This window comes from Callithrix jacchus, chromosome 1 (genome assembly GCF_049354715.1).
Source record: "Callithrix jacchus isolate 240 chromosome 1, calJac240_pri, whole genome shotgun sequence".
NCBI lineage: Eukaryota > Metazoa > Chordata > Mammalia > Primates > Cebidae > Callithrix > Callithrix jacchus.
Genome location: NC_133502.1, coordinates 34,088,083 through 34,664,798, shown reverse-complemented (window position 1 = coordinate 34,664,798; position 576,716 = coordinate 34,088,083). Strand labels below are relative to the sequence as shown.

The 576,716-nt window shown below is 35.6% G+C and overlaps 1 long non-coding RNA gene, 1 other non-coding gene and 1 pseudogene across 3 annotated transcripts; 2 read left to right on the top strand and 1 right to left on the bottom strand.

The window, feature by feature from the left end:
- The first annotated feature begins 96,637 nt into the window (after positions 1–96,637).
- Positions 96,638–553,336, top strand: LOC108589297 (uncharacterized). Of its 2 annotated transcripts, XR_013525681.1 has the most exons (11): positions 96,638–96,832; positions 98,406–98,532; positions 105,534–105,643; positions 110,623–110,753; positions 146,226–146,380; positions 274,324–274,539; positions 512,391–512,591; positions 514,055–514,134; positions 536,696–536,876; positions 549,994–550,199; positions 551,108–553,336. It is a non-coding gene; the product is annotated as an uncharacterized LOC108589297 (long non-coding RNA). The 2 variants fall into 2 exon arrangements; XR_001908479.4 differs by lacking the exons at positions 96,638–96,832; positions 98,406–98,532; positions 105,534–105,643 and adding an exon at positions 108,163–108,678.
- On the top strand, positions 364,824–366,241 carry LOC100400323 (ADP-ribosylation factor 4 pseudogene; annotated as a pseudogene).
- LOC118148353 (5S ribosomal RNA) lies at positions 424,405–424,522 on the bottom strand. The gene has a single exon (XR_004735136.1). It is a non-coding gene; the product is annotated as a 5S ribosomal RNA (ribosomal RNA).
- Positions 553,337–576,716: the final 23,380 nt, after the last annotated feature.

Below are 576,716 nucleotides of genomic sequence, written 5' to 3'. Positions count from 1 at the left end.
CAGTAGGCAGTGTACAAGCTAGGGAGAGGACCCTCACCCAAAAATGAATTAGTCAGCACCTTAGCCTTGGACTTTGCAGCCTCTAGAACTGTGAGAAAATTAAATATTCTTAGTTCAAGCAGACTAAGACAATTATGATAATTTCTTAGCTCTTTCACTGCTAGTTTATTTTCACAATTTTATATCATCCTTCATATATCAGATGCAGACAAATCAATAAACAAAATGTTCAACATTGTTAGGTGTTGTGTGGGCTATTAACAGGGTAATGTGGTAGAGAAATAGAAGAGTGATCAGGGATAACTTCATTTTGAATATGTCAAGGATCATAACTTCATTTTGAATATGTCAAGGATCAGGTAATCTAGTTAATGCTGTGAAAGGCAAGTTGAGGGAGTGTTTCAGGAAGAGGGAACAACCATTGTGTGTATCACTGGCCCTGTGTGTATCCTAGAATTACTCTTTGTGTATTCTAAGTATTAAATAGAAACAATGGAAAAGGAGTAGACAAAGTTGATTTTTGCTTGGAATTTGGCTGAGAATGGAGAGAGACTTTGAAAATATAGAATTTCACTAGGCATGTATGGAAATTCTTTAAAGGAAAACAATGGTGACATATTTTAAATTGGAACAATGGTTAAAAATGGAGCTTCTTAGCAATACAGTCTATATTGTTAGTTTCTATTCTTACTGTTACTCTGTTTCCTACTTTCATATTGCAAATAATTTTATATGTGTCTCTGAGTTCTGTAGGATCCATGTTACTACAGTAAATGCCTCTACACAAGTAGACATTAGAATCTATGAATGGAATTGGGAAGTCAGTATAGATTTGCTAGAGTAGTGTTTTATTTCTATCGTGTAAGTTAAAGTTTAACCTTGAGTGCCAGATTTCTGCACTGATTTCCCGGTCGAGGCTCTGCAAATGTGGTTGGCACCATACTTGAGTGGCTCAGGTAGCCAGGAAGTGAGATTATGTTTACCATTTTCATAAATCCTCATGGAATAAATATAGGCTCCTGTCACCTTTTCTTTTGCCACCCACTATAGTCTTTAGCAGGAAGGAAGTATCATTTTCATCTCTCACTACAATGAAAGCTCTGAGAATCTGGTTACAGTTTCTCTTAGCAAATGGAATCCCAGAAGTGTCTGCATGTAGCTAAAATGCACATGTATTCCCCTCTCAGGGATTTTTTTTCAGACCATGGTTGAAAATATCTGCTCTTTAAATTATTCCATTGCTTTACAGAGGAAGTATTAATTACATGACTGCAAGCATAGATTAGGCTGGGATGTAATTACAGGGCTTACTTTGTCTCTGTTGTCCAACAGAATTAGGCAGGAAGCATTCATGATGCCAGCAATTTAAGGTGTTTTGGAGCCCATTATGTTTCTGGTTCTCTCAAGAACCTAAGCATGGATCAAGTGACATTTCTGTTGCCCAGTTGTCTGGAAATACAACAAAGCAAGTATGACCAAAAATACATTTTTACAACTTTCATGTTTGTAGCTTGCTAGAAAATGTTACACACAGCCTTAAAAATGTAGTCTTTTATAGCATTACTCTAGTTAACTAATTTTTCCCTAAGTTGTGGTAGTGTGAGTCCATTATTAGTTTTACATTTGGTTATCATTTTAAACGGTGTAGTTGAAGAGATAAATATGTGGTTGTGTTTTATGGTTTTATACCTTTTAAACAATATTTTTACATAAAATTGTTTTTAAATGCCCAATTTCAAATTAGAAAATTAGAATCACAACAAAACTTTCCAAAACCACCCTTTTAGCTCATTCACTTTTATATATTATTTCTTGGGTTGTGATTTTTCATTATTCTTATAAAAATGAAATCTATTTAAGTTTTTGCTTAGCAGTTCCCTTACTCTCAGGTTTTAAGCTCTCTTCTAATTAGTTAAAGATGCTTTTCTACTTTTCTACTATTTTCTGTCAGTTGGTGCTCTATGTCTTCTGAAAATTCTCCTCATAGTCACAGATGCTTCTCCCTCTCTTCTCTCATTCCAAATATATTTCTTTTATTTAAAAAAAAATTTTTTTTTTTGAGACAGTGTCTCACTCTGTTGCCAGGCTGGAGTGCAGTGGCATGATCTTGGCTCACTGCAACCTCCAACTCCATGGTTCAAGCGATTCTTCTGACTCAGCCTCCCGAGTAGCTGGGATTACAGGCGTGAGCTACCATGTCCAGTTAATTTTTGTAATAGAGACGAGATTTCACCATATTGGCCAGGATGGTCTCGATCTCCTGACCTTGTGATCCACCCACCTTGACCTCTCGAAGTCCTGGGATTACAGGTGTGAGCCATCGAGCCTGGCCCAAAGATATTTCTTAACATGTTTCATGTCTTTATTGGACAATCTGCACAACATCCCTACTTGTTCCTCAGACTATGGCATTATTTGGTCTTTCTGCAATCTATTCCAATCACACTTTGCATACATGTTTTTCTAGAAGTGCATATGCATGGAATCATTGTTAGCCCCAGTTGCCTAACCCTCAGCTTGTTAACTGTTTTTGCAGTCATTGTATCTGTTCAAAGTTTCATTTTTCATATTTTTTATTCCCTTTCTTTGAAAACAGAATGACAATTTTTTATCATAAATCAGAGTGGAGCAGTGAACTTCCATGGCTGTATGTACCTTTTTTCTCCCTTTCCCAGCTCCTATTTTCCCTCTCTACCTTTAAAAAAGCATATTAATAAAAGTCAACACTCTAAAGACACAAACTTGAATTTTGTCTAGCATCTTCATTGTTTGCTAGGAGAGTAATGCTAGATCTGATTGATTATCTCATTTCAGAAGGAAATGGAAAATTCATATTTAAGGTATTGCAATAGTTGAGACCTACTTAAATTTAGGTACTAAGAAACCAAACAAAAGTATGCAATGAGAAGACCTTGTGTTCCAAAAGGCTCCCATAGGGCAGCAGAAGGAACAGTGATATAAATTCAAGAGGCCTGGGTGTGAGTCTTGGCTCTGCCCTTCCTTGTGTGATATTACTGGACACTTTTATGTCTCAGTTGTCTCACATAAATAGGAAAATGTTATCCATCTCAAAGAGGTGTCATGGTAAAATCAAATGGGATTATTGGTATGAAGGTAGTTATTTTTATTATCTTTTATTATCTTCTGTCCTCTATTCTTATACTAGTCAGTCTGTGCTCATTTTCACTTTTTGCTCTTTGTTTTTAACCTGTGCTTATCAGAGAGCAGGATGCAGTGATGAACTTCAAGTGATGCAATTCTCCTTTGGTAAAGGTCATGCAGCATAGCTGTCAAAAGTGTAGAAACTACAGTCAGGTGGATCTGTGTTTGTATGTCAGCTCTCCTGCTCCCTAGTGGTAAGATGTCTAATTTCCTTAGGTCTCAGCTTCCTCATCTGTAAATTGGGAATAATAATGGTTTGAGATACTAAATAAAGCACTTGGCACAGCAACTGGAGCATAAGTTGTTATTTAGTATTAGTGGTCATGAAAGCAACCATCACCTGACTGCTACTAGTCAACATTCCTCAAGGCCTTAGAAATAGAAATTCCATTTGACCCAGCAATCCCATTACTGGGTATATATCCAAAGGACTATAAATCTTTCTACTATAAGGACACATGCACACGAATGTTCATTGCAGCACTGTTTACAATGGAACCAACCCAAATGCCCATCGATGATAGACTGGACTGGGAAAATGTGGCACATATACACCATGGAATATTATGCAGCAATCAGAAATGATGAGTTCGTGTCCTTTGTAGGGACATGGATGAATCTGGAGAACATCATTCTCAGCAAACTGACACAAGAACAGAAAATGAAATGCCACATGTTCTCACTCATAGGCAGGTGATGAACAATGAAAACACATGGACACAGACATGGGAACACTACACACTGGGGTCTGTTGGGGGGAATAGGTGAGGGACAGTGCGGGGTGGGAGTTGGGGAGGAATAGCATGGGGAGAAATGCAAGATGTGGGTGAAGGGGAGGAAGGCAGCAAATCACACTGTCACGTGTGTACCTATGCAACTATCTTGCATGTTCTGCACATGTACCCCAAAACCTAAAATGCAATTAAAAAAAGAAGTAAAAACAAGAACAAAAACAAAACAAAACAAAAAAATCTATTAAGTAGAAAAAAAAAAGAAAATTAATGTGATATAAATTAGATCAATAGCTTGTACAGGGAAATATATTCATATTTGTAAATAATTTTGTTAGCTCATTTCCTGGTTTCACATAGCTACAGTTAAATGTCTTCCCTGTGAAGACAATGTCTGTGTCTTGAAATAATTTTCATGAATTCTCTTATTTTCCCAAGTGTGAGAAGAATTAATTCTTCATGATGTCAGAATTAGAAAAGGGTTTCAATGGTTAGAATTACAAAACTCATCCATGCCATAATTAAGAACATTGTTCTCTTATGAGTGAATTAATTTCAGCATGAATGTGCCTTTCAGAATAATCTATTGGAGGGAATCTTAAGTTTCTAATAATTTAATAATATTTACATTTTACCCATAGAAAACTATTTAAAATAAAATCATTTGGAAAAATAGAAGTTGAGAAAATATTAACCTAAAGCATTCAATGTAGAATTTTCTCCTTTATCACTCCAAATTTGAATGGATTGCGTGAAATAAGTTGTTGGAAAAAAATTTGTTAAATAGTATCCCGTGAGTATAATAGATATACATGTTTTACTAGACAAGCTTGAATCAGAGCTCCTAGGAATGATAATGACTAGAGGATTGAATACATGGATTCCAACTGACACATTTGTAGGAGCTGGTTATATAAACCTGCTTTTTTCTACATTAGACACTGAGACTGAAGTTAGGTAGGCAGGCCATTGGGATGGAAATACGGTGAAGTGGGGAAGGAACAGGACAAATTAGAACACCTAAGAGTGAGCTGGAACACATGTAGGTCTTTTGTCAGCTCCAAGTCCCAACATCAGTGTTTTCTTTCTGACTAGATGTGGAACTGGTGGCCTTTCTTATGAAGCTAAACACAGCACTAGCCCAAGAGTCAGAGAAGATAAAGGAGGAGACTCAACAGGAGTTGGATGAGCCAGTCCTGTTGTTGATACAGACACTGCATTCACTGGCCAAGGATTTGGAGAAACTGAAGGAGGAGATACAGCTGTTGCTGGAGTGACCGTTGGCTGGCCCTGCTCCACTTAGACAGGATAAGCCAGCCCATCAGAAACAATGTGCCTGATTCGCAATGGCACCTGATGTCTTGCATTGCAATTACATTGACCTTCCCAATATAAAAGGATATGACTGCTGCTTGTCTTCCACTTTTCAAATGTCATCTAAAATATCTCTTGTACCCCACAGGAATTTGGAGTTATGCTGAAAAGTGGATTCTGAGAATCATGTTTGGGACTTAAATGAACTTACACAGTGTGTATCACCTTGCATATGTCAAAATAAAAAAATGAAATAAAAATCGATACGATCTCATCTTCTCCCTGGAATAAAGACAGTATCTTGTGAATACTATGTGTTCATCAGTCTTCTCATCACAGCTCAGTGCCTGCATCAGATAACATCTTAGGAAGTCTCATCCAGGTCACCCTTCCTCCAGACATACTGGATATGGTCTTAATTGCCAGAATATTAAGAGAAGATAATTAGATAAGAAGGGAAGCAGCAGCCATATGATGTGGTAATTGTGAGTCTGGGACCTGGAAGCTTTAAGAAAGATATTGGGTAATAAGGACTTGGAGACTTACATATTTAACTTCTTTATCCAGAGTGATCTGTATTTATTATTATGATGGTAAAGAGATTAAGTTCAAATTCAAACCCCATCTGAGACAACTGGAAGACTCTTTAAGATGTCCAGGTAGCCTGACAGTGAACCAGGGCTGCTCCAAACCATTAGTGAAAAGTGCAAAGATACACGTAACACAGAGGCCCCAAAACAGAGAGAACCTTGTATGGAGTGTAAAAGAAGCATACTGCCTGCAAACTGCTGGAGGCTTTGAAAGCAATTTACTGAGAAAGCTTTTACAGTGGCCCACTTCGGAGCTATTGATAATTAACTAAACAAATAATTCTGAGTACATCCAACTGGTGTCAGCAGATTTCTTTAGGGAGTTGAGATACTTTAAATTCCATGTAATGATACTGTTGTATCAGTGTCTTCAGCTGCAGTATGTAAACACACAGGACTTGATTCATGATCATATGGGTAATAATTTGAGATCAATATTTTAAATGATGTAATAGAAAATCAACGAGGAATCTCTCACAAGTAATAAATAGTGATTGAGGCCTAGTTGTGGGTATATGGAGTCATTACGAATTCTACCAAGTATATAGATTTATGCTTATACAAATTACTGAGTGATAAAAGACATTTCTCATAATAGCAATATAGTTTCATAACTTATTCAAGAGCATAGATTTCTTTATGTAGGACACCAAGAAACCAAAGTATCATTCTAACCACTTATTCATAACAGGGCTGACTTTAGCAGCTGATGTTTCTGTCTTGTAGGGACTCTCTGTTTTTCCCAGTTTTGAGATGAGATGTGAAGCTTGTCTTATTCACACTGCGTGGCATATGGAAAGAAGTGCGGACTTTAGAGGCAGAAATACATCTACCTGAGGGAAGTGCTTGGTGCTGGTTTCTGCTTCTATAAAATGGGGATGGGGCATGTGTCTTTATTTTTCTCTCACAGGGTTGCCCTGAGAAGAAGACGCGCTAAAGAGCAAAGTGTGTTGCAAACAGTGCAGTACTATGAAAACAAGTTTATTTCTGATTTGTTATCTCAGGATTTTAGTACCTGAAGGGCTGGTGACAAAAGGCAGCCATTCATGTAAAAGCACCTAAATGGACGTCTCTGCTTTATTTATGAAACTCTTTCACTTTCTGCTTTATATCTACTCTTCCTGATACTCATTGAAAATACACATAATTTCATCTTCCTATAGCCTGATATTCTTTTCCTTTTTAATGAACTGGAAAACAGGAGAACTAGCATTATATTCTCTCTTTCTCCATCCTCTTCATTATTTTAACTACTCATATATAGCAGAGCCTTCAATTGTGGGTCACACATCAGCCATTTCCAGAACTGATTTGAATAAGACTATATTTAGATATGAGACTGCCTTTTCGGTAGATACAACCATATTTTCCACTCCTTCTCTTCCACTTACCTCTTCCATAAGCTATCCAGTCTCCTATTGTCCAGTTTATCAGTGGACTTCTACCAATACTTACTTTTTCTACCTGTCTGAATCATTGTGTTAGTCGATTTTCCAACATGCTTTTCCAGCTGTTATCAAACCCTGTCTTATTCCATCTATCTGATTTCATTGTTCTTGCTCCAGGGCTGTTAGCTATTCTCTAGCTAATCTCCAGAGATTGCTAGAGAGAATCATTTATCCTATATCCATGCAGGCCCTTGTAAGTGTCCCGTCTGGACCTAGCTGGAACTCACCTAACCACATGCAAAATGAATGTAGCCACCAAATAGCTGGGTTTGCAAAAATGTGTTCGGAATCAAGCTACACTGCCCACAGACATTACTCTGTCCTGCATTGCTCAGGCTCTGACTTTTTACCTCCTCATTCTATTTGTGTTTGCCCCACTTCCAATTTTGGCATCTCAGCTTATTCTTACCTGCTTCATCTTCTGGCTTTCAGCTCATCTCCAAGGGCTGTCATGTTCAAACTCATTAGCCAATATTTTGAATACCCCGGCTTTGGCCCAAGACTAAATTTTATGAATGTGTTAGTTCATTCTCATGCTGCTTAAGGACATGGACTGGGTAATTTATAAAGAAAAGAGATTTAATTGGCTTATAGTTTCACAGGGCTAGTGAGGCCTCAGGAAACAAAATCACAGCAGAAGGGGAAGCAAACACATACTTCTTCATATGTCAGCAGCAAGGGGAAGTGAAAAGCAAAGGAGGGGAAAAGCCCCTCATAAAACCACCAGATCTCATGAAAACTCACTCACTATTTACTTACTGCTTTATCTTCAGAACACGGCAAAAGCCCTTTGTCTTAGGCTCCAAATAAAAGGAGCTGAATCAATGACTACACAAATGAGTGTTTCTGTGTGCAAAATAAACTGCTCCATCAGAATGTCACTTTCTCAAGAAATCTTTTAGAAAGTTTTACAATCCTGGGAGACTTGAAAGAGCAGAACTACTTTTTTCAAGCTAAACATGTAAGGAGTTTTGTAAAGTAGTAATATCTTGACAGGTTTCCTCATCCATTTGTTCATCATTTCTCTTTAAATCTGGCATTTTACAGCCCAGGGTCTCAGTTCTTTCATGGTGCTCTTTGATGTTGTAGATTCTTTATTGAGTGACTCCACTCAGATTTTTCCCATTCAGATGGCACCTCCCCAAATCTCTCTCCACTACCAAATCTGTTTGCTGTCCACTTCCTTTTAGTCTCTGTGTGAGGCTGTTTGGTTAATCTTATACAGGCTAACCTCATTGTTTGATAATGGCTTAATGCTCTATGCTTCAGAGAAAAAAATAGATATTATAATAAAGTTCTTAAAGTAATTTAATTCCTAAGAGTTACTGATGTGGACATGAAACATCCTGTGATAGACCAATGATAATCAAGGGAGATTTTTGGTTTGTAGGTTTGGTTTTTAAAAATGTCTTAATGATAATTGAGGGAGATTTTTGGTTTGTAGGTTAGGTTTTTAAAAATGTCTTTTCAAATCACACCATGGAGGCAGTTGCTTGTTTTGCCAATAGTTTAGCTATTTCCTGAGAAGAAATTTTAGGGAAAAGGATGAAATGGAAAAACAATGCAAAAAATTTACTAAAGAAAGAAATACAGAAAGAAGAGAAGGGTAGCAGAAAAAATTACCACTTTAATGAATTCCTTTCTTCACTTATTTCATTTTCTCCCTAATTTTCCTCATTTTTAAAAATTTTATAATATTTATTTTCTAAATAGTCTACCTTGATGACTACTTATAACTCATCTAAAGTGAGCCTGGCTTTTCAGTATTCTTCATTGCGTCTTTCATATTAGCCCTCCACTTCTCCTTACTATACTTTTGCATAATAGTTGCTGATGAGTGTTTGTGGAAATAAATTCATTTCAAACAAATGTAAGTGACTAAGAAATTATTTATAAAAAATTATAGTAAGCATCAGTCAATGGCTATTTTAGTTGTGATTTTTCTGAAATTTGAGGATCAAAAGAATATGTAGACTAAAATATATATTGACATCATCTGGGATTTCATTGTTGTCGGATGTGATCTCTCTAGACCAGATTATTTTCTCCTCATTTATGAGTGTGATTGCTACAATATGTATGTGAAATATATTGAGCAGATATAATTACTTCAATTTTCAAGGTGGAAACTGAGGCACTGAGAGGTTAATTAAAACTATATCAGATTTTAGTAACAAGTTGTAAGCATCTTCAGGTCAAAGGTGATATCTTAGTATAGCCTGCTTTTCCACACAAGTGTATCTTCATGTGGTCTTCACCCAGTAAATGCTGGTGGGCTTGAAATGCCAGGGGCTGGTCCTAGATTTTATTACTTCCTGGTTAGTGTTCTTTCCATGGCATTATTTTGCTTTCTAAAGAGGCCATTACCAATTGGAAGTGGGCACCTTATTAAATTTGACCTGCTACTTGTAGCTGTGGGCAATACAAGATTGAACAATTGGCTTTCTAAGTAGGTGTAGGGTTAGAATGGTAAGGGTACTTTGCATCAATCAAATCTCCCTGATTTTTGCTTATGAGACTAGTCACTCCAGTTGACTTTTGGCTCTTCTAATTCTTAACAGAATCCAAGTTATAACCGAGGTATGGGTTATACCCAACATTGCTGATCTCCAGCCAAATTTGTACCAGCTAATGACTTTTTGCTGCCACTACATGCTAGTTTTAGCAAGGAACCATGGCCAGGTTTCATATTGCCTCAGGCAAATATGCTAGATGTTGAAATGGAAATAGGTGAAGGGGGGGATATGAAGTACAGGGGGCACATTTCAGGGAGTGAAGCTCAAGGCCATATATATCATTTTTGCTATAAAGCAGAACAAATCATCAAGAACTGGTATAAGTTACATGGTTAGAGATGCCAACCATCTGGCCATGATGGTGCATTAATAGTGACTATCAAATAAAACACCCAAGTGCAGATGTTCATTATATTTCATTAACATGAATCCTAGAGGTTTCTTTTTAATTCTTGTAACTACCCTGATTGCTTGAATCATAGGTACAAAATTGGTTTAATACAATTTTGAGTGTTTGAGTGGAATAATTGGTCATTTGTATAGTTGATGTGGAAGCTTTTGAATTTTCTCTCTCCGTACTCTATATGTCACAACGAAACAAAGCAAAATAAAATCAACCCATACATTTTATGTAATAGCTTAGTACTTACACATTTATCTTTAGGTTACAGAATGGGAGACATAGATTTTGACAAAATGATTTTTTTTTTGGCAAAATGATTTTTAACCTTCTTGAATAGGAAAACTCTTGGATAAAACCACTGTCTATTTTCCAAGGTTCAAATTAAACTAAACATTGCCAGAAGTTTTCTAGATAAAGATTCTTATCAAGGCTCCAAAAAGTTAGATGAATCATTACGATCATCATTATTCTAAGTGCAGACTAGTTTATGAAACATTTGCAGTCAATTTGTAATTAGGCTCAGGATATGAGGATTTTAGTGAAATTGAGCCAAATTGATTAAATTGTTTTTCTCAAACCCCATGAGTCATACTATAGCATACAAGGATAAACACTTTGTTTCAGTCTTCCAACTGAGAAAAAATGTTTTTCACACAACATATCAGTTTTTTAATTTATATACTTAATATCTTTTTTTGTGGTACCATAGCCACTAAAGTTTAAGTGGTTTCAGATTCAGATTTCTCATAATTTATGCCAGTATTCTTTATTTACCTAGCTGACCTTCACAGTTACCAAACATTATCTTGCTAACAGAGCCACAATACCCTATAACTAGATCATTGAAATATCAGAAGAGGAAATATTTTCACACCAAGAAGTCACAATACATATCCATTGTAAACTTCATGTTTTGAAAACCAGAATCTTTGATAAACAATGCAAAAAATTTACTAAAGAGAGAAATACAGGAACAAACCAGCAGTCCTAAGAGGATCCAAAGACCCTTTGAAGGAAGTAGACTGCTACTGCAGGACCTGAGAGCCCCTTGAAATACTGTGAGTGCCCCAACTTTGGAAGTGGGAAGAGGAGAGCTTTCTCCCCAGAGCACACCTCCCACTGAAGAAACTGAAGGTTTGTTTGTGAGAGAAGTTTCCGACCTTACCTGGAACTAAGCCAATTTAGAGAGCCAAGTAGAATACAGGGGTAGACTAAGCAGGAGAAAGGCCCCGGGAGCTCGCTGGGTCCCCAAGCAGTCCATAACTGTCTGGCACCAGAGAGACAGATCGGGAGGGTGGCCACAGGAGCAGGGGGTAAAACTTCACAAGAAGGACATCTCTAGCTGAACTATGTAACACAGGGTGAGAAGCCTCCTGGCCGGAACTTGGGAAAGGCACAAATCCAGTGTGCAGACTCCACAATCTGGGGAAGAACTAAGCCCTTTTCTTTCACTGCTGGGATGTTGGTAGCCTGGGGCAAATTTTCAAGTCTGGCTTGCCCACTGCAGGGAAACAGATTCAGGGCTGTTGAGGAGGGGCGCAGTGGGAGTGAGACTGGCTCTTTGGTTTGCATGGAAACTGGGTGAGGCTTGTGACTGCTGGCTTTCCCCGACTTCCCTGGCAACCGGCATGACTCAGCAGAGGCAGCCATAGTCTTCCTAGGTACACAAGTCCAGTGACCTCGGAATCTCACCCCATCCCCACAGCAGCAGCAGTAAGATACGCCCAAGGAGAGTCTGAGCTCTGACATGCCTACTCCTACCCCCATGGGATGGTCCTTCCCTACCCACCCTGGTAGTGGAAGTCAAATGGCATATCATCTTGGGAGTTTTAGGGCCCTGCCTGCCACCAGTCCCTCTCCATACTACTACAGCTAATGCTTTCTGAAAGGCACACCTCCTGACAGGAGTCCAACCAGCACAAAAATAAAGCATTACATCACCAAAGCTAAGAACCTTCACAGTATCTGTTGCACCCCTCTCCCCTTGCCTACCTCCACTGGAACAGAAACTGGCATCCATGGCTGCAAGACCCATAGATGGTTCACATCACAGGATTCTGTGCAGGCAACCCTCTTTACCAGTCCAGAGCTGTGTAGGCTTGTTGCGGGGCTAGACCCAGAAGACAGACAGTAATCACTGCAGTTCAGCTCACAGGAAGACACATCCTTAGGAAAAGAGGGAAAGCACTACATCAAGGGAACGCCCAATGAGACAAAAGAATCTAAACAACAGCCTTCAATCCTAGACGTTCCCTCTGACAGAACCTACCCAAATGAGAAGGAACCAGAAAACCAATCCTGGTAATATGACAAAACAAGGCTGTTCAACATCCCCCACTAGTTCATCAGCAATAGATCCAAACCAAGAAGAAATCCCTGATTTACCTGAAAAAGAATTCAGGAGGTTAATTATTAAGCAAATCAGAGAGTCACCAAAGAAAGGCAAATCCCAATGCAAGGAAATCTAAAAAACAATATAAGAAGTGAAGGAAGGAATATTCAAGGAAATAGGTAGCTTAAAAAAAACACTAAAAATTCAGGAAACATTGGATACACTTATAGAAATTCAAAATGCTCTGGAAAGTCTCAGCAATAGAATTGGACAAGTAGAAAAAAGAAATTCAGAGCTCAAAGACAAGGTTTTTGAATTAACTCATAACAAAGATAAGGAAGAAAGAATCAGAACATATGAACAAAGCCTCCAAGAAGTCTGAGATTATGTTAAACAACCAACCCTAATAATTGGCATTCCTGAGGAGTAAAAGAAATCTGAAAGTTTGGCAAACATGTTCAGGGGAAAAATTGAGGAAAACTTCCTCAGCCTTGCTAGAGACCTAGATATCCAAATATAAGAAGCACAAAGTACACCTGGAAAATTCTTCACAGAAAGATCACAGCCTAGGCACATTGTAATTAGGTTATCCAAAGTTAAGACAAAGGAAAGACTCTTAAGAGCTATGAGACAGAAGCACCAGGTAACCAATAAAGGAAAACCTATCAGATTAACAGCAGATTTCTCAGCAGAAACCTTACAAACTAGAAGGGATTGGGGCCCTATCTGTAGCCTCCTCAAACAAAACAATCAGCCAAGAATTTTGTATCAAGTGAAACTAAGCATCACATATCAAGGAAAGATACAGCCATTTTCAGACAAACAAATACTGAGAGAAGTTGCCACTACCAAGCCAGCACTATAAGAACTGCTAAAAGGAGCTTTAAATCTTGAAACAAATTCTGGAAACACATCAAAACAGAACCTCTTTAATGCATAAATCACACAGAACCTATAAGAAAAAATACAAGTTAAAAAGCAAAAAAAAAAAAATAACAAAAAAATGAAGTACACAGGCAACAAAGAGTATGATGAATGAAATGGCACCTCACATTTCAATACTAACACAATACAAATGGCCTAAATGATCCATTTAAAAGATACAGAACTGAAGAATGGATAAGAACTCCCCATCAACTATCTGCTGCCTTCAGGAGACTCAACTAACACATAAGGACTCACATAAACCTAAATTAAAAGAGTGAAAAAAGGCATTTCATGAAAATGGACATCCAAAAATGAGCAGTGTTAGCTATTCTTATTTCAGACAAAACAAACTTTAAAGCAACAGCAGTTAAAAGAGACAAAGAGGAGCACTATATAATAGTAAAAGGCTTTGGCCTAAACATATATGCACCTAATACTGGAGCTCACAAATTTATAAAACAATTACTAATAGACCTAAGAAATGAGATATAGAGTAACACAATAATGGTGGGGGACTTCAAAACTCCATTTACTGCACTAGACAGGTCATCAAGACAGAAAGTCAGCAAAGAAACAATGGATTAAACTGTATCTTGGAACAAATGGACTTAACAGATATACACAAAACATTTCATTCAACAACCATAAAATATACATTCTATTCAACAGCACATGGAACTTTCTCCAACATGGATCTTATGACAGGCCATAATATGAGCTTCAAAAAATTGAAATTATATCAAGCACCCTCTCAGACCACAATGGAATAAAACTGGAAATTAACTCCAAAAGGAACCTTCAAAACCGTGCAAATACATGGAAATTTAATAACCTGCTCCTCAGTGAGCACTGGGTCAAAAATAAAATTAAGATGGAAGTTTAAAAATTCTTTGAACTGAATGACAATAACCTATACAACCTACCAAAACTTCCCAGATACCGCAAAGGTGGTGCCAAGAGGAAAGTTCATAGACCTAAACACCTGCATCAAAAAGACTGAAAGAGCACAAACTGACATTCTAAGGTCACACTTCAAGGAACTAGAGAAACAAGAACAAATCAAACCTAAACCAGCAGAAGAAAGGAAATAACCAAGATCAGAGTAGAATTAAGTGAAATGGAAACAATACAAAAGATAAATGAAACAAAAAGCTGGTTTTTTCAAAAGATAAATAAAATTTATAGACCACTGGCAAGATTAACCAAGAAAAAAAGAGAAAATCCAAATAACCTCACTAAGAAATGAAAAGGAGGTATTACAACTGATACCACTGAAATATGAAAGATCATTCAGGGATACTTTGAACACCTTCACACACATAAATCAGAAAACCTAGAAGAGATGGATAAATTCCTGGAAAAAGACAACCTCTTAGCTAAAATCAGAAAGAATGAGATACCCTGAACAGACCAATAATATGAAGCAAGATTGAAATGGTAATTTAAAAATTACCAACAAAAAAAAAGATCCAGGACCAGATGGAGTCACAGCAGAATTCTGCCAGACATTCAAAGAAGAATTGGTATCAATCCTTTTCACACTATTCCACAAGGTAGGGAGAGGGAACCCTCCTTAATTCATGCTATGAAGTCCACATGATCCTAATACCAAAACCAGGAAAGGACACAACCAAAAAATAAAACTACAGGTAGATATACTTGATGAACATAGATGCTAAAAATTCTTAACAACATGCTAGCCAACTGAATCCAACAACTTATCAAAAGGATAATCCACCATGATCAAGCAGGTTTCATATCAGCAATGCAGGGTTGGTTTAACATATGCAAGTCAATAAATGTGATACACCACATAAACAGAATTAAAAACAAAAATCACATAATCATCCCAATAGATGCAGAAAAAGCATTTGACAAAATCCAGCATCCTTTTATGATTAAAACTCTCAGCAAAAGCAGCATAAAAAGGACATAACTCAATGTAATAAAAGCTACCTATAACAAACCCATAGCCAACATAACACTGAATAAGGAAAAGTTGAAAGCATTCCCTGTTAGAACTGGAACAAGACAAGGATGCCTATGCTCATCACTCCTCTTGAAATAGTACTGAAAGACTTAGTCAGAGCAATCAGACAAGAGAAAGAAACAAAGGGCATTCAAACTGGTAAAGAGGAAGTCAAACTGTCATTGTTTGCTGACAATACTATAATTTACCTTGAAAACCCTATAGACTCCTTCAGAAAACTTCTAAAACTGATAAAAGAATTCAGCAAAGTTTCTGGATACAAGATTAATGTACACAAATTAGTAGCTCTTCTATACACTGATAGCAACTAAGCAGAGAATCAAATCAATACAATCATTGCAAATAAAATACTTAGGAATATACTTAACTAAGGAGTTGAAAGACCCCTACAAGGAAAAGTACAAAACACTGCTGAAAGAGATCATAGATGACACAAACAAATGGATATACATTCCATGCTCATATATAGGTAGACTCAATATTGTGAAAATGGCCATACTGCCAAAAGCAATCTACAAATTCAATGCAATCCCCATCAAAATACCACCATAATTCTTCACAAAATTAGAAAAAACAATTCTAAATTTCATGTGGAACAAAAAAAAAAGAGCCCATATAGCCAAAGCAAGACTTAAGCAAAAAGAACCAGTCTGAAGGAATTATACAACATGATTTCAAACTGTACTATAAGGCCATAGTCACCAAAACAGCATGGTACTGGTATAAAAATAGGCACATAGGCAAATGGAACAGAATAGAACATGCAGAAATAAACCCAAATATTTATAACCAACTGGTCTTTGACAAAGCAAACAAAAACATAAAGTGGAACAAAAGCACCCCTTTCAACAGATGGTGCTGGTATAACTGGCTAGTCACATTTAAGAGAATGAAACTGGATTCTCATCTTTCACCATATACAAAAATCAACTCAAGATGGATTAAGGATTTAAACCTAAAACCTATAAAAATTTTAGAAGAAAAAATAATAAAGCAGATATCACCACAGATTCCACAGATATACAAACCATGATCAGAGATTATTACAAACATCTCTAGGCATATAAACTAGTAAACATGGAAGAAATGGATAAACTCCTGGACACTTGCATCCTCCTAAGCCTAAACAAGGAAGAATCAAAACCCTGAATAGACAAATAACAAGGGCAGAAATTGAGGCAGCAATTAAGAGCCTACCACCCCAAAAAAGCCCAGGTCCAGATGGGTTCACAGCTGAATTCTACCAGACATACAAAGAGGAGCTGGTACCATTCCTTCTGAAACTATTCCAAACAATCCAAAAAGAGGGAATCCTTTACAAATCATTTTATGAGACCAACATCATCCTAATACCAAAACCCAGCAGAGACTCAGCAAGAAAAGAAAACTTCAGACCAATATCCATGATGAACCTTGATGCAAAAATCTTCAGTAAAATACTGGCAAATCAATTGCAACAGCACATCAAAAAGCTTATCCACTATGATCAAGTAGGCTTCATCCTGGGATGCAAGGCTGGTTCAACATACGCAAGTCTATAAACATAATTCACCACATAAACAGAACCAAAGACAAAAACCACATGATTATCTCAGCATATACAGAGAACTAAAACATATTTACAAGAGAAAAACAAACAAGTCCACTCAAAAGTGGGCAAAGGATATGAACAGACACTTTACAAAAGAAGACATACATGAGGCCAACAAACATATGAAAAAATGCCCATCATCACTGATCATCAGAGAAATGCAAATCAAAACTACATTGAGATACCATCTCACACCAGTTAGAATGGCGATCATTAAAAAATCTGGAGACAACAGATGCTGGAGAGGATGTGGAGAAATAAGACCACTTTTACACTGCTGGTGGTAGTGTAAATTAGTTCAACCATTGTGGAAGACATTGTGGTGATTCCTAAAGGACCTAGAAATAGAACTTCCATTTGACCCAGCAATTCCATTACTGGGTATATATCCAAAGGATTATAAATCATTCTATTATAAGGACACATGCACACGAATATTCATTGCAGCACTGTTTACAACAGCAAAGACCTGGAACCAACCCAAATGCCTATAGATGCCAGACTGGACAGGGAAAATGTGGTACATATACACCATGGAATACTATGTAGCCATAAAAAACAATGAGTTCGTGTCCTTTATAGGGACATAAATGAACCTGGAAACCATCATTCTCAGCAAACTGACACAAGAACAGAAAATCAAACACTGCATGTTCTCACTCGTAGGTGGGTGTTGAACAGTGAGAACACATGGACACAGGGAGGGGAGCATCACACACTTGGGTCTGTTGGGGGGAAATAGGGGAGGGATAGTGGTGGGTGGGGAGTTGGGGAGAGATAGCATGGGGAGAAATGCCAGATATAGGTGATGGGGAGGAAGGCAGTAAATCACACTGCCATTTATGTACCTAGGCAACAATCTTGCATGTTCTTCACATGTACCCCAAAACCAATAAAAAAAAATTCTAGGAGATAACATTTGAAAAACCCTTCTAGACACTGGCTTAAGAAAGGATTTTATGACCAAGAACCCAGAAGCAAATGCAATAAAAACAAGAATAAATAGCTGGTACCTAATTAAATTGAAGAACTTTTGCATAGCCAAAGAGTCAGTAAGCAGAGTCAACAGACAACGCACAGATGGGAGAAAAATCTACACAATCTATACATTTGACAAAGAACTAATATCCAGAATCTGCAACTAACTCAAACAAATCAGTAGGACAAAAAACAAACAATCCCATCAGAAAGTGGGCTAAGGACACGAATAGACAATTCTTAAATGAAGATATTCAAATGGCCAAGAAACAGGAAAAAATGCTCAACATCACTAATGATTAGGAAAATGCAAATCAAAACCACAATATGATACCATCTTACTCCTTCAATTATAGCTATAATCAAAACTTAAAAAACAGTAGATGTTAGCATGGATGTGGTGAATGGGAAACCCTTCTACACTACTTGTGGGAGTGTGAACTAACATAGTCACTATGGAAAATAGTGTGAGATTCCTTAAAGAACTAAAAGTAGAATTACCATTTGATCCAGCAATCCCATTACTGGATATCTACCCAGAGGAAAAGAAGTCATTGTACGAAAAAGATACTGGCACATACATGGTTATAGCAGCATAATTCACAATTACAAAATCATGGAACCAATCCAACTGCCCATCAATCAACAAGTGTATAAAGAAACTGTGGTATATATATGATGGAATACTACTCAGCCACAAAAAGGAATGAATTAACAGCATTTGCAATGACCTTTATGAGACTGGAGACTACTAATCTAAGTGAAGTTAACTCAGGAATGGAAAACCAAACATCATATGTTCTCAATGATATGTGGGAGGTAAATAAGCTATAAGGACACAAAGGCATAAGAATAATACAATGAACTTTGGGGACTTGGGGGGAAGAGTGGGAAGCAAGAGAGGAATAAAAGACCACAAATATGGGGCAGTGTGTACTGCTTGGGTGATGGGTGCACCAGAATCTCACAAAATCACCACTAAAGAACTCACTCATGTAACCAAATAATACCTATATTCCAATACTTATGAAAAAAAAAGAGAAAGAAACACGAACCATGTAAAAGTCATTTAGTAAACACATTTTCCCAGGAGAAAACTGGCATCTGCTATCTAACCATCAACATCAGTAGGTCACAGTTGTTTATGAAAGCTGCAAAATTGGTTCAAACAAATCTACGTTTCTGTAGAAAGAGACACTTTATAACAAAAAGACATTACTTTCTATATGTTCATCTTCATTTATTTTATCTTACATTTATAACAAATTATATTTGGAACTTAATTCCCAACACATAATATATGATGGCACATATATTTATCATTTTTCTAATCTCTCTCCATGTTTTCTTGTTACTCTCTCTTATGAATTTATTATAAAAATAAACTATCAGCTTTCCATATATCCCTTTTGATTCAATATTATCCTGTTGGAAATGTGCTGATAGCCAACCTGAACAACTAGATATACACTTAAGTCAAGATGGAAAGCTAGTAAGCAGTGATTTTTGTGATGCTGAGGAAAAGAACCAAAAGGAGTTAAGGTAACATGGCCTTGGGTTCCTCCTCTGGGATATTCATTTGTGAGGCGATCCCATGTATAGCTCAGAAGGCATCAGACTTTCAGGAGGTTACAGGGATGGTGATGGAGGATGGAGGGAGGCAACAGAACTGAGCAGATAAATTGCAATAGTGGTTTGGTGAACTTTAGAAAAATATAACTTGATAGAGCTTTGACTCAACTAAAGCAAAGGGAAACTTATTTCACTTACATATTGTAGGATATAAATAGGAGAAAGAAGGGCATACAAACATGCCTCTATCCTCTGTGGATCGGCTAATTTTTCCATCTGTGCTTTGGAGTTCTAGCTGTAAACACCTCAACTTGAATTTGTCGTCAATCGGCCGTTCTGCTTTGCTTGTATGGCATGGCCAGTTAATGATACTCATTAATGATATTCTACCCACCCTAATGCTTACTTTAATTCCAGAACAATGAAAAAATTCCTGCACTAGGTTTCTAGACACCAGGGCATTATTTAATGTGAGTTGTTATAACAGTGCCTGCAGTTCTATTCTTATACATACATACATAATTTACATTTAAATGGGCAAGATGGCCACCCAGGGACACCTGGCACAAGCACAATGCCACCTGCATAAAGCAAAACACAGTATTTTATGAGACAAAAACATCAGTACTTTCCAGGAATGTGCACAATGTGTAACACTAAGTAAAACAATATGATTCAAAAGACTTAAACTAACCAGGGGCCACTGAGGTAAACGTACAGGAAGTCTTAGAGCAAAGATAAATTCAAATTTGGAAAGTTTACATGTTTCTTCTCCAAGTTTCCAACATACTTTCCCAAAGTAACAAGTTAGAGTAGAAAGAAAGACTAAGCAATAAAAGAAAAATTAATTTAAGCACTTTAAAAAAGGTACTAGCTTGTCTTAGTATTGTGGATCTGCAAGTATACACTTGCTTGAAATAATATTCATTTTAATATAAAATTAGAAAAATATTAATTACAAAGAGTATACACACATACACAAAATAAGAAGTAGTCTCTTTATGATTTTGTAAATATATTTCTAGTCATTTTACTTTTCACTGTTAACAAATTTTCATGCATTTAAAAAATAAAATTTTGGGGCTGCATCCTCCCTGTTTCTCTGAGAAATCGTTTTCAGAATACTAGGGGTTTGCAATTTCTCATTAGCATGGGAAATTGGCTGGCATTCTTTATGCATGGGATTTAGTGTTTTGAAAGGACCTTCCATTCCATTCAACAATGAAGTATATGTAGACAGCCTTCCTTGGCCACTGTCTCCCCAGTCCCCAAGCGTACGCCATTCTGCTCCATGACTTGAGCCAATTTGCAGATAAACTTTGCTTTCTGTTTCTCCTGCAATTTTTAATACTACACTCATTTGTGAAATGGGGAAATATTCTTTTTCTTATACATTTTAGCAAATTTCTCTATTCATATTGCAGTGTTTTTTTTTGTCAGTTTCTCAAGTAAGTGTGGCATTCAAAATACAAAATTTGATTTAATTTTGAAACTATAAAAGGAGAAATGAACTGTTCAATACTCTAGTAACTTGATTTTTTAAAGAATTGTATACAACTTCAGAAAAATGATCATAAATTTAGTAGTAATACCTGAAAAACCAGCCGTTTCTTTTCTTTTTTTTTTTTGGAGATGGAGTCTCACTCTGTCATCCAGGCAGCAGTGCAGTGGCGTGATCTTGGCTCACCACAACCTCCACCTCCCAGGTTCAAGTGATTCTCTGGCCTCAGCCTCCTAAGTGGCTGGGACTACAGGTGTGTGCCATTGCACCCAACTAATTTTTGTATTTTTAGTAGAGACGGGTTTCACCATGTTGGCCAGGCTGGTCTTGAACTCCTGACCTCATGATCTGCCCCACCTTTGCCTCCCAAAGTGCTGGGATTACAGGGGTGATCTACCGGGCCAAGCCCAAAACCAACACTTTTAAGTGAATCGATTTTGCTATTGCTCTTAATGGTTTATTTTCTCAAATTGATTAGGTTTAAGCATGCCGATATACAATGATTAAAACCTCTGGAAACACTAGAAAATTTAAATGATAATTGATACTGCCTGCTTAATATCTCACATAATTTAACTAGCAGACTTCTACAAGATGTGTCTAAACTGGAAATACATTTGTTAATTTTTAGTACTAGTTCATGCTAGGTGAGTCATAAAGGGATCTTTTTTTAAAAAAATCATGGTTTTGAAATCATGCTTTCCTAGGAAAGTTGGGGTATATATTGGCAGGCTGCGGAAATTGTTTAGCAAATTTACAAGGCTGTGCCATACTGTGTTTAAATGTCTTCTACTTTATATTTTGAGTCCCAGTTTTATTCTTTTCTAAAATTAATACCAGAGTAAGAAACTCTAAAAAAGCAAATCTAAAAATATCTGTGTTGAACATATGCTAGGAAATTTTGTCCTAAATATATTATTTTGCAACCCTGTACATTACATATTCTTCATTGTTTGTAAATAACTTTTATGCCTTTATTTTCAACAAGGACTTTAAAAAGTCCATTTCAGAAGACTTCCTAGGAGATTTGCAGATGTTTGCTGTTGAATTTTAAGAAATGTATTATATTTGTACAGTCATCTCATCTTAAATGCCTAGGGTTTTAGATCTTAGTTACTGATTATGGCTCTGGAATTTTTCAGTATACCTTGCACAAAACTTAATCTCCAAGAAATCACTGTCCCCTGGGTTTGCAAGGCATATGTCTATTGCCCTAATAACATGTTATTCAGAAGATCACCCTCTCAGTGTTTCTAGAGTTCATATCAGATCTACACAGGAACTACTCTAGGTGCTAGTGAGTCCTTGGCAAATAATGTAAGCCAAGTCTCTCCCTTTATATTTCAGTGGGAGAGGAAGCAAAAACAAGCAATAGTAGTAAACAATATCAGCATGTGATAAGGGCCATGAAGAAAAATAAGCCTGGTAAGGGGATAGAGAGGAGAAGACCTACCACTAAAAGGGTAATCCAGGGGGTTCTCTCTGACGAGGTAACAGATGAGTATAGAATTTATTAAATGAGGAAGTGTATAGTGTATGCTTCCCAGTAGAGGAAACAGCAAGTGCAAAGGCCCTGAGGCCACGTGTTCATTGCCTGTTTGCTGAGAAGACGAGTGTAGCTAAAGCACAGGGAGAGGAAAAATAGGGTTAGAAATATGAGTATAAAAAGTAAATACAGGGCCAGAACATAGAGGTCTTACCAAGCCATGGTAAATTCAATCTACTTGTACTGGTACAACCAAACGCATTACTTAAGTAGTGAAACATGTCCACGCCACTGAGTAAACACAAGCTGTTTGGAGCCATTTATTATCTCCCTGCCTCAACAGATGCTCTGATGTCTTTCTCAGGATTGATTTATCCATAGCAGGTGAGGTGATAGATACCATCAAGTTACTTGATCTACATATTTTTAATTTCACCACTGGCAGTGAGGATTTAGGTCTCTATTTAAATAAACTGTGATGGAAAGTTACTGGAGGGTTTCAGATAACAGGCAGGGAGTGTATGTCCCACATCTGATTTACTAATTTATAATATCAGAAGATACTAAAGGCATGGAAGGAATCATAGAAGTTCAGGCAAGAGATGACAGCATATTAGGCCAGGGTGATAGATTTGGTGCTACAGTTAATACTAATCATCTATTTGATTGGATTGAAGGATGCAAAGTATTATTTCTGCTATGTCTGTGAGGGTGTTGCCAGAGGAGATTAACATTTGAGTCAGTGGACTGGGAGAGGAAAACCCACCCTCAATGTGGGTAGGCACCATCCATTCAGCTGCCAGTGTGGCTAGGAAAAGCAGGCAGAAGAAGGTGGAATAAGCTGGTTGGCTGAGTTTTCTGGCTTTCATCTTTTTCTTGTGCTGAATGCTTCCTGCCATTGAACATCAGACTCAGACTCCAGTTTCTTCAGTCTTTGAACTCTCGGACTTAACCTACTGAACTCCCTTTCATGTGTATATATATCCTATTAGTCCTGTCCCTCTGGAGAACCCTAACACAGATTAAGAAGGTGAGGCTTGGTCATAGTCAGAATTATTATTATATTTTGATGGCCGTATTATTATATTTTGAGTTGCCCACAGTCACAATTATTATTATATTTTGATGGTTATATTTCATATATAGGTTGGAGTGGGCTGTGGTGACAAGTAGCACCCAAAATATGTGCTGGCCTTGAACAAAGTAGAAATGTATTTCCCTATTTGTTAATGTTAACAGTTTTGGTTCTCAAATCCCTATAGATTAACAAGAGCAGAAAAGGCAAAAGGGGGGTAAATAAAATTATAATTGTGCTTTTAAAGTTCTTATATTGTGTGTAGTGTTCACTTGAGTGAGCTATAGGTAGAGTGTGAGTATATGTAAAAAGGCATAACTGAGAGATGCATATTGTAATTTCTAGAGCTAAATGTCAAAAGCTATTTTGAAATTTATCAAAAGAGAAAATGATAAATGTTTCAGATAATGAATATTCTAATTACTCTGATCTGATCACTATACCTTATAGGTGTCACAACATCACTATATACCCCAAAAATATGTACAATTATTGACAGAATTATGTATTAACTAAAAAATATATTTCTTCTACATATAGGAGTGTAGGTTAATTTATTTTTAATTTTAGTATTCTAGGATGTTATTTCATTGTCTCTGGCTTCTATTGTTGACAGTAAGAAGTTAGACATAATTTGTGTTTTCTTCTTCACTTATGGTGTGATGCTGGCTAAATATGCTTCTATTAGTTCATTCTCATACTGCTATGAAATACCCAAGCCTGGGTAATTTATAAAGAAAAGAGGTTTAATTAACTCAAAATTCCACATAACTAGGGAAACCTCAGGAAACTTACAATCATAGCAGAAGGTACTTCTTCACAGGGTGGCAGGAGAGAGAATGAATGCCCAGTGAAGGAGGAAGCCCCTTACAAAAAAAAAAAATTAGCTCTCATGAGAACTAACTTATCACCACCCCCAAGATTCAATTACCTCTACCTGGTCCTTCCCATGACACATGGGGACTATGGAAACTACAACTCAAGATGAGATTTGGGTGGGGACACAGCCAAGCTGTATTACTGCTTTTAATATATTTTTTAAAAAATTTTTATTTTCAGCAGTTTGATTTTGTTTGCTTTTGTTGTATTTATGCTTTTTAAAAATTGCATTTTAGGTTTTGGAGTACATGTGAAGAACATGCAAGATTGTTGCATAGGTACACACATGGCAGTGTGATGTGCTGCCTTCCTCCCCATCACCTATATCTGGCATTTATCCCCATGCTATCTCTCCCCAACTCCCCACCCCCTGCTTTCCCTCCCCTATTTCCCCTCAACAGACCCCAGTGTGTGATGCTCCCCTCCGTGTCCATGTGTTCTCATTGTTCAACACCCACCTACGAGTGAGAACATGCGGTGTTTGATTTTCTGTTCTTGTGTCAGTTTGCTGAGAAATGGTTTCCAGGTTCATCCATGTCCCTACAAAGGACATGAACTCATCATTTTTTATGGCTGCATAGTATTCCATGGTGTATATGTGCCACATTTTCCCTGTCCAGTCTATCTTCGATGGGCATTTGGGTTGGTTCTAGGTCTTTGCTACTGTAAACGGTGCTGCAATGAACATTCAGGTGCATGTGTCCTTATAGTAGAATGATTTATAATCCTTTGGATATATACCCAGTAATGGGATTGCTGGTTCAAATGGAATATTTATACTTTTTGTGTTTCACTGAGATTTGTGGACATTTAGGTTGATGACTTTCATTAATCTTCAAACTTTTTTCTGTTCTGTTATTTTCTGTTCTTCTTATTCTGCAATCATAATTATATGTATATTAGACTATTTGAAAATGTTTCACAGATCTTAGATGCCTTGTTCTAGTTTCTGTAGTCTAACAAAAAACAGACGTCTATAACACAAGTTTTGGTGAGCAATTAATCCTCCCTTGCAAAAGTAAGAGCTAAAGAGATCTGATGTGGATAGACAAGAAGAAAGCTGAAAGGCTGTCTACAAGACGTTTGCTTGAATAACTCGGTGAATGATGGTTTCCTTTATTGGGATTCACCTCGTGGAGAATAAAAGGAGAAACAGAAAAATAATGAACACTATGGTTATAGACATGTTAGGTTTCAGGTACCTAAAAGAAACAAGAGATTTCAAATATCTGAAGCTCCAGGTTTATTAGTTATCATGTTACAGATAATATTCTAATTTTTAGCAGTCCAGTGGGTCAGAAATATTCAAATTTATTGGCATTGATGAGAATGCCTAGGAAGAATGTATAGATAAATAGGATGTTTGAAGACTGAGCCCTGAGGCATACTCATGCTTAGACATTGGAAGAGGAAGAAGATCCTGCAGAGGAGATTGAGAAGCAGGAGGAGGGAAACCAGGAAAGCATCTAGTTCTGGAAGCCAGAGAAAGATGTTTCAAAAACAGTGTGATCAAATGTACAAGATGCTGAAGTGTTGAGAAGGTGAGCCATGAATATAGACTAACAGGTTTGGCAATGTTGAGGTGGTTGCTGACATTGATAGGGACATTTTCAGTGTAGTAGTGAGGATGAATGACTAGTTGAAGTGGAGGTTAAGGGAGAATAGGAGAAAAGAAAATGGAAATGTCAAGTATAGACCTACTGTTTCAGTGAGTGTGTTAGTTTCCTATTGATGCTGAAACATTTTTTTACAAATGCAATGGCTTAAAGAATGCACATTTATTACCTTGCTGTTTCTTTTAGAGTTCAAGAGTCTGACTGCCTTAAAATGTTGGCAGGATCTCGCTCCTTCAGCAGAACCTAGAGGACAATCTGTTCTTTGCTTTTTCCAACTTCTAGAGGCTGCCTAGATTCCTTACTTCACAGCCCTCTTCCATCTGCAAAGCCAGAAATTGCATTGCTCTGACCCCACCCTCCGTTTTCACATCTCCTTTTCTGATTCCAGTCTCATAAAAGACTTGTTATTATATCGGACCCACCTAAACAACCCAGGATAATCTTTCCATCTCAGAATCTTTAATTTAATTTAATCACATCTGAAAAATCCATTTCCCTATGTAACATATTCACAGCTTTGGGGGATTAGGATATGAACAGCATTAGGATGCCATTGTTTTGCCCAGCACAGAAGAGTTTTCATACTTGAGTATGCAAAAGTATGCCCGTTTCCATTGCTAAGTGGACTTTGGCAACATTTAGAGGTTATTTATGAAAAATCACAATAAGCTTAAATAAGTAGAAACTGGTTGAATATAGTTTTAAAGACACTATTTTAAAGTGCTTGTTACTATTGATTTGAGAAAACCCTGAACTATTTTTCTAATATAGACTTCCTAGACAGACACAATTTACATATAAATTGTATGTTAATAATACAGTCTTACCTGTTGTGAAGCATGATGTAATCTAAACAATTTAAAAAATCTAACAGGAATATAAAATGCACATGATAATTTCTTCACCTGCAACTCTTTTACACATTATGGCTACTCCATATAATTACAAACTGTAATTATAAACTAATACTTTGGACCTTGAAACAACAATTATTGATTTCACAAAGCAACAAAGATTGTGTGTGTGTGTGTATGCGTGTATGTGTGTGCATGCATGTTGGAGAAACAAAACAGTATGTTTTATTTTTTTGTATGGTGTTAAGTCCTTGTTGCTTATTTATTTAGAGTCCTCTTAGCTCCAAATTGAAGTGACTTACAAAAATACATGTAACATCATAAGATTAAAAAAACTAATAGAGAAAATAGAGTAGAATATTAAGACGATGACAGAGGAAAATGTATGTGGAAATCATATGTAATAAGGCCATACTAGATATTAACATATAATAATACATGTGTGTATTAAATATGTATGTATAGTTGAAGCTGATAAGGTGATAATCAAGTTTAGAAATGGTACATAAACTGATATGATTGTTGACATGAGGGTTCTATTTAACTTCCTTAAAAAGGAACCATGTTATAGAACTTCCTGCTGCTTTAGTGTAGTAATACCAATGGAAAAGTAGTGTCCAATTCGTTTTCAGTTTAATTTTAAATAACAAGCACTAAGACAAAAGAAGCATTCTAGCTGTTAGAAAATGATTTACCGGGAGAGTGGTGGGAAAGTACGATTTTAAATTGCCAATTGTATGTTTCTGTGTTTATCAAAGCTTGTACTTAACACAGATAAAGAAGTACTCTCTACTGAGAAAAGTGGCTTTAAAAAATAAATTTGATAAAAAATTTAAATGATCATACACACCATGTTCTCTTTCTTTTTGTTTCTACCTCAAAGTTCTAGCTTGTCTCTCTTCCCCAGCTTTGATGAGCTTTTATAATCTTTGGACTTTTATTACCTTCAAATAGGATTCCCTTTCTCCCACAGACTTTCAGAAACTCATTTATTATTAATCAGTTGAATGTATGACACTCATTGTACTTAAAAAGTCATATGTGCTCTTGTTTATTTCTACCTGATTTCAAAGCATTAAATTATTTTAGGTTATCTGTATTTTTTCACCACTCACTTGAATCATTTATTTGTGTCTAGAAAACAGTAAAATATATGATCACTTCACAGAATAAGAAAAAAGGAATATTCCTATAGTTCTTCCTTTGCTTACTGTTGTCCACTCGAGGTAAACATGTTACTCTCCCATGACTTTAGAAATAGAATAGAAAGAGTGAAATTGGCCTAATAGTCAAGTCTCTACTCTGGCTAAGCTCAAACTATTCCCATTTGGGAAAACATGGTTGAGATGTTCTCTATAAGATTGTTCCTCTTTGTAGAAGTAAATGCATATAGACATATTCAGGATGTTCCTGCACCCTCTAGACAGGCTGAGTCCTCTGATTCCACCAAAGTCCACGCCCTCACTCCTACACCAGTGCAAAATTTCACTGGTTATCCTCTTGACTAAATTTTGCTTCTAAGCCCTGCTCTTTATCATCTCAATAAGCACTAACAATAAAATAACTAGCATAGAGCTTAGTATATACCAAGTTTTATGCTTTTTATGAACTATTGTTGTGTAATTTTTGTGACAATACAATGACATGTCATTATATTTTACACATGAGAAAATAAAATCTAGAAGGCTGAGTAATCACATGTTTACATGGTCAGTAAATGGCAGTGCCAAGATTCAAACCCAAACCTAGGACTGGTTCATTTCAGAGACTTTGCTCTTAGGTAACCATACATAAACATTATTTTTAGCCTAAACCTTAACAATTTCTAATTATACTTTAAAGAAAGTTTAGACAGGTCTTCCTATTAAAAAATAATAATGACAGCTAGCATGGATTAAGCTCTTAATACAGAGCCAGGTGATTTTCTTAGTTCTTTATGTTATTATTCAGTTAAAATTATACAACTTTTAAATTTTTAATAAACTTAAAAATTCTAACTTTTAGGTTAGATCCTTTAAATTAAAAAAAGTTTTATAATTAAGGAAACCAAGCTTTAAAGATACTAAACCACTATGCAAAAGCCTACAACTAAATTATCACTTTGCAATTCAAACTCAGGCCTGCCTAATGTCAGCAAGTATTTTCATAATTTGTACATTTAGGGACTCCTACGCAAAGAAAACTCAAACCTGAGTTAAAGGGCAAGTCTAGGGAAAAGGAAGTAAAAGATGATTCAATAAATAATGAGCAACCTATGGAGAGAACTGAAGATTTATTTCTAAATATGTTCACTTTTCAAAGCAGGATAAAACCTGGAGTCATGAAACCATCTGTTCACATTCCAAAGGATTCTAAAACATTAGGGATCAAAAGTTTCTTTTTCTCTTTAGGAGGGAAGAGGGGGCGCCATGTAGCCTGTATGAGCTTCCGGAATCATATTTTTGGGCATCCTCAAGTGTGGTGTAAGAAATCCCCTTTGTACATAGGCAGAGTCTATCTGGTTCTCTCCCATCAGTCTGTATGGCATCGGAAACCAAGTGGGCATCGAAAACCAAGGTGGTTATTGTTATAAGTACTGATAGCGCCTTATCCTGACACCTTGGGTTTGCTTTCAGGATAATATAAATAACATAGATATTAAAAGCTTATTTCCTGACTTCATATAACATCCCAACTCTATGCTGTTTTTTCTCAAAACTCTCCATAATTCTACTCTATCCTATGAACACGCCACTACTTTTGACTGTTTCTGAAATGAAATCTAGTTTCTCCTCCTCACTATCACATGAGAATGGGTATTCCTATACCTGAAGCATTTTTATTCCTCTCTCCTTGTTTTCTTTTATCCTTTACACTTAATTTATTCATACATTAAATGTCTAATTTAAATCCCACATGCCATAAAAATCATTATTTGTCATTTTGCTTTTGAAGCTCATCATTGGGCTTCATGTAATTCTTGTCTCCACTATAATTTATTATTGTGCTAGGTTTGATTTTCCTTCCTTTCCTCAGTGGATTATTAGCTCCTAAAAATAAAATACAATATTAGTTCTGATAGCCAGGAAACAAACTCATAAATGGGTCAATGATGCTTACATAGAAGGCATCCAGAGATGTGTGCATGTGTGTGGGTATATGTATATGTGTGCTTGCATGTGTGTTCATGTGTGTGCTTGAGGAGTCAATATTCTGAATGTTAGAGAAAAAGCTGAATCAGAGTTAGTCAAGTATTGAATATAAGAACTAATAGAAGAGAGAGGGATAGACAAAATTTGGAAAGATGAGAATGCATTACATAATGGAGGAAAAAATAGGCTTTTTGGCAAGGGAAAATACAGAAATGGTTTGCAACTATTAGCTCTTTAGTACATTCTGAAAAGTTTTATTAAGGCAGCAGTCCTTCCTTTCACTAGAAAAAATATAAATTGCCTGAGTTTTGATAGATAGAAAAAATTCTGATGAAGATGTGACAGAGTGACACACAGAGAATGCAGACTTATAAACTCTGTTGTTGGAAAGCTACATAAAGAAGACAGTAGCTTTTTCAAAAATTTTATTTTTACATAAGTAATTGGGGTATAGGTGGTATTTGGTTCCATAGTAAGTTCTTTAGTGGAGATTTGTGAGATCCTCGTGCACCCATCACCCAAGCAGTATACACTGCCCCATATTCATTGTCTTTTATTCCTTGCTCCCTTCCCACTCTTCAACCCAAGTCCCCAAAGTCTGTTGTAACTTTGGAATGGGGTGGCAGTGAGAGATATCTCGAAAAACAGACAGACACCTTCTGGAAGATGGATGGTGGGAATCCATGTGTTAAATGAAGTTTAGAGGGGCTCAGATTCAAACCTTTGTGCTCTCATTTTGTTTAGAACCAACTCAGCCTTGAAGGGGACAACTAAATGTGTCCATGGCATGGTCACCTCTTATTTTCTTATAAATTACTCAGTGTTATCCTTTCTTGTCCCATTTACTATAAATACAGAAATTTGGTTCAGAAAAGACTCAGATGATTAATATAAAGGAGAGGTTAAGTTTAAAAATAAATAAAATATAAATTGTGTCTGTGTGTACTGTGTGGTATACATTGTGTAGTGAGGAGTTTGAATCCACCATCCCTGGGTTTGAACTCCAGCTCTGCATTCAAAGCTTATATGTGACTTTGAGCAGGATAAATAATCTTCCTAATGTTTATCTGTGAAATGCAAAAAAAAAATTCTTTGCATTAAAATGTTTTAAGGGTTATATGAATTCATATGTGTAAGGAAGACAGTCTTGGATCTAGCAAAAACTAGGTGCTCAATAAGTATTATTTATTATTATTACTATCACATGGTTATACATTATTATGTCATAACAAACGTTTAACAGTTCTTCATGTTGCCAGTTCTTTATGTTTTTAGAAGGTCGTTGCTCAGTAGTTGTAGAAACCCAGTACTGTTTTCTTTTAGCTACCTTACACATAACTCTTGGTAAAACTTTAGATTCTGTTGTGCATTTCTCAAGTTTCCTCAAGAATCATTTGGTGTCATACTTCAGATTCTGGTCAGTCACTGTAATATGCATTCAGTTAATTTAGGAGTTTAGAAGCTAATGGCCCCATTGCAACCCCCCTGACATTTTAAAACAAGCCAAATAAAGCAAGCAGGAGAGTATTTTACATGAACTCCCCAAACAGAGAGGGTTATCAAGTTCATTTACATGTTTACCAAGGCTGCCAGCCATCCTGACTTGTTTGGTTGAAGACTGTTTTCATATGAACTGAACTCCGTTTCTGATGGTCTGCTGGCAGTAAAACAGCATGAAATCTCACTCATCATTATTACTTACTCAGTGGACCTGTTTTCCATCAGTAAAGTTTGGTATTTAATCAGAGTTTGAGATGCGTCATTTCTAACCCTGTATACGATGCTAGAGGCAACAAAAATCATTAAAATTTGGCTCCTGGTATAATGACAAGGTGTATGAATGGGGTGGAAGTTGTAAAGGACTATAAAACTGTTAAATTTGGTGTGTGGGAGGAAGAAATTATTTGTAAAACCCATAAACCTCTTTAGCCAAAATATCTGTTACATGCTAAATGGCACTAATGAGCTGTTCTAAAAATCTAGGTCACTAAAATATATATTTGTATCTCTTGCTGTGTAAGTGAACATTACAAAGAGGAACTGTTGGTTTTCCTTACAATTTCTGAAAGAAAAAAACAAATGACCTTGTTACTACAAATTTAAGGCCTAGGCCACATTTGAAAAAAGAAAAGCCATTATTAGTTTTAGAAACTGTGACCTTGAAAGCAAGAATTGCACATGAGGTTTTGCAATGAGATTTTCTAAAGCATATTCTTATATTTTATCAATATGTTGAACCCAAAAATATGAATTCTCAAAGGAGAAATGTTTTTTAATTGTTGATAACTTTAAATAGAAACACTTGGAGTATACCAGTAAATATAAATAAAGCGTATCAGTAAACTATTAATAGTTTAGAGAAATTGATGAATTGAAAGTAAACCACCATTTTAACTGTGTTTATATCTATATCTGAATCCATATCCCTAAATCTGTATCAATATCTATATATCCATATTTGAGAAGAAATAAGCAATGCAAATCAGCTCATTATCAATAATAAACATTGTGTAAATGAACATGATATAATCTGATAGGAAAGTGGAATACAAATTCTCTATCAACATAGAACCATCACTTCAGTCATTCACTGTGATATGTTGCTTTGAACAGCATTTGTCCAAATTGTGATGTTAGCGAAAGGTAGGAGTTGATGAGATTTAAGATTATAGAGTGCTTAGCTCTTAGTCAGAATCACTATTTTCTTGTTAAAGTTAAATTTACCCATCAATTCCATTAGTAAATCAGCATTAGTGCAATTCTAAATCACACAGCTACTGCTACTTATGTCAAGGGGATAAGGATAAATCAGGCTCTGTTCTAGTAAACTGCCAGTAAACAGATTCCAGATCTTGAGAGGTGGAAGACTCAGTTAATCAATATTAGGTAAAAAGTCTGAGCAAGAATAACAGTGCCAAACAAATCTTTTAATTAACAGAAAAGAATTTAGGAAGGATTTAAAAATTAAATTTTAATTTAGTTTAATATTCCTACTAAAATGGGGGAATGATGACAAATAAAAAAGATAAAAGACACTTTTTATAGATAGGTTGGGTTTTACTAAATTCTAATGTGGAAGAACCGTTTACCAATTGGTATATGGTTTTTTTGAGTTATTCAGAGAGGACAACTGAAAGTCGTATTAACCCACTTTGAAATCTATTTCCTACAGCTTTAAAAACAGGCTTGGATTCTGATACTTGCATTATTTTACCCTTGACCTAATTAACCTAAAATTATAATAGGACTAAAATTCATAGTCTGGACTTTGTGTGCCCTGAAAATTGCATCTGTTTGACCCAAATATATTGAGTAACTACTGATAACCCCAGCCGCTGACAAGACAGACATATTCCTTGTCCTGAAACTTACAGGCCAAATTTGGATAAGGAAAACCAACTCTAATATAGCATTATTTGTATGATGATAGGAAAGTCCAAATTAGGAGCTCAGGCAAGATTTCTGGCAGGAAATCCTTCAAAATTGAAACCCAAAGTATGAGTTGGAATTAGTCACATGAACAATGGGGAAGAATATCTCATCCAGGGACAATGTGGAAGAACAGACTTAGAGAATGGTAATTCTAAAGAACTGGAAAAAGGTCTGTGTGGTTGGGGTTGAATTTGGTGGAGAACAAGTTAGGGATCAGATGAAATGGGGAAGCTGGGCTCTCTGATTGTAAACGCACTGCTAAACCAGGTCAAAGGGTTTGACATTTCTTAAAGCCTAGGGAGATGCTATTGAAGAATTGTAAACCATGAAAAGCATAATTGTGGATAAATTGTGTTGCAATGTAGCAAACAGATTGGCAGAAAACAGGGTACATAACTAGGAAACTAGGTGAAAACTTGGACTTAAGTGAAAGATAGTAGTCTGGATTAAGGAAGTGACAGCAGAGGTGAAGATAAGTGGGTATGTGCATGTCGCATGGGGTGAGGGGTTGGTCATGATTAATAATGTACATAGGGCAACAGGTCATAGTAGAATCTTGCCCTACTTCCTGGCTTAGGGATTACAGTAGGACAGTAGACTAATGAAGGAAGATGATGGATATTTAAATCAGTTTATTTTGAGATGTCTTTGGGATAGATGAGTTGTATGCACTTTAATATAGGAACCTGGAGCTCAGGAGAAAAGGTAGAGTTGTAAATGTAGATTTGTGCATTTATTTTCAGAGTATACATGTTATCAGAGCCATGGCAGTGTTGAGATAATCTGAAGGGCAGAGTATATGCAATGAGAAGAAGGGAGTCTTTAGGGCAGGGACATCAATTCCTCTTTCAGTGACTCACATCTCTCTTTTATCACACTCCTCTTTCATGAGGGTGATGGGAAGAGTCACAAACTCTTTAATGCGAAAACATGCAATGCTTTAAATTATTTGGAAGAAAAGAATACAGAAAAGGAAGTTAAAAGGACAGAGACCTGGATTATACACATAACAACGGAATGGTTTGGAAGATTTTCTAATCAGGTCTCTGTACAAACTGAGAGTCCTATCCCATCAAACAGTGGTATAAGCATGAAGGAGCAATTAATTCTATGCCTTTGCTAGAGATACACTAAAAATGTTCTGGAATTGCTGATTTTCCCCTGATCATCCATAAAAGTAGTGCAATAAGTCATCTGTAAAACTTTCTTAAAATGCTTATTCATCCATTCATTTCCCTTATTTTAAAGACAAATTTTGCATATTTTCTTATATGACTCAAACTAACACCACTACAAGTATTTCCAAAGAGCTGCATTGTCTTTCACTTCTAGAATACTTTGTCTCCAATTCTGCAACAGTCAAGCTCCTGCAATAGCTCTCCAGTTTATAGAAAACTTATCAAGTGCCCTGTGGTTTTTGAGAAGCCTCAAGGCCTTTTATTCTCAGGAAATAGATCTATAAACACTTAATAAATTAATGTTCACAAGGACAACAGAGCGTATGTCATACAAATGATCACCAAGAACTGCCTGGCACACTGAATGCATTCAGAATGTAATTTATATATTTTGCTTTTAAGAAGTTAAGATAAAAACAGCTCCTATATAGACATTACCAAATGTTACAAGAGAAAGATTTCTGCTACACTCACACTTTAGACAGTCAGTTCTGGGGGAATTAGTTTTACCAACAGGGAAGATTTACCCTGCCAATCAAGCTAGAGAAAGACAGTGAACAGCTTGGTCTACATTGAAGTGAAGATCCTTTGGAGACCTCCATTATTATCCCCTATTGTAATCTTTTTGTTCTTTTTGTTTTTATAATGTAACATTTCTTATCTCTAAATGGAGTAGTCCCTTCCTCTTTTTCTATTCTTCTTTTAGAAGAAAAAAGAAACTTTTTGTCAGTTCTGGGACATGAAAAGAAAAACCTGTCAGGGTAATAGTAAATGGGTAGTGGGTATAATGGGAAATGGTATTGTGTCTTTTTTTCATGGTTTAGAGACAACAAAAATTGCCTTGGACAAGTCACTTAACATGTCATTCACTGGCCTATGACTCAGCAGGGGTCTTTGACCTTTGCTAGACCCCCTCTAAAAGCGTACTCATGCTAACTTCTAGTCGGATTGTCCTTGGACAGCTGGTAACTCCCAAACTCCCACCTCAGAGATTCCAATGAATTGAAAGCAAAAATGGAAAATATCCTACTAATCCAAGTGAGCATTCAGGAATAAGTGAGGGAAACTTCTTAGAAAGGAATTCACATCTCTTAAAAATTCCTGAATTCATTTGGGTCCTTTTTACTTATAAAGAAGTATTTTTTTTTCTTTTGCTTTGGCATATGTTTTGTTAAGTTGCTTTGAAATATTTGTTTTTGTTTGGATTTGCTATGGAATAAATTTAAGCATTACAGAAGAAATTAAAATCTGTAAAGAACTGAATGAATACAGAAAGTTACCCACAGCTGACTTTATATTTGCACAGGTATGTGAATATTTTAGGTGAAAACTGAAGAGAAGATATTTCCTTATAGGCAGCAGACTTCTTCTTTTTTTTTTTTTTTGGCAGGTATTAGAACATTTCCGTAAGCAATATTCACTGTTTTTCTTAGTTGTGGTGACAAAAGCTTTCAAAGAAAAATCAAGTGAAAGCAAGAAAAATGATCTAATCAAATGGTTGTGCCAGAAGTGGTTTTATACTTATTTCACCCACATGTGTGAGAAAAGTATCTAGTGTTCAGGTAACTAGGTGAAATGAAGAAATAATTGAGTGTTATAAGGAACTATGTGGTAGAGGAAAGGGCAAACTGATGAAGACTTCTGAAGCCCAGGCAAAGCTAACAAACAAGAGGAGAAAGCAGTGGATCTGTGTTAGAATTTGAAGGCTAGGTAACATCATGACAATATGTGCTTTCCTTAGATGGTCAGGTGTGTTTTCGTGGAGCTGAGCTCCAGCTAGGAAGAAAGGAGTGGATTTTTGAGAAAAGGATCTAGATAGTCTAGTTAAGAAAAGTCATGGTACTTGTTGTTTAAGTGGCATAAAGAAACACATTTTACTGGAGTGACAAGTCCTCCCTGGAAAATTTTAGGGGATTTTTGTAGCTTTTTGAGACACGGTCTTGCTCTGTTGACTGGGCTGGAGTGCGATAGGGTGATCAATGCTCACTGTAGACTTAGCATCCCTAGCTCAAGCAATCCTCCCATCTCAGCTTCCCAAGTAGCTGGAACTACAGGTAAGCCCCACCATACCCAGCTAATTATTTTTATTTTTTGTAGAGATGAGTTCTAACTATGTTGTCCAGGCTGGTCTCAAACTCCTGACCTTAAGTGATCCTCTTGCCTTGGCCTCCCAAAGGGCTGGGATTGAGACATCATGCCTGGCAAGGGGATATTTTTAATGGTACATATTAAGTGGTTCTAGTGGAATGTTGTAATTCCAAGAGAATCTATTCATTTGCCTTGGTTTAAAAACATTAAGAAAGAGGTGTCTTTATTAACATCTCTCGGTTATACTATTAAATAAAAATCCAAGCCCTGTTTATTTTTTTTCTATATAAGACTCTTCAAATTATCATGATTCCAACTCCACTATCATACTTTTTGCTTGAAATATTTAAATATTTTATCCTTTATGATAAAATTCAAACTTCTTGCTTGATGTAAAGTTCATGATTTTTTAACTCTTAGTATTACTTTTCATCTCCCTCTAACTTGTGCTATTCTTTCTTATAACTATACAAATCCACATACTTTTCTTCAATTACATTCTCCCTCTGTCTGGAATGCTCTTCTACTTCCTGGGACATATTTTACTAATAATTAAATTATGCCTCCTTTTCATAAAGCTTTTTCTGTCCTTTAATCTGAATACTAGAGTTGTCTTCCATATACTTCTATTATGGGACTTATCATTGCACATTAAAATTTTCAGTTGAATTGTTTTTACTTTCCTTATTTTATTTTTAATATTATCATAGCAAGGTCCATGTCCTTTAGGTATTAAATTCTTACACCCACCAAATCAGGTAGACCATGAATAATTTGTATATAGAGTGAATGAAATCATGCAGTAACACTTATGTGGAAAACTAATATTTTTTCAATGGAAGTTTTAATATTGCTACTGTAAAATGCTTTTACATCTCAATAAGCAAAGATCATAGTGTTTGATCACAATTCCTTTGCTTTTGCAATCAAGAGGATACTTATTGTGCAAGTGTTCTGAAAAGCATAGTTTCAAAAACGTCAATTTAAAAAAAGAATGTGACTATGTAAGATATGTTAAATGTCATCAAACTCTTTTTTTAGCCTTATATTCTAGAGATTTTTACAGAATAACAAATTTTGCTTTGCAAAATATAGGCACCCACAGATTATAGAAAATCTAAGCCCCTGAAAATATTCAATCTTCTATAAGAGTATCAAAATTACATTTTATATAGAGGGATGAAAAATATAATAATTCCTACTAAAAATAGTGAAGTTATCATTTGCATTTTATTCATGTGCAATATAACTAGATTCTGAATTCTAACTTGATTTATTAAGTTATGATATTTTGAATTATAAATTCAAATGAGAAATTGTGGAACTTCTTACTTTATATATACTATATAAGCATGCTATTTATTTGTTCATAGAAATATGGAATAGATCACCCAATCAGCTTTTTTACTGTAACTCATGCAAGGTTTCGTTGAGCATAATTTAAAATCCCCTTATGAATTATACCTCCCTTTTCTCAAAAACCTCAAATTCATCGATGTCTCTCTAAAAGCACAGTGCTCAGCAACGATTGGAGCACAGCAGAGAGGGATTTGCATCTTCCTTGTTTCAAATGTCTATTTGTTAAGCCCAAGGTTACTTTAGATTTGTCAGAAACAACTATTTGACTCAGTTAAAACAAATACCCAAGTCTTCACCAAACTGACTTGCCTTACCTCAGGGACATGCAATACATTGGATTCCTCTTAAAATCAGTTTAGTTTAAAACACAAGGAAATCCTTTTGAATCTGTTGTAAATATGTGTTGTAATTATATCCAAATATGCATTTCCAGAATTTAGAATGATATACAAGGAAACAATCAAGGGGAAGGATAGGCTCACAAGCTATTTTCAGGATTAAAAAAATATATAAAGAACATTTGGTGTTTGTTGATAATAAGGGCTGAAGAAACTACAATGTTGAGTGGTTTTTTTTTTTCAGTTGGAAACATATCAACACGGTGTTGTAATAATGTTGCTCATTTTATGCTGTTCTGTGGTCACATGTGTATGTGTTTGTATGTAGTATATATTCACCTAATAAACATGGGAAAAATAAATGAATTATCTTTAAATAAATGCAACATACTAGCTGTAAAAATTCCAGTGAAAACATTCTGGAATTGGTATCTTTAAAAGGCAGATAATCTAAAAATATGAATAAGTTTTAATAAGATTTAATAAAGCTCCTGCTTGGAAGTTACAGTGCTAGTTGTTAAAATTTTAAAGGGTATTCCTCATCCACTGTGGCTGACAGAATATGGGTGACAAGAACCATCCATACAACTTACTGCCTTTGTGGCTATCTCCTTATGACTGTCATCAAGTTTATCCTTGAGACCCTCATATAGACAAAGCCTCTTCTGCATATGCCTCCTGTAACAGCCCCTTGAGAGCCCTCTTTTCAGCTTTTTTAGACATTCATGAAGACACATCATGGCCAATGTTATGATAGAAAAGCAACTTTCATTTGTCTCAAAAATTTATTTGCTACTTTTCCCTAATTTAGTTGGTAAGACTAAAAAAATTCTGTCTTACATAATTTAAATTTCAGATAGAGCAAATAGAGAAAAGTCTGGGTTTTCAATTTGGAAACTTGTTTAGCCTTTTCTGGTGTTTCAGAATTCTCATCAAGCTTTAGTGTCTTGGTTTCAGGAAGCGTGCTCAGCAATTCTGGTCCCCAGAGAGTTTCCTTGCTCAGGATCCTGCCTCCTCTAGTGGAAGCCACAACATCTGAAATTATGTTTTATTGTCATATTGGGATGCAGTTATCATCATTCTTTTTCTTAAAAAATGACTAAGTTATTTTTCACTTTGTGTACATGTCATTCATACAGAAACCATTCATTGCCATTGGGAATAGCATGGACATTTTGAATTTTTTTCTATTATTTTTTCATCAATTATTTGCATCCCTAGTTTTATTATGGCAATACAAAAGGTTTGGTATATGGGTTTCTTAGTATGTATTTCTGAATATCTTCATGGAGCATCAAGCAATGGTTATAATGTTAACTGTATTAAAGGGTAACTAAAAGAAATCTTAACAAATTGGGGTTTAACTGAAATAATTTTCTGACTATGTGTTGCTAGAGAACATAACAAATTTCATTCTATGAATTATGTATGACTTCAAGCATCGCCTTTGACAGCATCATTTGGCAAAACTTACTTTTGGTTGAGAAGGAAGCACAATATTCATAACCATTCCAAGTTGTGGCAGGTGAAGGGAAAAGCTAACAACAAGAAGTGAGGCTGAGGGTAAACACAAAGATAATTGCAAATGGAGTTCATAGGTTACCGCATTATTTTAACCAATATAATCAATATTTAATTCTCCCCCTTTCCCAAATGTAAAGAACTGAACTGAGTCAATTTATTTACACATAAAACTCATCTTTTGAGATGTTATACTAATGCAGGACAAAATAAAATAAATTCTTTAAACAAGTTTTGGGATTAGATTGCAACTTGTAAATCATCTTCAGATCTTAAATTCTATCTCAAATATTTTCAAGTTGTGAGGCATTTGGTATTCACTCCAAACTATGTAATAACATAAGTTTGCAAGCAGAGTGCAGACACTAGGCACGTGTTAAGAATTTTAGGCTGTCTTTTGCGAGAGCAAAGAGTTGCAAATTGAAACTAGCTGCGTCTCTCACGTATGATAATGAATTTTTTTCAGTCAAGAAAGAAAGTCAGTTTGTAGGTTTTGGATGGATTGGCTTGATTAAAGCAGATCCAGATTTCTGTTGCTAATTCTTCTGCATGCTTTTATTTCAATTTAATTGCTAAAAACTGGGATATATATTTTAAATTTATGTATGCTATTTGCCTATTGTACCACAAATGTTGTTTATTTGCTATCATAAGATATACTCAATGTCTCTGTATTCAAGGTAAATGTTGTCGTGTGGTTGGGTTTAGGGCTTAGCATCAGTGATCTCTGATGTAGCTTTGTTAGGCATATTGAAACTTTTATGGCAGTTTAAAAATCAGAAATGGTTAATATATTCAAGAACTACATTTTGTTTCTTCTTTTTTCCATGTTAGTTTTGGAGCGTTACTATGGAGAGTTACTTTGTAAACATTTCTCTTTCCTGTCCTTTGATGCTCAAATTATTTTATATAAATTCAGAAACAATCATATTGGCTGCCTTCATTTTATTTTTTGGAACTGATTTCCTCTTGATTGTAAATTTGTCATTGGGGAATTTTTTTTCTCTTTTTAGGCCAAACAGCTGTTTTTAATTTTATTTTTCTTTTCTTATTTCCCCCATTAAGGATGTCAAGTTCCTTTGGGGGAAAAAACTTCAGTTCATTATGTTCTTTTCTTTTATATCAACATGCACAACAACAAAATACAAATTGCTTTTGGGGTGAGATTTGCTGTAACAGACTTAGTAGCATTCATTTAAATACCTTGGCATTTCCAAATGGTAGTACCACTTCTAACCCTCAGACAAAGCAGAATTAGCAGCTTATCATTGCTAATTTATTTCCTTTTGAAAATATAGAAAATACATTCTTAGCCATGTCTTAGTCGGTTGTTGAAAATAATGACATTTGTTTAGCTTTTGTTCTTTCTTTGCAGTGCTTTCACATTCCCTTTATGTGTATATCCAGGTCTGATGAACAAAAACCATTAACCAAAGCCTGTTTTATATGCTGTAGATGTTTTGGCGCCTACTCTTTTTTATAGATGCCAAAACAGCTATAAAATGCTGATTCTTTTTATATAATATCTTGAATTAAATTTTTTTTATGTCTCTGGTTCTGAGAACCAGTGGGTTTTCTTGGAATGCATCTACGTAATCACAGTTGGTGACTGGCAACATAGATTTTGTTCTGTTGCAGATAATTATTAGTAAAATTAGTAAAAATATTGGCTTAAACTTAACTTGATGAAAAAATAAGTAAAACTTAAAATAGTGAAACTCATAGATGTTTATAATATCTTTCTGAACGTCAGGATATCATCCAGACGTAACCTTACCTCTGTTGGCATAATAAATGGAAGTAGGAAAAATATACTACTCACTGATAATCAAACAATCTATTTGTTCTTTTTTCCCTTCTTACAACAATTTGATATGTAATTTAGTCCACTGAGATACTATCATAGAAACCCAAAGAGAGTAAGTTATATCTTTCACGGGAAAACACATTTTAACTTCCTGTGGCTATATAATCACGCCCCTAATTTGAATATGAGCAGAGAAATCCAAGAGTGTTTGATATATGAAAGACCTTGCTTTTCTTCTATTTAATGTTTTCTCTTTCAAAGTTTCAAAGATCTAGAGAGTAACTAGAAAGTAGTGACTACTACTTTCAAAAGCACTGCGAGGAATGATGGAACCATGGGAACATGTGTATGGTTTACCACCTCTTTCTCTTCTCTAAAATATAGACCAAGAGATAATTTATATTTATGATTGAAACCATGTAAGTCATCGAATTGTTAGCAACTTGAGGAGTTTCGGGTAAAAGCAGAGTATGAAAGACCAGGTTAAGGAAAAGCACTTGAAGGCAACATGCTAATTTGATGCTGTATCACAGGTGACAATAACAAACAAAGCCACCTCAGCAGTAGTATTCAAGTCAGGAGGGATGGTTTTTCAAATTGGTAAGTGGTAGCCTCATACAACAGGTGTCAGGAACTATTGCAAGAGATGACACATGTAGTACAGAGAAACAGTGAAGAGAGTGGCTCCAGTGAACTCCTCTCACAGTAAGTTTGGTGTGAGAGTTGACAAGGCTATTCCGATATCAAGAAAGACAACTGTTGATATTAGGTCTGGAATTAGACATTGTTCTTCACAAATTGAACAACAAATGCACATAATAAAACTAAAGAGAAATGAGAGGATGAGGACATGCAATTTTCCATTTTGAATGACTCATATTTTCCTTCTCACTCTCCCTCTCTCTCTCTCTTTCTCTTTCTCTCAGCAAAAGAGAGTTCACTAGGGACCAGAAAAACAAAACTAATAAAAATAAAAATGTGTATTTATCTTTATGTGGGGTTCATATGAACTTATTCATCATATATTCACCTATTCTTAATTTCTTAGCTAATTGAAATAGATCGAAGAGCCAACTGGGCATTAAAATATAGCATGAAGTTATTTCTTGATTGGAGGAAGCAGCTTCTGCTCACACTGTTTTTCAACTTCTCAAAATGAATTCACCCGTTATAGCTGGACAACTGGAGATAAAAGACTTTCCCTTAAAAGGGCAGGACATGCCCTGGTGAGGTTACTGGGCAAAGTAGAAATAGAACAAATTTCATTTTTAAGAGCAGGTACCTTCAAGAGAGTTAATACGGAGACATAACAAGAAGTAGGCAATGACTTTTCATATATCATTCCTATCTAGTGGAAAAAAAAACAAAGGATGCCAGGCTCTCATTAAGTCTTTGTAGCTTCCTTTTCAATGAGGCAGAGTGAGAAGGGGCAGAGAATGGCAGAAATTATTTTCCAAAGTGCTTCACTGAGATGGCAGCAGTGTTGGCTGATGCTCCTATTTTATGGAACCATGAAGAAATACGGTGACTAAAGTAGATATATTTCCTTCTATTATCTTGGAGAAAGTCTTAAACTTCAAGTACACAAGTATACACACAAAAGCAGGTAATGTACAAAGAAAGCAAAAATAAGGCTGACTTCAGATTCTGCAGAACTAGATATAAAACAGCAATGAGCAATACAAAGTACAAAAGATTCAAGAATACTGTATTCATCTAAGTAATCCTTCATGCTTGAAATAAACAAAAAATGATTTTAGATAGGCAAAGTCTCAGAAAGTACATCATGCACTTCTGAGAGAAAAAACTTGTTTCAATATAAATTTCAGCATGAAGTTACAGAAATGATCAGAAACAATTAAAACTAAACTATAATAAACTATGGAATAACTACATTATCATACTGCACAGCGTCTTTTAGAAACAGTGAAAAACGGGACTTAACTGAAAGAGGACATTGAGAACTAATGCATGTCTCTCCAGAAACGATGCAGATCACAAATTTCATTAAAGCAAATAAGAAGATCCTAAGACCTCTAGTCAATTATTCTTTATTTGGGAAGATGACAACTGGGGAACAAGTTGGCTATAATATCCAGTTCCTTACTACAGAGCAGCAGGACAAAGAAGGCTTTAGAAGAGAAATGTCCATTTTACTTGCTTTGAGCTAGAAAAAAATGGTGAAGACCTAGAGATTTGTTAAAGGATACTAAATTACAGCTAGAGAGGATGAATAAGGTCAAGTGCTCTATACCAGTGTAGGATGACTTCTTGTTAATGATTGCAGAATTAAATGAAGCAGTGTCTCTAGATTATTGAGGACAAAGGGCTTGACCACACAATTTTTAATGAGGCACAAATCATACACACATAAAGAAAATAGAAATGCACTTATAATATTCATGCATTTCTCTGAAAAAAAATTACTTGAGGACAGAGTCCTCGATATTTTGGTTTAAAATATTAAACCAAAGAAACCTTGTGAAGGAAAATCTTTATGTAAAGACTGGTGTTAAGCATTGTATTCAACAGATAGTGCATCTTTTTCCAAGTGCTCTTGTAAGATTTGCAAAAATCATAAACTAGTAATGGGCCAAATACAAAAACATAAATGTATTTAGAAATTGAGAAAATAAAAAATAAGATGACTAAACTATAATAAAACAAGAAAACAAAGGCAAAATTAGAAACAAAAGTATCCAACCATTTGAACAATTAAAAAATATTTTTTCTCTTTGATTTCCTCTTGGCTCAAAACAAAAAGCCAAAGCAAATTTCAAAACAACATATCAAAAATATGTGACAAGATTCAGTTCTATAGAGAGAAAATTCATGGCAGTAAGCAATCATGAAATTGGAATTAAGTTAATTGCAAATAATAAAATAAAATTAATTAATCAATGAACTTAGGACTTTTTTTTTTTAAAGCAAGGAAAGCAAACCAAGGAAGACTAAAAGATATTGTCGTAGAAATTAGTTTTGGCTGGTGTGCCAAGGGAGAGCTCAGTAGATGAGAGAGTCTAGATATGAAAGATTTACAGGATAGAAAGTTATTGCTTCTGCATTCCAAATAGCAAAGAAAGACTGAAAACATCATTGAATGACAGGACCAATAGTTTCTTACTTGAAGAAAATGAATCAGTTCTACAGCAAAGAGAAGTTTGAGGATAGGATCTTCTGGGCCATGCTTATGTTTTTCAGGTGGTCTCAAGGTAGCCATGATTGAGAGAGAAGTGAGCCATTTAGAAAAGAACTTTGGATGTAGCAATTAGTATACAGAACTGACCAGAACACAAAATAATAGAAACCTACTACATACTTGATGGAAGGACATGAACACGGACAAATGCAAAAAGAATCTTTTACTGCCTAAGTGAGGTGAAATAATCTTTAGTTAAAATGATATTGAGTTACCCCCAATGTCCACTCAGTAATATTTAATAATTGCTATGGATAAGTAACTGGTCTTTTTTTCTCCTTAATTTTTTCAAATAGTGCTTTTTCTCCCCCATGAAGTTGTCATGTCTGTGGAGCAAGAAATAATTGGCTCTTTTAGTTCATAGGTCATTGAACCCACAGAAACCTCATCCAGATCTGATGGAAGAAACTCTCCTTTACTTACAGATCCTGGATTTTGAGATGAACATTCTACTTCTTTTTTCTTGGAGGGGTGGGTGGCTGTTTTCTTTGTTTGGAAAGATAGGTACAATTTAGAGATTCAAGAAGAGACTTTAGCAGCTATAGCTTAGTTATTCACCAAACATACTTTTCTTTCATCCAGTGCATTGAACTCAGACATCATGCTCAGTGTCCCCAGGAACAAACTGTGACAAGCTGAATGAGTTCCTACAGATGGAATGTGGGCAGAAGGCTTGAGACATAACACTTTATACATATGCAACTTCAAGGGCTTTTGGCTTTTGCCAAATGAGACTGGCTCCATTGGAAGCCATAGATTGGGAATGGGAGAGCCACAGTTAGAAGAAACATGGTCCTTGAATCACAAATTAGTGATGAGTGATCACTATTCAGAAACACCTTGTTTTATACCTTATATGCAAAATTATTTTATATTTGAAGCATTTGATCTGGAGGAGCTGCTTCTTATAGAAGCTACTGCTTATTTATCAATATATGGTATATCACTTAATTTCTCCTACTATTATTAGAATTAATAATTTTTTAATTTTCATATATAAAGAACCTATTCTGTGCTGCTCTTGGCCCAAATAACTTACTGTTTCTTTAGAGTTTCTACATAAGAACTGGCTGTGTGCAAATGTAGAATATTTTTAAAGATTTAATAAATAATACCAAATTTCTCTTTAGAAAAATTGTGCCAATTTCACAATCTCAAGAGAAATGAATGAGGGAAAAAATTTTTTTAGACAAATATTCTGTCTTTCTACTGCTCTGTGGTGAAAACTTTTAACGTTTTTGGTTTTAATACATTATTGGCTTCAGAACTATGGATTCTGATTTCTGTGTTGTCCAGACACAGATCCCCCTCTTAAAATTATTGCAGTTTGATCAAATGTTTTAATATTTTGTGGTATATCTAACTCATTTCTTTTTCTAAAATGCCTAGTTTATTTCTAGCCACATGTTCTTTCTCTGACCTTTAGCAACAATTTGTTATGCTCCCTTAAAATTCCATAGGGAATATCACATTAGAAGCATTTATTTAATAAATAGTTCTAAGAAACTGAGTGTATTTAAAATATTTAGCATTTCCAAGCAGTATATTTTCACATTTGTTGTGTTAATCTGCAGTAAATTTGTGTATTTTTCTCTGTGTGCTTTTGGGCAATTGTTATTCAAATTTAAATAAAAATATTTTGTAACTTGATTGCAAGGATGACTGGAAAGCATGAGATTTAAACTTACATAGTAAACATGTTTTAAAAATCAATTGTACCTGTAACATTTCTGTGCAAATAAAGTTTCTTTCTTATTTTTTCCTAAGTTAATACGAAACTAAAAACATAATACTGCAATCCATTTGCATTTAGTCTGGTTAATATTGCTATATACTTTAAGATATAGAACTTAATACATTCATTACATTTTTTACTGGTCCAACTACTTTTGACTACTCTGTCTAGCTATGGATGCTGCACAATAAGACAAGTTTGGAAAGATAAACTTGTCTCTCAAAGGAAGATATAAATTGTGAAGATTCTGGGAAATATTCCAAACATGGAATAATTTAAAAAATTCATACTGTTTACCTCAAAGAAGGGGAGGCTTAACAAATTAGATGTTACGAAATATGTTAAGAGTTGTCCTACTGAATGAGCCGATTCTTTAGACGTCTGTTATATGATAAATTAGTACCAACAGATAAACAGTCAATGATAGCAACTTTGATACAATGTTAAGCGAAACCTAGTAACTTCCAGAAAAGTAGAAAAGTGAAAGGTCTGTTTTCTAAGGTGCTGAACTCTGGCTGGAGCTGGTCGGGCCATCTGTAAGGAATGCAGGGCAAGACATTCTTTTTTTTTTTTTTTTTTTTTTTTTTGAGACGGAGTTTCGCTTTTGTTACCCAGGCTGGAGTGCAATGGTGCCATCTCGGCTCACCGCAACCTCCAACCTCATGGGTTCAGGCAATTCTCCTGCCTCAGCCTCCTGAGTAGCTGGGATTACAGGCACGCGCCACCATGCCCAGCTAATTTTTTGTATCTTTAGTAGAGACGGGGTTTCACCATGTTGACCAGTATGGTCTCGATCTGTTGACCTCGTGATCCACCCGCCTCGGCCTCCCAAAGTGCTGGGATTACAGGCTTGAGCCACCGCACCAGGCCTAAGACATTCTTAAAGTGAGTCGGAGCCTGATCTCAACGACCTAGGCTTTTGTCCAGCTGTGATTCTTTCATTAGAATGTCACGCAGTGAAGGTGGTCCCTACAGTTGTGGAGCTTCAATTTAGTCATGATAGCAGTCAGCGCTAGTGCCAACTATGATTTTATTATTCTATTAGTTCTGTGCTGTTAAAATCCTGTTTGTGCAGAACAACTCCCTATTCCCTGCGTGTGCAGTTGAAAGTTTTGAGTTTGCAAAATTGGGAGTTTCCTTGTTTTTTTTTTTTTTTTTTTTGAGACGGAGTTTCGCTCTTGTTACCCAGGCTGGAGTGCAATGGCGTGATCTCGGCTCACCACAACCTCCGCCTCCTGGGTTCAGGCAATTCTCCTGCCTCAGCCTCCTGAGTAGCTGGGATTACAGGCACGCGCCACCATGCCCAGCTAATTTTTTGTATTTTTAGTAGAGACGGGGTTTCACCATGTTGACCAGGATGGTGTCGATCTCTTGACCTCGTGATCCACCTGCCTTGGCCTCCCAAAGTGCTGGGATTACAGGCATGAGCCACTGTGCCTGGCCTTCCTTGTTATATTTAAATGGTTGTTCTAACAGTGACACAATTTCCTTTGCCACAGATTCTCATCCTTTAAAAAAATTCCTACCATATCATGCAGAAATCATTTTTAAATAATCTCAGGTTGTCAGCCCAAAATACAGAACCTTTTTTTCCCCCCAAAAATTGTGGAATCCAGAATTAAAGTCATCAGAATAATAACTCTTTGCAATTCAGGGTATTTATTGTGTCAAATCTCTTATACAATAATATCTTATTTGAGGAGAAATCTTATATTACCATTTCTATATCTAAGCTTATGAATTGGAATCAAAACTACATTGTATGTTGGTATCAAAATATCACATGTACCCCAAAAATATGTACGTTTATTATGTATCAAAAATTAATAATAAAAAAGAATCAAATCTAAGAAATAACATATCATGTAGGGATATTATAACTGTTATAACATTATATATTTGTCCTCAATTGGAGCACAGATTAAATGAAGACCTGAAGGAACTGGCTTTGAAGACTTGATCTAAGTCTTTTGTTGGAGGGAAGGTGGGTCGTACCATTTACCACAAACAAATTTTTTTGTCATGTGCTTGCTGTGCTCTGGCACTCAGGCAACACTATGCTGGTGTTGACTTTCTAAAATTTTCAAACAGGAAAAAAAAGCATTAATACTCTCTTTTGGGGCATTCTTGTTTTTATTTTAGGGATCTGGTTTTTTTTTTAACAGAAATATTCTGTTAGGGCTCTGAAAGGTCTGGAAACTCTGGGTAATGTTGCATTCCTTGTCTTATGCTGTCACACTGTCTTGGCTCATTCAAAAAGGCTGAGAGCCTGACAGTATCCTTACTGGTTCCTTGACAGCCAGTTTTGTATTGCCTTCCCTGTGATGTCTTCTTATCCCTTTTTCAATCCATCTTGATCTGGGACCTACATCCTGTGTCCTTGTCCACCGTCCACCCTCCCCTTTTTGAGTACATCATTTATTGCTGTCTTAGTTTTGGAGTATAATAAAGTGTACAGACTCATGCACAGACTATTTCTAATTATTGGTCCTTGTTCTCATAGTTTATTTTGGTAGTGATCTTCACTACTATAAACTGGCTTTTATTTCCTTTTCCCTCTCAAGTCAGACCCTCCACCCCAACTACTTTTTACATTGGTGCTTAGCATTCTAGAAGCTTATGCTCCATTCTATACTGGTTTTGTACCAGTTTAGTTCAGCCAGATGTGCAGTTCTACCCTGAGAAAGTTTGTTATATATCATTTATGGATACTTAAAAATAATCATGTTCATAATTTAATCCTATTTTTTTCTTTTGTAGTTTCAAAGGATGCATCTCTTTTTAAATTATAGTTATATTTTAATAAAGTAGCCTTTTTTATTATTTTCCTCTTTTTTAAATTGCACTTTAGTTTCTGGAGTACATGTGCAGATCATGCAGGATTGTTGCACAGGTACATACATGGCAATGTGGTTTGCTGCCTCCATCCCCCCGTCACCCACATCTGGCATTTCTCCCATGTTATCCCTCCCCAACCCACCCATCTCCCACTGTCCCTCCCCTACCCCTCACAACAGACCCTAGTGTGTGATGCTCCTCTCCCGTGTCCATGTGTTCTCATTGTTCAACACTCACCTATGAGTGAGAACATGCGGTGTTTGACTTTCTGTTCTTGTGTCAGTCTGCTGAGAATGATGGTTTCCATATCCATCCATGACCCTACAAAAGACACAAACTCATCATTTTTTATGGCTGCATAGTATTCATGGTGTATATGTGCCACAACAATTTCTTTGTCCAGTCTATCATCGATGGGCATTTGGGTTGATTCCAGGTCTTTGCTATTGTAGTATTTTTAATCTTAATTAATTTCTATTACCTCCAGAATTAGCCTTCCTCTATATGTCTCTTAATGCTCATGTGATATAGTTTCCTGATCCCATAGCATCCTCTGAAGGGTCTTCACACTAACTCTCCACCTCTACACTAGACATGTTTCATTTTATCATTTATATATGTAAGTTTTTTTTTTTAAATGAAACAGAGTCTTGCTCTGTTTCCCAGCCTGGAGTGGAGTGGCACAATCTCAGGTCACTGCAACCTGCACCTCCTGGATTCAAGCGATTCTCCTGCCTCAGCCTACTGAGTAGCTGGGACTACAGGTATATGCCACCACATCCAGCTAATTTTTATATTTTTGGTAGAGACAGGGTTTTGCCATGTTGGCCAGGCTGGCCTCAAATTCCTGACCTCAGGTGACCTGCCTACCTCGGCCTCCCACAGTGCTGAGATTACAAGTGTGAGAACTTTAAGACTTACTAAACTAAATCCAGTATTCCAGAGGGAGGCCCATTCTTACTCATGCACTAAGGAATTGTGGCAAGTTTGCCGTGGGAGGAATACTAAGTATAAGAATCAAGTACAGAGGACATGAGGCTTGAAAAGTAAGCTGGGGACAAATCATGAATCATTTTGAGCCCATGCAGAGAAATTTCGGATTTCTACTATATAGGCATAAGGATGATTATGGAAGGCAATAACAAGAAGGGCTTATTATTTGTTTTTTTTTTTTTTGAAGTTTAGTATGTTATTCCTATAATCAAGTGCAAAATCTTAAGTGTACAACAGGATAAATTTTTGCATATATTTTTACCCCTCTAACCAGCACATAAGTCAAGATACCAAACATTTCTGATACTCCAGAAGGCTCCCTCAGTCAATAGATAATTTCCTACATCCTGGGTTATCTCCATTCTGACCCCTAACATTACTGTCTGTTCTTATATCTATATTTGCAGAAACATGCAAAATGTTTCTTCTGGTGCTTTCCCATGTGTATTTGTTGAATGAATAAATGCATGAATGAGAGAAAAGGATGGGACAAAGAGCACAAGATTTCTATTCAGGATGCTAATTTCATTAATTCAATTTTTTTATTTGTTTAACTGATTATGAATTTATCTAGGCTACAAACTTTTGTCTTTTACATGAGGATATCATTAAGATACTTAGTAAAATGAAGCACTAAAATTGAGATAAAGTATAACTATGAAATGTCTCTAAATTGCCATTTTAGGAATTTTGTCAAAGTGTATAATTTTATTTTCATAATTTGTTCATAACAAATCATTTTGGGTGTTTAATTTACCCCTTCAATTACTCATAAATTGTGTATATAAAAATGAATGGAGGATTTTTTCACCATTTTTGTAATTTATATAATAATCTCTTACAGCTAGCCATAGTGTCTGGAACACATTAAAAATAAGTATGAAATATGTTTGTTGAAGTAAGCTGAATTGTTGCAGCTTAGTCTTTTTTTCTTTGTATTTTTAATTGATAAATATTATATATATTTATGGTGTACAACATGACGTTTTGAAATATATATACATTGAGCAATGGTTAAATTGAGCTGCTAATTAACATTGGCATTACCTCACATACTTATCTTTTTTTTTTGAGATGGAGTTTCGCTCTTGTTACCCAGGCTGGAGTACCCTGGCCTGATTTCAGCTCACTGCAACCTCCGCCTCCTGGGTTCAGGCAATTCTCCTATGTCAGCCTCCTGAGTAGCTGGGATTACAGGCATGTGCCACCATGCCCAGCTAATTTTTTGTATTTTTGGTAGAGATGGGGTTTCACCATGTTGATCAGGATGGTCTCGATCTCTTGACCTCATGATCCACCAGCCTTGGCCTCCCAAAGTGCTGGGATTACAGATGTTAGCCACCGCGTCCGGCCCATCTTTTTATCGTACTGAGAACACCATCTACTGTTGTGCAATATATTTCTGATTCCTCCGAACTATAATTTTGTGTCCTTTGACAAATATCTTCCTGACCTACTTGCTGCATCCCCTACTATAACCTGTGCCCCTGGTAACCACTATTCTAGTCTCTACTGTTTTCTTTTTTCCCCTTCCAACTTCTATTTTAGGTTCAGGGGAACATGTGCAGGTTTGTTACATGGGCAAATTGTGTGCTTAGTGTACAAATTATCTTATCACTCAGGTAGTGAAGACAGTACTCTCACCTTCTGCCTTGAGTGGAAACAGTCTGTAGCCCTTGTCAGGTGCAGATGCCCAATGTTGACCTTTTGCACTTGCAAAGGCCTGAATTGGGCTAATAAAAAAATGAGACAATGCATAGCAGTAATATTTAGAAGCAAATAACAGCCGAAATTGGTGGTGTTTTGGGTGCAAGGAGTAAATTGAGTGAGATAAATAAAGAAAAAGATAATAAGACATATCAAATTCCATGATACAGATAAGCACAGAATGTTATATAAGTTCAGGGTAAGAAATCTAATCTATTTCAGGAACACTGGGTAAGGACAAGGAGAAAGAGGCATCAGATTTACTCACTTGAAGGTTGTTAAGAAGTGGGCCAGATGCAGAATTCTAGTGAATTTTAGAAGCAACAAGAGAAAGCTGCTTTATTAGAACTTGGTTAGAAAAGGAGAGCAATTACTCTGAGACAATGGCTAAAAAGTCATGAAAAGCCATGAAAGGAATTTTCAATGTAATGTTAGCGACTAGAGACTATTTTCATCCTAAAGTGGAAGAGCATGAGAAAGTGAGATTAAATGCCCAAAAATGATGTGATCATCTGTGGATCACAGTTTTGGAGAAGACAAGTTCCAGGGTGCAGGGCATGAATAATTTGATTACTGCTTCCTCTGCACCAAGGTAAACAAGGTAAGTACAGGTGCAGCTATTAGTGAGTAAGCAAGAGTTCGTGAATGGGTTCATAATGGAGTCAGATGTTTTCTGTGATATCAGAAGAGAAATAATCTTCTATGAGGTGAGAGCATAATGAGACAGAGAACATGAGGGTAAGGACAAAATGTGAAATGACCATTAAACTAGGAGTGGGAGCTTATTCGAATATATAATTGGATGACTAAATATTTTTGAAAAAAAATGTATGAAAATATATAATATAAAGTCTTGTTGGGATAATCTAATAGTCCATATGGTTGTATGAATACATTTTTATTTTAGCTATGCTTGGCATTTAGAGCAATTATTTTGCCAGAATGCATTGAAAGAAAACAAAGGTAAAGGTGTGGAGGGTTATGAACCTTTGAAGAGAGGGAATCAGGTGGTATCAGAATTATCTGGCAAACAAAGAAAGATAGCAAAATTTTAATGACATAAAACTGTCATTTTCTGGAAAAAAAAAGGACATTGAGGTTTCGTTTGCTGAATTGGACCAGTAGTTGCAAGCTGACCATGGGAGTAGTCATGTGAAAATCAAGTCTTTTCAGTTGAGGCAAACTGTAGAGCCATTAGGTCTTAGAAGAGTCCTCTACACTATTTGGGGGTCTCTCCAAATTATGACTCCTACAGTTTGGATATTTTTTCCCTTAAACATCATGTTGAAATTTGATCTCTAATGTTAGAAGTGGTGACTAATGGGAGGTGTTTGGGTCATAAAGGCAGACCCTCACGAATAGATTAATCAATCCCCTTCCTGGGGTGGGGGTCACATGAGTGAGATCTCTCTCTGACTCTATGAGTTTCCAGAAGAGCCGGTTGATAAAAGGAGCCAGGCGCCTTCCCTTTTGCTCTTGTTTCTCTCTCCCCGTGTGATCTCTGCACATGCCATCTCCCCTTCACCTTCTGCCATGAGTGGAAGCAGTCTGTTGGCCCTTGCCAGGTGCAGATGCCCAGTGAAAATTTGCTTTTCAAACCTTTTTAAAAATAGATATTTATTCAGTGTCACAATTAGCCTATTACATTTAGCAATCAACAGCATGGGTGAAAAAAAAATCTACATTAAAAATTTTGTTGGAATGCTTTATGTTTTCCACAAAGCAGAAACTAAAATAACCTGTTATACAATTAGTTACAAATATAATCCTTTAGTCTTTTGCCCATACACATGAGTATTGTCTAAAGCATGTCTATAGCACCATGGGGCTTGGCTGAGTTCAGAAATCTGTTGTAAACTGTAGCTTCCCTGTCACTTCTTTGGCTCTTTTCTCATATTAACCTTTGTTTCCTGACAGAAATTAAAACCTTCTGCCACTGTAATAACTACTGCTACTATTGGAACCATGACTAGCCAGCAGGGTTTGGTGGTTGGGCAAAGTGTTGATTTCTACCATTAAAGAATCTAGAATTTCTGCCTCCAAAGTTTTCTCCCGTCATGGCTTTATAATTTAAGAATTGTTATTGTAATTGCCAATAGCTTAAACCACCATCCAAATTGCTCCCATAATTATCAAATCTATTATAGCCACACCCACTATCTCTGTATTCACCACCACCAAGATTGCCACCAAAACCACCTCGACTACTGTGGTTTTCTCCATGACTAAAGTTGTCATCCCCATCAAAATCACCTCCACAACTTCAACCAAAACTTTCAGAACTACTTTGACCTCTTGGGCTGGATGAAGCACCAGCCATCTCTTATTCAGACAGAACTTTCTTACTTCACAGTTGTGGCCATTCACAGGACAGTATTTCCAAATGATGGTCTTATCCATGGAGGAATGGTCATCAAAGGTTACAAAAACAGAGTCCCTCTTCTTGCCATTGCCTCAGACACTCATGATTTCAATCACTTTAATTTTTACATACTGTTCAAAATAATCACTTAGGTATTATTCTTCAGTGTCTTCTCTAACGACACCAATAAGTATCTTTTATTTTCCAGTTAAGCAGGGCACTGATTTTTGAGAAACTTCTCTTGAAACAACCTTCTTTGGTTCCACAACTCTTCCATCCACCTGTGTGACCTTGCATTCAAGGCTTCATCCACCTCCTCCACAGTGTCTATGTGACAAACCCAAAGCCTCCCAGGCATTTGGATCTCTTATTACTGCACACTTCAGTGAGAATGCTCCATTGCTCACAATGGCTTCTCAGACTCGTTGGCTGTTTTAAAGCCCCATCTTCAAACAGATGAAGAGATTCCTCAGCTGTTTAGGCTCTTTAAGAGACTCTGATTTAGACATGATGGCAGTGGGAGAAGAGATTTAGAGATGCTTTCTCTGTGGTATTCACTGGCAGAAAGCTTGAAAACTTTTATTTATCAAAAAATAAAATGTAATGCAACATTCCATAAAATAGTGTTGTGAATCCTGTATTATTTGACTTCCTGTGCCCAAGGATCTCTTAAGTAAAAGTAGAAAAAAATAGACTGACTCAAGATGGCATGGTGAGAACAACCCAGGATTGAAGCTCTCGGTGAACGCATGGAGGGTGAGTCAGGGCCACATTTCCAGACAGATCTTTGTTGCCCACAGAACGGGGGAATTCCCAGGTATATGAGAGATGCAAAACACCAGCGCAGCAGATTTGGCTGATGCAGCTGGCAGCTGGAGCTGCAGCTCAGTGGCACTCCACAGCGCTCCGCAAAAAGTGCACTGGTCCGGGTGCCCTGTTGAACCGGCAATCTGAGACTTGGGAGGGCAGATGGGCATATCCATCTGATAGAATGGGACTTGGACAGTGAGACAGGCCAGGAGATTCCAGGAAAACAGTGTTTGGACCAGCGCAGTGGGACAAACAAAACACAATTCCAAACGCCCCAGGTGGAGAGTTCACTGTGGGCACAGCTGAACCCAGGATGGTGCAGCTTGGTGGGGGAGGGACGTCCACCATTATGAGGCAATCTGCCCCTACTGAGGTACACTCCCATTGCTGATGCAGCCTGCCGTTGCCAAGGCAACCCGCCACAAAAGAGAGACTCTGCCACAGAGCATAGCCCATGGCATCAGGGCGGAGACCAAAGCAACAGGGTAGAGCCTGAAGCAACAGGGCGGACCTCACACCAGCAGGGTGGAGCCTCGGCAGGCAAATAGTGACTAGACTGCCCCTTGCTGGGCAGGACAGCGCAATGGACACTCACAAAAAAAAGCCCCAACCACCTGAGACAGAGCATCTGAGAAAAAAAGGTTTTTTTAAATGAGTTCTCCTGCAAAAGAATTAAATGTAGCAGCCTAACAGCCCTAAATGAACAACAGAGCTCACAGCTCAGCACTTGAGCTCCTATAAAGTACAGACTGTCTCCTCAAGCAGCTCCCTGACTACTGTATATCCAAAAGACTGACATTTAGCAGGCATCATTCTGGGACAAAGATAGCAGAAAAATAAACTGATAGTACCCCTCACTGTTCCACAGCTGCTATGGGTGCACCCAGAGAAGCAGGGCCTGGAGTGGACCTCAGCAGTCAAACAGTGGAGGGGCTAGACTGGTAGAAGGAAAACCAAGTAACAGAAATACTTCATCATCAACAATCTGTGTGTCCACTCAGAGACCCAATCGAAAAGTCAGCAACTACGCAGACGACAGGTGGATAAATCCACAAAGATGGGAAGAAACCAGTGCAAAAAGAAGGAAAACACCCGAAACCAGAACACCTCACCTCCTACAAAGGACCAAAACTCCTGACCAGCAAGGGAACAAAGATGGATGGATAATGACTGTGATGAATTGACGAAATTAGACTTCAGAAGGTGGGTAATGAAAAACTTTTGTGAGTTAAAAGAACATGTATTAAATCAATGAAAAGAAACTAAGATTTGAAAAATCTTGAAAAAAGATTTGAGGAAATGATAACAAGAATGGATAACTTAGAGAGGAATATGAATGAATTGAAGGAGCTGAAAAACACAACACGAGAACTTCACAAAGCATGTACAAGTTTCAACAGCTGAATTGACCAAGCAGAAGAAAAAATATCAGAAGTCGAACATCAACTCAATGAAATAAAATGAGAAACCAAGATTAGAGAAAAAAGTGCAAAAAGGAATAAACAAAGTCTCCAAAAAACGTGGGACTATGTGAAGAGACCTAACCTACGTTTGATAGGTATACCAGAATGTGATGAAAAGAATGAATTCAAGTTGAAAAATACTCTTCAGGATATTATCAAGAAAAATTTCCCCCACCTAGCAAGGCAGGCCAACACTCAAATCCAGGAAATACAGAGAACACCACAAAGATATTCCACAAGAAGAGCAACCCCAAGGCACATAATCATCAAATTCACTAGGGTTAAAATAAAGGAGAAAATACTAAGGGCAGCCAGAGAGGAAGGTCGGGTCACCCACAAAGGAAAGCCCATCACTCACAGCAGATCTCTCAGCAGAAACTCTACAAGCCAGAAGAGAGTGGGGGCCAATATTCAACATCCTTAAAGAAAAGAAATTTCAACCCAGAATTTTATATCCAGCCAAACTGAGCTTCATAAGTGAGGGAAAAATAAAATTCTTTTTAAACAAGCAAGTACTCAGAGATTTTGTCACCACCAGGCCTGCTTTACAAGAGCTCCTGAAAGAGGCACTACACATAGAAAATAAAAACCAGTACCAGCCATTCCAAATGCTAAAGAGCATCAACAAAATGAAGAATCTGCATCAACTAATGAGCAAAACAGCCAGCTCGAATCAAAATGGCAGTATCAAATTCACACATAACAATATTAACCCTAAATGTAAATGGGCTAAATGCAACAATCAAAAGACACAGACTGGCAAATTGGATAAAAAAACCAAAACCCATCAGTGTGCTGTATCCAGGAAACCCATCTCACATGCAAGGATACACAAAGGCTCAAAATAAAGGGATGGAGGAAGATTTACCAAGCAAATGGAGAGAAAAAAAAAAAAGCAGGAGTTGCAGTTCTCATCTCTGATAAAATAGACTTTAAAGCAACAAAGATCAAAAGAGACAAAGAACGTCATCACATAATGGTAAAAGGATTGATACAAAAGAGCTAATGATCCTAAACATATATGGACCCAATACAGGAGCACCAAGATATGTAAGACAAGTTCTTAATGACTTACAAAGAGACTTAGATTCCCACACAATAATAGTGGGAGAGTTTAACACTCCACTGTCAATATTACACATATCAACCAGACAAAAAATTAACAAGGATATCCAGGGCTTGAACTCAGACCTGGAACAAGCAAACCTGATAGACATTTACAAAAATCTCCACCCCAAATCCACAGAATATACATTCTTCTCAGCACCACATCACACCTACTCTAAAATTGACCACATAATTGGAAGTAAAGCACTCCTCAGCAAATGCAAAACAACTGAAATCATAACAAACAGTCTCTCAGACCATAGTGCAATCAAGTTAGAACTCAGAATTCAGAAACTAACTCAGAACTGCACAGCATCATGGAAACTGAACAACTGGCTCTTGAACGATGACTGGATAAACAATGAAATGAAGGCAGTAATAAAGAAATTCTTCGAAACCAGTGAGAACGAAGACACAACATACCAGAATCTCTGGGACACATTTAAAGCAGTCTCTAGAGGAAAATATATAGCAATAAGTGCCCATATGAGGAGAATGGAGAGATCCAAAATTGACACCCTATCGTCAAAATTGAAAGAGCTAGAGGAGCAAGATAAAAAAAAAACTCAAAACCCAGCAGAAGACAAGAAATAACTAAAATCAGAGCTGAACTGAAGGAGATAGAGACACGTAAAACCTTTCAAAAAATTAATAAATCCAAGAGCTGGTTTTTTGAAAAGATCAACAAAGAGACAGACCACTAGCCAGACTGATAAAAAAGAAAAGAGAGAACAACCAAATAGATGCAATAAAAAATGATAAAGAGGAAATCACCACAGATTTCACAGAAATACAAACCGTCATCAGAGAATATTACAAACAACTCTATGCACATAAACTAGTAAACCTGGAAGAAATGGATAAATTCCTGGACTACTATGTCCTTTCAAGCCTAAACCAGGAGGAAGCTGAAACTGTGAATAGACCAATAATAAGGTCAGAAGTTGAAGCAGCAATTAAGAGCCTACCACACAAAAAAAGCCCAGGTCCAGATGGGTTCACAGCCGAGTTCTACCAAACACAAAAAGAGGAGCTGGTACCATTTCTTCTGAAACTATTCCAAATAATCCAAAAAGAGAAAATTTTTCCCAAATCATATTATGAGACCAACATCATTCTGATACCAAAACCCGGCAGAGACGCAACAAGAAATAAGAACTTCAGGCCAATATCCATGATGAACATAGATGCAAAAATCTTCAATAAAATATTGGCAAGCCAATTGCAACAGCAAATCAAAAAACTTATCCTTCATGATCAAGTATGATTCATTCTGGGAATGCAAGACTGGTTCAACATACGCAAGTCTATAAACATCATTCACCACATAAACAGAACCAAAAATGAAAAACACATGATTATCTCAAATGACACAGAGAAGGCATTCGAAAAAATTTAACAGCCCTTTATGCTAAAAACCCTCAATAAACTCGGTTTTGATGGAACGTATCTCAAAATAATAAAAGCTATTTATGACAAACCAACAGCCAATATCATACTGAATGGGCAAAAACTGGAAGCATTCCCTTTGAAATGTGGCACTAGACAAGAATGCACTCTTTCACCACTCCTATTCAATATAGTACTGGAAGTTTTAGCCAGAGCAATCAGGCAGGAAAAGAAATAAAGCGTATTCAAATAGGAAAGATGAAAGCCAAATTGTCTATATTTGCAGACGACATGATATTATACCTAGAAGACCCCATCGCCTCAGCCCAAAAACTCCTGAAACTGATAAGCAACTTCAGCAAAGTCTCAGGATATAAAATCCATGTGCAAAAATTACAAGCATTCGTCTACACCAATAACAGACTTAAAGAAAGCCAAATCAAGAACAAACTGCCATTCACAATTGCTACAAAAAGAATAAAATACCTAGGAATACAACATATTCCTATACCAATACCTCACAAGGAACGTAAGGGACTTCGTCAAGGAAAACTACACACCACTGCTCAACGAAATAAGAGTGGATACAAACAGATGAAGAAACATTCCATTTTCATGGTTAGAAAGAATTAATATCATGAAAATGGCTATACTGCCCAAAGTAATTTACAGAATCAACACTATCCCCATCAAGCTACCATTGACTTTCTTCACAGAACTGAAAAAAACCACCATGAACTTCATATGGAACAAAAGAGAGCCTGCATAGCCAAGTCAATTCTAAGCAAAAAGAACACAGCGGGGGGCATCACACTACTGGATTTCAAACTACACTACAAGGCTACAGTAATCAAAACAGCATGGTACTTGTATCAAAACAGAGATATAGATTAATGGAACAGAACAGAGGCATCGGAGGCAACACAACATATCTACAAACATACAATCTTGGATAAACCTGACAAAAGCAAGCAATGGGGAAAGGACTCCCTGTCTAATAAATGGTGTTGGGAAAACTGGCTAGCCTTGTGCAGAAAGCAGAAACTGGACCCCTTCCTGACACCTTACACTAAAATTAACTCCATATGGATTAAAGACTTAAACATAAGACCTGGCACCATAAAAACCCTAGAAGAAAGTCTAGGCAAAGCATCCAGGACATAGGAGTAGGCAAGGACTTCATGACCAAAACACCAAAAGCATTGGCAACAAAAGCCAAAATAGACAAATGGGACATAATGAAACTGCACAGTTTCTGCACGGCAAAAGAAACAGTCACTGGAGTGAATCGGCAACCAACAGAATGGGAAAAAATTTTTGCAGTTTACCCATCTGACAAAGGGCTGATCTCCAGAATTTACAAAGAACTCAAACAGATTTACAGGAAAAAAAAACAAAAACAAAAACAAGCCCATTCAAAAATGGGCAAAGGATATGAACAGACACTTTACAAAAGAAGATATATATGAGGCCAACAAACATATAAGAAAATGCTCATTATCACTGGTCATTAGAGAGATGCAAATCAAAACCACATTGAGATACCATCTCATGCCAGTTAGAATGGCGATCATTAAAAAATCTGGAGACAACAGATGCTGGAGAGGATGTGGAGAAAAAGGAACACTTTTACACTGCTGGTGGGAGTGTAAATTAGTTCAACCATTGTGGAAGACAGTGTGGCGGTTCCTCAAGGCCTTAGAAATAGAAATTCCATTTTATCCAGCAATCCCATTACTGGGTATATATACAAAAGACTATAAAATTGTTCTATTATAAGGACACATGCACACAAATGTTCATTGCAGCACTGTTTACAATAGCAAAGACCTGGAACCAACCCAAATGCCCATCGATGACAGACTGGATTGGGAAAATGTGGCACATATACACCATGGAATATTATGCAGAAATCAGAATTGATAAGTTTGTGTTCTTTGTAGGGACACGGATGAATCTGGAGAACATCATTCTCAGCAAACTGACACAAGAACAGAAAATGAAATATCACCCACTCTTACTCATAGGCAAGTGATGAAAAATGAGAACACATGGACACAGGAAGGGGAGTACTAAACACTGGGGTCTATTGGGGGGAAAAGGGGAGGGCCAGCAGGGGGCGGGGAGCTGGAGAGGGATAGCCTGGGGAGAAATGCCAAATATGAGTGAAAGGGAGAAAGGAAGCAAAACACACCGCCATGTGTATACCTATGCAACTGTCTTGCATGTTCTGCACATGTACTCCAAAACCTAAAGTTCAATAAAAATTAAAGAAAAAGTAGGAAAAAATAGATTCTAACAAAGGATGAAAAGCAAAAATGAATGAACAAATAAATTAATGAATAATTGTGGGTCTATGAGGGTCGTGGAACAAAGAGAAAAAAATTTTTCAAGAGATACTCCAGGGTTTATCATGCTTGAATGTCCACTCCGGTTTTGCCAGTTTCTGACCAATGAAATTTGGCTATGTTAATGAATCAGATTGCTCATCTGTAAAACAGAGGTAATATTGCAACTATTGTGTATGGTAATAGTGACAATAATCACTTGTGGTATACTTAAAATAGTGTATGGCAGCAAGTGCTTAAGAAATGTTAGTATTTATTTTCACTGTTGCATTATTATTTATCTAACTCATCAAAATTAAGATGACAAACACTGCAAAAAGGAAAACAATTCATTATAAAGCCATATATATATATATACACACACACAAATATATATATATATATCAGTATTTATACAAATGTTCCCTTTAATCATGCAAATAATAGGGTCTTGTTAGTCTCTGCTTTCCACAAATTCACAGCACTGTGTTTGAATAGGCTCAACTTTGACTGTAGGGCCCCTTTTTGATATCTGCAAGAATTATCAGCAACAGAATCACCAGGACACAACCTAGCATTACAGAGTTACAATCCTTCTGCTAGAAAGTGGAAGAAAATAAAAGATGTCATTTACAATGTTGATTTTAGGGATAGCTTGTTCATCTCAAAGAGATCAGGCTCCCTGCCCTTAGAAAATCTTGGGATTAGGCTTTTTTTACCTCTTTCATATATGGTTAAAGACGTCTGAGTGTGTCTTTTTATTTTATTTTATTTTTTTTTATCGCATTTTAGGTTTTGGGGTACATGAGCAGAGCATGCAAGACAGTTGCATAGGTACACACATGGCAGTGTGTTTTGCTTCCTTTCTCCCCTTCACCCACATTTGGCATTTCTCCCCAGGCTACCCCTCTCCAGTTCCCCGCCCCCTGCTGGCCCTCCCCTTTTCCCCCCAATAGACCCCAGTGTTTAGTACTCCCCTTCCTGTGTCTATGTGTTCTCATTTTTCATCACCCGCCTATGGGTGAGAATATGCGGTGTTTCATTCTGTTCTTGTGTCAGTTTGCTGAGGATGATGTTCTCCAGATTCATCCATGTTCCTGCAAACGACACCAACTCAACATTTCTGATTGCTGCATAATATTCCATGGTGTATATGTGCCACATTTTCCCAATCCAGTCTATTATCAATGGGCATTTGGGTTGATTCCAGGTCTTTGCTATTGTAAACAGTGCTGCAATGAACATTCGTGTGCATGTGTCCTTATAGTAGAACGATTTATAGTCTTTTGGATATATACCCAGTAATGGGATTGCCGGGTCAAATGGAATTTCTATTTCTAAGGCCTTGAGGAATCGCCACACTGTCTTCCACAATGGTTGAACTAATTTACACTCCCACCAACAGTGTAAAAGTGTTCCTTTTTCTCCAGATCCTCTCCAGCATCTGTTGTCTCCAGATTTTTTAATGATTGCCATTCTAACTGGCGTGAGATGGTATCTCAATGTGGTTTTGATTTGCATCTCTCTGATGACCAGTGACGATGAGCATTTTTTCATATGATTGTTGGCCTCATATATGTCTTCTTTCGTAAAGTGTCTGTTCATATCCTTTGCCCACTTTTGAATGGGCTTATTTGTTTTTTTCCTGTAAATCTGTTTGAGTTCTTTGTAAATTCTGGATATCAGCCCTTTGTCAGATGGATAAACTGCAAAAATTTTTTCCCATTCTGTTGGTTGCCGATTCACTCTAGTGACTATTACTTTTGCCGTGCAGAAGCTGTGGAGTTTCATTAGGTCCCATTTGTCTATTTTGGCTTTTGTTGCCAATGCTTTTGGTGTTTTGTTCGAGTGTGTCTTTTTAATATGATGAATGAATGTATCTAGGAGAAATAATAATCATTATAAAAATAACTTAATTTATTATTATTAAAGAATATATTTCCTAGAAATAATTGCTGCAAATTTTTAAGAAAGTTGAGGCTCAGATTTAGATAAATAAAAAGAATAGACTATTCTTAACACTTTCAACAAAGTTATAGTTATGCATATTGCTGAAGAGCTAAGATTATTTTTAATTCAACAGAAAGAAAACAATGAAATATTTGTATTCTCTGTACATGTGAGCTTATACTGCATTCACTGTCATGACATGAAGTGAATCTAGAATTGGCCTGGATTAGCATGTCATCCCTAGGGCTGGATTCTTTTCCTAGGAACGTTGAGGAGGATTCTGCTTACTGCAGGAAGCAAATTTTCTTTTAATGATGGATTTATCTACCAGGTTTTTAAAAATGCATATATATTTTTGGAATCTGTTGAGTGGGTTCTGTTCTTATTATTCTTGGTGGTACACTGACTGTATCTCCCATATTTAGCCTACAATCTTACCTCTCAAAACAATGGTATCATGTGCCCAAATTGTGTTTCTCCCAGTAATTATCAGTTTCTAAAGGTCATCTGAGAAGTGATAAAAGGAAGTCTTTAACAACTTTTTCATTTAGAAAACAGTTTTTCATGAACATTGGTAATTTTTTTTTGTATTATGAAAGCAGATGGCCTTTTGGTGTTAGCACATAATCCCCACAACAGAATCCTCTTTCATCACTCTTTCCCTTAAAAAATGTAGTCGTGCTTATTAAGCAACACCAAATATCAGCATTGTGGTAAACATTGGGTTTAAAAAGATGAAAACATTATTGCTTTCGAGAAACTTAACATTTGGTTGGCTTCTAGGATTTGGAAGCAGAGAGGCACATTGGCAAATTATGTTATTTAAATAGATTAATATTCTTTCAGGATTTATGGCAGATCATCCACATACCTTTTACCCATAATATTATAAAAATTACATTATTTGCAATATTAAAGCTAAAAATATTTTTATACCATTGTTTTCTTAAACTACAAAAGTTATGCATGTATGCATGATTATAATTATTTCAAAATAATACAAAACATACTGGATAAAGGATAAAAAAAAAATCTTGCTTCTCATTTTTCTTTCCCTTTTCTCTTCAGCTTTCTTGGCCAAAGGCAAGAACTACTAATCATTTAGGTGTATCCTTTGCAATATTTATCTAAAAAGAATAAATGTCTTGATGTGTGTCTTCTCATTCAGGAACAAGAGATTTGCTGCATTTAGATATTTTTCTACCATGTTTTCTAACTTCTTGCTGCCAGTGATGAAGAAGTCATTTTTGATTTATATATTTCCACCTTTAGCAACATTACCATCTGCTCATATTTTTTCTAATATTTCTAAATTGAATCTCTATATGTTCTAGAAAAATATAAAGGCCATCTATACATAATTATATTATCTTTTACGTTTAGTGTTTATTCTTTTTTCTTATTACACTTTTTGGATCTGGAGAACAATTTTGAGAAGTAGTCATTGCATTTCAGTCAATATGTGAATTTCATAATAATTTCATTTCAACTGTGTGAATCTCATAACTTCCACTATTTAGCTGTTTAATATATGCTATTTGCATATATTAAATAGCATATATTAAACTTAGCTAAACAGTGGAAGTTATTATGAGATTCACACAGTTGCAGAAAGAAAAGTCACTGTAGCTTGGCCCGAATGACAATCTAAATTAGTAACTCAAATGGAGCCAGCACTTGTCTCAGTAGCTCAATTTTTATTTTTCTCTCTGTTTTGACCTCTGTTTCTACAGCTACTGACTTCCCCTCTACTGACAGGGACCATAGACATGGAAATCTTCGTGTTCAATACCTCAAAGTCTTGTTAACCACTTGGAATTGAATCTCTTTCTTCAGCTTCAGTTTGATAAAAAAAAAAACTGAAAAAGAATAATAATTTTCAAGGTTTACCTAACAGGTTTAGCTTTAAACAATGACCTAGGGGTTAGTGGCACCCTTCACTTCTACCATATACTCGTCTTGCTGTTGGGAGAAGTTCCCCACAGAAAAGAGTTATTTTCTAAATGAAATGAATAGTGCTAAGCAAACAAACAAAAGATGTTCACTATAGTGGATGTCCCAGTCTTCAATGTCTTTAAAGGTATTACAGAAAATATACATTTATCTATGGAGTGTGATATGTAATAATTGCTATAATTTTCTGGTTGATACACTTTATAAGATAAGGAATTGGTGCTAAATATTATGTATCTACATGCACTGGAAGATGGAAGCCCTCTTTTTTTGCCTAACCCAGCCATGGCTCCTTTTCCCAAGAAACATCTGAAGTGGGTAGCAGCTCCAAAGCATGGGATGCTGGATAAATTGACTAGTGTGTTTGTTCCTTATCCATCCACTGGTCCTCATAAGTTGAGAGAATGTCTCTCCCTCATCATTTTCCTAATGAACAGACTTAAGTATGATGAAGACACTTACAGGAAATAAAGTAAAGAAGATTTGCATACAGTGGTTCCTTAAGATCAATGGCAAGGTCCAAACTGATATAACCTACCCTTCTGGATTATAGATGTCATCAGCATTGACAAGACAGGAGAGAATTTCCATCTGATCTATGACACCAAGAGTCACTTTGCTGTATGTCATATTACACCTGATGAGGCCACGTACAAGTTGTGCAAAGTGAGAAAAATCTTTGTGAGCACAAAGGGAATCCCTTATCTGGTGACTCCTGATGCTTGCACCATCTGCTACCCTGATCCCCTCATCAAGGTGAATGATCCCATTCAGACTGATTTGAAGACCACCAAGGTTATGGATTTCATCAAATTTGACAATGGTAACCTGTGTATGGTGACTGCAGGTGTTAATCTGGGAAGAATTGGTGTAATCACCAACAGAGAGAGGCATCCTGGATCTTTTGACTTGGTTAATGTGAAAGATGCCAATGGCAACAGCTTTGCTACTCAACTTTCCAACATTTTTGTTATTGGCAAGTGCAACAAACCATGGATTTCTCTTCCCTGAGGAAAGGGTATCTGCCTCACCATTGCTGAAGAGAGAGACAAAACACTGGCGGCCAAACAGAGCAGTGGATGAAATGGTCCCTGGTGACATGTTAGATCATTATAAGTAATTAAAAATAATGTGGCATAAAAAAATATATGTATATATGATGCATATAATGTGTTTTCAGAATTTGTCTAGAATATATTGTACTTTAAAGTCTATTTTATTAGGCCTTCATTAACATACTTTTTAATGATGTTAATAATACTTCTATTTTATCTTATTGTGATGAAGACACTTAACTTGAGATCTACCCTCTTAACAATTTTTTTTTATTTTTATTGCATTTTAGGTTTTGGGGATCATGTGCAGAACATACAAGATAGTTGCATAGGTACACACGTGGCAGTGTGTTTTGCTGCCTTCCTCCCCTTCACCCACATTTGGCATTTCTCCCTGTGCTATCCCTTGCCAGCTCCCCCATCCTGCTGTCCCTCCCCTATTCCCCCAAATAGACCCAAATGTGTAGTGCTCCCTTCCCTATGTCCATGTGTTCTCATAGCTCATCGCCCACCTATGAGGGATAATATGCAGTATTTCATTTTTTGTTCTTGTGTCAGTATGCTGAGAATGATGTTCTCCAAATTCATCCATGTCCCTACAAAGGACACGAAGTTATCATTTTTGATTGCTGCATAATATTCCGTGGTGAATATGTGCCACATTTTCCCAGTCCAGTCTATCATCAATGGGCATGTGGGTTGATTCCAGGTCTTTTCTATTGTAAACAGTGCTACAATGAACATTCGTGTGCATATGTCCTTATGGTAGACTGATTTATAGTCCTTTGTATATATACCCAGTAATGGGATTGCTGGGTCAAATGTAATTTCTATTTCTAGGTCCTTGAGGAATTGCCACACTGTCTTCCATAATGGTTGAACTAGTTTACACTCCCACCAGCAGTGTAAAAGTGTTCCTATTTCTCCACATCCTCTCCGCATCTGTTGTCTCCAGATTTTTTAATGATCATCATTCTAACTGGCGTGAGATGGTATCTCAATGTGGTTTTGATTTGCATCTCTCTAATGACCAGTGATGATGAGTATTTTTATATGTTTGTTGGCCTCATGTATGTCTTCTTTTATAAAGTGTCTGTTCACATCCTTTGCCCATTTTTGAGTGGGCTTGTTTGTTTTTTTTCCTGTAAATCTGTTTGAGTTCTTTGTAAATTCTGAATATCAGCCCTTTGTCAGATGGGTAAACTGCAAAAATGTTTTCCCATTCTGTTGGTTGCTGACTCACTCTAGTGACTGTTTCTTTAGCCATGCAGAAGCTGTGCAGTTTGATTAGGTCCTATTTGTCTATTTTGGCTTTTGTTGCCAATGCTTTTGGTGTTTTGGACATGAAGTCCTTGCCTACTCCTATGTCCTGAATGGTTTTGCCTAGATTTCCTTCTAGGGTTTTTATGGTGCCAGGTCTTATGTTTAAGTCTTTAATCCATCTGGAGTTAATTTTAGTGTAAGGTTTCAGGAAGGGGTCCAGTTTCTGCTTTCTGCACATGGCTAGCCAGTTTTCCCAACACCATTTATTAGACAGGGAGTCCTTTCCCCATTGCTTGTTTTTGTCAGGTTTATCCAAGATTGTATGGTTGTAGATATGTTGTGTTGTCTCCGATGCCTCTGTTCTGTTCCATTGGTCTATATCTCTGTTTTGGTACCAGTACCATGGTGCTTTGATTACTGTATCCTTGTAGTATAGTTTGAAGTCCAGTAGTGTGATGCCTCCCACTGTGTTCTTTTTGCTTAGAATTGACTTGGCTATGTGGGCTCTCTTTTGGTTCCTTATGAAGTTCATGGTGGTTTTTTTCCAGTTCTATGAAGAAACTCAATCGTAGCTTGATGGGGATAGCATTGAGTCTGTAAATTACTTTGAGCAGTATGGCCATTTTCACGATATTGATTCTTCCTAACCATGAACGTGGAGTGTTTCTACATCTGTTTGTGTCCTCTATTATTTTGTTGAGCAGTTGTTTGTAGTTTTCCTTGAAGAGGTCCTTTACATTCCTTGTTAATTGTATTCCTAGATATTTTATTCTCTTTGTAGCAATTGTGAATTGCAGTTCGCTCTTAATTTGGCTTTCTTTAAGTCTCCTATTGGTGTATAGGAATGCCTGTGATTTTTGCACATTGATTTTATATCCTGAGACTTTGCTGAAGTTGCTTATCAGTTTCAGGACTTTTTGGGCTGAGGCGATGGGGTCTTATAGATATACTATCATGTTGTCTGCAAATAGAGACAATTTGGCTTCCTCCTTTTCTATTTGAATACCCTTTTTTTTCCTGCCTGATTGCTCTGGCTAGAACTTCCAGTACTATATTAAATAGGAGTGGTGAGAGAGGGCATCCTTGTCTAGTGCCACATTTCAAAAGGAATGCTTCCAGTCTTTGCCCATTCAGTATGATATTGGCTGTTGGTTTGTCATAACTAGCTTTTATTTTTTTGAGATACGTTTCATCAATTCCGAGTTTATTGAGGGTTTTTAGCATAAAGGGCTTTTGAATTTTGTCAAAGGCCTTCTCTGCGTCAATTGAGATAATCATGGGTTTTTTGTTTTTGGTTCTCTTTATGTGGTGAATTATGTTTATAGACTTGTGTATGTTGAACCAGCCTTACATCCCCGGGATGAATCCAACTTGATCATGATAGATTAGCTTTTTGATGTGCTGTTGCAATTGGCTTGCCAATATTTTATTGAAGATTTTTGCATCTATGTTCATCATGGATATTGGCCTGAAGTTTTCTTTTCTTGTTGAGTCTCTGCCAGGTTTTGGTATCAGGATGATGTTGGTCTCATAAAATGATTTGGGAAGGATTCCTCTTATTAAATTATTTGGAATAGTTTCAGGAGGAATGGTAACAGTTCCTCTTTGTGTGTCTGGTAGAATTCGAATGTGAACCCATCTGGACCTTGGCTTTTTTTGTGTGGTAGGCTCTTAATTGCTGCCTCAACCTCAGACCTTGTTATTGGTCTATTCATAGTTTCGACTTCCTCCTTATTTAGGCTTGGGAGGACACAGGTTTCCAGGAATTTATCCATTTCTTCCAGGGTTATTAGTTTATGTGCATAGAGTTGTTTGTAATATTCTCTGATGATGGTTTGAATTTCTGTGGGATCTGATGTGATTTCCCCTTTATCATTTTTTATTGCATCTATTTGGTTATTCTCTCTTTTCTTTTTTATCAATCTGGCTAGTGGTCTGTCTATTTTGTTGATCTTTTCATAAAAACATCTCTTGGATTTACTAATTTTTTGAAGGGATTTCCGTGTCTCTATCTCCTTCAGTTCTGCTCTGATCTTAGTTATTTTTTGTCTTCTGCTAGGTTTTGAGTTTTTTTCATCTTGCTCCTCTAGCTCCTTCAATTTTGATGATAAGGTGTCAATTTTGGATCTCTCTGCTCTTCTCATGTGGGCACTTATTGCTGTATGTTTTCCTCTAGAGACTGCTTTAAATGTGTCCTAGAGATTCTGGTATGTTGTGTCTTCATTCTCGTTGGTTTTGAAGATCTTTATTTCTGCCTTCATTTCATTGTTTTTCCAGTCAACATTCAAGAGCCAGTTGTTCAGTTTCCATGAAACTGTGCGGTTCTGAGTTAGTTTCTGAATTCTGAGTTCTAACTTGATTGCACTATGGTCTGAGAGACTGTTTGTTATGATTTCAGTTGTTTTGCATTTGCTGAGGAGTGCTTTACTTCCAATTATGTGGTCAATTTTAGAGTAGGTGTGATGTGGTGCTGAGAAGAATGTATATTCTGTGGATTTGGGGTGGAGATTTTTGTAAATGTCTATCAGGTTTGCTTGTTCCAGGTCTGAGTTTAAGCCCTGGATATCCTTGTTAATTTTTTGTCTGGTTGATATGTGTAATATTGACAGTGGAGTGTTAAAGTCTCCCACTATTATTCTGTGGGAGTCTAAGTCTCTTTGTAGGTTGTTAAGAACTTGCCTTATATATCTGGGTGCTCCTGTATTGGGTCCATATGTATTTAGGGTCATTAGCTTTTTTTGTTGTATTGATCCTTTTACCATTATGTAATGTCTTTCTTTGTCTCTTTTGATCTTTGTTACTTTAAAGTTTATTTTATCAGAGACGAGAATTGAAACTCCTGCTTTTTTTTTTTTTTCCTCTCCATTTGCTTGGTAAATCTTCCTCCTTCCCTTTATTTTGAGCCTTTGTGTATTTTTGCATGTGAGATGGGTTTCCTGGATACAGCACACTGATGGCTTTTGGCTTTTTATCTATTTTTCCAGTCTGTGTCTTTTGATTGGTGCATTTACCCCATTTACATTTAGGGTTAATATTCTTATGTGTGAAATTGATACTGCCATTTTGATGCTAGCTGGCTGTTTTGCCCATTAGTTGATGCAGATTCTTCATTTTGTTGATGCTCTTTAGCATTTGGTATGTTTTTGGAATGGCTGGTACTGGTTTTTATTTTCTATGTGTAGTGCCTCTTTCAGGAACTCTTGTAAAACAGGCCTGGTGGTGACAAAATCTCTGAGTACTTGCTTGTTTGCAAAGGATTTTATTTTTCCTTCACTTCTGAATCTCAGTTTGGCTGGATACAAAATTCTGGGTTGAAAGTTCTTTTCTTAAAGATGTTGAGTACTGGCCTCCACTTTTTTTTGGCTTGTAGGGTTTCTGCTGAGATATCTGCTCTGAGTCTGCTAGGCTTCCCTTTGTGGGTGACCCATCCTTTCTCTCTGGCTGCCCTTAGTATTTTCTCCTTCATTTCCACCCTGGTGAATCTGACGATTATGTGCCTTGGGGTTGCTCTTCTTGCAAAATATCTTTGTGGTGTTCTCTGTATTTCCTGGAGTTGAAACTGGGCTGCCTTACTAGTGTGGGGAAGTTTTCATGGATGATATCTTGAAGAGTATTTTCCAGCTTGGATTCATTCTCTTTGTCACATTCTGGTACACCTGTCAAAGGGAGATTAGGTCTCTTCACATAGTCCCACATTTCTTGGAGACTTTGTTTATTCCATTTTGTTTTTTTTTCCTCTAATCTTGGCTTCTCGTTTTATTTCATTGCATTGATCTTCGGCTTTTGATATTCTTTCTTCTGCTTGGTCAATTCTGCTGTTGAAACTTGTGCATGCTTCGTGAAGTTCTTGTGTTGTGTTTTTCAGCTTCTTGAATTCACTCATATTTTTCTCCCAGTTGTCCATTTTTGTTATCATTTCCTCAAATGTTTTTTCAAATGTTTTTTCAAGGTTCTTAGTTTGTTTGCATTGATTTAGAACATGTTCTTTTAGCTTTCGGGAGTTTCTCATTACCCACCTTCTGAAGTCTGATTCCGTCATTTAATCACACTCATTCTCCATCCTGCTTTTTTCCATTGCTGGTGAGGAGTTTTGATCCTTGGTAGAAGGCAAGGTGTTCTGGTTTTGGGTGTTTTCCTCCTTTTTGTGGTTGTTTCTTTCCATCTTTGTGGATTTATTTACCTTTTATCTGAGAGGTTGCTGATTTTCCCATTGGATTTCTGAGTGGATGTCCAGATTGTTGATGATGAAGTATTTCTGTTCCTTAGTTTTCCTTCTAACAGTCTGGTCCCACTGTGGTAGGACTGCTGAGGTCCACTCCAGGCCCTGCTTGCCTGGGGAACTCCTGTAGCAGCTGCGGTACCATGAGGGTTGCTACCAGATTCTTCTGCTCTCTTTGTTCCCCAAATGATGCCCACCAAATGTCAGTCTGATCAGTCCTTTTGAGGTGACTCTTTGGATATATGGGGGTCAGGGAGCTGTTTGAGGAGGCAGTCTGTACTTTATAGGAGCTCTAGTGCTGAGCTGTGAGCTCCGTTGTTCATTCACAGCTGCTAGGCAGGTACGTTTAAGTCTGATGCAGCAGAACTTGTAAAGCCCCTTTTTTTTCCTCAGGTGCTCTGTCCTGGGGAGTTAGGGCTTTTTTATGAGTATCTGTTGTACTTTCCTGCCCAGCAAGGAGGTAGTCTAGTCACTGCTTGCCTGTTGTGGCTATGATGAGCTGCTGTGGGCTCCACCCTTTTGCCATGGGCGCCGCCCTGCTGCCATTGGCTCTGCCCTGCTGCCGTGTGCAATTCCTTGTAGTCCTGTTACATGAGTGTGGTTAGAACTGCAGTGGCGATGGTGGCCTGCCTCTGTAGTGGCGGACTCTCTCTGTTATGGTGGGTTGCCTCGGCAACGGCATGCTGTATCAGCAATGGCTGAGTACTTCCGTAGAGGTTGCATGCCTCAGTAGTGGCAGACGCCCCTCCCCCACCGAGCTGCACTTTCCTGGGTTCAGCTGTGCTTGTCATGAAACTGTCAACCCCAAGTCTTTCCAATTGCTGTTTTGTTTGTTTTTGTGGGGGTGGGACCCACTGAGCATGATCAACTGGTTCCCTGCCTCAGAGCCCTTTTTTTTTTTAAGTTGAATGGTTGACTCTCTCCCAGGTGTTTCAGTCACCTGCTGCAAGGGTGCCAGGATCTGTGTGATTTCCCATGCAGCGACCCACTGCACTTCCTCAAACCACGTTGTTTCCTGGGTATCTCCTTGCCTGGCTTTCTGTTTAAGTTCCATTTAATCTGATGAATGTGCTAATCTGCCTTCTGAAATCTCCAGTTGCTAGTTTAACAGGGCAACCAGACCAGTGTGTTTTGTACTAAGTGTCACTGCGCTGTGGTCTCAGCCCTAACAGCCGCACTGGCCCAAACTGCTGTGCTGGCAGCCTGTGGGGCTCTTACACCTGGGAATCTCCTAGTCTGTGGATGATAAAGATCGATGTGGAAATGCAGCATCCACTCACCCTCTGGATTCACTGGGAGCTGCCAACAAATTTTTAATTGCACAATACAGTAGTGTTAACTGTACGCACAACGTTTTGCAGGGGATCTCTAGAACTTATTCACCTTGCATAACTGAAACATTATATCCATTGAACAGCAACTGTCTGTTTCTCTCCACCCCAGTCTCTGACAACCAGCATTCTACTTTATGTTTCTATGAGTTTGGCTATATTAGACATCTTATGTAAGTGGAATCATGTAGTATTTGTTAATCTCTGTCTGGCTTATTTTAGTTAGCATAATATCTTCCAGATCTATTCATGTTGATGCATATGGCAGAATTTCCTTCCTTCTTTTTGAAGTCAGAGTAATATTCCATTGCATATATATATATATAAATATATATACCATATGTGTGTGTGTCTATGACATATATATGTCTATGACATATATAGGAGGGGAAAAAAGCAGATGAAGCAAGAATTAAAACAAGAGAAACTTGGGTCTGTTTAGAACCCTTTACCTTTTAACTAAAATCATGTGACACATATACATGTCATAGACACACACACATATGGTATATATATATATGCAATGGAATATTACTCTGACTTCAAAAAGAAGAAAATTCTGCTATATGCAACAACATGAATATATGTTCATGTTTATAAATATAGACACATATATATGTCTATATATATAGACACACACATACATATATTCTTTATCCATATATATACATATATATATAGACACACACATATATGGATAAAGAATATACCATATATTCCTTATATATTGTTTATCCAATTATCCATTGTTGGACACAGATTGTATTTGTTATTGTGAATAGTGCTACAATAATCATGGGAGAGCAGATATCTCTTTCAGATCCTGATTCCATTTTTTTTTTTTTTTTGGCTATATTGCTGGATCATATGGTCACTCCACTTTTAATTTTTTGAGGAACCTCCAGTGGCTGGATCATTTCACACTCCCATGAGAAGTGCACATAATTATAATTTCTCCACATCCTTGCCAACACTTCTTATCTTTGTTTTTTAATAATAGTCATTCTAACAGGTGTGAGGTGATAGATGATTTTAGTTAAAAGGTAAAGGGTTCTAAACAGACCCAAGTTTCTCTTGTTTTAATTCTTGCTTCATCTGCTTTTTTCCCCTCATTTTTTCCCTCTTCCTCTTCCTCTTACTCCTCCCTGTCCTCCTTTTTGGCTATTTCCTCCCTCCCTGGACTTTGACAAACTGTAGGTTTGAAAAAATATCTCTTAAAAGATCTGTTCTGATAGCTGTTAGGGTAAAATTTAACCAATCATTTCAATCAAAAGGTGTGAATAACTGGAACAATTTCTGACCTTGTCACCTGTAAATTTAGTAGCAGTCAGAGATGAAGAAAGCTGCAACCAGGACCAGACCACATGGACCCATATTCCTCTTCTTCTCCTATGAGTCCTGTTGTGGCTCAAAGTCACCTGTAGAGTATCTATAGTGAGGGTGCTATAGAAGTATATCAGCTGAGTAAAGCCATTAGCCACTGTTTAAATCATTTCAACTACATTTTTCCCACTTGACAAGCACAAATAATATAGTTTATAGCATTCAGAGATTCATAGTGATGAAGATTTTGCATTCCTGAGAAAAACTCTCTTAGCCACAACATATTACTCTAATTCATAGTAGGACTGGATTTTTTTAGACTTTATTTATATTTTTGTATCTTTTTTATTTAACCAAAGGGATTGGACTACAATTTTTTAAATAACCGTTTACATTTTATAATATAAGATCTTGCCAACCTTGAGGAGTCTTCTATATTTTCTACCTTATGAAAGACTTTTCTGTATCATTGGAGTTAACTGCACTTTGATGACTTTAAAATACTTGGAAATAAAGCTGTTGGGGGTTGATGTTTTTAAAGAGATAGAGTTTTTAATCTTCTATAATTTTCTAGTCATATTGAGTACATGTTGTTATTTCATATTTTCTTCAAAACTTTTTGTTTTTGTGTTAATGGTTAAAAATTGCATATTGTAATCTCCCATTATTTATAAAATATTTTTCCATATCTGTAGTTATTCTGCTTGCTTCATTCTTAAAGTTGTTTATTTTTGTTTTCTTACTTTTTTGAGAGGCAAAAATGTGGTTTGCTACACTAAACTCTTCAAATAAGCAGGTATTGCTTTTGTCTTTTATTGTTCTTCTTACTGTTAGATTTTCTACTTAATTTGTTTCTGCTTTTATCTTTATTAATTCCTCTCGTGAGTTGCGCCTTATTTTTCCTTGATCCTTTAATTTTCCTTGATCTTCCAATTGAATGTCTAATTAATTTTCCAGTCTTTTTTGTTTTCCAAAGTATGTGTTTTGGATTATGCAAATTACTCTTAGTAGCACTTTAGCTCCATTCAGCAGGCTTTGATATGAGGTGCTTTTCTAAATAATTTGTAATGTGAAAATTGATATTCTCTGTAATCCTACTGCTATGCTGAAGTGTGTTTTATAAATTTAAGAGGATACATTTATTTTATATACTCTTTGTTTTTAATTTCCAACAACCAATATTTTGGCAAGATGTTTGAAGCAAGGATGAATCTAGTTCAAGTGAAATTTCTTCAGCTTTGTAACACTTTATTTGAACTGTTATTTTGTTTTCTTTTCTCCATTCTCTTTGTTCTTTTTTTCTGGAACTACTATTATCTGGTTGTCCAAATTGAGTCTAGCTTTCCATGAGAAACCTGCACATGTTATTTCACTTTTTATCCTTTTTGACTGCCTTCTGGGGGAACTCCTTGGCACTATTACTAGTTGGCTTCCTAATTCAATTTTAGCTAAGTGAATTCTGCTATTCACCTATGATTTTTTTAAATTAACAATAATTTTTGTCATTTTAATTACTTTGATTAGCCTTTTCTAAATGACAGTATTTCTCAGGATGCTAAGTTTTGTCAAATTTAATTGTTGATATTCATTATAATTACTTAAATTAAAAAAAAATTGGTTATGTGCTTATTGAATATGGTATTTGTTTAGTACATTTAGTTATAACTTTGATTTTTAAAAATACTAAAGATTTATGATATAATTCAATTTTGTATATGTGTCTATGTTATTAGTTTTGTTAGGTTGAATATTTGTTAGAAGCTCCAGTTAAAATTATGTTTATCCAGCAGAAAAAAAATTCTTTTCTAAATTTGTAGTTATGTTACCACTGTACTTAAAGTTGTTTATTTGTTTTCTAACTTTTTAAAAAAAAATGAGATTTGGCATAAAATCTTCTGTGATATTAGACTCTTCAAAGTACCAGTCTTTATTGAAAAGTACCAGTACTTTAAAAATTGTTATTCAATAAAAGAAGCCTGGATTCTCTCTCTCGTCTCTGTCTTTTATCTCTGTCTCTGTCTGTCTCTCTCTCTGTTTCTCTCTCTGTCTCTCTCTGTCTCTCTCTCTCTGTGTGTGTGTATGTTTGTGTGGTAATATGTCCTCTAGAATGAAGATTTCTAGACTCTTATTTTGTTTATAAACTACTTGTGGCACTACTCTGATGCCCCAGCTCATGCACTTTATTTATTATTTCCTAGTAAATCAGAAAACTCAGTTCTATTTGGAGAAATTGACATCAATATTTACCTGCAGAAATTCTGACATTAGTCACCATGAAGTGGTAGATATTATCTTAATTTATATCTTTAGATCATAGTCACAATTCATTCATTTTCCTAACCATCACTGCTTCTGGTTAGTAGTGATTCTGGAAACTGGATATACACTTCATGGTTTCTCTTTATTTTGTGTGCATATATATGCACACAATAAATAAATATTATATAAATAAATAATAAATAAAATATATCATCTTGAAAGATATGTAATTTATATGTATTAATATCTCTTTTGGGGTCTATCTGCTTTATGTGCCCCAGAAATCTTCCACTCTTCTGGTCAACTGAAGGCACCCTTCTAGAATTTTTAGTTCTGCTATTGCTAATGTCTATTTTTTATTTTTCTTTAATAATTTCAAAGAGATTTGTTGCTAGAAGTAGAAGAAATTCATGTGTTTGTCAATCCTGCTAAATGGAACTATACTTTATCTATATTTTTACCTCATAAATATTTTATTTAGTGGTAATAACAGTTTTAACAAGTTCTGATAATACAAATTTTTTCTTGACATTTCTTAAATGGCTTAAATTACTGCAAAGATATTTCACCTCATAAATCTCTAGCTAAAAAATGTATTATTCAGCTCTACCATGGAAATCCTTCTAAGATTGACCTTAATTTTATTAGACTTCTTTATAAAAGTGGTTGGAGAGATATTAGACTACAAATAAAATGTGGAGACTTTTTTTTACTTACAAATGATCCTGAGACTGTCTCTCTCCATCATTGTTGGCCTTTGTTATATTGGGCAAGTTATTACACTCTTTATGCTTCTATTTGGCCATTGAGTTAGAGCAAGTGATGCTCTTCAAAATTTAGCATGAATGTGAATCATCTATCTGGGTAAGTTGTTAAAATGCGGATTTTGATTTGTAGATCTGAGGTAGAGCCTGATCATCTGGATTTCTAGGAAGCAACCAGGTCTTGCTGTTGTTGTTCTTTGGGGGCACAATTTGAATAGTAAAGATCTAAGAAATAAGAAGTAACTGAAAATAAATGGATTCTATTTCTTTCAAGCTATAAAAATGCCAAATAAGTTGACCACCTAATAGTATACAAGGAATGCATTAAAATCAGTGACCCTAATTTCTCATCTGCCCATGCTCTCTCTTCTGTTCTCAATGTAAGATAATCTCATGCTGTAGATGATATGGTCTGACTCTGTGTCCCCACCCAAATCTCATCTTGAATTGTAATCCTCACATGGGAAGTAACTGGATCATGGGGTAGGTTCCCCTATGCTGTTCTTGTGATAGTAAGTTCTCATGAAACCTAATGGTTTTATAAGGGACTTTTTCCCCCTTGACTCTTCTCTTCTCCCTCATGTCACCTTATGAAGAGGATGCCTTGCTTCCCCTTCACCTTCCACCATGAATGTAAGTTTCCTGAAGCCTCCCCAATATGTGGAACTATGAGTCAATTAAACCTCTTTCCTTTACAAATACCCAGCCTCAGGCAGTTCTTTACAGCAGCATAAGAACAGATTAATACAGTAAATGTTACTGGTGATGAAGTAGCATTTATGATATATCTTGGACCATAGAAGTCTAGTTGATTTCAACTAGACTTCCATTATAATTATATTCCTCTTCATCCAAAGGAGATCAGCCTAGATCTTACAATGACTCTTAGTGTGTCATGGGAGAAAGCAGAAGGTGTGTCATTATTGTCTTATCCCATTATACTACTGTCAGAGGAGTGGCCTGAATTTCTATGGTTCTTTCCCCCCAAAAGGTTATATTAAAGTAGGAACTTTATTGCCTATGGAGTTCTTACCTCTAAGGCTTCCCAGAAGGACAAGTGTCTTACTTCCTGTTTGCCCAAAAGCTTTAACTTGCTAAATGGCAGATTTCCCTTTCTTTAAGATACTTGATGGCCAATTTGGAAGTACTATCTTTTTTGTAATAAAAGAAATTCTTGTTAGTAAACTGACAGTATACTTGTTCTCTTTTTTTAATCTCTTAATACCCAGGAACGACAAATAGAAAATTTGAGGCATTCCATATACAACCCCATAACACTAAAACCATAATTTTGATTTTATATATTTACTTATATACTGATGTATATTCTTAAGTAATTTTTAGGCTCGTATCTTTTTTATTTAGCCATGAATTGTTTGTTCTTTCTGCAGGGATTGTGTCATTGTCTCTTTGTTACTATTTATACATTCAGTATAATGTTATGTATAGAGTAGTACTCATTTTGTATTTTTGACTGTATAAGTTTTAAATTTTGAGTTTAGTAAATATTTTTTCAGTAACACTTCATTGCTTCCAAGGTATACAAAGAATGACTAATAGTACCAGACAAATTGGGCATGGTGATAATTAGATAATTAAATGATATTGACAGTTCCCTAAACCTACTAGAGTATATTATATGGTAATTAATTTCTTCTGCTAGATGAGTGTGTGTGTGTGTGTGTGTGTGTATTAGAGAGAGATAATTCAAAAGCAGATAAAGTCTAGTGAGCTACAAGTAGCAGAGCTCTTGGAATAACTCTCCCTATATGATACATCCTGCTTAAAATGGTGAAATACAATTTAGAATGGTGCCTCCAGATTGGTGGACAATTAAACTGTAGTAGTAAAAGCCAAAATGAGGTATGCATGGTCATGGCAGTGAAAGGAAGGAAAAATAGCAGATAGCACACATGAAAATTACTTCAAACAATAATATGAAATAAAAGAGAAAGTGACACATTTTTCATTGGTGAACATAAGAACCTACTAAATCCAGCAAAGTCCTTGAATCTTATCAAATTCAGTTTTTAAAAAACCTACTAAGAATATTTCCAGATCTCACCTCCTATGATGACTCTTTTGACAACACAAAAAAGTGGTTGTTAAAAAATGTCAATCATTGGATAATTTTTTCTTTCAAGTCCTCTTCTACATTTTATAGTCCCCAAATAATTGTTACAAGTGTCCCTTTTACTATCAAAATGTCACTAGAATGAATGATAAATAGGATAAAAACTTATCCTTGCAAAAAAGAAAGGTAAATAAAAAGAATAGAATAGAGACATATCTCTCATCATTAACACCATATCTGTTTTGTGCTGATTTGGAGCAAGACAGTTTTCTACTGAGCCAGAGTAATCTATACAAATCTAAAGAGCAAGGCAAACAAAAGGCAGTAGTGAGGGCGGCCGGGGGGAACCATAGTTTGCTGGAATATGTCCTTCAATGAAGAAGTCCTTGGTCCAAGTCTCAGTTCCTTACTCATCAGCCTATTCCGTTAATAGCTTAGAGCCAACTATTCTTTCTGGAGCATGCAAAATCTGTCTATGGAGGTCAGTGCAAACAGAATTATAATAGGAAATATACTCCCACGCCTTAATTTTTATTTTTTCTGGCTGAACATCTGTTCTTGTCTTAGAATCAGGAGAACTAATATCACAGGAAGTAAAAGCTATTTCCTAGACTGGTGTGTTGCCCAATACCACATCCTGAAGTGCTGAGAAGAGAAAGAACAGCTGGGAAGGTACTAGTGCCAGCTGCTAGAAACCTACTTCCATGATTTTTATGATCCAGAGAATGAAACTGGGGATGTAAGAGCTGCATGGAAACTTACTCAATACAGGGACCATATTTTAAAAATATCTCTATAATTTAATATTTGGTACATTGCCTGGCATGCATGAGAGGTGCTCAATAACTGTTACTGAATGTGAATTGATGATTTTATATTCATCCACCTGACATTTCACTTCCTGGAACAGCTAATGTAATGCTAAAAACATAGAATATTGTGTTGCATGTGCTTTATTTGTTGCATAAACTTTAGGGAATCTCACTATTTAGATATAAATAGTGATATAATAAGAAAAATCTACATCTTCTCTGACCTCAGTAAACTTCAAGGTCAATTTCAAATCTATAAAAGCATTTTCTTTCTACATTTTCTCATTTTAAAATAATCTTTAAAAAAATTTTTTTATTGCATTTTAGGTTTTGGGGTACATGTGAAGAACATGCAAGATTGTTGCATAGATACACACGTGTAGACTTATATTACAGGACCTTTGAAAACCTAAGATAGTCATCTTCACTGATTTCTTCCCACTTACATATTCGGTTAGTTCTGAAAGAATTGGCATCACTCAGAATGATTTTTTTTTATAGAAACACTTTTCCTTGTTCACACTTTATGCTTGTTTTATTGGCCCATCTATTGATATGATTTTCATATATTTGTCAAGTAAGAAATTGATACTCATTAATCTATGTTTTTCTATGCTTAACTTTTATGATTTTTTGAATTTGATTCATATTAGCAATTCCATAGTCCTTAGCATATAAGAAGCGGATAATAAATTTTACCTCACAGCCAAGAGCTTCATATTTATATTTTTCAACCTTCTTTCATGGATCTCATACTATTTTATAATATAGTGAGCTTTACATTCAGTCATATTTTTTCAACTTCTTTTTAGTTTTCAACGATTTTTTTTTTTTGTAATGATCGGGTCTTGCTATGTTAACCAAACAGGCCAGTCTCAAATTCCAGGCCTCAAGCTATCCTCCTGCCTTGGTGTCCTGAAGTGTTGGAATTACAGATGTGAGCCACTGCACTCAGTCTATCTATTTTTTAAATCCCTAACAAATATTTAGGAATAAATATCTGTCAAATGTTTTTCTCAATAAAGACTAAGGCATGAAGTTCAGTATCAGTCTCCACTGGCCTCCCATATTTTTCTTTATTTTTTTTTTATGGTACACATGAATGTCTGGCATAATAAATAGTTCACTTATTTTTGTTTGTTGTTAGTCCTTCTTCACTGGAATGTAAGGGCCATGTAGGCAGGGACATAAGATTACTTTTTTTCATTGATTGTTATATGTTGTATTCTAGACTCTAGAATAATGCTTGATGTAGAATAGTTACACAAGAAATATTTATTTATTAAACAAATAAAGTTTGTCTTTTTGTTACTTCTATTAATTTCTGAGCATGTCTTCTAAATATTGATATTGAATGTCCCTTGTGATCTTTTTTCTGTTAACTGATTTGTTTTAGATTAGTTTTTATATCTCTCTGTCCTTCCAGCTGGTTCTTTTTTCCCTTTGTTTTGAGTGTGTTATAGATTTGTCATAACTTATGTGATTAAAAGAAAGTTTAACAGAGACTTTGGACAAAGGAAATAAATCAGTATTTTATTTTATCTCATGTACAGACAGTGTCTCATAAGATTCAGTACATCTGTAAGCCAAAAATTATTGCTCATTTCAGAAAGGAGCTACTCTGATTCCTGGAGTAGAGTACAGCAGAAGAGTAGAGTGAAATAGCTAGAACACCAACCACTACACAAGCAGTAGAATCACCATTAGACTTAACATGACAGCCATGCTTTCTCCTTAGGAACTATCATCCTTATTATTATTGTTTTGCATTTTTATATCTGGTTTGTGACATGCTTTTCAATCACTGCTGATAGTTTTGGACTGGTTATTTTCAGTTCAAGTATGTCACATAAAGTAAAATTATAGTTCTTAAACATTAATTAACAGCTATAAAATGGAGTAGATATCTCAAAAAATAATTTACATAAATTCTCATGAATATTACAAAATTCTGACTTTTAATGCTTGCTCACTTTAAATGACAGAATTCAAAGTTGTGAAAAGAACTCCTTGACTTAATCCATTCAAACTCCTTTAAACTTAAATCACCAAGATCTAATCAAATTGGGTTCCTTGCAAATAACTTGAGTTAGCCACTTAAGATTCAGCAGGATTACACTAAACCCTTGATAAGGATTTATACTCCTAAGGCACAGCAAAGACAAATAGTTAGAGTTAGACAAATTTACATGCATGCCCAGAAGTAACTGATCTTCAGGAATATAAGCATGGGAAATAGATATTACTATTTGTTTCTTTGCCAATTTCTCACTATGTTTCTTCAATCAAGCCAGAACTGCATTGCTAAAGATTCCACTGTGAAAAGTGAAAAGATGAATGGAATTTAGTTCTTTTGTGAGTTCTAAGAGGAAAGAGAAAGGACACAGTAAAGCTTTTATTGATCCAACTCCAAATCCAGTGTGTCTAACTAGGAAATTGTTCATTCAGATGAAAGCCAAAAAGCATCTCAGCCTTAATATGGCTGAGACAGCAAAATCAATTCTGAACACAACAGCTCTGTTTAGTAATTGTTCAAAGGAGCGAAAAAACCCCCGTATAAATTAATAAATGATATTAAGAATAAGAGATATGTAGCTTATGATATCATATCCCTTTTATGATATACCAAAAGTGAAATAAGTGCTTTTTTGCTGGTAAAATACAAATGAATATTTTCTTAATCCATTAAAAAGAAAATATTATCTTACTAAAACAATGGTTCTTCTACAATGGTTATTTGGAAAATCACAATTAATTTATGTCTGTGACCTAACCTTTTTTTCCAAAGATAAAAAGTAATGGATTTACTCTCCATTAATCATGTTTTATCCCATTTCTATAAATTATTCTTGTGCACATTTAAGAGTAAGTCTTCACCAATGTTTGGGTTTTTATGGGGCTAATTTTGCCTACTGCTAACTTCCAAAAAGAACATAATGCAATATTTAAATGGTTTTCTATTACTCGTTCTATGAGTAAAGTATTTTAAAATGATTGATTGCATGATGTTATGAATAAAAAATACCAATAAACACATATTTCTTAATAGATTCCTTGAACAATGGATCAGAATTTGTTAGTAATTGTCTAACTTCCATTATTAAAAATATGCTGGCTCCACATACACGCACTATAGCTTGTTTCCATTGTATTTCTCATTGTTATTCATGTAGTGATAGATAAGATCTTGATTTATTTCTTGTCAATCAATATAAGCCTTTGAAAACATATTTTTCAAATAATCACTTTCTCACATTGAATATATCATGTTACCTAATTTACATTTTCATAGTAATGTACTATATTATTTGATATTCTTCATGTAATATCTATTAGGGAATGGGGTAATTATAGAAAATACTCTTCTTTATTAATAATGAAATATATACAGCTTGGTAAGTATTTCATATTTCAGCATAAGGTAACCAATATCACTTAACTATTTGTTAAATGATGAGTTTATCTGTACTAGATGGAACTTGTTTTGTAGATGCAGGTATCTTTTTTATTTCAGTGAATGAAGACTTACAGGCCAAATTCTGGAATACTGTATCAATAAAAAATCATAATAAATAATCAAAAGGAAACACAGGTTTATATTGTATGCCATATTTATTTTCTTACTTGCATACATTTTTTAAAAGAACAGATTATCTTGCCAGCTACTTAATCTAATGCTGTGTCTAAAATCATTGCTATAATTGGACTGCATCCAGACTATTCTGAAATGTATATCCTGTGATCATTATTATGGTTGAAATAATTGATTTGATTGATGTTACTCTGTTGAAGATTCTGTGGCCAGGTACAATTGTATTGTGAATCATTATAAAATGTAATTTTATATTAATCTGTTAGGAATTATGAAGTACACATATAAATTCATTTTTTTAAAAAAATTATCTTTAATTTTTGTGGGTAGACAGTAGGTGAATATATTTATGGGGTGCATGAGATATTTTGATACAGGCATACAATGCATGACAATTGCCTCAGGATAAATGCGGTATCTGTCACTTCAAGCATTTATCCTTTGTGTTACAAACAATCTGAATACATTCTTTTAGTTATTTAAAAATGTACAATTAAATTATTATTGACATCATCACCCTGTTGTGCTATCAAATACTAGCTCTTATTCATTCTTTCTAATTATTTTTATACCCATTAACCATCCTCACTTTCCCTCACTCCTTCACTACTTTTCCCAACCTCTGGTAACCACTGTTCTACTCTGCTTCTCCATGAGTTTAATTGTTTTAATTGAGTCCCCATAAATATAAGTGAGAACATGCAAAGTTTGTCTTTCTGTGCCTGGCTTATTTCACTTAACATAATGACCTCCACTTCCATCCATGTTGTTGCAAATGACAGGACCTCCTTCTTTTTATGTTTGAGTCATACTCCATTATGAACATCTACCACATTTTCATTATCCTTTATTCTGTTGGTAGACACTTAGATTGCTTCCAAATCTTTGTTATTGTGAATAATCATGAAATAAACTTAGGAATGTAGATATCTCTTCAAATATACAGATTTCTTTTCTTTTGAGTAGCCTAGCAGTGAGATTGCTAGATAATAGGAACCTCTATTTTTGTGTTTTTGGAAAGTCCAAACTGTTCTCCATAGTGATTATATTAATTTAGATTCCGCCCAACAGTATCCAAAGGTTCCCTTTCCTTCACATCCTTGGCAGCATTCATTATGGCCTGTCTTTTGGGAAAAAGCCACTTGAACTAGGGTGAGATCATATTTCATTGTAGTTTTTATTTGCATTCCTCTGATGATCAATGATGTTGAGCACATTTTAATATACCTGTTTTCCTTTAGAATGTCTTCTTTTGAGAAATGTCTATTCAAATATTTTGCCTATTTTTAAATTATATTATTAAATTTTTTTCCTGTTGAATTGTTTGAGCTTGTAATATATTCTGATTGTTAATCTCTTGTCAGATGGAGAGTTTGTAAATATTTTCTCTTATTCTGTGGGTTGTCACTTCACTTTGTTGATGGGTTAATATGAACCCATTTGTTCACTTTTGCTTTGGTTGTCTGTGCTTGTGGGTTAATACTTAAAAAGTCCAGAAGAACTCTGAATTACCAGATAGAGACTTGATCTCTCTCCTTACTTTCTCCCAAACGTACAGAGTCTCTCCCTCTGTACTGAGCTTCCTGGAGCTGGGGGAGGGATACAAAGTGCCCCTGTGACAACTGCCACTGAGACTGTGCTGGGACAGACCTGAACCCAGCACAGCACTGGCCCTCACTCAAGGCCTGCTATAACCACTACCTGGCTACTGTCTGGGTTCACTTAAGGTCTTAGGGTTCCACAATCAGCAGGTGGCAAACTAAGCCAGACTTGTGTGCTTCCCTTCAGGGACAAGTTCGCCACTGCCCTGGGTGGGTGCAGAGATGTCATCTGGAAGCCAGGGCCTGGAGTCAGAAACCTTAGGAACCTACCCTCCCGCTCTATTCTACTGTGGATGACAGAATCAAAGTCACAAGACAAAGTCTTTCATACTCTTCACTCTCATTTCCACAAGCAGAGGAGTCTTTTCCCAGGGCCACCCACCACAGGCCCATAGGGAATACTGCCAGGCTAATACTGATGTTCACTCAAGGCCCAAGGATGTGCAAGTTACTAGGTGTGGGACTCACCGTTCTGGCCCAGGGCATGTCCAGAAATGCCCTCCAAGGGCCAATACCTAGAATTGAGGACCACAAGTGCCTGCTTTGTGCTCTACCACACTTTGGTCGAGCAGGTACTTAAACTGATTTTTGTTTCTTATGAAGGTGCATTTTTTGTGTAGATGGTTGTTAAGTTTGGTGTTTCTGCAGGGAGGACAATCAGTGGAGGCTTCTGTTGGGCCATCTTGCTCTGCCTCATGCCCCCCAACATATAAATTCATTTTAAAGTTCATATTGGCATTTTTATTTCAAAATAAGTATTGTTTTGTTTTTTCAATTTCTACTTTATACTCCAGTTATGAGTTCCTGTATCACTTATTGCACTGTTATTTATTTATTAATTTTTAAACTTTTTGATTTTGCTCTTGCTTCTACTTGGAACATATCTTTATAGATTCTTTTGGGATGTTACTTGCCAGTTCAGATGCGGTCTTTTCCAGGAGATATTAAAGTTCTATGGTAGAGCCTGGACTCGGTACTCCATTAGCTGGAAATATTTCCATGTAGCAGATCATATTTAAATGATACCCCATTGTTCCTATTTCATCTATCCACTCCTCAAAGCCTGTGACTACTTTAATCAATGTCATATCTCAGTGCTTGTAACAAGGCCTGTCCATAAATGTTCTCAGGAACTTTTTAATTTTGTTTTTATTCCTTAGTTTTAACATCTTTATTATAAAATCAAACACAAATACAGAAAGCCATAATAAATAAATATATAGCTTAATGAGTTATATTATATTGAGCACAACTGTAATTACTACCTCAGTTACAAAATCAGAATGATACCAACTGACCAAGGACCTCTCTCACTTGCCCCATCTCAATCACAAAACCTCACTCTCTCCAACACTAACAATTACAGTGATTGCCTTTTTGTTTTTCTTTATATGTGGTTAAATAAGTATTCATTCTTAGACTTTATAGTTAACTATTGCTAATTTAAATTTGATAGGTCTCTTAATCTACAGGTTTTCCACTCATCTATTTATTTTTCTTACAAATTATTTCTACAAGAACCTGGGCTGTTTGACCTATAATGTTTCCCATATTCTGGTTCTGCTGATTTTAAAGGTTTAGTTCACATAGTTCAATACATTTTTCTGTTCTCTGGTTCCTGCAAATTGGCTTCTGGACCCAGAGGCTTGGTCAGACTCAGATTTGAATGCTTTGGGAGGTTTATAGTTGATGGGATTTTCACATTTTTTACTTTTCTATGTTCATAGTCATTGATGCTCAATGCCAAAATTTGTTGATATATTTTTACTTGCTTGATTCAAATATGTAAAACTGCCTTTCTTCGTTTATATTTACTTACTGATAAATTTAGTATATGAAAAATAAAACAAGTGCTCTATTTTCTTTTTCACAGTGATCTAGGTAGTGAATTTCTTCTTTATTCTCCAAAATTGGCCAAGGTGATACGAAAAATGGTATTAATGGTTCTACAAATATCTACATATTTAATATTAACCACTAGTTCTTATGTCAAAATACTTTTTGTATTATTGAAAGTTAATTTTCTAGTAGATACCTCAGAAAGACCCATGGATGCAGTATTTCCTGAAGTCTTGCATGTTATAACAGATTTTCTATACTTTTGTTCTTGATACTTAGTTTTAAGCACATAAATTCTTCACTTGATTTTTCTTTCCTTTGCTATACTGATAGTTTACTCTGTTCTTTTCTGCTTTAAAGCTTTTCTAATGACTATCTTATTTTCTTCCTCTTATAAGTCACTTGATGTTTTCCTATAGTTGATCACATAATTTTTACTATTTGCCTTAAGGGCCAGTGATTTTATTAGAAGGTATTTGAATCCTTGAAATCAGTTTAGTGAGAATCAACACTTTTGAGTTTTATTTCACATGAACATAGCATGTCACTTCATTTTTCCAGGTCTTCTTGGTAGTGTTCATCAAATGTTTTATAGCTTTTAGGATATATAACTTGCACATATTTTGTTAGATTTATATAAAATATTTCATCATATTTGTTGTAACTGTAAGTGGTACCATTTAAAAAATTCAATTTCCAATTGTTTACTGTAAGTAGGTTTTAACACAAGTAATTACTATATATTAACCTTTAATGCAGCAATGTTGCTAAATTCACTGATTTGTTCTCTAACCTTTTTGTAGATTCTTTGAGATTTTTAAATGTAAACTATCACATATGCAAAAACAGATTTTTTTTTTCCATTTGAATCTGGGTTATTGGGTTTCACTTTCTTGCACTATTGCATTACCTACAATCTCCAGTACAATGTAAAAAGGAGTAGTAAAATCATATATTCTTATCTTAATGGCAATCTTAGAGGAAAGCATTCAGCTATTGACTCATTAAAAATGTTGTTAGCTAGCAGAATAGACCAAGGAGAGGAAAGAATCTCAGAGATTAAAGACTAGTTCTTTGAATTAACTCAGTGGTAAAAAAATAAAGAAAAGAAGAATTTAAAAAATGAATGAAAACTCCAAAATATACAGAATTATGTAAAGAGATCAAACATATTACTCATTGGCATCTCTAAAAGAGAGAAAAAGAGAACAAGAAACTTGTAAAACATCTGAGGATATGGTCCATGAAAATTTTCTGACATTTCCAGAGAGGTAGATATTCAAACTCAGAAAATTCAGAAAACTCCTGTGAGAAATTATGCCAGAAAACTATCCCCAAGACACATAGTCATTAGATTCTTTAAGGTCAACATGAACGAAAATATATTAAAGGCAGTTAGAGGGAAAGGGCAAGCTACCTACAAAGTGAACCCAATCAGTCTAATTGTGAGCCTTTCAGCAGTAATGCTACCAGCCAGAAGAGACTGAGGGCCTATATTCAGTATCCCTAAATAAAAGAAATTCCAACCAATAATTTTATATCCAGCCAAACTATCCTTCATAAGCAAAGCAGAAAGGAAATATTTTTCAGAGAAGCAAAAGCTGTGTGACATTGTTACCATAAGATTTGCCTCACAAGTGGTCATAAAGGATGTGCTAAACATGGAAATGAAAGGCTTACTAGCCACCACAGAAACATCAAGTAATAGACCATTGACACTGTAAAGCAACTACACAGTGAAGTCTTCATAACAGCCAGCAAACAGCACAATAATAGGATAAAACTATTGTATATCATCATTAACCTTGAATGTAAATGGGATAAACACCCCACTCAAAAGGCACAGAGGAGAAATTGGATAAAGAAGTAAGACCGAACTGTAGCTATCTTTCAGAGATTGATTTCACATGTGAGGACATCCATAGGCTCAGAGTAAAGGGACAGAGAAAGACCCATCAAGCAAATGGAAAGCAAAAAGGAACAAGGGTTACTATTTTTGTTTCAGACCAAACAAACTGTAAACCAAAAAGGATCAGAAAGACAAAGAAGAACATTATATAATGATAAAGGGTTCAATTCAACAAGAATACTTAACTATCTTAAATATATACTCACCCAACACTGGAGCACCTAGATTCATAAAGCAAGAACTTAGGGGACTACAAAGATACTTAGATAACTACACAATAATAGTGGGAGACTTGAACATTCCATTGACAGTGTTAGACGATCATTAAGACAGAAAACTAACAAAGATATTTGGGACCTTAACTCAACACTTGATCAAATAGACCTAACAACATCTGCAAAACACTCCACCCAACCAAAACAGAATATACATTATTCTCAGCTGCACATGTCGCATACTCTAATATTGACCACATGCTCAGTCATAAAACAATTCTCAACAAATTCAATTTGAAAAAAACTGAAATTATACCATTCACTTTCTTGGACCACAGTGCAATAAAAATAGAACTCAATAGCAAGAAAATCTCTCACAAACATACAATTCATTGGAAATGAAACAATCTGCTTCTGAATGACTTTTTGGTAAATAAGAAATTAGGGCAGAAATCAAGATCTTCTTTTTAATCTTGATTTAAAGAAACAACATACCAGAATATCTGGGACATAGCTAAAGCTGTGTTAAGAGGCAAGTTTATAGCATGAAATGCCCACATAAAAAAGATAGAAAATTCTCAAGTTAAAAACCAAACATTACACCCAGAGGAACTAGAAAAGCAAAAGCAAACCACCCCAAAATTAGTAGAAAAAATGAAATAATCAAAACTAGGGATGTACTGAATAAAATGGAGATGAGAAAAACCATACTAAGGATCAATTAAACCAAAATCAGCATTTTTTTTGAGACAGAGTTGCCAAGCTCTGTCGCCAGGTGCCAGGCTGCAACCTCTGCCTCCTGGGTTCAAGCAATTCTCCTGCCTCATCCTCCCGAGTAGCTGGGACTACAGGTGCATGCCACCATGCCCAGCTAATTTTTGTATTTTTTAGTAGAGATGGGGTTTCACCATGTTGGCCAGGATGATTTCTCTCTCTTGACCTCATGGTCCACCTGCCTCGGCCTCCCTAAGTGCTGGGATTACAGGCATGAGCCAACACGCCTGACCAAAAGTTAATCTTAAGAAAGAATAAATAAGACTGATGGACCACTAGCTAGACTAAAACACACACACACACACACACACACACACACACACACACACACACACACAAAAGAAAATCCAAATAAACATAATCAGAAATAACAAAGGGAACTTTACTGCTAGCCCCTCAGAAATACAAAATCACTCAGAGGCTACTACAAACACCTCTATGCACACAACCTAGAAAGCCTAGAAGAAATGAATAAATTGCTGGAAACATACAATCTCCCAAGACTGACCCAAGAAGGATTGAAACCCTTAGCAAATCAGTAATTAGTTCCAAAATTGAGTCTGTAATAATTTTTTAAAACCCTAAAAACTAGAAAATGGCCTGGACTCGACATATTCACAGCCACATTCTACTAGATATATAAAAAAGATCTGGTACCAACCACTTTGAAACTATGTCAAGAAAGCTATGGAGAAGGGAGTCTTCTATAAGAAAGTTTATGAGTCCAGCCTTATTCTGATGCCAAAACCTGGAAGAGATGCACAGAAAGGAGAACTTCAGGTGTCTATTCCAGATGAATTTAGATGCAAAAATCCTCAACAAAACTGGCAAACCAAATCAAGCAGCACATCAAAAAGCGAATCCACCAGGATCAAGGAGGCTTTATTCCTTGGATGTAAGGTTGGTTCAGCACACACAATTCAATAAACAGTATTAAAAACTAAACCACATAATTATCTTCATAGACATAGAATAGACTTTTGATAAATTTTAATATCTCTTAATGTTAAAAAAAACCCCTCAGCAAACTAGGCATAGAAGGAACATAACTCCAAATAATAACTATCTATGACAAACCCATAGCTAACATCATACTAAATGGGAAAATGTGGGAAGCATTCCCCTTGTGAACCAGAATAAGGTAAGAATGCCCATTCTTACCATTACTATTTGACATAGTACGGAAGTCTTAGGGCAATGAGAGAAGAGAAAGAAATAAAATGCATCTAAACATGAAGAGAGGAAGCCAAGAGATCTTCATTCCCAGATTATGATTCTAAACCAGTTAAATCCTATAGCCTCTGCCCAAAGGCCCCTATTTCTGACAACTTCAGCAGTTTAAGGATACAAAATCAATGTACAAAAATCAGTTAAATTGCTATACAATAGTAACATCCAAGCTGAGAGCTAAATCAAGAACTCAGTCCATTCACAATAGCCACAGAAAGGAAAAAACTTAGAAATACAGCTAAGGATGTAAAAGATCTCTACAATAAGAATTATAAACCATCGCTGAAAGAAATTGGAGATATCAAGAACCAATGAAAAAAATTGCATTCTTATGAGTAGAAAGAATCAATATTGTTAAAATGGCCATACTCCCCAAAGCAATTTTCAGATTTAATACTTTTCCTTAGCAAACTACTAATGACATTCTTCACAGAATTAGAAAACAGTATTCTAAAATTATTTTAAACCAAAAAAAGAACCTGAATAGCCAAAGGTATACTAAGCAAAAAAGAACATAGTTGATAGTATCACACTACCCACCTTCATACCATATAACAAGTCTGCAGTAACGAAAAGAGCATGGTACTGGCACAAAAATGGACACATAGACCAATGGTATAGGTAGAAAAACAAGAAAAAAAGCCACACCTACAATTATCTGATCATTGACAAAGCCAGCAATAACAAACACTATTCAATACATGGTGCTCGGATAACTGGCTAGCCATATGCAGATGAATGAAACGGGACTCCTTCTTACACCATATAGAAAAGTCAACTCAATGTATATTAAAGACTTAAATGTAAAACCTACAAATATAAAACCCCTGGAAGAAAACCTGGGAAATGCCATTCTGGAAATCAGCCCTGGCAAATTAATGATGAAGACTCCAAAAACAATTGCAATAAAAATAAAAACTGACAAGTGGGACCTAATTTAACTGAAGAGTTTCTGCACAGGAAGTTACCAAGAGAGTAAGCAGACAACCTTCAGAATGGGAGAAAATATTTTTATGCTATGCATCTGACAGAAGTCTAATGTCCAGCATGTATAAGGAACTTAAACAAATCGACAAGATAAAAACAACCTAAAAATAGTCAAAGACATAAACAGAGACTTCTCAAAAGACATACACATGGCCAACAAGCCATATGAAAAAAAAGTTCAATATCATTAATCATTAGAGAAATGCAAATCAGTACCCCAATGAGAAACTATCTCACACCAGTCAGAATGGCTATTATTAAAAAGTCAATAACAGATGCTGGTTAGGTTGCTGAGAAAAAGGAATGCTTATACATGCTGGTGGGAATGTAAATTAGTTCAGCCACTTTGGAAAGCAGTCTGGATATTTCTCAAAGAACTTAAAATATAACTACCATTTGACCCAGAAATCCCATTACTGGGTATATACCCAGAGGAATAGCAAGTATTCTACCATGAAGACACATGAACCCATATGTTCATCACAGCACCATCCACAACAGCAAATACATGGAATCAACCTAGACACCTATCAATGGTGGACTGGATAAAGAAATTCTGTTACATATACAGCATGGAATACTATGCATCCATAAAAAAGAAATTATATTCTTTGCAGAAACATGGATGAAGATATAGGTCATTATCCTAAGTGAATTAATGCAGAAACAGAAAGTACCAAATATTCTCACTTATATATGAGAACCAGCCTTGCATATTTCAGAACAAATTCAACTTGGTCATGATGTAATACCATTTTTATATTGTTAAATTCAATTTACTACTTTTTTTTTTGAGACAGAGTTTCGCTTGTTACCCAGGCTGAAGTGCAATGGCTCGATCTCGGCTCACTGCAACCTCTGCCTCCTGGGTTCAAGCAATTCTCCTGCCTCAGCCTCCCAAGTAGCTGGGACTACAGGCAGGCACCACCATGCCCAGCTAATTTTTATATTTTTAGTAGAGTCGGGGTTTCGCCATGTTGACCAGGATGGTCTCGATCTCTTGACCTCAGGATCCACCCACCTCGGCCTCCCAAAGTGCTGGGATTACAGGCATGAGCCACCACACCCGGCCAATTTACTACTACTTTTTTTGATCTTTAGGATTTTGTACCTATGGTTTTGAGAAGTATTGGTCTATAGTTTTCTATCTGTTAGTATGTTTGGTTTTGGTATCAGGATAATTATGACTTCACAAAGAGTTGGAAAATGTTCTCTCCTCCAATTTTGTGAAAGTTTGAGTGCAACTTGTATTACCCCTTAAATATTTGATAACATTGCCCACTAAAGCATCTGAATTTGTTGGTGTTGCTATTGATAGGATTTAACCATAAATTCAATTTATTTAATAGATACAGGATTATTGAAATTTTCAATTACTTCTTGGTAGTTAGCATCTCTCAAAAACCTTTTCAATTTAAGTTATTGTATTTAGGTCATAATGTTATCTATAATCCCTTATTCATCTCCTATTACCTGTTGGATGTGTAGTGAATAACGATGTCCCCTCTTTTATTTCTGACATTACTATGTCTGCCCTCTATTTTTCTTGGTCGGTCAGTCTGGTATAAAGTTCATTGACTTACTAATGCTTTCAACAGAGCAGATTTTGGTTTCATTCACATTTTTCTTATTTCTTTCTATTTTAAATTTTACTGATTTCTACTTTTATCTTCATTACTTCCTTATTTTTGTTTTCTTAAGTGTAATTTACCTACTTTCTTACTTATTTAACAATTTTAGATAATTATTTGACTTTTGTTCTAATATAAATGTTTATGCTATACATTTTCCTCTTAGTAATTCTGTAGCTTCATCCCACAGATTTTGATTAGTTGTCCATTAATTATTTTCATTTTAAGTCAATTTTAAACATTTTCTAATTTTGGAGGGGACTATTTCTTTGACACATTATTTAGACTTTTTATTCAAAAATATTTGATGATTTCCTGTCTTTGACTTATAAATTAATTCTATTCTGATAAGAACAAACTTTAACATTAATTGCATTTTCCTTTTTTTGGTTTAAATTATTATCTATCTTGGTGAATTTTATATGTACTTGAAAACAATGCATAGTTTTCTGTTGGAAGGAGTAACCCAATGTCAAGTAGCTCATTTATTGTCTACTTATTCTATAAATTACTAAGAGGAGTGTTGACATTGTCTTCAACTATAAATATGCTTTCACTCCAATAATTATTTTTCCTATGTAATTTAAAGCTCTCTTTTTAGATGAGTACACATTACATTATATCTTCTTTTTGAATTGTACCCTTAATCATTACAGCTTTGCATTTTGCCATCTGGTTTCTCTATTAATTTTTATGTGGAGATTGAAGAACTCTGTCTTTTCAAAATACTTTGGAAAGGTTTTTACATGAATAAAATTAGCAAGGGTATTGCAAGCCTATGAGCTGCCTTTTTGTGAACTAGAGAAAAGGTATTTCCTTTCACTGTGCACACATTTTCAGATACGTATTTTCATGAGAACATAATTCCTTTGTGTGAATTATGAAAAAAAAGTGCCTCTTTTTCTAAAGAACCCATCTTTCATACACACAACTTGTTGTGAAGCATCAGACTAGATATTTGCTTCTGCTCAACCTGAATCTAAGTGCTCTTGTGCTTTAAAGAAACTATACAACCATACATATCTAAATGCAGTGGCCCTGGTGATTACTCCCTATTACAAATAGTTTATGCTCCAATGTTATGTTCTCTGTGACAGACTCATAATAATGATACATAAAGTATGAAAAGGAACACTAAAAAGTCTTAGGTAGGATCAAGCATAACATATACAATGTTGTGGCCACAAATGAAGTAGTAATTTATGAGAGTAAGAAAAATTCATGCATGTGCTGTACAACCAGCATCCTGCAGTAGTCAGGAAGTTACTCCTGCAGGGTCATATGAAGTAAGTGTTCTAAGTGAAATGGTAGATGTGAGCCAGGCTCACTGCATGAATACAACGATTTGGTTGGCAGTGTTCCCACCTCCCACCTGTGAAAGAAACTTGAAAAAATTCTCCCAGTTGCTTTTTGGCTCTGTGGGCTACAGTAAATGGTGAGCTTGGGGACATGAGAGGAAACAAGGCAGGATCACCAACAGAATCTGAAACTTATTTGCTGTTAGCTCAGAGTCTTGATATCTGCAATACCTATTTGTCATTATGTGGCAGAAAAGATCACACTTTTATTTTAAGATATAGTCCTGGTCTGTGGATCTGAGGATAAATTTCTGTGACCCTACAGGAGTGTACTCCTAGTTTTTTTCTGCTTGCCTCGAGATATAGAGTACTGCAAGCTCTTAGCTTATGCTTATTTATCATTTTACAGCTTTATTTTTGGAACTTTGGGAAATTGTTTATGTGAATAGTACATTAAAAATGATAATGGTATTACGTTTATGTAGGAAAATGTTCTATTTCTTAAGAGATGCATGCTGATGTATTTGGGGTCATGCAACAATGTCATGCAGCATGGTTCATTGCAGAGATTGTTGCAAAGATGCAACTTCCAGATGATTTAGTAGAAAAACGTATTATCTATTTATCTATAGTTAGTGGTCTTTCTATATCTATTTATCATCTTTATCACCAACATCATATATCTATTATCTATAGAGACAAAGGTAAATCCAGATGAAAGTACATAAATGTTTATTATAGTATTCTTGTGTACATTTTAACATTTTCAAAATAAAATGTATAAAATAGACAAAATTGGACCTGTGAGGTCTCTGAACATACTTTGTTTTTGTTCCCATTTTCTGGTCACAATCCTACTTTCCAGGATAACCACATTAAAACTTTACTTTGTAAATATAGTAACCTTCTTCTTTTTCTATTGTTTCAGTGCTATGAGAAGCCCAAAATGATCAAGTGACTGTTTCAGCCTCCAGTTCACCCAAATGGCCATTATGCCTCCCTGTGTAAGTATTCTCAATAGCATGTACTCCACCAACAGAAGACAAAGTTTAATGAGAGGAAGAAATGCTTTATGAATGGGTCATTTGTGATTATAGCTAGAGAAATCCTTGGAGCAGTGCAGCCTTATCATGAGAGGAACAATGTGCATCAAGAACTGATTTAAAGCCTACGTCATATCTTAAAGGATTTGTCAGTAACTTCCGTCTGACAAAATAGACTACAATAGTAACCAAAACTAAAAGAAACAAAGAAGGACATTACATAATGATAAAAAGATCAATGCAATAATAGGAGTCAATGATCATAAACATATATGTACCCAATATAGGGGCACCCAGATATATAAGACAAGTTTTCAATGACTTATTAAGAGACTTGGACTCCCACGCTAATGGCGGGAGACTTTGACAACACATTGTTAATATTCGACAGATCAACGAGATAGAAAATTAACATAGACATTTATGATTTGAACTCAGACCTGGAACAACTAAACTCAGTGAATATTTATAGAATTCTTCACCCCAGGTCCACAGAACATACTTTTTTTTTTTTTTTTTTTTTTTTTAGTATCACATTACACCTATTTTGAAAGTGACCACCTAAATGGAAGGAAATCACTCTTCAGCACTTGCACAGCATTTCACAGACTTAAATGAAATATTGGTTGGCTGTTAAAAAAAAAAAAAGAAAGGATCAAGCCCTCAAGGTCATGCCATCCAGACTAAAACATATCTAAATATTCAGTAGACCATTCAACATTTTCTAAGGCCAGCTATTGGGTGAAAAGCTCCACATCAGGATTTTGTGACCTCATTGCTTTTGAAAAAGAATGAATTTCTATATCAAAAATCATGTTGCATAGAACACTAAGACCATAAAATGGCAATTAGGAATTCATTGATGGTAGTGTTTGCAGAAGCATTGCAAGCATGAGCGTCAAATTCACAACCTAAGTGTTGGTTTAGTGAAGATAAAGTCCAACATTTTCCCAAAGGAAGATGTCTAACAGAATAACACTGCCATTGACTAATGCCCTTTGTGAAATTGTGACTTAGTGTTGATCTCTGTTATTTTGGTAGGTTGGATGATAAACAAGAGTTGTAGTCAGATATCCTTTTTGGGAGGAAATCAATATTTTTGTTTCCATGTATAATCTCCATCTGTGCCTCCACAGCTACTTTGTACATTAGCTCATTGAGCAAGTGACTGGGCTAGCTGGGCAAAAAGGCAAGTTGTTATTCATGGAATATATTTTTCCATCTGATTGATAGAAGTCTTTATTACAGTGGATGTCCATGGGTAAACATATCATTAGACACAAATATTCTTACACTCTGTGCTTATTCCAAGATTCCATCCACACACTATTTGCCAGAATTCTATGTCACCAATTCTCTAATCTTATTTCCATGTTCTTTGATATTTGAAATATTTGTTAGCCACTCCCAATAACTGATATAATTTATGTAGATCTATCTCTATACTTCATTTATTCAAGATGAAATGAACAATCAGTTATCTATCATTATTTTTGCTCATAAGATATGTTTGCCTTCACTACTGTCTTTCAAGTCCACCACTGAAAATCTGTAATGCTGCAGTTGTTTACCTCTGACTGGCACCAGCAAAGGATCACAAGGACAAGAGGACATGTTGAGAGGCCATAGGTAATGGTTGTGACCAAGACGTTGATGCAGAAGTGAGTATCTTGTGAAACTGTAATACCTATTTATGTGACATGCCTGTGCTTCAAGACCTGCTTGAATCCAGTCTTGTAAATGCCACTTTCTCTTGATAATGGAGTGCTGTTGTGCACATCCAAATTTACAAGTTGGTATTTCAGACAACATCCAGTTCATAATTGGCACTTTAGTTTACATGATTAATTAGTATGCCATTGCCCACCATTTATCCTCTGTCAGGCATGGCAGTTTTCAAGGAGGTGATGAAAAATGTGAAAACCATTGCTTTTGGAGGACCATAAAGACCTGAGTGAAGGTAACTTCCACTGAAAACTGAACCCACTGCAGAGGGATTTTTTTTTTTTTGGTACAAATTTATGGGATACATGAGAAATTCTGTTACATGTATATGAAGCATAGTGATCAAGTCAGAGTATTTAAGGTGTCCATCTCCTGAGTATGATACATTCTTGTTAAGTGTTGTTACCCTACTAAGCTATTAAACATTGTTTATTCCATCTATCTTACTGTATGTTTGTACTCCTTAGCACAGTTCTCTTTATCCTCCTTTCTCCCCTTAACCTTGTAAGTCTGTTATCTATGTTTCCACTCCACCTCCATGTGATGTAACTTTTAGTACCCACATATGAGTTAGAACATACAATACTTGTCTTTTTGTGCCTGTGTTATTTCACATAGGAGAATGACCTCCAGTTTTCATCCAAGTTGCTGCAAATGACATGATTTCATTCTTTTTGTGACCACGTATAATTCAATTGTGTACATAGCTATATTTTCTTCATCCATTCATCCATCAATGGACATTTAGATTGATTCCATATGCTTGCTATTGTGAATAGTGATGTATAAACATGCAACTGCAGCTATCCTTTTGATATATTGTTTTCTTTTCATTTGGGAATATACCAAGTAGTGAAGATGCTGGACCAAATTGTAACACCATTTTTAGTTTTCTGAAAAACCGATATTCTGTTTTCCACAGTAGCTGTACTAGTCTACATTCCCACCAACAGTGTACATAAGTTTCCTATCCTTCACATCCTCGCATTTCTTTTACTATCCTTCACATCCTATCCTTCACATTTCTTTTACTATGCAAAAACTTTTTAGTTTAATTAAGTCTCATTTATTTATTTATTTTTCTCCATGCTTTTGAGGTCTTAGTCATAAATTCTTTGCCGAGACCAATCCAGGGGAGTTTTCCCTAGGTTTTCGTCTAGTATTTTTTATAGTTTTTGGTCTTATGTTTAAGGATTTAATTCATTTTGATTTAATTTTTGTATATGGTGAGTTAGACGTCCAGTTACATTCTCCTGCATATGGTATCCTATTTTCTTAGCACTATTTATTTAAGAGCTTTCCTTTTCTCAATGTAAGTTCTTCTCAAATTTATGGAAGATCAGTGGACTGTAAATACGTGACTTATTTTTGGATTCTCTATTCTGTTTTGTCTGTTTTTATACCCCCATGCTTCTTTACCACAGGCTTGCAATATATTTTGAAATCAGGTGATGTGATGTCTTCAGCTTTGTTCTTTCTGTTCAGAGTTGTTTTGGCTATTCATGTTCCTTTTTGGTTCCATATGAATTTTAGAGTTTGTTTTCTAATTCTGTGAAGAATGACATTGGTATTTTGCTAAGATTTGCATTGAATCTGAATATTGCTTTGGGTAATATGATCATTTTGACAGTAATTCTTCTAATCCATGAACATGAAATAATTTTCCATTTGTCTGTGTCATCTGAATTTCTTTCATCAGTGTTTTGTAGTTTTCCTTGTAGAGATCTTTCACCTTCTTAAATAAATTTTTTTCTAAGGTGTTATTTTGTAGTGATTGTAAATGGAATTGCTTTCTTTCTCAGCTAGATTATTGGTATTTAGCAATTCTGCAGATTTTTGGATGTTGATATTTTATTATGTTTCTTTGCTGAATTCATTCAAATATAAGAGATTTTGGTGGAATCGTTAGGTTTTTCTTGGTTTAAGATTATATTTTCAGCAAAGAGAAGAAATTTGACTCACTCTTTTCCTGTTTTGATTCCTTTAAGTTGTTTCTCTTGCCTAAGTGCTCTGGTTAGAACTTCCAATACTGTGTTAAATAGGACTGGTGAAAGTGTACATCTTTGTTAAGAAACTGATTTTACTTTTTATTGGTTTTATTATTAAGGAACTTAAGATTGAATTAATAATTGAGTAAAAAAAAATCACAGTAAAATGTAATACATATTATCTACAGAATTCAAAGAGGTCTACCAAAGACTCCTAAAAGTTCAGTGCAAGATGTAACAGCTTCTCTTAAATTATTTTATTGTAATAAAGTACATATGACTTGTAATTCACCCTTTTAACCACATTAAAAGATATGATTTAGTGACACTTAGTACATTCACATGTTATGCAACCATCACCACTATCTAGTTTCATAACATTTTATCTATCTCAAAATATTTTCCAATTTTCTTTATGATTTAAAAATTTTGACACATAAGCTGTTTAAGAGCGTGTTGTTTCATCTTTATATATTTGTATATTTTGTTGTTTCTGTCTGATCTTATTTCTGGTTTCATTTGACTGTGACCCATAAAGATACTTTATATAATTTTAATCTTTTTAAATATCTTGAGACATGTTTTTTGACCTCATATATGGTATATTCTGAACAATACTGCATTTGCACTTGACAGGAATGAGTATTCTGCTGTTGTTGGATAAAATGTTTTATATATATATATATATATATATATATATATATATGCACACACACATGCATATTTCTGTTGAGTCTTATTAAGTTTTAGTGTTGTTCAAATTCTATATTTTCTTAATAAACTTGTCTAGTTATTTTATCATTTATTAAAGTGGATAATTGAAGTCATCAACTATTGTAGAATTGTCTTTTCTCTCCTCAATTCTGTCAGTGTTTCTCAAATACATATATCAAAATACATTTTTGTATATTCACAGTGGGGTCACTGGTTTAGTTATATATAAATATTATATTTGTTTATAACTGCTATTATCTTCATAATGGCTGACCTTTTTTATCAATATATAATGATTGTCTTTGTCTCTTGTTATGACTTTTAACTTAAAGTGGATTTTATCACAGAATAGTCATCCAAACTCTCTTTTGGCTACTATTTCCATCAAATGTTTTTTCTTTCACTCTAAAATCATTTGTGTCACTGAGTCCAAAGCAAGACTTTTGTAGATAGCATATAATTGGATTATTAAACAATTTCTTCCAATTTCTGCATTTTAATTATAATTTAATCTATATATATTTGAATTAGTTACATATAAGGACTTCTGTCATTTTGCTGTTTATTTTCTACATCTTATGTTGTTTTTATTCTTCATTTCCTCTATTACTGCCTTCTCTTATGTTTACTTGATTTTTTGTTGTTAATCTTTTTCCTTCCCTATTTATTTCTTTTTGCATATGTTTTTAGTTTTTTTCTTAGGATTTACCATGGATATTACAAATAACACTTTAAACATGACCATCAAGTTTGAATTGATATAAACTTAACTTCAATACTATATAAAAGTCTAAACTCCAATGGGATTGTAGGTACTACACAAAACCTTTGGAATTCCCTTAGTCTGGTGTGTCACTTATCACATTTGTATTCATTGTGTGCCCAATAATATATACATTTGTAGTTATTTTATACATTAAATATTACATTGAAAATTAAATGTAGAGTTAGAAATAAAAACTACAATAACATTACTCTTTATATTTGCCCAACTAGTTATCATTACTGGAGATCTTTATTTCTACATATGGTTTCAAGTTACTGTTTATTATCTTTTCATTTCAGTCTCTCTTTATTATTACCTGTAGTCTCCTGGCAACAAACTTCCTCGGTTTTTGTTTACCTACACATATCTTAATTTCTTACTTATTTTAAAGGAAACTTTATCAGATATAAAATTCTTGGTTGGTTGTTTATTTCAGCACTTTAAATATATCATCCCACTGGCTTCTGTTCTCCATAGTTTCCAATGATAAATTGGCTGTTAATTTTAATGAGGAATCCTTGCACATGATGAGTCATTTTTCTCTTGCTGCTTTCAAAATGTTCTCTTTATCTTAGGACAGTTCAATTACAATTTGTTTTGTTGTGAATCTCTTCAGGTTTATTATGTTGGAATTTGTTGAGGTTCATAAATGTGTAGATTGTTGTCTTTCATCTAATTTTGTATGCCTTCATTATTTTTTTCAAACATTCTTTCCACTCTTTTTGCCTCTCTTTTCTCTCTGAGACTCCTGTGATGCACATATTTGTATGCTTGATTGTGTCTTATTTGTCCCTTAAATCGATTCATTCTTCTTTCTTCTTTTTTATTTCTGCTCCTCATACTGGATTATTTTTATTGTCCTATATTTAACTGCTACCTTCTGTTATGTGCTCAAATCTGTCTTTAAACACCACCTCTTCTAGTGATTTTTTTTTTAATTCCAGTTTTTATAATTTTCTACTCCAGAGATAATGTTTGGCTTCTGTTTGTCATTTTCATCTCTTTATTGATATTTTATATTTTGTGACAAATTCTTTTTTTTCCTTATTCTTTGTCCATAGTTTCTCTTAGCCCGTTGAATTTAGATGTGGTTATGAAACATGCCTTAGACAACTCAGTGTGAATGGGAGTTATGTGTGACAGTTCCAGGTGAATGCCTCTAATATCCAATGTGCAATGGAAAGGGACATACCTCACAGAGTAATGAGTCGAAGTGTGTAGAGAACAATGAACACAGGAGCTATGTTCACAGAGAAGAAGTTGCCTGTTTATTGAACGTTCTCCTCCATTAGGGTATTTGAACTGTGAAATGTCTGCATAGTATATTTCAGAATTATACACACCCTAATCTGCTGTTTGTTTGATGCCTCTCCTTTTAAGGAATAAGATTAATTTTTAAGGTAATCTTGTTAATATTTCTCTATTTTATATCAGGAGTGTGCAGGCCATAAAACATGTCTTTTGAGTTCATTTTTTTGTTTGTTTTTACTCCAAGGCAGATGCCATGACGTTTAGTGGTAGGAACAGTTAACATTCTGATCAGGTAACAGTGCTCTGTGAAGTGGGGGACCAGTACTAAATGAACTCTGTATTTCCAGAATTCTCTAAATAAATTGGGTGGCTTTGCAGTTCACAATTTTCCAACGTCAGGAAAAGCCAGTTTTGAATGTAATGTAGAATGCTTTGTATTATCTCCTAGTGAAAGACTATCATGAATCATACAGAAGTCTTTCTCTGCAAACTTGATGCTATGAGTATGGATGGGACCTTTAGGCTGTCTCTTTTGAGTGTATTTTAAATGCAGGAAAGAGTGATCCAAATATTGGGGACTAGAAGCTTAGATTGGGGTTATCATTGGGGTTAATCACAATTATATTCCAGCTCTCTTTTGGTGTATGTGTTAAGATTGCCTTCCCTTTCTATGCATATGGATATAATGTACATCTTTTAGGAGTCATTTCATTATTTACTATCATCCTGTTTTCCTGGCACAATAATTGTGAAAACAAATGTTGAAGTAAGCCTCTATCAGACTGATTCTCTGTATGATATGCATTGAAGATTTGGTATAATCAAGATAAACTTTTGCAGCATTAAGACAATAAGCATTGATGTATTTTGTACAGCATCTTAAACAAGGCAATAGTGGCATTTATAATACTTAAGGGTGAAACTAGTAGCCAAAAAATGTATCCAAATAAAGCTTTCAGAAAGGTGTAGTAAAGGAGCTGGTGGTGAGAATTGAATCTATTTAAAAACAGAATCAAAAGTAAGTACTGGCCAAAATTATGGCTTAAAAAGAAAATAAACATTGGAAATCTCAATACTATGAAACTAAGAACATCACTAATATGAGATAAAAGAATAGCAAGAGAGTTACTATCTTAATATTTTAACAGGAAGGAAAGTGAAACAATGAACACATTAAGACATGTTGCTAAAAATAGTTAACTTTATAATATTTAAGATGTTATCTCTTGTGTTGATAAAACATTCATTTAGAGTTTGGAAATTATTTATTTTTAATTAAATTTCCCTTCTGTTAATTTCTAATAAAGTAAAACTTAAATGTAAGTTAATTTAATTTTTACTATAATGACGTGTACTATATTTTAGGTCTTATAAAACCATGTTTATCCAATCCTTAATCTTTCCACCTAACAACATATCTGCTTTCTGCCCATCCCATCTGTTCTTCTGTTTGTATACCCATCTAACTATACATAGTGATACAGAGATATGCCTGAAATGTTATTCATATTTGACTCTAATTACTTATAAGTGGTAGAATTTATAGTAATACTTTCTTAGATGTTTGTACTTTATGTATTAAATATCTTTTGTCTTTTTTGCAAGATTATAAAATTTGAAATCTGAAAATAAAAGACAAATTACTTGACCTCAAGTGCCTTACAGAAGTAACTTAATATCAAAAGTTCCTGTCATGTTTTAGTTTCTCTTCCATAATTTTAACTTACTGGAAATAGGGATTTTGCAGGGAAGTAATAAGATCTGTTAGACAGGAATCAGATCCAGTGTTTTAATGGTTTGATAGAATACATGTAAATAATATGAGAAGAGACTCTGGGAGAGGTAGAAGCACATGTTTCAAACCACATAGTAACTCAGCCCTTGAAAATAACTGTTCTCTAAGGCTTCAAGTTCTTTTCATTACACACCCAGTTTCTCAATAAATACATCCATATTTTGAATCATTTGATTCAGGAAATCAAATTATTACTAGTGTGGTGATTAAATTGCTCTATCCATCTGCTAGTATATTGTCATTATTCTTTGAGTTTTGCTTCATGATTATAAAAATTATAAATCACTTGTCTTATATCTAGGCAATGATTTATAAAATCTTGTAGAAAAACAATGGATGCTTGAACTTGATTTTTCTGTCTTAAAAGCAAAACAAAATACGAAATACAATATAATAAAGTTTAATATTGGAGTATATTTTCAGAAATGGTGGTGTTCAATGATGTCTCCCCATAGCTGGACTTTTTGTTGGATGCTCTTTTGATTGATATTGAATCCACAGAGATTTCTGGCTTCATGGATGGGCAAACACTGGTAAGGTCATGGTGTTCATTCAATTGGTATGACTCAGTCTACTCCCAGAATAATTTTACTGTTTTAGATGCACTTGTCAATCTTCTTTATTTACTATGAATCTTTGTTATTTTAGAATGGACTATTTCTGAAGTTACAGAACAACAATTGTGGTTATCATCTAAAAATCAGTTATTTCTAAGTTATTTGTATGATATACAAAAAACCGTTATGACTGAAATAAAAAAGATATGGTAAAGTTATGTTAGAATCTTATTCTCATTTGCTTCCTATATCAATGTTAAATAAAATGAAAAGCAGCCTCATTGTAAAACCAGCCTTTCCACTTTCTTATTAATATAAAGAGAACTAAGCTTTATTTTAAAAATCTTTAAAATATTAAATATTTAAATATTTAATTTAATATCTTTAAAATATTTAAATATTATTTGAGTGCTTTCTAGTTATACAAGGTAACATGTAGGTGGTCTTTCCCCTCGAAGCATTCGCTATCTAGCACTGTTTTGCAACATAAATAACACAAACATGCTTCTTTCAAGTTCTCATAATATTCTATTTCTTTTTTCAGAGTTTATTCAGTTTTAATGGTGTATTTTTAAAATAATTTGTTTAATGTCCACCTCTACTGCTAGACTCTAAACTCCATGTGAATAAAAACAGTGTACGTTTTGTTAGTGGTCATATTCCTAGTGCCTAACATAGTGATGAGAACATCACTGACATTCTGTATAGAATTCATGACTGACTCATGCAAGTTGTGTGAATTGTTACAAGAGAGGTACTATATAAAGAAAGATTATTAAGGAGGTATAAATTACTGTGTAGAATCTGTGCTAGTTTGCTAGTTTGGAAAAGTGGTTCAGATTTAGATGACTTGAAAATGGAAGAGAGAGAATGGATAGGCCTAAAGAGAATAGCATGTTCAATGTTTTGAGGCAACTCAGGAGGAATATATATTTATGAAAGAGTTACTCAGGGCCACTAGAACCCGTTAGTCAGGAAATGGGAGTGTGAGGTGGCAGTGAGACCTTGGAAACAACACCTGAGTCAGATTATTAGAAAACTTAAGGAATTTTAAGTTTTTATTTAATAAATGCTGAGAAAATTTGGGGGATTGCATAATTTTGGTTAAGTGGCTAAAATAAATTACAGTTTAGTCATACATTTTCCCAACTTAAAGAAAGAAAACGTTATTTAAAGGCAAAAGAAACTTTTTAAAGATCAGAAACTGTACGATTTACCCTTAGTAAGTAGAGTAACTTGCATAGTTCCTGGCATGTTTTAGGCATTAGGCATATATTCCTGATTATTTGGTCATTTAAATTTGTTAACTGAAATAATATTCTGAAAGTGATGAAGTGATTCTTGCTTTGTACAATAGTTAGATAAGATGTAGGTAACTAAGTAAATAGATAAGACAATAACAACAGTCATTAAGTGAATAATAAAAATTAACATATACCCATGAACAAAAAACACAACCAATGCACACACTTAACCACACACACATACACAGGCATACATACAGACATACCCATGCAAGTACACATTTGCACATATAAAAACGTGCACACATAAACACACACACAGACATCCATACACATATGTGAGAAAGATGATAGCTAAAGTATTAGGATCATGCTATAGAAAACACAGACAAGGCCAGGCGCGGTGGCTCATGCCTGTAATCCCAGCACTTTGGGAGGCCGAGGCAGGTGGATCACTAGGTCAGGAATTTGAGATCAGCCTGGCCAACATGGTGAAACCCTGTCTCTACTAAAAATACAAAAATCGGTAGTGGTCGCCTGCAATCCCAGCTACTCAAGAGGCTGAGGCAGTAGAATTGCTTGAACCAGGGAGGCAGAGGTTGCAGTGAGCCAAGATTGCACATTGCACTCCAGCCAGGGTGACAGAACCCTGTCTCAAAAAAAAAAAAAAAAAATCAAAAAAAAAAACCTCACAGAATATCAAGGGAGATAATATCAAAAGGGCAGGCAAAGAACAGATGGAAGAGGATTTGAAACAAGTTAAAAAGGTCAGTCTGTGTGATGAAGGGTTCACCCTAAGCCGATTATCACGTTGTAGACAGATTTCCCAAACTCATATTGTGCATTGGCAAATACCCGTCACATACTACCTACACTAGAATCTGAGCCTGGGGACGGTAGGCATATAATATTTACTAAATATTATAATGTTTAATTTATTTTTTCCCTTACAGAATTGAATGCCTCTTTTAAAGAAAAAAAAAATACATATAGAAAAACAAGAAACACAATCCATTGCCAGAACCCAACATTAAGTATACTAACAGTTGGGTTTTAAAGACATTTTCATTCTCATTTTAAAGTCTATAGAACAGGTGTTTCACACCCACTTGTTGGGGCAGCACTCTCTGAGGTGGGCGGCTTCATAGGTGAGTCCACTCCGGGTCTTAGAGTTTGCAATTAGTCTGCGGAGCCGCCGCCGCCGCCGCCGCAGCTGCCGCCACCTCAGCCCGAGGTGGAGGAGGGGAAGCCGGAAGGAAAACGGCGACCATAGCTGTAGCAGCGGCGGCGAGAGCAGCGTGCCCAGAGAGTAGGGCCCCGGCCAGGCCTGGCCGTGGGTGGCACCTGTCCGTAGCAACGAGGCTGGCACTGAACCTCTCCCGGTTGCGGCCACTGAAGCGTCTGTGCCCGACTGTGAGGCCGAAGCCCAGCAGTCCGCTCCTCAGGCTGTGCCGCCGCGGGGCGCTTGCCGGTAACCTGGAGGCGGCGGGACAGGAGCCGAGGCTGAGGGGAAACTGCCTGTGAGGGAGACGGATCTGGGGGAGCCGCGCCTCTCAAGAGTCTGACCTTTCACCCCTTTACCTGCACTGCCGCCAAGCAGCCACCCGCTCCTGATTAGAGCGAGGAGACGCCGCTGCCTGAATCCGCAGCACCTGTGCTCGTGCCGCCGACGGGCGGGGGTGACTCCTTGGTGTGGCAGCTGACCCCGGGCTCGGAGGTGCAGGTCACAGTGCATTGAGGACGCGGTCGTCATGTCGTCATGCCCGGGTGAGAAGCTCTTCTCCGGGGTTCTCCTGGATATGTTCAAAAGAGACCATGAAACGTTTGGTGCCACAGCCCAACTTTTGGTGGGCAACAAATACAGCCATTCTGGTGATGCCGTTTGGGCCCGCATCACTATGACAGTAATCCCCAAAAGGGACTCTAAAGATAACCCGGAAGCTATGCAGCTTCAACAGCATACATTCCAAGAAGGGACAGAAGTCAAGTGTGATGTGAATGGTGTTGTTCCCAGTGACTTTTCTCTTGCCCTGCCTCGTATGCTAAGCTTGGCTGAAAGCCTGTGGACTTCTAAACCACTGCCTCTTTCCCACAAAGGAGCACTTTATCCTCCCTTCTGTGTCGGAATCCACCTCGCCAATCAGTACCTCAGCCTCCTCCCCGGAAAATTAAGCTACCCAATGGAAAATATCTGGGGAAGAACCCAATTCAATAATAAATACCATTAAACTATGACCTAGGCAAGTCTTACGCGATAAATGTTTAAAAATGCTCTTGCGGCTGGGAGTGGTGGCTCACGCCTGCAATCCCAGCACTTTGGGAGGCCGAGGCGGGTGGATCACAAGGTCAAGAGATAAGAGACCATCCTGGCCAACATGGTGAAACCCCGTCTCTACTAAAATTACAAAAAATTAGCCGGGCGTTTGGCACGCGCCTGTAGTCCGAGCTACTTGGGAGTCTGAAGCGGAAGAATCGCTTGAACCCGGGAGGCGGAGGTTGCAGTGAGCAGAGACTGCGCCACTGTGCTCCAGCCTGGCCACAGAGCAAGACTCCGTCTCAAAAAAAAAAAAAAAAAAAAAAATACTGTTGCTGAAAACAAAATTAGAAAAGGTAGTAATGCAAGTAACTCTGCTAAATATGACGATAAAAAACGGACGTAGGAAAATGTACCTACTGTGAACAAAAAACTAAAAAATGGCCATAAAGTGGATGGAAAAACCCAAAATGAAAGCCAGAAACAAAGACTGTGACTATGGTTTCAAATATTGCTCACAGAAGAGATAGAGTAGTAAATGTTTCTGCTCAGACAGATACGTTAAATGATCAGTTAAGTACTAAAAATCTGCTCAGAGTAATAACATGGATCATACACAAGCTCAGGGAACTGTCAAAAATTGCCAAGGAAAAGGCATGAAAGAAGCAAACTGAAACTTCTACTCCAAAAATGCACATTCAAAAGTCCATTTCACCAGTCAATATCAGAATTCTAGTCAGGTGCCCTTCTGCCCGGGGTTCATTTAAAACCACAAAGGTACAGGGGTGAAAAAAAATGACTCTTCTCTGACGACAGGACTTGAGAAAGTGTGTAGTGGAGAGATGGTCCCCAACAGTCTTGCTGCACCTCTATCCACTCAGCAAGTGAGGGCCTTTTGAAAACTAGTATCTGAAAAGGCCCGAAAGAGTCCAGCAGTGAGGTTCAGGACTCAACTGAAATGCATGCTCCTGGTGAGCAGGGTGAACCATAGACACTGGGCAAAAAAGGCAGCAAAAGCATTATCTCTGGCCTTAAACCAAAAGAAAACTGACTCTTCCTGTGCTTCAGTGTGTAGCATTGATAGCACAGATGATTTGAAATCATCCAACTCTGAATGTAGCTCCTCGTAAAGCTTTCATTGTCCTCCAGGCAGTATGCCTGCACCTTCCAAATCCTTCACTTCCTGCTCATCAAAGGAAAAGAGAAAGTTCAGTAATTCCTTGAAAATACATATTTCAAAATTGTCTCCAAATGTATCACACCACATGGCAGGACCATATGTGTCAGGGACATTGTTTGGGCCTAGATACATGGCTTCCCTTGGTGCCAGCCCCTATTCTTACTAAAACTGTGAGCCAGAATGATAATGGCCTTTTACTCCTAAAGGAGAACTGTATTTTATGACTCAATTCTCCAGCATTTTTTTTTTAATCTTTTGTACCTTTCTCGCTTTTTAGAACACTTGTGGATACACTTGAATAAGAAGAGAAAGAGCCTGTATCCAAGGCTATCACAGAGGCAGCTAAGACTGCCAAGCAGCTGACCTCTGAAGTACAGGCTCTGCTGACAATTTGAAACATAAACACAGGTAGGTAGACAAGACCATTGGAAATTGTCATAGATTTTCAGTCTATTTAGGAATAATTTCCAGTAAATAGCTTGGCCAAATTGGAAAGAGAAATTGCATTTAGTTGGCTGTTTTTAAGAATACTAACCTTATAGCCATTTTTAGACTCAGAAGCTTAAACTGAACATGCAATCGATTTTGACTTATGGAAGTGAGATTTTTAGCAATATTTTTCAGTTTGGAAGTCTAAAACCATTCCAAGGCATAGGAATCATTGCCTCAACTGAAATTGAATTTTCATGACTGTTAATTGTTATTTATTTATTTTTTTTGAGACGAAGTTTCGCTCTTGTTACACAGGCTGGAGTGCAATGGCAAGATCTTGGCTCACTGCAACCTCCGCCTTCTGGGTTCAAGCAATTCTCTTGCCTCAGCCTCCCGAGTAGCTGGGACTGCAGGCGTGCACCACCATGCCCAGCTAATTTTTGTATTTTTAGTAGAGACGGGGTTTCACCTTGTTGATCAGGATGGTCTCGATATCTTGACCTCGTGATTCACCCACCTCGGCCTCCCAAAGTGCTGGGATTATAGGAGTGAGCCACGCCCCCGGCCTGTTATTTTTACCTAATACTGTGTGTGTGTGTGTGTGTGTGTGTGTGTGTGTGTGTGTGTGTATGTCTATGTAAAATATGTCCTGGATTATGGAATACGGACACCGGCTGCATATTGGGGAATGCTGGTGAGGTGGGGGAATAGTGTAGATATTTATTACTTATTTTAAATTTATTTTTATTTCACTAGCTTTAGGGGTACAATTTGTTTTTGGTTACATGGATGAAATGTGTAGTGGTGAAGTCTAGCATTTTAGTGTGCTTGTCACCTGAGTAGTGTACATCGAACCCAATACACAGTGTTTTAGTTCTTACTCCCTACCACCTTACCCTCTTCTGAGTCTCTAGTATCCATTATACCAGTCTGTATGTCCTTTCGTACCAATAGCTTAACTCTAACTTATGAGTGAGAACATGCTAAATCTGGTTTCTGATTTTTGAGTTACTTTATAATAATGGCCTCAAGTTCCATCCAAGTTGTACAAAAGACAGTATTTCATTATTTTTTACGGCTGAACATTATTTCATGTTGTGTATGAGTATATACATATATAAACATATACATACATATATAGACATACATATATACATGTGTATATGTATATAGACATACATATACACATGTATGTATGTATACATGCAAATTAAAGCAGTAAAATACCACCTTACCCTAACTAGAATGGCCATTACTAAAAAGTTAAAAAACAATATACATACATGTATATGTGCATACATACATACATGTATATTGTTTTTTAACTGGTTGTAGGTATTTGGCTTTATTTATGGGTTCTCTGTTATGTTCCATTGGTCTGTGTAGCTACTTTTATACCAGTACCATGCTGTCTTGGTTACTGTAGCTTTGAAGTATAATTTGAAGTTGGGTAATGTTATGTCTCTAGATTTCTTCTTTTTGCTTAGGATTTCTCTGGCTACTTAAGCTTGTTTTTGGCTTCAGATGAATTTTGGGATTGTTTTTTCTAATTCTGTGAAAAATACTGTTGTTATTTAATATTTTTATAAGAATTGCATTGAATCAGTAGATTGCTTTGGGAAGTATGGTGATTTTCACAATATTGATTTCTTCAATTTATGTGCATGGGATTATTTCCATTTGTTTGTGTCATCTATGATTTCTCTCAGCAGTGTTTTGAAGTTTTCCTTGTAGAGGTTGTTCATCTCTTTAGTTAAGTGTATTCTTAGATATTTTATTTTTTTTCTAGATATTGTAAAAGGGATTAAGTACATGATTTGAATCTCAGCTATGTCATTGTTGGTGTATAGCAGTGCTGCTGATTTGTGTACATTGATTATGTAACCAGAGACTTTGCTGAAATCATTGATCAGATCTAGGAGTCCTTTGGAGGAGTCTTTCTAGTTTCTAGTTATAAGATTGTATTATCAGCAAACAGAGGTATTTTGACTTTCTCTTTCCCAATTCGAAAGTTCTTTATTTATTTCTTTCACCTGATTGCTCTGGCCAGGACTCCAGTACTATGTTGAATAGAAGTGATAAAAGTGGGCATCCTTGTCTTTCTCCAGTTCTTAGGGGGATTTCTTTTAGCTCTTCTGTGTTCAGTATGATTTAGGCTCTGTTTTATTTATGTATGGATTTTATTATCGTGAGGTGTGTTTCTTCTGTGCCTAGTTTGTTGACGATTTTTATCATAGAGCAATGCTGGATTTTATTAAATGCTTTTTCTGCATCTACTGAAATGATCATATGGTTTTTATTTTTAATTCTGTTTGTATAATGAATTACATTTACTGATTTGTATATATTAAATCATCCATGCATCCCTGGAATGAAACGCACTTGATTATGAAGAACTGATTTTTTGATGTGCTGCTAGATTCAGTTAAGTAGTTTTTTGTTGAGGATTTTTGCTCCTATATTTATCAAGGGTATTGGTTTGTAGTTTTCTTTTTTTGTTATGTCCTTTCCTGGCTTGGTGTCAAGGGGATACTGGAATCATAGAATGAGTTAGGGAAGATTCCATCCTTCTCAATCTTTTCGAATAGTTTCAGTAGAATTGGTACCAGTTCTTCTTTGAATGTCTGGTAGAATTTGACTGTGAATCCATCTGGCCCTGGGCCTGTGTGTGTGTGTGTGTGTGTGTGTGTGTGTGTGTGTGTGTGTGTGTGTGTGTTGGCAGTTATTTTTATTTCTTAGTTACCGATTTGATCATGTTGTTTATTTTTATTTTATTTTTTTTTTTTGAGACGGAGTTTTGCTCTTGTTACCCAGGCTGGAGTGCAATGGCGCGATCTCGGCTCACTGCAACCTCTGCCCCCTGGGTTCAGGCAATTCTCCTGCCTCAGCCTCCTGAGTAGCTGGGATTACAGGCACACGCCACCGTGCCCAGCTAATTTTTTTGTAATTTTTAGTAGAGACGGGGTTTCACCATGTTGACCAGGATGCTCTCGATCTGCCGACCTCGTGATCCACCCACCTCGGCCTCCCAAAGTTCTGGGATTGCAGGCTTGAGCCACCGCGCCTGGCCGATCATGTTGTTTATTATTGCTGTGTTCAATTTTTCTGTTTCTTTCTGATCCCAGCTAAAGAGGTTGTAAATTTATCCATTTCTGCTAGATTTTTGGTTTTGCATAGAGGTGTTCATGTGTACTCAAATGACCTTTTGTATTTCTGTGGTGTCAGTTGTAATGTCTCCATTTTTATTTCTTACTGAGCTTATTTGAATGTCTCCTCTTTTCTTGGTTAACGTAGCTAGTGATCTATCAGTTTTGTTTATTCTTTCGAAGAACCAGCTTTTAGTTTCATTTGTCTTTTGTATTTTTTTGTTTCAATTTCATTGAAGTTTGCTGTTATCTTTGATACTTACTTTCTTTTTCTAGCTTTGAGTTTGGCTTGTTCTTGTTTTTCTAGTTCCTCAAAGTATAACACTGTCTTGTCAATTTGTGATCTTCCAGACTTTTTGATGTAGGCACTCAGTGCTACAAACTTTCCTCTTAGCACTGCTTTTATTGTATCTCACAGGTTTTGATAACTTGTGTCACCAATATCATTCATTTTGAGAAATTTCTGAATTTCTGTATTGATTTTATTTTTAATCTGGAAATAATTTAGGAGCAAATTGTTTAATTTCCATGTATATGTATAGTTTTGAGAGGGTTTTCTTGTAATTGATTTCTAGTTTTATTCTGCTCTGGCATGAGACGATATTGGCTGTGATTTCAATTTTTAAAAACTTATTAAAGCTTTTTTTGCAACCTGTCTTATGGTTTATCTTGGAAAATGTTCCATGTGCTGGTGAGAAGAATATATATTTCACAGTTCTTGGGTAAAATGTTCTGTAAATATCTGTTAGGTTCCATTTGTTCTACAGTGCAGTTTAAGTCCAGTATATGTTTGTTGACTTTCTGCTGTGATTTGTCTAGTGCTGAAAGTGGAGTGTTGCCATGCCCCACTATTATTGTGTTGCTGTCTATCTCTTTTCTTAGGATTAGTAGTAATAGTTTTGTGAATCTGGGAGCTCTAGAGTTAGGTGCATATATAGTTAGGATTATTATATCTTTGTGTTGGATTGATCATTTTATCATTATATGATGATTTTCTTTGTCTTTTTTTGCTAAAGGAAACTATTATTGCTTTAAAGTCTGTTTTAACTAAGAATAGCTATTTCTGTCTCTTTTGGTTTACATTTGCATGAAATATCCTTTTTCACCCCTTTAGCCTATAAAAATCATTTACATGTTAAGTGTATCTCCTGAAGATAGGAGATATTTTATTTGTGATTTTAAAAAATCTATTCTGCCCATTTGTGTCTTTTAAGTTGAACATTTAGACCATTAACCTTCAGTGTTAGTATTAGGTTGTGAGGTAATGTTCCTGTGATCATGTTGATTGTCACCTAGTGACTTTGTTTCCTTCATTGTTTTATTGTTTTATAAGCTGTGTGAATTTTGTGCTTCCAGTAATTCTATTCTGTTGTGTTCCAGCCTTTTGTTTCAAGATGTATAACTCTTTTAACATTTTTTCTAGGGCTAGTCTACTATTGACAAATTCTCTCAGTCTTCGCTTGTTTGAAAAAAGCTATTGCTTCGTTATTTATGTCACTTAATTTTGCTGGATATAAAATTCTTGGCTGACAATAATTTTGTTTAAGGAGACTAAAGATAGGAGCCCAGTTCCTTCTGGCTTGTAAAGTTTCTGCTGAGAAATCTGTTAGTAGTCTTATATGTTTTCTTTTATAGGTTACCTGATATTTTTGTCTCACTGGTCTTAAAATTATTTCCTTTCCATTGACTCTAGATAGCCTGATGACTATATGCCCTGGTGATTTCTCTCCTTTTTTTTTTTTTTTTTTTGCACTTAATCTCCCAGGAGTTTTTTGAGGTTCTTCTATTTGGATATCTAAATCACTGGCAAGACCCAGGACATTTTACACAATTATCATTTAATTCAAAACTTTTTGCATTTTATTCTCCCTTGGGAACATGTATAATTCTTAGGTTTGGCCAGTTTGCATAATTCCATATTTCTTGGAGACTTCATTCATTTATTTTCTTTCTTTTTGTCTGATTGGGTTAATTTAAAAGCCTCATGTTTGAGCTCTGAAATACTTTGGTCTACTTAGTTTAATCCATTGCTAAAACTTTCCACATCACTTTATAGTTTCCAAAATGTGTCTTTCATTTCCGAAAGTTCTGCATTTTTTTCTCTAAAATATCAATCTCTTTAGAAAATTTTTCATTCATATCTGAATTTGTTTATGTTGACTTTCACCTTTTTCTGTATCTCCCTACGTAACTTAATAACCTTTTGAATTCTTTACCTGGTATTTTAAACATTTCATCTTTATTTGGATCCACTGCTGGAGAGTTATTGTTATCTACCCAAATGAGAAGGAACCAGAATGATAATTGTGGTAATATGAAAAAACTGGGTTCTGTAACACTCCCAGAAGATCACAGTAACTCACCAGCAATGGATGCATTATACTTCATGAATATCCTACAGGTTTAACTGAGAGTGACAAAATCAATAATTATAGTATGGGCACAGTGGCTCATGCCTATAATCCTACCACTTTGGGAGGCTAAGGTGGGTGAATCAGGAGGTCAAGAGATTGAGACCATCTTGGCCAACATGGTGAAACTCTGTTTCTACTAAAAATGCAAAAATTAGCTGGGCATGGTGGTGCATGCCTGTAGTCCAGCTACTTGGGAGGCTGAGGCAGGAGAATTGCTTGAATGTGGGAGGCAGAGGTTGCAGTTAGCCAAGATTGCATCATTGCAGTTTAAGTCCAGTATATGTTTGTTGATTTTCTGCTGTGATGATTTGTCTAGTGCTGTCAGTGGAGTGTTGACATGCCCCACTATTATTGTGTTGCTGTCTATCTCTTTTCTTAGGATTAGTAGTAATAGTTTTGTGAATCTTGGAGCTCTAGAGTTAGGTGCATATATAGTTAGGATTATATCTTTGTGTTGGATTGATCCATCTCAAAAAAGTAAAGTAAAAAATACACTATTGTTTAAACATAAATAAATACAACCAATTCCACAATGACACATAAAATATTTAACCCCTATGTGTATTATTATAAGAAGGGTGAAAAACTGTCCTCTTTTTATATAGGCTCTAGCTTGAGGTAGGGAGGACAGTGGGATGCTAAAGAGAATACCTGAGTCAGAATATTGGAATCTGATATGCAGGGTAGGTCTGATTGTAACAGTTTCTCATAGTTTTTCTTTATCTGAGAATATCTTGATTTTTTCCTTCCAGTCCTGAAAAATATTTTGCAGCTATAGAATTCTGGGCTGGCAGTTTATTTATTTTTTTATTTCTTAGAAAATGTGTCACTTCCTTCTAACCTTTGTGGTTTCTGATAAGAAATCCACTGTAATTCAAATTATTTTTCCCTAGAGATAAAGTGTAGTTTCTCTCTCACTGCTTTCAAGATTTTTCTTTGTCTTTATTTTCAAAACTTTGAGCATTATGTGTTTTGCTATGGTTTCTTTGAGTTATTCTATTGTAGTTTTCCAGCTTCTTGAATATATAGATTTATTTCTTTTGCCAAACTTGAAAATATTTTTCACTTATTTCTTTAAGTTTTTAGCCTCTCACTTCTTATTCTCTTCTTCTGGACCTCTGATGATACAAATGTTAGCTCTTTTCTTTTTGTCCCACAAGTCCCTCTGACTCTGTTTATTTTATATTTTTAGTCTATTTTCTCTCTATCGCTCACATTTGACAATTTATATTTTCTATCTCCAAGTTCACTAATTATTTGATCTTCCCTCTCCATTTTGTTGTTGAACACATTCATTTATATTTTTTAAGAAATATCAGTCATATTTTTCAATTCTTAAATTTCTATCTGGTCTTCTTTATATCTTCTCTCTCTTTGCTGAGACATCCTATGTTTTTGCTGAGTTTTTATGGTTTTTTTTTTTTTTTGAGACGGAGTTTCATGCTTGTTACCCAGGCTGGAGTGCAATGGTGCGATCTTGGCTCACAGCAACCTCCGCCCCCTGGGTTCAGGCAATTCTCCTGCCTCAGCCTCCTGAGTAGCTGGGATTACAGGCACGCTGCCCAGCTAATTTTTTGTATATATTTTAGTAAAGATGGCGTTTCACCACGTTGACCAGGATGGTCTCGATCTCTTGACCTTGTGATCCACCCGCCTTGGCCTCCCAATGGAGTTTTTATGTTTTTAAATTGGCTCCAGCATGTTCCTAATTGCTTACTGAAGCCATTTTATGATGGTTGCTGTAAAGTCTTTGCCAGTTAATCCTAATATCTCTCTTGTCAGAGTTGACTTCTATTGATATTTTCTTCACTCACTTTGAGAATTTTCTAGTTCTTGAAGTAATCAGTGACATTTGTTTGAAACTTGGAAGCTTCTGTTATTATGTATGAGACTCTGGATCTTATTTAAATCTTTGTTTTAGTGGACTTCTTTGACACCACTCTCTAAGGGGACAGTTGAAGAGGGAGAATCAGTGCTGTTGCTTTATAAGTGCTGTTAGCTGAGCATGGAAATCTAGGCTCCCTACTCAGCCTAATAACACAACGGGAAAGGGTTTCTCATTACTGTTGGGCAGAGATGGGAATTCCAGCTCCCCAGGAGAAATCCACTCATATCTTTCTGGCTAAGATAGCTAGCACTGCCCCTTTCCTGCTTCCACATTTCTCTACTGACACCATGGAGGGAGTGACCCCTTCAGGCACCACCACACCAGATAGAGGAGGGAACACCTTGTTACTACTATCAACAGATGGGGGTAGATAGCCAGATTCTTCTCTCCAACTTCGTTGCTTAGGAAGGGGATAAGGCCACCATTTTTCTTCTGATGCTTGGCTTGAGTAAAGCAGTTATTGTCTGAAGGTGTCTTGCTAGGCTGCCCATTCAGTTTTTGTTGTTTTTGTGTTTTGTTGAGGAAGAGTAAGCTTTTTCTGTGGCTTTTATTTTATTTTATTTTTCCTGTGTTTGTTAGATTGCTGGCTTCTTCAGCTCCAAGTCTGGAATACATGTGGTGAAAAACAAAAACCCAAGGAACTCGCCATCATGATGTTCCTTAGGTCCTTATGTTCCCAGCTGCTAGCTGTTCTGTCTTTTTTTTTTTCTATTTATCAGGTTTGCTATGTTTGTTTTTATATAACAATGCCAGGGTTTTTAGTTGTACATTGTGGAGGAATAGGGAAATTTTTGCTTACTCGATTTTCCCAGATGACAGAATTGAGCAAATAGATTTTGAGAAAAATATTTGAGATTATTAATGGAAACACAGAAGGCCGAAAAGTTACTCAGAGTCTGCATGTCAACTCAAACTATGTGCAGAGATTGGTAATCTCTCATATTCATTTTCACTCAGAATAATCAAGAAGCAGACTGAGAGCCATATATTAGATCACAGTAACAATCATCTGACCAGTTTCTTTAAGAGGAATTTGTTAAATAGTCTTTGTCAGCAATTCCTATAAACAGAACAGGTTTTTACTGGATTCTGCTTGAATCATCCAAATCAAGTTGTAACTTGAAGAAGGCTTTCAAGATATCTTTCAATTCCTCATTGATATAGATAATAACAAACCTCTTAACATGTTATAAGTGTTAAATAGGCATTTAGTTGCTTTAGTGAAGATCTTCTGTGTAGGTAACATTGCCTTTAAAGTAATAGTTTTAAAGGCACCTTGAGTTTATTTTATTTCCTTATATTTGTTTCAAAGGATAAATAGTTCCAGCCTTAGAATAGAAATGCATAATCTTCTGGGACTGCTCAGATGAGTAACCAAAGGGAGAACTGCTTGGCTACGTAAAATTTAACATATTTTTTAGCAAAATCATACATATCCAAATGACGGTTCTGGCAGTTTGGGATGTCATGTCACTATGAGGACTTCCCAAAGGGACTCTGAAACTCATGGAATTACTGTGTTATAGCAGTAAACATAGTAGGCATAGTTTCTCTATAGTCATAACAAAGTATGATCTGTGTAACATATTTTGTGTATAAGTAATACAAGTGTAATATAAAACAGAAGACTAATTTTGCTTAATTTTTAAGTGTACCATATGTGATAGAATATAGCCAAATTGTAATTATTTTCATGAAAATACACATAAATTTCAAAATTTAAAAAGCATATAATCTGTTGGGAACTTTGAAGCTGTACATGTGATGTGTTCTAGTTTATAATCAATTATGAAAAGTTAAAAAATAACCAAACATTCTGGGAAATAATAATTGTCTTTTTTTTAAATGTGAAGAAACCAGTTATTCAAAAAAATATTTCCAAAAAATTTGTCTCACCTCATAAGCTAAGCAATTGCATTGTTTAATTCAGTAGTTGCGAACCTCAGGTTCATGGACCCAGATCCTATACTATCCTTTGGTTTACCTTAATCTGCTACTGTATTTCAAAGTTATTAATTACACCCTTATCTGAGACTGTCCCTTAGAAAATGCAGCTTGTGAACACCAGATGAGAAAACACATTTGAATAATTGGAAAATCGAAATCTACTGATACTGGACCAGTAACACTAATTTTATTTTTATGTTGAGAAAAATTGCATAATTAAATGGAATAGCTGAAGTTTTTATAAATGGAAATACAATGAGACACTTTCTTATTGCATTTTAGGTTTGGGGGTACATATGAAGAACATGCAAGATAGTTCCATAGGTACACACGTGGCAGTGTGATTTGCTGCCTTCCTCCCCTTCACCTATATCTGGCATTTCTCCCCATGCTATCTCTCCCCAACTCCACAACCCCCACTGTCCCTCCTCTATTCCCCACAACTGACCCCAGTGTGTAGTGCTCCCTCCCTGTGTTTATGTGTTCTCATTGTTCAACACCCACCTATGAGTGAGAATGTGCAGTATTTCATTTTCTGGTCTTGTGTCAGTTTGCTGAGAATGATGTTCTCCAGGTTCATCCATGTCCCCACAAAGGACTCATTGTTTTTGATTGCTGCATAGTATTCCATGGTGTATATGTGCCACATTTTCCCTGTCCAGTCTGTCATCGATGGGCATTTGGGTTGATTTCAGGTCTTTGCTCTCGTAAACAGTGCTGCAATAAACATTTGTGTGCATGTGTCCTTATAGTAGAACGATTTATAATCCTTTGGATATATACCCAGTAATGGGATTGCTGGGTCAAATGGAATTTCTATTTGTAGGTCCTTGAGGAATCGGCACACTGTCTTCCACAATGGTTGAACTAATTTACACTCCTACCAGCAGTGTAAAAGTGTTGCTATTTCTCCACATCCTCTCCAGCATCTGTTGACTCCAAATTTTTTAATGATCGACATTCTAACTGGCATGAGATGGTATCTCAATGTAGTTTTGATTTGCATTTCTCTACTGACCAGTAATGATAAACATTTTTTCATATGTTTGTTGGCCTCATGTATGTATTCTTCTTTTTTTAAAATTTTATTATTATTATTATTATTTTTCTTTTTTAATTGTGTTTTAGGTTTTGGGGTACATGTGCAAAGCATGCAAGATAGTTGCATAGGTACACACATGGCAGTGTGATTTCCTGCCTTCCTCCCCTTCACCCAAATCTGGCATTTCTCCCCATGCTATCCCTCCCCAGCTCCCTCCCCGCTGTCTCTTCCCTATTCCCCCGAATAGACCCCAGTGTGTAGTGCTCCCCGCCGTGTGTCCATGTGTTCTCATTGTTCATCACCCACCTATGAGTGAGAACATGCAGTATTTCATTTTCTGTTCTTGTGTCAGTTTGCTGAGAATGATGTTCTCCAGATTCATCCATGTCCCTACAAAGGACACGATCTCATCATTTTTGATTGCTGCATAATATTCCATGGTGTATATGTGCCACATTTTCCCAATCCAGACGATCACTGATGGACATTTGGGTTGGTTCCAGGTCTTTGTTATTGTAAACAGTGCTGCAGTGAACATTCGTGTGCATGTGTCCTTATAGCAGACCGAATATAGTCCATTGGATATATACCCAGTAATGGGATTGCTGGGTCAAATGCAATTTCTCTTTCTTGGTCCTTGAGGAATCGCCACACAGTCTTCCACAATGGTTGAACTAAATTACACTCCACCAGCAGTGTCAAAGTGTTTCTGTTTCTCCACAACCTCTCCAGCATCTGTTGTCTCCAGATTTTTTAATGATAGCCATTCTAACTAGTGTGAGATGGTATCTCAATGTAGTTTTGATTTGCATTTCTCTAATGACCAGTGATGATGAGCATTTTTTCATATGTCTGTTGGCCTCATGTATGTCTTCTTTTGTAAAGTGTCTGTTCATATCATTTGCCCTCTTTTGAATGGGCTTGTTTGTTTTTTTTCTTGTAAATCTGTTTGAGTTCTTTGTAAATTCTGGATATCAGCCCTTTGTCAGATGGGCAAACTACAAACATTTTTTCCCATTCTGTTGGTTGCCAATTCACTCTAGTGACTGTTTCTTTTGCCATGCAGAAGCTGTGGAGTTTCATTAGGTCCCATTTGTCTATTTTGGCTTTTGTTGCCAATGCTTTTGGTGTTTATGTCATGAAGTCCTTGCCTACTCCTATGTCCTGAATGGTTTTGCCTAGATTTTCTTCCAGGGTTTTTATGGTGCCAGGTCTTATGTTTAAGTCTTTAATCCATCTGGAGTTAATTTTAGTGTAAGGTGTCAGGAAGTGGTCCAGTTTCTGCTTTCTGCACATAGCTAGCCAGTTTTCCCAACACCATTTATTAAACAGGGAATCCTTTCCCCATTGCTTGTTTCTGTCAGGTTTATCAAAGATTGTATGATAGTAGATATGTTGTGTTGCCTGCAATGCCTCTGTTCTGTTCCATTGGTCTATATTTCTGTTTTGGACCAGTACCATGCTGTTTTGATTATGGTAGCCTTGTAGTATAGCTTGAATTACGGTAGTGTGATGTCTCCTGCTGTGTTCTTTGTACTTAGAATTGACTTGGCTATGCGGGCTCTCTTTTGGTTCCATATGAAGTTTAGGTGTTTTTTTCTGGTTCTCTGAAGAAGGTCATTGGTAGCTTGATGGGGATAGTGTTGAGTCTGTAAATTACCCTGGGCAGTATGGCCATTTTCATGATATCAATTCTTCCTAACCATGAACATGGAATGTTTCTCCATCTGATTGTGTCCTCTCTTATTTTGTTGAGCAGTGGTTTGTAGTTCTCCTTGAAGAGGTCCTTTACATTCCTTGTTAGTTGTATTCCTAGGTATTTTATTCTCTTTGTAGCAACTGTGAATGGCAGTTCATTCTTGAATTGGCTCTCTTTCAGTCTGTTATTGGTGTATAGAAATGCTTGTGATTTTTGATTTTTGCACATTGATTTTGTATCCTGAGACTTTGCTGAAGTTGCTTATCATTTTTAGGAGTTTTTGGGCTGAGATGATTGGGTCTTCTAGATATACTAGCTTGTCATCTGCAAATAGAGACAATTTGGCTTCCTCCTTTACTATTTGAATACCCTTTATTTCTTTTTCTTGACTGATTGCTGTGGCTAGATCTTTCAGTACTATATTGAATAGGAGTGCTGAGAGAGGGCATCCTTGTCTAGTGCTGGATTTCAAAGGGAATGCTTCCAGTTTTTGCCCATTCAGTATGATATTGGCTGTTGATTGGTCATAAATAGCTTTTATTATTTTTAGATACATTCCATCAACACCGAATTTATTGAGGGTTTTTCGCATAAAGAGCTGTTGAATTTTGTCAAATGCCTTCTTGCGTCAGTTGAGATAATCATGTGGTTTTTGTTTTTGGTTCTGTTTATGTGGTGAACTACGTTTATAGACTTGTGTATGTTGAACCAGCCTTGCATCCCCAGGATGAAACCTACTTGATCATGGTGGATAAGCTTTTTGATGTGCTGTTGCAATCAGCTTGCCAATATTTTATTGAAGATTTTTGCATCTATGTTCATCATGGATATTGGCCTGAAGTTTTCTTTTTTTGTTGAGTCTCTGCTGGGTTTTGTTATCAGGATGATGTTGGTCTCATAAAATGATTTGGGAAGGATTTCCTCTTTTTGGATTATTTGGAATAGTTCCAGAAGGAATGGTACCAACTCCTCTTTGTGTGTCTTGTAGAATTCAGCTGTGAACCCATCTGGACCCGGGCTTTGTTTGTAAGGTAGGCTCGTTATTGCTGCCTCAAATTCAGACCTTCTTATTGGTCTATTCATAGTTTCGACTTCTTCCTTGTTTAGGCTTGGGAGGACACAGGAGTCCAGGAATTTATCCATTTCTTACAGGTTTACTAGTTTATGTGCATAGAGTTGTTTGTAATATTCTCTGATGATGGTTTGAATTTCTGTGGAATCTGTGGTGATTTTTCCTTTATTGTTTTTTATTGCATCTATTTGGTTATTGTCTCTTTTCTTTTTTATCAGTCTGGCTAGTGGTCTGTCTATTTTGTTGATTTTTTCAAAAAACCACCTCTTGGATTTATTGACTGTTTGAAGGGTTTTTCATGTTTCTATCTCCTTCAGTTCTGCTCTGATCTTCGTTATTTCTTGTCTTCTGCTAGGTCTTGAGTTTTTTTTTATCTTGCTCCTTTAGCTCTTTCAATTTTGATGATACGGTGTCAGTTTTGGATCTCTCCATGCTTCTCATGTGGGCACTTATTGCTATATATGTTCCTCTAGAGACTGCTTTAAATGTGTCCCAGAGATTCTGGTATGTTGTGTCTTCATTCATTGTGTTTTGAAGAACTTTATTTCTGCCTTCAATTCATTGTTTATCCAGTCAACATTCAAGAGCCAGTTGTTCAGTTTCCATGAAGCTGTGTAGTTCTGAGTTAGTTTCTGAATTCTGAGTTCTAATTTGATTGCACTATGGTCTGAGAGACTGTTTGTTATGATTTCAGTTGTTTTGCATTTGCTGAGGAGTGATTTACTTCCAATTATGTGGTCAGTTTTAGAGTAGATGTGATGTGGTGCTTAGAAGAATGTATGTTCTTTGGATTTGGGTGGAGAGTTCTGTAAATGTCTATCAGGTTTGCTTGTTCCAGTTCTGAGTTCAAGTCCTGGATATCCTTGTTAATTTTCTGTCTGGATGTTCTGTCTAATATTGACAGTGGAGTGTGAAAGTCTCCCACTATGATTGTGTGGGAGTCTAAGTCTCTTTGTAAGTAATTAAGAACTTGCCTTATATATCTGGGTGCTACTATATTGGGTCCATATATATTTAGGATCATTAGAACTTCTTGTTGTATCAATCATTTTACCATCATGTAACGTCCTTCTTTGTCTCTTTTGATCTTTGTTGCTTTAAAGTCTATTTTATCAGAGACAAGAATTGCAACTCCTGCTTTTTTTTTTTTTTTTTGCTCTCCATTTGCTTGATAAATCTTCCTCCATCCCTTTATTTTGAGCCTTTGTGTATCCTTGCATGTGAGATGGGTTTCCTGGATACAGCACACTGATGGCTTTTGGCTTTTTATCCAATTGGCCAGTCTGTATCTTTTGATTGGTGCGTTTAGCTCATTTACATTTAGAGTTAATATTGTTATGTGTGTATTTGATACTGCCATTTTGATGCTAGCTGGCTGTTTTGCCCATTAGTTGATGCAGATTCTTCATTTTTGTTGATGCTCTTTAGCATTTGGTATGTTTTTGCAATGGCTGGTACTGGTTGTTCCTTTCTATGTGTAGTGCCTTTTTCAGGAGTTCTTGTAAAGCAGGCCTGGTGGTGACAAAATCTCTGAGTACTTGCTTGATTGCAAAGGATTTTATTTTCCTTTCACTTATGAAGCTTAGTTTGGCTGGATATGAAATTCTGGGTTGAAATTTCTTTTCTTTAAGGATGTTGAATATTGGCCCCCACTCTCTTCTGGCTTGTAGAGTTTCTGCCGAGAGATCTGCTGTGAGTCTGAGGTGCTTCTTTTTGTGGGTGACCCAGCCGTTCTCTCTGGCTGCCCTTAGCATTTTCTTCTTCATTTCAACCCTGGTGAATCTGATGATTATGTGCCTTGGGGTTGCTCTTCTTGGGGAATATCTTTGTGGAGTTCTTTGTATTTCCTGGAGTTGAATATTGGCCTGCCTTGCTAGGTTGGGAAAATTTTCCTGGATAATATCCTGAAGAGTATTTTCCAGCTTGGATTCATTCTCTTCATCACATTCAGGTACACCTATCAAATGTAGATTAGGTCTCTTCACATAGTCCCACATTTCTTGGCGACTTTGTTTATTCCTTTTTGTGCTTTTTTCTCTAATCTTGTCTTCTTGTTTTATTTTATTGAATTGATCTTCAAACTCTGATATCCTTTCTTCTGCTTGATCAATTAGGCTGTTGAGACTTGTGCATACTTCATGAAGTTCTCATGTTGTGTTTTTCAGCTCCATCAATTCACTCATATTCCTCTCTAAGTTGTCCATTCTTGTTATCATTTCCTCAAATCTTTTTTCAAAGTTCTTAGTTTCTTTGCATTGAGTTAGAACGTGTTCTTTTAGCTCACAGAAGTTTCTCATTACCCAGCTTCTGAAGTCTGATTCTGTCATTTCATCACACTGATTCTCCAACCAGCTTTGTTCCCTTGCTGGTGAGGGGTTGTGGTGCCTTGTAGGCGGTGAGGTGTTCCAGTTTTGGATGTTTTCCTCCTTTTTGTGCTGGTTTCTTCCCATCTTTGTGGATTTATCCACCTGTCATCTGAGTAGTTGCTGACTTTCTGACTGGGTCTCTGAGTGGTCATCCAGATTGTTGATGATGAAGCATTTCTGTTTCTTAGTTTTCCTTCTAACAGTCTAGCCCCTCTGCTGTTGGACTGCTGAGGTCCACTCTAGGTCCTGCTTGCCTGGGGAACTCCTGTAGTTGCTGCAGAACAGTGAGGGTCACTACCAGTTTCTTCTTCTGCTATCTTTGTCTCAGAATGATGCCTGCCAAATGTCAGTCTGATCAGTTTTTTGTGAGTTGACTCTTTGGATGTATGGGTGTCAGGGATATGCTTGAGGAGACAGTCTGTATTTTATAGGAGCTCAATTCCTGAGCTATGAGCTCCATTGTTTATTCAGGGCTGCTAGGCAGGTGTGTTTAAGTCTTCTGCAGCAGAACTCATAAAGCCCCTTTTTTCCTCAGGTGCTCCATCCTGGGAAGTTAGAGCTTTATTTATGAGTATGTGTTACATTGTCCTGCCCAGCAAGGAGGCAGTCTTGTCACTGACTGCTTGCAGAGGCTATGGTGAGCTGCTCTAGGCTCTGCCCTGCTGCCGTGGGCTCTTCCCTGTTGCTGTGGGCTCCACCCTGCTATTGTGGGCTCTGCCCTGCTGCCGTGTGTCATTCCCTGTAGTCCTGTTTATATGGGTGTTGTTAGAACTGCCGTGGTGATGGTGGCCCTCCTCTGTAATTAGCGAACTCTCTCTGTTATGGGGGGTTGCCTCAGCAATGGCAGGCAGCATCAGCAGTGGCAGAGTACCTCCATAGGGGTGGAGTGCCTCGATAATGGTGGACACCCCTGCCCCACTGAGCTGCACTATCCTGGGTTCAGTTGTGTTTGCCGTGAAACTCTCAACCCCAAGCGTTTCCAATTGCTGTTTTGTTTGCTTTTTGAGGGAGTGGGACATGCCAAGCCTGAACACCTGGCTCCCTGCCTCAGAGCCCACGTCAGCTGAAACATCGTCGCTGCCTGGGACTCTCCTGGCCTGGCTTACTGTTTAAGTTCTGTTTAATCAGATGAATGTGCTAATCTGCCTTCCTGAATCTGAAATTGCCGGTTTAACAGGGCAACCAGACCAGTGTATTTTGTATGGAACGTGGCTGCGCTGCAGTGCCGGCCAAAACAGCTGCACCGGCCCAAACAACTGCTCCTACACAAACAGTCATGCTGGCTGCCCATTGGGCTTCTGCACCTGGGAATCTCCTGGTCTGTGGGCAATAAAAATCCGTCTGGAAATTCAGCATCCACTCACCCTCTGCACTTTCACTGGGAGCTGCAATTTTGAGTTGCTTCTATAGCGCCATCTTCTCCTCTCCATATGTCTTCTTTTGTAAAGTATCTGTTCATATCCTTTGCCCACTTTTGAATAGGCTGGTTTGTTTTTTTCTTGTAAATCTGGTTTAGTTCTTCATAAATTCTGGATATCAGCCCTTTGTCAGATGGGTAAACTGCAAAAATTTTTTCCCATTCCCAATGTTGAATGACGTTGGTTGCCGATTCACTCTAGTGACTGTTTCTTTTGCCAGGCAGAAGCTGTGGAGTTTGATTAGGTTCCACTTGTCTATTTTGGCTTTTGTTGCCAATGCTTTTGGTGTTTATGTCATGAAGTCCTTGCCTACTCCTATGTTCTGAATGGTTTTGCCTAGATTTTCTTCTAGGAGTTTTTATGGTGCCAGGTATTATGTTTAAGTCTTTAATCCATCTGGAGTTAATTTCAGTGTAAGGTGTCAGGAAGGGTCCAGTTTCTGCTTTCTGCACATAGCCAGTTTTCTCAACATCGTTTATTAAACAGGGAATCCTTTCCCCATTGCTTGTTTCTGTCAGGTTTATCAAAGATTGTATGGTAGTAGATATGTTGTGTTGCCTCCAATGCCTCAGTTCTGTTCCATTGGTCTATATTTCTGTTTTGGACTAGTACCATGCTGTTTTGATTACTGTAGCCTTGTAGTATAGCTTGAAGTCTGGTAGTGTGATGCCTCTCACTGTGTTCTTTTTACTTAGAAGTAACTTGGCTATGTGGGCTCTCTTTTTGTTCCATATGAAGTTTAAGGTGTTTTTCTCCAGTTCTCTGAAGAAGGTCATTTGTAGCTTGATGGGGATAGCATTGAGTCTGTAAATTACTTTGGGCAGTATGGCCATTTTCACGATATCAATTCTTCCTAACCATGAACATGGAATGTTTCTCCATCTGTTTGTGTCCTCTCTTATTTTGTTGAGCAGTGGTTTGTAGTTCTCCCTGAAGAGGTCCTTTACGTTCCTTGTTAGTTGTATTCCTAGGTATTTTATTCTCTTTGTAGCAATTGTGAATGGCAGTTTGTTCTTGATTTGGCTCTCTTTTAGTTTGTTATTGGTGTAGAGGAATGCTTGTGATTTTTGCACATTGATTTTGTTTCCTGAGACTTTGCTGAAGTTACTTATCAGTTACAGGAGATTTTGGGCTGAGACGATGGGGTCTTCTAGATATACTATCATGTTGTGTGCAAATAGAAACAATTTAGCTTCCTTCTTTCCTATTTGAATATCATTTATTTCTTTTTCTTGCCTGATTGCTCTCACTAGAACTTCCAGTACTTAATGAATAGGAGTAATGAAAGAGGGCATCCTTGTCTAGTGCCAGATTTCAAAGGGAATGCTTCCAGTTTTTGCCCATTCAGTATGATATTGGCTGTAGGTTTGTCGTAAATAGTTTTATTATATTGAGATATGTTCCATCGATATCGAGTTTATAGAGGGTTTTTAGCATAAAGGGCTGTTGAATTTTGTCCAATGCCTTCTCTGCATCAATTGAGATAATCATGTGGTTTTTTTTTTTTTTTTGGTTCTGTTTATATGTTGAATGACGTTTATAGACTTGCGTATGTTGAACCAGCCTTGCATCCCCAGGGTGAATCTTACTTGGTCATGGTGGATAAGCTTTTTGATGTGCTGTTGCAATTGGCTTACAATGAGACACTTAACAAAGTCTCTGGTCCTAATCTATTATAAGCATATGCTCCCAGGACACATCTACATGTGTAAGATACATTTTGCTTAAGTTAGTATTCAAAAGTATGATACTATCCTTTTAAACATTTTCCAATACCATTATATATATTTTCACTTTGGCTAATCCACTTAGCCTTAACTCACAGTTTAAATTAATATTTATTGAGCATATATATTTGTGTAAGACAGTGAGCTATTTCTGCAAGACATATAGGGATGAAGAACACATAGAGCCTGATTTCAAGAATTCCAGTAAGCGAGCCTCCAAACCCCACACCACCTTAGTGTATATTGCTTTCTTATTCTAAACACAAAATGAAAGGAGTCAGGAAAAATGAAAATCTCTTAGCGCTAAGATAAGAGGCTACACAATAGCTGATTAGGTCTGGGTAAAGAAGCTATTATAGGATTGATGAGGATGAGCCCGACTGATTTCCTTACAAAAAAGTCTAAACCACAAATATTGTGTTAATCATTCTGATGGCCTCAGGGATTTCTAAGTAGGGACTCCTAAACCCCAGACGAAATACTTTCTTAGACTAAAATGATGTTGAGCTTTCATTGGGTAATGCCATTAGGCGTGAGAATCTATTTGTTGCCATAGCCTATTACCAAGTGAATAATCGTGCAGGGGAGAATCACAAACAGCATGCAAGGAAAAAGGAGAAAAAATATATAGACAAAGGACAAAAATTATGGTCTTAACTTGACTGGTAGAACCTCAGAGGAAATATTCTTGGTGGTGTGAAATTTTAGAAATATTAAGTTCTCCCCATGGCTTCTTCAACAAGCCCAACAAACATGTAACTTTCCTAGTTTCCTGTTCTATCTGTGACCACAGCACATTTTTCTATCAACTCTAGGTGTAAATTGCAGTCATATATCATTTATGTTTCCAATAAATGCTTTAAGTACCTATTGGCCTTGTTGACTGATACCTTCCAGAAATTTTTAAAAACCTTGGATTTGTTTCCCCCTATACAAACTAGTGTGTGCCTTGCTTTCACACAATAAAGCATAGTGAGAACTCTGATATGAGTAACCTGTCATTGCCATTGTTTTTGCCAGCAGAGTTTCATTGTGAAAGACTGGTTCTACACAGTTTGACAATTAATGCTTATGCCCTGCTTTTATGACCCTTGGCTGACCTGGGTCTGCGTGTGTGTAGCCAAAGGCCTGCAAGGGTTGCTGGATGTATCTTAAGTTATAGTTACTGAAGTGAGATCTTTCTTTGCACACATGTAGCCATTTCTGAGAAGAGCTCAGGACTGACTGAGCTGTCTGCTGCTTCTCAGGGCCAGGGCCACTATATCTTGTTCTTTATGGAGTTACCTATGGGTGTTACCCTTTTTTTTCTTTCTTTCTTTCTTTCTTCTTTCTTTCTTTCTTTCTTTCTTTCTTTCTTTCTTTCTTTCTTTCTTTCTTTTGTACTTTAGGTTCTGGAATGCATGTGCAGATCATGCAGGATTATTGCATAAGTACATACATGGCAAGATGTTTTGCTGCCCCCATCCCCGCATCACTTATACCTGGCATTTCTCCCCATGTTATCCTTCCCAACCCTCCCCACCCCCACTGTCCCTCCCCTGTCCCTGCTGACAGACCCCAGTGGTGTTGATTCCCTCCCTGAGTCAACAGGTTCTCATCATTCAATACCTGCTTATGATTGAGAACATCTGGTATTTGATTTTCTGTTCTTGTGTCACTTTGCTGAGAATGATAATTTCCAGATTCATCCATGTTTCTACAAAGGACATGAACTCATCATTTCTTATGGCTGCATAGTATTCCATGGTATATATGTGCCACATTTTCCTTGTCCAGTCTTCATTGATGGGCATTTGGCTTGATTCCAGGTCTTTGCTATTGCAAACAGTGATGTGATGAACATATATGTGCATGTGTCTTTATAATAGAACAATGTATCATTCTTTGTGAATATGCCCAGTAATGGGATTGCTGGGTCAAATGGAATTTCCATTTCTAGATCCTTGAGGTATGGCCACACAATGGTTGAACGAATTTACACTCCCACCAACAGTGTAAAAATGTTCCTATTACTCCACATCCTCTCCAGCATCTGTTGTCTCCAGATTTTTTAATGATCAACATTCTAACTGGCATGAGACAATATCTCAATGTGGTTTTGATTTGCATTTCTCTAATGACTAGTGATGATAAACGTTTTTTCATATGTTTGTTGGCTTCATATATTTCTTCTTTTGAAAACTGTTCATATCCTTCACCCACTTGTGAATGTGTTTTTTTTTTCCTTGTAAATATGTTTTAGTTCTTTGTAGATTCTGGATATTAGCCTTTTGTCATATGGATAGATTGCAAAAAAATTTTCCCACTCTGTTGGTTACTGGTTCACTCTAATGATTGTTTCTTTTGCTGTACAGAAACTCTGAAGTTTAATTAGAACCCATTTGTCTATTTTGGCTTTTGTTGCGATTGCTTTTGGTATTTTAGTCATGAAGTCCTTGTCTGTGCCTAAGTCCTGAATGGTTTTGCCTAGCTTTTCTTCTAGGGTTTTTATGGTGTTTGGTCTTCTGTTTAAATCCTTAATCCATCTGGAGATAATTTTAGTGTAAGGTGTCAGGAAGGGGTCCAGTTTCTGCTTTGTGCACACTGCTAGCCAATTCTCTCAATGCCATTTATTAAACAGGAGATCCCTTCCCCATTGCTTGTTTTTGTCAGGTTTGTCAAAGATCAGATGGTTGTAGATTTGTGGTGTTGCCTCTGTTGCCTCTGTTTTGTTCCATTGGTCTATATCTCTGTTTTGGTACCAGTACCATGCTGTTTTGATTACTGTTGCCTTGTAGTATAGTTTGAAGTTCATTAGCTTGATGCTTCCAGATTTGTTCTTTTTGCTTAGGATTGTCTTGGCTATGTGGGCTCTATTTGGTTCCATATGAAGTTTAAAGTGATTTTTTTCCAGTTATGTGAAGAAGATCATTGGTAGTTTAATGGGGTTAGCATTCATTCTATAAATTACTTTTAGCAGTATGGCCATTTTCACAATATTAATTCTTTCTAAGCATGAGCATGGAAAGTTTTTCTATCTGTTTATGTCCTCTCTTATTTCTTTCAGCAGTTGTTTGTAGTTCTCTTTGAAAAGGTCCTTTACATCCTTTGTTAATTGTATTTCTAGGTATTTTATTCTCTTTGTACCAACTGTGAATGGGAGTTTGCTCTTGATTTGGGTCTCTTTAAGCTTGTTATTGGTGTATAGGAATGCTTCTGATTTCTGCACATTGATTTTATATCCTGAGACATTGCTGAAGTTGCATATCAGCTTAAGGAGATTTTGGGCTGAGATGATGGGGTCTTCTAAATATACAATCATGTCATCTGCAAATAGAGACAATTTGACCTCCTTCTTTCTTAACTGATTACCCTTTATTTCTTTTTCTTGCCTGATTGTTCTGGATAGAACTCTCAATACTACATTGAATAGGAGTGGTAAGAGAGGGCATCCTTGTCTAGTGCCAGATTTCAAAGGAAATGCTTCCAGTTTTTTCCCGTTCAGTATGATATTGGCTGTGGGTTTCATAAATAGCTTTTATTACTTTGAGATATGTCATTACCTAGTTTATTAAGAATTTTTAGCATAAATGGCTGTTGAGTTTTGTCATAGGCCTTCTCTGCATCTATTGAGATAATCATGTGGTTTTTTTCTTTGGTTCTTTTTATGTGATGGATTGTGTTTATAGACTTGCATATGTTGAACCAGCCTTGCATCCCTGGGATGAAGCCTATTTGGTCATGAAGGGTAAGCTTTTTGATGTGCTGTTGCAATTGGTTTGCCAATATTTTATTGAAGATTTTTGCATCTATGTTCTTCATGGGGATTGGCCTGAAGTTTTCTTTTTTTTTTTGTTGAGTCTCTAATTTTGGTATCAGGATGTTTCTGGTCTCATAAAATGAGTTTGGGAGGATTCTTTTTGGATTGTTTGGAATATTTTCAGAAGGAATGGTACCTGCTCCTCTTTGTACATCTGGTAGAATTCAGCTGTGAACCTGTCTGGACCTGGACTTTTTTTGATTGGTAGGCTATTAATTGATGCCTGTACTTCAGCCTGTGTTACTGGTCTATTTATGGTTTCAACTTCTTCCTGGTTTAGTCTTAGGAGGGTGCAAGTGTCCAGGAATTCATCCATTTTTTCCAGGTTTACTGGTTTATATGCATAGAGTTGTTTGCAGCAATCTCTAATGGTAAGTTTTATTTCTGTGGGATTAGTCGTGATATATCCTTTATTTTTTTTTATTGCATCTATTTGATTCTTTTTTCTTTTTTATTAATCTGGCTAGTGGTCTTTCTATTTTGTTGATTTTTTTTTTTTTAAAAACAGCTCCTGGATTTATTGATTTTTTTGAAGGTTTTTTGTTTTTTTGTGTCTCTATTTCTTTCAGTTCTGCTCTGATCTTAGCTATTTCTTGTCTTCTGCTGGCTTTTGAGTTTTTTGAACTTGCTCCTTTAGCTCTTTCAATGGTGACAATAGGGTATTGATTTTAGATCTTTCCTTGCTTCTCATGTTGGTATTTGTTGCTATAAATTTTCCTCTAGACACTGCTTTTCATGTGTCCCGATATTCTGGTATATTGTGTCTTTGTTCTCATTGGTTTTGAAAAACATCTTTATTTCTGCCTTTATTTTAATGTTTATCCAGTCATCATTCAGGAGCCAGTTGTTCAGTTTCCATGAAGTTGTGCAGTTTTGAGTCATTTTCTTAATCCTGAGTTCTACTTTGATTGCACTGTGGTCTGAGAGACTGTTTGTTATGTTTTCCATTCTTTTGCATTTGCTGAGGAGTGATTTACTTCCAATTATGTGGTCAGTTTTAGGATAAGTGTGATGTGGTGCTGAGAAGAATGTATATTCCATAGATTTGTAGAGGAGAGTTCTGTAGATATCTATGAGGTACACTTGGTCCAGATCTGCCTTCATGTCCTGGATACCCTTGTTAATTTTCTGTCTCATTAAGCTGTCTAATATTGACAATGGAGCGTTAATGTCTCCCACTATTATTGTGTGGAAGTCTAAGTCTCTTTGTAGGTCATTAAGAACTTGCTTTATGTATCTGGGTGGTCCTGTATTGGGTGCAAATATATTTAGGATAGTTAGCTCTTCTTGTTGTATCGATATTTTTACCATTATGTAATGCCCTGCATTTCTCTTTTGGTCTTTGTTAGTTTAAAGTACATTTTATCAGAGACAGGATTGCAACTCCTGCATTTTTTGCTCTCCATTTGCTTGGTAGATCTTCTTCCATCCCTTTATTTTGAGTCTATGTGTATCTTTGCAAGTGAGATGGGTCTCCTGAATACAGCTCACCTGTGCGTCTTGACTGTTTATCAAGTTTGCCAGTCTGTGTCTTTGGATTGGGGCATGTAGGCCATTTGCATTTAATGTTAATTTTGTTATGTGTCAGTTTAATCCTGCCATTTTGTTACTGGTTGTTTGGCCCATTGGTTGATGCAGTTTCTTCATTGCATCATTGGTGTTTACCATTTGATTCAGTTTTGCAGTGACTGGTACTGGTTGTACCTTTTTGTGTTTAGTGCTACCTTCAGGAGCTCTTGTAAAGCAGGTCTGGTAGCAACAAAATCTCTCAGTAATTGCTTGTCTGTATAGGATTTTATTTCTCTTTCACTTATGAAGTTTAGTTTGGCTGGATATGAAATTGTGGGTTGAAAGTTCTTTTCTTTAAGGATGTTGAATATTGGCCCCCACTCTCTTCTGTCTTGTAGCATTTCTGCTGAGAAATCTGCTGTGAGTCTGATTGGCTTCCCTTTGTGGATGACCCGACCTTTCTCTCTGGCTGAACTTAGCATTTTCTCCTTCATTTCAACCCTGGTGAGTCTGACGATTATGTGCCTTGGGGTTGCTCTTCTTGTGGAATATCTTTGTGGTGTTCTCTGTATTTCCTGGACTTGAATATTGGCCTGCCTTGCTAGGTTTGGGATGCTTTCTTGAATAATATCCTGAAGAGCATTTTCCAGCTTGGATTCATTCTCTTTGTCACATTCATGTACAACTATCAAATGTCAATTAGGTCTTTTCACATAGTCCCATATTTCTTGGAGACATTGTTCATTTCTTTTTATTCTTTTTTCTCTAATCTTGCCTTCTCGTTTTATTTCATTGAATTGATCTTCGACCTCTGATATCCTTTCTTCTGCTTGGTCCATTTGAGACCATCCTGGTCAACATAGTGAAACCCTGTATCCACTAAAAACACAAAAAACTAGCTGGGCATGGTGGTGCGTACCCGCAATTTCAGCCACTCAGCCGGCTGAGGCAGGAGAACTGCCTGAACCCAGAAGGCAGAGGTTGCAGTGAGCTGAAATCATGCCATTGCACTCCAGCCTGGGTAGCAAGAGTGAAACTGTCTTAAAAACAAAAACAAAAAGTTTAGTGGGGAAGTGTTCAGTCTTTCAGTGTGTTACCACCTGTGGTGTTTTCTTTTCTTTCTTTTTTTTTTTCTGAGAGAGAAAAAAAGAAAAAAAAAAGAAAGAGAGAAAGAAAGAAAAAAAATAAAAGAGAGGAAGAAAGAGGAAGATAAAGAGGGAGACAGAACGGGAGTGTGCCTTTATTTCCCAGGCTAGAATGCAGTCTAAAAATGGGTATTGAAAACCTCTTTTATGCCAATAATTGTGCTTAACAATGGAGACAGGAAGGAATAAGGGAGGAAAATAACAAACAAGCTGCCAGCCAATATTTCATTTAAACCTGTGAAATGCTATGTAATTGCTGAGGAGTGATTTACTTCCAATTATATAATCATTTTTAGAGTAGGTGTGATATGGTACTGATAAGAATGTATGATTTGTGTATTTCGGGTGGAGAGTTCTATAAATGTTTATTAAGTTTCCGGGTCTGAGTTCAAGTCCTGGATATCTTTATTAATTTTCTGTCTCATTGATCTGTATAATATTGACAATGTGATATTAAAGTCTCTCACTATTATTGTGTGGGAGTTGAAGTCTTTTTTATAAGTCTTTAAGAACTTGTCTTATGTATCTGCGTGCTCCTGTATTGGGTGTGTATATATTTAGGGTCGTTAGCTCTTCTTGTTGCATTGATCTTTTTACCATTATGTAATGTCCTTCTTTGCCTCTTATGATCTTTGTTGCTTTAAACTCTATCTTATCAGAGGTGAGAATTGCAACTCCTGCTTTTTATTTATTTATTTATTTTTGCTCTCCATTTGGTTGGTAAATCTTCCTCCATCCCTTTGTTTTGAGTCTTTATGTATCCTTGCATGTGAGATGAGTCTGGATGCAGCATACTGATGTGTTTTGATATTTTTTTTTTAATTTTTTATTGGATTTTAGGTTTTGGGGTACATGAGCAGAGCATGCAAGACAGTTGCGTAGGAACACACATGGCAGTGTGCTTTTCTTTCCTTCTCCCCTTCACCCACATTTGGCATTCCTCCCCAGGCTATCCCTCCCCACCTCCCCTCCCACTGGCCCTCCCCTTTTCCCCCCAATAGACCCCAGTGTTTAGTACTCCCCTTTCTGTGTCCATGTGTTCTCATTTTTCATCACACGCCTATGAGTGAGAATATGCGGTGTTTCATTTTCTGTTCTTGTGTCAGTTTGCTGAGGATGACGTTCTCCAGATTCATCCATGTCCCTACAAACGACACAAACTCATCATTTCTGATTGCTGCATAATATTCCATGGTGTATATGTGCCACATTTTTCCAATCCAGTCTATTATCAATGGGCATTTTGGTTGACTCCAGGTCTTTGCTATTGTAAACAGTGCTGCAATGAACATTCGTGTACATGTGTCCTTATAGTAGAACGATTTATAGTCTTTTGGATATATACCCAGTAATGAGATTGCTGGGTCAAATGGAATTTGTATTTCTAAGGCCTTGAGGAATCGCCACACTGTCTTCCACAATGGTTGAACTAATTTACATTCCCACCAACAGTGTAAAAGTGTTCCTTTTTCTCCACATCCTCTCCAGCATCTGTTGTCTCCAGGTTTTTTAATGATCGCCATTCTAACTGGCGTGAGATGGTATCTCAGTGTTGTTTTGATTTGCATCTCTCTGATGACCAGTGACGATGAGCATTTTTTCATATGCTTGTTGGCCTCATATATGTCTTCTTTCGTAAAATGTCTGTTTATATCCTTTGCCCACTTTTGAATGGGCTTGTTTGTTTTTTTCCTGTAAATCTGTTTGAGTTCTTTGTAAATTCTGGATATCAGCCCTTTGTCAGATGGGTAAACTGCAAAAATTTTTTCCCATTCTGTTGGTTGCCGATCCACTCTAGTGACTGTTTCTTTTGCCGTGCAGAAGCTGTGGAGTTTCATTAGGTCCCATTTGTCTATTTTGGCTTTTGTTGCCAATGCTTTTGGTGTTTTGTTCATAAAGTCCTTGCCTACTCCTATGTCCTGGATGGTTTTGCCTAGATTTCCTTCTAGGGTTTTTATCATGCCAGGTCTTATGTTTAAGTCTTTAATCCATCTGGAGTTAATTTTAGTGTAAGGTGTCAGGAAGGGGTCCAGTTTCTGCTTTCTGCACATGGCTAGCCAGTTTTCCCAACACCATTTGTTAAACAGGGAATCCTTTCCCCCTTGCTTGTTTTTGTCAGGTTTATCAAAGATTGTATAGTTGTAGATATGTTGTGTTGCCTCCGGTGCCTCTGTTTTGTTCCATTGGTCTATATCTCTGTTTTGGTACCAGTACCATGCTATTTTGATTACTGTAGCCTTGTAGTATAGTTTGAAATCCGGTAATGTGATGCCCCCTGCTGTGTTCTTTTTGCTTAGAATTGACTTGGCTATGCGGGCTCTCTTTTGGTTCCATATGAAGTTCAAGGTGGCTTTTTCCAGTTCTGTGAAGAAAGTCAATGGTAGCTTGATGGGGATAGCATTGATTCTGTAAATTACTTTGGGCAGTATAGCCATTTTCACGATATTAATTCTTCCTAACCATGAACATGGAATGTTTCTCCATCTGTTTGTGTCCTCTCTGATTTCATTGAGCAGTGGTTTGTAGTTTTACTTGAAGAGGTCCCTTACATTCCTTGTGAGTTGTATTCCAAGGTATTTTATTCTTTTTGTAGCAATTATGAATGGCAGTTCATTCTTGATTTGGCTTTCTTTAAGTCTGTTATTGGTATAGACGAATGCTTGTGATTTTTGCACATTGATTTTATATCCTGAGACTTTGCTGAAGTTGCTTATCAGTTTCAGGACTTTTTGGGCTGATGTGATGGGGTCTTGTAGGTATACTATCATGTCGTCTGCAAATAGAGACCATTTGGCTTCCACCTTTCCTATTTGAATACCCTTTATTTCTTTTTCTTGCCTGATTGCTGTGGCTAGAACTTCCAGAACTATACTGAATAGGAGTGGTGAAAGAGGGCATCCTTCTCTAGTGCCAGATTTCAAAGGGAATGCTTCCAGTTTTTGCCCAATCAGTATGATATTGGCTGTTGGTTTGTCATAAATAGCTTTTATTACTTTGAGATACGTTCCATTGATACCGAGTTTATTGAGGGTTTTTAGCATAAAGGGCTGTTGAATTTTGTCAAATGCCTTCTCTGCGTCAATTGAGATAATCATGTGGTTTTTGTTTTTGGTTCTGTTTATGTGGAGAATTACGTTTATAGATTTGCATATGTTGAACCAGCCTGGCATCCCCGGGATGAATCCTACTTGATCATGATGAATAAGTTTTTTGATTTGCTGTTGCAATGGGCTTGCCAATATTTTATTGAAGATTTTTGCATCTATGTTCATCATGGATATTGGCCTGAAGTTTTCTTTTCTTGTTGGGTCTCTGCCGGGTTTTGATATCAGAATGATGTTGGTCTCATAAAATGATTTGGGAAGTATTCCCTCTTTTTGAATTGTTTGAAATAGTTTTAGAAGGAATGGTACCAGCTCCTCCTTGTGTGTCTGGTAGAATTCGGCTGTGAACCCGTCTGGACCTGGGCTTTTTTTGTGTGGTAGGCTCTTAATTGCTGCCTCAACTTCAGACCTTGTTATTGGTCTATTCATAGTTTCAGCTTCCTCCTGGTTTAGGCTTGGGAGGACACAGGAGTCCAGGAATTTATCCATTTCTTCCAGGTTTACTAGTTTATGCGCATAGAGTTGTTTGTAATATTCTCTGACGATGGTTTGAATTTCTGTGGAATCTGTGGTGATTTCCCCTTTATCATTTTTTATTGCATCTATTTGGTTGTTCTCTCTTTTCTTTTTAATCAATCTGGCTAGTGGTCTGTCTATTTTGTTGATCTTTTCAAAAAACCAGCTCTTGGATTTATTGATTTTTTGAAGGGTTTTTCGTGTCTCAATCTCCTTCAGTTCAGCTCTGATATTAGTTATTTCTTGTCTTCTGCTGGGTTTTGAATTTTTTTGATCTTGCTCCTCTAGCTCTTTCAATTTTGATGATAGGGTGTCATTTTTGGATCTCTCCATTCTTCTCATATGGGCACTTATTGCTATATACTTTCCTCTAGAGACTGCTTTAAATGTGTCCCAGAGGTTCTGGCATGTTGTGTCTTCATTCTCATTGGTTTCAAAGAACTCCTTTATTTCTGACTTCATTTCATTGTTTACCCAGTCAACATTCAAGAGCCAGTTGTTCAGTTTCCATGAAGCTGTGCGGTTCTGGGTTGGTTTCTGTATTCTGAGTTCTAACTTGATTGCACTATAGTCTGAGAGGCTGTTTGTTATGATTTCAGTTGTTTTGCATTTGTTGAGCAGTGCTTTACTTCCAATTATGTGGTCAATTTTAGAGTAGGTGTGATGTGGTGCTGAGAAGAATGTGTATTCTGTGGATTTGGGGTGGAGAGTTCTGTAAATGTCTATCAGGTTTGCTTGCTCCAGGTCTGAGTTCAAGCCCTGGATATCCTTGTTGATTTTCTGTCTGGTTGATCTGTCTAATATTGACAGTGGAGTGTTAAAGTCTCCCACTATGATTGTGTGGGAGTCTAAGTCTCTTTGTAAGTCATTAAAAACTTGCCTTATCTATCTGGGTGCTCCTGCATTGGTTCCGTATATGTTCAGGATCGTTAGCTCTTCTTGTTGTATCGATCCTTTTACCATTACGTAATGGCCTTCTTTGTCTCTTTTGATCTTTGTTGCTTTAAAGTCTATTTTATCAGAGATGAGAATTGCAACTCCTGCTTTGTTTTGCTCTCCATTTGCTTGGTAAATCTTCCTCCATTTCTTTTTTTTGAGCCTTTGTGTATCTTTGCATATGAGATGGGGTTCCTAGATACAGCACACTGATGGGTTTTGGATTTTTATCCAATTTGCCAGTCTGTGTCTTTTGATTGGTGCATTTAGTCCATTTACATTTAGGGTTAATATTGTTATGTGTGAATTTGATGCTGCCATTTTGATGCTATGTGGCTGTTTTGCCTGTTAGTTGTAGATTCTTCATTATGTTGATGCTCTTTAGCAATTAGTGTGATTTTGGAATGGCTGGTACTGGTTGTTCCTTTCTATGTGTAGTGCCTCTTTTAGGAGCTCTTGTAAAGTAGTACTGGTGGTGACAAAATCTCTGAGTACTTGCTTGTTTGCAAAGGATTTTATTTTTTCTTCACTTCTGATGCTCAGTTTGGCTGGATATAAAATTCTGGGTTGAAAGTTCTTTTCTTTAAGAATGTTCAATATAGGCCCCCACTCTCTTCTGGCTTGTAGTGTTTCTGCCGAGAGATCTGCTGTGAGTCTGATGGGCTTCCCTTTGTGGGTGACCCGACCTTTCTCTCTGGCTGCCCTTAGTATTCTCTCCTTTATTTCAACCCTATTGAATCTGACGATTATGTCCCTTGGGGTTGCTCTTCTTGCGGAATATCTTTGTGGTGTTCTCTGAATTTCCTGCAATTGAGTGTTGGCCTGTCTTGCTAGGTGGGGGAAATTTTCCTGGATGATGTCCTGAAGAGTATTTTCCAGCTTGGATTCATTCTCTTCGTCCCCTTCTGGTACACCTAGCAAACGTAGGTTAGGTCTTTTCTCATAGTCGTACATTTCTTGGAGACTTTGTTCATTCCTTTTTGTGCTTTTTTCTCTAATCTTGGTTTCTCGTCTTATTTCATTGTTGGTCTTCGACTTCAGATATTCTTTCTTCTGCTTGGTCAATTCAGCTATTGAAATTTGTGCATGCTTCGCGAAGTTCTCATATTGTGCTTTTCAGCTTCTTTAATTCATTCATATTCCTCTCTAAGTTATCCATTCTTGTTATCATTTCCTCAAATCTTTTTTCATATCTTTTTTCAGGTTCCTTAGTTTCTTTGCATTGATTTAATACATGTTCTTTTAGCTCACAAATGTTTCTCATTATCCACCTACTGAAGTCTAATTCCGTCATTTTATCACAGTCATTCTCCGTCCAGTTTTGTTCCCTTGCTGGTGAGGAGTTTTGGTTCTTTCTAGGAGGCGAGGTGTTCTGGTTTCGGTTGTTTTCTTCCTTTTTGTGCTGGTTTTTTCCCATCTTTGTGGATTTATCTGCTTGTTGTCTGCGTAGTTGCTGACTTTTTGATTGGGTCTCTGAGTGGACACCCAGATTGTTGATGATGAAATATTTTTGTTACTTGGTTTTCCTTCTACCAGTCTAGCCCCTTCTTGTCTGGGGTGCACCTATAGAAGCTGTGGCACAGTGAGGGATTCTACCAGTTTCTTTTTCTGCTATCTTTGTCCCAGGATGATGCCTGCCAAATATCAGTCTTTTGGATATAGAGGGGCCAGGGAGCTGCTTGAGGAGACAGTCTGTACTTTATAGGAGCTCAATTGCTGAGCTGTGAGCTCTGTTGTTCATTCAGGGCTGTTAGGCTGCTATGTTTGATTCTGCTGCAACAGAGCTCATTAAAAAAAACCTTTTTTTCTCAAATGCTCTGTGTTGGTGGGTTCGGGCTTTATTTTTGGATGTCCGTTGAGGTGTCCTGCCCAGCTAGGAGGCAGACTAGCCACTGTTTGCCTGCCGAGGCTCCTCCCTGCTGTTGTGTGGTTCGCCCTATTGCTGCAGGCTCTGCTATTCTGCTGCGGTCTTCACCACCAGCTCCGCCCTGCGGCAGAGTCTCTCTGTTGTAGCGGGTTGCCTCATGAATGGCAGGCTGCATCAGCAGTGGGCGTGTATCTCATTAGGAATGGGTTGCCTCGGCAATGGCTGGCTGCATCAGCCGTGGGCATGTATCTCAGTTGGGGTGGGTTCCCTCGGTAATGGTGGGCACCCCTCCCCCACAGAGCATCTCGGACCGTCTGCATGGGGAGCATTTGAAATTGTGGTTTTGTTCATCCCACTGGGCTACCCCAAACTCTCTGTCCCTGCTATCCCCTGGGCTGGTCCACTGTCCAAGTCTCATTCATTCTCAAGTCCAACCCTCTGAGGTCTCAGGTTGCCGGTTCAACAGGGCACCCGGACAAGCGTGCCCTGTGGGAAGCGCTGGGTAGGGCCGGCCGCCGCCACCCCTGCTGCTGGCTTCGCCAGGCAGGGGTACTGCCTGGCGTCCCGCATTTCCTTTATACTTGGGAATTTCCCCATTCTGTGGGCAACAAAGATCAGTCTGGAAATGCAGCTCCAACTCACCTCTCCGTGGATTCAATGAGAGCTCCAATCCTGGGTTGTTCTCACAGCGCCATCTTGAGTCCTTCTCAAGCACCTTTTCTTATTCCTGTTTTCCATTTGTATGCCTTCTTTTGAGAAATATCTATTCAATTGTTTGCCCATCTTTTCATCAGATTATTAGTTTTTTTCTGTAGGGTTGTTTGAGCTCCTTAAATATTCTGATTATTGATCTCTTGACCGAGGGGTAGTGTATTAGTCTGTTCTTGTGTTGCTATGAAGAACTACCTTAGACTGGGTAGTTCATTAAGAAGAGAGTTTTAATTGGCTCATAGTTCTGCAGGCTATATAGGCAGCATGGTTGGGGGAGGCCTCAGGAAACTTATAGTCATGGTAGAAGGCAAAGAATAAAGAGTCATATCTTCCATGGAAAGAGCAGGAGGAAGAGAACAATGTGGGAGATGTCACTCACTTTTGAACAACTAGATCTAGTAAGAACTCACTATTATGAGAAGAGCAAGGGGGAAATCCACTCCTGTAATTCAGTTACCTCCCACTAGGTGTACTTCCAATACTGGGATTAAAATTTGACATGAGATTTGGGCAGGGACACAAATTCAAACCATACCAGGTTCAGTTCCAATACTAGGGATTATAATTCAACATGAGATTTGGGCAGGGACACAAATTTAAACCATATCAGGTAATTCTACAAGATCTAAGATACTATTGTGCTGTTGTTTTCCCACAGATCTCCATTTCACTATCTTCAATATACCTCTCTAGTAAAAACAATTTTCTTGATAGATTTGCTCCTTCTCATTAACCAAGTACTTTTTTCCCCTTTTTCTTAGACTGGATTCTATTTCTTGCATTTTGTGTTTGTGATGTTTAATTTTAGTCTCAACTTTACTGGATCAAGGGTTGCTAAGATAATTGGCTAAACATTATTTCTGGGTGTGTCTGTGAGACTGTTTCTGGAAAATATGAGCATTTGAAGTGGTAGAGAGCAAAGCCAATTGCCCTTCACAATGCAGGTGGGCATAGGCACCATCCAATTCACTGAGGGCATGAATAGAACAAATTGGCAGAAGAAGGGAGAAGTTTTTCTATTTCTGCCTGACTGCTTTAGCTGGGACATCAGTCTTCTGTCTTTGGACAGGAACTTACATCATTGGCCCTCTTATTCTTAGAATTATACCACCAGCTTTCCTGGGTCTCCTGCTTGCAGAAAGCAGATCATGTGATAGCCTCCATAATGAAGAGAGTCAATTCCTTATTATAAATATCTTTATATCTATACATCTGTTCTATTTATTTCTATCTATCTATCTATATACTATTGGTTCTTTTTCTCTGGAGAACCCTGACTAATACAGTGGTTTTTTTTCTTTGTTTGTTTTATAAGAGTATATTTTCCAGTAGCTTCCTAAGGAAGTGTTTATGGAAAAAAATATTTTTATTGCATCAGTGTCTGAAAATATATTTATCCTATCCTTACATGAAATTACCAGTTTATCTGGATAATTTTTAGTTTCTTCTCTTTATATATATTTGACTTGTAGTATTGCTGTTTGGAATTCTGTTATTCATTTACCTGATATTTTGTGATCTCTCATTTTTTTCTCTTCACAAGATTTTAGAATATCTTCTAATAACTGGTGTTTTGAAACATGTACAATGTGCCTTGCTTGGGTTCGTTTATTGAAAAAACTTTCAATGAGAGCCCAGAATAATCTAATAGCATTTCTGGGGAAAAATGCGTTGTATTCCTTTTTTGATAATTTCTTCCCTTTTTGCTTCTCTATTTCTTTGTATATATAATTTCATCTAGTTCTATAACTTTTTATTTTCTATTATAACTTTTTTTGTTAACAACTTTTTAGGATTTTGTGAAGTCTATTTTGGTTTCCTTTTCAAATTTTGGCTAGCATATTTTTTAATTACCAAGAGTCTTAATTACCTTTGATGTTCCATCTTAGAACTCACAATTATTTTTACTATATTTTTTCCCTACAAGATAATTAACAATAGTTAATAGTAGTTTTACTTACTTTTTTATTCTTTGCACAGCAATGTCTTTATTTCATCTAAGTTCTTATTTATTCCTGCTCTTTTCTTTAGTCTTTGGGCTATGTGTAATGAAGTATGCAACAAGTTAATGTAGATCAGAAACTCTGTGCACATGAGAAGGGTTTATTAACTTGTGGGATTCTTATCTGGGTGGTTTGGTGGCAAGCTATTTCTTCTACTGGAATGATACTAAAATGTGTCTGTGTGTGTTGTTTTTGCTTTCAATTTCTTCAAATAAAAGTTGTTTAACTTTATACCTAAAAGGTTGAATCTTTCTAAGTGAGAATTCTAACAGCAGGATGGGAAAGAAAATTGTAGAGTCTAATATTTAATATGTAATTAATTTTTTTTTTACTTTGAGAACTGAGCTACCCCTTCATTTTCACTTCGTCTATCTGTTGTCTAAGTCTCCAGCATGAAATATGTCTTTCCTTTCCAACATACAGTAGATGAAAAGGGACTAAAGGCTATGACTTTTCTTGAAGCCCAATTTTCACTGACTCTCTTTATATTTTCTGTCTTAGCACTCTGCTTTCTCTGGACCTCACTCTTGAGTCTATCTGTAATTCTCTCTACACTTGTTCACTGTCCAGTATTTTTTCTCAAACATCTCAATTTTGTTAATTCACTTTCTATTTATTTCCCATATTCAAAAGTTTGTTGTAATCTCTTGTCTACTGTTGTCTCTTCTTGTATCCTTTTTGTTCTTGTTAAACACTCAAAAATTACCTTCATTTTAGTTAAGATTCAAGGGTTAAGAAATAAGCACATATAGGTCAACAACAATGTTAAAATAAAGGAGGCTTTCTGATCCTTTTTCTCAGTAGTCCTTTTGTGGTTCCCAGTTTTCTTTTCCTCTGGATACCACCACTCTTATTAAATAAACTTAACATCATCTTTTTCAATAAATTGACTAATAATACAAACTATTTAAATTGAATAATGCCATTTTTGTCAATGAATGAATTCAACTGAATGTTATCGTGAGTTAGCATTTGATGTAATTATTTAATTAATGAAAATGAAGTATGGCAGTTTTGAGGGACTTGAATACATGTTGATGGATACTGCGGATAAGAACTATGGCTCAAAGCCAGCTCAGGGCAATTCACATTTTCAAATAATTAAATGAAGCATTTTCATTGCTTTTTTTTCCCTTTAGATTTGCATCTTGATTGAAGCAAAGGCATCTGTCTTTTCCCAGATAGCAAGAAGTTTGGTTGCTGTGGCAACATATTGACTAAGGAATTTAAAAATAAGGGTGGCTCATTTCCAAATTGTTTTTCCACCTTTTCTTCATGAAAAAGGCACACACTGGTAAGAAACTTCCACTGGAGTTTTTATAACCAATAAGCCTATTGTTTGTTGAAAGATTAAATCCCCAAACTTGCATGTTAAGTAAGTGAGAATGAGTACATTTGGCTTTCATATACTTTTAAATCATAAAACATGAAACTACCTCATTTTAAACAAGTTTTTTCTCCCTCCCTCCCTTTTTCCTTCCTTTCTTTCTTCCTTCCTCTCTTTTTCCCTCCATCCCCTCCTCCCTCTCTCTATTCCTCCATTCCTCCCTCTCTCTGTCTCCCTCAGTCCCTCTCTCCCTTTCATCCTGTCTCCCTCCTTTACTCTTTCCCTCTCTCCCTCTCTTCTTCCCTCTCTATTTTTGAAATTGTGATGCTGAGGACCTGGGTGAGTACAGAAGGAGGAGGGGAAAAGTCAGTGAAAGAAACTCTTCAAAGGCCTTTACTGAGGCAGACCCTGGTTGCTAGGGCTTGAAAAGATTGTTATTTGTAGCTAAGACAAAGTTATTCTCAAATGCACTCAGCCTTAGAAGTAAACAGGTTCTAAATTTTTTAAGAGAAGTGTGGATTGAATCTTCTGACACATAAAAATAATCTTTTGACACTTTGGGATGCACATATATTTGTGCATTAAATTCCATAAAATGCTAGGGGAAAGAGAAGGGAGGTAATTTCTTTAAATTGAGGACATATACCTCCAATAACTCACATATTTAAAAACATCTGAATTTTTACAGTATTTATTTCAAAAATTTTGTTTTCTTGTGTCTTGTAGTAATATAGAATTCATCAAAAACAAATCAGCATGATAGCAAAATAAATGTGTGATTCTACTTTAGTTTTATTTATATTTCTAAATATGGAGCCTAGAAATTTGTTTACTTTTCATTTGTTTCACAAATTTTTATAAAATAAAGGATATTTGCTAGATGAATCAGACACTTAAACTTTTTGATACAGAAATTATTTAAACTAGTTATACAATTATTAAGAATTTTGCTAGAGGACTGAGCAGGGATAATTTACACAAAACAAGTAATTTTAACATCACAATAAATTCATTAAGCAAAGGAAACAAAAATGATGTTATCTTTACTAACTGTTAGCTATATGATTTCAGTTAAATATTTAATTTTCAAAGCTATTTGTTGGCCTAGAATAATATAATTAAATAATTATTTTTGGGAACCTTTTTATTTAAAAACCAGCATTTTGACGTAATGATTAAATGTTAACCCAGTGAAAACATAATTTGAATCTTTCTCTTTTTCACCTTTCTGGTAAGGATATAGGTTGTCATAGTGCAATAAAGAATTTGTGGGGCCAGGCTTGGTGGCTCATGTCTGTAATCCCAGCACTTTGGGAGGCCGAGGCGGGTGGGATCACAAGGTCAAGAGATCAAGACCATCCTGGTCAACATGGTGAAACCCCATCTCTACTAAAAATACAAAAAATTAGCTGGGCATGGGGGTGCGTGCCTGTAATCCCAGCTACTCAGGAGGCTGAGGCAGGAGAATTGCCTGAACCCAGGAGGTGGAAATTGCGGTGAGCCGAGATCACACCATTGCACTCCAGCCTGGGTAACAAGAATGAAACTCCGGCTCAAAAAAAAAAAATGAATGTGTGGTACCTGGTTAGGGGTTTTTAGGGTAGAGAAGATGGAAATATATTCTTCCCTAGTGCATGAGAGTTGTGGAACACTAAACTCACAAGCTTAATCTCCTCAGTCTCAAAACTATAATTTTTTCCAGGAAGCCCCTTGTGAGTACAAATGATAACAAAAAAGTTTTCTCCAGGCAAAACTTAATGGATATAACAAGAAGATGCTTGGATAAAACACTAATTCCTATCAAAGTTTCTACTATGAAGGAGTTAAGTACAAATTCTTTAGGAGCAGAAATCCCTGGTTATTGAAGGTACAGAGACTATTTATAATGATTTTCGGAAGGTAGAAACAGAATTGACCCATTTATCTCTGGTTTTGCTTTCCTGTCTCTCATTACCTATTGAGGCCTTTCCTCCTTATGTTCTACCTCATAGGCCCAGTGTCTCAGTTCCTTTCTAGAGATCAATGACACTCAGAGGATCTAGCTTTATTTCTTTCATATTCACCTCATGATATGAATTTCTTCTTAATGATTTTGTTTTTCTTGATTCTTTATGTTATTAGATCAGGGACCAAGCTGGTAAAGTGAAAGATACCAGGGAGATAAGTCAAGAAAACTCACCCACTGAAATATATAGGAGGAAATGTGTCTCTACTAACTAGAGGTTCAGAAGGTCAAAGCCATTTAAAAAGTGCTGAATTCATTCTGTTAGGAAAATTTTCAAAAATTATAATGGAGGAAAACAACAAAACAGTATCTCAAAGGACCTAAACTCTGGTAGCATTGGCATTGGCCATTTTACCAGCCAATCAGCCTCAGAGCATGATGGAAACATTGGTTGGAGGGATACATTGCTGTTTTGAAGACTTCAGGAGACACCAGAGAAGACATCATCATTTCCCCTCTCCATCCTTGAAGGATAGAAGGGAATGGTAATTGATCAGGACTTTATCTGAGTAATGTCAATTCCAAATAATTCTGGCATTTAAAAATTTCCAAGATGTTTTTAATATTTCAAGAAGCTTCATGTAGAAAGAAATTCTTACCTATTTTTAAGTAAAATAGACATACCTAGAGTAGAAAAAAGAAAGACATACACCTGACAACTGACAAAATAAAATCAGTGAATCTATGAGTAAATTATATCACAGTAAGATTACTTTCAAATCAAGTCACTTCCTCATTTTTAGTGCTCTATTATATTTATCTTTATTTGCAAAGCTTTTAAAATGGCACTATTTTTAATTGAATTTTTATGTACAAATCTTGTATTTTAAACAAAGGAGAGAATACCTTCACAAATAACTTCTTGCAGATGTCATTTGATGAAGGAGGATTGCTCACAACACTAAAAATATTGAAAATAAAGTTTCAAGTTTTGGGGAGATGCCAACACATATCTCCCATCTAGAGGTTATGTTGGTTAATACATATTTGTGATTTCATCCACATTTTAGATAATCATCTTTTTTTTTAATTACTGCTGTTTTTATATGTCTCTAATGTACATGAGCCTTTTGTTTTTTTATTATACCCCAAGTTCTGGGGTACATGTGCGGAGTGTGCAGGTTTGTTACATATGTATGCATGTGCTATGATGGTTTGCTGCATCCATCAACCCATCATCTACATTAGGTATTTCTCCTAATGTTATACCTCCCCTATTCCCCCACCCCTAAAAGGCCCTGGTGTGTGCTGTTCCCCTCCCTGTGTCCATGTGTTCTCATTGTTCAACTCCCACTTATGAGTGAGAACATGCGGTGTTTTTTTTTCTCTTCTTTTGTTAGTTCGGTGAGATGATGGTTTCCACTTTCATCCACGTTTCTGCAAAGGACATGAGCTTATTCTTTTTTGTGGCTGCATAGTATTCCATGGTGTATATGTGCCACATTTTCTTTATCCACTCTATCACTGAGGGACATTTGAGTTGGTTCCAAGTCTTTGCTATTGTGAGTAGTGCTGCAATAAACATACGTATGCATGTGTTCTTATAGTTGGATGAGTTATATTTCTTTGGATATATACCCAGTAATAAGATTGCTGGGTCAAATGATATGTCTGGTTCTAGATCCTTGAGGAATTACCACACTGTCTTCCACAATGGTTGAATAATTTACACTCCCACCAACAGTATAAAAGCATTCCTATTTCTTCACATCCTCTCCAGCATCTGTTGTTTCCTAACTTTTTAATGGTTGCCATTCTAACTTGTGTGACATGGTAATTGTGATGTTAGGGTGTTGATCTTAGATCCTTCCAGCTTTCTTGTGTGGGCCTTTAGTGCACAAATTTCCCTCTAGACACTGCTTTAATGTGTCCCAGAGATCCTGGTATGTTGTTTCTTTGTTCTCATTGTTTTCAAAGAATTTTTTATTTCCGCCTTAATTTTGTTATTTACCCAGTAGTCATTCAGAAGTAGATTGTTCAGTTTCCATGTGGTTGTATGGTTTTGAGTGACTTTCTTTATTTTTCTCTTTTTTTGAGACAGAGTTTCGCTCTTATTACCCAGGCTGGAGTGCAATGGCGAGACCTTGGCTCATCGCAACCTCCGCCCCCTGGGTTCAGGCAATTCTCCTGCCTCGGCCTCCTGAGTAGCTGGGATTACAGGCATGCGCCACCATGCCCAGCTAATTTTTTGTATTTTTAGTAGAGTTGGGGTATCACCATGTTGACCAGGATGGTCTTGATCTTCTGACCTCGTGATCCACCTGCCTCGGCCTCCCAAAGTGCTGGGATTACAGGCTTGAGCCACCACGCCCGGCACTTGAGTGACTTTCTTAATCCTGAGTTCTAATTTGATTTCACTGTGGTATGAAAGACTGTTTCTTATGATTTCCATTCTTTTGCATTTGCTAAGGAGTGTTTTGCTTACAATTATATAGTCAATTTTAGAATAAGTGCGATGTGGTGCTGAGAAGAATGTCTATTCTGTTGATTTGGGGTGAAGAGTTCTGTAGATGTCTGTTAGATCCTCTTTGTCCATAGGTGAGTTTAAGTCCTGAGTATGTGTGTTAATTTTCTGTCTTGTTGATATGTCTAATATTGAGAGTGGGGTGTTGAATTCTGCCACTATTATCATATGGGAGTCTAAGTCTCTTTGTAGGTGTCAAAGAACTTGCTTTATAAATCTGTTTGCCCCTCAGTACCACATCAAATTTATTCTAAAATTGACCACATAATTGGAAGTAAAACACCCCTGAGCAAATGCAAAAGAATGGAAATCATAACAGTTTCTCAGACCACAGTGCAATCAAATTAGAAGTCAGCATTAAGAAACTCACTCAGAACTGCAGAGCTACATGAAAACTGAACTACCTGCTCTTGATTGACTACTGGGTAAATAATGAAATTAAGGCAGAAATAAATACGTTATTTGAAACTAATGAGAACAAAGACACAAGGTACCAGAATTTCTGTGACACTGCGAAGGCAGTGTTTAGAGGGAAATTTATAGCACTAATTGCTCACATGAGAAAGTGGGAAAGATCTAAAATCAACACTCTTATATCACAATTAAAAGAACTACAGAAATAAGAGCACACAAATTCAAAAGATAGCAGAAGATAAGAAATAAGGAATATCAGGGCAGAACTGAAGGAGATAGAGATATAATAAAACCCTTCAAAAAAATCAATGAATCCAGGAGCTAGTTTTTTGAAAACAATAACAAAATATATAGACCACTTGCCAGACTAAAAAGGAAGAAAATGGAAAATAATCAAATAGATACAATAAAAAATGATAAAGGGGATATTTACCATTGACCCCAAAGAAATATAGACTACCATCAGAGAATACTATAAATGCCTTCATGCAAATAAACTAGAAAATCTAGAAAATGGATAAATTCCTGTATACATAAACCCCCTCCCAAAGACTAAACCACGAAGAAGTCAAATCCCTGAATAGACCAATAAGAAATTCTGAAATTGAGATAATTAATAGCCTACCTACCAAAAAAAAAACCAAAAGCAAAAACAAAAAAAAACCCAGGACGTGACAGATTCACAGGCAAGGTTTACCAGAGGTACAAACAGGAGCTGATCCCATTCTTTCTGAAGCTATTCCAAAGAACAGAAATAGAGGGAATCTTGCCTAAGTCATTTTATGAGACTAGCATCATCCTGATACCAAAACCTGGCAGAGACACAACAAAAAAAAAAAAAAAAGAAAATTTTAGGCCAATATCCCTGATTAATATAGATGAAAAAAAATCTCAATAAACAAACCAAATCCAGCGGCACATTAAAAAGCTTATCCACCACTATTAAGTTGGCTTCATTCCTGGGATGTAAGGCTGGGTCAACATATGCAAATCAATAAACATAATACATGACATAAACAGAAGCAAAGAGAAAAACCACACGATTATCTCAATAGATGCAGAATAGGCCTTCGATAAAATTCAACACTGCTTCATGGTAAAAACAATAAACTAGGTATTGATGGAACATATCTCAAAATAATAAGAACTATTTATGACAAACCCACAGCCAATATCATATGGAATGGACAAAAGCTGGAAGCATTCCCTTTGAAAACTAGCACAAGACAAGGATGCCCTTTCTCACCACTCCTATTCAACATAGCATTGAACGTTCTGGCCAGGGCAATCAGGCAAGCGAAAGAAAGAAAGCGAATTCAAATAGCAAGAGAGGAAGTCAGATTATCTCTGTTTGCAGATGACATGATTGTATACTTAGCAAATTCCATCCTCTCTGCCCCAAAACTCCTTAAGCTGATAAGCAACTTCAGCAAATTCTCAGGATACAAAATCAATGTGCAAAAATCACCAGCTTTCCTATACACCAATAATAGACAAACAGAGAGCCAAATCATGAGCTAACTCCCACTCACAATTGCTACCAAGAGAATAAAAAGATCTAGGAATACAACTTATAAGGGATGTGAAGGATATTTTCAGGGAGATCTACAAACCACTCCTCAAGGAAATAAGAGAGGACTCTAATAAAGAGAAAAACTTTCCATGCTCGTGTATAGGAAGAATCAATATCATGAAAATGGCCATACTGCCCAAAGTAATTTATAGATTCAATGCTATTTCCATCAAGCTACCATTGTCTTTCTTCATAGAATTAGAAAAAACTACCTTAAATTTTATATGGAACCAAAAAAGAGCCTGTATAGCCAAGATAATCCTAAGCAAAAGAACGAAGCTGGAGGCATCATGCTACCTGACTTCAAACTATACTGCAAGGCTACAGTAACAAAAACAGCATGAGATTGGTACCAAAACAGATATACAGAGCAATGGAACAGAACAGATGTCTCAGAAATAATACCCCACATCTACAGCCATCTGATCTTCAACAAACCTGACAAAAACAAGCAGTGGGGAAAGGATTCCCTATTTAATAAATGGTATTAGGAAAACTGGCTAACCATATGCAGAAAACTGAAACTGGATCCCTTCCTTAGACTTTATACAAAATTAACATGGATTAAAGATTTAAATGTAAGACCTAAAACCATAAAAAAACTAAAAGAAAACCTAGGCAATACCATTCAGGACATAGGCATGGGGAAAGATTTCATGATTAAAATACCAAAAGCAGTTGCAACAAAAGCCAAAATTGACAAGTGAGATTTAATTAAACTAAAGAGCTTACACATAGCAAAAGAAACTATCATCAGAGTGAACAGGCAACCAACAGAATGGGAGAAATCTTTGCAATCTCTCTATCTGACAAAGGGCTAATATCCAGAATCTACAAGGAACTTAAACAAATTTACAAGAAAAGAAACAAACATCTTCATCAAAAAGTAGGTAAAAGATATGCACACTTTAAAAAAAAAGACATTTATGTAACCAAAAAACATGAAGAAAAGCTCGTCATCACCAGTCATTAAAGAAATGCAAATCAAAACCATAAGGAGATACCATCTCATGCCAGTTAAAATATTGATCATTAAAAAGTCAGGAAACAACAGATGCTGGAGAGGATGTGAAGAAATAGGAACACTTTTGGTAAATTAGTTCAACCATTGTGGAAGACAGTGTGGTGATTCCTCAAGGATCTAGAACCAGAAATACCATTTGACCCAGCAATACCATTACTGGGTATATTCACAAAGGATTAGAAATCATTCTGCTGTAAAGACACATGCACATGTATGTTTATTCCAGCACTCTTCACATTAGCAAAGACTTGGAACTAACCTAAATAACCATCAGTGATAGACTGGATAAAGAAAATATGGCACATATACAACATGGAATACTATGCAGCCATAAAAAGAATTAGTTCATGTTCATTACAGGGACATGAATGGAGCTGGAAACCATCATTCTCAGCAAACTAACACAGGAACAGAAAACCAAACACTGCATGTTCTCACTCATAAGTCGAAGTTGAACAATGGGGACATATGGGCAGGGGAGTGGGTAGGAACATCACACACTGGGCCTGTTGAAGGGGCAACGAAAGGGATAGCATTGGGAGAAATACATAATGGAGATGACAGGTTGATGGGCATAGCAAACTACCATGGCACATGTGTATGTATATAACAAACCTGCATGTTCTGCAAATGTATTTCAGAACTTAAAAGTATAATAAAAGTAAAAAATAAAATAAGCCCGTCTACCACTTTTTCTCACAATAATGCTAATAATATACAGCAAATATCTTAGTTTTTGTGTTTAAGCAGCACAGCCTGAGGCAAGTATAGAGGTAAAGATTTGATGTATTTCGAAGATGCAATTCAAGAGCAATGAAGGGAAGCAAGGAAAGATGAAAAAGAATGGATTTCATGGCATTACTGTGCTGGCAACTGCTCCCCAGTCTTCTGCAGAGGCGTAGAAGGTCCCTCAACAGACCTGTGGTATGCAGGATTTCACTGAAGGTTAAAGAACAGTAGTTAACAGAAGAGAAAAATGAGGAGGGATTTATCTGCTTTACTGTCTCTCATATGAAGTTTCCTATTGTTCCATGCTCACCCCATAGGGACAAACTCCCCTTCACTTTGGAGGCTGCATAGTCCACTCACATAGAGGCTACTTGTGAAGCCAGATAACACACAGAGAAATGCTGAATTTCTTGGAGTCTGGAACCAAAGGAGGCATTTGCCAGTGCTGAGATGCTAATTTATGGGGAGAAAAGCGATAGTCAACAGCACCTGAGAAAGTAAGAAAACCCAAAAGAATTTTGTTTTATATGTTTGATTTCAGTACATACAGAGTTTAGCTTATAGACTTGTGAATGATTACCTAATATTAGCAAATCTCTCAGAGTAATCATTTCAGGAACAAATTAGAATAAATCAATGCATCTTCATCCCTTGAAACAAAAAAGAATTTGGAAAAACTTGATAGCCTTTCTGCATTTTAAACAAAAGTCCACATAAAGAAAAATAGAAAGTATATAAATATTATGTAAGACTCCTACAAACCAATAGTAATTGGCCTAATAAATACTAATGGTGTAAAGCAAGCTGTACAAATTGAATTGTTTTTGAAGTTATATATAACTTAATAATACAAGAAAATGAAGTAATATAAATCAGATATAAAGATTATTTTTAATTTTCTATATTGTTACATCCCTAGAAAAATCTCTTAGAAATATTTTTAAGTTTATCCCTATGTTTACAGGGAGAAAAACTACTAATTATATTTAAAATTTATAAGACATTTACATATTATAGCAGAATACATAAGAAATATGTACAGATCAATAACTTTCCTCTACGGTAGGAATAATCAGTTAGAAATAAAAAAGAAAACATAAAATTTAGACCACTACATTAAGGGCTAATAGTTTATATAGAGTGAGACGCCCTTCAGTATGTTCAAGGCATGGTGACAAAAGTAACTATAGTAAAAAAAAATAACATTTTTCACCAGTCCTGCTAAGGTAAAGAATTGTTGCATTTATTTAGATTTTGTTTACAGTGTTATGCCTAAACAACTTCTTCATGAGAACAAATGTATATATTGAACCTTTATGGATTCTTTTTTGTAGCATTAAGTGTATTAACATCATTTCAAACAGCCGATCACAGGTATAGTGCTTTTTGTTGACCTATACTAAAACATGAATACTGCAAAGCAATCCTAGGGTAGGATGGGGGAATGAAGTAGAGAATGCCTTCACTGCTCTCTGTGAAAAATGAGTCTTCAACGTGATATGTTTTGCTAATTTTTAAAATTTATAGGCCAGAAGAACAGCTTGGATATTTTCATTATATTTATTATTGACTAAGTAGGTATTGAAATAGGATAGTAGCCATAATTACCAATTAATTGATAAAGGCAATAAATTAATACTGATAAAAATAGACTTTTACTTCTTTTAGAGTTTGTTTAGGCATTTTTAATTTCCACTTATACCCTCTCAAATATCTGAATGTTTTAACATTCTTAAATAAGGATCCAGTAGAAAACCAGAATCCTGGATTATTGAGCATAGAAAAAAAGAGTATTAAGGAATGAAAAAAATTAAGAGCACATATTAAAAGGTTCACAGCATAATCCCTAGAAGTGTTTAATTTTGAGCACAACTATACTCCGAAGACCCCAGGAAATGATATGCTTTTTCCCACCAGCAATCCAGTCACTTGAGTATTTCTCTCACACCTCCATTGGAAAAAAGAAAGAGAAAAAGAAGACAGGGCATGCAACTTAATATTGTCTTTAGCTAAACCACACAAGGTAGTTTATATTTTGCATAGAAAACCCAAATAATAAGTTAATTTTATTTTTACAAAATTAATTTATTTGTACTACTAATAAAAATAATTATTGATCATTTATGCCAGTCACCATGCTAAACACTTAAACAAAATTGTTTTATTTTAACTCTCCCAGTGACCCAAGATGTTACTGTTTCATTTTACAGATGAGAATAGTGGGGCTTATTGAAGTTGGCTAAGTGTATACATAGTTAGGAAGTGGTGGAAATACGATTCAAGTTTAGATTTAACTCAAAAGTTTTAAGTTCTAAACTACAATGCAATGGGTGCCTTTTGCATGGAAGACTTTTGACTCTAGAGAATTTAAGTCAACACATTTGTTTACACAGTCAAAGATTAAAATTACTGATAAATTGAAATTTTTAATATTGATGGAAATTCACTGTATTGATAAACCTGCCAGAAATAATTTAACAAACTGAGTGACATGTATTAGCTTCTAAAATTGGAGAGAGGTCCATTCTTTATAAGATCTTATTTTTAAAAAAGAAAAAAATCACAATTTTAGGGCAATACTATTAGTGATGGTTAATTAATAATAAAACTAAATTCTCAATTACATAGAAATAGTCTGTCCAACTTAATAAAAAAATTACTGATATATTTTTCTACTGATAGTGTTTAAAAAAAAAGCAGCCCATTTCTTCAATGTCATTTAAATTGAATTTTTATGATAACTTTGAAGTGAAAGTGGAGCTCATGTATTAATATTTGACCCTATGTAAATTAAACTATAAATTAAGTAAATAAATTATTGAATTTTCACCATAGTTATATTTGTTATGAAAGAAAAATAATAATGGATAACTTTTTAAAAAACCAGTGTTCTTGATATTTTGTTACCTCTTGGACACTACCATTCTCAGGAGAGCATTTGTCTTCTTGCACACTAGAAAACTCATAGCCAAAGGAAGGAGAGAAAAGTCATTTACAGCCCTCAAGCTGCAATAGTTGTAGGCTGATATGACATCATTAATAGATCTCCAAATATCTGATTTTTAAAGTAATTCTAACATGCCTTGTATACTGTGAGTATATTTAAGAAATTGATTTGGACAGCTTCAAAATCAAACTTCATGATAAGATGTATAAATCAAGGATAACAGTTATTAATTCTTTGAAAAACCTACAATTAAAAAAAACTAATAATGTTTTTGGCACAAATTTAGCTAATGTGGCATCATAATTTATTTAGTCAACTGATACTTATGAGCTTTTTGCCCTTTTGTATATTGCACTGCATGATATTTAACTAGGGGTCAAATCTTGATTTTGTGCTTTTCATAAAATAAGTAGACTATATTAAATAGTTGTTTTTAGTGTAAATAACACATTAAGAAAAGATGATGTAATTATAGAGCTGTGTCATTTTCAAGCTACTTTTTCAATTGAATATATTTGTTTCTCTGTGAATCTATTACATTTGAAGCCATTTAAACATATCTATGCTGTTTTTCTTGTTTATTTCTTTATTGCAGTATCTGAAAAATGATAATAACCAAATTAAAATGACTTGTAATTCCAGGCATAAATTAAATGAATGTATAATTGTGAAATGAACTTATCCTTCAGTTTCAGATTCATTGAACTGAAGCGGCTTCTACATTTTTTTAAATGCATCTATTGTTTTAGGAATCTTACTGTTAACTAACTTTCCAGGCTAAGTTTTATTACTTAAGATTTTGTTGCCTTTCCTCTCTGCAGCTGCACTCTGAATTAATGTATTAGTTCAGGCTTATAAATCCCAAATGAAAAGAATGGAATTTTTTTTTTATCATTTGCTTTATGCCAGTTCTCAACCAGAGGCAGTTTCACTCAGGGGATGTTTAATAATGTCTGGAGACATCGTTAATTGTTATTAAAGTTGAGGAAGGAAGAGTTGGTACTGACATGATTGTAAGGTGCTAAACCTCCTACAATGCACATAAGAATTTTCTGCATCAAAAAATGATTTGATAGAAATATCAATAGTTTCCCTGTTGAGAAATCTTTTATATATAATATTCTTGAGTTTTCATTCTAAAATTTAGAAAATGATGTGTTAAATTTAATCATTTTGTCATGATTAGCATGATGAGGAATGACATGAGCCTCAAAAATCAAAGGACTTGCCTGGGAGTAGAAAATGAAAAGATGACAATAACACATGTGAAATAGAAGTTTCAATATGTTGAAATTAAAACTTTCAGGTGTTCTTTAGAGCAGACTATTGGTTGTCTCAACATAACTGAAAGCTAAGTGCACTTAATTCCAATAGTTTGAATCCCATGGTATGTGGAAAGATGAGAAGGAACAGTGTTCACTTCACAGGCATATATGTTAAACAAGATCTTAATATTTGTTAAAAAGAAAGAGGGGAGAATTTTATTAAGGCAAGGAGGGAATGTGAACATGATGAAAGGGGTTGAGCATACAGATTAAAGCTATTTGAAATGAAAGTAGGTTTGGGGAGAGATAGTGAGTATTGTTGAGAGAGAGGTCGTCATCTGTAGAAGGATAATCAGAAGAACATATAGCTTATTTGAGGATGGTCTTCCTGTGCTGCTCAAGGTGAGGACTCAAAGACTAAAGAAGAATCAGCTGATTTTTTCTAATTGATGATTTCAGCTCAGAGTGGTGAATGACAGCATTTGAAGGACATTTTGGCAAGTGGCTCAGCATGAAAGAGATAATGGGCATAGTTACATTGATCATGACTGGAAACATGAAAGATTCAATGCAAAAGCAGCTTCCATAACATATTTCTTGCACAGGTTGGCTTCATGATTTTTATACCCTGAGGCATTCAGAGTAGCTTAAGGTTGCTGGGAAGTTTACATATTTTAGCTATTGTTAAAAAATGTTGACAACTTTATGTGCTGGAAAATGTTTATTGGGTAAAATTCTCCCTGAGTAGTTGAAGAGAATTTTAGATACTTATCTCTTCTGGGCATCATTCAAGCTTTTGATAATGGGGAATGGGGGTACGGTGAAAAGTCCAATTTTAGGAATTAAATCAGAGACTAAAGAAGACAAAGAAACCGAGTGGGTTTATGCTTAGGAAAGTCAGATTTGCTAGCCCCACTCTCAGACAGGAAGAAGAGACCTTAAATTTAGGAAAAGCACAGGATTTGTGATCATACATATAGTACTCCATTCTGAACCAGATTATCCATTGAGGTAGGCCAGCCTTGGCACTTCCTCATACTGGTGGAATGTAACACTGAAATTAGCCTTCAGGTGGTACTCCAGGGGCAGACTGAACCTTGAGAGTGCATGAAATGGGATAGGGTGGTTGGAGAGGTACTGATGACTTTTGAATACCAATTAAGTGCTAGACACTGTCCTGGGCACTTTTTTCATGTTATTGGATTAATGAGATACTTTTTTTAAAGGGACATTTTAATGATGATAAAACTGAGAAGTAGTAAATGGCATTATTTACATGTCTAGCTTTTGGAAAAACTAAGAAACTCATCTCTGAGAAAATAACGCAAAGTCTGACAATGTGTACAGTGTTTGAAGGTCAGCTTTAAAATACTTCTGATAAGTCTGTTTGCCTTTTTTTTCCTTGTCAGGACTTCTACTCATATGGATTACTTCTTAGACTACTAATTATCCAGATACTTGGTTCCTCTTTTTCTCTTTGTAATTTATTATTGGTATTTCTCTAGGGCTCACTTGGTTTATGCTCTTTTATTTCTCTCATAGGCATCTCCAAGTTGTCAGGTGATGTCTGGTTTGTGCTATCTCCTTTAGAAAATAAATATTAGATCAACATTCTTCAAGCTTTCACGTGTTCTTCAGGACAAAAATCTTTATTGTTTCGACACAATTGAAAGTGAAGCACACTTAATTTTTCTGTTTATTTATTCCAAAGTGACTTAATCATATAATAAAAGTGTTTCTGCAGTCATTGAATAGTCATTTGACAAACAGGAACAGAAAAAAGACAGAAAGCATACATATTACAGAGTAAGACATATTAGAGCCATCAAGTATTTAAAGATGTGGTGTAAAATATTGCAGTTTCACAGTAAACATAATATTTGTATATAGGTAGCTCCTATTTAAGACAGCTCAAGCTAAGGGATAAATGAATGATCTTATTCCATTTAAGTATATTCTTTTGGTAAAACTCTAAATATGTGATATGTGTTTTATGTAAAAAAATATAACTATTTATTCATACCAGAAAGAAACATGCAATAATTTTAATAATGTAAACACAAAATCTACAAGAGGAGCTAACTATCTGGAGGAGTTTTAAAGAACGTTTATTATTTGTGCACCATATTTTGAAAACTTTTAACATAATTGTTGTTGCAGTAATACAATTGTATTACAAAGTTTACTGATTCACTTACTCTTGGGAAAAACTAATCTAGGCACAAAGTTCTAAATAGAATGGATTAACTTTATGTATTAGTCTCCTCAGGGTGCTATGACAAAAGTAACATAGACTTCATAGTTAATAAGCATTGTAAATTTGTTTCTCAAAGTTCTGGATGCTATAAATCTGAAATCAAGATGCTGGCAGATTCGAAGTCTGCTGAGGGGCAGCTTCATAGATAGTCATTTTTCATCATAATCTCACATGGCAGGGGAGGGATATCTCCAGAGTCTCTTTAATAAGGGCACTCGTCCCATTTATGAGGGCTCTGCCATCCACATCCCAGATGCCTCACCTCCTAGTACCATGACTTTGAGATCTGGATTTGAACCTAAGAATGTTGAGGAAACACAAATACCCAGTTTATGGCTCTTTATGATATTGTTTTTATCCAGTAAGGACAAGGTATATAATATCTGAGGCAGGCTGGGTTTTAGGGACTCTGCAGGTAGAGCTGGGGACTCTGGTGAAGTCAAAGCAGATGTCTGGCCAATGGTGGCAGTTACTCAATTCCTAATGACTTTTGCCATTTTGAATAGGGAAGCAATGTGACAGATCTCTGCTTTTTCAAGCAAGATCATAGCTTGATTTTTTTAAATGTGAAATCTTCTTATTTTTAAAAGTTGGTTCTAATGAAAACTATGTATGTATTTCCCATTTTCCTTTCTCCTTTATGTGAAAAATAAGTATAATATTTCTAAAATGTAAAATTTTATATCATCTTTCTTCTTGGCAGAGATTATATGTTGTTTTGCAACTTATGATGTCTACTTTCTTAATTTAAATTTATACTTTCCTGAAAACATAAGCAGTATACGTTTGTAGTGAAAAAGTACTTAAATGTTTCTGGGCCAAAAAATATAATGTGTGAATACTGAATATGGTATGAAACCTTAGTAATTAGTTCACTTTCAAACTGCTATAAACAACTACCCGAGACTGGGTAATTTACAAAGAAAAGATGATTGATTGACTCATAGTTCTGCATGGCTGGGGAGGCCTCTAAAAACTTCCAGTCATGGCAGAAGGCAAAGAGAAGGGAGTCACGTCTTACAAGGCTGGCTCATGAGGAAAAGAGTGAAAGCGGAGGTGCTACACACTTTTAAATAAACAGAGGTTCTCCATAGGGGCTCAGACTTCTGCCTGAACATCCAGGCATTTTCACAAATCCTCTGAAATCTAGGTGGAGTTTCTCAAAACTCAACTCTCATCTTCTGCATACTTGCCGGCCCAACACCACTTAGAAGCTTCCAAGGCTTGGGGCTTACACCCTCTGAAGCAATGGCTCAAGCTGTACCTTGGCCCCTTTTATCCATAGCTGGAGCTGCAGCCGCTGGAATGCAGAGTGCCATGTCCCTAGGCTGCACAGATCAGTGGGCCCTGAGCCCAGCCCATTAAACCATTGTTCCCTCCTAAGCCTCAAGGACTGTGATGGGGGTTGGGGGATGGCTGTGAAAATGTCTAAAGTGCCCTGCAGACATTTTCCCTATTGTCTTGGCTACTAACATTTTGCCTCTTTACTTGTGCAAATTTCTGCATCCAGCAGCTTGAATTTCTCCCCAGAAAATGGGTTTTTCTTTTCTACCACATGGTAATGCTGTAAATTTTCCAAACGTTTATGCTCTACTTCCTTTTTAACATAAGTTTCAATTTCATACCATCTCTTTGCAAACACGTATGACTGTATGCTTTCAGGAAAAGTCAGGTCACATTGTGAATGCTTGCTGCTTAGAAATTTCTTCTGCCAGATACCCTAAATCATTTATCTGAAGTTCATAGTTCCACAGATCTCTAGGTCAGGGGCAAAGTGCTGCCAGTCATTTTGCTAAAGCATAGCAAGTCTCACCTTTATTCCAGTTCCCAACAAATTCCTCATCTCTATCTGAGACCACCTCAGCCTGGACTTCATTGACCATATTACTGTCAGCATATTGGTCAAAATCACACAACAAAATTCTAAGAAGTTCTAAACTTTTCCACATCTTTCTGTCTTCTTCTAAGCCCTCCAAACTATTCCAATCTCTTCCCATTACCCAGTGCCAAAGTCACTTCCACATTTTCAGGTATTCTTACAGCAGTGTCCCACTTCTCTCAGTACCAGTTTTTCATATAAGTCTATTTTTATACTTCTATAAAGAATACCTGAAACTGGGTAATTTATAATGAAAAGTGGTTTAATTGACTCACATTTCTACATGGTTATGGAGGCCCCAGGAAACTTAAAATCATGATGGAAAGCATAGGGAAAGCAAGTCATAGGACAGAAAAAGAACAAGGGGGAACTGCCACACTTTTAAACCATCAGATCACATGAAAACTTACCATCACAAGAACAGCATGGGGGAAACTGCCCTCATAATCCTATTACCTCCCACTAGGCCCCTCTCCTGACACATGAGAATTACAATTCAAGATGAGATTTGGGTGGGGACATAGAGCCAAATCATAACAACCTCCATGATAGAAAAAAGTTGGAATTCACATAAAATTTTATCAATAATGATACACTAGAATTTCATTAATTTCTCAAAGTAGTTCACTTTATTGAATCAACTACACTGTTGATTAAAAGTATGCCAAAAAGAATTTTGAAAATTCAAAATGCATCTACCTGCTTCTTTTAAAAATTACTCTTGCAAAACAATGAACAAGAAACACAATAACAAATGACATATTTGTTATAATTTGTCAAGATCTTTAATCCTCCCAAGTTTAAAATAAAATGAGACAGAAATAGTAAATGATACTACAAAAGATGGTCAAAACTAAATACTTACAGAGAGGGATCAAACTAGTAGCCAATTTATTTCAAAATCATAGAAAATGGAATAGTAAGAATAACAAAGCCTGGAAGAAAAAGCTGGGGAGAAGAACTGGTAACAAGTAGATTATTTGAAATTTTTGTTAGAAGTTAGCCCTTTATGATGGTACCTTTACCATATCTGTTTAGATTGCTTGTATTTTTTCCTTCCCTAGGAGAGATTATATATTTTATCTAGAGAAATTTCATTTGGATTACCATAAAATCAGTTTCTCTCGACAGAGAGGAGGATAGACATAAAAGTCTAAGTAAAATATGAAGTTATATCAATGTCTATATCCTAAACCTTAAGACTGATAACTTCCTTTCCACACCTATGTCACATTTGCTGTAGCCCAGTAGTACTCCAGACTGAAAATTAAAAGGTCATTCTCTGAGGAAGTTTAATGTCCCAGAGAAAGCGCCTCTACATTCTGATGTTTGGAAATTTTTAAAACATTGGTTGGACAATAACTCATCAGTCTGTTGCCCATTGACAGCATATTCCATACTTTTAGAACTTGTACTCCGCTTTAATTCCTAATTTGTATATATAAGTTGGAAATAAATGGTCACCAGACATATGAGAAAAAAGGGGTCCTATTTCTTCTACTAAATCACATTAGAGTAGAATGCAGAGCATCCTGCTTCCAATGGAGGGCAGATAAATTTTTATTGTACCAATCTCTCATTGACTTAACTATGCACTTTGGACAAAATATTTTTAAAACTATCCAAGGATATTAGAGTGTAGACAAAAGCAAGAAGATACTACAGAAGACTTGGAAGAAAGAATGACACAAAGTAAGTTTCTCATTTTTAAATATCTTTGTGCTAATTTCAGGCTGAAGTCTGCAATACAGGGTAATTACTTAAGTCTATGTTTTAGCAAGTTTTTTTTTTTTTTTTTTGTCTATTTAAAGATTTTTATTTTTAAGGAAAGATTGAGTTGGATGCCCTTCAGTAGAGCCAAGAAGTCCTCTTGGATAAGAATTTGGAAGAAAAAATATATAATGCCCGGTAAAGAAATTGTTATGTTTGTATAGGTATATAAATGATAGAGAAAAGAAGTTAATTTTATGAAAAACTAACTTTATTATTTAATTAAATCAGGTAAACTACTATATATTTATGTGTGTCATACTATTCTCTAAATACTTTACAAATATTAACTCATCTAATTAACCCTCTGAGTTGGACAGTCTTAAATATGCATCTTACACATGAACATATGAAAGTACTGAGAGGTTTAGTAACATCCTCAAGGTCTCCAAACTAGCAAGTGGCAGAGCCCTCATGGGTTCCATTATGAATAGATGATCTAGCCAAATAATACTCCCTTCTCAATTTCTACCATAATGTTAATATATTGTGCATCATGGGGCCATGGCAATGTCTCAGTGCAAAGATTATGAGTAGATTCTCCTTTACTCAAAATTTTGATTTGTGTAGATAAGGCTCGTTTACTTTTTGGCTTCAAAACGACTCAAATTGGAGACATACGACATTGTTAAAGAAAAATGACCCAATAATACTTGCCAAACTATGGTTAGGGAGACTTCATTCAGGACCAAGACGATAGGTATAGGGGCCACTGCAACAGGGTCTTGTGGTTGGGGAGAGTGAGTTCACTTCTGAATATAGTGTGGGCAAGTGAGAATTTATAGACAGGTGCAGACTCAGGGGTTGGTGGACAGAAAATTACTAAGAGGAAACTTCAAGGATAAAGGGGATTCTGGTTAAACTGACCTAAACAGGATTTTTGCTGAAGACAGGCTAGAGTGATCTGGCATTACTTGGCGGATGGAAGATGATGAAGAACCTAATTAAACATTGAGGATGATCAGATATCAAGGATAGGGCTCTGGAGTTCTTACTAAACTAACTTAACAAGATTCTTTGTTAAAACTGTTTTGCGAGGAAGTATATAGATGGGCTTAGGAGAAATTTCAGAAACATGACTAAAGTATGGCCAAGCAAAGAATCTTTGTTTGCATTTAATTAAAATGCCATTTTCCATGATAGGTCTTATCACAAATATACTCTGCATTCCTTTTATTTATAATCATTTTACACTCAACTTGGATCAGTGACTGGCCTTGGCAGGAGCAAAGGGTTGGGTTCCTGGCAGAGGGCCACATGACCTCTGCTTCCCTGTGCAGACCCAGCAGGCGCTTTGCTAGTACATCTGCAAACAGAGCCCTCTTCTTCCTCTTTCATCTTAGAGCTTGCCAGCCTTTCACAGCTTTCCTTTTCTCAGGCCTTAAAAATATCCCAGATTTCTTTAATTGCTAGTCCCTTTCTGAGAGTCTCTTCCCCACCTCTTCCTGCCTTTTGTCTTTCCTTTTCTGCTTTTTTCTTTTCATCTCTTTCCTCAATACCCTTCACATGGAAACTCAAAGGTTACTCCACCACTTGGCCCATTGCCAACTTAGCAGTTCTCAGCAGTGTACTGTAGGTTTCTGGACTGTTTGGTTAAACTGCTTTATTTACATATATATATATTTCACCCCCGACCCCACCTCCCCTCTTGGGAGAGCCCTTTCTGGTGAGAAAAGTCAAGTTTATTTTTGTGAAGGGTTAATGTTTCACAACCTTCTTGGTAATACAAGATTTGTGTCAAACACTTTAACTCATACAAATTCTGTTTCCTTAGCAGGGAGAAAATGAATAAAATAACAAAGGTATCCTATCCCTCATAATAAACACAACATAAAAATCATGTAGTAAATCACAACAAAATTATACAGAGGAGAAAGAGAAAGAAAGAAACTTCAGACTAATTTGGCATTAAAATTATAGATTAACCTTAAGGAAAATTAACCTAAATTTCTGAATGCCTATAATCTAATAAGAAAAGGGTCTACCACCTTTTAAATTTTTCCATATAGTCTCAACTTTTATATATTTTTAACACTAAATTACGTCTGGATGAAAATACACATGCATTCTATTTATATAAATTATTTTTCTCTTTAATTAATTCTTGCAATCTACAATGATAGGCAAGTCAGGTATAATTTTTCTCTTTGTTATTGCACTTAAACTCGTGCAAAAATAGTACAATGTTTTCTTTTTCTTTTTTTTAACTTTACTGAAGTTGGTGGCTTACATCATACTAAGGGGCCCACATGAATATTTGTTTTTAAATTAGGACCATATTCTCAATTCGCTACACAATAAAGGGATTATACATTTAAAAGAACTGTATGCAATCAAGAAGAAATTTTAATTAATCACAAATAGAACTGGCCCAATGGAAATAATTTGACCCGACAGTTTGAGGTTTGATCAGCACAACACAGAGATTAAGAAGACTTTTGACCTGAACAGAGTCGGAGTTGGTTCAGTCTGGAACTTTAGAAAGGGAACACTAATGGGTTCAAATCACACAATATCATTGTTTCCCATAATGCTACCATCCCATTAGCAACCAGTGAGAAACTTGCTTAGTTTTCTGTAGAAACCATCCAGTAGAATATATAGCTCTGGTCCACAATGAAGCAACAGAGATTATGCCACAACAAACTATATTCTTTCTCTCATGTTTTCCATGTGCAGAAACTGAGCCAGCTCCTTTGAAGCACTAATTGACTGTCGGTATCAATTAGGGGCCTGACTGCTTTCTAACTTACATTTATATCTCCACAGTAACCACATTGGTATCTGGGGGAGAATGGGGGTACTTATTGAAAAGTTCTTAAATATGTACAACATAAAAGAATAACTGAGGTTTTAGAAAAGCTAGTTAGAACAGGGCCCAGCAACTCTTATTTTTTAACAGCATCTTTGTGTTGAAAGCTGAAAGTTTTACTAAAATTGAATTCTTTATTAGAGTAGCAATATCAATATATAAATTAATAGATTATACAGCAAAAATATCAGCCCAGGAGAAAGAAAAACTTAACAAATAGGAGCACTGAGAGTGAAGAACTTCAGTGATGACTTCTGTCATAAGAACAGTGAATAAAGAAATATGACACAGAGTAAAAGGCAAAGTATGTGGTGGGAAGAATTTGACTTTAATGCTAGAGAAACCTGAGTTTACTTCCTGCTTGCCACTTGCTAGCTGGTATAACTTTTAGAAACTGAGTCTTAGTTTTCTTATATGTTAAACTGGGGTATTGATGTCACCTTTGCAGGTCTGTTGGTGAAATTAAGTAAACTAAAGCATATAGAAAACAATGAATCGTTTCTGGTACATAAGAGATGGTCCGTAAATATTAGGTATTATTATCATCATCATGATTTCAGGACCTGGAAAAGAGAAAATACAAGTATAATATAAATAATACCTAACATTGAAAATAAACAAAAAATCCCATCACTCTGAAAAAAAAAAATTGGTAGGCTTATTCTAGTCTTAAATGGACCTAGAGTTTTTATAAGCCAAGATATTTTATAATTATAGTATTTCTTATGAATTAAAAAATCTATGGATTGGTGGACTTCCTGAAGTATTACAGGATAAATATTAATAATTAGAAGGGTCACAGATATGTTGCAATGACAGAAAACCTTACACTTACTAATCTATAAGACATGAAATTAGTATAGAATTACAATAAATAGGGATTAAAATATCTTGGATATTTACTATTATAGTATGATATTCTGAGATTGTACATGATATACATCAAAGAATAGTAGAAGATAAACATCATTCAGCCATGAAAATGATAAACAAGGGGCCGGGCATGGTGGTTTAAGCCTGTAATCCCAGCACTTTGGGAGGCCGAGGTGGGTGGATCACGAGGTCAAGAAATCGAGACCATCCTGGTCAACAAGGTGAAACCCCATCTCTACTAAAAATATTTTTTAAAAAAATTAGCTGGGCATGGTGGCACGTGCCTGTAATCCCAGCTACTCAGGAGGCTGAGGCAGGAGAATTGCCTGAACCCAGGAGGCGGAGGTTGCAGTGAGCTGAGATCGCGCCATTGCACTCCAGCCTGGGTAACAAGAACGAAACTCCGTCTCAAAAAAAAAAAAAAAAGATAAACAAATAGCAAACATAGAGATATATATAGTTTCTAGGTTACTAAAATGAAAGCAGTACTGAAATTTTACTGAAAGCAAATTGTGGCCTTTGAACATTGGTTAGTAACAATTTTCATGTTATATTATTAGAGTTTTAAAAAGATAGTTCTTTAGAAAATCTGTAAATGATGCAACAATATTTCATCGTAAAAAATACACAATCATTGCATTCACTCTATGACTAATTAAAAACTTGTGTGACAAGCCTGTTTAATAAAACTTTACATAATCCAAAACAAGATGTATTAGTCTGTTCTTGAACTGCTATAATGAAATACCTGAGACTGGGTAATTTATAAAGAAAAGAGGTTTAATTGGTGCACAGTGCCACAGGCTATACTGGAAGCATGTCTGGGGTGGCCCCTGGAAACTTACAATCATGGTGGAAGGCAAATGGGAAGCAGGCACATCTACACATGGCCACAGCAGCAGGAAAAGCGACATGAGATGGCAAATGTGGCACACACTTTTAAACAACCAGATCTTGTGAACACCTACACACTATCATGAGAGCAGCACCAATGGGGAAATCCACCCCTGTGATCCTATTACCTCCCACCAGGCACCACTTCTAACACTGCGGATTACAATTCAGACATGATATTTGGGTGGGGACACAGATCCAAAAACAAACCATATCACAAGATGTTTTTGATCCTGTTGATAGGAAACAACTGCAAGATCTCAGTGCAGATTATTTCTTCCCTTCATAATGTTAAACACTTTATTTCAGGGTTATGAAATTAAGCATGCCATTTTCATGTAACAAATTCACAAGTAAAAAGTTACCCTTAGGCCAGGTGCAGTGGCTCAAGCCTGTAATCCCAGCACTTTGGGAGGCCGAGGTGGGTGGATCACGAGGTCAAGAGATCGAGACCATCCTGGTCAACATGGTGAAACCTCGCCTCTACTAAAAATACAAAAAATTAGCTGGGCATGGTGGCGCGTGCCTGTAATCCCAACTACTCAGGAGGCTGAGGCAGGAAAATTGCCTGAACCCAGGAGGCGGAGGTTGCGGTGAGCCGAGATTGCACCATTGCACTCCAGCTTGGATAACAAGAGCAAAACTCCGTCTCAAAAAAAAAAAAAAAAAAAAAAAGAAAAGAAAAGAAAAGAAAAGAAAAAAGAAAAAAGTTACCCTTAGTCCTCAATGAGTCACTGGAGAGACTGATATTTTAGAAAGCAAGAGAGAGGTAGGATGTTTAGATATGTAAAGCATAAGACTAAGTGGTAAAAAACATGGATTCTAATCACGGTTCTGACACTCTTTAGGTATGACACTGGGAAAATCACTTAAACTCTTTGATCGCAATTTCTTCATTCATTAAATTACCGCATTGGACTGTATATTCCCTAAGGTCCTCTCAGATTAGAAATTTTTCTAAATCTGAAATGAATAAATCTTTGGTTACAATCCATTATCCTACCTAGGATGAATTTTTATTAATTATAATATACCTGTATAGAGATATGAAATTTATTAGAACTCCTACTGAAAATTAATTCCTAACTTCAAAAATGTTATATTGTTTTTCCCTGCTAAATCCATGCATAGGGTATCAAAGCTTGGAAAAGTGATTTCTCATTAGAAATGAAAGCTTTAGGTTTCTGTAATTCAGATATTTTAGTTAGAAAATTGGTGAAGCCATTCTCCATTCTGATTTCCTTGGCTTGGCCAAAAGAATAAAGAGATTCACGAGGAGGACTTAAGATGGCACTGTGAGAACAACCCAGGATCGGAGCTCGCGTTGAATCCGCAAACAGTGAGTCAGAGCTGCATTTCCAGACTGATCTTTGTTGCCCACAGAACGGGGAAACTCCCAAGTATAAAAAAGACACGGGACGCCAGGCAGTAGGTCTGCCTGGCGAAGCCGGCAGCTGGGGCAGCGGCGGCTGGCCCTACCCAGCAATCCCCACAGGGCACGCTTGTCCGGGTGCCCTGTTGAACCAGCAACCTGAGACTTGAGAGGGCTGGACTTGAGACTGAACGAGACTTGGACAGTAGGCCAGCCCAGGGGATTGCAGGAACAGATCGTTTGGGATACCCAGTGGGACGAACAAAACCGCGATTTCAAACTATCCCAAGCAGACGGTCTGAGACGCTCTGTGGGGGAGGGGCGTCCACCACTACTGAGGCAACCCACCCCAACTGAGATACACGCCCACTGCTGACGCAGCCTGCCGTGGGCGAGGCAACCTGCCCCAACTGAGATACACGCCCACTGCTGACGCAGCCTGCCGTTGCTGAGGCAACATGCTACAACGAAGAGACTCTGCCACAAGGCATGGCGGAGACCACAGCAGAGCCTGCAGGAACAGGGCGAATCACACAACAGCAGGGCGGAGCCTCGGCAGCCAAACAGTGGCTAGTCTGCCTTCTAGCTGGGCAGGACACGTCATCGGACATCCAAAAATAAAGCCCAAACCCCTCAACACAGAGCATTTGAGAAAAAAAAAAGGGTTTTTTAATGAGCTCTGTTGCAGCAGAATCAAACATAGCAGCCTAACAGTCCTGAATGAACAACAGAGCGCACAGCTCAGCAATTAAGCCCCTATAAAGTACAAACTGTCTCCTCAAGCAGCTCCCTGACCCCTCTACATCCAAAAGACTGACATTAGGCAGGCATCATCCTGGGACAAAGATAGCAGAAAAAGAAACTGGTAGCATCCCATGCTGTGCCACAGATGCTAGAGGTGCACCCCAGACAAGCAGGGTCTGGAGCGGACCTCAGCAGGCGTACAGTGAAGGGGCTAGACTGGTAGAAGGAAAACCAAGCAACATAAATACTTCATCATCAACACTCTGGGTGTCCACTCAGAGACCCAACTGAAAAGTCAGCAAATACGCAGATGACCAGCGGAAAAATCCACAAAGATGGGAGGAAACCAGCACAGAAAGGAGGAAAACACCCAAAACCAGAACACCTCGCCTCCTAGAAAGGACCAAAACTCCTTACCAGCAAGGGAACAAAGCTGGACGGAGAATGATTGTGACAAAATGACAGAATTAGACTTCAGAAGATGGATAATGAGAAACTTTTGTGAGCTAAAAGATCATGTATTAAATCAATGCAAAGAAACTAAGAACCTTGAAAAAAGATTTGAAAAAAGATTCGAGGAAATGATAACAAGAATGGATAACTTAGAGAGGAATATGAATGAATTGAAGGAGCTGAAAAACACAATACAAGAACTTCGCGAAGCATGTACAAGTTTCAACAGCCGAATTGACCAAGCAGAAGAAAGAATATCTGAAGTCGAAGACCAACTCAATGAAATAAAACGAGAAACCAAGATCAGAGAAAAAAGCGCAAAAAGGAATGAACAAAGTCTCCAAGAAATGTGGGACTATGTGAAAAGACCTAACCTACGTTTGATAGGTGTACCAGAAGGGGACGAAGAGAATGAATCCAAGCTGGAAAATACTCTTCAGGACATCATCCAGGAAAATTTCCCCCACCTAGCAAGACAGGCCAACACTCAATTGCAGGAAATACAGAGAACACCACAAAGATATTCCGCAAGAAGAGCAACCCCAAGGCACATAATCGTCAGATTCAACAGGGTTGAAATAAAGGAGAGAATACTAAGGGCAGCCAGAGAGAAAGGTCGGGTCACCCACAAAGGGAAGCCCATCAGACTCACAGCAGATCTCTCGGCAGAAACTCTACAAGCCAGAAGAGAGTGGGGGCCAATATTCAACATCCTTAAAAAAAAGAACTTTCAACCCAGAATTTCATATCCAGCCAAACTGAGCTTCAGAAGTGAAGAAAAAATAAAATCCTTTGCGAACAAGCAAGTACTCAGAGATTTTGTCACCACCAGGCCTACTTTACAAGAGCTCCTAAAAGAGGCACTACACATAGAAAGGATCAACCAGTACCAGCCATTCCAAAATCACACTGAATGCTAAAGAGCTTCAACATAATGAAGAATCTACAACAACTAACAGGCAAACAGCCACTTAGCATCAAAATGGCAGTATCAAATTCACACATAACAATATCAACCCTAAATGTAAATGGACTAAATGCACCAATCAAAAGACACAGACTGGCAAATTGGATAAAAATCCAAAACCCATCAGTGTGCTGTATCCAGGAAACCCATCTCACATGCAAGGATACACAAAGGCTCAAAATAAAGGGATGGAGGAAGATTTACCAAGCTAATGGAAAGCAAAAAAAAAGCAGGAGTTGCAATTCTCATCTCTGATAAAATAGACTTTAAAGCAACAAAGATCAAAAGAGACAAAGAAGACCATTACATAATGGTAAAAGGATCAATAAAACAAGAAGAGCTAACGATCCTAAACATATATGGACCCAACACAGGAGCACCCAGATACATAAGGCAAGTTCTTAATGACTTAAAAAAGGACATAGACTCCCACACAATAATAGTGGGAGACTTTAACACTCCACTGTCAATACTAGACAGAACAACCAGACAGAAAATCAACAAGGATATCCAGGGCTTGAACTCAGACCTGGAGCAAGCAAACCTGATAGACATTTACAGAACTCTCCACCCCAAATCCACAGAATACACATTCTTCTCAGCACCACATCACACCTACTCTAAAATTGACCACATAATTGGAAGTAAAGCACTCCTCAACAAATGCAAAACAACTGAAATTATAACAAACAGCCTCTCAGACCATAGTGCAATCAAGTTAGAACTCAGAATACAGAAACCCACCCAGAACCGCACAGCTTCATGGAAACTGAACAACTGGCTTTTGAATGTTGACTGGGTAAACAACAAAATGAAGGCAGAAATAAAGAAGTTCTTTGAAACCAATGAGAACGAAGACACAACATGCCAGAACCTCTGGGACACATTTAAAGCATTCTCTAGAGGAAAGTATATAGCAATAAGTGCCCATATGAGGAGAATGGAGAGATCCAAAATTGACACCCTATCGTCAAAATTGAAAGAGCTAGAGGAGCAACATCAAAAAAACTCAAAACCCAGCAGAAGACAAGAAATAACTAAAATCAGAGCTGAGCTGAAGGAGATTGAGACACGAAAAACCCTTCAAAAAATCAATAAATCCAAGAGCTGGTTTTTTGAAAAGATCAACAAAATAGACAGACCACCAGCCAGATTGATTAAAAAGAAAAGAGAGAACAACCAAATAGATGCAATAAAAAATGATAAAGGGGAAATCACCACAGATTCCACAGAAATTCAAACCATCGTCAGAGAATATTACAAACAACTCTATGCGCATAAACTAGTAAACCTGGAAGAAATGGATAAATTCCTGGACTCCTGTGTCCTCCCAAGCCTAAACCAGGAGGAAGCTGAAACTATGAATAGACCAATAACAAGGTCTGAAGTTGAGGCAGCAATTAAGAGCCTACCACACAAAAAAAGCCCAGGTCCAGACGGGTTCACAGCCGAATTCTACCAGACACACAAGGAGGAGCTGGTACCATTCCTTCTAAAACTATTTCAAACAATCCAAAAAGAGGGAATCCTTCCCAAATCATTTTATGAGACCAACATCATCCTGATACCAAAACCCGGCAGAGACTCAATGAGAAAAGAAAACTTTAGGCCAATATCGATGATGAACATAGATGCAAAAATCTTCAATAAAATATTGGCAAGCCGATTGCAACAGCAAATCAAAAAACTTATTCATCATGATCAAGTAGGATTCATCCAGGGATTCAAGGCTGGTTCAACATACGCAAGTCTATCAACGTAATTCACCACATAAACAGAACCAAAAACAAAAACCACATGATTATCTCAATTGACGCAGAGAAGGCATTTGACAAAATTCAACAGCCCTTTATGCTAAAAACCCTCAATAAACTCGGTATCGATGTAACGTATCTCAAAGTAATAAAAGCTATTTATGACAAACCAACAGCCAATATCATACTGAATGGGCAAAAACTGGAAGCATTCCCTTTGAAATCTGGCACTAGACAAGGATGCCCTCTTTCACCACTCCTATTCAATATAGTACTGGAAGTTCTAGCCAGAGCAATCAGGCAAGAAAAAGAAATAAAGGGTATTCAAATAGGAAAGGTGGAAGCCAAATGGTCTCTATTTGCAGACTACATGATAGTTTACCTAGAAGACCCCATTGCCTCAGCCCAAAAACTCCTGAAACTGATAAGCAACTTCAGCAAAGTCTCAGGATATAAAATCAATGTGCAAAAATCACAAGCATTTGTCTACACCAATAACAGACTTAAAGAAAGCCAAATCAAGAACGAACTGCCATTCACAATTGCTACAAAAAAAATAAAATACCTTGGAATACAACTCACAAGGAACGTAAGAGACCTCTTCAAGGAGAACTACTAACCACTGCTCAACGAAATCAGAGAGGACACAAACAGATGGAGAAACATTCCATGTTCATGGTTAGGAAGAATTAATATCGTGAAAATGGCTATACTGCCCAAAGTAATTTACAGAATCAACGCTATCCCCATCAAGCTACCATTGACTTTCTTCACAGAACTGGAAAAAACCACCATGAACTTCATATGGAACCAAAAGAGAGCCCGCATAGCCAAGTCAATTCTAAGCAAAAAGAACACAGCGGGGGGCATCACACTACCGGATTTCAAACTATACTACAAGGCTACAGTAATCAAAACAGCATGGTACTGGTACCAAAACAGAGATATAGACCAATGGAACAAAACAGAGGCACCGGAGGCAACACAACATACATACAACTATACAATCTTTGATAAACCCGACAAAAACAAGCAATGGGGAAAGGATTCCATGTTTAACAAATGGTGTTGGGAATACTGGCTAGCCATGTGCAGAAAGCAGAAATTGGACCCCTTCCTGACACCTTACACTAAAATTAACTCCAGATGGATTAAAGACTTAAACATAAGACCTGTCACCATAAAAACCCTAGAAGGAAATCTAGGCAAAACTATCCAGGACATAGGAGTGGGCAAGGACTTCATGAACAAAACACCAAAAGCATTGGCAACAAAAGCCAAAATAGACAAATGGGACCTAATCAAACTCCACAGCTTCTGCACGGCAAAAGAAACAGTCACTACAGCAGATCGGCAACCAACAGAATGGGAAAAAATTTTCGCAGTCTACCCATCTGACAAAGGGCTGATATCCAGAATTTACAAAGAACTCAAACAGATTTACAGGAAAAAAAAACAAACAAGCCCATTCAAAAGTGGGCAAAGGATATGAACAGATACTGTATGAAAGAAGACATATATGAGGCCAACAATCATATGAAAAAATGCTCATCATCACTGGTCATCAGAGAGATGCAAATCAAAACCACATTGAGGTACCATCTCACGCCAGTTAGAATGACGATCATTAAAAAATCTGGAGACAACAGATGCTGGAGAGGATGTGGAGAAAAAGGAACACTTTTACACTGTTGGTGGGAGTGTAAATTAGTTCAACCATTGTGGAAGACAGTGTGGCGATTCCTCAAGGCCTTAGAAATAGAAATTCCATTTGACCCAGCAATCCCATTACTGGGTATATATCCAAAAGACTATAAATCGTTCTACTATAAGGACACATGTACACGAATGTTCATTGCAGCACTGTTTACAATAGCAAAGACCTGGAATCAACCCAAATGCCCATTGATAATAGACTGGATTGGAAAAATGTGGCACATATACACCATGGAATATTATGCAGCAATCAGAAATGATGAGTTTGTGTCGTTTGTAGGGACATGGATGAATCTGGAGAACGTCATCCTCAGCAAACTGACACAAGAACAGAAAATGAAACACCGCATATTCTCACTCATAGGTGGGTGATGAAAAATGAGAACACATGGACACAGAAATGGGAGTACTAAACACTGGGGTCTATTGGGGGGAAAAGGGGAGGGCCAGTGGGAGGGGGAGGTGGGGAGGGATAGCCTGGGGAGAAATGCCAAATGTGGGTGAAGGGGAGAAGAAAAGCAAAGCACACTGCCATGTGTGTACCTACGCAACTGTCTTGCATGCTCTGCTCATGTACCCCAAAACCTATAATCCAATAAAAAATTAAAAAAAAAAAAAAAAAAAGAGATTCACTAGGCAAGTCGGTAGTGTCATTTTCCCTGGGCTGCTATAAAGCATTATTGTCTTTGCTATGTAACTTCTCCTGAGTTCTCCTTTAAAATACAGAACCTACTGATTTCCTTAAGTTTGAAGTCAGTATTACTCACTGAAGCAACTCTAGATCTGAAGAGAGTTTCCAAAATGCAAAAGTTAATCTGGGAGAAGAAGTTCAACATAATTTGAACATTATCTCTATGTTGTTCAAGATCGTGATATATTGATTTCCTCATTGTACTTTTTTGTTTATGGGTAATAGAGTCATTGAGAGAAAGTATTCTTAAATAAAGATAAAATAAATTGCAATGAATAATAGCACAGAAAAACATCAGGATTTTATAGTTGAAAGATATATTTTTTCCCCAAAGTTCTGGCTTAAACTTTTCTTGGTATTTGCTAATTTCTTCTGGTTTAGCATTACTTTGAACTATACTTCACTATAAATTCCTTCTACAAGGCTCAGACAATGCATATGATTAACAAAAATTTGCTTATTACATTTTCACATGTCCAAGCCCAAACCAGTTGCAGGTAACATGAAAGAAACAATGGTATTGACCTAAGAGTCATGGTTTACTCTCTGAGTCTGGGGATATTTTTGCTGTGTGTGAAGACCCTGGTTTTGCCAAAGAGGAAGGATAATTGAATTAAATTAGAAGGGAAGAAGGGGGGAATAGTTGTTAGGTAATTACCTGACATATTTGTTTCTCAGTTGTGCAAACCAGAGAAAGAAAACCTGTGGGATAATTGGTATAAGCAAAGAGCATTATTGGCATCCATCTTCCATTCTGAAAACAAGATATATTTTCAATAGAAAAAACCATCCTCTAGATCTGTCCTTCTTAAATTAGTTAGGCAATTATAAAAGAAAGCATAATTCACTGAAGTTTATATGAAATCTTCTGATTTCATAGGATATTGTGAGCCAATTATGCTATTGCTGTTTATATGCTATAATAGCATAGAATATGCTCTCAGGAACACAATGTATATTATATTTCTGTAGTCAATATAATTAGAACCCAGAGAACCATTTAATCCATATTCAATAGTTCTTGATGCCTAGAATGTGGTTGATTTTACTCCTACAGAAGAAAACATAAAAAACGTGGAGCTTCAAATTTGTTTAACAAAGGGAGGATGTGGTTAAGCTTAACAAAAATTCATATCTGTCACTATTATTTTCTGAATTTTATGAAGAGTATTAGGCAGCGATTAAATAAAAGATTAACTGATGCTATTTTATACAAATCTAATGCAATTATTAAAACCATTTGATAGCATTGGCAGTAAAATGTCCTGTTTAGAGAGCTTTATAAACTAAGCTCAGGCCACGTGTTTTAGCCAGTAATAATCAATTTTCAACCTCTGGTTATACACTTATACAATGCATAAGAATTAGTTGAAAGGAGTAATATTTTAGATATTCAATGTAGTTTTGTAAAATTGGTTTTGGTAAAGGACTGTATAACCTTTAATTGAATTTACTTGCATTTTGGTATTGTGAAAACACATAAACATCTCAACACATTTTGGTAAAAGAAACATAGAAACAGTGGTTTCATACCCAGCACATAGAAGCCATCACATATCTGAATAAGATATCCGAACCCCATTTTTTATGAAATTTCAGCATGTGCTTTTGACACCTCATGTATTATCCTTAGGCTCACCTCTAATGTGGGCTGCAGCTGAATTAGAAAACTTCCATGTTCGCTGGTAGCATCCCACATCACATATTCATCACATAGTTCTCTAATTTTCTGCCTCAGGTACTTTTCAGGATTCTGTTCAGCCCACATGGAAATGCAGCCTGAAAACTTGAAGGGACAATTTTCTGAAATATTCTATGTGTGTCTCTGCCTACGAGATGTAAAAAGCTCAACCTCGTATTGACTCTTCTCCTGAACTTGTCTCATTATTCCTGTTTCTTCACCATTTTTCCCTTAAATTGTTTTCATATAAACTATCTGCTTGTTTTAAGCTCCACGGTTTTTCTTCATGAATGCAAAGGAATATAAAAACTTTCTGAAAATTATATAATATTATTTATTCTTTAAACATTTATTGAACACCTACGATGTGCTATACCCTGTGGTAAGTCCTGGAAATACCAGGAGAAAATGGTCATTTTCTGTGAAATCAGATAAAATGCAGCCCAATAGTAAAACATGACGCTAAGTGGAAATCATAGTTCAGAGTTATGATAGACCGTCCAAGGAGGCACACAGGATGAGAATGCCTTTTTTATAAAGTAAGGAGGAGAATTTGGGTGTGGTGGAGATGACAGAAAAAGAATTGAGGCTTGAACTAATATAACTCTAGGGCATGGAACAGGAGAAGGCTAGAAAAAGAAGTCAGAGAAAAGTTAGAATATAAAATAGTCCTGCGTGCTTCTTCCAGGATATTTAAGAAATTTTCTAAGAGTATGGGAGAACCCAGAGGGGTTACCAAACCTAGAGGTTGGAAATAGATCATCAAATATCTTACTTCTGGGTTTGTTGGGTAAATGAGAGTAAGTAAATTTTTGATTCTGTGATCCTATGTTATTTTAACTAAAGATAGACATATATGTTGAATGTATGCATCAAAACCTATATACTAAGGTTTATTATCTAATACAATAAAATAAAGAGCTCAAACACAACTTATTTTGCATTCTGGATGGGTTAAGGTAGCTGATTAAAGGACTTTAGAGCAGGCATTTAATGACTTTGGTTTCTATATATTAATATGTCATGTGGACATTGCTGTTAATAGAAAAAGAAGCCAAACATATCCTTCATAACAATGTAAAATGCTCATCTACCTTTTTTAGGCAAGAACAATTTCCAAGGCTTAATTGCCTTCCAGCAAAAGACATTTTTACCTTAATTTGACTATTGGACAAAAGTTTCTTGAAGATGTATACCTATGTGATGGGCATGTTAGTATGTGTGTATATGTGTGTCTGTGTGTGTCCAGGAGAAGACTGCAAAAACTGTAGACCATGGGAAATATGAATGACATATCTTTACCACACAATGGAGGAGGGATCAGAAAGTAGAATACACTTGGCAATTCCAGCCTCACAAACCTCCATCACCATGTGTTCTCATTTCAGATTTCAGTACTCAAAACTGTGGAAGTTGTACTGCTGTGTGTTTCTAAGGCAATTTTATTTTTCTGAATGAGAAAAGGGTTGTCTAGCCTATGCTAACACCATCTCTGTGGGTAATACATGGAGTATCATGAAAAATTGAGGGAGAAAGATTAGAGCAGAATTCAAGACCAGGAGCACTAAGGAAGGGGCAGAGAATTGTGGAAGATGATGTGAGAATCCAGCAGAAGTGCTTACCACAGACATGGACCACTGTGGAAAGTAAGGAGTGACAGGGGCTGGTCATGGTGGTTCATGCATATAATCCCAACACTTTGGAAGGCCAAGGCAGGAGGATCCCTTGAAGCAATGAGTTGAAGACAAGCCTTGGCAACATAGTGAGACTTAGTCTCTACAAAAAATTTGAATATTGACCAGATGTGGTGGCATGTGCCTGTTGTCCTAGATACTCAGAAGGCTTATATGGGAGGATTGCTAGAGCCCACGAGTTTAAGGCTGCAGTGAGCCATGATTGCAACATCACATTCCAATCTGGGCCACAGAGCAAGGCCCTGTCTCTAAAAAACAAAATTAAATAAATAAGAAAAGAAATGACAGGAAACTGCCAATACATGTGAATCTCCTTTGATTTTAGTTACAATTATTGCTCTCACAATTATATATCTTTATTATTTGCCATGTCAGCTCCTTATTGGTCAGTTGCTAGATCTAATAGACAGGAAAGAGTAGAAGAGTCTTTACATAAGGCCTCACATATAGTTACTGCTCATTATATGTTAATGGCATCAATATCTAGCTTAGTTATTGATAAAAATAGGTTTGTGATGTCTGCCTGCAACAGATAACCTAAAATATTCTTACCATTTAGCAGCTGGCCCTCAACATTCCTTGTGTCACTCTTTGCCCCCACAGCCAGAGTGTCAAGGCCTATGGTTGCTTGTAGAGCACTGACAGACTCGCATCCAGCCAAGTCTTTGTCTTTGCATGCTTAACACGTAGTAAGATGGTATTAAATGGACAAATCATATGATGATTTATCCATTTAATACCATCTTACAAAATTTCAGATATAGACCATTCTTTATTGTAACACACATTTCTTTTTCTTATAGTCATTTTGGAATGGATGATTTTCTTTCATCTCTCTAAATGACTAGGCGATGAAATATTATACTCTATTTAGCATAACTAACTTAATTAAAGGGGTGGAATTGTTGGAATGACAAATAATTTCTACACATATTATTCATATGTGATATTCATTAAATTCTGCAAGCAAACCACTAAGGCACAGTTGAGTGAAAACACATTTTAATACTTGTTCAAATCCTTACTGTTGTGAAACTGTGACATTATACCTTCTCTATTATAGTCTAGTGTTTTTAACACCTAACTCAGAAGGATGATTTGATAATATAAGGAAACTAGCTTGAAATACTCATGGTTTAATAAATGATACTGTCTTCTAACTTCCATTTTTGTTTAATAATTTGATGTCTATTTTTTATTATATGATATTTGTCAATTTTATTTTACTATGGTAACTATAATTTGGATATCAAAATATAAAATTCCTAACATATTTAATAAGATCTATCTTTTGTTTTGTTAAAATAATTTTCAATTTATATATTAACTTAGCCAACAGACAACACTACAGCATCGAAATTTATGAATAGGTAAAGTAAAGCTAGAATAATAAAACAAAGGTGAATATTTTTAAATAAGCAATGAATTATATAGAATCCAAATTTATTGAATATAATCCCAGAAAACTTTCTTTTAAAACAAAAGATGGCAAATATTCATGATTTGGTTTGTGCTATACCTTAGACTAGCTAATGTAGAAAATTTGGATATAATTTGTCAAACATTGTTCATATTCCTTATTTTAGCATCTCATCAGTAGAAATTGATAAATTGAAATGGTAGTTGAATATGACTTTGATAATGGATTGATATTTTATATCAAGACTTAATTGACTCTAGTTAATAATTAAACACTTATATGCAAGATACTGCATTAAGCACTGTGGAAGATATTTTTATAAACCTAATCCAATACATTAAATAAAACTGAAATCAGCAAAAATCTAGGTTTGAAGAAATAAGAACAATTGTAATCATATATATATTTAGTATAAGTTTTGCTTTCACTGATCTTTTTTTTTAATGTTACTTTAAGTTCTGGGATACATGTGCAGAACATGCACATTTGTTACATAGTTAAATGTGTGTCGTGGTGGTTTGGTGCAGCTTTCAACCTGTCACCTAGGTATTAAGCCCCACAGGCATTAGCTATTTGTCATGATGCTCTCCCTTCCTTCCCTCTCCCTTGACAGGCCCCGGTGTGTGTTGTTTCAGTCCCTGTGTCCATTTGTTCAGCTTTCACTTTTGAGTAAGGACATGCAGTGTTTGGTTTTCTGTTCTTGTGTTAGTTTGTTGAGGATGATGGTTTCCAGCTTCATCCATGTCCCTATGAAGGACATGATCTCATTCCTTTTTATGGCTGCATAGTATCCTATGGCATATATGTGCCACATTTTCTTTATCCAGTCTATCATTGATAGGCATTTGGGTTGGTTCCATGTCTTTGCTATTGTGAGTAATGCTGCAGAAACATATATGTACATGTATCTTTATAATAGAATGATTTATATTCCTTTGGGTATATTCCCAGTAATAGGATTGCTAGGTCAAATGGCATTTCTAGTTCCCTGAGGAATCATCACACTGTCTTCTACAATGATTGAACTAATTTATGTTTTTATGGGTAGGATCTGTTAAAGCCAATATATAAACTCATTTCAGATAGGGAAATTTGAGGATCCCGTTTCTAAGCAGGAAACCCACACTTTTCAGATAAAAAATTGCTTTTTTAGAAAGCCCACAGGAGTTAGAGACAGTAATGCTATTTTGGAAGGTATAGCAATTACTGTCACAGAATGGCTTTAATTCCCAATAGATGTGGCATTAACACCTTCCACGAAACATGGCAACTGTTTATACCAGTGCACAGCAACAAAACACAACAAAAAGCAAGGAGCTTGATTCAAGGTCCAGATATTTTAAACTTCTATTCTAGGCAAGTTGGATTGATGACAGTCATTTGCTTGGAACAGTTCTGTAAACAGAAAATAAGACACTCAGTACACATTTGGGTTGCTTAATCTCAGTGTTTGTAGTCTTAACTGCAGATTCTTAAAAGTAGTTTGGTATTTCCCATCCCACCCAGATTAATTGTATATTTACAGTCAGCTATAAATTATTATTTTTTTAATTTTTGAAGTCATAATTTTAACTAGCTTCTAACTTTATATTTGAAAAGAAAATAAACATAAATGCTTAAGGAAAAAAACATGACTAACTCTACCTCTTGTTACCAAGTCGCATGCTGCATGGTCTGATGGAATTAATGGCTGTTCATGCTACAGACTCCAACCACATTTACATCTTATAGGAGGCCCCAAGGCTAAAGGTGTCCTGAGACTTGCTTAACAAGGAAAACCCAAGGTATCTAGGCTGAGACAGAAAGCTGCATAACTTTTGTTTGTTTATTCTTGGGCCATTTCTTTTCTTTCATCTCTGTTCTGTGTCTTGAATACATCCAAAATTAGGTCTTCAAATGGGTCCTGTGAAGACATTATTGCCACCACAAGTTGGACACAAATCCTGTGGTTTTCACTGTGAACCCACTGTCATTAAATGGACTGTGGGCATTGCTTCCAGAACCACTTGGCAGTTAGGTCAAAACCAGGACATGACTGTGACTGCTAACATTGCTTACCAGATGAAGGTCTGTAAACCCTCGGTTTCCTTTCCTCACTTGTTTCTATTTTAAAATCTGTGAAGGATGAATATCTGGCTGTTGATTTCATGCATTTTTGCCTTCGCTGCATAGAAGTTTACAAAATATCTTGCATTTTCAATTTCAATTGTGGGAGGTGTTCTTGGTCTCTTAAGGTTGGGGATTTCCTAGGCGCAGAAAAATGAAGCCCAAGATAATAAAAAATATCCACTCTACCTCTTTATGATAGAATGGAAAGAATACTGGACTGAAAGTCAAAGACAGACTTTACACCTAGCTTTGTCACTTCCTTAGTGGTTTACCTATGACTAGTTTTATTATTTGAGATCTTGTTTTTATTATTACAAAATGAGATTTAAGCACGTAACTTGCTAGCTCCTGTGTGATATCCTTCTATTATTGATTCTACCTTATCTTAATCTGATGTGCTTGTGTACTCCTCCTGTCGGTTTCTGTAATCTTTAAGAATGACCATACATTGAGAATTTATCACTAAGGACTTGGTAAGTGAAAGAGTGAAATTAATACTAAAATTAATATATTTACATAATTCCCATCCATTTTTACTATGGAAATAAATTTTCAGAGTACTCAATCGAGAAATATAATAAACTATTTCTTATTTTAAATATTTTCCTGAAGTGTTTGTTTCATAGATATGAACAATACCCAAGGAAAACATAACATCTGGAATGAGCCATCAAAATTTAGGAAAAAACAGAATGAATTATTTTGTACATAAATTTTCATACTTTTTTTCTGTAATTCATGTAACATTATGTGTCTATCAGTGTGATAGGGATGATGGGGCTTACACTTATATGTCTACCAGTGTGATGGGGAAGATCAGGCTGAATCTAAAAACATGACCTTACCTCTTTGGTTTATAATCTTGATAAACTCAAGGACAGAAAATGCATAGAATTTAAGGCAATAATAGTACAGGCCATTTTGTACTGCTCACATGTAGGTTTCAAAACTAATAATTGTAGTGTGATTTTCCTGGACTATCTACTCTGTTTTTCACACACGAGTCATTAGGGGATGTGGAGAACTTCCAGGATTTTTATCCTGCCCATCCATCTCTATCTTTCATTTGCTTTGACAAGATTTGTGAAAGGGACTTCAGAATTCTAAACTAATATGTTACTTATGCAAAGCTAATTCCTTACATTGGAAATAGATTCAACCCAGAATGTCCAATTAATGAGAAGCTAAACTTGGTAGTGATAGAAGATTTTTTCTTAGAATGAAGATGGTTTCTGATTAGAAGAGGCATACCTTTTTGGAATTTAGATTGACAGTGTCAGACAGATCTGAGTGTTACAGGACTGGTTGCCCAGATTCTATTTCTTTTCCTCTTCCTTCCTTTATTCCTTCCTTTCTTTTTCTCTTCATTATTATCTTCACCAACTAACAGGAGCAGAAAAGACAACTTTGGCAGGATAAACATTAAGAAGGGATTAATGTGTTACCAGTCTGAGAACCATTCTATAAATTACTCTCAAATAAACTGTTGTGTCTGTTAGTTTGGCAGGGAGTGGGGCAGAGATGTGGGGCAGTGAGGAGAGGATGAGAACGGGAATAAATGGAAAAGAATGAAAACTCTAACCATAGTAATCTGCTTGCCTTGTCTTCAGAGCATCCAGCGATGCTTCTGTGGTTGTCTACCCTGGCTAAAGGCTCTCAAATAATATTAGGTGAGTCTGAGTTCAGATTTTAACCACAGGGCATGAAGAAACCAACAGGAGGTAGAGTGGAGTTAGTTAACAGATAAAGATAAATGGAAACTCATGCTTGTATCACGTAAATAATTTTCTGTCTTAATAATATCAGGTACAGGAAAAACTCAACCAAGTTAACACAAACCCCAAAACTCATCTTTCATAGAACCATCCAAATCAGAGTCAAGTTTAATAAGGGACAGAGGGAAAACTATCAGAAATAAACATGGCAACTTGGTAAGTGAAGCAAAAACTATGGTTGAGATTTTTGGAAAGTGGAAAAAAAAAAACTTAGTAAGGCACAGGATCATTTTTTTACACAGTCAAACATTTGACTTAGCACTCAAATAACAATCCATGTGGAAGGGACAACAAAGAGAAGATGAATGGTAACATATTTATCCTTTAAGTAAAGGAGAAAGAGGAACAATTTTATGAGTATGTTGAAGTCTACAAATACTATCAAGACATCCTTTAAAGAGGTTAGCAGTAAAGCTTTCCTGATACAAGGATACTATTTGCACAGAATATTTGCCATTAAAGTTATAACAGTTAATTCACTATTCAAAATATTCAAATTTGAGAAAATGGAAGATTTTTACAGAGAAGCTCAGTTAAAGTTTATATTGATCCACAGAACAACTTGGGCAACAACTATAGGGAACACTTGAATTTGGACAGGACAAATTTCTACTTCAAATATCTCTTGTAGAGGGTTTACCATTTGAGCAGATGTGCAAAAAGGTGTTGAATTTAAAGACAAAAGTTTAAAAAAGAAGGCATTATGAAGATTCCAAGTATATAGTATTCTTGCTTATCAGATCAAAATCACTGGTACTGAGCATTGAAATTTACTGTGTTTTTATGAAATTTACCTTAGAAGGTCAAGTGTTTGTTTTAATTATTCAAGGTTAAATCTCTTACATAACTCGTTTGTCCTATATTGCTGGTTACCTTCCATCAGGAGGCAAAGAAAGTAACCAAAGATGAATGAAGCACCAGAGGAAATTGAAAGAAAGGGTCTCAAAAGCTCAAAGAAGAGCTGACATAATTCTCCTTCTTTCCAATTGTCATAATGCCAGGTTCACGTTAAGGGTGAAAAGAAGGGCAGAATAACACAAAAACTTGGTTTTAATTTACCTTGTCAGAAATACAAATAACTTATTAATAAGGTAATAGTGGGGCAGAGGTGAGGAGACAGCCATGCCATTTAGGTGTTGGTAAGAAGAAATAAGAAAATACAGTATTTCCTAATAATTCGTTATATAGGGTTAAAATTTTAATTAAGCAGAATTATTAGACACTTTTACTGGATTTATATTTTTATTAACTGTGGCTTGGGTAACATGTATGAATATTTTACGTATATTGGCATCAATTTTTTGGTAGAATTTCAAAATTACTGTATGTAGATTTTCATTAGGTAAAGGCTTTTAGTATTTCAATTTATAGTTGAAAACACAGTTAATATTTAAAGGAATTATTGCCTTTTAAAAATGATACTTTGATAAAATGGAATTCTATACACTAGAAAAATTATGTGAAATAAAGACAAGGTGAACATATCTAAGACTGAAAAATTTAAACAAGTGCAGTGGAATCTAATGACTTTTGAGGTAATGTTGAGAAAATCTATGATATTACCTTCAAATGCTACACCTTACCTTATTTCACTCACATTTATTCTTTTGACTTTTATTTTACGTTCAGGGATACAAATGCATGTTTGTTACATAGATAAACTTGTGTTATGGGGATTTGTTGTACAGACTATTTCATCATCCAGGTATTAGGCCTAGTAACTGTTAGTTATTTTTTCTGATCCTCTCCATCCTATCCCTCTCCACCCTCCAAAAGGCCCCAGTGTGTTGTGTTCCCCTCTATGTGTCTATTTGTTCTCATCATTTAGCTACCACTTTTAAGTGAAACATGTGGCATTTGGTTTTCTGTTCCTATGTTAGTTTGCTGAAGATAATGGCCTCCAGCTCCATCCATGTCCCTGAAAAGACATGACTTCATTATTTTTTATGGCAGCATAGTATTCCATGCTGCATATGTACCACATTGTGTTTACTCAGTCTATTATTGATGGGCATTTAGGTTGATTCCATGTCTTATTATGAACAGTGCTGCAACCAACATACACATGCATGTGTTTTTATAATAGAATGATTTATATTCTTTCAGGTATATACTCAGAGGATATACTCATAGGATTGCTGGGTTGAATGGTATTTCTGTCTTTAGGTCTTTGAGGAATTGTCACACTAACTTCCACAATGGCCAAACTAATTTACACTCCCACCAACAGTGTATATGTGTTCCTTTTTCTCTACAACCTTGCCAGCATCTGTTATTTTTTTACTTTTTTATCCATAGTCATTCTGACTGGTGTGAGACAGTATCTCATTGTGGTTTTGATTTCATTTCTCTAATGATATGATATTGAGCTGTTTTTTAATATAATTTTTGGCAGTATGTATGCCTTCTTTTGAGAAGTGTCTGTTCATGTCCTTTGCCCACTTTGTAACAGGGTTTTTTTCCCTGTAAATTTGTTTAAGTTCCTTATAGATGTTGGATATTAGACCTTTGTCAGATGCATAGATTACAAAAATATTTGCCCATTCTATTGGTGGTCTGCTTACTCTATTGATAGTTTCTTTTGCTGTGCAGAGGCTTTCTAGTTTAATTCTATCACATTTGTCAATTTTCGCTTTTGTTGTAATTGCTTTTGGCACCTTGGTCATAAATCTTTACCTATACCCATGTCCTGAATGATATTGCCTAGGTTGTTGTCTAGGGATTTTTTGTAGTTTTGGGTTTTACATTTAAGTATTAAACATTCCCATTTCTTAATCTTCTCATTATCATAAATAATAAATATTCTACCAGCATGAAGTCCAGACTTTGATAAAATAGATCTTTTATCTCCTCACTGTCCCCAGAGTCCCTTTCAGTCTTACTCCCCTACAAATCCTCTAACAAGTGGCTTTGTTTTATCCAACATACCAATATTTCGTGATTTCTTCAGGCCAGGCAATATCCCAGAGACTGAATAATTTGCTAGAGAAACTTGTGAAGCATAGAGATAGATTCTAATGAAACAAATGCTTGCTTTTTGAAACTGGTTAATTATTATTTTATCAACAAAATAAAACTGATATCTTACTGTGAGGTGGATGGTAGGATTAAACCCTGTTTTAAAAAGGAAATTAGATGCAGACAAGTTTGGGAATAAAGAATGTCATAGGATTGAATGGGTCCTATTTGCAGAGTCGATGGGCTCTTTTTCATTTCTCATCTTCCTCCACTATTTTATAGGATTCTATTTTTTTGCCCAGACCTTCTGTGACATACTCTTTTCCCTTGGTTTTCATGAAGGAACACTCTTCAAGTTCTTTGAAAAATTGCCATAATGATTTTTACTTATTTATGTTTTTATTTATTATATTTTAAGTTCTGGGGTACATGTGCAGATCATGCAGGTTTGTTACAATGGTATACACGTGCCATGGTAGTGCTTTGCTGCATCCATCGCCCTGTCATCTACATTAGGTGTTTCTCCTAATATTATCCCCCCCCAATCCCCCCAACCCCTGCTATTCCTTCCCTAGCCCCCCAACCCCCAGGCCCCATCCTTGTGTCCATGTGTTCTCATTGTTCAACACCCACTTATGAGTGAGAACATATGGTGTTTGGTATTCTGTTCTTGTGTCAGTTTCCTGAGAATGATGGTTTCCAGTTTCATTCATGTCCCTGCAAAGGATATTAACTCATCTTTTGTTATGGCTGCAAAGTATTCCATCATATATATGTGCCACATTTTCTTTATCCAGTCTATCAATAATAGGCATTTGGGTTGATTCAAGTCTTTGCTATTGTGAACAGTGCTGTAATAAATATATGTGTCCATGTGTCTTTATAATAGAATGATTTATAATCTTTGGGTATACCCAGTAATGGGATTGCTGGATCAAATGGAATTTCTAGTTCTAGATCTTTGAGGAATTGCCACACTGTCTTCCACAATGGTTGAATTAATTTACACTCCCAGCAACAGTGTAAAAGCATTCCTGTTTCTGCACATCCTCTCCAGCATCTGTTGTCTCCTGATTTTTTAAATTACATTTTAGGTTTTGGGATACATGTGAAGAACATGCAAGATTGTTGCATAGGTATACACATGGCAGTGTGATTTGCTGCCTTCCTCCCCATCACCTATATCTGGCATTTCTCCCCATGCTATCTCTCCCCAACTTCCCACCCCCTGCTGTCCCTCTCCTATTTCTCCCTGACAGACCCCAGTGTGTGATGCTCCCCTCCCTGTGTCCATGTGTTCTCATCGTTCAATACCCACCTATGAGTGAGAACATGCAGTGTTTGATTTTCTGTTCTTGTGTCATTTTGCTGAGAATGATGGGTTGTCTCCTGATTTTTTAATGATCGCCATTCTAACTGGTGTGAGGTGGTATCTCAATGTGGTTTTGATTTGCATGTCTCTAATGACGAGTGATGACGAGCTTTTTTCATATGTTTGTTGGCTGCATAAGTGTCTTCTTTTGAAAAGTGTCTGTTCATATTCTTTGCCCACTTTTTGATGTTTTTTTTTCCTTGTAAATTTGTTTAAGTTTTCCAGAGATTCTGGATATTAGCCCTTTGTCTGATGAGTAGATTGCAAAAATTTTTCCCTATTCTGTTGGTTGCCAGTTTACTCTATTGATAGTTCCTTTTGCTGTGTAGACGCTCTTAAGTTCAATTAGATCACATTTGTCTATTTAGGCTTTTGTTGCCATTGCTTTTGGTGTTCTAGTCATGAAGTCCTTGCCCATGCCTATGTCCTGGATGAAGGACCTTTCCAAGGATAACTGCGAAATACTGCTCAAAAAAATGGAAGAGGACACAAACAGATGGAAAAACATTCCATGCTCATGGTTAGGAAGAATCAATCTTATGAAAATGACCCTATTGCCCAAAGTAATTTATAAATTCAATGCTATCCCTATCAAACTACCAATGACTTCCTTCACAGAATTGGAAAAAGCCACCTTATACTTAATATGGAACCAAAAAGAGTCCACATAGCCAAGACAATTCTAAGGAAAAAAAAAAAAACAATAAAAAACCAAAGCTAGAGGCATCATGCTACCGGACTTCAAACTATATTACAAGGCTACTATAATCAAAACAGCATGGTACTGGTACCAAAACAGATATTGACCAATGGAACAAAACAGAGGCCTCAGAAGGAACACCACACAAATACAACCATCTCATCTTTGACAAACCTGACAAAAACAAGCAATGGGGAAAGGAGTCCCTGTTTAATAAATGGTGTTGGGAAAACTGGCTAGCCATATGCAGAAAGCTGAAACTGGATCCTTTCCTTACAACTTATACAAAAATTAACTCTAGATGGATTAAAGATATAAAACATGATGTCTAATACCATAAAAACTTTTTTTTTTACTTTTCATTTCCTAACTCCTTTAACACATACATTTCCCCAAGTCTTCTCCTTGCCCATAATCTAATTCAATATTGAGAATTTAACTAAAACTCTATGAACTTAATTTATTACAATCTTAAATTAAATACCTAATTTTCCCAGGCAAATCAACTCTTTTTGTTTCCATCCTTTTACTTATCCATGTTCAACTTGAAAGCCTTATCATGTATTATTCTCTTTGACTCTCCAACATGGTTTAGTGGAGTTTAGCATCAGAATTAGTCAAGTCTGCAAAAAGTTTCTTAAATATTTCTCCTTGTCTTCAAAATCCATTGCTGCACAGAGTCTTGTTTGGCCTTTATTATTTCAGTATTATTTTAGGACGTGTCTCTCAGCATTCATTTCACTCAATAAGCATTTCATTTTACTTGTGGCTTTAAAACACTTTTTCTAAAGTTTGAGTCATATATTGTCACTTAACTATCCCACAACTAACTCGGGGCAGACTGTGAAAAAGAGATTGGTAAAGGCCAATCTCTTTGGCCCAGCATGAAAGACCCACTATTGTTCTGCCAAAGTTCATGGCATGATAATTTGTGCACATGTATTTTATATTCCCAAACTATACTAGCTTCCTGAAAGACATGTTCCTTCCATATTTAGTTCATCATTGTTTTCCCCAGGTAACAGAATGCCTTCCTTGGGTTGTTATCAAAGGTGCTTGTATTTGTTTGTTGTGTTTGAAAGCCTGAGCCAAAAAGACCCCTCCATCTTCCATTTCTTCTCCCCTTCTTCATTTCAGTACAAGAGTACATGTCCTAAAGAAATGCCTTTTTTTAAAGGGTGTATTTAGTGATTGTCTTTAATTAAAGATATTTCTTTTGGGGGGAGGTGAATGATAGTTTTTTTGAGATAGAAAGTTCTAGCCTTCTAAATTAGAATTTTCAATTAATTTTTAAGTATGGCAAAATGTATGTGTTGGTTAGATATAGTTGAAATAAGGCAATTAACACAGTATTTCAGAAGGGAAAATAAAACATTGAATACTATTCTGAGAATCAGACTATAATTACTGCCATCTCTATAGAGAAATAAATGTTTCCCAAACTTAAAAAAATGATTAATAATAAGCTTTTTAATTCAACATATACATAACTTTGATTGCTAGTATGCGGCTGAAATAGATATAAGGAGATTTATTTTATTATAGTGAATTCTTGGTTTATAAACAAAAATAATAAAAACCTTCCTTTGGAGGAAAAAATTGCTTAAAAATGCTAAAGATTTTATGATTTCAAAACAATTTCTGTCAAATTTTCCAATATGTGTTATATTAAGTGCAATATCCTTACCTCACTTTCAATTTTTAAGGTTCTCATATCTAGCTTAAATATAATATTTTGAATTTCTATGACTTAGCTCATATTTAGAAATAGCTCTTTGCCTACACAAATAGACTAAAAAGTTAATTGTACCCTTTAAACTTTTAAACAACTTTAACCTGGCTTTTGTTTAAAATTGTGGAAAAAGTCAGAATTATTTCTTTTTTGGTACAAAGCTCACATCTCTTACCCATTTGCTAGTTTTAATTTTTGTTTTGCTTTGTTTTCTTTGAGAATATCAGAAATACCTGGCATCAGTTTTGTGAATAACTTTCCAGATGTTGCACCACTAGTTATCGGTATAAATGTGCTTGCAGTATTTAATTGGTGCTGTTAATTCAACTCAGGATCCTGTTTACTTTCCTAATTGCTGCCAGACATTGAACGGGTGGTTAATATATTAGAAACCTCCTGTTTTCCTGAACCTTTGCCTTACCCACTGGCAATTCTGTTAGGGAGAAAAATCTGCTTTTCATTTTCTTTTCCTACCTTGAAAACACTTGCATAAGCTCTGGCAATATCATTTCTGAAAACAGTGCTTGAAAAATGGTTTCTGCTTGCATCTTTCTGTATGACAGTACCACCTCATTTCATTTGTTGTAAATATGAGAGAAACTAATATTATCATATACATATTATATAATACTATTCTCATGACAAAAATGGTACTCTTAAGTTTGATAATTTAACATTGTCATATACTAACTATGAGCTATGCACAACAATAACAAATATTTGGAAAATAAGGATCCTATAAGTGGTAGTGCATGAAATATGTGAAGCGATCAATAAAACACAATAAGATAGGTACTGTAGTAGAGATGGTCATAGGATGCTATAAAGCACAAAAGTGATGAGGCGGAATGGCTATCAGAACCTTCTATCTTATAAAATTTAACACAATTTTTGTTTCATGTTTCACCATATAAATAACTGAGAAATTATGTAAGAAGGGATCATTTTGATATCTTTTTTGTGAGCACACTACTTATTTCTTTCTATTTTAGTGTATTCTTCCCCACGCCCCCTCCAAGACAGGATCTTACTTTGTTGCTCAGGCTGGAGTGCAGTGGCTCCATCATAGGCATTGTGACCTCAAGCTCCTGAGCTTAAGTGATACTTGTGCATCAGCCTCCCAAGTAGGCAGTAGTATAAGCATTCACTACCATGTCCTGCTAATTCTATTTATTTTTTAATTTTTGTAGAGACCGGGTTTTGCTATGTTGCAATATAAAATGTTTTCTAAAATAAAATGATTTCTATTAACTGATTCTAATAGAAATGATTTCTTCTAATTTTGAAGAAGTACTTCCAATTTTTTAAAAATTTCCTTCTTCTCTCTTTCACTCTCTCACATCTGCCAGATAAATATTTTCCCCAGATATTAAAAAAATAATAGACCAATAAGATTTTATTTTATATACTATATTTAATGTCTTTTATTTTGGTCCTTTTTCATTCAGGAAAAGGGATAAAATTGCAATTACCTACTTGGCTGTACACTTTGTGCACGTCCAATTTGTACCAATGGATTCAGTGCTTCTTTATGACTTTAGACAAACTTGTCTTTTATTAGAACAATTTTAATAAATTATTAACCAACTTACACATTTGCTTTCTTAATAAATTATTGTAATTATTTTCACTGGCTCGTTCTGACTTTATTAAATCACAGATCTGATTTTCTATGTTCTCTATTCTTTTATTGTAAGTAAAATGTTTTTGCCTCCCTCTAATCTTAAGCCTAATTCTTTACCTTGTTCCCTTCCTTTCCAAGACAGTGATACTATTGTACCCCTCCCCCATTACCACTTGCCTGTTCTTATTGCAACTCCAAAGACAGTCTCCATTTACTCTTCCTAGAAATCTCCCAAACCTATCTTTTCCCTGATTATTTAATTCTATTACCTAAGTACTGTCATCTTTCTGGAATTTTCACTTTTTATTTGTAAGTATGGAGTTGGAATTGGTTGACACCTGGAGTTTATTCTAGGTCTAAATTAATCTTCGGGAGAAAAAGGTCAGCAAGATGACAGAAAACGACTTCTGGTATACATCTGCCCACAGAAACATCAATTTAAACAAGTATCCATGCAAGAAAATACTTTCACAAAAGCCAGGGAAATGAGGTGAGAGATTACAGCACCTGGGTGTAGAACAGAAATAAGAAAAGACACATTGAAGAGGGTAGGAAGGACACTTTTACATTACCCATGCCTCTCCTCTCCCAAACCCAGGCAGAACATTGTGGAGCAACATACCTTCCTATTTAGGGAAAGAGAAACAAGTTTACACTGCTTTGCCTGTACCTTAATACTGGGCTATTCCAATAAAACCCGACACTAGATAGGCCCTTAGGACCCCAAACTCCAGGCTGACATCAACGGACTGAGCTTCCAGGTCAGCCCTGGCACCAGGCGCAGCCCCAGTCCCTAGGTCTGCCTAGCGGACTTGATGAATACTTCAAGGGTTTTTCTTGAAGATGTGGAACAAAACAAGGATGCCTACTCTTATCACTTCTTTTTAACATGTACTGGAAGTCCTAGCTGAAAGTGTTAGGCAAGAGGAAGACATTAAATGCATCCAAACTGGAGAGAAGTTAAATAGTCCCTGCTGGCAAACAACATGATTTTATATACAGAAAAGCCTGAAGACTCCATGAAACAAACAAACAAACAAACAAACAATTAGAACAAATAAATGGATTCAGCAAGTTGGAAAATACAAAATCAACATACAAAAATGAATAGCATTTCTATAAACTATTCATGAACTATCCAGAAAAGAAAACAATCCCATTTCCTATAGATAAAATAAAATATAATATAATAAAATAAAATGCTTAGGAATAAATTTAATTAAGAAAGTGAAAGACTTGTACAATAAACCTATAAAACATTGATAAAAGAAATTGAAGAAGGCACAAATAAATGGAAACAAATGCATGTTGATGGATTTGAAGAATTAATATTAAAATGTCTGGCTAAAACAAACTATAGACTCAACACAAGTTCAATCAAAATTCAAATGACATTTTTCACTGAAATAGAAATAGCAATTTTAACATTTGTAAGGAATCAAAAAACATCCCTGAATAGCCAAGGCAGCCTTTACAAACAATAGCAAAGCTGGAGACATCACATTGTCTGACTTCAAAATATACTACAAAGCTAGAGTAATAAAAACAACATGGTGCTGACATTAACACAGATACATAGACCAATAGAACAAATTAGAGAGCCCAGAAATAAATCAACACATTTACAGTGAATTGATTTTTGGCAAAGGTGCCAGGAACACACTATGGGGAAAGGACAATCTCTTCAATAAATGTTTTTGAAACAGCTGGATAGCCACATGCAGAAAAATGAAATTAGATCCTCATTTCACACCACACATAACAATAAACTCAAAATGTATTAAAGACTTAAAAATCACAAACTGTAAAACTGCTAGAAGAGAACCTAAGGAAAAAACTTCATGATATTGAGATAGGCAATGATTTTTTGGATATGCCCCAAAAGTACAAGCAACAAAAGCAAAAGTAAACAAATGGGATTGCATCAAACTAAAAAGCTCTGTGCAACATACATAAGAAGAAACTGAAATTTGTATGTCAAAGAGGTATCTGCACTCCTATGTTCACTGCAACTACTATTCATAATAACCAAGATATAAAATAAACCTATAGGTCCATCAACAGATGCATAAATAAAGTGTGATATATATACACAATGGAATACTATTAACCTTTAAAAAAGGAGGAAATCCTGTCATTTGTGTCAACCTGGATACACCTGGAGGACATTATGTTAAGTGAAATAAGCTTGGCACAGAAAGACATATACCATGTGATCTCACTTTTATGTGGAATCTAAAAAAGTTTAACTCACAGAAGTAGAGAGTAGAATGGTGGTTACCAGGGTTGGGCAGTGGGGTGTTTGGAGTGATGTTGGTAAAATGACACAAGCTTTTAGTAAGATAAGAGGAATAAGTTTAAAAGATCTATTGTACACATGATCACTTTAATTAAAAAAATGTGTTACATCCTTGAAAATTGCTCAAAGAGTGTATTTGAACTGTTCTCACCACAAAATATAGTATGTGATCTAATGTATGTTAAGTAGCTCAATTTGGCCATTCCACAATGTACACATATTTCAAAACATTATGTTGTGCACAAATATATAGTTTTTTGTCAATTTAAATAATAATTAAAGATTATTCTTTATTCTATGTTACCTTTCATTTTCTATTTTTCATAAACTCATTCTGTGGAGCTAATATAATTGATACTTCTGTCATAAAAGGTGTAATTTTCAGTAATCCCAATAGCTGAATATTATATTGCCTAATTTAATTACTAATAATTTATAATTAGCATTCTTTTTAATTTTTAATTATTTCTCAGTAAATATCAATCTTTTCACATAATATATTTCTACTTGATGAAAATTAATAATTTTATTTGTTTTTCTTAGGCTATCCTCCCTCCTGTCTTTATTTCTAAATTCTTGGTGGAATCCTCCCCTTATTTCAGAAAATAATTTTTTATGTAGGCCTTCTGTTTTTATTCATTGTGCTAATTAGATTTTCAGAGCCCCGTATTTTTGTGTTATGATTTAATAAAAATATACAATCTTTCTCTTAAGCACACACATATTATACAAGTCTTAAAGAGGCATATTCAGGTTGTGCTTTTATTTTTGCAACAGTAATAATCTTTAATATAAAATAAATCACTTCCTTTCCCCTGCATATGTCAGTGCTTACCACTTGTGTCATTTTCTTCACACCCTTTCACTGTAGAAACAGATGTTATGTGCCAACTGGAAGAAATAGTGCTAGCAGGCATATGCAGACCACCTGGCTACCTGGACAGAGTTTTGCATTCCCATGGCTGAATTTTTTTCCCCTTTGTGATTCACTTAGCCTTACTTCATGTTCAACCCTTTAATAATTTCCAGCAGCCAAAATCAATTGACTTCATGCAGAGGAATTATAGAGGGAATGGGATGGATTATGTCACAGGACAATAAGCTATGCTGATCCTTCCCCACTAAACATTTAGCCTGAAGGATGTTAAATACCTTTTATGTCAGTAAAGTTTCTTCAGATTGAATATCTATTTATAGATGCACATGGAAAATTTTCCAAAGGAATAAGACATCTCTGATAATGTCTTATGAAAGTTGTTTTTAATGTATATATGCCCAACCTCCTCAAGAATAGTATCTATTTGTGTTATATATGAGCCTCCTCCAGAGCTCCTACTCTAGTGATAGAAAGTTTGTCTGTTTTTCTCTTTCCTTTCTCTTTTTTTCTTTTAAACATATCTGTTTATATTAAGACATCTCATTTTTCAGAGATCAAATTCTTGTCATATTTCAATTCTGTCTCCTACGTTCTCCATATCCAATTAGTCACCAATTTTTTTTAATTGTTTTCATATTATTTTTTACATGTATTCTTGGTTTTTTTCTGGAATACACTTGTAGTTCTCTAATTAGTAGTCCTCTGTCCAGTTTTGTGCCTGTTCAGATACAGACTACACATTGTTGCCATGATCTCAAAGCTCAGCTCTGATATTTTATTGTTTGAAATGGAGATGTACATTCTTTGAGATGTACAGTAATGCAGTTAAGAGGCTCAAGGGTGTTTGAATTCTGACTCCATTATGTGTGCCTTTAGGGGAGTTACTTAAACTCTCTATGCCTCTGTATTCCAAATATAATATGGGAATAATAATAATAGTAGAATAATAATAGTGTCTCTCATAGAGTTTTTTAGGGTTAAATAGGTTGATATATTTTGTGTTTTTCAAATAGTGCTTAGCACATACTATGCCCTAGATAAGTCTTACCTAGCATTATTTAAATGCTACAAATAGATTCTCATTGGTTTCAGGACATCTTAATGGTATAGCCAAGATTCTTTGAGCTTTGTACAGATACTGTACTCCAGCAACACCATTCAGTGTCTGTATTAGAGGAGATGCTGACTAAAAATGAATTGAGTTTTAGGATAACAAATGGCCATTTAAACATTTTATAGAAAAGCATAATGCCAGTAAATACTTCTTTGGACTCTAGACAAAAATCTTGCTTGCTAGGATATGGAAACTGCTTGTCATATTTATAGTGGCTTTTCACTATTGATTTTGGTAAAATAAGACAGCGCTGATCACAGTTTTATTGAAACACATTTAATATGTTGACATAGTTTATTTTGATATGTAATTATTTGCCTCTCCTACTATGTTGTGGAATCTTAAAGATTCTGGCCATATAATGGTCCAGGCCATTTAATAACAGATCCTGGCCATATAATGAAAAAATGTATGGTTAAAAAAATCTTAACACCAAGAATATGCTTAAGTAAATATATAATTCAATGATTATGAAAATGTTAACCGAATTTTTTTCTTTCAGTCAGAAGAAAATTTAAAGCATAATGCATAATGTACAGTGTACAGTATGCATATTGATAATGCCTCTATCAAACATTTGAGGAAGTAGTTATTTATATCTTACTTTGCTAATCAGCTTTTACTTACTTCTTTTATAAATCATCTTGATGTACACTTGTTCTCAAGGTGCAATGGAATTGATAGTGAAGGGTACTGAACTGAGCTTCTTTTTTAGTGGGCATTAAAGCAATATTTGGGAGCAGGGATAGCATAATGACTATAATTTAAGCTACTGCATTGGTCCTTATGAAGTGTCTGTACATTTAACACTCCACATGGTAATTACAACTTCCCTAGAATGAGTCAGGGTTGTTTATACTTTCATAAATCAAGCAGCTGCAGCAGAGCAGACAGATTCCATATTAGCACTTCCTCCTAAGACCATGAATATGCTTAAGATTTTAGCAAATTTTTCTTGAATTCAAGTTGTTTGTTAAAAGTGATAGTTTTATGAGACTGCCACATGGAAAATGTCCTGCACTCTCAGATTTTCCATTTGTGATATAAATCTACCTTTAGTACCATTTTGAGAGGCATTAAAACTGATATAATAACCCCCAGCTGAGTTTGATAAAAGGAAAGCTTAATTTACAGGTAAGGTATGGTTATATGAAGTGACAGCTAGGGAGGTTATGAGTAAGAGCTGAAAAAAATACACATTAACTGGTTGACAATTTATTTTCTGCACTCAATCTTCTAATTTTACCATGTGGGGAAAACTCTTATTGTAACAAATGCTAGCTTTCCATATAGTTTATTTAATATAATGCTTTCAAATTACATAAAAATACATGGAACATTATCTGTGTTTGAACTATCTTTAATTAAAAGTAAGGCATCTTGGAGTAAATATTTGTGATAACTGAAGCAAAGAGTATATAAATATACATATATATTGTCATTATTTGGGATTTAATCATGTCGCCTTTGGAAATTATTTTATATCTCAAGACTCAGTGACATCAACCATAAGATGAAAGTTTCCAACTATATCATTTTTTTGAGTTAAAAAACCTTAAAAAGTTGGTAAGAGAGGTAACAGTGTATATCAGAAAACAAAGATCCTCACTGGAAAAAAAATTATGGTTAAAAAATTGAAACACCGGGAGTATACTTAAATGAATAAGCAATTAAGTGATTTGAAAATGTTAACCAAGTTTTTTTTTTTTATCTAGAAAAGAATTTGAAACACCAACAGTTTGATTTTCCTTCATTTTGTGTGTTAAAAAACTGAAAAGCATAGAGGTTAGGTGAATTTTCTGAGGTCATCTATTGACAAATGGTAAAGCTAGACCTTGAAAGCAGCTCTCCTGACTTCAAGGTGATTGCTCTTTCCATTACTTCATTTCAAGACGTTGGGTCTATATTACAGTAGATTTGAGATAGGATAAATAACTTCTCTGACAAATTAGTGAAATAGTGGTCAGAAAAAAATAATAAATAATGTGTGAAAAATGTCTAACTGAATAATACACATTGTTACTATCTTTTCCAGAAAAATAATATTTTGTTTCTAAGATATGTTAACTAGCCTTGAATTTGGTCCATTCTTTTATGCTTTATTTTCAAGTACATTAAAATTATCCAAATGTTTCTACCAAATGCTGTAGTTAAGGATGATACATTCTGATTGAATCAGGTATAACATGTGCCGTACTTAGGATGCATATCCTTCTCTGTATTGTCCTGGTCTTACTGAATGTTGATTAAAATTCTAAATGGAATAATTCTTTCAGCACTGATATTCTAAATTGACTGTATAGTAAGAAGGTAAGTGAAATAAATACCTTTAAGAGTACAGAATAGAGTTGGCCGGGCACAGTGGTTCACACCTGTAATCCCAGCATTTTGGGAGGCCAAGGCAGGTGTATCACTTGAGGTCAGGGGTTTGCGATCAGCCTGGAAAACATGACGAAACCCCATCTCTCCTAAAAATACAAAAATTAGCTGGGCATGGTGGCACGCACCTGTAATCTCATCTAGTGGACTCGGGGGCTGAGGCAGGAGGATCATAACAGAGCAAGACTCCATCTTAAAAAAAGGTGGCCCAGTGAGGTGGCTCACCCCTGTAATGCCAGCACTTTAGGAGGCCAAGGCAGATAGAACATGAGGTCACGAGATGGAGACCACCCTGGCCAACATGGTGAAACCCTGACTCCACTAAAAATACAAAAAATTATATGGTGGCATGGGCCTGTAGTCCCAGCTACTTGGGAGGCTGAGGCAGGAGAATAATTTGAACCTGGGAGGTGGAGGTTGCAGTGAGCCCAGATCGTGCCATTGCACTCCACCTGGTGACAGAGCAAGACCCCGTCTGAAAAAAATAAAAATAAAAAGAGTACAGAATTTTGGAGGGAAAACTTTAATGCAAGAGAGAAACTTCTAGAATGCTTTCTAGTTATGGAAAGAACAGTTTGATCCTGTGCTGGCGTGGCTTGTCATAACTTGTTTTCTCTGTTTCTTTCCCTCCAGTCCTATCCACTTACTATAGATTCTAAATGTCCATGTCAAGCCATCCATGGGGATAAATGCATCTCCTTACTAGGGAGCATATAAAAACTCTCTTACTGAAGCAAGAGTTGTTTACTAACCAAGATATTTTTGTTATTATCACTTGAATCTATTCTCTTGCTTGCTTTGCCACTTTGCCTTTCCTTTTTCAGCTTGTTCAAAACTCTCTTTCCCAATGAACACTGAAACTACCCTCTTACCCTACCTTCTGGTATCTATGGACATCTGTCTCTTCACAGCCTCCCTGGCTCTGAAGCTTTCCCTGACCTTCATGCTGTATGTATTTCTCTATGTCTAGCTTTGAATAGAATTTATTCTGGACAACTCTTCTTGTCTTCCTTGACTAAGTTCTGCAATCCTTGACCTAAATTCGCAACTGGCTGCATTCCATTCAACAAAGCATTATTGAATATAATATTTTTTTCTTAAAGGAGTTGAGAAAATAATAAATATGTATATTTGGTAATCATAATAACATGTTGTAATAGTTTTACAATTACCTAGTATTTAGCAGCTTATTTTTAAAAATGACAGTCATTTATTAAGCACTTGTCATGTGCTAAGCATACTACAACTATTTTGTTATTTTTTTAAACGTGTCATAATAATATTACTTATGGATATCATGATCTTGATATTTCAAATTAGAATAATGAGGCTTGGAAGGGTTAAGTCATTTAGCTTATGTTTCACAACTATCAAATAACAGAGCTAGGATTTGAATCCTCACAACTATCAAGTAACAGAGCTAGGATTTGAATCCAGGTATGCTGAACTCAAAAGCTACATTGTGCTGTTGTAAATGTTGTGGTACCCCTGATGGAAGTTTCAGTCATAGTACAAATTTACATCTAGATATTGGCTCTGGTATGAAAGAGTGATTATTAATAAGCTCTGGTAGCTACAATGGATTCCTGTATCTTTTTGTTCCGTTTATAGGTGGCTGTTATGACACTCTGTTAACAGTATTTATTAATGACTAGAAGTTATTATTCATTATTGTGCATTTCAAATATTTACATGGGTACATGGATATTCAAATATGTAAAAACTGAGAGATATGATCCCCACCCAAATCTTGTGTCAAATTGTAATCCCTAGTGTTGAAGGTGGGGCCTGGTGGGAGGTGATTAGATTATAGGGGTGGATTTCCCCTTTTGATGATGTTGTCATGCTAGTGAATGAGTTCTCAAAAGATCTGGTTGTTTACAAGTGTGGGTCACTCTTCCTCCTACTGCAGCCATGTAGAACATGCCAGCTTCTCCTTTGTCTTCCACCATGATTATAAGTTTCCTGAGGCCTCCTCATCCATGCATCCTGTACAGCCTGCAGAACTGTGAGCCAATTAAACCTCTTTTCTTTATACATTACCCAGACTCAGGTGCTTCTCCATAGCAATGTGGGAACAGACTAATACACTGAATTCAGGCTATTTTCTATATAGCATCTACTATGAAAGCGTGGTTTATTCTCATTTCTCAATTGTTCTTTGATCAAGGATATTAGGTGAGGTTTATGAGTTTTAGGTGTTATGTTAATCACCCCCATCCCCAAATGTGTGTGTTTTTGTATTCTGCATAAATTTTCAATAGATATATGAATATGTACTCATAAAAGTAGATTCTTTATGTTGATGTATTTATCAGAATGTCAAAGTGGTCTGAGTTCCCAAATATACTTAGAGTCAATATTCCAATCTCCAAAAATCTACAATTAGGTAGGGAGAAATAGATTGCATCATAATGCTTTTTAGGTAAAATCAATAGGCAATTTATTTGCTAAATTATAGTATGCTTTAGCCCCATTTGTCTTTTTTATGTGCAATCATAGAGTAAGAAATTGCAGTAATTTACTTTTGAGATCTTTCTGTGGACATCCCTTATTCAGTAATCCAGAAATCTTGCTTAGAGAGGAAATGAGATTATGAAAGTGGAAGAAAGAAGCCGTTTTCTACTTCCTCTACTGGTAGACCAGTATTGTGTTCTGTCTGTATATTTAATCAGGCCCTTGCAAATATTTATATCATTCTTACCCTCAGTTAAATCTTAGATTCAGTGACAGAAATTTCAGAATTTGATTTATCAGATGTTGAAGAAAATGAAATTGCTCTACACACAGTTTTGTTTCTTTTTGCTCCTTCTAGCACACAGTAGTGAAAGAGGAGAGTAAATTTACATTAGGTAGAGAGAAAAAGAGAAAAAAATGATACTATTGCTGACAGGCCAAAGGACTTCTATGCATAGAAATTAAATTTTGTTTGCTTTCTTACTAAAATGCAATTATTTTAATAACTAATATTTGTTGGGCTTTTACCTTTTGTCCAGTTATTTTGATAATTAAACATATATTATTAACTCCTTGAAACAGCTATTTGAGGTGGTGCTATTATTTTACAAGTAGTGTAAGCAAGATTACACAAGCAGTAAACGGCACAACCAAAGTCTGATATGTATCCATATACAAATTTTCTTCTTCATATGCTTCTGCGAACTCTCGACCTGACTTGCTTACAGTGTCTGCTCTATATGTTAATAGCTAGGAGGTGCGTGTGTGTGTGTGTGTGTGTGTGTGTGTGTTTTGCAAGTTTTTTTTTGTTTGCTGACTTATTTTGGTTAAAATTAAGAAAAAGCTTGAGTTTGCTATTTGCATGGATTCCTGTAAAGATATAAAGAATTACTTAATAAATAAATGAAAATCATCCTAAGCAGGCAGAATTCGGAGTAAAAAAATTCAGAAACAGAGGTGACCATGATGGTCCACAGAGGTTTCACTGTCATGGTCAGTTCATCAGTCTCACCGGCAGGTTTTTTTCACAATGATGCAAATCAATTAGACAAAATAAATGTACTTGTTACTCTTATTGTAATTTCTTAGAAATATGGCTGTCATATATCTATGACTGGCTACAAGGAAGATTAGAGAAAACTAGTTTTCTATTTTTTTAACTAAAGAAAACAGTATAGGCTAATTAATAAAGTTTTGATTGTTGAATAGGATGATGCCTAGGTTTAAATCTCTGTTTCACAGTCATTAGTTGTGAGAACTTCAGAACTTACTTTTAAGCCCCTATTCTTTTAGCCCTCTATTTCTTTGTCCTTAACGTGGAAATACTCTAGCCAAATATATTTAATAGAATTGTTGTAAGGGTTAAATTTGATGCTCTATAAAATGATTACAGTTATTCAGAACACAAAGTAGAAATAAGCTTTGATAAATGGTCATTTTGTTGCTATTATTATTATCTCCTTACAAGAAATGCCCTTTGATATAAATTAGGTAATTAGGGACTTACATTTGGTTCCAGCAAAAAAATGAGCTTCTGGATTAAATAAACCAGATGCTCTTATTTACAGTTTTTAAGATATAAAAACAATTATTTTCTTAATATAAAAATATAAATGCTATCATTGACATAAGTAAAGGAGAAGCAACACATATGAATATTTGAGACAGAAGCAAAAACTTTATATCGATTTTAAAATGAATACTTCGTTTCCTCATATAGTTTGATATTTGTCTAAAAGTATTTCTTCCTTTTCAAAACTATCAGAACTTAATCTGATTATGAAAATTTGAAAACCTCTTTCTCTGCTTTGAAAAGTTTCTGAAAAAGTATTCTCACTTTGGATATAAAATCTTTCATTTGATTTTCAAATTTTCAGAGAAATTGAGCTTTTTTTTCTCTTTAAGCGGTTAAACCGAAAATTTTTTCTTATTCTAAAGGCACTCAGAATCAGGAGCAGCATTAGAAAGAGAGTATATGACTCTCTTCTACCAAAAACAAAAACAAAAAACATGGATTGAGGTGAGGGCAAATTAACATCTACATTGGATGGCAGAAGAGAGTGTGGAAGTGCTTCTGAACGGGGAGGTCAGTATGACACCACACACCTGGAATTCAAAAGAGACCCACATTTACTTAGCATAAATCTGAAAACCTATGAAAGTCCATGATTCAGTGGTTGTGGACGCTTCACTCTTATCTCACAGTACTTTTCATATAACATACTATAATTTCTGAAATATTTCAAATTAATCAAGCCTATAAAATGTCATTAAATCTCTATAACATGCTTTGATTCCACCGTGTGCAACTCTGCCCACTTTTTTCTTAAATGTAACTGGGGATAAAATAGAAAAAGAAATGCTCTCTCTTTTTGAAGCAAAAAACTTCAATCCTGACTTTAACCTTTAAGCATCTCAGTTTGTCCTTCTGTCAAAGGGTTGATAATATATCCCATATTTACTTTGTTCTTTCTTCAATGTATGTGCTATTCAAATGTGAAAACTTTTTGCAGCCTGGAATGTTGCTGATTATCATAATCTCTCAACTGGAGAACTGCTAATAGCTTTCTAACTTGTTCTCTGCCTCTATTCTTTCTTAAATAAAACTGCTCTGCACACAAAATCCCAGATTTGTTTGTTTGTTTGTTTAAACCATGAGTCATGCTTAGAACTTTGAAATGCCTTCCCATTGAGAATAATCCAAAATTATTTTCAAAGTTTTCGGGCCACCTGTAATCTGAGATGTACCTACATTTCAAACTTACTGTGTTAAGCTTTGCTTATATGTGCCAGCTATACTATCTTTTGTATTGTTCAAAAAACAACTTGGATCACCTTTTATTTTTATGTTTACCATTATTCATTGTCTGTATCCTTCACTAAAATATAAAATTTCCGAGGACAGAAAATGTGTATGTTTTATTCCCTGCTCTATTCCAAGCGCCTAAGACAGTGGTTGGCACATAATAAATGACAAATACGTGTTAAATGAACTTGCTTTCTACATACATTAGCTCCTCTTAGAAACTAAATAACTAATGAAGAACAAACTCAAGTATTTAAAAAATTTATACATACATTTTAATTTAATTTACCTATTTTGAAAAGCTTCAAATTTGCTTAATGGGTATAATCCTGGTATTGTACTATGGTTAATGGCCTTCATTTTATTCATTTGTATTACACAATGTGATACTTTGATTTGGTGTGCTTGTCTTACTTATTCATATATAAATTGTAACCCTAAAATATTAATACAATTCACAGAAGAAAAACTATAGCAGAGAGCTAGCCCATAAATATAAGTAGAAACACCACTGCCCCAGAGTTGTATGAGAAAATTCTGAACTTTTGAATGAAGAAAGTGAACAGTTAGCATGAGCAGAACTGGAGAGGACTTTTTATTTGGTTATGTCTGGAGTTCATTCAAATATATACAATTATTATTTTCTATTAACATTTATTTTCTTTTAAATTTCAATTTTTAAGCTTTTGAGCAACTTAGAGCTGTAATTACATCATGAGCTTAGACTATTCTCTTTCCTCTTTCCTAAGAAAAATCATGACATATCTCCAGTTAGGTGTTACTCCTGTTTTATATTAATTTTTCAACAAGCTGGGATGATAGAGAACAGTTGCAATGAGAAAATAGGTGCATTTTATCCTTAGGATTATCTTTGATTCTCTCTAAAGACAAGATACTAAATGACCTTTGGTTCCTATTCTAATAACCAGTAAACTTATTCAAATTAGCAAATAATTGCTCACTTAAGTAAACAATATAGTTAAAAGTATTCAAAAGTCATAGCTCAATCAATAAAAGTAAATAATAATATAACAAGATAATATTATTAAACATTTAATACTATTTTCTGGACATTTTACGAAGTCCTTTAATTCTTCTATTTAATTAATGAGTTTAAATTCACAAGAATTCTATGAGAAGTACTATGTTTATTCTCACTATTCAGTTGAAAAATAAATGGAGCCTCAGAGAGGTAAATAAAGTTTGTATGCTAGTAGATGAAAGATTGGGTTGCAAATCAAGAAAATCTTTCTTTCTGAGCCTATATAAATGAATTTCCTCAGGCCTTGATTTTTCCTGCCTTCTCTCTGTATCCTTATTTTAAAACTAATCAGCATGTGGTTTACACCTACTGTGATGGATTGCCATGGTTACCTAAGTTAACAATACAGTGAACATAAAAAGAACATTCTGTAGCCATTCATTTCTAGGCGGTTTTCACTGAATATTTTAAAATACAGGTCACAGAATAATACTTATCACTGATAGAGCATTTGTACAAAATGGATCTTTCAGATTTAACATGCATTTATGTAAGTAATTGTAAGTACCATTAAAAGGCAATTTATAAATATTAAGTCATTTAATCCTCATTACAACATTATGAATGGATACTAATTATTATCCCCATTTAACTAATGATTCCAGCTGGTGTTATAGATGTGTATGAGAAAGCTAATATTTTAGCTTGACTCTAGTCTGAGAATTCTCATCATATTCAACTAAAATTATTCCTCTTGAGGATTTTACTGAGGTATTATCTATGCTACAGTTAATTATTAGATTGTATTCTGATTCGTGCAATTTAAGTCACTTTTTTGTTGATTTTGACAAATTCCTGCTGGAGAAAGGAAAGGGAAGAAGAGTGTTGGAATGAGCAAAAAGTGGGGTAATATTTTAAATGTTTTCTAGGTACCAATAACTTCCCCAGGTTTTGGTCTTCCCTTTTAAATCAATGGGCTTAAAAGTTGTACCTGTAGTAAACTAAGAATGTTGATATTGCTGTTGGAAGAAATTACCAGGGAATCAGAAAACCAGATCTTGAAGGAATGTGGGATTGCTTCCTGTGGCAGACACTATTGGTTTGACCCAGTTTTATTCAGATTGACATTACACCTAGCTAAAAACACACATGTTCCAACTGGTTAGCAGCAAGTTGAGATTTTGTCATTAAATAATTATTAGTAAATTTAGGAAAAACACTTAAAGAGAACTGACTTAGCTAAAAGATAGACTTTTTTTATTACTTTTTTTTTTTTTTTTTTTTCATTTTGTGACAGTCTCGCTCTGTTCATTGCCCAGGCTGGAGTGCAGTGGCACAATCTTGGCTCACTGCAACATCTGCTTCCTGGGTTTAAGCGATTATTATGGCTTAGCCTCCCAAGTAGCTGGAGTTATAGATGTCTACCACCACGACTGGATAATTTTTTTTTTTTTTTTTTTTTTAGTGGATACAAGGTTTTACCATGTTGACCAGACTGTTCTTGAACTTCTGACCTCAGGCAATCCAATCACCTCAGTTTCCCAAGGAGCTGAGATTACAGGCATGAGCCACTGTGCCCAGCGACATTTTTATCCTTATATTCTTCTCCTTTCTTGTTATTTAAAATACTGAATTGATATTTGGAGCTCCAGTGGCCCTGTTAAACTACAATGTGAATCTCATGTACAGGTGTTATATGGTAGAATGACACATCAGAAAGGAGAGGAAACCTGGGTGCTTGAACACAGAGCCAGCAAATCTGCCTAACTGCATTCCTCTAGAGTTCTGTTATGTGAGCAATACATGTAAATGTTTCAACTACTATTATTATTTTTGTTGTTATTGTATGCAGCCCAACTTAATCATCGCAGATTTTTTTTTCTTTTTCTTCCTTCAATAGCTTCTATTCATCTACCTAAGTCAAAGAAGAAAAAGCATAATTCAAGTATGAAGTATTTTACTCAGTGTGGCTAGACCCACATCTTTGGTGTCTGATACCTGCCACCAAGTTAAGGGATTATCAAATGCACTATATGGATCCTTAGCAGAAAAGAATGCAGCAGGCTTGCCTTTGGATATTCAGCAGTCAAGTCTTGCATATTAACACATTGTTTTTTCTTTCCACATGTCTCTTTCTGACTGACCCTATAAGAATGTGGAGATAAGGGTTAATGAACTGACTGGTGATGGAAAAGGTAGCTTAGAGATATTTCAAGCAGGCTGCAAGAATCTCCCAATTTCATCCATCACAACTCCATCGTTGATCCTGGATGCAGGCTTCAGCTGGCAAAGAAAAGGAAATACAGAGTTCAAAGTAAGGTGAGGAGGCTCATGGCCAAAAAATCCCATATGCAGAAAACTACTTATGGCCTACCCCAGCCCATATGGAAGTTCACTGCTTTTACCATTTAGAGTTCCCAAGAGAGCCTGTCTGGAAGGAGAAATAAATCCCGATCCCCACTAACACCAGATCCTGCTTACTGCATGTGGGATATTACTCAGCAGGCACAGCTGCCTTTGCCGTTTTATATAAACATCTGAGGCATTTTCTAAAGCATGAATCTCACTCTTTCTTTTGGAGCACTTTCCTTCTAATTCCAAATTCCCTGCACATATATCATCTGCAGAAACTGGGCCAATTGTAAATCATGGTAAAGGGTGAAAAGAGATGGTATTTGGGCCAGGATGCAGGATGTCAACTATTTGAATCTTTCTCTCAATCTACTCTGCCCCAACTGCAATGTGCCTGAGAGATATATGCACAGAGGGCAAATGAAGTGAAGGCATATTTTTTATCAGTATGTGGCTTTTGCTCTGAATCCCAATGTAATATCACTTCCTCAGGCAGTTACCAAATGGAACTGGCCCCAAACTCTCACCTGTCAAACCAGTGGGAGCAGATCCCACCATTGCAGACTTAGGGTTTAACTTTGAATCACAAACCTTCCACCCATTAGGATGGAGGCCAAATAACAATTTCTGTCTTTGACAATGATTTATTCTTGGTGGAAGAAGGATGAGTGAGGAGGAGGCAGGGGCTGGTCTCATTTGGCTGGTAGATGTGCAAAGAATACAACAGGAGCATTAGCTTTCTATAAGAGATCAATGTGAAGACATGGTATTCATATTATTTATATCCCCTTCTTGAGGTATGAAATCTATACACCGTACATTAGAAAAGCTCTTTTAGCCTCTCATTATCCATTCTCTTTTACTAGTTACAGTTTCCTGATTTTCCTTACTCCTTCTAACTTTATGTGATTAAATGGAATCAATCCTACCTCCTTGCATTCAGATGGATACATACAGTCCATGCCCAGGACGTCAAAGTATTTCATCCCTCCAGCTACAGTGACTTAGAGATGGTAATGAGATCCAACAGAAGCCATTGAGTCTTAATTCTGGAACTTTCATCAGAGCTCTTGAGAAAGCAATCACATTTTCAAGGAGAGTTTCTGTAACTGCTGGCATATGTTTTATCATAAAGTCGTCCTGTATGGTGGCAACACAGTAACAAGATATTATCTCTAAAATTTTCAATTTAATGAGGAAATTGTTTGTTTCCCCCTCCCTCCTCCCCTCCCTCCCTTCCTTCCTTTCCTCTTCTCTGTACTTTCGTTGCTAAAGCATATTTTTAAGTTACATTTTTGTTACATCTGTCTAATAGATTCTTTTCAGACATTTGCCATCATGTTTTCCAGATGAGCTGCCTATTCTGCTTATATATTAATTGCACATACCTGGAAAATGTCTTACATTTTTTATTAATATATGCTGTTTGGGGGGTTGATAGATTATATTGGGCTAATGATCCAGAGTCCAGTCTCAGTAAGCAAAACCACTGTGATTAACTCTTATAAACGTGGAACTACAACTTGGCAGCATTAGCAGATTTGAGGAAATTTACCCTGAATCTATTATCCATTTATAGTTTTGTCATTCCATAAAAATAATGTCATTTTTGTTAGCTGCTCTCTGTTCTTAGAGATTTCTTCTATTTGACAGCAGAACTACTCATGTATCAATGTCATTTATTAACTGACATTGTTTTCAACATAGCTCAGGGGTTGGTTTGTTTCTATTAGTGCTTTGGCTTTTGGAAGGTGTTTCAGATATTTTGGGGCTCCCTATTGGGTCATTCAATTCAATTCTCCCATAAATTACAGTTTATTTTACCCACTCTATAAGAAGGCTGGGACCATGGACAGAGCATGAGTATTCATACTGCTTTTCTTAGGCTATTGAACTTAGAGTTGGCAGGGCATCTAACCATCACTTAATAGAATGTCTGCTACTGAAATGTTGCAGATCCATGCTTTAAGTGAAAGAGTGAACCTTAAATATGTGCTTGAAGCTTTTCAGTGAATTGAAACCAAGAGCTCCAACCTGTAGATGTATCAAGTTTCATTATTTGCTAGTCTCAAGCTGGCAAACTGAGGGTTCCTGGCAGGCACTGTCTTCTGAATAAAATGCTCTCTCCAGGCTAAGCATGAAGCCATCTGTAACAGCTTAAATTGCTTTCTTAGTCACAAGAACAAAGTAATGGTGTGAGTGAAACAATTATTGTAAACCCTGAAGACTTGCTTTCGCCTCCAGAGTATCCTATTTGCTGGGGGTGTGGTGTTGTTGTATTCTGTTCTCCTTGTCCTAGTGCTCTCCCCTGCCTTCATTCTGGCACTACCTGTCCCTGCAGTACTCTCACAAGGGGTCAGAACTTCCCTTTTATTTACAGAAACATTTCCCTTGGAGACTACCCAAAATTTATAGTAGAAAAGCAACCCAGGCCATATTATTTACTCTATAGCAAATAATCTGGAAATGTATTAAGCTTTGAGGGTAGGTCTCATACTCTCAAACCCTGATAGATAGGCTAGAGCCATCTCTTAACTCTCCAAGAAGCCTGGATTTGTATTAGTAGGCTAAGTTATCCATTTCTAGCCTTTCTAATTCCAGATACTTCTCAACGGATCTAAAACTTCATCAGATTAGAAAAATCACACCAAGAACCATATGACTTTTCCATCTTCCCACATATTTGTTCATATTTCATATATTAGGTGTCGACACTGCCTCATGTAGCCCCTCATCACTATATAAAAGAACCCTGAGGATTTACTGTGGTGGTGGACATTTGCATTCTCTATGTATGACAGTCCCCTAACAATTTACATTCTTTTTTGATTTATTATGTCCTATTATCACCCATTTGCAGGCATAAGAAAGCTGGAATCACACATTATTTTAGAACTAGTAAGTTTGTTTAATACTTAGAACTAGTTCTATATTTTAGAACTAGTAAGCTTGATAATATACTTGTCTAGTGTATTATCTTTTGCAACACAACACAAATATAAAGACATTCCAGGACAAGTTTCCTTAGCATTGTATAAGTTAGTAATATAGTTTTTCCATTTATTTCTCCAGGTAATTTCTAATAGAAACTATGTAGGCTTTGCATATTTCTTTATTCCAGCAACATCTGACCTTTGCTACCCATTCTCTTTTCTTATAGTTTTATAGTTAAGATTACATAGCATCTTTCAGTTTTACAATTTGGCTCTGGGAATCTCTATTTCTAACCTTCCAAGTGTCTGAGCCTACACCTACTTGACCAATAGCTTATCATGACTAATGACTCTGGATGATGTCCCTGAGGACAAGGTGGGCAAGCCTTATGAACAGGCTTTCTCCAATTGTCACCTGCCTAAGGAATCTGCTTTGATGTCACTTTCTGATATTTATTTTCAGTTTGCTAGAATCCAACGGCTTCAAATACTTAGGAATCTCATTGTTTACTCAAATTCTGGGGCTTAACTCACAAATTTCCCTTGGGTGCAAGGGGGATAAATCTCACTGAGATGTATGTCTATTTTTTTTCCTCACAAGCCTGATTTGCTTTTATTCTTTATCTCTCTGACAAATTCAGAGGCTTTCTTTCATGCTGTCAAAATCAGGGCTTGTCCACAATATTTTCATTCACAATTTCATCTAGAATATTATCTTATTTCTTTCTATAGCAAAGATAGCAACAAAGAGGCCTTACCATAGTGAAGAAAATTAATGTCATTGATATTATTATGCTCAGGTTAGCATGAGTCAAATTCATTTTATGGCTTTGATCATCACACCTGAATGAAAAGAAAAGGTACATGTTATATTCAACAGCTTCAGTTAAGTGCAGTTTATTATATGTCTAAGAAAATGAAAGATACATCTTTCCTGGAATAGGAGTTACCATTAATTTGGTGCCTATTATGTGCTGAGAGATTGATGTAAATTAGCTAAAGTAATCCTTATAGGAACATGGTGAGCACTGTCACCATTTTGCTGATGGAAGAGTTGAGATTCAGACGGGTTGATATACCTTTGTCACTGCACTGTTTCTTGTCATCCTCTATTGGTTCGTCAAGTCTGCAGATGTAGAAATAATGTTTTATCCAAGGGAGAATGGGTTTCAGGCTTTGGTTTTGCTTTAATTGTGTTTGATTCACTCATTTTATTCATACATTCATTCAAATATAGTCACTTAGTGCCTCTTATATAACAGATTTTACTAGGACAAATATTCAGATAAATAGCTCTTAAAATTTGAAGAACATCAGCATCATGTGTTAAAAATGCAAATGCTCAGGATTTAGACCTATTAAATTAATACTTGTTGGGGAGGAGGAGGAAGAGGTAAATCCAGTGTATCTATTTCCCTATATATACAGTTAACAAACTTTCCAGATGATTATGGATTACTATTACAGTGATAAAAAATATTATAATTCTTTTGTATCAGATAAAATTGCTTTATTAACTAACATTTAAAAATCTCATAAACCACTTAATTTCACTACAGCTCTGTAAGAGTATATAAGAAATGTAATATTTCATTTAATATGACAAATGAATTCATGCTGGTTTCTGTCCTTTGTGAACTCTTTAACTGATGACTTTAGTGTGTCAACCAAGTTCTCTAAAAATATAAAGCCAGAAGGAAACTCTATGTTAATTACAATTTAATAATATAAATTTAATACATTTTAATAATATAAAGGAAGGAAACTCCTTGTTAATTACAATTTAATGAGAATCAGACTAATATCCAACTGAACAATTCTGCGATACTTGTGTCTTCAGAAGTTTTTAGGAAAGAAGAAAGTTCTCAGAAAAAAATTTTTGATCTGAAATGTTATGCTTGGCTAAACTAGCTTCTAAATTTAGACATATTTAGATATGCAAGGTAAGACATGCTTCCTATTATCCTTCCCAGAAAAAAATTACTTGTTTATGTACTGCATAACTAATAGAAATTTTAAGGTAAGAAAATATGTTACAAAAATAGATGACCAGATGACCATACAAAGAAAGCTTCAGGAGCTACGAGAGTAGTACTAGACTCATCATTCGTTGCATCTCAAATCTCTCTTCTGAAGGAATGAAACTTCCTCTCAATCAAGGGGCACAAGATTAGGAAACTGACTTACATTCAAAAGTGGGTCAAAAGTCATAAATTTCCACTATGGTAATTTCACTCATCAGACTTACAGTTTTGTATTGATCATATTGGTAATTACATACTTTATTTACTTTTTAATATATTTTATTCTTAGTAATCAACCACTACCAGAGATCCTTGATAATTAGTAACTATGTTTCTTCTATTACAGTAGTCTTTGCTTATCTCCAGATTTGTGTTTGGGGTTTTAGGTACCTGAGGTCAACTGTGGTCCAAAAAATAGTCAATGGAAAATTTCAGAAATAAACAATTTATAAGTTTTAAATTGTGTACCATTCTTAGCATGATGAAGTCTCATGCTGTCCCACTCTGTCCTTCCCATAACCGTGTTCAGCGTATCCACCTTGTATATGATCCATATCATTAGTCACTTAGTAGCCATTTTGATTATCAGATAAACTGTTAATAGTATCCTAGTGCTTGTGTTCAAGTAAACTTTATTTTATTTAATAATAGTCCCAAAGCACCAAGAGTAGTGATGCTGGCATATTGCTAAAATTGTTTTACTTTAGTATTGGTTACTGTTAAACACTTACTATGCCTTATAAATTAAACTTTATCATAACTATGCATATATGGAAAACAAAGACCATGGAATATATAAGGATCCATGCTATCTGAGGTTTTAGGAATCCATTGAAGGTCTTAGAACATATCTCCTGAGGATAAAAAGGGTTACCATTATCATAATTATTCATCATAATTATTCAATCAATAATCTCTGATTATTAGATGCTTATCTTAGTCTTTTCAGGCCACTATAAATACCATAGACTGAGTAGCTTAAATAATAAACATTTACTTCTGTGGTTCTGGGGACTTGGAAGTCCAAGTTCAAAGTGCTAGCAGATTCAGTTTTTTGTGAACTTCCTTGCTTGTAGATAGCTATATTATGTCTATATTATCACATGGGAGAGAGAGCAAGTAAGAGAGGGAATGCATGAAAGAGAGAGGGAGAGAGAGAAAAAAAGAGATAGCGCATTCTGTTTTCCCATAAAGTCACTAATCCTATAGTAGGGGCTCCATCCTCATGATTTTATCTAAACATAATGACCACCCAAAGACCTGGCTTTCTAACACCTAATATTGAGGTTTAGGACTTCAATCTACATATTTTGGGTGATGGCATACAGGCATCCAACCCATGACAGTGTTGCTGTCTGGACTCTGCCTTTGTAGGGTTCCATGTTCCTACTGCACTCAATGGGAGCAATTCTGAGGTTCAGCATTTCCCACTGTCATTTCCAGCTTGCAGAGGACAGTACCACTGACCTTTAAAAGAAGCTGATACTCCCCACATCAATGTATTTCCAAATGTCTTCATGAAGGAAGTCTCCCCTGGTGGGACAGAAAGCTGTCACTAAGCAATGAATGAAGGGAAGATGGTGGGGGAGAGGAGACTCCCCCCACCATATTTTGGAGCTCAATAAAATCTGGAAATGTCAAGGAAGCGCCATCAGCTAGACATTCTGGGTCAGTGCAGAAGAATGTGGGATGTAGTAAGTCAGCCTTTCATTTCCCCTAGAGGCCAAATTCAACCAGTATCAAGCTGACCATTGTTTTCTTAGAACATTGGTCTAGGCAAAGATTTTATGACTAAGACCTCAGAAGCACAGGTAGCAAAAGAAAAATAAATAAATGGGATTATATTAAACAAAATGCTTCTACACAGGAAAGGAAACAATCAATAGAGTGAAGAGAAAATCAGTTGAATGGGAGAAAATATTTGCAAACTATTCATCTGACTAGTTGATTTATATCCAGAATATACAAGGAACTCAAAAAACTTAATAGTAAAATACAAATTTTTCCGTTAAAAAGTGGGTAAGCACATGAGTAGACAGGTCCCAAAAGAAAACATGCATATGACCACTAGTATATGAAGAAATGTTCAACATCTCACTAATAATCAGGGAAAAATAAATTAAAACTACAATGTGATATCATTTAACACCAGTCAGAATAGCAAGTATCAAAAGGACAAAAAATAATGGATGATATTGAGAATGCAGAGAAAAGAAGAGTCTCATACATTATTGTTAATGTATTTCTAGAACAGCCATTATGAAAATAGTACAGTGATTTCTTAGAAAACTAAAAATAGAACTATCATATAATCCAGAAATTTAACTATTGGGTATTTATCCAAAGGGGAAAAACATCCTTAAATTACATATTTATTACTATTCATAATAGCAAAGATATAGAATCAACCTAAGTTTTCAACAATGAACAAATGGGTAAAGAAAATGTGATATATAAGTGTGACTGTGTGTGTGTACATATGTGTGTATATATGTGTGTTAGTATTCCCTTTTGTGTGTACATATATATGTATACAAATAGTATTACATATATACATACAAATAGCATTTCCTTGTGTGTGTACATATACATATATACATTATTGTTAATGTAATACTAGAATGGCCACTATGAGAATAGTACATATATGTACACACACAAGGGAATATTATTTAGCCATAAAAAAGAATGAAATCTTGTCATTTGCAGCAACATGGATGGAACTGGAGGTCATTATATTAAGTGAAATAGGCCAGGTACCAAAATACAAATATTACCTGTCCTTGCTCATATGTGGGAACTAAAAGAGTTTATCTCAAGTTAGAGTATAGAATGATCTCTTTCAGAAGACAGGAAGAATGTGTGTGTTGGAGGGAGGGATAATGGGAGGTTGGTTAATGGATGTAAACAGATAGACAGAAGATATAAGTTCTATGTTCAATAGCAGAGTAGTATGACTATAGTTAGCAACAATGTATTCTGTATTTTCAAGTAGTTAGAAGAGAGGACTTGAAATGTTCCCAGCATACAGGAATGGTAACTATTTAAGGTGATGGATATCACAAGTACCTTGACTTGATCATTACATATTCTATGCATGTAACAAATATATGTTCCCAATAAATAAATGAAATATTATGCATGAATTTAAAAAATAAAATAAAATAAATTTCGAGGGACAGTGCCAGTGAGAAATATGTCATATAGACAGGTTACACTTCCCCACCCCCGCCTCCTGCTAACCCTAATTTTTTTTTCCAAAAACTTTCTATTTTTTCCGCAGTTATGAGACGAGACAAAACTGTGTTGTTTAATATTCAAGACTTAATTCACAATCAGATGGCTATTTTCTTAGTAAATATGCTTTTCACTCCCCTCAAACCATCTAACTCTTGCCATCTACGTTGAAGTTAAAAATTACGTTATAAAAATATCAACTATGTAATTTCTAAGTTATTCACGGCACAGTTTGTCTTTTAGATCATAAAATAGGTCAGTTAGTGGCATTCTGTTACATACTACACCTTGGGTTTCAGCCTGATTTAAGTCACAGCTTTTTAGCAATTATTGTAGTTCTTTTTCCTATAATCAAGCATGAGATAAGATGAATTTTAATTTCTAGGGCCTGGACAATTAATCACTTCTGAGGCAGGAGAATAGGATATGGAGCAGGGAACTTAAGGCTGTTTCACACTAACTTCCTAGAATTAAAATGAAAGGAATATTCTAATTTTCCATGCCTAAGTAACAAAGGGACCAGAGTCTACTCCCTTTGACCTTTTCTGCCAGACAGATGAAAAACTGGCTGTCCACAACAAATCAGACTGATTGCCAGTGGAGACTTCTTTTACAACTTTGTAACTTCAACCTCTGAATGGCTGCTGCCCGCAACCAATCAGACTGAGTGCAGATGAATCTTTCTTTGCATAGAAGTATGACTTTGTAACTTCATCCTGGTCTCTGATTGGTTGCAAAAAGCAACCAATCAGATGTTTGCATAGGAGTGTAATCTTTGTAACTTGACTTCAGCCTCTGATTAGCTGTTTTCTGCAACCAATCAGACTGATTGCAGGCTGCCACTTCATTTACATGAGGTGAGCATGAAGTGGCCAATGGGAAACTTCTAGGTGGTATTTGGACCCAAGAAGATTGTGTATCCAGGCCCTTGAGCCACTATATGTATCTGGTCCATCACTGTGAAGTGTACTTTCGTTTTCAGTAAATCTCTGCTTTCATTCTTTTGTTGCTTCATTCTTGCTTTGCTTTGTTGGGCTTTTTGTGTAATTCTTTGTTCAAAACACCAAAAACCTGGACAACTTGCAGTCATGACCCTCTAACGGTGACAACTTCCTTACATGTTCTTTGGATTCTGTGGTTAACAGAAAGCTCAGTTAAGTTGACATACCAGCCACTCTTAGGACCTAAGAAGGAATCTTTGTGGCATAGATTTGTACTGCTCAGGAGAGGGAGCTCCTGCCCTCAACTGCTGGGGGCCTGCTGACCTCTGTTGAAGCAGAGGGACAAAGAACCATTAGACTCTGTAAGGGACAGCTGGAACTATTGAGAACTTTTATTTGCAACTTCCTTAAGGCACACATCCTGCAATAAAATGTATAAATGCCACTGAGGATGTATCCTATTATAAATAGTTATTTTGAATTCACACAAACACTCCTGACCTTATGCTTTTCTGACCAATGTGACAACTGTGTGTATGTGTGTCATGCATAGGAGCTTGTGTATCTGCTTTTGAGTCCTGGCTAATATTAACTAATTTTGTTTATCTTTTATATTTACACTTTCAAAGAGGAAATAGAAACTGGCTATGTGAAATATATATATTGTTAATGTGTTTAGATTAATAATGTGAATATGAGTGGTAAAACACCAAATGAGTAATAAATTTACAATTCTAATCACTGTTGAAGCATTTGCCATGTATATTCACTTCAGCTGGTTACTATTTTAGTTTTCTCATCTGTAAAATTGGAGTAATAAGTTACTTGCCTCATGGGATTGCTATAATAAGAGAGATAATGCTGTATAATTTTTTAGTTCAGTATTGGCACGTAGTAATCCTCCAATTATTATTATTTTATTATTATTTCTTATTATACTTTCACAATCACATTGTGATTAGAGTTGCATACATTAATGTATCAATCAATGTATTTTCCCAACCAGGTTGTATAATTTTTCTTCAAATTTTCTTCACATTTCTTCAGTGTGTTTATCTTACTTCTCTAATCATCAAAAACAATAACTAATAACAGATTGTCTTTTTTATGTGGAACATTTTCATATTTTCTCTCATTCTTGCTACAAATAAATGAACCAGATATTATAAGGTCTTTTGCTTTTTTTATTTTTGAGATGGAGTCTCACTCTGTCACTCAGGCCGGAGTGCAGTGGCGCAGTTTTGGCTCACTGCAACCTCCACCTTTCCTGCCTCAGCTTCCTGAGTAGCTGGGATTACAGACCTGCACCACCACGTCTGCCTAATTTTTTGTATTTTTTAGTAGCAATAGGATTTTGCCATGTTCGCTGGGCTGGTCACGAACTCCTGACCACTTGCCTTGGCCTCCCAAAGTGCTGGGATTACAAACATAAGCCACCACCCTGGTACTTCTTTTTCCTTTTAATAAATAAATATGTGACTTTAAACATTCATTCTTTAGTCTTTCATTTTCAAAAGTTTCTATTATTAATATTTTATGAACTATTTTATGGTCTTGCCCAACATTGTAATAAAGATGTGGCATTACTACTATTTGAATTCTTTTCTTCTGACTCCAGTACCATATGCTTCATTGCCCATTAAATAACTCTTGGGCCACTACAAAACTTGCCAACCATCTACTTCATGGCTACATGAAGTAATCTCAACTTTTTATAAACTTGAGAGTAGGTTACTCATGAAGTATTTCGACGGGTGAGAATCTATGACTTTTTAACATGATTTCACAACTTTTCTAGGATCTATGTTTTCATATAATGCTTCAGAGCTCCCTCTATGACAAAATGGCTACATTCATCTATATCCCTCATGCTTCCATCTCAGGGAATATATATTATGCCGGATATAGAGGCAAATAAAGCAGATGAGATTAAAAAAGGCTGGAGTGTGGAAAGAGTGTTTCTATTTTAGCATTAAAGAAAATGAAGGAAAGGACCATACAAAAATTTAAAAAGATAACTCCAGGTAGATGAAACAGCAAGTGCAAAAACTCCTAGGATGTATGAAGGGTCATGAAAAGAGTCGTGTGTCAGGAGCAGAAAGGATGAGGGAGAGTTTTAGCACAGGTCAGAGCGTAAAGAGAAAATAGTCAATTTTGTGGGGTCCAAAGACCACTGTCTTTCATTTGGAGATGTGAAGCCTTGGTAGTTTTTGGGCTGAAAAGTGGCATGACTTAAGCTTTAAAAGGTGATGGCAAGGTAAAAAGAGGGGGCCACTGCCTCTCTAGGGTTGACTTTCCCCATGCCTTCAATACTTATGCAAATATCTCATCTTCTAACAATTTTACAAAATAATCTAAACAAAATAGTTGGTGGACTACTGAAAGCTGACATTTTTGGCATTTTAGAAGAGTTTTTGATCAATTCTTTTGTATCTTTACAGATCTCTTAATCTAGAAAACAGGACTCACAGCACTCACTGTTAGTAATTCTCTGATTTTTAAAGTATTTTACCCTTATTAATATTTACTGAGTCCATTATTGGCAGATATATACACATACCCATGTGTGTAATATCTGTCTATCTCTCTATGCAATATCTATCTGAAGCATATATATATGCGTACACACATATGCATAAATATATTCATATGTACATGCTTCATAAATTAGTAAATCCTCATTTTATAACAAATACATGATAATCTCATAATAGACAGTGAGGTAATTGGGGAAATCTCAAGTACTGCAACTATCCAATTGTAAAGCACTTTGAGAATAGGAATTATGTCTACTTCATTTTTATACTCCTCCATCTGTAGAAAAGCTCTTTGTACAAGAGCTCCTTTCAAAATAGCTATGAAAGTCTTTTCATTAATTTGCTAATACAATCTGGTAGTGATAAATAAGAAGGACTCAATTTTGTACTCAGTGCCTGCCAAGTTTACCAGGACTCTCCTTTTTCCAAAAACTATTTCCAATCTGTAGGGTTACTCTAGTTCATATCACACTGCAAAGTCATCTTTTGGCAAAATATCATTCTGGCCCCTCTTTATAATTAGTTGGGCCAGGAGTGAGTACCTGACGGTCAAATATAGTCACTCTTTCATATTTAGAGTTAAGACCAAAGGAAGACATATAACACGAAAGATCATGATCCAACTCCACTCTAGGAGAGAGAAGCAAAGGAGTTGATCTTAGAAAGAAAATAAATGAAGCTACTATCATATAGTAAATGTGCACAGGTAGTGAGTGGTTTGACTTTATAATTTTCTCTTTCTAGAAACTTAAAAGGCATTGTCTTACTCCAAGAAAATTTTTGTGTCCTTGTATGGAATTATTACTTTCTACCTAAACTAGTGCTGACTGAGTTCTGCTACTTGTCTTAGTAAACATAACTTTTCATTCTTTTGATAACATATTGAAATATTTACTAGGGCCAGCAATATTGGTTTAGTGGCAGATATGGTACACAGGATTAAATCAAGCTTTACCAAAAACCAAATAGATTTGATTTAGTATTCCTTTTTAAGAGGCAGTTTCAATGCATGAATGGCCAATTAATTATAATGCTAGCACTGATTATTTACAAAGACATTTGGTTATTATCCAATACTCTGCCCTTGTCTGTCTGTAGACTGGTTTTTCAAAAATAAATATTATGATCTCATAAGAAGCACTTAAAATATTATGTATGTCTATGCAATTGTTATCCTATTACATTTAGGTAAGAAAATAAAGGAACACCAAATGTTAATTTATAATACTGTGTTATAAGTAGATTTCAAGTATAGACTGGAATAACATATCAGGCTTTTTTATTAGTTCATGAAATCTTCGGTTTAGTGAGGTTTAAATAAGGACATGAAAATATTTAGAATTGTAACTAAGTTATAAACAAATAAATGTTCTACTCGTAGAAAATCAGGAATCTAACTGGAATTATTGACTCTCCATAGTCTGCCTACACACATTTTGTTCTGTAGTTACAGGGTTGTAAGCAGTTTCTGTATAGGTTTTTGTCTAGACTTATAAAAACTTTCAATAAAGCCATGGAGACATCAATTGCTTTCTGTCTCATGGAAAAACTTGTAGAACTGAAGTCATGCTACTTGCTATAAAGTGGTTTCTGAGTTTGTGGCCTTTCTTTTATGCTTAATCTGAATCAAAGAAAGAAAACCAGGAGCTATGACTATTAATGACACAGTGAGAGAGTTGTCTAGAAAACTTGTGTTGAGCAAGGTTTTTATCAACTATGAAAGTAAGTGAAGTAATTGCTGCATAATAAGAAACATCATTATGGAGCAGACAATCTAACATTCATTCGTTTTGTGGTAGTACTTTCATAACTAGGAAAAGTAAAATTTTAATTGCAATAAAATATTGAAAACATACCGAAGAGTTTGTCAGTCAACTTAAGAGATCTAGTCTCTATAACTTTATTATCGTAACTTTTTTCATGATGTATTTTAAACTAACATATTCTTGGAGTTAAGATAAGACCTGTATAATTGAAACATTTAAAGTAAAAGTAAGTGACAGACACAAGAAAATTATTTCCATATCTTAGAAGAGCTTTCACTTTACCTGTTGCCCTTAAGCTTTTATTTTGTTGGGATAGTTATAGTAGTTATAAAATGCTTCAGCCTTACTAGTTACCAGGGTTGGTTAATTTGCCACTTTAAAATAATGCTCAGATGAATGGAAATCAGAGTTCAGAAGAGTTGGCGTTACCTCCTCTTTGATCCCTCCTCTTAATCCCACAATGTTGGCAGTGAAGACATAAGAGAGTTTACAGAAGAACTTTCTATCCCTATATGAGGGATACAAACATAATTTGTTTCAAAGGAGGGAATATCCTAACCAGGAGGCTGTAAATGTTTATGAAGAATTTTCAGATTACGGACATAGGCAGATAAAGGATTAGAAAATACACATTTAAAATCAGGAAAGTAAAAATAGCATAACATGCCATATAAAATTACTAAAATGGAATTTGTCTCCTAATTTTGGATCAGGATTAGAATGTTTAAATGAATAGAAGTAGAGGTGAGAATCGAACATCTTAATCTGGATTAGTTTCCCAAATAAGCTCCTGTGGACAAATAAGCAGGATAAATTATTAAAATCACAACAATGTGTAGGCCAATTATAACTGTCTGATAAGCTGGCCACAGTCGAATCCTCTGTTTATCTGGCTTGGACAGTGCAAATAAATTTGCAGGGCAACCCCTCACAACCAGTTTTGTATCTTATGTAAATGATTTCTTTTCTTCTTTGCCCTCCCTCGCACAAGTTATGGAAAACATATAAATGTAAATATATGTATATATTAAACACAACTAAAATTCATTAAAATTAAAAAAAATTTCTTGAGTGTCTAACATGTGTAAAACATTATGTTAGATGTTAGATAAGATTCAAGAAAGTCTTCTGTGTTCAACAATATAGACTCCAGAGGATGAACCAGACATTTAAACAAACACTGTCACCAACTTGATCAGTACAGAGAGAGAGAGAAAGCCATCAATGAGAAAAAATCAAGAAGCTAGTCTTAAGTTTCAAATAAGAAAATGAGAATTCCATGGAGAAGAGCTTTTTCTTGATGTCATTATAATAGTGTGGCCATGACAGTTCTGTTGACAAACTTTGTTTGTCACTAGCTGTCACCCTCAGCTTATATTTGCAAAGTCAAGTCGTCTTCTTAGAAAATTTGGTCTATCTTAACTGTTTATTAAAATGCCTGGAAGTATTAGGTAATCAATCATTTCCAATCAAATGGGAATTCTATAAAACCTTTGTGTTTTATAGAATTAACAAAGCTACTACAAGCAGTAATTCTATAACAACGTATTAACAAAATAAAAAATGATTTTTTTAAATAAATTTTTTACATTTTTATTTCTGTGGCTCAGAAAATAATCAGTAAAACTTTTTACATGATGCAGGCTATTGAAAGTGATTCAAAATTATACTAAAATTATTAAGATCAAAATTATTGACTTAGCAGAGTTCATATGCTCTAAAAGATTCATCAATTTTTATATCATTAGCCCCTTTAGGAATTTATATTTCTATATCATTAAGTAACTAATTCAAATAATAGTTTTTCTGCTTTTTCTACACAATATTTTTCAAGTATGAGAAACACAATGGAAAAATTGCTATAAAATTCAAAAATCACCGTATATAGATAAACATAAAGTAAGGTAAATTGTTATGCTTATAGCACTGACATAACTAAAAATGAAAATTAAATAAAACAACTATAAAAACAAAAGAATGAGGTTTTGTTTAACAGTCATAACATGAATTTGTTATGACTGGTGATGATGGTGTGCTTTGCGTAAAGTACAGTGTAGAGCTGAATATAATGCTGACTGTTCCTATTTGGATATTTTGAAACTGAAATACCTAAAATAGCATGTAATTGGTAATGAATAAATTCTCATACAGCTTTCTCTCTTAAAATTTCTTTTGAATGTCTGAAACATACTATTGCACTATAATGCGATTCAGATATTACTTGGAAAAACATGTAAGTTATCTGGTAGGTACTTATCTATTCTTTTATTGTTAGTCCCATTGGCCAAAGCAAATGTATGCATTAAATTCCCATGAAAGTGAGGTTAAGGGGATAGAAAATGGCAGAAAAGGAAGCTTTAAAGGAGAGACCAGTGAGATAGATAGATTAGAATCCTGAGCGAATGATGTTTCAGAGGGCAAAGCTGTTTTAAGAAGGGAATGAACGATAACATCAAATGTGACTGAGAAGTCACATATGAAGAGGAATGAGAACTAACCATTGCCTTTGTAATAGGGAGGTCATATGGCAAACTCACAAAAATTCTAATGAGGTGTTTTGACCTAAACAATAACCATTGTGGTTTATATTTTGGGGTTTGCTCATCTACTTTTTTCAATACATCCTCAGTTTTTCAAAAGTGTGTGGTCTTCAATCTATTCTCAACGTCCTTCCTGGCAACCTTTCTCCTCCTAGGAAGAAAACTGAACCTTACTCTTTGTATTACTTATTTATATTTTTTACTTTCAAACATTTTTGTTAAAAACTAACACACAAACACATACATTAGCCTAGGCCTACCACAGGGGTCAGGATCATCAATATCACTATCTTTTATCTTCACATCTTGTCCCACTAGACTGTCTTCAGGGGCAATGACAAGCATGAAGTTGTCATCTCCTATGATAACAATGCTTGCCTCTGGAATATCTCCTGTAGGACTTGCCTGAGGCTGTTTAACTTTTTTTTTGGAGACATAGTCTTGCTTTATGGAGTACAGTAGTGTGATCTCTGCTCACTGCAGACTCCACCTTCAGGGTTCAAGTGATTCTCCTGCCTCAGCCTCCCAAGTAGCTGGGATTACAAGCTCGCACCACCACACCTGGCTAATTTTAGTATATTTAATAGAGATGGGGTTTTTCCATGTTGTCCAGGCTGGTCTCAAACTCCTGACCTCAAGTGATCCACCTGCCTCAGCCTCCCAAAGTGTTGAGATTACAGGTGTGTGAGCCACTGTGCCTGGCCATAGTTAACTTTTTTTTTTTTTTTTAATATGTAGGAGTACAATGTAAAATAACTATAAAAGCCTGGTATGGTAAATACATCAACCGGTAAATAGTCATTTATTATAATGACCAAATATAATATCATGTATATAATTACCTATGCTATACATTTGTACTTTTTTTATATTTCTGTATATGCCATCTGTTGTTGACCAAAATGTTATACAGTGCATGACTATATGTAAAATTATACTATCAAGTTAATTTTTAATTTATTCAAGAACTTCAATAAACATTATGGAATGTGCATAGTCAATATCATACACAGTCAATATCATAATAAAAGTCGTAACCAATTAATAGTAGTACATTGGGGGGTCACTGTCATTTGCTTTTATCATTTATAAAGCTAATCTTTAGAGTCTATTAAAAAAACTCATTTGTTTCCAGCTTTTATTTATACCATGACAATATTCTAACCAAAGGAAATGACTGCTTTCAGTTAAATGGTATGGAGGTAGTAATAAGAATATGCACCATTTATTAAGAATTAGTTGGTAAGCACTTTGCATTGATTCATGAAATTTTCACAAGAACCCTAACTATCTTACAGTTGAAGGAAATGAAATTCAAGGAGTTTAACCTGCAATCACACAGCTGGGAAGTGACTGAGCAGGGGACTAGACACAGCTCTAACTGCCTCAAGATTTCTTTTCTTTTTTTTTTTTTTTTTTTTTTTTTGAGACGGAGTTTCGCTCTTGCTACCCAGGCTGGAGTGCAATGGCGCGATCTCGGCTCACCGCAACATCCGCCTCCTGTGTTCAGGCAATTCTCCTGCCTCAGCCTCCCGAGTAGCTGGGGGATTACAGGCACACGCCACCGTGCCCAGCTAATATTTTGTATTTTTGGTAGAGACGGGGTTTCACCATGCTGACCAGGATGGTCTCAATCTCTCGACCTCTTGATCCACCCGTCTCGGCCTCCCAAAGTGCTGGGATTACAGGCTTGAGCCACCGCACCCGGCCAAGATTTCTTTACTAATTAACTAAACCAGTGATTCTCAATTTTGGAAAATTTCATTCCTTAAACAAGGAGTAAAATTATTATTTCTGGAAAACAGAAACAAACCTTCCCACTTTTGCAGCGTTATTTAGGACACTGGTCTATATATGTGTCACCAGAGATCATTGCCAGTGTCCAGGTTAAGATATCAGGACTGTATGGTGATGTAAAGAAAATTGTGTTCCAACTTGGTCTAGTTTCATCCGATTTAAGGTAGTGACACTTGTAGCAATTTGCCATTCCTCCATCATTAGAAAGGGAGAAGAAGGAAAGAAAAGGTAGGAAAGGTGAGTAAGGAGATGAAAATGTAAAATGAAATAAATTAAAGCCTGACTATATCCCGCCCCCTCCCCACCCACCCAGCTACCCATTCACTGTCTTCCTTTTTCCATCTATTTTCAATAAGATATGGTGTTATATTTACATAATCATTTAGATTGTCGTATTTCTGGAACGTATTTAGTTGCAGAATTTCTACTGTATATATTTTACCTGGTGAAGGTTAATGCATGATTTGTTTTCTTAGAGTAAAAGAACTGTGGTTGCAAATTTGTAAGGGTAGGTTGATAGTTAAAAAAATGAACACAGTGTACTATTTTCTTAGGCAACAGATTCATTCCAGGCTTCACTGAATGTGAGCACAAGAATGGCCACGTTTCTAGGAATAATCCCCAAACTAAAAACCCTATGTCGTAAATAAATAAGTCTTCCTTTAAGGTAAGCAGAGACTCAGCAGGTACTCTGGGGGATCTGCAGCATGACGAAATGCATAGACATTGGCCTGTGTACATGTGTCATTGAAAATCATTGCAGGTGTGTAAGTTAAGAGATCAGGACTGTATCATTATTGTTAATAAATTTTTTTTCCAACTTAGCCTAGGTTCTGCTGATTGAAGTTTAGCGGCACTCATAGCAATTTCCATCCGTCAACTGTTACAAAAGGAGAAGCAAAAAATAAAATGTGTGAAAGATGGAGAGGGAGGTGGAGATGTAACATTCTGTTAAAAATTGATTTGACTGGTTGTGTTATTTCATAGGCACATTTAAATAATCGGTTTATAGAATGTGAGAGCCATTACACTGAGGGTCCAGGCAAGGTCATCTTTCTCCAGACTGTAAGGGCATCAACTGTTTGCAGAGTTTGTAGGCTCTTGGGTGCTCTCATCACCCCTTGTTCCACTGTCTTTTTTCAGTCAGTCTGCTAGTCTCTGGTCCTCATCAGCTTCACTTTACAATCTAGGACATTCACAAGAGAAGACACAGGCATTGTGGAGAGGGTTAGGGGTTGCAGAAAATTTGAGAAGACAAAATTTGGGAGTCAGATTTAGCAATGTTCAGAACATAACTAAATATACATAAGTGTTTTAGATTTCATTATTGTCTTTATTTATGTTTTTTTTCCCTAACACCACTAGTCCCTACCATAACAACTTCCAGATGATATCTTCTGACTGAGTGTTGGCAGCCTCTGCACACACAGACAGATAGGTAAAATCTGAAGTCAAATTATTTATTAATGACTTAATCTTCAAAAACTGTGTGTAATTAACTAAAGAGGATTTTTGTTGGACGATACTACAAGTGGAATGCTCAATCTGATACTCTGACAGGAGACAGTCTTCTTCCACAGTGACCCATTTTGAGTATTATATGCATTCCTTGAATTGTGAAGTTAAAAAAAGTTATATACATATTTCAGACTATTCGTATTTTAGTTGAGAATTGTGTTGTAATATTCTGTTAACAATTTAACTAAACTTTTACCTAACTAAGTAAAAGTCACATAAACTACTACGACACATATTTTTTATGTATGTATAAGTAATCGATTTATAGAAGATTAAAATACTGCTTAGAATTCTTCTAAAGTAGAAGAGTGTTCTGTCTTATGTAAATTAAGAGACTTAAATTCAAGTACATGCTGAAAAAACTCATTTGACTTGTGCAGTTAAATACTGGAGCAGGTTGTCTATATGGTTAAAGTTCCACCCGAAATTAAACTACAACTTGCAATTTTTTCATCCATGATACTGTTATTAATTAGGGGAAATTAGATCAGTGAAGTATTATTCTACTGTATCTATATGCTATAAACATGCATACATCTATGGGGAAGACCTATTGTATTTTATAGAAACTGCTATTAAAATAAAATCTTAATATGTTGTAATTTAAACCACCCTGGTTTACAGTTACATTTTTATTTTCCTACTCCCAGTCTCCAGTTCCCATCCATTAAACATTTAGAGAAAAATAAAGGCTAGATTTTTGTTCAGCCATTATATCCCAGATACATTACATGTATTAATATTACCTAAATAAATTCTCAGAGCAACTCATAGAAAAGCAACCTGACTTTTTCAGATGAGGAAATTGAGGCACAAGAAGAATGAGAAATATGCTTCTTCATATCACTAATATGTTGAAGATTTGGAAATAGGAATCAGCTTCATGTGACTCCAGTAATGGTGATAACTTCTACTGATACAATGTTATTTTAAAATCTCTGATCAAATTTTATTTCCTTGATTAAAAATCTGATGACTCTTAACTCCTTATTTTTATAAAGTTAAAGATCTAACTTAGGATGACATTTAATATTCTCCTTAATCCAGATCCCTCTATATTTTTCTAGTTATCTAACTACTTTTCTTCCAATGTCTTTTATCAATTCAATACAGACTATTTTCCTAAACAAGACTAGTTTTTCTCCCCTTTAACAAATTGTGCTGTTCTTTCCCACTGAAATTATTTTCTCTTCCTTTATACATATTTGTTGATATTTTATGTCATTCATCTCCTAAGATCAATGCCACCTCTTCCATGAAGGCTTTCCTCATCTCTCTTAGCCAAGCCAACTATGGCTTGCATCTCTTGTTTGAAATTATGCAATCTGATCCTATGGTGTAGTTATTTGTGCATCTACCTTAACTCCTTTATCAGATTCTTGGAGAAAAGAAACTCATCTTTATATTTTCCACAGTGCTTGGTACAACTCTTGATACATAGTAGATGTCCAATAATTATCTCCTGAAGGACTGAATTAAAGTGATAGACAAATAAAGAGAAACTTTAGATTTTATGCTTTGTTAGTGAGGTTCTTTTTGTTTGTTTGTTCTCATTGAAATTTTCAGAACTGCTAAAATGAAAGTTGCTCACAATAGAATTTCCAAATGTGATTTGCAGGATAGGTCTGGAATAGTAATAGGTAAAACAACCCTCTTGTACACCCATGGAAAGCATTCCAAAATGTCGCAGATCCTGGATTTAAAAACAATGACGATGACATTAATATGGAAAACACATGCCATAATTAAGGATGTATATGCATGTGTGCATGCACTATGTTAAGACTTTTTTATTGGATTGGCATAGCTACTTACCAAAGAATAGAACCATTTGTGACACAGAATGTTAAGATAATTTGTCAGTAACACATGCATTGCAACAAGTTATAACAGTAAAAAAATATTATAAATTAAGGCACCCATGGGTCATTCAACTCAACTGGCAATACACCTGAATAAAAAAGGAGTGCTGGACTTAATCTCCAAGCCTGTCATTTATTTCTTTCTCACAAAAAGTATGGGACACAGGTGGTCAGAAGTCAAAGATCATACTCTGCTTGAACGCTCCATAAGGCACAGTACAAATGTATGAGACCTGCTGGGTGAAATCAAAAAGTCACTGGAATGGGGTGCAATTTTAGTGACCCAGGTCAAAGGTCATATTGCTTTTGGTGTTATACAAATGTTTGACAGATTAAATACCCACCTCCTAGGGATAACAAATAGGCCGTGGAGCTAAAAGTATTCATAAGCATTAAAGTTTCATTCAGAATTCTTTTCAAGAAGGATACAGGTCATATAAGATTAGTAATATGGTTATAATAATTTTTCCCATTGTTAAAAATTTATACTCTGGACAATATATCTGAGTGTAATTGCAAATCTAGAAAAAAGAAAAAAAAGTGAAGAAGAGAGAATAAAAGCAACAGTTATGTCCAGACCCTTCTTTTCTTGAAATACAGCAATACCTGTTAAAGCATTTTTTCATATTTTGTAATTTTTTTCTTGCATGTAGTGTTATTTTATCACTAACCTATGGCAATTATTTTGCTGATATTCAGCATTTTGTATAGTTCAATACCTCTAGGATATTAATATGTTTATAAAGATATGTTTGGCCAGTTATCTGGGGGTGTTACCAGGACAATGAAATAAGGAATGTATGGAAAAGTGCTTTATGCATATTGTAAAATGCTCTGAAATTAAAACATATTATTATTTAAACACTGTTATTCTTTATCCTTATATGTACACAAAATATGTACACAAAATTAGTTTATATTGCGGTATGCCTCTACATTTTGCAGTACTCTTTTACAATTTGAAAATAATAATTTACATTCCTTTGTAGTTTTATCTAAATTAATGGTGTAAATCATGGTGACTCAGAATCACCTGGAGGGCTTGTTAAAACATAGATTGCTGGACCCCACCCTAGAGTTTCTGATTCATTAGGTCTGGGTGGATCTAAGAACTAGTATTTCTAACAAGTGCCTGCAAGATACTGATGATGCTGGGCTAGAGACTTTACTTTGGAAACCACTTATTTAAGCATTGTGCCATCATAGTAGATTAAAAGGTGAAATAATTTCCTTAATAAATCTGGATCTGTTCAAATATGACAGTATTTTATGACCTGTCGACATAATGCTAATACTTTCTTTAGTTTCCACTTTCATGTGCATACCTAACAAAAATGTAGTTTCAGAATTTTTCCTCCCAAGTTGTATGTCAACATCAACATTCTTTTTCTTTAGTAGTTGGAGATCCAAACACCATTTTTTAAAAAGTATTAATTAATTTACTTGAAACTTGCTAAATTCACTATTAATATCATTGTCATTGCTCTTTGACATTAGAGATAATGATGGTCACATGTCTACCAGAAAGAATATGACTGGAAACTTCAGCCAGTTATGAATTAAGTCATGTTTGTCTGCCTATACACTTACATATTAACTGCTGTTTCTAGGATTTCACTATGTGTAGCTTCTTTTTTTATCATAAGTGGTAAAAGCTACCTCTGTCTCTAATGTTTTCATTTTATATTTGTTATTATCTGCTTTTATTCTCAGAGGGCAATGCCTTTGTCACATAGATTTTGTACCTCTTAACAGTATTCCCAAATTACTCTGGTTTTAACATATAACATGGAAAAGGCTTAGAGAAATTATGCCAAAATAATTTACCTCTCATATTTACCTGTGCAGGTGAGATGCAGTGACTCTTTTGTCAATAATAAACTTTGTATATAAAATAACGTATTTATGTTGTTTAATACAAAGAGATAGACAGAAAAATGGTGGACATAAAGGGATATAGGATGTGAATGCACCACAAAATGCTTAGCAACATATCAAAATGCTACAGGAGATATTACGATTGGTTTGGTTTGCTATTGATTTTTCTCTCACTTTCTCCTCTGATTATGTAGTTTACTTTGAGGCCATTTCTCTGTTGATTTGTTTTTCTAGGTCATAAGATAGAGGAAAGCACATAATAGTCTTGGCATCCATAATTTTTCAACTTATAGTAATTCTCACCACACCTCATTGTAGATGAAAACTTCTAGTTATTTCTTAATCACTTCAATAAGTATTCATGTTTATGATATTGAATTGTTAAATTCTTCTAGACTTTTTACTTATACACACACACACACACAATCCCCACCGTGCTTTCAGTCTTAAAAAAGAAACAGGAAAGGATGAGTAACAGGCAAGTCAAGAAATATGGTAAATATAAAAATATATGCTAAAAGCACGTTGTGCTTAACTTTACTTTTTAATAATCTCTTGGAAACTAGACACGACATCCATTATTAGATTTTCAAATTTATTTTTATTTTTTGCATAATATATCTATTTATGTAAAATATAGAGGTAATACAAGTGAATATTCATATTGAGAATAAAATAAAAATATTGAGAATAGGGGCAATATAGAGAAAGCATTATGTAGGACATTGGTATGAGTATGAGAAGTGGTAAAAAATCAGAACAAAACACAAACAAGGTGCAGATGCACTGTACATTTTTTCTCTTCTGAAATGTTATCAAAAATGATAAATATGACCACAAATATGATAAAATGTTACTCTTCAAAAATGTTATCAAATAAGACTCTGTATGTTTCAGTTCTCTCAGGCTCACTTTCTTCTACTGTAAAATTCACATTCAGACCCTTATCTGTCCTGTCGAAACTGTGGGTGCAATCTTGTTTTACAACCGTGTGTTAACGAATTGACTGAGTTTATTTAAAGATTGCAATTTTTTTCATAAATCTTTTTATTTCATCTTTACTATTGCCATGACCATGAATTTATTTATTAATATCCTCTCCCAAATGATTTAAATTTCAACCTCATCTAGTATATTGAAAAAAGGTTTTTTACCAATTAAAAATTATGAGAAAGCAGGGGGATAGTGGTGATGATATGAAGAGGTCTATGTCTATGTTTGTGTGCTTCTCTGTGTGTGTGTGTTTGAATGTATGAAGAAGTGAATACTATCGAGAGAAAATGAGGGGATAGTTGCTTGTGAGGAAATTTTCACAGTCTCATGGGAAAGTCTATCCTGAAAACAAATGATCCCTCTTCACCAATACTATTTGTTGATACTGTGTATTTATGTTTAACTCTAATATACTTCCATTGTTTATATTTCTTACTCAGTCTTTGTATTTATTATTAGCCTATAAGGCCTGATTCATTTTCTTCAGAAAAATTATCAAATTCCATATTACACATTAGGACATAAGGGGTCTAGACAACAAATTTTGACTAAACTGTTATCCCATTTCAGTCTTGTACTTGTGTTCTCTAAAGGAGAAGAGGGTTTGGTATTCGATAACTAAGATTTCTTTTCTCAGTCAAATAAATAAACAGAAGGGATAAAGTAAATAATAATAATAAACATATAAAAATAAATGGAATATTTGGCAATATTCACACCAAGAAATATCTCAGAATTCACTCATCTTCCTGCTTCCATTCACTTAAGCAAATGGAGATCTTTTTTAAAAAACTTGAAATTTGATGTTAAAACTGACTCAAAAATAGTGTAATGGTATCCAGGTTAAATATTTCTAAGACAAAACAGGGCATTGTTTTATTCAGCACATGACTTGAGATAGAGCAGTTTCTAATAAGGAAGTTCCCTATTAATGGGTGAAAGAGATTTTTAAATTGGTATGCTTTTATGAATCAGCTCTGCAGACATTGAATTCTACTTTTCAAAATTAGGCTAAGAAAATGAAATCTTCCTAAGTAGTAAGCATATCGATTATAGTTGATCTTATGTAATTTTCTGAAATATTGCCAAATGGGGTTTAAAGATCTAAATCTTGTTATCTTTTCCTATTTTTCTGCTTTTATGGTTTGTTGCAAAATAATGCAGGCTTGCACAGCTAAGGAAAACATTATTACAGTCACACCAAGCAAGGGCCAAGATGTGGTCAAAACTTTGAGTTAGCACAGCCTGGAGTTGTATTTCTCCAGGTGAATTGTTATCTACGGAATGCATTTTCAAAAGATAATTCTCTCCTATTGCTTGTCAGAAAAGCATGGTTCGTTTGTTTTTTTCGGAAGGATATAAGTTTATAATACTGATACTGTCTACTTACAAAATATAAAATTAACTTGGAGTTATATAAACGTGCCAAGAGGAAAGAAATTTACACTGGAGCTGTAGTGAGACATTCAGGTTTGGCAGCAGAAACAGAATTAATGCAGAGAGAAGATGCCATTGTAGAACAGTCCACATCAGAAAATCTCTGCTCTTGACAGAAAGAAAAATTATCTAGATAGGTAAAGACACTTTAAATCCTATGTAATCCATTTACTTTGTGTTTTCCATGGTGTCCTGGTTCTGTAGTTTTGGGTTCCTGTGAGAAATGGACCCATGTTGGCACTTACTGATTTCCTACTATTCACACAAATTCTGATGTGAATTGTCCATTTCTTGGAGTAATTTAATGAAAATGCTTCCTTGCCACTAAAAGACTGTAACTACAGCAAAGTTCATTTACTTTCAGTGGTTGCTTTTTAAAAAAAGGTGTTTACTTCAATTGGTGGGAAATACCAATAGATTCGCCAGCAGAAATAAATCCAAAGCCCCTTTTCAAATTCTAGTTTATGAATTTATTTTAAATTGTCTTCAAATTTAAAATATAATAATTACTGATTACAACATTTGATCAGTCATGTGAATATTCTGTGTCTTTACATTAACTTTGCAAAATTTGATTGAAATATCTTATTCTAAATGGCTGAATTATTTACACTGACCTGATGAGATGAATTGTTGCAAATGAGCAAAAAACAAACCACAAATAAAGGAACAGTAATGGTGAAAAAGGAGGAGTTAAACCTGGTAGTTATTGCATAAGGTATGTAAACCCAGATTGATTGACTTGCCCAAGGAGCTTGGCTGAGCATCTCTAACTGAAAGGTACCATGGTCTTCTATTTCAGTCCCAGCACAAGAGCTTGTTAATGATAAGGCCATCAAGGCCCTGAACACTGAGGGGTGCAATAACATGCAATCTATAGATCAGAAGGGGGACAACAGGTCCTTTCTATCCCCTTTCAGGAGCTTTTAATGTGATTGGATTTATATTTCTACTTATAATCCCTTCACCATATGGCAGAGCAGTTAAGTATACGGACTTTCCTATCTGCTTTAGTGGGTCAACAAGCTCTGCCATATAGTGATTGTGTAACTTTAAAACTGTACCTCCTTTTCCATATCTAAAAAATATGCAGCCAAGAAATAAGCCAATTTTGCAGAGGTAAATAGAAGTCCAGAGAGGTAAATGTAAATGTAAACTATCTAAATGCATGGTAAACACTTACTAAATAACTAATATTATTATGAGAAAAAAGTTGTAATATATATTTATGTCATATATATATCAATATAATCCATCTAGTTATTCATCATCCTTCTATTTATCCATCTACCTTCTACCTTATTACAAAAGGCATTCAACTTCTACCTCATTACAAAAAACCATTCCACCAAAGGAAAGCCTGTAAGTTTTTTTGGAAGTTACTCAGGTGCTCAGGAATTTTTAGCAGCTACCCAAATTTGATGCTGTATGTCCAGAACTTTCTAAATATGTTATGTACTTGACTTCATGTGAAGGCCATACAGAGATAAAAACACATACTTGGAAACTGGAATAAATTAGAATTTCTTCTCCCTGTGTAATGTCTTCTTAGTGGAGTAGAGTATGTCATTTTGAGAAACAGCACCCAGATTTGTAAGACTTCAAACTGCTTCATTAGGCCTGCTCTTCTCATGGTAACTTTGGCAGGATTTGCATGCCATGAGGTACTCAGGAAGAAAAGTAAAATCAGAAAATACAAAAATAGCTACATTAAAATGTGGCTTAAGAAAGAGGTAAAGCCCAATAAACTTGGAGGTTAGTGAGAAGTGAGAAGATGATTCTGCTTGGTGAAAATCATCATTGACTGCAATTCCACATAGGCATCATGGAATTGTACCAAGACATATGAGTTTAGATATTGAATGTAGACATAAAAGACTGAAAGAAGCAGCAAAATTCCAAAAGAAATTTTGTGGATGTAATGTACTGTGCTATTTTGTGAGGGGTTTACATGTTTTGCATGTTATTAGCAACCGCAGATGAATGGAGTTGCCTCAGAATCTCCCTGTAAGTCATCATCAGAGTTTATTGTGATAATTACTGTTTATTAATGCCTGTGTTCCATACTGAAATGTCTTTCTGTGCTTACTTGCTCTTCTTTCTTTGCATTCCACTGATCATCAATTGCAAAAGCAGCTTGGCCATTTCTCTCTGACTTGCCTCAGTGAACTCTTACTTTCCTTGATTGTTAACCCCTTGCTGGAATGCACATGGCCTGTATGCCTCTCTGGGCTTCTATTCAACTCTCCCAATAGGCCTCTCTTCCTGGCACTGTGCTGCAAGGCAATATTTTCCATCTGTTGAATGAAGAGCATGACACAGGCAGTTTGATATGGTTTCAAAAACCACAGCAAACCAGTGATGCACAACTCACTTTTATTCCACAAGCCTGTGGGAGCCCAAAAGGATAAGAGGCCTTTCTGCTAGGCTGAACACAGAGCTTGGCATTCAGAAACAAATATTCCTCCCTGAAACACTCAATATGCTTCGTATTCAAGCCAGAAACATTGTGTGTTAGAATAATCTAAAGATGAATCTAATCGGAAGTTATCTTGAAATGTGTGAGCAAGCTTCTCTTTCATACACCAGCTGTTTTCTTTCCATCAAATGTTTACTGGGCGGGGGATCAACCTGTGTTTTTTTATGCAGTAGCAAGAATGTTTTGTGTGTTCTGAAAGAACCTATGAGGCCTTTCAATGTAGAAAAGAGGAAGAATGGTTTATCATGAGTTCAGGCAAATTTTGGAGTCTCTAATAATATCACATCCTCAAATTTGGGAATATTTTTCTTTATAAAGCATGTTGAAAATTTATTTCATGGCTGCTAGTTCCCAATGTCAGAATGTTTATGACAGAACTGTTAAAATAGCATTGCTATGGGTATAAAATTTTTTCACAAGCATTATGTAATATACCACAGGATTTATAACACATTTTAACATATATGTTTTCCCATTTTATTGAGTGGATAAAATAGAAAATGATCTATTATTGAGTGGATAAAATAGGAAATCATGTGTGTTGTTGGATATTTTTAGTAGATTTATTAGCTTTAAAAATCAAAATAAGGAAAATAATCGGTAATGGGAAAATATTGTTTGATAATATTCACTTATTCAAAACATGTTAATTGCTATAAGTATATCAAGAATCAAACTATAATTTTTCGTGTGGTTTTCAGGACTCTTATGAAGTCCTAAACTCACTCTCATCAAAGAGTATAATTTATCCATGTTAAAATATCTAAATATTCTAGCGTCTCACCTACTGTTCTTTTTGTCTGGAATGCCCTCTTCTATTAATTTTCTATATTATAATTCTAAATGCTATTTGATTTACTTGATTTAACCACTATTTAATTGATTATTACAATTTTAACCACTATTTAACTATTTGATGGTTTGAATAGCATTTGCATATGACTTTTGACAACGCAGTTTGTAGCTGTAATGATAGCTACCTCTTACTGAACATGCATTGCTTTCAGACTCACTAGATGTCCTAATATCCCTTTATGTGAGGCTACTATAATATTATCATATCCATTTACAAATAAGGGAACAGAGTTCAAGAAACATTAATCAATTTGCTCAAGGTTACCTAATACTCATTAGTGAAACTGGGATTTAAATCCAAATGCGCCAGACTAAAAGCCGCTTTTTTGTAGTTTTAGTTTTGTGGATGCTTTTTGTGGACATGCACTGATAGCAGGGCCTGATCTTAATCCTTCTAGATTTCAACTCACCTACTTGTGCACTGGAGTTTACTGCACTAAATTGAATCTGTAATATGTTAGCCTAGTTTATTAGAAAATTGGAATAGAACTACCATTGGTTCTGTTTAGACACTTGTCTCAGATTTCACCACTTTACATATGAAATAATTATAATATATACACATGACATACTCAGGCATATGAATTTTATGTGTGCATGTGTAGGTCTGTGGTGTAATAAATTGCAGATTTTTTTAGACAGAAGATACTTTATTTTAAATACCTGTCACTCACATTTTCTCAAACTTACTGAATTCTTAATGCTAATTTTGGTGGTTAAAACAAGTCAGAACTTTTAGCTGTTAAATGTTCTTTATTTTATTTTGGTACTATTTGGTTGCTTTTTTCTTAGAATTTCTTTAATTTTTAAAATTTGTCCTGAATTAATTTATAGAATGTAGTTGTAATTTATTTGCCATGAGCATTTAACTTTGTTCCTTGAAAACAAATAACACTAAATCTTTGAGAATGTACATGCATTTATAGAAACTAGAAGGGTGGTGGGAGTAGCTTAGAAACAATGACAACCATAGCCTTTGAAACAAAAAAAATGTTGTCAAATTTTTTCTATTCAAAGTCTATGCCAGCATGTGTTGCTTCTTAGGCAGTAAACAGTTATGGTTACATAGACACCTAACACATTTATTCATCCTGTTACAGTTTGATTTTAAAATCTGTGCCTATGCAAATTTCAATGTAATTTAGGGTGTGTGTGTGTGTGTGTGTGTGTGTGTGTGTGTGTGTCTTTAAGAAAAAAATTTAATAACTTAATCGTGCAAATTCCACAATATTTTGGATCCTCTCTTCTTTAAAATGTGATAAAACTAACATAGGCCAGCAACACTGAGTATTCTTACAAGTATTAATTTATAACAGTGTCATTTGGTAATAAAGTTCTTATGTATAAGATGAAATTTATACCATAAAAACATCTACAGTCTATTTGTATATTTATGTGATTATTGAAAGAGATGAAACATTCACCCTGGCTCCAGTCTTTCTTGTTTCCACACCATCCTTTATTGTCAATTAGAGGAATTTTTCTAAAACACAAACATTAATATAATCTATTCCTGCCTTAAAGTTCTTCATGAACTCCGTGACTTCTATGATAAAGTTCAGATTTGTTGGTTTAGCAATCCATATTATTTTTGACACAGTTCCTGCCCACTTCTCTAGCCTTAACATCATCCCAAATACACCCTTGATGGATGACAAGACATGCTTCCTTTGGTTTCCTGAATTCAACATGTTATTTGGGGAAATCTGGAGACATTTAGTGAAGGAAGTTATGTTTAAAAGTGCTCTTAAATGAGATCTGGAGATTGACAAGTGGAACAAGGGGTAGTGTGTGCAGGTGTGCCTGGTGTGAGGTGTTGGGCATGAGGAGTGAGGGCTGGCACAAGCAGAGGGGAAGATGTGGGTAGTAAAGTGAAGAGGGAGAGTTTGTTAGAACAGTAAATGGATTGTGAGCTAGAGACTGGATAATGGGGAGGGGCAATTGTTTTCTAACTCACAGATTGCCAGAACCCATTTAGACTTGGAAGGTGCCTTAGAAATAAAAAATAGGAGATGAAGAATAAGAAGGGAAGAAAGGAGAAGGAGGGGAATAAAAAGAAGTAAAATAATAAGAAGGAGAGGAAAGAACGCTGAATGCTTTAATATAATTCAATTTTACAATTTCATTTTATATTAACATTATTTCAGCAAAAATATGTTTTTGTTAATATGAAATTTACCTAACTTTGTTACACTTTTAGATACTAGGTACATCCCTTTAGATACATCCCTAAAAAATAATATATAAATCATTTCACATTTAACATTGGAAATAACCATCATTACACATTGAAAACTCAACAGGACTTAATCAAGTCCCAACTATTTGTACTCTTAATGTTCATGCTTAAATGTGCATCGTAGCAACTGAAAAAATCACAAACCTATTTTCTTATTTTTAATTGCTGAACAGTGCTTCAAGTCATGGATTTTTTCTGCTGGTAATTGTTTAGTACTGTTGATATGACATAGTGGAAGTAAATACTATTTTAAAATATAGTAGCATATTCCATTTCCAAAGTTATCCTAGCATTACATAGCTCTATACCTCCTAAAACTTCCCCAACACATTTACAAAGAGCTTTGAGAGAGAGAACAGAAAAAAAAGCTGATTCCCATTTCTCTTTTGAAGTTCAGTCTAAAAACAAAAGATGAGTCAGAAATAACTTATTTCTGAGCCAACTTCCTATCATCATTAATCAAATTATCTTTATCTCAATGAGTTAATAATTTATTATTCTGATTTAATAAAGAAAGTTGATGGTTTTAAAGACACTGTTTTCTTTTGAGGCTTGTAAGAAGTAGAAAATAAATTATTAATAGACCACAAAAATGAATGTATAAATCTACTGTGCTGTTTTCTTGTGCTTTAGACTTCATCTATTTCTGATGTATTAATTATGAATTGCATATTAACATTAAAATACTTTTTCTAGGCTTTGAAATTAACATTGTAACAAAATAAGTTTGGTGTTTTTAATTTTAAGTGAATCCTTTTTATATGAGTAAGATTTTATTTAATGTATCAGTTTACAAAGGAGATCTAGAAATAGACTTAAGTAGTTTTGAAGTCATGATTTTCATCAACTTTGTTATTTGGATTGTATTTACAAAATACTTCTGGATGAAATATAAAGTAAGTGTTTCTCTATGAAGACTAAAGAGTAGCAATCATTTCCCTTTTTTTACATCTTTGAACTTCTGCAAAATCTCCTTTGATTTTGTCTTTTAGAGCCATCAATAGGTCAATTTAACTGACTTGGTGTTACATTTTTCTAATATAATAGGCTCGTTTCTTATTACTTGAATTGGGCAGAAATAACTGAGTATACAGATGATAATATATTATTCCCTTGAATTCAGAACACTGGGATCATTTATACAATAATCCAACACAAATAATAAACAGAAGAGCCTTAAATCAATCTTACAGATTGTATTTTTAGGATTCCTTTTTGTTGTATATGTTTACATATTAAAATCTTTCTGAAAAACAGGTGCAGAGAATCAAATTCTTTGTTCCAAATTTTGTATTCCATCTGCCCTTTTATTCTTCTTCTTCTTTTTTTTTTTTTTTTTTTTTCTTTTTTGAGATGAGTCTTGCTCTATTGCCAGGCTAGAGTGCAGTGGCACGATCTCGGCTCACTGAAACCTCCAACTCCTGGCTTCAAGTGATTCTCCGGCCTCAGCCTCCTGAATAGCTGTGATTACAGGCATGTGCCACCACACCCAGCTAATTTTTGTATTTTTAGTAGAGATGGGGTTTCACCATGTTGGCCAGGATGGTCTCTGTCTCCTGACCTCATGGTCTGCCTGCCTCAGCCTCCCAAAGTGCTGGGATTACAGGTGTGAGCCACCATGCCCAGCCCCTTTTATTTTTTATTTAAGATACATGCCTCCCACAAAATGGTGTGGAAAACCCACAGGCCTCTTGATCAACTCCTCCTTAGACATAAGCAGGAAACTTCTATGGAAGTATACACTCAAAAAGATGAGTTCATCCTAAACCTAAGATTTTGTTTTTAAAATATTTATCACAGTTTCTGTAGGATATAAATGCACAGTTGTCCCTTTCGCTTTATAGGCTTATTATAACTTGCTACGTGTTATAATTAATTACATAAAAAGCATAATTCCTAAGTGGAAGTTTCCTTGGAATTGTAGAAATTAAGCACAGTAAAGTTGTTTACATTTTGTAATAATATATTCATTTAATACCATGAATATTCCAAATAGTTAATATTATTTGTTAAGTACAACAGTTAGCATATCACATCAAAGTCACAGGAAACTCTTACAACTCAGAGGGTGAATCCCTCAATTTATGAAAAAAAATTGGTTTTATTTTAGAAAATCTACCCACATAAATCTAACCAGTAGAGTTATTATTTTATGTTGAATTATCAACTAACTCTAAAATAATAAATTGTAAATGTACAATAAAAGCAGATTTTTAAAGTCAGTCAACCGTTTGTTTAATACTATTCTGCCTCCTCTGAAAAACACTAAAAGTTGCAATCTCATTGAAGAGTTAAGTTGTAGTCAGTGCAAATAAGCAGATAATAACACCTGACAGTATAACTTCAGGTGCTAAATTCTGTGTAACAAGTTGTCAGTTATAAAATAATTGTGCTAAAAAAGATGATAAAAACTGATGCATAGGAAAATAAAATAGTTATTTAAGATTTCTCAGAAAATAAACGTAAGAGTTAGGGTCAAATTTATTAAGTCCCTTCATTTTTAGTCTTGCCAATATGCCAAAATGTTTATTTTTTTAGGCATATAAATTTAAACAATAGTATGCATATTCTGTGGACTATTTCTGGATGACTTCAAACAAGACATAGCACTTCTACAGGACTGCAAAGGATGGGAACAATGAGTTATTAGCCTAATTCACACTCTGTGTAAGTCATAAGGAAGGCTAGCTGTTCATATGTTTACACATTCTCCTTGAGAGTCACCTAAGGCAACAAATGGACTATTATTTTTTTTCTGTGTTTTGGTGTTAATCTTAGCAGTACAAAATGATTTTTGTTACTTCTAAATCCAATATCTATCTATCTATCTATATAGTTTGCAAATTGTCATAATCTCTTTTATTATGTGCTTCATGTGATGATGATTTTAGGTCTCTGTTTTACAATAGTTTGTGCACAGATTTCTGCTAAGGCATAAAGTCTGATTAATGACTAGAATGTAGACTGTTATTTTGAGCATTTATCGTATACATCATATGTAAGCACCCCAGTTCTACCTTCCAACACTAAAAGCTGTAACAACACGCCCACAAGAGCCATAGACAGAAAGTCTTACCTTCGCAGGAATCACACTCTGCTGGTCAATGTGACCATTCGCAACAACACTTACATGTGCTTCTTTAAACATCCTATGGTAGAGACACAGATGAAGTTGTTGTATGTCCAAGAGGCTAGAGCAAATTTCAATGATATCTTCAAATGCATTACTTTCTCAGGTTAGATCTGAAGCAGGATCAGGAGGGTAGCGTGCTGTATCAGAGGACCAAAGCCAGGCTCAAGTAAGAGTGTTCTACTCGTTTGTAGGCAGAGGAGACATTCTGCTGTTGGTTTTTGAGACACTGCTGATTATTGGAAAGGAATTATGCTTTATTCTATTTCTGACTCTGAAAAGCATGAGTTATTTTAGATGATGCCATTCAACATCTCTCTGCTTCAGTTTCCTCATCTGTCGACTAGACATAGAACCACTTGCTCATAAAGGGCAAAAAGAAAAGAGCAAAACACAGATGTGACTAGTAGAAAGACAGAATATTAAGCTACTCCTATTTTATTGCTGTCTTTATTTATGTGAACTATATATCCAAAATCAACAATATGATAGTTATTGGTATGAGGTAACATTCCATAATCCATAGAGATTAAGGTCTTTTTCAGTGTAATATCTCATACTGCTGCCAAAGGGAGTGTCTGAAACCACAAAACTGATCATGTCATCTTTATGTTACAAATACTTTAATAGCTCTTCTTAGCATATAAGAAAAATTCTAAAGTCTCACTCAGGACATGTAGGAGCCTTTTAAAACTGGATTCTATCTTCATTTATAATTTTATTTTCTATCACATCTCCAGGTACATGCTGAGTTCTGCTCACACTAGATTATTTGGAGCTCCTAACTCAATGCGTTTATTCCTTCACATACATTTCTGAATTCCAAGAGATCAGGGATTATGATGTAACTGTCTTCTTTTCTTCAACTGCCTGAGGGATTCCTGGATATAGAAGACTTTAAGTCCTTGTTGATTGCATGAATTTATAGTGTTTAGAGCTCATAAAGTAGGATCACATATGCCATCTCATTTAATTCTCAAATAAGATTGTGAGTTGAGAGGGCAGGAATTATATTTTGCAAGAAACTTAGGTCGCTGGAGAGTAACTTGCTCACCTGAAGTCTCAAGAGTGGTGAGTGAAGTAATCAGGGTTCTGTCACCTTTTCATTAATCTCAATGTACTTTTCATTAACATTCACTTGTATTAAAAACAAAATGCAAAAATGGAGAAGTCTTTAATACTAAAAAGGTTTTAGACCATTCTGCTTATTTCAGATACTAATCTTACTGACAAGGGGATATTCTAAACATAGTTAATCTTGTGTTGGATAACATACTTCACACAATAATGAGCTTCTTCTGGTTTTTGAAACACCACCAACAAATTCAGCAATGTGTCAACGAAGCTATTAGTGCAGCACTTGTACTTATTTCCAGCTAAGCTTATGATGAGAACAAATAAGTTGCCGTTCACTATGGCAAAAAGAAAATTGATGTGGGTCTAAAGCATCAGGTAGAATATCAAATGCATATTTTTGTCCTAAATTATATTTTCATATAATTTTCAGAAGATTCATGAAGTTGACTTTCAGGGCATTTTCTTATACAATTCCACTTGTGAACAATTGTTTCTTACCTTAATATGTCCTTAACATGTGACTAGTATGATATCACCATTTCTGGTTAGTGGGCCATGATGATTAATTTTGTATGTCAACTTGACTAGTCTATGGGGTACCCAAATATTTCATCAGACTTTTTTTCAGGCTGTACTATAAGGATGTTTTTGCATATGATTAACAACTGAATCAACAGACTGAATAAAGTAAAGTAGATTGACCTCCGTATTGTGGGTAGCCCTCATTCAGTCAGCTGAAGACCTGAATAGAACCAAATGGCTGAGCTTCTGAGAGTATGGGCAGACTCTTCCTATCTGACAACTTGAGCTGGGACATTGGCCTTTTATTGCTTTCAGACTCTAAATGAAACATGGGTTCTTCTTGGATCTCAAGCCTGCTGGCTTTCATACTGGAACTTTACACCGCTGATTTTCTTGGTTCTCTGGACTTCAGGCTTGGACTAGAAGTACACCATCAACTCTCTTGAGACTCCAGCTTGCTAACTGCAGCTATTAGGATTTCTCAGCTTCCATAATTGGTTTAGCCAATTTCTTATAATACATGATGTCTCTCTTTCTTCTCTCTCCTCTCCCTCTCTCTCTCTTTCTCATTTGTGTGTGTGTGTGTGTGTGTGTGTGTGTATATACACACATATAAATATAAATATATATACACAAATTCCATATTCTATTGGTTCTGCTTCTCTGGAGAGCCCTGACTAGCACAGGGGCTCACTATTATTATGTTTTACTCCTAAATAGTTCCTAAGAGCATACATTTACAGTAATGAAAGGTGAGTGAAGCCCTGATAGCTGTACCAGAGACTAGGAGGAGAGTAGAGAAGTGAATGAGAACAGAGAAAGATTAGGGGCCTTCATTATAACTGACAAAGCTATAATCTGCTACGTCTCCTGAGAGCCATGTCTTCAGACAGTGGCTGCTAAGAAAAGTAACACAATTAAATTTGAAGTTTGGGGAAGATCAATTATAAATTAAATCTGGAATCTGAATTAGAAGAAACCTTGAGGCATGTGACAGTAACTAGAGGTGGCAGTAGTGTGAGTATAAAAGGGTATTAGTTCTGTCAGAGCATGGTTAGACATTGGGAAATATGGGTTAGCAGCTTAGAAAGGCACTAAGTTGGAGAAAAGTTTGGAAAGCATTCACATAAAGATAATCTCTGTTATTCAGGTGATGGACTGATGTGTTGTTTACCACTCACTGGAGGGAGTGGACTACCAAAAAAGAAAAAAATAAAAAAAACCCATAGTGATTAAGGCTGGGTGCAGTGGCTCATGCCTGTAATCCCAGCACTTTGGGAGGCTGAGGCAGGTGAATCACCGTACGTCAGGAGTTCAAGACCAGCCTGGCCAACATGGTGAAACCCCGTCTCTACTAAAAAATACAAAAATTAGCTAGGCGTGGTGGTGCACATCTGTAATCCAAGCTCCTTGGGAGGTAGAGGCAGGAGAATCACTTGAAACCAGAAGGCGGAGGTTGCAGTGAGCCAGGATTATGCTATTGCATTTCAACCTGGGCAACAGAGTGAGACTCCATCTCAAAAAACAAACAAAAAAAAAAACCAAAACAGCAACAACAAAAAACATAGTGATTGAGAACTCAGGCCTTAGACTCTGACTGACTTGATGTCAAACTACCATTTCAAAAAGTTATATTTAACCTTGAACAAGATACTCAACCCTATCTTACCCTTGGTGTGAGCATTAACATAGAGGTAATAACTATACTTATTTCAGGGAGTTTCATTTGAGGATTAGATAGGATAATACATGTAATATGTTTAGAAGATACCTGCCTGACATTACTATGTGCTCAATAGATGTTAGTTAATATTATTATTAATGTTATTACTTTATGCTATAATGTATCTCCATTGGGTATATAAAACACTTGATAAAAATTTGAGGGGAAATTTAATGGTTCTTTTAAAAAATATGCTAGACTCACAAGGTAGCACCTAGTGAATGGTAGTATATTCACAGAATATCCAAAATTCAATTCAATGAAAAGAGGAAATCCAACCTCAATGTGGAACAACTTTCAGTCTCCAAAATCAGTTTTTGTGAGTATGGAGTGATAATCTTTTACCCGTGTTTTTCAGAGTGAGAGCTTTCTTTACAAGATGGTTGCCTAATAGTTAAATTTGTTTAAAAAGATATTTCTGTAACCATGCTTAAGTGCTTCCTGTCTCTGATTAGTTCTTGCTGAATGACATGGCATTGCACAGTGTGAGTGCCTGAAATTTAAAATACAGAAAGCTCTAGATTATTCTTAATAAATAAATTATATGTATTCCTTCTGTCAATTCTGCTAATGCTTTTGCAGAAGCCAAGGCTAGTATTGTGGTAAACTATCAATAATTAGGAATAACCAGGTCAGCTATTTAGACCCTTGATATAACAGCAATATCTGTCCCTGTATATGTATATTTTTATTTTAGAACACTGAAGTGTGTTTTATTAAAAATTAGTTTCTAGAATGTATTCCTTCTTGTAGCCATTGATTTTTCTATGAGGCAATAAAATGCCTATAAAAGTAAACTAGTTTTGAACAGTAAAGATAATCCTGTTGTTTAAGGTATCAAATTCTCTAATTATTTACTAATACTTGATTGGTTGCCTTGTATTGAAAGCGTCATTACTTGCCATACTTCTTGGCTGTGTCTACAATATTAGTATCAAAAGGGGAAATCAGTTGGAAACAGTAAAAAATTAAAAAGGAAAAATTTTGATTCTTTATATTTTCAAAAAGAATAGAGTAGTCAGCTCCATTCTGGGTGATAAATAATTTATTATTAATGGACAAATCAAGCATATGATTAGCAGTTTATATTTATTTATTGTAAATTTATATTAACTTAAAAAACATAGTTTTATATATGTAAACACTTAGTTTCCCTTCAAAGTCAGAAATGTAAAATAGTAACTAAATATAAAATTGGAGTGCTTTCACTTAAAAATCACGATAAGTGCCCATTCTTATTCTCCTCAAAGTCATAAGTTTGCTATGGGTCTGTTTTAGTTTTGATTTGCACCAAAACATTTTTTAATTTAGCGAGTATACATTTTTGGAAATTTTGGCTTTAACACAAATCTATTCACATAAAAATTCAATAGATAGAGCTATGAAGTAAGCACTACACTTTTTATGGGCATACTTGGCTAAATAATCATGTGATCTTTATCCTAAAGAAATTTTTGTTAAACTAGGTGAAACAGTTAAGTGAATACATTTTTTAATAATATAGTGTGATAATAGCTATGATAGAGGCATTTATGGGATTCCAGGTGAGCACAGAATAGGGAAAATAAAATCATGTAGAGTGGTGATAAAAGTATAATTAGAATAGAGATTTTAAGAAGAGAATAACAGGATATTATGCTAGAGTGTTAGGTAGGTACCTTATTACAAATTGCCTTGTTGGCTAAATTAAAGGGCTTGAATTTTAACTAGAAAACTAAAGAAAATGTATTATATAATTTTAATTAGAAGTAATATGCAAACAGAAATGCACTTTTGAAAGTTTACTCCCATTCTGGGGAAGAGAAGACATGAGAATGATAAGCTTGGAAGGCAGGAGACCAGTTTGGAAGTTGCTGCTATAGGTTAAATGTGGATTTCTGGGCTTATATGGCAGTTTATAGTGATAACAAATATACAGAGAAGTTGACATGCTTGACAGATCCTTAAAGTATAAATTCATAAGTCCTTGGTGAGGTGGATATGAGGAAGAGAGAAAATATATTAGCAAACCTTTATTTTCCCCAAATTGTTCTTCCTCAAAAATAGAAAGACACTGGCTGGGCATGGTAGCTAGCACTTACAATCCAAGAGACTGAGGTGGGTGGACTACTTGAGGCAAGGAGTTTGAGACCAGGTGAGCAACACGGTGACAATCCATCTTTACTAAAAATACAAAAGTTATTCATGCATGGTGGAGCACACCTGTAATCCCAGCTATTCAGGAGGATATGGCATGAGAATTGTTTGAAGCCAGAAAGCAGAGGTTGTAGTGAGCTGAGATCGTGCCATTACATTTCAACCTGGGTGCCAGAGCAAGACTCTGTCTCAAAAATAAAATAAAATAAAGAAAGAAAAAGAAAAAGAAAAGAATAAAGACACACATAATTACAAATTTTACAAGAATAATTGAAAATTGCTCTATGTAAACTATGTTTAAATGAAATTGTAAATAATACTCAATATCTGAGTAGGTATATATTTATTTACATGACTTTTAGTGCAAACATTATACATGGTTAAGAACCCTGTATTATTTTCCCGTGGCTGCTGTAAAAATCACCACACACTTGGTGAATTAAAACAACAGAAATTTATGCTTTATAACTCTGGAGTCAGGAATTATAAAATCAGTATTACTGGGTTGAAATTGAGGTGTTATCAGGGCCATGCTCCTTCTCAAGGAGCTCAGGGAGAATTCATTTCTTGCCTCTTCCAGCTTTTGAAGGCTGCTGCTATTTATTAGTTTCTGCCCACATTACTTCAATCTTGAAAGCCAACCATCTTAAAATCTGTCTTAACTTTGCCTTCACATTACCTCCTCTTCATGGGTAATGTGTTTCCCTGCCTTTCTTTATAAGGACACTTGTGATTGCATTTAGAACCCACCTGACAATCCATAATAATCTCCCCATCCAAAGATATTTCAAGGTTTCAGGTATTAGGACCTAAAACTTATTTTGGCAGTGGGTAGGGAGAAAACATTAATCACTTACTAAAATGCCTGTTATATAGTTAAAAGAGTAAAATATCTAGACTAGCTCTATTCCTTTCCTTCAAACATCAAGTATCCACTGATAGGATTTGTAAAGAAATAGCTTGAATTTTGTAGAATACTGTATACATCCACTTGCAAAAAGTCCCTAGAAGAAGCAAATTCATAAAGACAAAGAGTCAGATAGAGGCTATCAAAGGTCAGGGGAAAGAGGACACTGAGAGTTATAATTTATTGGGTACAAAGTTTCTGTTTGAAATGGTGAAAAAGTTTTGGAAATAGATGGTATTTATGGTTGCACAATATTGTGAAAGCACATCTGCCACTGAATTATACACTTAAAAGTGGTTTAAATTATAAATTTCATGTTATTTATATTTTACCACAATTTTTTAAAAGTTAATAGGAAAAAAATATGTTTTGCCTCATTAAGAAAAGCTGACCTAAATGTTAGGGCACAGAGACACAGACTTAAGGTTAGAAATGACTCAACTTTTTCTCTGTCCCTTGGCGAAATCTATAACACCATCAACATTACCTCAAATGGATATTTTGAGAGTTGATTTTGTGTAAGAGATCCTAGGAGCAAGACAGAAACAACTGCAAAACAGTTAGGCAAAAAAATATGAGTAGAGACAAAACCAAAACAAAACGGAGCTGAAACCATATTCTGCTCCAAGTAAGATTACAAAACAAATTTCAGAAATGTGAAAAAATATGATGTAAAAAAGCTAAGGCAACCAATTGGATGACATTAAAAAGATAGAACGGAATTGAGAAAAAATAGTTTAAAATGCATATGTGTAGAGGATGTATACTTCTGGCCATGATGTAATAATATGTACTGTGTTTGCATTTTCTTTTAAAAGAATAAGAAAAGAGAGAGAGAAAAAAAAAACACATGATCTACTGATTTTTCAGACATAGGATAAAAAGGAAAAATAATTTTTAAAGGAAGGGAAATAATTGGAATAGGTGCCACAGCATTTTGCTTAGCATGGTTTTCAGAATGTAATGCAGGCAAAAAAAAAAAAAAAAAAAACAAGCAGAGCCTGTCTGTTCCCTGGAGGTAAAGATCAAAATTTGGAGAGATCAAATTGCTAGAATTTGGGGGACAGCATAGTGGAGGGAAAAAGGACCTATGTTGAAAGGCTTCAAAGATCTCCAGAAAGTGCCTCTTGACTTTTTGACTACATACTAATCCAGAAATATTAGTGAGATCTGTCTAAGGCCAAAGGGAAGAATGACAATAACATAAATGCTCTATGTAAGGCTGGGCACAGTGGCTCACACCTGTAATCCCAGCACTTTGGGAAGCCTGAGCAGGCAGATAACTTGAGTCCAATAGTTCAGGACCAGTTTGGGCAACATCGTGAAACCCTGTCTCGACCAAAAATACAAACATTAGCCAGACATGTGGTGCATAACTTTACTCCCAGCTACTTGGGGGACTGAGCTGGGAGAATAGCTTGAGGCTGGGAGGCAGAGTTTGCACTGAGCCTGGGGACAGAGCAAGACTTTTTCTCACAAGAAAAAAAATAAAGGGAGAGAGAAAGGAAGGAAGGAAGGAAGGAAGGAAGGAAGGAAGGAAGGAAGGAAGGAAGGAAGGAAGGAGAAAGAGAAAGAGAGAAAAGAAAGAAGAAAGAAAAAAAGAAAGAAAGAAAAGAAGGAAGGAAGGAAGGAAGGAAGGAGAAAGAGAAAGAGAGAAAAGAAAGAAGAAAGAAAAAAAAGAAAGAAAGAAAAGAAGGAAGGAAGAAAAGAGAGAAAATCCCTGTGTAAAACTGTACACCAAACATTCCCTTTCATAATTCATTTGGATATTTGGATATTAGGTAAAATCCTCAGAAGTATCACGTTAGTTGTTCAGGAAAAATCAAGCCAGAAGACTATGGAACATTATATTTGAAGTACTGAAAGGGAAGGAAATACCTGTTTTGTTGTTTTTGCTTTTTTATTTTTTAGAGCCTTGCTCTGTCACCTGGCTAGAGTGCAGTGGCAGGATATCGGCTCACTGCAACCTCTGCCTCCTGGGTTCAAGTAATTCTTCTGCCTCAGTCTCTCGAGTAGCTGGGACTACAGGCAGGTGCCACTATGTCCAGCTAATTTTTGTATTTTTAGTAGTGATGGGGTTTCACCACATTGGCCAGGACGGTCTCAATCTCTTGACTTCATGATCCTCTCACCTCAGCCTCCCAAAGTGCTGAGATTAAAGGTATAAACCACTTCACTGGCTGAGAAGCCTGTTAACCTAAAATTACATCATTCTGAATTGAAAGTGAAATAGTTTTCTGACAACAAAACAAAAGAAAATTAATCATCAGCAGGTTTATGCTAATATGTTTAGAAACTTGTCAGGCAGGAAGTAAATAATGCCACATAAAAATGTAGAGCTAAAAATAAGGAGGAAAGCCCCTTTCTTTTCTCCAAGAAAGCCAAATATTTGGGTAAGACAGAAGAAAAGTAAGAGTAAATTAATCATACTGTGAGCAAAAGTCAGAAAAAAAAATAAAATTTAACAACAGAAATCACTGAAAAAGAAATACTGAACAAAAGAGAAAAATTAATGAAAACTAAATCTGATTCTCTAAGTAAATAAATGAAATTAATAAACCGATACTCAGAATACTTGGAACAATAAAAGATGACACATGCAATTTACCATTGTCTAAAATAAAAGAGACCTCATGGTACTGAAAGAATACTAAGAGAATATTATAAACAGTTTCTAGTTGATAAATCTTACAACTTAGAAAAAATAAATTCCTTGAAAGAAGTAAACTACCAAATGCCACACAAAAGAAATAGGTAACATGAGACTTTAGGAGAAGATGGCACTGAAGGACCAACTCAGGATCACAGCTCCCAGTGAAACCGCAGATGGAGAGTGCACACCGCATTTCCAGATGGATCTTGGTTGCCCACAGACCTGGGGATTCCCAGGTGTAGGAGCCTCACGGGCCACCAGTGCAGCTGTTTGGGCTGGCACAGCTGTTTGGGCTGGGGCCACGGTGCATGGCACTCGTACAAAATTCACTGGTTTGGTTGCCCTGTTAAACCACCAATTGGAGATTCCGGAAGGAAGATTAGCACATTCGTCTGATTAAACGGGACTTGAACAGAAAGCCAGGCCAGGAGATTCCCAGGCAGCAACATGGTTCCAGCCAGCACAGTGGGTCACTGCATGGGAAATCACACAGATCCCGGCACCCTTTCAGAAGGCAACAGGAACACCTGGGAGAGAGTCAACTGTTCAACTTAAAAAAAAAGGGAAGCTCTGAGGCACAGAGCCTGGTGATCAGGCTCCACGGGTCCTACCCCCACAAAAACAAACAAAACAACAATTGGAAACACTCAGGGTTGAGAGTTTCACAGCAAGCACAGCTGAACCCAGGATGGTGCAGCTTGGAGGGGGAGGGGCATCCGCTATTACCAAGGCACTAAACCCCTACAGAGGTACACTGTCATTGCTGAGGCAGCCTGCTGTTGCTGAGGCAACCCACCATTGCCAAGGCAACCCGCCATAACAGAGAGAGTCTGCCACTACAGAGGCAGGCCATCATCACCACGGCAGCTCTAACCACACTGATATAAACAGGAATACAGGGAATTACACATGGCAGCAGGGCAGACCCCACAGCAGCAGGGCAGAGCCCATGACAGCAGGGCAAAGCACACGGCAGCAGGGTGGGGCCCATGGCAATAGGGCGGAGCCCACAGCAGCTCAGCATAACCACTACAGGCAGGCAGTGATTAGACTGCCTCCTTGCTGGGCAGGACAGTGCAACAGATACTCATAAATAAAGCCCTAACTCTGCAGGACAGAGCACCTGAGGAAAAAAAAGGGGCTTTATGAATTCTGCTGCAGCAGACTTAAATGTACCTGCCTAGCAGCCCTGAATGAACAATGGAGCTCACAGCTCAGCACTTGAGTTCCTACAAAGTAAAGACTGTCTCCTCAAGTATAAAGTACAGACAGTCTCCTCAAGCAGCTCCCTGACCCCTGCATATCCAAAGAGTCACCTCACAAAGGAATGATCAGACTGACATATGGCAGGCATTATTCAGAGACAAAGATAGCAAAAGAATAAACGGGTAGCAACCCTCATGTTTCTGCAGATGCTACAGATGTACACCAGGCAAGCAGGGCCTGGAGTGGACCTCAGTAGTCCTACAGCAGAGGGGCCAGACTGTTAGAAGGAAAACTAAGAAAAAGAAATACTTCATCATCAACTTACTGGATGTCCACTCAGAGACCCAATTGGAAAATCAGCAATTACTCAGATGCCAGGTGTATAAATCCACAAAGATCGGAAGAAACCAGCACAAAAACGAGGAAAATACCCGAAACCAGAACACCTCACCTCCTACAAGGGAGCACAACTCCTCAACAGCAAGGGAACAAAGCTGGATGGAGAATGAGTGTGATGAAATGACAGAATCAGACTTCAGAAGGTGGGTAATGAGAAACTTCCGTGAGCTAAAAGAACACGTCCTAATTTAATGCAAATATACTATGAACCTTGAAAAAAGACTTGAGGAAATGATAACAAGAATGGACAACCTAGAGAGGAATATGAGTGAATTGAAAGAGCTGAAAAACACAACACGAGAACTTCGCGAAGCATGCACAAGTTTCAACAGCCAGATAGACCAGGCAGAAGAAAGGATATGAGAGGTCAAAGATCAACTCAATGAAATAAAACAAGAAGCCAAGATTACAGAAAAAGTGCAAAAAGGATTGAACAAACTGTCCAAAAAATGGGGGACTATGTGAAGAGACCTAATCTACGTTTGATAGGTGTACCTGAATGTGACAAAGAGAATAAATCCAAGCTGGAAAATACTCTTCAAGATAATATCCAGGAAAATTTCTCCAACCTAGCAAGACAGGCCAATATTCAAGTCCAGGAAATACAGAGAACACCACAAGGATATTCCACAAAAAGAGCAACCCCAAGGCACATAATCATCAGATTGAACAGGGTTGAAATGAAGCAGAAAATGCTAACAATAGCCAGTGAGAAAGGTCGGGTCACCCACAAAGGGAAGCCTATCAGACTTACAGCATATCTTTCAGCAGGAACCCTACAAGACAGAAGAGAGTGGGGGCCAATATTCAACATTCTTAAAGAAAAGAACTTTCAACCCAGAATTTCATATCCAGCCAAACTGAGCTTCATAAGTGAAGGGAAAATAAAATCCTCTGCAAGCAAGAAAGTACTCAGAGATTTTGTCACCACCAGGCCTGCTTTACAAGAGCTCCTGAAAGAGGCACTACACATAGAAAGGAACAACCAGTACCAGCCATTCCAAAAACATACCAAATGCTAAAGAGCATAAAGAAAATGAAGAATCTGCATCAACTAACAAGCAAAACAGTCAGCTAGTATCAAAATGGCAGTATCAAATTTACAAATAACCATATTAACCCTAAATGTAAATGGGCTAAATGCACCAATCTAAAGACACAGACTGGAAAATTGAATAAAAAGCCAAAACCCATTGGTGTGCTGTATCAAGGAAACCCATCTCACATGCAACGATACATAAAGGCTCAAAATAAAAAGATGGAGGAAGATTTACCAAGCAAACGGAGAGCAAAAAAAAGGCAGGAGTTGCAATTCTCATCTCTCATAAAATAGACTTTAAAGCAACAAAGATCAAAAGAGACAAAGAAGGACATTACATAATGGTAAAAGGATCGATACAACAAGAAGAGATAATGATCCTAAATACATATGGACCCAATACAGGAGCACCCAGATATATAAGGCAAGTTCTTAATTACTTACAAAGAGACTTAGACTCCCACACAATAATAGTGGGAGACTTTAACACTCCACTGTCAATATTAGACAGATCAACCAGACAGAAAATTAACAAGGATACCCAGGACTTGGACTCAGACCTAAAACAAGCAAACCTGATAGACATTTACAGAACTCTCCACCCCAAATCCACAGAATATACATTCTTCTCAGCACCACATCACACCTACTCTAAAATTGATCACATAATTGGATGTGAATCACTCCTCAGCAAATGCAGAAACATGGAAAGCGTAACAGTCTCTCAGACCACAGTACAATCAAGTTAGAACTCAGAATTCAGAAACTAACTCAGAACTGCACAGCTTCATGGAAATTGAACAACTGGCTCTTGAATGTTGACTGGATAAACAATGAAATGAAGGCAGAAATAAAGAAGTTCTTCAAAACCAACAAGAATGAAGACACAACATACCAGAATCTCTGGGACACATTTAAAGCAGTCTCTAGAGGAAAACATATAGCAATAAGTGCCCACATGAGAAGAGTGGAGAGATCCAAAGTTGACACACTAACTTCAAAATTGAAAAAGCTGGAGACACAAGATCAAAAAAACCCAAAACCTATCAGAAGACAAGAAATAACGAAGATCAGAGAAGAACAAAAGGAGATAGAGACACAAAAAAAAAACTCTTCAGAAAATCAATAAATCCAAGAGCTGGTTTTTTAAAAAGATCAACAAAATAGACCACTAGCCAGACTGATAAAAAAGAAAAGAGAGAACAACCAAATAGATGCAATAAACAACGGTAAAGGAGAAATCACCACAGATTCCACAGACATTCAAACCATCATCAGAGAATATTACAAACAACTCTATGCACATATACTAGTAAACCTGGAAGAAATATATAAATTCCTGGACACTTGTGTCCTCCCAAGCCTAAACCAGGAGGAAGCCAAAACTATGAATAGACCAATAACAAGGTCTGAAGTTGAGGCAGCAATTAAGAGCCTACCACTCAAAGAAAACGCCCAGGACAAGATGGGTTCACAGCCGAATTCTACCAGACACAAAGAGAAAGTGTTACCATTCCTTCTGAAACTATTCCAAATAATTCAAAAAGAGGGAATCCTTTCCAAATCATTATATGAGACCAAAATCATCCTGATATCAAAACCCAGCAGAGACTCAACAAGAAAAGAAAACTTCAGGCCAATCTCCATGATGAACATAGAAGCAAAAATCTTCAATAAAATATTGGCAAGCCAATTGTGACAGCACATCAAAAAGCTTATCCACCATGATCAAACAGGATTCATCCTGGGATGCAAGGCTGGTTCAACATATGCAAGTCTATAAACGTAATTCACCACATAAACAGAACCAAAACCAAAAACCCCATGATTATCTTAATTGACGCAGAGAAGGCATTTGACAAAATTCAACAGCCCTTTATGCAAAAATCCTCAATAAACTCGGTATTGATGGAATGTATCTCAAAATAATAAAAGCTATTTATGACAAACCAACAGCCAATATCATACTGAATGGGCAAAAACTGGAAGAATTCCCTTTGAAATGTGGCACTAGACAAGGATGCCCTCTCTCACCACTCCTATTCAATATAGTACTGTAAGTTCTAGCCAGAGCAATCAGGCAAGAAAAAGAAATAAAGGGTATTCAAATAGGAAAGGAGGAAGCCTAATTGTCTATTTTTACAGATGACATGATAGTATATCTAGAAGACCCCATTGTCTCATCCCAAAAACTCCTGAAACTGATAAGCAACTTCAGCAATGTCTCAGGATATAAAATTAATGTACAAAAATCACAAGCATTCCTATACATCAATAACAGACTTAAAGAGAGCCAAATCAAGAATGAACTGCCATTCACAGTTGCTACAAAGAGAATAAAATACCTAGGAATACAACTAACAAGGAACGTAAGGGACCCCTTCAAGTAAAACTATAAACAACTGCTCAACGAAATATGAGAGGACACAAACAGATGGAGAAACATTCCATGTTCATGGTTAGGAAGAATCAATATCGTGAACATGGCCATACTGCCCAAAGTAATTACAGACTCAATGCTATCCCCATCAAGCTACCATTGACTTTCTTCATAGAACTGGAGAAAACCACCTTGAACTTCATATGGAACCAAAAGAGAGCCTGCATAACCAAGTCAATTCTAAGCAAAAAGAACACAGCAGGAGGCATCACACTACCAGACTTCAAACTGTACTACAAGGCTACAGTAATCAAAACAGCATAGTACTGGTACCAAAACAGAGATATAGACCAATGGAACAAAACAGAGGCATCAGAGGCAACACAACATTATCTACAACCATACAATCTTTGATAACCCTGACAAAAACAAGCAATGGAGAAAGAACTTCCTGTTTAATAAATGGTGTTGGGAAAACTGGCTAGCCATGTGCTGAAAGCAGAAACTGTACCCCTTCCTGACATCTTACACTAAATTTAAGTCCAGATGGATTAAAGACTTAAACATAAGACCTGGCACCATAAAAACCCTAGATGAAAATCTAGGCAAAACCATTCAGGACATAGGAGTAGGCAAGGACTTCATGACCAAAACACCAAAAGCATTGGCAACAAAAGCCAAAATAGACAAATGGGACCTAATCAACCTCCACAGCTTCTGCATGGCAAAAGAAACAGTCATTAGAGTGAATTTGCAACCAACAGAATGGGAAAGCATTTTTTCAGTTTACCCATCTGACAAAGGGCTGATATCCAGAATTTACAAAGAACTCAAACAGATTTACAAGAAAAAAACAAACAAGCCCATTCAAAAATGGGCAAAGGATATGAACAGACATTTTACAAAAGAAGAAATACATGAGGCCAACAATCATATGAAAAAATGCTCATTATCATTGGTCATCAGAGAAATGCAAATCAAAACTACATTGAGATACCATCTTATGCCAGTTAGAATGGTGATCATTAAAAAATCTGGAGACAACCGATGCTGGAGAGGATGTGGAGAAATGGGAACACTTTTACACTGCTGGTGGGAGTGTATATTAGTTCAACGATGATGGAAGACAGTGTTGTGATTCCTCAAAGACCTAGAAATAGAAATTGCATTTGACTCAGCAATCCCATTAGTGGGTATATATTCAAAGGACTATAAATCGTTCTACTATAAGGACACATGCACATGAATGTTCATTGCAGGACTGTTTACAATAGCAAATACCCAGGCCGGGCGCGGTGGCTCAAGCCTGTAATCCCAGCACTTTGGGAGGCCGAGGCGGGTGGATCACAAGGTCAACAGATCGAGACCATCCTGGTCAACATGGTGAAACCCCGTCTCTACTAAAAATTACAAAAAATTAGCTGGGCATGGTGGCGCATGCCTGTAATCCCAGCTACTCGGGAGGCTGAGGCAGGAGAATTGCCTGAACCCAGGAGGCGGAGGTTGCAGTGAGCCGAGATTGCGCCATTGCACTCCAGCCTGGGTAAACAAGAGCGAAACTCCGTCTCAAAAAACAAACAAACAAACAAACAAAAAAACAATAGCAAATATCCATTGATGATAGACTGGACTGGAAAATTGTGGCACATATACATCATGGAATATTATGCAGCCATCAAAAACGATGAGTTTGTGTCCTTTGTAGGGACATGGATGAGTCTAGAGAACATCAGTCTCAGCCAACTGACACAAGAACAGAAAATAAAATACCACCTATTCTCACTCATAGGTGAGTGATGAACAATGAGGACACATGGACACAGGGAGGGGAGCACTAAACACTGGGGTCTATTGGGGGGAATAGGGGAGGGACAGCATGGGGGGGTAAAGGGGAGGAAGACAGCAAAGCATACTGCCACGTGTGTACCTTTGCAACTATCTTGCATGTTCTGCACATGTACCTCAAAACCTAAAATGCAATTTAAAAAAAAGAAAAGAAATAGATAACATGAATAGTACCATATCTATTAAATAAATTGAATTCATAATTGAATTTTTTCAACCAAAAATACTCCAGAATCATGTGGCTTCACTTCTGAATTCTTCCAAACATTTAAAGCACCAATTCTACACAATTATTCTAGAAAATAGAAAAGAGGAGAATGCTCTGTGTTTTGGGAGGATATCATTGTCCTAATACCAAAATCTGACAAACCCATTCCATTAATAAATTTGTCTAATATCTCTAATGAATATAAACATAGTAATATTTAAAAAATTGTAAGAAAATAAAACCCATAAATAAATAAGGCATTGTAGTGGGCAGAATATTGAATCTCCAAAGTTGCCAATGTAATAATCTATGTGATTTATGACTATGTTACCTTGCATAGCAAAAGAGATAATTAGCCTGAAAGTTTTTAAGTGGGAGATTGTCTTAGATTATTTGATTGAGTCCATTGTAATCAGAAGGGTGCTTAAAGGGGGAAGGAAGAGGCAGGAAAGAGAAAGAGATGAAGAGTGGAAGAGAGCAAGAGAGAGAGAGAGAGAGAGAGAGAGCTGACTAAAGGGGAATTGTCAGAGAGATGCAAAGTTGCTGGCTTTAAAGATGGAAATTAGAGGTCATAAACCAAGGTATTTGAGTGGCCTCTTTAAGCTGTGAAGGACGAGGAAATGAATTCACCCTTTGAGCCTCCAGAAAGGAACACAGTCATGCCAACACCTCAAATTTAGCCTAGTGAAGCTGATATTGAACTTGTAACCTAAAGACAACTTTAGGTTGTGTTAAGCCATTAAGTTTGTGGTAAATTTTAATAGGGGCAATACAAAAAATGATACATATTTCTAAAAATTATGTTCAAATAGCATATGTACCAGAAATACAATATTGGCTTAACATTAAAAAATCAATCAATATAGTTTATCATATTTACAGACTAAAGTTTAATCTACTAAAGATGAAAGTTCTGTGTAAAAATAATAAATCAATAAAAGGGATTGAACATTAGTAATGTGGTAGAATGAGGCTTTTTACAACTTATCTTTCTGTAGAAATATCCATCTGAACAACTATCCATGCACGATTGTTGTTCAAGTGGATATTTCTGCAGAAAGAATAAAGAAAATGCAAGAACATACTTTCAAAGATCTAAGGAAACCAGGTGAGAGATTACAGCAACTATTTATAGCACAGAAATAAATGTGCACGTGAGCACACACACACATACACACTGAAAAGGGTGGGGAAAGACAATTTCACACTATCTGTGTCACCCCTTCTCCAACCCCAGGCAGCACAGCATGGAGACAGATACCTTTCATGTGGGAGAAGGCTAGGAAAGTGAGTATAGGACTTGGCCTTGAATCTCAACACTTACCTCACTCCAGTAAAATCCAGCACCAGCCAAGTCTCTACAGTTCCGGGCTCTAGGCCAGTGCCTGTGACTTGGTACATCATGGTGCCAAGCAAGATCCCCAAGCCTCAGGCACCAGGCCCCCTCCACCAGCAGAAACATAATGAAAAAAATAAAGTAAAGAGCTGTTTTTTTAAAATATAAACAAAATTAACAAACATCTTGCTAAACTTACTTTTTAAAAGAATCAAATAAATCAGAAATAAAAGGGGAGTCATAATAACTGACAGAACAGAAATACAAAGTTCATAAGAGACTACTATGAGCAACTACATGCCAAAAAATTGGATAACCTAGAAGAAATAGGCAAATTTTTAGACACATACAACCTATTGTAATATTGGGGTTCAGGGTGCCCTCAGCTCCCCTGAGAGGACATTTCTCCAGGTTCTTGGTTTCCTGCTCTCTCAAAAATGAGAGAGCAGCCCACAGCGCAGTGTGCAGTAAATGCCAGACTCAAAAATATTTGTAGAAATTGATTTATTTAGAGAGAGAGAGAGAAAGAAACAGCTCTCACATTGAGTAAGAGAATCCAGAAAGATGGAATCCAGGATAAGAAAGCAGCTTCCACACTGAGGGGAAGGAAATAGAGAGAGAGATGGAGTTTAGGAGGGAAAGACAGGCTTCTGTGAGAGAGTGGAAGGGGACTCCAGAGGGGAAATCCAGAAGAGAGAAAGACTGCTTCCATGAAGGGAGTGTTCCTGGAAGGGGACCCAAACATGGAGTCTGAAAGGGTGTGGAGGAAGGAAGGAAGGGGGGAATTTTAACCTGGGAGGAACCCCTATTTTCTCCAAGACCCCAGGCCAATGAAAGGAGTTCCTTAGAACTTCCGCTGGAGATATTGACTCTTAGTTTCTTCCCACACCCACGAAATTTGAACATAAACCATTAAGTCTCCCAGATGGAGAGAGAAGAAAGGAGGGGCATGGTGCTAGGAAGTTCTTGCCCTTAAAACTATGCCCCCTTCTGGACCCAGAAAGAGAACACCTTCCCTCATTACCTCCCTCTGAACAGGAAAGCCCAACTTCTGTTGGAATTATGAACGTCGATTCTCTTCAACTACTTCCTGCTGAAATGGGGTGTAGAATGGGCCCTGCAGCTGACGTTTCCTCCAGATGGGAGACTTTCAGGGGTGCAGGTTGATCCTGAGGTCCATGATAGAGCCCATGAGCCAAGGACATACGGAGTTCCAGTGGCAGGATTATTTGTGACTTCCCTGAAGATCTTTTTGGAAAAACAGATGTAGATTTTCCAATGGCTTGCAGGATGAATGGTTGTCTTTTGGAACTTTAGGCTGTGGAGTGGAGGGTCTATGACCTTCCTTAGGAGATATCCAAGGCTTGAGCTGAGTGTGATGAATTATAAGTCTATTTCTACTACTTTAATTGCCATTGGAGTGGAAAGAATGACTGAAAATGGTCCTTCCCAGGATGGGTCTAGAGAGGGAGAGTCTGAGCAGAGAGAATTAGCAAACACCAAGTCTCCAGGACAGGAGATAAATACTGAGAAGCCATGCAGTGTTCAGGAGAAGATAACTTCCTGGACCTCTATGGTCAGCTTTACCCAGGGCTCTGTGAGGGTGATGGTTTGTGCTGGCACTTGTTCCAGGCACCTTCAGTCCTGCCACTTGGTCATCTGGCCAGACACCTCAGGCCCTGGGGACCTTCACCCCCTGAGACAGTGTGCTTTCTAGTGGTTCCCTTGGCACAGTGGGCATGGAAGAGATGGTGTTCTATTCCTCTGGGGACAATTTCTTACAAAATGTCCCTTAAGACCACACTTGTAGCAAGTTCTGCCAGACTGGTGGCTAACCCAAGCCTTTCCCTAATTTGAGCCCTGGGGTCTGCTTGCCCAAAAGCCATGATTAAGGCAGTAGCCTTTCTCTGATATCTCCTGTTCCTTTCAGCCTGTTCCTTCTGGTCTCTATTATAAAACACCATGGTTGCCTGATTCAATAATGATTCTAGACTCTGTTTTGGTCCCAAAGTCAGCTTCTGAAGCTTCCTTTTGATATCTGCTGCTGACTAATAGACTTATCATTTAGTAGTAACTGACCCTCTATGGAGTCTAGTGATGGGGGGGGTATACTTTTTTAAAGCCTCTTGCAATCACTCAAGGAAAGCTGTTGTGTTTTCTTCTCTTTACTTTAGGGTTTAGGTTTTCCACTCTGCAGAGGGTAATTTGGCCATGCTGTTTGGCAGAGAAAAATAAGCCACCTCCTCCTTAAAGACTGTGCTAAATTGGTCCCAATTTTCCAATGTACACTTTAATGGAGACTTGAGCTTGGGAAGATTGGCACCCATCTGAAATTGAACACAAGGAATTCCAGCATTCCCAGTTAAAGAAATTATAGCCACTTCAACCTAAGGCATCCTTTAGGTAAAACGGGTACTGAAATGAAACCTCTTTTAGTTAGTACTCCAAAATTTTGTGTGCCCAAGATACATGAACCATCTTATCAAAGGGCCTCCTATGTACTGGATTTCAGTCATGAACTACAGCATCATAAGACAACTCATACTGCCTGCATAACTTCCAGTGACTACCATAGAGGCATGGAACAAGAGCGGGCTGTTGGGTTGGGTAGTAATCATACTAACGAACCCTGACAAAGCCAGTGAGGCTCTGGAGATGGGTACCAATATGTCCCATCAAAAGTCCAAATTACACAGGCCAATTTTTAAAACTGCCCCAGGGTTGTCGAGTAGTAGCAGCTTTGGATTGCAGCTCCCAGTGAGAGAATGAAGGGTGAGTGGTTGCCACATTTCCAGATGGATTTTTATTGCTCACAGACCAGGAGATTCCTGGGCAGAGGAGTGCCACAGGTCTCCAACACAGTTGTTTCAGCTAGTGTGGCAGGTCTCCACACAAAATAAAACTCACACAGGTCTGGACGCTGTTTCAGCTGGTGACTGGAGTGCCTGGGAGACAGAGTCACCAGTGCAACTGATAAAAAGGGGACTGAAATAGGGAGCCAGGCCAGGAGATTCCCAGGTGAAAAAGCACCACGAGTCACCAGTGTGGCTGTTTCAGCCAGTGCAGCAGGTCTCCACACAAATCTGGGTGCCTTTTCAACAGGCAACTGGAATGCCTGGGAGACAGTTGCCCATTCAACTTATAAAAAGGGGGCTGAAATGGGGAGCCAGGACAGGAGATTCCTGGATGGAAAAGAACCTCAGCACAGCTGTTTCAGCCAGTGCAGTGGGTCTCAGCACAAAATCTCACACAAATTCGGGTGCCTATTCAACTGGCAATTGGAACACTTGGGAGACAGAGTTGCCCGTTCAACTGAAAAAAAGGGGACTGAAACAGGGAGACAGGCCAGGAGATTCCTAGGCAAAAAAGTGACACGAGCCCCCAGCGTGGCTGTTGCAGCTGGCACAGTGGGTCTCTGCACAAAATCTCACACAAATTTGGGTGCCTTTTCAACTGGCAACTGGAATGCTTTGGAGACAGAGTCACCCGTTCAACTGAAAAAAAGGGGACTGAAACAGGGAGCCAAGCCAGGAGCTTCCCAGGTGAAAAAGTGCCACGAGCTGCCAGCACAATCCGGGCACTGCTTCAACTGGTGACTCGAAGGCCTGGGAAACAGAGTCACCCTTTCAATGGAAAAGAAGGGGTCTGTGGCAGGGAGCCAAGTGATCAGACATGGCCAGTGCCACCCTCACAAAGACCAGCAATCTGAAACACTCTGGCTTAAGAGTTTCACAGCAAGCACAGGTAAACCTGGGATGGTCCAGCTCTATGGGAAAGTGGCATCCACCATTACTGAGGCAGTCCACCACTACCAAGGTACTCTGTCATTGCTGAGTTGGTCTGTTATTAATGAGGTAGTCCACCACTACCAAGGTAGTCTGCCATTATGGAGGCAGCCCACCATTGCTGAGGCAGTCCACCATTGCCAAGGCAGTCTGCCATTATAGACAGAGTCTGCCATTACAGAGGCAGGCCGCCATTGCCAAGGCAGTTCTAACTATAAGCCTATAAACAGGACTGCAGGGAAGTTCATATGGCAGCTGGGCGGAGTACACAATAGTACTGGCAGACTGTGACTAGGCTGCCTCCTCACTGGGCAGGTCATCCCTGAAAAAAGGCAGTAGCATGACAGAAACTTACAAATGAAGCTCTGCCTTCCCAGGACAGAGCACATGGGATAAAAAGGCTGTTATGAGTTCTGCTGCAGCAGACTGAAATGTACCTGCCCAGCAGCTCTGAATGGAACAATGTAGCTCACAGCTCAACATGTGAGCTCCTATAATGGACAGACTGCCTCTTCAAGCAGCTCCTGGACCCCTGTTTATCAAAAGAATCACCTCATAAGAGAGCTCAAACTGACATCTGGCAGGTATATTTCTGGGACAAAGATAGCAGAAGAAGAAACTGGCAGCAACCCTTACTGTTCTGCAGCTGCTGCAGGTGAGTCCCAGGCAAGCAGGGATCTGGAATGGACCTCCAGCAGTCTGGAGTGGACCTACAGCAGAGGGGCCTGACTGTTAGAAGGAAAACTATAAAACAGAAAGAAATAACTTCATCATCAACAAACACGACATCAATTCAGAGCCCCCTTCTGAAAGTCACCAACTACAAAGACCACAGGTAAATAAATCCACACAAATGGGAAGAAACCAGCGCAAAGAGAATTAAAACACCTAAAACCAGAACAATTGTCCTTCTTCAACGGATCAAAACTCCTCACCAGCAAGGCAAGAAGGCTGGATGGAGAATGATTCTGATGAATCAACAGAAACAGGTTTCAGAAGGTGGGTAATAAGAAACTTCTCTTAGCTAAAAGAAGATGTTCTAACCCAATGCAAAGAAACTAAGTACCTTGAAAAAAGATTTGATGAAATGCTAATCAGAATAAACAGTTTAGAGAGGAAAATAAATAAATTGATGGAGCTGAAAAACACAACATGAGAACGTCACAAAGCATACACACGTTTCAATAGCTGAATTGACCAAGCAGAAGAAAGGGTATCAGAGGTTGAAGATCAACTCAATGAAATAAAATCAGAAGGCAAGATTAGAGAAAAAAGAGTAAAAATAAATGAACAAAGCCTCCAAGAAATATGGGATTATGTGAAAAGACCTGATATACATTTGATAGGTATACCTGAATATGATGGAGAGAATGAATGCAACCTGGAAAACACTCATTGGGATATTATCCAGAAAAACTTCCCCAACCTAGCAAGGCAGGCCAATATTCAAGTCCAGGAAATACAGAGAACACCACAAAGATATTCCTAAAGAAGAGCAGCCCAAAGGCACATAATTGTCAGATTCACTGATGTTGAAGTGAAGGAGAAAATGCTAAGGGCAGCCAGAGAGAAAGGTCAGGTTACCCACAAAGGGAAGTCCATTAGACTCACAGTGGAACTCTCAGCAGAAATGCTACAAGCCGGAAGATATTGGGGGCCAATATCCAATATCCTTAAAGAAAAGAACACTCAACCTAGGATTTTATATCCAATCAAAGTTTCATAAGCAAAGGATTAATAAAATCCTTTATGGACAAGTAGTTGCTGAGAGATTTCATCACCATCAGCTCTGCCTTACAAGAGCTCCTGAAAGAAGCAGTAAACAAGGAAAGGACCAGCTACTCCAAAAATGTACCAAATGGTAAAGACCAATGATGCAATGATGAAAATGTGTCAGATAATGGGCAAAACATCCAGCTAGCATCAAAATGGCAGGATCAAATTCACACATAACAATATTAACCTTAAATGAAAATAGACTAAATGCCCCAATCAAAAGACATAGACTGGCAAATTGGATAAAAAGTTAAGACTTATTGGTGTGCTGTATCCAGGAAACCCATCTCACATGCAAGAAAACACATAGACTCAAAATAAAGGGATGGAGGAAGATCTACCAAGCAAATGGAGAGCAAAAAAAAAGCAGGAGTTGCAATCCTAGTCTCTGATAAAATAGACTTAAAATCAATAAAAATCAAAAGAGACAAAGAACATTACATAATGGTAAAAGGATCAATGCAACAAGAAGAGCTAATGATCCTAAATATATACACACCCAATACAGGAGCACTCAGATACATAAAGTAAGTTCTTAATGTCTTACAAGGAGACGTAGACTCCCACAGAATAATAGTGGGAGACTTTAACACTCCACTGTCAATATTAGACAGAACAATGAGACAGAAAATTAACAAGGATATCCAGGACTTTAACTCAGACCTGGACCAAGCAAACCTAATAGACATTTACAGAACGCTCCACCTTAAATCCACAGAATATACATTCTTATCAGAACTACATCAAACATACTCTAAAATTGATTACATAATTGAAAGTAAGTCACTCCTCAGCAAATGGAAAAGAATGGAAATCATAACAAACAGTCTTTCAGACTACAGTGCAATCAAGTTAGAACTCAGAATTCAGAAACTAACTCAGAACCACACAGGCTCATGGAAACTGAACAACTGGCTCTTGAATGTTGACTGGATAAACAATGAAATGAAGGCAGAAATAAAGAAGTTCTTTGAAACCAAGGAGAACAGAAATGCAACATACCAGAATCTCTGGGACACATTTAAAGCAATGTGTAGAGGAAATTATATAGCAGTAAATGTCCACATGAGAAGAAAGGAACAATCTATAATCGACACCCTATCATCAAAATTAAAAGAGCTAGAGGAGCAAGATCAAGGAAACTCAAAAGCTAGCAGAAGACAAGAAATAACTAAGATCAGAGCAGAACTGAAGGAGATAGAGACATAAAAAAACTCTTCAAAAAATCAATAAATCTAGGAGCTGGTTTTTTGAAAAGATCAACAAAATAGACAGACCACTAGCCAGATTAATAAAAAAGAAAAGAGACAAGAATAAAATAGATGCAATAAAAAACAATAAAGGAGATATGACCACAGATTCCACAGAAATGCAAACCACCATCAGAGATTACTATAAACAAGTCTATGCACATAAAGCAGTAAACCTGGAATAAATGGATAAATTCCTGGACACTTGCATCCTCCCAAGCCTAAACCAGGAAAAATCAAAACCCTGAATAGAGCAATCACCCATGCTGAAGTCGACGTAGCAATTAATAGCTACCCACAAAAGAATGCTCGGGTCCAGATGGGTTCACAGCTGAATTCTACCAGACATACAAAGAGGAGCTGGTACCACTCCTTCTGAAACTATTCCAAACAATCCAAAAAGAGGAAATCCTTCCCAAATCATTTTATGAGACCAACATCATTCTGATACCAAAACTCAGCAGAGACTCAACAAGAAAAGAAAACTTCCGGCCTATATTCAGGATGAACATAGATGCAAAAATCTTCAATAAAATACTGGCAAACCAATTACAACAGCACATCAAAATGCTTACCATCATGATCAAGTAGGCTTCATCCCAGGGATGCAAGGCCGGTTCAACATACACAAGTCTATAAATGTAATTTACCACATAAAGAGAACCAAAGACAAAAACCACATGATTATCTCAATAGATGCAGAGAAAGCCTTTTAAAAAATTCAACAGCCCTTTATGCTAAAAACTCTCAGTAAACTAGGTATTGACAGAACGTATCTCAAAATAATAAAAGCTATTTACAACAAACCCACAGCCAATATTGTACTGAATGGGTAGAAACTAGAAGCAATCCCTCAGAAATCTGGCACTAGACAAGGATGCCCTCTCTCACCACTCCTATTCAATATAGTATTGGAAGTTCTAGCCAGAGCAATCAGGCAAGAAAAAGAAATAAAGTGTTTTCAATTAGGAAAGGAGGCAATCAAATTGTCTCTATTTGGAGACATCATAATTGTATATTTAGATGATCCCATCAGCCCAAAATCTCCTGAAACTGATAAGCAACTTCAGCAAAGTCTCAGGATACAAAATCAATGTGAAAAAATTACAAACATTCCTATACACCAATAACAGACTTAAAGAGAGCCAAATCACGAACAAACTGCCATTTACAATTGCTACTAATAGAATAAAATACCTAGGAATACAACTAACAAAGAATGTAAAGGACCTTTTCAAGGAGAACTACAAACCACTGCTCAATGAAATAAGAAAAGACACAAACGGATGGAGAAACATTCCATGTTCATGGTTAGGAAGAATCAATATCATGAAAATGGCCATACTGCCCAAAGTAATTTACAGATTCAGCACTATCCCCATAAAGCTACCAATGACCTTCTTCACAGAACTGGAAAAAACCACCTTAGACTTCATATGGAACCAAAAGAGAGCACACATAGCGAGGTCAATACTAAGCAAAAAGAACAAAGCTGGAAGCATCACACTACTGGACTTCAAACTATACTATCAGGCTATAGTAATCAAAACAGCATAGTACTGGTACCAAAACAGAGATATAGACCAATGGAACAGAACAGAGGACTCAGAGGCATTGGCACACATCTGCAGCCATATGATGTTTGACAAACCTGATAAAAACAAGCAATGAGGAAAGTATTCTCTGTTTAATAAATGGTGTTGGGAAAAGTGGCTAGCCATGTGCAGAAAGCAGAAAGTGGACCCCTTCCTGACACCTTACACAAAAATTAACTCCAGATGGATTAAAGATTTAAACATAAGACCTAACACCATAAAAATTATGGAAGGGGGCCGGGCGTGGTTGCTCAAGTCTGTAATACCAACACTTTGGGAGGCCGAGGTGGGTGGATCACGAGGTCAAGTGATCGAGACCATCCTGGTCAACATGGTGAAACCTGGTCTCTACTAGAAATACAAAAAATTAGCTGGACATGGTGGCACATGCCTGTAATCCCAGCTACTCATGAGGCTGAGGCAGGAGAATTGCCTGAACCCAGAAGGCAGAGGTTGTGGTGAGCCGAGATCATGTGATTGCACTCCAGCCTGGATAACAAGAGCAAAACTCTGTCTCAAAATACAAAAAACACAAACAAACAAACAAGAACAACTATGGGAGGGACAGCAGGGGGTGGGGAGTTGGGGAGGGATAACATGGGGAGAAATGCCAGATATAGGTGATAGGGAGGAAGATAGCAAACCACATTGCCATGTATGTGCCTATGCAACAATCTTGCATGTTCTTCACATGTACCCCAAAACCTTAAATGCAATAAAATAGATATTTTTAAAAACTGCCACAGAAGGGCAAACTTCTAGGGAGGGGTCATTAGAGCACACAGTTCAAAGAAAGCCGGCAGGGCATGACTTAGGCCAGAACAATACCCTCAGGACCCGGGCCTCCTCTCCCCTAAGCCATCTTCCATTGTAGGAAAATGCTCTTAAGGTTGTGAGACCTGCCATTGACTATTTAGGGGCCTGGAATCAGTTCATTTATGATCTTCTAGATGGAAAAGTTCTGCCTTAGAGAGAGCCAATCCTAAGCAAGCAAATGATACACCAAACACCAAGTTCCATAGCCTTCAGCTTCTGAATTTCCCCCAAAAGTTTTCACCTATTCAAGACTGACTCCACTGGGAACTTGCACCAGCAACCTGGCAGTTGTAGGCCTTACATCTTAACCAGCTGTGCAAACAAGTCACTTCCATTAAGGATAGGCAGAAAGCTTTCTTAAGCCATATTTTGAATGAGAATGCTACACCCTGAGGCATTGTGGCCTGCCTAAAAGCCGGGCAGAGCTGATGGCCAGCAGCCTCTTACTTTTCCTCAGGTGTACCAGTAGAGGAAAAAAGCCGCTTGCCAAGTCAGTTTAAAAGCAGCGATTGCAGGTGTTGCTGGGCTGGCCAAATGTTGCCCCGTCCCCTCAGCTTTCATTCACCATGTGTACCCTGCCAGAACCAGGTGTGCACTTGGGCCACTCCCCTAACCGTTCCCCATAGGGACCCGTGGCTGGCAGGTGATCATTCTGGGGAGCCTTTTTACCCTGCTGCCTGGGACTGGAGAACGCTGGAGAGGCCTGTCAGAACCACAAGTCAGGCTGCTGGGCTTCCCAATCCCTTGCAGGCTCGGGCTGTACCTCACCCCTCCCCTCTGTTTTTCTCTGGCCGACCTCTGTGTGTGCTGGGTTCCACCCCTGGAGCTGGGCTGTTCCTGGCTGGCAAGGAGTGGAAAGAGGGGGTGCTCACCCTTCTACCCCACAGGCTTCCAAAGGTTTTGGTCCCAGAGATAGTATCCAAAGGATAGAGAAGAAGAAGGAAAACAGCAAGCGAGCTTGGAGGTAAAAAACTGTGCTTTTAATTCTGTCTGGCCTGCACCACTTAAGATGGGCTGGGTCAAGCTGCGGCTCTGGTTCCCCACAGCCCTGCTTGGCTGTGGCCACTTCAGGTGTTTTTAAAGAGACAGGACAGAATGGGGCTGGTTTTACTCATGATTTTGAAGTCTTCTCTGGCTGTACCTCTCTTCTGTACCCTTTCCTTGCTGTAGCCCTCTTCTGACTGTACCACTCTTCTTGTGGCCCCCTCTCCTGGCTGGCTCACCAAAATATAATATTGGGGTTTAGGGGTTCAGGGTGCCTTCAGCTCCACTGAGAGGATGTTTCTCCATGTTCTTGGTCTCCTGCCCTTTCGAGAATGAGAGAGGGGACCACAGGGCAGTGCACAGTAAATGCCAGACTCAGTGTTTGAAAAAAGTGATTTATTTAGAGAGAAACAGGAGAAGGAGAAAGAAACTGCTAACTCTCACACTGAGTGAAAGAATCCAGAAGGATGGAATCCAGGAAAGGAAAGCAGCTTCCACACTGAGTGGAAGGGAATAGAGAGAGAGATGGAGTTTAGGAGGGGAAGACAGGCTAGGGGAGGGACAATGGTGAGGGGTAGGGATTTGGGGAGGGATAACATGGGGAGAAATGCCAGATATAGGTGACAGGGATGGAGGTAGCAAGCCACATGGCCATGTATGCTATGCAACAGTCCTGCATGTTCTGAGCATCTACCCCCAAACCTAAAGTGCAATAAAATGTGTGTGTGTGTATATATATATATATAAAGAAGTAGAGAGTAGAATGGTGGTTACCAAGGGCTGAGATAGGGAATGTTTGGGGAGATTTGGACAAATAATACAAGTTTTCAGAAAGATAGGAGGATTAATATTAACAGATCTATCATATATTGATGAATAATTGGAAATTAAAATGTTTCAAAATATTGAAAATGGCTAACATGTAAGTAAGGAGATGTAATCACTGAAAGTTCTCACTTGAAAAGTATGTATTTCATAAAAAAATGAACCATTTACAAATGAGGACATCATAAAAATTAAAAAGTAAGAAATAAAACATTTTAATATCTGATGAGATAAATATCTAGAATCTATTTGGTTACACACACACACACACACACACACACACACACATACACACACACACACTGAAGGATGAAAGCATCAGGAAAACCCAATACAAAGGTTGCACAAATGATGCAAAGATACAACTCATAGCAAATGAAATAAATAAGACCAATAAACATAATGTAAAATATCCCATACTACTGGTAAACAGACAATGCAAATGAAAACAATATAATACCATATTATACTCATTAGATGGACAAAATTTTTAAAGATCTGGCATGTATATGAAACAATAGGAAATCGTGACTCAGGGTGATTATTGGTATCTTGTAACTGTTGAAGATATTTCCTGATACAGTCTAGCTTTCTAATTTTACATATAAAACTCAGACTCTAAGACATTAGCATATGTACAAAAAAAAAAACAAGACATGTGCATGATTAGTCATTGAAGGACTGGTTTGGTTTTACTAGTGAATGTAAAAAAGTGTGAGATTATTATATTCTAGATATCCATCAACAACAGAAAGGATAACCAAAGTGTAATATACACTAATGCAACACATTAGTGTACAATGATTCTGATAAATGAATAAGCAATGTGTATATTAATTGGGGCAAATCTTAATGGTATAATATGTGATGCCAAAAAGCAAGATAAAAATAATATATACAATATGACAAGATTTAGATATGTTTCAAAGTATTCAGTATGCAGCTCAATATTGTTTATAGTCACGTAGATACATAGTAAAAGTGCAAAATGGACTCTTCAGAATGAGAACCGCCAAATTCAGATTACTGAATACCTCAAAGGAGAGATAGAGGGAAGTAAAATTAGGGAGGAATAGACAATTAAAAGATTATTAAGCCCAAAACAAATAAACAAAATGTAAAGGTGTCCTAAACATGGGTTGATTCATAAAATGAAGTTTACAATATTTTCCTTTACACTTTTCACCATGTTTGAAATATTTAATGTAAAATAGACCCAAACTAAAGAGAAACTGCTGCTGTCTTTATCAACAAGTTTAAGACTTGATTTTTGGAATTTATTTATTAATTATGCAATTCATAGCAGTTTACAACTGAATGAGACAGCATTGTATGGCAGTGAAACCTATTCTTGTTCTATCTGCTATTTTACTGTTCTATGAAATCTGTCCTACTGAGAGTTGTCGAACTGTAAAATTATAACACTTGAGTATTATAACTAAAACTGACTATATTAAATTTAAGTCACTGTTTGCACATAAGCTTTTGCCAGCTGCCTATCTTCATTTGCACTTATTTTAGAACTCTAAACTTTAGGACTAAAGTTCAGAACTTTCTGTGAGCCCACAAACTTATTTTCTACTGTCATTTAAGACAAGAGGACCTGATTCCATATAAATGGCTTATTGAAAATTATTTTAATATATGTTATAGAAAGTGCTTTATATGTTTATGTTTTTATCTTGAGCCAAATTTCTGTTATTTTGCTATCTCCAATGATGCAATGTATGGACATTATTAAATTGAGAAAAAACTTTCATCTAAATGTAGTCTTCATCATAAAAATTACTGCTTGGAAATTTCTGTTTCAGAAACCAAAAGATAATGACGGTGTGTGGAATATTCTTTTTTATTTACTTTCAGAATAAATTTTTAAGGCAAATCAGTGAAAAAAATGTAACATTCAATTTTATAAAGATCTAAGTAAGATTGCTGTATTTTTTTTCAATTTATACCTAGTTACACTACCATGCTTTTTAAAAGTTTGGACACTTGATATAGTATTCTTTTAATCTCCTTATTTTGGGACTTTCCATCTCTAAGTTGGGGATAATATTTATATGATTTCTGAAAGTTTTGTAGTATTCTGATCCTTATAATAGTAATCTTATTTATTAAAAGAAAAAAAAACAGAAGTGTGAAAGTATTGTCCAGACATTCATTAAATAATTTGGGTCCTTTGGGCTATCATTTAATAGTAACATATATATCCAAAATTAGTCTCTTAATTCGGCATTTTATTGTGAGAAATATTTTATTTTATTTTTTATTTATTTTACTTTAAGTTTTGAGATACATGTGCAGAACATGCAGGTTTGTAAGTGTTTTTTGTATTATTCTTCCCTTAGAGTCCACACATTTTGGATATGTCACCGAGAGATGATGTAAGTGTTGTCGTTTCCTATCCTGGATTTCATGCATTTTGGGATGAGAAACAGAAGTACATAATTTGGCAAAAAGAAAAGTGATTCTTCTTTTGCCTAAGAGGCAAATGTTTTAGTGATGTGCACAATGAAAGCACTGCAAATTCCAACTGATATGTGATGCTGTTCTAAATGTGGGAGGTAAGAATGTCTGGGGAAAGGGAATTGTCTGTGGAGGATGGGTGGGTCTGAATGAGTAGGAGTTTGTTCCAGAAAACTAAGAAACAGATGGAGTTTGGATTTAAAGCATGACTTAGATTTGAATGTGCATTCAGAAAAATCCACTGTTCCTCTATTTTTGAATTTTCCTAGTTGAACTTCCACCTTTGCTTTTTGTGGGCTATTGTTTTTTCTGGTGTTACTATTGAATTTTTCATTGATCCATTTAAAAAATATGCCTTTAATTATTTGATTACATAATTTCTTTTTCAAAATAAAATTACAAATGGAAATGTATCCTTTTTACATGTATAGAAAAGCTATTGGACTTTGAAAGGTCCAAGTGGCAGAACACTGCAGCCTGGACTAGCAGGAGAGCGTCATTTTGTTCTGGCTCTCACAGAAATTTGACAGATTTTTAGGGTCAACTTGGTAAATGGGCCTGTTATAAACAGTGTACCTGAAGTGGTATAAATAACCTTTCATATTTAAAAGACATATGTAAGATAAAGCTCAAATGCCACTGTATTTTTTCACCTTGAAATAACTAACCTACAAGTCTGAACTATTGTTCACTAACCACTGTACAAAGATATCAGCCTTCTTTGTTCAGAATATAATTTATAAAACTCATGTTAACTGGCTATTCTGATTCATCATGCCCTATCATCACGATATTATTGATGTTGTGTTTGATCCATACATACATGCATAATAGGTCCTGAGCCTTGTGTTGATTTATAATGGGAGTTAACAGCTAATTAAACTTATACTAACTCTCTGGTATATACTAAGAATATCCATAATCTATACCAGCCAATAAGCAATTTAAATGAGAATGTATTAGGAACCCTGATCCTTGCAAATTTAAATATTTAATGATAACAGTGATTCCTTCATGTATATAATAATTGCTTTTGGTTAGCTATTTTAAAAAGCTGTGAATTTTCAGTGGTTCCTTATATCTGAATTGCTTTGACTTCCTAAATGGAAAAGGCAATGTGGGAATTGCGTCAGTACTTAAAATATTTTAGAGAGATTGTTTCTGGCCAATACATACAGCAAATGTGTAACGAAGACTGAACACATTTCACATAAGAAAAATAAATAACTGGACAAAATGAAATAAAAAGATGGTTCTTAAGATATTTGACATGACACATTAGAGGACAATCCTTGAGAGAAAGGAAACAAGTGAGGCAAGCTCTATGATTGACTAAGTTTATTGATTTGAGAGAATTTCCAGGCCACAGAGCAAGAAGAGGAAACCTATTTAGAACTTGGCATACTTTCTGTGTTGAGGAGACATTCCTAATTATTCAGGAAGAACACAATTTCTAGAGTCCACAAGACAGTGTTGGAGATAAGAGAGCTGTGAAGGGAGACAACTCTAGAATTCTGCAGAAGGATTCTTCAAGTGTTCATCAGAATACTGATCAATGTAAGTGTGTGAAAACCAGCTGAGGCTTGGGTATGAATTATCTGAAAGGATTAGAATAAAAAATAACTTGAGCTTACCCAGAGCTAAGAATAAACTATATTTCCATCAGCTAGGCTTGAAACTGTCATAATTTATTGAAAATTTGGTAGTGTGTTAGGAAGAATCTTGCCCTAGAAGAGGTGAATTATTATGCCTATACTAAGCACTGCTTCAGACCCAACTAACAAATTGTGAATACATGACTCAAAGTATCAAAATTTCTTCTCAGTAGCATATATGTGTCCTGTAACAAAGGTTGAGAATAAAAGATTACAGAAATGTCCAGCATTCAACAAGGTAAAATTTGCAGTGTCTGTTGTCCAATGAAAAATTAGCAGATATGCAAATAGGCAAGAAAATACAATCCATAATGAGAAGAAAATTAAATCAGTTGAAGCTGATACAGATAGTAGAACTGGCATACAAGGACACTAAAAAAGTGACTACAACTTTATTTCATATGTTCAAAAAGCTAGAGAAAAAGCTGAATATGTTAAATAATGACAAAATATATAAAACTATAGTCAGATATCTAGAGTTGAAAACTATGATGTCTGAGTTGGAAAAAGCATTGTATTGCAGAAAGAATAGTGAACTTGAAGACACAGCAACAGAAGTTATTTTTTAAAACACATAGGGAAAAATACTTAAAAAATAAATACAACATCAACAAGTGTTCCATCAACTTCAAACAACCTAGAACTAATTGTAATTGGAGGCATGAAGATTGTCAGGTGGGTAAGTGGAAGTATTAGAAAAAATAATCGAAGATATAATAATATGAGGTTTCCAAGTTTTCTGAAAACTATAAATCATGGTTGCAAAATGTCAACAAAACAAAATTTTATACATACATTACATATATGTATAAGCCACAAAATTTTATATATACATCATATATTTATGCATTTCATCTATTAATTATATATTTACACATATATATCTTAGTGTATGTGTATGTATTCACACACACACACACATCAAGCTGCATCATAATCAAATTGGTTCAAACAAGAGGGAAAAAAATATTATATCTAGAACACAGATAACCATGATACCAGTTTTTTTTTTGTTTTTAAAATATAACAAATTTAAAGTAACTGCTATTTATGTTTCCTTTTTATTTATTTATTTATTTATTTATTTATTTATTTATTTATTTTTATTGCATTTGAGGTTTTGGGGTACACGTGAAGAACATGCAAGATAGTTGCATACGTACACACATGGCAGTGTGATTTGCTGCCTTCCTCCCCTTCACCCACATCTGGAATTTCTCCCCATGCTATCTATCCCCAACTCCCCACCCCTTGCTGTCACTCCCCTATTCACCCCAACAGACCCCAGTGTGTAGTGTTCCCCTCCCTGTGTCCATGTGTTCTCATTGTGTAACACCCGCCTATGAGTGAGAACATGGGGTGTTTCATTTTCTGTTCTTGTGTCAGTTTGCTGAGGATGATGTTCTCCAGGTTCATCCATGTTCCTACAAAGGACACAAACTCATCATTTTTGATTACTACATAACATTCCATGGTGTATATGTGCCACATTTTTCCAATCCAGTCTATTATCAATGGGCATTTGGGTTGATTCCAGGTCTTTGCTATTGTAAACAGTGCTGCAGTGAACATTCATGTGCATGTGTCCTTATAGTAGAACGATTTATAATCCTCTTTGGATATATACCCAGTAATGGGATTGCTGGGTCAAATGCAATTTCTATTTCTTGGTCCTTGGAATCGCCACACTGTCTTCCACAATGGTTGAACTAATTTACACTCCCACCAGCAGTGTAAAAGTGTTCCTATTTCTTCACATCCTCTCCAGCAGCTGTTGTCTCCAGATTTTTTAATGATCACCATTCTAATTGGCATGAGATGGTATCTCAATGTAGTTTTGATTTGCATTTCTCTAATGACCAGTGACAATGAGGATTTTTTTATATGTTTGTTGGCCTCATGTATGTCTTCTTTTGTAAAGTGTCTGTTCATATCCTTTGCCCACTTTTGAATGGGCTTGCTGTTTTTTTCTTGTAAATCTGGTTTAGTTCTTTGTAGATTCTGGATATCAGCCCTTTGTTAGATGGGTGAACTACTAAAATTTTTTCTCATTCTGTTGGTTGCCGATTCACTCTAATGACTGTTTCTTTTGCCATGCAGAAGCTGTGGAGTTTGATTAGGTCCCATTTGTCTATTTTGGCTTTTGTTGCCAATGCTTTTGGTGTTTTGGTCATGAAGTCCTTGCCTACTCCTATGTCCTGAATGGTTTTGCCTCAATTTTCTTCTATGGTTTTTATGGTGTTAGGTGTTATGTTTAAGTCTTTAATCCATCTGGAGTTAATTTTAGTGTAATGTGTCAAGGAGGGGTCCAGTTACTGCTTTCTGTACATGGCTAGTCAGTTTTCCCAACACCATTTATTAAACAGGGAGTCCTTTCCTCATTGCTTGTTTTTGTCAGGTTTATCAAAGATTGTATGGTTGTAGATATGTTGTGTTGCCTCCAATGCCTCTGTTCTGTTCCATTGGTCTATATCTCTGTTTTGGTACCAGTACCATGCTGTTTTGATTACTGTAGCCTTGTAGTATAGTTTGACTTCTGGTAGTGTGATCCCTCCCACTGTGTTCTTTTTACTTAGAATTGACTTGGCTATGCAGGCTCTCTTTTGGTTCCATATGAAGTTTAAGGTGTTTTTTTTTTTCCAGTTTTGAGAAGAAGGTCACTGGTAGCTTGATGGGGATAGCATTGAATCTGCAAATTACTTTGGGCAGTATGGCCATTTTTACAATATTGATTCTTTCTAACTATGAACATGGAATGTTTCTCCATCTGTTTGTGTCCTCTCTTATTTCGTTGAGCAGTGGTTTGTAGTTCTCCTTGAAGAGGTCCTTTACATTCCTTGTTAGTTGTATTCCTAGGTATTTTATTCTCTTTGTAGCAATTGTGAATGGCAGTTGATTCTTGATTTGGCTCTCTTTCAGTCTGTTATTGGTGTATAGGAATGCTTGTGATTTTGGCACACTGATTTTGTATCCTGAGACATTGCTGAAGTTGCTTATCAGTTTCAGGAGATTTTGGGCTGTGGTGATGGGGTCTTCTAGATATACTATCATGTCATCTGCAAATAGAGACAATTTGGCTTCATCCTTTCCTATTTGAATATTCTTCATTTCTTTTTCTTGTCTGATTGCTCTGGCTAGAACTTCCAGTACTATATTGAATAGGAGTGATGAGAGCGGGCATCCTGGTCTAGTGCCAGATTTCAAAGAGAATGCTTCCAGTTTTTGCCCATTCAGTATGATATTGGCGGTTGGTTTGTCATAAGCTTTTATTATTTTAAGATACATTCCATCAATACCGAGTTTATTGAGGGTTTTTAGCATAAAGGGCTGTTGAATTTTGTCAAAGGCCTTCTCTGCATCAGTTGAGATAATCATGTGTTTTTCGTTTTTGGTTCTGTTTATATGGTGAATTACATTTATAGACTTGTGTATGTTGAACCAGCCTTGCATACCCGGGATGAATCCTACTTGATCATGGTGGATAAGCATTTTGATGTGCTGTTGCAATCGGCTTGCCAGTATTTTATTGAAGATTTTTGCATCTATGCTCATCATAGATATTGGCCTAAAGTTTTCTTTTCTTGTTGAGTCTCTGCCGGGTTTTGGTATCAGGATGATGTTGGTCTGATAAAATGATTTGGGAAGGATTTCCTCTTTTTGGGTTATTTAGAATAGTTTCAGGAGGTATGGTAACAGTTCCTCTTTGTGTGTCTTGTAGAATTTGGCTGTGAACCCATCTGAACCTGGGCTTTTTTTGTGTGGTACACTCTTAGTTGATGCCTCAACTTCAGATCCTGTTATTGGTCTATTAAGGGTTTTGACTTCTTCCTGGTTTAGGCCTGGGAGGATGCAATTGTCCAGGAATTTATCCATTTCTTCCAGGTTTGCCAGTTTATGTGCATAGAGTTGTTTGTAATATTCTCTGATGACAGTTTGAATTTCTGTGGGATCTGTGGTGATTTCCCCTTTATCGTTTTTTATTGCATCTATTTGGTTATTCTCTCTTTTCTTTTTTATCAATCTGGCTAGTAGTCTGTCTATTTTGTTGATCTTTTTGAAAAACCAGCCCTTGGATTTATTGATTTTTTGAAGAGTTTTTTGTGTCTCTATCTCCTTCAGTTCTGCTCTGATCTTAGTTATTTCTTGTCTTCTGTTACATTTTGAGTTTTTTTGATTTTGCTCCTAGAGCTCTTTCAATTTTGATGATAGGCTGTCAATTTTGGATCTCTCCACTCTTCTCATGTGGGCACTTATTGCTATATATTTTCCTTGGGAGACTGCTTTAAATGTGTCCCAGAAATTCTGGTATTGTGTGTCTTCATTCTCATTGTCTTCAAAGAACTTCTTTATTTCTGCCTTCATTTCATTGTTTATGCAGTCAACATTCAAAAGCCAGTTGTTCAGTTTCCATGAAGCTGTGCAGTTCTGAGTTAGTTTCTGAATTCTGAGTTCTAACTTGATTGCACTGTGGTCTCAGAGATGGTTTGTTATGATTTCAGTTGTTTTGCATTTGCTGAGGAGTGATTTACATCCAATTATGTGGTCAATTTTAAAGTAGGTGTGATGTGGTGCTAAGAAGAATGTATATTCTGTGAATTTGGGGTGGAGAGTTCTGTAAATGTCTATCAAGTTTGCTTGTTCCAGGTCTGAGTTCAAGTTCTTGATATCCTTGTTAATTTTCTGTTTGGTTGATCTGTCTAATATTGAGAGTGGAGTGTTAAAGTCTGCCACTATTATTGTGTGGGAATCTAAGTCTCTTTGTAAGTCATTAAGAACTTGCCTAATATATCTGAGTGGTCCTGTATTGGGTCCATATATATTTCAGATCATTAGCTCTTCTTGTTGCATCTATCCTTTTACCATTATGTAATGTCCTTCTTTGTCTCTTTTGATCTTTTTGCTTTAAAGTCTATTTTATCAGAGATGAGAATTGCAACTCCTGCTTTTTTTTTCTCTCTCTCCATTTGCTTGGTAAATCTTCCTCCATCCCTTTATTTTGAGCCTTTGTGTGTCCTTGCATGTGATATGGGTTTCCTGGATACAGCACACTGATGGGTTTTGGCGTTTTATCCAATTTGCCAGTCTGTGTTTTTTGATTGGTTCATTTAGTCCTTTTACATTTAGGGTTAAAATTGTTATGTGTGAATTTGATCTTGACATTTTGATGCTAGCTGGCTCTTTTGCCCGTTCATTGATGCAAATTCTTCATTTTGTTGGTGCTCTTTACCATTTGGTATGTTTCTGGAGTGGTTGGTAATGGTTGTTCCTTTCTATGTGTAGTGCCTCTTTCAGGAGCTCTTGCAAAGCAGGCCTGGTTGTGACAAAAATCTCTGAGTACTTGCTTGTTTGCAAAGGGTTTTATTTTTTCTTCACTTAGTTTGGCTGGATATGAAATTCTGGGTTATAAGTTTTTTTCTTTAAGGATGTTGAATATTGGTCCTCATTCTCTTCTGGCTTGTAGGGTTTCTACCAAGAGATCTGCTGTGAGTTTGATGGGCTTTCCTTTGTGGGTAACCTGACCTGTCTTTCTGGCTGCCTTTAGCATTTTCTCCTTCATTTGAATTCTGGTGAATCTGATGATTATGTGCCTTGGGGTTGCTCTTCTTGTGGAATATCTTTGTGGTGTTCTCTGTGTTTTATGAACTTGAATATTGGCCTGCCTTGCTAGGTTGGGGAAGTTTTTCTGGATAGTACCCTGAAGAGTATTTTTTAGCTTGGATTCATTCTCTTCATCACATTCAGGCACACCTGTCAAATGTAGATTAGGTATCTTCACATAGTCCCACATTTCTTGGAGAGTTTGTTCATTCCTTTTTGCACTTTTTTTTTCTAATCTTTTCTTCTCATTTTATTTCATTGAGTTGATCTTTGACCTCTGATATCCTTTCTTCTGCTTGGTCAATTTGGCTGTTGAGACTTGTGCATGCTTTGCATAGTTTTTGTGTTGTGTTTTTAAGCCCCATAATTCACTCATATTACTCTGTAAGTTGTCCATTCTTGTTATCATTTTGTCAAATCTTTTTTCAAGGTTCTTAGTTTCTTTGCATTGAGTTAGAACATGTTCTTTAAGCTCACAGAAGTTTCTCATTAACCACCTTCTGAAGTCTGATTTTGTCATTTCATCACACTCATTCTTTGTCCAGCTTTGTTCCCTTGCTGATGAGGAGTTTTGATACCTTGTAGGAGGAGCGGTGTTCTGGTTTTGGGTGTTTTCCTTCTCTTTGAGCTGGTTTCTTTCCATCTTTGTGGATTTATCCATCTGTCTTCTATGTAGTTGCTGATTTTCAGTTCAGTTCTCTGAGTGGATGTCCAGGTTGTTGATAATGAAGTTATTTCTCTTTCTTGGTTTTCCTTCTAACAGTCAGGCCCCTCTGCTGTAGGACTGGTGAGGTCCACTCCAGGCCCTGCTTGCCTGGGGATCACCTGCAGCAGCTGCAGAACAGTAAGGGTTGCTACCAGTTTCTTTTTCTGCTATCTTTGTCCCAGAATAATGCCTGCCAAATGTCAGTCTGATCAGTCTTTTGTGAGGTGACTCTTTGGATATACAAGGGTCTGGGAGCTGCTTGAGGAGACAGTCTGTTCTTTACAGGAGCTCAGATATTGAGCTGTGAGCTCCGTTGTTCATTCAGAGCTGCTAGGCAGGTATGTTTAAGTCTGCTGCAGCAGAACTCATAAACTGCCTTTTTTTCCACAGTTGCTCTGTTCTGGTGAGTGAGGGCTTTATTTATGATTATCTGCTGTGCTGCTGTCTGTTTTGTTTTTTGTTTTTTGGTTTCTTTTTTGAGAGCTGCCCTGCCCAGCAAGGAGGCAGCTTAGTCTCTGTCTGCCTGCAGAGGCTTTGCTAAACTGCTATGTGTTCCACCCTGCTGCTGGCTCTGCCCTGCTGTTTTGTGAGTTTCCCTGCAGTCCTGTTTATATGAGTGTGGTTAGAACTGACTCGTGGCCTGCCTGTGTAATGGCAGACTCTCTCTGTTATGGCTGGTTGCCTCAGAAATGGCGGGTTGCCTAGGCAATGGCAGACTACCTTAGTAGGGGTGGAGTGCCTCGGTAATGGCAGACGCCCCTCCCCAATTGAGCTGCACTGTCCTGGGTTCAGCTGTGCTTGCCATGAAACTCTCAACCCTGAGCGTTTCCAATTGCTGTTTTGTTTGTTTTAGTGGGGTGGGACCTGCTGATCCTGATCACCTGGCTCCCTGCCTCAGAGGTTTTTTTTTTTTTAAGTTGAACAGTTGACTCTCTCCCGGGTGTTCCAGTCACCTGCTGATAGGGCTCTGAGATCTGTGTGATTTCCTGTGCGGTGACCCACTGTGCCGGCTGAAACAACGGCACTGCCAGGGAATCTCCTGGCCTGTCTCCTTGTTTTAGACTTGTTTAATCAGGTAAATGGGTGAATCTGCCTTCCTAGACCACTAATTGCCAGCCTTAAAGGGCAAGCAGACCAGTGTATTTTGTACGGAGAGATGCTGTGCTGCAGTGCTGACAAAACAGCCATGCCACGCTGGCCAAAACAGATGCACTGGTGACCTGTAGGGCTCCTCCGCCTGGGAATCTCCTGGTCTGTGGGCAATAAAGATCCATCTGGAAATGCGGCATACACTCACGCTCTGCACTTTCTCTTGGAGCTGCAATCCTGAGGGGCTCCTAAAGGGCCATCTTGGATCAAACCTCGATAGCAGTTTTTTTGTGGAAACAATGCAAGCAATAAAACGACTGAGCAACATATTTAAATAATTGAAAGAAAAATAATTTTCTACCTGCAATTATTCTTCAGCCAAAATATCTTTGACAATAAAGGTTAATAAAAAAAGGTTGAAATAATTTGTCACCAGCAGGCCTGAATAACAAGAAATCTTAAAGTTTCAGAATAAGATGAGAAATTTTCTTTTTATTTAAGTTAATGTAAAAGACAATTGAGGATTTATGCAAACATAATAATGTATTGTGGGGATTTTATTTATTTATTTATTTATTTATTTATTTATTTATTTATTTATTTATTTTTTATACACTATCTGAGATCCAGTGAAAGGTCTTTGAGTTTTGGACATTTGTTACTTGATGCAGGGTGTAGACAGTTGTTCCTTGGCCCAGAATTAGCTCAGTGGCCTCCACAACCAGGAGAGCCACAGATACTAGCACTCAGAGGCATGACAGCCATCCCCATACCACTGAGTCAAGGGTTTTTGACAAGTAACTAATTGGCCACTGGAGGGTCCCAGTGACTGAGTGAGGACTCAATGGGCTATACCCCATCTCTAAAGTACAAACAAATAAAGAGGCTTTCTAAGATCTGGCAAGACCAGGGTGAAGGTGGTGGTGAGTGCTTGCTTGAGGGTTTTTAGAACATTGTCCATTTCAAGGCTCTAACCTAAGAGTTCCTCCCCCTAGTCCTTGTAGTGCCTCATAAAGAGGTTTTTCCATAAGTCCAAACATTGTTATCCAAATGTGACAGAAACCTACAATTCCAAGAAAAGACAACAGCTGATGTTTAGTGGATGGAATGCCCATGTTTAGGATAAGATTCTTGCAGTCTTCTCAGAGTCCCTTGGACCCTAGGATTAATGTTAATAATCCCAAGAATCGAACCTCCTGAGAGAAGATTTGAGCTTTGAAAGGAGAGACTTTATAACCACAAAGGGCCAATGTCTGAAGGGTTTTAATAGTATTTAGGTCTGAGGCATTTTTGGTTAAACTTCAAATAAGCAGGTCATCAACATATTGAAGGACTGCTTGAAGCTAAGAGTTTGAGACCAGCCTGGACAACATAATGAGACCACTTTTCTAAAAAAAAAAAAAAAAAAAAAAAAATTACAACCTGTGGGTGGATGCACACATCTTTGGATCCAGCTTCTTGGCAGGCTAAGGCTGGAATGTTGCTTGGGCCCAGGAAATCAAAGCTGCAGTGAGGTTTTGCCATGCCATTGCACTCCAGCCTGGATGGCAGAGTGAGACCTTGTGTAAAAATTAAAAAAAAAAAAAAAAAAACCTGTAATCTCAGTGCTACCTATTTTATGGGTATATAAATGTATATCCATAGGGGTAATCTTCAAAGGAAATAGGTTGGATTTTTAAAAAATATTTCAAATAAAGAATAATCTCATTTAACATAAAGATACTTTAATTTCAGGAGCTTAAAGAACTTGCTGAAAGTTACAAATTAATTATGTGACAAGGTTGGAAACTGAACTTATCTTTCACCACTAATATAGCTTCCCAGGTTTATAATAGTAATTTTTTTCCCAAGGCTTATTACATGCTCACCAAACTGTATCTTAAAAAGTGACAGCTTTACATATCTAGATAGGAATGAAGAATTTCAGTCAAAAGACCTGTGCTTTAACCATGGAGCTACCAAATGATTAATTAGAATTATTACTTGCCATTTATTGCTTGGTTTCAAAAAATTTATGGCAGAATGAAAGAATCAATGTGCTCAGCCCAATCAACAGTGACATGGTATGTGTCTGTGAGTAAAAAAAAGTTTGGAACAGGTGTTACTATATACCTGAGCATCTAATAGCTCTGTAATCATATCAAATTATGGTTTTAACTTGGCATAACTAATTAATTATGTAGTGTATCTTTTAATATGTTTGTTTCCTGTATGTCTTCTTTGGTGGAATGCTTTGCCCATTTTGAAAATTGGTTTGTTTTTATACTGTTGAATTTTGAAATTTCTGAGTACAGTACTTTATTGCTGTGATTTGCAAAAATCTTGTCATAGCCCATATCTTATCTTTTCATTCTCAGTATGTCTCAGAGCAGAAGTTTGTGATCTTGATGAATCTTAATGTATTTTTCTAATTTAATAGATGTCCTTTTGTTGATACATCTGAGACTTTTCATTAAACAAAAGTTACAAAAGATTTTCTGCTTCAAGAAATGAATTTACTTGTTGCAGGTCTGAGATCAAATCATAAATTGTGGGGATTTTAAAATGTAGAAGTAAAATATCTGACAGCAACTGTACAAAGACTGGAAGGGAAAAAGATAGTATATTGTTTTAATTTACTTATATATGGAATGAAATAATAGTACATGAAGTCAGTTTATAAAATTTAAGGTATATAAAATAAACTCTAAAAGAACCACTAAAGCCACATGACAAAGTTATAGCAAACAAAGGAAATAAATAAAGTCAAATGAAACTACAAACTTTTTTTAAAAAAGGCAGAAAAGGGGGTAAAAAGGGTGAAGAAGAGGGAAAGAGGAACAAAGAACAGTTAGAATAAATGTAAAATAAATAGAAAAATTTTAGATATAGAATTATCACATTAAATGTTAATGGAACAAAAATGTCAGATAATGCCAGAATAAACTGTAAGACTCACCTATAGATGCATATAAAAAATCTCTTTTAAATAAGGCACACATATTTAAATAGTGAAATGATAGAAAGTTATATATTATAACATTAATTTGAAAAAAGGTGGAGAGACTATATTAATATCTGATGAAGTATATTTTAGAACACATAATATTACAGAATTTAAAGAAGGTAATTTCATAATAATAAAGGGATTACCTAAGAAGTCATAACAAACCTGTTTATTCAACTAGTAATAGAATGACAAAATACATGAAACCATAATTGATAGAATTTCAAGTACATGAACAAAAATTGACAAGTTTTAAAATTACCTGGAAAATCAGTAAGCATATATAGGACTCGAACAGTAGTATCAAATAGATTAACTTAATTCACATTAATAGAATATCAAAGAACAAGAAAATACATATTCTTTTTAAGTTGTTGTGGAATATAATGTATATATTAGGCAATAAAATAAATCTCAATAAATTTAAAAAGATTCAAGTCAGATAAAATTATTCTGACCAAAATGAAGTTAAAAATTATTATCAGACCTCTGGAAAATCCCTGGTACTTGAAACCTGTATAAGACACTTCTAAGTAACACATTTATCAAATACATTTTATTTTATTTTTATTTATTTATTTAATTTTTAAATTGCATTTTAGGTTTTGGGGTACACGTGCAGAATATGCAAGATAGTTGCATAGGTACACACACGGTAGTGTGATTTGCTGCCTTCCTCCCCTTCACCCACATCTGGCATTTCTCCCATGCTATCCCTCTCCAGCTCCCCTTCGCTGTTCCTCCCCTATTCCCCCCAATAGACCCCAGTGTGTAGTGCTTCCCTCCCTGTGTCATGAGTTCTCATTGTTCATCACCCGCCGATGAGTGAGAACGTGGTATTTTATTTTCTGTTCTTGTGTCAGTTTGCTGAGAATGATGTTCTCCAGATTCATCCATGTCCCTACAAAGGACACAAACTCATCGTTTTTGATTGCTGCATAATATTCCATGGTGTATATGTGTCACATATTCCCAGTCCAGTCTATTATTGACGGGCATTTGGGTTGGTTCCAGGTCTTTGCTATTGTAAACGGTGCTGCAATGAACATTCGTGTGCATGTGTTTTTATAGTAGAACAATTTATAGTCCTTTGGATATATACCCAGTAATGGGATTGCTGGGTCAAATGCAATTTCTATTTCTTGGTCCTTGAGTAATCACCACACTGTCTTCCACAATGGTTGAACTAATTTACACTCCCACCAGCAGTGTAAAAGTGTTCCTATTTCTCCACATCCTCTCCAGCATCTGTTGTCTCCAGATTTTTTAATGATTGCCATTCTAACTGGCATGAGATGGTGTCTTAATGTAGTTTTGGTTTGTATTTCTCTAATGACCAGGGATGATGAGCATTTCTTCATATGTTTGTTGACCTCATGTATGTCTTCTTTTGTAAAGTGTCTGTTCATATCTTTTGCCCATTTTTGGATGGGCCTGTTTGTTTTTTTCTTGTAAATCTGTTTGAGTTCTTTGTAAATTCTGGATATCAGCCCTTTGTCAGATGGGTAAACTGCAAAAATTTTTTCTCATTCTGTTGGTTGCCAATTCACTCTAATGACTGTTTCTTTTGCCATGCAGAAGCTGTGGAGTTTGATTAGGTCCCATTTGTCTATTTTGGCTTTTGTTGCCAATGCTTTCGGTGTTTTGGTCATGAAGTCCTTGTCTACTCCTATGTCCTGAATGGTTTTGCCTAGATTTCCTTCTAGGGTTTTTATGGTGCCAGGTCTTATGTTTAAGTATTTAATCCATCTGGAGTTAGTTTTAGTGTAAGGTGTCAGGAAGGGGTCCAGTTTCTGCTTTCAGCACATAGCTAGCCAGTTTTTCCCCAACACCATTTATTAAAAAGGGAATCATTTACCTATTGCTTGTTTTTGTCAGGTTTATCAAATATTGTATGGTAGTAGATGTGTTGTGTTGCCTCTGATCCCTTTGTTCTGTTCCACTGGTCTATATGTCTGTTTTGGTACCAGTACCATGCTGTTTTGATTACTGTAGCCTTGTAGTATAGTTTGAAGTCTGGTAGTGTGATGCCTCCTGCTGTGTTCTTTTTGCTTAGAATTGACTTGGCTATGCAGGCTCTTTTGGTTCCAAATGAAGTTGAAGGTAGTTTTTCCAGTTCTGTGAAGTAGGTCATTGATAGCTTGATGGGGATAGCATTGAGTCTGTAAATTACTTTGGGCAGTATGGCCATTTTTACGATATTGATGCTTCCTAACCATGAACATGGAATATTTCTCCATCTGTTTGTGTCCTCTCTTATTTCATTGAGCAGTGATTTGTAGTTTTCCTTGAAGAGGTCCTTTACATTTCTTGTTAGTTTTATTCCTAGGTATTTTATTCTTTTTGCAGCAACTGTGAATGGCAGTTTGTTCTTGATTTGTCTCTCTTTCAGTCTGTTATTGGTGTATAGGAATGCTTGTTAATTTTGTACCTTGATTTTGTATCCTGAGACATTGCTGAAGTTGCTTATCAGTTTCAGGAGTTTTTGGGCTGAGACAATAGGGTCTTGTAGGTACTATCATGTGGTCTGCAAATAGAAACAATTTAGCTTCCTCTTTACCTATTTGAATACCCTTTATTTCTTTTTCTTGCCTGATTGCTCTGGTTAGAACTTCCAGTACTATATTGAATAGGAGTGGTGTGAGAGGGCATCTTTGTCTAGTTCCAGATTTCAAAGGAAATGCTTCCAGTTTTTGCCCATTAAGTATGATATTGGCTGTTGGTTTGTCATAAATAGCTTTTATTATTTGGAGATACATTCCATCAATACCGAGTTTATTGAGGGTTTTTAGCATAAAGGGCTGTTGAATTTTGTCAAAGGCCTTCTCTGCATCAATTGAGATAATCATGTGGTTTTTGTTTTTGGTTCTGTTTATATGTTGAATGACGTTTATAGACTTGTGTATGTTTAACCAGCCTTGCATCCTTGCAATGAATTCTACTTGATCATGGTGGATAAGCATTTTGATGTGCTGTTGCAATTGTCTTGCCGGTATTTTTTGAAGATTTTTGCATTTATGTTCATCATGGATATTGGCCTGAAGTTTTCTTTTTTTGTTGAGTCTCTGCTGGGTTTTGGTAACAGGATGATGTTGGTCTCATAAAATGATTTCGGAAGAATTCCCTCTTTCTGGATTATTTGGAATAGTTTCAGAAGGAATGGTACCAGCTTCTCTTTGTGTGCCTGGTAGAATTCGGCTGTGAACCCATCTTGACCTGGGTTTTTTTTTTTTTTTTTTTTTTTTGTGGTAGGCTCTTAATTGCTGCCTCGACTTCAGACCTTGTTATTGGTCTACTCATAGTTTTGGCTTCCTCCTGATTTAGGTTGGGGAGGACACAGGTGTCCAGGTATTTATTCTTTCTTCCAGGTTTACTAGTTTATGTGCATAGAGTTGTTTGTAATATTCTCTCATTATGGTTTGAATTTGTGGAATCTGTGTTGATTTCTTCTTTACCATTGTTTAATGCATCTATTTGGTTGTTCTCTCTTTTCTTTTTTATCAGTCTGGCTAGTGGTCTAATTTATTGATCTTTTCAAAAAACCAGCTCTTGGATTTATTGATTTTTTGAAGGGGTTTTCATGCCTCTGTCTCCTTCAGTTCAGCTCTGATCTTCATTATTTCTTGTCTTCTTCTAGGTTTTGAGTTTTTTTGATCTTGCTTCTCTAGCTCTTTCAATTTTGATGATAGGGTGTCAATTTTGGATCTCTCCACTCTTCTCATGTGGGCACTTATTGCTATATATTTTCTTCTGGAGACTGCTTTAAATGTGTCCCAGAGATTGTGGTATGTTGTGTCTTTATTCTCATTGGTTTTGAAGAACTTCTTTATTTCTGCCTTCATTTCTTTGTTCATCCAGTCAACATTCAAGAGCTAGTTGTTCAGTTTCCATGAAGCTGTGAAGTTCTGAGTTAGTTTCTGAATTCTGAGTTTCAACCTGATTGCACTGTGGTCTGAGAGACTGTTTGTTATAATTTCAGTTGTTTTGCATTTTCTGAGGAGTGATTTACTTCCAATTATGTGGTCAATTTTAGAGTAGGTGTGATGTGGTGCTGAGAAGAATGTATATTCTGTGGATTTGGGGTGGAGAGTTCTGTAAACGTCTATCAGGTTTGCTTGTTCCAGATCTGACTTCAAGTTCTTGATATCCTTGTTAATTTTTTGCCTGCTTGATATGTCTAATATTGACAGTAGAGTGTTAAAGTCTCTCAGTATTATTTTGTGGGAGTCTAAGTCTTTTAGTAAGTCATTAAGAACTTGCCTAATATATCTGGGTGCTCCTGTATTGGGTCCATATATATTTAGGATCTTAGCTCTTCTTGTTGTATCGATCCTTTTACCATTATGTAATGTCCTTCTCTGTCTCTTTTGATCTTTGTTGCTTTAATGTCTATTTTATCAGAGACAAGAATTGCAACTCCTGCTTTTATTTTGCTCTCCATTTGCTTGGTAAATCTTTCTTTATCCCTTTATTTTGAGCCTTTGTGTATCCTTCCATTTAAGATGGGTTTCCTGTATACAGCACACCAATGGGTTTTGGCTTTTTATTCAATTTTCCATCCTGTGTCTTTTGATTGGTTCATTTAGCCCATTTACATTTAGGGTTAATATTGTTATGTGTGTATTTGATACTGCCATTTTAATGCTAGCTGGCTGTTTTGTCAATTATTTGACACAAATTTTTCATTTTGTTGATGCTCTTTAGCATTTGGTTTGTTTGTGGAATGGCTGGTACTGGTTGTTCTTTTCTACGTGTAGTGCCTCTTTCAGGAGCTCTTGTAAAGCAGGCCTGGTTGTGACAAAATCTCTGAGTACTTTTTTGTTCACAAAGGATTTTATTTTTCTTTCACTTCTGAAGCTTAGTTTGGCTGGATATGAAATTGTGGGTCAAAAGTTCTTTTCTTTAAGGATGTTGAATATTGGTCCCCACTCTCTTCTGGCTTGTAGGGTTTCTGCCGAGAGAACTGCTGTGAGTCTGATGGGCTTCTTTATTGTGGGTGACCCGACCTTTCTCTCTTGCTGCCCTTAGCATTTTCTCGTTCATTTAAACCCTCATGAGTCTAATGATTATGTGCCTTGGGATTGTTCTTCTTGGGGAATATTTTTGTTGTGGTCTCTGTATTTCCTGGACTTGAATATTGGCCTGCCTTGCTAGGTTGGGGATCAAATATATTTTAAACCGAATAGAGTATTAAAAAAAAATTCAGCATATAAAAATTTGTGGAATGTCACTTACTTGGTTGTTCAAGAGAAATTTGTAGCACTAAAGGCCTGTTTTTATGTCTATATTAATGGTCTCAAATTAATGACCACAGCTTCCAGCTTAGGAATCTAGAATACAAAAACAGATGATAAATGTAAGAAGAAGAAAGGAAATAATAAACATTAGAATGGAAATCAGTAAAATGGAAGATAATTTAAAAATACAGAAGAATAAAACCAAAGTGAATAATGCTTTACATATTAAAGATTTGAATTTGCAGTTAAAACCTTTAGATAAAGAAAACTCTGAAATTGAATGACTTTTTATTACACAAATCTTAGAAGGATGTAACACCATTTTTTTTTTACAAATTTTTCCAGGAAATTGTTTAGGAAAGAATACATTCCAACTAATTCTATGAGTCCAGCAATGTCCTTTCTTAAAACCAAAGACATCACAAGAAGAGCAACTGCAGACAAATATTCTTTTTAAATGTAGATACAAACATTTCTAACAAAACTGTACAAATAAATTATATAAATATATATATAACAGGATAGTATATTATGACTAGGTAAAATTTATCTCAGGAATGCATGGATGGTTTACCATTAAAATATCAAGTAATATTATCCACCATATGAACAAATTAAATAAAGTAATATCACATGATTATCTGAGAGATAGAGTAAAAGCATTCAACAATATCAAATACAAATTTCAATTTAAAACTCTCAGCAAAATGTGAATAGAAGACTAATTCTCAACTTGGTAAAGGGGCATCTTTGAGAATTCTATGGCAAGCACACACCCTACTTACTAGTGAATGACTGAATATTTTCCCCTTATTGTCAGAGGCATGACAGGATTTCTTCTTTCACTACTTCTATTCAACACTACACTAGCCATTCCATGAAGTAAGACAAAGAAATAATAGGTATTTAAATTGGAAAAAAAGAAACAGAACTATTACCTAAGATAATTTGATCACCTATATTAAAAAATTTTATGTAAGCTATGGAAAAATCTACTAGAACTAATGAGAATTAACACATTTGCTGGATGTAAAAGCAATATAAAAATTTGGTATTTATCTATGTACTAAACAATGGCTTATTCAGGAAATTAAATTTAAAAATATCGTTTAGAATAGCATAAAAATGTGATAAATTTGAGACAAAAATCACAAAAAATATGTAAGAACTGTACCATGGAATCTACAAAACAGGCCAGGCGTGGTGGCTCAAGCCTGTAATCCCAGGACTTTGGGAGGCCGAGGCGGGTGGATCACGAGGTCAAGAAATCGAGACCATCCTGGTCAACATGGTGAAACCCCATCTCTACTAAAAATACAAAAAATTAGCTGAGCACGGTGGCACGTGCCTGTAATCTCAGCTACTCTGGAGGCTGAGGCAGGAGAATTGCCTGAACCCAGGAGGTGGAGGTTGCTGTGAGCCGAGATCGCGCCATTGCACTCCAGCCTGAATAACAAGAGTGAAACTCCGTCTCAAAAAAAAAAAAAAAAAGAAAAGAAAAGAAAAAGAAAGAAATTTACAAAACACTGAAAACAGAAATGAAAGATAACCTAAATGGAGAGATACATGGTGTTTATGAATTGAAAAACTCAGTATTATTATATTATTATATATGCATCAAAATAGTGTAATTTCAATCAAAATTTCACTTTAAAATAATTTTTTACATTTAATATACAAGGAAATGGAATTGCCAAAATAAATTTTAAAAAGAAGAATGTTAGGGAATGAATACTTCTATTTCCAAAATTTATTATAATGTGGAATTATTCGAGAGACAGATAAATATATCAATAGAATGGAGTGAAGAGTCTAGCACTAGACATATGCATACACTACAACTGATTTTCAATAAAAGTTCAAAGTTTTATTAGTGTATAAATGACAGTATAAAGAATAATATGAAACAATTAGATATGCATATTTAAAATATAAACATATTTTTATCTCATACTACATAAAAGTTATATTGAAATGGGTCACAGAATTAAATGTATCATCTAAAATTATAAAACTTTGCCACCCCAGTCCCCAGACCCAACTCACAATTTTTATTTGTAAAGTTAAAAACTGTATTGGGTTCTTGTATTTCCTTATATAACTTTGTATTCAATTAAACACATTTTAAAACACAGGTGGGAGCATATTGTTAAAAAAAAAGATAGTTTTGCCCATAAATACACGATAGTTATTCTGCAGATGATCCACTTTATTTTCCCACAAGTAAATAGGATTTGGCTTGTCATACATGTACTTTTAATTTATTCCCAAACTTGTTGAAGAGAAGGCCATGAAAGAAATAGAGAACTAGTCATCATCTAGAGATCCTATATTTTAAACCAGTGATAATATGTGATTGGACTTGGTGTTGCTTTTCTTTTGAAAGAGTAGGAATATATTTTCAGTTGTCTAAAATTTGAAAATACTATGTTATATGTAAGTCTTTCTTTATGGAAAGGTAATTATAAAAGGTAGGGAGCACATACCTTTTGAGTAATCCAAAGAACAGGCTATAATGGGTACATATTTTGGTCAGCTAAATTCTGAACTACCTTCCTGTTTAGAGAAAACCTTTCTTATGTGGTTTTAGTGAGTGGAAAGCAGATAATCCTTCCTCTCATTCACTAGAGCTATGCTTTAGAAATGTAACTTAGGTTTAGCAAATCATTTGTTCCTAGTGTGACTTAGAAATTTGAGAGTGCTTAAAAGACACAGGAAAATATGGAATTTATTCACAGTGATGGAGATGGAGTTGAGATGTTGATCACAGCAGGGAATGTCATCATAAGAATTTTGTAAATGAAGATTTAATACATTCATATATATAAACAACTTAGAACACTGCCTTGCACAGAGCAGATCCTTGGTAAGTGTTTATTATTAATAAGTGAAAAAATACTTCAGGTTTTACCAAAATTACAATTAAAAGCATTTTACTACTTAGGGATTCAAATTTAAAATCTCTCTTTGTTACAGTAATTTCATGCCTTTGTAGCTTTGTTTGTATTTCCTTGGGTGTAAAGTAAATATTTTATTAAATTGGTTGTTCATATTCACTAAATGAGTCAGAGTACAACTAACCTTCAATAATTTACTCTTGTGAAGGTCACTACATGATTTATCACTTTGGATGTTTTGTGAGTTTTGAAGGTAGATTTGCAATAATGAACACAGCACTAGTGCAACACATGGACAACTTTGCTCCATTAATCATCTCATTGGGAAGAAAATAAGAGCTAGTATGTGGTTCTTCATAAACGCAAAGCCAAATGTAGCAAGTCTGGTTACCCAGATGTAGCTGATCAATTCATTTCACTACATTTAGCTCCTGACCTAATTGGAGTCATTCCTGGAATATTGTGCAATGCTTTAGCAAGTCCAGGTTCAGGAACACTAGTCACATAGTACATACCATTTACTGCTTTGCATTTTGTTTCTAGGATTTCTGGAATTCAGAGTATTTGAGTACTGCCAAAGTGTGTTCCTGATTAAGATAAATATATTTTGTTATTTCTCTCTCTCTCTCTCTCTCTCTCTTTCTTTGAATAGTAAAAGAATTTTTAAAAAACTTTTTCTTACGTCTTTTACAGCAACCTAGATGGAGCTAGAAGCCATTATTCTAAGTGGAATAATCCAGGAATGGAAAATCAAATATTGTATATTCTCACTTATAAGGGGGAGATAAGCCATGGATACACAAATGCATATAGAGTGGTATAATGGACACTGGAGACTCAGAAATGGAGAGGGAGGGGGTAATGATTAGAAAACTAGATATTGGGTACAATGTACACTACTCAGGTGATAGGTGCACTACAGTCTCAGACTTAAACACTATACAATTCATCCATGTAATCAAAAAGCATTTGTAGGCCAAAAGCTGTTTACATAAAAATATATATTAAAAATGCATAAAGAAAAAGTTAAAAAAATCTACTTTGAATAATGGCTTCCTGCTCCATCCAGATTGCTGCAAAATACATGATTTTATTCTTTTCTATGACTGAGTAGTATTCCATGGTGTATATATATGATATTTTCTTTATCCAGTTAGTTGATGGACACTAAGGTTGATTCCATATCTTTGCAATTATGAAGTATGCTGAGATAAACATATGTGCATAGGTGGCTTTTGATATAACTACAACTTTTTCTTTGGGTAGATACCCAATAATGGGATTGCTGGATTGAATGGTAGATCTACTTTCAGTTCCTTGATAAATCTATGTATTGTTTTCCATAGAGGTTATACTAATATAAATTCCCACCAACAGTATATAACTGTTTCCTTTTCACCACATGCATGCCAACCTTGATTATTTTTTGAAGTTTAATTAATGGTCATTCTGTCTGCAGTAAGGTGGTATCTCATTTTGGTTTTAATTTGCATATTTCCCTAATGATTAGTGATGTTGAGTATCTTTTCATATGGTTGTTGGCCATTTGTGTATTTTCTTTTGAGATTCATGTCATTTGTCCACATTTTGATGGAGTTACTTGTTTTTTCCTCACCAATTTGTTTGAATTCCTTGTACATTATGTATATTAGTTCTCTGCTGGATGTATAGTTTGCAAATATTTGCTACCATTCTGTGGGTTGTCTGTTTACTCTGATGATTATTTATTTTGCTGTGCAGAAGACTTTTAGTTTAATTAGGTCCTATTTATTTTTGTTTTTTGTTGTATTTGCTTTTGGGATCTTAGTAATAAATTCTTTGCCAACACCAATGTCCAAAAGTGTTTTTCCTAGGTTTTCTGCTAGACTTTTTTATGGTTTCAAGTCTTAGAGGTAAGTCTTTGATCCATATGGTATTGTCTTTTTTAGATGCTGAGAGATATGAATCCGATTTCATTCTGTTTTCTCAGCACTGTTTATTAAACAGGAATCTATTTCACAAGTTATATTTTTATATGTTTTGTCAAAGATCAGTTGGCTTTAATAATTTGGCTTTTTTCTGAATTCTCTATTTTGTTTCATTGGTCTATGTATATACCTTTATACTGGTTCCATACTGTTTTGGTTATTACAGCGTTGTATAATTTGATGTCAGGTAACGTGATGCCTCCACAGTTGTTCCTTTGCCTTAGGATTAAGCTATTTGGGCTCTTTTTTGGTTTCTTATGAATTTAAGGATTTTTTTTCTAATTTTGTGAAAAAGGATGTTGATATATTGAGAGAAAATACATTAAATCTGTGCATTGCTTCTGAAAGTATAGTCATTTTCATGATATTGATTCTTGTGACCCATGAGCATGGGATTCATTTCCATTTCTTTGTGTAATCTATGATTTCTTTCAGCAGTGTTTTGTAGCTTATCTTGCAGAGATCTTTTACCTCCTCAGTTATTTATATTTGTAGGTATCATTTCTTTTGCAGCTAAAGTAAAAGGGATTGAGTTGTTAATTTGATTCTCAGGTTGGTTGTTGATGGTGAATAGCAGTAATAACTGATTTGCATACATTGATTTTGTCACCCAAGACTGTATTGAATTCATTTATCTGATCTAGTAGTCTTTTGGTGGAGTCTTTAGGATTTTCTACGTGTATGATTGTATCATCAGCAAACTGGGATAGTTTGCCTTCCTTTTTTCCAATTTGGGAACACTTTATTTCTTTCTCTTGACTGATCTCTCTGGCTAGAACTTCTGGTACAGTCATATGTTGACTAGTAACAGTGAAAGGGGGCATTTTTGTCGTATTTCAGTTCTTAGAAGGGATGCCTTCAACTTTTCTTCATTTTGTATATTGGTTGGGTTTGTTTTATATAGCTTTATTATTTTGAGGTATGTTACTTCTATGCCTAATTTGTTTAGGGTGTTTAATCAGAAACGATTGTTGGATTTTATTGAATGATTTTTCTGTGTCAATTCAGATGATATTCTTTCTGTTTTTAATTCTGTTTATATGATTGATCACATGTATCAACTTGTGTATGTTGAACCATCCCTGAGATGACAACCACTTGATTATGGTTTATTATCTTTTTGATGTCCTAGTATTTTGTTGGGGGTTTTTGCATCTGTGGTCATCAGGGACATTGGTCTGTAGTTTTTCTGTTGTTATATTCTTTCCTGGCTTGGATACCAGGGTAATATTGGCTTCACAGAATAAATTGGGGAGGAATTCCTCTTTTTTAATATTTTGAAGTAGTTTCAATAGAATTGGTACCATTTCTTCTTTGAATGTCTGATGGAATTTTTCAGTTGTTCCATCTGGCACTGTCCTTTATAGTGTTGGAAATTTTTATATTACTGATTCAATCTCACTGCTTGTTATTGATCTGTTCAGAATTTCTATTTCTTCCTGATTCAAGCTATGAGGCATGTATGTTTCCAGGAAGGTATCCATTTTCTATAAATTTTTAGTTTGTATGCATAGAGTAGGTCATGGTAGACTTGAATGATCTTTTGTATTTCTGTAGCGTCAGTTACAATGTCTCCCTTTTTTTTCTGATTGTGCTAATTTAAAACTTGTTTTACATTTTCTGGTTAATCTATGTAATGGTATATTGACTTTATCTTTTCAAAGAACCAACTTTTTGCTTCATTGTTCTTTTGTACTTTTTTGATTTAATTTCATTTGGTTCTGCTCTAATGTTTGTTATTACTTTTTGTTTGCTAGCTCTGAGCTTGGTTTGTTCTTGTTTTTCTAATTCCCTAAGGTAAGATGCTAGGTTTTCAATTTGTGAGTATTCAGACTTTTTGATGTAGGCATTGAGCACTATACACTTTTCTCTTAGCACTGCTTTTGCTGTATATCAGAAGTTTTTATAACTTGTGTCACTACTATCATTCATTTCAAACAATTTTTAAATTTTCATTTTTGAGTTCATTTTTTAACCTAAAAATCATTCAAGAGTAGATTGTTTAATTTCTGTGTTATAATATAATTTTGATCGTTCCTTTTGGGGTTGATTTCTACTTTTATTCGACTGTGGTCTGAGAAAATAATTGATATAATTTTGATTTTAAAAAATTTATTGAAACTTGATTTGTAGCCTATAGTACATTCTATCTTGAGAATGTTCCATGTTCTGATGAGAAGAATGTATATTCTGCAATTCATAAGTATAATGTTCTGTAAATACCTGTTAGGTCCATTTGTTCTAGATTGCAGTTTAAATCCAGTTTTTCTTTGTAGACTTTCTACCTTGGTTATCTGTCTAGTGCTGTCAGTGAAATTTTTAAGTCCCCCACTATTATTGTGTTACTGTCTATTTCTTCTTGTAGATCTAGTGGCAATTGCTTCTTTATGAATCTGGGAGCTCCAGAGTTAGCGGCATATATATTTAGGATTGTAATATCTTCTTTTTGAATCGATCCTTTGATTATATAATGACCTTCTTTGTGTTTTTTACAGTTGTTCCTTTATAGTCTGTTTTATCTTGTATATGAATAGCTGCTCCTGCTCACTTTTGGCTTCCATTTGCATGAAATATCTTTTTCTTTTTCCATGCCATTACCTTGAGTCTAAAATCATTTTTATGTGTTGGATGTGTCTCCTGAAGACAGAAAATGTTTGTAATTGGTTATCCATGCTGGAAATCTGTATATTTTAAATGGAGCATTTAGACCATTTACATTCAATGTTAATATTGAGATGTGAGATATTATTCCACTCATCATGTTGGTTGTTTTCTAGGTATTTTGTTCTTTTCAGTGTGTTATTATATTATAGGTTCTGTGAGTTTCATGCTTTTAAGAGGTTCTATTCTGGTGCATATCAACCTTCTGTTTCAAGCTTTAGAATTCCTTTTAACATTTCTTGTAGGACTGATATAGTGGTGAAAAATTTCCTCAGCATTTTCTTGTTGAAAAACAATGTATTTTTTCTTCTTTTACAAAATGAGTTTTGTGGCATACAAAATTCCTGGTTGGCAGTTATGCTGTTTAAGTAGGCTAAAGATAGGACCACAATTCCTTCTGGCTTGTGAAGTTTCTGCTGAGTATGTTTCTTATATTTATGAAAGAAAAAAGTATTAGAATTAGTTAAATTCTAAAGTTTGTCTCGATTTTTATACTAAATAGTAGTCTTTGTTTTATAGATGAAGAAGCTGAAATCTAAAATTGGCAATGACTTGTCCAAGATCAGTTGCATAATAAATGACAGAAGTGTACAAAAATATAGATCTTAATGCCATTGTTAATGAATTTTCGCTATAGTTACTCACTTTCTTGCCTCATAACAGTGGACACTTTATAGCTCATCACAATGAAGAGTAATTTGAACAAGTCCTTAGATTTCCAATTCTACCTTTTGACTCCAATAGCACTAAAAACTGATATCATTTTACATTAAAAATCACTATAGACAAAATTTATTAAGCCCCGAAAGCTACTTTTTGTCAATGTTAATGTAGATATATTATGACTGATTGCCCTAATTAATATCTGTTCATTGTTGCCAAAGCCACATGGTGAAGAGCCTATAATGATTTGAACCCCAAGCTGAGTCCAGGTTCAATGAACATGTCTAATTCATGTTAATACAAACTGCATCAGTAGAGTTGGAGCCATGGATTTTCAATAATGTATGAACTAAGGCCAGGATTAAAATTTTTAAACATCAATTGTTTATGTAATTATATAATGGACCTTTTCTTATAAACTATAACTACTGTCTTGTTCATTTTTTGAATTTATTCCTAAAAAAGTTGCCATATGTAAGATAGGATTTGTGAGAATAGTATTATTAAATATTATTCTGAAGTTATATTTTACTACTCTTCCCAGTTTAAGGATATAGTCAGTATTAATTTTATTTCTATGAATTTTGTTTTAGCATTTTCAGATATTTCTACTCACAAATATTTACTTCAGTAATTATATCCTTATGTATTTTCTGTTAGTTTTCTGTGACACAACTTTTTGAAATATCTAAACTTAAGAACATTTTGAGAAAACCACAATTTTCAATTTTATAAAGGTAATCATCTGCTTATTTGCAAACTTATGAAAATCTTATTCAAAGCGTTTTGCTTGGTGGAGATGCAGAGTAAGATGGTTAATAGAATGCTTGATTGATCATCCTCCTGTAGGAACACCAAATTGAACAACTCTCCACACACACAAAAAAAACTCATAAGAACAAAAAATCAGATAATTAATAGTCATAGTACCTTGTTTTAACTTCATATCACTGATAAAGTCACTTAAAAGGGTAAGAAAGACAGTCTTAAATTACCAATGCCCATCCTTTCCCATCCTCCTGGCAATGGTTGGTTGTTGTGGGGACAGAATCTTTGTGCTTAGGAAAAGGAGAGCACAAGGATTGTGGGATTTTTGCATTGAAACTCAGAGTTGCCCTGTCTGTACAGTAGTACCAGGAAGAATTCAGTTGTTCCCCACAGAAGGAGCTTTTAGACCAGCCCTAGCCAAAAGGGAATCACCCAACCCAGTGGTCAGAATTGATTTCTGGAAAGCCTTGTCACAATGAGCTAGTGTGCTGGGATCCTAAATAAACCTGCCAGTCAGTCTGTACCACAGGGTCTGCAATTCCTGGGAAAGTCCAGGTGTTGAGCTGGGCTCAGAGCCAGTGGACTTGTGGGGCACATAACCCTTTGAGACACCAGCTGGGACAGACAAGGGAGTTCTTGCATCACCCAACCTGAGGCAGTGCTACATTCAGCTCCAGGAGATACTCCTTCCTTCTGTTTGAGGAACAGAGAGGGAAGAATAAAGAGGGCTTTGTCTTACAACTTAGAAACCGGCTCAACCACAGTAGGATAAGAGAACAGACAGAGTCCTGAGGCCCTGATTCTGGGCCTTAGTTTATTGACAATATTTTTATCCCCACCCTGGATCAGAAGAAAATCTGCTGCCTTGAAGGGAAGTACCCAGCCCTGGCAGCAGCATCACTTACTGATTAAGAGATTTTTGGTCCTAAATAATCAGCAGCAGTACAGGAAGTACTCATGGTAGTCCTTGAGTGAGACCAAGAGACATGCCAACTTCAGAAGTGACACCAAACATTTTCAGCTGTAGTGGCTATGGGGAGAGACAATTGCTTGAGAAAAGAGAAGCAAGAGTAAAGGGGAATTTGTCTTGAAGCTTAGGTATCAGCTTGGCAACAGTGGGGAAGAGGAAAAAGAGAACTCTTGGGGTCCCTGATTCCAGACCTTAGCTCTTGAGTAGCATTTCTTGACCTGCTGTGGGCCAGAAGGGAGCCCACTGCCCTGAAAAAGAGAGATCAAGGTCTGGCAACATTCACCACAAGCTTAATGAAGAGACCTATGGTCTTAAGTGGACATTGGTGTTAGCCAGGAATACTCACCATGGCCCAGGGGCACTGGTGGCCATGGAAAGAGACCCCCCTGCTTGTGAAAAGGGGAGAGAAGAGTGGGAAGGAATTTGTCTTATGGCTTGGATGCCACCTCCACTGTAGTAGAATAAAGCACCAGGTAGAGTCCTAAGATTTCTTACTGTAAGCCTTGTGTCCCAGATGGCATCTCTGGACCTGCCCAGTGTCAAAGGCAACTTGTTACCCTGATGGAAGACACATAAACCTAGCTAGTTTTGCCACTTGGTAATTAGAGAGTACTCAGGCCTTGAAGAAATATAAGTGGTAGTGAGGCAGTGGTTACTTCAGGTCTTGGGCAAGAACATGTGCTGTGCTGGCTTCATCTGACCCAACACAGTCCCAGAGGTGGTAGTCACAGGGGTAGCGTGCTTGTGACACACCTTCACCAGCTCCAGGAAGCTCACCACAGACAGAGAGACTCAATTTTGGGGGGAGAGAAAGTAATGGAAAAGAACAAAAGTTTCTATCTGGAATTCAGAGAAATTGTCTAGATTTTATCCAGGACCACAAAGTCAATACTTCTTCAGGTCTGCAAGAGCCAAAGTGTTACTGGCCTTAGGGTAATACTAGGCTTTCTCTAATGCGTAAATGGCTAAAATGACCAAAAACTTAGATCACAACACCCAAGTCCCTTTGAATACCTGGAAAACCTTTTCAAGAAAGGAAGGTACAAACAATCCCAGTAAAGACTGCAATAAATATGTAGTTCTTCAATGCACAGATGCTGAAGAACATCACAAGCATCAAGAGCATCCAGGAAAATATGACCTCACACAATAGACTAAATAAGTCACCAGGGACTAATCCTAGAGAGACAAAGATATGTGACCTTTCAGACAGAATTCGAAACATCTATTTTGAGGAAACTCAGTGAAATTCATGGTGACACAGAGAATAATTCAGAATCCTATGAAATAAGTTTTACAAAGAAATGGAAGTGATTTTTCTTTTATTTCATTTTATTATTATTTTTTGAGACAAAGTCTCACTCTGTCACCCAGGCTGGAGTGCAGTGGTGTGAACTCAGCTCATTCCAACCTCCGCCTCTTGATTTCAAGTGATTCTCCTGCCTCAGCCTTCTGAGTAACTGGGACTTTAGGCACATGCCACCATGCCAAGCTAATTTTTGTATTTTTTGTAGAAATGGGTTTTCACCATGTTGGCCAGGGTGTTCCTGAGTTCCTGACTTAAACTGATCTGCCCCCTTTGACCTCCTAAAGTGCTGGGATTACAGGCAGGAGCCACCACATGGGGCTGAAATGATTTTCAAAATCAACCAGAAATTCTGGAGTTGAAAAATACTCTTGATGTATGAAGAATGCATCAGAGTCTTGTAACAGCATAATTGATCAAGCAGCAGAAAAAATTAGAAAGTTTAAAGACAAACTATCTGAAGACAGGAGACAAAAGAAAAAAAAATTTAAAAATGTAGCACATATAAAATCCAGAAAATAGGCACAAAAGGGCAAATCTAGGAGTTATTGGCCTTAGGGAGACCTAAGGGAGAGATGTGTAGAATATTTATTCAAAAGGATAACCACAAAGTGTTTCCCAAACTTCAAGGAGATTTAAATAAGTACAAGATTTTTTTAGAATACCAATCAGGTTGAATGCAAATGACACTACATAGAGTTATTTAATAATCAAACTCCCAAGGTCAAGAACAAAGAAAATATCCTAAAAAATCAAAATAAAGAAATAAATATAATAGAACTACAATATTTCTGACAGCAGACATTAGTGGAAATCTTACAGGCCAAAAGAAAGTGACATCATATTTTTAATGTACTAAAAGAAAAATGAATCTTTTATCCTCGAATAGTAAAACTGATGAAAATATCCTTCATATGTAGAGGAGAAATGTGAAAGACTCAGCTAGTGAAACAAAAGCTGAAGGATTCAATCAACACAAAACTTGTCCTACAAGAAATGCTAAACAGAGTTCTTTAATCAGAATAAAAAGGATGTGAATGAGTAGTAAGATATGATCTGAAGGTACAAAACTCATTAGCAATAGTAACTACATAGAAAAACACAAAATATTATAGCATTGCAGCTTTGGTATGTATACTATTCATATATTGAGTAGAATGACTAAAAGATGAACTAATCAATAAAAATAACCATAACTGATAAGAAGATTGGATTCAAGATGGTGCGGTAAGAACAACCCAGGATTGCAGCTGTCAGTGAAAGCGCAGAGGGTGAGTCAAAGCCGCATTTCCAGATGGATCTTTGTTGCCCACAGAATGGGGTAACTCCCAGGTGTAAGAGAGACGTGGGATGCCAGCGCAGCTGGTTTGGCTGCTGCGGCCCCTTCAGCCAGTGCCGCAGCACAGGGGCAGTCCACAACATGCCGCACAAAATGCACTGGTCCCAGTGCCCTGTTAAACCAACAATCTGAGACTTGGAAGGGCAGATTAGCATATCCATCTGATTAAACAGGACTTTGACAGTGAGCCAGACCAGGAGATTCCTGGGAAGTGGTGTTTCAGCCAGCGCAGTGGGTCACTGCATGAGAAATCACACAGATCAGTGCCCTAAAAGCAGGCGACTGAAATACCTGGGAAAGAGTCAACCATTCAACTTAAAAAAAAAAAAAAAAAAAAGGCACTCTGAGGCAGGGAGCCAGGGGAGCAGGCGTGGTGTGTTTCACCCCCACAGGGACAAACAAAATGGCAATTCAAAATGCTCAGGGTGGAGAGTTTCACTGCGGGCTCAGCTGAACCCAGGATGGTGTAGCTCGGTGGGGGAGGGGGTCCACCATTACCGAGGCAATCTGCCGCTACTGAGGTAAACTCCCATTGCCAACGCAGCCTGCCATTGCCGAGGCAACACTCCATAACAGAGAGACTCCGCACAGGGTGGAGCCTGTGGCAGCAGGGCAGAGACCGCGGCAGCAGGGAAAAGACTGCGGTAGCAGGGCAAAGACTGCAGCAGCAGGGCAGAGCCAACAGCAACAGGGCGGACCCCACGCCAGCAGGGTGGAGCCTCGGCAGGCAAATAGTGACTAGACTGCCTCCTAGCTGGGCAGGACAGTGCAACAAACACTCATAAAGAAAGTACCAACCCCCTGAGACAGAGCATCTGAGGAAAAAAGAAGGTTTTATGAGTTCTGCTGCAGCAGACTTAAACGTACCTGCCTAACAGCCCTGAATGAACAACGGAGCTCACAGCTCAGCACTTGAGCTCCTTAAAAGTACAGACTGTCTCCTCAAGAAGCTCCCTGACTTCTGTATATCCAAAAACTCATCACAAAAAGGACTGCTCAGACTGACATTTGGTGGGCATCATTCTGGGACAAAGATAGCAGCAGAAGAAACTGGTAGCATCACTCACTGTTCTTCAGATGCTACAGGTGTACACCAGACAGGCAGGGCCTGGAATGGACCTCAGCAGTCATACAGTGGAGGGGCTAGACTGGTAGAAAGAAAACCAAGTAACAGAAATATTTCATCATCAACAATCTGGGCATCCACTCAGAGACCCAATCGAAAAGTCAGCAACGACTCAGATGACAGGTGTATAAATCCACAAAGATGGGAAGAAACCAGCACAAAAAGGAGGAAAACACCCAAAACCAGAACACCTCACTTCCTACAATGGAACAAAACTCCTCACCAGCAAGGGACCAAAGCTGGATGGAGAATGACAACAAAGATGGAATTAGACTTCAGAAGGTGGGTAATGAGAAAATTCTGTGAGCTAAAAGAACATGTTCTAAATCAATGCAAAGAAACTAAGAACCTTGAAAAAAGATTTGAAAAAAGAATCGAGGAAATGATAACAAGAATGATAACTTAGAGAGGAATATGAATGAAATGAAGGAGCTGAAAAAGACAACATGAGAACTTCGCGAAGCATGCACAAGTTTCAAGAGCCGAATTGACCAAGCAGAAGGAAGAATATCAGAAGTTGAAGATCAACTCAATGAAATAAAACGAGAAACCAAGATTAGAGAAAAAAATGCAAAAAGGAATGAACAAAGTATCCAAGAAATGTGGGACTCTGTGAAGAGACATAACCTATGTTTGATAGGTGTACCAGAATGTGATGAAGAGAATGAATCCAAGCTAGAAAATACTCTTCAAGATAATATCCAGGAAAATTTCTCCAACCTAGCAAGGCAGGCCAATATTCAAGTCCAGGAAATACAGAAAACACCACAAAGATATTTCGCAAGAAGAGCAATCCCAAGCACATAATTGTCAGATTCAACAGGGTTCAAATGAGGGAGAAAATGCTAAGGGCAGCCAGAGAGAAAGGTCAGGTCACTCACAAAGGGAAGCTCATGAAACTCACAGCAGATCTCTCGGCAGAAACCCTATAAGCCAGAAGAGAGTGGGGGCCAATATTCAACATCCTTAAAGAAAAGAACTTTCAACCCAGTATTTTATATCCAGCCAAACTGAGCTTCATAAGAGAAGGAAAAATAAAATCCTTTTCAAACAAGCAAGTACTCAGAGATTTTGTCACCACCAGGCCTGCTTTACAAGAGCTCCTGAGGGAGGCACTACACATAGAAAGGAACAACCAGTACCAGCCATTCCAAATACACACTAAATGCTAAAGAGCATAAACAAAATGAAGAATCTACAACAACTATCAAGCAAAACAGCCAGCTAGCATCAAAATGGCAGTATCAAATTCACACATAACAATATTAACCCTAAATGTAAATGGGCTAAATGCACCAATCATAAGACACAGACTGGAAAATTGGATAAAAAATAAAAACCCATCGGCGTGCTGTACCCAGGAAACCCATCTCACATGCAAGGATACACAAAGGCTCAAAATAAAGGGATGGAGGAAGATTTACCAAGCAAATGGAGAGCAAAAAAAAGCAGGAGTTGCAATTCTCATCTCTGATAAAATAGACTTTAAAGCAACAAAGATCAAAAGAGACAAAGAAGGACATTACATAATGGTAATAGGATAGATACAACAAGAAGAGCTAACAATCCTAAATATATATGGACCCAACACAGGAGCACCCAGATACATAAGGCAACTTCTTAATGACTTACAAAGAGACGTAGACTCCCACACAATAATAGTGGGAGACTTTAACACTCCACTGTCAATATTAGACAGATCAACCAGACAGAAAATTAACAAGTATATCCAGGGCTTGAACTCAAACCTGAAACAAGCAAACCTGATAGACGTTTACAGAACTCTCCACCCCAAATCCACAGAATATACATTCTTCTCAGCACCACATCACACCTACTCTAAAATTGACCACATAATTGGAAGTAAAGCACTCCTCAGCAAATGCAAAACAACTGAAATCATAACAAACTGTCTCTAAGACCATAGTGCAATCAAGTTAGAACTCACAACTCAGAAATTAACCCAGAACCACACAGTTTCATGGAAACTGAACAACTGGCTCTTGAATGTTGACTGGATAAACAATGAAATGAAGGCAGAAATAAAGAAGTTCTTTGAAACCAATGAGAACGAAGACACAACATGCCAGAATCTCTGGGACACATTTAAAGCAGTCTCCAGAGGCAAATATATAGCAATAATTGCCCATATGAGAAGAGTGGAGAGATCCAAAATTGACACCCTATCATCAAAATTGAAAGAGCTGGATGAGCAAGATCAATAAAACTCAAAACCTAGCAGAAGACAAGAAATAACGAAGATCAGAGCAGAACTGAAGGAGATAGAGACACGAAAAACCCTTCAAAAAATCAATAAATCCAAGAGCTGGTTTTGTGAAAAGATCAATAAAATAGACCACTAGCCAGACTGATAAAAAAGAAAAGAGAGAACAACCAAATAGATGCAATAAAAAATGGTAAAGGGGAATCACCACAGATTCCACAGAAATTCAAACCATCATCAGAGAATATTACAAACAACGTTATGCACATAAACTAGTAAACCTGAAAGAAATGAATAAATTCCTGGACACCTGTGTCCTCCCAAGCCTAAACCAGGAGGAAGCCAAAACTATGAATAGGCCAATAACAAGGTCTGAAGTCGAGGTAACAATTAAGAGTCTACCACACAAAAAAATCCCAGGTCCAGTTGGGTTCACAGCCGAATTCTACCAGACACACAAAGAGGAGCTGGTACCATTTTTTCTGAAACGATTCTAAATAATCCAAAAAGAGGGAATTCTTCCCAAATCATTTTATGAGACCAACATCATCCTGTTACCAAAACCCGGCAGAGACTCAACAAGAAAAGAAAACTTCAGGCCAATATCCATGATGAACATAGATGCAAAAATCTTCAATAAAATACTGGCAAGACAACAGCACATCAAAAAGCTTATCCACCATGATCAAGTAGGATTCATCATGGGTATGCAAGGCTGGTTCAACATACGCAACTCTATAAACGTCATTCATCATATAAACAGAACCAAAAACAAAAACCACATGATTATCTCAATTGACTCAGAAGGCCTCTGACAAAACTCAACAGCCCTTTATGCTAAAAATCCTCAGTAAACTCAGTATTGATGGAACATATCTCAAAATAATAAAAGCTATCTATGACAAACCAACAGTCAATATCATACTGAATGGGCAAAAACTGGAAGCATTTCCTTTGAAATCTGGCACTAGACAAGGATGCCCTCTCTCACTACTCCTATTCATTAAATACTTGAAGTTTTAGCCAGAGCAATCAGGCAAAAAAAAAAAAAAAAAAAAAAAAAAAAAAAAAAAAAAAAAAAAAAAGAAAGAAAGAAATAAAGGATATCCAAATAGGAAAGAAGAAAGCTAAATTGTCCTTATTTGCAGACAACATGATAGTATATCTAGAAGACCCCATCGTGTCAGCCCAAAAACTCCTGAAACTGATAAGCAACTTCAGCAAAGTCTCAGGATATAAAATCAATGTGCAAAAATCACAAGCATTCCTATACACCAATAACAGACTGAAAGCGAGCCAAATCAAGAATGAACTGCCATTCACAATTGCTACAAAGAGAATAAAATACCTAGGAATACAACTTACAAGGGATGTAAAGGACCTCTTCAAGGAGAACTACAAACCACTGCTCATTGAAATAACAGAGGACACAAACAGATGGAGAAAAATTCCATGTTCATGGTTAGGAAGAATCAATATCGTGAAAATGGCCATACTGCCCAAAGTAATTTACAGATTCAACACTATTTCCATCAAGCTACCAATAACCTTCTTCAGAGAACTGGAAAAAACCACCTTAAACTTTATATGGAACAAAAAGAGAGCCCACATAGCCAAGTTACTTCTAAGTAAAAAGAACACAGCAGGAGGCATCACACTACCAGACTTCAAACTATACTACAAGGCTACAGTAATCAAAACAGCATGGTACTGGTCCAAAACAGAGATATAGACCAATGGAACAGAACTGAGGCATTGGAGGCAACACAACGTATCTACTACCATACAATCTTTGATAAACCTGACAGAAACAAGCAATGGGGAAAGGATTCCCTTTTTAATAAATGGTGTGAGGAAAACTGGCTAGCTATGTGCAGAGAGCAGAAACTGGACCCCTTCCTGACACCTTACACTAAAATTAACTCCAGATGGATTAAAGACTTAAACATAAGACCTGGCACCATAAAAACCCTAGAAGAAAATCTAGGCAAAACCATCAGGACATAGGAGTAGGCAAGGACTTTATGACCAAAACACCAAAAGCATTGGCAACAAAAGCCAAAATAGACAAATGTGACCTCCATTTGATTATGTGGACATAATCAAACTCCACAGCTTCTGCACAGCAAAAGAAACAGTCACTAGAGTGAATTGGCAACCAACAGAATGGGAAAAAATTTTTGCAGTTTGCCCATCTGACAAAGGGCTATATCCAGAATTTACAAAGAACTCAAACAGATTTACAGGAAAAAAACAAACAGGCCCATTTAAAAATGGGCAAAGGATATGAATAGACATTTTGCAAAAGAAGACATACATGAGACCAACAAACATATGAAAAAAATGCTCATCATCACTCGTCATTAGTGAGATGCAAATAAAACTAATTTGAGATACCATCTCACCCCAGTTAGAATGGTGATCATTAAAAAATCTGGAGACAACAGATGCTGGAGAGGATCTGGAGAAATAGAAACACTTTTACACTGTTGTTGGGAGTGTAAATTAGTTCATCCATTGTAGAAGACAGTGTGGCTATTTCTCAAGGCCTTAGAAATAGAAATTCCATTTGACCCAGCAATCCCATTACTGGGTATATATCCAAAGGACTATAAATTGTTCTACTATAAGGACACATGCACATGAATGTTCATTGCAGCACTGTTTACAATAGCAAAGACCTGGAACCAACCCAAATGCCTATCGATGATAGATTGGATTGGGAAAATGTGGCACACATACACCATGGAATATTATGCAGCAATCAGAAATAATGAGTTCGTGTCCTTTGTAGGGACATGGATGAATCTGGAGAACATCATTCTCAGCAAACTGACACAAGAATAGAAAATGAAATATAGCATATTCTCACTCATAGGTGGGTGGTGAAAAATGAGAAAACATAGACACAGGGAAGGGAGTTCTAAACACTGAAGTCTATTGGGGGGAATGGGGATGGACAGTGTTGGGGGGAGCTGGGAGGGATAGTCTGGGGAGAAAGGCCAAATGTGGGTGAAGGGGAGGAAGGCAGCAAAACACACTGCCATGTGTGTACATATGCAACCGTCTTGCATATTCTGCACATGTACCCCAAAACCTAAAATGCAATAAAAAAGAAAAAAAAATAACCATAACTTTTGAAGTCATAGACAGTACAATAAGATAGAAACAAGTTAAATAGGAGTGGGATCAAGTTAAACTATAGAATTTTTATTAGTTTTACCTTTGCTTATTTCTTTTCTTTTGCAATCAATGTTATCATTTGTTCAGAATAATGGTTTTATGATATTATTTGCAAGCCTCATTGTAACCTCATATCAAAAACATACAACAGAAACACAAAAATAAATACCAAACATTTAAACATATTACTAGAGAAAATCAGCTTTCTCAAAGAAAAACAGGAAGTAAAGAAAAAACAAAGGGAAAATTACAAAACAACCAAAAAAGAAAATAACAAAATGGCAAGAGTAAGTCCTTATTTATCTGTGATAACATTGAATGTAAATGGAATTAACTTTCTAATCTAGAAGTGTCCAATCTTTTGAATTCCCTGGGCCACATTGGAAGAAGAACTGCCTTGGACCACACAAAAGATACACTAAGATTAATGATAGCTGATAAACTTTTTTAAAAAGTCACAAAAACCTCATAATTTTAAGAAAGTTAAAGAAATTGTGTTGGGCCTCATTCAAAGCCATACTGGGTCACATTCAGCTGATAGGCTACGGGTTGGACAAACTTGCTGTAATCAAAAGACATAGATTGGCTGAATGGATAATATAACAAGACTCAATGAGCTGTTGCCTATAAGAAATACAATTTACTATGAAGATACACATAGAATAAAAACGAAGAGATGAGAAAGATAATTCTATGTTAATGGAATTTTAGCAAGAGCAAGAGTAACTATACTTAGACAAAACTATACTTATATCAGATTTCAAGACAAAACCTATGAAAAGAAACAAAGAAGGCAATGATATAATGATAAAATAGGTGAATTTAGCAACAGGATATAACAATTTTAAATATATATATACACAACACTGGAACACCAAGTAGATAAAGCAGATATTAAAGAGAGAGATAGGCCGCAATAAAATAGTAGCCAGAGACTTCAACACCCCACTTTCAGCACTGAAAATTATCTGGACATAAAATCAATAAAGAAACATTGGACTTAATCTGCTCTATAGACCAAATGTACCTAATAGGTAATTGGAGAACAGTTGACCCGGTGGATACAGAATAAGCATTTTTGTTTTCAGCACATGGATCATTCTCAAGGATAGACCATAATTTGGCCAGAAAACAAGTATTAAAGTATTCCAAAAAAAACTAAAATTATATTAAGTATCTTCTCTGACCACAGTGGAATAAAACTAGAAATCAGTATAAAGAGGAATTTCAAAAATTATAAAAACACTTGGAAATTAAATAATATGTTCCTGAATGACCAGTGGGTCAATGAAGAAATTACAAAGAAAATTTAAAAATTTCTTGAAACAAATGATAATGGAAATAACATCCTAAAACCTATGTGATACAGTGAATGCACTAATACAATGAAAGTTTATAGTTATAAGCACCTACATCTAAAAAGTAGAAAATTTTCTAATAAACAATATATTAATGAATTATAAAGAACTACTAGAAATTCAAGAGAAAACCAAAACCCAAATTAGTAGAAGCAAAGAAATAATAAAGATCAGAGCAGAAATAAAATTGAAATGAAGAAAAAATTAGGAAAGCTCAATGAAATGGAAAGCTGGATTTTGAAAAGGTAAATCAAGCTGACAAACCTTTATCCAGGCTGTTATTAGTTCATTCTTGCATTGCTGTAAAATAAACCTGAGACTGTGTAATTTATTTAAAAAGAGGTTTAGTTGGTTCACAGTTTAATAGGCTGTATAGGAAGCATGAAGCTGGCTCTCTGTTTGGCTTCTGGGGAGGTCTCACAAAACTTACAGTTATGAAGAGGAAGCAGGCCTGTCTTACACAGCCAGAGCAGCAGAAGAGTGGGGAGGTGCCATGCACTTTTAAAAAAAAGCAGATCTCACAAGATTTCACTGACTATATAGTACTAAGGGGAGTGGTGCTAAACCATATATAAGAACTCCACTCTCATTATACAATTATCTCCCACCAGGCCCCACATTCAACACTGGTGATTATAGTCAGACATGAAATTTGAACAGAGACACAGATCCAAACAGTATCATTCACCCCGACCCTTCCAAAAGTCTCATGTCCTGTTCATATTCCAAATACCATCATGCCTTCTCAACATTCCCCCAGTCTTAACTCCTGCCAGCATTAACTAAAAAGTCCTAATTCCCAAGTCTCATCTGAGACAAGGCAAGTCCCTTCTACCTATGGGCCCATAAAATCAGAAACAAGTTAGCTACTTCCATGATACAGTGGAGGTTCAGGCACTGGGTTAATACTCATGTTCCAAAAGGGAGAAATTGGCCAAAAGAAAGTAGCAACAGGCCCCACACAAATTTGAAATCCAGCAGGGCAGTCATTAAATCTTAAAGCTTCAAAATAATCTCCTTTGACATCATGTCTCACATGTAGGGAACACTGATGCAAAGAAAGGGCTCCCAAGGCCTGGGGCAGCCATGTCCTTGTGGTTTTGCTTGTGTAAGCCCCTTGGCTACTCTCATGTTGCTATTGAGTGCCTTCAGCTTTTCCAGGTTCATGGTCCAAGCTGACAGTGAATCTACCATTCTGGGGTTTGGAGGATGGTGGTTCTCTTCTTACAGCTCCACTGGGCAGTGACCAACTGGGGCCTCTGTTTGGGGACTCCAACCCCACATTTTTAGTCTATTATTCTAGTAGTGCTTCTCATTAAAGGTTCCTCCATTACAACAGGCTTCTGCCTGGACATCCAGGCTTTTTCACATGTCCTTTGAAATCTAACACCCTGTGGAATCCTCCATAGTGTATAACTTGCATCATTTAAAGCAGCACCCTAAGGTGTACCTGGGCCCCTTTTAGCCAGGCTGGAGCTTGAGAATTTGGGAAGGACAGTGAATCATCTTGAGGCTGCACAAGACAGCAGGGCCTTAGGCCTGGCCCACAAAACGATTCTTTTCTCCTAAGCTTCTGGGCCTGTAATGGGAGGAGCTGCTGCAATGGTCTCTGAAATGCCTTTGAGGACTTCTTCCCATTGCCTTGGATATCAGCATTTGCCTTCCCTTTAGTTATGCAAATTTCTTTAGCCTTCTTGGATTCCTCCATAGAAAATAGACTTTTTATTTTCTGCTACATCTCCAGGCAGCAAATTTTCCAAACTTTTAAGCTCGGTTTCTCTTTTAAACATAAGTTCCAGTTTCAAGTCAATTCTTTGCTCATGCATACGAAAACAGGTTGTTAGAAACAGCGAGGCCACATTTTGAACACTTTGCTAGTTAGAAATTTCTTCCATCAGATAGTCTAAATTGTTATCTAAGGTTCAAAGTTCCACAGACCCTTAGGGCAGGGGCACAATGCCTCTGGTTCTTTGCACAACAAAAGTGACTTTTGCTCCAGTTTCCAAAAAGTATCTTGTTTTTGTGTGAGTCCTCCTCCACCCAGACTTTATTTTCCACATTACTATCAGCATTTCTATTACAACCAGTTAACCAGTCACTATGATTCAAAATTTTCCCTCATCTTTCTATCTTCTTGTGAGCCTACAAACTATTTCAACTTCTGCCCATAACCCAGTTCTGCTGTTGCTTCCACATTTTCAGGTATATTTATAGCAATGTTCCACTTCTCAGTACCAATTTTCCATATTAATTAATCCTCACAATGCTATAAAGAAATACCTGAGACTGGGTAATTTATAAAGAGAAGAAGTTTAGGGATTTCTGCCAAAATGGCCAATTAGGAACAGCTCTGGAGCACAGTTTTCAGTGAGAGCAACACAAAAGGCAAGTAATCTTCACATTTCCAACTGAGGTACTGGGTTCATCTCAATGGTACTGGTTGGACAGTGGGTATAAACCAGGGAGGGCAAACTGAATCAGGGTGGGATGCTGCCTCACTAGGGAAGTGTAACTGGCCAGAGGATTCCCTCCTACCCAATGGAGGTTATTGGGTACTTATCGGGCCACTGCAACACTCCAGTTGAAAATACTGAGCTTCTCCCATGGTCTTTTATTATTATTATTATTGCATTTTAGTTTTTGGGGTACATGTGAAGAACATGCGAGATAGTTGCATAGGTACACATGTGGCAGTGTGATGTGCTGCCTTCCTCCCCTTCACCTGTATCTGACATTTCTCCCCATGCTATCTCTCCCCAACTACCCCCGCCACTGTCCCTCCCCTATTCCCCCCAATAGACCCCAGTGTGTAGTGCTCTCCTCCCTGTGTCCATGTGTTCTCATTGTTCATCATCCACCTATGAGTGAGAACATGCAGTATTTCATTTTCTGTTCTTGTGTCAGTTTGTTGAGAATGATGTTCTCCAGGTTCATCCATGTCCCTACAAAGGACACAAACTCCTCGTTTTTGATTGCTGCATAATATTCCATGGTGAATATGTGCCACATTTTCCCAGTCCAGTCTATCATCGATGGGCATTTGGGTCGGTTCCAGGTCTTTGCTATTGTAAACATTGCTGCAATGAACATTCATGTGCATGTGTCCTTATAGTAGAACAATTTATAGTCCTTTGGATATATATTCAGTAATGGGATTGCTGGGTAAAATGGAATTTCTATTTCTAGGTCCTTGAGGAATCGCCACACTGTCTTCCACAAGGTTAAATTTACCCTCCCACCAGCAGTGTATAAGTGTTTCTATTTCTCCACATTCTCTCCAGCATCTGTTGTCTCCAGATTTTTTAATGATCGCCATTCTATCTGGTGTGTGATGGTATCCTATGGTCTTTATAGCCCTCGGACCAGGCCGACAAGTGCTGTGGATTACCGGCACATATCTGAGCCGCCATTTCAGCTGGCACCATGGGTTTTGGCTGGCACCTGGAAGTCCTGCGAGACAGACCCTCCGACTCCCTAGAAAAAAAGGGGAACTGAAGGCAGGGAGCCAATTGAACTGGCTAGGCAGGTCCATCCCCATAAAGACTAGCAAACTGAATCCCTTTGGCTTGAGAGTTTCACAGCCAGCACAGCAGTTTGAGCTCAACCCAGGACAATTGATCTCGGTGGGGGAAGGGCGTCCACCATTGCTAAGACAGTTCTAACTATACCTGTGTAAACAAAATCACAAGGAAATTTACACAGCAACTGGACTGAGTCTGTGGCTGCTCAGCAGTGCCTCTGCAGGCATATTGTGACTAGACTCTTTCCTTGCTTTTATCTCTGAAAAAAAGGCAGCAGCCTGTGAGGGACTTTAAATGAAACCCCATCTTCCCAGGACAGAGCACCTGGGAAAAAGGGCAGTTGAGAGTTCCACAGCAACAGACTTAAACATCCCTACCCAGCAGCTCTAACAGGAGACAGAGCTCCTAGCACAGCACTCAAACTCTGATAAGGACAGACTGCCTCCTCAAGCAGCTCCCTGACCCCTGCATGTCCAAAAAGGCACCTCATACAGGCGAGCTTTGGCTGACATCTGGCGGGTACCCTTCTGGGACAAAGCTACCAAAGTTAGAACAGGCAGTAATCCTTGCTGTTCAGCAAGCCCACAGGTGATTCCTAGGCAAGCAGGGTCTAGAGTGGACCTCCAGCAGTCCTGCAGCAGAGGGGCCTTAATTCTAGAAGGAAAACTAAAAAGCAGAAAGAAATAGCTTCAACGTCAATAGAAAAGACATCCACTCAGAGACCCCATCTGAAAGTCACCAACTTCAAAAACCAAAGGTAGAAAACTCTACGAAGATGGGAGGAAACCAGCACATCAAAAATGAAATTACCAAAACCAGAATACCTCTCCTCCTCCAAGGCATCACAACTCCTCAACAGTAAGGGAACAAAACTGAATGGAGAATGAGTTTGATCAATTGACGGAAGCAGGCTTCAGAAGGTGGGTAATAACAAACTTCTCTGAACTAAAGGAACATGTTCTAACCCAATGCAAACAAACTAAGAACGTTGAAAAAAGGTTAGACAAAATGCTTACTAGAATAACCAGCTTAGAGGTTGCAATCCTAGTCTCTGCTAAAATAGACCTTAAATTAACAAAGATCAAAAGAGACAAGGAAGGGTATTACATCATGGTAAAAGGATCAATGCAACAAGAAGAGTTAACTATCCTAAATATATATGCACCCAATACAAGAGCACCCAGGTACATAAAGCAAGCTCCTAATAACCTACAAAGAGACTTAGACTCCCACACAATAATAGTGGGAGACTTTAACAATCCACTGCCAATTTTGGACAAATCAATGAGACAGAAAATCAACAAGGATATCTAGGACTTGAACTCAGATCTGGACTAAGCAGACCTAATAAACATCTACAGAACTCTCCATCCCAAATCCACAGAATACACATTCTTCTTAGCACCACATTGCAGTTCCTCTAAAATTGACCACATAATTGGAAGTAAATCACCCCTCAGCAAATGCAAAAACACAGAAATAATAACAGCCAGTCTCTGAGACCACAGTGCAATCAAATTAGAACTCAGGATTAAGAAATTCACTGAAAATCACACAACTACATGGAAACTAAACAACCTTCTGAATGACTACTGGATAAATAATGCAATGAATGAAGAAATAAAGATGTTCCTTGAAACCAGTGAGAACAAAGATACAATGTACCAGAATCTTTGGGACACATTTAAAGCACTGTCTAGAGGGAAATCTATAGCACTAAATTCCACAAGAGAAGTGAGGAAAGATCTAAAATTGGCACCCTATCATCACAATTTAAAAAACTAGAGGAGCAAAGTCAAACAAATTCAAAAGACAGCAGAAGACAAGTGAAAACTATGATCAGAGTAGAACTGAGAGAGACACAAAAAAACTTCAAAAAATCAATAAATCCAGAAGCTGGTTTTTTGAAAACATCAACAAAATAGATAGACTGCTAGCCAGATTAATAAAAAAGAAAAGAAAAAAGAATCGAATAGAGGCAATAAAAAACAATAAAGGGGATATCACCACTGATTCCACAGAAATATAAACCACCATCAGAGATTACTACAAACAACTCTATGCACATAAACCAGTAAATCTAGAAGAAATAGATAAATTCCTGGACACTTACACCCTCCCAAGAATAACCCAGGAAGAAGTTGAATTCCTGAATAGACCAATAACAGGGGCGAAAGTTGAGGCAGCAATTAATAACCTACCAACCAAAAAAAGTCCAGGTCCAGAGAGGTTCACAGCCAAATTCCACCAGATGTACAAGAGGAGCTGGTACCATTCTTTCAGAGCTATTTCAAATAATACAAAAGGAGGGAATCCTCCCTAACTCACTTTATGAGACCAACATCATCCTGATACTAAAACCAGGCAAAGACACAACTAAAAAATAGAATTACAGGCCAATATTCATGATGAACATCAGTGAAAAATCTTCAATAAAATACTAGCAAATTGAATGCAACAGCACATCAAAAACTTATCCATCATGATCAAGTATGCTTCATACCAGGGATGCAAGGCTGGTTCAATATATGCAAATCTATAAACTCAATCCATCACATAAACAGAACCAAAGACATAAACCACATGATTATCTCAATAGATGCAGAGAAGGCCTTTGATAAATTTCTCAGTAAACGAGGTATCGAAGGAACATATCTCAAAATAATCAGAGCTATTTACTACAAACTCAGAGCCAATATCATGCTGAATTGGCAAAAACTGGAAGCATTCCCTTTGAAAACTGGCACTAGACAAGGATGCCCTCTCTTACCATTCCTATTCAACATAGTATTGGAAGTTCTAGCTAGAGCAATCAGGCAAGAAAAATAAAGAAAGAATAATCAATTAGGAAAAGAGGAAGTAATTGTCTCTATTTGCAGATGACATGATTGTTTATATAGAAGACCCGATCGTCTCTGCCCAAAATCTCTTTAAGATGATTAGCAACATTAGCAAGGTTTCAGGATAGAAAATCAGTGTGCAAAAATCACAAGCATTCCTACACACCAATAACAGACTAACAGAGAGTCAAATTATGAGTGATCTCCCATTCACAATTGCTACAAAGAGACTAAAATACCTAGGGATACAACAAACAAGGGACTTGAAGGACCTCTTCAAGGAGAACTACAAATCACTGCTCAAGGAAATAAGGGAGGACACAAACAGATGAAAAAACATTCCATGCTCATGGTTAGGAAGAATCAATACTATGAAAATGCCCATACTGCCCAAAGTAATTTACAGATTCAATGCTATCTCCATCAAGCTACCAATGACCTTCTTCACAGAACTGGAAAAAAACACCTTAAACTTCATATGGAATCAAGAAAGAGCCTACATCACCAAGACAATCCTAAGCAAAAAGAACAAAGCTGGAGGCATCATGCTACCTGACTTCAAACTATACTGCATGCCTACAGTAATCAAAACAGCATGGTACTGGTACCAAAACAGAGATAAAGGCCAATGGAACAGAACAGAGGCCTCAGAAGTAACACCATAATCTACAACCATATGATCTTTGACAAACCTGACAAAAACAAACAATGAGGAAAGGATTCTCTGTTTAATAAATAGTGTTTGGAAAACTGGCTAACCATGTGCAGAAAGCTGAAACTGGACCCGTTCCTGACACCTTGTACAAAAACTAACTCCAGATGGATTAAAGATTTAAACATAAGAGCTAACATCATAAAAACCCTAGAATAAAACCTAGGCAAAACCATTTAGGACATAGGCATAGGCAAGAACTTCATGACTAAAACACCAAAAGCAATGGCAATGAAATCCAAAATAGACAAATGTGATCAAATTCAACTTAAGAGCTTCTACACAGCAAAAGAAACAATCATGAGAGTGAACCACCAACCAAAAGAATGGGAACACATTTTTGAAATGTACCCATATGACAGAGGGCTAATATCTTGAATCTATGGAGAACAAAAGCTAATTTACAAGAAAAAAACTAACAAAGCTTTTGAAAAGTGGGCAAAGGATATGAACAGATACTTTTCAAAAGAAGACAATTATGCAGCCAACATACATATGGGAAAAAATGCTAATCACTACTGGTCATTAGAATGATGATATACTATCTCTTGACAGAATATCAGTCATTAAAAAATCTGGAGACAACAGATGCTTGAGAGGATGTGGAGAAATAGGAATGCTTTTACACTGTTGGTGGGAGTGTACATTAGTTCAACCATTGTGGAAGAGAGTATGGTGATTTCTCAAAGATCTAGAAATATAAATACCATTCGACCCAGCAATTTGAACACTGGGTATATACCCAAAGGATTATAAATAATTATGTTATAAAGACACATGCACACGTATGTTTATTGCAGCACTGTTTCCAATAGTAAAGACCTGGAACCAACCCAAAAGTCCATCAGTGATAGACTGGATAAAGAAAATGTGGCATATATGTACCATAGAATACTATGCAGCTATAAAAAAGCATGAGTTCATATCCTTTGCAGGGACATGAATGAATTTGGAAACCATGATTCTCAGCAAATTGACACATGAACAGAAAACTAAACACCACATGTTCTCACTCATAGGTGGTTGTTGAACAATGAGAACACATGGACACTGGGAGGGTAACATCACACACTGTGGTCTGTAGCAGGTAAGGAGACTAGGGGATGGATAACAGGGAGTGGGGAGTTTGGGGAGGGATAACATTGGGAGAAATATCTAATGTTGGTGATGGGGGAATAAAGGCAGAAAACCACCATGGCATGTGTATATGTATGCAACAATCCTGCGAGATCTGCACATTTCCCAGAAATTAAAGTATAATGAAAAAAATAAAATAAATAAAAGAAGTTTAATTGGCTCATGGTTCCACAGGCCTTACAGGAAGCATGATGCTGGCCATCTGTTTGGGCTTCAGGGAGGCCTCAGGAAATTTACTATTATGGCAGAAGGTGAAGGGGAGACAGACTTATCTTACATGGCCAGAGCAGGAAGAGGAGAGAGAGTGCAGAGGTGTTACCAATTTTAAAAAAGAAGATATCTTAAGAACTCACTCACTGTATAGTACCAAGTGGGGAAGGTGCTAAACTATTTATAAGAACTCTGCCCCTACCAGGCCCACCTCCAACACTGGGTATTAAAATTTGACATAAGATTTGTGTAGAGATGCATATTGATACCATATCACAGGCTAAGAAAAAAAAATGTAAATAAAATAAGAGATGAAAAACAAGTTATTACAACTGATACCATAGAAATTCAGAGGATCATTAGAGACTACTTTGTGCAACTATGTGCCAATAAGTTAGAAAACCCAGAAGAAATGGACACATTTTTAAACACATGCAACATTGTACCATGCAGAAATTCAAAACCCAAATGAATCAATAACAAGAATTTGAAGCCATAATAGAAGGTTTTGCAGCAAAAGAAATCCTGGAACCCAATGGAATCACTGCTGAATTTTACTAAACATTTGTATAACTATAAAAATTCTACCCAAACTGTTCTGAAAAATAGAGAACTATAGGACAAAACCTCTGATGAACATTGATGCAAAGTTTATCAACAATAAATTCATCAAAAAATTGAAAATATCATTCATCATGACAAAAAGGAATTTATTCCAGCGATATATTAAATTAGTCATATGTATAACATATGTATTATTTTGTAGCCTATTTCTTGCACACAGTTGGTGTTTGTTTCAGTCTTTTCTCACAGGCTATCACTACCTGAGACTGGGAAATTTGTGAAGAAAAGAGTTTTAGTTGACCACAACGAGACAGGCTGTATAGAAAGTATGGTTGGGAAGGGCTCAGGAAACCTACAATCATGGTGGAAGGGTGAAGGGGAAGCAAGCACTTTCTTCACATGGCAGAGCAGAAGGAAGAGAGCAAAGGGGAAAATGCTGTGGACTTTTAAACAACCAGATCTCATGAAAACTCACTATCATGAGAACATCAAGGGGGAAATTTGTCTTCATGATGCAATCACCTCCCACCAGATCCCTCCTCCCACATGTGGAGATTACAATTCATCATGAGATTTGGGTGGGGACACAGAGCCAAACCATATCATTCCATCCCTGGCCTTTCTAAATCTTATGTAATTCTCACATTTCAGAACACAGTCATGACTTCTCAACAGTCCTCCAAAGTCTTACCTCATTCTAGGAGTATCTCAAAAGTCCAAGTCCAAAGTCTCATTTGAGACAAGGCCAGTCCCTTCTGTCTGTGTGCATGTAAAATAAAAAACAAGTTAGCTACTTCCAAGATACAATGTGGATACAGATAAATGCTCTCATTCCAAAAGGAAATTGGCCAAAACAAAGGGGCTATAGGCCCCATGCAAGTTCAAAACCCTGTAGGGCAGTCATTAAATCTTAAAGCTCCAAATTATCTTCTTTGGCTCTATGTCTCATGTCCAGGCCACACTAATGCAAGGGGTGGGTACCCAAGGTCATGGGCAGCCCCACGCTCTGGCTCTGCAGGATATAGCTCCCGTGGCTGCTTTCACAGGTTGTTCTTGAGTGCCTGAGGCTTTTCAAGGTTCATGGTTGAAGCTGTCAGCGGAGCTACCATTCTGGAGTCTGGAGAATGGTGGTCCCCAGTGGGTATGCTGTGTGGGGCCTCCAACCCCACATTTCCCCTCTGCACTGCCCTAGTAGAGGTTCTCCATGAGTGCTCTACCCCTGCAGCAGACTTCAGCCTGGACATCCAGCCATTTCCATACATCTGAAATCTATGTGCAGCCTTCCAGGCCTAAATTCTTGTGTCTGTGCACCCACAAGCCCAATGCTGTGTGCAAGCCACCAAGTCTTGGGACTTGAACCCATTGAAGAAATGTACCAAGCTGTACTTTGGTGGCCCCACTTTTTTTTGAGATGGAGTTTCACTCTTGTCACCCAGGCTGGAGTGCAATAGCATAATCTCAACTTGCTGCAACCTCTGCCTCCTAGGTTCAAGTGGTTCTCCTGCCTCAGCCTCCCAAGCAGCTGGAATTACAGGTACCTGCCACCACACTCAGCTAATTTTTTGTATATTTAGTAGAGATAGGGTTTTACCGTATTGGCCAGTCAGGTCTCAAACTCCTGACCACAGGTGGTCCACCTTCCTCAGCCTCCCAAAGTGCTTGGATTACAGGCATGAGCCACCATGCCTGGCCCTACTTTAACCCTTTTTAGCCATGGCATCTGGAGCTGGAGCAGCTGGGACACAGGTGCCATGTCCTGAGGCTTCACAGAGCAGCAGGACTCTTGGTCTGGCCCACAAAATCATTTTTCCCTCCTGGGCTTCCAGGTCTCTGATGGTAGGGGTTGCTGTGAAGTTCTCTGAAACACATTGGAGGTATTTTCCCCATTGTCTTGGCTATTAACATTTGGCTCCTCTTTACTCATAAACTCTGCAGCCTTGAATTCCCACCAGAAAAAGTGTTTTTACTTTCTACCTGGCAAAGCTGCAAATTTTCTAAACTTTTATGCTCCACTTTACTTTTAAATGTATGTTCCACTTTCAGACTATCTCTTTGGAAATGCATATGAGGATATACTGTTAGAAGCAGCCAGGCTACATATTGAACACTTTGCTGCTTAGAAATTTATTCCACCAAACACCCTCAATTATCTCACTCAAGTTTAGAGTTCCACAGATCTCTAGGGCAGGGACACAATGCCACGAGTCTCTTTTCTAAAGCATAGCAAGAGTGACCTTTATACAAGTTCCCAATAAATTCCTTGTCTCCATCTGAGACTACCTAAGTCTGAATTTCACTATTTATATCACTATCTGTATTTTGGTCACAACCATTCAACAAGTCTCTAGAAAGTTCCAGACTTTCCCTCATCTTCCTATATTCTTCTGATCCCTCCAAATGATTCTAACCTCTGCTCATTACACAGTTCTGCTGTTGCTTCCACATTTTCCGGTATCTTTATAGCAATGCTTAACTTCTGGTACCAATTTTCTTTATTAGTCCGTTATCATACTGCTGTAAAGAACTATCTGAGACTGAGTAATTTATAAATAAAAGATGTTTAATTGACTCACAGTTCCACAGGCTGTACAGGAAGCATAGCTGGGAGACCTCAGGAACTTAAAATCATAGTGGAAGACTAAGGTGAAGTGAACACATCTTACCATGGCAGAACAGAAGAGAGAGAGTGAAGGGGGATGTGTATCACTTTTCGTCAACCAGATCTCATGAGACCACATTCAGTATCACAAGAACAAGAAGCATGATATCCTTCCCATGATCCAGTCACCTCCTACCATGTCCCTCCACCAATACTGGGGATTACAATGCAACATGAGATTTGGGTGGGGACATAAAGCCAAACCATTATCAGTGTTCAAAAGGTGTTTGTTGTTTTATTAATATACGTCTTCTCCTTTACCTTCTTGGATAAATAATGTCAGACACCACTTCGTTGCTCAAGAAAGAAATACGTTGCTTGATACTTATTTCTGCCATAATTTTATTGCCTCCTCATATGTAATTGATCACTAAATCCCATGAATTCTAGTTCTTAAAATAGGTTTTTGAAATTTCTTATTCTCTACACCCCACCACTGGCACCTTAGTCCAAGTTTCCCTCTTCTCTTTTGTGGACAGTGGCCTCATGAGTGATCTCTCATTGTTTGAAGTCAGACTGATATTTTAAAAATAAAAATATGGCTATCTTCCTAGTCCTTTACTTAACAGCTCAAATGATTTTTTTCCCTTTTAAAAGAAATTCTTCGATAGTAACATGTCTTAGAAACTCCTTAAGGTCATACTTCAGCTTATCTTCTCTTAAACCCCTCCCTGGTAGCTATTTATTTTTTCCTTCTTACTGTCATATGAGGGTACTCACACATTCTCTTCTCTCTGTATTCTTCATCTTCCCCTTTTCCCCTCTCATATATAACTTTCCTTTAGGTAGTTTTCAGTGTTACTTTTTTACTCAGTCTTTAATTAAGTCTCATTTTCATTGCATCTTGTCTCCTCTCTTTCTGACATTGATAGCACTTGCATTAATTGCTTAATGTGTGCCTTCATATTAGACTGAACCACTCTGTTCTGCCCACTGCTGTGCCCCTAGATCTGTCATAGAATAGGTGGATGATCACATTTCTTAAGGATACTGGGCAATGGGATGTTATATCATATGTAAGGTTAAAAAAATTTTTTTAAAGAAAAATGACAATTTGATCATATATAAAGAAGAAAAAGATTATTCAATTAACTAGATTGAAACAAGATTTGAGAAAGAAAGAAGATTAAGTAGTACCTTACTAAGAAAGGCAAGGAGATAATAGTTTACTGTCATCACGTTAAATTATTATCATCATTATTAGGATTAACAGAGTCACGAATACAGAATGAAGGCTTTGGCTTTCCAAATAATAATAGCGAGTTTGCTAAATGTGTATTATCTGATAAAATCTTGTTAATTATTCTTTATTACTCTGTGAAGTAGAAATTTTTATGTCCATTTTAGAGATGACAGCACTGAGACTGCAAGATTGGAAAATTCATCAAGGTCGTGCTGCATCAACACAAAGTATCTAAATGTGGTTGTCCTGACTCCAAACCCAAAGCACTCAACCAGAGCAAGATGCTGTTTCCCTGAGAAAAGAAAAAAAAACTCTTCAAGACAATGCAAAACCAAAAAAAGAGAAATGCACTTTTTTTTGAGTCAGAGAAGAGGACAATTGTGTAAACTTAGGTTGGGATGGTTTTAATTTTCTCAGTAGGAGGTGAGGTTATGCGCTATGAGTGAGGGAGGAGGGCTAGTATTATGGACTTGAGTACAACGGAAACATTGGGAACATCTGCAGGGAGGAATGCAACGGGGAGTCAACAAGTGATAAATAAAAGAATTGCTGAGATACAGTGAGGGTCCAGCTGAGGTCAGTTGAATCAGTCCCTATTGTTTAGTGATTTTGATTTAGTTTATGAATACAGGGAGAGGAATTTGGCAACAGGAGTTATTGAAATGTGAGGATTGGTAAAGTGAAAATCACAGAGAAACAGAGAGGAAGGAGACTACGTGGGTTGTAAGTGCATTAGTGACCTGATTAATTTTGTGAATTTTGGCAGAGGGAAGAGCAAGGGTGTGATTCAGAGTCAAGAAGAGCACATTAGTAAACTACTTGAGATCATGATAGAATGGATAGACCACAAAGAAAGGAAGACATGGAAGAGGTAGCTAAACCTCAACCAGAGCAAGATGTTGTTTCCCTAAAAAAAAAAAAAAAAAAAAAAAAAAAAAAAAATTCTTTAGGACAATGCTAAAGCAAAGAAGGAGAAATGCAGATTTTTTTTACTTTTGAATCAAGAGACGAGGACAATTGTGTAAACTTAGGTTGGGATGCGATCTTGAATTCTCATAAGATATCATGAGTTTGGTATTTTTAGTTCCATTTTATATATGAGGAAACTAAAAGTTAGGTAAATTAAATACCTAGCAGAGAAATTTAATCCTCCTGGTTGTGAAAAAGAAAAGATTCAGGGACAGACAGTTGGATAGCAGGGACTATACTCATATCCAGTGAGCTACTGACTTTGATGAGGACTGTGGAACCCTTTTGTAACATGTGTTTTTGTGGTTTATATGGTTAAATTGCTTTAATTATTTAAGATCCATTAGTAAAAAAAGATACATATTTTCTTATATGTAATTCTTATGAAATCTAAGTGTACTACTTCACACATTTCATGTCATGCAAGCTTTCTGGGGGAAGGTACACACCTGTTAATTGTTACTAACACCCTCAGACATATTTTATTGGTTAGGCTATAGTGCTGTTGATTTTTAGTTCTTGCAGCTGGATGAAGCTGCACATTTTGAATGCCTGAAATTTGACCTAAATAGTGTTGACATTACAGTGACTGTGAGTGATGGAAAAGGAAACAAAAAATCTTGGATTTTTTTCCTCTACAGAGACCTCTTCTCCTCAAATTAATAACAACAACAGACTTAGAAAATATCTCTTGAATTGCAGACTGCAGCCAGCAGTACAGCTGCATAGTTATGAGAGGCTCATGGGGACTCCTGCCTTTCAGGCTAAATCCTTCCACTCATAAAAGTACCGTTGTTGTTTTGTTAAAGTGTCCTCTATGCTTGTTATTTTATTTATTTTATAAAAGTTAAGTGTCATATGGAATATCGCCAATGCCTAACACGGATAACTTTAGGAATCTACATTTATTTTGTTGTGATTTAAAAGAAACAGAAATGGGAAAATACAATTGAATTTAATAAGTATCTATTGACAAATACATTAATAAGTAAAGTACTAGGTTTGTAGGAAATTTCCAAAGTGATTTAAGCATAATCTCTGTTCTCAGAAACGATGTAGTTTAGGGATACAGATAGGCATTTAGAGCAATGATTGTAATGTGAATCATGAGGCTGTTGTTGTGAAAAGCACTTGAGAAATGTTTTAGTAATATAAAGAAAGGAGAGATAGCTTGTGATTGAGTGTCACTGAACTTACTATTAAGGATACATAACATAGATTTTGATAAGTAGGTATAAGAAGAAAAAGCAGTCCAGGTAGACAGCATCTCAGTATCACAGGCAGGAAGCAAGATAGTGAAGAGAATTTTCATGAAGTAATTGAGACTGCTCTGAGTAATAGCCCAAGCTATATTAAAAGAAACATGAATTGAGAGGGAAAAAAAGTTGCAGGAAACCAAAGAATGGTCAATTGAGGCCATGTTGGACATTTCTATAATACATAGTTAGGAAGCAGGAGCAGCATTTTACAGTCAGTGATGGACAGTGAAAGATTTATGAGCAACTGAGTCAGGTAACCAGATATATTTCTTTATTTTTAGGCCTCTTTATTAACACATGATTGATATATAAAATGCTGTCAATATTTAATAATACAACTTGATGTGTTTGGAAATAAGTAAGCGCCTGTGAAACATTGCCACAATCAATGTAATAAAGGTACCCATAACCTCCAAAAGTTTCCTTTGCTCTGTCCCTCGCTTTTAGTTGAGTTTTTTTCTTTTGTGGTAAGAGCACTTAAGATGAGATTTATCCTTTTAGCAAATGTTAAGTATACAATATTTAAGCCAGAGGTTAATCACAGGCCTTACATTGTACTTAGATCTTCTGAACTTACTTATTTTGCCTATCTGAAATGTTGTAACATTTGATCAATACCTTCTCATTTCCACCTACCTCAGTGCCTGGCAATCACCATTCTACTCTCTGCTTCTATGAATTTGGCTATTTTAAAATTCCACATATGACTGAGATAGTGCAGTTTGTCTTTCTGCTCCTGGTATAATGTCCACTAAGTCCATCTCTGTTAAATAATTAATCGTTTTTAATAAAAGAGATTCCGAATGAAGGAAAAAGAAGAGAGGTGATCTAGTTGTCCTGTCACTTCTCTTTCTGGCAATAAACCAGATCCGGTACCTGACTGACTTTCCTCTAGCAGCAACTCAAAACTGGTGAGTGTGTGAGTGAGTGTGTGTGTGCATGTGTCTCAGAGATACTAAGTCTGTTTATACCTTCATCACTGATGAGATAAGACAGAACTAATCGCATAGAGAAAAAAAATGTAATGAAGAATATCTAGAAGCTATGAAACCCTCCAAGTTTTCTTTTGCCTTCATAGGTATTGAAAAAAAAAAGCCTAAATAACTTGAATTTCTGCTTTCACAGTTGCTTGGGAATGAGAGTAAGGAGATAAAGTCTATGAAGGTTGAGGAGCCCAAATAAAAGGCTCCTTATATAAAGCTGGAAAAATGATTTTTAGTGGCATTATGAAGATAAAAGGGAATAAAACCAAGCAGAAAGTTACAGAAAAAGCAAACAAATAATAAAACAGCTAAAATCTCTGTTAAACGTGGCATTTGGAGAAAAGAAAAACAGTCAACCCTCACTTCGTGTTGTGTTGATATGGTAAGAAAAAATCAGTAACTCAAGATATTTTAGGTTGGTGGTTTCTTTTTGCAACAAGTGGTCCCAACTTTAAGAAAAGAATTCTAACATATTTAAAAATTTAAATAATTTTACTCCCAAATCAAGCATAACTTTGATAACAATGACTAGGACAGTATAAGAAAAAAAAATCTCTTTTATGAAAAAAGTCTTAAGCCAAATAATATCAAAGAAAATTAGCACTGTCTAAAAATATAATGAGTCAGAATGAACCAATTTCATTTACCGCAGAAATGAAAGCATGAATTAATGCAGGAGATACCTTGTTATTATAAAGGATGAGTATTAACTGATTTATGTATGCATGCATTCCTTCATATCATTGTCTACATCCATATAGATATTATACAGACATTGAGTACCTATTATCTTTAAGATACTGTATGAAATATTTTATCATATATAAAAATATTCATTTTCAATATATTGGACTCTATACTAAAAGGTGTTATTTAATCTGGTAGCAGAAAAAAAAATCAAATGATTAGTATAACTCACGATACATGTTATGTGTAATTGTTTCCTGGTACTTAATTTCTCCTTATTCCATATGTATATATATGTGAAATTTTTATCTGAACATAGGCATTCCAAGAAATGCATGCTTTTAAAATGTGGGCATGTGCTTTTCAAGAACAGCAAGCTACATTCCCCAGACTTCTATGCAAATACATGCTGCTGTAGGACTAAATTCTGGCCAAAAGGCTGTGAAATGGAACGATGTATATAGCTGTCATTTCTCTTAAACTATAAGAAGCTTCCCTGATTTCATTCTGTTCTCATTATGCTTATAGAAATGTTGAAATTATGTATAATACCCTTAGAAACAATATAAAGATGAAGCCACAACAACACAGGAGGCTGGAGTACATTCTGTACAAGACTTGCACTCTTCATACCTGGTCTATTAAATCAAAGTAAACTTTGATCTTGAACCCATTCTTACTTGAGATTCTTTTATAGTTGCTGAATCTATATCCCAATATGCCACACTAATATAATAAAAAGGAAAATCCATATAATAATTTCAGTAGATAATGAAAAAGTGTTTAGAATGTTTCACAAAACTTTATGAATTGGGAATGGAAGAAAATTTTATATCCCAGTAAAAGACATAAAAGCATCTGCAACATCCATAGTCATTATAATTAAGATGAAATGACATTAGCATCCTCATTAAGAATTTGGTGGATTAAAGATCATCATAAATTGTTAGACACACTTCCTATCAAGAGCTACTTCTTTCTTCTTGCCTTGAATCCTATTCGGCTCTGTGAAGAATATGTCAGAAGTGATGCTGCACCAGTTTCTAAGCGTAGGCCTTAAGAAATTAACAGCTTCCACTTTGTATTTCTTGCAGTGGGAGCCCTGGTCATCAGATAAAAAGTTGTGGTACACTGAAGATAGCTTACTGGGAAAACCATGTGTAGGAACTCATATTGAGTCTCAGATAAGCCCAGCTGTTCATTCATTGCTGGCAAAATGCCAGGCATGTGAAGGAAGCCATTATGGACATTCCAAACTAGCCCATCTATTAGCTGAATATTAATGAGTGGCCACAAATGAAAATACATAGAGCCAAGATTCACATAGTCAAGTCCTCAATATACTATTAAGAAGAATAGAAAATAAGTGCCTTTACTTGCCAAATAATTCTGTTTAAAAAAATTCACAGATTTTATCAGTTTTTACGGTTTTAGATTCATGGGAAAATGGAGCAGATAGTATGAAGAGTTCCCATATACTTCCTTTTCTGTTTGATTAGTGTGGCACATTTTTGTAATTAATGAATTTGTTAACTAAAGTTCTTTGTGTCGTACAGTTAAATGGATTTTGACAACTGCATAATGCCATATATTCACAATGAAAGTATCATATAGAATAGTTTTACCGTCCTAAACATTCCAACAATTTTCACTCCCCTCCCCACAACCCTTAGCAACCACTAATCTTTTTAGTACCTCTATAGTTTTTGCCTTTTCCAAAGTGTCATATCATTGGAGAAATAAAATGTATGTCATTTTCAGATTGGCTTCATTTACTTAGAATCATGCAATTAAGTTTTCTCCATATGTTTTCATGGTTTGAAAGCTCATTGATATTAGTTTGGCTGTGTCTCCACACAAATTTCAACTTGAATTGTATCTCCCAGAATTCCCACACGTTGTGAGAGGGACCCAGGGGAAGGTAATTGAATCATGGGGGCTGGTCTTTCCTATGCTAATCTCGTGATAGTTAATAAGTCTCATGAGATTTAATGGGTTTATCAGGGGTTTCAGCTTTTGTTTCTTCCTCAATTTTTCTTGCCGCTGCCATGTAAGAAGTGCTTTTCGCCTCCCACCATTATTCTGAGGCCTCCCCAGAACTGTAAGTCCAATTAAAACCTTTTTTCCCCCCACTCTTGAGTGTGCCTTTATCATCAGTGTGAAAAGATATACTCTATCTTTTAATCATGGAATAATATTCCATTTTATGAATGTATCACAGTTCAGCCATTCACCTATTGAAGGACATCCTGTTTGCTTCCAGATTATGTGCTTATGAATAAAGCTGCTATAAACTTGTGTTAAGTTTTTTGTAAGAACCTAAGTTTTCAACTCAATTAGGTAAATACCTAGGGCATAATTATTTAATACTATACTATAACTATGCTTAGCTATGGAAGAAACTGCCAAAGTGTCTTGCAAAGGAACTGAACAATTTTGAATTCTCACCAACAATGACAAATAGTTCTGGTTGCTCTGCATCTTCACTAAAATTTAATATTGTTAATTTAATTTTTTTATTTAATATATATGTAGTGGTATTTCATTGTTTTAATGTACAACTTCCCAATGACATGATGTTGAGCATTTTTTTTATGTTTGCTACATATATATCTTCCTTTGTGAGGTGTTTGTTCAGCTCTTTTGCCTATATTTAGATGGACTTTTTTGTTTTATTACCATTAAGTTGCAAGAGTTATTTGTATACTTGGATGCAAGCCCTTTATTAGATTAGTTTTGCAAATAATATTTCCCATTCCATAGCTTGCTTTTTAATACCTTAACAGTGATTTTGCAGAGAAAAAAGCATTAGTAAAGTTCAGCTTGTCAATTTACATTTGTCTATGGTCCCTTTTGAATCTTTCTTGGTGGAAGGTATAAAGTCTATATTGAATTTCTTTCTTTTTCCTTTTTTTGTTAGTAGATGTCCAGTTGTTCAAACATCATGTGTTGAACAGACAATTCTTTCTTCATTGAATTGCCTTTGTATCTTGGTCAATAATCAGTTGACTATATTTTTATGGGTCTATTTCTGGGTTCTATATTCTGTTCCACTCATCCACTTTTATATTTGTTAGCCAGTATCATGATGTTTTGACTGCTATAGCCTTATAATAAGTGTTGAAGATGGTTAGTTCAGTCCTCTGAAACTGTTAAACAGTATTATGTTAGCTATTCTACTTCTTCTGCCTTTCTGTATAAACCTTTGCGCTTGTCAGTATCCACAAAGTAATTTGCTAGAAATTTGAATGAGATGGCATTGACTCTACAGGTCATTTTGTGAAAGACTGCCCTCTTAACAGTATCAGGTCTTGCTATTCACAAGCATATACTATCTCTCAATTTATTTAGATTGTTCATTTCTTTGATCAATTTTGTAGTTTCTTTATAAAGATCCTGTACATATTTGTAAGATTTATTCCCAAGTATATCTTTTGTGTATGTGTGTTTGTGTGCTAATGAAAATGGTGTTGTGTTTTTAATTTAAATTCTAATTGTTCTTTGCTAGTATACAGACAATCAATTGACCTTTATATAATAACTATGCATAGTGCTGCAATGAACATGAGACTGTGGCTGTATCCACATAACAATATTTCTGTCAACGATGGACTGCATATACGATGATGGCCCCTTAAACTGGAGGTGAAAAATTCCCATTGCCTAGTAAAACGGTAGTGTTTGTAACATTATAGCCCAATGCATTACTCACGTTTATGATGACGCTGGTATAAACAAACCTACTGCACTGCCACTTGTAGAAACATATAATAATTATGTATAGTACAGAACATTTGACAGTTCTAATAAATGAATGCTACTGGTTTATTTACTATACCATACTTTCATTGTTATTTTAGTGTGTGCTTCTTCTACCAATTTTTTTAAAAGTTAACTGTAATACAGCCTCAGGCTAGTGCAACAGGAGGTATTCCAGAAGGCATTGTTATCATATGACCTGTCATCTCCTGCTGGAAGCTCCCTGCTATTGCCCCTGAAGACCTATCACGTGTTGAGGTGGAAGACAGTGATACTGATCCTGACTTTACCAGGTCTGGTCTAATGTGTGTGTTTGTCTTAGTTTTTAAGACTTTTAAAGAATTTTGTTTTTGTCACTTTTTAAGCCTTTAAATGGTTAGAAAGGTTTAAAAAGGTTTAAAAAGTAAAAACAAAAACATAACTTTTAAAATAGAAAAAGCTTATAGAATATAAGAAAATACACAATTTTTATTAAACCTGTACAATGTGTTTGTATTTTAAACAATGTGTGATTATAGGAGTAAAAAATATCAGAAGTTAAAGTAAAAACATTATAGTAATCTAAGGCTAATGTATTATTTAAGAAAGACATTTAAGAAATAAATTTAGTGTAGCCTATTTATGGTATTTAGAAAGTCTACAGTACTGTTCAGTAATGTCCTAGGTCTTCACATCCAGTCATCACTCATTCAGAGTAATTTCAAACTCAGAGTAATTTCCAATCTCATAAGCTCCATTCATTGTAAGTGCCTTATATAGGTATTTTAGTTTTTATATTTCTATTGTAATTTTACTGTACTTTGTTTAGTTATGCTTAGATACAAAAATGCTTACCATTGTGTTATTATTGCCCACACTATTTAGTACAGTCACATGTTATACCATTTTGTAGACTTGGAACAAGAAGCAATACCATATATTCTGGGTGTGTAGTAAGCTATACCATCTAGATTTATGGAGAAAAAGTCTATGATGTTTTTACATGACAAAATCACCTGATAATGCATTTCTCAGAATGTATCATTGCATTAAGGTACTCATTATGGTATAAAGGTATGCTGTCCCCACAGTGTAGTGTAGGTACTTTGTAATAGTCTTTCTAATTTCTCCCTCCTCTCACTGAAAACATTTTTATCATTTATTTCATGTGTTAAAATCACTTAATACACTGTTACTATTTTTCTTTGAACAAGGGGTTATCTACTCAAGAAAAAAATGAAATATTTTAACTTTATTTATTACATCTCTGATGTTCCTTTTTTGTACATATGGGTACATATTTCTGACCTATATGTTTTTCCTTCCCTTGAATAACCTTTGTTTGATATTTCTTGCATGAGAGATCTGCGAGTAGAAAATTACCTTAGTTGTTCTTTTGAAAAGTCTTTATTTTTCTGTAACTTTTGAAGAACAGTTTTCTGAGATGGAAAATTGTAGGTTCGTTTTCTTTTTCTTTCAATACCTTATATCACTTCACTTTCATTTTGCTTGCTTAGTTTTTTATGAGAAACTGACGTATGTTTCTTATCCTTGTTCTTCTAAGTAGAGAGCCCCTCATACCTCCGGCTCCTTTTAGGATTTTCTTCACTTTGAATATAAGATCCCCAAGTGTAGATATTTTGGGCATTTATTCTTTTTGGTGTTCACAGAGTCCTGGATCTATTGTTTGGTGTTAGTAATTAAATTTAGAAAATTCTCAGCCATTATTACCTCAAATATTTCTTGTTCTTATTTCCCTCTTTCTTTTCCTCTTATGCTCCCATAGCATGTATTACAACATTAATAATTGTCATACAATATTTTATTTTTATTTCATTGTATTTTTCCATTTGCATTTCGGTTTGGAAGGTTTCTATTGATATGTCTTTCAGCAAATGGATTCTTTATCCATCTGTGTCCAGCCCAATGATGAGCCCATCAAAAATATTCTTTATATTTCTCACATAATTTTTATTTCTACCATCTCCTTTTCTTTCTCATTGTTTCTATCATTCTACTTATGCTGTCTGTCTATTTTTGCATAGTCTAATATTGTATGTGAGATCTTGATATATTAATTATTGTTGTTTTAAATTTCTTATCTGATAGTTCACAGATGGTATCTTTTCTGATTCCGGTTTTGATGTTTACTTTGTTTCTATAGACTGTGTTATTATTTGCATTTTAGTATAACTTTTAAACTTTTGTTGAAAGTCAGGCATAAGAACTGAGAAAATTCGGCATTTTGTAAACTTTCATGTTAACCTGGCTATGAGCTAACCTGTATTTCATGCTTAGTGTGGCAGTAGGTACTAGAGACTTTAACTTCATTGTTATTATTGCTTTTTCTTCCCGGTTGTCTTTGAATTTCTTTACGAATTCTCTCTTAAACAGAGTCTGTATCTTCAAGTTTTCTCAGTTGTTATCCACTGGTGCTCAATTATTGTTTCTAATGTCTTCTGATTCTGATAAGTAATCTCAGCTCTGACTATGTGTATGCACCTCTCCCTAAATCTGGAGTCAGTGAATTTCCTGATAGGCCAATAAAAAGTGATTGATTTTGAGTTTGTTCCTGTTTGTGCTTATTTTGAGGATAGAAGTTAGGAATTTCAAGCTGATTGAATGCAGAGCTGAAACCGTAAGCCTCCCCAATGAACATATTTTAGGTCAGCATAACTTTCATACCAAAACAGTCTAGCATAATAAAGGAAGGAAATTTATAAGCCTGTCTGACCTACAAATTGTGAGATGTAACAAAATAATTATTGTTTTAAGCCACGAGGTTTTAGGATAGCTTATTATCCAGCAAGAAATAACCAAAATATTGTCAGGAGTGGTGGCTCACGCCTGTAATCCCAGCACTTTGGGAGGCCGATACAGGTGGATCACTTAAGGTCAGGAGTTTGAGACCAGCCTGGCCAACATGGTCAAAGCCCATCTCTACTAAAAATTCAAAAGTTAGCTGAGTGTGGTGGCACACACCTGTAGTTCCAGCTACTTGGGAAGCTGAGTCAGGAGAATCAATTCAACCCAGGGGCAGAGGTTGCAGTGAGCCAAGATTGCATCATTGCACTCCAGCCTGGGTAACAAGGACAAAACTCCATTAAAAGAAAGTAGGAAAGGAAGGAATAAGGAAGGAAAGAAGGAAACAAAGGAAGAAAGAGAAAGAATGAAAACCAAAATGTCAACTACATTAAGTTAAGTTACAGTTTATAGAAAGTCTGGCAATATTACTGGACACAAATCAATATGGAAAGTCAATTGAGTTAAAATTTTACTTAAGATTGATGAAAAAAGACCTAACTGATGGAGAAATACATCATATTATTATTTATGAAAATGCAATGTTCTAATGATATTAATCTCCTCAAATTGACCTATAAAATTAACACAATTAGCCGGTGCAGTGGCTCACACATGTAATCCAAGCACTTTGGTAGGCCAAGGTGGGCAGATCACCTGAGGTCAAGAGTTCAAGACATGACTGGCCAAAATGGTAAAACCCCATCTCTACTAAAAATACAAAAATTAGCTGGGCATGGTGGCAGGCACCTGTAATCCCAACTACTCAGGAGACTGAGGCAGGAGAATTACTTGAACCTGGGAGGCAGACGTTGCAGTGAGCTGAGATTGTGCCACTATACTCCAGTCTGGGCAACAGAGCAAGACTCCATCTCAAAAAATAATTTAAAAATATCTCCATTAAAATACCTTCAGTTTTTGGTGTAAATTACATTGCCAATTCTGTAATGTTTATGGAAGAAAAATAAGGCTCACACCTACAAAAGAAGAATCATGTTTTGGGCTTTTCTTACTTGACAGAGGTGATGACTTTGTATCAGTATACACACACACACACACACATATATCAAGTAATCTATAGGATTGAAGAAGGGAGATATAGGAAGGAATTGGCAGAGTACTCTTAAAAAATGTTGACCTTGCATGTTCAATTCAGCCTAAATTTTCCCTGCCACCCACGCGGGTGGATAAACTTCATCCCATCATAATTGCCAGGAGAAACCTGAATTTCTACCATTTGTTTTTCAGAATGTCTCATATGCAAGGATTTTTTGACTACCAACTTACTGCAGTGAACACTCAATGTCACTAAGAGGTAAACATAGCTTTTATGGACAAGGAAGGAGAAAATCATGTTTTAAAAAACCTTGATCTTATGAGGTCACGTTAATAGCACTTCCAAGCCTGAAGCAGAGATCTTAACTCCTGTCCCAGTGCCACAATGTCTTAATATATTTATAGAATCTTCATGTAGGAAACTGAGAGAGAAGAACCACCTTTCCCCCTTCTCAATTTATTATTTATTCCCTTGTTTCCAAAATGAGGAACACAGTATATGCTGCAAATAACACTGAATTGAGACAAGTTGAAATAGTGGGAGGTAGGAAGCAGGTTGGTTCTTTCCTAAATTATTTTAGTATCAAGGCTTGCTTTTTCCCATTAAATTATATTAGTTCAATTTTGTAGAAATGAACTACTAAAGCTTGATATGTTGTCAGAATTAAAGAATATACTAGAAGAAAAATGTATATACTATTTCTGTTCAAAATTGTAAAGTTTGGCCACAACAATATAGAGAATCTGAATGGCCACATCTGAAAAGTCCAACATTTAGAAATCATTTCAAAGGGTATTTGGCTATTTGTAAAAGAAAGAAAATAAAACTCCAACTCTTTGTTTTTTAGTGTCATGCAGTAATTACAGGAATTATTTGATGTGCTGAAATAAACTAGATGCAGTACAACTTACATGGATTTCTCTGTATTTTACATAATTCTTGATTATTATTTCCTCGTTGGTTTAAAATGAACTTCACCTATTTGTAGACATAGTTTTCAACTCTCCTCCTCCTAATTTTTGGCAGATTACCATATTGACATTTGTGGAAACTTGCTTTCTTCATTGATATTTATCAATTTAGCACACATCAAGGGCTTTTATCATCACACAATAGTAATATAATTGAATTTAGTATATACTATTATAAACACTTTTAAATACATTTAAGGACTATTTCATAATTTGGTGCTTGGATAATTTTGAAACTTAAAAACACTTGGCAGATGCATTCACATTTGTTAAAATTGACCCCAACCCCATACCTCCCTAACCAAGACTGAATAAATATTCCAAGTGTCTTCATAGTAGGTTATGGGGTCATTCCAATTGGAAAATAAGAGTTCAGATGCTATTTCCTTTACCTAAGCTAATTCCAAACAACTGTTTTTTTGTTTTGTTTTGTTTTTTGTTTTCAGAAAAAAAATTAAGCCCAGTGGGAAAGCTCTTTCTATGTTTGGTGCTAGTTTTTGAAGCCTAGATCATCCAAAGATCTCATTTTTCCTTTTGGTTCTCCTCAGTCAGAAGTACGTGGGAATAATTATTTTACTCCTAATCCAGCTTCTATTGTTTACTTCATCTTAAACATATATAAAATTAGCATTTATTTTTGGGTGTTAGGGAACATAATGCTCCTTATTATAGAATTTCTCGTATCTGTTGGCCAGGAAGAAATAAGGCAGCCCAGAGCTCAAATTGCTAGCCTGATAGGCTTCTAGAAGGACCAAAATAAGAATGCAGAAATCAGAGTGAGGAAAATACCAAGTTTACTGATAGAACTGCCTACACAGAAAAGAAGCCACTCTGAAAAAGTTGAATTGAGTCCTTAAGCTGTGCAAGAAAAAAGACTCAGCCCACTACAGAAAGAAAGCCCAATAAATACAAAGAACAAGCTGCTTTATTTTTCATTTCATACTTGCATTGCCAAGTGCCTATTCTGAGTTTGCTTTCTGTTTGAAAGACCTTGAGGGTTCAAACACTGTATTAATTGGTCGAGTTAAATCACTTGCCCACTGCCTTTGCTGTAACACCCACATACTCCGCATAACCATTGGCCACCTGTACTCAGCGTGTTCTCACATATGGCCATTAACTCGGAACACTAATGCAAGCCAAACAAAGCCTGAGGAATAAATGGGTTGCCATAAGAAAACAATTAAAAAGTCACCTGTTGTGAAAAGACATATTTAATCAAACCTAAGCAAAAAGACCACCCAAGATTAACCAGAAGTTTTTCTACAAGTCTAGTATTTACAAGACAGGTGCATGTTTGTAAATGAGTGATTGTGATGAAAATATATTTACTTGATACATTTGAACACTCAGAATAAATGTTCCTGATGTAACAAAAATTTAATTAAGTTTGTTCTTTATAATACTATGGATCTATTTTTTCTTTTTAAATAATAAAAAGTAAGCTATATTTTATATAAATCCAATAATTAATGAGATTAATGAGTAAAATACCTGATTGCTAATTAGATAACCCGTTGTATTCATTCAGATTTGTGAGTAAATTATGCTAAAATTTGAAAGATGAATTATCTACTTAAAAATAAACCGTCATAGTGATACCTGAATGTAGTTTCCAAATCTTCTAATTGCTTATTTCTTTTTTCAAGATAGTTTCTTCAAGTGGTCCTTTAGATTTACAACATATACATTTTAAACACGTTAGAAAAAATAAAATTATTGCATCTTATTTTCAATTTCTGTTACTAAAATTTAAATTTCTAAAATTAATGGAGGAAAGCATCCATTATATGATTCTACAAGGACTAAATATCCTAAATTCACGCTAGAAAATATTATTTGTGTTAAATGTTTTGGGAAGAAAATCACACATTTTCACTCATACATGAAGATTCACAATAAAAAACAGAAGGTACATTTGTTATTAAAAGAAGAGTAAATTTTTCATAATTAAAAGTTGTATGAGTGAAACTGTATGATGAAAATGGTAAATCGTAATTGCCTCTATCCCAATAATCTCATTGGTACCTATTTTTAAGAACTTTTCTTTGAACAAATATTACGCCAAATTTGAATGTTCTGCCTGAAATTTGCAGAAACACAACTGAAAAAATATTTGGACCTGAGTTTCTGTATCTGTAAAATAGGGATAAATATTCTTTTGTTTAGAGTCTATATGGTATTCAAAGTGATTGAGAACAGTCAGGATCAAAATCTGTCTGCTGCTTGAACTATGCGACTGAAGGCCAATTTCTTAAACTGTGTTACATTTTGTTTATCTGTAAATGGGCATATATTAGCAACTGCCTGATAAACTTGTGAAATTATATTACTTAATGTAAGTCTAGTTGCCTTCTTAGAGCTGTAGGTAGCATGTCAGTCTCACAGTGTAAGCCAAATGCTGACATACACCAAATGCAATTTGTTTATTATGAATAATGTTGCTACTGTTTCATATTTTGCATGTTTCTGATGATTTCAGGAGATAAATTGTGTAAAATCTCTGTTCATTTAAAAGATGTTTTTTATATAATTTATAATTAAAGATTAAAAATGTGTTTTTATGATTATAAATATGAACTGATTTTTCAAAGGCAAAATATAGTCATAAATACAATGCTTAATAAATTGTACCAACTAATGAATTTACTACAAAAGAAATAGCAAAGACTACAAATAAATATTTGTTTGTGATTCATTATACCACAGACATGCAAATAAATGCAACAGAATAAATACTTAATAGTTCTATCTCTATTATGGATCCTTTTTTGGCTACAAGGGTCTTTCTTTTATTTTCCTCTACTTTATATATATAAGACATGTATTGGCATAGTAACACAGTATAGCTGTTCCACAGAGTTTAAACTCAGTGTGCCCAAAACCGCCCTCATAAATGTTCTTTGTTTCTTTCCTTTTTTAAAGAGGCAGAGACTTGCTCTGTTGTTCACGCTGGAGGGCAGTGGTGTGATCATAGCTAACTGTAACATTGAATTCCTGGGCTTTAGACATCTTCTCACCTCCTCCTCCCAAAGAGCTGGTATTACAGGTGTGAGCCGCAGTAACTTGCAGGCCTTAAACTTTCTCCTTTCAAGTATATCTACCCAGGCATTGTTTATACTAGATTTATCTAGTTCTAAAAATTAATATTGTTCAACAATTATTATTGATTAGCTTGTGTATGCCAGAGAGATTTCATTCTTCAGTTCTTCACACCTACTCAATTACATGTTCCTATGAATTCTACCTCCTAAATAGCTCTTGGAAATTATCTGTTATTTTCTTCTTCATGCTTTGGTTCAGGCATGAATCCTCATCATCTTTTGCACTAAACTATTACAATAATCATAGTTTTCTACTTGTTCTCTCAATCATTGTTCTTGGCCTTTTAAATCTGCTTTCTACTTTGTCTGTTCCCCTCCCTTCCTTTTCCTTCCTTTTCTTCCCTCACGTTCCCACTCTCCTACAGTAAGAAACTGCTTGCTCTTCTTGGGAAGTGACAGTAGCTTCTATGACTTTCTGCTTTTGGATTGTTGTCTATGCCTGGCATATACTTAGTTATTTATTTTTAAAGACAGGGGTCTTCCAAGCTGGAGTGCAGTGGCACCATCATGGCTCACTACAGCCTTGAATCCCTAGGCTCAAGCAATCCTCCCACCTTCCCTCACACCTGGTAGCTGGGACTACAAGCGTGAATTACCAAAGCTGGCTAATTTTTATTTTTGCATGTTTCTATGTTGCCCAGGCTGGTCTCAAACTCCTGGGCTCAAATGATTCTTTTCCCTCACCCTCCCAAAGTGCTGGTATTAAAAGCATCAGCCACTGTGCCCAGCTCATGTTCTTCCTTCTTTAAACGATGAATTCTACTCATTCTTCATAAGCCAGATAAACGTCATGCCCTTTGAAAAGACTTCTCCTTTGACACCCTGGAATAAATGATTTTTTCTTCCTCTGTCACAAGACAGCATCATATTCTCCTACTGGAGGACTTACCACACTCAGTTGAAATTGTTTTTATTTTGCCACCATTGAACTAAAAGCTATATTCAACTGGTAATTTTTGTTTGATTTTTAATATATGTTATCACACTTTAATTTTTTTCAAACAGGAATTATTTTTATCTACCATTTATTATTGTTATTACTTTATTTAAAAATACTGTTATATCAATAGTTGGAACTATATAATATATTACCTAATCTTTAGTGTGTATAAAATTTTGACTAAGTTATTTTGTTTGGATATTTTTGTTATTTGTTTTCCTTTTTGGTTCCTATTCATGAATAATATTTTATTATTTATGTTTATCTACTGTCATAAAGTCATATTTTTCTCTTCTGATAGTTTTATTTATATATGTGGTTACATTATATTTACTATATAATGGTTACAAGAAAGGAACAGGTAGAAATGTCTGACTTCCAAAAGGGAAAGTGAAAAACACTTGAAAACATGTGAATGGCAGGTTCTTATCCTGCTTTGGAACACCTATATTCTGATCTTAGCTTTAATAAAGAGTACAGAGACTTGTTTGAACTCTTCCTGTTGAAATATATCCATCCACAATTGGGTAAAAATAGAGCTGCTTTTAATTTTGTCTAATATAATGATATAAGCTAGTACAAAAAAAGCATTCTGGCCTTTTCAGAAGAATCAGTAAGAAGAAGAATGATCATCACATATGAAAATAGTAGCATCATCATAATATATTGTGATATACAAAAAAAACTGAGTTTAATTAAAACTCATGTATGGTTCAAAGAATACTTTTATACTATTAGACGATTATCTGGTTATTAGTTGTAAATACTTCAGAATAGCAACATAGTTGAATAGGGCATTTAATACAGATCAGTTGTGTGTTTTCTCAAATGTGCCTTTTAGACAGAAGTGATATATTACAAGTTTTTGGTGTCTTTTTTTTTGAGAAATTTTCTACCACATATTTTTTTTTAATTCTAATTTTAAAATACTCGAAGTCTATCAAATAATTCAAAATAAAATAAAATCAAAGCCCTTGCCTTGCTTCTCTTCTCCTCTGGCGCTGAGCAGAAGGATAAGAAGTGGCTGCTGAGACCACCAGTGAAGAACAGCTGTCTGGTGAAACAGCAGGAAAGAGTGCTCCAGGAAGGACAAGAGGAACCCCAAATAGACGGCTGTAACATGAAAGCATGTGTGTCTGGAGGGCGAAAGGCAAGATGATTATGAACTTCTGAAGCTGGTAAATAAAATGGCACGACAGTATAAATGAGAAAGCACACCAAAGGTAAACCAAACACAGAAATGTCCAAAGGAAATGCAACTGAAATTCAGACTATTCTTTAACTTGAGTATTCCTAACCAAACACAAGTTTAAAAAAAATTCAAAAATTGTTAAAAAGTCACTTGACACTAGTATTTCCTTTAGGTAATATTTTCATGCACACTGCCAGGCAGCAAAATGAATCAAATTTATTAATTTCTTATTTCCAACAGTGGTGCCTTGGACCATCTACATTAAGCAAAATCTCTGCCTCTGCCCACAATACCCTTGCCACTGAGCTTCTTTTTTTTTTCATCTCTTCCTAAAATGCTGCTCAAAAGCATCATCTTCCTAATGCTTTCCAAGATCACACTGCTTCTGTTACGGGCAATCTCAGCATTTATTTTTCCAGCTGCTGCTTCTGATTCTGATTATATTTCTAATAAATTCCTGTCTCTCATATTTTCATGTGTGTTTGAGGCTTGTTTTATCTCTTTTGTTGAATTTCAATTTGTCATTGGATCAAATGGTTTTATGAGGCAATTTTCCTTAAAAAAAAATATGGCACTGGGTGTAGTGGCTCATGCTTGTAGTTCCAGCACATTGGGAGGCAGAGGCAGGAGGAGGACAGCTCAAGCCCAAGAGTTTGAGGCTGCAGTGATCCATGATTGTGCCACTGCACTCTAGTCTTGGCAAGATAGCAAGACCAAGAAAGAGAGAGAGAGAGAGAGAGAGACAGAGGAAGGGAGGGAGGGAGGGAGTGGGGAAAGCAGGAAGGAAGGATCTTTTTGTTAGATTTGTGTGGTCCCATAATTATCCTGAGGCTTCTGGCCCTTTTTATAAATTGTAGTCCCAAAATCTAAAGGGCTTGATGATTTAGGTTATCTCAGAAACAGCTCTTCCATAGATACGTCTTCTCATTGCTTCTTCCTTAAAAAACACTCATAGATACACTCAAATGCATTTTTATCCATTTTGTATTGCTTTCACATATACTTAATAGGCAATGTTTATGAATTCTTTCAATAAATATTTATCTCTCCCATGTAGCCTTTCTTTGTTATTGCATCCAACAGTAATAGCTCCATTCACTACCATGGCCTATAGATATATGCTATGTTATTCGGCAGTAAGATCCCTGACTTGTGTAAGGGAGGAACTCTCAACTCAGAATGTATGAAGAGCTTTCCCAGGCTCATAGTCATTAAATGAGATGATGTGTATGAAGTCCTTAATATAAAGGAATGGCTCTGAATGTTAGCTGTTATTATAGGTAATGGTGGTAATTAGTTCTACTTAATCGATCCATTTGCGATGTTTTTATCTCTCTAATTAGACTCTATTACCCTTTATAGCACTTATTGAATTTTTACTGTCTTGTGTTCTGTTAGCAGCTTAGCAAAGCAGACAAAGTATTTGCTAATTGATGACAGGAAGGCAGGAGGCAAGGAAAAGGGGAAATAAAAGAACCAAAAGACTCTAACAAGGCAGAAAGTCTGAGATTCAGATGGTCAAAGGCAGGAATTGGGTGGAAGATGGAAGCTGTTGGAGGAGCTTCCCAGAAATAATAGCCTAGAAGAAAGCTGAAAAATTTATTCTTCTGACAGTTTCTGGCTCAAAGTACAGTTCTGCAAAACAAAACAAAACAAAAAAATGTAAACATTATTTAGTCCTAAGACTGAAGTTTTGATCTTTTATTTTCTTATATTTTTATGCTTATCTACTGCATACAAAAGGATCCACAATTGTAATACAAAAGATTAAGTATGATTGTTCTTTTGAAAGCACAGAGTTCATTACCAGAAAACAATATTAATGGAAACTGCAATGCACAGTTATAGCCCAGAAAAAATCTACAAAATAGATTCCAGGAACATTACAATAAAATGTTAGACAAAGTGGGAACCAGGAAGGGAAATGAGTTTTAACAGAAAGAAAAGAAGTTTACAACCTCTTGTGGCTCAAGGGAAAAAAAGCTCACCCACATTGCTCTCTTTAAGAGTTTTTCCATGTTTAACTAGCTGCATGGAGATTCCCATATGGCTATTAAAGAATTATATTATCAAATAGAAAAATAATAAGTATATTAAAAACAGTATATAATCATGCTATTAGAAGGGAAGGACCAGGCTGTGAGCACATTATATTTAAGAGTTCAGAAGAGTAGTTACTCAATAAATGCCAAGTACAGCATAGGCTTTGAGAGCCTACTTTCTAAATCCAATATATAACTAAATAAATAATGCAGCCTTGATAACCTTCAAAATAGAAAGTTAATGGTCCATTAAGAGAACACATTAAGAAATCTTATTGACTCAAGCACAGATCCTTCAAGTGCCCATTATTAGCCAAATGCATGCATCAAGTTACCCACATAGAAAACAGTCTTGTTAAATACGCCTCAGGGCATAAATTGCCATTCTTAGTCAGCTATTGACCAATGTTTCCAATGAGAAACTTTTAAAATTCCAATTTTTGCTTTAAACTTGCCTTTTTACATGGCATAGCTCATTTTTAGAAAGTAATAAAAATCAGCATTTTTTAGTAAAAAAAAAGCGAAAGCTAGTATCCAGCGGAAACGTTCTTGCCTGGGCCACTGCTCACTTCCATGCTGCCCCATGAAAAAGATAAAGTAGGTTTCTTTTTCAATTACACTGTAACTCTCAACAAAACAGCAAATGCCCAGGATACAAAATAGATTTTCTTGTTTCCTCTATGTATCCTGTATGAAGACGTTATCTCTGCTTTCTGAATGGACTGCATTTCATACACACCTGGAAAACACATAATTAATCCAATTAATCTAGTTGAAAACCAATCAATGTGTTGGTTTTCAACTAGATTCCCATGACAGCTACCTAAATGTCATTGTTTTCAGCTTCTGATCATGTAAGTAAGCAAAATTTTTCAGTCTGCGTTTCAGGCACAGCTCCAAAATAAAAGTTAAAACTGTGCCCTTGATTGCCCACAGCCTTGGAAAACAAGGCTGCTCCAATTACTCTGGCTCATGGACTCTGACAAGAGTTTCCTCAGTTGAACCTAAATCGCTATACACAATTTGTTCTTCCTTTAATCTTACTGATTGAATTTTAGCTCTATCTTTCTGATCTGTGTTTCCTTGAGTTTATTATATTCCAGACTTCCTTTTCCACTTTTCTCATGTTTTTCTCCCTATGCCCCTCAAGCCAGCCTTTTTTCCATCTCTGTTCTTTCTCTTGTCATAGCTTTTCTGCATTCACATCTACCATCACTTCAGGAGCCTTCTGTACTATGGACTAACTAGCTAACAATACAACTCTAAAAGACAATTTCTCGCTTGGTACTACTTCGGTATTCCGCAGCCTCATTTGAATGGGCAAATAAAGGATGGCTTTTTCTTTGTTTGCCAAAAGAAGGTACATATAATGCGCATTTAATTTGAGAAGGATTTAGCCCTTATGTAAGTCTTTATTCAGATGTAGTTCTGCAGCCATTTATGCATCTGGGAATGAATTCAGTATGTGTCATGTGGAACCTGTTTGGAACAAATTTTAATCTCTGAAACTTACTTTTGTAAGGAGGAAATTGAAAAATACCTTTTCCTTTAGCTGAAAGGCCAAGGTTACGTGAAGATTGTATAGAGTATGAAGATAATGTATCTGAAAAAGAAATCCAGAGAAGAAAAATGAAAAAGGAGGAAATAAAGGAGAATGAAGGGAAATAGAGGAGAGGAGAGAAAGATGGGGAAAGAGAAAGGAGGAGAGGAGGGGAGAGGACAGGAGGAGAGAAGGGGAAGCTAGGAGTAACATTAGTTTTATCAGGAGCATTATTAACCATATTTGCTGTACAGGTTATATGCCAAAGTTTTTGAAATACCCATCCTATACTACAGAACTAGAGAAGAGCATCTTCTCTAACCACAGAGGAAGGAATCTCTATATTTATAAGTAAAGAGAAAAACAAAACAAAACCTTAGCTCATGATATATAATAAAGTGATTATAATTTGTTATGATTATACCAAACATCTAATTTAATTTAGCTGATTTAATTGTGAAATTAATATTTCTAATAATAGCTTATTGTTTTACACAGTCTCATTCATGAGACAAAACAGCTAATAAATGAAGGATCATCAATAGAAAAGTGGCTGTGCAAAAGTAGTTCTTTTGTATCATGAATTATGCAATCACTAAAAAAAGAATAAATTGCCATATTTAGGGTATTTCCTTGAGTTTATAATAAGTGAGACAATAAAATAGAGAATAATTATATAGAAATAATTGCTTTAGTAAATCAATAAAACTTTCCCCATATATGTGTGTCTACATATGGATAAGGAGATGTATATTTATACATATCTATGCTTATCTATTGTTATATATGCCTAGAGGAAAACAGAACATAATATCTGCTAAGTAGATTTTCTAGTTTGGTGCTGGCTGATAGATGTGAGTGGAAGAGGATGGGAGAGAGAATAAGAACCAAATGAGGTAAGGAGAGTTGGGTAGAGTAGTCATAGGATAAAAACAAGTATGTAGCTAGAGTATAATTAATTTCATATGTACAATTTATTTTTATAAACACACATTTAATTGTATATAAATGAATTCATGAGTATCTCTCTACAGATAATTTAGTCTTTTTTAAAAAAAAAGAAGAGAACTTCATTCACTGATTCAGTTCTCTTGCTGAGAACTCATCCAGCAACCACTAACCCCAAAATTATGCATTTAGAGCTGTACAAATAAGACATACACCTGCATATAATTCATCTCATCTCCTTTCTTCACAACTATACCACAGGATGTAAACTTAAATTTTAGGCTGCAGATCTCAAAAGGGCATGAGTAAAGCTAGAATGTAAAAACTCTACAATGCCTATTCAAACATATGGGAAATGCCATAGTAACTAGACCATGAGTTTGATGAAGATGGCAACTCCTTGATTGTAAAAATTAGATTAGCAACAGAAACATGGGCAAATAATTTTAAAACTTGCATAGAGAATTTGTATCAGGTCATCAAACACAAACTATTTTTATTTTATTAATAAGCATGTATTATTAACAGAGTTTATAATTTTTCAGATGCTTATTAGCCTTTTGCCCTTTTGTATCTAAATAGATTTCTCTATGTTCACATCTTCTGTGAAATCATGTTTTTTTTTCTTTTGTAGAGTATTTTTAAATTAAAATTTTGTTCTTATTGAGTTAATGTTTGCCCAATTTTAATGTTTAAATAATTCGATGAAATTTAAACTCTAGAAGTCCTTTGTTCAGCTCCTACATGTCCTGATTTTGGCCATGCTAAAGTCTGTTATCTGTTAATTTAGCTGCTAAGTTTAGGATATGTCTAGATATCTAAATAGTATGTTAAAATGACTATATTTTGAGGTTTCATATTACATAATATCTAATAAATTTCTATTATAAAAGATACATATTTAGTTCATTTTACCTTATTTCTCCCTTGGTAAATAACCTAATAGAAATTCTCTCAATATTCTTTCTTTTTTTTTTTCCTGAAATCAGGTTTATTAAGAAAGCAAAAGAGTAAAAGAATTGCTACTCTATAGACAAAACAGCCTCAATACTCTTATGTAACAATTTTAGTTTGATCTGTATTTAATCTTTATATTTTAAATCTATAGCTATATTATTTAAATTTGAGTCTTTCAACATGATTCTCTGGCTTGTGCAGCACTCTTGTTTTCTCTAAAGTTAACAATTATTTTTATTCTGCTTGACTTTCCCTGTTTCTAGTGCTAATTTATCAACAAACTCCTCACTGCAGATGTAAAATTTAATTCTATAATGGACAATTTATTTAGTGCATTTTTTTTGAGATATCTTTCTTGGGTTCTCCTGTCTAATCTCACCTAAACTGATTTCTCTCTGATCGTTGCTGCCCAGTATCATCTTGAAGCTTTCCTTTACCATTAATGATTGTTGCTCTGTTATATTGGATCTTCTGTTTCCTGAAAATCATGGCTTCTTCCTATGCTTCTTTTGGGAACACATCTTCTTTTAACCTCCTTTAAGAGAGTGCAAGTGAGATGATCTTTGGGCCTTTCTATTTGAAAGCTTATGCTCACAGGTGTGGAAGTTTTCCTTGATTTTCTTCTTTAATAATTTTCTATTTTTTTCTTTTTCTATTTCTTAATCTTCTTGTCTTTGGATTTTGTATGCCCTATATTGAGGATTTTGGATACACTGTATTGATAATTTGTAAATATTTTTCTTTCCTGTTTTATGTTTTTCATAATACCTAGTTTCTACTGTAATTCTTTGACAACTTCTATTTTATTTTTTTTCTCAATAGAAAATCATAAGGCTTTTGTTGTTCTCTGATTTTTAAAATTAACATTCTATTTTTTCAATGTAACATAAATTTTCCTTATTTCCCTAATTATTTTAATAGTAGCTGCTGTTTGTTTGTGATTTTCTTTTCTTTCCAGAATTTCTTCCATTTTCTCCAATTTTCACCTTTTTATTTGTTGGTATTGGTATGTCTTTCATGCGCTTGCATTTCTATTGACCCCTGTGCATCCATTCACTTTTAAGAATGAGGTACTAAAATGTTACATTTCGGCGTTTGTTTGGAGTAGGGCAAAACATTTCAACAGGTGGTTTTCATGTCTGCATTGTAAAATAATCAAATGTGGATGTAAATATTTTATTGCAAACCCCACACATATTGGTGTTTGTGAGTCGCTTTTTCTAGGCCAGATTCCCCAAAGAAAACTCCAATTTCCTGCTTGGGGCTTAGAGGAGGGGAGGATATAAACTTGGCTTATAGCATTTAGAGATCTCAGAAGGGACAAGTGGCTGGATAGAGCTTTTCCATTGTAATCACTACCCACCTCCACCACCCTCACCTAAAATTGGTAACTGATTATTTAAGAATATTAAATGACTCTGTTAGGCAATAGCATAGAGACACCCTGCTGTAAGCTAAATATTGTTAAATGCTTTCACACAAATTATCTCAGGTTTCATATTTAAAGTAGATAGGGCTGGGCGTGGTGGCTTGTCCCTGTAATCCCATCACTTTGGGGAGGCTGTGGCAGGTGGATCACTTGAGACCAGGAGTTTGAGACCAGTCTGGCCATCATGGCAAAGCCACATCTCTACTAAAAATACAAAACAATAAAAAATAAAAATTAGCCTGGCATGGTGATCCATGCCTGTAATCCTAGGTACTCGGGAGGCTGTGACACGAGAATCACTTGGACCCAGATGCAGAGATTGCAGTGAACTGAGATTGTGCCACTGCATTCCAACCTGGGTGACAGAGAACAACACAGTCTCTAAATAGATAAGTAGATAAGTAAGTAAATAAAGTAGATACATCGTTTTTCCATTTTATTCAGTAAGAAAATGATGTTTAGTAAAGTCAGTATATCCCATTGTCAGCGTGTTTCCCATGAAGTGAATGGATATCCAGAAAGGCATTACATGTTTGATTGCAGTCATTGTTTATATCTTTGTTATTTTGTCCAATATTATAAATTAAATCAGAAATCCAAGAGTTTTTACCTATAATATGTTAAGAAGAGGTATGACCCTTTGTATGCAAATATTAAAAGTTCTTGGATAGAATAGGAAAAGCTGTTCTCACCTTTGTCAGTGTCTTGTTTAATCAGATCATGCTTTTCAGGGCAAATTGGTTGATATAAATATAGGATGATCAAGGAGATATGAGCTGCCACATTACTGATACATTAAAAAACTTTAATTCAAACAAGTACTTACATAATGCTTTTTTCCAGTGTTGCAGTCAGATAAGCTTGAGGTTTTCCTGTCTTCCTGGAATACTGCTGATTCTGGTTGGGTTTCTATAAGATTCTTCTTGGCCCAATTTTACCACTTGGACATAGGTCAACCTAATTGTTGTAATTTTAATGACTCTAGTTTACTTGCCTCTGGTTAGTACAATGTGCGATAAACTGGCCCAGAAATATGAAAATGAATAAAAATTTTTCGAATTATTTTTAGAACAAATATATCATTGGTACCCAAATCTTATAAAGATATTACAAGAAAAGAATATTGAAGATCAATATATCTTACCAGTATTGATGCAAAATACTAAATAGTGTATTAGCAAATGGAATTTAAAGTCACATTAAGAGAATCATGCACTATGCCCAAGTTGAATATTTTCTACTAATTCCATGTTGGTTCAGTATTAGAAAGTCTATTATATCTCACGTAATGAAAATATATGAAAAAAATCTTCAAAGATGCTAAAAATGTCACCCCAAATTCCACTCATTCCTGATTTCTTAAAAGACTTGAGGTAATAGAAAACTTCAAAAGTTTTCTTAACATGCTATAATGCTTATACTTAGTAATAAAATTTATTACTTAATGTGGAAACAAGAGATACTTCCACTAAGATAAGAAACAAGGCAAGGATGCTCATAGTTTCCAGTAAGATAGTTGAATCTAAAATTAGTTTATTAAATTAAATTTTTGGAATTATATAGTTCCAAAAAATAAGAAAGTACTTTAAAATGATGATGCCATGTCAAAGAAACTCAGGAGCTGATTAATAGCATTCATACACACAAAAATAACCAATTTGGTTATATAATGGTGAGGAAAACTTTATTTACATTGGCTTAAAGGAGAGTAAAAATTTAGGATAAATGAAATGAAAAATGGGCAAATCTATATAAGATAAACTTTAAATACTCCGAAAAAGGTGGACTTCCATTCTCATCTGGCAGTAATAGGGCACCCTTTCCTCTACGTGCTGGAGTGGTCTTGCAGTGAATCAGGACTTTTACCACCATCCAGCAATAATGACACCACCCGCTTTGTGGTGTCAGTGGAAGCCACACAGGAATAAGTAACAGAGTTTCTGTCCCAGCAAGCCTGAGAGGTATCAGTGATTGCCTAGCTGAGGGCCAGAATTGTTATTATACCCATGAGTAACAAGGAGCTCCCCACAAACTTGTGTGTCAGTAAAGTCAGACTGGGGAATCTAAACTTTTAACCTAGTAAGGAGGCAGTATTTCTTTTTCTACTGCTGGGATGGTATCAAAAACAGCTAAAATAGAAGATTAAATAAGATCCAGAATTCCATACAATATTTACCAATATACATGATTCAATTAGAAATCACCCATCTTATAAAGAAACAGGAAGATCTCAAACAGAATAATAAAAGAATCAATAAATGCCAAGATAACAGAGGCGTGGATTTAACTGAAAAAGATATTAAAGCAACTGTCAAAACATTTTTAATGAGGAATTACAGACACACCTGAAATAATAATGTAAGCAAAAAAAGAAAAAGAAAATGAAAATTTTATAAATAAAATAATCAAAAAACCTCTCAATAAATGGTATCAACATCAGAGTGGATGAGACAAAAAATAATAATTAAATTTGAAGATAGAATAATAGACACCTTTTTTGAACAACAGGGAAAAAATAGACTGAAAACACTTGAACAGAACCTTGGATAGCTATGGCATTATAACAAAAGCTCTAACATTTGTGTCATCAGATTTCCATAAGGAGAGGAAGAACAGGAATGACTGAAAAATATATGTAAAAAAATAGTGTTCAAAACAATAATGGCAGAAAACTTTCCAAATCTACCAAAAGACATAAACATACACTTTCAAAAAGCTGAGTGAACACCAAGCAGAATAGATTGAAATCCACACCAAGAAACATCAGAGTCAAACTTCTGAAAACTAAAGACAAAGAAAAAATCCTTGAAAGTAGTGAGAGAGACGCGATACCTTACCTAAAATGAATCAATTTAAATGACAGTGGACTTCTCATTAAAAACCATGGAAGCCAGAAAACATGTGGCTCAATATTTTTCAAGTGCTGAAAGAAAAGAGAATTTAACCACAAATCCTACATTCAGGAAAAACATTATTCAAGAACTATGGAAAAATCAAGGCACCCTCAGATACAGAGAACTGCAAATGTATAACCAGCAGACAAAAAATAATAGCTAGAGGAAGTTACTTAAACCCAAAGAAAATATAAAAAAATGGAATCTTTGAACACCAAGAGGGAAGAAAACTATGAAAAGAGCAAAAATATGTACAAATACATTTCCTTATTCTCTTGAATGTATTAAATTATGTGTCATGGTTGAAGCAAAAATTATACCACTGACATGGTTCAAAATGTATAAAGAAAATATTTAAGACAATTATGATTGGAGGAGATAAAGGGAGTGTTAAAGGACATCAGATTTCTATACTTCTTTCAAACTGTTAAATATATTGTGGATAATGAAAGCTGATTTCTTGCTGGATGGGGCAGGCATTAAAATAAGAAAGGGGGCAAGGCTAGGATGACCCTCGGGGCATTGTATTGGAACCAAAAAGACCAATATGTAGTCATGGTGGTTTTTTCTTTTTAAATTTAAATATATAAAGTTAGATATGAATCTAACTGTGTATGCATATGCGTACTCACATATATTTATTTTCTGGCTTAGATTATTCTTAAAAGAATTGTCCCTAAAAAGCAATGTGCAAATCTAATGCTGAGATATTCATTTATAAATACTATTTTCTAATAAACGGAAATAGATGATTCTAGGTCTGAGGCAAAAGGAGAAAGCACAGAATGAGCCTGAAGCATCAATCATATAGTTTCAGAAAAGAAGAAAGTATTTTAAAATGATGATGTCATGTCAAAGGCACTTGATAATAGACTTCGCAAAGCAATCAGTGGCCAAATCTGGGACATTATTAGCTGTACGATAATGGTGCTAGTAACATTTTTATTTTTGTTTTTAGAGACAGAGTTGTGCTATGTTACCTGTGAGCCACTGTGCCTTCTTGGTAGCAATGTTTTATAGCCCATAGACTGAAGTAAATATCCATGAGATTGCACTGATATAAATAATACATAAATAGAAAAAAACCAAATATTCTCAATAGTAGCATTTCAATATATAAATACAAAAATAATAATTGAAATTAAAAATCACCTTCTTTTTGCAGACACATTCTATAATCATTGTAGTCAAGAATTATCAATGTGCACTAAAATTAGTTCAGGAAAGTGTTATGAGACTCAGGATATTTGCAATATTTCAAAGTATCTTCCCATAAGATACTTATTAATTAAAACGGAAAATGCTAAAATTATGGGACAGAAACTTGGCAAACCCAATTTTAACAGTTATCAAATGTAATATCACCAATAATGAGACATATCATCCTATATCTGATACGAGGTACTGAGAAGAGTGCAAGGAATTTTTGCGGTCCTCCTGCCAAATAAGCATGACTCATAGTCAAGCTGACTAAGGAGCAATGTAAACTGAATGCAGTGAAGAGTCCTGGGTTAGATATCAGGTTAATAGAAACAAATTAGTAAGGTAATCGGTAAAAGTGAGTAAATTCCAGATGAATCAATATTATTGTGTCAATGTTCATTTTTAAATTTTTATAACTATACTATGGTTATGCAATTTGTCACCATTTGTTAATGAGTTGAGAAAGGGTTTTGGGGAACTGTTTATACTATATTTGCAAATTTGTCTGAAATTATTTCTAAATAAAGTTAAAAAGGGAAAAATAAATGAAATGACTAGTGTGACTTCCATCTCCTGATTGCTCATCAGCTATGATTTTAAATTTACTGGTATACTATATATTAAAAATTTAGAACTATATATAAAGATAATTTAATACACTATAGAATAAGTTTATTATTCTATGTTTTGTTTACCCTTAAATGATTTTAAGTTAAAATATCTTTAAAAATTTATTACCATTGTTACTTATTAATGTTTAAATTCAAATTTAGATTTATCTGTAGTCTATAATTTAAAAAATCTGTTACCTTTTCCTGTCTTTTATGTAAACTTTTCATAGTTGAATAAATACCAAGAACAGATTAGTAAGTACTAAAATAGCATGGGCACTTATCATCCTATCTTTTCCAAATAAAGTTATCCCAGTATATAATCTTTACAGGAAAGCCCTATTTGACAAAGAAACTATGTCCAAATGTTTGTGTTTCAAACATAGAGTAAATTATAAACAGTGTAGCAACTTCTTATGATTGGCAAAGAAGAGCACATATTGGGGTTTTTAACAGTCCACATAGTTTTATTAACATTTATCTTCAATTAGGCATTTGGTACATGGAAGGACATGTTGGAATTGAGATATAATATATAGACTTAATGTTTTCTGCAAGGATAAGGCAAAGATAACATCTCGTTTGATAGTTTGAACTGGCTGGAATTTGACCAGTTAGAATGCATAGCTTTGCCTGAAAATCTTTATCCTGATGGTCAGAATTTAGATGGGTAAGCTGCCTGATTCATTCCAGATTTCAAATATTTTCATTGCAAATTTTCTTCCTGGCAGGATAATTACCGAGAGTAAAATAGATGAGTACAAATGTTTTTGGAAAAATTGATGTTGTTTAGGGTTAAAAATAAGTTCATGATATTTAAACTTGGTAAACTTAAATGATATTTAAAGTACTTCATAAACTTTGCCATCTTCTAGTTTCTAAACAATGCTGGAAATAATCCTTGCAAGGTTTTGTCATACTCACTGTTATTTGGAAGACGAATTTCAGTTGGCTGTATTTCATAGCACCTGCAGCTTTCGGAAATAACTAAGATTTTCAGTTGGCAGGTCCTAGATATTAATTTATGTTGCAAATTAAAATGATTAAATTTGTGTGCTTGTGAGGCAAGTTGCCTTTGTTAAGAAGAACATCTAATGATGAAGAGCAAATAAAGTCAACCAGTGATTTAAATATCTATTTAAAAGGGAAAAATATAAAAAAGTAATGCTTGGAATTTGACCTCAGCTAAAGTGAATTACAAGAAAACATAGAAACATGTATCTTAGCTTATTTTAGTGTGATGTTTCATAAGCTAAAAAAAAGAAAATACCATTTAAAGTATTGCATGTGTAACAAAGTGTTATTTTGTTAAATTATTGTTATGCAAATAAGGTTTGCAAGATATACTAAAGCCTCATTATTTGTTGCATTGTCTTTCTGAGAGTTAAAATAAACACTTAAAGATTAAACATAGGATTCAAGATGCCTGCGGTTTGATCCCAAATTTTAAACCTTCATTGAGAAAAAGAGTTCTCTGAGGGCAGACACAGGAAAAATACAGATTTAATTTTGGTTTTGCATCAGACTCCCTAAAACAACAATGGTCCCACAATGAGTGGGATAGCAAATCAATAAAAGATTGGATTGACAGGGTCACAAACCAAAATAATATTTTGCATATGACTATATACCTAGATTACTAGCACCTTTAGTTATTATTTGGAAATTCAGGGATATTCAGGGGATTTAAAATGCATGTTCCTCATTGAGGTTTTTGAATGGATTAAGGATCTTTTAAAAGATATTTGGGGGTCTTGTCAAGTCCTGAGTTTTCCTGAGTTTAAATGCTTTTAAACTGGCTCACTACAGTTGGTTTTAGGAAAAAAACAAAAGGCAAAAACAACAACAACAACAACAAAAACATTTTAAATATGTGGATCTTAGACACTAGACCTGCTTTAGAATACAGGAAAAGATGGCTAAACATGATAACTTTAGGTGACAAATTTAGAGATTTACTGGCTTGTCCATCTACTGCAAACCTAGAAGGATATAAAAGATGTTGCTGAAAGGATGGGAGGAAGCACAGATGCTGTTAAAGGGCAAGTGTAACCTTAGACAAAGGAGCATTAGTTTCTAGAATATTTGCAGCATAAGAGAACCTGAGGAAACACTGAAGGATATTTGAGAGGGACTGACAGAAATATTTCAAGGGAGGCAGGGACTGTTAATTGGTCACCAGCATATTTCCGGAGCATAATTGAGTTCTTGCACTTAGATGGTACTTAGCAAAAATTAAAAAAAAAAATTAATCACTCCCTCTTCAATCCTTCTCTTGCACTTTGCAGTTAACTTCACCTATATTACATGTTATAATATGTTTACTTTTCACGTAGCATGCTGTATGATGAGAGAGAACAGAAGTTGGAGTTGGAGAGATATGGCTTTCAATCAAATTCTATTCACACTAGCTTGATAATTTAGGTAATTTGCTTAACTCCATTGAGCTTCAGTTTCCTCATCTGTGAATTAGGAATAATAACAAAATCATATACAGAAAATTTAGCACAGTGCTTAAAATAAAGGGGAATGAGTATATTGAATAACATGAATGATACATTTGGAATAGAGAATATAGAATAGAAAAGTTAGAATCTAAATAATAGATATATAGATAATAGATAGAACAAGAGAGTTTAAAGTATTGTACCTGCTGAAAAATTTGCCTGAATAAACAGGTTGCTTAAGAAATGCATCAAATGATAACTTCACTCCTGATTTATATAAGTAGGTGCTAGAATTCACAATTAGTTCTATTTAAATAAGTAGGTGCTAGAATTCACAATTAATGAGTAGAGGAAACTGTTACATCCCCTAACAATGGTAAATATTTAGAAGTTACATGGGCTATTAATTTTGAGGTAGGACAAATTCCCTTTCTAACAATGCTGAACAAAGTAGATTCTCTCTGTCATTGATTGATGCTTAGTGAGCAATGCCAGATTGCTACACCTGGAAACTAGGTTGTACTGACACCAAAGCAGAATTTCTGTCCTGCTGGTTTTCCATACACAGGGAGAGAAGGAAAATTGGTAGGAGAAACTTTGGAGTTCAGTAGATCACTGCAGAAACCTCAACCTGAAGAATGACAAATTGAGAGAGACTCAGAAAACAGTATTCAAATCTATCAGTCATAAGACCAACAAATAGAAAGCTGGAGCAAAGATAAGGAATGTGTTTTGGGTGAGCGGGGAATACGAGAATGGCAGATAGACCAAGACTGTTGTTAAAGTTCATGTTTGGCTTGTGTTGGGCTCAGGAAAAAAAAATGAGAATAAGTTTGTGTCATGAAAAAGAACTGGAAATACTGTGTAATTAAAGTTCCTGGGAAACCAGAAAAAAAAGTAAATTTCTAAACACATAGAATGCCTGGTAATTTAGGTTCATATTCTCAACACATTTAGCAGAGTTTTCTGAGGGAAGGTGAATTTTAAAAAGATATCCAAATTCAGGGAAGAAAATTTAATGTTCAAAGAGATATTTTAAAATATGGCTGGTCTTAAAATGTGAAAGGCATGTTGAACTGAATTTGACCTTGGCAATTTGTAATAAAAGATGAATGCTTTTGCAAAGATAGAATTTTTGTTTATCTAAATTAAATGATAAACATCATTCTTCTTGAAGTCTGCGTTATCCTAGATCTTCAGTTTTCTACAGTGAAGTATGTCTTCAGATATTTTTATCCAAAGCTTTTTCTTCATTATTTTGAATACTCATTTTAATCTTGATACACTAAGGAAAATTAATGGAATGGGATGGATTCCCTTTGTATAACAGCTCAATCATAGTTAAATATGTATATGTGTAATCTCTCCTCATTATAATTTTTACAACATGGATATGTTTATAACTCACAGAGTACGTAATTTTTATTTTCTTGATATATCTGTTTTATTTTTGATTATAAAAATGTCTCAAAGGATAAAATTAAATATGTGCTTGTGTATAAATAAGCAATTCTATGCAATACTTGGTCTCCCCATTATCTAGCAACATTTTTTATGCTGACAATTGATGTATCTCATGTTATGGCTCATTAGTAAACTTAGGTTAAGTTCCAAGTTTTTAGACATACTCCAAAAGACATTCAGTATAAACATATATGTGCTTTACAGCATTTGTTGTGGTAGGTCTGAGGATATTGTCAATGATTCTGGTTTTATTTAAGAAGGCTCTGTAACTTGGTGTATCATTTGAACCCTACATACATAAGGAACATGAAAGTGAAACAAGAACATAGCACTGTGTCGTATCACATGACAAAGAGTGGTATCCCTGGGATTCTTAGTACTCATTCTATCAGTTCATAGTCCAAACTTCAATGTTGACTTTTAGAAAAGCCTAATGCAAAATTTCAAAGGAGCAGGTTAGTGGAAAGTCTCATTTCATTCTCAACCAAGTCCAGGGCTGTTTGCCTTTTGATCAGCTTGTTGCTGTGGTGGGTATGTGGGATGCTGTTTATGAAAGAGGCAGCACCAACAGTCAAATGGCTAAGTATAAGAACTGAGATATGAATTCAGGCCTCCTGACTCCAGTTCCACAGCCAAAATATACACTAAAGGTATTAAATAACTAATCTTTGGCAGGTCCCATGGGTAAATTTGGGTTTGAGTCAATAATCAAGAAAGTACCCAAGTCTGGTTCTGTTTTCAAGGTAAAACTCCCTTTCATGACAATAGAAATGTGACTTTGTACATTGTACTTTGAATTCAGAGTAGGGCTCTAAACAGAGATTCCTATTGCCTGATGGTATTTCTAGCTAATCTCTTAATATTTATAGATAGAATGCCAAAAAAATGTTAAATGTGTGCTTTTAGGTTCCTAAAAGGATTGGCTCTTAACTTTAAGTATTAAGCCTTTGCTTATCTTATCCAAACCCTCAGTTTTGTTGGAACTCTAATTACTAACCTATTCTCTTGTGCAGATGGTCATGAGAGGAAGTTACTCCTCCCTTGACCAAAGTAATTTATTAGTTTGTTGACAGATTACACAAGGCTGGGTTTTCTGCTTATCACAGTTAATGTCTCAAATATGCCTGAGGAGTGTGTATTTTGTGCTTGTAAGGTCATCATGTTGCCACAAGCTCTAGCCTGTTTGTTTGAACAGAGGCAAGAACATGTACATAGATCATTCAATAAGCATAATTGTTAAAAGGTATGATGGCTAACAAAGATAAACATGGTCCCTGAGGAATAGGTCATAAAATTCCCAGCATGTCTTCTAATGCCAACACAATTTTGTAAAAAACCCATTTGATTGATTGGCTTTACTTTTATATATATGTAAACAGTTTAGTTAACTTCCCTCTTACGTATTTGTATCACAATAGAGTTAATTCAAACAGAATTGTTTGTTAGTATTAACAAGTAGAATACCTGAAATCATCACATCTATTATTCATGAAATATATCTAAGTTTTTCTTAAAATCATGTATGTGTTAGTGCCAGTGTAAAAGGATGGTTTCAGTAGTCCAGAGCACATGCTTTAATTTGCCATTAGAATCTACTTCTATATGTCCCAAATCAGTGAACATTTCTGAGATCTTTCATATAGTTTTAACATTTCAGGTGAAATGTTTAGTCTAATTATGCCTCTTCAGAAAAAAATTAAAAAATAAAACTAAAAGTAAAAATCTTAAAAGTAAAACATAAAAAAATTCCCCTGATTGGAAAACAAATTCAGATCAAAATTCAATTATTATCTAAGTGGCTCCAAAAAAAATCAATGATGACTGTGTCAACAACTCAAGAATATCAGAGTTGTGAAGACAAAACACAGAAAAAAATATTGATTTTTATATTGAAGAGGTATTTCAAGATAACAGGCACTAATTATTGTTTTTCCTTTTATAAAAAAATTTAGAATACAAAAATTACAATTGCCTATTAGCCAGAGCTTATTGAAGAATGGCAAGCAATGACTTGGAAGTGACTTAAGTTGTAAGGAAGTTCCTCTTTTTTGATGGAAGCCTGACCTGTTTTCAAAGGATTATGTGATCTGGAAGGCACTTAGGATGCCAACTTAGTTACCAGAGCAAAAACATTACTTTTGGTTCTGCCCTGTGACTCTTCATTATCAGTCAGCACATTCTAAGAACTCATATCATTGGCTTTTCCTTTTTATTTCCTATATTCTTTCATATTTTTAAAGAACAGGTCTCACTTTGTAATTTAAAACTGTAAAGTTATTTCATCTCATTGCTGTGAAGAATGCTATTTGTTGTTCATTTGTTAATATCTTTTATTTTTTAATAACAAAACTTTTGATTTTTTCACTTATTTTATACCTCTTTAAATCTTCTCAGAAAGTTTTTATTCTTTTTACTTTATCTTGTTATATTTATTTATTTATTCCATTTGTTTTTCATCTTCTTCTTTATTATTTACCTTTCTTTTTACCTTTTACTGTAGTTTCTTTGTAATACTTCTGCTCTTGGATTAATTTTATAGTTTAATTTATTATTTTACATTTTATTTAATTTTATTGTCTCTTTTTATAATGGCTATGACAGGATAGCAGCAGAGAAAGTAGTTTAGAGCACTTGTTTATTCATTGAAAAAAACTTATGCGACTATAATGTACTAAGCACAATATTTGTGAGAGACCTAAATTATTGAAGAACTATTTACTCTATCTTTAAAATATGAATTTGGTGCAGTTTCTCTCAGCCATTTCTTCGGGATTGAGTGCCCCCATAAAACCAAGTAAGAGATTGTTCTCTCAGATGATGCATACAGAGCTTTTTTAACAGCACTTCCCTGATTCAAGAGCAGATTCAGGAGCACCCATATAAGCCTGCTGACAAGCATGAATTTCCCAACTTGTGTTTTTTTCATGAGGACTCCCCAGACAAATCTGTTTCAGGAGGTCCTCCCTGGAAGTGGTTGTTCTTCTGAGTAATTCTTTTATTTGACATGCATTGTGAAGGACAAAGCTGACAGTTTTCCCTCTGTCTTGACTTTTAGAATAAACACAGTTCAATTTGTGGCTTGCTTCTTGGAATTTTGTAGCAGGAATATAGGATAAACGTGTACTCAGATTCACCTTTAGCTGCCTTTGCTTTCTTCTCCTTATATTCAACTTGCACTAATTTCTTTATTAATACATATCTCTTATTTTTGTTGTCCTCCTTTATTCATTTTTAAAAGCCTTACATTAGTTTTAAGAGCAAGGCAAAGGCTTTTTTCTCATACTATAAAAAGATTTTAACAGATTGCACATTTTTGAGCAGAAACTATGCTCCATCTGCCTCCACTGGCACTGAATAGCACACTACCTGTCACAAAAGAGTGTGAATTCTAGCTCAGTGATTCCAGAGCAGTTCTGTGTTTTTATTGTCACATAGAAACCAAGTATTTAGGATTCATATACAACCCCCAAGTCTGATCACAGGCAAATCATGCAATGATCATTGTTTCTAAGGTTCATATTTATTGAGCTTGTGTGCCCAGGGGACTACCTTAAAACTGATTATGTCTTCTTTTCCTCTGTCTTTCCTAACGCATAAAGGTCTGTGATTACAAGGCATTTCTTGACAAAGTATTCTCTTTTATAAGGCAACAGACATTCTCGGGCTTTTTGCCTACTTACGAATGTGGGGTTTCTCCATAACCTACTCTGTTACCTTAGAAAAAAATGTTAAGTGTATTTCCTAAAACTGGATATTTCTTAAGTATACATACAGTAAGCGGTAGACTGTTGCAGATTTATAGGAAGAGATGAAAAGAGGGCAGATGTTATGGAAGTCTCCATCAAGTTATTTAAACAGTAATAAATTTAAACTCTTCTTACAAAGTAGAATTATGTCTTTATTATCCTGCATATCCCTAAATGTAGTTCTATATTTAGGGAAGATTAGATTAGAAGTAAAGGGCGCATTCTTCAGGAAAATGTCTGACATATAACCACTTGCTCTTCCTTATTTATATATTTCTTTATGTCAAATTTAAAGGAAGTTATAGAGAAGTTATTCAAATAGGCTTTGTATAATGAGGATATTCCTCCCTTCTTCCCGAGCACAGCAGAATGGTGACTGTCAATGGGGCCACAAACTCTTGTGAATCAGCAGATTAAAACTTTTTCCTAACAAAAAGGGTAATAAATATATCTGTGTTCCCCAAAATGTTTTTAAATTTGGTTGAAACTTTAGAATTTTAAAAATTATGGCAATAGTAAAATGCCGATTGTTAGAGGTATCCCTGTTTATGTTTTGTTTAGGTTAATACTGTGTTACCCAGTGTGACTAATCTTTGGAAAATTAATATAATGCTCATAATTTTTGCTAGCAACTCACCCAGGATGGTCAACTCTTTGTTGTTGTGTACTATTTATCACCTATTCTCAGGCATTATAGTATTTATTGTTTTGATAAATTTTCAAATATAAATGTTAGTCACTAAAGCAACAGTTCTTAAACCATATGTTAGACATTGCTATTCTAATATAGATCTCTTTTCCATTAGATTCAAAACAACTCAAGCTTCCTTTCCAACAGAAGTCTCCACTACCATTCAAGTTGCCATATAACTTGAAATATATTTACTATTCCTTTTTGATGAACAAAAGAGGTCCAGTTTCACAAATGCATATGAAGTTCAATATTGGAATGTGTTCTGTTTTAGGCTAAGATTAATAAAATAAGATTACAGTGAGCTGGGAGAAACATATATATAAGAAATAAATTATTATAATGACATGTCTGCATTGGGCCAAGATGGAGTAAAAGAAACAAGATTTACTCTCATGACTAAAACAACAAAATAAGACACAAAATATATAAAGCAATAGATCTGGACATTGCCCCTCAAGCATCAACAGCAGTCATGTGAGAGACACAGAAAACAAATGAAGTAAGTTTCATGATTGCTCTAGCCTACAAGTTTCTGGAACTTAGAGCAGAGTAAGGACCCAGGGAGAGCTTAACAGTCTTTCCGAGTTGAAAAAATGGATCTGAAAACTCAGGGAAGTCAAAACACCTAAAGTTTGCAGAGAAAAGTATGGGTGAGAAACAAAAAGCAAAGAGAACTCCAGATAATTTTAGAAGGTATCTCACAAGTGTTCATTGAAGGCTGATTAGTGCAGGCATGTAAGGAACGCAACCACCTTAAATCATTAGAGGCAGTGTCCTGGGCTTATAAAGGACCAGCAATAATGCCAGTTGTCAATATCTAGAGAAGAAAACCTCATAATTCACAGAATATCAGATAGTGTACTCAGAAGAACATGCTTTGATAGTGGAAAACATTAACACTGATAAAAGGCTATGCTCATTCTTCTTAGTAAAGCATTAAGACAAAGACCCCAAAGAGTGAACTCTCTCCAGTTAACTTAAATACATTGTAGAAAAAAGAAATTAAAAAAATCTGGGCCCAAATAAGATAAAATTCACAATGCATGTAATATTGAAGCGTAATATAAAGAAGCAAGGAAGTGTAAGCCATAATGAGAAAAAAATTATCAATTAAAAATGATCCAAGAAAAGGACAGGGGATGCAATTAATGAAGAGTGAAAGAATACAGTTTTTACAACTGTATTCAGTATGTTCAAGAAGCTAGAGGAAAGATTGGACATGTCAAGTGCAGACATGAAAGACGTAAAACTAAAAAAACTTGAGAGTCTAAAACAGATAACGATCTGCAATGTTTAAGAGAAAAATACAATGAACAGAATTAATAGCATTTTGCAGAAGAAAAGCACAGTAAATTTAAAGACAGAACAATAGAAACTATTCAAAAGGAAATACAGAAAGAAAAAGATTTTAAAAAATGAATAGAATATCAGTGAACTGTGGGACAACTCAATTCAGCCGAATGTATGTGTAAATACAGTCAGAAAATGAGAGGGTAGGGTGGGTGACAGAAAAAAAAATATGTGAAAAATCTTTAGCTTGATGAAAACCATAAATTCACAGATCTAAGAAGTTCATAAGCCCAAACGTGCATGTGTGCATGCATGCGCATGCACACACACAGACACACAAAGAAAATGACACCACGACACAGCATAATCAAATTGCTTAAAACCAGTTATTGAAGAGAGTCTTCAAAGGAGCCAGAGAAAAAGATTCATTATCAAAAGGGAAACAAAAATTATGACATCAAATACATCGTTAAAAATGAATATTTAATGAGTGGATGAGTATCTTTAAAGACTCTGAAATTAAAAAAATAAACACATCAGTCTAAGATTATTTATCCAGCAGAAGTGCATTTCATAAAGACATAAAAAAAAGACTTTCAGACATAAGAAAGCTAAGAGAATTTATAATTAAGGCATCTTCACTATAAGAAATGTTAGAGATGTCGAAATAAAGGAAAATGATACCAAATGGAAATCTGGAATGACAGAAAAATGAACACTAGAAGTAGTAAAGAAATGGGTGACTCTGAAGACTATGGTCTCATTAATAGATAACTGCATGTTTAAAACAAAAATTAATAACAATATATTTTGTTATTTATAGCATATTGAAATAAAATGCACGATTAAAATAACTCAAAGACCATGCAAGGTCAAATGGAAGCATGTTGTTTTAAATTTCTTACCCTGGGGATGAACTAGGACAGCATTCCATGAGGATAGAGTGGGAAGTTAATGAAATATACCATAAACCTCAAATCCCCAGCAAAATAACACTGCAAATGCCTCATCTACTAAATGCAGCATAGATGAAGTGAAATCCAAATAACATTAAGGCATCGGAGGGGCTGGGCTGCTGCAAGACTTGGCACAACTGAAGTGCCAGTTGTCTAGCAGTACCTCACCCCACTAATTCCTGTCAAGCAGCTTCATGGGCACATTGGCCAGCAAGATGTCCCTGTTACTCTCTTTCTCCCTGAGCTATTTCTCTTCCCTCTGGTTTGGTGTTCTGAGAGCATGAAAGGAGAAGGTCTGGGGGACACCCCACACCCCTTTTGTGTGCCACCATCGCAGGTGCCTCTACCACCCTGGGCCTCACCATCCCCTCTCTGTTCCTGTCTTCGCCAAGAAGCAGATGTTCATTCTGATGGTTGGATTGGATGCTGCTAGCAAGCTGATCTTCTCTATAAGGTGAAGTTAGGGGAGATGGTCACCACTATTCCTACCAATGGTTTTAACATGAAAAGAGTAGAATATAAAAACATTTGTTTCACAATATGGGAAGGTCAAGATAAAATTAGGCCTCCATGGAGGCATTACATCCAGAATACCCAGGCTGTCATTTTTGGTAGATAGCAACGATTATGAAAGAATTCAGGAAGGAGCAGAAGAGCTACAGAAAATGCTTCAGAAGAATAAGCTGAGAGATACAGTGCTGTTGCTTTTTGCAAACAAAATTTGCCAAATGCTATGGCCATCAGTGAAATGACAGACAAATTCAGTCTGTATGTAACAGAACACGGTATATTCAAGCCATTTGTGCTACACAAGGCACTGTTCTGTATCAGGGACTTAACTGGCTGGCAAACGAGTTTTGAAAACATTCGATGAAACTGGATAGCTAACCAAGGACATGTTTTGTAGAATTGAAACTAGGCTTGCTACAACAAAACTAGTTTGCATCTTGGTTATCACACAGTCTCTGGGACTCCTTAGGCAGAATATTACAGCATTTAAACTTACTTTGTTGCCAGTGATCGTTTACCAGGTATAATGTTGCTATTTAGCAATATGCTTTGTTTTAAAGAAATTCTCCTGGAAAAAGTATTCTCCTTTAATTTTATAAGCCTAAATGCCCGGCTATTGTGAAACTTTTAAATAAACCCATTTGAATGTTTTTTGAGCACAAAACAATTTTTTTTTTTTTTTTTTTTTGAGATGGAGTCTTGCTCTGTCACCAGGCTGGAGTGGAATGGCATGATCTCAGCACACTGCAACTTCTGTCTCCCGAGTTCAAGCAATTCTACTGCCTCAGCCTCCCAAGTACCAGGGATACAGGATCTAACCACCATGCCCACCTAATTTTTTCTTTTTTTTTTTTTTTTTTTTTTTTTTTTTTTTTTTTAGTAGAGACAGGGTTTGCCATGTTGGCCAGGCTGGTCTTGAACTTCTGACCTCATGTGATCCACCTGACTTGGCCCCCCAAAGTGCTGGGATTATAGGCATGAGCCACTGTGCCTGGCCAACAAATAATGTTTTTAATTATTGCCTTACTACTTTACTGATACCTTTATCATTTCTGAGACAGTCTGCTGATTTAAAAATGGAGGATTTTTATTTGTATTTATTTTCTCCCTTGCCAAAGAAGATATTTTGATACTGCTTATACCAGCCAGGAAATGATCCAAAACACTATTCAGTTCTCTTGCACTGAGGAACTTATTTTTTACCTCATATTGACTCCTTATTTCCATCAGCCAAACTTTGGATTTGATAGCTAATTAGTTCTGTGATGATTGCAAAGAATTCATATTGAGATGATTTTAATACTCAGCAGATTGTCTTCCTTTATATTGTATCTTTTTAATATTGAATGTTGCTTGGTATCAGTCTAACTCTGCCTAGCATATGATAGCTCTGCTGATGTTTTATTTTTTATTGGCAAATATATCTTCATTAAGAGCTTTCAGAAAACTCATCAAATTTGATAAATAAGTTTTCTCATACCACATTTGGAATTACTCACAGTATAATGATCAAAAATTTTTAAAAATTAAAATGATATTCAGTTAATAATGGAAAGTATTAAAGAGAAAAGAGCAGACAGGTCAGAGAAAACAACAAATGGTAGATTTAAATCCATTTCTAATAGATATAAATGTTTATGTTATATTATTGTGTGCACAGATATTTATAATGTAGGGTTGTGATTGTAGGAGATATCTTCATAATAATAAATTGTTCTCTCTCCTGCCTTTTAAAGTGTCACTGTAATTATTTCTGCTTTATTTTTGTTTTTATTTTTTCCAATATGTCTTTTCTTATTCCTATATATTCAGAGTTTTTCACAATCTCACATTCAGAGCAAATGGGTACATTTTGCTTTATTGTCTGAGTTTTTTTTTTTTTTTAATAGCTGACTGGGTTTAAAATTATCATTATGTGCGATGTTGTGCATTTTTGTATTTTGTTACTTTTTTCTAAACATTCCTCATATGACATAGGTTATCTTTTTTTTTTTCTTAAAATTTTGGAAGTTCCACACTTTGCTCTCAAGACTTCACTATCAATCTAGTTAATTCTATACAGTACTTATTAACTCTAAATGTCAGCACTGATAATAATAGGATTTTCTTCGGCACATTTGTTTCTCCATTTTTTTGATGAGTTAAATTTTGTTAATTTTCTCAGCATCTCTCTGTATGCCTGTAAAATACTTATGTGATAAATAGTTTTAAATTATAGCTTTGAATGCTGTCTATAAGAAACACAATAATATGTTTATGTCTCATCTTTTTTTTTTTTTTTTTAGCAATTCTCACATTTCCATTATTAGTTCTAGAGTTAAATATATACTCAGTGGTCACCACCATTTGTTTTGGTGTAATTAACTCTTTATTTTTTGTTTTTATCAATAATTTTTTTCCATAAGACCTTAATGAGAAATGTGTTCTTCCCTACAACTCAAAAATTTAAAAAAAAGACAAAAAGCTAACTATTGGCCTTACTAAAAAGTGGGTTAATGACTTGAATAGAATTTTCTTCAAAGAAGACATGCAAATGGCCATCAGGCATCACTAATCATGAGGGAAATGTAAATCCAAACCATTGGCCGATATCACCTTACAGCTATTAGCATGACTGCTATCAAAAAAACAAAGATGAGTGTTGGCCAGGAGGTGTAAACACTGGAACACTTGGGCACTGTTAGTAGAAATGCAAAATGGTGCAGCTACAATGGAAAACAGTATGAGGGTTCTTAAACTAGAACTGCAATATGATTCAATAATCCTACGTTTGGACATTTATGCAAAAGAATTGAAATCAGGATCTGAAGAGATATTAGCACTACTATAACAGTTCATTGTAGCACTATTCACAGTATCCAAAATGTGAGAAAAATGTAAGTGTCCGTGAATGGATGAATGGATATAAAAATGTTTGTATAGGAGATCCAAGATTACCGCATAGGAACAGCTCTGGAGTGCAGTTCCCAGGGAGAACAATGCAGAGGGTGAGTGATCACTGCATTTCGAAACGAGTTTTTACTGCCCACAGATCAGGAAGTTCCTGGGCCAAAAAGCGTCACAAGTTTCCATCATGGCTGTTTCAGCTGGTGCTGTGGGTTTTCACACGAATCTGGGTGGCCATTTCAACTGGCACTTGGAACATCTGGGAGGCAGAGCCGACCATTCAGCTGAAAAAGAAGGGGCTGAAACAGGGAGTCAGGTGATCTGGCTCAGCGGGTCCCACCCCCACGAAGACCAGCAATCTGAAATGCTCTGGATTGAGAGTTTTGTAGCAAATGCAGCCAGACCCAGATGGTCCAGCTCAGTGGCGGGGAAGGGCATCTACCCTTACCGAGGCAGTCCGCCACTACCGAGGCAGACCACTATTACAGAGGTAGTTCTAACTTTACCTCTGTAAACAAAACCACAAGGAAGTTTACACAGTAGATGGGCAGAGCCCACAGTAGCCATAAAAAATGATGCATGGAAAGCCAATATTACAGGGAAGTAAGTGATACAGTGAAAATAACCAGAGTGTTGTCTGTTAACTGTAGTTGGAGTGTCCTTTCACTGCAGTTTCCAGAATTAGACTGTTTAATGTATATTAAGCAAATAAATAAAATTCAAACATATCGAATAAAGTCAATAACTAAAGATATGTGCTATTTACATATTACAAACCTTTTGTTTGCTTGGTTTTTGTTTTGTTTTGTGGTATGAGCATTATTTTAGGAGACATGAAGTGGGAACATGGTTCCCACTAATTAACATGGTTAATTAGCATTGATTAGTGAAATTTTGTGACTCAGAGTGAAGTTTTAAGATTCCTTCCTTGCTTCAGCCATTTATGTAAGTAAAGTAATTTCATGCATTGAGACTTCCCATAAGATTAATTTTGTAAGAGTTTTCTGATACAGTTTCAAAACCATTGGACACTGTCAGAAAACACCCTTTCCACAATCCTGGTTTTCTTGAGGAGAGATTTACCCTAAACGTACTGCTATCATTTCCCTAACCCTATATCTAAGATGGAGTTATTCAGTTAATCATAGTTAGCTGATTGATGAGTGCCAAATATTGGTCTACAATTCTCAGTGAGATGAAGTTAAGCTCTCAAAAGTCCATTGCATAGTATTTAATAGTTGTATTGCTTCTTTCTCTGTTCATAATAAACACAAAAATAAGCATATTAAATCTGAAGACAAAATTTCCTGTTTGGCTACCCCAAATTTCAGTCTAGGGGTAATCCCTTTAGCATAAGAGTAGGTTATTTGACTCTCATAACAAGTTATGTAAGCACATTTTATCTGTACGATAGGATATTTTTGCCTTCTTTTTTGGCTTTCATCTTTGTTTTATTTCTTAAATTTATCAGAATCTGGTATAAGAATTAGGTTGATGACTGCCTCTGAGATTTCAATTGGTTAGGTGATCTTTAAAGGCTTTCTCCTCTACAAGAAGGGAATAAAATTTACTGCCGAGTGAGTGATTACTAGGTATTATGCTTTATTTTGTGTAATTTTCACACATCTTGTCATCTTCTCTTTTATCTCCTCTATGATCTGATGTGGTTACTATTGTGCTTATTTTACTGATGCGGAAAGAGAGACACAAGGATTTACTTGCCAAAGGACATAGCTTGTAAGTGGTAGAGTCTAACACAAATTTAGTGCAGTATGAATTTAAAGACAATTCCTTTAAAAGATATTTGTATCACATTTAACATGAAACATATGACAACATGTTCTGACTAAATTAACATGTGATGTTAGTATTAAGTGAAAAACAAAATTGTAAAAAGGAAATAAACATAGGCACTCATAATTTAATCATCTATTTGATTGACTCCCCCATCCCTTTTAGTCTTATATTCCTCATCAACTTAATGCTAATAGACTTGTTTATCCCTCCATAACTTTCCTTTTGATCTTACAAATGTAGGAACTCACACATGCATGTATAGATGATTTGGCTTTTTTTTCTTTTTCCTTTTTGTTTTTTTTTCTTTGAGAGGGAGTCTCCCTCTGTCGCCCAGGCTGAAGTGCAGTGGTGTGATCTTGGCTCACTGCAACTCCACCTTCAGGGTTCAAGCAATTCTCCTGCCTCAGCATCCCGAGTAGCAGAGATTTCAGGCATGATCCACAACACCCAGCTAATTTTTGCATTTTTAGTAGAGATGGGGTTTCACCATATTGGTCGGCATGGTCTTGAACTCCTCACCTCATGATCTGCCTGCCTCAGCCTCCCAAAGTGCTGTGATTACAGGCATGAGCCACCTCGCCTGGCAATTTGGCTTTTATATTTGTATATTCATAATAAAAATTTACAAATTACTATAACACTTCTTGTTTTTACATAACTATATTATTCATCAAATTCTAATTTAAAATTGATTTATGCATGTTTATTATTTTACATGAATTAGATCTGTACCCTCTTCTTTCCATACTACTGCATTACAGCAACCTCAGTGCATACAGCAACGTAACTGCAAACACACACACAATAAAGTCAAATCTGGGTGTACTTACTTTTTAAAATGCTTATATATTTCTATAAAATATATAGATTTATAACTCGAGTTTAGATAAATCCATTTTTAAGAATTCAGCCTTACAAAAGGTTTCACTTACTATTTCTCTTTTTTCTTGCTGAGCATTTCTTATTATTTAAAAGGATTTTTAAGGATTTTCTTTGCTTCATGAACAGATGGGCAACATCACATGAGAACCACCCACGTCAAAGTTTTATAGTTAATGCATTTTATGGCAAGTTTTCCATTTGCAGGCTCACAGTTTGTAAATTCATACCACTGAAAGTATTGTGCAACATGCATCTCATGACATTATTTCTTTTGTGGATTATGATAGGTAGGGGCAGAAAAGGGCTCATCTTTTTCTTTTACATCATAAGAGCCATAGCCAGCATCCCTATTACAAAAAACACATTAAAGAATAACATAACACATTTATTTGATTATAGTTTTCTGTGACATGGGAGCGTCCAGAATGAAGACCCAGAGATACAGGGGAAGATATCAAATTTTATGCTTAGGTTCAATGAAGCAGGGACAGCCATGTACAAATGTGATTGGACAGAAAACAGAAGCTAGCAGTGATGGACTGAAGAAATCTAGCAGGGCCTGTCTGTATAGGTTCTTCTTGGCCTCTGTGTTCAGAATTTCTTCCTCCCACATATGGGGTAGAACTCCTCTAAAATGAGGGTCTTGATTTCTTTATAGCCAGTTGTTACACAGAAATGTGGGGAAAATTCAGAGTAATATTTTAGGCTTTATGGCTGACTTTAGGGAAAAGTGGGTTTAGTTTCTATGACTCAGGGGAGCTTGAGGGGGAAGAGACAGGAGATAGGAGTGCAGGAGGTCAGAAAGAAACTTTGCTTTGGAGGCTACTTTTGAGGACTTCATTTTGGGGTATTGTTTTTAGAGCCCTAGCAGTATCATTTACATTCTTTTCATGGGTTTCTTTAGTCTTATTCTTCTGTTTTGTTTTTATTAACTATCAAATTACATAAACTATTTATACACACACACACATGGACATTGCTAACAAGTCTGGTTAAAAATGCATAGTAGTGACCAAACAATTTAAAGATCAGTCAGATGGCCAAATAGAATATTAATGAATTTACAGGACTATTCAGTTTTTCTTTTTCATTTTATTTTTGAAGTTGTACTTGCCTGGCAATTTATTTCAAATTTGTTGGCATATGGTTATTTATAATAATATCTTATTATCTTTTAAATGTCTGAATAATATTGATATTGGTTATTTGTAACTTATATCTCTGTTTTAAAAAATTTACCTGTATGTCTTGCCACAGGTTTATTACTTTCATTATTATGTTCTAAGAAACACTTTTCGCCACCTTGATTCTCTTTGTTTACGTTTTTTTTTTTTTTTTTGCTTAACTTTTCTTTATTTTTATTTTTTGGACACAGGGTCTCACCTTGTTGCCCAGGGAAGAGTGCAGTGGCATGATCTCAGCTCACTGCAATCTCTGCCTCGCTGGCTCAAGCCATCCTCCCACCTTAAGCTCCTGAGTAGCTGAGACTACAGTTGTGTGCCCCCATTCCTAGTTAATTTTTGTACTCTCTGTAGAGACGAGGTTTCACAATGTTGCCCAGGCTAGTCTCAAAGTCCTGGGGTTAAGCAATCTGCCAGCCTTGGCCTCCTAAAGTGGGATTACAGGTGTGAGCCACCGTGCCTGCTTTATTTTCTATTTATTTAATTTCTGCTCTGGTATTATCTTCTTTAGTTATTTTATTTTATTTTATGTCCTTTCTATAAAATAGTAATATTAAAATAGTTGCTTAGCATCTTGGTGCTAGCCTTTCTTCTCTTTTAGTATGCACTTAAAATTCTAAGTTAAGCTTGTCCAACCCGAGTCCCAGGAGAGCTTTGAATGGAGCCCAACACAAATTCATAAACTTTCTTAAAACAATATGAAAATTTTTTGCAAATTTTTTTTTGCTCATCTGTTATTGTTAGTGTTAGTGTATTTTATGTGTGGTCCAAGACAATTCTTCTCCCTTGTTAGCCAAGGGAAGCCCAAACACTGGACATCCCTGCTGCAAGTGCTCTTTCAAGTTACTACCTCAATACAGTGTTCAGGTTTTGGTGTGTACAATTTTAGAGTAATTTTCAAAACTGTATTATTTTCTTCTAAGATGTCTTTTCTGATATGTAGGCTTTTATGAAAATGACTTTTCATATTATATAAATACATATAAATTTCATATTATATAAATACAAATATATAAATACTATATTTTCTAGTATTTTTTCTTTTGATTTCAAGTAGAACTGAATTATAATCAGAGAAAACATCCTATTATTTCAATATTCACTATTTTTAAAGATGTCCATTGTGTACCACATGGTCATCCTTTTTATCAATTTTTGCAAATGTTTCTTACATATGTGCCTAAAATAATGCTTTACTATGTTTTTAGTAAGTAGCTTTCTACGTATGTATCAATAAATACATTTTTAAAATGTTTTATTCAGAACTTCTTTATCAATTTGCACTTTACATACTCTAAAAATTACTCATGACAGTTTTTACTCATATTGTGAACTTGCCTACCTTTAAGTGTTATTAAATTTTGGTTTTACATATTTAAATCCTTATTATTAAGTACAAATAAGTGTATATTACTATAATCTTTCTGGAGAAGTGGCAAAACATTATCATTATGAAGTGACTCTTCTTATTTTAAATAAAGATTGTGCCTAAAAGCTCATTTTTTTCAAGTATTAAGAAAGCATCAGCTTTCTTTTCGCAACTCATGGTATAATTTTCCATCCCTTTATGGTGAAACTTTCCACACCCTTATATATTAGAATGTTTCTGTGTAAACAATAGAAAGCCACTGTTCCTGCTGCTGTTGTTTTTTAAACAGTATTTAATTGAATAAGTTACAAAAGCTAATCAACAATTTGGAGCTGAACAAGGTATGTTTTAAGTCAGTGTGTGTTGTAGCAATGAGTTCTTTGCGTATAATGTAGCTACATGTTTCCTCTGTAGCTGCTATGGGATTTCCCAAAATCTAGATCTTGAAGAACTTATATGATTTATCTGAATTTGTTAAGCACTAGAGGTTTTGGAATACTGTGAACAGAGGTCTATGTCTATTAATATTTTGTTGTGTGTTTGCTTGAGAAAGTTTTGTTAAATAATATCATTTTTTAATTTTTTGCTAATTACTGATCCCTGTTATTCCTGGAAAAAATTGAACAATTGAAAGAAAATAGAAATAGGAGGTGGAGGAGGAGGGAAAAAAAGGAGTCTGATGGATTTCTTTTAAGATACCATTATCAGAAGAACCTTTCTAAGAGGGACTTACAAGAATAAATAGTCTGCTGAACATGTTAGTATACATGGGCAGGTAATTAAGTAATCAATTAAATTGTATTTATTATTTTTAAGATTTCAAATGTATTATTTTGTGAGGTTCAGTGTATTTTCCCATATTTTGCAATACCGCATGATGCAACTGATGAAGGATTTTTTGCTCCTTGGCTCAGCTAATCTGGGTTCTTGTCTCATGACCAGTAAGAATTAGGCACAAGGACACATTGAAGAGTGAGGAGTGTGGAATTTGCTAAGTGAAAAGAAAGCTCTCAGCAAAGAGAGGGGACCTGCAAGCAGGTTTCCAACTCCCAAAATGAAAACATGGGCCACCACATGAGCTGAAGAATCCAGGCTTCTCCCTGAATGGGGTATAAACTCCTGGTGACGTCGCCCCATTTCCCCAGTGCATGTGGGCCTCAAGCCCTTTGCGCAGATTACCTTATCTGCACAAAACATCTGGTATAAACACATGTAAGGTGGTTTGCAGATCTCCAGGGACCCTTCTTTATCTGCCTAAGGGTTTGCGTCTTTCCTGCCTCTATCAGTTTGATAATTTGAAAACATGGAACAGGACCTTTAGACATTTGTAGAAAACTCTGTGTCTAAGGAAGCTAGTTATGATTTACTAAATTTTAGGTTGGATATCCACCTTCTGGAGTTTTAGAAAGTTGTAAAGCTGGAGATAAGCGTTGAGCTTAGTTTTACAGATTTTTTTTTGGGGGGGTGTTAGATCAGAATTCTAACAAAATTATCTATACGGCCGGGCACGGTGGTTCACGCCTGTAATCCCAGCACTTTGGGAGGCCGAGGCGGGTGGATCACGAGGTCAAGAGATTGAGACCATCCTGGTCAACATGGTGAAACCCCGTCTCTGTTAAAAATACAAAAAATCAGCTGGGCACGGTGGTGCAAGCCTGTAATCCCAGCTACTCAGGAGGCTGAGGCAGGAGAATTGCCTGAACCCAGGAGGCAGAAGATGCAGTGGGTCGAGATCGCGCCATTGCACTCCAGCCTGGGTAACGAGCAAAATTCCGTCTCAAAAAAAAAAAAAAAAAATTATCTATACATTTCATTATAAAAATTTTTATGTTAGAGATTCATTTAAGAATACAAATTACCTGAAATAACAGCCTAAACTAACTCTGATAAATTTACTACTTATGTGAATATGATAATTACATCAGGTATTGAATATAAAAGGAGCTTGGATTTTGTTTTCTTTGTAAATGATACTTATGTCCATTCTAAATTATTAGAGATACTCAGAATGTGGAATTTTGAAGTGGAAAATTTATTGTTAGAAAATATTTCTCATGTGATTACTGGTCCACCTTAATGCTGATTAAAGATGAAAAACAGATTAAGCATTATTAGTATTATACTGCTTTTAGGCATCTGGTTATCTGACTGGCCTAGGTTAAATTTAAATATCCTTTTTGGTGAAACAGATACGAATTTAGATGATGCCTAAAGCTCAATACACATTTTAACAAGAGGTCACCATTAATCATTAAAAATAAAATTAGTCCTTTATTTGGATGCAAATTAATGCACCTAACAGGAAGATTGGAAAATGCAGCTTAGATAAAAAGGAACAGTTGCAATATGCAAGACACAAAAGAGATTGAGCACAAAGGAAGCAAGAAATCAGAGTAAAAAAAATTCCTCAGGAAATTGAAGGAAACCTTACTTAGGATGTTGGATATTTCATAACACTTGTCACAATGACTTGAACCAGCCTGCGCTAAATCTCAAAGGACAAGGTAACCTTAGCTAATAACTGGGCTAAGTTTTGACTAATTTTCTAAAACTGCTATTATCTTGTTTATTTGCCTAAAGTTCTCCAAGGAGTTCAGATTGCAAAATTTTTAGTTATTAAATGGGATAATTTATAGGATGAACAGTTTAAAAAATGTGAAACATGTTATATAGAATGGGAATATATGACTTAGGAGATAACCCTTTCAGGACAAGTTTATATTAAAAGTTCCTTTGATTCCCATTTATAAATGCCAGAAAGTATATCGCACTGGATCTCATTCCAGAGCAGGACTAAAAAAGAAAGCAATATTCCACACCTTATTTAAATGCTGCAGCAATAAACATAAACAAAGTTGGGACCATGTTCTCAGGTGTTTGGAAAAAAAATTCCATAGAGAAAAGTAATTGTGGGCCAGGCATGGTGGCTCATGCCTGTAATCCCAGCACTTTGGAATGCCAAGGTGGGTGGATCATGAGGCCAGGAGATCGAGACCAGTCTGACCAACATGGTGAAACCTCATCTCTACTAAAAATACATAAATTAGCTGGGCATGGTGGCACACACCTGTAATCCCAGCTACTCAGGAGGCTGAGGCAGGAGAATCACTTGAACCTGGGAGAAGGAGGTTGCAGCGAGCTGAGATCATGCCATTGAACTTCAGCCTGGGTGACAGGGCAAGACTCTGTCTCAAAAAAAAAAAAAAAAGAGTGAAAAGTAATTATGAATAAAATAAATTATTTTCTTTATCAGAAATATATATTAGATTTTAAAATACTAAAGCGCATTTAGTATTTTAATTATATGTGTATAGCCTGATAAATTTTGCCAAACTGAATACATCAAAAAACTGGGCAGTTTTCCTACACAAAAAAAATTATGTTGTGATGATTCAGACTGCATTGACTTCATGAAACAGTGTGGGAATAATGGGCATTTTTACATCATTGAATCCTTCAATTTATGAACATTGTATATGTATTTATTTAACTATACTGTACCTTATTTAGCAAAGTTAATTTGAATTTTTTTTTGAATAGATATGTGACGTTGTTAGATAACAATTAGATACCTAGTTTCTAGTTATGTGTGGTTTTAAATGACATTTTTCAAAATTTAATTTTCTAATTTTTGGCAGGTATATAGAAATTATTTCATCATATCCATTCACCTTGTCAAGTTCACATACTAATTCACATAGATTATTTATAGAATTGTTTTGATTTTCTATGTACAATCAGTTATGAATAGTGACTTTTTTTTCTTTTTTCTTTATTTTACTGGCTAGATACCTAATACAGTCTGTCTTTAACAATCTCAGGTAGAAAAATCACACAGTGAAATAATCTGATAAATTACATTAAGTTTGTTGTAAGTAGTCTATTACATGCATTCAGGAAAAGTGCAAAAAGGGGCTGCTGAGTTGAGAGACAGGCAGAAGATCATGGACTCTGCAGTCCATGCTAATTAGGTTTCCCTTGGAAATGCAGGGTAATTGTTTATAATGTAGCTAAATGCTGTCCACGATCTTGCTTTTAGCAGTTTTACAATCTTTATTAAGTAAGAGAATATTAAAACTAAACATTCATCCTAGCTAATCAGGTTAAAAAAAGAAAATGAAAGGTATACATATGAGAAGAAAGAATAAAACTGTCTGTCTACAGATGACATGATTGTCTATGAAGAAAATCCAAAAGAATTGACCCCAAACTTCTGGAACTAAGAAGCAATTATAGCAAGGTTGTAGGATACAAGGTTAATATGTGAAAGTTACTTACTTTCCTACATGCTAACAATGAACCAGTGGAATATGATATTAGTACCCCCTGATATAAAATACTTAGGTATAAATCTAACAAATACGCACAAGATCTGTTTAAGGAAAACTGTATAATTCAAATGAAGGAAATCAAAGAACCAAATAAATGTTTTGAGGGGATGGGGACAAATAAGTAGGGCACAGGAGTATTATTAGGGTGTTGCAAGTGTGTGATACTATTATGATGGATTCATGCCGTTATTCATTTTTCCAAACATGTAGAATACACAACAGCAAGAGAGAACCCTAATGTAAACTATGTACAAGGGGTGGTTATGATGCACCCATGTAGATTTGTCAATTATAGTAAATGTAGCACTCTACTGAGCAAATGTTGATAATGGGGAAAGCTATGCATATGTTTGGGGAGTGGGTATATAGGAAATCTCAGTGTCTTCCTCCTAATTTTCTTGTAAATCTAAAACTTCTCTAAAAAATATGATATTTAAAAAAAGTTAACATTTAGTAACGTATTAACTTTATTGAGGGCATAGAATTTCCATATCCTTCATTATTGCCTCCCCAGTTCTTAGCAAGGTGCCTGACACAATGTTGGCATTAAATAAATACCTAAGAATGAATGATAAATGGATGTGAAATGAGAAAAATAAAGCAGAACCTATGTTTTCCTATTCCTAGGGACAATATATGTTTTTCCATACAAATAGTCAAAGTCAGACATTTAGCTCTTTCTAAGCCCTTTCTTAATTGAAGGTGACATCTCTACTTGACATATTTATATTACTTCTTCAAGAGTTTCTCATGTTTTGTTTGTTTTGTTGTGATACAGGGTCTTACTCTGTTGCTCAGGATTGAGTGCAGTGGCACAAATGTCTCACTGAAGCCTTGACTGCCTAGGCCTAAGCAATCCTTCCCCCTCAGCCTCCCAAGTACCTGGGACTACTGGCGTGCTCCACCATGCTTGGCCATTTTTAAGGGTGTTTTTTTTTTTTTTTTGGTAGAGACAAAGTCTTGCCCAGGCTGGTCTTGAACTCCTGGACACAAGAAAACCTCCCACCTCAGCCTCCCGAAATGCTGTGTTAACAGGTGTGAGCCATTGCATCTGGCTTCATATTTTTTATACCACCAGCTGTTAATTCCCAAGATCATCATTCAAGATTGATATTTCATATTCATTTATATCTGAAATATGTAAGCTAATTTCCAAATTATATTTATATTGATATTCTTAATTCCTAACATATACCAACATATTTGAAAGCACATTTATATTACTATTGGTCCAGGTCATCCAGAGAAAGATGCCCTGGATCCTTTGATAATTTTAGACAGTGTGCAACTTTTGTTATACAACCCACACAATACTTTGATTCTCAATGGTTTCCAGTCCCTTTTATTTTATAATTCCTGTTGCTTTTAATTTAAGCAAAATAGTTTGGGTGTTAGAAAGAGGACTTCTCACTCAATATTCTTTCTAAACTATTGCATGTAACTTGATCTATCCTAATCACTGCAGCTCTGTGATATAGTTACTCAATTATCAATCAAATTCAATTCCAATATTTAATGCAACCACAGATATATCCAATTCTAGGGAAACTATACAACTATTGTGCATGTATCTGGGTGTGTGTACACATAGGTGTGTGTGCATATTTATTTGCTCAGTAATGTAAATTTCAACATGTGGTAGCTTGCCTTGTTCATTAGCCACTTGATAATACAGATATAAATAGATATGTGTTAATTTGTTGATGAGAAACTGAGATACAGAGGAGTTGGGTGCTTTGTCCAGGCATCTAATAGCTTATTCTTGGAGTCAAACTCAGTTTTAAACATTTCTTGTCTAAGTCTCTTTCTGTTTCAGCTTCTGAAAGGCCCATAACCATTGATGTGAAATGGATATCAAGATAAAACTCCATTATCTAATAACCTAAAAATATAAACTAATTTCAGGAGCTAAATGCATTAAGTAGTCTTATAAATTATCAATCTCTAAGGATCATTAGAAAAGAACACTAAGATATTTAAAAGAATTTCAAATTACTTTGTGTTAGAGAAAGTTCTTTTTAGCTCTTTTATTAATCCATCCACCTTAATATCTTTTAAACAAGAGATAATCATTCATCTATTTATTCATCAATACCTATGATTGCAGATTCAATCACAGAAAAGCCTGTCTTTGCTTTTTGGGTAGCTTTAAGCTGATTGGTAAATGAGGTATGAATACAAATAACACTATTACAGGACACGCCACATTAAAGATTGAAAATTGCAGGTATAAAGTAAGAATAATAAAGACAATAATAAAAAAAATTAAAAATGGTTTCCTGAAAAAGAAAACTTTTGATATGGTTCTCAAAGGAAGAACCAAACTCAAAACATCCAGCAAAGGGGAAAGAACCTTGCAAGCAGAGAGAGTCTCCAAGTAATGTCACGTCAGCAAAAATATATGCAACATATGTAGATTGTTGCATTCCATTTCTGTAACTTTTTTTTCAATACATCTAGAATCAGGCCTGATAATTTGCATACCTAACAGGCTATGGTACTGCTGGTCCAAAGATTACACTGGGTCCAAAGAATTGATCCGTTCAAAGTAGGTTTTCCTTTGGTGTGGGCAGAAGACAGCTGGGAATCCTAGGACTACCCTAATTGTTGCTATATGAATCACATGCCCAGCCTGAGCTAATCATTATAGCCTGGATATTCCAGATAATCAGGCCTGGATCATTTGCTTAGCCCTGTATCTAGAGACACAATTACATGGACTGAGGAAAGCAAGGACTCACCAAAAGATATTTTGAATACTATTACAGAAGAAGGCAGCGGGGCAGCGCTGGGCAAACACAAACATCCCATATTCATCAGTGTCCTCTAATTCACCGCTCAGCTCTGATTTCAGGAGTAGATGGTTAAGGACATCACAAAGAATTTCACAGAGAAAAGGATTGAAACAGAACATGCAAAAGCACAAAGGTAAAAATAATAAAGGAGGGGTGTGAGATATATTGTTCCAAAGTAATTTCTTATCTAATTAAAAAGGCAAGAAATCGTGCAATTTCTGATAACACGAATGAATCTTGAGGACATTGTGCTAAGTGAAATAAACCAGGGACAGAGAGATAGATACCGCATGACTTCCCTTATACATGGAATCTAAAATAATGAAATACACATTAGCAGAGAGTAGAAAGGTGATTACAAGGGATTGGAAGGAAGGGAGAATGGAGGGTATGGGTGAAAAGGTACAAAGTTTCAGTTATGTAAAATAAACATCCGGAGCTCTACTGTACAACATAGATTACATGCCTGGTGATTAACAATATTATAATTAATAATATTGTATTAAATGCTTAAAAATTTGCTAAGAGGACAGAGCTTATGTCAAGTGCTCATATCCCCGCCCCCCCAAAAAATTTATTTTTAGAAACTGCAATAAATGGGACTGGGAGAAATTTTTGAAGATATTGGATAAGATTATGGCATTGATAATGATGATGGTCGGATGGCTTCTCAGGTATATACCTATCTCCCAACACATTGTATTTTTTACACTAAATGTGTATAGCTTTAGTATGTCAATCATACCTTAACAAAGCAGCTAAAACGTTATTATTTAAATGAGGAAGCTTTTAGGAAATTAAAGGAATATTATTAACAATGATGTCAGGACAACAGGTGAAACCAGGAACTGTCCTGTACAAACAAGAACTTATGGTTATCTTAATCTTGGATCTGGGAGAGTGGAGAGAATTAAAACTAAAAATCTCTGCTGGAACCTGTTCAAAAAGAAAGCAATGTCTTGCTGAGTGGTTTAGAATCTGTGTTTTGGACAAAATGTATCTTAAATATGGGGTTAGTCAAGTGAGAGAATTATTCCTCACAGGCATGTCAGAGTGGGCATGGATGCAACCTAGAGGACATCTATGTTTAACCAATTCAATGACATTGACACTTGACTTCAGCCTTTAAGTGTCTCTGTTTTATATTTTAAATATAAATGTCTTGGAGTCAAAGACTGTCAATGGGGTTTGACAGGACACTTTGGGCCATTTTGATTATTTATAATTTTTTAATAATTAATTTGCATAAACATTTATTTTTATCAACATACTTAATTAGTTCAACCACAATTTGAATCCTGAGGAACAAAGCGAAAAAACTGTAAAGCTTTCAAATGATTTACTTGAGCTCAGTTTTTAACATGCCAAAATCCGTTTGTCCTCTGGGCCCTGTGGTCATTATATATACACCTGCTTATATCCTAGACAGCATTTTAAAGCTGTTTTCATATAGTAGTACATGATACTAAATGCTTCATGTTAATATATATTATCACAACATTTATTGTTATTACTAAATATATATATTATATATACACACATATTATAAATACACACACACACACACACACACACACACTTATATCCCTATTGATAACTTTAACTGGAAACTTCACTGAAATGTGGTGTTTTGGCTTCAAAATGTAATGGTATCAAGCATAACTTGGAAGAGTCTATACGTTTTCAAAACAGTTTAACGTATAAAAAGACCACAGTGATTTAGAGGAAACTGCTGCTATGTATTTGCAAATTACTTACTGAAAATGTAATTTAGTATCAACGTGTTGCACAGCTGAAGAAGGGCAGCATTCACTTTGTATTCTATGTGAGTAGAAACCACACAGTTCTACAATATGGTTGATCCTTAATTATATTCAGAATTTCTCAAAAGGTATCCTTCTTTATTGCAGAGGCTGGGTTCTTTGTGGATTTGACATCTTTTTAGTACAACAAAATTTTGTACTAAAATTCTGTTAACAAAATTTTATTTATAAAGCTTTTTATAAATCTAGAAAATATGTCTTCTGTGGCAGAAATTATTTCTGCTAGTCTAAGTGGAGCCTGCTCTAAGAATCCTGGATGTGTTGATCTGGATTATTTCATATGTATCCTTTCCAGAAACACATTGACAAAAGTCCCAGAATGCTGCATGGCCCTGAGAGCACAGTCTACCCATGAGACTGTGATAAAGTTACTCATTTTTTACAGCATTAACTTAAGAAGTTAAAAGAAAAGACTTTTTTTTTTTTTTAATTTGTACTCAAGTTAGCTACAACATAGCAGCAATAGATAGAAAGCTCCCATTTGCTGGTGGAGGAATGTCCAACCAGAAAAAAAAAAATGTGTATGGAGAGAAACAAACAAAATAACATAACATACTAAAGTACACTTGAATTTTGAGCTTGTGAAAACTTAGTGTCCAAACACAGGTAAAATGGTTTCCAAATAAACTGACCATCTGAGGGATATTTTCCACACATTTTAGTGCTATTGGAAATGGATAATTTGAGAACAAGTGGGGAAAACAAAGGAATAATTCTTTAAGCAGACATGCTCTCCTGTAAACTTGCCCTTGTGAAAAACTGCCCACAAGCATATTTAAGGGCTTATTGTTCTGTTTTCTGTGTATATGAGGTATGATCATGCATCTGGGGAATGAGTTATGGAATGGAAAATGTTTCCTGGCCTGAGACTACAGACAGAGCTGTTCTGGCGTTGCTTTGGCTCAGTGACAACATTTTAGAATCCTTCTTAGTGCAGCCAGAGTGGAGCCTCAGTTTCTCTCAAACAAGATAAAAAATTATTTGAGTTTGTACACCTTGCTTGTTTGATTTTATGTTTGATAAAGAAATGACAAAAGTAACTTGTGTATTCAATTACATAATAATTTTAAAATTTATATATTTATTTCATTTGCTTCTAAATGCTATTTAATATCTAGCTAAGCAAACAAGTAAAACATGCAAATATTTATATCACTGTCCAAAAGACATAGATGAGCAGCAAGGAAATAAATGCCATGACATTCTACTTGGCTACAGGTTTGTTGATTGTGGACAGATGTTTAATAAGTTTTCCTTTTCTTTTCTTTTTGGTTTTTAAAATAATACTATGTCTCAATTATTTGGAGATGATTTATCTAGTTGTCAACATATTTAATCTAATTTCCTAAAGCTTGGTGTAGTTTGTTACTGGGTGGTGTGTAGAAAAGCATGAAGTTTCCACATAAATCTGCTAGTTTTCTATTGTTACTACTTCAGTAAGTTTATTGGAAGAGAAACATATGCATGTAATTAAATATTTATGAAAATGGTATATTGTAATATGTCTTAGGGGTGAATTGATTTTTTTGTAATTGTTACAGTTTCTAAAATGCTCAAGAGATCCTATTTTGTTTTATTTAGACATGCTTTTCAAAAATTGCTTAGACAAAATATTAATTTTCATCAGTTTGTCAAACATAGCTCACTTTCGTCTACTTGGAATGCTGGTTGCTTGGTTTCTGGAAAATGTTTCTTCATGAATGTATTTCCTGAGATATATTAATTTAAATAAAATTAAATAAAAAATGCAAATTTAATTTTTTAAAATAAGCCTAATAGAAAAAAAAATTGAAAATGATTTTATCATGTAAACCTCATCCTTCTGCATTTCATATCAAGCATATTAACATAATGTGATGCCTGGAAATTGAAGAATACTTTGGAATTTAAAAATTTATTATTTGCTAGGAAAACTTATTTTTTTACTTATCTATTTATTTGTTTGTTTATTTATTTATTTATTTTCTGAGACAGAGTCTCAGTCTTTCGCCCTTACCCAGGCCAGAGTGCAGTGGTTCTCTGGGTTCTCTGCAGCCTCCACCTCCTGGGCTCAAGTGATCCTCCCATCTCCACCTCCTGAGTAGCTGGGACTACAGGTGTAAGTCACCATGTCTGACTAATTTTTGTATTTTCTTTTATTGTGTGTGTGGAAGTGGGGTTGTGTCATGTTGTCCAGGCTGGTCTTGATCCACTGTCTTGGCCTACTGTCTTGGCCTCTACATGATCCACTGTCTTGGCCTCCTATTATAGGCATGCCATCACACCCAGTTGGAAAATTTACATTTCTATAGGATTTACACAAACTTAGGAAACAAGAGACTTCTAATTTTCTAAAACTGAGAGCTAACTTGAAGGTAAAGATAAAATAATTTATTGTTTGCCAGAGTTGTAAAAATGTTTGACTATGATAGGATTAACCTAATTAAGTAATGAATTAGTTTATATTAGATGATTTTGCATAATTATTTAACTTGCTGTTTTATTGGTTTATATAAAGCTATGATTTGACAGTATCTTTTAAAATTTGTGTATTTTGGTTAACCACTAGTGAATATCTTAATCTAAAGACTCCATATTGAAGTTTTCTTTCATCATAAATTCTCCTTAATTTATTAGATTACTAAATTTGAAATATCTACATTAAATATTGTAAGCTGAAACACTAAGAAGGTATACTTTTTCTCTCTCTAGGTAGCATTTAAAAGTGGGGAAATTGTATCAAACCAGTCTCTGTGACTAATTTATTACCAAGCTTTACTTCTCTTGTTTGGATCTATAATAGATACTCTTTTAAAATAGTATGCATGTAAAATACAGCAAATTTTTAATAGAAGTGTTCTGATACTTACATTGTGTTACAAATTATGTTAAACTGTAACATCTCTCATTTCTTTTTCTCTTCTTTTTTCTTTAGGCTTACTCTCCTTTTTTAAATTGTACATGTAATATTAGCATATGGGGGTTTTGAAAGAGTCAGGTGATATTGAACAATTTCACTGTTAAAAACAAGAAAGAAGCCCCCGGCTGCTTCCCAGTCTTTGCTATCAGAAAAACTTGCAGCAGTTTCATTTTTTAGGGGAAGAGTCATGAACTCTGTATTGCAGGTAACCTGAGAATTGGTGTTTTTATCAGAGAAAATGGTCAATACCAGGATATTAAGTTACTGACATCCATGCCCATTTGCATTACTTTTTGGAAAAAATGTTGTTGATACCAAAATTATCACATAATCAAAAAAATCAAGCAATTCAATATTTGATGTGTGCTTCAACAGTGATGAATAATTTGGGTTTGTTCACACTATCAAAATAATAAATCTTTCAAAATAGTAATGTCTTAGATATTTTTGTGGGTTTTGAGATTTTGTTTCATTTTAGTGCACCAGCAATCATGTAGATTTATTCACTTACATATGTGTTTACCTATAAGACTTCTGTACAGTACTGCTCATAGTAAAGTATGCTTTGCTTCTTTATTTCTTACAAATACTGAGCAAGAGCAAATTATTTAAGTGTGTGCACTTTTTAGGTATAAAGCCGTGATTAATATCTTTCTCTAACTTGTCTTAATTTTGTGCAAAACCCAAATATATATCTGGATTTCACAATAGCATTCCTTTATCTCATTCTGACAGGGGAAACCTTGTACAAAGTAACTCCTTTGCTTAGCTTCAAAATATCAAAACTTAAATGACTCTGGATAGTACTAGAGGTCATTTGCTAATTATATATACAAACATAGTTGTTGTTAACTTTTTAAAACAGAACTTCTAAATGAGCTTCTATTTCTAGTTGAGAATTAAATCTGTGTATCAGTTGATATTGCAAAGTCAGAAATAATGTTATATCATTTGTATTTAGCCTGTCTCATTGGATGTAAAAATGTCTTTAACATTTGTTAATCTAATTATCTGATTTGTCAAAATATGCAGTGGTCAGTATAGTTTTTTGTGCAGTTTTTGGTGGTGTTACTTCCTACCTCCCTCATTGTGTTTACAGTAAATGTAGGATTTGTGTACAGCAAAAGACAATCAATGTCTTCCTACTCAACAGAGTTTAGTCTAGAATTCCTTGCTGTAAACAAAGATGAGAAAAAGACACTTTGTTTACTCAGGAATGTGGTCTAGTGTCTGAAGTTTTGCTTTTATGAGCTTAGCATGTTTTTTTTAAATGAATTTACATTTTATAAAAAAAAGCTTTAGATATTCTTTGTGATAGCTCAGTGTTATCTAAGGCATAAATTTAATTCGGAATTCTTAAAAGTATATACTTTTTTTTAGTAGTTCGGGGAAATTGAAAAAATACATGTGGCTTCCTAATTGAGAAATTGAACCCTAATCAATGTTATATTTAGCATAAGCTTATTATGGGCAAACATTATCATAAGTGATGTTTAGAAAATCAATCTGAACTTCACAGTAGTGACTGTGGTAGTAGTGGTGATAGTAGTGATGGTAATAATAATTGCACTTATACACATACCTTATTTTAAAAGCAATTGTGTTGTATGAAACAGAATAGTAAGATATGGCATACCTACTTTCAGGGGAAGAAAAATCTTCCTATAGCAAATAATGTACAAGCCCAAGTGCAATAATAAAGGGAGTGCCAAGTAAATGTTACAGATATATGAGGAACATAGAGATTTAAGGAACAAGGAACTTGTGTCAGGAGCACCTTTATGCAAGTGTTGTGAGTTGTGTTGGCAGCATTTTATATGAAGTGAGCAATAATGGAAAATCTCAGATATATGAATGGATTCAGAATGGTAAAGACTCTAGGATTTGAGGGACTTTTTTAAAATTTAGGTTCTGGGGTACATGTGCAGGTCATGCAGGATAGATGCATACATAACCAGGTGGTTTGCTGCCTCTATTCTTCCTTTGACTATCTCTGGAATTTCCCCCATTTTATCCCTCCCCAACCTCCCCACCCCCACTGTCCCTCCCCTAGCCCCAGCCAACTGACCAAAGCATGTGATGCTCCTCTCTCTGAGTTTATGTGTTCTCATTGTTCAACACCCACCTATGAGTGAGAGCATGTGGTGTTTGGTTTTCTGTTCTTGTGTCAGTTTGCTGAGAATGATGGTTTCCAGATTCATCCAAGTCCCTACAAAGGACACGAACTCATCGTTTTTTATGACTGTGTAGTATTCCATGGTGTATATGTGCCACAGTTTTTTTTTGTCCAGTCTATCACAGATAGGTACTGGGTTGGTTCCAGGTCTTTGCTATTGTATACAGGGCTGCAATGAACATATGTGTATATGTGCCACAGTTTTTTTTTGTCCAGTCTATCACAGATAGGTACTGGGTTGGTTCCAGGTCTTTGCTATTGTATACAGGGCTGCAATGAACATATGTGTATATGTGTCTTTATAGTAGAACAATTTATAGTTCTTTGGGTATATACCCAGTAATGGGATTGCTGGGTCAAATGGAATTTCTATTTCTAGATCCTTGAGAAATCACCACACTGTCTTCCACAATGGTTGAACTAATTTACACTCCCACCAACTGTGTAAGAGTGTTTCTATTTCTCCACATCCTCTCCAGCATCTGTTGTCTCCAGATTTTTTAATGATTGCCATTCTAACTGGTGTGAAATGGTATCTCAATGTGGTTTTGATTTGCATTTCTCTAATGACCAGTGATGATGAGCATGAGCATTTTGGTATATGTTTGTTGACCTCATATAAGTCTTTTATTAAAAAGTGTCTGTTCATATCCTTCGCCCAATTTTGAATGGGGTTGTTTGTTTTTTTCTTATATATCTGTTTTAGTTCTTTGTAGATTCTGGATATTAGCTCTTTGTCAGATGGGTAGACTGCAAAAATTTTTTCCCATTCTGTTGGTTGCTGGTTCACTCTAATAATGGTTTCTTTTGGTGTACAGCAGCTCTGAATTTTAATTAGATCCCATTTGTCTATCTTGGCTTTTGTTGCCATTGCTCTTGGTGTTTTAGTCATGAAGTCCTTGCCTGTGCCTATGTCCTGAATGGTCTTGCCTAAGTTTTCTCCTAGTGTTTTTATGATGTTAGATTTTATGTTTAAATTTTTAATCCACCTGGGGTTAATTTTAGTGTAAGGTGACAGGAAGGGTCCAGTTTCTGCTTTCTGTACATTGCTAGCCAGTTTTCCCAACACCATTTATAAAACATGGAGTCCTTTTCCCATTGCTTGTTTTTTATTGGGTTTGTCAAAGATCAGATGATTGTAGATGTGTGGTGTTGCTTCTGAGACCTCTGTTCTGTTCCATTGGTCTATATCTCTGTATTGGTACCAGTACTATGCTGTTTTGATTACTGTAGCCTTGTAGTATAGTTTGAAGTCTGGCAGTTTGATGCCTCCGGCTTTGTTCTTTTTGCTTAAGATTGTCTTGGCTATGAGGGCTCTATTGTGATTCCATATGAAGATTAAAGTGGTTTTTTCCAGTTCTGTGAAGAAGGTCATTGGTAGCTTGATGGCGGAAGCATTGAATCTATAAATTGCTTTGGGCAGTATGGCCATTTTCATGATATTGATTCTTCCTAACCATGAGCATGGAATGTTTTTCCATCTGTTTGTGTTCTCTATTATTTCGTTGAGCAGTGGTTTGTAGTTCTCCTTGAAGAGGTCTTTTACAACCTTTGTTAGTTGTATTCCTAGGTATTTTATTCTCTTTTTAGCAATTGTGAATGGGAGTTCACTCTTGATTTTCCTCTCTGTTTGTCTGTTATTGGTATATAATAATGCTTGTGATTTCTGCACATTGATTTTGTATGCTAAGACTTTGCTGAAGTTGTTTATCAGTTTGAGAAGATTTTGGGCTGAGATGATGTGGTTGTCTAAGTATACAATCGTGTTGTCTGCAAATAGAGACAGTTTGACTTCCTCCTTTCCTAATTGAATACCTTTTATTTCCTTTTCTTGCCTGATTGCTCTGGCTAGAACTTCCAATATTATGTTGAATAGGAGTGGTGAGAGAGGGCATCCTTGTCTAGTGCCAGATATCAAAGGGAATGCTTCCAGCTTTTGCCCATTCAGTATGATATTGGCTGTTGGTTTCTCATAAACAACTTATATTATTTTATAATACATTCTGTCGATACCTAGTTTATTGAGAGTTTTTAGCATGAAGGGCTGTTGAATTTTGTCAAAGGCCTTCTCTGCATCTATTGCGATAATTGTGGTTTTTGTCTTTGGTTCCGTTTATGTGATGGATTACGTTTATGGACTTGCATATGCATCCCGGGGATGAAGCCTACTTGATTGTGATGCATAAGCTTTTTGAGGTACTGGTGCATTTGGTTTGCCAGTATTTTATTGAAGATTTTTGTGTCGATGTTCATCACAGATATTGGCCTGAAGTTTTCTTTTACAGTTCAGTCTTTTCCTGGTTTTGGTATCAGCATGATATTGGTCTCATAAAATGTGTTAGGGAGGATTCACTCTTTTTGTATTGCTTGATATAGTTTCAGAAGGAATGGAACCACTTCTCTTTGTACGTCTGGCAGAATTCTACTGTGAACCCATCTGGACCTGGACTTTTTTTGGTTGGTAGGCTAGCCTCAACTTATCCCTTGTTATTGGTCTATTCAGGGTTTCAACTTCCTCCTGGTTTACTCTTGGTAGTGTATAAGTGTCCAGGAATTTATCCATTTCTTTTTTTTTTTTTTTTTTTTGAGACAGAGTTTTGCTCTTGTTACCCAGGCTGGAGTGCAATGGTGTGATCTCGGCTCACCGCAACCTCCAGGGGCCTGGGTTCAGGCAATTCTCCTGCCTCAGCCTCCTGAGTAGCTGGGATCACAGGCACGCGCCACCATGCCCAGCTAATTTTTTGTAATTTTTAGTAGAGACGGGGTTTCACCATGTTGACCAGGATGGTCTCGATCTGTTGACCTCGTGATCCACCCGCCTCGGCCTCCCAAAGTGCTGGGATTACAAGCTTGAGCCACCGCGCCAGGCTGAATTTATCCATTTCTTACTGGTTTACCTAGGTTTAGGTAAACAGAGCTGTTTGTAGTAAGATGGTAGTTTGTATTTCTGTGGGATCAGTGGTGATATCCCTTTTATCTTTTTTTATTGCATCTATTTTATTCTTGTCTCTTTTCTTTTTTATTAGTCTGGCTAGTGGTCTATTTTGTTTATCTTTTCAAAAAACCAGCTCCTGGATTTACTGATTTTTTGAAGGGGTTTTTGTGTCTCTATCTCCTTCTCTCCTTCAGTTCTGGTCTGATCTTAGTTATTTATTGTCTTCTGCTAGCTTTTGAGTTTTTTTTTTTTTTTTTTTTTTTTTAATATCTTCCTCCTCTAGCTCTTTCAATTTTGGTGATAGGGTGTCAATTTTAGGTCTTTGCTTGTTTCTCATGTGGGCATTTATTGCCATAAATTTCCCTCTTGACACTGCTTTAAAGGTGTCCCAGAGATTCTGGGAAGTTGTGTCTTTATTCTGATTGGTTTCGAAGAACACCTTTATTTCTACCTTCATTTCATTGTTTATCCAGTCGACATTCAGAAGTAAGTTGTTCAGTTTCCAAGTGGTTGTGAAGATTTGAGTGTGTTTCTTAACCCTGAATTCTAATCTGATTGCGCTGTGGTGTGATAGAATGTTTGTTATGATTTCCTTTGTTTTGCATTTCCTAAGGAGTGATTTGCTTTCAATTATGTGGTCAGTTTTAGAGTAAGTGCTGTGTGGTGCTGAGAAAAATGTGTATTCTGTGGATTTGGGGTAGAGCGTTCTGTATATGTCTATTAGGTCCACTTGGTCCAGGTCTGCATTCAAGTCCTGGATGTCCTTGTTAATTTTCTGTCTTGTTGGTCTGTCTAATATTGACAGTGGAATATTGAAGTCTCCCACTATTATTGTGTGGGAGTCTAAATTTCATTTTAGGTCATACTTGCTTCATGTATCTGGGTGCTCCTGTGTTGGGTGCGTATATATTTAGGATAGTTAGCTCTTCTTTCTGGGCTGATCCTTTTACCATTATGTAATGCCCTTCTTTGCCTCTTAATCTTTGTTGGCTTAATGTCCATTTTAACAGAGACTAGGATTGCAACCTTTGCTTATTTTTTTTTCTCCATTTGCCTGGTAAATCTTCTCTCATTCCTTTATTTTGAGTCTATGTGTGTCTGTATGTGAGGTAGGTTTCCTGATTACAGCACACAGATGGGTCTTGACTTTTTATCCAGTTTGCCAGTCTGTGTCTTTTGATTGGGGCATTTAGGCCATTTATATTCAATGTTAATATTGTTATGTGTGAATTTGATCCTGCCATTTTGTTACTTGCTGGTTTTCTTGCCCATTAGTTGACTCATTTTCCTCATTGCATTTTTGGACTTTGCCATTTGGTGTGCTTTTGCAGTGGCTGCTACTTGATCCTTTCCATGCTTGGTGTTTCTTTCAGGAGCTCTGGTAGGGTAGGTCTGGTGGTCATGAAATCTCTCAGTAATTGCTTCTACATGAAGGATTTTATTTTTCCTTTACTTATGAAGCTTAGTTAGGCTGAATATGAGATTCTGAGTTGAAAGTTCTTTTCTTCAAGGATGTTGAATATTAGCCCCACCCTCTTCTGGCTTGTAGGGTTTCTATTGAGAGTTCCTCTGTGAGTCTGATTGGCTTCCCTCTGTGGGTGACCTAACCTATCTCTCTGGCTGCCCTTAGCATTTTTCCTTCACTTCAACCCTGGTGAATCTGACCATTATGTGCCTTGGGGTTGCTCTTCTGAGGAATACCTTTGTGGCATTCTCTGTATTTTTTGGATTTGAATGTTGTACTGCCTTGCTAGGCTTGGGAAGTTCTCCTGGATAATACCCTGGAGCATGTTTTCCAGCATGGATTCATTCTCCCCGTCATATTCAGGTACACCAATCAAGCATAGATTAGGTCTTTTCACATAATCCCATATTTCTTGCAGGCTTTGTTCATTTCTTTTCACTCTTTTTTCTCTAATCTTGCCTTGTCTTTTTAGTTTATTGAGTTGACCTTCAATCTCTGATATCCTTTCTTCTGCTTGATCAATTTGGCTATTAAAATTTGTGTTTGCTTCACATAGTTTCACGCTGTGTTTTTCAACTCCATCAAGTCATTTATCTTCTTCTATAAGCTGGTTATTCTAGTTAGCATTTCATCTAACTTTTTTTCAAGGTTTTTGGTTTCTTTGTGTTGATTTAGAATGTGTTCTTTTACCTCAGAAAAGTTTGTTATTGTTCACCTTCTGAAGCCTGTTTCTGTCAATTCATCGCACTCTTTCTCAGTTATGTTGTATTTCTGTGTTGTTGAGGAGTTGTGATCACTTGAAGAATAATTGATGTTCCGGTCTTTGATGGTTTTATCTTTTTTGTACTGTTTTTTTTCCCCATCTTCATGGATTTACCTAGCTGTGATCTCAGGGAGCTGCTTGATGAGATTGTTTGTCTACCTGTCATGGTGCTACTGGGTTTCTAGGGACTCCTTCAGGTTACTAGGTAAGCTTCCTGTGTCTTTTTTGTTTACACTGGGAAGTTAGGCTTGCCTTTTTTGCTGACCTGGAGGCACTTCTGGGTGGTCAAGAACACCCTCCTGTTGCTATGTAGGCTTCCTGTGTTTTTTGTTAAAACACGAAGCCTAGTCCCACCTCTTTAATGGTGGGTTGTGTCTTTCCTCCACAGGGCTGGATCATTCAGGGTTCAGCTTAACTGAGGCACTGGCTGTGTAACCCACTAGAGTTAGTGCTTCAGCCCTCTGGGCTTTGTTGGGGAGGGTAGGGACCTGCCCAGCTGCATCGTCTGTCTCCCTGCTTTCAGATCCCTCTCTCTCTGGTCATGGGGGAGGGGCCCACCCAGCTGCTCCATCTGTCTTTCTGCTTTCAGCTGCCTCTCTCTCTCTCCTGGCAGGCAGAGGAGGTGATAGCTCAATCCACAGGCTCTCCTGGCCAACTTATGGGCTTATGTGTTTGCTTAGATCTGTGCACCAATCAGTGTCCTGGATTATTTTTCAACTCTGCACTTGTAATTCCCAACGCTTGACTGGCAAAGATCCCCTGTTCTGTATGTTGCTGAGGCTTTGGGGAAAGCACTGTATCTGGACCAGAGTGCCAGACGGGGAGTCTCCAACTCATCAGTCAGATGCACGTCCTGGGTGAAGCAGCAGCCCTCCCTGCCACAGTCCACCCTGCTGGGGCTTTGCTCACCATCTGACCGGACCCATTGAAATGCACCTGGTACCTCAGTTGGAGCTAGGAGATCTCTTGATTTCTGCCTCTCTCTTGCTGGGTGTTGTGCACCACAGTTGTGTCTATTGGCCATCTTGACTCAAATTCCTGAGGGACTTTTTATGGGACTGCAAGAAAGAGTGAATACAGAGAAAAAAGGTTAAACAAGCATTCTGAATAGTTTGAACTTTTTCTCAAGCAGTGGGAAGACATTGAATACTATTAATATTAACTACCATTTACTGGAAATCAGCTATGTTTTCAAGCTTTGTGCTATGCACTTTGTGTGTATTATTTCTAATTTTTTTTAAGAACAAACCTTTTAGGTAGATAGAAAAATAACATGAAGAGAAATAGAATAGCTTCACTTCCATGAATTTATTCATTGTGTTAGAGAAAAAAAAATAAGCATATATTCTGAGTGTGTTTGAGGGTTAGTTAAATTAAATTATTTTCAAATCTATTTTCCCACATTTTAGTCATGTATTTACATTGTGAATAGACTCCATGTTCTAGATACTGAGCTGCAACTTAAGATGGTAATTATGTGAACTTGTGGTCAAATGAAGTTGTGTTCCAGTCTCTGCACCACAGAACTTCTCAGAGGCAGTAGGTCTGTCATCAAAAAAGTGGCGGTTTGAAAGCCCTCTTATGTTACCATATAAGCTTTTGTTCAAGAGAATAGAAACTAAGAAACGGAGATGCTGACTTGGCCAAAGTCATAGAGCTAGGAAATGATGGATGCTTAACAGCTCCCTTCCCCAAAATAACCTTGAATGGTCCACCAGATGGCTGACATCAGGTGCAAGTATGTTTGACATTGGGCTGCCTTTCTGATGCTACTGTGCAGTCCTCATTTTTCTGGCCTTACTTTGTTACTTGCTATAAAGACACCAAACTAAAACTTGAAAAGTCCAGTGAAGCAAATAAAAAGCATTACTATTTTCATTTCCAACTTCTCTTAGATATCAAAATTATTCAGCTTAACTTCTAAAACCAGGGTATAGTTCATTCATGTAGAGTCATTTCTCCTAGAGGTTAAGACAGAAGACAGTTGAAAAATGGTTGGACAATTAAAGATGGAGTTAATTGTTCTCTTTTCATTAGAAAGAACATTGCTCAATGTCTAAGAAAAACAACAATTTCTTAACAGCCCTATTTTGTCAATTAGCATAAAATGTGGTATTTCCCTGGCTTACTAAGTCATAAGAAACTCAATTTTTATTACTCTTTTATATAACAATATATTTTTTATTTTTGCCATCATTTCAAATGCATATTTGAAAGAACTATGTACCCACATTAAATAATATTATCTGTGAAAGAAGGGTAGTAAGTAGCAAAATTGACTCAGTAGGCAGCTATTATGAATGGCTGTGTAGTACCTCAGGGACTGTTTAATAATTGGAGGATTTAGTATTCTGGCACTTCCTTTAAGGTCTGGGGTTAAGAAGGGTCAATAAATTTCTGTGTCTTGAGCAACTGAATGTAAAGTAGAGATGATTTATGAGGTGAATAGGAAGTAAACACAGTCATTATAGGGCTCAAGCAACTTATTGGTTGTATTATCTGGAGAAAGTCCTAGTTTTCTCATTTGTTAAAAACAAATGAGATAAAAACATGTGCTCTATTTAATTCATTGATTTGGTATGGGATTTTATTAAATGTTAGGAAAAGCAAAAGGTTTTTGAAAACTCTAAAACTTATTACAAATAAACAGTTTTTAAAATGTACTATTTCTAGTTATTACCAATGTTACTTCCTACCCTTTTAGTCCCCAAATTTTACTGTCATTTTTCAGAATATGACAATTCAAATCTGAGTCTCCTTCCTGAAAATGTGGAATGTGGCTTGTCTGAAATATGGAGTACATGCTAGAAATGGGTGCTCAGTATTTTCAGTGAGGCTGCCCATCATCTCTCAGGGGAAACCAAGGAGTGACAGCATCTCAAATCCACACTGTCCTTGAGCAGGGTATTTGTGGTCCAGTCACAGCTCCTGCACGTCTCAGTGTGCTCATCACCTCTCTAGGGTTTTCACTTTCTTCCACAGCAAAAGGGGGAAGGCTGACATAGCTGATCAATAAACTTTAAATTGTTAAACCTTATGTTACTATGAACCACAGTTGGAAATGATGATCCTGGGATGCTGAGTAAAGTACTTTAAAACATAGGTTTAAGTAAAGTTAAAAGTAGAAGTTTTGAAAAAATAACTAAGGCAAAGACTTCATTACCTTTTGCTGTAGATTTTCCATTTTTATATTTTGTATTAAATTAAATTAATTAAAGTGAAGAAAACTTTAATACAAGTAGGTGTGTAGAAGATCATCTGAGGGGAGATTAAAGTTTTATATATTTAGTTATTATTATTTTTTGAGATAGGGTCTTGCTCTGTCACCCAGACTGGAATGCAGTGGTGCAAACATGGCTGACTCTAGCCTCAACCTCCCAAGCTTAAGCTATCCTCTCACCTCAAACTCCTGAATAGCTGGGACTATAGGCACACACCACCACGTCTGCCTAATTTTTGTAGTTTTTTGTAGAGACATGGTTTCACCATGTAGGCCAGGCTGATCTCGAACTACTGGACTCAAGCAATCTGCCTGCCTCGGCCTCTCGAAGTGTTGGCCACACTACAGACTGTGCCCGGCTGAGACTAAATTTTTAGAAAATATAAGTTAAAATACCTTATTTTAAAAGATTGTATATATTTTACAAATTTCTCAGGACATTTAATCAACAATTTTTTACATTGATATTTAAGAACATTAAAAATGGTGACTGACAGCTTGAAATGTTGAATTGGAGACCCGAGTTAAATACTGGCTCCATCCAGTTTTATCACTTAAAGCCATGTGGATTTGGTCAATTTTCCAACTTGTTTAATAATTTAGCACCTAACTGATAGGGTAGTTATGAAGATTAACTGAGAATATATGTAAAGAACAAAGTGGAGGTAGCACTGAATATGTGAATACACCATAACTATTCATATGATTAAGGACAATTTGTTATATTAAAAATATTTAAGTTATAAAATTTAGAAATAACATTACAAAGCTAAATAGCATATTGATGAAAAATATGATAACCTTTTTTATGTACTCTTCCAATCTTTTGGATCATTATACCAAGTTGCATTGATCACTCTTCAAAAGTCTTTCCATAGCTTACAGAATTTTCAAAGCAACTTAAGACCAGAGAATGTACTAATGTAGAAAGTAAAGAGTTGTTCTGGACCAGAAAGAAAAAAACAAAGAAATTTCATGTGCTTTTCCTTAGTTCTGCTATGGTTTTTGCATGCTTTAATGGAGGAAATGGAAATGTAACTATAATTAAGTAAAATGAGTATTGAAATAAATATTAACTTCAGAGTATAAATAGTAGAGAAGGCACTAAATACAAAGTTGCATTTGCAAGAAATAAGAGGTTATAAATATATTGTTAGATCACCTAAAATATCTGCTTATTACAAAACTGTTAGGCACCTAGTTCTTGCAGTTTAACATTAAAACATACAGACAAACACAATATAAATAAGTCATTAGGAAGCTCTTAATTCAAAGAGAGAGATACACACAGAAATAATTAAAGGATTACTTAAATAAGGGACTGGATAATGTGCTATCGGACTAAAGTGATGGAATTTCTGAATTCTTTTTCAGAAGATGGAGAAAGGAGGCTTTCCAGGTGTTATGTTACAGTCTAGAACAAAAAAAATGTGAGGAATTGTGTAGTTTCTTGTGTAGAAACAGAATTTAGGGGAAATTGGCTGTTCAAGAATAAGTCCTGCTATTTTTGATATATGTTCAAATATTAACATATATAGTTCAAATATATGTTAATTTATAGTTTGAACATACATAGTTCTATATATGTTAAAAATTAACAAAATTAACAACAATACACTTACATTGTTGCCTAATTCTCATACATACTTACACATTATTATTATTATTTTACGTAAATGATATAACACAGTGGTATGGCTTGGCTCTGTGTCCCCACCCAAATCTCATGTTCTGTTGTAATTCCCAGTGTTGTTGGAGGGGCCTGGTGGGAGGTAACTGAATCATGGGGGTGGACTTCCTCTTTGTTCATTTCATGATAGAATTCTCACACTGGTTCTTTGAAAGTGTGTAGCACTTCCCTTTTTCTTTTCTGTCTCCTGCTAGCCATGTGAAAATGTACCTGCTTCCCTTTCATCTTTTGGCATGATTGTAAGTTTCCTAAGGCTTCTCAAGAAGCAGAAGTCTGTACATCCTGCAGAACTATGAGCAGACCCAATCTTTTTTCTTTATAAATTACCCAGTCTCAGGTACGTCTTTATAGTAATGTGAGAACTGACTAATACACTCATACTGAGAAAAGTTAGTGACTTATCTAACAATATATATTTAATACCTCTCAAATCATTTTTCTTGTTATTCTGAGTAAATATTTTGAACACATGTGAGTTTGAGAGTAAAGTAAATTACAATAAATTTAGGGACATTATATGAAGAAAAGGTACTCAAAAGGTAATTGGGATAGTTTATGAATATTAGCATAGTCTAAACATGTGTAACACACATTCACTTTCTCTAAACCTATTAAATGGAACTAAAGCTCTGAATAAAACTGCAATAAAACAATTATTTATGTTCAATGTTGTCTTAAAATGTCATCGTAAATGGCAGCAAGATTATTTTTCTTTTTTTGTTTTTTATCTCATGTTTAGTTGACCAGATGTTATCCAGAGATAACTTCCCATAAGAATTAGATATAGAAGCAAAATTATTGCATTCTAAAATATTGTCTGTGAGATAGAAATCTAGGAACTGTATGTAAGAAATCTTAATCATTCTCTTTATTTTACAAGTTGGGAAGTAGGTCCAATAGTAAGTAGGCAGATAGTGTAATAAATATTTTACTATATAAAGCAATTCAGAAGTTACTTTCAGCTCTAGGGCTGTCATGTAAAAGCTTTGGGACCATGAATAAATTATATAATTTCTTAATCATAGTGTCCTCATCTGAAAAATAAAATATACTACTCTAAAATAAAAATCATCTAGTCTAAATGCAATTTAAAATCCTTTTTAGTTTTAACTTTACTTTTATAGAAAGCTTCACAGGGATTTTGACATGTATTAAGGGATAACGGGGTAATTTCACTATATATGTTAGAATGAGGAAAATAAAATTAGTTATTTGCATCAGGAACATAAAGAAATGTTGAATGGATTTTCAGCAGGAGCATTTGGTAAACAATGTCTCCATCCAAGGTTATAGAAAAAAACAAAGTGATAGAAATGTCTTCAAAGGTAGTTTTTACCATATTTCTTTAACACAGCACTAAGATATTTCTATTTTAATCTATTCATCTGGTAATATTGCACAATATGGGGCTTGAATCACATGATACTCAAAAATAGACTTGGTAAATCATTGAGACTTCATTTTGAACTTTATTATGTCCGTGCCTACATGGACAGAGGAAATGAAATGTTGCATCTGTTTAAGAGGTTTAAGAGAGAAGAATAAACAGGAAGAGATTCTAGGGAAAGGGGACGCAGGCAAGAAGGTGCATATTCACAACATTGTTTTACTCCCTTATGAGAGGGACTCTTGTAGACTGAGATTACATTTTGGAAGAGAGAGAGTTGAAATTAATGTTGATTTATGGAAATCAAGCATTATATTGGGTCACACATACAACAAAATGGTACAAAAGAAGAAATAATAAATGAAATAACTTATAAGAGAGGTTATATGTGTGAAGGGAAATTTTCTGCATGCTGCGTAAGTAGGAGTTCTGGAAAATGCCAACTCTTTTTTCATGTGTTACTTTAGACATCATTACTCCATTAAGCCATCCTGAATGTGTTCAAGTCTGGATTTTGTGCCCTCTGATAGGCTGGGACAAATGCAGCTCATAAGGACTTGCAGCATTCACGATTACCTTTATGCTTAACTTTTTTCCCCACTCAGAAGGTGCACAGGCAGGTTTTGTCTTAAGAATTGTTGTGCATTGCACTTAGTTTTACTTTTTGCCATGAAGTAGGCCAACAAAATGAATTAATGGTCCATGGTGGCAGAAATTAATAATGTTTGCAAAGAAAAATGACACAAAATAAACAATAATAATAAATACAACAAAAAATCAGTGTGAAAACAGAAGTGAAGTGGTTAAAAGCTAGGCTTCTGATAAGAAGGAGTGTTTCTTATAGAAGATCCACCAATTACTGTGTCATCAAGAATCAGTATCTTCATGATTTTCAGCCACAGTTTCCAAATTTGTAAAATGGAGACAACAACAATGACCATCACATAGGATATTTTGAAGGTTGAAATTAAGTCATAGATGCTCAGGTATAACAAATGTATATGTAATAAAAGATGAAGTGCTTGCTTTTTTTAAATTAACCATAACTTCTGTTTTTATTATTAACCATAATAAAAGTGTTTGCTATTTTTATTAACCTTAACTTCTGTTACAAATGTGAGTATAATACAGAAAAACAAAGAAGGATTTTCTCACAACAACTAAATATATTAAAAGTAGTATAGATTATTTTGTATCATGAAAAAATTTCAAGAATAAAAAAACACTTTTCATTTCAAAAAGATGATATTAGAAATTGTATTCTTTCAAAATTATAGTTGGACTATGCATTTCCAATGCCTGGCACGTATCTGTCAAATATGTAAAGCCACTTTGTTTCTATATAACAACTTGGAATATAAGTGTTCTATGCACTAGAAAGGAGATTTCCATTTTTTTCTTAACCAATAAAACTTCATATCCTCTTTGGGAAGTAGGTCATTTAATGAGTCATTGGTGGAAAGAAAATCTATTTTAAAAACACAATACTTTCTCTTTTGTTTCACAGATACAAGTTTCTACAGGATGCATTTTCCTTTACAGTTGTGATAGTTCCTCTCTTTAGAATCTAAAGGTTAACTCCAGCTTGTGTGTGTATGGTGAATGTGCCTGTGAGAGTTGTAAGGAAGCGAATTCCAAGAGATTATGTAATTTAGAAGAATAGATGCTTTGATTTTTTTTTCTTTTCTAAGAACCGGGATGCTGCCTTTTCTAATACAAGGTTGGGAAATACTTCTGTGGCTGTATGGGATATATTAATATATCATATAATCACAAGGCACATGATGACAATGTGAAAATATGCCTTCAGCAAGAACGTAAAAGATAGAACAAAAGTAATATTTAACAACAGGTAGAAATTGGTTACCATGACATCTATTACAGTGAAAGTCCCTAAAAAGCACAATCTGTTGCTCTATTTAATATAGTCAGTATATATTTTTGTGCTTATAAGGTTTTGAAATCTAGTCTAATGGTTTTAATATATTTGATGCTTCTGAATGCCTTAGGAATAACTGCTATTTTAAAAAGAAAAGGTTCCATCTAGAAAAATAACTCAAATATAATGAAGAAGTTAATGGATATGTAATATGAAAAACCATTCCAAATGATTCTGATTGCCATTCCCAGGGGATTATGACTTCCTCTCACTCACTTTAAAATTCACTGTGTTTTTTGGGCAATGTTTCTAGTTGTTGATACAGCAGCTACTCTCCCACTTTTCTTCAATATGTGAATTACATCTAAACTATTACATTTTTTTAGATTCTCTTATACTTACACATGGCCAAATAATACGTACATTTAGTGAATGACATTTATCAAAGTCCGGTAGGTATTTTTGAGAAAGTTTTGCTTTCTTGAATTTGATCCCACACTTCTTTCTTCTTCTATTGGCTTGAATTCAATATGAGGTTGAACTGGGAATGATCATCTTGTAACCCTGGAGAGAAAAGTCACGTGATAAGAGTAACTTTTGGGAGGCAAGAAGAAGTCTGGTTCTCCAGATTTCCTGATGTGCCAAAATCTGTGTGGGAGTGCCCTACCTGGTGATTTCTTGTTATTCAAAAGACATAAATTGGTTTCTGACCACAGTAAAGATTTCAGATTCATATAGACAAAGGTATTCTTAACTGCTACATAATTAACTGCTATGTATGGATAGCTGTGGAGACTTAGTCCTGTAGTGTTTTGTTATTAGTATTACATGATCTATATACTAATGAATCCTGTATTTATACCTGCATCTTGAAACTTCTGCCTATTTGTCATGGTCATCTGATTGTCTGGAGTACTACAAAATTAACAAGCTCATCATGGAACCTTAAAGTACCACTTACTCACCAGCAGAAGCTGCTAATCTAGCATAATTCCTCATTTCTAGCTACAGACTATTCTGTTCAGGTTGATTTCCAGTCCCAAAACCTTGAGATCCACCCTCTTCTACTCAAAACTTATATGTATCAATTCAACAGCAACTGATTTTGTCTCTAAAATATGTTATGACATAATTATTTTTCACTATTTTTATTGCTATTAAATTAATTCATACCACTATTGCATCTTTCATGAGTTCTCCTAATGGGTCTCCCTACTTTCAGTCTGTCCCTCCTTCCATGTATTGCAACAGAGAATCAAAAGTAATCATATTAAAGAGTGAATCAGTAGTGGGATTTGTCTCCTCAAAACCATCTCATTCAGAGTCAAAGTCAAAACATTTGCTCGCAAGTTATGCGAAATTTGCCCTCCAGTCATCTCTCACGGTACTCTCCACCTCTCTCATTCTATTGCAGATGTTTTTTGGTATGTACTTCTAAATGATTAAAAATTGTGTCACTCATATTCTTTTGAATTTTAAAGTATATCCTCATTTCAATTATCTCAATCTTTCTCAATCAAGGAAGTAATTTTGTAGGCTGTAAATTTAATAACATAATATGACAAACCAGTTGATAGTAATCAGATTTCCTTTTGTTTTCATAAATCTCAGCTTCATACTATAAAGCTTAAGAGACCATTTCAGCCTATTTACTGACTTCTTACCTGTGGCCTTAGGGACTTACCTTTCTCGACTTCAAGTTATTCACCACTGTCTACTGTAAATTGCTACTTTATCTTGTGTTCCTTTGATTTTGAATATTCAATTTTTTCACTAGTGTGCTTTGTCTGGTTAGTTTTCATTTTAGAAAATAAATGAAACAATAAAACGTTCTTTTACTTACACACGAACAGACAATTACAAATATGGCATATTTTCCTGAGAGTGTGTTGCCTATTTCCCATTCTCTTACACTTATTTCTGATTCATTTAAGGTTATTTGGTTGCAAGAGCTGGCTTTGGCTAACATTTTGGGGAAAAGGGGAGGATAGTAGAGTTCTAAAAATTTAATCAATGACCATAAAACCAGGGGCAAGAACAAAAGCAAGTGAAGAGAACAATAGGACATTCAAAAAATCCTGTCATACAAATCCATTGCTAACATAATACCAAATGGGTGAAAGATGGAAGCATTCCCTTTGAAACCCTACATAAGGCAAGGATGCCCTCTCTCACCATTCTTATGCAACATTTTATTGTATGTTCTAGCCAGAGCAATTAGGTAAGAGAAAAAAATAAAGGGCAAATAGGAAGAGAGGAAGTCAAAATATCCTTGTTTGCAGATAACATGATTGTATATATAAGTAGGAAACTGCATAGTTTTGGCCCAAAACCTCCATCAGCCAATAACCTCAGCAAGGTTTCAGGATACAAAATCAATGTACAAAAATCACTGGCATTCCTATACACCAGCAACAGCCAAGCCAAAAGCCAAATCAGAAAGGCAATCCCATTCACAGTTGCCACAAAAATAAAATACACAGAAATACAGCTAACCAGGGAGATAAAACATCTCTACAATGAGAATTACAAAACACTGCTCAAGGAAATCATAGAATAAATACACAAATCAAAAAACATCCCATGCTCATGGATTGGAAGAATCAATATCATTAAAATGGCCATACTGCCCAAAGCTTTTTACAGATTCAGTGCTACTACTATCAAACTGTTAATGACATTATTCACAGAACTAGGAAAAAAACTATTTGAAAATGCATATGGAACCAAAAAAGAGCCTGAATAGCCAAGGCACTCCTAAGCAAAAAGAACAAAGCTAGAGGCATCATGTTACCTGACTTCAAATTATATTACAGGAACAGTAATCAGAAGAGCACTGTACTAATATAGAAACAGGCATATAGACCAATGGAACAGAATTGATGGCCTAGAAACGTGGCTTCAAACCTATGGGCATTCAATATTTGACAAAGTTGACAACAACAAGCAATGAGGAAGAGTCCCTCTTCAATAAATGGTGCCAGGGTAACTGCTTAGCCATGTGCGGAAGACTGAAGCTGGACCCCTTCCTTACACCATAAACAAAAATCAACAAAAAATAGATTAAAAACTGAAATGTAAAACTCAAAACTATAAAACTCTGAAAGACAACCTAGGCAATGCCATCCTGTACATAGGAACAGGCAAAGATTTTATGACAAAGATACCAAAAACAAAAATTGTAAGTGTGATCTAATAAAACTTAGGATCTTCTGCAGAGCCAAAGAAACTATCAACAGGAAAACATAACCTACAGAAGAAGAGACAATTATGCAAACTATGCATCAACTGACAAAAGTCTAATATCCAGCATCTACAAAGAACTTAAATTTAAAGGAGGGAAAAAACAACCTCATTAAAGTGTAGGCAAAGGATATGAACAGTAGATACTTCTCAAAAAAAAACATACATGGTCAGGTGTGATGACTCACACCTTTAATCCCAGCACTTTGGGAGGCTGAGACAGGCAGATTACAAGGTGAAGAGATCAATACCATCTGGCCAAAATGATGAAACCCGATCTCTACTAAAATACAAACATTAGCTGGGTGTGGTGGTGCACACCTCTAGTCCCAGCTACTCAGGAGGCTGTGGCAGAAGAATCGCTTGAACCCAGGAGACAGAGGTTGCAGTGAGTCAAGATCACACCACTGCTTTCCAGTCTGGTAATGGAGCAAGACTCTATCTCAAAAACAAAAACAAAAACAAACAAAAAAAAGGAAAAAGACATACATGTGGCTTAAAAGCATATAAAAAGGTCAATATCAGTGATCATTAGAGAAATTCAAATCAAAACAACAGGATACTATTTAATCAGAGTGTCTATTATTTAAAAGTCAAAAAATAACAGATGTTGATGAGTTTGTGAAGAGAAGGAACATTTATATAATGTTTGTCAGAATGTAAATTAGTTCAACCTTAGCGGAAAGAAGTATAGTGATTGCTCAAAGAGCTAAAAGCAGAATTACCATATGACCCAGCAATGCCATTACTAGATATATGCTGGTAAAAATCATTCTACCATAAGGACACATGCACATGAATGTTCGATGCAACACTATTCACACTATAGAAAATAAATGAAATCGACCTAAATGCTTATCATTGACAAATCAGATAAAGAAAATGTGGTAGATATGCACTGTGGAATACTATGCAACCATGAAAAAGAATGGGATATGTCTTTTGCAGGAACATGGATGAAGCTAGAGGCTATAATTGTTAGCAAACTAATGAAGCAACAGAAAACCAAATACTGCATGTTTTCACTCAGAAATGAGAGCTAAATGATGAGGACTTATGAACCCAACGAAGGAAACAACAGACACTGGAGTGTATTTGAGGGTGGAGGGTGGTAGGAGGGAGGAACAAAGAAGATAACTATTGGGTACCAGGCTTAATTCCTGGGTGATGAAATAATCTGCACAAAATATCCCCATGACACAAGTTTACCTATGTAACAAACCCACACATACTCTCAAACCTAAAATAAAAGTTAAAAACAAAACCCACCAAAATTTTGTCATAGCAGAAATAAGTTTGTTAGGGCTCCAACCTAATGAAAAGAAATCTAAACATTATTTAGTATGTGAATTGCTTAACATTCAAAGACCCAAGAGAGCATTTAATTGACTGACCCTAGTTATCTGATTGAGTTCTGACTTTGTTCTAAGTGAAAAAAATATCTATCTGGTTCTTTGGCATCCATGGTGGAAAAATTTACTATCCCATATGCATGGAGGTGAGGATTATACAAAAGGAAATCCAACTGCTGTTTAGATGGGACAGAATGAAAAATGAGTGACCAAGAAACATCAAAGATCTAACATAAAGATCTTATCCAATATTTGTTCCCCCAATGACAGATGTGTACTCTGAAAATTATTATTTTAATCTTGCTGGTTGAGAGTTTATTTGTCAATATTATATTTACTTCTTAGTACTTGAAATTGTTCCTCTGGGAAAACAAGCAGATTGCTTTTTACAGAAACTGAAAAAAGAAAAGGTCCAAGCAAACTGGGCTAAAAATCTGTAACATTTAAGAAAAGTATTCTCATAGTGAATATTTTAAAGCCTGTAAAAGAGTCATTTTAAGATGTGCCAGGACATTATGATGGGTGTTACTATCTCCAATTAGGAAAAATACTTAATATCAATCAATTAGATGATGAAATTATATCTCAAAGTAATTAATGGAACTAAGTATTTGTAGGTTTACGTTATTCTGATATACTTTCACTTTTTTCCTTTCCTTTTTAAAATTGGTCTGCTGAATTTCCATAAGGTGAAAATAGATAAGACAGTCCTGATTACATTTTGAGTTTTGAAATCCAGTAAAAAAAAAAAAAAAAAAGCCAAAAAGACCGTGGCCAGTTCATGCCATTGGTTTTGAAACAGGAATTGGACTAGTCTAGATAAAAGCAGCTGACTAGTGTAAAGGGAAGAAGAGGCACTAAGAGATGTAAATGCTAATAGGATCTATAATCATACTAAATCTTGGTTGTTTTTATTATTCAGCAATTTGAGGAGAGACTTTAAAGGATAGTGAGGATTACGATACCTGTAGCCAAACTTAGTGAATTTTCTTTTTCTCAACACCCTTACCTTATTGTAAATAAATATCAGGAACAAAAGATGAAGTTACATAAAGCAAACAAAATGTTTTCCTTAGTTAACTTTCACTAGACACGAAAGTATAGAAAATGTCATTTTTCTGAGACCATAATTGATGAAATTACAATCTCTTAAAATACCATAATGGACCCTTCTTATTTTTTTATGAAACTTAATCTTTTCAAGTTCACAGATCTTTTCTTTAATTTCTACCATTATGAACATGTTGCTTATTTTTTAACCTTATTTTACAAGAAAAAAATTGTTTCAAAATAAATTAAAACCAATTTTTTTGTTTCATAGATATAACTATAAAGTATTTAACATTTAGATTTAGAATAGGAAAAAAAGAAATTTATTTACCAACCTATTTTAATAAATATACTCTGTATTTTTTTAACTGGCTAAATAAAAAGATAAAAGACTGATGAAAAATTGTTCTAATGATTATAAGCCGGTTAGTAAATCCAGATAAGAAAGTGTGTCAGTTATTACCTGCTGAGTTTATTGAAAGTTATCTATTTATGATAGAGAAGGAAAAAAGTTATTTTAAAAAGAGAAAGTCAGGTGGAGATAAAATCTGAGGATGTAGTGCAAATTACAAAAGTTTGGTTGTATGCAAATTATTTCAACTCCTTTTATTTTAGTTTTCTTATAGATTAAATGGAGAAAATTGAGTAATAGTGTTTTACGTGCATATAAGACTACATGCTAACTACAGGGGATTGTCTTTCTATTTTCCTTCAATACACCTTCCAAAATGTTCTCGCCAGCAAAGCCTGAAAAGTTAAAATCATATTTCTCGGTTATTCTTTAACTCTGGATATGCTGCATATTTAGCTAACCTAGATGAACTTGCTCAATTTTGGCAAGCAGAAGTGAGGCAGATGCCACACATTTGCTGCTGGTAAAATTTTGACTAGTGAATACTCTCCTGGAGATACTTAATTTTTTTTTTTTTCTGGCACTATTAGCAGAAGTCCAGTATAAAGTTGCTAGCTTTGTGTGTGACAAGAGGTAGAGCTGAAGCTGGTGACAAAAAGGTATGGCATGGTCTGCAGCTGGTAACAATAGCTGCTACTGCAGCTGGTCATGGTGATTTTTTTGCTCTTATGGGATTCCCAACTGTGTCAGTAGCTGTGTAATTTGGGGGCTGGAAGCTAAAAAAATAGCTTCCCAATTCCCTGACTAGTGCTCCATTACAGAAAAGATAGTAGCTTTTTTGATGGCTTGGTAGTCATTTATGGACACTCGATCTAAAGTCAGATTCTTGTGCCTTTGAATAAATCCCTTACTTCTTCAAATGGCTTGAGGGGTAATGTGTCTTGGAAAGAAACCACAGCCCTAAGGACAGATATAGATGCACAGTTTATAATTAATCACAAAATGATCATATAATTGGGACAGAAATGCACATGCACACTAAATAAAGTGCACTTAATATTTTGATCGTAAGAGTTACATTAACTATATTCTGAATGAACTTGACATGCTGAAAAAAGTCTCCAAATATTGTTTCCTTTTAACAAATCAAAGTTTACTTAGTATAATATAACTGAAAAGTGAATGGGATATAAGTTAATTTTATTCTGAATATAACACTGAGTTCTAATTATTATACATTGTAAATAGGTACACTTAGCAAGTGCATATGTGAAAATAAGTCATTCAGGTAATATTGGACATTGTCTATTGAAGCTTCTCTGATGAATGCTTGATATGTTGCATTACTGATATAAACTTTTAAGTGCCATGCACTGGAGAGTATATGGAGTGAAAGAAATTGCATCCAAATGCAAATGCAGTGAGGAAATATAACTTTTATAAAATTAAATCAATTCATAGATTGTAGCCAATTATGACCTTTTCCTCAAAAAGAAATTTACATTAACTTACAGCAACATGTGTGCAGTCTACATTTGATTGCTCCCAAGTTATTTGAAAAGTCTCCAAACAACATTGAATGCATTTAAAACCACATGTTCCTGCTAATGCCATTTGAGAAAACAACTATCATAAGTCACCTTGTGGTCATCAAGAACCAAGTCAGCTTAAATAGCAATAACAAACAGATGTATGATAAAGGCAGGAAAACGGAAAGTCTTTGGCTTCTGCCTCCAGCGAAGTAACAGGAAATGAACAGCTTAGGACATATGGGCAGACTAAATATTCAACTGTATTTTTTTTTACTAACTCAAGAACTATTGCACAGGATATTTTCATACTGTTCATTTAAAGCAGCTATAATCACATATATTGCAATGTGTTTTTCCTACAAGCAATATTTTTATATAAAGTTATTAAAAGACAAATAGGTGTTTATTGTTTGATGTATTTTCAAGCTGCTACTCAAGTTTTATACTTTGTAAAATTTATAAGAAATAAACTACTTTAAAAAAGTGTAAAGTATAACTACACTTTAGTTTCTCAAATTGATATAATGAAAATCTAATTTAAAATTTCATAAGATTCCATAAAAACTGTCCTTCTGAATCATAGATGGAGAATTTTAAACAGTAAAGGATCTTGCAACTTATCATGTCTCTTCCTGCAAACCTCACAACCTCAACCGTTATAAAATAAGGAATCAGTCTCAAATTAGTTAAGAGATTTAACTAAGGTCACATGCACTGTGTATTAGTTTGCAATTTGCTTAAATATGTCATAATTATGGATATTCATCTTAAAATATACATATTTGTTTATCTTTCTATATCTACCTGTATCTAATCTCTTTCACAAAAGCACATATAATTTTCTAGCAACACTAGGAAAGAGCAATGCAAGAGTAATTTTTTACTTTACTATAGACAGTTTTTGAGGCTAGGCCTGAGTAATCAAAGGGAAAATCTTACAGACATATTTGAAACATGAATGGATTTTGCCACTGTCTTAGCCAAGGGACAGTGCTGGTCTTCCTGTCATCCTCATTTAGACTACTAGAGGGACAATTCATGTCATTCCCCCATCTTTCATTCTGAATTAGAGTAAGGGTAGTCACTAAAAACATGTGGGTAGTTCATGTAATGTACTTGGATGGAAATCAGCAGAATACTGGAGAAAAAGAAAGTTATCCTTTTGTTGGGTAATTCAAGTGTGTAGAGTGGCTCCAGTTGGAAAACTACAAGAATGAATAATGGAGTACTGAGGTTCTTCAACACTGGATGGGTGAGAGATGGACTGTAAACCTTGGCCAGCTTCCAGTGGACTTTCTTGTCTTGGCTGGGTGGAGAAGATGCTCAACAGTTCCTAAAGCTGACCCCAGTCTTCCTTCTGGGATCCTTTAATGGCCAGCTCTTTAATTTTATGGCCTATACTATCTACTATTTCTAAGGTCATAGCTTCTCTTCTCATCAAGAAGGGTTTCATCTTTTCTCCCCAAGAAGTAGGTCTGGGTGATTTTTCTGCCCCTATTCTCCTTTAATCTCTTGTTTTGGGTTTAGCCACTATCTTTAGCTTTTCTTCAGGGTTTCCCTTTTGATCCTAAAGAGCATACTTGTGAAACATAAAAGACTATCTTTTTCATTTTTATGCCTGCACTAACAATGCTGATTCTTTTCCAGACAATGCAAATGATACTGAATGTCTATAAGGTGACAATTAAAACAATATAAAGGTATAATGGTTAATATTTCACACATAAGTACAAAGTTAAATAATATTGACAAATTAATATTTCATATATAAGGAAAATGTTTTTTGTTCCTAGCCTAAAGCTACTGAGGATTATAAAATTCCCACTTCTACCACAGAATATGTTAACCCTTATTTGTAGTCATTCTGCAACAGGGAATTTGGTGGAAATCAGAAACAGTATGTTCATCTTGATGATGTCCCCAGATATCAAAAGATTTATGAGACAGCTTCTATAAATAGCTTAAGGTTTGGAGCATATTTTTAGAAAAATTATGCATTTAAATAACTATGTTTAGAGTAATTTCTGATAAAGTCATGAAAACTTATTCATGACTATTGTACAGGCACTAGCGATGATGAACTTGACCAAGTCTAGTGTGAATAATAGAAATAGGTCAGAATGTACCTCAGAAGAGATTAATGTGTGTAGAAGACACAAATGAGAACCCATGAATGCACATAACCATTGCTTCCTGACCTATTCACCAATATTCTTGTGAGATAAATATAAAGACCATACCATAACTCCCCACTCTTTCATCCTTCCACATATTGAATGCCTATTGTATCAGATATTAAATTCCTCCTTGAATGAAACCATTGAGTCCTTTATATAGTATTCTCTGTGTGTAAAATTTTCCACATATTAGGAAGTAGTGAACTGAGGCAAAAGGTAGTGAAGATGACATAGTATGTACAAAACCAAAATCCCCAAAATATTCTTCAGCCTCCAAGTGCAGCAGTATGTACATCACATCACAGATGCCTCTGAAGCTGCTAGTAACATGAGAACCTGTGCTGCACTCTACCTGTACCCAATGTCAGAGTGTTTTTTAATAATAATAATCAATGGCATATATTGATCACATACCACATACTCTTATAAGCACTTTGCATGCAGTTTGAAATTTAATTATTAATATAAAAGACAGTCACTTATTTTCTGCTTAAGAAAACTGAAGCTAAGAATGATTTAGTAATTTCCTAAAATCACTCACGCCTAGTGTAGTACCAGACACAACGAGTTGGACTCCAGAGCACTTGCTACTAAACCACAAACCAAAGTATAACATAAAAAACACCCATAGTCTTTGTTTCTGGCTTCTTGGGAAAGCCTTTGTATTAATTTGTGCATTTTAATATGTGTTCTATCTACAAACATTTTATACCAAGCTCATAATGGAGTAATTGTCAATTTTATTAGAAGTAGTTAGACTGAAGTTAATCCATTTAAAAATTTAGGTCTAGCAGTTTCTTCTTGTCTGTGGTTTCTCTTTGTGTGGTTTCAGTTACCTGAAATCAACTGTGATCTGAAAATTATTAAATGAAAAATTCCACAAATAAACAATTCATAAGTTTTAAATTAGGCATCCTTTTGAGTAGTGTGGTGAGGTTTCATGTTGTCCGACTCTGTCCTGCCCAGAAGGTGAATCATCCCTTCCTCCTGCTTATCTGTGAGTCCATGCAGCAATGTGGACAGAGCTGGAAGCTATTATCTTAAATGGAACAACTCAGAAACAGTAAGTCCAATACTACAGGTTCTCACCTATAAATGGATGCTAAACAATTTATACACATGGTCATAGAGTGTGGATTAATAGACATTGAAGACTCAGAAGGATGATGGGGTGAGGGATTAGAAGTTACTTAATGAATATGTGTATTATTCAGGTTACAGTAAAAGCTTGGATTTCTCCAATATCCAATATATCCATGTAACACAATTATACTTTGACTACTTAAATTTATACTATTAAAAAAATTAATAACTTTTTCTTTTTTTTTTTTTTTGAGACAGAGTCTCACCCTGTTACCCGGCTGGAGTGCAGCAGTACGATCTCGGCTCACCACAGTCTCCATCACTTCCCGTGTTCAAGTGATTCTCTTGCATCAGCCTCCTGACTAGTTGGGATTACAGGCATGCACCACCACACCCAGCTATTTTTTGTATTTTTAGTAGAGATGGGGTTTCACCATGTTAGCCATAGGATGGTCTCGATCTCCTGACCTCCTTATCTGTCCGCCTAGGCCTCCCAAAGTGCTGGGATTACAGACGTGAGCCACCGCACCCGGCCAGTAATCACTTTTTTAAAGAATATTCTAAATATATGGATGGTCTAACTAAAGAATAGTATTATTCTTTTATTTATTTATTTACATTTTTAGGTATTTAGAGGAAAATCATTGAGTTCATATGCATGAATATATACAACTGAATTCTAGTCTGTTAATGAATAAAACACCCATGATAAAATAAGGACTATTGATGCTCTAAGGACCGAGTTACTTGTTATATTGGAAAGCATTACATTTTTCCAAAGTTGCTTTGATACATGGTTTTTAACTTGAGGATGTGGAAGTATTTTCTGCAAGCAGCCATTTGTGATCTGTTTTTCGTTAAAGAAGAAAAAGCAATTAGTAATGTTTTAATGTTATTTCAAATTATGTAGTAGCAACTAACTATTCTATAGTGGAGTCAGAAATAGTTTTTTTTTTTTTTTTCTTCTCCTGGTGATATCTTTAAAGAACTGGTTTTCTCTTAGCTAGAGAACTGGAGAATTTAGATACTGCAGTGTTGGTTGAAGTCTACCTGAGTGCTTTTTAAAAGTTCAAAAATCATGAAAAATTACTTTAAACTTTCTGAATCTACAACTTTTAGTTCTTTCACATCTGCTCAAAATAGCCCTTCTAATGATCAAATTGGATTAGCTCTATGAGATTGGATCAATTATTTTTTTATAAAGTTACATTCTTTGATAGACATATTCTTGGTAACTATGACTATGCTAATGATTAAATTTATTAAAGGTAACTTAATGATTTGTTGTGCACGTAAGCCTTTTATCTTTAATCAGCTGTTCATTATCATTTAATTCAAGTTTTTCTATTTTATTTTATGTCTGCTGGGCATGGTGGCTGATGCTTGTAATCACAGACCTTTGAGAGGCCAAGGTGGGAGGATCACCTGAGGTTAGGAGTTCAAGACCAGCCTGGCTAACATGGTGAAACCCTGTTTCTACTAAAAATATAAAAATTAGCCAGGCACAGTGGCGTATACCTGAAGTCCCAGCTACTCAGAAGGCTGAGGCAGGAGAATCACTTGAATCCAGAGGCAGAGGTTGCAGGGAGCCAAGATGGTGATGCTGCATTCCAGATGGGGCAACAGAGTGAGACTCAGTCTCAAAAACAAATACATAAATAAATAATACAAATATTTTATATCTAAGACAATAGTTCAGATCATTCAGGTTTTTCAACAGGAGTCAGCATAGAATATTTTCTCAACATACTTTAAGAATTGAGTGACTGTTTCATTTAAATATAATTTTATTTAAAAGCTTCATATATTAATTCAAAAACAAATATAGCTTATAGGCAATAAAAGGAATACTTAAAATTTTAAACAAAAGCAAAATATGGCATGCAGAATGCATTAGGCCATCAATTTACTGTCTCAGTAGTAAGCATGTGGGACAGAGTACATTTGAATGATCAAATCATATATTTTTACTATAAACTATTGAATTTGAGTAATTACAAATTAAATTTCAGGAGGACTTTAGCTGATTTACAAATTTAAAAGAAATAATATAAAACAAGGTGGCTTTACATAAATTAGATTAAAAATTTGAGGTGATTAAAACTCAAACAGCAGATGACTCCAAAATGAATCAAGCATCATAAGAATGGTTACATTTTATGTTTGCCTCTAGAAATCTCAACTGAATTTTTATATAATGTTTCCTTCATGTAGACTATTATTCATAAGGGTATATTAGAGTTAAACTTTTGACAGAAAAGTTATTCGGAAGGAATTTAATCATACATTTTCTCTATAATTTTGCTACTTAAAATTAGTATGTTAATTTAATGTGATTATTTATATGTTTGGATTAGACTTCAATATGTTGCTCACTGTTTTTTGTCTGTTCCATTTGTTCTTTGTTTTCTCTCTTTTTCCAGTTTTTCTTGAGTAATTATGAATTTTTATGAGTTGATTTTATCTTTAATAATGGCTTATTCCTTATTTCTCTTTAAAAATGAATGGTTCCCTGAGATTTGAATATAATATTTAATCAGAATGTAGCTCAAAATAATATTATGATATTATATGTGTGGTACAAGAATCTTATTTTCTCTCACATTGCTAATATTGCTAGTAGAACTATAAATAATTTATGTTTTAAAAGATAATGTATCTATACATTAAAAACATCAAAATCCAAAAGCTCAGTCAGAAAAATCTAATCTAAGATATAATCTGAAGAATAGAAACTTATTACAATAAACTTCTTAATATAGCATCACTTACTTTATAGCAAAAGAAAAAAACCTTCTAATAAGTAGAGAAATAATTATGGTTAATTATGCAAATATTATTACAAGACGTGAGAAATTACTTTTTGGTAATTAAACTTGACATTTCAATGAGAAATAGTTCTGGGTATGCTTAAACCTAAGGAAAAAATAACAAAATTATGCATGCCGTGGAATACAGATATACAAATAAAAGACAATGTTAGAAAGGTAACTAGAAGCAAAACGCAAAAACAGCTAAAATTTACAATACAATGTCTTAAATACTAAGGTAATTTTGAATTGCATGTAAACAAGTAAAAAAATAAGAAAATCCAATTTTTCTGAAAAATGAGATTAATGAGTGGATACCAGCTCCACTAAAAGTATAAAACTGTCAAATTGCTTTAAAAATTAAAATACGATTTCAGTGTTTCAGGAGTAGATCAACACAACAGAAGATAAACCTACTAACTAAACTGTTGCATATGCAAGACTTTAGAAGATTGTACAGATGATATTTAAAATTAGTGTGAAAAAGGCAGAATATCAGAAAAGGTAGAAATTATAAATAACTGCTTTTCAATGTTAGTTTTTATGCTAGATGTCAAATTCCACATTGTACAAATTAAGTAATTTGCATACTGTAAGTAGCTACAGTAGGGCTTTTTGAGAAAATTGTTTATTGACAAGTTTGACATACTTAATGCATAGCAACGATCATTATTAGTGTTATCTTTATTCTATTAATGTTCTTGAAAAAACAAATCAGCTCATACACACATGCACACATGTGCATACACACATGCACACATGCACACATGAAGAAGGTCAAAGTAATACAAAAACAAAATCCAAAAATGTTACTGTATCTTACATGTAAAGGTATGAAATATATGAGATAAATATTTTCAAAAAAGGAAAATATTTATAGATCTGTCTGCATAAATTTCAAAATCCTCTTCACAAAATATATGGCAACCTTGGCTTACCTTAAAATTGAAATGACCTCAAGCCTGTAATCCCAGCACATTGGGAGGCCGAGGTGGGTGGATCACGAGGTCAAGAGATCGAGACCATCCTGGTCAACATGGTGAAACCCCGTTTCCACTAAAAATACAAAAAATTAGCTGGGCATGGTGGCGCATGCCTGTAATCCCAGCTCAGGAGGCTGAGGCAGGAGAATTGCCTGAACCAAGGAGGCAGAGGTTGTGGTGAGCCAAGATCGCGCCATTGCACTCCAGCCTGGGTAACAAGAGCGAAACTCTGTCTCAAAAAAAATTGAAATGACCAAACATATTGTTCAAATAGAAAAGAATCTCTATTTCTGCAAGAACTTAAGAAAATATGACATGTATAAAAGTTTGGGATACTTCAGATGATATAATTTAAGAGTAACCAGCTTAAGGGAGGGATGATTTATCTGTTAGATACAATATGAGAAATAAAACTTCACATACTTAATTCGACTGCTCCCATAAAAACAATTTAAAAATAGATATGGCTGTCCTTCCTTCTTCACTTCCTCCCTCTGTCACTCTCTTCATTTCTTCCTGAATAATTTAGCAAAAACTAATAAGCAGACAATTCCAAGTGAGGAAGGAAATCCAACAGAGGTCAGAATGGTGCTGCATTGGTAAACAGATGATCTGAAACATAGCACTGCTTTGTAGCATTTGCCAGTTTCTGTAATGTCATTACACCAATAATAGCTGACTTCAAGCTACTGACCATTTAGTAACTGTCTTGTATAATTTATCAATGCTTAAAAATCAGTTCTTGTGAGCCTGCATGAGGCAACTACAGCACATCATGGGATCAAAGCCCCCAAGAAGGCGAGTACATAGCCACTCAAAAAGGTCAATAGATTGGTTATGGATTAGTTGTGGCCTGGAGATGGTTCCACTGACTTGTGAGAAGTCAGCTGTGTGTATCTCTTCTCAACTGTTCTTTCAACGACTTCAAGTTGATAATTTGAAATCAGCTATGGTGGGAATATTTATATTACAGTAAATTGACAAAGACTAAAAATTAGGAGTATTTTTGAGCCTTTTCTGCATAAGAGATTAGAAATAAAATTCTATAATAACTGAAAATAGATGAGTTTGAAGAGAAGCAATAAAGTATATTACAATTTTTGGCACACTTGTTCAATTTTTATGGGTTTATCCAGAAAAATTTTATTAAAGACTTATGAATCTTATGTCACTAAATATTACGTTAATGCAAGACTATATATATTTCTCTTTGTTAAAAGTAACACTGACCAGCACATCAATACATACATGAAATATGAACAGCATTTAGGGTTAGGCTTCTTATTCTTGGAGGTGAATGTCAGAAACATGTCAAGGGTCAAATCTAGGACAAATAAGTAAATAAATGTGAATAAGCCAGGCAAATACCCAGGCACTGGGCAATGTGATAAAACCCTGTATCTACAAAAAATAAAAAAATTAACAGGGTGTGGTGGCAACCACAGTAGTTGTGGTCCTACCTACTCAGGAGACTGAAGTAGGAGGATCACCAGAGCCTGGGAAGTCGAGGCCACAGTGAGCCATGATTGGGCTACTGTACTCCAGCCTGGGTGACAGAGCAAGGCCCAGTTTCAAAAACCTAAATGGGGAAAATAAGTCTTTAACAGAAAATGAGAAAAGTTAGAAAATAACATTTTACTAGTAAGTACAATGTTATCGTATAGGAAACTTTCATGTTGTGGAAGTTAGGCCTTTAAAATACTAGGTTTCTACAAAAAGTGGCATACTCTTCCATTGCTAGTAATTGGATAGAATAAAAAATAAACTTAATCATAACCTAGACTTTTCCACCCTTTGATGGAATTCTTTACTAGAAGTTTTTAAAATTAAAATTTAAATTTTTGAAATATTTTAAAGAGTGTGTACCTCTAATTTACTGAGGAAGAATAGAGCTAATAGTAGTTTTATAATCTGTCCAAGGCCAGACACTATTAAAGCAATAATCCACAGGGGCAGCATTATTCTGAACCCTTAATCCCTCATGGGAAAATATATGCTTATACCAATTTAAAATTATTTTACTTTCTTTTCATTTTTGCATGAATCTTGGTGAGTTTTAGTCATTTCTGTATTACTGGTTTTATATTCCATATGTTATTCAACATTATGAATACGAATTATACTGTCAGAACAAATATTGATTTCAAAACATAAAATGTGATATATTTTGAATAAAATAAAAGTTTATTTTTTTAACATTTCCTTGAATTATTTTCATTTTTTAAAATAAAAGTTTAAGAGCATAGTATATGTAGAATTCCTTCAGAAATTATAGGTCTTTCAATAAATTATATGTAGTTATATAATATTTACAATATATAACAATATGTAACATACATTAGAGCATATAAATATATACTGGCATTTATATATACTATAGTATCTACTATAGATACTTCAATATATGGAGTTGGGTTATATGTACATTTAATGTGTATTTTTAAAAATAACTGCAATATCAACTGCTTTCTTGAAGGAATAGAAGGAAACAGTGGGCTTAGATAAGGTAGAAAGTAGGTCATCATTTTGTACTTCATCAAGGTTTGGCTGTGGGATGTCCCTGCTCCCCTGATGAATAATGTACCACAGAGAAAATTTGATGAGGAGTTGCCTTGTTCTTTTTCTAACTGGCGAGGAAACCTCTTCACCTTTTTTCTGAGTCATAACCACAACTATATATGTGACATCCTACCATCAAAATAGACACTTGGTGAAAAACATACAATCACACATACAATTTCCCTTTAAAATTATGGTCCATTGGAATCAGTTAGAGGCACTAGGTAGGTAAACTGTAATCATAATTGAAACAAGACTTATATCTTATTTCCAAATCTGAAATAGAAGGAACGAAAAAGAAATCCAGTAATCCTCTTATATCTGTTACATATTCTTATCAAGAACTTTTTGCATCTTGAGTAAATATGAGAGATCATCTTCACAAAATAAAGTGATTAAATAATAACAGAAAAAAATCACTTTTTGCATATGCCTTTGGATTGAATTGAATTTTCTCTTTTCTATATTGTTCATTTAATGTTGGAATGTCGAAGATGGATTTACCAGACACCTTGGAATCCTACTGTTTAGATGCCCCTAAGCAGCCAACATCACCTTCTACAGGGAATGGAAGATGAAGTGCATTTGTTAAAGAGCTGGTCTTCAGTTATGAAAAAGAACTGAGGAATCAATTGTGAATGGACTTGGGCAACTTTGTTAGTTCAGTTTATAAACAGTTTGAAAAGTTTTGAAACTTGCCCAGAACACTTTGGCTCAGAGACAGCTGTGTAAAATTATATAAAAACAAACTAGTGCTCACATTGTCCCTAAATGCTGCAGTATAACAGATATTTTCCTTTTAATACTTTTCAATATTTGTTGTTTAATCCTGATATGACATTAGATATCTCCATTTCCCTTTCACAGTCAGAAGAATCATGTCTACTATATGCATTTTTAAAGTTTAATTTGCTTTGAAGAACAAATTCTTTGAAAGAATGTATTTGCATCATGTTAATTGATGCATATATTTTATTACTTAGGCTCTATTTTTCAGAACATTTTAGATTTAAAGAAAAATTGAGAAGACCCTATAGAGCATGGTCCCCAACCTTTTCGGCACCAGGGACCAGTTTCATGGAAGATAGTTTTTTCAGAGACTGGGGATGGAGATGGGGATTAGGTAGGAGAGGTGGTGGAGTGGTTTGGGAATAAAACTGTTCCTCCTCATATCATCAGGCTTTAGATTCTCATAAGTAGTACAGAACCTAGATCCCTTACATGTGCAGTTCACAGTGGCATTTGTACTCCTCTGAAAAATCTAATGCCGCTGCTGATCTAAAAGCAGGCAGTAATGCAGTTTCTCTGGCTGCTCACCTCCAGCTGTACAGCCCAGTTCCTAACAGGACCACTACTAGTCTGAGGCCTGGGGGCTGGGGACCCCCAATATAGGAAGTTTCCATATAGCTTACAACAATTATCTCATGTTAATAATGTACATTTGTATGGTAAATTTGCCATAATTAATGAACCAATATTGATTCATTAATATCAATCAAAGTCCACCATTTATTCAGATTTCTATAGTTTACATCTAATGTCTATTTATGATCTGAGATATCATCCAAGGTATCTGATTTTCGTATCTCCTTAGGCTTCTCTTGGCTATGTCAGTTTCTCAGACTTTCCTGCTTTCTGATGAACATGAGAGTTTTGAGTAGGTATTTTGTAGAATATTTCTTAAGTGAAATTTGTCTGATGTTTCTTTCATTATCAGACTGGTATATGGATGTGGGAGAATAAAATCACAGAATTGCCATTGTTATCAAAATATATGAAGGGTGCTTCATATTAACATAGCTTATCAATAGTTAATATTGACTTTGATGACCTGGCTGAGATTGTGTTTGCCGAGTTTCTCCACAGTAAGGTTATTCTTTCTAGTCCCTTATCTCTAAATTGAAATTCTTGAAAAAAAAAGTCAGCATTTATAGCTCACCCTTAATGAGTGAAGATTTACTCCTTGAGGACAGAGTAACTACATTATTAAGATTTCTTCTCCAAGGGAGATTTGTCTGTACTCTACCTGTGTTAGTCTGTTTTCACACTGCTGTCAAGATACTACCTGGGAGGGTAATTTGTAAAGAAAGGAGGTTTAATTGACTCACAGTTCTGCATGACTTGGGAGGCCTCAGGAAACTTACAATCATGGCAGAAAGAGAAGGGGAAGCAAGGCATGTCTTACATGGTGGCAAGAGAGAGAGAGAGAAAGAGAAAGAGGACAAGGGAAACTGCCATTTTAAAAAACATCAGATCTTGATTACAAGAACAACAAACCTACCCCATAATCCGATCACCTCCCGCCAGATCCCTCTTCAATACACTGGGATTACAATTTGAGATGAGATTTGGGTTGGGACACAGAGCCAGACTGTATAACTACCATTTGTTTATTTATTTAATAATTTATTGATATCTGTATAAACTCATGAATGTTTATTTTATACCCTGGGTTATAGTTTAATACTGCTTTATTTTGTTTGAATTGGGAAATTTCAGACTTTCCTGCTTTTTGATGAACATGAGAGTCTTAAGTAGGTATTTTGTGCTCCTATGTCCCTTTGACATACACCATCAATGGAGAAGTAGTGGGCTTTGCTGTCATTGTTGCTGCTGGTTTTATTTACTAATTTTGTTCCTTTTTTTTTAATCCCTGACTTTCTTCCTGGCATTATAAGATACTACAAGTAAATCTTGTATCATTCCTCTGTCATTTCTCCAAAAAACTCAGGAACCTTCAACTGGAGAATAGAATTGGAGAGCAAGAATTGGGTGCTAGGTATCCTTTTTGCTATTGTGGTAACATTTCCTCATGCGTTCTGTAATAGTCTGTACTTGTACTGCTATAAAGAATTACCTGAGACTGGGTCATTTATAAAGAAAAGATGTTTAATTTGCTCACAGTTTCACAGTCTGTACAGGAAGCATAATAGCTACTATGGAGGCCTCAGGAAACTTTCAATCATAGCAGAATGCAAAGGGGAGGCAGGCACATCTTACATGACCTGAGCAGGAAGAAGAGACCAAGTGAGGAGGTGCTACACACTTTTAAACAACCAGATCTCATGAGAACTCCCTCATTATATTGTACCAAGGGAGATGGTATTAAACCATTCATGAGAAATTCACCCTCATAATTTAATCACCTCCCACTAGGCCCTACCTTCTACACTGGGGAATATAATTCAACATGAGATTTAGATGGGGACAGACATCCAAACCATATCACTTTCTGAACTTACAGAATAACTAACCCATATGTATGCACATATATGTATAAATATTTCTATATGATGTATCCCCTATAGATATATTGACCTAAACATGAGTTTTTATTATGTCTCCAACTCTAATATATTACCATTTAGATAATTTTAGCATTCTCTCCTTGCCTTACTCTCAAATTGCCACTGTAAGTCTAGGAAATCTTGATCCCACTATTCACAATCCATTTACCTAAATCTTTAATTTCTTTTATTAGAACTTTGAAGTTTTTAATATGTAGAACTTCTACATATTTTGTTAAATTTATACCTATGGATTAATTTCATTTGGGGCTACTATTTTAAATGTCCTAAATTTCAAATTATCTTGATTTCAAATTATCATTCATTACTGGTATATATGAAAGCAATGAACTTACATATATTACTCCTTACCATGTGACTTTGCTATGATCACTTATTAGTACCAAGAGAATTTTTATTGATTCTTTGATATTTACTACATAGACAATCATGCCTTCTATGAAGAAAGACAGATTTATTTCTTCATTCTCAAGCTGTATACACTTTATTTCCTTGTTCTGTCTTATTGCATTAACTAAAGCTTTCTGTATGATGTTGAATGGGAGTTATGAGAAAGAACATTCCTGACTTTTTTCTAATCTTAGGAGGAAAGTAGCTAGTTTCACACTGTTAAAAATGAAAATGATAACTACAGGGTTTTGCAAATGTTCTTTATCAAGTTGAAGTTCCCCTGTATTTAGTTTGCTGAGATTTTAAAAAATTATTAATCAGGGTTGGATTATGAGGCATGTTTTTGATACATCTATTGATATAGTCATGAAATTTTTGTTCTTTAGTCTATTGATGTGGAGGATTACACTAACTGAATTTCTGGTATTGAATTACTTTTCATATCTGGAATAAATACCATTTCCCTGTAGTATATAATTCCTTTTATACAGTGTTGGATTCAATTAGCAAATGTATTGTTGAGGATTTTGCATCTATTATTACAGATACTGGTTTGTGATTTTCCTTTCTCGTAGCATTTTATGCATGAGTGTGTTTCAATAAGGGTAATGTTGGCTTCACAAAATGAATTAGGAAGTATTCCCTGTCTTGTAATTTTGTGGAGGAAATCGTAAATAATTGGTATAATTTCTTCTTTAAATGTTTGATAGACTCCACCAATGAAATAATCTGAGCCTTCTGTTTCATTTTTAGAAGGTTATTAGTTACTAATTACATTTTAATTTCTTTAATTGATATAGACCTGTTTGTATAATTAATTTCTGTTTTTGTCAGTTTTGGTGGTCTTTCAAGGAATTGGTCCATTACAAATAAGTTATCAATTATGGAGGCATAAAGTTATTGCTTTATTTTCCTTTAATGTTCTTAGAGTCAGCATTCATAACCACTTTCCATTTTTGATTTTAGTAATATGTATCTGCTCTATGTTTTTTGGTAGCCTACCCAGAAAGTTACCAATTTAATTAATCATTTCAACAACTGGTTTTTTGTTTCATTCATATTATCTCTTGTTCTTCATGTTTTCAATTTTATTGATTTCTGCTCTAATTTGTTTTTCTGCTTACTCTAGACTTATATTATTCTTTCTCCTCTAGTTCACTCTATATATATATTTATTTTTTTATTTATTTTGAGACAAGATCTCACTCTCATCCAGGCTGGAGTATAGTGGTGCAAACAGGCCTCCCTGTAGCCTCCACCTGCTGGGCTGAAAGGATCCTCCTACCTCAGTCCCCCAAAGTAGCCAGGATTATAAGCATGTGCAACCAATCCTGGCTACTTTTTTTTTTCTTTCAGAGATGGAGTTTTACTATGTTGCCTAGCTGTTCTCAAACTTTTGGGCTCAAGCAATCCTACTGCCTTGGCCTCCCAAATTGCTACCATTACAAGTGTGAGTCACTGTGCCTGACCCACTATGTATAAGTTTAGATTAATTATTTTACACCGTTCTCCTTTTCTAATATATGAATTTAATGCTATAAATTTTCTTCTCATGACTGTTGTCTTTATATTTCACATATTTTTTAAAGTTGTATTTTCACCCACTGAAATGTATTTTTAATGTCTATAATTTGTGTTGACATAATCGTATATATTTACGGGCTTCATGTAAAATTCTGTTATGTGCCTAGAATGTGTAATGATCATGTCAGGGTATTCAGGGAATCTATCACCTGAGTATTTATAATTTCTATGTGTTGAGTACATTACAGGTACTCTCTTCTAGCTATTTTGAAAAAAAAAAAAAGAATACATTGTTGGTAACTATAGTCACCTGACTCTGCTATGAAACATTAGAACTTATTCTTTCTATCTATACTTTAACCATCCTGACTTCATCCCTGCTACACCCAATATATGCCCTTCCTATTTCTGGTATCTGTCATTTCACACCCAACCTCAATGTGATCAACTTTTCAAACACCCACATGTAAATGAGAACATGCAATATTTGTCTTTCTGTGCCTGAGTTATTTCACTTAGTAACTCTAGTTCCATCCATACTACTGCAAACAACATGATTTCATAAGTTTTATGATTGCATAGTATTTTACTGTATATGTGTACCACATTTTCTTTATCTATTTGTCTGTTGATAGACACAAGTTAACTCCTTATCTTTGCTACTGCTATTAGTGCTACAATAAGCGTGGGAGTGATGTTTCCCTTTAATATATTAATTTCATTTCCTTTGAATAAATACCCAGAAGTTGGATAGCTGAATTGTATGGTAGTTCTATCTGTAATTTTTTTGAGTAATCTCCATACAGATTTTCACAGTGGCTGTACTAATTTGTATTCCCGCCAACAGCATACAAGCATTCACTTTCTCTACATCCTTACCAGTATCTGTTACTTTTTGTCTTTTTAATACTAGCCATTCTAACTGAAATAAGGTGATATTTCTTTGTGGTTTTAATTTGCATTTTCCTGATAATTAGTGATGTTGAATTTTTTTTATAGTTTCAGCTCTTAAATCTAAGACTTTAATCCATCTTTGTAGGGGTTTGTTCAGTGTGGTGGAATATATTATAAAAGAAAAATTATAGAGAAAAGGACACAAACCTTCTTGGAAAGCCAGAGGTTTTTGCAAAAGCCTACAGCACCTGGTATTCCCAAGCGTTCTCCCATCCAAGTACTCCCAGGCCCAACCCTGCTTAGCTTCCAAGATCAGATGAGATTGGGTGCATTCAAAGTGGTATAGCTGTAGATTTAGTTAAGGCTGTCTTGACGTTCTGTAATAAATAAACAGAGTAAGCTGAGTCACTAACAATATTGATGGGCTGAGTGGAAAAAGTTTCCAAGGCCAATATCAGAGCTCTGATCTCAGCTGTCAGAGTTCTAGTTAGTCTAGATCGAGTGACAGAAGTATGTGGTCTTCACCAAACAGCTGCTTTTCCATTTTACCAGGTCATTCACTAAACAGTATTAAAGTGTTACAAAAAAGGGTATGAACTATCTTTGTAGGCAAAACCACAGAAATATGAGATAAGAACTGAAGGAGCTTGCCAGCAGAAAGGATATATATATGGCCTGTGTAATCAGAGAGAGCTATTTGCAGGTCCATAGGTAATGGCAATACTGCTTCGCATTGCCTTTTACTTAGAGGAATCCTGAGTAAAAAACTTTTCAGTCTTCCAAAAAGTTTGCATCCTTTTCTCTATAATTTTTCTCTTATAATTTTTCCCATTACCCTTACTGAACCCCTACATATCAAGAGTTGATTTTTGTATATGGTGAGAAATAGGGGTCTGGTTCCTTTTTTCAACATATGGTTATCCAGTTTTCCCAGCACTGTTATTGAAGAAACTGTCCTTTTCCCAATGTATGTTCCTAACAGCTTTGTCAAAGATCGGTTGCCTGCAAATATGTAGATTTATTTCTGAGTTCTCTATTCTGTTCCATTAGTCTATGTGTCTATTTTTATACTAATACTATGCTGTTTTGTTTACCGTAGCTTTCTAATACATTTTGAAGCCAGGAAGGTGATGGTTCCAGGTTTGTTCATTTTACTCACGATTGCTTTGGCTGCTCTGGCTCTTTTTTGGGTTTATGTAAATTTTAGAATTGTATTTTTTTATTTCTGTAAAAAATGGCGATGATATTTTTATAAACATTGTTTGATTCTGTAGATTGCTCTGGGCAATATGATAAACAATATTATTTCTTCCAATTCATGAACATGGAATGTCTTCTCATTTGTTGGTGCCCTCTTCAATTTCTTTCATCAGTGTTTTATAGTTTTTCTTATAGAGATCTTTCACCTCCTTGGTAAAATATATTCATAAATACTTTTTGTAGCTATTTTAAATGTAATTGCTTGTTTGATTTCCTTTTTGGCTATTTTATTACTAGTGTATACAAATATCACCAACTTTTGCATATAGATGTTGTATCCTAAATTTATTCATCAGTTATGACTTTTTTGTTTGTCATTTGGTTTTTCTAAACATAAGATCATGTTGTCTGCAAAGAGGGACAATTTGATATTCTCTTTTTCAATTCGGATGACTTTTACTTTTCTCTTGTCTGATTGTTCCGGTGATGATTCCTGGTACTTTGTTGAATAACAGTTGTGGAAGTGGGTATCCTTTTTAAGTTCCAGTTTTAGAGGAAAAGCTTTCAACTTTTCTTTTATCAGTATAATGTTAGCTATAGGTTTGTCATATATGGGCTTTATATGCATAGCTTATTGAGAGTTTTATCATGAAGAGATGTTGAATTTTATCAAATGCTTTTGTGTGCCTCTATTGAAATGATTATATAGTTTTTTTCTTCATTCTGTTAATGTGAAGTACCACATTTGTTGATTTGAAAATCACTTTTGCATCCCTGAAAATATGACATCTCCAAAGCAATGCTATAATTCTTCAGCCACAGACTGAAACAAAAAGAAATTCATAAAATTCTAAAAAATATAAATCAAAATGTCAATACTCATGAAGCTCAGAAAGATATAAAGGAATTTTGAAAAACAATACAAAGAAATCAGAAAAACAAATAATAATATGAATGAGACACATGGGAGACTACAAAACAGCCAAATACTTGTATTCCAGAAGGCTAAGATGTAACAAAAGGGCAAGAAAACGTATTTAGTGAAGTAATAGATGAAAAGTTTTCAAGTTTAAGAAGAGATTTAGACATCCATATACAAGAGCCTCAGAAATCCCTAAAAAGATAAAATGCAAAATGATCATCTTCAAGGGATATTATAGTCAAACCATCTAAAGTGAAAGACAGAAAGAAAATTCTAAAAACAGGAAGTCTAATTTCCTGTAAAGAAACTCTCATCAGACTAAGAGAGGATTCCAAAGAAGAAAACGTACATGCCAGGAGAGAATGGGATGAGGATGGTCTCGATCTCCTGACTTCATGATCTGCCAGCCTTGACATCCCAAAGTGCTGGGATTATAGGCATGAGCCACTACACCAAGACTATCACAGATTTTTTTTAATTATTCAAATGTTAGCTTTGTCTAAAATCAATGTATATATGCCAGATATTTTTATTGGTATTAGCATAGTATGTGTTTTACTATCCATTCACTTTTAATCTGTCTGTGCTTATATACAAATGGCTTTTTAAAATTTATTTTTAAACTTATTTTTCAATTGTTTTATTACAGTATAATTGACATATGAAAAAGTATTGTTATGTAATGTATACAACTTAATTTGTTTGGGGATAAGTATACATTTATAATATTATCAAACTATCATTTTCATATTATGCCATGAACCTACTCATCTGCTCAAAAAGTTTCCTCCTGTTCCTTTAAAATCACTTGTTTTCAGAATTTATATACTTGTGTATTATTTGTGTTTACTCTCTCATTCTCTGTCTTTAACTGGTGTGTATAGATCATTCATAATTAATTAATTAATTATTGATATAGTTGCTGTAACACAGACATGTGTTACAGACATGTCTGTCTTACATTTCTGTAACTGTTTGATATTCTTTTCACTTATCCTTTGTATCTTTTGTTTTCTTCCTCTGTTTTAGCACTGCTTTCCATTTTTTATTTGGCATGCTATATGATTTCACTTTCTCCTCAGCATATTAATTATACATCTAAAACATTTTTGGAGTAGTTGTACTAGAGCTGACATATATTTGAAATCAATCCAAGTTTACTTATAAGTAACAGTATACTGCTTCATGGTTGGTGCAGTTATTTTAAAACAGACTATTCCCAATTCTCCTCTCTTATTATGTGTAACATTTCTGTCATTCATCTCACTTTTCCACATTTAAAATTACATAGTGCATATTTGCAATTATTATTTTGAATAATTATTTCTTCAAAATGAAGGAAAAATAAGTTTCTTAGACAAACAAACTGGATCTTTACATAATTAATTTCCAGCAGTACTGCAACAAATGTTGAAAGAGCTTCTTAGGAAGACAGAAAATGATATAGGCCAGAAACACATATATACATGAGGAAAGGAAACATGGCAGAAAAAATAAACAAATAAAGGCAATTTAACTTTAGACAAATCTAACTTTTGCATAATAAGAATTATAAATGATAAAAAAATTACATTACAATCAAGAAGCCACTTATTCAAGGAGATATAACAACCTTAAACATGTATGCACCTAACAATAGAGCATTAAATTCCATAATAATACTAATATTCTTACTAATGTTATCTTTGAGATCAATCAAGAGTAGGAAAACTATTTTATTTTATTTTAATTTAACTTAATTTTATTTTTATAAATTATACTTTAAGTTCTGAGGAACATGTGCAGATATTGCAGGTTTATTACATAGGTATACACGTGCCATGGTGGTTCACTGCCTCCAATGATGGTTTCCAGATTCATCCATGTCCCTGCAAAGGACATGAACTCATCCTTTTTTATGACTGTGTAGTATTCCATGGTATATGTTTGCCACATTTTCTTGATCCAGTCTATAACTGATAGGCATTTTGTTGGTTTCAAGTCTGTGCTATTGTAAACAGTGCTGCAATTAACATACATGTGCATGTTTCTTTATAATAGAACAATGTATAATCCTTTGGGTATATACCCAATAATGGGATTGCTGGGTCAAATGGTATTTCTATTTCTAGATCCTTGAGGAATCACCACACTGTCTTGCACAATGGTTGGATTAATTTACAATCTCACCAACAGTGTAAAAGTGTTCCTATTTCTCTACATCCTGTCCAGTATCTGTTGTCTCCAGATTTTTTAATGATTGTCATTCTAACTGTCATTAGATGGAATCTCAATGTGGTTATGATTTGCATTTCTCTAATGACCAGTGATGATGAGCATTTTTTCATGTGTTTTTTTGGCTGCATAAATGTCTTATTTTGAAAAGTGTCTGTTCATGTCATTCACCCACTTTTTGATGGGTTGTTTCTTTTTTTAAATTTCTTTTAATTCTTTGTAGACTCTGGATATTAGCGCTTTGTCAGATAGGTAACTTGCAAAAATTTTTTCCCATTCTCTTGGTTGGTGGTTCACTCTAAAGATTGTTTCTTTTGCTTTGCAGAAATGCTGAAGTTTAATTAGATTGCATTTGTCTATTTTGGCTTTTGTTGTCATTGTTTTTGGTGTTTTAGTCAAAAAGTTCTTGCCCATGCTATATCCTGAATGGTATTGCCTAGGTTTTCTTCTAGAGTTTTTATGGTGTTGGGGCTTATGTTTTAATCTTTAATCCATTTGGAGTTAATTTTCACATAAGGTGTAAGTAAAAGGTCCAGTTTCTACTTTCGGCACTTGGCCAGCCAGTTTTCCGAACACCATTTAGTAAACAGAGAATCCTTTCCCGATTTCTGGTTTTTGTCAGGTTTGTCAAAGATCAGATGGTCGTAGATGTATGGCATTACTTCTGAGTCCTCTGTTCTGTCCTTTAGCCAATATCTCTGTTTTGGTACCAGTACCATGCTCTTTTGATTACTGTAGGCTTGTAGTATAGTTTTAAGTCAGGTAGCATGATGTCTCAAGCTTTGTTCTTTTTGCTTAGGATTATCTTGGCTATGTGGACTCTTTTTTGGTTCCATATGAAGTATAAGGTGGTTTTTTCTAGTTCTGTGAAGAAGGTCAATTGTAGCTTGATGAGGATAGCATTGAATTTATAAATTACTTTGGGCAGTATGGCCATTTTTATGACATTGATTCTTCCTAACCATGAGCATGGAATGTTTTTCTGTCTCTCCGTGTCCTCTCTTATTTCCTTCAGCAGTGGTTTGTAGTTCTCCTTGAAGAGGTCCTTTGTTAGTTGTATTCCTAGATATTTTATTCTCTTTGTAGCAATTGTGAATCAGAGTTTGCTTGTGATTTGGCACCCTGTCTGTTATTGGTGTATAGGAATGCTTGTGATTTCTGCACATTGATTTTATATCCTGAGACTTTGCTGAAGTTGCTTATCAGTTTCAGGAGATTTTGGGCTGAGACAATGGGGTCTTCTAAATATACAATCCTGTTGTCTGCAAATAGAGACAATTTGACTTCCTCTTTTCCTTTTATAAAATAAAGTTTGAATATGCTTTATTTCTTTTTCTTGCCTGATTGCTCTGGCTAAAACCTCCAATACTAGGTTGAATAGGAATGGTGAGAGAGGGCACCCTTGTCTAGTGCCAGTTTTCAATGCTTCCTGGTTTTGTTCATTCAGTATGATATTGGCTGAGTTTGTTCTAAATAGCTTTATTATTTTGAGATAGGGTCCACATACTGAGAGATTTTAGCATAAAGGGCTGTTGAATTTTTTCCAAGGCCTTCTCTGCATCTGTTGAGATAATTATGTGGATTTTGTTTTTGGTTCTGTTTATGTGATGGATTACATTTATAAATTTGCATATGTTGAACAAGACTTGCATTTCCAGGTTGAAGCCTATGCTCGCAATACATTAACTTTTTGGTATGCTGTTGCATTCAATTTGCCAGTATTTTATTGAAGATTTTTCCATCAAAGTTTATCATGGATATTGGCCTGTAAGTTTTTTTAGGTGTGTCTCTGCCTGTTTTTGGTATCAGGATGATGTTGGTCTCATAAAATGAGTTAGGAGGATTCCCTCTTTTTGTATTGTTTGGAAGAGTTTCAGAAGGAGTGGTATCAGCTCTTCTTTGTACATCTGGTAGAATTTGTCTGTGAACCTGTCTGGACCTGGACTTTTTTTGGTTGGTAGGCTATTAAGTTGCTTCCTCAACTTCAGCCCTTGTTGTTGGTCTATTCAGGGATTCAACTTTTTCCTGGTTTAATCTTGGGAGGGTGTAAGTGTCCAGGAATTTATCAATTTCTCCTAGATTTACTTGTTTATGTGCATAGAGGTGTTTGTAGTAATCTCTGATGGTAGTTTATATTTCTGTGGAATTGGTGGTAATATCCCATTTATCTTTTTTTATAGCATCTATTTGATTCTTCTCTCTTTTCATTTTTATTGATCTGACTAGTGGTCTATCTATTTTGTTGATCTTTTAAAAAAACCAACTCCTGGATTTATTGATTTTTTGAAGGGTTTTTCGTGTCTTTATCTCCTTCAGTTCTGCTCTGATCTTAATTATTTTCTCTCTTCTGCTAGCTTTTGAATTTGTTTGATCTTACTCCTTTAGTTTTTTAAATTGTGATGATAGGGTGTAAATTTTATATCTTTTCTCACTTCTCATGTGGGCATTTAGTGCTATAAATTTCCCTCTAGACAGTGCTTTACATGTGTCCCAGAGATTTTGGTATGTTGTGTCTTCATTCTCATTGGTTTTGAAGAACATCTTTATTTCTGCCTTCATTTTATTATTTATCCAGTAGTTATTGAGGAAAAGGTTGTTCAGTTTCCATGTAGTTGTGCAGTTTTGAGTGAGTTTCTTAATCCTGAGTTCTAATTTGATTGCACTGTGGTATGACAGACTGTTTGTTATGATTTCCGTCCTTCTGCATTTGCTGAAGAGTGCTTTACTTCCAATTATGTGGTCAATTTTAGAGTAGGTGTGTTGCAGTGCTGAGAAGAATGCATATTCTGTGACTTTTGGGTGGAGAGTTCTGTAGGTGTCTCTTAGGTACACTTTGTCTAGATGAGTTCAAGTCCTGAATATGCTTCTTAATTTTCTGTCTCATTGATCTGTTTAATATGGATAATGGAATGTTAACATCTCCCACTATTATTGTGTGGGAGTCTAAGTCTCTTTTAGGATTATTAAGAATTTGCTTTATGTATCTGGGTGCTCCTGTATTGGGTGCATATATATTTAGAATAGTTAGCTCTTCTTGTTGATCCATTTACCATTATGTAATGCCCTTCTTTGTCTTTTTGATCTTTGTTGGTTTTAAGTCCTTTTTATCAGAGAGTAGGATTGCAAACCCTGCTTTTTTTTGCTCTCCATTTGCTTGGTAAATCTTCTTTGATCCCATTAATTTGAATCTATGTGTGTCTCTGTATATGAGATGGGTCTTATTAATACAGCACACTGATGGTTCTTGACTTTTTAACCAATTTGCCAGTCTGTGTATTTTTATTGGGGCATTTAGCTCATTTAAATTTAATATTGTTATTTGTGGGTTTGATCCTGCCATTTTTATACTAGCTGGTTGTTTTGCTAGTTAGTTGATGCAGTTTTTTCATTGTGTAGATTTTCTTTACTATTTGGTCCATTTTTGCACTAGCTGGTTGTTTTGCTAGTTAGTTGATGCAGTTTTTTCATTGTGTAGATTTTCTTACTATTTGGTCCATTTTGGTGCTGATTGTTCCTTTTTATGTTTAGTGTTTCCTTTAAGAGGTCTTGCAAGGAAGGACTGTTGGTGACAGAATCTCTCAGCAATTGCTTGTCTGTAAAGGATTTTATTTCTCCTTCATGTATGAAGCTTAGTTTGGCTTGATAAGAAATTAGGGGTTGAAAGTTCTTTTCTTTAAGGATGTTAAATATTGGCCCCCACTCTCTTCTGGCTTGTAGAGTTTCTGCCAAGAGATCTGCTGTGAATCTAATGGGCTTCCCTTTGTGGGTAACCTGACCTTTCCCTCTGGCTGTGCTTAGCATTTTTTCCTTCATTTCAGCCCTGGTGAATCTAACCATTATGTGCCTTCTGGTTGCTCTTCTTAAGGAATATGTCTGTGGCATTCTCTGTATTTCCTGGATTTAAATGTTGACCTGCCTTGCTAGGTTTGGGAAGTTCTTCTAGATAATATCCTGAAGAATGTTTTCCAGCTTGGATTCACTTTCCCTGTCACATTCAGGTACACCAATCAAACTTAGATTAGGTCTTTTCACATAATACTATATTCTTGGAGGTGTTGTTCATTTATTTTCACTCTTTTTTCTCTAATCTTGCCTTTTCATTTTATTTCATTGAGTTGATCTTTAATCTCTGATATCCTTTCTTTTGCTTGATAAATTCAGCAATTTAAACTTGTGCACTCTTCACAATGTTCTCATGCTGTGCTTTTCAGCTCCATCAAGTTGTTTATGTTCTTCTCTAAACTGGTTATTCTCATTAGCATTTTTCTAATCTTTTTTCAAGGTTCTTAGTTTCTTTCCATTGCATTAGAAGTTTGTTAATACCCACCTTCTGAAGCCTGCTTCTGTCTGTTTGTCAAACTCATTCTCCTTCCAGTTTTGTTCCCTTGCTGGTGATGCTTTGTGATCCTTCAGGAGAAGAGACATTTTGCTTTTTAGTGATTTCATCCTTTATGTGTTAGTTTCCTTTCATCTTCCTGGATTTATCTACCTTTTGTCTTTGAAGTTGGTAACTTTCAATGGGGTCTCTGAGTGAATGGTGTTTTTGTTGCTGTTGAAGTTATTTATTTCTGCTTTTTAGTTTTCTTTCTAACAGTCAGGCCCCTCTGCTGCAAGACTGCTGGAGGTCCACTCCAGATCCTGCTTTTCTGGGAATTAACTGTGAGGGATGCTGAACAGCAAGGATTGCTGCCAGTTCCTTTTCTGGTAGCATCATCCCAGAAGGGTACCCACCAGATGTCAGCCAGAGCTCTCCTGTATGAGGTGTCTCTTTGGATATACAGGGGTCCAGGAGCCACTTGAAGAGGCAGTCTGTCCCTTATCAGAGCTCAAGTGCTATGCTGGGAGCTCCATTGCTCCCTTCAGAGCTGCTGGACAGGGATGTTTAAGTCTGCTGTAGGGGAACTCACAACTGCCCCTTTTCCTAGGTGCTCTGTGCTGGGAAGGTGGGGCTTTATTTATAAGTCCCTGATGGGCTGCTGCCTTTTTTCAGAGATGCCTTGCCCAGCAAGGAGGGAGTCTAGTCACAGTCTGCCTGCAGAGGAGTTGCTGAGCTGCCACCGGCTCCACCCACCTGTTTTGTAAACTTCCTTGTGATTTTGTTTACACAGGTAAGGTTAGAACTGCCGCAGTAATGGCAGACTGCTTTGGGAATGGTGGAGTTCGTTGGTAATGGCAGAAGTCCTTCCCCTGACAAGCTCAACCATCGCTGGTTGAACTCAAACTGCTGTGCTACCTGTGAAACTCAAGCCAGTGGGTTTCAATTTGCTGGTCTTTGTAGGGGTGGAACCCACTGAGCCTGATCATTTGGCTCCCTGCTTTCTGCTCCCTTTTCTTCAGGGGAATGGGGGGCTCTGTCTCACAGACATTCCAGGCAGCAGCTAAAATAGCCACCCAGATTTGTGCTGTAAACCCTCAGCACCGACTGAATGGCCACCCAGTCATGTTCTGGAAATCCGTGGTGCTTGTTGGCCTGACAGGAGTCTCCTGGTCTGTGGGCTGTAAGGACCATGGGAGAAACTCAGTATCTAAACCAGAGTGTTGGAGTGGCCAAAAATATCCCGGAAGGCCTTGGATGGGTGGGTGGGGTTTCTCCAGCCTTTGTACTTCCCAGGTGAGGCAGCACCCCACCTTGCCTCTGTTTGCCCTCCTTGGGCTACACCCACTGTCCAACCACTCCCATTGAGAGGAACCTGGTACCTTGGTTGGAAATGTGGAGATCACTTGCCTTCTGTGTTGCTCTCCCTGAAAACTGTGCTCCAGAGGTGTTACTATTCAGTCATCTCGGCAGAAGTCCTAACCTTCATTTAATTTTCTCAGGATCCATTTTGTTTGTCTAAGAAACTTCGTGTTTCTCCTTTATTTTGAAGAATAATTTCACTGAGTATATAATTCTAGGTTGAAAATACTTTTTTTCAATACTTGAAATTTTCCTATTTTCTTGGTTGCATTGTTTCTGACAAATAGTTTTCTGTAATTCTTATTCATTTTCCTTCTTTTTTTTTTTTAATTTTTTATTGGATTTTAGGTTTTGGGGTACATGAGCAGAGCATGCAAGACAGTTGCGTAGGTACACACATGGCAGTGTGCTTTGCTTTTCTTCTCCCCTTCACCCACATTTGGCATTTCTCCCCAGGCTATCCCTCCCCACCTCCCCCTCCCACTGGAACTCCCCTTTTGCCCCCAATAGCCCCCAGTGTTTAGTACTCCCCTTTCTGTGTCCATGTGTTCTCATTTTTCATCACCCACCTATGAGTGAGAATATGCGGTGTTGCAATTTCTATTCTTGTGTTAGTTTGCTGAGGATGATGTTTTCCAGATTCATCCATGTCCCTACAAACGACACAAACTCATCATTTCTGATTGCTGTATAATATTCCATGGTGTATATGTGCCACATTTTTCCAATCCAGTCTATTATCAGTGGGCATTTAGGTTGATTCCAGGTCTTTGCTATTGTAAACAGTGCTGCAATGAACATTCGTGTACATGTGTCCTTATAGTAGAACGATTTATAGTCTTTTGGATATATACCCAGTAATGGGATTGCTGGGTCAAATGGAATTTCTATTTCTAAGGCCTTGAGGAATCGCCACACTGTCTTCCACAATGGTTGAACTAACTTACACTCCCACCAACAGTGTAAAAGTGTTCCTTTTTCTCCACATCCTCTCCAGCATCTGTTGTCTCCAGATTTTTTAATGATCGCCATTCTAACTGGCGTGAGATGATATCTCAATGTGGTTTTGATTAGCATCTCTCTGATGACCAGTGACGATGAGCATTTTTTCATATGATTGTTGGCCTCATATATGTCTTCTTTCGTAAAGTATCCGTTCATATTCTTTGCCCACTTTTGAATGGGCTTGTTTGTTTTTTTCCTGTAAATCTGTTTGAGTTCTTTGTAAATTCTGGATATCAGCCCTTTGTCAGATGGGTAAACTGCAAAAATGTTTTCCCATTCTGCTGGTTGCCAATCCACTCTAGTGACTGTTTCTTTTGCCGTGCAGAAGCTGTGGAGTTTCATTAGGTCCCATTTGTCTATTTTGGCTTTTGTTGCCATTGCTTTTGGTGTTTTGTTCATGAAGTCCTTGCCTACTCCTATGTCCTGGATAGTTTTGCCTAGATTTCCTTCAAGGGTTTTTATCGTGCCAGGTCTTAAGTTTAAGTCTTTAATCCATCTGGAGTTAATTTTAGTGTAAGGTGTCAGGAAGGGGTCCAGTTTCTGCCTTCTGCACATGGCTAGCCAGTTTTCCCAACACCATTTGTTAAACAGGGAATCCTTTCCCCATTGCTTGTTTTTGTCAGGTTTATCAAAGACTGTATAGTTGTAGATATGTTGTGTTGCCTCCGGTGCCTCTGTCTTGTTCCATTGGTCTATATCTCTGTTTTGGTACCAGTACCATGCTGTTTTGATTACTGTAGCCTTGTAGTATAGTTTGAAATCCGGTAGTGTGATGCTCCCCGCTGTGTTCTTTTTGCTTAGAATTGACTTGGATATGCGGGCTCTCTTTTGGTTCCATATGAAGTTCATGGTGGTTTTTTCCAGTTCTGTGAAGAAAGTCAATGGTAGCTTGATGGGGATAGCATTGATTCTGTAAATTACTTTGGGCAGTATAGCCATTTTCACGATATTAATTCTTCCTAACCATGACCATGGAATGTTTCTCCATCTGTTTGTGTTCTCTGTGATTTCGTTGAGCAGTGGTTTATTGTTCTCCTTGAAGAGGTCCCTTATGTTTCTTGTGAGTTGTATTGCAAGGTATTTTATTATTTTTGTAGCAATTGTGAATTGCAGTTCGTTCTTGATTTGGCTTTCTTTAAGTCTGTTATTGGTGTAGATGAATGCTTGTGATTTTTGCACATTGATTTTATATCCTGAGACTTTGCTGAAGTTGCTTATCAGTTTCAGGATTTTTTGGCTGAGGCGATGGGGTCTTCTAGGTATACTATCATGTCGTCTGCTAATAGAGACAGGTTGGCTTCCACCTTTCCAATTTGAATACCCTTAATTTCTTTTTGTTGCCTGATTGCTCTGGCTAGGACTTCCAGTACTATATTGAATAGGAGTGGTGAAAGAGGGCATCCTTGTCTAGTGCCAGATTTCAAAGGGAATGCTTCCAGTTTTTGCCCATTCAGTATGATATTAGCTGTTGGTTTGTCATAAATAGCTTTTATTACTTTGAGATACGTTCCATCAATACCGAGTTTATTGAGCGTTTTTAGCATAAAGGGCTGTTGAATATTGTCAAATGCCTTCTCTGCGTCAATTGAGATAATCATGTGGTTTTTGGTTTTTGTTCTGTTTATGTGGTGAATTACGTTGATAGACTTGCATATGTTGAACCAGCCTTGCATCCCTGGGATGAATCCTACTTGATCATGATGAATAAGTTTTTTGATTTGCTGTTGCAATTGGCTTGATTTGCTGTTGCAATCGGCTTGCCAATATTTTATTGAAGATTTTTGCATCTATGTTCATCATGGATATTGGCCTGAAGTTTTCTTTTCTTGTTGGGTCTCTGCCGGGTTTTGGTATCAGAATGATGTTGGTCTTGTAAAATGATTAGGGAAGGGTTCCCTCTTTTTGGATTGTTTGAAATAGTTTTAGAAGGAATGGTACCAGCTCCTCCTTGTGTGTCTGGTAGAATTCGGCTGTGAACCCATCTGGACCTGGGCTTTTTTTGAGTGGTAGGCTCTTAATTGCTGCCTCGACTTCTGACCTTGTTATTGGTCTATTCATAGTTTCAGCTTCCTCCTGGTTTAGGCTTGGGAGGACACAGGAGTCCAGGAATTTATCCATTTCTTCCAGGTTTACTAGTTTATGTGCATAGAGTTGTTTGTAATATTCTCTGATGATGGTTTGAATTTCTGTGGAATCTGTGGTGATTTCCCCTTTATCATTTTTTATTGCATCTATTTGGTTGTTCTCTCTTTTATTTTTAATCAATCTGGCTAGTGGTCTGTCTATTTTGTTGATCTTTTCAAAAAACAAACTCTTGGATTTATTGATTTTTTTGAAGGGTTTTTCGTGTCTCAATCTCCTTCAGTTCAGCTCTGATCTTAGTTATTTCTTGTCTTCTGCTGGGTTTTGAGTTTTTTTGATCTTGCTCCTCTAGCTTTTTCAGTTTTGACGATAGGGTGTCAATTTTGGATCTCTCCATTCTCCTCATATGGGCACTTATTGCTATATACTTTCCTCTAGAGACTGCTTTAAATGTGTCCCAGAGGTTCTGGCATGTTGGGTCTTCGTTCTCATTGGTTTTGAAGAACTTCTTTATTTCTGTCTTCATTTCATTGTTTACCCAGTCAACATTCAAGAGCCAGTTGTTCAGTTTCCATGAAGCTGTGCGGTTCTGGGTTGGTTTCTGTATTCTGAGTTCTAACTTGATTGCACTATGGTCTGAGAGGCTGTTTGTTATAATTTCAGTTGTTTTTCATTTGCTGAGGAGTGCTTTACTTCCAATTATGTGGTCAATTTTGGAGTAGGTGTGATGTGGTGCTGAGAAGAATGTGTATTCTGTGGATTTGGGGTGAAGAGTTCTGTAAATGTCTATCAGGTTTGCTTGCTCCAGGTCTGAGTTCAAGCCCTGGATATCCTTGTTGATTTTCTGTCTGGTTGATCTGTCTAATATTGAGAGTGGAGTGTTAAAGTCTCCCACTATTATTGTGTGGGAGTCTAAGTCTCTTTGTAAGTCATTAAGAACTTTCCTTATGTATCTGGGTGCTCCTGCATTGGGTCCATATATGTTCAGGATCATTAGCTCTTCTTGTTGTATCGATCCTTTTACCATTATGTAGTGGCCTTCTTTGTCTCTTTTGATCTTTGTTGCTTTAAAGTCTATTTTATCAGAGATGAGAATTGCAACTCCTGCTTTTTTTTGCTCTCCATTTGCTTGGTAAATCTTCCTCCATTCCTTTATTTTGAGCCTTTGTGTATCCTTGCATGTGAGATGGGTTTCCTGGATATAGCACACTGAAGGGTTTTGGATTTTTATCCAATTTGCCAGTCTGTGTCTTTTGATTGGTGCATTTAGTCCATTTACACTTAGGGTTAATATTGTTATGTGTTTATTTAATACTGCCATTTTGATGCTAAGTGGCTGTTTTGCCTGTTAGTTGTTGTAGATTCTTCATTATGTTGATGCTCTTTAGCATTTAGTGTGATTTTGGAATGTCTGGTACTGGTTGTTCCTTTCTATGTGTAGTGCCTCTTTTAGGAGCTCTTGTAAAGCAGGCCTGGTGGTGACAAAATCTCTGAGTACTTGCTTGTTTGCAAAGGATTTTATTTTTCCTTCACTTCTGAAGCTCAGTTTGGCTGGATATGAAATTCTGGGTTGAAAGTTCTTTTCTTTAAGAATGTTGAATATTGGCCCCCACTCTCTTCTGACTTGTAGTGTTTCTGCTGAGAGATCTGCTGTGAGTCTGATGGGCTTCCCTTTGTGGGTGACCCGACCTTTCTCTCTGGCTGCCCTTTGTATTTTCTCCTTTATTTCAACCTTGTTGAATCTGACGATTATGTGCCTTGGGGTTGCTCTTCTTGCGGAATATCTTTGTGGTGTTCTTGGTATTTCCTGCATTTGAGTGTTGGCCTGTCTTGCTAGGTGGGGGAAATTTTCCTGGATGATGTCCTGAAGAGTATTTTCCAGCTTGGATTCATTCTCTTCATCCCCTTCTGGTACACCTATCAAACGTAGGTTAGGTCTTTTCACATAGTCCCACATTTCTTGGAGACTTTGTTCATTCCTTTTTGAGCTTTTTTCTCTAATCTTGGTTTCTCGTTTTATTTCATTGAGTTGGTCTTCGACTTCAGATATTCTTTCTTCTGCTTGGTCAATTCGGCTATTGAAACTTGTGCATGCTTCACGAAGTTCTCGTATTGTGTTTTTCAGCTCCTTTAATTCATTCATATTCCTCTCTAAGTTATCCATTCTTGTTATCATTTCCTCATATCTTTTTTCAAGTTCCTTAGTTTCTTTGCATTGATTTAATACATGTTCTTTTATCTCACAAAAGTTTCTCATTATCCACCTTCTGAAGTCTAATTTTGTCATTTTGTCACACTCATTTTTCGTCCAGCTTTGTTCCCTTGCTGGTGAGGAGTTTTGGTCCTTTCTAGGAGGTGAGGTGTTCTGGTTTCGGGTGTTTTCCTCCTTTTATCGCTGGTTTCTTCCCATCTTTGTGGATTTATCTGCTTGTCATCTGTGTAGTTCCTGACTTTTCGATTGGGTCTCTGAGTGGACACCCAGATTGTTGATGATGAAGTGTTTCTGTTACTTGATTTTCCTTCTACCAGTCTAGCTCCTTTGCTGTACGGCTGCTGAGGTCCACTCCAGGCCCTGCCTGTCTGGGGTGCACCTCTAGCAGCTGTGGCACAGTGAGGGATGCTACCAGTTTCTTTTTCTGCTATCTTTGTCCCAGAATGATGCCTGCCAAATATCAGTCTTTTGGATATCGAGGGGTCAGGGAGCTGCTTGAGGAGACAGTCTGTACTTTATAGGAGCTCAATTGCTGAGCTGTGAGCTGTGTTGTTCATTCAGGGCTGTTAGGCTGCTATGTTTGATTCCTCTGCAACAGAGCTCATTAAAAAAAACCCTTTTTTTCTCAAATGCTCTGTGTTGGGGGGTTCGGGCTTTATATTTGGATGTCCGTTGAGGTGTCCTGCCCAGCTAGGAGGCAGACTAGCCACTGTTTGCCTGCCGAGGCTCCGCCCTGCTGTTGTGAGTTCTGCCCTATTGCTGCAGGCTCTGCTGTTCTGCTGTGGTCTCTGCCATGCCCTGCGGCAGAGTCTCTCTGTTGTAGTGGGTTGCCTCGGCAACAGCAGGCTGCGTCAGCAGTGGGCGTGTATCTCAGTAGGGATGGGTTGCCTCGGCAATGGCTGGCTGCATCAGTAGTGGGCGTGTATCTCAGTTTGGGCGGGTTGCTTTGGTAATGGTGGACGCCCCTCCCACACAGAGCATCTCAGACCGTCTTCTCTGGATCATTTGAAATCGCGGTTTTGTTCGTCCCACTGGGCTATCCCAAATGCTCTGTCACTGCAATCCCCTGGGCTGGCCCACTGTCCAAGTCTCATTCAGTCTCAAGTCCAGCCCTCTCAAGTCTCAGGTTGCCGGTTCAACTTGGCACCCGGACAAGCACGCCCTGTAGGGAGTGCTGGGTAGGGCCGGCCGCTGCCACCCCGGCTGCCGGCTTTGCCAGGCAGAGGTACTGCCTGGCGTCCCACATCTCCTTTATACTTGGGAATTTCCCCGTTCTGTGGGCAACAAAGATCAGTCTGGAAATGCAGCTCCGACTCACCTCTCTGCGGATTCAACGATCATTTTCCTTCTTAAGCATTTCCTCCTTTATTTAATTCTTCCCATCTTTCAAGATTTTCTCTCTTAGTTTTTGTCAGCTTCAATATGATATGCTTATGTGCAGATTTTTCAATATTTGTCCCATTTTTCATTCTCTCAGCTTCCCAGATATATGAATTGACATCTGTTATTAATTTTACAAAGTTCTTAGATGTTATTATTTTCGTATTTCTTCAATTCTATCTCCTCCTCCTCTTTCCTCTTTTCTTCCTTTCTTTCTTTTCTTTCTTTCTTTCCCTCTTTCCTTCTTTCTCTTTCCCTCCCTCCCCTTCCTTCCTTTCTTCCTTCCTTCCTTTCTTTTTTTCTTTCTTTCTTTGTTTCTTTGTTTCTTGCTTTCTTTCTTTCTTTCTTTTCTTTCTCCTTCCTTCCTTCCTTCCTCTTCACCTTCTCCTCCTCCTGCTTCCTTTTTCTTCTCCTCCTCCTCCTCATCCTTCTCCTGTTTCTCCTCCTTCTCTTCCTACTTCTCCTCCTCCTATTCCTTCTTATTCTCTCAATTACACATATTTTGCACATTTAAAAATTTCTCTAGAGTTCCTACATACCATGCTATACCTTTTTCATTATTTTCTCTCATTTTATTTCAGTTTTGGACATTTCTCTTGACATATATGTTAGCTTGCTGATTATTTCACCAGCTGTATATACACCAATGAGGAGTCAATGGAAGCCTTTTTATTCCCTTTTCTGAGCAATTTTCTATTACATTAATGTAGATTATTTTTAATTGTATTCAGGTATTTAGTTCAGATTGTTATTATCTAATACTATTTTTATATGGCCTAGGATTTGATGCTACATAAGATTTACTAACTACTCAGTAATATATTACTTGGATGTGAAAGAACCTGGGTTCAAATTCCTTCATTTACTTAGTTGATTAAATCATGTGCCTTCCATGAGCCTTCATTTGGTAACTTGGAAAATGGGAATAATAATACTAGTCAGATATTTTCTACACTGCTATCATATGGACCAAAGGGATTGTGGATGACAGTCACAATCATTCTTGCTGACATGTATATAGAAAACAATTTCTTTGAAGAAAAGCCCTACCTTTGTCCATTTTCTAATATCTGCATTAGGTAAGCTAATAAATATAGTCACTATAAAATCCTCCTTATTATTATTAGTTCGATATGAGGACTGTTGCTGAAAAAACTGTTTCATAACTTTTTCTTGAATATACATGATTATAAATTATCAAATCATTGAAAATTACCTTAAACTGGAAAAAATGTATTTTTACTCATGTAATAACTTTTACTCATGTAATAAAAATAATGCATTTTTACTCATGTAATACATTTTACTCATGTAAAATTTCTATGTCCATCTCTTTTATTTTTGAGATGAAGTCTTGCTCTGTCACCCAGGCTGGAGTGTAGTGATGCAGTCTCAGCTCACTGCAAACTCTGCCTCCCAGGTCCAAGCAATTCCCCTATCTCAGCTTCCTGATTAGCTGGGATTACAGGTGTATACCACCATGCCTCACTACTTTTTGTATTTGTAGTAAGACAGAGTTTCACCATATTGGTCAGGTTGGTCTTAAACTCCTGAGTACAGGTGGTTCACCTGCCTCAGCCTCCCAAAATGCTGGGATTACAGGTGTGAGCCACCACACTCGGCCTCCTATGTCCATTTCCAAATAGGTACTGCATTTGCTTCTTAATGTAAAGAATGAATGAATATGTATTATTTTGTGAAACATGGCACTTTTTAAATTGACTCAATTGAAAAATAAAGTTCTTATAGTTCTTCATACATCAGGAAATTTTGTATTTTTCCTACAAAATATATTTTTTTCTTCAGAATCGATCTTGACTATAGAACAAGTGTTTTAGTAATAAGTATAATGAAAAAACTAGACCGATGGTTTTTAAAACAATTTCAACTTGTTTGTTTTTAAATAAAAATAGTCCAGTGAATTTGTCTTCAGGTGCACAATTCTTAATTATGGTGTTCATTTGATTCTCAGCCAATTTGAATCTATTAGAAAAATAATACAATTACTTAAATTCAGTCTTTGATTCATTTTTTGATACTATTATAAAAACTAATTTAATTGTTTACATATTTTAATTTTATTATAAATTTAAAATATTTTATATGGTGTTAAAATATAGGGATGGTGATGAATATCCATATTTGTTTAATGTGTGCTTTCCTTGTAATGTAGAATCTTTATGTTTAATTTATCTTCTGTTTTGTTTATGTTTATGTCACCATTTAATTTTGCAGAGTTATTTAATCTGGAAGGACTTTGGAGATGATTTGTAGACTTTATTTTTGGAATCTAGTAGAGAATCAATAATTCAATACAAATGTGTGAAGTAGTTTCAATAAAATAACCAAAGTTAGGTCTCCACCCACTGAGAAGTTACATTCTATTAAAGAAAACTCAGTCATCCCTAGAGGAAGTATAAGACAAATGACTTTTTGCCCTCTGCATAAACCTCATAATTTTGAATCAGTCCTTATCTTTTTACTAACAATCAATCCAGCAACCTTATTAAGACAGGTGTGATGAAATGTAAAATTTGACTATTTGAGTTTCTCCTCTTTTTCATAGTTTTATCGCTTTAACATGAGACACCTATGTGTTTATTATTATTATTAAAAGACATAAATGCGTTATTGAAAATGTTTCCCTAAACATGAGAAAAGGTAAAAGTTTGATACCTGTATATTTCTTTCTATTTGCATATGCTAGTGCCAGGGAAATTAACATTGATTATGGTCTCTAAACCATAATACATGTGGAACAATTGGTTGTAGACAAGATAATCTCTCTATTAAAACAGGTAATGTATATGTTTTATCTTTGAGAATAACAGTCTTCAATGACATTTTATAATTTTATTTTTTTAATCAAATTTTCCACTAGTATACTTAATACTCAATTCTAGAGGTCAACATTATTTTTATAATAAATAGAGTAACCAGCATGTAATAAATTTAAAACTACATTAATGCTTTAAACAGAGCTACTTTTTTTCCAGAAAACATTCTTTATTTTTCCTTCCAGCAGTGAAATAAAGATAAACATCTGTAACAATCCACACTTTTATTTCTTGTCAATAACAGTAAAAAGATAACTAGAGAATTTCATTAGCATTTCTTCAAATATAAGATTTTTCTCTGACCTCCCTTCACATAGTAATTTTAATTTTGCCTGAGGGAAGAACGAAAAGATTTTTCTGTTTTAATTCTATTTTAACAACTTTGTCCAAAGACAAATGTTGATGTTTCTTTTACTATTCCTAGTTTAAATAATATGTTTGAAGTTACTATTTGTCAATAAATGGTTCCTTTAATATGATGATCTTTATATTTGTCTGTAAAATTAACAAAAAAACCTTTCTCATACTCTGAAAATAAACTGAACTATACTGTGCTGTTCCAACAGTTCTCTAAGCTGATTTATTTTTTAATTTGGATTTTTGCATATATTCAAATTCCAGAATGAAGAGTCTCATAGAAATAATGAGTATTGCACTGAATGTTGCAGAATATTATATAGTTGGATTAATAAAGAAAGAGGAACCATTTATACATTATTTAATCATTTATAATTTATGTAATCATTTGTAAATATATGTAATTTTAATTTATTACATATGTATATAATATTTGTAAATATATGTAATCATTTGTAATTTCTGATGACGCTCAAGAAGTGGGTCAGATAGAATATCTTTAGTACTGATTTTCTAATCTTGTACGTAATACACTAATTACCTTGCAGCAGTGAGGGCATTCAGTGCTGGGACCTTTCCCAGGCTCTGAGCCTCACTCTTTCAATGTGCACTGCCGGTCTATTAGCCATTAACAGTGTCTCAAACAGCAACTGCCAGCAACTGCAAACATCCGGCCTCTGGTGAGAGGTATAAAGGGCCAATTGATAGGAACAAACTTCAGGATGCCTAGGATTGCCAGGACAATAGCAATTTCATTCTTTGAGATTTAATAGAGAACACAAGTAAAGGAAAAACAGAAAATACTATTGTCCTTATGTAATATGGCATTTTAATTTGACATAATTGCACAGATTAGTTTTAATGTGACTTTACAAAAAATTCCTGGACAATGGTTATTTCAATCTACAAGTTAAAAAATATTTAATGGAAAACATAAATATAAAATAAGAAATTAAGAAAAAATCCTTGTTGTTGAACTCATTTAACATTTCATTTCAGTTTGACACAATTCCACAAATATTTTTCATGTGACTTTTTTTTAAACTTAGTTTTTTTTTAAATTCAAATGTCATTGTAGAAAATCTTAACATATTTGACAAGATGTTTAATAAACAATCAAGTCGATCTTATAGAAGACGGGAGATTTTTGATGTATCTGTTTTCTCCTGGTTAGAAAGCAGCTAAAGAGTTATGTAGCTTTAAAGTTAGCAGGTAATTAAATAGATAAATAAAACTGCTTTTTACAACTGTGGCTTAATGCCCTTTAAGTATTACTCATTTGGTTGTTCTTCCTGTTTCCTGATCCGTTCTAAACTTCCATTATCTCTGGATGACTTCTCTGCTATGATTACTTAAATTATATCCCTAAATCAAAATGGTAAAATATTTTGATTATGTCATTATCTCTAACAACATATTAAATCATAATGTAATACAGTCTTACAATTTTTGAATAAACTATGAAAATATTAGGAAAAAAGACTATCTTCATTTATTAAAATAAATATAACTACAGAATATATATTTTAAAAAATTGGTATTCTTTTTCTATTAAGCAAAATTTAAAAACAAACAGTGAATTATGGTTTGTACCAATGTTATGTTTCTTAAGTTTAACTGTTGTGACTAAGTAAAACATAGTAATGCATGAGATGCTACAATTAGCTATGAAATTGCTAAAATTTGTTCCTTGCATTTGTGTCCCATTTAACTAGAATCTAACTTTGGTATATCAGTGTATTTGGTGCCCAGCCACTTGGGTAGGCATATGAAGACGGGAGAAATATGATAATCAGAAGATGTGTTTTGCCAGCAATTAACTTCTAGTTATTTGATGTGAAGAGTTGGTTGATTTAAATGGTTTCTTTCTTTTTCAAGCGTGAACAGAGTTTAACCTCCTTTTTGTTACATTTGTAATAGATAGAACCAAAAAAAAATCCCTAAAATGAAAAATAAAAAAAACTGTATTATATTATTTTAAATACATTCTCAATATTTAATTTGAGATATTATTGGACTGTTCAAGATTTTATAATACATTTTCTAAGTATTAATTCTAAAATATAGCTTTTACATGATGTAATATTTACTACAGAGGAAGAAGAACATGGATATAAACTAAACAAAAATATATCTGTCCTTAAAGCTAGAGTGGGTTAGAAAATAGAAGAAAAAGAAAAGAAAGGAAAATGAAAATAACAAATGAAAACTGTATATTGTTTATGGAAAACATCTCTCAAAGCATTTCCTTTTTCAGGCTGTACATGCTAAGGGGAAAAATGTTATGTAAGAATTCTAGAAACTGCAACAAGGTTTGGCTACATCTCTAAAATTTAGAGAAGTAGAGCTATAACTTTTTATTTTCTCCATAGAATACCTCAAACATTCTATACTCTAAATTATGTATAAATAATGCCATCCTAATGATTGTCTCAATCTTTTTTCACAAATCAAAAACTTGTCTTGGTAATACTATTTCCTTCTCCATGTAGCCCATATGCCATTGATTGTCTCTTAATGTTCATAAATGAATAATTTTTATATTCATTTTTAACAAGCAATAGAAAATGCAATCATTTCAACAATTAGATTAGCTCATATATTAAACTTTTAAATTTGATGAATGTCAGAGGTTATTTGTTAAATGATCAGGGATCCACAAATTGTGGCTCACAGATCAAATTTAATCTATCACCTGTTTTGTATAACTTATAAACTAACATAACTTTTGAAATTTTTAAATGAAGAAAGACAAAAGGAAAGTGGAATTTTGCAAAACATGAAAATTGGTGAGGCACAGTGGCTCCCACCTGTAATCCTAGCACTTTGAAAGGCCAAGGCAGCCAGATCACTTGAGGTCAGGAGTTTGAAACCAGCCTGCCCAATATGGCGAAACCTTGTCTCTACTAAAAATACAAAAAGTAGCTGGGCATAGTGGCACATGCCTGTAATCCCAGACACTTGGGGGGCTGAGGTAGGAGAACCACTTGAACCGGGGAGGCAGAGGTTGCAGTGAGTTGAGATGGGGCCACTATACTCCAGCCTGGGTGACAGAGTAAAACTCAGTCTCAAAACAAAGCAAAACACAACATGAAAATCATATGAAATTGAAATTACAGTGTCCATAAAGTTTTATTAAAACACATGCATAACCATTTCTTTAGCTATTGTGTTAAAATTCTTTCACATTACAAAAGAAGAATTTAGTAGTTGCTACAGGGACTACATGCCTGCAAATTCTAATATACTTGTTATCTATTGCTTTTATAATTGTCCTGTTTACAGAAAATTTTGCCGATTACCAGTTTAGATAAATATATTGTGAACGTGGACATTAAGCTATTGTTTGATGGCTTGTTGATTTATCCACTAAACATATACAGATATACTTTCTTGTGTAATGCCTTTTAGAATATATTTTATTAGTTTCTAGGGCTATATTTTTGGGGACATAAAATACTATTCTTCTTGCTTTTAAGTAAAATAAAATTAAATATGCATGAGTGTTAGAAATCTTCTAAAAGTTTAAGAGAATGAGACCAACTAACGATAATAATACCTTCAAATTTTAGAAAAGTTTAAGGGTATAATTCAAAATGTATAATCACATATTTAATATCATTTGATTCCAACAGAATTTATTGAAGTAAACAAATCAGATATCATGTCTGGATGTTATAAATATACACATTGACTGAAAAGTTATGACTTTGCAGAATAAAGCATCAGAGGTAAAACTTCACTATGGTATTTTAATTAGGCAGTGAAAAATCTTGCAGTTGGATTCAATAGAGAGACATTGAAAAAATAATACACAGGAGAGGCAACACTTCTAGAAATAAAATAGCACTAAGTGGAGGTACAAATATTTGTTAGGCAAATGATAAATAATACATAAGTATTGTAAGCGTCATGTTTAAATATCGGTAATTGTAAAATGATAATAGTTTCAATGGCAAGTGTGACTATTAGAATTATTAATACAAATTTGAAATTAAACCACTTAAATATAGCATACAATCGCCAATTCAGATAAAACAATTAAACTGGGATACTCTGCATTTGCTGGGAAATTCAGATAAAACATTTAAACTGGGAAGAATAAACATAGTATATGGTGCTGGAGGATGACAGAAAGTGGGGGTGAATGCTAGACAGTTGTTGAGGTACTATATGGCCATAACATTTTACTCAAAACCTTTTGTGACTTTTTTCTTTTGTTTTATTTCTTGTCATTTTTTTTTTCTGGTCTTCATTTCTTTCTTTTCCTCTTTCTCTTTTTCTTTTATTGTTCTAGTTTTATTTTTGTGATTGCTGTTACTATGGTACATATGAAGTGTATTAAATGTATGGCACACAAATGAACTTGGAGGCAACACCTTATGACCAAATATGAACATACAAATATTCATTCTGAGTGGAATAAAATGGCTAAATAGTCTAAATCCAGTATAGGCCAGGCATTACTTTTAAATGAATTTGTCCCAAGCTTACACATTCTTTTCCTCTCTTTTCACATCTACTGGTATATTTGGATTATAAATAAGAAACCGAGAATTTATACTAAATTTTGGAGAAATATAAACTATTGACGATTTTTGAGCAAAATTTTGGTAGCTTCTTTCTTAATTATTTCCTTTATTTTTGAATACAGAATAGAACTGAAGTGAGAAAACCTACAGGTAGAGAGAATAATCTATGAACTATCATATAATTTACACAAAGTGCTGTAGGCTTGAACTAAATGCTAAAGATAGAAATGAGAGGAAGAAATTGATCTGAAGGAGACTGGAATAAATCTGACAAGATTTAATGTCCCATTCAATATACTTGTTGATGCACTTAAATCTCTATACATCCAGATTGTACATTCTCAGAATAATGAATTTTTAAAATTTTAATATTTAATCTCTGTGATGAATATGGAAAGCTTATGAATGGAATCATTTAGTAACAAGTCAGATCACTAAAGATAGCTTCAGAAAGATCTAGCCCTGTGGCTGGTGTCAGCACAAATAAAAAATAAATATCTTAAGTCCCTACCATTAGGTTAAACACTTACAAATAGGAAGTGTTAAATAAAAGTGTATTTTAAATAAAAATTTAAAAATGACATCAGATATGGGCGAGGATGGGGAGAAAAGTTTATTCTAAATAAAAATGAATTTTTATTTAACCCTATTTTCCTCCTGTGTGAGACAGAGGATACAAAGATCAAAAAAGATAGTCTCTCTTTTTTTCTTTTTTTAAAAAAAGCCACAGTATTGGAGAAATAAATATATACACATAATTTCAATTTAGGGTAATAAATGGCATAGCAGTTGAATGTAAAAGACAGAAAAGGTAAAGAGAAAAAATGGTAAATTCTTTCTGGCACCTCTAATTACACAGTAGAGAGAGTGAAAACCAGAAACATTTAGATTAAAAAAAAAATACAGTTGAACTGAATCCAAAAGAATGATTTCTAGATAGAAAGGAGAGTAAGTACTGTTTGTGAACATACAGACCTGCAGAAAATCACAAGGTACATAGAGGGACCAAGTAACTTAAAGCATGTGGACTGTGAGTTAAGGTTAAGAAAGAGCCAAAGATAAAACTGGAGAGAAAGGAAAGGTCAAGGTTAAAAAAAAGAAAAGAGAAAAGGTATACTTAAAAGCTCACTTTGGTTACTCTTTATAGGAAAGGATTGGATGGGGAGGGTGAAGCTTTGTATATTAGCATGAGTCTAATATAAAAAAAACTACTCAGATATTGAGATAATGTATGTATTATGAAAGTGGAAGCAGAAATGAGTAGAAGGAGATGGATTCAAGAGCTATTTTGGAATTAGAATCCATAGGAAATGTCACATAAAAGATCTATAGAGGGACAGTTGAAAAAAATATATAGACTACCTTCCACATTGTAATTCCCTTTGCTTGGAAGAGAGTTGATCTAAAAACCTCAAAAGAAATATAGAAAAAGACTGAGTTTGGAGTGGAAAATAATTAATATAAGTTTGAAAATTTGAGTTTCAAACACCTGTCACACATATAGATAGATGCCAAGATGGTATGTAAACGGAGGAACTGATATTATGAATATGATATGTGATAATCTAGAGCAAGTAGGTAGCAAAAACATGCTATTGATGCTGGAGCCATTGGATACTTCTTGCTTTAAAAAAATAAACCTCAACCTAAACTTCATATCTTATTTAAATTTACCTCAAAATAGATCATCAAATGTAAATCATAAAACTATAACATTTTTAGAAAAAAGAATAGAAATAGTCATCATCATCATCTAGCCTGAGGGAAAGGTTCTGAAACTTGACCCCAAAAATTATCTATTACAAAAAATGGATAAATTAAGTGCATTGAAATTAAAATATTTTGCTCTACAAAAGACCGTTAAGTGGACAAAAAGACAAGCTGTAGACTTGAAGAAAGTATTTGTGAACCGTATATCCAAAAACAGAATAGTAACTAGAATATATAAAGATATGTCAAAACTCAAAATTATACAAAAGAAAAATCAAGTAGAAAATGGGCAAAATACATGGCAGATAGTTAACACAAAGAGTACATACAGATCAAGGTGTTCAACATCATTAGAAAGGAAAGAAACACAAAGTAAAAACATTTCACTGCCAAAAAGCAGTCTGCATTATACAAAATTTTTTTTTCTTCTGTATGATGGGCTTTATTTACTATTTTACATGTACACATGTTTTAAATTCAATCATATGAGAATTAGTTGCTTTAGTTTACATACTTCATGACACTTCACTCTTTTTTTTTTGAGATGGAGTTTCGCTCTTGTTACTCAGGCTGGAGTGCAATGGCGCGATCTCGGCTCACCACAACCTCCCCCTCCTGGGTTCAGGCAATTCTCCTGCCTCAGCCTCCTGAGTAGCTGGGATTACAGGCACGTGCCACCATGCCCGGCTATTTTTTTTGTATTTTTAGTAGAGACGGGGTTTCACCATGTTGACCAGGATGGTCTCGATCTCTTGACCCCGTGATCCACCCGCCTTGGCCTCCCAAAGTGCTGGGATTAGAGGCTTGAACCACCACACTTGGCCGACACTTCACTCTTACATAAACGAGTATCTCAGAAGAACAAGAAGATTCTTCTCATATCCACAATACAATTATCACACTCAAGACATTTAAAATGGATATAATAGCATTCTCTAATATATAGGCTTAAAAAAAAAAGTTCTTCAATTGTCTCTATACAGTCTTTAAAATGTATTTTAATTTGATTTTATTTTTTTAATTTTATTATTATTTTTTAAAATTTTTTATTGCATTTTAGGTTTGGGGGTACATGTGCAGAACATGCAAGACAATTGCATAGGTACACACATGGCAGTGTGTTTTGCTTACTTTCTCCCCTTCACCCACATTTGGCATTTCTCCCCAGGCTATCCCTCCCCACCTCCCCCTACCACTGGCCCTCCCCATTTCCCCCCAATAGACCCCAGTGTTTAGTACTCTTCTCTCTGTGTCCATGCATTCTCATTTTTCATCACCCACCTATGAGTGAGAATATGCAGTGTTTCGTTTTCTGTTCTTGTGTCAGTTTGCTGAGGATGATGTTCTCCAGATTCATCCATGTCCCTACAAAGACACAAACTCATCATTTCTGATTGCTGCATAATATTCCATGGTGTATATGTGCCACATTTTCCCAATCCAGTCTATCATCAATGGGCATTTGGGTTGATTCCAAGTCTTTGCTATTGTAAACAGTGCTGCAATGAACATTCGTGTACATGTGTCCTTATAGTAGAATGACTTAGAGCCTTTTGGATATATACCCAGTAATGGGATTGCTGGGTCAAATGGAATTTCTATTTCTAAGGCCTTGAGGAATCGCCACACTGACTTCCACAGTGGTTGAACTAATTTACACTCCCACCAACAGTGTAAAAGTGTTCCTTTTTCTCCACATCCTCTCCAGCATCTGTTGTCTCCAGATTTTTTAATGATCGCCATTCTAACTGGCATGAGATGGTATCTCAATGTGGTTTTGATTGGCATCTCTCTAATGACCAGTGACAATGAGCATTTTTTCATATGATTGTTGGCCTCATATATGTCTTCTTTTGTAAAGTGTCTGTTCATATCCTTTGCCCACTTTTGAATGGGCTTGTTTGTTTTTTTCCTGTAAATCTGCTTGAGTTCTTTGTAAATTCTGGATATCAGCCCTTTGTCAGATGGGTAAACTGCAAAAATTTTTTCCCATTCTGTTGGTTGCCGATTCACTCTATTGACTGTTTTGTTCATGAAGTCCTTGCCTACTCCTATGTCCTGGATAGTTTTGCCTAGATTTCCTTCTAGAGTTTTTATTGTGCCGGGTCTTATGTTTAAGTCTTTAATCCAGCTGGAGTTAATTTTAGTGTAAGGTGTCAGGAAGGGGTCCAGTTTCTGCCTTCTGCACATGGCTAGCCAGTTTTCCCAACACCATTTGTTGAACAGGAAATCCTTTCCCCATTGCTTGTTTTTGACAGGTTTATCAAAGATTGTGTGGTTGTAGATATGTTGTGTTGCCTCTGTTGCCTCTGTTCTGTTCCATTGGTCTATATCTCTGTTTTGGTACCAGTACCATGCTGTTTTGATTACTGTAGCCTTGTAGTATAGTTTGAAATCCGGTAGTGTGATGCCCCCCGCTGTGTTCTTTTTGCTTAGAATTGACTTGGCTATGCGGGCTCTCTTTTGGTTCCATATGAAGTTCGTGGTGGTTTTCTCCAGTTCTGTGAAGAAAGTCGATGGTAGCTTGATGGGTACAGCGTTGATTCTGTAAATTGCTTTGGGCAGTATAGCCATTTTCACGATATTAATTCTTCCTAACCATGAACATGGAATGTTTCTCCATCTGTTTGTGTCATCTCTGACTTCGTTGAGCAGTGGTTTGTAGTTTTCCTTGAAGAGGTCCCTTACGTTCCTTGTGTGTTGTATTCCAAGGTATTTTATTCTTTTTGTAGCAATTGTGAATGGCAGTTCATTCTTGATTTGGCTTTCTTTAAGTCTGTTATTGGTGTAGAGGAAGGCTTGTGATTTTTGCACATTGATTTTATATCCTGAGACTTTGCTGAAGTTGCCTATCAGTTTCAGGAGTTTTTGGGCTGAGGCGATGGGGTCTTCTAGGTATACTATCATGTCGTCTGCAAATAGAGACAATTTGGCTTCCTCCTTTCCTATTTGAATACCCTTTATTTCTTTTTCTTGCCTGATTGCTATGGCTTCCAGTACTATATTGAATAGGAGTGGTGAAAGAGGGCATCCTTGTCATTATACAAAATTAATTAAAAAATCACTCATGTCTGCAACTTTCTATTTTATTTGCTTCCATTGCAAATTGTTGGATTTTGTGTCATTTCTCCATTTCTTTTTCAGGTTCCTCCCTTCTTCTTCCCTAAATTGAATGTGACCACAATTCATCAATTAAAAAAATTTCTTTCTAAAATATAACTTAGAGATTCTGTGTTTATGACTTCAAATTCCAAATTTATATTAATGATTTAAGTGTGAATCGTTTCTTTAAGCCTTAAGTGCATAAAACATAATACCTATCACAGTGGCAAAAATGGAAAAAAACATTAGATGTGGGTGAGCATAGGGAGAAACTAGGTTGCTGGTGGGAAGATAAAACAGTAGAGCCACTTTGTGTAACAGTTGGACTGTTTCTCAGAAAAATAAACATTCAACATTCAATGATATTACCCAATAATCATTCCCTTGGCCATTTATCTCAGCAAAATAAAAACAAATGTTTACACACAAAAATTATACATAAATATTTGTATTGTGTTTACTAATAATAGCTAAATGAAAAAAAATCAGATTTCCTTCAATAGAACAAAACAGATTTAATTGTTTATATACTGTTAAAAACATGCATATTGCATATAGCACATGTAGGAAAGAGATATATAACAAAAGAATTGGTATTTATATTATATATTTTAATGCCTTCAAAATACTTTGGTATCTCTACTCATAGCCATAAGTATTCTCAAATGAAACTGAAGACATTCAGATGTGTGAAGTGAGAGTTAAATAGCGATATCAGAAAAGAGCAATAATTAAAAGATAACCCCCAAAACTCAATCAAATTGTCATTACAATGCAATAACCTGGATGCATCTATAAAGAATTATATTCAGTGAGAAACGTCAGTTCCAAAATGTTGCATACTGTGTGGTCCCATTCGTGTAATATTCTTATGAGAAAAATGATAGATACAGAAAACAGATTGTTAGTTTCCAGGGGTTAAGATGGTGTGATGATAGGAGGGAAGTGGGTGTGACAGTAAAAGGGCAGCTTGTGTGAATAGAAATGATCTTTATCTTGACTGTGTAAATGTCAATATCCTGACTTGTGAGATGTTACTATTAAGAGGGATGGGGTAAAAGGCACACAGGATCTCTCTATATAACATATAATAAATGTAAAACTACAATTATCATGAAAGAAAAAGTTTAAAAAAGTAGAAGCTGATGGATTTGCAATTATATCTAGGAGGGTAATGTATATTATTTACATGGATCAAGTAGACAAAAATGATAAAATTAGATAATGTTAATTACAAAATTAACAAAACTGAAAAATACAATTAATACCTATAAAATATTACTAACTATATGTTTATCTGAATTATACAAATACAATTTATAAATGTATATAAAATTTTCTATGAAGTCTGGGTAATTAAATAATCTATAAAACAAACTCCTACTACACAAGTTTATTTACGTAGCAAAACTGCACATGTACCCTTGAACTTAAGATGAAAGTTTTAAGAAAAAGAAAATGAGCATTTGTATATACAATTAAAAACATACATATTGCATATAATACATGTAGGAAAGAGATATATAATAAAAGAATTGGTATTTATATGATATATTTTAATGCCTTCAGAATACTTTGATATCTCTACTCATAGCCATAAGTATTCTCAAATGAAACTGAAGACATTCAAATGTGTGAAGTAAGTATTAAATAGGGATATCAGAGAAGAATATTAAAGCAATCTTAAATGGTAATAAAAATAAAGATAATATCAAATTCTAATGAACCAAGTAATGAAATTAATAAAACATAAAGCCAGTAGCTGTTTCTTTATGAAAAAAATGTTTAAGGTCAAATAGAAAAACATCAATTACACCTCAGAAAAATATAATCATAGATTCTGAAAAGATTAAATATAAGCAATATTAATTACAACTTTAGTCTTTTGCATAAAAATTTCAGCATCATCCCGGTTTTACAAGAGAAAAAACATACTAAAACTCAACAAGAGAAAGTTAGGAAACTTGAACTCTGCACTAAACATCAAGATATGTGGTACAGGATCAGATTACTAGTAATCACTTTTAATTTTCTAATAATAGGTAATTGCTATATACAAATTGTGATATTAGTTTAACCTCTTATTATTCTCAAAGAGTATCACACTTAGAAAACTGATAAATATTATACCATTATAAGTAAAATATATGCTCTTTGGAAAGTTGAAGTTACTAAATTGCATTCAGGGTAAATAATAATGACAAAATCTCCAACCATTGGAAAGGTGAGCTGTTATTTTGAATTGTTGAAGAATAAAAAAAAGAGAGCAAGAAAAAAGTAACATAAGTTATTTCTGATTTATTTTATTCCCAATGTTAGCAAAATACCATGGAATATGTTTTCAATAGTGATACACATTATAGACAGTCATTGGCAATGTCTCTACACTTTCCCTGACCAATTAGTGGTGAGATTGACCTCATCAAGTAAAATGAACTCAACTGCATTTAAAAGAGATTTGCAGCTATTCATAAATCTGGAAAAACTAAAGGAAGAGTTAGCCCTATTTTAATTTTCTGGCAATTGCACCACCTGGCTCTTCAAAAAGACCATATTTATGTCCTTTTTCAGTGTCACTATAAGGTATCTTAACTCTTGGTAGTCACCTTTCACTAAAATTTGCATCAATTTTCCTCTAAAAATTCAGTATTTATCAGGCAATCTACTGAAAATTCAACTACTGTGTACTTTCCTTGTTGATGAATATATATTTTAAAAATATGCAATAGTTCAAATAGTAATTGAATATAGTCATATACCAGAGTATATTTTCTCATATAATTCTATTAATATAATGAAATGTAGAGGTGAATGGAAGATATTTACATAGGTATAAAATAATTGGCATATATGTAGGATTTTCAAGATATTTTCTTTTATATATATATAGATATCTTTGAAAGGGAGGAAAGTTTTTTTTGGATATCATCTTGTGCCCTTTGCCTACCTCTTTCATTAAACCATCTTAAATCTGTTCTTTTACGTTCATATGCCAACCATGTGCAATCTGGCTGTTCCTACTCCTACATTTAATACATAAAATACCTTTACTACAATAGGTTCATACTCATTGAAAATTGACTAGAGAGAGACAGCAAGTAGGTCCTTGCTGACAAGTCATTGCTAGCTTTGAAATTATCCCTAATCTAATGCTAGATTTGCACCTTGCCACCCATAATTTTCTTCCTATTTGACCAGTAATACATTTGAAATTGGCACTACTTTTAGATTTATCTTACATTTGTGATTATCTTCTGAACAGATGTACTTCTCCCTATGATTCATTATGCATTTCCATAGAATTTATTTCTGAATTTCTTTCTCTCGTGATGCAGACCCACTAGAAAAACCATATTCTGACCTGTTTTCTCTACTCCAACCAATTTCCTCTATAAGGAAGCAACATTAAATAATCACTATGTTAATTGCTAGAGATATGCTAAAAAAAAAAAAAAAAAAAAAAAAAAAAGCCCCTGCACCAGGAGCCAGAAGCCTCAGAACTTAGTCTAAATTTAACCTGCTGGTGTAACATAGGCCTTCTCTGAGTCTTAATTTCTTTAGTAAACAGAGAAATGCAGTGACATGGATGGACCTGGAGGCTATTATTCTTAGCAAACTATGTTAGCAGTAACAGAAACCAAACACTGTGCCTTCTCACCTGTAAGTGGGAACTAAATGATGAGAACACAGGGACACAATAGAGGGGAACAACACACACTAGGAACTATCAGAGGGTGGAGGGTGGGAGGAGGGAGAGGATCAGGAAAAATAACTAATGGGTACTAGGTATCATACCTAGGTGATGAAATAATCTGTATAACAAACCCCCATGACACAAGTTTACCTATGTTACAAAACTGCACATGTACCCCAAACTGAAAATAAAAGTATTAAAAAAAAGTGCAAATTGGGTCATATCACCCTGCTACCCCCTTTAAAAATCCAGTTAATAGCCCCTCTTCCTTATTGACTAGAACCTCCACTAGTCCATATGAATGCCCCCTCTAAAAAAAAAAAATTAACAATTGGTATGTTGAAAGATTTTAGAGTCTCAAAAGTCCTTAAGACTTCAGGCATCAAAGAAATAAGTTTTAAGGATATAATGTCTAGTCAGATCATTAGACAACATTTGTCTTGAACAAGAGTCCTTGAAATGACATCATTTAAGTAGCTATATATTCAACCTATGCATAAGTGTAATATGAAGACAGTTCAATTAAGGCTTGTTGAGTATCTCAATGCAGTAGCTAAAATTACATTATTAAGTAATGAAAAAAATTAACTGGGTGTCTTGCTTCAGTGCCAACTAAAATGAATGGTGAAATTTGCTCAATCTGATAGTTTTAAAAATATCATTTGACTTCAGTTTTTATTAACTTGCTTAGCAAAAACTCCTTTGTATAGCGCACAGAGAAAAGATAGTGTGTTATTTTGTTCAACTAAAAGCATTTTATATTCAAGTTATAATGTATTGCCTTGGTGTAATAAAAACAAATACATTTTCCCTAATCTTTTTGTCACTCAAATACAAAGTTTTTCAAAATCAAAATATGTTTATGTTTAACTTATATGGCGTTTTATAGCAGGAATATTGAGAATTACGTTATTTTTAGAGTTAGATTGTGAAATTAAATTTCATAAAGTTAAACTAAATATTTACTGTGGATAAGAAGGGGTGTAACATACTGAATTTAACATATTAATATTAATAGGCACAGCTGTCTAATTTGGCGTATTCTTTTGTTATATATACATATAATATAAAAATCTTTAGGTTAGATAATTTCTTTTTCAAAAGAATTAGATGTTTCAGTTTTATATTACAATCTAGGAACACAAAGAATCGTGGCTCTTTGTGCACTAAAAAATTTAGTCACCATCCTGGGAAAGATAAACAACTTTTTTTTCCCCTAGAAATCCCTTAATGCTTATACAGCAAAGTACTGTTATTTTAAAAAAATGCATTTCAGCCCAACAGCCATACTTTCTGAGTATTTAGAAAATACAAAGGAAGTAAGCTACAGTTCCTTTTAAATGTAGGTTATTACTTCAGCCTCCAACCCATTAAGTTTTCTAAACTAAGGTTTGTGGTATTTGGCATCCATTCTCCTATTCTTTTGATAAGTACCTAGACAGGATGTCCTTGAAAATTAAATGAGAAATAGCTCTGGAAGTTTTCCTCCCTCAGGAATAAGCATTAAGATTGGCAGATGGCTTAAGTGGAAATATACAGGAATGCACTTTAGCCAGCATTAGAAAGTGTTCCAGCATATATTACTGAGGGTAATTCATGAAGGCCCATCTCACTTCCTTCTGAACTGCATTTTAATGGCCTCAAGTTGAAGATGCTTAATTTGTCTAAACTATTCCAAGTTAGTCTAAAAGAGGGGAACTGATATATAACTAGCATTATAAAAATGATGTCTCATTCTTAACCACAGGAACTTTATTTATTGATAATGAAGAAAGAAGAAATATCCCAATTTAAACATTTTCCTAAATTTTGGACGGCTAAGTCATTCTGGATAAAATTTAAATTCTCTCTATATTTTTCTCTTTTTATCCCCCTATTTAAGCACACAAAGTTAAATTAATATGGCAAATATTTCATTATACTCTCAGGATTCATAACTTCATGAAAAATTTAAGTGCTCGGTAGTAATGTTATGCAAACATTTGAAGCATTTCAATTAATTTTCCAAGTTAAAGATGTCATGTATTAGAAATAATTGGGGAAAACCCATGAATATGGGAATTGGGAAAATATCAATATTTGAAAGTAATACCATATTATTATTTAATTAAATATTTCATAAGCAACAGGTATCCCTGTAGACTATAATAAATTCTGTGTTGATACTTCTAAAGGTATGAACATAATATATTCAATGAATAGGAAAAGTCTTATGAATTAATTCAAATGGGGAAAATGTGGAATTATACAGCATACTCCAGCAGTAGCATTTTTAGTGACATAAATTGAGCTTTTCTGTACTTAAGTACCAACTAGGTAAAGCATAGAAAAATGCTTATAGAAAATATTCAAGGAATATGCAGAATATTTAAACTTCTAGTATTAATTTCTTCATTCAATCTACCAGCTTAAATTAGCAATTCAGCAATCCACATTTCATTCATTATGAGGATATACACATATTTGGTTAAATTGGAGGTAATAAAAATAAAGAACCATTTGAAAAGATGTTGATAATTGAGAGATTTAACTTCTAGAATTTGTTCTTTCTTATTTAACTCAAATTATATTACATAATTTCCTTTCAATCACTCTTACCTTTTATATATTGTATTGATTTTCTGTGAGCGCCTGTACTCTCTTCACTACTATCTTAGCTTTAATGGCAACAGAATAGAGTAGAATACAGCTAATCACTAAACACTGAATGGACACTTATTGCTATTTTCTATACGGCATGTTCAGCTAACAGACATTTCCTACTTCCATTCATCCACATTCTAAATTCTGCTTTGAAATTAGAAGTAATATATAAGAACTTGAGGAAATAAATTTTGTGAGTTAAAATGATCTATATTCAAATGAATCAATATATTTATAGATTTTGGAACTTTTTATAAACTAAATTTTAATAACAAAAACCACAGGAAAATAAATATATTTATATTGCATGTCATTAAAACAGAAACATTAAGGAACATGCATAATTCTTCATAGTGTTTTCAAAATGTTTTATAATGCTAACTTGCTCAATTTATGTGTGTTTATATGTTTTTGTGTATTGTTTTTATGTGTGTTGATTTTGGCTTTAGCTGTTAATTGAAAACAGAAAAATATATAGGCAAAATTACTTCCTCATTTCCTAAAAATATATACTATATTATCTTTTAAATAAGAGGTTGAAAATGTTTTTATTCAATGAATACTTTTTTTAAAAAAGCAAACAGTGGTGTTTACATTAGTATGAATTGGTATGGTAGTGGTTCTAAATCAGTCAAAATATCTCTGAGATTTCCCTACCTTCCTTTTCTATTGTCAAGAAACCCAGAAATTTGTTCCTTAATTATTTCCTGTATAATTCAAAGCTCTCAAATTTTCAGCCTACACCTCTGTCATGAGGCTGGGAAAAGCCAGATTCAATACAATAAACCCTATAGTGAAATCTTTATAGTTATTCTTTTCAAACTGCATTTTTCTTTCGTATTCCCCATACATTGAAAAATATTACCCTCTGACTACCCAAAACAGAAAACTCAAATTCTAAATACACTCTCAAGCCAATTATCTTAATTAGATCTTGTCAATTCTGTTTCTCAGGTGGTACTATTTTCCTTTTTAAAAACAGATTTATTTCAGAATTATGACAGTATCTCTATAACTAGTTTTTTGTCCTTTCTAGTTTACCCCTTCCAATATGTTTTCCATATTATTGCAAGAGTAATCTTTTAAAATAGATATAATTATGTCATTCCTATCAATAAAATCCTTTCTAGAGCTTCATTGCCCATATGAAAAAGTAGAAACTCCTCATCATAGCAAGTAGGGCAAGGACTTCCTAATCTGAGTAGACTCACACTCAACTGCCCTAACATGCTATGCTATTTTTTATCAAAATTTTTCTTTTGCAGTATGTCATACTGAAATCAAAGTCTGCAAATGAAATCATGCCAGGATGGTTTGTATTTGTCTCTTTCTTTTTTTAAGGGCTGCCAGTTTTTCCTGTGTGTTTATTGATCCTAAACATTAACTGCACTGTTATAATTACTATTGTTCACAATAGCTAAATTGTTAAATTTTTATTGGATTAAGTCATTTATGATTATAAAGTGTATTTTCTCACCTTTGCTATCACTTATTTCCTGAATCCTACTCCCAAAATTTCAACACTTCTTTGACTAGTGTTTGCATGCTACTATCCTTTGAGTTTCAGCTTTAAAAAATCTTTTTAGTATATTCTATCATGACCAGAATATTTCTGGATATTTGTCTTTAGTCTAGTGAAAGCATTTTTATTTTATTAAGTATTTGATCTATTTGTTTAATATATTCACTAATGTATTTGGTTTCAATTTTGTCATTTTGTTATGTCTACCCTACTCATTGTTACTTTAGCTTTCCTTCACTGCATTATTTTGGGTTAAGTGTTCCTTTAATATTCCATTTTTTTCTCAATTAGTTATACACTAAGAGTGTTCAAGTCTTGTTCCTGTTTTCCAAAACAATTTCTGTTTTGACTTTCAAAATTTATTATTATTATTATTTTTTATTTTTGTCGGTACATAATAGGTATACATAGTTATGCGGTACATGAGATATTTTGACACAGGCATGCGATGTGAAATAAGCACATCATGGAGAATGGGGTGTCAGTCTCCTTCAGCATTTAACCTTTGAGTTCCAAGCAGTTCAATTGCACCCTTTAAGTTATTTTAGAAGGTACAATAAAGTTATTATTGACTACAGTTACCCTGTTTTGCTATCAAATAGTATGTCTTATTCACTCTTTCTGTTTTTATGTACACATTAACCATCCCCACCTCCCACCAATCTCCCTACTACCCTTCCCACCCTCTGGTAACCATTCTTCTACTTTCTATCTCCATGAATTCAATTGTTTTGATTTTAAATCCCACAAATAAGTGAGAACATGTAGTGTTCCTCTTTCTGTGTCTGGCCCATTTCACTTAACATAATGACTTCCAGTTCCATCCATGGTGTTGCAAATGACTAGACAGCATTCTTTTTTAAGGCCGAATAGTGCTTTATTGTGTATACGTGCCATATTTTCTTCATCCATTCATCTGCTGATGGATACTCAGGTTGCTTTCAACTCTTGGCCATTGTGAGCAGTTCTGCAACAAACATGGGATTGCAGATTTCTCTTTGATATATTGATTTTCTTTCTTTTGGGGATATGCCCAGCAGTGGGATGCTGAATTATATGGTAGCTCTTTTTTCAGCTTTTTGAGGAAGTTCCAAACTGTTCTCCATAGTGGTTATACTAATTTGCATTTCCACCAAAATATACAAGGGTTCCTTTTCTCTAAATTCTTGTCAGCATTTGGGATTGCCTGTCGTTTGGATATAAGCCATTTTAACTGCAATAAGATGATATCTCATTTTCATATTCATTTGCAATTCTCTGATAACCAATAATGTTAAGCACCTATTCATATGCCTGTTTGCCATTTGTATGTCTTCTTTTGAGAAATGTCTTTTCAAATCTTTTACCCATTTTTTTTGAGCAGATGATTAAATTTTGTTCCTATAGAGCTGTTTGAGCTCCTTATATATTTTGGTTATTAATCCCTTGTTGGATGGGAAGTTTGTGAATATTTTCTTCCATTCTGTGGGTTGTTTCTATACTTTGTTGATTATATCCATTGCTTTGCAGAAATTTTAAACTTGATGTGATCCACAGGAATTCTTCTAAAATTACCAATATATTTGTAACAGGTGATTAGTGAATAAAATGGACACTTTTACAAAGCAAAGAAGTTCTCTGCTGGTACTAATTTTATCAGCTTTATTATGTTTAATAAAAAGATTTATTGATTGGCAAAGCAAGATCCTTTCTTATTCTACCACTTTATGGACTGTTTTTCTGTATCTTTGAGAAGATCCGACAATTTTGCTTCTACCTAAAAATGTACAGATAGAATAAAAAAAAAATCCAAGGGCTATGCCTGATAGCTTCCCTCAGACAGCAAGACTCCAGCATTCCACTTCTAATACCCATACCAGAGTGATTCTTCTAAGGTTCAATTCAGATTATGATTTTCCTATAATTAACAATGCCTTCCAATTTCAACAGTAATTAAATACATATTTATTGTGATGTATTTAATTATTATGTATTATATATATTAATTTCAACAGTAATAAATACATATTTATTACGAATCTTGGAGAATTGGTCATCCGTCTGATTGCTTGATTCTCCTCTCTCTCCTCTCTTTCCTCATTCACTATACTCAGTCATAATGGCCTTCCATCTCTCAAAATAGTCAAGTGCATTTTTATCTCAAGGCCTTTACTTCATCTCTTCCTTTAGTTCAGAATATTTTTTAGGTATCTAGTGCTTAGTCATCATTCACATTTTACTCCAAATGCAATGGCGTCAGAAAGCCACTTCTTAGCACAATTTCATCCCCATAGGATCATTCTTCATCCCATAATACTTGTTTATTTATCACGTGTTTATTTTTGGAATTATACCAATTCCTGAACTTGAATACTTAAATGCTAGACTTCATCTGAGTAATTTACTGCTATATTCTCAATTTTTTAACAGTGCTGGATACAGAGTAGGCAAATATATGTGGACTACTTGACTTCTCTACTTGCACCTCAAAAACAGAATTCATGATTATTCCTATCCCAGTTTGCTTCCCTCTTAGCACTTCCCATTTAAATAAATGACAACATTACTGTGAGTGTATAAAGTTAAAACTTAGGAGTAACCTTACTTTTACTTTTCAGTTCAGTTCATTTACTAATTCTTGATTTGTTCCACAAAACATATGCTAATACTATCTATTGATGTCTGTGTATTCTGCAATTATACTATTCCAGGTCAGTGTTATATTTCATTTGCTCGGATATAAAGGCCTCTTGTGGTGGATTTATTATTATTCAGAAATAGTTTCTGCCTCTCTTTTGGGAAGCTGTGTCTTTCTTCACACTGATGCTCTGGCTTGGCCATGTAATTTCCTCTGAACAATTGAATGTGAAAATAAGTGTTACTTCTAGGCAGATTCACGAAGAATTAGAATCTCTAACAGTCAGTCTATCCCTTCCTCTGTTACAAAACCAGAAATTTTTTCAGTCAGAGTCTTCAGCTTCACCCATCTTGTTCTAGAGTGAGGATGACGTTTAATAGGACTTACTTCAGCCTACAATGCACGTATGACTTGTGCTTATAAACCCCTCCTGATCATCCATTTATTTTGTTATTGCAGTGACCAGAAGTAAAATAGCTAGGTCAAAATCATGAAGATATATTACTATAAGTGGTTACAATTTTTATGAAAATTCATAGCTAAAAGCAGCACTGAACTCTAGAAATCATATAAATAATACATAGAAGTAAACAAAAAACCTTTATTTGATTTATGTTCTCACAGAAGATTGATTACATAATCTTTGGGTTACTTACCAAGATGTTACTATTATGCTTAACATCTCAGCTAATTTTAAGATACTGTATGTTTGTATCATCAAATATCTCAATGATGCTTTTTAGAACATAAATATGTTATTATTCACCCTTGTTTCCCCAGAACTGGAAGAGAATTTCCGTATAGTGAGTGTTCCATTCATAGGTATTAATAAAAGAAAGATATATAGACAATGGATAAATGAACAAATGCATATAGCAAGACAAACTGAAAGGAATGTATTCCAACATCATATGCATAAACCAATTAAATCTTAGATACTGATAAATGAAAAATTATAGTTGTATTCAAAGGCAACATTAAAACGATTTTTTCCTTTGTTTGATGTAATAGATGTCCCTTGTATATCTTCTTTCCAGAGCATTTATTTCAATTATACCTGAAATGCTATCATTTGAGGATTATCCCTTGTTCTCATGCATGGCAGTTTGGTATGGTTTTCTGTGTGTATACTACTTTCTTTATTTGATATTATGTATTTTCCAGCTATTAAAATGACTTATTACATAATTCATTCATTTAGCTTTTATGAAATGTTTAATATAAACAATAATGTTGGATAACTAAACTATAAAAGTAAAAAGAAACATAAACCCTCATTTCAATTAACCAACAGTTTAATGAACAATATTTTCCTACATTAATGAGGATATCTGAAATTATAAAATTATTTAAAGCTAGCAAACATGAAAACAAACAATGAAAGAAAAAGTCTAAGTTATAAGAGCAAGTCCATGATGTTGAAAAGTGACAAAAAAGTGAAAAAGGGGATTGCAAAATATGAATTTATAGTTATAATTTTAAGTAGTTAAAAATAAAGTCTTTGATCTGCTGCAAAGTGACTTTCTCTGCTATTCAAAACTTTTCTCTGCTACACTGGTGATTTATCTCCAATCTACTCTTTCACATTCAATTCTAGGTGCTTTTCTGATAAAGAAATTGAGACTCAGAGCCATTAATAAATTTTCCCATCTACACAGTCTTTAGTAGTTGGTCAGTCAGGCTCTAAAATCCATATCTTTTTCCCCATGTAGGTTATCATTCTATAAAGTCAGACATTACTGATTCAACGATTAAAGTACTATTAGATTTAATTCTTATTGTATTCATAATCCTCATTTTCCAGAGGCCCAGCAAGGTGAAATAACATTGAAATATTGCCGAAAAGCACTTATCCTTACCAAAGTGTTGCTTGTCTTCTGGAAATCAGAGAAACAGCTGTATGTTCTTTAAACAATCTTATCTAGCTTTCCCATTCATACTTGCTATTCAGCTATCTTTCTCACTTATGCCAAATTCTATAGTTTGAGACATTGTGGTTGTTTGTTCAAACATGAAATATAAATTGTGCACTCCATTCTTCAAAGCTTAAAATATTTCAATGTTCCAAGTCCTTGTTTCCAAATGGTAGCAAACAGTCAGAATACACTTACATATTTTACTTCAGGATTTCATTTTAAGAATATGTGCCAAAAAGATAGTTAGAATTATTTTGGAAAGCATGCATAAGTGTGCTTTTGTATTTTCTATTTTAAAAGGCTCTTTAAAAATGACAAACACACTTTGAGTCTAATGTTAGACTACTTTCCCCCAAATGAAAAGACTTTGACTTGAGTTCTTAAATCCTGATGACTGAGCACATTTCTTGACATAAAGTGGAGCCTCCCTAAATATGTCTTGACTAAGAATTAGTTCTGTGAATAGATATGGCATTTGATATAGGATCCCTAGAAAAAACTCCAATCCTATAGAATGAGCAGGGGAGGAAAATGTAAAATAATTCTTAGTAGGCTGAAAGGCAAGAGATCTGTTCTAACATATTTAGTTCCCTCTAAGGCATACAGATGTTCTTCTCCCACAGGGAGGAAAGAAGAGGAAGATGAAATTGAAGAGATAATAGTATGTCTTGTCAGCAGTTCCGGAACAACTGCCAAAGAGATTCACTATTAGCAAAGAGGTTTCAGAGATAATGCAGTGTTACAATTGGCATCCTCACACAGGATGCTTGGCTTTTTTTAAAACAATCAATACTTTGCTATTTGAAATGAAGTTAAAGGTGTAGAGTGCACAGAGACAGAGATAGAGGGATGTAGCAAGAGAGAGAATTCAATTATTATACAAATATTAAGAGAACCAGGTACTTCACTAAAATGGTAATTCTGTGTATTTGCTTCTCTAAGTAAAATTTTGCAAGTTAAATTACTAAAAAGATGAGAAAATGTAGGCAGGTGTAATCCTCATGAGACAATCCTAAGAAATAGGATGGCCTTTTGTCAAATTTCTTTCCTGTGTTCATCCTTCTTCATCTCTCCATTTCTTACCTTTCTCTTTCTTTCTTCCTCTTTTTATCTATTTCTTATTTTCTCCTTCTCTCTCTCTCTCTGTCTCTTATTCTTTCATGTCTCTATGATTCTTTCATTGTAAAATTTGTTATTTAAACTACCAGTGGAATTTTTCCAAGGTCACTGGTGGCAGCATCTGGTATTACTGATAAAAGTGAGATACCTGGGAATGTACCTATGGGGAAGAAGAGCAAGAATTACCTGGGCCCTGTGAAGAAGCAAACTTTTCTTCCATCTGGTTGTGAGCACGGACAGTGGACAGGAAAAGGGACAGTGGACAGGAAAGAGACCTACAGGGCAAATTCCTTATGGCTCCAAGACCTGTACCCAGGACCAAGCTTTCACACCTGGGTGATGAATGGATTTTTCAAATATAATTAGATAAGAAAGAAACTTTGTCATCTCTTATTTTCAGGAGCAGAAGTTGGATGAAAATGTTAGTAGCTAGAAAAGTGACCTTCAGAGTGTGCTATTGTGCTTTATTTTGCTGAAATTTTTAATTAATTGGCAACATTAAAATGAAGTTTGACTCGGATTTTTAAGAGATATTACTTTTTAATCCTCAATTTATTCAGTATTTTTTAAAAATAACTTTTAATATCTTATTACAAAAATCCATTGCATTTTGTATATTGATAAGTAACAAAACACTTAAAAGAATCCCCATTCTCTGTTTTCACAGAGGAGATTTATATAAAATAGGTCTTTTTTTAATTTAGTAATAGAAAGTTTTGGACTTGCTATGTTCGTTTGATACAACAAACACAGCTGTCCAAAGAAACATCAGCAGTTGAATTATCAAATACTCTTAAGTAAGTCTGAGTGACATAAATTTCCTAGACTTAAAATTTAACACTCTATGAAATTGAGTGGTCTATTAAAAAAAGCTGTAGTTTAAAATATTATAATATGTTTATGAAGCCCTGAAATCTTGTCCATTATGTAACTATACTACACAGTCAGGCACTGTAATGACATTTCAGTGAAAAACAAACCCCATATGCAAGAGTGGTTCTGTAAGATTATAATATAGTTGACAAATTTTTATTGTCTATTGATGTCATAGATGCCATATTCTGTAGCACAGTACATTATCTTTTCTATATTTAGATATGTTTACATACCACATATTTACCATTGTGTTACACTTGTCTTCGTTATTCAGTACAGTGATATGATATAGAAGTTTAGCTTAGGAGTAACAGGCTATACTATATAGGCTCAGGGTGTAGTAAGTTATACCATCTAGGCTTGTGTGTACTCTGTGATAGTAACACAATGATGGAATGGCCTAAAGACGTATTTCTTAAAATGTATCCCCATTGTTAAGTGATGCATGACTGTGCACATGTGTGTGTTTGTGTGTGTGTGTGTGTATTCTAGTTCCTGAGAGTTAGGGACTTAAAATTACCACAAGTTAATAAATATGCATGCATGTTGTTGTGCATGTGCATTTGCCTTAGACATTAGGTCAAACTAAAATTTTCAAATAATCATGTATAAAATAGAAATCACTAGTTTAATATTTGTTATTCATACATAATCAATTTCAGGGTATTCTCATTACATTGTGGAGAATAATAGTGAAAAAAGACAGACTGTTCAAAGAATAGGTCTATTTCAACTTGGAAACAAGAAGGAATTGCTTTTATTCTGAGACAGTAAAACCACTGCAGAAGATAGACATTGCTGTATAGTAGAGGATGTCAAACCTCAGGGGATTTGGCATTGAACTGGTACATGTGCCAACAGCTTTAACTTAACAGTACAAAAATGACGTATTAATACAGTGAAAAACTAATATATTTAGAATAATTAAGCAGCACAGTAGCATCACCAGAATACCTACATCATTTGTTAAACAACAGCAACAACAAACAACAGTCTCCACCTAGGAAGCTGTGTTTTGATTAAAAGTTTACTGTACACTGTATTTTTTTTTTTTCAAGATGAGAAGAGACAGCAGAAGCAGGAAATGGGTCCTCTGGGGATTAGGAGGCATTCTGCTAGATGGTTCTTTTAATGTTATTACCAGAGTCATTTGCCTCATTAACAAACATTTTTATCTTAAAGTGCTTCTTTCATTTTGTAATCTGAAATGATTTCTAGTTCAGTTATGAATGCATGTTGCTCTCTTACTTCAATAAATCCCTATACATTTTCACCATATCATCTCTAGACACTATTTCTGCAGTGATAAAGGGGTCATCTTCATCATTACTATTATCACTATCTCCTTGACTCAGTACCATTTCAGTTATTTCACCAGTAGTCTGTGAATTTACAACGAGAACTTCATTATCAATGTTTAAAACATCTTCAATGTTCACTTCTTCGAGCTTACTAACAGACTCTGAAAGAGTAGTTTTTACATATGTAAGGAAGTCAGATATCATTTTATTCTCACTTGACATATGTAATCCTTCAAAGTCAACATCTTGTTCTTTATTATCACTGAAAGCAGTCACAAACTAGTGGTTGTGCCAGCATGCTCAACTGTGTCTTTAGTCACTGTGTTCCAAGTACTGGCAATAGCATATATGGCATCCTTCATGCTTGTGACACTTACTTTTAGGTATTCAATTATCTCGCTTAAGGAATATCTAGAAATGTAGTAAAACATTATTTTTGAGTGTCTTTATGAGGGTGTTTTCAGGGAAAATTAGCATGTAAGTCTGTGTGGACTGGGTGAAGAATGTGTGAGCACAACCTAGCAGACACCATCTAATTTGCTGGGGGCCTGGAGAAATGAAAAACAAAGAAAAGGCAAATATATTGATGTATCTTCTAGAGCTGAGATACATTCTCCCTCTCCTGTCCATGGACAACAATTCCAGCTCCGCAGCCTTTAGACTCCAAGACTTACAGCAGTGGCTTGGACTGAGAATTACACCTTTGGCTTTTCTTGTTCTGAGGCATTTGGACTTGGACTGATGCATACAATTAGCATCCTGGGGTCTCCAGCTTGCAGAAAGATTGTCAGGTGACTTCTCAGCTTCCATAATCACATAAGCCAACTCTTCTAATAAGTACCCTTTCATATACATATATATTATAATTTTATATATGTATATATTTATAATTATATAATCTTCTTCCAAGATATGTGTGTGTGTGTGTGTGTGTGTGTGTGTGTGTATATATATATCTTGGAAGAACTCTGATGAATACAGTGTTGACTTCTTTGGAAACCTCTGCCCCCTTGCCTTTGTACATTACTGCTAGCATGCTGCTCAAGAAGGTGTTTTTGTTTTTATTCATCATTGATTATAGATACCTTAGTTATCTATATATTATTCAAATGGTTGAATAAATAAAATCACATTTGGAAGTATAAATTACTTATAATAAATATTTCAGCTAGAGGATGAGCAGACAAATTAGTTAAGGAATAAAAAAATCTTGCATAATAACTAAGTGGTAAGAAACTTAATCCTTGAAAAAAGCAAGGACGCAAGATTTTCCCAATCACAGCTATTTACATTTATGCTTGCCTGCTGCATTAGCACATCGCAGCACAGTTATTCTACCCTCAACAGTCTTAATGCCTGTAGGGTTTGTCTCATCAGCTGTAGTAAATGTATTTCGGTGGCAAGAACACCTAAACAGTGATGTTTCATCCGCGTTATTGACTAGTTCCTGTGTCATATTTTCATCAGCAGTGACTTTGGGAAATCAATGAGTTTCTCTGCTACTTCATGGTCAGCAGATGCTTTATTATCACAAAGATCTAAAAATGTAATGCCATATTTTTTCTTAAATTTTTTTCAACTAGCCTGCCGTGTATTTATAGTTTCCTTCAATATTCAGTTCTTTGTAATAGATCTTTGCTTGTTTCATGATCAGCATACCATTAAGTTGCATATGTTTACTGCAACACTGTTGGATGCACTCTTTTAATACTTGATCTCATTTTTTAGTTTTTTGTAGTTTTTTTTCTATTTTTCATTAACTTAATTTTGAGATGGAGTCTCTCTCTGTTGCCCAGGTTGGAGTGCAATGGCATGATCTCAGCTCACTGCAACCTCTCTCTCCTGGGTTTAAGCGATTCTCCTGTCTCAGCCTCCTAAGTAGCTGGGATTAGAGGCGTGTACCACTAGAACCAGCTAATTTTGTATTTTTGGTAGAGATGGTGTTTTACCATGTTGGCCAGGCTGGTTTCGAACTCCTGACCTCAAGTGATTCACCTCCGTCAGCCTCCCAAATTGCTGGGATTACAGGCATGAACCACCATGCCTGGCCTATTTTTTATTAACTTCTGTTCATCAGTTTCAGAATAGAACTTCAACAGTTTATCCTTCTGTTTCCTTAGGTCACATGTGGCGGTTATGCTGACTTCATAATTTTCTGTAAGATGTTTTATGTGCACACTGCTGTTTAGTTTCTCCAACAGCTTTACTTTTTGTGATATAGATAAGCATAAATTCACCCTTTTCTTATCACTGTTACCGAGAGGGTAACATTCAGGTCCTTTGGACATTTTCAACAAAATCTTTACGCTATACAGCAGAAAATAAGCAAAAGCAGTGAGTAATGCACATGGATCTTGGCCCCATGTGGGGCATCATGTGGAGGCTGCCATTGACATATTCAGTTTGCACACATGACATTTTATTTCCCTTTGTGTGTCTGCTTCATGAGGGAATCCGGGTGTGTATGGAAAAGATATATCACAGAAGAAGAAGGCTGGAAAGATTATTTTTACCCCTGGGGGCACTAAGTAATCTTTGTGTTTTGCACCTGCATTTTGACTGCAACTCATCACATAAGGACAGGTGCAAAATTTTCCACTTGTGGCATCATGTTGGTGCTCAAATAGTTTCAAATTTGAGAGCATTCTGGATTTCATATTTTTGGATTAGGTATGCTGAATTTATAGTACACATTTAACTAATTTGGAGTAATATAGAAAAAACAATTTGTCAAAATTGTGCTATTGGTAAATAAATGTAGCAAAATTTTAGTACTGCAAAATATGCAATGATCAATTGTTTTTCAGGTCAGTTGCTAATTTGAGGAAAAGTAGAAGCAAATCTAGAATAATTTGATGCTCAGAAAGATTATGTTAATGTGTTGACAGTGTAGGTGTTTGCCTGAGCCCTTGCTGCTGGAAAACAATAAAGACAATAAATTCCCTCATCCTTCCCGCTTTTGTGTTCCACAGTGTCTTATCCCAAAGAACTACTATATTCCCACATATTCTTAGAGAAGACTCACCTCAATATTCTTAAGTGACTCAGATAAGATTTCTGTCCATCTTGCCCATGATTTCCTTGTTTTGTAATACCCAATGTTTTCAATCTCTTCCTTGAGATGTTCCCCGTTAATGAAGAATCTCTCTGTTGCAATGACCTGAGTAAAATCATCTTCTTAATGGCATAATGTGTTTTGTCTTTCACTGTGTTGAATTTATATTATTACTCCAGGCAACTGTCAGAGAGACAAAATGATGGCTAGGATTCTGAATTTCTAAACCATCATTTTACACATGAAATATACTCTTTTAAAGTAATGGGCATTTAATATGTATTTTTTAAACTCTCTGTATACATGTACTCTGTTAAAAAAATGAGAACAGATTTGACAGTTTTTGGTTTTGATAAGCCTAGATCTTCATTCAGACAGTTATATATTTGTTCATGGCTTAATTGTGCTCGGAAACGAGTTATGTGACTCACCAGTTATATAATTTACCAGAGGTGTAACCTCAGGGAAATTACTTAGGCTTACTAATCCTTTGTTTCCCTATATTCCTTATTTCCTACTTGAGAGGATTATTGTGATGATTCAGTTAGGTAATATAAAAACCGGCACTGTTGGAGTTGGCTATTGTTACATAATCTATCATTTTATTAAAGGTCTAAGATCCATTTTTTTTTTTTTTTTTTTTTTTTTTGAGACTGAGTTTCACTCTTGTAGCCCAGGCAGGAGTGCAATGGCACAATCTTGGCTCACTGCAGCCTCCACCACCCGGTTCAAGCAATTCTCCTACCTCAGCCTCCTGAGTAGCTGGTGCCCACCACCATGCCAGGTTAATTTGTTTTTTGTTTTGTTTTGTTTGTTTTTGAGACAGAGTCTTGCTCTGTCACCAGGCTCCAGGCTGGTGCAATCTCGTCTCACTGCAATCACCGCCTCCCGGGTTTAAGCAATTCTCCTGCCTCAGCCTCCCTAGTAGCTGGGACCACAGGCACATGGCACCATGCCCAGCTAGTTTTTGTATTTTTTAGTAGAGACAGGGTTTCACCATGTTGGCCAGTATGGTCTCATCTCTTGACCTCGTGATCCGCCCGCCTCAGCCTCCCAAAGTCCTGGGATTACAGGCAATTTTTGTATTTTTAGTAGAGACAGGGTTTTACCATGTTTGCCAGGGTAGTCTTAAATGCCTGACCTCAAGTGATCTATCCATCTCGGCCTCCCAAAGTTCTGGGGTTACAAGCATGAGCCACCATGCCTAACATAAGATCCGTTTTTAAAGCTATAGATTTCATTATTTCAAGCCGCATTCAAGGAGACTTAAGTGGTACCAGAAAGATTTTATTTTAGACCATTCCTCTAAATTTCTATCACAAGGACACTAAGTGTAGAAAACCCCACTCTACATCATTTATTTGAAAAATAACTAAACATCCATTATGTTTCTATAGAATATTTTCCAAGTAATCATTTAATTCCATAAAGGAAAATTGTTTTTAATTTTGTCTTATAATAATTATTCCCCTTTTCTAAGAGCTATCTAATAAAATAATCAACAAAAACTACCTGGATTCTTAGGTGGATCTATGCAGCATTAAAGATATAGCTCAACAAATAAACAATTGTACAAATTTAATTTTACCAACAATTTTGATTACGTAGGTGAGTAAGCAAGTTGACCATGATTTTTCCATAGCTTTTGGAACTCTCTAGATTAGCAATAACCTCCTACCGGCTTGTATGCATTCATTATTAAAATAAAAATTATACCTTTTTTATAAGATGGGGACATGCATACTCCAGAAATTAAATTATCAGGTCTAAGTAGGATTTACTGTTTTGAATAATGTTAGCAAAGTAGCATGAGTAGGAAATTTAGTTAATTAGCTAGATGTATGCTAAAAATGTTTCTAGGAAAAAAAATGAAAGAAAGAAAAAGAAAAGGAAAGAAAGAAAGAGAAAGAAAAAAGAAAGAAAGAGAAAGAAAAAAGAAAGAAAGAAAGAGAAAGGGAAGGAAGGAAGGAAGGAGGGAGGGAGGGAAGGAGGGAGGAAGGAAAAAACGATGATGTTTATAAAGAGAGAGTCCCTGGCTACTCCTGCATATAAGCAGAATTAATTCTGCCTAATTGAATAAAGTAGCTGTCTTAATCCATTTTGTACTGCTGTAACAGAATACCTGAGATTGAGTACTTTATAATGAAAAGTAATTTACTGACTCATAGTTCTGTAGGCTGAAGTCCAATATCAAGGTCCTGGCACTTTACAAGGGCCTTCTTGCTGTGTTATAATGTGGTGGAAGGCATTCCATGACAGAGGGCAAAGAAACAGCAAGAAAGAGAGCAAGACAGGGCAAAACCCAGTCTCACAATAATGGCATTAGTCCATCCATGAAGTCAGAGCCCTCATGACCTAGACATTTCTTAAAGGTCCCACCTCCCAATATAATCACAATGGCAATTACATTTTAACATGAGTTTTGGAAGAGACAAACACAACCATAGCTGTTTGCCCCTGGCCCTCAAAACTTATGTTCTTCTCACATTCAAAATACATTCATTCCATGCCATTATCTGGAAAAATCTTAGCTCATTGCAGCATCGGCTCATAAGTCTAAAGTCCAGAGTCTCATCTATATCAGATATGGGTGAAACTCAAGGCACTGAAACCACCTCTCCAGAGATTATAACAGTGAGAAAATTTTGACAGTGAAAGAGACCTGACCTAACTGACTCCTCTTGCCTTTAACCTCCAAGCTGCTTTTGTGCATTCCTGGGCATAGGTCACACTAACTTCCGGAGGAATTTAGTTTATACTTAAACTGTGAAACAAAGATGATAACAGCTCCTTCCCAAAACAAACCCTTTTATGGTCTTGGGACCAGATTGCATTTGTAAAACTAACAAATTAGCCACAATATTAGAAATTTTGACTCAGCAGTCCTGGAGTCTGAGACTGCAAGATTATTCACCTCCCCAATTGTTCCCATAGCTAACATTAATATAAAACCTAACATTGGTGTTTTTCAGACCCTGGGTCCTGTTGAATCAGCTGGTTCCACCCAGATCTGTAAACTAGCTCTTCTGGTCTTGTGGTCCCTGCCCAGTAACAGATTCAGCACAAGAGGACAGCTTGACTCCCTATGATTTAATCCCTGACCCAACAAATCAGCATTCCTCTTATCTAGCCTCCTGCCCACCAAACTATCTTTAAAAATCCCTACCCTTCAAATATTCAGAAACGCTGATTTGACTAATAATAAAAATCCAGTCTCCCATTTAGCTGGCTCTACATGCATTAACCTCTTTCTCTATTGCAATGTCCCTGTCTTAATAAATCAGCTCTATCTGGGAAACAGATGAGAAGAAACTGTTTTTGGATGGTTACAGCACTATTTATCCTGACGCAAATTTACCTCCATCTGTGAACCCGTAAAAATCAAATAAGTTTTATATTTCTAAATTGCAATGGTGGAGCAGTGATGAGATAGACGTTCCCATTCCAAAAATGAAAAATAAGCAAGAAAAAAAGATAACTGGTCTTAAGTAAGTACAAATGTTAACAGGACAAACAGCATTAAATCTTAAGGCTCCAGGATAATCTTCCTTGACTTCATGTTCCACCACCCAGGAACACTGGGGTAGGAATTAAACCCATAAGGGCTCATGCAGCCCTACCCCCAAAGCTTTGCAGGGTGCAGCTCATGCAGTAGTTCTCCCATGCTGGAGTTGCATGCTGGTAGCTCTATAGTTCTGGAGTCTTAGAGTTAACCCCACCATTGTGACTACACTAGGCATTGCCCTAGTGGGAACTCTATGATAACTCCATCTCTGTGGCAGTTTTCTTCTGGGGCCCTCAGACTGTCCGACACATCTTTTAAAATCTAGGTGGAGGCCGCCATTTTTTCATAGCTTGCAAGCTCTATGAGCCTGCAGAGTCAGCACTATGTACTGCAAAAGTTCAATGGCCTTCTTGCTTCATCCTAATGAGGCAGTTATAGAGGTTCAAAAGTCCAATAGCAAAGTGCTACCATCTGACAATGGCCTTCTTGCTTCATTCTAACAAAGCAGAAGGCATCACATAGTGGAAAACAAAAGAGAGGGCTTGAAAGAGAGAGAGAAAGGACAAACACACCCTGGAGATAATAAATCGATTCCTGAGATAATGGCACCAGTTTATTCATGAGGTCAGAGCCCTCATAACTGAAAGATCTCTTAATAGTTCCATCTACCAATGCCATCACAATGGCAATCACATTTCCTCATGAATTTGGGTGGGGACAAGTGTTCAAATCACGGGAATAGTAAAGTTTTTAAATAGTGCTTTTCAAGACAAGAAGACTGACTGTCTTGAGTTTTTATAATCTTTAATCTGAGGTTATCAGCAAGGCAATGAAACATAAAGGTATGATGTTAAAATATGTGCAAAGTTATTTTCATATATCTCATATGTATTATTATTCTAATTTTCTTTCCTTTGTTGAAGTTATATATAACTTCTAATTTATAGTACAATAACAATAGCTAACATATTTTTACACTCTGTGAATTCAGCATTGTGCTAAGTGATTTTAGATATATTATTTCATTAAAAAAATCTCATTATCATGTTTAGCCTTCAAAGATTTGTCTTAATTTATTCCTTAAGAAAACATTCATGTGAAAGAATGCCTTTGGAAGAGAGTAATACAAGTTATAATTTTTGATACAGTTATTTTATATCATACTTAGTTCCAGTAACTTTTCTTATTATATTTTTCTTTTTCCTATTGCCAAGTTATACTCAGCAAAATATACCAAGGCAGAAAATGGAGAGTTAGTAGAAAAATATCAACCTAATATTGAAACATTTAGAAAATACATTGTCTCATATTGTTAATTATATTTATCTTGATATTTTTGAAAATAAATTTCCTGAAAGTAAGGACATTTATTTTATTCTATTATCTCAATAGAGTCTAAAATACCACGCTGAACACAGAAAAACATTTTCTGATAATAATATGATTCAAAAAAGAATTTAAGTCACAATTTGAAATACAATTCTAAAATGAGAAAAAATAACTAAATCTCATCTACAAAATGAGTTCAGGCAACAACATGTATGAAGACATAATCACCTATTAATTCCCTTCAGTTATCAAACAAAAATTCATGTATTTATTTTGAAAAGATAATACAATACATAAGTCAAGATGAAATAGAAGATTCCATAGCTAATAAAAATGTTCTATGATTTTTGTAATAAACATGTTACAGTCATGATTGAGTTTAAACATTCTCTCTTTAAACCAGACATTTTTTCAGTTATGATTTTATTTATTAAACATTCATTAAGATATTAATAAGTGTCAGTCACTTTTAAATGCTTAAATACACTTAAATAGATAACTTGATGTGTATAAGAAAATAGTAATACAAGGCTAATAAAGAAGTTTAAAAAGGAAGGCAGGAGGGAAAAAGGAAAGCAATCATAGAGGAATGGCAAAGAAAATAGAACTTCTTATCTATTAACAAAATACTTTTATAACAACTTTGTATTTAATTAATTAATTAATTTATTTTTGAGACAGGGTCTCGCTCTGTCACCCTGGCTGGAATGGAGTGGTCCAGTTACTGCTCACTATAGCTTCAACATCTCAGGCTCGAATGATGATCCTTTCACCTCAGCTTCCCAAGTAGCTGGGACTACAGGCATGCACCACGCTGTCTGGCAAATTAATTAATTTTCTTTTCCTCTTTTTTTTTTTTTTTTTTTTTTTTCAGAGATGAGGTCTCTCTTTTTTCCTAAGCTGTTCTCAGACTCCTGGGCTCAAGTGATCCTCCCGCCTATGCCTCTCAAAGTTCTGGAATCACAGGTGTAAGCCACCATGCTTGACCACAAAATACTTTTTATAACAACTTGTTTTGTTTTGAGACGTAGTCTCACTGGTCACCAGGCTGGAGTGCAGTGGTGTGATCGCGGCTCACTGCATCCTCCAACTCCCTGGTTCAATGATTCTTCTCCTCCCTCAGCCTCCCGAGTCACTGGCGTGAGCCACTGCGCCCGGCGTATAACAACTTTTATAGTTTCTACAAAGTGTTTTTTATTATACCAATGTTTACGATTTCTACGTAACAGTATTCAGTTAAAAAATAATAAAATAGCACACTGCCATGTGTGTACCTACGCAACTGTCTTGCATGCTCTGCTCATGTACCCCAAAACCTATAATCCAATAAAAAATTTAAAAAAAAACAAAAAAACAAACAAACAAACAAAAAATAATAAAATAATATTGCAACAAAACTTTCTATAATTGAAAAAATGCTTTTGGTAAATTACTCCTTTATTTGAGTTTTTTCCAAGAATTGTAGCAGAAAGCAATTTATTTGTCCCCATTGAAAGTTGTTTACCTGACAGGAAAAACAGGAGCTTCTGAGGAAAATCTATAGTGGTGATGTAGTCTACAAATTTCAGGTTCGCTGGCTGTTACTGACTAAAAGACCACTAGAGGGCACTCAAAACACGTGGTCTGGTGATCTGCTTTCTAAGTCATCAAAATTGTATGCACTACTAAGTCCTAACCACAAGAACATAAGAAAAATATTTCTCATTAGCTAAAATTGCTTTAAAATTTGACTTGATGTTAAAGCAATTAAATTTGTTTGAAAGAACAAAGTACGGGAAAATTTTGTGGTATAAATAAGAAAAGACTACACTTAAAAAAATTACCTTTGGAGCGTTTACACAAATAGGGACCTGTAGGTAAATTTTTATAGCTGTGATATCAATAGTAGGATAATGACATAACAGTGATGGAATGATCACAGGACTTAGAATCAGAATAATAATGATGGATACCATTTATGAGTGTTTCTGATGAATTACATATTATCCCACAGACTTTATATATACTACTTTATATAATTCACTTATACACACATGTACACACATATAAAATGTGTTACACTGACTTAAGTATATTGTCAGAAGGGATTATGCAGAGGACCAAGGAATTGAAGGCCTTTAATGTGATCACCAGACAGTATGCTCCTAATTGTGTTTTTATAGAAATATGTCAGCTCTACAAATTCATAGGAACTATGTTAAAACACCACCATTTTAATAGAAAACTTGTTTCTATCTAAAATGGCATTTTTATTGTAGATAACTTTTTATTAAATAGTAAAATGTACTATGTAGTTATTTATGTCTGCCCTTTAAGTGTTTAGCCACCAAAAAGTAAAACTTTGAATTTTAAAACTAAAGAGTCCAAAATAAGACTGGAAGACGATGGAAAAAGGTTTCAGTTCAAATCAGTCATGCTACGTTACTTAGAAATATTAGACAGGCTTGTTGACTTATGCCTGTAATCCCAGCACTTTGGGAGGCTGAGGTAGGTGAATTAATTGAGGTCAGGAGTTTGAGATTAGCCTGGCCAACATGGTAGAACCCAATCTCTACTAAAAATACAAAAATTAACAAGGTGTAGTGGCACACATCTGTTATCCCAGCTACTCAAGAGGCTGAGGCAGGAGAATCACTTGAACGCAGGAGGCAGAGGTTGCAATGAGCTGAGATGGTACCACTGTACTCCAGCCTGAGCAATAGAGTGAGACTCTGTCTCAAAACAAAACAAAACAAACAACAAAACAAACAAACAAAAAAAAAGGAAAAGTTAATTCATGAAAAGGTTTATGATCAAAATTACCTTATTCTGTTGCCCATGAAATAATGTTGAGTACTCAACCTGTCACTGTCTCTGTTGTTGTGGGGCCTCACAACTGTCAGATTTTGTCCCCTCTTTATTCATGAAAAAATCAAGGTTCAGAGAGTTTAAGTTTCTTAAATGTAGCAAGTATAATGTGTTCAAGTACTTATTAAATGTTATCCTTCATATACTTTCCCTTTTGGCGAAGAGGCATAGAATTTCATTATTCTTATTCATTAAACATCTTCTTATTTTGCTGTGTACTCTTATCAAACTCTTTACACATTCATCCCTCCCCTTAAGGGTGAATGTTGTATTGATATCATTTTTCCCATGATAACTATGGCTCAGGAAGACTCTACAACATGCACCTAACAAATGAAGGTATTATTTACTAAGGTAAGAAGGCAGCAAAAGGTGAACAGATAATTAAATCAGTGTGCTGACCCTGATTTTTGTTCTTGTTTTTTAGAGGCGTGGCTCTGAGGGCATTCTTACATGAGAATATTTCTGCTAGTTAAGTGCAAGAGTTGAGTCTCATCAAATAAAAATGTGAGAACTGTTGAAACTGTGTTAATATATGCTTCTCATTTGAGGCAAATCCTCTTAGTCCACATTATAGTCTAGAAAGTCACAGTTCTGAAGCCTTGGACTTTTGCTACCTCAAAACTATGGTAGAAATGTAAACTAAAAGATCTGTTGAGAAAAATCTTGAGTTTTATGGACTCCCTAATTATTAACACAGCAAAATAAATAAATAAAATGCTGTAGGAAGTGGCTGTGGTATAGAGTAATTTGCAGAAAAGTTGCAGCATTGATGAGGGTGGTTAGGCTTGCCTCTTCAAAGAGATGACTTTTAAACAAAGTTCTAAATGAAGAGAGACCTCCCAAACAACACCTAAAGGCAATGTTTTATAGGCCTAGGATCACTAAATCACAATAAAAGCTCTGAGAAGGAAGTGAGCATTGGATGTTCAAGGAATAGAAGGAATGTCTTTGTGGACGTAGGCAAGCCAAGGAGAGGAAGAATTAAGAGAGATGAAGTCCTAACTGATGGGACCAAATCCTGTAAGAGCTTGCAAGACATGATAAGGAATTTTTTTAAATCTAATTGCTATGGAAGTCATTGGAAGAAAATGATAAAATTTGATGTCAATTTGGAGACATTATTCAGACTGCATATGAACTATTTTAGCTAAGAGTGGAAACAAAGAGACCAGCTAGAAGGCCTATATACAGCCCAGGGTAAGATTGGAGGAAGTTATTACTGAGAGACTGCTAGAGTTGGGAGATGTTTTGCAGTGGATGAACTAAAAGTTGAGTATAAGACCTTGAGAAAAATCAAGTATAAACCCCAAGGTTGATTCAGAGTTAAAATGGAGAAGGGCAGGAGAAGACATTTACTATGTAAAGCATGGACTGTACCTCATTGATCCACTGCAATATCCCTACCCTGAATTCAATTGCTTTCTTGTAAATATTTATTGATATTCCTTACTAACACATCATTGGTATACAAAATACAAACGTATATTAGATATGTCCATCATATAGAGTATAAACCAGTAACAGAGTAAATAGCAAATTCGTATTTTGTTAATATTGATAACATTTACAAGACACATCCTGATTCAAAATGAGCTAAAAATGAAAAATATAATCTTATTTAGAGACTCTAAATAAACATCAATGACTGTATAGATTAAAAAAATAGTTTCCTCATAACATAAAAATAAGTGAGGGGTAATTCTTAGTTTTCAAAAATGGAGAAAGTTGGCCTAAAGCACGAAATAAAAAGGTTGATGATGTTAGACAGAATCTCTCAACTTACAAAAAAGTAAATAAAGGGGGTAAAATGATTGGATGTATGTACGAAGACATGAGGAAAAAGAATAGACATGTAGAAAAAATAACAAATACAAGAGTAGAAATAATTCAGGAGTTTTAAAGCTGTGAAATTTAAAAAATATATATCACAGATTCTCTCTCATGATTATAAAAGTATTACAAAATACTTTTATAATACTGTCTGGATTATAAAAGTGAGTGAGAAAAAAAGTAAATTTAGTAAATTTTTATTGCCATGACAAATCTTATGATTATTGTAAGTTTCTCCTCTTGTAAAACAAAAGCAATCATTGGGATTCAAAATAGAAAGTTCACTGAGTAGTTCAAAAAAAGTGAAGACTTGTGGAAGTAATAAGTACATCTTAAAGGGCTGAAGAAAGGAGTATCGACGCATTAAATAAGATGTGTATGGAAAACTGGAAATAGTCAAGAGTGTCACACAATTGTAAACATCCACCCTGCAAAGAAAGGATAGCTGAATGATTGATCAAATTACCAGGTCTATTTCTTATGTACGCTTTGATCATCCACAGAAAAAAAGAAAGAAAAGAAAACAATAAGAGAGAGAAGAGGATAGAATTAGAATTGGCACCAACATGTGGTAGAATGAGTTCAACTGACTTGAATTGAGCTGCTTTGAATTGAACTGCATTGAATAAAATGGAATTGAGGGATTTGTACTGATTGTGAATAGCTGGCTGTGTGGGGGAGTGGCTGGGTGACTAGCCAAGAGCTTTATACTAAAGCCAACTATGTGAGATCGCTGCAGAGTGAGTGGAAAAGTAAAACGAGGTTTTGCTTGTAACAAGAATTGGATATAATGACAATAAAGTATAATCGTTAGACTAGCAGAAGAAAAAGCTATTTAGAGAGAAGGGGGAAAAAAGTTGATACAAACTGATTCTATAAATCAAAGAAAATGAGGACAAAAAAGGAACAGGGATGAGAACCGTTGAAATAGAAATCTGTTGAAAGAGGTAACATATTATTTATTATTTGATTTTACTATTTTCTAATTCATGGATATTACCAGCTCTAAGTAGAAAGGACTATTTTTTCTTACCACAGTCGAATGTGATACACAAATCCTTATCCCCAAAAGAGATGAGTCACTAAGGAAGGAATTGTCCATTGATGGCTCTTGAGCAATGGCAGAGCATCTTTGAGTGATCGCATTGAAGCTATCTATGTCCCAAGTCCTTTCTTTATAGCTGCATATTCACTATTATTATTGAACCAAAGTGGGGTCTGCAAGCCCAGCACAGGAAGAGCAGATGTCCATACCAAGGTTTGCAGTGGAAAAAAGAAGGTGTTTAATTACAAGGTGTTGAGCAAGGAAATTGGGCAGCTCATGAAGACTACTTTGGTTTGACCTAAAAAGGCAGGATATCTAGAAGTGGGGGCTCACAGATCATCAGTGGATTCAAAGATTTTCCAATTTTCATTGGTTAGGGAAGCGAATATTTATCTAAAAAATTGAGATCAGCAGAAAAGAATGTTAGCTCTGGCACATGGACATGACCTCATCTAGGACTCTCAGGAAGGAATTCAAAACAAAGAACTGTGATTAGAATTTGGTCTTTATCTTCCATCTATCTGAGGGGTCTTCATGCCAATAGATCCATCTGGTGTTGATCTGAGTTTCTGAAGATAACACAGGGACATATATTAAGACGCTTTCTTTCATTTCCCTCTTTGTTTCGAAGCAGAGATTCGGTCTGTTGCCCAGGCTGGAGTGCAGTGGCACGATCTCGGTTCACTGCAACCTCCGCCTCCTATGTTCAAGCAATTCTCCTACCTCAGCCTCCTGAGTAACTGGGATTACACACCACCATACCTGGCTAATTTTTGTTTTTGTTTTGAGATGGAATCTCACTCTGTTGCCCAGGCTGGAGTGCAGTGGCATGATCTCAGCTCACTGCAACCTCCACCTCCTGGGTTGAAGCGATTCTCCTGCCTCAGTCTTCTGAGTAGCTGGAATTACAGGTGCACACCATCATGCCTGGCTAACTTTTGTATTTTTAGTAGATATGGGTTTTCATCATGTTGGTCAGGCTGGTCTTGAACTCCTGACCTCAGGCGATCCACCCACCTTGGCCGCCCAAAGTGCTGTGATTACGAGATTGAGCCACTGCACCCGGCCTAATATTCGTATTTTTAGTAAAGACGGGATTACACCATGTTGGCCAGGTTGGTCTCAAACTCATGACCTCCGGTGATCCACCTGCCTTGGCCTCCCAAAGTGCTGGGATTACAGATGGGAGCCACCATGTCTGACAGCTTTCTTTAGTTTCTATAAAGAACACAACATTCTTGTGATTCCTACTCTGTTGGGTATTATTTTAAGCTACTGTTACTTTCCTGCTTATCGAGTTGCTGATTTATGTCTCAAGGCTAGCTAGGTACCTGGAATTTCTCTTTAAGAAACTAAGATTTTCCTTTATTTCTTGTCCTGTCCTGTCCTGTCCTGTCCTGTCCTGTCTTTCTCGTCGAGTTTTGCTCTTACTGCCCAAGATACAGATTGGCACTAGAGGGCTGTATTAGAATCTGTATGAATGTGCATTTGGGTAGAAACACAACGCCGTGATCTCGGCTCACCATAACCTCCGCCTTTCAGGTTCAAGTGTTTCTCCTGCTTCAGCCTCCCAAGTAGCTGGAAGTACAGGCATGCAGCATCATGCCTGGCTAATTTTGTGTTTTTAGTAGAGACAGGCTTTCTCCATGTTGGTCACACTGGTCTCGAACTCCAGGTCTTAGGTTATCCACCCACCTCAGCCTCCCAAAGTCCTGGGATTACAGGAGTTTGCTACTGCACCCAGACAATTTTCCTTTATTTCTATGCTTGGAGGCTTACAGGCCCCTAAGAGGGGTCCCTACTCCATCCATTTCACTATCTTTCTAAATGCAGAATTATAAAAATCTGAGTTAGCTGTCCCATGGGTGTTAACTAGGAGTCAAGCATATTTGCTTAGAAATTTCTTCTGCCAGATACCCTGAGTTATCTCTCTGAAGTTCCAGATATCTCTAGCGCTGGGGCAAAATGCTGCCAGTCTGTTTGCTAAAACATAACAAGAGTCACCTTTTCTCCAGTTTCAACAGGTTCCTCATTTCTGTCTGAGTCCATCTCAACCTAAATGCCCATCAATGGTAGACTAGATTCAAAAAATATGATACATACGCACTATGGAATATTATGCAGCCATAAAAAGAATGACATCATGTCCTTTGCAGGAACATGGATGCAACTAGAGGCCATTATCTTTAGTAAATTAATGTAGGAATAGAAAACCAAATACTGCATGTTCTCACTTATAAGAGAGAACTAAATGATGAGAATACCTGGACGCATTGAGGGGAACAACACACACTATGGTCTCTCAGAGGATGAAGAGTGGGAGGAGGGGGAGGATCAGGAAAATGAACTAATGGGCATAGGCTTAATACCTGAGTGATGAAGTAATCTGTACAACAACCCCCTGTAACACAAGTGTATCTATATAACAAGGCTGCACATGTGCCCATGAACTTTAAAATCTTGGTTTTGTCACAACTCAGAGTGGCGTCAATGTATTTTCAAACTAGGAGACTCATTTTTTTAATCTGCAATTTGAGAAGCATAAATTACAATAATTTCTTCTTGTTTTAGCTCAAACATTCTCTACATCGCATTATCTTTTGTATTTTCTTTTTTTTTTTTTTGCACAGGAATGCGTTCCATTGTTATGCTGGTAGTGAAAATTAATATTAATGCAGCATATGTATATTATAAATAACTGGTTCCTAGAATATGAAAAACAGTAATGTGTCAGAAAGACAGGCCTATCCTAATATAAAATATTTTTGATTGGAGTATTCTAAGAACTTAGAGCAAACAAAATATTTTGATCCACTTTGATGTGCAGTTTTAAATCATTCATGAAATGTTAGCAGAATTGCAAATATATGACATTTAAGTATCAGCCACAGAGACTGGCAATCTATGGCTATGGTCAAAATCTAGTCCATTCCTCATCTTTGTAAACAAAGTTTTATTGAAAAACTACTACATGCATTTGTTTATGAATTGCTTATATCTACTTTTGCTCTGTCATGAAAGACTTGAATAGTTGTGGGAGAGACCTTATGGTCTTATGGCCTGCCTAGACTTAAATACACAACCTGGTCTTTTACAAAAAATATTTGCCTATATTTATTTTATTGTATTGTGAAATAAAATATACCACCAACATTGTTACTACAATGGGGAATTTTTATTTTGGGATAAAATTACAAATATTTACTGAATATAAAGGCAATACTGAAAAAGAATATATCATGGTAAAATTTAATAAAATAGACATTAAAAAGTTTGAAGCTTTCACCTTGCTTAGTAATTGCTTTGTTTTCTACCCTAAGCAAGGACTACAGCTGCAATCTCAATCAACAACTTAGGCTTCTTGAAGTAACTTTGTAGGTTTCCCCTTCCTGGTGCATCATTATAATTATATGGGTTAGATGCCGTAGAGATTTATCAGTCCTAAAATCATAGATGATTTATTAATTTTTTGTTTTGTTTATTTTCTTTGGTATTGCCCCTTACATTTTATTTTAAAAAATGAAAAAGTAAAAATTGTTTTATTAAAAATAAATTTATCAGAGACTCTTTTCTACTTTAAAAATACAATATTTAAGGCATGCTCGAGTTCAAATTCTGTTTTTACCAGTAAATTAAGAAGTAGTTACATTTGTGTTTCTGTGACCCCAGTGTCTCTGCACGGGATCTGAGGTGTGGTAGACATGGGTTGATGAGGGGATAGGGAAAGTCCAAAGGGAGAAATTTCCCAGGTGCATGGCAAGTGCTAGAAATGATGTGCATAATTCTTTCAGAAAGCTAGTGTAGCATTCTCCCTAAGGCCATAATGGAGTAAAATATTTTATTGATACATTTATTGCTATCATCTGCAGTAGAAAAGTGATGGCCTTGTAAGGAATATGGGACCCATGAAGAATTATGCAGAAAAATTTGGGTATATAATTATATTGTTCCATCTTTAAAAATACAAGATGCTTGAAATTGAGCATGAGTCTTTATTATGCTGTAATTTGTAAATGGCGATTTTTGCTACTAATATTTTATAACTTTGTGCTTAACTTTCTCAATTCTTTTTTTCTCTAACTTTAGTGTTGACACATGCAATGTCAAATATCAAAAAATCTGTATTAAGTCTGATGATGCATTTATATAAACTTAAATATATTTATCTAGAAAGTCTTTAAAACTCACTGATTTGTGAATAGTTTTTTAAAAGTAATTTTCACAAATATTCATTAGCTAATTTTTATTCCTATGGTCTGGTCTAGTAGGTAATTCTAAGGTTTTCCTTATTTGCCTCTTCAAAAAAAGATATTTCCTTCAATCACTATTAATACCATATTTAGAATACACTCAAATTCCAAAACTATGCAGTAAGAGAAATAGATGAGAATTTAACACTTTGCAAAAGTTTAGTATTTCTTGTGAATTAAAAATAATTGATTTACACAATGAATATGTATTTGCTTATATCTGGCAATAATTATATCACAATTCTTTTATAGTTAGATTAACTTAGGACTTATACCATAAACAAGATGGTGATATACAGAACCGTTAAAATGAGTCAGCCTTGGGAAGAATGGGAAGGATCACATCACAAAGTGGCAAAACATATTTTCATATAAGAGGTCATTATTTTTTAGGACATAAAACATACCAGTGTGCAATGCATAGTCATATAATTTATTGCATTTCACCTAGAGTGGTTGCCTAAGTTTTTCTTGCACAATTGATTGGAAGTTCGAATAAAATTCTTGCAAATCCTTCTTGCAGCCAACAATTATGGCAACCCTAATTTCATGTACTATTATATCACAATAAATGTTATGTTAATTATTATGAATGTGAACACCTAGGTAATCTCTGAAATATTAATTCATTGTGCTTCTTAGACACTAGAGGAAATGTCTGACTTAAAGTTAGCAACACTTTATAATTCTAATGCAGGACAAATAATTTTATGATACATTAAAATTTTTTTACTAAAAACATATTTATGTTGATATCCAGAGAAAGTAGGTAATACTGTTCTAGGATGCCCACTTTCTATCTAAAATTTTAATTTCCATAATTCAACATTCAACTCTTAAAATCTCTGCAGCCTGATTTTTTCATTTATGCATTTATTCATTTAACAATTTATGTTCTATTGGTGACATTCACAAAACATTTCCTACTGGGAATTACTCTTCTAAACCTTTAATGGGATTTTGTGTATTTGTGTCTGGGAAAGTATTTCTCCATGCTTGAAGAAAAATTTTGCTGGATATAATATTCTAGATTATGTATATATATATATATATATATGATATTGAATATTATAATTCTATAATACTGAAATAATTTTTTTCTTCAGTTCTTAGAATATGTCATCCCACTTTCTCCTCATCTGTAGTTTCCACTGAATATTCTGATGCCCGATGTATAAAATCTCATTTATATGTTATTTGCTTCTTATTTCTTGTTGCTTTTAAGATCCTTTCTTTACCCTTTCTTTACTCCTGACCTTTGTAGGTTTGATTATTATATGTCTTGAGGTAATCTTACTTGGATTGAATCTTCTCTCTCTCTTCTACTTCAGTCTCTCTGCATCTACTTTAAGGTCAACAATACTTAGATTTTCTCTTTAGAGGCTATTTTCTAGATCTTGCTGGTGTTCTTCCTCCTTTTTCAAATTTTCATTTCTCCTCTGACTCTGTATTTTCACATAACCTGATTTTGAGCTCATTAATTCTTCTGCTTGATAAATTCTGGCATTTGGAGACTCTGATGCATTTTTCAGTTTATCAATAGAGTTTTTCAGCTCCAGAATTTCTGCTTGCTTTTTTTATTATTTAAATTTCTTTGTTAAATATCTCCCATAGGATTCTTAATTTCTTCTCTGTGTCATCTTGAATTTCATTGAGCTTCCTTAGAACAACTATTTTGAATTCCCTGACTGGGAGGTTACATATATGTCACCCTGGGATTGGAATCTGGTGACTTACTCTATTAGGTGAGGTCATGTTTTCCTGATGTATTTAAAACTTGTGGACATTTGTCAATCTCTGGGCATTAAAGAGTTAGGTATTTATTCTAATCATTATAGTCTGAACTTGTTTATACTTGTCTTTCTTGGGAGGGATTTACAAGAATAGAAGAGAAGGTTTTCAGCTTCTATTTCAGAAGCTGAATAGATGCTGTAACTATGCTCTTGGACTTTCCAGTCACCATAATTGTGAGCCAAACAAACAATTTTCAAAGGACATTGAGTGTTGTAACCTAAACCCATAGTCACTGTAGCCATTTCTGCGCTTTGGGTGCTGTAAGCCCAGGAACACTGCAACTCTTGCAGTCTCCCCGTTAAACAACCTTTGTGGACCTGGAGAAGATGGGAAAACTTTTTGGGTTACCTGGCAAAATGTCTAACACTTTTTTTTCCTTTGAATATTTGGTGCTTATAAAGGTGATTTCTTGTGTCAATATTTGTTTGATTTGATGTTCCTGCAGAGGAATGATAATTGGAGTGTTCTATGTGGCCATTTTGTTAAACCCTCTTCTTCTTTTGTGTATTTTAACTCATTAATTTACTACTGTAACCTATGAGATAAATCCTATTATGAAGAGATTAGATCATCTTCTCCACACGAAATTGAAAATTGACAATGCTAATTCTTAAATTTTGGACATTGGTTTCATAGTCTTTCTTTTACATCGCTGCATTATTGGCAGCATATGAAGCATGCAAGAATGAATATGTTTGCAAAGGCAGAGATCCAGTAATAAAAGTTGTATTCATTTACTAAAGTCCTAAAAGACATTTTAGTTTCTAATGGTGTGCAAAATTTTAATATTGTAAACTGTGAGTTATTAAACTTTGAAATGCATCTATGCCTTAGGAAGGCTAACCTATAAATTGCCAAAGTACTTAGCTCTTAACAATTTTTTACTATCATTTTAAGTAATTTTTATAAATTCCAAAGAGGGAAATTTTTATTTTCTGTATACCAGGAGGAAATATTTAGATACTGGCAGAATATTTAGGCAATCATAAGCTATGGTTTGAGTGTCCCCAACAAGCTTCTGTTAGAACCTTAATACCCAGTGCACCAATGTTGCAATGCAAAACCTTTAGCGGTGTGCCTGCCTAATAGGTGGCCTTTGGGTCATGGGTCTCCACTTTCATGTATGGCTTGATGTCACTCTTACAGTACTGAGTGAATTATTGCTCTTGCTCTCCCCATAAGGGAGTGACTGCACTAATTTGTGGGAGTAGATTAGTTCCTGTAAGAGCAGGTAGTTATAAAGAAAGGATGCCTCTCATGGTTTTCTCCTTCATATGTATCCACTTTCCTTTTGATCTTCTGCCATGTTATAACACAGCACAAAAGCCCGCACTGGAAGCTGAATTGATGCTGGCACCATGCTCTTGGACTTTCCAGCCACAAAAATTGTGAGCCAGACAAACCTATTTTTTTTTTACATGTTACCCAAACTTAAGTATTATAGCAACATAAAATGAATGAAGACATACACATTCACATGTTACTCATGGGTGTGAGAGGCAAGGTGTGCTTAAAATTTTACCTATTTATGTGAAATACTCTTCATTACTTTATATTCCCCAAATAGCTTAATGAGTTGCATTCAATATATCAACACAGGAGCTTAATGAGTTGCATTCAATATATCAACACAGGTCCATCCCTGTCCGGAGACAGAAACAACCAGATAATTTTTTTTTTTTGAGAAAGAGTCTTGCACTGTCACCCAGGCTGTAGTTCAGTGGTGTGATCTTGGTACACTACAATCTCCACCTCCTGGGTTCAAGCAATTCTCCTGCCTCAGTCTCCTGAGTAGCTGGGACTACAGGCGTGGACCACCATGCCCAGATAATTTTTTGGCGTTTTTAGTAGAGATGGGGTTTCACCATGTTGGTCAGGGTGGTCTCAATCTCCTGATCCCGTGATCCACCTGCCTTGGCCTTCCAAAGTGCTGGGATTACAGGTGTCAGCCACTCCATCCGACGGATAAATTTTTATATGAAGAATTATTAACTAAGAATACTGTTGCTGTTAACTAAGCTATTGAAGAGGCAATCTGATAACACTAGACTGGCAGAGAGGAAGTAACTGCAGTAAGCAACTGAGCTAAAACTCAGGAAATAAGGAAAAGAGCTTGGAAGTTTAAAAACTCAAAAATGTAGAGGAGGGGTACTGTAGAGCTGAAACTCAAATCTCTGATGAGTGTGTGTTCTCTGATGATGTTTGAGTTTTTGATATAACAGAAGAAACTCATGTGTCTGGGATTTTAGGAGGGAGATGCAGTCGTTGATGGCTCCAGATAGAAGCATTCTTCCATTGAGAACTAAGATGTTGAATCAGTGCAACTCAAAGTTGAGACTCACCCACTTCCACCTCTTGAATTAATAGTTGTTAATCACCCATTAATAAACATTTTTTTCTATTTTAAATTTCTGTGTAAGAGATGTGGTGAAATCAATTCATGCACACATAATGACCAAAATAAAAGATAGATAACTGAAAAATATGCATTTAATTTAGGTAAAAATTATTTGATATTGTCATATAGCTCCATATTTTAATAAAGATATTTGAAATAAAAATATTTACTATAAGGCTTTTGGAGCACAGAATTGTTATAGATCTAATCATAGCCAAGAGAAGAAGAATAAAATAATTTGGCAGTTATTCCTCACTTTGTTTTTCTATCTATGCTTTGTAGTTACGTATCTATTGTCAAATAATTAACTTTTCTTTTTATTTTACATACCATTTTTCTTTTTCATTCAAAAAACAGGATGGCAATCAATTGCAAATGAGGGTAAATGTGTCTACTTTGTAGTCCAAATAAATGTAAATATTTATTTAAAGTAGTTTGTAGATATTTTAAAAAATAAAAATTGACTGCAGTGCTGGGTTCAGTTTATTTAAGATAATTTGAATAGAAGAATGAGTAAAATATTAATAAGTGCCTTAAACTATATCAAGACAGGTGGAATGAATAAAGCATATTGTACTCTATGTTTTTATGAAACAAAATAGAACAAAATAGTTTGCAACAAAAGTGAAGGGTAATGAAGGGAAAAAGTGGAAAACTTATTATAGCTATTCCAGTGATAGAGGCATAAGTAAATGTTAAGCACAGTTTGGTTCATGTGTTTATAACTGATGGATCAATACCTGAGTCAAAATCTAGGGCCTTCAGTCTTCTTTCCTTTTGTAATAGATTTCTTTCAATTCAAACTGGTTGTGTCCCTGCTGAAATAATTTTCTCAAGAATCCTATGGGTTTCTTTTGAATTTCAATGAATTTCACTCCATTAGACCAAATTTATACCTACAGATTTTTTTGAGGTAACTCCTTGTCTAGCCTTCTGCTGAGGTGGTTGAGAGACCACCACTTAAACCATTTATAGAACCCATGGTTTTAGAGAATCTGTGAAATATGAAATACATCCTTAATCACTCAGCAGGTCCCGTTGTATAACTGAATACCCTAATCCTTTACTTTTTATGTGATGTCAGTAAAAGGTTTTATAGTCATATTCTTGACATTTTCTGTAAAGCATATTAAGCCAGCAAGAGTTTTAAATTTTCTTTCTTTTGCTATTTGGAGGGCTTGAGAATTTGAAATAATTATCAAGCCATGGCTCTTTTTTGTTTAAGTTTTTTACTCAGTTAATTATTGCCCTCTCATATGTTACTATAGGCAATAGAACAACAACAAATAAACAAGTGACACCTTGAAATCTTTACTTAGAAATTTCCTGAGATATATTAAGAAGTTCATCACTTTTGCCAATTATTATGCCATTTTGTATGTGAAATATTCATGTATACATCTCTTATTGACACTGATATTTGAAAAATAATCATCATAATATTATAGACTAAAAATTTCTAAACTGCTTTACTCCATTCTAAAAAGAATATTAAATATGTTCCCTAGTCATTGAGGAAATATAAATTATAAAATTTCTACCACTAGACTTATCTCAGATCATAACTTTAAAAAATTGTCTGTGAAGATGAATTCATGTTGACCTCCATCAATTTTTATTCTGTTGTCTATACCAAAATACAATTGTTTTATTTAAAAGAGATGATAAATGACTAAGATTTTTTATTAATGAAAAACCTTTAAACAAAGCAATATTTTCTTTCAAATTTTCCAGATGTCTGGTGCTTACTCTGATGTGATGTGATGTGATGTGATGTGATGTGATGTGATGTGATGTGATGTGATGTGATGTGATGTGACATGACGATGTGATGTGATGATGTGATGTGTGTGTGTTGTGAACACAGGCATGAAGAATGATGAGTGAGTGGATGGCTCAGACCTGACCCAGATTACTGAAGGCTGACATAGTATTGCCTTTTGGTAATTCAGAGTTTGTTTTACAAATATCCTCTAAGAATTTTTGTAGGATTGGGACTACTAAAGTCACTGTATTTCTTTCTGAGGATATATAACCTTATACCTTCACTTACCCTCAGACTAGTTAACAATTCTACCACCTCAGTGGCATGCAATATCTCTACCTCTCTAATGAATTTTGCACAATAATACTAGAAGTTCATAAAGTTTGTGGCAACTTAGTACTGTAGTCTACCCCAGAGTACTTCTCACTCTCATCTTAAAAGCATGTGGAGAATGTGCTTGGATTACAGGCACTTATGTTGTCAACCTAATTACTACAGACAAGATTGCATGCCAACGTGAATAATCTAATATTTTCAAATTTCTAATGGAAACAAATTATAATTAAAAGAATTCCCATATGACTGTATCAGGTCATTCTTGCATTGCCATAGGAAATAACTAAGACTGGGTAATTTATTTTAAAAACAAGAGGTTTAATTGTCTCACAGTTCGGCAGGCTGTAGCAAGCATGATGGCTTCTGCCTCAGGGGAGCTTTGACTCATGGCAAAAGGTGAAGTGGGAACAGACACTTCACATGGCAAAAGTAGGAGCAAGAGGGAGAGAATAGAAGGAGCTGACACATACTTTTAAATGACCAGATCTTGTGAGAACTCACGACCGTGAAGGTAGCATCAAGCCATGAGGGATCATCTTCCATGATCCAAACACCTCCTACCAAGGCTTACCTCCAGCATTGGGGATTATAATTCAACATGATATTTGGGTAGGGCAAAATATCCGAACTATATCAATGATTTAGTAATCAATGAATATTCTCAAGTTTACCAAACCCTCAAAATAAACATACCACTGTGCCCTTTACTTTGCAATGCCACACACCAACACAACCATTATTCCTACAGATAAAACTGCAATAAACAATTCTGGCTGGGCATGGTAACTCATGCTTTTAATTCTGGTACTTCGAGAGATCAAGGCTGGAGGACTGTCAGAGACCAGGAGTTTGAGACCAGCCTGGTCAACAAAATAAGACTCCCTGTACATGCACACATGCACACACGCACACACATGAGGGCGCACGTGCGTGCGCGCGCACACACACACACACACACACACAAACTAAAAATGAGCTGCGTGAGGTGGCACTTGCTTATCCTAGTTTCTCAGGAGGCAAAGGCAAGAGAATTACTTGAGTGCATGAGTTTGAGGTTATAGTGAGACAAAAACATGCCAGCCTGGGTGACAGGTGGAGACCCTGTCTCAAAATGTATGAACAGTTTTGCTAGGATCTAAATACATCCCTCAAAATTCATATGTTATAACTTAATTGTCAATGTGATAGTACTAAAAAGCAAAACCTTTAGAAGGTGACTAAATAATGGAGCCCTCATGAAGGGAATTAGTAATATTTTAAAACTTAAGGAGTTGGAGGGAACGAGCTAGGCATTTTTTTTCCATTAGATCTTCTGCCATGTGAGGACATAGTTCAAGTCTCCATCTTGGAAACAGTCTAAACCTTCGCAAGATGAATCCTGCCAGTTCCTTGATCTTGGACTTCCAGTATCCAGAAATACAAGAAATAAATTACATTATTTATAAATTACCCAGCCTGTGGTATTTCGTTATTGCAGCACCAATGGACTAAGACATACATTTTTCTTCAGAGATTTATGTTTGGATATAGAAGAGCATGCACTGGTTTCTTACCAGGGTATATTGCATGATACTGAGATTTGGATTATCAATGAATTTATCACTGAGAGACCTAGCATAGTGCTGAATAGTTATTTTTCTAATCCTTGCCCTTCTCCCTCATCTAATAGTTCCATGTATCTATTGTTGCAGTTTTTTACATCTGTGGCTACCCAGTGTTTAGCCCCCAGTTATAACATGCAGTATTTGTTTTTCAGTTCTTGCATTAATTTGCGTTGAATAATGGCCACCAGCTGCATCCATTATTCTACAAAGAACATGATTTTGTTGTTTTCATGGCTGCATAGTATTCCACAGTCTATATGTAGTACAGTTTCTTTATCCAATTCACCACTGATGGGCACCTAGGATGATTCCATGTCTTTGATATTGTGAATAGTACTGTGATAAGCATGTGAATTTATATCTTTTTGGGAGAAAAATTTGGTTTTAAGTAGGTATATAATGATTGATGGGATTGCTGAGTAAAAAGATAGTTATGGGCCGGGCGTGGTGGCTCATGCCTGTAATCCCAGCACTTTGGGAGGCCAAGGCGGGTGGATCACGAGGTCAAGAAATCGAGACCATCCTGGTCAATATGGTGAAACCCCGTCTCTACTAAAAATACAAAAAATTAGCTGGGCATGGTGGCACGTGCCTGTAATCCCAGCTACTCAGGAGGCTGAGGCAGGAGAATTGCTTGAACCCAGGAGGCGGAGGTTGCGGTGAGCCGAGATTGCGCCATTGCACTCCAGCCTGGGTAACAAGAGCGAAACTCAATCTCAAAAAAAAAAAAAAAAAAAAGATAGTTATGTTTAAAGTTTTTAAAGAAGTCTCCAGATTGCTTTTCACAGTGGCTGGACTAATTTACATTCCCAACAATAGGGAATGAGCATTTCCTTTTCTCCACAGCCCCACTAGTATGGGTTGTTTTTGACTTTCAAATAATAGCCATTCTTATGGTGGTATGAGCTGGTATGTCTATGTGGTTAATTTTTTATTTTTGTGGGTACATACTAGGTGTATATATTTATGGATTATATGAGATATTTTAATACAGGCATGCAATTTATAATTAACATACCAGAGTAAATGGGGTATCCATAGGCTCCAGCATTTATCTTTTGTGTTACAAACAATTCGATTCCTCTTTTTAGTTACCTTTAAATGTACAATTAAATTACTATTGACAGTAGTCATCATCTTTTACTATCAAATACTAGATTGTGTCTATTCTCTCTATTTTTTGTACTCATTAATTAGCCCACTTCCCCTCACCCCACCTCCATGCCTACTAGGTTTCCTAGCTTCTGGTGACCACTTCTCTACTCTCTATCTCCATAAATTCAATAGTTTTAATTTTTAGCTCCCACATTCAAAGAGAACATGCAAACTTTGTATTTCTGTGCCTGGTTTATTTATTTCACTTAACATAATAACCTCCAGCTCTATCCATATTGCTGCAAATGGCAGGATCTCGTTCCTTTTTGTAGCTAAATAGTACTCCATTGTGTATATGTAGCAGATTTTCTTCATTCATTCATCTTTGATGGACACTTAGGTTGCTTCCAAATCTTGGATATTGTAAAGAGGTTGCAATAAATGTCAGAGTGAAGATTTCTCTTTGATATCCTGATTTCTTTTCCTTTGGTTAAGTACCTAGGAATGGTATTACTGCATTGTATGGCAGCTCTAATTTTTGTTGTTTTTGAGGAACTTCCAAACTGTCTTCCATAGGGGTTGTGATATTTTACATTCTTACTAACGGTGTATGAGGTTCCCCTTTTCTCCATGTTCTTGCCAGAATTTGTTATTGTCTGACTTTTGGATAAACGTTATTTTAACAGAGGTGAGATAATATCTAATTGTAGTTTTGATTTGCATTTCTTTTGTAATCAGTGATGTTGAGCACCTTTCCATATACCTGTTTGCCCTTTGTATGTCTGCTTTTGAGAAACATCAACTCAGATCTTTTGCCCATTTTTAAATCAGATTATTAGACTTTTTTCCTATAGAGTTGTTTGAGCTCCTTATATATTCTGGTTAAGAATCTCTTGTCAGATAGGCAGTTTACAAATATTTTCTCCTATTTTGTGGGTGGTCTCTTCACTTTGTTAATGGCTTCCTTTGCTGTGGAGAAGCTTTTTAACATGATATAATGCCATTTGTTCATTTTTACTTTGTTTGTTTGTGATTGCAGGGTATTACTTAAGAAATTTTTTGCCCACTTCAGTGCCCTCATGAATTTTCCCAAGGTTTTCTCCTAGTATTTTCATAGTTTGAGGACTTTATCTCATTTTGATTTGATCTTTGTATATGGCGGGAGATAGGACTCTAATTCCAATCTTCTGCATGTGAATTTCTATTTTCCCAGCACATTATTGAAGACAATGTACTTTTTCCAATTTACATACTTTTTGTCAAAAAGGTACAAAGATGCAAAAGCATCTTTGTCAAAAATGAGTTCACAGTAGATGTGTGGATTCATCTATGGGTTCTTTGTTCTCTTCTTCTGATCCATGTGATTGTTTTTATGCCACAAACATGGTATTTTAGTTACTATAGCTCTGTACTATAATTTGAAGTGGGATAATGTGATTCCTCCAGTTTTGTTATATTTACCTTAGTATATCTTTGGCTATTCTGTGTCTTTTGTGGTATATTTTAGAATTGTTTTATCTATTTCTGAGAATAATGTCATTTACAGTTTTATTGAGATTTTTTATTGGATTAAATCTGTGGGCTGCTTTGGATAATATAGACATTTTAACAATATTAAGTCTTAGAGTCCATTAACATGGAATATCTTTCCATTTCTTTGGGACTTCTTCAATTCCTCACATCAATATTTTCTGGTTTTCATTGTGGAGATCTTTCACTCCTTTGATTAAATAAATTCTTAGGCATTTTATTTTGTAGCTATCATATATGGTATTACTTTCCTTATTTCTTTTTATGATTGTTTGCTTTGGCATGTAGAAATGCTACTGATTTTTGTATGTTGATTTTGTATTCTGCAACTGTACTGAATTTATTTATTACTTCTAATAGTTCTTTAGTGGATTCTTTAGGTTTTTCCAAATTTAAGATTATATCATCTGCAAACAAGGATAATTTGACTTCTTCTTTTCCAATTTGGTTGCCCTTTATATCTTTCTATTGTCTAATTGCTCTAACTAGGACTTCCATTACTATGTTGAAGAGCAGTGGCGACAGTGAACATTCTTTTCATGTCCCAGATCTTAGGGAAAGGCTTTCAGGTTTTCCCCAATTCAGTATCACACTTGCTGTGGGGCTTATGTATGGCTTTTATCATGTTGAGAAGAAAATTTAAAAATTTCTTGAAACAAATCATGATAAAAATACAGCATACCAAAACGTATGAAATACAGCAAAAGGTAGCACTAAGATAGAAGCCTGTAGTTATAACATCCTGCATTTAAAGGAAGAAAAACATCAAATAAACAATTTCAAGATGTATCTTAAAGAGCTAGAAAAGGAAGAGCAAACCAAACTCAAAATGAGTAGAACAAAATAGGTACTAAAGATCCATTTGAAATATAGAATATAAGGCAGATGATCGCTGGTCACTCAGGAGCATATTGTTTAATTTCCATGTGTTTGTATAGTTTCCAAAATTCATTGTTATTTATTTTTATTTTTATTCTATTGTGTTCAAAGAAGGTGCTTGATATTATTTAATTTTAAAAAAATATTTTAAGACTTATTTTGTGACCTAAAATATGGTCCATTCTTATAAATGATACATGTGTGAAAGAAACAATGTCTGTACTGCAGACATCAGGTGAAATGTGATGCAAGTATCTTTGCCGCCAGTTTGAACTACAGTGCAGATTAAGTCTGATGTTTCTTCATTGGTTTTCTGTCTGGGAGATCTGCATAATGCTGAAAGTGGGGTGTTGCTGTCTCTGGCTATTATCACTTTGGGGTCTGTCTCTCTCTTTAGCTCTAATAATATTTGCTATATATGTCTGGGTGCTCCAGCTTTGGGTGCATATGTAGTTACAATTGTTACTATTTTCTTGATACATTGGCTCCTTTATCATTATATAGTGACCTTCCAGTTTCCTAGACTTTTTGTTTTGAAATCTATTTTGTCTGATAGAACTGTAGCTACTTCTGTTTTATCTTGTTTCCATTGGCATGGAATATCTTTTCCCATCCCTTTATATAGTCCATGTGTGCATGCATAGGTAAAATGTAGGCACTAGATCCCTGGGTATCTTTTAAAAAATCCTTTTAAACACTCTATGTGATTTGATAGGAGCGTGATATGGTTAGGCTCTGTGTTCCCATCCAAATCTCTTCTTGAATTGTAATCCCCAGGTGTTGAGGAGAGAACTGTTGGGCGGGGATTGGATTACAGAGGAAGTTTTTCCTATGCTATTCTTGTGATAATGTGTTAGTTCTTACAAGATTTGGTGGTTTTATAAGTGTTTGACATTTCTTCCTACACATACTCTCTCTGTCTCTCCTGTCACATAGCAAAGAGGTGACGGCTTCCCCTTCTGCCATGATTGTAAGTTTCCTGAGGCCTCCCAAGCCAGGTGGAACTGTGAGTCAATAAAACCTGCTTTGTTTATAAATTACGCAGCTGTGGGTAGTATTTTTATTGCAGTGTGAAAATGAACTAATACAGTAAATTGATATCTCAGAGAGTGGGGTATGGCTATAAAGAGTGGGGTACTGCTATAAAGAGTAGGGTACATAAACATGTGAAGCGACTTTGGAACTGGGCATCAGGCAGAAGTTGGAACAGTTTGGAGGGCTCAGAGGTAGACAGGAAGATGTGGGAAAGTTTGGAAATTCCTAAAGACTTGTTGAATGGTTTTGACCAAAATGCTGTCATAGTCTATAACGTCCAGGCTGAGATTGTCTCAGATGAAGATGAGAAACTTATTGGATACTGGAATAAAAGTCACTCATGCTAGGCTTTAGAGTAGATACTAGCAGCATTTTGCTCCTACCATAGAGATCTATGGAGCTTTGAACTTGAGACAGATAATCTGAAATTTGAACTTATGTTTAAAAAGGGAGCAGAACATAAAAGTTTGCAACCTAATGATGTGATAGAGAGAAAAACCCATTTTCTGTGGGAAAAATTCATACCAACTGAAGAAATTTGCATAAGTGATGAGGAACCAAATGTTAATAGCCAAGACAATGGGAAAAATGTCTCTAGACATGTCAGAGATCTTGGCAGCAGCTCCTCCTATCACAGGCCCAGAGGTCTAGGGGAAGAAAAATGTTTTATGGGCCAGGCCCAGGGCCCCTGCTATTCTGTACCTTCTCAGGACATGGCACCCTATGTCCCAGCTGCTTAAGCTCCAATTGTGGCTAAACAGGGCCAACATACAGCTTGGGCCATTGCTTCAGAGGGTACAAGCCCCAAGACTCCATGGCTTTCACATGGTGTTGGAGCTGGGGTGCACAGAAGTAAAGAACTAAGGATTGGGAACCTCCCAGATTTCAGAGGATGTATGAAAATGCCTGGATGTTTAGGCATAAGTTTGCCTTGGGGGTGGACTCTTCATGGAGAACCTCTGCTAGGGCAGTGCAGAAGGGAAATGTGGGGTTGGAGCCCCCACACAAAGTTCCTACAAGGGCACTAGGGCTGTAAGAAGAGGGCCAATGTCTTCTAGACCCCAGGATGGTAGATCCACTGACAGTTTGCACCACGTACTTGGAGAAGCCACAGATGCTCAATGTCAGCTGTGAAAGCAGCTGTGGAGGTTATACCCTGCATAGCTATAAGGACAGAACTGTCTATCGCCATGGAAGCCCACTTCTTGCATTGGCCTAACCTGGATGTGAGTCATGGAGTCAAAAGATATTTTGGAGATTTAAGATTCAATGACTGCCCCACTGGATTTTGAACTCACATGGAGACTATAGCCTTTGTTTTGGCCAATTTCTCTTATAAGGAATGTTTATGCCCCCCAAGTCCACTTCTGGGTTCCGTTCAGCACTAGGAATCATCCACAATTTGCAGTATTTGTAGCATGAACTACCTTTCAAGCTCATTTAGGGCCCTAGAGAACTTTCACCCATAGTGGTGAGGCTTGCCAGAACTCAAGTTCTGACTGGTGGGATGGGTGATTCTCCTCTGGCAGGCTGGTTTAAATATTGCCTCTTTTGGAAGGATCATCTAAGTTCAGCCTGGCTTTGCTTTCTTCTGTGACATGGCAGGACTGAGTTCAATGCGATGTCTTACAAATGTTCCACTCTCCCTCTCTCTAGCAGACATATTTTCTTTCGGTACCACATGGCCGCTGATTGGGGGCAATGCGGAAGTGGTGGCATTGGCAATTTAAGACTGTCTTTCCTACCCTCCTTGGTGACTCTTTCAGTGATATGAAGTTAAAACAGGGTACTATGAGTGTTCACCTCATTTTGGGTTTACCCAAAAATGCTTTTTCTGTTGTTGATAGTTGTTAAATTGGTGTCCTCACAGGGGGACATACAGTGGAGCCTACTATTCAGCCATCTTGCACCACCCCTCTCTCCTTGTGGCTTTGATTTGTATTTGTCTAATGATTAGTGATGCGAAGCATTTTTTCATGTTTGTTGGCCACATGTATCTTTTTTTGGAAAGTATCTGTTCGTAACTTTAGCCCTTTTTTTAATGGGATCATTTGTGGGTTTTTTTGTTTGTTTGTTCAAGTTCCTTATATATTCTTGATATTAGAACTTGTTGGATGAATAGTTCGTGAATGTTCTCAGCCATTCTTCTAGTGTCTCTGTACTTTGTTGATAGTTCTTTTTTTCTATGCAGATACTCTTCAGTTTAATTAGGTCCCACTTGTCAATATTTATTTTCATTGCAATTGCTTTTGAGAAATTAGTAATAAATTAGTTCCCAAGATCAATGTGGTGACTGGTCTAAACTCCTAATTTTAGAATAGTGGGTGCTCCAGATGCCTGGAGTTCTTCCTGTGCATCAAGTATAGAGTCCCCTCCATGCACCAGGATTTCCACACAGGAAGTGTGGGGTAACTATTTGAGGCACACAGGTGCTCTGGATGCCTAGAGGTGAGCCTTGGTGTGGAGTAGAGAGGGCCTCTATGCAACAACGTTTCGGCATAGGAAGAGTAGGGTGAAAGAGACTGCCAATCCCGGTGAGCAGGTGCTCTGAATGCCTGGATCTCTGCCTGGGCTCAGAGCAGAGAGAATCACACATTACCATGATGTAAGCCCAGGAAGAGTGGGGCATATGAGACTGATGAACAAAATGAAAGGTTACTCCAAATACTTGGAGGTCTTCCTGGACGTGAAGCAGAAAGGTCCTCCCTACACCATAATCTATGTCTAGGAAATGTGGAGAAGGTAAGGCTGTCATTCAGGCAAGCAAGTGCTCTAGATGCCTAGAGGTATGCCTAGACATGGAACAGAGAGAACCCCACTCACTACAATCTACATCAAGGAAGGGTGGGGTGAGTCAGGCAGCTAATACAGGTGAGTAGTTGCTTCAAATGCCTGGAGATCTGTCTAAGCATGGAGCAGAAAGGGCCCCACTACACCTTGTTTTATGTCCAGGAAGAGTGGGGCAGCTCAGGCTGATGGTCTAGGAAAATGCTCCAAATGCCTGAATTTCAGCCTAGGGTTAGAGCAGAGAGGGTCTTGATGCATCTCTGTTTCAGTGGAGCAGGCTGGTAAACCCAGTAATAGCACATGCAGACTAGTCCCAGGTCACCATGCTGACCCTAGAGGCAAGTCTTGTTGCCCAGGAAAAATTGCAGCTTTGGCGGCTCTCCTTTCATCCCAGATTTCTGATGGGGGACAGCACAATTCAAAGACACATTTCATGATAGTTCATGTATTCTTGTAATACTATATTTTATTCTATATTAAGTGAGAATTAAAATAGTAATAATGACTCAGTGTAGTATCATTGAAATATTGTAATTAAAATGCTTACACTAGCGATTGACAAAAACAGACAAGAAATAAATATTGGCCATTATTATTAGCTGGGTCTTCACTGAATTTTCAACTCTTGTTCTTTCCTCTAGGCCAGTCTCGTTTGCATTCTGTTTAAAACTGGGTTAACCTCGCAATAATGTGCTGTTCATTTGAGAACATAGAAAAAAGGAATACACATTCAGTACAAATAATTTCTAATCCTAAACACAGACACTTAGAAGAAATTATACTTAATAAACACCTCAAGTCATGCCAAACACAGCCTTATTTTTGTTCACTCTCATGGCAGTAGGGAGACAGCTGGCTCCTGAGTGGCTCTGTGTCATTGATATTTCTGGCTTAGAATTTATTTCCGTTGAAAATCACCCTAATATTATTTAAAATAACATGCTGTTACTTTTAGGATCTGCAAAATAAATATAAAAATGAGCCCATAAATATACAAAATAAAATGAATATTATTGTTACATGACAATCTTTTATATTTCCACGGCATGTAGTTTAGCAGAGGACATGCTCTAATAGAAGGAAAGGGTGCCCTCTAGTGTTTTAGTTAAAAGTGAACAATTAGGTAACACATCTCTCGAACTTAGGTTTATTAGATTCTCAACTGAAAATAGTTTTTATAGTAAAGATTAGACTAAAAAAAAGGAAAGACACTAGTAGTATAAGGTGTTAGGAAAACATATGCTATTTATGATGCATTTTTCTTGAGCCTAAACATAGAAAAGTGTAGGAAGAAAGATGAAGTCAATTTTTTTATGATCTCCTTATCTGTCACCTAATGAAATACAGTTACTCTATCTGTGGAGTTTGCCTCAAGCTTGCAATTGTTAAATATTTATAATAATATTGCTGATGTCATTATCCAAAAATACATATATATGAACATTTTTGTCACAAATGATGATTGTATACAATTCCCTCAAACTGATTTTTTCAATAATTTTTAGTAATAATTTTAGCCAGTTAGATTCAAACACAATATAAATTACTTTTATGTATTTAAAATACTTTACCAAATATCTTATGCATTTCTATGTCCTATATTTATTAGGATCAAAAATTATATAATATATTGTCAATTTTCTCCCTAAATTGAATATATTTCTCTACAGTTTTCTCAAGAGGGATTTGCAGAGACAGGATTCTGTGAAATTACCTCTCCCTTGCTCTCCACAGCACTAAGGCTTAGGTACCTGTCTACATCAAAGGATGAGTATTGAAATACAGATTACTTAGCCAGGTGATTCTTTACCTTTACACCACCTCCTATTATGACCTGAATTGTCCCCTCCCCCAAATTCATATATTGAGCTTCTAACATTCAGTTCCTCATTTAAAGATAAGATTTTTAAAAAGATGATTAAAGTAAAATGAGGTCCCTGATGTGAGCCTAATCCAATAGGACTGGTATTCTTAGAAGGAAAAAAGATTATAACACAGACCGAAGAACGACCATGTAAAGACACAAGGAGAAGACAGCCATTTACAAGCCAAGAAGAGAGGTCTCTGAAGAAACCAGCCCTGCTGACAACTTGCTCTTGGACTTCTGGCCCCCAGGTCTATGAGGAAATAAATTTCTGATGTTCAAGCAACCTGAATTGGTTTGCTTTTGCATGGCAGCCCTAACAAACTGATAGGTCCAACAAGTTCTTTTTCTTTCCACAATGTAGAAATTTTAAATTCTTTTTTTTTTTTAAAGAATTACTTCCAAATCAATTTTGAGTTCTGAGAAACAAAACTTAAACATCAAATGGTGAAAAACAGTATAAACTTGCATCTAATGCATGATAAACAAATATTAGCAATATCTCTATTAGCTGGGCCAATGGCTTGCTCTTTCTCCACCATTAAAGTGTCCCTGCTATATCCTCTTTTCTCCTGTTTTCTTCAAAGCCAGGCAAATTGGTTCCACTTTCCAGCAAAACAGTGGTTCCATCTGTCAGAAGAGTACAAAAAGAACAGAAAATTGCGTACCTCTAACTATATTAATTCATAGCTACATGCAGTTTTCACAGTAGATCTCAATGTGCACATGTAACAACTCACATTTCACTTGCACTTATATCTATAAATCATGTCATCAGGGGAAGCAGGCACAAATAAACCCAAACAGATAAACGTATGTAACAACACATAAATTACATTCAAAATAAGTTTTTGATTAAATAGCTCATCATTTGGAAAATCCTTTACTCATTTTTTGTTTGTAAAACATCGGGATATCTCAAATAAATTGAGATCTCCAATCAAATTTCTTAAGTCAGTCTTTTTAAATACACTATATTAACTGTATAGGAAGTAAAACAGAAGTATTTAATATTCATTCTATTGATTTGTCATATTTTCAAAACAAAATTATTGAGCACCTAATCTCTGCTTCACACTAGGAAACAGAAATAAATAAATTAAGGAGTTATCATTGGACTAGTCTTAGAGAAAAGCAAAATAAGTATATGACTTGCTCAGCTAACTCTCTGATGTAAAATGTATTTTCCCACTGTGTGTTTATCTCTCTCTGTGTATGTATATTTCCCTAACTGATTGTAGCCATAACATTAGGTAACATGTATAAAATGCTTAGGAAAGCTCCTGGCACAAATTAAGTATTTAATAAACTGAGAGAGTTAACTAATTTGTTTTTATGATTTCCAGTTTCTACAACTATAAAAAGAAGAAAAATATATTTATTTGATAGGGTTGTTGTCAGGAATGAATGAGATAATACATATAGCCCAAATTTTATATATACAGTTTAATTAATACTAGCCCCATCCCCTAAACACCTGTATATAATATGAGCATAAGATGATTTCCACAAATTGTGTTAACATCAACTGAAAAATTATTCCTTTAATTATCCTAAGTAATTAGTAAACTCTGAAGTCTCAAATATACTTTGAATATAAACAATACTGATTCATCAAGCTTTCTGATTCTCCTATTGGATGAGATCCATATCTAATCTTTTAGAAAAGTGAAATTTTGAAAAAGTGTCTAGTTAGTGGTGAAATGGTATTTTTGACAAGACAAATTTATTTAGGTAAATTTTAATGCTGAATCAGTAGATTTATTGCACTGATTTTCTTTTTTTTTAATTGCATTTTAAGTTTTGGGGTACATGTGCAGAGCATGCAAGATAGTTGCATAGGTACACACATGGCAGTGTGTTCTGCTGCCTTCCTCCCCTTCACCCACATTTGGCATTTCTCCCCAGGCTATCCCTCCCCAGCTCCCTCCTCCCACTGCCCCGCCCCTATTCCCCCCAATAGATCCCAGTGTGTAGTACTCCCTTCCCTGTGTCCATGTGTTCTCATTGTTCATCACCCACCTATGAGTGAGAATATGCGGTATTTCATTTTCTGTTCTTGTGTCAGTTTGCTGAGAATGATGTTCTCCAGATTCATCCATGTCCCTACAAAGGATACAATCTCATCATTTCGATTGCTGCATAATATTCCATGGTGTATATGTGCCACATTTCCCAGTCCAGTCTTAACACCGATGGGCATTTGGGTTGGTTCCAGGTCTTTGCTATTGTAAACAGTGCTGCAATGAACATTCGTGTACATGTGTCCTTATAGTAGAACAATTTATAGTCCTTTGGATATATACCCAGTAATGGGATTGCTAGGTCAAATGGAATTTCTATTTCTAAGGCCTTGAGGAATTGCCACACTATCTTCCACAATGGTTGAACTAATTTACACTCCCACCAACAGTGTAAAAGTGTTCCTATTTCTCCACATCCTCTCCAGCATCTGTTGTCTCCAGATTTTTTAATGATCGCCATTCTAACTGGCGTGAGATGGTATCTCAATGTGGTTTTGATTTGCATATCTCCAATGACCAGTGATGATGAGCATTTTTTCATATGTTTGTTGGCCTCATGTATGTCTTCTTTTGTAAAGTGTCTGTTCATATCCTTTGCCCATTTTTGAATGGGCTTGTTTGTTTTTTTCCTGTAAATCTGTTTGAGTTCTTTGTAAATTCTGGATATCAGCCCTTTGTCAGATGGGTAAACTGCAAAGCTTTTTTCCCATTCTGTGGGTTGCCAATTCACTCTAGTGACTTTTTCTTTTGCTGTGCAGAAGCTGTAGAGTTTGATTAGGTCCCATTTGTCTATTTTGGCTTTTGTTGCCAATGCTTTTGGTGTTTTGTTCATGAAGTCCTTGCCTACTCCTATGTCCTGAATGTTTTTGCCTAGATTTTCTTCTAGGGTTTTTATGGTGCCACGTCTTATGTTTAAGTCTTTAATTTATCTTGAGTAAATTTTAGTGTAAGGCGTCAGGAAGGGGGTCCAGTTTCTGCTTTCTCCACATGGCTAGCCAGTTTTCCCAACACCATTCATTAAACAGGGAGTCCTTTCCCCATTGCTTGTTTTTGTCAGGGTTATCAAAGATTGTATGGTTGTAGATAGATTGTGTTGCCTCCGATGCCTCTGTTCTGTTCCATTGGTCTATATCTCTGTTTTGGTACCAGTACCATGCTGTTTTGATTACTGTAGACTTATATATAGTTTGAAGTCCGTAGTGTGATGCCTCCTGCTGTGTTCTTTTTGCTTAGAATTGACTTGGCTATGCGGGCTCTCTTTTGGTTCCATATGAAGTTCAAGGTGGTTTTTTCCAGTTCTGTGAAGAAAGTCCATGGTAGCTTGATGGGAATAGCGTTGAGTCTGTAAATTACTTTGGGCAGTATGGCCATTTTCACAACATTGATTCTTCCTAACCATAAACATGAAATGTTTCACCATCTGTTTGTGTCCTCTCTTATTTCATTGAGAAGTGGTTTATAGTTTTCCTTGAAGAGGTCCCTTACGTTCCTTGTTAGTTGTATTTCTAGGCATTTTATTCTCTTTGTAGCACTTGTGAATGGCAGTTCATTCTTGATTTGGCTCTCTTTAAGTCTGTTATTAGTATATAGGAATGCTTGTGATTTTTGCACATTGATTTTATATCCTGAGACTTTGCTGAAGTTGCTTATCAGTTTCAGGAGTTTTTGGGCTGAGATGATGGGGTCTTCTAGATATACTATCATGTCATCTGCAAATAGAGACAAGTTGGCTTCCTCCTTTCCTATTTGAATACCCTTTATTTATTTTTATTGCCTGATGGCTCTGGCTAGAACTTCCAGTAGTATATTGCACTTCCAGTACAAGTGGTGAGAGGGGGCATCCTTGTCTAGTGCCAGATTTCAAAGGAAATGCTTCCAGTTTTTGCCCATTCAGTATGATATTGGCTGCTGGTTTGTCATAAATAGCTTTTATTATTTTGAGATACGTTCTGTAAATACCTAGTTTACTGAGGGTTTTTAGCATAAAGGGCTGTTGAATTTTGTCAAAGGCCTTCTCTGCATCAATTAAGATAATCATGGGGTTTTTGTTTTTGGTTTTGTTTATGTGGTGAATTATGTTTATAGACTTGTGTATGTTGAACCAGCCTTGCATCCCTGGGATGAATCCTACTGGATCATGGTGGGTAAGCTTTTTGATGTGCTGTCACAATTGGCTTGCCAGTACTTTATTGAAGATTTTTGCGTCTATGTTCATCATGGATACTGGCCTGAAGTTTTCTTTTCTTGTTGAGTCTCTCCCGGGATTTGGTATCAGGATGATGTTGGTCTCATAAAATGATTTGGGAAGGATTCCCTCTTTTTGAATTATTTGGAATAGTTTCAGAAGGAATGGTAACAGTTCACCTTTGTGTGTCTGGTAGAATTCGGTTGTGAACCCATCTGGACCTGGGCTTTTTTTGTGTGGTAGGCTCTTAATTGCTGCCTCAACTTCAGACCTTGTTATTGGTCTATTCATAATTTGGGCTTCCTCCTGGTTTAGGCTTGGGAGGACACAAGTGTCCAGGAATTTATCTGTTTCTTCCAGGTTTACTAGTTTATGTGCATAGAGTTGTTTGTAATATTCTCTGATGATGGTTTGAATTTCTGTGGAATCTGTGGTGATTTCCCCTTTATCGTTTATTATTGCATCTATTTGGTTGTTCTCTCTTTATTATTAGTCTGGCTAGTGGTCAGTCTATTTTGTTGATCTTTTCAAAAAACCAGCTCTTGGATTTATTGATGTTTTGAAGGGTTTTTCGTGTCTCTATCTCCTTCAGTTCTGCTATGATCTTACTTATTTCCTGTCTTCTGCTAGGTTTTAAGTTTTTTTGATCTTGATCCTCTAGCTCTTTCAATTTTGATGATAGGGTGTCAATTTTGGATCTCTCCATTCTCCTCATATGGGCACTTATTGCTATATATTTTCCTCTGGAGACTGCTTTAAATGTGTCCCAGAGATTCTGGTATGTTTTGTCTTTGTTCTCATTGGTTTTGAAGAACTTCTTTATTTCTGCCTTTATTTCACTGTTTATCCAATCAACATTCAAGAGCCAGTTGTTCAGTTTCCATGAAGCTGTGTGGTTCTGAGTTAGTTTCTGAATTCTGAGTTCTAGCTTGATTGCACTATGGTCTGAGAGACTGTTTGTTATGATTTCAATTGTTTTGCATTTGCTGAGGAGTGCTTTCCTTCTAATTATGTGGTCAGTTTTAGAGTAGGTGTGATGTAGTGCTGAGAAGAATGTATATTCTGTGAATTTGGGGTGGAGAGTTCTGTAAATGTCTATCAGATTTGCTTGTTCCAGGTCTGAGTTCAAGCCCTGGATATCCTTGTTAGTTTTATGTCTGGTTGATCTGTCTAATATTGACAGTGGATTGTTAAAGTCTCCCACTATTATTGTGTGGAAGTCTAAGTCTCTTTGTAAGTCATTAAGAACTTGCCTTATATATCTGGGTGCTCCTATATTGGGTCCATATATATTTAAGATCGTTCGCTCTTCTTGTTTTATCGATCCTTTCACCATTATGTAATGACCTTCTTTGTCTCTTTTGATCGTTTTTGCTTTAAAGTCTATTTTATCAGAGATGAGAATTCCAATTCCTGCTTTTTTTTGCTGTCCATTTGCTTGGTAAATCTTCCTCCATCCTTTTATTTTGAGCCTTTATGTATCCTTGCCTGTGAGATGGGTTTCCTGGATACAGCACACCAACAGGTTTTGTTTTTTTATCCAATTTTCCAGTCTGTGTCTTTTGATTGGTGCATTTAGCCCATTTACATTTAGGGTTAATATTGTTATGCATGAATTTGATACTGCCATTTTGATGCTAGCTGGCTGTTTTGCCCGTTAGTTGATGCAGATTCTTCATTTTGTTGATGCTCTTTAGCATTTGGTATGTTTTTGGAATGGCTGGTACTAGTTGTTCCTTTCTATGTGTAGTGCCTCTTTCAGGAGCTCTTGTAAAGCAGGCCTGGTGGGGACAAAATCTCTGAGTACTTGCTTGTTCGCAAAGGATTTTATTTTTCCTTCACTTATGAAGCTCAGTTTGGCTGGATATGAAATTCTGGGTTGAAAGTTCTGTTCTTTAAGGATGTTGAATATTGGCCCCCACTCTCTTCTGGCTTGTAGCATTTCTGCCGAGAGATCTGCTGTGAGTCTGATGGACTTCCCTTTGTGGGTGACCCGACCTTTCTCTCTGGCTGCCCTTAGTATTTTCTCCTTCATTTCAACTCTGATGAATCTGATGATTATGTGCCTTGGGGTTGCTCTTCTTACGGAATATCTTTGAGGTGTTCTCTGTATTTCCTGGACTTGAATATTGGCCTGCCTGGCTAGGATGGGGAAATTTTCCTGAATAATATCCTGAAGAGTATTTTCCAGCTTGGATTCATTCTCTGCGTCACATCCTGGTACACTTATGTATCGTAGGTTAGGTGTCTCTTCACATAGTCCCACATTTCTTGGAGGCTTTATTCATTCCTTTTTGCACTTTTTTTTCTAATTTTGGTTTCTCGTTTTATTTCATTGAGTTGATCTTTGACTTCTGATATTCTTTCTTCTGCTAGGTCAATTTGGCTATTGAAACTTGTGCATGCTTCACGAAGTTCTCGTGTTGTATTTTTTAGCTCCTTCAATTCATTCATATTCCTCTCTAAGTTGTCCATTCTTGTTATCATTTCCTCAAATCTTTTTTCAACATTCTTAGTTTCTTTGCATTCATTTAGAACATGTTCTTTTTAGCTCATGGAAGTTTCTCATTACCCACCTTCTGAAGTCTGATTTTGTCATTTCATCACACTCATTCTCTGTCCAGCTTTGTTCCCTTGCTGGTGAGGAGTTTTGGTCCTTTGTAGGAGGTGAGGTGTTTTGGTTTCGGGTGTTTTCCTCCTTTTTGCCCTGGTTTCTTCCTAGCTTTGTGGGTTTATCCACCTGTCATCTGAGTCGTTGCTGACTTTTCGATTGGGTCTCTGAGTGGGTGCCCAGATTGTTGATGATGAAATATTTCTGTTACTTAGTTTACCTTCTAATGGTCTATCCCCTTTGCTGTAGGACTACTGAGGTCCACTCCTGGCCCTGCTTGTCTGGGGTACACCTGTAGCAGCTGCAGAACAGTGAGGGGTGCTACCAGTTTCTTCTTCTGCTATCTTTGTCCCAGAATGATACCCGCCAAATGTCAGTCTGATCAATCCTTTTTGAGGTGACTCTTTGGTTATACAGGGGTCAGGGAGCTGCTTGAGGAGGCAGTCTGTACTTTATAGGAGCTCAAATGCTGAGCTGTGAGCTCCATTGATCATTCAGGGCTGCTAGGTCAGTACGTTTAAGTCTGCTTCAGCAGAACTCATAAAACTCCTTTTTTTCCTCAGATGCTCTGTCTCGGGGAGTTAGGGCTTTCTTTATGAATATCCGTTGCACCTTCCTGCCCAGCTAGGAGGCAGTGTAGTTACTATTTGCTTGCTGTGGCTCCGCCCTGCTGCCACGGGGTCCACCCTGCTGCCGTGGGCACCGCCCTGCTGTCACTGGCTCTGCCCTGTTGGCAGAGTTTCTCTGTTCTGGCGGGTTGCATCGGCAACAGCAGGCTGCATCAGCAATGGGAGTGTACCTCAGTAGGGGCAGTATGCCTCAGTAATGGCGGACGCCCCTCCCCTACCAAGCTGCACCATCCTGGGTTCAGCTGTGCCTGCAGTAAAACTCTCAACCCCGAGCATTTCGAATTGCCATTTTGTTTGTCCCTGTGGGGGTTGGATCTGCTGAGCCTTATCACCTGGCTCCCTGCCTCAGAGCACTTTTTTTTTTTTTTAAGTTGAACAGTTGACTCTCTCCCTGGTGTGTTTGGCTGCTGATAGGGCACTGGGGTCTGTGTAATTTCCCATGGAGCAACCCACTGCGCCAGCTCAAACGTCTCTTCCTGGGAATCTCCTGGTCTGGCTCACTGTCCAAGTCCCATTATTGCACTGATTTTCTTATGAGTAAAATTGTTACATTCAAACTCATGCACAGAGTATTTTACTGAATGACATTCTGCAGTAAGACCTGTCATGAATATTGCTGAGAGACACAGAGTATAATTCCTACCTTAAACTTAAATTATAAAACTCTCAAGGATGTTCTCAAATAACATTGGATAAATCTATGCTATGTCATTGGAAGACAAATACTTCTAAAGTATATTACACTGTTGTCACCATTATTTTTTTTTATTTGTGAGTATGTATAAGGGTTGCTTTAAAACCAATTTCAAAATAAATGAAAATTGATACAAAGAATCCTAATCATGAAATTACTTTTACCTTAAACGTTTCCACAGTTTTTTTTCCTCTCTTTTTTTTTTTCAAGTTGGCTGACTAGGGATGTTGGATGCCAGCTCTCCTCAGAAAGATCAAAGTTGCAGGTGAATGGTCATGATTTAAATGGAAATATGAGGAAATGGAGCAAGGTCCTGTTGGAGCACTCATGAGAGGAGCCAGGAGCACAAAAGAGGAAAGCAACAAGAGACTGGCAGAGATTGATTCTCTAGAAACTTGGACCATGAAAAGGGTAAGTCATGGCTTCTCTTTTTTCCTCAGATGTGTGACAATCTGATGATCTCCAAAGTGCTGGGGAGCCCCACTGCCCTCACAGGCAAGGATGTCAGTGGTGATTTGAGACCTTGCTAAGGACAATGAATTGGGTGGTCAGTTCATGCAGGTATGCCCATAACCCCCTCAGACCCAAACTGAAATGGCAGGAACCACACTGGTTGTATATGCACTGTAGGCTACTGTTCTGCCCAGGGAACTTCAGCCCTTAGGTCTCTACATCACCAGACATCCCACAAACATAGCCCATGACCTGCTCTGACTTTGGCAACTACATGGGACCAGCAGATCCCTGAGGAGCTGTGGGTTCCTTAAAGATATAGTCCTTAGTGTGGGCTGCCCTTGGGGAAGAGAGGAGCACAGCCCTCCAACTTGCCCTTGGGACAAAGGAAACATGGGCATGGAATCAAATGATGAAGAGGGTGGCATTGACTTCTGGAAACATAAATGAAAAAGAGGTTATCTCCTGCCAGTAACATTCTGGCAATGAAAGGCAAACAAATCACAGAGCTGTCTCTCTGCTCTGGACTAGGGGAAGAGCCTTAGGGCATAACCCTATTTTGCAGTAGCCACAAGAAGGGCATTTCTGTGTTTCTCAGCCACAGATAGGATGCACAGGACAATGATTATATGAACTAAAGATCATGAACCCTGCAACGGGGCTTTGATATGAAAGCTGAGCATATTCATACTTGCCCAGGATAAGCAGCTAGTGCAGCACCTCAACTCTGCCCTTGAGATCACAGCATATCCCAACATGTTGATTCCCTCCTTCTCCTATTAGGGTAGGTTCCTTCCCTCATTATCAGGGTCCTGATGCATGGCTGTTACTCTGTATGACACTTACTGCATGGAATGCTGAACTGTACCACCAAATAAAAAGCTGCTGTCAGAAGGTCTTGGTGCTAGCGGTTGAGATAAGCTGTATGAGACCTGTGTACTTTCAGTTCTGTAGAAGATAGTGCATCAGCTCATATGTCCAATACATCACTACAACAAGCAGCATGTGAGAAAACCACCACAGAGAGCATATCAACAACTAAGAAACCTACATAGAGATTTGGACCCCTGACAGCACCCAAAAATGAAGCCAAAACATCATACACAATGCACACTACAGTCACATCCTCAAGGGAAAAAGGAATAAAAAGTAAAAATTCCATTCAAATGTTAGCAAATGCAAAAAGAAAAAGCACATGCTGCTTCAAATGAGAAGTGTTAGAAACAAATGATTGTTCTTTGGTGCTGAAAAGAAGAACTAGTGCTCAGGCAAATAGTTTTCTTAGCAAGGCAATTTACTTTAATAGAGGGTATGTCTCATGGATGGAGCAATGGTAAGAGCATTCCTGAACAGGGGAGGGTAAGTGCTCTTATCCCTGATGCAGGTAACCCCTACTGAGGTGTCATTTTTTTATTGGCTAGGGTTGGACTGCGCAATCTATGCTGAAGCTGGTTGGCTAACTTGAAATGTGTGGGAATGCGATGACACCAGTGGGAGAGCAGTAAGTACAGTTTCAGCAGCAGTAGTCATTGCAATGGGTGGAGTCATTCACAGAGTGGGTAGCAGATGTGGAATGTGGGCTCTATAATAAGGACTGAGGGGAAGGTTGTTTACTATGACTGAGGGATCACAGAGAGCAAGGAAGTCTGGCCATAAAAGCAGGGACAGAGGACAAAGAAACGTAAGCAATCTAAACCTTTGAAGAACAATCTCTTGCTGTATTTATCAAGAAGAAATCAGTGTGAAGACACTAGCAGAACAAAAAACCTGAGTGTTGACACCTCAGAAGGAAGACACTAATTCTTCAGCAGAAGATCATAACCAAAATGAAAATTCTAAAATGACAGTAAAGAATTCAATATACAAATCACAAAGAAACTCAATGAGAAAAAAATTGAAAATCAAAGCAAAGAAATGAGAAAAATGATTCAAGATATAAAAGAAGAAATTGCTATATTTGATTGAAAAACAAGTAGAAATTCTGGAACTGAAAAATTTACCAAAGAAATTTCAAAATATAGTTGTAAGCTTTACTAATAGACTAGATCAAGCAGAAGAAAAATTTTCAGAGCTTGAAGACCTGTTTTTTGAATTAACCAAGTCAGAGGAAAATAAAGAAAAAAATGTTTTAAATAAACAAAGCTTTAGAGAAATATGGGATTATGTAAACTGACGAAAGCTTATAAAGCATTCTTGAGAGAGAAGAAAAAGCAAGCAAATTGAAAAAAGGAATATTTGAGGGAATAATTCATGAAAATTTCCCTAATCTTCCCAGAGAGGTAGACATCAAGATACAAGAAATTCAGAGAACACCTGTAAGGTAATATAAAAGAAAAACTTCACCAAGACATATTGTCATCAGACTGTTCAAAATAAATACTAAAGAAAAAATCTTAAAGGCAGCTAGAGAAAAGGGTCAAATCACCTATAAAGGTATACTTATCAAACTACCAATGTATTTCTCAGCAGAAACCTTACATGCCAGAAGAGATTGTGAGCCTACTTTTAACCTCCTTAAAGAAAAATAATGCCAGCTGAAATTTTATATCCTGACAAACTAAGCTTAATACATAAATGAATAATAAGTCATTCCCACATAAGGAAATGCTAGGGGCAATTATCACAACTGGACTGGTCCTACAAAAAAAGCTCAAAGTAGTTCTAAATATGAAAATGAAAAGATAATACTCGCTACCATAAAAGCACTCATAAATACAAAGTACACATATCCTATAAAGTAAATACACAATTGAGACTACAAAGCAACTAGCTAAAAACACTATGACAGAAACAAAACTTCACATGTCAATATTAGCTTTTAATGTAAATGGCTTAAGTGCTCCACTTAAAAGATATAGATTGTCAAATGGGATAAAAATAAAAACCCAACCATCTGCTACCCTCAAATGACCCATCTAATAAATAATGACACACACAGGCTCAAACTAAGAGAAAAATATGCAATGCAAATGGGAAACCAAAAGGACAAGGAGTTGTTATTTTTTTACTATATAAAACAGACTTTAAATCAGCAATAGTAAAACAAAACAAAACAAATCAAAGAAGGCCATTAAATAATGATAAAGGGGTTAATTCAACAAGAACATTTAAGTATCTTAAATATATACACACCCAATACCAGAGTACACAGATTTAATAAGAAACACTGCTAGACCTAAGAAAAGAGATAGACAGCTATATACTATAGTGTGGGAATTCAACACCCCAGTTAAAGCACTGAACAGATTATTGAAGTTGAAAACTAACAGGGAAACACTGGACATAAATTAGACGCTTGACCAAATTGACCTAACATCTATCTACAGAATTTTCTACCCACTAACTGCAGAATATACATTTTTTCTCATCTGTGCATGAAACAGTCTCCAAAATTGAACAAAATTTGTCTGTTTTCACACGGATATGAAGAACTACTGAAGACTGGGTAATTTATTTGTAAGATTTATTGCTGAGGTAAAATGAGGAAACTGAGGCAAGTATAAGAAAGTGAGAAGCTAATTTATTCAGTTCCTGGGCTAGGTTCTGTGGTCCAGGGTGGAGCCAGAGAAGTTGCGCCCGGCTGTTCAGGGCGTGGGGTTTTATGGGGAGGGCAGGCAACTGATTGTCTATTGGGGACACAAAGAGAAGGCATTTCTATTGGCTGTTGAGGAGCAGAAAGTACATGGAGCTGAAGTAGAAAGTACATGAAACTAGCTGCCATTGGTAGGTGGGCGGGACCTTGGGTAAGTGGGCCTGCCGGGGAGGACGGGGCAGGCTGCTGTTGGGCAGGGAATGGTGGGGCTTCTTTAAAAAATTTTTTCTGCAAGGTTTTTAACAGCAGGCTGGAGGTTGGATGCATAATTTAGTACTGAGTGTGGGCTTGGGTATGGTATGCAGAGGCGGGTGCGGGGGAAGCCATGTGGCAAGGCTAGATAATGAGCTTGGGTGATGATGCAAGCTCAGGCATGGAGAGTGATGAATGTGTTCGTTTGACTCCGTTCAAGGCATCCAGCCTTACATTATTAAGGAAAGAGGTTCAATTAATTCATAGTTCTGAAGGCTTAACAGGCAGCATGACTGGGAGGCCTCAGGAAACTTAAAATTATGGCAAAAGATGAAGGGGAAGCAAGCAGCTTCTCCACATGTCACTAGTGAGGTGGAAGTGCCGCACATGTTTATACCATCAGATCTTGTGAGAACTCACTCACTATCATGAGAAAAGCATGGGAAAAACCACCCATAATCCAAGCACCTTCCACACATCCCTCTCTCAATTCAATGTGTCTCCATTTTGAATGGTGACATAGAGTCAAACCTTATCACAGGCGGAGATTCTTATTCTCCCCCTTTATTTTCTCACAAACAGATTCCCCCCCCACCTCTCTCTCTCTCTCTCTCTCTCTCTCTCTCTCTCTCTCTCTCTCTCTCTCTCTCTCTCTCTCTCTCATGATTTGATGAGCTTCCTGACTGGTGGAACGATGACATAAGCTCCACTGTGACCTCCTCTACTAGTACTGTGCTGGGTCAATCTGAAGCCAGGACAGCACTGAGTCTCATCCTAGGCCAGTTATAATCACGACCTGGCTACCAACTATGTTCACTCAAGGCCCTAAGGCTTTACAATCGGCAAGTGTCAAAGCCAGCCAGCTTGTGTCCTTCACTTTTGTGTGGTTAGTTACCTCGGGTCCCAGGTGGGTCCTGAGATGCCATCCAGGAGCCAAGGACTGGAGACAAAACCTTAGAAATCTATCTGGTACTCTTACCTCCTGCAGCTAAGCTGGCACTCAAACCATAACACAAAATCCTTCTCACTCTTCCCTTCCCTTTCCATAGGCAGAAGAGCCTCTCCCCATGGCCACCACCACTTAAGGACAACAGACAGTACTCTCAGGCTAATGCCAATGTTGACTTAAGGCCCAATGGCTCTTCAGTTAGCTTGTAGTGAATGCCGCCAGGACTAGGGCAGGTCCAGAAATGCCATCTGAGAGCCAAGACCTAGAATTAGGGACTTCAAGAGTCTGCCTGTGCTCCACCCCTGTGCTGAACTTGATTCTAAGGTGTGCAACAAAATCCCCTTTCCGTTTCCCTCTGCTTTGTCAAACAGAAGGAGTCCCTCATCAAAGGTATCATAGCTTGGAATGTGGTAGGTCTCAAAGCCACCACATTGCAGAGTCTCACCCAAGACCAGCAATGAGTACTAGCTAGGTATTGCTGTTTGTTCTTCAGGGCCTAAGGGCTCTTTAGTCAAAAGGTAATGAATCATGCCAGGACTGGATCTTTCCCTTCAGGGATTTGTTTTCCCTTTTTGCCCAGGGTGTGTAATATGGTTTGGCTCTGTTTCCTCACCCAAATCATATCTCAAATTGTAATCACCATAATCCCCATGTGTTGAGGTTGTAACCTGGTGGGAGGTGATTGGATCACAGGGGCAGTTTTCTCCATGTTGTTCTCATGATAGTGAGTGAATTCTCACAAGATCTGATGGTTTTAGAAGTGTTTGACAGTTCCTCCTACACTCCCTCCCTCACCTGCCACCATGTAAGACATGCCTGCTTCCCCTTCCACCATGATGGTAATTTTCCCGAGATCTCCTAGCAATGCAGAACTGTGAGCCATTTAAATCTCTTTCTTTTATAAATTACCCAGTCTCAGGTATCTCTCTATAGCAGTGTGAAAACAGACTAATACAGTGTTTTAAGACATGTCATCTGGGATCTAGGGCCTTGAATGGGGGCCTCAGGACTCTGTCCAGGGACTTATCCTAATGTGGTTGAGTTGGTATCCAAGAAACAAGACAAAGTCCTCTTTATTCTTCCCTCTCCTTTCCCTCAAGCAAAAATGAGTCACTTTCATTGCTGTGATCTACACTGGCTAGGGTTGGGAAAGGGTTGGCAAATGTACTCCCTTAGCTGCCTCAAGTACTAGTCCTAGTACTCTCACTAGTACTAGAGTGAGTCCACCCCCATCCCAAGTAAACTGCCTCCAAGCCTAGGAAAGCACTAGAACTTGCTTGGGATTTGAAGTCCTTGTAGCCTAGACAGCCTCTGAAGTTTATTTGGAATCCCAAGACACTTTAACCTATAGTGGCAAGCCTTGCTAAAACTTAAGATCCAACCACTGGGATGGGTCATTTCCCTCCATCTTGGGCTGGTCTAAATACTCCCTTGATAAGCAGTGTCAGCTGAGTTCAGCCCAGTTTTGCTTTCTGCTGTGACAGGGGAGCACTGAGTTAAATGCAAAATCCAACATTCTCTACAGTCTCCCTTCTCTGAGTGCACAGATTCTCTCTATGCATCACAAGACTCCTGTCAGTGGATGGAGGAGTGGTGGCATCCGCAATTTAAGAATGTTTTTTACTACCCTCTTTCATGCCTCTTTTAGTAGTATGAAGTTAAAACCAGATACTGTGATTGTGCACCTGATTTTTGATTCTTATGAAGGTGATTTTTTCGTATGTAGTTTTTACATTTGGTGTCCCTGCAGGGTAAATGATTGCTGAAGGCTTCTGTTCAGCCAGCCTCCTAGCTCTGACCCCTTTGAATGCAAATGGATTTTTGTTTGTTTGTTTTTGCATAATTTATCTGTCAAGAACCTCCATGTTGCATAGACATGGTGGGAGTAAGCATTCTTGTCTTAGTCATGATTTGGTGGAGAAAGCACCCAATCTTTCATCAAAAGTAATGTTAGCTTTGGGTTAAAAATAATAGTCTTATGTGGTTTTACAAGTTCCTTTCTATCTCTAGGTTGTTCAGTGCTGTTTTTATGAATTTATGTAAGATTTTGTCAGAAGAAATTTCTTCATTGAAATAATGACTTATATTCAATACTTCATTAATATGGTCTATTGTGTTGGATGATTTTTAGATATCATTCAATCTTGCAAACCAATCTGAAATAAATCACAGTTGGTCAACGTATACAATCTTTTTTTACATATTGGTTAACATCATTTAATGGTACCTGTGAGAACTTTTGCATCTATATTTACAATATATATTAGTTTGTAGAGTTCTGTTTGCTTATGGTCTGTTTCCTTATCCATTTGTTGATTGATGAGCATTTGGGTTCATTCCACATTTTTGCAATTGTGAATTGTGCTGCTATAAACATGCATGTGCAAGTGTCTTTTTCATATAATCAGTTCTTTTCCTGTGGGTAGATACCCAGTAGTGGGATTGCTGAATCAAATATTAGTTCTATTTTTTGTTCTTTACAGAATCTCCACACAGTTTTCCATAGTGTTTGTACTAGTTCACCTTCCCACCTGCAGTGTAGAAGTGTTCCTTTTCCCGACATCTCTTATTTTTAATTTTTTTATTATAGCCATTCTTGCAGGAGCAAGGTGGTAGTGCACTGTGGTTTTGATATGCATTTCCCTGATTATTAGTGATATTGAGCACTTTTTTTTATATGTTTGTTGGTCATTTGTATATCTCCTATTGAGAATTGTCTATTCATGTTCTCAGCTCACTTTTTGATGGGATTGTTTTTTTTTTTTCTTGCTAATTTGCTTGAGTTCATTGTTGGTTCTGGATATTAGTCTTTTGTTGGGTGTATAGATTGTGAAGATTTTCTCCTACTTTGTGGGTTGTCTCTTTATTCTGCTGACTGGTCCTTTTGCCATGCAAAAGCTCTTTAGTTTAATTAGGTCCCAGCTATTTATCTTTGTTTTTATTACATTCCCTTTTGGGTTCTTGGTCATGAAATCCTTGCCTAAACCAATGTCTAGAAGAGTTTTTCTGATGTTATCTTCTGGAATTTTTATAGTTTCCAGTCTTATATTTAAGTCCTGATGCATCTTGTGTTTATTTTTGTATAAGGTGAGAAATGAGGATCTGATTTCATTCCTTCTACATGTCGCTTGCAAATTATCCCAGCGCCATTTGTTAAGTAGAGTGTCATTGCCCCACTTTCTGGTTTTGTTTGCTTTGTCAAAGATCAGTTAGCTATAAATCATTTGAGTTTATTTCTGGATTCTCTATTCTTTTCCATTTGTCATTTGTCTACATATCTTTTGTTTTGATTTTAACCAGTACCATGCTGTTTTGATGACTATGGTCTTGTAGGGTAGTTTGAAATCAGGTAATGTGATGCCTCCAGATTTGTTTGTTTTGCTTAGTTTTGCTTTGGCTATGAGAGACCCTTTTTTTGTTCCATATGATTTTCTTTTTCTAGTTTTGTGAAGAATTTTGGTGGTATTTTGATGAGAATTGCATTGAATTTGTAGATTGTCTTTGGCAGTATGGTGATTTTCACATTAATTTTACCCATACATGAACATGGGATGTGTTTGCATTTAGTTGTGTCTTATATTATTTCTTTTAGCAGTGTTTTTTTAGTTTTCCTTATAGACGTCTTTCACCTCATTGGTTAGGTATATTCCTAGGTATTCAACTTTTCTACAGCTGTTGGAAAAGGAATTGAGTTCTTAATTTGATTCTCAGCTTGATTGCTGTTGGTATATAGAAGAGCTATTGATTTGTGTACATTAATTTTGTATCCTGAAACTTTGTTGAATTCTTTTATCAGATCTGTGAGCATTTTAGAGGAGTCTTTTGGGTTTTCTATATCTGCAATCATATTATCAGTAAACAGCAACACTTTGACCTCTTTTGTACTAATTTGGATGCTCTTTATTTCTCTTTTCTGATTGCTCTGGTTAGGACTTCCAGTACTGTGTTTAGTAGAAGTGGTAAGAGTGGGCATCCTTGTCATGATGTGAGTCTTCACACACTGCTCTGTCTATCCAAATGGGAGCTGCAATCTAGTTTTGTCTCCTGTCTGCCAGTTTTCCCATTTATAATATTAAATTATCCCATCCAGGGACTTGTGATACCTTTCGATTAATTTAAGCCATCTTCAATGCCCTTTATTATAATGTTAAGTTTATCCCATGAGTGATTATTAAGTTTTGGTTAAGCCAGTTTCTAAACAGTTAGAGTGGCTTTTCTCAACCAACAGAAAATATTTTGAAGAATGTTATATATGTGAAATGGGGAAACATTGTTCTTTCTGAGTGTAGTTCAAAAAGGAAACACAATTTATGGGTTTTCTTAAGAATATTTGGCCATTTTTAGTTTCACTTTCTCCCAATGAAAGAAAACTTTTTTATTCTGAAGGCTCGAGTTACTTTAAGCATATAAAGGGGTTTTCCTGAGGTATTTAGTATAAGAGTTTATTTTTCACTTAAAATAGATAGATAAAAACCCATGTTACCCTTGCTTGAAAAAAAAAAGGAGAAGAAAAAGAAGGAATGATAGTTGCGTGCATTGACTCTGAAGCAAGAAAGCATCAAGAAAGGTAGGTATTTGGACTGAAGGAGGCAGAATTTTAGAGCCAGAATTCTTCTGAGCTGATTAGAATGGTGCTTATGAAGGACATGTCTCCCAAACCAGGCCAAAGACAAGTCATCATCGGTGAAGCCTTTGGGGAAATAAAACAAAATAAAGACATTTTCAGAGACACAAAGACAAGATGGAGGAAACAATCCTTGAAGAGTTTTGAGAAAGAGATCCAAGGCAAAGTTTATGTACGGGACACTAGTCTAATGAAACCCTTGGAACTCCTCAGCCCTGTGACACCTGCAGAATGGACTCACTGGGCCTATGCTCATCCTCTCTCCACAGACTTTTCTTGCTATAGACATATGAGTTTCAGGATATTGGATAATCACCCAGAAAAACAAAAGCAAGTTTTAGAAGACTGAACATCTTTATATCAAAGAAAATAAACTTCTGATCAGACAAAAAAAAAAAAGAATACTCATCTAAGTATCAGAAACTATAAAATATATGTATCTTCCTCATAATTGCCTCACTTGTCTTACTCCTACAAAGGAGAATACTTGCCACTGATGAAATGTAAGAGCAACAAATTTAATGCATGCATTAGGGTTTTATTCTACTTTGTCTGAACAATATTGTTACCAGGTCTTTATCTGACATGAATGAATAACTATGGAAATTATTCACCTTGGTCTACCAGTAGGGGAAAGCCTACTTACCTAATCTATCTGAAGTCAAGTGATAGTGTCATCTATGGTGTTATTAACAGAAATAAGAATTGGATTAATGTAGTCATATTTCCTGGTTTAATATGAATATAATTGTTGCAATAACAGAAACTATAGAAAAATTAAGACATTTACATGAGCTTTCATGAACATTTTCTTGATATACAGAAGCACTTCAGCTGTTGAAAAATAATAACATATCTATACCTTGAAAAACACACCTTTGGCCGGGTGCGGTGGCTCAAGCCTGTAATTCCCGCACTTTGGGAGGCCGAGGAGCGTGGATCACTAGGTCAAGAGATCGAGACCATCCTGGTCAACATGTTGAAACCCCACCTCTACTAAAAATACAAAAAATTAGCTGGGCACTGTGGCGCGTGCCTGTAATCCCAGCTACTCAGGAGGCTGAGGCAGGAGAATTGCCTGAACCCAGGAGGCAGAGGTTGCGGTGAGCCGAGATCGCCCCATTGCACTCCAGCCTGGGCAACAAGAGTGAAACTCCATCTCAAAAAAAAAAGAAAAGAAAAGAAAAAGAAAAATACACTTTCATCTCCTAACTTTTAAAAATTATGGAATTATCTGAAACCTTCATTTAAGTTTAATATTTTGAGGGTACAAGATTGAATTCTAATATATATTGTTAGTACTATGAAATATATTTTATATAATAGATGCTCAATAAATATTTGTAAAATGAGGAAATGAGTTTTAAAATCTAAATGTCTCCCATTATCTTGGAAGTATATTATGTCATCTCAGGTACCATTCATGATTCACTCATTATTGCAACAATCAAATTAATTCAAATAAAACTTGAGAAAAAGCTCACCTCAACTCTACTATGTATCTCTTGGTTTAGCTTCCTGGCCTTTCTGCCATTTCCCTCTAGGAAACATGGGAGCCCACTGAACCATATTTGATATTTGTACCCCTGGACCCTAAAGTTTTGGAAAGTGCTAACACTCCTTGGGGCAATATATGGTCAAAAATTTACTGGAGGAATTTATAAATACTCTCCTGTGTCTAAGGCAGCAATTTTGAGGAACATGCTAGGAGGTACTCTGAGTTCGCATTAGAATTAAAATCCAATATTCACAGCAGTAACCTGCTAATTCCTTCATCCTAGGATTGACTTTTCCCTTTCCTTTTTTTCATTATTCCAAGACTCCATGTTGATTGTTTATAATCTTCTCAAAGGAAAATATCTGCTTACCAACCCTCATCTCAGTCTTTGTTTTAGCGGGAAAAATAACAAGGGGAGAGTTAATACCAGGAGCAACTCTAGAAAAGAGGCATTAGGACAAGATTCTGAGACTCATTCACTCATCAGTCAGTTGGTAATTACCATGTTAATGCTGATAATTGAGACCGGAGTAACTGCTGAAATATGAAGGCATCACAATTACTAAGACTCATACCGGTCTTGAATCAGGATAAGATTCAAGTCAAAGGCAAAGCACTAATTTAAGCAGTAACAGTGATAGGTGTACAACATGAGAACAATGACATAAAAGGTGTTTGGAGTTGGCTAGATTTGTTAAAAATTTAGAGGCTTTTACATATGTATGAATTGTTTATTTTGCTAACTATCAATTTTCAGCATGCTGTGAAAATCAGAGCCTTCATGGAAGCCTTTGAAAAACCATTAATTTCTGTAGTGCTGGGAAAACTTACTGAAAAGTAATCTAAGGCTCATATTATAAACGGTGAAAGAGCTATAAAAAAGAGTAAATGGAAACTCAGCAAGATCTCACGTCAAAGTCAGAACCAGGAGAGTAAAACATCAGGACTGTGAGACCTATGATAAGACTGGACCAGCAGGAGAATCTTTAGTGCCTAAGTTATTTTTATTCTTCTAGGTACACCTGGGTGCTTGATCTGTAATCTCCTTATTAGAGAAAAGTAGCATTCACCTCTTGATTACTCAGAATGAAAAATGGTCACTCAAGAACATGAGCTTATCTTAGTAAAAATCTAACCCTATGTCTGTTTCCTGTCTCCAGTCTAAGAACTAGGTCCAGGTAACAGAGAAGCAAGGGTAAGAAAATACCTTTGTGCCTTCTGGAAAAAAAAACTGTACAGAAATATGATAATTTGCAAGAACTGGTTTATAGGTAATAGCAGGAACAGGAGTAACATGTGTGAGAGGATATTGAGGATGTCAAACTAGGGATGGTGAGATATAAGTCAGAAAGCAGAAGTTTAATAACATGAAGGCACTCTTTCATTTCACTGTTGTTCATTAGAGGTACCTGAGTGGAGATCTAATGGAACAATGATCCATTTCTGGCTAATACCAATATATCATGCCAACTGATCTCTGATCCTATCTGGAGTGAGTTCTTTTCTCCACTATCAGTTAATTATAGGGAACACCCTATAAGACCATAATTAAAAGTTGAGGAATAGGTATCAGCATCACTGAGGCAAGTGAGAGGAACATGAGATGTTCAATATCATTTAGTCATAACTTTTGTGGATTGTTGAGCCTAACTTTGCATGTACCACTTTTATTTTACAATGCATTTTTTCATAGGCATGATGGAACTTACGATGTAGTAAATCTTGTAACACTCATTTTGTGAAGGATAGCTCATGTTTCATAAGCACTTTGTAGTCAAAGTGTCCTATGGTGAAGCAATACTACTAGTGGCCAGTAGCATGACAACAGCTGCTTTGCAAACTGAAAATTTTATGCCAGTAAAGGAATGATAATTGCTCCAGATCCCAAAAACATGTTACTTGTTACTTCCAGCCCAATAAAATTCCAATTAGTAAAATACCACCAATTCAATGGACAAGTACAATATTCTGTGGAATGCAAGATAATAATGTGCCCAACAGATTAACCTATGATAAACAGCAGAGAATAAATATCGTTTTGGGGCAATACAGAGAATGTGCATTGTCCTGTAAAGATGAACTGCTTGCTATTGTTTTTATTGATGGGGACTGAAGAGAATGCATATGTTAGATCATACAAATGAGGGAGTCTATGTAGATCTGCTCCAGTAAGATACAGCATCCCACATGGTGGTTTAGGATTATCGTAGCCCATTGTCATCTGCCAAAACCCATCTAGTTTTCAAAAGAGAAGTAAGACAACCTATTTTTTAAATCTTTTAAGAAGATAAGTTCCATTAACTTCTGCAAATCTTTCCAGAATGTGATTTTTAAAAAAAATTTACTATTTGTTCAAGTGGTACAATCCTTCTTGGAACCATTTGTAATTAGGCTTCTTTGTAGCCCTGACAGATCCTGAGCTAAATTTTCAGCACAGTCTTTTTGGTGGCTGCGAGACAATACATTAGAGTCCGTCTAAAATCTATGGATAAGAACTACTGACATTTCATAGCATGAAATGAGTTGCCCAGTGGCTTTTCTAAGCCTACCTTGTCATTTTGCAAAAATTTCAATGCCATTTACAGAAGCTAATCATTTTCAATTGGCATAATTACCATTGCCATCATACAAGTCAACTGTCACAACCACTGCTTTTTACAGCACTTCAAATTCTGCCTGCACCCTCTCCCAATTAAACATGTTACAGTCTCAGTAATTTTATTGCCACTTTATGACAGAGATTATCACCATCTTACCTCTAAAAGCCAATGGTGTTGCTGAAGTAAATTGAATTACCATTCCAAAGTCTTATCCAAAGTAACTATTGTTACTAAGGTAAATCCATTAAAAACGGTGCTAACTGATGTCTTTAGAAAGAAAAACTTATTTTCTCCCACACCCATTGACCAAAACTTACTCCTTTAAAGCACTAACTATGCATCAGAGTGTTGAGCAGAACCATAGAATTTTAGAGCATGGGAGGCAGAAGATATGACATGGGCAAGGCAAAGAACTGTGGGATTTATACACACAGGTGGAGATTACCTACCTGATCTACCTGCCTACCTACCTAACTGATACATACCTTGAAATAAGTATCAGTTACTGAAGTGAAAACAAAATTACTGAGGATCTCACAGACAGAAGCCAAGAGATTCTGAGGTGGCTTATTAAAAGTTTTCTGATACATATACTACTCAACAGATTTTAAAATCTCAATGCATCACAGTCAAGTTCTTAATGACTTACAAAGAGACTTAGACTCCCACACAATAAGAGTGGGAGACTTTAACACACCATTGTCAATATTAGACAGATCCACAAGACAGAAAATTAACAAGAATATACAGGACTTGAACTCAGACCTGGACCAAGCAAACCTAATAGACATTTACAGAACTCTCCACACCAAATCCACAGAATATACTTTCTTCTCAGCACCACATCACACCTACTCTAAAACTGACCACATAAATGGAAGTACATCACTCCTCAGCAAATGGAAAAGAACAGAAATCATAACAAACAGTCTCTCAGACCACAGTGCAATCAAGTTAGAACTCAGAATGCAGAAACTAACTCAGAATCACACAGCTTCGTGGAAACTGAACAGCTGGCTCTTGAATGTTGACGGGATAAACAATTAAATGAAGGCAGAAATAAAAATGTACTTTGAAACCAATGAGAACGAAGACACAACATACCAGAATCTCTGGGACACATTTAAAGTAGTCTCTAGAGGAAAATATATAGCAATTAATGCCCACATGAGAAGCAAGGAAAGATCTAAAATCGACACGCTATCATCAAAATTGAAAGAGCTGGAGAAGCAAGATAAAAAAAACTCAAAACCTAGCAGAAGACAAGAAATAACTAAGATTAGAGAACTGAAGGAGATAAAGACACAAAAAACCATTCAAAAAATCAGTAAATCCAGGAGTGGGTTTTTCAAAAATATCAACAAAATAGACAGACCACTTTTCAGATTAATAAAAAAGAAAAGAGAGAATAATCAAATAGATGCAGTAAAAAATGATAAAGGGGATATTACCACAGATTCCACAGAAATACAAATCATTCTCAGAGATTATTACAAACAACTCTATGCACATAAACTAGTAAACCTGGAAGAAATGGATAAATTCCTGGACACTTGCATTCTCCCAAGCCTAAACCAGGAAGAAGTCAAAACCCTGAATAGACCAATAACAAGGTCTGAAGTTGAGGCAACAATTAAGAGCATACCACCCCAAAAAATACCAGGTCCAGATGGGTTAACAGCCAAATTCTACCAGACATACAAAGAGGAGCTGGTTCCATTCCTTCTGAAACTATTCCAAGCAATCCAAAAAGAGGGAATCCTTCCCAAATCATTTTATGAGACCAACATCTTCCTGGAAGAGACTCAGCAATAAAACTTCAGGCCAATATCCATGATGAACAAAGATGCAAAAATCTTCAATAAAATATGGCAAACTGATTGAAACAGAACATCAAAAAGCTTACCCACCATGATCAAGTAGGATTCATTCGAGGGATGCAAGGCTGGTTCAACATACACAAGTCTATAAACGTAATTCACCACATAAACAGAACCAAAGACAAAAACCACATGATTATCTCAATTGATGCAGAGAAGGCCTTTGACAAAATTCAACAGCTCTTTATGCTAAAAACCCTCAATAAACTCGGTATTGACAGAACGTATCTCAAAATAATAAAAGCTATTTATGACAAACCAACAGCCAATATCATACTGAATGGGCAAAAACTGGAAGCATTCCCTTTGAAATCTGGCACTAGACAAGGATGCCCTCTCTCACCACTTGTATTCAATATAGTACTGGAAGTTCTAGCCAGAGCAATCAGGCAAGAAAAGAAATAAAGGTATTCAAATAGGAAAGGAGGAAGTCAAATTGCCTCTGTTTGCAGATGACATGATTGTATATTTAGAAGACCCCATCATCTCAGCCCAAAATCTCCTGAAACTGATAAGCAATTTCAGCAGTCTCAGGATACAAAATCAATGTGCAAAAATCACCAGAATTCCTATACACTAATAACAGCCTTAAAGAGAGCCAAATCAAGAATGAACTGCCATTCACAATTGCTACAAAGAGAATAAAATACCTAGGAATACAACTAACAAGGAACGTAAAGGACCTCTTCAAGGAGAGCTACAATCCACTGCTCAATGAAATAAGAGAGGACACAAAAAGATGGAGAAACATCCATGTTCATGGTTAGAAAGAATCAATATCATGAAAATGGCCATAGTGCCCAAAGTAATTTACAGACTCAACACTATCCCCGTCAAGCTACCAATGACGTTCTTCACAGAACTGGAAAAAACCACCTTAAACTTTATATGGAACCAAAAGAGAGCCCACATAGCCAAGTCAATTCTTTGCAAAAAGAACAAAATGGGAGGCAATACACTATCGGACTTCAAATTATACTACAAGGCTACAGTAATCTAAACAGCATGGTACTGGTACCAAAACAGAGATATAGAACAATGGAATAGAACAGAGGCCTCAGAGACAACACCCCACATCTACAGCCATCCAATATTTGACAAACCTGACAAAAACAAGCAATGGGGAAAGGAGTCCCTGTTTAATAAATGGTGTTGGGAAAATTAGCTAGCCATGTGCAGAAAGCAGAAACTGGACCCCTTCCTGACACCTTACACTAAAATTTACTCCAGATGAATTGAATACTTAAACATAAGACCTAACACCATAAAAACTCTAGAAGAAAACCTAGGCAAAACCATTCAGTACATAGGTGTAGGCAAGGACTTCACAACCAAAACACCAAAAGCATTGGCAACAAAAACCAAAATAGACAAATGGGACCCAATCAAATTCCACAGCTTCTGCACAGCAAAGGAAAGTCATTAGAGTGAATCAGCAACCAACAGAATGGGAAAACATTTTACAATCTATCCATCTGACGAAGGGCTGATATCCAAAATCTACGAAGAACAAAAACAGATTTGCAGGAAAAAAACAAATAAGCCCATTCAAAAGTGGGCAAAGAATATGAACAGACACTTTACAAAAGAAGACATACATGAGGCCAATAAACATATGAAAAAATGCTCATCATCACTGGTCATTAGAGAAATGCAAATCAAAACTACATTCAGATACCATCTCACGCCAGTTAGAATGGTGATCATTAAAAAATATGGAGACAACAGATGCTGGAGAGGATGTGGAGAAATAGAAACACTTTTACACTGCTGGTGGGAGTGTAAATTAGTTCAACCATTGTGGAAGACAGTGTGGCAATTCCTCAAGGACCTAGAAATAGAAATTGTATTTGACCCAGCAATCCCATTACTGGGTATATACATCCAAATGATTATAAATCGTTCTACTATAAGGACATATGCACAAGAATGTTCATTGGAGCACTGTTTACAATAGCAAAGACCTAGAACCAACCCAAGTGTCCATTGATGATAGGCTGAACAGGGAAAATGTGGCTCATATACACCATGGAATATTATGCAGCAATCAAAAACGATGAGTTCGTATCCTTTGTGGGACGTGGATGAACCTGGAAACCATCATTCTCAGCAAACTGACTCAAGAACAGAAAATCAAACACCGCATATTCTCACTTATAGGTGGATGTTGAACAATGAGAATACACAGGGAGGAGAGCATCTCACACTGGGGTCTACTGGGGGGAATTAGGGGAGGGACAGTGGGGGGTGGGGAGTTGGGGAGAGATAGCATGGGGAGAAATGCCAGATAAAGATAATGAGAGGAAGGAGGCAAATCACACTACTATGTGTGTACCTATGCAATAATCTTGTATCTTCTTCACATGTACCCCAAAACCTAAAATGCAATAAAAAACATAAAAAATAAAACATTGGTTTCTGAAATAATAAACAAAATTGGAAAACCTTAGCCAGACTAAAAAAAAGAGAGAAGATACAAATAAATACAATTAGAGATGAAAGTGGAGACATTAAAACTGATACTACAGGAATTCAAATGATCATTATGGCTACTATGAGTAACTATATGTCAATAAATTTGAAATTCCAGAAGAAATGGACAGGTTCTTAGATACATATTACGTAACAATACTGAACCAGAAAAAAATTGAAAACCTGAATAGACCAGTAACCAATAATGAGATGGAAGCTGTAATAAAAAGTCTCCTAGTAAAGAAAAGCCTGGTATCTGATTCACTGCTGAATTCTGGCAAACATTTAAAGAACTAATACCAATCCTACTCAAGTTATTCTGAAAGATAGAGGAGGAGGGAATACTTACAAACTCATGCTGTGAGGCCAGTATTACACTGATACCAAAACCAGTCAAAGACACATCATAAAAAAGAAAACTACAGGAAAATATCTCTGATAAATATTGATGTAAAAATCTTCAACAAAATATTAACAAAGTAAATTCAATAATACATTACAAAATACATTACATCATGAACAAGTGAGATTTATTCCTGGGATGAAAACGTGGTTTAACATACACAAATTAATCAATGTGATACATCATATCAACAGAATGAAGGATAAGAATCATACTATCATTTCAATTAATGCTAAAAAAGCATCTAATAATATTCAACATTTTCTTCTTAGTAGAAGAGAAATAAAAAAGATCAGAGCATGATAAAATTCTTTCAAAAATTTGATATGGCCACATATGACAGATCAACAACTAGTGTTGCTGAATGAGGAAAAACTGAGAGCCTTTCACCTAAGATTTGGAAAAAACAAGGATACCCACTTTTACCACTGTTATTTCACATAGTACTGGAAGTCCTAGCTAGGGCAGTCAGACAAAAGCAATAAATGACATCCAAAATGGATGGAAGATACCAAATTACCCTTGTTTGCAGATGATATAATCTTATATTTGAAAAAACCTAAAGACTCCACACAAAATATATTAGAACTAAGAAACAAATGCAATAAAGTTGCAAGATGCAAAATTAGCAAGCAATAATTCAGAAATTCTATTTGCCAATGGTGAGCAATTTGAAAAGGAAATAAGAAATTAATCCCATTTACAATAACCACAAATAAAATTTAATACCTAGGAATCAATCAAACACATAAAAGCTCTCTATAATGAAAACTATAAAGCACTGATGAAATAAATTGAAGAAGATCCCCCCAAATTGAAAAATATTTCATGTTCATGGATTTGAAGAATTAATATTTTTAAAATGTCTACACAACCCAAAGCAATCTACAGATTCAATACAATTCTTATCAAAATACCAATGACATTCTTCAAAGAAATAGAAAAAAAATTCTAAAATGTATATAGCCAAAGTTATTCTGAGTGAAAAATGAAACAAAACAAAACAAACAACACTGGAGGGAGGCATCACATTTCCTGACTTCAAATTATACGACAGAACTATAGTAATCAAAACAGCATCGTACTGGCATAAAAGAGACACAAAGACTAATGAAAAAGAATAGAGATTCCAGAAATGAATCCTTTTGACAAAAGTGCCAAGAACCTCTGCTGAAGAAAACACAGTCTCTTCATTGAATTGTGCTGGGAAAACTGGATATATATATATATATATATATATATATATATATATATATATATGCAGAAGAATGAAACTAGATCCTTATCTGTTGCCATATACAAAAGTGAAATCAAAATGGATTAAAGGCTTAAATTTAAAACCTCAAACTATGAAACTACTACAAGAAAACATTGGAAAAAATCCCTAGGACATTGGTCTTGGCAAAATTTCTTAAGTAATACTCCACAAGCACAGGAAATCAAAGCAAAAATTGACAAATGGAATTACATCAAGTTAGAAAGCATTTGCACAGCAGAGGAAACAATCAACAAAGTGATGAGACAACAGACAGAATGGGAGATATATTTGCATACCACCCATCTGAGAAGTGATTAAGAACCAGATATATAAGGAGCTCAAACAATTTCATAGGAAAAAGATAATAATTAGATTAAAAATGGGCAAAATAATTGAATGGACATTTCTCAGGGGAAGACGTACAAATTGCAAACAGGCATATGAAGAGCTATTTAACATCACTGATCATCAGAGAAAAGCAAATTAAAACTTCAATGAGATATATTTTCACCCCAAATAAAATGGCTTTCTTATATCCAAAAGACAGGCAATAGCAAATGCTGACAAGGATGAGGAGAAAAGTGAACCCTTGTACACTGTTAGTGGAAATGTCAGTTAGTACAACAATGGAGAACAGTTTGGGGATTCCTGAAAAAATTAAAAATAGAGCTAGCATAGGATCCAGCAATCCCATTGATGAATATATACCCGCAAAAAGGAAATCAGTCGATTGAAAATATATCTGCACTCCCATGTTTGTTGCAGCATTGTTCACAATAGCTAATATTTGAAAGCAACTTAAGTGTCCATCAACAGATTAATGGATAAAGACAATATGGTACATGTACACAATAGAGCATTATTCAGCCATTAAAAAAAAAAAAGAATGAGATCTGTCATTTGCAACAACGTGAATGGAACTGGAGGACATTGTGTTAAGTGAAAGAAGCCAGGCACAGAAAGATAATCTTCACATGTTCTCACTGATTTGTGGGAGCTAAAAATTAAAACAATTGAACTCATCAAGATAAAGAGTAGAAGGATCGTTACCAGAGTCTAGCATCAGAGGGACAAGGGTGTAAGGATGGTTAATGGGTACAAGAAAATAGTTAGAGAGAATGAGTAAGACTTTGCATTTGCTAGTACAACATTGTTACTCTAGTCAGTAATATTATTGTATATATTAAAATAACTAAAACAGTATAACTGGATTATTTGTAACACAAAGGATAAATGCTTTCAGTAATGGATATCCCATTTATCCAGATGTGATTATTATGCATTTCATGTCTGTATCAAAATATCTCACGTAGCCCATAAGTATGTATGCTTATTATGTACATGCAAAAATTAAAAATAATAAAAGAGATGATAAAAATCTTTAAAAAATGAAATTTATTTTGGAAAGAAAAAAGTAATGATTTATCTCTACTCATAGATAAGATGACCTTCTTTCTATATATAAAATCCTAAGAAATACACACACAAGCATAATTAAACACACCCACACCTGATTATGTCTAGTATGTCTAATAAATTTAGTAAGGCTGAAGAATATAAAATTAGCATACAATAACAATAGTATTTCCCTGTACTAACAGTGAAGAATATAAAAATTACATAAAGAAAATAATTCCATTTCCCGTAGCATCAATTAAAAAAAAAACAGCAACAAATAAAACAGAGAAATAGATTTAGCAAGAGAAATTCAAGACTTGTGCACTGAAAATTACAAAATATTATCGAAGGTGAGAAAATATTTAAACAAATACAAAGCAATTCCATGTTCAGTGATTGGTCAACTTAACGTCATTAAAATTGAAATACTCCCCGAACTAATCATATGGTAGATTCAAACAATCCCAATCACATTCTCAATTTTTATGTCTGTGGAATGTTAGAAGCTAATACTAAATTTTGTATGGAAATGTAAAGGATGGAGAATATTTTTAAAAATCTTTAAAATTAGAACAAAATTAGAAGACAGATTTCTCCCAATGTCATGACTTACTAAACATTTTCAGTAATAAGGACAGTATGGTACTAGGGTAGAAGAGACATTTACACCAATGGAAAAGAAATAGCATCCAAAAATAAACCTTTATTTTCAGAGTAAATATATTTTGACAAGGGTACCAATGCAACTCAGGTGGGAGAGTAACAGTCTTTCAACCATGTGGCTAAAACAATTGGTTACCACATGCACAAAAATGAAGTTGGGCTCCTACCTCACACTATGTATACAGAAATGAAATGAAAACTGACCATTGACCTAAATGTGAGAGCTAAAACTATACAAATTAAAAAAAAACACAGGAGTAAATCTGTGAGTTTGGGTTAGACAATGATTTTCTATATATGACACCAAACGTACAAGTAACCAAAAAAATGTATCAGTAAATTGGATTTCATCACAGTCATTTGCAACAACGTGGAAAAACATGGAAGAAATTATGCTCACTGAACTAAACTAGGCACAGAATGACAAATTCCACATAATCTCATTCAAATGTGGAATCTAGAAAAGTTGATGTCATAGAAGTAGAGAGTAAAATGGTGGTTAGCAGAGGTTGAGATTATTGGCAGGGATTGAGTGACTAGGAGATGTAGATCCATAGATACATAATTCTACTTAGGAGAAATAAGTTCAAGAGATGTGTTGTGCAAGGTGGCTGTAAGGTGACTAAAGTTGATGATATATTGTGTTCTTGAAAAATGCATAGACAGTAGATGTTAAATGTTATTATTCAAAAACTAGAACTATTTGAGGCAATACATTATTAATTAGCTAGATTAAACTATTACATAAAATATACATACTTTATCATTTTGTACATGACAAATGCATAAAAAAAAGTTTGCATTTTAAGAACACCATCTGGAAAGTGAAAAGACTGCCCACCTATAATACCAAAATAGAAACAACTTAAATATGCATCAACTGAAGAAAGAATTAACATATGTTGCATACCCATATATTCTGTAGTATATTACAAATGTTATTTGGATATAAAAAGGAATGAAATACTGATACATACAACAACATGGTTGTACTTAAAGAACATTATGCTAAGCAAAAGAAACCAATCACAAAAGACTACATACTATATGAGAGCATTTATAGTAAAATCCAGAATAGGCTAATCCATCAAGAGAGAAAGTATACTGCTGTCTGCCTATGACTGGAGAAGCGGGAAATGAGGAGTGATTCATAATGAATATGGGATTTCCTTCTGTAGTGATGAAAATATACTAAAATTAGATAGTGGTGATGGTTCTGTAACTGAATATACTAAAAAAACAGATGAAATGTATATTTTAAACTGGTGAGTAAAAAAGACAAAAGAATTACTAATGGTAATTTTTCTGTTTATCTGTGCTTGAAATTAACACAAGCTGAATATCTCAATTTTGTGGTAATACATTTCCATTTTATTTAAGACAGTTTTGATCAAACTTTCTGTCACTTACAAAAAAGGGTCCTAATTTTTTTGTATTGCATACAGACATGAAGGCAGAAAGAGTGGATCTCCCAAAAGTGGAGAGGGAGAGGCAAGGGTTGAAAAACTACCTGCTGAATCCAGTGTTCACTATTTGGGCAGCGGGTTCAGTAGAAGCCCAAACCCCAGCATTATACAATGTACCTATGTAACAAACCTGCACAGGTACTCGGTGAATCTACAATTGTAAAAATGTTTTATTTACTGCATACCTAACTTATATAAAGGTAGTTAGGTAATGCCCCAAGAACAGATACCAGGTGGAAACTAAAAATATAGTTAACCCATGCTAGTTTTTAATCCCAATGTTAGCACCAATTAGGTTTGATACATTTTTTAGACTACTGGAACAAGCTACATAAAACTAGGATTTTTGTTTTTTTAGCATCTATGGACCAGATTTTAAATAATGTAGTAGCAAAAAAAAAAAAAAAAAGAAACAACCAACCAACCCCAACATCTCTCCAGCTTTCATTTATAAGAAATAAATGCATTTTTTAATACACTGTATAAAGATAAATTTACTTTCATGAATGGTTGGTAAGGCTGAAATTGTATTTTCATTAATAGAGTTCTAGGCCTGAAGTTAAGATTTCAGATATGTAAAAGAACAGCAATTTTCAATAGCATATTCCTTAAAATTATTGTCACTCTAATGGCTTGAATTAAACAGAATTATTTAAGATATAAAAGACTATTTAGATCACTGATTCAAGTAGGGCAATTAAGCATGTTGTCATTTTTTTATGAACTCTTCAGTATGCATGTCACACAAGGTGAACCAATACAGTGAATGAGTCATTCCAAAAATCTCTATATTAGACAAGTTTCATTATCTAAGAGCATTTATTTAAATATCATTAAAACAGGCTTAAAAGAGGGATAAAAGAGAGAAGGAAAGGCTGAAATAGAGAGCAGCAGAGAAAGAGAAATCGTGATTTTAATAACTATGAAGTATTTTGATTTGCTTGGAGAAGTGATAATATATCTTTCTTAATCTATTTGACTTAAAACATAACTTTGAACATAGAGCTATGAGACTTGATTCTGTTTCTGGCATAATACTTTTCTGATATCCTTTATACATTCTACAGGTGGGAAGGAGAGAAGACCATGCTAAATATTACTCTTGGAAAAGTACATGTGCTGCAGAGAAATCTTTATTCATAGGCCTATAACAGGAAGGAGCAACAGCATCTTCTGTGTGCCAAAGTAGCACAATAATGAACGCTGTTCAAGTGGATCAAAAGTCATCAAGTTCAAAATTAGGCACGGGTAAGGCAAGACTTTTCTGGTAGAAATGTTATCAGTCCATTCTATTCTGGTAGAAATGTTATCAGTACATTGCTATAAATGCCTGACACTGGGTAATATATAAAGTAATTTAATTGGCTCATGGTTCCACAGGCTGTACAGGAAGCATGATTCTGATATCTGCTTGGTTTCTGGGAAGGCCTCAGGAAAGTTAGGTCCTGGAAGAAGAAGGGGGAGCAGGCGTGTGTTACATGACGAGAGCAGGAAGAAGAGCGAGAAGTAGGGAGGTGCTGCACACTTTTAAACGACCAGATCTTGTAAGATATCTGTCAGGACAACAGCGCTAAGGGAATGGTGCTAAACAATTCATGGGGACTCCATCCCTGTGATCCAGTTACCTCCCACCAGGCCCCACCTCCAACACTGAGGATTACAACTCAACATGAGATTTGGGTGAGGACATAGATCCAAACCATATCAAATGTTTACACCTTTCAGTAAAGCTTTATATTTTTTAAAGGATATTTAAGTACTTGAAAGTTGAAATAGAGAGTAAGGGCCAGGCGCGGTGGCTCAAGCCTGTAATCCCAGCACTTTGGGAGGCCGAGAGGGGTGGATCACGAAGTCGAGAGATTGAGACCATCCTGGTCAACATGGTGAAACCCCGTCTCTACTAAAAATACAAAAAAAATCAGCTGGACATGGTGGCACGTGCCTGTAATCCCAGCTACTTGGGAGGCCGAGGCAGAAGAATTGCCTGAACCCAGGAGGCGGAGGTTGCGGTGAGCCAAGATCGCGCCATTGCACTCCAGCCTGGGTAACAAGAGCAAAACTCCGTCTCAAAAAAAAAAAAAAAAAAGAAAAGAAAAGAAATAGAGAGTAAGGGGAATATTTTCCAGCCGTCACAGCCTTTGTTTACTAAAGAAGTCAGTTCCATTGTGACAAATGTTCATTTTAACATTACCTTCTTCAGTCCATCTGGGGGTGTTTCCTCATTTATATAAGAGGCTGCCTTTCAAATAAATTGCCAAAAGCATTCTGGAAATCCAAAAGTAACTGTATAAACTATAAGCACTAGGAAACACAAACAGAAGTTGAAAATACTTATGAACCTAAATAGATGTATAAAATAGTGGCTCATATTTTATAATGCATTCACAGATGATATTTCATAAATCAAGTAGGCATTTCTCTAAAAACCCTAATAATATACGTTATCAAGAAGAAAACTAGAAAAGGAAGAAAAAAAATGATGGTATGTTTGGAAGATGCTGAGGTGAGCTGGTGAAAAAAATTATCTCAACTAAAAAGGCAACACAAAGAGCAGAAATTGAATAAGCCAGACAATGCCTGTGTTTTTTTATTCTGAAACCACTGTGCAGTTTTGGACTTTGACCTGATTCAATTTTCACCTCTGTTCTCCCTCCCCCTCCTTCTCTTCCTTCATCTCATCCTCCTCTGCTTTTTACCTCTTTTAAAACTGCATGTAGCAAACAAATACATGTTTGCCATAAATGAAACTATTTCAGGTAATATAGAGATAAAAATGAAGGCCGTTCTGCACTGATGGTTAATTTTACCATCTTCCCCAGGTTCAACAGCTGTTAGCAGTATAGCCTTCAGTTACCAGCTTCAGGCATTTATCTGTGTCTATATGCAAACTTGTTTGTTTTTCTTTTACGTAGCTCTATAAGGGGTCATGTTTTACATATTCTGCAAATTCTTCCCATGTACAATACATACAAACCCAGTATTATTTTTAACATCTCCATTATTTTGGTATACTTCAATTTATTTACCAATTGTTCCCAATTCTTGGTGATAACATTTGTGTCAAACTCTTTAAAAAGAAGTTTGGTCTATCGTCCCCCTTTCTCCTCCACCATTTATATGTTCCTTTTGTTTTGACAAGCAGGACTCAACTTCTTTCAGTTTCCTGACTCATTTAAAATTGCATCAGTAGGTGATTGTTATGCTCAAAAACGAATCCACAAATCCTAAAAAGTCACTGGAACTTCTTTTTTTTTTTTGAAATGGAGTTTCACTCTGTTGCCCAGGCTGGAGTGCAATGGCGGGATCTCAGCCTCAGCTTACTGCAACCTCCGCCTCCCGGGTTCAAGCAATTCTCCTGCCTCAGCCTCTGACTACCTGGGACTACAGGTTCCTGCCACCATGCCTGGCCAATTTTTGTATTTTTGGTAGAGACAGGGTTTCATCATATTGGCCAGGCTTGTCTCAAAATCCTGACCTCATGATCCACCCACCTTGGCTTCCCAAAGTGCTGGGATTATAGGCTGGGCCACCAGCCCCAGCCAGAAACTTCTTAAGATATCATTCAAATCTAATGTCACGGCTGTCATGCAAAGAATTTGACATTAAAACTTTCAAAATTAAAACCATAGAAATTCCTCAACACAGTGTTACTTTTTCAGCCTATCCATTAAATAAAATATTAACTAGAAATATATTTATATATGGGAAATACTACTGCAAAATATAAACAATATACCTTGTACTTGCAGAAAATATAAACAATATAAACGTCACTAAGGAATAGTTAAATAAGTGGATTCCATTCACAATAATGAATATGTCAATCCACCCATGCATTTTGATCTGGGTATATTACTTTTATATTTTAAAGAAAAAATGAATTCATTATTTTAACCTAAAGTATAATAGTTTTTGTTTACTAATACATTTTATTATTAAAATTATAACTACATATATTTTCAAAATCAAGTGGCTTATTTTCTTTTTTCTCATGGTATGAATTGGTTACAGCAAAGCAGCTTTTATTATTTACTTTAAAAAATTTCAACATTTATTTTAGATTCATGGGAAACAAATGCAGGTTTGTTTCCTGGGTATATTTGGTGATACTGAGGTTAGGATACAACTGATTCTGTCACCAAGATACTGAGCACATTGCCTAATGGTTTTCAGTCACTGCCCCACACCCATCCTCCCTCCTTGTATTAATCTGTTCTCACATTGCTCTAAAACAAAACTTGAAACTGGGTAATTTAGAAAGAAAGTAGGTTAATTGCTCATGGCTCCATAGGTTGTACAGAAAGCATTATACTGGCATCTGCTTGGCTTTTGGAAAGATCTCAGGAAACTTACAATCATGGTGGAAGGCAAAGGAGGAGCCAGCACTTCACATGGCTGGAGCAGGAGCAGGGGGAGGTGCCAAACACTTTTAAATGACCAGATGTCACCCAGAGCTTACTTAACTATCATAGGAACTGCACAAAGGGGGAAATTTGTCCCCATGATTTAATCACCTCTCACAACGCCACACCTCCAAAATACTAATCTTGTCTACCTATAGTGGGTAGGATAGAGGACGAGGGATGATGTAAAAGAAGAAAAACAAGGCTTGTATGTATAGAGAGCTATGCATATTTGAGAGATAATACATAATATTATATCTAAGCATTATACATATATAGATATATAAATATGTCAAAATTGATTATTCAAAGATATGGTCCAGAAGACCTTATGCGGAAATTAAAACAGAAATTTTATTTTGGAAGATGTTAACGAGCAATTTATTCTAAGATTTCCATTGTTTTAAAATTACGTCTGTAATAATAAAGGACAATTTTTAAAAAGATAAAAATCCTAAATCAGAAGAGGAAAGAGTGCCAACAACAATGAACTAGAGACTTCTATGCAGGATATAAATAGTTATGAGATATTTTTATGTGTTCATGTTTTATTTTGCTTTTAAACAGAGTAAATGAAATCATCAGAAGGCACAAGAAAACTCCCAGGGTTTTATTATTAGAAGCTTAGATGGAGATGAAGCAATGGGATTGTTGGTAGGAACAAGCTGAGCTGTTCAGAAAATGGTGACAGGGCTACCTCCATGAAGCCCTGGGCACAAAACTCATCTCTAACCAAGTCTTGGCATGAAATGCAGCCTGAGTAAAATGTAGGCATTGTAGTGGGTTTTGTAAAAGGGCAATTGTATCTTTTAGAAAAGAGGAACTATGCACCAACTATCTTTGAGCTAGTACCAAAACACAGACACAAACAAAACAAAACCTTGAGCAATGGTGTGTTCTTCCCTACTATGCTTGTCCTGCCTGGCAGTTCACTCCAATAGAATTCTAACTTGGCATTGATCCTTGTTAAGCTCCCAATCTGGCAAAAGCTGAGGATGCTGTCAAGCTAGCAAGTGTGGTGGTTACAGGGGAGCAGGTGCCCCTAAGCATGACTCGGAATCTACAGTTTGCAGAGTTCCTACCTAGAGCAACCTGACCACGTACAGGCCTCCTGCCTGGTTTACAGCTGCCCACATAGTTAACTTGGTCTTCACATATTATGGCAAACTGGATCAGCAAGATGAAAAAAAAAAAATCGGACTAAACACAAATTTCTTCCTTTTCCCTTTTTCTATAATGCAAGTATTTGAAGAAGGATCTGCAATATATCTTGACAGAACACATTTAAACTTCCAAAAAGAATGTATTAAAAGAAAGAATACAGTAATATAATTAGGCATATTATATGATTACATGGCTAGAAACAGATAATTATCTAAGAATTTTGAAAAAATATTGTAATATACAAAAGGCATTCTGTCTCCTTACAGTATATGGCACATAGTGCCGACAATATTTGAAAACAAATGTCGTTAGTATGAAGACAACAAATTGAGTTTGGAGAACATGCTTTCAAGTGACAAACAAAAGTACCATATAAAAATAAAATACTATCAAGGAGGCAATAACTATAAGATTAAACAGTAGAGAAATCGAGGTCAATATATTTTCTTAAATTTAGAAGATCAGTGACAAGAGAAGCAAGCTAGAGAATGGAAGTAGCTAGAGAATTCATGTATAACAGCATCCTCTGATATACGTGAATTAGGAAATATAGAAGAATTGAAGATAAAAATGAGAATAATCATAAGTTAAATAATAGAAGAAACTTTCTTCCACATAAAAGAGGGTATGCATCTTCATAACCAAATGATTCATTATCAATCAAAGGGACTGTAAAAATATTTGTTCATGTATTAGTGTATGTGTGTGTGTGTGTGTGTGTGTGAAATTTTATGTTGTCTGATAGCAAAATTCGAAATACTACCAAACTGCTCTTCAAAACAGATTGCTTTGATTTATACTCAAAATTCAGTTCTAACAGTCTTAGAACATGCTGTATATTTTTTCAAATTAAAAAAATCAAAATTAAATTATACAAAATAATAAAAATGTAGATATTAAGAGTTTCCCTAAAAGCTGGTAAAGTTTGAGATGAATAAGGTGGAAAATATCAACTGCATGTATTTCCTAGTAAAAGCAATTCTGTAATTAAATACTTGACAGGGCTGATGTGATGACACTTTAGTAAAACTGATATCAAAGTGACTGTGGCCAAATATTCTACTTCATCTGAAGATGGGTGCTGTCTTGTGATTTATTGGTCACAGATCAAAGGCAGAAATAATTCTCCCTGCTACAATGCATACTTAATTTCTAAAACTGTGAATTCTAGCCTTTAACTCTAGTATATTCTCTGAACTCAATAATGTCTAATAAAGTAGGCAAATGGCCTACTAAAAGCCTGTCATAGAAATGTACGAATATGTCTGATGGATAGATTGCAAAAATTTTTTCCCATTCTGTTGGTTGCTGGTTCACTCTCATGATTGTTTCTTTTGCTATACTGAAGCTCCAGAGTTTAATTAGATCACATTTGTTTACTTTGGCTTTTGTTGCCAATGTTTTTGGTGTTTTAGTCATGAAGTCCTTGCCTATGCCTACGTCCTGAATGGTTTTGCCTAGGTTTTCTTCTAGGGTTTTTATGGTGTTAGGTCTTATGTTTAAGTCTTTAGTCCAGAATCTACAAAGAACTAAAACAGATTTACAAGAAAAAAAAAATTCAAAAGTGGGCAATGGATATGAACAGACACTTTTCAAAAGAAGACATATATTAAGCCAAAAAACATATGAAAAATGCTCATCATCACTGGTCATTAGAGAAATGCAAATCAAAACCACATTGAGATATGCTCTCACGCCAGTTAGAATGGCAATCATTAAAAAATCTGGAGACAACAGATGCTGGAGAGATTGTGGAGAAATAGGAACACTTTTATACTGTTGGTGAGAGTGTAAATTAGTTCAACCATTGTGGAAGACAGTGTGGCAATTCCTCAAAGCCTTAGAAATAGAAATTCCATTTGACCCAGCAATCCCATTACTGGGTATATACCCAAAGGATTATAAATAGTTCTATGATAAAGACACATGCCTGTGTATGTTCATTGTGGCACTGTTTACAATAGCAAAGACTTGGAACCAACCCAAATGCTCATTGATGATAGACTGGACAAAGATAATGTGGCACATATACACCATGGAATACTATGCAGCCATAAAAAATAATGAGTACATGTCCTTTGTAGGGACATGGATGAATCTGGAAACCATTGTTCTCAGCAAACTGACACAAGAACAGAAAATCAAACACCTCATGTTCTCACTCATAGGTGGGTGTTGAACAATGAGAACACATGGACACAGAGAGGGGAGCAACACATGCTGGGGTCTGTTGGCAGGAAATAGAGGAGGGACAGCAGGGTGTAGGGAGGTTGGGGAGGGAAAACAGATATAGGTGACGGGGACATGGAGGCAGCAAACCACATTGCCATTTATGTTCCTGCATGATCTGCCCATGTACCCTAGAACTTAAAGTGCAATAAAATATATATTTAAATAAAAAAGAAATATAGGAATGTGTCCTTACCCAATTGTGAAACATTTTGGCTAAATGTAGATCTGAAATTGTATCTAGGGTCACAGTTCCATCTAGAAAATAACTGAGTTTTTGAAAACAGTTATGACTATTGCAGCCATGCCATGTGGCCATCTTTAGTAGTGTTAACTAAGATTACTGATGAATTTCTAAGTTCTTTATTTTTTTCAACAAATTAGTTTATTCAGTAAAGAATTTTACACAAAACTAATTTCATCAAAGTTTGCCTAACATACCCAAGGTTAGGTAATTATTGATAATTATAACCACAAGATTGTAATCTTTTAAACTATCAAAACCACAATAAATAATATAAAAGCTATTTTACATTAAAAATTGATTATAAATTTTTCTTTCATTTGACATTTCTTATTTTTGACCTTTGATTAAATATCTTCAAAGGCACTGTGTTCTTCTTGGTTTATAGCAGCTTAAGACTTTTGCATATATGTTTTTGCTCTAGTGCAGAGAATGCAGCCAAATGATTTTTAAAAGACCATGGCATGAGCCAGGTGCAGTCGCTCGCACCTGTAATTCCAGCAATTTGGGAGATGGAGGCAGGCAGATTCCTTAAGCCCAGGAGCTCAAGATCAGTTTGGGCAACATGGTAAAACTCTTGTCTCTACAAAAAATAAAAGTGAAAAATTAGCTGGGAGTGGTAGCGCTTGCCTGTAGTCCCAGCTACCCAGTAAGTGGAGATGAGAGGATCACTTGAGCACAGGAGATCTAGGAAGCCGCAGTGAGTTATGATCGCAGCCACTGCACTCCAGCCTATATGGTAAACTGTGACCTTGTTTATCAAAAAGGAAAAAAGAAAAGAAAAGACAATGTCCTGGCATGCTCTATAAAATTTATAGCATTTCTGTTGCTACAATTATGCAAAAGTTTATTTAAAAAAGTGATGGACCAATTATTGCAAAAGGAAATACATTGAAACTTATAGAATATAAAGGATGGGATAATCAATTTTTGTGAATAATTTCAAAAGACATACACATAAACTTATCTGTTGTGTTGTAATATAGAGACAGAGCCACATTTACCTAAATATAGAAAGACAAACTCAAATCCATGCACTAACACTAATGCAGTTTGGAGTTCGAGCACTGAGGAAGCATGTCCTAAAGGTAATAGAGGCACAGAACAAAAACCCAAAAGCTTATTACTTCTCCCAACTATAGTTTTTTCATAAATGCAGACATTATATCTATACACAGAAGCACTGTCCTACAGTATTTTACAAAATAAATAACATCTAATAATAAAATAGTCTAATTGTCCCATTCTCCTATGTTAATGAAAGAACAGTAGTATTAATTTAGCACACAAACTTACCCCATTTATATGCATCTTATATTTTACCAGACATCATTATTTATAGTTTATTTAATTAAATCTTTACAATAAAGTTGAAGTAAGGAGAAAAACTATTAGAAATATTTCATAATGGATAGAACTATTGTAATTTTTAAAATGTTATCCAATGTTTAAGTGTGAGAAATAATGTTATATGCATAAATTGTAAATATTCATTCTAAACAATTTGACATGTTATTATTGTTTTTATTTTGTCTATTTGGAAACGAAGAAATTGAAGTCAATATGATATCACACATTGCATTTGATGGAGCCAGAAATGAAATCTAGATCTGCTGTATTTCCACTGCCCTTGGCCATTGTGCATTAAGCTGTTTTACATATTAAGTGCCATAGAGTTGATATCTGCTTTTGGGAAAGAATACTTCAAAATAAAACCAAAACACTTAAATCTGGAAAGATAATAATTTAAAGGAAGTCATGCTTTATCAATGTTAAGAGGTAGGTGGGCAAAATTTTGCTATACTCTCATACTCATGAATATGTATACAACTATATATGTAAAGTATAAGCAGTGGAGCTCTGGCACCCTCTCCTGACCCCATGGAAAGTGAGTGCTTCTGCTGTTTCTTATCCCTCTCTCTCTATCTTGTTTTCACCTAGTCTTTCTCTAGTTCTTGCCTGATCAGGTAGCCATTGATAAAAATAGAGACTTCCTGTGAGCTTTAAAATTTTTGAATTTGCCTCTATGTTGGATATTTTGAATATTTAAATTTCTTAAAACTCCATCCCAATGGAATAAACCCTTAATAGTGAGATATGAGTTAGTATGATATGTGAGGGGGACATTTAGATGTTTGGGGGTGCACTCCCTTTCAAATTATACCTATCGATCTTGACTTCCTTAAAAGGTGACATTATGAACACATAATAAATAATTAAATTAAATCCCAGAGACTTTGAGGAAAAGGGTTATGGTGAAAAATATTTGTACAAAGTTATATTAGTCATTATTTACCAAAGTTCAAGTTGTCATCCCTATGACAAAAGATAGGGCAATTTCTCCTTATTCTATGGTGAAGTTGCAGATACTGAGAATAATACAATAAAAGCACTATTTCATTAATGTCATCTATCAGTATAGGCAGAACTGCACATTATTTTCTTTCAATTCTGCTTTAAAAAAGGAAACTAGGTGTACATACTTTGTTTTTTAATACAATAGCTGTATACAGTGAATTTTACTTCAAATGTAACTAATAGTTTATAAACATGAATATCCAAAAATATCCTATAAAATACTTATACACAATACCTATATTTATTATATTTAATGCATATATCCAGGTATGTTTAATCTAAATCCCACGTGAAAACTCTTTAAGGCACTCTTTAAGTTGTAGAAAGTTAACCATAGGTGTGAAGTGCTATAGTTTCTAAGTGGTCCTTTCATATTATTCAGAGGAATATATAAGCAATCACATCTTCCAGTTTATTTTATGTGCCAGTAAATGTATATTGTAGATTTAGTGGTAGCTCTAATTATTTATTAGAATATGAATAAATTTAGAATATTTTAAATATTTATCCAAATGGTTATGCAGACTGTTTTGAAGAGGTTACAAATATCATAGACAAGTAATTAGATACTCCAGAGAGCTACAAAGGAGAGACTTTCCCAGCTGCTTCATAGCCTCAATTTAAACTGTTCCAGGTCCTTATATTGAGATGTAAGGCTGGATTTCTTTGATTTTCTGCAAGAGTAGTGAAAGGGGTTGTTTCACTTATGGCCATTTAGGGTACAGGCCAGTGCCAGCATCTGTGAAAAGGAAAATCTAGCTCAGTGTTTGTAAAGCAACTCTAAAGCAGATAATTTATAGAGTTTTAACACTAGAAATGCTGTATCATTTGGCTTTGATACAGAGCAGGACTGAAGACCAGTGCTAACTTTTGCAGTACAAAATGTCATTTCCTGTACCCCAGTCTATTATTTTCATCATTAAAATAGATTGTGAGGGTATTTTTTTCCAGAAAACATATAGCTTGATTAATTTCCAATCTTATAATTTAGGAGATTTAAAATCCTAATACAACTAGACAAAAGAGCATGGAGCAAAATAAGCTGTCATTTATTATTGGTGGAAAACTAAAATGGTACAGCCACTTTGGAAGACAATTTGCAGTTTCTTACAAACCTAAACCTCATCTTAAGATAAGATTTAGTCATCATACTCCTTGATTTGGTATGAAGATTTACTTAAAATATATGGTCACACAAAAACTTGCACATGAATGGTTATAGCATTTTTTTCTTAAATGCCACAATTTGGAAGCAACCAAGATATAATCTAGTAGGTGAATGGATAAATGGAGTGGTAATCTATGCAATGGAATATTATTCAGTCATAAAAAGAAATGAGGTATCAAGTCACAAAAGGACATGTAGAATACTCATGTAAATATTGCCAGGTATTAAATAAAAGTAGCTAATCTGAAAAGCCCACATACTAGACTGATTCCAACTATGTCATTCTGGAAAACAAAATAAAAATAAGATCTGTGGTTTTCAGTGGTTAGTGGGAAGGGAGGGAGGGATAAATAAGTGGGTATGGTACTATAATTATGGTTTTGTCAAATCCCATAGCTTATACAATACAAAGAGTGAAGCCTAATGGAAACTATGGAATTTAGTTAATAATAGTGTATCAATATTTTCTCATCAATTGTAAGAAATATACCATAGTATTTCAAGACATTGATAATAAGGGAAACTGGAAGGAGTGTTGGGTTAAAGGAGTACATAGCAGCTTACTGTAGTTTCCATTCATTTTTTCCTACAAACCTGAAACAGCTCTAAGCCATAAGGTCTATTAATGTTTTAAAAAGCATATTACATCCAGAAGTAGATTCTCATAAATACAGTGGTGAAAGGTTGATTTTGTTACTAAATAATGTCAAGTGGATTGGAAAACTGCATAGAAAATAATTTTCTCTTGATCCTTAATTGCAAGGATAAACATAATCAATCCATATTAATTTTAGATCTGAATATACAAATGCAATCTCTGAAGTTTTGAGAAGAATACATAAGAGAATATTTGTATGTCTTTAGAGAGAGGCACAAAGCTTTTTACAGGACACTGAGAGCACTCAAGTAAAAAATTGGAAACTGGTAAATTAGACTTCATTACATTTAAGAAATCATGTATCCAAATTATGAGAAAATATATTCACAGTAAAGATATTTAAGGAAGTATTATTATCAATAACATATAAAAGTTGCTATAAACATTAGTAAGTATATAGAGATTTATTATAAATCAATTTCAAAAAGATTATTCTAGTAGAAATAGACAAAAGAACAAGCATTTCACTGGAGACAATATATTACCTACTATCATTGTTAAAATTGTTTAAATTAAATACAAAATACTGGGAAAAACATTTAGCAGCCAGAAAAGTCAGAATACTGGTTGAAAGAGAATATCTGACAACCACCTTGAAAAAGTCTTTGCCAGCATCTCTTGAAGAGGAACATCTGAATACCCTATGATACAGAATTCCCATTTTTAGGTTTAAAGCCAGCGAAAATGCATAAATATGTTCACTTCATGACCATTAGTTAGCTGCTGTTACCAGCTCTGTTCATCATAGCCTCAAACTGAAAACTCACCAATTATCAGCATAATGGACATATTTAACATTTAACATATGTATAGAATGAAATGCTATATAACATTCATCATTAATGGAGTAATATCACTCCTAATAGTTCTGGGAATCAAAAAATATTTTATACTCTTTTTACCTAGAAAGTGTGTGTGTGTGTGTGTGTGTGTGTGTGTGTATACACACATATTTATATATATTCATACATACACATACTGTCTCATATATTGAACTCCTTTATTAGGGAATAAACTATTTAACTAAATTAAAAATAATATTGTTATTGACCATATCTTAGGCTATGTTAAAAATAATTCTATAAATTATAAAAATGAAAATTATATAAAACATTGGAGCAAAATGCAATAAAATTAGAAATTAAACACAGCTGAAAAAACAGCCCCCATTTACGTGGCAAAAAGAAAACATGCCATTATACTATGTTTCTGCCTGAGGGAGACACAAGTATATATAATTGCAAAACATATTGAAAATAGCATTAAAGATAATCCAACATACTAGAATCTGTGTAATCAATCTAGAAAAAACCCAGAGGAAAATTCATAAACTTTACTTCTCAAATAAAGAAGAAAAACAAGTGAATTAAATTTCAATCTAAAAAATCTGTGACAAGTACAGCACAGTGTATTAAAATATACTGATGAAATAAAGAATTATGAATACACAAAAATGTGGGAGTAATAATAAAAAGTAATATATATATGAAGTGCTGTCAAAAATTAATTGAAAAAGTTGGAAATGGACAGGCAATACTTTAGTGCTATTCTTTTAAAGTTGCCTCCTACCCTTTTCTTAATCCGTATCAATCACTAATATGTTCTCCATATCTCTAATTTTCTTATTTTGAAATTGTTGTATAAATGAAGCCACACAACTTTTTAAGATTGACTTTTGTTCACCCAGAATAATGTTCTTGAGATACATCCATGGTGTTGCATGTATTAATAGTTTGTTACTACGTATTTTTAGGTATTACTAAATTAGGTGGATATTGAATAGATATGCTACAGTTTAACAATTTATTGATTGAAGGATATTTGTGTTTTTAAGGGGAGAAAAAATAATATTTTCTAATTCAACTAAAGGTTTATGGCTGAGGTCTCTATTACAAAAGACAAATTAATGAGAGAAAAATATACAAATGTATTTAATACGTGTTATGTAACAAAGGTGCATTCAAAAATGAAGATTCAAAGAAAACCCCATGCATTTTTATGCTAGGTTTAATGAAAGGCAGACAGTCATGTAGAAGTACGGCTGTACAATGGGAATCTGATCTAATGGTTATTAACTAAGTTCTGGGAATTTTTTAAGGCCTGTATGTTCAGATTCTTCTTGACGTCTCTGTGTCTTCTAGGATATGGATGTTCCTTTTTCTCCAGGCATAAGGAAAGTGCCTCTGAAATAAAGATTTTATGACTTGCTTCAGGAGAGAAGAGCAGCAGGAAGGTGAAAGTGACCTTTCTGCATCTGTTGTTCCTCAAATGCCCCCGTACCATATTTTGGTGTAACATGTCCTGAACCCCATCACACTGTCTCCAGTTCTGGGATATTACAAATAAGGTTTGTAATGAACATTCATAAACAAATTTTATTTTTGAAGTGGAGTTTTGCTCTTGTTGCCCAGGCTGGAGTGCTATGGCATTATCTTGGCTCACTGCAGCTTCCGCCTCCCAGGTTTAGGCAATTCTCCTGAGAAATGAGAAGTAATAGGTTGGGCCCCTTGTGAATAAGATTAATGCCTCCTGAGTAGCTGGGATTACAGGTATGCATCACCACACCCAGCTAATTTAGTATTTTTAGTAGAGACCGGGTTTCACCATTTGGTCAGGCTGGTCTCAAATGCCTGACCTGAGGTGATGGGCCTCCCAAAGTGCTAGTACAGGCATGAACTTCCACGACCGGCCTCATGAGCAGATTTTTGTGTGGAAATAAGTTTTCATTTCTTTGAGATCAGTTATATATTTGTTCTGTTTCTTTTCCCAACTTAAAAAAAAATTCAGTTGGAATAACTTGAAAGACCTAATTGTCTTGAAATCCAATGATTATTTTCTCTGCTGCATTCAATTGGCTGATGACCCATTAAGGACAGTCTCATTCCTTACACATATGTGTATGTGTGTGTGTGTTTGTGTGTGAACATGCATGCATTTTCATTATCTCAGTTTTGTAGTTTCCATTTCTGTGTATTATAACATTCTATATATGGTCATGTATATTTGATACCTTTTCCACTAGATTCTTCATAATGCAAAGTTATTTATAAGTACTTTTTTCCTAGTAGTTCCAACATTTGGGTCCTTTATGTATCTTCTTCTGTTGATATCTATTGAATGTGGATGATTTATATTCATGGCATGTATGTGCATATAAATTTCTTTATTAGATTATAGACCTATTATATATATAAACAATAAAAATTGAGATAAATAATCTTTGTGCCAGTAATAGACATGCCTTTTCTTTTTTAGGTTGTTAAAGGTTATGTCGAAAGGACTCAGGTGTCATTGAAGAGGCTGCCACTGGGCAGTTATGATACAACTCAAACTCCAAAAGTGGTAACATGTAAGACTAATTTAAATCACCAAATATGCTTAAAGTCATAATTGAATAATAATAATTAGTCAATTTTAGGGAAATGATAGGGAAGTAAATCATTATCCTTAAAACAAGATATAAAGGGAAAAGATTTATCCTGTCCTTCCAAAGGAGTTATAGTACTGTGAAACCAAATAGTAGTTGCTATGGTCTGAGTATTTGTGTCTCCCCAAAATCCCTATTTTGAAATCCTCACTCCCATATTGGATGGTATCAGGAGATGCGGCCTTTGAGAAAAGAGAATAGGTTGGATCCCTTCTGAACAAGATTAATGCCCTTGGAAGAGGTCTTAGAGACACTCCTTCTCCCTTCACCATGTAACAACACAGAAACAAGACACTGTCTATGAGCCAGAAATTGCTCTGGCCAGACACTGATTCTGCCTTGGCTGTGGACATTCCAGCCTCCAGAAGTATGAGAAATAAATTTCCAGTTTGTTGTTATTTGTTATAGCGGTCCAAGTGGACTCAGGCAGTAGTGTAACCATGTTTTTACCTTTAATTTTACTATTGCTATTTTGCTACTCACTAGGCAGCAATTGATTTAGTCCTTTAAAGTCAACCACTGATAATACCACAAGACATGCTTCTTGATAAAACAAGACAATACCTATATTGTCTAGCCAAAGGAATTGAAAATGAGTCTGATGAAAACTCTGGGGCCAATTGGCAATTTGCAAAAGTATAGATGAGAGAAAACATCCTGAAATGAGTATGCAATCAGCAAATCCAGACTGCAGAAAACCCTTAAGGTCAAACACCACATGATTTTCAGCAAATAAGTTACAAGGAAACAAAAAGGACAGAAGGGAATCCATAAAATAAAAAAGACCTTAACAAAATTAAAATAAAGTTGGCAAGACTAAACTGTAATTTGGGAACCACACCTGGAGATTAAATTTATGAACGGAAATGACTAATATAAGAGTCAGGATACCGGCTAATCTTGAGGGAAAGGGTGGTTTTGAGACTAAATCCGAGACAATGAGGAGCCTCTGCTGTTTGTGGCTTAGTTATATTTCTTTGATTTTGTAGTTTTTATCTTATTAAATTTGTAGTAATTTATTAAGTTATATAACTGCTGTTTACAGTTTTCTTGCATCTGTATTCTATTTTACATTTAAAGAGCCTTTTTAAAAAGATGGAACAGATCATTTTAAATATTGTGTTAATAATTCAAAGGACACAGTGAAACTGTACTGAGATATGAATAGAAAATAAAGAGCACATTTTTCTTTTTCTTTTCTTTTTTTTTTTTTTTTTTTGAGACTGAGTCTCTCTCTGTCACCCAGGCTAGGGTGCAGGGCACAATCTCAGCTCACTGCAACATCTGCCTCCCAGGTTCAAGCAATTCTCCTGCCTCAGCCTCCCAAGTAGCTGGGATTACAGGCAGGTGCCACCATGCCCGGCTAATTTATGTATTTTTATAGAGACAGGGTTTCAACATGTTGTCTAGGATGATCTCAAACTCCTGTCATCAGGTGATCCTACCTGCTAAGCATCTCAAAGTGCTGGGATTACAGGTGTGAGCCACCTCTCCTGGCCTACGTATTTCTTTACGTGAGAAGAATCAAAGAATATTAATATATTCTTTCTTGTTAAAAGTTTCCAAAAAGTCATTTATTTGATGACTGAGTAGATCCCATTATCCAATTATTTTGAACAGTACATATTTTATTTTATTCATGAGTAATGGTCAATTTAAGAGTTTGGATTTCAACTAGACTGAATTGCATTTTATTTTACCATTCAATGAAGTAATAGATGAATTCAACAAACTACACATTTCACAGTTGCTTTGAGATAAATTGACCTTCACTGAATTAGTTTCTTTGCACAAGGTAACCAATATAAAAATTCCAATTTGCATGAAGATCTTTTAAAAGACAGCAGGAGTTCAGTACAAGCTACTGAGTGTTTTCTTGTTCTCTAACAGAAATTCACTCAAAATAATGAAAAATGATTTTTCATGCACCTTCCTTTATATTTGTGCCCAAAATTGCAGATTGTACACAAAGGGACTGTGCTAAGCTGAACATAGGCAAGAAATAGCAGTAATAATTACAAATGTTAGTGATGCATTAATATCTATATATTGTTATGTAGTCCCCCCCCTCTATATTTTATATTACATGTATATATAGAGAGCTAGAGAAATAAACTTCTATTTCTTGATTATATATTATATAATTTTATATAATATAGTATATTGTATATTACATGATATGTAATATTCTATTTCTTGATTATATATATATCAATATATAGATATTTTTTATATAAAAAAATTCACATACTGCTATTCCAAGAAAAATTATTTAAGCAATACCTCTTTTACTTCCTTAAGAAAAAGCAATACTGGATTAGAAATATTTTTTAAAACTTAAACACTCTACGAAAGTGATCTGTGAATGCACGGTCAGTACTTTTTGCTCTTGTTATATATGAGGAGGTGTAGAGAGTGCCAGTAAGTTTTAATATATTTATGGCATTGAACATAAAGGCCAATCATCTAAAAAGAAAAATGCATCAGCAGTTAGATACTGCATTCCAACACATCGATTTTCAGCCAAAGAGTTTTATTAATGAGACAAGGAGAGCAAATAATTTTCAGATGTAATATATTTGAAGATTAGATATCATCTGTATAATAAAAAGAAGCAAAGGTCAGTATATTCACATTTTACTTGTTTCGCTGTTGAGCACGTGTGTGTGTCAATTTATTTTTGTAAATATTATCTTTTTATTGCTATTACTTCTATGATCTACATTAACACGGTTAGTAAAAAATTCTTACTGTTGACGATGCCTTTACAGTTTTGTTTTTTTTTTTTTTTTGGAGACGGAGTCTCACTCTCTCATCCAGGCTGTAGTGCAATGGTGCGATCTGTGCTCACTGCAACCTCTGCCTCCCAGATTCAAGCAATTCTCCTGCCTCAGCCCTCCGAGTAGCTGGGACTACAGGCACACATCACCGTTCCCAGCTAATTTTTTTATTTTTAGTAGAGATGGGGTTTCACCATGCTTTCTAGGTTGGTCTCGAACTGCTGACCTCCTGATCTGCCTCCTTGGCTTCCCAAAGTGTTGGGATTACAGGCGTGAGCCACCATGCTTGGCCCTTTACACTATTTACTTACCATAATTTTGCATTCTAAGTATAAAGAATTCATTGTAGTTTAATTTTTCCCCAATTGGGTGTTAGATTCTTGGTTTTCCTCTAGATGGCAGAATAGTATTCTAAATGTAAAAGATGTTCTTTGTGATAAACATTTTAAACGTTGTATTTACCAGCTTGGTTGAAAAATATTTTTCCCCTTTTCTGTAGTTAAGACAGAGTACATTCATGTGGTATATTTTGAAATTGGCATATACAATGAAATAAGGAGCAAGTAAGTACAGTATTTCTTAAATTAATTAAGTGATTGCATACATAAAAGTGTAGTAATATATGATATATTTACATTCACCAAATAACCTATAAACGGTCCAAGAGCCTTTAACATACTATATCTTACCTTCAAGAGTGTTGCTTGGCATTCTGTTTTGCAGCTTTTATTACTTGTAGCAGTGTCCTGGTGAAAGAACTCTAAGATTTTCCCATCAAACTTTCAGGACAAATTACATGTAAGAGCAGTTCTCAATCTAAAACGTAGTTTCTGCAACACTATTGTGATCTCTTCCAAATGTCCAGTATTCCCTTTCTCCACATGTTCTCAAGCATTAAAATGAAGCAGCTTACTAACTCTCGATTTCCTCTGCAAACACACAGGGTGATTGCAATTCTGAATTAAGAGACTTACAAACTGAGGAAGCCTTTCCCTCATTCCCCATTTCTAGCTTGATTGCCATAAGAATATTTGTATGGAATTTACAGCTTCCAAGCAACCATTTCTGGTATTTCAGTGATGGCGTCATACATGAATTTGATTTTTATGTGGAACATTTATATCTTCCCTGGTTTCCTATATAAAGCCAAAAATATAGAAGCATAAAGTATGACAGATGAACAATAGACTTAGTGAATGAGACAGTGATATTAAACTTAATAATAAGAAATAATGTCAGAGCTATTCTAGCATGAAAAATATGTGAGACCTAGAAAGAATAACATCAGCAAAACTTACTAACAAGGGAACTATTTTTAATATTTTCCTCCTTAGTAAAATATATCATTTCAGTTTTTCAGTACCTGGGATATGCAAATAATACAAGGCCAATAATTTTTAATTGGGAGAGAAATAAGCAAGTATTTCTAATTGGAATCAAGTTAACTGTTGGAAAGCAGGCATTCCAGAGACAAGTCTTTAAAATGCTGTACCTTTGGCCTGGTATTTGTACTTCCATATGTCAGAGGCAAGACATTATTCAACTCTTCTCAACATATTTAAATGAAAATATAATTGGATATAAATGCAAACTATTCTCCTTTTGTGGAAATATAAAGGAACATTGCAATTCTACTTTATTCTTATCTTCATTCCAATGTTCTTATTGCTTAAGAAAGACTGGGACTTATTAAATGCAAAATGAAGACATATTTTTCAAAAATACTATACAATGTGTTAATTTATCTAGTCAAATTATAAAAATAAAATTGTGTGGTAAAGACATAATTTCAAAAAAAAGATAAGAAGGTTTTTTATTTTATTATTCACATATCTAAGATTAAGCATTTTATTCTGATTATATAAGAAAAATTTTGTATTAGTCTGTTCCCATGCTGTTAATAATGACATACCAGAGACTGGGTAATTTATAAAGGGAAGAGGTTTAATGGACTCACAGTTCCACGTGGCTGGGGAAGATATATTTATTTTGTTTCCATTATGTAATTTTCAATTATGTATCCAAACTTACATGCAATATTATACAACCTGATTTTATGCCTCACAATCATGGTGAAGGGCAAAAGAGGAGCAAAGGCACATCTTACATGGCAGCAGGCAAGAAAACATGTTCAGGGGAACAGCCCATTATAAAATCATCAGATTCCAGGAGACTTATTCACTATCATGAGAACAGTGTGGGAAAGACCTGCCTCAATGATTCAAGTACATTCCACCAGGTCCCTCCCACAACACCTAGGGATTATGGGAGCTAAAATTAAAGATGAGATTTGGGTAGAAACACAGCAAAACCATATCAATTCTCTGTTCTCATAATTTTACATATATAAGCCTGAAAGTAATATATTTATTTTGTTTCCATTATGTATTTATTTTCAGTTATTTATCCAAATCACATGCAGTATTGTACAATTTATTTTTAGGCTATGCTTTTAAAACTTTATAAATATATATTAACTATATAATAAGAACTTTTATATATGTCATTACTTTAGTGCCCCAAGAATCTTGAAATGGGCCGGGCATGGTGGCTCAACCCCGTAATCCCATAACTTTGGGAGGCCGAGGCGGGTGGATCATGAGGTCAAGAGATCCAGACCATCCTGGTCAACATGGTGAAACCCCATCTCTACTAAAAATACAAAAAATTAGCTGGGCATAGTGGTGCGTGCCTGTAATCCCAGCTACTCAGGAGGCTGAGGCAGGAGAATTGCCTGAACCCAGGAGGCGGAGGTTGCTGTAAGCCGAGATCACGCCATTGCACTCCAGCCTGGGTAACAAGAGCAAAAACTCCGTCTCAAAAAAAAAAAAAAGAATCTTGAAATGAATGTGTATTTATTTTAGTTTATAAAATATGAAAATTTTAACTCAAAAAAATTAAATAACCTGATCAAGACACCAAATAAATAACTGGAATTTGCCCTCTGTAGCTTCAGTCTTATGTTTTAATTTGCTTTCTATTATTTATAATATTTAATTAATGTAGTATTCTGATATTCAGTAGATCTCCTTCAGGCTCCAATATTTTTATTCATCAAACTATCTAAATGTGATTAAATTAGTATACTTTCCAATTCAAAAATGCCAAGTAATTTTATTATATTTGCTCTGTTTCTTAGGACTGCTTACTCTCTAATCACTTGTCTTATTAGTTGGTCATTGACTGTGAAAAAAGAAAGTCTTCCAGTTTTATGAGATAGAACTTAAATGGTCCTTTGGAGATTGTGAACTTCACATCCTTAGAGGAAATGTCAGGAAAATTGAAATCCTCATGCTTTGTGAGTAGCATGACCTTTCCGTTAGCTTTTCTAACTGGTTAAATTGTTCCTAATCTGTATTCTAACTCTACTTACAATGACATTTATGGCTGCCCTCTGAAATCTTCACATTTCACTTAACTTTATCATATTAGAAATGCAGGTAAACTCTTATGCCTTACATATATTTACTTGCTAGATATGTTCTCCATATAGGCCTAAAAGAAAAGCAGTACTCTTCCTGACCTGTGATTTTTATAACGTCTATGTTGCCAGTGATTCTTATTCAGCTTTCAATCAATAAATTGTCTCAAAAGTTATTTTAATTATCATTCATTTAAGCAGAGGAAGATTTTACTCTTTTTAAATAGTTTAAGCTTCAGCGAAACTGACTCTTATTTTTTAAAATTCAGTTTTCATACTGGTGAAGCAAACAAACTAAATTATTTTGTTCTTAAAAAATTTCTTATCCTTAAAATTCAATGTACTCTATGATTCAATTATTTTTACTTATAGTTAAGCTACACAAATATTCAGTAAAATCCCCTTTGAAGATCTATCGATCTATCATCTTTTTTCACTGAAAGTTTAAATGCTGTTTAATTCATATGCTAACACACACATTAATATTCAGTTACATTTAAGTTGATTACCTTCTTAGTGTACAAATAGCTTCAATATTCTTATTGTATTTATAAAGAATAGTTCATCTATACTTAGAGGCAATATAATTCTTTATTTCTAGTCTTTGTTAGTAATTGATTTTAAAGATTCAAAATAAATATAGACTAGTTGTTATCCTAAAAAAAAAATGCTTTTTTACCCTAATCCTTATAAGAAAATAATGCTTTCAGAAGCATGCATGGTTATTTCTTTGCTCTCCTTTTATACAGAGAGTTGAAATTGATTTTCATTTTCTCTCTTACGTGACAAGCAACATTTTGAGTTTAGTTGCTTTTACGTTGTGAATAACATCTCATGTTTTCAGATTCCTAGGCAATGGTTATGTTATATTTCCAAAAGGTGAATCTCTAAGTTGTCAGAAAACATTTCCTGTGGCCTGGTTGCCACCCCATCTGGATGCCAAAATCTCTTCCACTATGAATTTTGGTCTTTGACCCAGAAATTGGAGGAACAGAGTGAATAACAATGTGGCTTTTTGTCACTTGCAAATAGCATACCCATTACTCAAACATGGGGTTATGAATTTATATTTTATTATTGTTGTTATGTATAAGCGATGAAAAGAGAGAAATTTGCAAGAAAAAAATATGAAACACAAATATTCATTACCTAGGTGGTCACTTTTATTATGACGACAAAATTGGTAACTTAAATTTGTAACATTTGGAGCCTGTTCATGTAGTGATGTTGTATGATAAAATATTATAGAATCATTTAAATAATCACATTTATTAATATTCATATTGATATAGAAAATTTAGTAAGTTGTTAAATAAACTACTAATATAAAAATGCTAAGGCATGCATATAATATTGTCATGATCCACAAAGACACACATACACACACACTGCATGTACCAAAACCGTGAATAATGTAAGCTTGACTAATGTAAATGTCAATGTAAACTTGACTCATGTAAAATAAAGAGGGAAATATTGTTGCACTAGTGTTGGCTCAACACAAAACAGGAGTTACAGCAAGAAAGCATATACTCCTCTAAAAACATCTTTAGAAAACTATAGCCAAACCCTGAGAAATGTCCAGGGTTAATATATCCTATTTTTATGATTCTGAGAAATAAATATGGAAAAACCACATATAGAATATTACTGCTGCTAACTTTTAAATATGTGATCCAAGCTTAAAATACACCACTTTGTCTTTTCTTTCAGTGACACAGAGTATTTGTGGCATACAATAGAAAGTGCTGCACTTTATTGGAAGCCTTTCGCTGAAAATGCACCTCATGCGTAATTCAATTCAACTAGTCAATTTTTATTGAATATACTTTGTGTTTAGCATTGTGGTTAGGCACATTCATAGAAGAGAAAACAACCCTGAAGTATGTTTTGGTACTAAAATATATAATAAAGAGATTTAGTTCTGTGGGACACAGAGAAGGCCAAGACCATTGGGACCTGTAATGGTTGGAAAATAGTTTTAAGGCCTATGTCAGTGTTTGTCGTATTTACCGTTGCATGTCAAGTGCCTGGGACAATGCTTAGCACCTAATGGTGCTTCTCCAAAGCACATGCTCTTAAAAATAGCACAATAATTTCCCTAAACACATCAAGGCTAATAAGCCATAACAAAAATAATGAATACATAATACACAGCCTTCATTTCTCAGGACTTCTCATAAAATTTAAAGCATTCTAGATCTTCATAAAATTGAATTCCCCCATGAAATATTCAATCACTCTAAATTCTTTTGAATCTGAAAGCTATTTAACTATTGAGAGAAATGAGAAAAATCTTCAGCATGCTTACCACAGCCCCCTTACCTGGCATGTATTCATAAAATACTTAAGAAATACATCTTAAATAACATTTACCTAATACTTCTTAAATGAATATTGCTTAAATGAAATACTTTTTTTTTGAGACATAGTCTCTCTCTGTCAGCCAGTCTTGGCTCACTGCAACTTCTGTCTCCTGGGTTCAAGCAATTCTCCTACCTCAACCTCCTGAGTAGCTGGGATTATAGGCACACACCACCACGCCCAGCTAATTTCTGTATTTTTGTAGAGACAGGGTTTCACCATATTGGCCAGGTGATCTGGACCTGCTGACCTCATGATCCGCCTGCTTGGCCTCCCAAAGTGCTGAGATTACAGGCATGAGCCACCATGCCCAGCCTGAAAAAATTCTTAAATGAAATACTTCTTAAATGAATGTTTACTTCCTAAGCACTCCAGCCTTGGGGTTATCACTAGACACTTGAATCAAAAACTAAAGTTTTTATGTTTACAAGTTTTCATTGGGTTGTAAAAAAGTATACTTAAAAACTCAAGTACTTCTTATGTTAAGACATTAGTCCCTAAACTGATCGTGAAAACCATGTTGATCATCGCTAAAGTACAGATTTTAGGTCACTGTCTTAACATGCTAATTCAGTGTCTGTTACAGATGTTATAATTACCTTTTTAAAATCCAGGATATTCTAAAACTCTACCTGAAAACATACTAACTCTAAGGGAGAAAATGAATATATTCAATAAACTAATAAAACTGAAACTGAGGGAGAAATCCAGTAATATTAATCATTATAAAGATGGAGAAAAATAAGCTTATAGTAAGTTGCATAAAGTAATTAGACCATGATAGAGTATAAAGAAGCAAACATTTATAAATATATTTTTTTAATTTCATAAAGAGAATTTCTATAATGCCTTTCAGTAGTGGTTGATTTATCTAGCAAAGTCGAGAGACTTGATTAATGTTGAATCAAAGTCAAGAGGCTTGATTAATGTTGAATTTTATTTTTTATGTAAGTTTGGTGTTTCAACTTCAATTATTGTTTTCTCCTAACATTTATTGAGGGATTTTATTTTACTCTATATAAATGCTAATCAATTAACCTTTCACTGTTTTATGGATGCTAGCAGAAGTCTTGAGGCTTGTGGGACAGAGCAAAAGCATTTTATTACTTATGATAAAGCAAGTAGCAGGAGCATAGAAACATCCATATGTATGTCAGTACGCTGTGCCCAAAGTCACATAAGGGGGACATATATGTGACTAGATAGATAGACGCCTGCACAGACTGGTTTGTGTTCAAGAACAGGAGCACTGACTTTCAGAATTCTGTCATTTTATAGCAAGCAGTTAGTAAGTCTTCTCTTTGTCCTGCAGATAGGTTGACCAATGTAAACACAACCCTGAGAGAATGCCCAGAGAATAAATGGTCAAGGCCTTTCATTCTTGGCATACCCAGCAAGGCATGGAGGAGTACATGTGTTCCGTGGAAGACTGTGTCTCCCAAAGTGTTCACTGTGCCAGGTACTATAACAATGTTGTATATACAACTATATTCTTCAGTCCCACACCATAATGCTGGTGTTATATTCGGATACATACACACAAACACGTGTTCCTGTTACTCACACAGTAGTAGGACCAACCACTTGGAAGTGGCCACAAACAAGGAGGTTTTAACAAGGGATTATATGATTTGCAACAAGTAAGAAGGGCACTGAGGATAGTTCCCAAAGCAGTGCCTCCCCAGGCAACGACAGTGCAAACAGTGCTTTTATTGGGCTGGTTAGCTGAGTCATTGTATGTGGAGATGGAGTAAAGGCTACACAGGTGCAGTCATCAGTCGTGCTTCTATGTACACTGTGTGTATAGAAAATAGCAATAAGCTCCTCCCCGGGTGGATATTTTAGTATGATTATGAGGAGAGTTTGCCAAAATTTATCTCCAACTCAGGCATCTCTGGCTGCAACTAGTTTTTGTTTTTTTCCAGGGCTGAACATTCTTCTGGAACTTTTTTGAAACAAGAACTCAGGGTGCAACAGTTAAATTGAATAGTTTTTCACAGTGCATATCCCAAAACCATGGGACCCTGGGTTAAATTTCTATTTCCACATCTCTTTTCCCGTACTTTGTTATTTACTGATTGGGTAGAGAAACTGAGACTGTTTATTAAAATTCACACATACATAGAGACCCTATTTAAATAGAGGTGTGTGTAATTTTCAATGAAAATGCTGTCTAGTATGTTGCTTTGTTCCCAATACAATACATAACTTATGTTTAATAATTAAAAAATAAAATCCATGATGGTTACTCTTAACATGTCAAATGCTACTAATCAAGGTTTGAAAAAGACATTTCTTTTAAAGAGATAATCAGGCAACTCATGTAAAACATATGCTAACTGGAGTAACATGGCCTCTGACAATTAAACAAATGAAGAAAATGGCATAATGAAGGGTAAGTGTTCAGAATCTAGGATTAAATTTGAAGAAATATTATTCTAATACATAGGAAGGCAGAAAAAAATTCGGGAAATGCAAAAATGATATATAGAATGGTGAATGTTTTAAATTAATTATACAATATGCATGAGACACTGTAATGACTTGTAGATATCTCCTCATACTCAAGTTATCATTCTGTTTACTATTGCTAAGTGGCAAGAGATCGTACCATCCCAATAGAAGAGTAGGGAAGGGGGAGCCACTGTACTCTCACTCCTCATATACACCAGCTAACCAATTTTGGAGCAACTGACAAAATATTACCAAGCTACAATGTTAAAGAAAAAAGAGAACAGTGGTTGATATTAACAACAGTAGATTTTCTAATTCTCTATTATACATTTTCCTCCTTTGATATGCTCTCTCCTCATACCTATAAATGTAGGCATTATCCAAAGTTTGCCTGTTTGTATTTGAATTATCTTCAAATGACTCTTTAAGATAAATATAAATCTATAATTATCTACATGTAGCCATCTCAATTGACCTGTGATAATATATTTTGTCTACAGTGACAGTTAATTTTATATATCAACATGGAGGGTGTTTGAGCAAAAGACTAACTTTACTCAGGATAAAGCAAGTAAGTAAAGCAAATTGCTGTCTCTAATCTGGGGTGGGGTGGGGCTCATTCAATCAGTTGAAGACCAGAATAAAACAATAAGACCAGTTTCCCCGAGCAAGCGTAAATTCTCTAGAAGACTGCTGTACTAGTCCCTTCTCAGGCTGCTATAAAGAACAACCTAAGATCATGGTTCTGCAGGCCAAATGGGCTTCTGCATCTGGGGAGGACTCAGAAAACTTAACAATCATGGCAGAAGGCAAAGGGGAAGCTGGCATGTCTTACATGGCTGGAGCAGGAAGAAGAGAGAGCAAGAGTGGAGGTGCTACACACTGTTAAACAACCAGATCACATTAGAACTCACTCACTATCAGAAGAACAGCAAGGGGAAAGTCTGCTCCCATGATCCAATCACCTCCCACCAGGCCCCTCCTTCAACACTGGAGATTACAATTCAACATGAGATTTGAGTGGGGACACAAATGCAAACCATATCAACTGCCTTCCAATTTAACAGCACTATTGGCTCTTCTGGCTCTCTGGCTTGCCAGCATTGTCAGACCACAGATGCACCATTAACTATCCTGGGTCTCGATCCTGCCAGCCAACACTGCACACTGCAGATTTTTGACTCACCAGCTTCCATAATTTCATAAGACAAGTCTTTATAATAAATCTTTATGCACATGCATACAGACACATACAAACATACACATCCTATTGGTTCTGTTTTTCTGGATAAATATGAATTTTTCAAATTTTAAATTTCCATAATATATTTTAGTGAACACTAAGGAAACTTAACAATCATGGCAGAAGGCAAAGGGGAAGCTGGCATGTCTTACATGGCTGGAGCAGGAAGAAGAGAGAGCATAGGCAGAGGTGCTACACACTTTTAAACAACCAGATCACATTAGAAGTCTCACTAGTGAGATCAGATAAGATGAACAAGCCTGTATTTGTCCTGTCCCAGATACCATGACTGATTTTTAGTGAAACAAAATGATTATAAACTCAATAGTTTTTAATGTAGAAATTATAAATTCTGGACTCTTTGATTTGATCCTGGCTAAGAAAATTGTAGTGAAGCTGGAGACCTCATCTTCCAGTTAGCAGTTGTTAGTGAATTAATAGTAGTAAGGTAAAAGAAGCTACACAAAGATGTAGCAAGAAAAGTAATTTGTTTTTACATCTATATAATGAATCTGATAATGCATAATTCATAGGAATATTGAGAGCATTGAGATAAGAAATAGAAATCTACATAAAAAACTTCACATGAACATTCAAATGGAGGGTATGATTTTTATTTTAAATTCAGATTATTTAATTAAGAATATTCATTTCCCATTATCTGACTTTCTTTATTCTAGGTGCAGACATGTAGTGAACAAAACAAAATCCTCACACTAATATATTTAAAACAATCCTTTTAAAAAATTACTGTTTCAGGTACATTTCTAATAATTGAATTTAAACACCTTGATTCACAATAAGCAGTGCAGTTCTCAAATGCATTAAATGAATAGTGTTAACAATAAAACCTATTACCATATTTTTCCAATATCAGAAAACTATATTGAGGATTAAAATAATTCACACACACACACACACAAACACATACACACACAGACATACGGAATGTTTTGCATATTTTCTGGCACATAGGAGCTACTCGAACATGCAAATAAATACAGCCTTTATTTGTATATATGACAGAAGGCAGAATGAAACCAGTTGTATGTAAGTAAGCCAAATTGACATCTTTAAATATCTGTAAATAATTAAATATTCTAGTGTAGTGTAGTTATATTCTATGTTCCAGTAACAGGAAAACACCATCTAGCCTCCATCTTTAAAATATGGTTAGAATCAAGTAGTATTTTGGGAACCCTCATTTAAATTGGTGTTCCAATACCGGATTAGCTAGCAACCCTGCCCTAATGAAAATATGGAAATTGAACATGAGTGTTTAGTGGACCTTCCTTGGGATACATTTTTAACCTAGTGATGGCCTAATGCTTATTTGTTGGAACTGTAATTGGGTGGCAGGGCGGGGAGGGGAGGGGTCCATCACATGGGAAACTTGTTTATACTGGCAGGTGTCCTTGTGACTCTTACCTGAACTCATGTGCTGTTTATACCTGCCTGACCATCACTCTGGCTCTGGGAGCCTGCCTTTGTGTCCTCACCTGCATCTGGGGAAACCCTTAGTTCTTCAGATAGAAGTCACAAATTCAATACGCCACCACAATAGAAAAGAAGCTCAAAGATTCTTTGCTTACAGATCCTGAATAAAGAGAGTTCTGTAGTAGGGAGGGCATTCTTTCATTTATCTGGGTCGGGAAGAACCATCAGGAACATACAGAGGGAGAGAGAAATAGCAGTAGAAGATATATGCGGGAATATATTGCACTTTGCGCAAATGCCTGAATGGTTCCTTTAAAGGAGCTGGCAGGAAAGCAGGAGCCCAGCGTACTGGGCAGAAGAGATGCCTCTAAGTTCTTATCTCTGGCTACCAGGCTTGGCCCATTTGTGTGTGGTGTAGAACTGGAAACTTTGTCCATGGTGATCGAGCCCTGCTTCCGGTAGGAGAAAGTTAAACTTGTACTCAAAATATATGCCGAGGCAAAAATTATAAGAATAATACAATTGGTTACGCATCTTTAGCATTAACTTCTATTTTCCTTCAAAAGTTAGGCTTGGGAATCTGTAGAATTAAACTTAAAATTATATTTATAGGGCTGTTAGTTTTGGCCCATAGTTTCACTAATGCTGTGCTGGTAAATGTTCAACTGTTCTCTGAAGCCTATTTGAAGCTGTTTGCAGCTTTCTGTGGTATAAATACTCAAACCATGGCCAATTTCAAGCAACAAATGTAACATTGCTGAACGTGGAGTTAGGAACAGATGCATAAAATTTGCTCCTGTGAGGCTGTATGTACTGGCTTCAGGATACCACCCACTTCCTCTTTCTAGAGGCCATCTTAAATGTGAACAGATATATAAGTACACAAATCTATATTGAAGTAAGCTGGATTTATTATTTCTATTGGTTGTTACAAGAATAATCACTTTTTTGCAATCATTTTTAATAGTATGTATTTTGTTAAATGTAAATGCCTCTTGGGAATTAATTGCCTGCTTATTTTAATAATTTCTTATTCCCTCTATGTTTCACGTGTAAAAAATTTCTTTGTTGCAAACTATAGGAATCAACTCAGATACAAGAATCAGGGGACATAAGTAAAAAATAGTGAATGAGAGATGGTACCGAAGACAGTACATTTATCTTTGTAGAAGAGATTATAAAAAGCAGAGCCTGAAACAACAGATGAGCAAAGATCTGAGAGTGAATATCTATTTTAAAAAGTTTAAAACCTGTCATTTTCTTTAAAAATTTTATATAAAACCCTACTGTGAATAAAAACATAAATACATTTCTTCAAATTAGTAAATTTTCCTAAGAGGTATCATCAATCATCTGTGCTCTTTTCAAGAAATGATTAGATTATCTCATGCAAAGTGAGTAGAAAAGTCATTTTTCTGCCTGCAGTCAGTATATGCCAATTCTCACATATTATATATGATTATATTGAAGTCAAGAGATTTTAAGACAACAGAGAATAATTAAGATTTGGAATTTGTAAAGAGACAAGGAAAAAATCTCTAAGTTGCCAGTTGTACTGGAAGTTCACTTTATAACTCCAACTTGATTTAATTTTGAATATCCCGGTGCCTTGGAGTTGAATTCAGAGGCAAGAAAGCTAGCAATTTACATAATGGAATGTCTCTGGACAAAATCCTTGAGGACATGCTATATTCTCATTGTCACTTCTCTGTTGAAATTTCTTTTTACTGTGCCTCAGATGACAGTTATAAATGCAAGAACAATTAAATTGTTTTAAGGAAGAGGCACAGAGGCTGACATTTAATTTAGAATTTGTTGAGAATTAAGAAAACTCACCTGGTGATAATAGGTCCCCTTTGCACACTAGTAAATTGACCAATAGTGGATCCCTAATAAAATCTGGTGATTAAATTTTATTGACACTTCAGGGAAAACATTTGTAGGCATCTAGACATTATAATTGTTAGCTCACAGGTGTTTGCAACTATTATTTTTAATAAATATAATATAAAGAAACATGACATTACTCATAAAAATCTTATGACTCTATTCCCATTTTTTTCATTTTGCTTTGTCTTAGAATGTCTGATAATTTTATGTTTTAAAAGGGCTGAACTAGAATCATGCTATTATTAATTTTAACAATCAAGTTAAAGTGAATGTTTTGTGGGACCCAAAGCTGTTTCAAGAGTGGGTAGTAAGAGATTTTAATCTGAATCCATGCATAAATTAAGCCATACGGAACTCAGTCTCATGCACTTTATTTAGATAGCCCTCACTTTTGAACTTCTATCTCTACATTAAGAACTTTTCTATTTAATTTGAATTAGGTTTGGCTCAACAAAACATTGTTGGACACAATTATTGTACTAAGATGCATGGTAAACAAATCAACATATTTGAGGCAGAATAATAGTACGATAGTAGCACATTTTCTTACACTTAATAACATAAAACTTCTGCAGGGAAAAGAGGTAATACAGAAGGCAGGTTAAGTTTGTGTGTGTGCACAAGTGTATCTGTACACACACATTAAGGTTCAATTGAAAATATAATGTCAGACAAGCCTTTGGATGGAGAAATAATTGCACCAGCACACTTATTTGGTGACGAGGTGTGGAGGATAGTATATACCTTATTACATTAAGTACCTCATGGAGTCTTTTACCTTCTTTATTGTATGGTTTATTCTTCTTCTGCAAGAAATTTATTTAAATTAATTAACTAGGATTTTGATTTTGGAGAGGCAAAGTAATTCCATCTGTATATTTTTATGAAAGCTTACTCCCTTGGTATTTCTTTATCCTTGAGGGTTGTCTTAGGCCCAAATCCAAAAATAAATGAAGAAATAAAATCAGGTGCTCCTCTCTCTCCAAAACAAAATAAGTAACAATATTTTTTTCAGATGTATCTGTGCACTCATTTTTTCAGGAAACAATTAGGAAATTATTTTTTTGAGATGGAATCTTGCTCTGTTGCCCAGGCTGGAGTGCAGTGGCATAATCTCTACTCGCTGCAACCTCCGCCTCCTGGTTCAAGTGATTCTCCTGCCTCAATCTCCCAAGTAGCTGAAACTACAGGTGTGTGCCACCATGCCCGGCTAATTTTTTGAATATTTAGTAGAGACAGAATTTCACCATGTTAGCCAGGATGTTCTTGATCTCCTGACCTTGTGATCTGCCCATCTCAGCCTCCCAAGGTGCTAGGATGACAGGTGTGAGCCACAGTGCCCAGCTACAATTAGGAATATAAGACAGCAAGATATGTATACAAGTAATGGTCAGACTTATGGAGTAGACATTTTATAGAAAGTGGAAACTACATTTTCCTCCATAAAATTAAACTTCAATTTTGTAGTGATTCTAGAATGCTTTCATTTGGTGACAAATAATCTTATAAAAATAATAATGAGTATATTTGTTCAGAGCTTACCACGTGCCAGGTGTTGTTTCTTGTTATTCTCATAAATTCACTTACTGAAGCTTGATGGCAACCATTCATATATAAGTATTATTATTATTCCCTATTTTTAAAGAGGGAATCAGAATATAGAAAGGTGAACTGATTTGCCCCAGGCCCAGGTCTGGGGTGATACATGGCAGAGTCCAGATCTCAAACTCATAAATTGACCTCTCTGGTATAGAATGTTTCATGATTACATACACAAATGTCCTTGTGTCTTTTGCTGCTATCCCAAGAGTAGAAAATTGACTCTAGAACATAATTAACAACCTCATTTTAATTACATTTAAAAAATTAAGATGTTGGTTGACCTTTTATTTATAATTGATACATTTTTAGGTAAAAACAATTAAAGCACATACTGCATTAAAGTGTCGGTTTTCTTGAAACACTTATATAATCAGTCTTTGCACCATATAGAAAGTGCATGATTCTTTTTTGCTGAATAAATGAGATCAATGTTACGTTAATCCCACATTGATTCATTTATTTATTGGTTATTTTTTCACATGTTTCTTGCTCATTGAGTCTCAGCACAGGTTAGGTATTGTGCTATACACTGAGAATGTAGAGACTAATATATGGACCAAGCCTTAAGGAGCTCAAAATCAAGTGCAAATAGACACAGATGTCACCTAAATGTAACAAATACTAAAGTTATTGAATATGTGTTTACTGACACTTCTCAGAGAAATATGAGTCTTCTGTGTGAATATATGGGGCTATGAGGTTGTGTTTTCAATGTTAGAAATGTTTCAAATAAGTGAATGAAACTGTATTGAAAAAGAGGTATGCCCCTAGCCAATGATGACATTATGTTAAGACCAAGGCTATATGATATTGAATGAACTTTACAAAGAACCCTGAATAGTTGAGCTGTCAACAGTCCTAATGACTTACCAGAAGCCACGGAAGAGTTAAAGCGGTTTCTATATTTAATAATTAAAATGCAACATTTTGGAAAGTAGTGCGGTATTGCATTTCCTTTGGTTTGAAATTAAAGGATTATTTCTCAAACCAGTAAATATTAAATTATTGAAATCATTTAAGTAAAATTGAGCAACCTGACATTCTCAGAAGAAATTTGAATCAAGGAAGTAACTCCATGATATTTCAAAATGTGACATAAAGATAATATATTTGTGTATAAGAACACACACTAAAAATTTCAATTTGTTCTCTGACATGAAAATAATAATAAAACACTGGAAAACAAATGAGGCCATTTTTCTTCAAGAAATAGTTTTTTCCTCTCAGATTATCTTGTGTAAAATTATGACCCCTAATATATATCAATGATGCCTCATAAATAAAATATAACAGAAGAGAAATGAAAGCAGAGCTTCTTGTAGAAGAAGTTTGTCTTTAAGGACATATCTTTACTATTTTGTTCCCAATTGTTCAAAACAGTAATATGTAATTATTATGAGTATTTTAACTAACTTTTGGGAGAAATTGAGTGTAATCGCCTGACTACAGAAATAAGAAGATTTTTTCTCTTAGCATTCATCTTCTGTGATTCTAAAGAGAATAATAAAATGCTGTTCTCTAATTAGGGGAGGGTTTTTAAATACGTTTTGAATTGCTGTGAATGTGAGGTGTTATATCTACTGTACCTGTAGTATACAATGCTAAAATTCTCTCTAGCATTGTTGCTTATGTCTCACCTGCTGTCTTTGGGTTTTAGAGACTCTTTCTTAAATAAGGTATGAGAGACTTGCAGTTCTTTCAACTGTAATATAGTTGCTCATTACCTTCTCTTATCAATCTTTTGATTGCTGCAGTGTCTGTAGTGATATCCCCTGTTTATCTCTGATATTAGTGATTTGTAAGCTTTTTATTTTATTCCTTATCAGTGGTGCTGGATATTGTCAATTTTATTGAACTTTTCAAATACCCAGATTTTTGTTTCACTGATTTTATGTATTACTTTTTTGTTTCTTAGCTCATGTATTTCTGTTCTTTCTTTTATTATTCCCTTCCTCCTGCTTGCTTGTTTCTTATTTTGCTCTTCTTTTTTTTTTCTAGATTCTTGAGATAGGAGTTTAGATAATTTATTTGATATATTTTCTATTTTCTAATGTAAGCATTTAATACTATCATTTTTTCTCTCAGCACTGCTTAAATTGTGTCTCATCAGTATTAATTGATGAGATATTGTATTTTTAGTTTATTTTACTTAAATGTATTTTTTATATGCTTCGAGGATTCCTCTTTGATGCATGGAATTTCTTAAAAGTATATTGGTTTTTTTCAAGTGTTTACAGATTTTTCTTTATTTTTTTGATTGCTGGTTCGATTCTATGGTTGTTAGAACATGCTCTGTAGGTCTATAATATTTTATTTTATTGAAGTTTGTTTTATGGCCAATAATATGATCTGTTTTGGTATATGTTCCATTAGTGCTTTAAAAGATTATATATCTCATTATTATAACATGTAGTATTCTGAAAAATATCAATTAGATAGTGTTGATGGATGGTGTTAGTGATTTATTCTATATTCTTGCTAATTTTTATCTGGTTGTTCTATCTTAAATCCTACCTCTACAACTGTCTTGTGATTTAAGAAAAAAAATAAATAATTTCTGAAACTTATGTTTTTTCACATGTAAAATTGAATACAGAATATTCACTTTTCAGGATACTTAAGAAAAGCAAATAAATATAAAATAAGTGGCATATTGCAGACTTTAAATAATTATAGACCATATTATTTTCATCTCTAGTACTTGGTAAATAAAGCAATAGCTATTCTGAAAATGCAATTACTCTCTGATATATTCTTCCAATCTTACTTCTGTAGATAGTCAGGCCATTACATTCAATTTCTCCCAAAAGTTAGTTAAAATACTACTAATAATTACTTATTGCTGTTTGGAACAATCTTTGCTTTGCATTGGGAGCAAAATGATAAGGATATGGTCCTTAAAGAAGAATAACTTATAATCTAGTTGAAGCAAACAGCATGGGCAGAGAACCATAAAGAAAATTAAAATAATTTTTATAACTAAAGTGTTCTTCCAGAAAAATAGAAAGCAATCATTTATATCCTTGATTAAACTAAAATGATATAGAAGCTGGTATTCCAACTATCTCTTGAAGAGTGAATAAAACTATAAAGATGTGGTGATAGTGATATTGCAAATGAAAAAGATATATTGGGTATAGCAAACCATCATAATTTATTCTGGCTGCAGTTTATGGTAAAATAGAGTGATAATATAAAATGAGTTTGAAGAATTAGTATAGTGTGAAAAATTGTTTTTTTAATATATCATACTAAGAAGTGTTGGCATTCATTATAAAAAAAAAGGGAAGGTCATAGAAAGCTTGACAGCAGGTAACTCAGAATAGTATTACAATTATAAATTTACTACTTTGAAAAGCTATGAATAAGTAAAAATACCACAAATAAGCACTTTTAAAAGTTATAGGATCAAACAATAATTTATAGAAATATGATTCTAATCTAGTAGTACACAAAATTGATAGCATCTACTTAAAATGTTCTTATTTTAGTAATCATGCTTTGAAACCACTAATTGGCTTATCTACTTACAGGTTTTAAGGTGATCTAACACCATTTTCTTAATTGCACTTCAGAAAATTAAATAGCTAAGCGTGTTACCTGAAATCATGGCTGTTTTGCAGATATGGAAATGCAAACAAAATGGCTATGTTGAATTATTGTGTTTGAATCACTAGTTTATTCCATTTAAAATAAAACAATGTAATGCATTTAAAAATACTTCATTCAAAATGATCTTACTTACTCTAGCTACTAGTCGTATGAGTGAGTAAGAGCATGGCATAAAAATCAGTTGAAGACAGGCTTTCATACACTGTATGTGCATAAATTGTTTCTTCCATTTTTTACAGAACATAGTAGTAGATTAAAGAAGATAGTATATAATGGATAAAATATCTAAATTTAAGGCCTGTAATTATAAAACTCCAGAAGAGAACATTGATGGAAAGTTCTTTGATGTTGGCTTTGGTGATGAGTTTTTGGATATTACACAAAATACTCGGCCTACAAAAGCAAAACTAAATTAATAAGACTACATAAAACTAAGAAGCTTCTCTACAGTAAAGAAAATAGTCAACAAAATGAAAAGGCATCCTACAGACTTAGAAAAAATATTTGTAAACCACACATATAATAAGAGGCTAACACCAAAAATTTATAAAGAACACTTAAAACTCAATAGCAGGAAAACAAATAACCTAGTTAAAAAATGGTCAAAGGATATGAACTGACATTTCTGCAAAGAAGACATAAAATGGCCAGCAGGTATATGGAAGGCATTTAATCTTGTGAATCATAAGGGACATAGAAATTAAAACCAATATAAGCTACTACCTCACACCATTTGGATTGCTATTATAAAAAAGACAACAGAAGATAAATGTTGGCAATGTTGTGTAGAAAAGGGAACCTTCATATACTGTTGGTGGGAATATAGATGGCTACAGCCCTTATGAAAAAGAGTATGGAGATTCCTAAAGAAATTTAAAGAGGAGCTGGTTCCATTCCTTCTGAAACTGTATCAAACAATACAAAGGGAGGGAATCCTCCCTAACTCATTTTATGAGACCAACATGATACTGATACCAAAACCTGGCCGAGACTCAACTAAAAAAGAAAACTTCAGGCCAATATCCATGATGAACATAGATGCAAAAATCTTCAACGAAATACTGGCAAATTGATTGCAACAGCACATCAAAAAGCTTATCCATCACGATCAATTAGGCTTCATCCCGGTGATGCAAGGCTGGTTCAACATATGCAAATCCATAAACATAATCCATCACATAAACAGAACCAAAGACAAAAACCACATGATTATCTCAATAGATGCAGAGAAGGCCTTCAACAAAATTCAGTAGCCCTTCATGCTAAAAACTCTCAATAAACTAGATATTGACAGAGCATATTACACAATGATAAAAGCTGTATATGACAAACCTACAGCCAATATCATACTGAACGGGCAAAAGCTGGAAGCAATGTGTAGAAAGCAGAAACTGGACCCCTATGAAACCTGGCACTAGACAAGGATGCTTTCTCTCACCACTCCTATTAAATATAGTATTGGAAGTTCTAGCCAGAGCAATCAGGCAAGAAAAAGAAATAAACAATATTCTATTAGAAAAGGAGGAAGTCAAACTGTCTCTATTTGCAGGTGACATGATCGTATATCTAGAAGAGCCTATCATCTCAGCCCAAAATCTTGTCAAACTGATAAGCAACTTCAGCAAAGTCTCAGGATACAAAATCAATATGCAAAAATCACAAGCATTCCTATACACCTATAACAGACAAACAGCCAAATCAAGAGTGAACTCCCATTCACAACTGCTACAAAGGGAATAAAATACCTAGGAATACAACTAACAAAGAATGTAAAGGACATCTTCAAGGAGAACTGCAAATCACCGCTCAACGAAATAAGAGAAGACACAAACAGATGGAAAAACATTCCATATTCATGGTTAGGAAGAATTAATATCATGAAAATGGCCACAGTGCCCAAAGTAATCTATAGAGTCAACACTATCCCCATCATGCCACCAATGACCTTCTTCACAGAACTGGAAAAAAACACCTTAAACTTCATATGGAATCACAAGAGAGCCCACATAGCCAAGAGAATCCTAAGCAAAAAGAACAAAGCTGGAGGCATCACACTGCCAGACTTCAAACTATCCTACAAGCATACAGTAATCAAAACAGCATGGTACTGGTACCAAAACAGAAACATTGACCACTGGAACAGAACAGAGGCACCAGAAGCAACACCATACATCTACAACCATCTGATCTTTGACAAACCTGACAAAAACAAGCAATGAGGAAAGGACTCCATGTTTAATAAATGGTGTTGGGAAAGCTGGCTAGCAATGTATAGAAAGCAGAAACTGGACCCCTTCCTGTCACCTTACACTAAAATTAACTCCAGATTAAAGATTTAAACATAAAACCTAACAGCATAAAGCACTAGAAGAAAACATAGGCCAAACCATCCAGGACATAGGCGTAGGCAAGGACTTCATGATTAAACACCAAAAGCAATGGCAATAAAAGCCAAGATAGACAAATGGGATCTAATTAAAACTCAGAGCTTCTGTACAGCAAAAAAATCCATCATTAGAGTGAATCAGAAACCAACAGAATGGGAAAAAAATTTGCCATCTACCCATCTGTCAAATGGCTAATATCCAGAATCTACAAAGAACTAAAACAGATATACAAGAAAAAAACAATCCCATTCAAAAGTGGGTAAAGGATATGAACAGACACTTTTCAAAAGAAGGCATATACAAGACCAACAAACATATACAAAAATGTTCATCACTGGTCATTAGAGAAATGCAAATCAAAACCACATTGATAAACCATCTCATGCCAGTTAGAATGACGATCATTAAAAAAATCTGGAGACCACAGATGCTGGAGAGGATGTGGAGAAATAGGAACACTCGTACACAGTTGGTAGGAGTGTAAATTAATTCAACCATTGTGGAAGACAGTGTGGCAATTTCTCAAGGATCTAGAAATAGAAATACCATTTAACCCAGCAATTCCATTACTAGGTATATACCCAAAGGATTATAAATTATTCAATTATAAAGACACATGCATGTGTATATTCAATGCAGCCCTGTGTACAATAGCAAAGATCTGGAACCAACCCGAATGCCCATCATTGATAGACTGGACAAAGATAATGTGCTACATATACAACATGGAATACTACACAGCCATTAAAAAAATGATGTTGTCGTGTCCTTTGTAGGGACTTGGATGAATCTGTAAACCATCATTCTCAGCTAACTGACACAAGGACAGAAAGTCAAACACTACATGTTCTCACTCATAGGTGGGTGTTGAACAATGAGAACACGTGGTCTCAGGGAGAGGAGCATCACACACTGGGGGCAGTTGGGGGTGGGTAGGGGAGAGACATCGGGGGGTTGGGAGAGTGGGGAAGGATAACATGGGGAGAAATGACATGTAGTATGCACCTAAAGTACAATTTTTTAAAAAAAGCTTCAAAAATATTTTAAACAACAATAAAAAAATTTTTTTTTCAAGAAATTTAAAATAGAATCACCATATGAGGCAGCAATCCTTCTTATGCTTATATATCCCAAGGGAATTAAATCACTACAGCAAAGATATCTGCAATTTTATGTTCATTGCAGCATTATTCATGATAGCCAAGATAATGTAAACAACCTAAGTGTTCACAGATGGATCAATGGATAAAGAAAATGTGCTATATATAATCTATACATATTATTCAGTCTTAAAAATGAAGGAGATACTGTTATTTGCCACAAAGTGGATAATTTGGAGGACATTATGCTAAGTGAAATAAGCCAGAAACTCAATGATAATGCATTATCTTGCTTATATGTGGAATTTGGAAAACAAAAAAATTCAAATATACAGAGAGAATAAAACAGTGGTTATCAGGAGTGGAGGGTCAGAGGAAGGGTAGGAAAATGAAGAAATGGAGGTGAAAGTAGTAGATATGTAACATAAACAAGTCTAGAGAGAACATCTCTAGACTTGTTTATGTATTGTATTGTAACTATAGTTAATACAATTGTGTTATGTTAGAGATTTTTGTTAAATAAGTAGATTTTGCTGCTCTCGTCACAAAAAAGTATGACAGCTGCGTTAATTTGTTTCACAAGAATAACTGTTTTACTATCTATATGCATCCCATAACGTTATGCTAGAAACTTCAAATATACACAATAAAATTTATTTTTAAAAATATTAAATCTAGTCAAGGCAAAAAAAGAAAAGAAGATAAGATTTAGGAAAATGAGATAAGTTTTAAATCCTGAGTGGCTTTAATGTATCTGGCTTTGGGGAAAGCAAATATTTTCTCGAGCCTTATTTTCCTCACCTTTCAAGTGCAGAAATTAATACCTGCTCTTAAGGTAGGTGTAAATATCAAGAAAGAATGTGTTAGAAAATATATCTTTTTTATTACTGGTAGTTAATTCTCTATATAGTTTTTGCAACATTTTTACTACCAATGAATTTCTTCTGTACCACATTCTCGATCAACATTTTGTTGAGAAAAGGATCCACATTTCCTGCTGCTGAAGTGACAGTTTTATTGCCTTCCACTTGTGAACCCCCAAAATCTGAGACAGGTCTCAGCTAATTTAGAAAGTTTATTTTGCCAAGGTTGAGGATGCACACCGGTGTTACACCCTCAGGAATGCTGACAACAAGTTCTCAAGGTG